Source organism: Bufo bufo, chromosome 1 (genome assembly GCF_905171765.1).
Source record: "Bufo bufo chromosome 1, aBufBuf1.1, whole genome shotgun sequence".
Taxonomy (NCBI): Eukaryota; Metazoa; Chordata; class Amphibia; order Anura; family Bufonidae; genus Bufo; species Bufo bufo.
The window spans coordinates 564960540-565537255 of record NC_053389.1 but is presented as its reverse complement, the minus strand read 5'-3'; positions in this window follow the sequence as shown (position 1 = coordinate 565537255).

Sequence of the window (576716 nt, the reverse complement as noted above, 5' to 3'; positions counted from 1 at the left end):
AGCTCTGCACTGGTGGCACTCCGATCCCACAGCTGAATCCTCTTTAGGAGATGATCCTGGCACTTGCTGGACTTTCTTGGACGCCCTGAAGCCTTCTTAACAAGAATTGAACCTCTTTCCTTGAAGTTCTTGATGATCCTATAAATTGTTGATTGAGGTGCAATCTTAGTAGCCACAATATCCTTGCCTGTGAAGCCATTTTTATGCAATGCAATGATGGCTGCACGTGTTTCTTTGCAGGTCACCATGGTTAACAATGGAAGAACAATGATTTCAAGCATCACCCTCCTTTTAACAGGTCAAGTCTGCCATTTTAACCCAATCAGCCTGACATAATGATCTCCAGCCTTGTGCTTGTCCACATTCTCACCTGAGTTAACATGACGATTACTGAAATGATCTCAGCAGGTCCTTTAATGACAGCAATGAAATGCAGTGGAAAGTTTTTTGGGGGATTAAGTTAATTTTCATGGCAAAGAAGGACTATGCAATTCATCTGATCACTCTTCATAACATTCTGGAGTATATGCAAATTGCTATTATAAAAACTTAAGCAGCAACTTTTCCAATTTCCAATATTTATCTAATTCTCAAAACTTTTGGCCACGACTGTACAAATACATGCTTTTGAATTGCTTCTGTTAGCTGTAGAATGTGTCACTATTAGGCTCAGTTCACACTTCACTTATTTGGTCAGTTACAGATCAAAAACACAGAACAGGTGCAGATCTTTTCATGGTACCTCATCTGAAAGTAGGATTCACTCCTAATTTTGGCTCACCAAACAGTAACAGCTGGAATTAACTGGCCAGATCACTGAAGTGTGAACTCAGCCTTACAGGTCAATGTTAGCATTAACTAATTAACTTAAAGTAGAACTCCTGCAAAAAAAATATTATTCTCTGACCTGTTAGAAAGGTGCATGATGTAATCTGTAGTAAATGTAATCTTCTCATCAGTGACTGTGAGCTATCCCCTCTCTTCTAATTGTAGCTGTGTCATGTGACCAACTCTCATCTCCAACTGACACAGGACAGGAAGACAGTTATTTCTCTATTCATTCCTATGAGACTGAGAGTGAGGCTCCCATAGGAATACATAGAGAAACAGACTTCCTGTCCACATATAAGATGCTGTGTCAGTTGGTGAGTCTGATTGCCAGTCACATGACACAGGTGAAAAGCATAAGGGAGGTATAACTAACAAATTCAGCCACTGGTAAAAAAAAATAAAATTACATTAATTACAGATTACATCATGTACCTTTCTAGCAGGTCAGAATTTTTATTTTTTTTGTGGGAGTTCCGAACATTCTAATATAGTGGGAAAGAGCTGCCTCAATTTACACCATCTGCTGTGTCCACATTGATTGATAGATAACCTAATTCTAATATAGCGTGAAGGAGCTGTCTAATTTCATTGTGGGGTGTCCACATTGATTCATAACAAGAGATCAGTGAATTTTAAAAAGATTTGATTTGGCAGGTTTGATCTGAATTTATTTGCGGCAAATCGCGTTACAAAACAGCTATTTCCTGGCTGCAGAGAGCCTTTATATTGGTGTAGAACACTGTGCCTTGCAGTAACATGCATAGGGAGTCGGCTTTGGTAGTGAAATAATACTGTGAGTCAGTATGACAGGAAGATGACAGGCATCACTCTTAAAATGACTGCACACTTCACTTATTTAGTCAGTCACGGGGCCAAAACTGACCAAATAACTCAAATATTAAGCCTTACAAGTCGATGTTAGCAAGAAGAAGCACGCTCCTTTTACACCGTCGTCAGCTGATTCCACATAGATGTCTACAGAACCTGTTCTATTAAATGCTTATACAAGTAGACCCCCCGACAGAGTGGAGAGGGTGTCAGCAGTAGGTTTGTGTTGACGTCACTGATTATTTTGCCTTTCCTCTGATCCGTCAGAACAATAACCCCCAAAAAACGGATCCTGTCTGTTGAGCATCCGCCTTCACTCGGTCAGCATTTGGTCAGTAATTCATCAGTATTGCTAATGCCAAAAAAACAGGAGTGGATCCAAAACATAGATGACACGTGAATGGAATATTTGCATGTCTTCTGTGTTTTGTACACACTCCTGCTTTTGGCTACCAAATCACAAGTCAATTCTGATGGGACCATACAGGCCTTACAGCTGCTATACAGACAGGTTCCGTTGTGCATCTCATTTTTCCTTCCTTCTGACAGATCAGAAGAAGGGTCAAATAAGTGATGATGTGAGCCAGGCCGAAAGGCAAAATAGTGACCCAGTCATGATGTGGGGAGGGTGGAAACAGCATGAGAAGTCCACAGAGTGGCCCTATGACATAGTGGTGAGGTGTAAGCAGCATGAGAGCATGAGGAGCCCACAGAGTGGAACAATGACAGTGTGGAGGTGGCGGCAGCATCAGGAGGCCACAGAGAGGCACAATGACAGAGTGTAGAGGTGGCGGCAGCATCAAGAGGCCACAGAGTGGAACTATGACAGAGTGTGGAGGTAGCGGCAGCATCAATAGGCCACAGAGTGGCACAATGACAGAGTGTGGAGGTGGCGGCAGCATCATGAGGCCAAAGAGTGGCATAATGACAGAGTGTGGAGGTGAAGGCAGCAGCATCAGGAGTAGGCCACAAAATGGAACAATGACAGTGTGGTGGTGGTAGCAGCAGCATCAGGAGACCACATAGTGGCAAGGTGACATAGTGTGGAGGTGACAGCATCATTAGGAGACCACAGAGTGGCAAGGTGACATAGTGGGGAGGTGGCAGCAGCATCAGGAGACCACAGAGTGGTCCAACCGCTGAACGGAAAATAGGCCCATATTTTTTGCCACTTACCATATTTTTCTCCACATAAGATGCACTTTTTCTCCCCATGCCCCTGCGTCTTATGGGGCGAATGCTGGCAGTTTTACATCGCAAGCTGCGATGTACGAGCGAGCGGGGACTCGGGGAGGGACTTGGAGGAGGAGCTGGGGGCCAGCAATAGCGGCGGGGCGGTGCAGTCAGTGTACTATAGCCCCGCCCCGCCGCTCTGGTATACTAATATAAGATGTCTTATTCAATTAATAGTTATTAAACATGCCCCCTCGCTCCTAATAGTACCTTACATCCTAACCGCTTCAGTAGAATGCAGGCAGGCAAGTGACGTGCCTGCCCGTTTTTCTACTATACCCGTCTAGTCTCAGTTTATCCTTTGTTCCTGTATATCACTATCTAACCTACATTGACTATCTCCCACTAACTATCTATATTATATATTGTGGGGATCCGCTCTGGTAGGCAGTGGTAGCGAGTGCAGTATAGAGGCATCACAGACCGGTCTTGGTGTAAAACACAATGCTTTGTTTATTCACACGGTGCATATTTGTGAAAGACGGTGCAGTTCATAGGGAGGGTGGTCACACACAGCAAAATAAAAGTTCAAACACAGCAAGTCCCTGCTGCAGGCTACTTGAGGCCTGTTTCCTTCACATAAAGCAAAGTCTATTTAAAGCCAGGAGTAATGTCACCTTTTCTCCTTGGTGAAGTAAGTCCACGGGTCCGGCTCCTAGCCACAGGACATGGATCCCTCCTGGATTCAGCTGCGGGTCCCTGCACACTCCTTTACAGGCCTCAGCACGCAGCCCAGCTCACCTCCACTCCTCACTCTCACAGCCAGAGAGCACAGAAGCTCCACACTGTGCACCACACCCTTGTTGCTGGTCAGGTTTTAACCCTTCCCTGCAAAACCTGGCCTGGACCGTGGGGAGACAGGCACCCGCCCGCATATCTGCCTGCTCCCAATAAGAGCCGGCCCGGATCCGTTGTTAACAGCGTAACCGCTGCAAAATGCACTTTTCCGGCTCTTACTCCAGCGGGGCCAGGACCCCCGCTGGCACGTACCTCCCGTTTACCACCACCCCAGGTACTCTCCTACATATCCCCCCCCTTTGTTCAATCCTGAAGGGTTGCGCACCCTGTTCAATCCTGAGAGGTTGGACACACGTACAACAGTGTACCCGGGACAGGGCATCGGCATTCCCCTGTAAGCGGCCTGCACTGTGTTCGACACTGAACTTAAAATTCTGGAGGGATAAGAACCATCTGGTGACCCGGGCACTCCCCTCCTTGGCCCGGCTCATCCACTGAAGAGGGGAATGGTCGGTCACCAGACGGAACCTTCTCCCTAACAGATAGTACCTAAGGGACTCGAGGGCCCACTTAATGGCCAGGCATTCTCTCTCTACCACGCTGTACCTGGTTTCCGCTGGGGTGAGTTTGCGACTCAGGAAGACAACAGGGTGTTCCTCCCCACTGATTTCCTGAGGGAGTACTGCCCCTAGGCCCACTCCAGAGGCGTCCGTCTGAACGACAAATTCCCGTGTAAAGTCTGGTGTCACCAAAACCGGAGACCCACACAGAGCCGACTTCAAACGGGAGAACGCCTCTTCCGCCTGCTCATCCCAGCGGACCATCACAGTCTTCCTCCCCTTTAAAAGTCTTGTTAATGGGGCCGCCACTGTGGCAAAGTTGGGGATAAAGCGCCTGTAATATCCTATCATCCCTAGGAACGAACGTACTTGCTTGGTGGTAAGAGGTCTGGGCCAGCTCTTGATCGCCTCAACCTTGTCTACCTGGGGTTTGACAACTCCCGGCCCAATCACGTATCCCAGGTATCGGACCTCCTCGAACCCGATCGAACATTTTTTGGGGTTGGCCGTCAGTCCGGCTTTTCTAAGTGAATCGACTACGGCCTGTACCTTGGGCAGGTGACTCTCCCAGTCCTGGCTAAACACGATGATGTCGTCCAGATATGCCGAAGCATATGGACGATGGGGCCGTAGGATGACGTCCATCAATCGCTGGAAGGTGGCTGGAGCGACATGTAGGCCAAAGGGCAAAACTTGGTACTGAAATAACCCCTCGGGGGTGACAAAGGCAGTCTTCTCCTTTGCCGCCTCCGTGAGAGGCACCTGCCAATATCCTTTTGTGAGGTCGAGGACCGAGAAATAGCGAGCTTTCCCTAGCCGTTCTATGAGCTCGTCTACCCGGGGCATGGGGTAGGCATCGAATTTCGACACTTCGTTGAGCTTTCTAAAGTCATTACAGAAGCGCAGAGTACCGTCAGGTTTTGGGATGAGGACTATGGGGCTGGCCCACTCGGTCCTTGACTCCTCAATCACCCCTAACCTCAACATCGACCTTACTTCTTCTGAAATGGCCTGTCGCCGGGCCTCCGGTACACGATACGGCTTTAACCGTACCCTGACGTGGGGCTCGGTGACGATGTCATGTCGGACTACCGAAGTTCGACCAGGAAGCTCAGAGAACACGTCCCTATTTCGACTCACCAACTCTTTGGCTTCCTGAGCTTGTTTGGTCGACAGACCACCCGCTATCTTTACCGCGGAGGTGCCCTCCGGGACCTCGGGTGTAACTGGGATCTTCCCCGCAGACAAGACAGTGCTTGGGCCGTCCCCAATGAGACACTCCCTATCTCTCCACGATTTCAGTAAATTTACATGATATACCTGTTCTGGCTTCCGCCGGCCTGGCTGGGATATCTTGTAATTCACTGGCCCTACCTTCTCTTTCACCTCGTAGGGACCTTGCCACCGTGCCAAAAACTTACTGTCAATGGTGGGGACTAGCACCAGTACCCGGTCACCCGGGTTAAATGTCCGGACCTGGGCACTCCGGTTGTATACCCGGCTCTGTGCCAGTTGGGCGGCCTCCATGTGTTCCCGGACGATTGGTAGGACTGTCTCGATACGGTCCTGCATCTTTTCTATATGCTCTATAATACTCTTGTGTGGGGTGGGCTGTTGCTCCCACGCCTCTTTAGCGATGTCCAGCAACCCTCTTGGCCGTCGACCGTACAATAGCTCGAAGGGCGAGAATCCCGTAGAGGCCTGGGGCACTTCTCGCACTGCGAACAATACGTACGGCAGCAACAAGTCCCAATCCTTTCCGTCTTTGGCTACGGTTCTTTTAGGCATAGTTTTTAGGGTTTTGTTAAAGCGCTCCACTAGTCCGTCGGTTTGAGGATGGTATACGGACGTGTGTAACCGTTTAACCCCTAAAAGCTTGCAGAGCTCCCTCGTCACCTTAGACATGAAGGGTGTCCCCTGGTCGGTCAGGATCTCTTTTGGAATCCCCACTCTTGCGAACATGCCCATGAGTTCTTTAGCTATGAGCTTAGCTGAAGTATGACGTAGTGGGATCGCTTCAGGATATCTGGTGGCATAGTCTAAGACCACCAAGATATGCTGGTGCCCTCTGGCCGACTTGTTTATGGGGCCTACCAGATCCATACCTATTCTTTCGAAGGGGACCTCAATGATGGGCATGGGTACTAGGGGACTGCGATAGTGGGGTTGGGGGCTCGTCATCTGACACACTGGACAGGATTGGCAAAACCTTTTGACCTCCTCATAAACCCCGGGCCAATAGAACCTTTGCAGAATCCGCTCTTGGTTTTTTTTTACGCCCAAATGTCCTCCCAGCACGTGGGAGTGGGCCAAGTCCAGTACCACACGGCGGTATGGCTGGGGTACCACCAGCTGCTCCACTACCTCGTGCTGCACTTTGTCCACCCTATACAGCAGGTCCTGGTTAAAAGCCAAATGGGGAAACACCGAGTCGGCCCCTGGTTGCTGAGCCACCCCATTTACCACTGTCACCCCTTCCCTCACCCGCAATAATGTCGGATCCTGGAGCTGGGCGGTCCCGAGGATGGACGGGGTTTCCACGGATTCGCCTGCCAACACCTCTAGGGGAAACCTATCGGGATGACACTCTACAGTTGATGTAGTGACCCCTACGGCTGGTATCCCCGCATCGGGATCCTCGGGCACTGGGCCAGATTGTCGTCTGTCCCTAAGGGAAGGCATATCGCTCTTCCATAGAGTCCAGAATAAAGGAAAATCCCTTCCCACTATGGCGGCATAAGGGATTTGGCGTCCCACTCCGACGACATGCTGCACCTCTTTGCCCAACACGGACATGGTAACCCTGGCAGTGGGGTACTCCCGGCGATCCCCATGGATACAGACAATGGACAGGGTTTGCTTCTCTGGGAGTGTCTCAGACACTAAGGACTCATGCACTAGGGTTACCAGGCTCCCAGAGTCCAGCAAAGTATTAATCGGATGCCCATCGATCAAGACTTGGCACAGAGGTGGCATATCGGCGTCCGGCCAGGCATCTGCGGTACATACAGGCCGGGCAAAGAAAGAGGACCGGCGAGCGAACCCGCAGTCCATGGGTTCAGGTGTTTGAGGACAGTTCGCTGCCCTATGTCCCAGGCCGTGGCAATGCCAACATTGAATCCCCGTGGTCCCTCCCCGGTCTCTCTTCCCTGGAGTAGGACTAGCCTTCCCCCCCCTTTGTGGTTGGGTCCCTTTTTCCGGATCCCTAGCCTGAGAGGGAGCCTGACGGGATTCCCGTACCTGCGTTGAGTCCCGCACCAAGTCCTGGGTCGCCACATACCTCTCGACTAGGCTTACTAACTGATCCAGGTTGCCGGGGTCTCCCTGACCAACCCAGCGCTGTATGGCCCTTGGCAGGGTCCGCACCAAACGATCGACCACCACCCGTTCCACCATCTGCGAGGGGCTCAATGTCTCAGGCTGCAGCCATTTTTTTACTAGGTGTAACAGGTCATAGGCCTGGGACCGAGCAGGCCGGGACTCAGAGAAGGCCCACTGGTAGACTCGATGTGCACGCACATAGGTATTAACCCCAAGACGAGCTAACACCTCCCCCTTCAGCCTCTTATAGCTCTTGGCTTCCTCCTGACTGAGGTCGAAGTAGGCCTTTTGTGTGTCTCCCACTAAAAATGGTGCTACTACTTCGGCCCACTGTTCTGCAGGTAACCTTTCCTGTTCCGCAGTGCGTTCGAAGACCATCAGGAACGCCTCGATATCATCCTCGGGGCCCATCTTTCTTAACGCTGAGCGCACCTTATCCCGGGCAGCAGGTAGGACTGCGGTTCCCCCTGGGACGGCTTGTTGTTGTAACACACGCATGGACTCCTGCATAGTCGCCAGTTGCTGGGCCAGTAGACTATTCAACTGCCGCTGGTCTCTCAGGGCTTCCTCATGTCTCCGAGTAGCCTCCTCATTACTTTGCACCAAGTGTCTAATGGCTTCCTCCATCTTATCTGGAGCCACAAAACTTGCCGGCTTAATATATGACATACAGTTCAAACAACACAATTTTTCGGCCTCACTGCTGTTTGCCCGCTGAAGCCACCAATTGTGGGGATCCGCTCTGGTAGGCAGTGGTAGCGAGTGCAGTATAGAGGCATCACAGACCGGTCTTGGTGTAAAACACAATGCTTTGTTTATTCATACGGTGCAGTTCATAGGGAGGGTGGTCACACACAGCAAAATAAAAGTTCAAACACAGCAAGTCCCTGCTGCAGGCTACTTGAGGCCTGTTTCCGTCACATAAAGCAAAGTCTATTTAAAGCCAGGAGTAATGTCACCTTTTCTCCTTGGTGAAGTAAGTCCAAGGGTCCGGCTCCTAGCCACAGGACATGGATCCCTCCTGGATTCAGCTGCGGGTCCCTGCACACTCCTTTACAGGCCTCAGCACGCAGCCCAGCTCACCTCCACTCCTCACTCTCACAGCCAGAGAACACAGAAGCTCCACACTGTGCACCACACCCTTGTTGCTGGTCAGGTTTTAACCCTTCCCTGCAAAACCTGGCCTGGACCGTGGGGAGACAGGCACCCGCCCGCATATCTGCCTGCTCCCAATAAGAGCCGGCCCGGATCCGTTGTTAACAGCGTAACCGCTGCAAAATGCACTTTTCCGGCTCTTACTCCAGCGGGGCCAGGACCCCCGCTGGCACGTACCTCCCGTTTACCACCACCCCAGGTACTCTCCTACAATATATAAGCTAACTAACTACGTAACTAACTAACTATCTAATGTATATCACACAGGAAAGCAGAGAGCACAGCAATAACACTGCTGTCTCTCTCAGATCTGCAAAATACTGCATACAAGGGCTGCTGGGGAGGTTCTTATATAGTAAGGGGTAGGCAACTTTCCTATTGGTTGCTAGGGATATTGCTAAGTTCAGATAAAGAGATTGCAGCCTTCTCATTGGCCCACAAGCCAGAAGGGAGGTTACTTGTCACAGCCACTATCTCTGGCTGTGACCTTCCGTCATTGCTTGTTCGGCGCTCCTCGCTGAAGTTCCGTTCCTGTGTCATTTGTGGTTCTTTATGGGTTAACTCCCCTGTGTGCCTATTAGGAGTTAATCCTCTGTCTGCTCCATGGGTGTGGTCTCTCTGCTGCACCCATGGAACCTGTATATAAGGCTGAGGTTTCCTCAGTTCTGTGTCAGCTCTCCTGGTGTGTGTTGTCTTGTCCTGCTCCTGGTTTGTACTCTCTCTCCCATGCTGCTGACCCATGGGATCCGTGTCTGTCTGCCTGTGCTCTGTGGGTTTCCCTACTTGTTCATTTACGTTCTCTCCCGTCCTCATTCCTGTGTTTGTTATCTGTTATGCCAGTTATGTTTGTTATGTTATATGTCTCTGTTCAGCAAGCTTTTGCAGCAGAGTGGCATGCGCAAGGCCATGCAGTTTACTACTGGTGGAGCAAGTCCTTCTCTGCTCATTGCCACTCCTGCTCCCTTGTGAGAACTCCTGCTTGTATTATTAGTTGCCCTGTTTTGTATTTGCCTGTCTGTTATGTTTGCCTATGTGCCGTCGGTACCTTCTGGTACCTGTTGTCCATTTGTTCCTGTTGTCACTGTCTAGTTCACGCTCCAGAGTGGACCCTGGCAATTTCCTGCGGCAAAGTCTAACCCTACCATCTAGGGCTCTAGTGAATACCAGGAGTTGCTTAGTCACGCCTCTCTGGAGTATTACTAGACAGTGGCGCAGTGGGGGTTTTCTCCCACTGTGCTGACGGTACATAGAGCTCTTGTTTTGTCTGTGCTGCCTTCCCTGTTTTGTTTGTGCAATAAACTCTTATGTGTCTGTACCTGATTTCCATTTGTTTATTGCATGATGACGCGGTGGTCTCTCCTGGGACCTCCAACTCGTGACAGAATGAACAAGTGAACTTTCACAGAGTTTTTTTTTTGTTCTGTTTTCTGCTTATCTGTGGTGTGTGTGTGTGAGTGTGTGTGTGCGCATTCTGTATTTCCCTCTTTATGGTGCCTTTAGGTATCGGATTTGGTTGCCTTGGTGTACTGGCTGTGGTGTTTTCCGTGTATGCTGGTTGCCAAGGGCGACGTCCGGTGTAGCCTTTTAGCTTGCAGTTCTGCCTACGGCCGTGTTTTCCTTTATCGGCGCAGGTATCTGCTTCTGGTCCTGGCCTCCGGAAGGGGGTGTCAGCATGTCTGACCAATCAGTTCTTGGCAGACATGCCATTCACTGGAGGGAGAGTGGAGGGGGAGGTGTTAGCACACTGCAGTTCACCATGACTTTTGTGGCCGTGTAGGCTGTCTGCATTCCTCTTGGCGTACTGGCTGCGTTTACCGTGTAGGCTGGTTGCTAGGGTCTGCGTGCTGGCTGCGGTCATCTTATGTGTTCTGCTTGTGTACCTCTGTACCCCTTTGATTCTGATTTTCTTTGTATTCCTGTCTGGTTCCTGTTCCTGGTCCCAATCCTCCGGAAGGGGGTGTCTGCATGTCTGGCCAATCAGTTCTTGGCAGACATCTCATTCTCCGGAGGGAGAGTGGAGGGGGAGGTAACTGCATGGTGCGGTTCACTTGACGTGTATGCCGTGTTGGCTGGCTATCTTCCCCTGGCGTACTGGCTGCGGACCATCCGTGTAGGCTGGTTTTCAGGGGTTGGGCTGGTTGCGGTCGTCGTATGTGTTCCTGCCCTTGTACCTCGTCACCCCTTTGATTTCTGTTCCCTTGCCTTCTTCTGTTTGGTTTGTTGCCCCACTTCTTCCCCTTTCTGTTTGGGAGGAGAGGGGGGGGGGGCTTTGAGGGGTGGCAGTGTCACAGCCACTATCTCTGGCTGTGACCTTCCGTCATTGCTTGTTCAGCGCTCCTCGCTGAAGTTCCGTTCCTGTGTCATTTGTGGTTCTTTATGGGTTAACTCCCCTGTGTGCCTATTAGGAGTTAATCCTCTGTATGCTCCATGGGTGTGGTCTCTCTGCTGCACCCATGGAGCCTGTATATAAGGCTGAGGTTTCCTCAGTTCTGTGTCAGCTCTCCTGGTGTGTGTTGTCTTGTCCTGCTCCTGGTTTGTACTCTCTCTCCCATGCTGCTGACCCATGGGATCCGTGTCTGTCTGCCTGTGCTCTGTGGGTTTCCCTACTTGTTCATTTGCGTTCTCTCCCGTCCTCATTCATGTGTTTGTTATCTTTTATGCCAGTTATGTTTGTTATGTTATATGTCTCTGTTCAGCAAGCTTTTGCAGCAGAGTGGCATGCGCAAGGCCATGCAGTTTACTACTGGTGGAGCAAGTCCTTCTCTGCTCATTGCCACTCCTGCTCCCTTGTGAGAACTCCTGCTTGTATTATTAGTTGCCCTGTTTTGTATTTGCCTGTCTGTTATGTTTGCCTATGTGCCGTCGGTACCTTCTGGTACCTGTTATCCATATGTTCCTGCTGTCACTGTCTAGTTCACGCTCCAGAGTGGACCCTGGCAACTTCCTGCGGCAAAGTCTAACCCTACCATCTAGGGCTCTAGTGAATACCAGGAGTTGCTTAGTCACGCCCCTCTGGAGTATTACTAGACAGTGGCGCAGTGGGGGTTTTCTCCCATTGTGCTGACGGTACATAGAGCTCATGTTTTGTCTGTGCTGCCTTCCATGTTTTTGTTTGTGCAATAAACTCTTATGTGTCTGTACCTGATTTCTGTTTATTGCATGATGACGCGGTGGTCTCTCCTGGGACCTCCAACTCGTGACAGTTACTGATGAAAAAAAAATCTAGAATATTCTAAATTACGAATCTATATCACTATATTCTAAATATTCACAAATTCTCAGAGTGCCAATATTCGTGATTAATATTCGTGATTCGAATATTCACGCCCAACACTAGTTAGGACATGGAGTGTTCTGCCCAGCAGGGTTAGAAAATGATTCTAGTTTATTCTGCCAGAGTCATGGTATTTCTGAAGTGGTTAGTGTGGTTATAGCACCATCTAGCGGTGTTAAGTTGTATTTCCCTTTGTTTGTCCTGTTACAAAGACTACTGCATTGTGGGTGGTGTACTGCACTGTGGGAGTACAAAGCATCCTGGGAAAGAGAAGCCTCCAGTCTCCAGGACACATAAGGAAAGCTGTCCTTCTCAAACTCCACCATCCTTGCAAAAGCACATCTGATGAGAGAGCTACCTTTGTTTCAGGGACATATGTAATGCAGAGCTGTTCAGCTAGTTATAATTGTTACTCAGGGAGTTGTTACTACTGTTAGCTAGACATGTAATCTTATGTAAAGACAGTCATTTTACCATGTGCTTCAGTGTTAATGCAAATGTTACAGTACATGCTATCTACACTTTATATTTATATATGCTATTTGTATTCTTGTAGTTTTACCACACACTTGTACAATCTCACACTTATGCAAATCGTTCAGAGAGTATAACCTGTTGACCAATAAACAAGTTAGACTACAAAGAACAGTCCTCTTATTTGGAAGGTTTATGCTGAATGTCAGACTGCACACTGTGTGAATGTGTATGAAGACAGAACATGGAGCAAAAAACTCTGGGAACGAGGGATCACCCACACTGCCATGAATGCAGCCAATCAGCAGCCAGCCAGTCCCTGTGATGTCATAGCCCTATAAATAGCCTCAGCCATCTTGGATTCAGACATTTTCCAGTGTACTTAGTGCAGGGAGAGATTTGAAAGGGGCTAGGGACAGTGCTAGGAAAGACTTTATTGTGCTGAAAAAATGATTTAGAAGTTCAGGGAAAGATTATTCATAGTGTAGGAAAAGGATAGGGAGGCATTATCCACACTATAAAAGGAAAACAGGGTCCAATAGGGGAGAGTACCGCCGGGGTAATAGGAGTGATTCTTTTACACCTTGCTGCACTAACTGAGGATCCAAATTGCACTAAATGATAGCTCAGTAATGCCAGCAAACCTTGCTTGTTCTTGGGGGTGTAAGTTTGTGTGCTACAGCCATTTTTGGGGTGTATTAATAGGAAATATACGTACGTCCTATTAGCCGGTCTGCAGTAAATTTAGATTGCTATACATTTTTTTGGAGGGTGTATTAATAGACAAAATTACGTCTTAATTGCATTTTATTGATGGCATTTTGAATGCACAGAGATACCGTGACGAGATCCTGAGGCCCATTGTTGTGCCATTCATCCATGAACATAACCTCATGTTGCAGCATGATAATGCACAGCACCATATTGCAAGGATCTGTACACAATTCTTGGAAGTTGAAAACATCCCAGTTCTTGCATGGCCAGCATACTCACCGGACATGTCACCCATTGAACATGTTTGAGATGCTCTGGATCGGCATATACGACAGCGTGTTCCAGTTCCTGCCAATATTCTACAACTTCACACAGCTATTGAAGAGGAGTGGACCAACATTCCACAGGCCACAATCAACAACCTGATTAACTGTATGCGACAGAGATGTGTTGCACTGCGTGAGGCAAATGGTGCCCACACCAGATACTGACTGGTGCACATTTCAGAGTGTCCTTTTATTGTGGGCAGTCTAAGGCACACCTGTGCAATATTAATGCTGTCTAATCAGCACCTTAATATGCCACACCTGTGAGGTGGGATGGATTATCTTGGCAAAGTAAAAGTGCTCACTAACACAGATTTAGACAGATTTGTGAACAATATTTGAGAGTAATGGGTCTTTTGTGTATGTAGAAAATGTTTCATATCTTCATATCAGCTCATGCAAAATGGGAGCAAAACCGAAAGTGTTGCGTTTATATTTTTGTTCAGTGTACGTATGTTCTATTAGCCATTCTGCGGTGAACTTACATAGTTATACATTTTTTTGGGGGTGTATAAATAGGAAAAAAAAACTTCTTAATTGCCGTTCTGCGGTGAAGTTACATTGTACTACTGCCATTTACGAGGTGTATTAATAGGAAATATAAGTACATCCTATTAGCCGGTCTGCGGTGCATTTACATAGTTATACTTTTTTTGCAGACTATATTAATAGGAAAAAAAAATACTTAATCTTAATTGCCATTCTGCAGTGAAGTTACATTGTACTACAGCCTTTTTGGAGTGTATTATTTTAACCTGTGCCATGTGTTATCGCAGACGATTACTATGCAGGGCATAAGTTGTATGGCTATTCTACTGCAGTAATCCAGTCCATGTTTTTTATATGCACGTGGACTGCAGGAAACACCTCTTTCCAAAAAATCACCCTATAAAAAGAAGCATGAACATGTCCACTGCCAACCACTGAGGAAGGAGTTTGAGGCTCTGAAACGCGTTCGGTGTGAACCATAGAGGTAGAGGACATGTGAACAGCTTAAAACTGACTGCAGTCTTCTTATTATTGGGAACAGACTTTTGCTTTTATATAACAGATTACTTTAGCGCAATAGGAGTAAGCGATACAAGCGATACCAGCCACTTACTAGCTGGCCTCCAGCGGCTAAGTAATCCACACTAAGCTGTATATACGCTGGTTCCCTGTGACTGACCAAAGCAACAAGATCCCAAACACGTGGGACGCCATGTGGGACACTGAAGAAGCAAAGCCGACTACACACAGCGGCCATTCCAATACAGCTTCTCCTCGCATGCAAAGACGGTTCGCTATAACAAGGATTGGTAATGTAAACCACAAGTTTGTTGCAACAACTGCATAGGCGACTGGTGTTTCCTGTATTAACAGCTGTATACTTTACATCAATTGAAGTGTCTTTATGCACTTAATATCCATGGACATTATTGCAAGAGACTTTATTATTACTATTATAGTCACTTCTATAGTGCCATTTTCCTAGTACTGATCCAATTATGGACATGTGATTTTTATGGGATGTATTGTAGATTTGCACCCTCATAAAATACAGTCTATTATTATTATTATTATTATTATTTATTATTAAAGCGCCATTCATTCCATAGCGCTGTACATATGATGAGCGGTGCACATACATAATACAGACAATTGCACTAATCATAAACAAGACAAGTTACAAACTGGTACAGAAGGAGAGAGGGCCCTGCCCGTGAGGGCTTACAATCTATATGGTATGGGTGAAGGACACAGTAGGTGCGAGTTAAGTTGGTCATGGCGGTATAGAGGCAGCGGGGTCACTGGTTGTAGGCTTGTCTGAAGAGGTGGGTTTTCAGGTTTCTTTTGAAGGACTCCAATGTAGGTGAGAGTCTGATATGTTGGGGTAGCGAGTTCCAGAGTATGGGGGATGCACGGGAGAAATCTTGGAGTCGATTGTGGGAAGAGGCAATAAGAGGAGAGGAGAGAAGGAGGTCTTGTGAGGATCGAAGAGTGCGTGTGGGGATGTATCTGGAAAGTAGCTCAGAGATGTAGGGAGGGGACAGGTTATGGACGGCCTTGTATGTATTTATTAGTACTTTGAAGTGAATTCGCTGGGCAATGGGGAGCCAGTGAAGGGATTGGCAGAGGGGAGAGGCAGAGGAGTAATAGGGGGAGAGGTGGATTAGTCGGGCAGCAGAGTTGAGGATAGATTGGAGGGGTGTGAGAGTGCTAGATGGAAGGCCACAGAGGAGAATGTTGCAGTAGTCTAGGCGAGAGATAATGAGGGCATGTACAAGAATTTTCACAGATTCAAAGTTAAGGAAAGCACGGATGCGGGAGATGTTTTTGAGTTGGAGGCGGCAGGTGGTGGAAAGAGCTTGGATTTGCGGTCGGAAGGAAAGTGCAGAATCCAAGGTCACTCCAAGGCAGCGGACTTTGTTGACCGGGGAGAGTGTGCAGCCATTGATCATGATAGATAGGTCTGTTGAGGGGGTTGAACAAGATGGGGGAAAGATTATGAATTCTGTCTTATCCATGTTAAGTTTTAGAAAGCGAGAGGCGAAGAAGGATGATATAGAAGATAGACATTGTGGGATTCTTGATAGTAAGGTGGTGATTTCTGGACCAGAGAGGTAGATTTGTGTGTTGTCAGCGTAGGAGTGATACTGAAAGCCATGGGACTCTATGAGCTGTCCCAGGCCAAAGGTGTAGATAGAGAAGAGCAGGGGTCCTAGGACAGAGCCTTGCGGGACACCAACAGAGAGGGAATGAGACGAGGAGGTGGTGCGAGAGTGGGAGACGCTAAACGTCCGGTCTGTGAGGTATGATGTGATCCAGAAGAGGGCCAGGTCGGTGATGCCGAGAGATGAGAGAGTGGTCAACAGTGTCGAAGGCAGAGGGGAGTGGTCAACAGTGTCGAAGGCAGAGGACAGGTCAAGGAGAAGGAGGACAGAGTATTGTTTCTTGGTTTTGGCTGTCAGTAGGTCATTGGTGACTTTGGTAAGGGCAGTCTCGGTTGAGTGGTGGGGTCGGAAGCCAGATTGTAGGCGGTCAAAGAGAGAGCAGGAGGAGAGGTGGGAGGACAGTTCTGAATGGACATGTTGTTCAAGTAGCTTTGAGGCATACGGAAGAAGTGATATGGGGCGATAACTGGACAAGGAAGATGGGTCAAGTGAAGGCTTTTTGAGGATGGGTGTAATGGTAGCATGTTTAAAAGCAGAGGGGAAGACACCAGAGTTTAGTGATAGGTTGAAGAGATGAGTTAGGGCTGGGATAAACACTGTGGTGAATTGATTGTCTATCTGCTACATCTTAAGTATGAGGCTGCAAATCGTACACTGCATGGATATTATCAATTGACTTAGCTAACACTCACATTGGCACATTGATTTTTATTATATGTATTTTATTTATTTAATCTATCTATTTTATAGAGTGTTATTTTGGAATAAATTATTTATATACAACCATACATTTGATGATCTTGTGCAGCATCAGATAGTTGCCCTCCAAACTGTACTTATTCATTAATTCTGCTGATTGACCGACAGTGGGTGTGTCATGGAGAGAGCACCTAATCTAGAGATTTAGGTTGGTAAAGCCACTGTAACGATTATAGAATTATTTTAATTTTAATTGTGACCTGGCAGAACCGTAGCTCTGATGTGGTGGCCCAGCCTGCCGCAGCAACCACTGCATCACCCAGTGGCACGCACCCAATTTAATGCAGTCAATGCTCCACCACCTCAGACGAAGGGAGCTGTCTGTCCTTCCCATCATCTACTGGTCGTGATGCTCCTGCTCCTCGTCTTCCTACTCTTCATCAGTCATTTCATCAGCAATCTATCACTGAAGCGATTGCCAAGAGACAACAGTATGCGGGGGCCACTTTATTTGTCAGTCGCCAGGATTACGGAATGAACAACATCATTTCACTGATTCATGTCCTGGAACAGATGCTGCTAAATCTGGCTTGCCAGGGGACAAGAGACGTGGCAACTACATCTCATGAACTAGAGGAGGAGGAGGAGGACATTCGAGCACAAGCAATGCGTAGATAAATGGGTGGTTTTTCTACACAGGTGACAGGAGAGGAGGAGCAGGAGCAACCGGAGGAGCTACAGGGCGATGAGGAAGAACTTTTTTACACCCGCTGAGAGGGAGGACAAACTGAACTACTATTGAGACATCCTATGTAGTCAGTTTGCCGCTGCCTATGTGCGCCATCACACATCCGCACACAGGTCTGACCGGGGGGCCCTCTGCACTCACGTTCCACTGCCATGAGAGCAGTTTTCGTCACCCGCCTACTGAAGAAACTAGTCACCAGCAGCAGCAGCTAGACATAGAGCAAAACCTCAAACAGCAGGTTGTGGCTTACTTGGAATGCACCCTGCCACCACACATCGAAGAACTCACCTGCCCACCCAAAATGTGAAGAAACTGACCTTTTGTGAACTGATTTTTGTGAAGATGAATCAGGCGTGGATCAGCCAGAATTTCCAAACACCAGTGCCTAATGAATCAGACTAGATCATCCATGGTCCCACACCTAAACTTTGTCAAAAGAAACCTGTTTCTTCTGGCTACTTGCTTCAGCTATTAGTCTAATGCTGCCCCCCGCCTGCCTGATGCCACACACATGCTGCCAGGTGCTCCTACTGCCACCCATCATCTTCAGCTGGTACTGGTATTGCCACCCACCCCACCACTATGTCACTGTGCAACTCTGTGGTCTCTTCATGCTGCTGCCACCTCACCACTATGTCACTGGGCCCCTATGTAGTCTCCTCATGCTGCTGCCACCTCACCACTATGTCATTGGGCCTCTCTGTGGTCTCCTTATGCTGCTGCCAGATCACCACTATGACACTGGGCGACTCTGTGATCTCCTCACACTGCCGCCAGCTAACCACTATGTCACCAGGGCACTCTGTGGTCTCCTCATGCTGCTGATACCTAACCACTCTGTCACTGGACCACTCAGTGGTCTCCTCATGCTGCTGCCACCTCACCACACTTTAGTCTCCTCATGCTGCTGCCACCTCACCACTCTGTGGTCTCCTTATGCTGCTGACACCTTACCACTACATCACTGGGCCCTTCTGTGGACTCCTCATGCTGCCACCACCTCACCACTATGTCACTGGACTACTCTGTGGTCTACTCGTGCTGCTTCCAGCTCACCACTATGTCACTGGGCCACTGTGGTCTCCTCATGCTGCTGCCACCTCAACATTCTGTGGTCTTATCATGCTGCTGCTACCTCAACACTCTGTCACTGGGCCACTCTGTGGACTTCTCATGCTATTCCACCCTCCCGACTCCATGACAGGGCCACTATTTAGCCTTTTTGGCCTAAATGACATCACCATTTATTTGACCCTTTTACTGATCTGTCAGAAGGAAGACAAAATGAGACACACAATGGATCCTGTCTATGTAGGAGCTGTAAGGCCTGTATGACATGGTCCCTATTTTGCATCAGAATTGGCTTATGATTTGGTAGCCAAAAGCAGGAGTGGGTACAAAACACAGAAGACATGCAAATATTCCATTCATGTGTCATCTCTGTTTTGGATCCACTCCTGGCTTTAGCAATACTGATGCATTACTGACCATAGCTGAGCAAGTGAAGGCGGATGCTCAACAGACAGGATCCATTTTCTGGGGGTTATTATTTTGATGGATCAGAGGAAGGGCAAAATAATCAGAGACATCCACACAAACTTACTGCTGACACCCTCTCCACTCTCTCAGGGGGGCTCTATTTGTATAAGCGTTTAATAGAACAGGTTCTGTAGAAATCTATGTGGAATCAGCTGATGACGGTGTAAAAGGAGTGCACTCTTTCACGCTATAGTAGGACCTTGGGCCTCTGCACCTTTCTTTATACCTGGTGCTAACATTGACCTGTAAGGCTGAGTTCACACTTGAGTTATTTGGTCAGTTTTGGCCCCATGAAGTGTGCAGTGATTCAAAGAGGGACGCCTGTCATGTGCGTGTCATACTGACTCACAGTATTGTTTTACTACCACAGCAGACTCCCTATGCGTTTTTGTGCAAGGCACAGTGTTCTACACCACTATACCGGCTCTATGCAGCCAGGAAATAGCATTTTTTTTACAGGATTCGCCACAAATAAACTAGGATCGAATCAAATCTTTTTGGAAAATTCGGTGAACCGACTGAAACAGGACACCATCTGCTGGTTAAGGTTCTGCTTTATGTCCTGCTGCTGCTGGGTGATTTCTTCAGTTGTCAGGTGAAGAAAAGTGTTCATCAGAGACTCAAGACTTAAGTTACTGCTGATGGAGCTGGTGCTGTTCTGGACCCCCCCTCCATTCCCCTCCAGCAGTCATAGCACTGGACGGTGATCTCAGAGGGTCCCCCTGGTTAGACCTTCGTGAGGATGGGTAATGACATGCCTAGGCAAAAACCAACCGACTACAAAGGATGTCTCAATAGTAGTTGAGTTTTTCATCCCTCAAAGAAGGTGTAAAAAAGGCCCCCATTTTGGACCGGTAGCAAGGGTCTAACATTGTTGAGAGACAGTAGTCATCCCTCTGCAAAATTCTGATAATGTGGCTGTCAGTACTCAAGCAACTCATCATGCATCTGGCCATTTGTGCAAGGGATTAAGAGGGACTGCCTCCATCACTGTGTACTACCATGGTCGGTCGAGGACATCTCTGTCGTCTTCGTCATCGCCCTCTAGCTCCTCCTGCTCCTCCAGCTCCTCTCCTGTAGCTTGGGCAGATAAACCACCTTGTTCTTTATACAATTCCTGGGCACAAGGCCCTGAGGGTAAGACTGAGTGTACACAAGACAAGACTATACATCATTTATGTCCTCCTCCAGTAGCACTGACTGCTAGAGAAGGGGTGCGGGCGCTGAGAGATGCATCGGTTGCTGTGTCAGGATGTACCACAGTTTTTCCAGGCCACTTTATGGTGACACTCCATGTGTCGATGCAGGGCTGTGGTGCCAACATAAGCACAACCCTGTCCACGCTTCACCTTCTGCCCACATATACTGCATACCGCCACACTAACATCCTACAGCAACTTTAAAAAAAAAATCCCACACTGGTGAGTATGGCATTTTTTCCCCACCACTCTGTGATGACTGCCTGCCATTGCCTCTATGAAGCCGTGTACCTCTAATTGTTTCCTCATAGGTAGTCTCCTGAGTATCAGATGGTCTACCCGGGCACTTTTGGCTAAAGATATCACACTGCTGCCACCCTACTGTCTCGTGGCCACGCTTGCACCCTGCTGGCTCAGCTGCATGCTGCCACCCTGCTGCTGTATCACGGGCAAGCTGCCACCCTTACCCCCTGATGATGATGAAGCCCCCTTTTCACCTTGCTCCCAGGTGCGATCAGCTACATCATCATACACTACCGCATGGTCGCTACTTATATCACCCTTTCCAGTCTCATGGCCAAGTCCCTGACCGCTCGCAACACCTGCTCCCACACGACTGTCATTGTAACTACTTGCATGCCTACAGGAGGATGCAGCTGACCTCTCCCCCAAATCCAGGCTGGCCTGTAGCTGCTGACTGTCTTCAATAAGCTCGTCCTTGCTTAAAAGCAGAGCAGAGTTGGTGGCAAACATTACTTGCCTGCCAGAAGGAACAGCAAAGGGAAGAGGCAGGTTCAGTACAGATAAGGGCTAAGATTTTGTTCCTGGGCCATGCCAACTAAGTGTGGTGTCAGAGGAACCCACCGACTCTTGGCAGCGGGTGTCTGATGTCAGTTGAGATAATGTTGAAGACAGAGTCAACCATTCCCTAACAGTGGAATTGGTAGTCAAAACACAACCGCTGGATGACAGTGGCAGCTTTGGCCTGTTGCTGCAGCTGCTGCAACCACCTCCCATTCTTCTGCTGCTACTTGTGTCGGCTATAGCAATATTTTTGCCAGTGCGCGTTCCTTTGGAGGGCCCTGGCAACTGTCTCTTGGACAGTAAAACTAACTGTATATGTAAATACTGTAATTTATATAATGTCAATGTGGACACCCCAATAACAGTAGAACAAAACAGGTCATTCATCCCAATTTTGAGAATCAAGGCCTAATGGAATTGTTTATCTATTAAACAACCTGGACACCCAATAACATTAGAACAAGACATGTTATTCACCCCAATTTGACAATGAAGGCCTAATAGAATTGTAGAATTGTATATCTATTAAACAAGGTGGGCACCCCAATAACAGTTGAAGGAGACAGATTATTCACCCAAATTTGAGAATCAAGGCGCAATCAGATTGTTTATCTACAAGGTGTGCACCACAATAACAGTTGAAGGAGACAGATTATTCACCCCAATTTAAGAATCAAGGCCTAATAGAATTGTTTATCTATTAAACAAGGTGGACACCCCAATAACAGTAGTATTTGCTTATTCACACCAATTTGAGAATAAAGGCCTACTGGAATTGCTTATCTTTTAAACAAGGTGGACACCCCAATAACAATTGAAGGAGACAGGTTATTCACCCAAATTTGAGAATCAAGGCGTAATAGAATTGTTTATCTATTAAACAAGGTGGACACAAGGAAGGCTTATACAGCCGAAACGCGTCACATGAGATTATAATGTGACAATAAACTACTACTTTCATTCAAGTTAGTGAGTGCAAGTCTCTTTTCTACAAAGCTTTCATGGAGTGCCTCTCTTTAGATGCGTGCACCACGAATACCTTACCGGAGTGCCGACCTATTATCTAGAAACCCTGTACAGTCATTTGCATTTTTCCCAGTCTGCTCAGTACAATACTGTCACAACCAGACAGCTGAGAAGCTCTGACAGGAGCCTTCCAGATCCTCCTCCTTGAGTTTTTTTGTGTTGGTTTCAGTTCCTCATCTCGTTAGTCTATCTCAGCTGTCATGCAGTTGGACTGATTGCTTCCCTTTAAGTTCCTCCCCATAATGCAGTAGTGTGCGGCTTATACAACTTCCTGGAGTGTGTGTGCATGCTGTTCCATTTCCCAGTCCTCTGCAAGATAAGTGCTGTTCCTTTATTTTGTGATTTTCTGTCTGCTGGATTTCAGGAGACCCTGACTCCCTCCGTGTCTAGTGTAGGGAGCCGGTGGTCGTGTCCCCTCACTATTGTAGGGTCTTCAGGTATTAGATAGCCGAGGTACGTGGATATGCGCCCATCCACCTTTGGGGTGGTCGCATAGGCTGAGCAGTCAGGGAGAGTGGCAGGTCTCATGCATGGGTCTCCCTTTTGTTCCTTAGTTGTGGATCCAGTGAGTCATTGATTATATTGCATTGTCTTGTTTCCTGTACACCATCCGTGACATTATAAGCCGCCCAAAACTGTCTCAAGCATGGATCCGGTTTCACTTTTGGCTGAACGCTTCCAGGGTCTTTCATTGGAGGTAGCTGATCTCCGTAAGACTTTTTCTCAGTTTCAAGTGACCGGTTCAGCTTGCGTTCATGGAGTTTGTTCTGAGCATAAGATCTCGCTCCCGGATACGTTCTCCGGGGGTAGTGAGTATTTTGTGCGTTTTAGAGAGGCTTGCAAACTCCATTTTCGCCTTCTTCCCCATTCCTCTGGTGATGAGAAACGGAGGGTGGGGATCATTTTATCGCTGCTCAGGGGTAACGCTCAGTCCTGGGCCTTTTCGCTGCCGGAGCGGGCACGGCCCCTCCGTTCAGTGGATGAATTCTTTTTAGCCCTGGGTCAGATATATGATGATCCGGATCGTATTGCTCTGGCTGAGTCTAGACTACGTCTGTTATGCCAGGGTAAACAATCCGCAGAGATATACTGCTCAGAATTTCGGAGATGGGCAGCTGATACTGGTTGGAATGATGCTGCACTCCGTAGTCAATTTTGCCATGGTCTTTCAGAGGGATTGAAAGATGCATTTGCCTTTCATGAGAGACCTTCCTCCTTTGATTCTGCTATGTCTCAGGCCGTTCGTATTGACAGGCGTCTTAGAGAGAGAGGAGAGATCTCTCCTTCCTGTCATACTCAGTCCCGGGACAGTGCAGCGGTCTCATTCTGTACGCAGGGGTCTCAGTCGCTGTCAGCCGCTTCTGAGCAGGAGCCCATGCAGCTGGGGTTGATTACCTCTGACAATAGAAGATTCAGCCCGCATGGGAGGGTTTGTTTTTGTTGTGGAGGTATAAATCATTTGGCAAATGTTTGTCCCTCTAGGAGATTCAGGCAGTCTTCTGGGAGTAATAAAGAAACAAAAAGGAAAAAATCTTTTAAAAATGTTCCGTCTGTTACTATTGGCAGGGTTGAGGCGGAAATTGAAGGTTTTCCGTTTGCTTGTAGTTCCCGTTTTGTCCTGCCTGCTAGGGTGGCGCTAGAGAGCAAGAGCATTTTTTGTGAGATTTTTGTGGATAGTGGAGCAGCTGTCAATCTCATTAATAATCAATTTGCAATAACTCATGGTTTCCAGGTATGCACTTTGGGAAAGGATATTCCTGTTTTTGCTATTGATTCCGCTCCACTTTCTCAGAAATCATTAAAGGGAATAGTTCACAATATCCGTTTAATTGTGAGTGATGCTCATGTTGAGGATGTGTCAGGTTTCGTCCTTAGCGGTTTGCCTACTCCTCTAGTGTTGGGGCTACCCTGGCTCACTAAACATAACCCCACCATTGATTGGCAAGCGAGGCAAATAAATGGTTGGAGTGACTTTTGCAAAGAGAATTGCCTCATGACATCTGTTTCTGAGATTTCTACTAAGACTGTACCACCTTTCCTCTCTGAATTTTCGGATGTCTTCTCTGAGAGTGGAGTTCTGGATTTGCATCCGCACAGGGAGTACAATTGCCCCATTAATCTCATCCCAGGCACCAAGCTGCCTAAATCTCGTTTATACAATCTTTCCCAACCTGAGAGGGTCGCTATGCGTGCTTATATCTCTGAGAGTCTGAGAAAAGGACACATACAACCCTCGAAGTCACCTGTTGCCGCTGGTTTTTTCTTTGTTAAGAAAAAAGATGGTTCTTTAAGACCTTGTCTGGATTTCAGGGAGCTGAACAGTATCACTATTCGTGACCCTTATCCGCTTCCTCTGATCCCGGACCTGTTTAACCAGGTTATTGGGGCTAAAGTCTTTTCCAAATTAGACCTAAGAGGGGCATGCAACCTGGTCAGGGTCAGAGAAGGAGACGAATGGAAGACGGCTTTCAATACCCCTGAGGGCCATTTTGAGAATTTGGTTATGCCTTTTGGTTTGATGAATGCCCCAGCCGTTTTTCAGCATTTCGTGAACAGAATTTTTTATCATTTAATGGGAAAATTTGTATTAGTGTATTTGGATGACATTTAGATTTTTTCTCCTGATTTCAAGACTCATAAGGAACACTTACGTCAGGTCTTGCTCATCCTGCGGGAGAATAAATTATACGCGAAACTGGAAAAATGTGTGTTTGCGGTTCCAGAAATTCAATTTCTGGGGTTTCTTCTCTCCGCTTCTGGTTTTCGCATGGACCCCGAGAAGGTCCGCGCTGTGCTTGAGTGGGAGCTTCCTGAGAATCAGAAGGCGCTGATGCGTTTTTTGGGCTTTGCCAATTATTACAGGAAATTTATTTTGAAATATTCCTCTGTTGTTAAACCACTCACTGATATGACCAGAAAGGGGGTAGATTTTTCTTCCTGGTCGGTAGAGGCGCGTAAGGCCTTTTCTAATATCAAGGAGAGTTTTGCTTCCGCTCCCATCCTGGTACAACCTGATATTTCGTTACCCTTCATAGTTGAGGTTGATGCTTCTGAGGTAGGGGTGGGTGCGGTCTTGTCTCAGGGTTCCTCTCCTGCCAAATGGCAACCGTGTGCCTTTTTCTCGAAGAAACTCTCCTCCGCAGAAAGAAATTATGATGTGGGAGATAGGGAATTGTTGGCCATCAAGTTGGCTTTTGAGGAATGGCGCCATTGGCTAGAGGGAGCCAGACACCCTATTACCGTGTTTACTGATCATAAAAATCTGGCCTACTTGGAGTCAGCCAAGCGTCTGAACCCGAGACAGGCCAGATGGTCTTTGTTCTTTTCAAGGTTTAATTTTGTTGTCACGTTCCGCCCTGGGGTTAAGAATGTGAAGGCAGATGCCCTGTCACGTTGTTTTCCGGGAGGTGGGAATTTTGAAGACCCGGGTCCCATTTTGGCTGAAGGTCTGGTGGTCTCTGCTCTTTTTCCTGAATTGGAGGCAGAGGTGCAGGCAGCCCAGTCAGAGGCTCCTGATCTTTGTCCTCCTGGGAGGTTGTTTGTGCCTCTCGCTTTGAGACACAAGATTTTTAAGGAACACCACGATACGGTCCTTGCTGGGCACCCGGGGGCAAGAGCCACACTGGATCTCATCGCTCGGAGATTCTGGTGGCCTGCGCTTCGTAAGTCGGTTGAGGGTTTTGTGGCAGCTTGCGAGACTTGCGCTCGTGCCAAAGTCCCTCATTCACGGCCATCAGGTCCTCTCCTTCCCTTACTCATTCCTTCCCGTCCTTGGACACATCTGTCCATGGACTTCATAACGGACTTGCCTCGTTCCTCGGGGAAGACTGTGATTCTGGTGGTGGTGGACCGTTTTAGCAAAATGGTGCATTTCATCCCTTTTTCTGGTTTGCCCAATGCTAAGACGCTGGCGCAGGCATTTATTGACCACATTGTCAAATTGCATGGTATTCCTTCAGACATAGTCTCTGATAGGGGCACGCAGTTTGTTTCCAGATTCTGGAAGGCTTTCTGTTCTCGCTTGGGGGTTCGGTTGTCATTCTCTTCTGCTTTCCACCCGCAGTCGAATGGCCAGACAGAGCGCGTCAATCAGAATCTGGAGACATATCTGCGCTGTTTTGTGGCGGAGAATCAGGAGGATTGGTGTTCTTTTTTGTCCCTTGCTGAGTTTGCTTTAAATAACCGTCGTCAGGAGTCCTCTGATAAGTCACCATTTTTTGGTGCATATGGTTTTCATCCGCAGTTTGGGACTTTCTCGGGAGAGGGGTCTTCTGGTTTACCTGATGAGGACAGATTCTCCTCGTCTTTGTCATCTATTTGGCAAAAGATTCAGGATAATCTAAAGAGCATGAGTGAGAGATATAAGCGTGTGGCAGATAAGAGACGTGTGCCTGGTCCGGACCTGAATGTTGGTGATATGGTGTGGTTGTCTACCAAAAATATCAAATTGAAGGTTCCCTCCTGGAAGTTGGGTCCTAGGTTTATTGGGCGTTACAAGATCCTGTCTGTCATCAATCCTGTTGCCTACCGTCTTGATCTTCCTCAGACTTGGAATATCCATAATGTTTTTCATAAGTCCTTATTGAAACCTTATGTTCAACCTATTGTACCCTCGCCTTTGCCTCCTCTTCCGATTATGGTTGATGGAAATCTTGAATTTCAGGTCTCTAGGATTGTGGATTCTCGTCTTGTCCGCGGTTCCCTCCAGTACCTCATTCATTGGGAGGGTTATGGTCTTGAGGAGAGGATGTGGGTCCCAGTGACGGACATTAAGGCCACTCGTCTCATCAGGGCTTTCCATAGGTCCCATCCTGAGAAGGTGGGCTCTGAGTGTCCGGAGTCCACTCGTAGAGGGAGGGGTACTGTCACAACCAGACAGCTGAGAAGCTCTGACAGGAGCCTTCCAGATCCTCCTCCTTGAGTTTCTTTGTGTTGGTTTCAGATCCTCATCTTGTTAGTCTATCTCAGCTGTCATGCAGTTGAACTGATTGCTTCCCTTTAAGTTCCTCCCCATAATGCAGTAGTGTGCGGCTTATACAACTTCCTGGAGTGTGTGTGCATGCTGTTCCATTTCCCAGTCCTCTGCAAGATAAGTGCTGTTCCTTTATTTTGTGATTTTCTGTCTGCTGGATTTCAGGAGACCCTGACTCCCTCCGTGTCTAGTGTAGGGAGCCGGTGGTCGTGTCCCCTCACTATTGTAGGGTCTTCAGGTATTAGATAGCCAAGGTATGTGGATATGCGCCCATCCACCTTTGGGGTGGTCGCATAAGCTGAGCAGTCAGGGAGAGATCAATTATCTGCAGGAAAGTGAGGAAAGCAATGGCTGATGAATGCCAGGACTACATCATTCGGGGTCCTGCTGGAGCTGCTCAGTAGGCATTTTAAGAAAAAGAGTGGTAAAATATAAGTGACCTGAATTTGAATCAGAGCCTCTGTCAAGCTTGTGTTGCCCTCAGATATTGTATTAGAAATACTAAAGTGTCCTTTAAGACATTATTTAACCTTTCTATGAAATGAGAGAAAAGCATTCATTCTTTATCTGGGGATATTCTCCTTGTGCTGTGGCCTCCTTAGGAGCTTCCAGAATTATATTTCTTATTGTGAAAAAGCCCATAAAGTTAAAACCTTGTCATCAAGCTAGTCACCCTACTAGCTTGATCAGGAACCTTTCTGTGCGGTGAAAGATGTGATGAAGAGTGATTCATTGTACTGGAAAAATCTGCAATGTTACATGAAAATGTACAAAATATCAATACAATGTATCAAGTTATACTGCTTTCTTTAATAGAATTGACACACACATATTTTATAGTGTCACTGACCTGTTCCAGTTTTACTTGATTTCTCTTTAGCTTCTCTCTCTATATATATACCCAGTTTGCTTTTTATACTGTATATTATTTGGTATTATGTCTCCCTCTAGTGGTATTTGTCTTCACAATAGCCTCAAACAAATCCATTATTTTTAAGACTATCTCAGCACAGCATGGAAGAGTTTGTAATTTGTCACAGCTACTCATGATATCAGAATCTGTGATCTATACTATACAATTATTAGCTGAGTGACATCCAGTTGTACTACAGTCCCTGTGCATATTACCAGTATTAGAGGGAAATATAGGATATTTTCAGTGGCAATTTATTGCCATAATTTTTCAACATGTATTTTTTTTTTTTACTATAGTTAATTTATAACTGTAAAACTGTAAAAATGTAAAAGTAAAAACATTCTTAATATCTGAATTTTATGACAATTAATATTATGTCTTAAAGGACAGCTACAAGTTTTTTTAATTTTTTAAGAGGGATCTTCAGGAATGTTGTTTTGCCAATTGTTTCTGGTAAATCAGATATCATTATGTTGTCATACACATTTATTTAGACTAGTTTCACACTGTGATTGGTCATGTCGACTCTAAATATTTTGCGAGCCTAAAGACTTCTATTAACCAGATGCAGGGGTGTAACTACCATAGTGGCAGACCACGCGACTGCTATGGGGCCCAGGGCAAGAGGGGGCCCAGTCTTAGTTGGGATCATCTCCTCTTCTACTGGAGGTGAAAACTCGGTCAGGACTCTACCCTCTAAAGCAGGGGTGCACAACGTTTCCTGGTTGGGGGCCACATTGCCAGACTGAACCAATGACTAGGGCCGAAATTAAAATTTAAACGTGTATTAACAACTGAAATATTGTACTTATGGCATATTGAACACACATTATATACCAATAATGTCTGGTTACACTTCCTGGACTTCCGTCTAATGGGAGAAATACATGAAAAATACATGTGAGCAGCCACCAGACATAGGCATACATGTCTGTTACCAGATGGTTGGGGGCCACACAGAATGGTATCAAGGGCCGCATGTGGCCCCCGGGCCGCAGGTTGTGCACCTCTGCTCTAAAGGAACTACTTTAGCAAGTGAGGTAGTGGGAAAATGTACGTGTAAAAGTTTTATGTACTCCACTGTCCAGATGCATATGTCAATATACCTCACACTCATGTAGTATACATGGAAGGGGCTATCTGGTTTTTGAAACAAAAAAAGGGAGCTGCAAATGAAATAAAATACAGTCCATCATTTCAGTACAGGTACACCAGTGGTCCATCACAGTCTTTTTTCAATGATCAAAGACGTGCCATTCTCAGGGGGCGGGCGCTCATTGCCTTACTACTGCCAGAAGTGAAAGCGGGAATGGTGCGCCTTCAAACTCATTCCATACAAGTGAATGTGATTCACCTATATCCTATTCCCATGCTATGGTGGAAAATGCCCTATATGTTGCACTTATTCGCTGCAGATTTGCCTGTAGATTTAACTCTTTGAAATGCAAAGTGTAAAATCTGTAGTCTAATTCAGGTGAAATGCCATGACAAAACCTGAACAGGCTTGGACTGGCCCACAGGGGAACTTTGAATCCCCCGGTGGGTCCCTGATAAAGGTGGGCCCTCAGTCCCCCAGCACAGCATCTCAACCAGCCTTTACCCATATAAAAAACTGGGTAAATTATTTCAAAAACTACCCTGTTTATTATTATATATGCATTAGATGGCTGAGATAAGTTGTAGGTATAGAGGCAGGCCAGCCAGTATCCCTTTTCCCCAGGGACCTGCCTTCTTGAAGATTTTGCAGGAGCCCTTCTTATTGCTGCCTACAATTGTGTGAGCAGGTAGCATGTACAGTAGCTGTACAGTAAGTCACCAGAATTAATTTTACTGGTGGGTCCTAGGCACCCCAGTACGACACTGAAACCAAAGGTAGCAATTTCAGATTTTGCTGTGGATTTTGGGGGCTTGTCCTCAGCAGAAAACCTTTGCTACACTACAGTCCTGATCAAAAGTTTATCATATTTCGCATGGCTGGATCTTAACAAGGTTCCAAGTAGAGCTTCAACATGCAACAAGAAGAAATCGGAGTGAGACAAAACATTTTTTGAGCATTCAATTTAATGAAAACAACAAATAAACCAAAACAGGCTGTTTCTCAGCAGATCAAAAGTTTAGGACCACACCTCCATAAAAAAAAAAAAACCCCCACAAAACAGAAATCCAACTTCCAAACATGAACTCAGTAATAAGTAGCTCCGCCGTTATTGTTTATCACTTCAAAAATTAGTTTCGACATGCTTGATGCAAGTGTTTCCATGAGGTGAGTGGGAACATTTCTCCAAGTGGTGAAGACGGCCGCACGAAGGCCATCTACTGTCTGGAACTGTTGTCCATTTTTGTAAACTTCCCTTGCCATCCATCCCCAAAGGTTCTCAATTGGATTTAGATCAGGGGAACACGCAGGGTGGGCCAAAAGAGTGATGTTATTCTCCTGGAAGAAGTCCCTTGTCCTGCGGGCATTGTGTACTGTAGCGTTGTCCTGTTGAAAAACCCAGTCGTTACCACACAGACGAGGGCCCTCAGTCATGAGGAATGCTCTCTGCAACATCTGGACATAGCCAGCGGCCGTTTGATGCCCCTGCACTCCATTGTTCCACAGCTCCATTGTTCCACTGAAGTAAAAAGCACCTCAGACCATTATGGCGCCCCCTCCACTGTGGCGCGTAGAAAACATCTCAGGTGGGATCTGCTTATCATGCCAGTAACGTTGGAAATCATCAGGACCATCAAGGTAAAAAAAATTCTCATATGAGAATAAAACTTTCTTCCACCTTTGAATGTCCCATGTTTGGTGCTCTCTTGCAAAGTCCAAACGAGCAGTTCAGTGGCGTTCAAGGAGACGAGGTTTTTGAAGACATTTTTTGTTTTTGAAGCCCTTCAGTCTCAGATGCCGTCTGATGGTTATGGGGCTGCAGTCAGCACCAGTAAGGGCCTTAATTTGGGTCGAGGATCGTCCAGTGTCTTGACGGACAGCCAATTGGATCCTCCGGCTCAGTGCTGATTAAATTCTTTTAGGTCTTCCACTTGTCTTTTTTGTTCCATAACCCTCAGGATCATTTAAGAAATTCCAAATAACTGTCTTACTGCGTCCCACCTCAGCAGCGATGGCGCACTGTGAGAGACCCTGCTTATGCAGTTCAACAACCCAACCACATTCAAAAAGGGAGAGTTTTTTTGCCTTTACCATCACAACGTGTGACTACCTGACAGAAAATGACAATGAATCCACATCTTTGCACAGATTTGGCCTTTTAAAGGCATGTGGTCCTAAAATTTTGATCAGCTGAAAAACAGCCTGTTTCAGTTTAATCATTATTTTCAATTAATTGAATGCTCAAAAAATGTTTTGTCTCACTCTCATTTCTTCTTGTTGCATGTTGAAGCTCTACTTGGAACCTTGTTAAGATCCAACAATGTAAAATATGATTTTTTGCCATTTTTCAAGTGGTCTTAAACTTTTGATCAGGACTGTAATAGTATCTTTTGTGGTTATTTTTAGTGAAAGGAACTAATGGGTTATGGTAGTGCATGGGGCAAGTACCTGTGTGTACCTCAAAGGGCTACTGCAAATTGCTTAATTTGCTACTTAAAGGGGTTGTCTCACCTCAGACACTGGGGGCATATTGCTATATATACACACATATCCTATATAAACATACTAATTGAAAACAACTCTGAGGAGTTGTTGGAATCAAATGAATCTTTATGTTTGTGAATGTAATGATGATATATGCAAGTGATTACAATAAATTAAATGAGTGATAGGATACGTTTACTGGGAAAACTATACAATTTGAATAGAGGCTGTAGTACCTGTTGGGCCTTGTCTAGCCTGGATACAAAATGAGATATGATTGGGCATGGAGGTATGCCGGTTTCATATGGTATCCTGAGGCACACTCGTAGGTTGCTGAAGCTGGCATCCCAGTTGGTTCCATAAATGTTCAATAGCTGATAAATCTGGCAGCCAGGCAGGTAAAGGAAAGGTTTCAATCTGGCAGAGACATTCCTGGGAAACCCTTGCTTTCAGTGGGCTTGCATTATCCTGCTGAACCATTAGAAGCAAAACATGTGGCTACAGGATGTCCTGCACATATTGCTGAGATGTTAGTGTTCCTCACTTCACTACTAGGAGTGTTGACTGTCGTATGGGATGACTCCCCAGATCATCACATGACTAATGGACTGAAGCATCACCACGAGGCCTCCATACTCGAACCTGACCATCGTTGGATGCCAAACAGAACCTGGATTCATTGCTAAATATCATACAGTTCCAGTTTGTAGCAGTCCATTTTTTTCATTCATGACATCAGTGCAAATGAAAATGATGGTGGCTGGCTTTCAATGGCAGGACACATAATGGGTGCAATGAGAAATTTCCTTTTGCCTTCCTCTGGTGGTGGCACTTTTGTGTGTGGGGACCCTTTTATGTGGGATGTCAGTCTCCAATAATTGTATGAAGGTGCATACTATAAGTACTCACCACTCGAATTGTGTGGCTGTCAATGTCAGGACACGTAATCGTGCCATGACAACAGATTTCCTTCTGCTAACCATAGGAAATGCTCCAGGAAAAGAAAGGGGTGTGTAATGAAGGTGCCAACTACAGTATGTCTGAATGGTGGGCAACAAAACTGTGTGAGCTGCTCCTACTTGTTGGTGGATCAATTGATTCGCTCTACTGGGGGTCTATCTGGGCTGACTGGAGCCTGTTTGCCATGTGCTAGTGCCCATATGTAACCATTGCTTCCAGCACCTCCTAACAGCTAGTTCAGAATGGTTTAGATGGCAGACAGTTTGTCAAAATGACTATCCTGCTTCTCTCAGTCCAATAAAGTGCCCCATCTGAAAGTCTTTTAGCTGGGAAAAATGTTTTCAAGTGTGATGTAGAGACATGTCTACTAGTCAATTATCTCTCTCCGAGTGGTACCCTGCCTAGACGAAGTCTCTGAGAGACTTTTTATAGAGCAGTAGGGAAGGCTCTGTTACGCCATCTTGTGGTAAGACCCAGTGTCTAATCAGATCACACCTGTAATAACTTACATATCTGCCTGAAACATACAGATGCAGCTAAACTCAACTTGATGGTTAACATGTTAAGTAAACAATGACAAGAAAATGTTAATTTACTTTTTCAACGGATTTAAATGGCTTTTGTCACAAAATAATACTGTGCCATGTGTTATCAGAGTCAACTTTAACTTGGCTACATCTGTAACTGTTTGACGAGTTTTGTAGCAATCCAATATTTAGAATCATAGAAATGTAAAATGTGTCGGCATATAAGAACCATTTTTCCCATCTAGTCTGCCCAATATACTGAATACTATGAATAGCCCCTGGCCCTATCTTATATGAAGGATGGCCTTATGCCTATTCCATGCATGCTTAAACTCCTTCACTGTATTTGCAGCTGCCACTTCTGCAGGAAGGCTATTCCATGCATCCACTACTCTCTCAGTAAAGTAATACTTCCTGATATTACTTTTAAACCTTTGCCCCTCTAATTTAAAACTATGTCCTCTTGTAGCAGTTTTTCTTCTTTTAAATATTCTCTCCTCTTTTACCTTGTTGATTCCCTTTATGTATTTAAAAGTTTCTATCATATCCCCTCTGTCTCGTCTTTCTTCCAAGCAATACATGTTAAGGTCCTTTAATCTTTCCTGGTATCATTTCTGTGTTGTGGTACTGTACAGTGTCCATATGAAAAAAGATTGTGGCTGCAGTCACCTGTGATTCATCCCAATTGGAAGCACGCATGGTGCTGGGAACTTGGCACATACAAAATTTGTGGTTGTATTAGAGTGGTATTAGAGTGTTATTAGTGTGCAGTGTCCATATATACAGTATAAGAGCAGATACTGAGCATTACACCAGTGTACAAGACAAGAAATTGATATTGTGTGGTGCCCATATATACAGAATAAGAGCAGATACTGACAATCACACCCAGTATACAGGACAGGAGAAGTGATACTGTGAAGTGTCCATATATACAGAATAAGAACAGATTTGGAGAATTTTAACCAGTATATAGGACAAGAAAAATGGTACTGTGCAGTGTCCATACAGTACATACAGTATAAAAAAACATTAGTGTAATGAGAGTTGAACCCAATAAACAAAACATCAGATAATGAACCGTGCAGTATCTGAATGTAGTATGCAGAATAAGAGCAGATATTAAGATTTACAATCAACATACAGGACACGAGAAGTGGTACTGTGAAATGTCAATTCATTCAGAATAAGAGCAAATTACACCCAGTATACAGGATACAGAATTACACCTAGTATATTGACATGAGAAGTGGTACTGTGCAGTGCCCATATACACTGAACAAAAATATAAACGCAGCATTTTGCATGAGCTGAACTCAAAGATCTGAAACATTTTCTACATACACAAAAGACCCATTACTCTCAAATATTGTTCACAAATCTGTCTAAATCTGTGTTAGTGAGCACTTCTCCTTTGCCATGATAATCCATCCCACCTCACAGGTGTGGCATATCAAGGTGCTGATTAGACAACATGAATATTGCACAGGTGTGCCTTAGACTTCCCACAATAAAAGACCACTCTGAAATGTGCATTTTGATCACACAGCACAATGCCACAGATGTCACAACATTTGAGGGAGTGTACAATTGGCATGCTGACTGCAGGAATGTCTACCAGAGCTGTTGCCCATGCAATTAATGTTCATTTCTCTACCATAAGCTGTCTCCAAAGGCGTTTCAGAGAATTTGGCAGTACATACAACCGGCCTCACAACCACAGACCACGTGTAACCACACCAGCCCAGGACCTCCACATCCACCATGTTCACCTCCATGATTGTTTGAGACCAGCCGCCAGGACAGCTGCAGCAACAATTGGTTTGCATAACCAAAGAATTTCTGCACAAACTGTCAGAAACCGTCTCAGGGAAGCTCATCGGTATGCTCGTCGTCCTGATCGGGGTCTGGACCTGACTGCAGTTCGTCGCCGTAACCAACTTGAGTGGACAAATGCTCGCATTTGATGGCATCTGGCACGTTGGAGAGGAATTCTGTTCACCGGTGAGTCCTGGTTTTCATTGTTCAGGGAAGATGGCAGACAGCGTATGTGGCGTCGTGTGGGAGAGCAGTATGCTGATGTCAACGTTGTGGATCGAGTGGCTCATGGTGGCAGTGGGGTTATGGTATGGTCATGCGTATGTTATGGACAACGAACACAGGTGCATTTTATTGATGGCATTTTAAATGCACAGAGATACCGTGACGAGATCCTGAGGCCTATTGTTGTGCCATTCATCCACGACCATCACCTCATGTTGCAGCATGATAATGCACGGCCCCATATTGCAAGGATCTGTACACAATTCCTGGAAGCTGAAAACATCCCAGTTCTTGCATGGCCAGCATACTCACCAGACATGTCACCCCTTGAGCATGTTTGGGAAGCTCTGGATCGGCGTATATGACAGCGTGTTCCAGTTCCTGCCAATATTCTGCAACTTCGCACAGCTATTGAAGAGGAGTGGACCAACATTCCACAGGCCACAATCAACAACCTGATCAACTCTATGCGACGGAGAAGTGGTACTGTGCAGACTACACATAAATTTAATAAGAGTAGATGCAGATTATTACATCCAGTATACAGGACAAGAGAAGTGTTACTGTTCAGTATCCATATAGACAGAATAAGAGCAGATACTGAGCATTACACTCAGTATACAGTACAGTAGAAGTGGTACCTTGCAGTATCTATATATACAGAATAAAAGCAGATACTGAGAATTACACCCAGTATACAAGACAAGAAATTGATACTGTGCAGAGTCCGCATATACATAGTAACAGCAGATACTGAGAATGACACCAAGTATACAGGACAAGAGAAGCGGTACTGTGCAGTGGAATTATTACTACTGGGGGAGCATTATAGTGGGTTTATTACTCCTAGGAGACTATTTGGAGCATGGTAACTAGTATGGGCACTAGGGGGCATTATTACTTCTGGGGGGTTGGGTGGGTGTCATGATTAACACTAAGTGCACTCGGCCAGAGAATTACTACTATTGGTCGGACTTTTGGGAGCACTATTACTTGGGGGCAAAGCTTAGCACAATTATTTTTGGGGGACATTATATTTACAACACTATTAGTATCAGGGACAGTATTTGCTGGGTGCAGTTACTTTTGAGGGCACTGTGTGCCAATATTTATTGAAGAGGGCACTATTTTGTGTGGTACTAGTATTTTCAAGGGGATTATCTGTTTCTGCAATATATTATTGGAGAGCACAGTGGGCATAGTATTGGGTTATGGCAGGATGGAGTGTTCAGAAGGTGGGAAGGATGAAGGAAAAGTAAGAAACTAAGATGTCATCCTGATGGACTGGTCTGAATGGGGGAGATGAGGTATGCAGTGCTGTATTATCCTGTATGTTTTATAGCACTGCATATAATATTTTCCAACTATGTCTTTAACAGTAGGGTTGGAGAGAAGGGGTTAAGTTGAGAATTTGGCATAGAAGGGGGGGCATTTCAATTTTCACCTCAGGCAGCAGAAAGGCTAGGCACTGCCAAATTATTCCTACAATAAAGAATCATGGTGGCAGCATAATACTTTGGGGTTGTTTTTTAGTGGCTGTGACAGGAAGACTGTTCAGAGTTGAGGCATAGCTGAATGAAGCACAGTAGATATAAAGTATATCCTTACCCACTTCATGACCACCCATAGACTATAAACATCCTATGGGTGGTTGTTTATCTCTGAATGGATGTTTTAGACCGTGCATTCAGAGATGGCAGCTGCACGCTAATCGTGCAGCTGCAGAGCGGGGGGCCCGCTGTCAGTGACAGCAGGGCACCCCAGAGAGAAGGCAGGGACAGTTCCCAGGTGTCCCTGCCCTCTTGATCGCTGTATACACAGTGCTCAACGAGTGCTGTGTTTACAAATCAGGAAGCGCTATGTCCCGGCCCATTGGTCATGTGGCCGCCGGGCCGGGAGAGTGCAGTAGCTGTCCGGTCTTCCATAGACCTCGATCAGCCCTGCACTGAGGCTGTACAGTGCTGTATTGCTCTGTACAGCCTCTCTAAGGGGTGTATTTCCCCTGTAACTGGGGCTACTATGTCAGCACCAGTTACAGGAGAAATCAATTGTGAAAAAATATAAATACATTGAAGTTAAATGTCCCCCATAAGTCTTGTATGACCTTATAGGGGACGCAAAGTGTAAAATAAAAAAAAAAAAAATAAGGGACACCCTGTGTGAAAAATTATTAATTTTCGTCTGAGTATACAAATCTAATTCTGACTCTATTTCTAAATGGTCTCTGTGGGGATTTGAACTCACAACCTTCTACATAAAAAGCGAGCACTGTAACCACTTGGCTATAAAGCTCAATGCTTAGTTATTACTGAAAAACCTCATAGAAGTTTCTGTTGTAAAGTACAAGAGAAACTTCTATGCTGTTTTTAACAGAAGATAAACTTCTATGAGGTTTTTCAGCAAGGCCCTAGCAATGAGCTCTAGAGCCCAGTGGTTAAGGTTCTGGTCCTTAATGTAGAAGTTTAAATCCCTACAGAAACTTAAAATAGAGGCTAAATAAAACTTAAATAGACAGGGTGTTCCCAACAGTGAAAATTTTTATTTTATTGATAACAAAATGAAGCAAAACGTAAAATATGATCAAATAACACACTTATTAACCTATACCAACCTTTTTAACTTGTGTAACCAGTAGTTGTAAAATGTTTCTGTCGGGATTTGAACTCACAACCTGATACATTACAGGTAAAAGACTTAACCACTGGGCTATAGAGCTCAATGCTAACTTACTGTTGAAAAACCTCATAGAAGTTTCTCTTATATAATATTAAAAAAACTAACTTCTATGAGGTTTTTCAACAAAAGCATGGTATTGATCTCTACAGCCCAGTGATTAAGGTTTTTGCCCTTAAGGTAGAAGTTTGTGAGTTTGAATCCCCACAGAAACATTTTAAAAATAGAGGCTATATGAAACTTAATTACACAAGGTGTCCCCATCAATGAAAAGTTTGATTTTATTGAGAAAAAAAGTGGAACAAAACGTAAAATATGATAATATAACACCCATATTAACCCACACTAACCTTTTTAACTTGTGTAACCAATATTTGGGTTGGGAAAGGTGGCAACCCTAACAGCCCCCCCACTCATGACCTCTATAGGCCTGCTCAACTGCAGCAAGCTAAGCCTCATCAGGACTCACTTCATAAAAAAAAAAAGATTTTATTTTCATTGCGATATTCTGACTGTCATAACTTTTCACCATATGGGCTAACTTTTTTTTCTATATTTTAATAGTATGGGCGCTTTCGCAAGCGGCGATGCCCATAATTCTATTTTTATTTTATTTTTGTTTCTTTTTATTTTGGAGAATGGGGTTGAGTTTCATTTTTATGTTTTTTTATATTTTCAAAACTTTTTTTTTGTTTTTTTGTTTTTTTGTTAAGTCCCCCAAGTGGACCACAATTTACAATCATCAAATGTAAATTGCTCCATTATTCTGTATAGAAATAACTTTATCACAGTTCAGTGCTGCCATCTAGTGGCCTGAACTGGGATATACTAACAATGAGCCTGGAAGCCTAGTACAGGCTGCGATTCATTTTTTGAACAGGGTGCTTTCCCTGATCTCCTCTGGGGAAAGCACGCCTGAAGAGGAATCCAGTGTTTCCGGTTTTTAACACATTTTCAGATGCTGTGAGTAAGGGGAACTCATTGCTGTGAGGGGAGGGGGCATGTGGCATATTTTGGGGCCATGAGGGTGAAGAACTGTGTGAGGAGCTTCACGGGGTGTAAATCTGTGAGGGAGCGCCGGAATCGACAGAATGTAGGTGTGTTGTTAGTACATTATTACAAGATTTGGGGCCCCACTTTTGATTTTGCCCAAGGCCACATTTTGTCTAAAACTGGCCCTGGTCATCTGCCTCGTGTTCCTCATCTCCCTCTTGCTCCTCTGGCTGCTCCTGCTCCTCCTCTCCTGTCACTTGTGTAGAAAAACCACCCATTTCACTATACATTGCTTGTTCTCCAATGTCCTCCTCCTCCTCCAGTTCAGCCCCTACAGGGCTCATGTGGCCATGAGATGTAGGAGCCACGACCCTTGACCAGCCAGATTTACCTGCATCCTTTCCAGGATATAAATCAGTGGAATGATGTTGTTCATCCCATAGTCCTGGCAACTGACAAAGTTGACTCCTCAAAGGGCACAAGCAAACGGCAGGTATCACGCATGAGATGCCACTGACTGACATCGAAGTTACACAGGGGAGTGCTCCTGTCCACTTGAAACATCAGGAAATCATTTATGGCCTTTCTCTGTTCATAAAATTGGTCCAACATATGGAGGGTAGAATTCCAACGGGTAGAAACGTTGCATATCAGCCTATGTTGGGGGACACCATTTTGCCGCTATAACTCAAGGAGGGTGTGCTTAGCAGTGTACAAGTGGCTGAAGTGCATGCAAAGTTTCCTGGCCATTTTTAGAATATTTTGCAGATGGGTGGAAGACTTCAGGAAACACTTGACAACCAGATTGAACACGTGCGCCATGCAGGGCGCATAGCACAGCCTTCCTTGATGCAGCGCAGACACTATGTTCTTCCCCTTGTCGTTCACCATGGTTCAGATTTTGAGTTGTCACAGAGAAATCCAGGCTTCGATTTATTGATGAAGGACGCAGAGCAGTTTCTCCAATGTGTGACTCCGTTCGCCCAGGCAAACTAGGTGCAGAACAGCGTGACACCGCCATACCCTGCACATGTGGTATGCTGGAGGGGCACTGTGAATTGTCCCTGCAGTGGAGGCTGAGGAAAAGGTGGGGGATGAGGAGGCAGAGGCGGACATTGTCATAGGACCAACAGCGTGAGAACGTGGAGGCAGAAGTGCCGTCACCTGGCCAAGTTGCTTGTTTGGCTGGGCAGGAACCACATTTACCCAGTGGGTCGTAATGGACATATATTGTCCTTGACCGTAGTTACAGCTCCACACATCGGCGCTGCCGTGCACTTTGGCAGACACCGACAGGCTCAGGGACTGACCCACCTTATGTTCTACATATGCGTACAGGGCTGGTACTGCCTTTTGGCAAATAAATAATGGCTTGGGACTCTCAACTTCAGCTCAGCACAAGCCCTTAGTTCTTTGAAAGGTGCAGAGTCCACCACTTGGAAAGGGAGGGGCTGCAGTTCCAGCAACTTGGCCAGGAGCACGTTCAGCTTCTGTGCCGTTGGATGAGTGCATGCATACTGTTGTCTCTTGGCAATCACTTCAGTGATTGATTGCTGATGGAATGACTGACTAGGAGGGGGAGGAGCAGGAGCATCAGGACCAGCAGATGATGGGAAGGACAGACAGCTTCCTTCGGCTAAGGTGGAGGAGCCTTGAGTGCCTGAAATCAGGTGCGTTCCACTGGGTGATGCTGGACCACCACTTTGGAGCCATGGTTCTCCCAGGCCACTTTATGGTGACGCTGAATATGTTGACATAGGGCTGTGGTGCCAACATTGGCACCTTGGCCACCCTTCACCTTCTTCTCACATATTCGATAAATGGCCTCCCACGGTGGCTTAAGAAAAAACTGTCACACAGCCGAGTAGGTGATTTTATCCCATACATGCTGCACTGGCTGGCTACTACCGCCACTGGCTCCATAAACCCGCGCACCATTACTTTCCAGGCCGGTAGGCTCCTGCGAAGTGGGTGGTCTGCCCCGGGCACATTTGGCTCCCGACCTCCCACTGCTGCCACCCTGCTGACTTCTGAACGACTTGCTGGAACTGCCGCTGCCTCACGCGCAAGCTGCAACCCTTTTGTCTCGATGATGATGAAGCCCCTATTTCATCATCATCGAGTACTGTCTGCACAATGGTCTCTGAGCCAGGAGCCTGACCGCTCGGAACAGCATCTCCCACACCATCTCCCAGACCACTCTCCTCATCAATACTTGCCCGCCTACCAGAGGAAGTGGCGGATGTCTCCTTTAGATCTTGGCGGGGCAGTAGCTGCTGACTGTCCTCTATTGGCTCGTCCTCGCTTTATAGTGGAACTGAGCCCACAGCATATAGTACTTCTCTGACTAAGGGAACAGAAAAGGACAGAGGTAGGTTGAGGACAGGTGAGAGCACAGGGCCTGCTCCCAGGCCATGCCAACTAAGGGTTGTGTCTGACGAACCACCAACTCTTGGCTGGGGGTGGCTGATGTAACTTGCGATAAAGTCGGAAATCAAGTCAACCATTCAAGAACCGCTGAGTTGCTGGTCAAGACACAACCGCTTGCTGACTCTGGGAGCTCAGGGCTCTCAAAGTGACCCCTGCTGTGACCTGTGCCTGCCCCTAGTGGCGTTGCCAAGGAGGGGCCAGAGGGGGCCATGCCCCCCCTACATCACGCTGTGCCCCCCCCTGAAATTCCCCCCAACTGAGCAGCTCAGGGGGGCGTCGGCCGCAGGGCACAGGTAGATGAGCACTTCCATTGCGCTCATCTCCATAGTCACCTGTATCGCCGTCCTCAGGACAGCGATACAGATGCCTGTGCTAGTGCGGCGGGGCAGGGGAGGGAGAGTCGTGTCCCTTCCTCTGATAGGCTGCAGGCATTAGGCCGGCAGCCTATCAGAGGCCGGCGCAGGCGGCACGATCACGTCATCGCGCCGCCTGAGCCATACAGCGCAGGACAAAGGCCGGAAGAGGCCTGCATCGCATCGCTGACATGGAGGTAAGTATTTATGTTTTTTTGTTTTTTTGTTGTTGATATGTACAATAGTTTTACAGGCACATTAGGGGAGCTCTAAGCTCTTGTTACTGGGCTGGCACATAATAGGGGGCTCTTACTGGCACATGGGGGGCTCTTGTTACTGGCACATGGGGGGGCTCTTGTTACTGGTACATGATGGGGGCTCTTGTTACTGGCACATGATGGGGGGCTCTTGTTACTGGCACATGATGGGGGGCTCTTGTTACCTGCACATGATGGGGGGCTCTTATTACTGGCACATGATGGGGGGGTTATTACTGGCACATGATGGGGGGCTTATTACTGGCACATGATGGGGGGGTATTACTGGCACATGATAGGGGGCTAATTACTGGCACATGAAGGGGGGGCTCTTGTTACTGGCACATTGGGGGGTCTCTTATTACTGGCACGTGATAGGGGCCCTTATTACTTGCACGTGATGGGGGGCTCTTGTTACTGGCACATTGGGGGGGCTCTTGTTACTGGAACATGATGGGAGGATCTTGTTACTGGCACATGATGGGGGGTTCTTGTTACTGTCACATGATGGAGGGTTCTTGTTACTGTCACGTGATGGGGGGCTCTTGTTACTAGCACATTGGGGGGGCTCTTATTACTGGCACATGATGGGGGGGCTCTTGTTACTGGCACATGATGGGGGCTCTTGATACTCTGCACATGATGGGGGCTTATTACTGGCACATGATGGGGGGGCTTATTACTGGCACATGATGGGGCGCTTATTACTGGCACATGATGGGGGGCTTATTACTGGCACATGATGGGGGGGCTTATTACTGGCACATGATGGGGGGCTTATTAATGGCACATGATGGGGGCTCTTATTACTGGCACGTGATGGGGGCTCTTATTACTGGCACATGATGGGAGGGCTCTTGTTACTGGCACGTGATGGAGGGGCTCTTGTTACTAGCACGTGATGGGGGACTGGGCTCTTACTACTGGCACATTGGGGGGAACTTATTACTGGCACGTGATTGGGGCTCTTATTACTGGCACGTGATGGGGGCTCTTGTTACTGGCACATTGGGGGGCTCTTGTTACTGGCACATAATGGGGGGCTCTTTTTACTGGCACATGATAGGGGGTTCTTGTTACTGGCATGTGATGGGGGGCTCTTGTTACTGGCACATTGGGGGGGCTCCTATTACTGGCACAAGATGGGGGCTCTTGTTACTGGTGCAAGATGGGAGGGCTCTTATTACTGTCACATGATGGGGGGCTTTTGTTACTGGCACATTGGGGGGGCTCTTATTACAGGCACATGATGGGGGGCTCTTATTACTGGCACATGATGGGGGGGCTCTTATTACTGGCACATGATGGGGGGCTCTTGTTACTGGCACATGATGGGGGGCTCTTGTTACTGGCACGTGATGGGGGCTCTTATTACTGGCACGTGATGGGGCTCTTATTACTGGCAGATGATGGGGGTTCTTATTACTGGCACGTGATGGTGGGCTCTTGTTACTGGCACGTGATGGGGGTCTCTTATTACTGGCACGTGATTGGGGGCACTTATTACTGGCACATTATTGGGGACACTTATTACTGGCACATTATTGGGGGCACTTATTACTGGCACATTATTGGGGGCACCTATTACTGGCACATTATTGGTATAGGGGTATTTACTGAGGCCACAAAGAAGGGGTATTTTATATGGGGGGCTCTGTACAGTAGCATTTTATACTAGGACACATTATGGTGGGTACTATGGGGAAGGGGGGAGAGGAGTACTATGGGGTCATCTACGGGGGCCACTAAGAAGGGGTATTTTATACTTGCAAATTATGGGGGACACTGAGGGCATCTACTGGGGCACTATATATGGGGCATTTTATACTGGTACATTATGGGGGGCACTAGGAGGAAGGGGGGAGAGGAGCACTATGGGGACATTTACTTGGGGCACTATATAGGGATATTTTATACTGGCACATTATGGAGGTACTATGGGGACATTAGCTCAACTAGGGGCATTACAAGGGAGTATATTTTGCACTGTCACATTATAAGGAGAATTATTTCTACTGGGGGGGGAAGCATTATAGAGGGCTTTATTACTCCCCCATGGTATGACCCCCTAGTAGCAGCACCAGCCTCCCCCTGCTCTGCTATCCCACTGCCCTTTCTCCAAATCCTTATTATGAAATCTTTCTCATTAGTATAAAACACAACATCAGCTCCGCCGAGCCCCCCACCCAAAGTGTTGAAGTGATGTCCAAAATCCCCAAGGGCCAAGCCAAGTAATTGTAAGTTTTCATATGAAATATGTTTATGTTATACATGTTATGTTATTTATGCATATACTGTGCCACACTATATACAGTATACCGCTACACTGTGTTTTCTGTTCTATAAGCACCATTGTTTTGTGGCGGCAGACAGAAAATAATCTGGAAGTGCCCCTCCTAAAACCAGGCTCTGGATCCGCCACTGGTCTGGACATCTCACAGGAGTGTACATTTCTTCTAAACTGTAATCCGTATCCTCTGACCTGCAGAAATCAGCGCTCGCTCGGTAACAACTAACAGGCAGTACCTGTAGGCTGTAGCCTGGCCCTGTTACTGAAGCTAGCTGAGTGGTGTAAGGTTAAGGTACTAGTAGAGATGAGCGGCTGCTGATTCCTGATTTAAAGTTAAAGTTGCTGCAGGATATGGATTACAGTTTAGAAATGTCAAATGTACACTCCTGTGAGCGGCGGGGAGGGAGATCTGTGGATGACACTGTCATAGGGAGAGGGATCTGTGGATGACACTGTTATAGGGAGGGGGATCTGTGGATGACACTGTTATAGGGAGGGGATCTGTGGATGACACTGTTATCGAGTGGGATCTGTGGATGACACTGTCAAGGGGTGGATCTGTGGATGACACATATAGCATAAGATGCTATATACGGTAAGTGTCATCCACAGATCCCCCTCCATAACAATGTCCTCCACAGATCCCCCCATAGCAGTGTCACTTACAGATCCCCCTCCCTATAACAGTGTCATCCACAGGCAACTAGGACATGTTGAAATCTGAGTGATTGTTTTTTTTTTTTTTAAACCACAGACAGCAGGACTTTTCTTCCCTGTTGCGGTTTTAGTTATTGGGTAAAGTATCACAGCATTTCTAAGCATACTTGTGTAAATGTATCGTCGTTATAGCTGGCACCCCTACTTTTGTCCTGGCCCCCAGTGTGCCCCCCCAAAATTTGAAAGCTAGAGACGCCACTGCCTGCACCAGAAACATTTATGCCTGTACCGCTCCCCTGTGCAGGGCCTGTCACTTCTCTGTCTGACATACTGTTAGATCAAATAAGTAAATAAAAAGGAAATTAATACACGCCAAAAAGGGCTTTAATTTTCTCACTTCACCACACAACGGCTAATAAGTAGAGTTAAGCGGACACCTGGATGTTCAGGTTCGACGGGTTCGGTCGAACTTCACAAAAAAGTTTGAGCTCGGGAACCGAACTTGACCCGAACTTGACCCCGAACCCGAACCTCATTGAAGTCAATAGGGACCCGAACTTTGGAGCACTAAAATGGCTGTAAAAAAGTCATGGAAAGGGCTAGAGGGCTGCAAATGGCATCAGAATGTGGTTAAGAGCATGGCAAGTGCTCTGCAAACAAATGTGGATAGAGAAATGACTTAAAAAAACATAAAATACATAAAAATAAAAAATAATAATCTTGATCTTGGAGGACGAGGTCCAAATAGAGTAGGAGGTTGAGGAGGCGGTGGATGTGGCGATGTAGGTGGAGGATGAGGAGGTAGTCTACACTGCTTTTTGGTTTTACTTTTTATTTTTTTATTTAAATTAGGGTACACCCCAAAACATTGGAAAATATAACCTGTGATAACCCCCTTCAGCCATGCTAAACAAACGTTCAGACAATACACCGGCTGCACGGCAGGCCAGCAACTCCAAGGCGTAAGGGAGAAAGCTCAGGCCATATGCCCAATTTGTAGACCCAGAAGTTGAAGGGGGCAGACCCATCAGTCAGTACGTGTAGGCATGTGCACACATCCTGCTCCACCATGTCGCACGTCCCCGTGATGTCCACGATCCAATTGGATAGCTGCTTTATCAATTTTCGATGTTCTTTTCTGCGCATACCATGTTGATCACGGTTAGCGGCTTATCAGGGTTCCACGCCGGAGAGGGAGAGTGAGAAAGGGATAACACATCCAAGGGAGGTCAATGTAAGAAATTAAATGTGATTGAGCTGAAATGTGGGAGAAGTTATCAAAGCGGAAGGATCGAATGAAAGGGCCAATTAAAGACAAATTTTAGAAATTTCCACCTATAACTTTAGGTTAAATGGATATTTTTCCATAGGTAAATTCTAAAAAAAACTTTATCCCTTCTATGTTTTTAATATCCAACCAAATGTTATGCTATAATTTAAACACATTGAGGGACATTTAGCAATGATTTTACGCCACAATTGTGGCATAAAAAAGATGCACATTATGGCCCACGGCATATGTGCATCATAATTTGCGACTTTTTGAGCTTCTCTGCACTTTTCTGAAGTGCCAAGAAAAAGGGGGCATGGCTTAGCAGAAGGGGTGTAAGTTAAAGGGGCGGAAGTTATAGCTGAAGTCTATGTCAGCCTGTAGCTGGCATAGACTTCAATTACTGCTTCTGCCTCTTAACAAATTAGGCGCATCTCACGCCAGAGCAGAGAGATCAAGACTGGGGGATGGATCCACCACTCTTGATATACTGTATCTCCCCCCTATAGTTCCTTAGTGATATCAAACACAGATTCCAACAAAGTAAAGATATCTTCTATTGCCATTCCATTAACCTGTAGAAATTATCTGTTTATTTCAAAAGCAAGTCAGTCAGCAAAGTGCTATAGTTGTCATACATAAAAATAAGCCCTAAAATTAGTAAGTTTAAATCCACATTTATTAACTGGAGGTGTTAAAATCTTCTGTTTAACACCATCTTTTTACCCAAGACAACATAGGCTTAGGGACAACTCTGTGAATTCCCTTGAGTCATCCAGCCAGAGCCCTTACTTTAAGCAAATGAAACATCTCTGGAGAAACCTAAAAATATACAGTACAGACCAAAAGTTTGGACACACCTTCTCATTCAAAGAGTTTTCTTTATTTTCATGACTATGAAAATTGTAGATTCACACTGAAGGCATCAAAACTATGAATTAACACATGTGGAATTATATACATAACAAACAAGTGTGAAACAACAGAAAATATGTCATATTCTAGGTTCTTCAAAGTAGCCACCTTTTGCTTTGATTACTGCTTTGCACACTCTTGGCATTCTCTTGATGAGCTTCAAGAGGTAGTCCCCGAAAAGGTTTTCACTTCACAGGTGTGCCCTGTCAGGTTTAAAAAGTGGGATTTCTTGCCTTATAAATGGGGTTGGGACCATCAGTGGCATTGAGGAGAAGTCAGGTGGATTCACAGCTGATAGTCCTACTGAATAGACTGTTAGAATTTGTATTATGGCAAGAAAAAAGCAGCTAAGTAAAGAAAAACGAGTGGCCATCATTACTTTAAGAAATTAAGGTCAGTCAGTCAGCAGAAAAATTGGGAAAACTTTGAAAGTAAGGGCTATTTGACCATGAAGTAGAGTGATGGAGTGCTGCGCCAGATGACCTGGCCTTCACAGTGACCGGACCTGAACCCAATCGAGATGGTTTGGGGTGAGCTGGCCCGCAGAGTGAAGGCAAAAGGGCCAACAAGTGCTAAGCATCTCTGGGAACTCCTTCAAGACTGTTGGAAGACCATTTCAGGGGACTACCTCTTGAAGCTCATCAAGAGAATGCCAAGAGTGTGCAAAGCAGTAATCAAAGCAAAAGGTGGCTACTTTGAAGAACCTAGAATATGACATATTTTCAGTTGTTTCACACTTGTTTGTTATGTATATAATTCTACATGTGTTAATTCATAGTTTTGATGCCTTCATAGTCATGAAAATAAAAAAAAACTCTTTGAATGAGAAGGTGTGTTCAAAATTTTGGTCTGTACTGTATATCAACTGAAGGTCCAAGCTCACAGAGCTTTAGAGAATCCACAGAGAGAGAATGGCAGAAAATCCTCAAATCCAGATGTACAAACCTTGCATCATACCCAAGAAGACCGGAGGCTGTAATTACTGCGAAAGGTGCTTCAACTAAGTCCTTAATAAAAGGTCTGAATACTTATGTTAATGCAATATTTTAGTTTTTCATTTTAAATAAATTAGCAAAGATTTTTAACATTTTGTATTCACTTTGTCATTATGGAGTACTGAGTGAACGATGGGGAGGAATTTTAACTTTTTGTATTTTAGCACAAGGTATAACAACTAGAATTGAGCGAATTGAAATCAACAATGTGGAATTCAATCTGAATTTCCGGAAAAATGTAATTATTTACGAATCCGAATTTCTTGACACTTCGTGGTAACAAATACATTTTTCCCGAAATGGCAGTAAAAAACAAAAACAAAAACATACTCACCTCATCCATTTGATCGCAGAGAGGTCATGACATGTGAAGTGAAGTCATCACGTCAGCGTGCATGAGAATTGGTATGTTTTATTCAATCAAGATGCGATCAAATGGATGAGGTGAGTATGTATTTTTTTTGTTTCAACCCCTGATTTACCCCCTGATAGGCTTAATAAGGCTCTCAGATGTCGTGCTCAGCATTGAACGTGGCATCCGAGGGGTTAAATTTATAGGGGGGAACATGATCACAGTTCCCTGTCATTGTTCCGGCTCCATACAATGGAATGTGATTCATTACAAAGTAATTCATAACAAATCAAATTTCTTGTCGAAGTTCTGCGAAGTAGCTGAATCACATTTTTGATAACTTTGCTCATCACTAATATCAACATAACAAAATGTGAAAAAATGTTAAAAGATCTGAAGACTTTCTAAATTCACTGTACATCTTTATCTGAAGGGATAAGTGCACATAATTATAGTTTTGTCACTGTCTTGGTCACAATTTTTGTCAAAACCAAAACCAAAGTACAATATTAACTACAGACATAGATGTATGCAGAGCTGTGCAGGAGTGTAGGGCTAGAGGCTGAATTGCCACCCACCTGCAGTCAGAGCACTGCCTAATATAAGAGAAACATGACTGCTGCAGTCTATCATTGGCCTCAGTGGCAACATGCCATACCTACTGGTATCACGGCTCAGTGTTGAATGATGCCAATAGAAAGTACATGACAGTTGAGCAAAGTGGCTGCAGTGGTCATGTGCTGGCTGCTTATAAACAAAGGCCATCAGGAACTGATGAAGCATCTGTGTTAGATTGGCAAGGGTTTAACCCCTTAGGGACTTAGGGCATACCGGTATGCCCTGTTTCCCGAGTCCTTAAGGACTCAGGGCGTACCGGTACGTCCTACCTTTAAATCGCAATTGCGGTGCCGCAGGGGTTAATTGCAACAGGATGTCCGCTGAAATCATTCAGCGGACATCCTGTCACAACGCCGGGGGGGGGGGGGGGGGGTTGGCGATCGCCGCAAACCGCAGGTCAATTCAGACCTCCGGTTTGCGGCTTTTACCTTATCCGGCGGCCGGCTGGCGGCGGTGCCATCAGGTCCCCATGCAGCTGTAGGGGGGACCCGATGGCATGGAAGGCAGCGCGATGCCTTACTGAGGCATCTGCGCTGCTTCCGGTGACAAGCCTATGAGATCCAGCCCCCTGAATCTCAGAGGCTGGAAGCTGTATGAGTAATACACACAGTATTACTCATACAGCCAATGCATTTCAATACAGAAGTATTGGAATGCATTGTAAAAGGGATTAGACCTCCAAAAGTTGAAGTCCCAAAGTGGGACAAAAAATAAAGTAAAAAAAGTTGAAAAAATAAAGTTTTCCCCCCAAAATTTTTTAAGTTTCAAGTAAAAATAAACAAAAACGTAATTTTCCCCAAATAAAGTTTAAAAAAATTGGTAAAAAATAGGGGGGAAAAAAGTATACATATTAGGTATCGCCGCGTGCATATCGACCAGCTCTATAAACATATCACATGACCTAACCCCTCAGATGAACACCGTAAAAAATAAAAACTGTGCTAAATAAACCATTTTTTTGTCACCTTACATCACAAAAAGTGTAATAGTAAGCGATCAAAAAAAAACATAGTGCCGGCGGGCGGAGCCTAGCCGCTGATGGAGACGGAGCTGTAGGAGAGTTCTCCTTCCTCTGAAGTCCGTGCTCTGCAGCTAATGCACCGATATACCTGAGACAATATGGTAAAAATAGGGAGAGACAAGCCCAGAGAAGTCCCTAGGCACTCCAGTGTGCAGAAAAACCCGGCGGAGATGGATAAATACCTCTACAAGAAAAGTGCCGGGTCCCCAGCGCGCGCTCCCAAGATGGCGCGGGACGAAGGTGACAGGATTCCGACAGAGGATGAAAATGTAGAGAGCGATGTAGCGTCATGCGCGGGAGACGACCGGGAAGATAATAGTGGAGCCCTCACGAAAGACTTTTTTAAAGCCACGCTTCAACAAGCGATTGCTCCGCTCGTAAAGGAGATGCGTGACCTCAGCCATGAGATGAGATCCTTAGGCCAGAGGGTAGAAAAGCTGGAGTCGAGACACGATCGCATAATCGTCCACAGCACAGCACTAGAACGGTCGCTGGAACAACATGCCTCCTCGTTAAACACGGCCCACCTCATGATAGAGGACCAGGAGAATAGAGGCAGGAGGAGGAATCTCCGGCTCAAGGGCCTCTCTGAGTTAGTGACGAATGAAGACCTGGAGCCTGCCGTCATGAAGATTTTTGCGGATCTACTGGGGGATCAAAGGGCAGCCTCCATTGTCATTGAGCGGGTCCACCGCTCCCTCAGGGCCAAACCCAAGACGGATGAACCGCCGAGAGACGTGGTCTGTGGGCTCTTAAGTAATAGAGACACAGCTGCCATTCTACAAGCCGCAAGGAACAAGAAAGATATCAGGTACACTGACTCTGTTGTACTCTTATTTCAAGACCTGGCGCCATCCACATTGGCAAAGAGGCGAATCCTCAGACCCCTCACAGAACAACTTAGAAATCAGAAAGTGCTTTACAAATGGTTGTTCCCTTTCGGGTTAACCTTTGCTAAAAATGGCCGCAGATGCGTTGTTCGCGCCTTTTCTGACCTTGATGAGGCCTGGTCCATATTGGATGTCCCTCCAGTTCAAATAGAATCCTGGCTACCAGTGGATTCACTAGTGGACACACTACCTAGCCTTCCGCCAAGGGAACCGTGGGAGATGGTCACCAGGCCGAAGTCCAGCAGCAAGAGACGGGCGGACGCTCAATAGACCCCTTTTCAGCAGAAGATTTGCTGCAATGTATTTACGCAGTTAACTGCAATCTCCTATAATCCTAGACACACTAGAGACAGGGAGCTCTCTTGGTGATGTATCACGGCTTCCTTGCTCTGTGTGCAAGTTACTGCTGTCTTCCTTAGAATACGTTCTTTATTGTTACCCTGTTTATTTGCTATGGGACCTAATACTGATAATAAGTAATGTTGGTTTGATTATTATCCCAATAAGCTAGTACGCGGGTCACAGGTGCCATATTCATTTCAGATGGTCTCACATTATGAGTTGGTCACTCTGCGATCTTAATTCTCCCAGTTACCCTAAAGGGTTATTCAGTCCGCAGGCTCAACATTTTTCCTATGCTTCAGATTACGGCATATTTGAAATGTCCTAATTTTAACCTATTAGATTATTACTGTCATGCAATATTTCATCCTCTACTCTCCTTAATATATATATGTTTTATTATCATCAGGTATTATACAATATGTAATAGCTCCTTGGAGCATGGATGTGAGGATCCGGGCTAGGATGTTCACTAACCATCTTCCTCTGCCCTTGCATCTAATGGTGTTGGCTTTAGACGACACATTGCTTATCTTCCTTACTTCAAGGATAGTGCTTGTTAGTTTATTGTTATTGTGGCACTTGTTCGTGCCTAAGTTGTCCCCCATTTTTCCTTTTCCTTTTTCTTTTTCTTTCTATTTCCGCTACGGCTTTGTAGGGCGACCATTATATTAACATTGACGCTGGACCATGCTGACTCCCCATGGCGGTACCTAATATAACTACTTTCAATGTGAGAGGCCTCAACACACCTCAGAAGCGCTCTCAAATCTTCACTATGTTGAGAAAAAACAAAAGTGACATCTGTTTCCTACAGGAAACTCATTTTAAGAATGAGAAAGTTCCTAAACTTCCAAAAAACAATTTCTCACAGTGGTATCACAGTACTTACCACAAAGCCGCAAGAGGAGTCAGCATAGGTATTGGAAAACGTGTACCTTTTGTGACCACGGGGACCCAAATAGATCCGGATAGTAGATTCATGTTTGTGAAAGGCAAGGTAGGTCAGGTTATGGTTTCCCTAGCTTGTCTCTATGCGCCTAATACGCATCAGCATAAATGGATCAAAAGTACCCTCAGAAGTTTCAGAGATTTTGCGGAGGGAATTTTAATAGTAGGAGGAGATATCAATATCTCGCTTAATCCCTCGTTAGACACTTCCGTAGGCGGCTCAGCTCAATCCCAGAAGACGTTAGGAGGTATCCAAATGCTGTTGAGGGATCTTAAGCTAATAGATACTTGGAGGTTGGTACATAGTTCTGAAAGGGACTATTCATTTTACTCAGCAGTCCACCATACATACCAACGTTTAGATCACATATTCATTTCTCAATCCCATGTTGAAATGGTACGTGATTCAAAGATAGGCCCCATCACTGTTTCCGACCATGCCCCGGTAACCACTGCTCTTTCCTTTTTGAACTTACCTATTAGGGAATGGGCCTGGCGTCTCAATGAGACTTTATTGGATTCTGAACGCCACTTGTCTGACATCTCGAAAAAACTTTCTAGATATTTTCAGGAGAATAATCCAAATGACACGTCACAGACTATAACGTGGGAGGCTCATATGGCATTTATTAGGGGGGAATTAATAGCCCTAGGCTCTCGCATTAAGAAAGAAAGACAGAGCAAAATAAACTCCCTGGTTAGCCAAATCTCCTCCATAGAAACGAAGCAAAAAAGATCCATTGTTCTGTCTTCACAAGCTGAACTTGTTACCCTTAGGAGACAACTAAAAGAACTCCTCAATGTTAGATGTGCCAAGGCCTATCAATACTCTAAAGCCCAATTTTATCTCCATGGGGATAAGGGGAACCGCTTAATGTCGCATATGATAAAGAAGAGAACCGAGGTACAACATATTGCAGCAATTAGAACAGATAAAGGTACACTGGTAGACACCACTAAGGATATTGCAAGAGAGTTTTGTTCGTTTTATTCTAAGTTATACAATATTGATCCCCCTACAGAATCGCCACACAAGGAACATATCCAAGAGGAGAAATGTCAGTTAATCGACAGCTTTCTTTCAAAATTACATCTCCCCAGCTTGCAGGAGACAGATAGCTCCTCTCTTCTTGCACCGGTCACGGAAGACGAAGTCATAAAAATACTTAACTCAATGCCTATGGGAAAAGCTCCGGGGCCAGATGGTCTACCGGTAGGCTATTATAAGAAACTATTACTGGTCTTATCCCTAGAGCTAACTAAATGGTGTCAGGCACTGTTAGAAGGAAACCCCTTACCAAAACAGACCTTGGAAGCCACTATTACCATCATACACAAAGAGGGGAAAGATAACAAAGAATGTGGAAATTATCGCCCCATTTCTTTGTTAAACATAGACGTCAAGATCTGGGCCAAACTCCTTGCCTCTAGACTAGCCCCCCTTATACCAAAAATAGTCCACCCAGAGCAGGCGGGTTTTGTGTTGGGACGAGAGGGTAGTTCTCAGTCATGCAGACTGATAAATGCACCTTTTTGGGTTCAGAAGAAGTCTTCCCCATTAGTCCTTCTCAGCACAGATGCTGAGAAGGCTTTCGATAGGGTAAATTGGCTATTCATGCAGAGAACTTTACATAGATTTGGTGTGCCAGATACCTTTGTACGAGCTGTAATGTCTCTGTATGGATCCCCAGGAGCGAGAGTGAGAGTTAATGGCACATTATCTGAGCCTTTTCCCATCACGAATGGGACACGACAGGGTTGCCCCCTGTCTCCCTCTCTCTTTATTCTTGTAATGGAGACTTTACTACAGGCATTCAGAGATGATTCTCGCATAAGGGGTTTAAAAATTGGTAGTTGTGAACATAAATGTGCTGCATTTGCAGACGATCTCATGCTTTTAATTACCAATCCCACGACGGCCTTTCCTCATGTCTTGGATATCTTCTCTGAATTCGGCAATCTGTCCAATTTTAAAATTAACTACACCAAGTCGGAGTCATTGGGATTTAACCTTTCGACCAGCACGGTTAACTCATTGAAAGATAAATTCCCATTCAGGTGGAATTCTACTTCTCTTCCATATTTAGGTATAACTGTAAAAAAGATCCAGGAGCAATTGAATACTCTTGCTCTGCCATGGTTGTCCTGGATAGGCAGAAAAAACCTCTTGCAAACTTTTATTATACCTAAGATAACGTACCTATTACAAATGGTGCCTATATTTCTCCCAAAGTCTTTTTTCAAAATGATCAGACGTATCCTCACGACTTTCCTATGGAGAGGGAAGAAGCCTAGGATCTCCTTCTTCAAACTTGCAAGGAGTAGAGCTCATGGGGGTTTTGGCCTCCCGGACGTGGAGCAATATTACAATGCGATCCAACTTAAAAGGTGGTTACAGTTGTGCATATCTAAATATAAGATATTGGGATCGGACATTGAATTAGACCTACTGATAGACTCTCAAGTTGCGAGTTTATGGGGGTTGTACACTACCTCTCCTACCCCACAAAATCTTACAAGAGGTGTATTTCAGACCATAAGGTCCTTACACACTACATTGGGGATATTCTCCTCCCCCCCTAAGACCCTACCTGCAAAGTTTATACCTTATTTTTTAAATAAACACTCCCAGGAATTACCCCATTTTTGGAAAGGATTGAAAGATGTCCCAGTCTCTTCCTTGTTGCAGGAGATTGGTTCAGCTGATAACATTCCAAACTTTTGTTCCCAAATCATCCCTGTTAGCAACTTTATTGCTAATCAGGAGCTTCAGAACTCCCTCAAGGCCTTACAGGTTAAAGTTAAGACCCAGACAGACCCCACATGGTTCGAAAGATTAACCACTCTAGACTCCTGCCCGAAACGTTGTATATCTACCCTATACAAGGCATTGATCACCCCTATTGATTCAACTGTCCCCTCCTATATCAGATCCTGGGAAAAAGACCTCAACATATCTATTTCTGATCAAGATATTATACACATACACAGAAACTCTCATGGTTTTTCAAGATGTGTAAAAATCCAGGAACATTCGTATAAGACAGTAACAAGGTGGTACAATGATCCGAAGAAGCTATTCTTAATGGGTCTCTCTCAAATAGATAAGTGCTGGAGATGTTCGGTTCACACAGGTTCCCTGGGTCACATATTTTGGCATTGTCCCCAGATTCGTCAGTTCTGGGACCTAATTGGTAGGGAAATTAATAAAATTTGTCACTCTGACCTGAACTTCTCTCCCCAATCTGTATTGCTATGGTTACCGGATGATAAATGGTACCCCTCTTCAAAAGATTTGGCCACTTTACTGATCCAGGCGGCGAGACTTTTAATCCCACTTCAATGGCTCAGTCCCTTGTCCCCTACATTGGAACAATGGCACACAAAAGTGGATCAAATATACCTAATGGAGGAATTAGTAAGCTGGTCAAACAGATCCCATGATAAATTTGCTAGCATATGGAAACCTTGGAAGTTATATCGAAATCCTCCCTAGTCAACTATAGTCCAGCACATTGTTTTCTAGAATACTCCATGACCATGTGATAGGTCTTCTCACTTTTGATACAACTTAGTAGTTGGTTCAACGCGTACCTCATTGCTGTAGCAGATTGTTTGCTTGGCTCTAATGTTTAACTCAAAAAAGTTTTTGGGGTCCCAAGCATACTTCCTTTGTTTATGTACCCTGGTGAGGGGAATATTTGATCTTTGTTTCTATTTGATCTTTGTTTCTATTTGATTTTGATGAACGCTAATTTACCTAATTAGGTGGTTACAGAAGTGCCTAAAGTGCCTCTCTTTCATTATTCCGTGGTCTTTGTATATGTAAGGCTCTATTGTTTACATTTTGGTCCAGTAATTCTATAAGTCTGTTCCATAGTCTTATTTTTATTTGTAAAACGTCATCAAATGTTTCCTTCATTCCGCCCTTTAATTCCCTTTCCTCCTCCTTCATTCCCTTTCCTCCTCCTTCATTCCCTTTCCTCCCCTCCTACCCCCCCCCCCTTTTGTGACCTTCCCTATTCTCCCACCATTTTTCTCTTTCTTTTTAATAACTGTGGTTCTGTCACTATTGCTAATTTGAAATCTACTGTATTTTACCACGATATTTTCCATGGTGTAATGTAAGAAATGGTTTTCTTCTTTGCTTGAAAATAAAAAGAGATTTGATTAAAAAAAACATAGTGCCAATCAAACTGTCATCTCATCCCGCAAAAAATTAGACCCTAACTAAGATAATCGCCCAAAAACTGAAAAAACTATGGCTCTCAGAATATGGAGACACTAAAACATGATTTTTTTTGGTTCAAAAATGAAATCATTGTGTAAAACTTACATAAATAAATAAAAAGTATACATATTAGGTATCGCAGCATCCGTAATAACGTGCTCTATAAAAATATCACATGACCTAACCACTCAGGTGAATACCGTAAAAAAATAAAAATAAAAACGGTGTAAAAAAAGCCATCACAAAAAGTGTAATAGCAAGCGATAAAAAAGTCACACGCACCCCAAAATAGTGCCAATAAAACCGTCATCTCATCCCGCAAAAATCATACCCTACCCAAGGTAATCGCCCAAAAACTGAAAAAATTATGGCTCTCAGAATATGGAGACACTAAAACATGATTTTTTTTGGTTCAAAAATGAAATCATTGTGTAAAACTTACATAAATAAATAAAAAGTATACATATTAGGTATCGCAGCATCCGTAATAACGTGCTCTATAAAAATATCACATGACCTAACCACTCAGGTGAATACCGTAAAAAAATAAAAATAAAAACGGTGTAAAAAAAGCCATCACAAAAAGTGTAATAGCAAGCGATCAAAAAGTCACACGCACCCCAAAATAGTACCAATAAAACCGTCATCTCATCCCGCAACAATCATACCCTACCCAAGGTAATCGCCCAAAAACTGAAAAAATTATGGCTCTCAGAATATGGAAACACTAAAACATTGTTTGTTTAAAAAAATAAATCATTGTGTAAAACTTACATAAATAAAAAAAAGTATACATATTAGGAATTGCCGCATCCGTGACAACCTGATCTATAAAAATATCACATGATCTAACCTGTCAGATGAATGTTGTAAATAACAAAAAATAAAAACGGTACCAAAACAGCTATTTCTTGTTACCTTGCCTCACAAAAAGTGTAATATAGAGCAACCAAAAATCATATGTACCCTAAACTAGTACCAACAAAACTGCCAACCTATCCCGTAGTTTCTAAAATGGGGTCACTTTTTTTGGAGTTTCTACTCTAGGGGTGCATCAGGGGGGCTTCAAATCAGACATGGTGTAAAAAAAAACAGTCCAGCAAAACCTGCCTTCCAAAAAGCGTATGGCCTTCCTTTCCGTCTGCGCCCTGCCGTGTGCCCGTACAGTACAGTTAACGACCACATATGGGTGTTTCTGTAAACTACAGAATCAGTGCCATAAAAATATAGTTTGGTTTGGCTGTTAACCCTTGCTTTGCAACTGGAAAAAAATTATTAAAATGGAAAATCTGCCAAAAAAGTGAAATTTTGAAATTGTATCTCTATTTTCCATTAATTCTTGTGCAATACCTAAAGGGTAACAACGTTTGTAAAATCAGTTTTGAATACCTTGAGGGGTGTAGTTTCTTAGATGCAGTGGCGTCGCCAGGGGGGGCCAGAGGGGGCCACGGCTCCCCTACATCACACTGTGCCCCCCCATGTGCCCCCCCAACTAAAATGTGCCCCCATTAATTTTGGTGTGCTGCAGGCAGGGCCGGACTGAACCGCTCGTCACAGGTGTGTACTATGTACTGTACATTCTTCTAAACTTTGATTCCGTACAGGGGCGGACTTACCGGTCGGGCACTTCGGACATGGTCCGAGGGCCCTGCCGGGATGGGGGCCCGCCCCAGAATAACATAACACCGGACCCCGCTCACTGTAATAGTAATATTCCTATGTGATCCTCTCCCTCTCTGTACTCACAACCTCAGTAGCATAAAGGCAGCAGCAGGCAGTGTAATAGGAGCCGACAGTGGAAGCTAGCTCCGCCCCTCCCCGCCCTCCAACCAATCAGTGGCAGCCAGCAGTCCAGCACTGACTCACAGCACAGGGGGAGTCGCAGGGACTCAGAGAATCGTCTGAGTTTATTAGTTAAAAGAATCGAATGAGTCAGAGACTGTGTCACCGAGTCCCTGCCAGGCTTCCTGCTCTGCGGCTCCCTGTCTCCCGACAAGTCCGTCCGGGGGGGTGGTATAGTATTGCATGTAGCAGAGCTGTGTGTGTACAGTGTGCTTGCAGCAATGTAGCAGAGCTGTGTGTGTACAGTGTGCTTGCAGCAATGTAGCAGAGCTGTGTGTGTACAGGGTGCTTGCAGCAATGTAGCAGAGCAGGAAGCCTGGCAGGGACTCGGTGACACGTCTCTGACTCATTTGATTCTTTTAACTAATAAACTCTTAGACCATTATCTAAATCCCTGCAATAACTATACAGTGTAATTACATCAGTCTGCTCCACTGCGAGTCCCTCCAGACCTTCGGTTCACTTGAGAGCCGACTCAGCAAGTGAACCAAAGATTCGATTCATGAAAAAGATCCGAACTTCCCATCTCTAAAACTCAGTAGCAGGCCGGGCGGCAGCGCAACTCACTGACGTCACGCGCCTGCTCCGCCTGCTTCATTCATAAAGTGGGAGGAGCAGGCGCGTGACGTCAGTGAGTTGCGCTGCCACCCGGCCTGCTACTGAGGTTGTGAGTACAGAGAGGGAGAGGATTTCAAGTTGTTCACATCGGAATATTAGTATTACAGTGAGCGGGGCCCGGTGTAATAGAATACAGTGACTGCACCGGGCCCCGCTGCCATTACAACACCAGATGCCGGTGTTCCGTTTACTTGACAGTATTATGTCTATATCGTGGGAGATAGTTTTGCATTACGTCTAGCTTGAACTGCTGACTAATATAAAATTTTAAATCTTTATTTCATTTCCTTAAAACTATCTTCCACGATATAGACATAATACTGTCAATTAAACGTCACAGAGGTGCTGAAGAGGTCTAGATATTTGCATTTTGTTAACCTTTATTTTTGTTTGCATTTTGTTAACCTCTACTGTGCCTGCGCCAAGTCGTCTTTTTCGCGCATGCGCAGTGTATTGGGGATCATTCACTCACAGGGACACTGTTATGGGGGATCTGTGGATGACACTGTATATGCTGCACTGTATATGCTGACAGTGTGTCATCCACAGATCCCCCCACACAACAGTGTGTCATCCACAGAGCCCCCCCCACAACAGTGTGTCATCCACAGATCCCCCCATAACAGTGTCATCCACAGATCCCCCCATAACAGTGTCATCCACAGATCCCCCCCATAACAGTGTCATCTACAGATCCCCCCATAAGTGTCATCCACAGAGCCCCCCCCCCACAACAGTGTGTCATCCACAGATCCCCCCATAACAGTGTCATCCACAGATCCCCCCCATAACAGTGTCATCCACAGATCCCCCCCATAACAGTGTCATATACAGATCCCCCCATAAGTGTCATCCACAGATCCCCCCTATAACAGTGCCATCCACAAATCCCCCCATAACAGTGCCATCAGCAGATCATAATGATCTGATGCTCTCAGCATTACCTACTGCTAGGAGCTTTAGGTACTTATGCACTTGGCCAGCAGCTGTGGGCGCTTTCCTGTATTCAGCTGTATCACTGCCCTCAGTGAACTACAACTCCCGTTGGCTGTCCAGGCATGCTGGGAGTTGTAGTTTTAAAATATCTGGAGCGCCACAGTTTGGAGACCACTGCTCTATAAGCTAAAGCAGTAGATGGGGGTCTGACCACTGGGGCCCCCACCAATCCTGAGAATGGGACATAATTGTGCCTGGAGTGAATGGTGCGGACTGCACCTGCGTGTCCACCACTCCATCCATTCCCTATGCATGTCTACATTCTCAGGATCGGCAGGGGTTCCAGCAGTCAGACTCCCACCTATCTGCTTGTTATCCCCTATACTGTGGATATATATAACTTAATGAGATGGGGAAAAACCCTTTAACCCCTTCTTACTTCAGGATGTATGCCTATGTCCTTGCAGCTGCAATGTTCACACAACTGGACGTATGCATACGTCCTGCATTCTCACTGCACCTCAAGATCGGTGCAGAACCTGTCTGGTTGCCATGGCAAGAAGAAGCCAGTGGATCTCACAGGCAAACTGTCATAATATACTGACAGTTATACTATGCTGCAGTGCAGATGGTCACAGGCCCATCTAGAGTTGGCATACCTTTTTCACTTAGAATAACATTAAAGTGCAGAAACTCCTATCATTTTGACAGGAACCCCTGCTCTTCTACTGTAAACAGGGATACGCTATTCAAATGGATATATATATTTTTTTATTTACTTTATTTTTTTTAATCTTTGCTGAAGGTCCAAAGCACACAAGATAAAACCCTGGGACACGAACTCTTGTATCGTGAAAGGGCAGTGGGTGAGGCTCAGCTTCAATGTGGTGGGCTCATAAGAGCTTGATGCCCCCCTGCAGAAAAGAAGGGAAGACTGCAAAGGTATGTATAAAACTGAAGGCATTCCTTACACAGTAGTTATTTTGGAGTAATATTTGTACACAATTTTCCACCATTTCCTTTGTGCCTCTGTTACAGATATTGTCTTTGTACAAGTACTAGCGATACTATCGGGTCATGCCATGTGACAAAGAGAAGGGGACTTACCTCTGACTCAGGAGTAATTCCAGCATGCCCAGGCAGCTAGGACATGTTGAAATCTTTGTGATTGTTATTTTTTTTTTAAACAGACAGCAGGACTTTTCTTCCCTGTTGCGGTTTTAGGTATTGGGTAAAGTATCGCAGCATTTCTAACCATACTTGTGTAAATGTATCGTTGTTATAGCTGCCCCCCCTACTTTTGTCCTGGCCCCCAGTGTGCCCCCCCAAAATTTAAAAGCTAGAGACGCCACTGCTTAGATGGGGTCACTTTTATGGAGTTTCTATTCTAGGGGTGCATCAGGGGGGCTTTAAATGGGACATGGTGTCAAAAAAACCAGTCCAGCAAAACCTGCCTTCCAAAAATCGTATGGCATTCCTTTCCGTCTGCGCCTTGCCGTGTGCCCGTACAGCGGTTTACGACCACATATGGGGTGTTTCTATAAACGACAGAATCAGGGCCATAAATATTGAGTTTGGTTTGGCTGTTAACCCTTGCTTTGTAACTGGAAAAAAATTATAAAAATGGAAAATCTGCCAAAAAAGTGAAATTTTGAAATTGTATCTCTATTTTCCATTAATTCTTGTGGAATACCTAAGGGGTTATCAACGTTTGTAAAATCAGTTTTGAATACCTTGAGGGGTGTAGTTTCTTAGATGGGGTCACTTTTATGGAGTTTCTACTCTAGGGGTGCATCAGGGGGCTTCAAATGGGACATGGTGTCAAAAAAACCAGTCCAGCAAAACCTGCCTTCCAAAAACTGTATGGCATTCCTTTCCGTCTGCGCCCTGCCGTGTGCCCGTAGAGCGGTTTACGACCACATATGGGGTGTTTCTGTAAACTACAGAATCAGGGCCATAAATATTGAGTTTCGTTTGGCTGTTAACCCTTGCTTTGTAACTGGAAAAAAATTATTAAAATGGAAAATCTGCCAAAAAAGTGAAATTTGGAAATTGTATCTCTATTTTCCATTAATTCTTGTGGAATACCTAAGGGGTTATCAACGTTTGTAAAATCAGTTTTGAATACCTTGAGGGGTGTAGTTTCTTAGATGGGGTCACTTTTATGGAGTTTCTACTCTAGGGGTGCATCAGGGGGCTTCAAATGGGACATGGTGTCAAAAAAACCAGTCCAGCAAAACCTGCCTTCCAAAAACCGTATGGCATTCCTTTCCGTCTGCGCCCTGCCGTGTGCCCGTAAAATGGAAAATCTGCCAAAAAAGTGAAATTATGAAATTGTATCTCTATTTTCCATTAATTCTTGTGGAACACCTAAAGGGTTAACAAAGTTTGTAAAATCAGTTTTGAATACCTTGAGGGGTGTAGTTTCTAGAATGGGGTCATTTTTGGATGGTTTCTATTACATAAGCCTCACAAAGTGACTTCAGACCTGAACTGGTCCCTAAAAATTGGGTTTTTGAAAATCTCTGAAAAATTTCAAGATTTGCTTCTAAACTTCTAAGCCTTGTAACATCCCCAAAAAATAAAATATAATTCCCAAAATGATCCAAACATGAAGTAGACATATGTGGAATGTAAAGTAATAACTATTTTTGGAGGTATTACTATGTATTATACACTGCTCCAAAAAATAAAGGGAACACAAAAATAACACATCCTAGATCTGAATTAATTAAATATTCGTCTGAAATACTTTGTTCTTTACATAGTTGAATGTGCTGACAACAAAATAACACAAAAATAAAAAAATGGAAATCTAATTTTTCAACCCATGGAGGTCTGGATTTGGAGTCACACTCAAAATTAAAGTGGAAAAACACACTACAGGCTGATCCAACTTTGATGTAATGTCCTTAAAACAAGTCAAAATGAGTCTCAGTAGTGTGTGTGGCCTCCACGTGCCTGTATGACCTCCCTACAACGCCTGTGCATGCTCCTGATGAGGTGGCGGACAGTCTCCTGAGGGATCTCCTCCCAGACCTGGACTAAAGCATCTGCCAACTCCTGGACAGTCTGTGGTGCAACGTGACGTTGGTGGATAGAGCGAGACATGATGTCCCAGATGTGCTCAATTGGATTCAGGTCTGGGGAATGGGCGGGCCAGTCCATAGCATCAATGCCTTCATCTTGCAGGAACTGCTGACAGACTCCAGCCACATGAGGTCTAGCATTGTCTTGCATTAGGAGGAACCCAGGGCCAACTGCACCAGCATATGGTCTCACAAGGGGTCTGAGGATCTCATCTCAGTACCTAATGGCAGTCAGGCTACCTCTGGCGAGCACATGGAGGGCTGTGCGGCCCTCCAAAGAAATGCCACCCCACACCATTACTGACCCAATGCCAAACCGGTCATGCTGGAGGATGTTGCAGGCAGCAGAACGTTCTCCACGGCGTCTCAAGACTCTGTCACGTCTATCACATGTGCTCAGTGTGAACCTGCTTTCATTTGTGAAGAGTGGCGAATTTGCCAATCTTGGTGTTCTCTGGCAAATGCCAAACGTCCTGCACGGTGTTGGGCTGTAAGCACAACCCCCACCTGTGGACGTCGGGCCCTCATATCACCCTCATGGAGTCTGTTTCTGACCGTTTGAGCAGACACATGCACATTTGTGGCCTGCTGGAGGTCATTTTGCAGGGCTCTGGCAGTGCTCCTCCTGTTCCTCCTTGCACAAAGGCGGAGGTAGCGGTCCTGCTGCTGGGTTGTTGCCCTCCTACGGCCTCCTCCACGTCTCCTGATGTACTGGCCTGTCTCTTGGTAGCGCCTCCATGCTCTGGACACTACGCTGAAAGACACAGCAAACCTTCTTGCCACAGCTCGCATTGATGTGCCATCCTGGATAAGCTGCACTACCTGAGCCACTTGTGTGGGTTGTAGACTCCGTCTCATGCTACCACTAGAGTGAAAGCACCGCCAGCATTCAAAAGTGACCAAAACATCAGCCAGGAAGCATAGGAACTGAGAATTGGTCTGTGGTCACCACCTGCAGAACCACTCCATTATTGGGGGTGTCTTGCTAATTGCCTATAATTTCCACCTGTTGTCTATCCCATTTGCACAACAGCATGTGAAATTGATTGTCACTCAGTGTTGCTTCCTAAGTGGACAGTTTGATTTCACAGAAGTGTGATTGACTTGGAGTTACATTGTGTTGTTTAAGTGTTCCCTTTATTTTTTTGAGCAGTGTAGAAGTTAGATACAAAATAGGTTACATAAAGGGATGCGTCAAGCAACAATGTGGCAAAAAGGCCCCTCAGCAAAAGAGCTAACTCAGGGATAACTAGAAAAACCTATAAACGAGCACTGAGAGTTGATAAGCTATACAAATATTGTTTATTGAAATACATTATTAAAACGTATAATGAGAGATGACAAACAAATCAGTAATTGAAAAAAGTGCGGTACAATCCTGGGAGAGTTTAATAAAACAAGTGACCTGTCAATGGAGCCTAATGACAACAATCTACAGTACTATATAAAATATGTGTGTACGTATAGATGTCTTAATCAATGAGAGCAGAAGGTGCCATATATTGTAAAGTGCAAGTGCAAACTGCAAATGAGCAGTAAGAAATAGCAGTTCTGCAAGTACATAGATCATCAATTAAGTAGACATCTATTTAATAAGGTGCAACAAATACCATGATAAAGTGCATGTGCAAGCCACAAACAAGTGGCAAAAAAGCATGGTAAAAGCTTATTCAAAGGCTCAACAGGAGCAGTATATACGATGTAAACAAGAAAGGTCACATACCGTAATTTAAAGTAATAACTCCACAGGAAGACCGCACACCCCAACGCACGTTTCGGTGGAAACCTTCCTCTGGGGGTACTTTTTTTTATTTTTTTATATATAAACAATAATGCTATGTAAATGGATTAAACCATAATTAATAAAAAGAAGTGATATGGTGTAGCCGTCTTCGATTTAGGTCTTAATAGCGCAGATGGTACGGTCAGATATATCCAAGGTCCATATGGAGAAGTGAAAGCAAATATGTTAGCCTGTATACGGAAAGACGGCATTAGTAATAAATCTCTAGTAAGAAGACGTAACAAAAATACATGAACATGAAACCTGTTAAAAAGACAAAATCACAATTTTTTTTTAAAAATCAGTTAGAAATAAAACATATATACATGTTCACTGCAGAAAAGGGGCGTAGGACAGGGCATCATTGAGGCCTTTAGGTTGCGTGGTATCTAGGGTCCAGGTCCACTTAGTCTCTAGTTGGGCCAGGCGTTTCATCAGGTTACCTCCTCGCATCCCCAAGTCAATGTGGTCTATCCCACAGACTTTCAAGAGCGAGGGGTCACTGTCATGACAACTCCTAAAGTGTCTAGCAATAGGTTTGAGGTCAATCACATTGGTGGAATCTTTTGATTTAACAATGTCTCGGACATGTTCACGGACTCGTATTTTTAATTCCCTACTCGTCAAACCAACGTAAATTTTCGGGCATGGGCAAGTGGCATGGTAAATTACCCCCTTAGGCCTCATGCACACGACCGTTTTTTTTTGCGGTCCGCAAAACGGGGTTCCGTTTTCCCGTGATCCGTGACCGTTTTTTCGTCCGTGGGTCTTCCTTGATTTTTGGAGGATCCACGGACATGAAAAAAAAGTCGTTTTGGTGTCCGCCTGGCCGTGCGGAGCCAAACGGATCCGTCCTGAATTACAATGCAAGTCAATGGGGACGGATCCGTTTGACGTTGACACAATATGGTGCCATTTCAAACGGATCCGTCCCCATTGACTTTCAATGTAAAGTCTGGAGTCCCTTTTATACCATCGGATCGGAGTTTTCTCCAATCCGATGGTATATTTTAACTTGAAGCGTCCCCATCACCATGGGAACGCCTCTATGTTAGAATATACTGTCGGATATGAGTTAGATCGTGAAACCTCATTTCCGACAGTATATTCTAACACAGAGGCGTTCCCATGGTGATGGGGACGCTTCTAGTTAGAATATACTACAAACTGTGTACATGACTTCCCCCTGCTGCCTAGCAGCATCCGATCTCTTACAGGGGGCCGTGATCAGCACAATTAACCCCTCAGGTGCCGCACCTGAAGGGGTTAATTGTACTATCATATCCCCCTGTAAGAGATCAGGGCTGCCAGGCAGCAGGGGGCAGACCCCCCCCCCCCCCTCCCCAGTTTGAATATCATTGGTGGCCAGTGCGGCCCCCCCCCCCTTCCACCCTCTATTGTAATAATTTGTTGGTGGCACAGTGTGCGCCCCCCCCCCTTCCTCCCTCTATTGTAATAAATCGTTGGTGGCACAGTGTGCGCCCCCCCTTCCTCCCTCTATTGTAATAAATCGTTGGTGGCACAGTGTGCGCCCCCCATCGGCCCCCCTCCCTCTATAGCATTAACAACATTGGTGGCCAGTGTGCGGCCTCCCATCCCCTTCCCCCCCCGATCATTGGTGGCAGCGGGTTACTAGCAATAGTACAATAGTAAAAGATTCATACTTACCTGGGAGCTGCGATGTCTGTGTCCGGCCGGGAGCTCCTCCTACTGGTAAGTGACAGTTCATTTAGCAATGCGCAGCCGGACACGAACATCGCAGCAGCAGCCAGCAGCAGGTAAGTATGAATCTTCTACTATTGTACTATTGCTAAGTAACCATGGCAACCAGGACTGTAGTAGTGTTCTGGTTGCCATGGTTACCGATCGGAGCCCCAGCGATTAAACTGGGACTCCGATCGGAACTCCGCTGCCACCAATGATGGGGGGGGGAGATGGGAGGCCGCACACTGGCCACCAATGTTGTTAATGCTATAGAGGGAGGGGGGGCCGATGGGGGGCGCACACTGTGCCACCAACGAATAATTACAATAGAGGGAGGGAGGGGGGGGGGCGCACACTGTGCCACCAACGAATTATTACAATAGAGGGAGGGGGGGGGCCGCACTGGCCACCAACCTATTATTACAATAGAGGGGGGGGCCGCACTGGCCACCAATGATATTCAAACTGGGGAGGGGGGGGGTCTGCCCCCTGCTGCCTGGCAGCCCTGATCTCTTACAGGGGGATATGATAGTACAATTAACTCTTTCAGGTGCCGCACCTGAAGGGGTTAATTGTGCTGATCACGGCCCCCTGTAAGAGATCGGGTGCTGCCAGGCAGCAGGGGGCAGTCTTGTACACAGTTTGTAGTGTATTCTAACTAGAAGCGTCCCCATCACCATGGGAACGCTTCTGTGTTAGAATATACTGTCGGATCTGAGTTTTCACGAAGTGAAAACTTAGATCTGAAAAAGCTTTTATGCAGACGGATCTTTGGATCCGTCTGTATGAAAGTAACCTACGGCCATGGATCACGGACACGGATGCCAATCTTGTGTGCATCCGTGTTCTTTCACGGACCCATTGACTTGAATGGGTCCGTGAACCGTTGTCCGTCAAAAAAATAGGACAGGTCTTATTTTTTTGATGGACAGGATACACGGATCACGGTCTCGGCTGCAAAATGGTGCATTTTCCGATTTTTCCACGGACCCATTGAAAGTCAATGGGTCCGCGAAAAAAAACGGAAAACGGCACAACGGCCACGGATGCACACAACGGTCGTGTGCATGAGGCCTAAGTGGTACATGAGATACAATGAGTGATTTTGTATGTTTTGGTATGCGTATAATTCATGAACTCGGTGGTCCTCAAGATGTTGTCACAGGCCACACATTTACCACAAGGGTAACAGCCCCATTTTGGCCCTTTAGAGCCAAAAATTGTGCCTGCACTTGAGGGGCATAGTAAGATCTTAAAAGATGGTCTCCCAAATTCTTCGCTCTCCTAGCCACTACAGATGGATATGAAGGCAATATCTTATCCAAAATTGGATCCGCCCTCAATATCGGCCAAAATCTCTCCAATATTTCTTTCATGTGTGGCCACTGCGAGTGGTAATGAGTGATATATCTCACCGTATCAGTTGTTTCCTTCTTTTGTTTAGAATGAATGAGATCTTGTCGTATTGAACGCTTAGCACGATTATATGCTTTCTTCACTGATCTCTTGCTGTATCCTCTTTCTAGGAACCGTTGTCGTAAGATGTTTGACTGGGCCTCAAAATCCTCATCGGTGGAACACACTCTTCTGATCCTGATAAATTGGCCAGTAAGTATTGCTTTAATTGTCTGGGGAGGATGAGAGGATGATGCATGTAAGAGTGCATTGACAGCAGTCTCTTTTCTATATATGTCAGTTTGCAGCAGGCCCGAAGAGTCACGTTTAATCGAAACATCCAGGAATTCTATTTGTTCCCTATCATGTTTGAAGGTCAAGTGGATATTGTATTTATTGCTATTGAGGCTATCCATGAAGCAACCGAGAGTGTCAGAGGTACCCTGCCATATTAAAAAGATATCGTCGATTTACCGGGCCCAAAAAATGACCCGGTCCATCGACGTGTGCCCATCAGACATGAAAAGCTCCCTCTCCCACAGCCCCAGGAAAAGATTGGCATATGAGGGTGCACAAGCCGCCCCCATTGCCATCCCGCGGAGCTGCAAGTAGAAGGAGCCGTTGAAAGGAAAGAAAATTGTGCGTAAGGGCAAACTGTAATAAATCAATAAGGCAGGTGGAGAAGCTCTTATCGCCATTGGTTATAGACAAAAAATAGGAAGCAGCTCGTATCCCATCCCTGTGGTTAATGCTGGTATACAGCGATTTGACATCGCATGTCACCAGCAACATGTCAGAGTCGAGGTGGATGCCGTCAATTTTCTGGAGCAAGTCTGCGGTATCCCGTGTATATGATGGTAAGTCTTCCACCAGAGGTTTTAAGTTATAATCTAAGAACTTACATACATTCTCTAGAAAGCCCCCACACCCTGATATGATCGGCCTACCTGTTGGTTTATTGGTCTATTTAATAAGGTGCAACAAATATCATGATAAAGTGCATGTGCAAGCCACAAACAAGTGGCAAAAAAGCATGGTAAAAGCTTATTCAAAGGCTCAACAGGAGCGGTATATATGATGTAAACAAGAAAGGTCACATACCGTAATTTAAAGTAATAACTCCACAGGAAGACCGCACACCCCAATGGTATGTGACCTTTCTTGTTTACATCGTATATACCGCTCCTGTTGAGCCTTTGAATAAGCTTTTACTATGCTTTTTTGCCACTTGTTTGTGGCTTGCACATGCACTTTATCATGGTATTTGTTGCACCTTATTAAATAGATGTCTACTTAATTGATGATCTATGTACTTGCAGAGCTGCTATTTCTTACTGCTCATTTGCAGTTTGAACTTGCACTTTACAATATATGGCACCTTCTGCTCTCATTGATTAAGACATCTATACGTACACACATATTTTATGTAGTAGATTGTTGTCATTAGGCTCCATTGACAGGTCACTTGTTTTATTAAACTCTCCCAGGATTGTACCGCACTTTTTTCAATTACTGATTTGTTTGTCATCTCTCATTGTACGTTTTAATCATGTATTTCAATAAACAATATTTGTATAGCTTATCAACTCAGATTCGGACTCTAGTGCCCATGATGATACAGACAACTCTTCTATGGACATGAGCCTTTTAGACAGGGCACTAGAAGGGGAAGAGGGAATAGTAAGAAACAAAAACAAAAATATAGGGAAGCAAGGTTACAAACGCAAACAGGTATCCTGGAAACGATAGAGGAGGAACCTGTCAGTGAGGAGACTCTGGTGGTTATTTTGTCTGGGATCGAACTGCCCCGGGACTGTGAACGTGTGCTCAATAAGGGCCTCAATTACAGTCTCACGGAACAGTTCGATCCAGTACAATTTGAGATAGACCTATTTAAAGCCACCAGAAAACTTAACCTTAAAAGAATATATGAGAACCCTATAGCCCCCAAAATACCTCCTATTCACCTTGAAGGGGAATGACCCATGAGTATCGGCCCTTTAGGTTTCAGCATCAATGCTAACTTTAGCGATGAGGAAATCTCTTGCCTTGAGGCCTTGACAGATTCCGTGTTGAGGGATCAGGCACAGGATATTGAATGCTCTGCGTTTACAGGGGGCATTCGCTCCACCTATTGTCCCCCCTTGCCCGCCAGCTCTAGCATTGACCTCTTCCAGCAAAGAGTGTTGGAGGAGGTTATGTAACGCACCTAGTTGATCAGTTAGGATCTCAACTGTGGAAGCAATGGACATCCACTATTATCCCACCGCCCTTGTTTTTGGCTGTGGGATTCGCGGTTACTCAGTATGTACCCCAGGCGTCTCTCTCAGTCTTGGGCGGAGAGTTTGGGGTAACAAAATCATTTACCGCTATCCATCAATTAGTTACTGCTGGAAAGGAAGGTTCCCCAGTATTACAGGAGTCACAAGTTAGTATAAGCTTGTGCACAGTTCAGAGTTAGTATGTAGTATGCCCTCAGTTTAGTATATAGTATGCCATAGGTTCAGGGTTAGTATATAGCATGTCCTCAGTTTAGTATATAATATGCAGCAGGTTCAGAGTTAGTATAGCATGTCCTCAGTTTAGTATATAATATGCAGCAGGTTCAGAGTTAGTATAGCATGACCTCAGTTTAGTATATAATATGCAGCAGGTTCAGAGTTAGTATAGCATGACCACAGTTTAGTATATAATATGCAGCAGGTTCAGAGTTAGCATAGCATGTCCACAGTTTAGTATATAATATGCAGCAGGTTCAGAGTTAGTATAGCATGTCCTCAGTTTAGTATATAATATGCAGTAGGTTCAGAGTTTGTAAAGCATGTCCTCAGTTTAGTATATAATATGCAGTAGGTTCAGAGTTTGTAAAGCATGTCCTGAGTTCAGAGTTGGTTTGGGAATATCGCCTCACACCAGCAGGAACCACCCCACTCTGAGTTCCAGGAGCTTAATCAGAGCAGGTAACAGGCATATACTTGCGGTTAGTTGGTCCTGGCTAGGAAGCCAGCAGTGGGGAAGCCAGTGGCAAGAAGGTAGGCAGTCCTTCACAATGTTGTTAGGGATCCAGGTCTGGATATGTGGACAGAGTCCTCAGATGCAATGGAGCTAGCAGGGTGCGCACTCCAATAGTGGAACACCCTGCTTAGCACCTGTCTTCTATTTAAAGCCCGGAGGTAAGTGGGCGGAGTCACAGGACGGCCCAGCGGCCACTGCGTTCCACGCTGGAGCGCAAGCCAGCGTATCGTCACAGAGAGCCACTGCAATCCAGGCTGTACTGTTACAGGTTAAGGCTTTGGTATATCCCCGTGCTGAAAATAATCTCACAGATGTAGAGAAAAAAGCCTTAAAGTGGCTGAAAAATAGAGAGGATCTAGTGGTGAAGCCGGCGGACAAGGGGGGTAATATAGTGATACTGAGCAAGTCTTACTATGTTTCCGAAGCACTTAGGCAATTGGATGACAGACAGGTGTATGAGAAATTGTGTACTGATCCCACTTGGAAAATCCAAAATATTCTGCGCAGGTTTTTACATACATACGTAGAGAAAAATGTAGTATCACGCCAGCAGGCAGAAAAACTGCTTCCGACTTTTCCGAGACGCCCCACCTGGTATTTTTTGCCTAAAATACACAAGTCACTGACCCAGCCCCCTGGGCGACCTATTGTCTCCGGGACTGGGTCAGTGACCGAACTGGTGTCCAGGTAAATAGACTGGCTTTTGAGACCTATTGTTAAGATGATACCCTCACATCTGAGGGACACGTCGGACCTCCTCCGGTCACTGACCGATATTCAGTGGCAGGAGGATTTTCGACTTGTGTCCCTCGATGTGGAGAGTCTCTATACCCGGATCCCTCAGGATAAGGGCATTGAGGCAGTGATGGAAGTCCTACAGAACACAGATAGAAGTGAGGACTTCAAGATGTTCATCACGGAAGGCCTGAAACTAATTCTCACTAACAATTCCTTTATGTTCGGAGATTCCTGGTATAAACAAAGGGTCGGTACCGCGATGGGGACCCCAGTGGCGTGTACTTTTGCCAATCTGTAACTGGCCCGTTTTGTGTACTCGAGTTCTAATCCATTTCTGAAATATATGCATGCCTATTACAGATTCGTGGATGATGTTTTCATCATATGGTCCAGCGACGAGGCACATTTCCGGCCTTTCGTGGATTACTTGAATACACAGAATGATATGAACATGCGATTTACTTACCAGTTTGGGGGCAATAAAATCGAGTTTCTGGATGTAGTGGTATCAGTGGTGGAGGGGGAGTTGGTGACGGAAGGTTTTCGCAAGCCGACCGCCGCCAACTCCCTCCTCCATTTCTCCAGCTATTACCCAAGCACAGTAAAACAATCAGTGCAATATGGCCAATTCAGAAGACTTGCGTGTATAAATACCACCTCAATGAGTTATGATAAACAGGCGCAGGATCTGCGCGCTAGGCTGAGACGTAGAGGGTATCCCCCAGACTTGCTGAATCAAGCTATGACAAAAGCGTCACAAGTACATCAGACAGAAGTAAGGGAGGGTAAACCCTCAATAAAAGGGCCCCCACCCTTCGCCTTTTCCTTTAAATTCAGTCCTATGGCCGATCAGATAAAACAGGTCATAAAGAAAAATTGGAGTATCCTAGTGAGGGACGATTCCCTAAAACAATTGAAAGATATGAAACCAGTGTTAGCGTTTAGAAGATGCCATACTATACGCGATCAAGTGGTAATTAGCCATTTCAGAAAAAAACGTCTCACATGGCTGTCTGAACAGAGACCAAAAGGGAATAGGAGTTGCAGAAGCTGTTCCTTCTGCAGCTTCAATTCCCAATTACAAGTGATCTCTGTTGCAGGGATAGAACATAGGGTTTTTCCACTTATTACCTGCCGCAGCAAATTTGTGGTTTATATAATTCTATGTAGATGCGGACGCTTCTACATCGGAAAAACTATCCGCTGCTTATTTGAAAGATTCCGCGAACACCTAAACTCCTTAAAAACAGGAAAGGGTGTTCCGCGGTTAATAGATCATGTGAACAGGGCACATAGTGGAAATCCCAATGTGCTGACTTTTTCTGGCCTTGAAGTAGTTAACCGCACTGAAAGAGGTGGTGACAGAGAAAGGGAGCTTCTGAGAAGAGAAACTATATGGATCCTACGCACGGATGCATTGGGTCCGCTGGGACTAAATGAAAAAATAGATATGAGCGTATTTTTGTAATGAACCACTCTTGCTTATTGTATTTTCGTATTTTGATTTGTTCTTATTGGTTTATGTATGTTCACATATGCACCTTACATCATTGAAGAGGTCCCGCCTGACTAAAATCCCTGCCCTCCCTCTTGAGAGGCCAGGTGTTGATTACTTAGTAATTAAGCAAATTACTGCGATGATGCGGCTTCCTGTGCACTATAAGAAAGTGCCGTGACCTCTTCAGTGTTGGAAAGCCAGAAGAAGCGCATACACGCGCGAAACGGCTGTCGCTTACTTGCTGCTGTATCTGCAACCCTTGCACCCCCCTCCTGCCATGGAATAAAGTTACCTGCCTATCAACGGTGAGTGCCGCTCATTTTTGTTCTCTTTTTACTTTTATCATAAGTGCTCGTTTATAGGTTTTTCTATGAATTATAGAAGTAGAGAAATTGAAACTTGGAAATTCACAATTTTTTACAAATTTTTGGTAAATTTCGTATTTTTTTATAAATAAAAAAGAATTTTTTTGACTTCATTTTACCAGTGTCATGAAGTACAATATGTGACGGGAAAAAAACAATCTCAGAATGGCCTGGATAAGTCAAAGCGTTTTAAAGTTATCAGCACTTAAAGTGACACTGGTCAGATTTGCAAAAAATGGCCAAGTCCTTAAGGTGAAATAGGGCTGAGTCCTTAAGGGGTTAAAGAGGCCTGCCTTTTTTTATTTTCACATCTATATTTTCATATATTTTCACGAATCGGATCATCCATTTAGTAGAGGCAATATAGTAGACAAACAGTTACATACTTTTTGTCATACGTTTGATGGCAATTTAACTTTCCCCTTTCATCTGATTTAGGTCTTATGAGATTTCAGCTTACTGTATCTTGTAGATATTCACTGAAAGTAATTTGCTAGATCTTATATTCTGGATTTCTATTACATGGTTAAATGAATTTGACAAAATTAGTATTGGCATTGTTTTAGTGCAGTATTCTGTATATTTCAGCTGGACCAAGATAAAACACATTGACAGTATATATAACAAAATAGGGAGAATTTTACTAGGTGCTTAAAGTCCACAATAAATCTTTGTTGATAGGTCAAGATGTGCTCGACTGATATTAAAACATCACCAGAGGTCTGTGACAGCCAAACACCATTGTAACATTTTTATTGGCTACATTTTAGACTGAAGACCAAAAAAAATATTACATAACTCGACCCGAACTTCGCCCCGAATAACTCGACCCGTCAATGGGGACCCGAACTTTTCGGCACTAAAAAGGCTGTAAAATAGCCCAGGAAAGGGCTAGAGGGCTGCAAAAGGCAGCAAAATGTAGGTAATTCCCCTGCAAACAAATGTGGATAGGGAAATGAATTAAAATAAAAATAAAATAAATTAAAATTAACCAATATCAATTGGAGAGAGGTCTCATGGCAGAGAATCAGGCTTCATGTCATAGCAGAGAATCATCAGGCTTCAAGTCATAGCAGAGAATCAGGCTTCATGTCATAGCAGAGAATCAGGCTTCACGTCACCCACCACTGGAACAGGCCACTGTCAGATATTTTTAGGCCACGGCACCCAGACAGAGGAGAGAGGTCCCATAGCAGAGAATCAGGCTTCATGTCATAGCAGAGAATCAGGCTTCAAGTCATAGCAGAGAATCAGGCTTCACGTCATAGCAGAGAATCAGGCTTCACGTCATAGCAGAGAATCAGGCTTCATGTCATAGCAGAGAATCAGGCTTCAAGTCATAGCAGAGAATCAGGCTTCAAGTCATAGCAGAGAATCAGGCTTCATGTCATAGCAGAGAATCAGGCTTTACGTCACCCACCACTGGAACAGGCCATTGTCAGATATTTAGGCCCCGGCACCCAGACAGAGGAGAGAGGTCCCATAACAGACAATCAGGCTTCATGTCATAGCAGAGAATCAAGCTTCAAGTCATAGAAGAGAATCAGGCTTCAAGTCATAGCAGAGAATCAGGCTTCAAGTCATAGCAGAGAATCAGGCTTCATGTCATAGCAGAGAATCAGGCTTCACGTCACCCACCACTGGAACAGGCCATTGTCAGATATTTAGGCCCCGGCACCCAGACAGAGGAGAGACGTCCCATAGCAGAGAATCAGGCTTCATGTCATAGCAGAGAATCAGGCTTCATGTTACCCACCACTGGAACAGGCCATTGTCAGATATTTTTAGGCCCCGGCACCCAGACAGAGGAGAGAGGTCCCATAGCAGAGAATCAGGCTTCATGTCATAGCAGAGAATTTCATGATTTTCCTATTCCATGACGTAAAGTCATGATTTTATAAAGGACACGGAGGCGAGTATTGCATTCTCTTTCTTTACTGTTTCCATAGCAGCAAAGATAAAAATCTTAAAATATGCAGTAACCATGGTAACAAGCCAACCCATCTCCCTCCCAGTGTCCATATAAGACACGTTCACTCTGGGGCAGTCCTCTTTCTTTGCAATCAGTAAACTTCAAACTGGAACTCCTCCCTAACAACGCAGGAAGATCAACGACTGAGAAAGTCTTCAGAATCCAAGAACCAAAAACAGGAACACAGGATTGGATCCAACTGGACAACAAACTTTGCCTACTCCGGACATCTCGTCAGGAAAATCAGCCTGAGGAAAAACAGACAAATAAAGACGGTAGCATTCAAGTAAGGACCGAAGGCACATCATATCGATACATCAAGGAAAAAACAAGGCAATTTAAATAACGAGTCATAAATAACATAAACATACCCTGGGAGGGAAACGAAACCAAAAACTGGGTGGGTAATACTCGCCTCCGTGTCCTTTATAAAATCATGACTTTACATCATGGAATAGGAAAATCATGAAATTTGAGACCAAAAGGGAATAGGAGTTGCAGAAGCTGTTCCTTCTGCAGCTTCAATTCCCAATTACAAGTGATCTCTGTTGCAGGGATAGAACATAGGGTTTTTCCACTTATTACCTGCCGCAGCAAATTTGTGGTTTATATAATTCTATGTAGATGCGGACGCTTCTACATCGGAAAAACTATCCGCTGCTTATTTGAAAGATTCCGCGAACACCTAAACTCCTTAAAAACAGGAAAGGGTGTTCCGCGGTTAATAGATCATGTGAACAGGGCACATAGTGGAAATCCCAATGTGCTGACTTTTTCTGGCCTTGAAGTAGTTAACCGCACTGAAAGAGGTGGTGACAGAGAAAGGGAGCTTCTGAGAAGAGAAACTATATGGATCCTACGCACGGATGCATTAGGTCTGCTGGGACTAAATGAAAAAATAGATATGAGCGTATTTTTGTAATGAACCACTCTTGCTTATTGTATTTTCGTATTTTGATTTGTTCTTATTGGTTTATGTATGTTCACATATGCACCTTACATCATTGAAGAGGTCCCGCCTGAGTGAAATCCCTGCCCTCCCTCTTGAGAGGCCAGGTGTTGATTACTTAGTAATTAAGCAAATTACTGTGATGATGCGGCTTCCTGTGCACTATAAGAAGGTGCCGTGACCTCTTCAGTGTTGGAAAGCCAGAAGAAGCGCATACACGCGCGAAACGGCTGTCGCTTACTTGCTGCTGTATCTGCAACCCTTGCACCCCCCTCCTGCCATGGAATAAAGTTACCTGCCTATCAACGGTGAGTGCCGCTCATTTTTGTTCTCTTTTTACTTTTATCATAAGTGCTCGTTTATAGGTTTTTCTATGTATTATAGAAGTAGAGAAATTGAAACTTGGAAATTTGCAATTTTTTACAAATTTTTGGTAAATTTTAGTATTTTTTTTATAAATAAAAAAGAATTTTTTGGACTTCATTTTACCAGTGTCATGAAGTACAATATGTGACGAAAAAAAACAATCTCAGAATGGCCTGGATAAGTCAAAGCGTTTTAAAGTTATCAGCACTTAAAGTGACACTGGTCAGATTTGCAAAAAATGGCCAAGTCCTTAAGGTGAAATAGGGCTGAGTCCTTAAGGGGTTAAAGAGGCCTGCCTTTTTTTTATTTTAACATCTATATCTTAATATATTTTCACGAATCGGATCATCCATTTAGTAGAGGCAATATAGTAGACAAACAGTTACATACTTTTTGTCATACGTTTGATGGCAATTTAACTTTCCCCTTTCATCTGATTTAGGTCTTATGAGATTTCAGCTTACCGTATCTTGTAGATATTCACTGAAAGTAATTTGCTAGATCTTATATTCTGGATTTCTATTACATGGTTAAATGAATTTGACAAAATTAGTATTGGCATTGTTTTAGTGCAGTATTCTGTATATTTCAGCTGGACCAAGATAAAACACATTGACAGTATATATAACAAAATAGGGAGAATTTTACTAGGTGCTTAAAGTCCACAATAAATCTTTGTTGATAGGTCAAGATGTGCTCGACTGATATTAAAACATCACCAGAGGTCTGTGACAGCCATACACCATTGTAAATTTTTTATTGGCTACATTTTAGACTGAAGACCAAAAAAAATATTTGAGAGAAATTTAATATCAGATCACACCACACATTCAAAGTGAATGCTAGTTAAAACACACAATTATTAAGAGGGTACATGTAAGAACTTGCAGGGGCTTTGTACATTAAATGTAATCCATATTAAAACGTCTGTCCAGACATTTTGGCAAATTCTTCGAATAAACTTAGCATATTGTTTGTTATAGAAAGTCTCTCAGAACTTTAACACTTGCTGAATTCTTTGGTTTGCCGCTTAATAGAGATTAATGATGGGGGAATGTTATAAAAAGAACACCTGCATATATCAGAAGCACATGCTCTTACACAACGAGAACTGGGTGTGCTATAATATCCACGCTCTTAGCAGAACATTATACACAGAGATACGGCACTAATATTTTCTTCACGTCTGAACATTTCTGGGTTTTCCATCATTATAAGACACATGCATTTACAGTCACATGTTATATCTTTATTTGTTTTCCTAAAATCTAAAGTCATTAGCCTAATGGAAGGCATTATATACACAGTACTGTTGCAAGCAAAAGTAAGTAAGCACTTTGAAATTATTTGGATTTCTGCATTGATTACTAATAAAATGTGGTCTGATTGCTATCACAATTGTAGACAACCGCAATCTGAACTAACAACACACAAACAGTTGTATCATTCATGTTTTATTGAGTACATTGAGTAAACAGCCACAGTACTGGGAAAAAAAGTAAGTTAATCTCTGTGTTAAAGACTTTTCCAAGAACAAATTGACAAAATGTGCTACAATTAAGGAGACAAGATTGGAAGTATGGGTTTTACTGGTGCTTTGCCCATTAAATAAAGACACATAAAGCACGGTAACTGACAAATCCGTTCTCTTCAAGACAGATTAATGAGTGTGACCATGCTTCAATGCTAACAATATTTAGAAAACCACAGAAGATATATTATAAGGATACATAAAGCTGGAAAAGGCTACAATAGCTTTGCTAAAGACTTGGTTGTACATCAATCCATGGTTAGACAAGTTATCTATGAATGGAGAACATGCAGGACTGTTGCTACTTTTTCTAGTAGTGAGTGTTCTGTTAAATTTACTCCAAGATACCAGGCCACATAACAGGCCATCAATAACAGGCCATCCTGAAAGTGGTGACAATGAAGCCAAGGGTTACATCAAGTCCTACAAAAGTCTTTGCAAACCGTGAAAACGTCTATTTAAAGGGAACCTGTCAAGGGGATATTTGATTATATCTAACTAATTATATACAATCATTAACTACTAAATAGTACCTTAGATGTATTCACTTACTGGTGTGACAGATGGTCACCTCATAATATACACACAAAGATGCCGCATGCTAATGAGCTGATTGGAGTCCAGCGTGTATTTAATTCAGAGCTATAGCCACTCCCCTGCATGGAAACAAACTGTCATTCAGCAGCAGGTAGGCGGGGAGAGTCAGGAGCTCATGAATATTCATGATTCATCATTATCAGCTGGAGCTTTTCAATACGAGATGTTGGCAGATTGACTGGGTCAATTAAAGAAAGTGACCCAGCATTGTGCTAAGAGAATCAATCACTTATTTATGTTGCCCTTAGTTAGGACACCATAAAACTGGTGACAGGTTCCCTTTAAATATAAGTTATTTAAAAACACTGAATACAAAATGATGTTCTTGGAAGGACACCATAAAGAAAGTCACTGCTATTAAAAAAAGAAAAAAAAAGGAAAAAACCATTGTGGCCTGTCTTGCTTGAGACCACCTGGATGTTCCACAATGCTTTTGGGGAAATTTTCTATAGATAGGGGGCACAAAGCAGAATTTAGTTGGCAAAAATGTGCAACAACATGTTTAAAGGAAAAATAACAATGTTCTCCAGCACCAAAACTTCACCCCAGATGAGAAGCATGGTGGAGGGTACAGCATGGTTCGGGCTACATGCTGCCTCAGTATCAGGGCACCTTTTGATGATTAAGGAAATAAAGAATTCTAAGGTGCATCAAAACATTTTACAGGAGAATCTAAGGGCAGCAGTCCATGATCACAAGCTGAAGAGACATTGAGTGATACAACAGGACAATGACCCAAAACACAATTCAACTAAAGCATGTTTAAAAAATAAGATTTGTGTTTTGGATTGGCCAAGTCAGAGTCTTGACCTTCACCTTATTGACATGCTGTGGTATTAACTCAAGAGCATAGTGCATTTAAGGATTCGAGATGAACAGAAACAAATTTGCAGGAAAGAATGGTTCAAAATCTCTCCTTAATGTTGTGCACTTTTTTTTTTTTAAGAAAATGTTTGGTAGAGGTGGTTGCTTCTAAATTAGGATAAAAAAAAATATTACATGCAAAAGTTTGTTCATTTTTCTCTTTGCATGAATTCTAACTCAATAAAAAAACATGAATAGTGAAATAATTAGTTTAGTTAGATTGTGTTTGTACATAATTACGACTTAGATAACAATCAAACCACATTTTATTATCAATCAGTGCAGAAACACAGTTAATTCCAAAGGGTCCACTTACTTTGTTTTGCAAGTGTACATAGTATCATCTAAGTAAGGATGAACAAACCTGTTTTGACAGACCTGAGTTCAGTCTGAACCTTGCTATTTTTCAAACGACAGACAAACCAGAATCTTTCTGGGCTAGTTTTGGACAAATCCACTAAAATAGCATGTACATCTATTTTAGTGAACATGTTGGAAAAAAGTACTAGGGAGAAAGAAGAAGGGTTCTCACATGACTCTGAGAGGAAGTGGGGGGGAGGGCCGAGCCTGATTGGCTCCCAGGCTGACAAACATCCTGGATGTGCCAATCAGTGCTGCAGCAGGAAGGGAGGTGTCCTAGCAGAACAAGCAAAATGCCATTCTGTGCTGGGATGTGAAATAAGGTGGTTGTGTGTAATGGTGTCTGCCAGGAAAACAATTTTAGGGAGTCAGGGACAGTGAAGCATTAGTTAGGGATAGTCAGAAATCAATCAAGCATCTTGACAGGGGCAGTGAAGGGAAAGGTCAGAGAGGGACAGATGAAGCAGGAACTGTGGCTGGCTGTGCAAGTGCTCCTCAGATTTCACAGAAATCCTTTTTTGTGGGGTTCAATATACAGGTGAAACTCGAAAAATTTGAATATTATGCAAATGTTCATTTATTTCAGTAATGCAAATTAAAAGGAATTGCATTAACGCAGCTTAAAATTAGAATTTTGTGAAAAGGTTCAATATTCTAGGCTCAAAGTGTCACACTCTAGTCAGCTAATTAATCCATATCCCCTGAGCAAAGGGAACCTCAAAATTGTGACTTTGGGGTTTCATAAACTGTAAGCCATAATCATCCAAATTATAACAAATAAAGGCTTGAAATATCTCGCTTTGCATGTAATGAGTCTATTTCATATGTTAATTCAAGGGCCAAGAAATTGGATCAATAATACGTCTCAATGATGACAAAACATTCAAGGACTGAAATGGAGACGCTAAAACTATAACTTTATTAAATATTTACTAAAATAAGGGGGAGGGAGGGTCAAACACTGTAAAAGGAAGCCCCCTTGTCAGAGGAGGAAATAACTGCTCAGAGGACTTTTTAAAAAATTCGTCTTGAGCACAGAGGGAAGACGAATATGATTCTTTTAAGTCACTACCCGCCTGTTACTGCCACTGGGGGGGGGGGGTATATATGTCCATTACACTGAGCCCAGGGTACATGATAAAGATGCACCACCCATATGGGATCCCAGACGCCAACCCCAATATGAGAGGGGAAAATACAGGTGTGTAGATAATTATAAATGTGACATACTGAAACAGAACATGATCCCCTCCCTTTGGAAACTGGACCACAGGGTAGTATTTCAACATGATCATGACCCCAAACACACCTCCAAGATGACCAATACCTTGCTAAAGAAACTGAGGGTAAAAGTGCTGGACTAGCCAAGCATGTATTCAGATCTAAACCCTATTGAGCATCTGTGGGGCATCTTCAAACGAAAGGTAGAGGAGCTAAATATCTTTAACATCGACCATCACCATGATGTTGTTATGGAGGAGTGGAAGAGGTTTCCAGTGGCAAACTGTGAAGCTTTAGTGAACTCCATACCCAAGAGAGTTAAGTCAGTGCTGCAAAATTATGGTGGCCACCAGTTGTATAGCGTGGGTTGCCAGCACCCAGGGCAAGCCAAGTATTGCGCCCCCCAATGAGTGGACACGCCCCTTTTTACCAACCTGCAATCCTATGTAACACCACAGATAACACAGTGATAACGCTCTGAGTACATATAATGAAGCAGATGTCACCTGAATTATCCTTCTCCTCTTCAAGCGGGACACAGCAGCAGCGCTGTAAGAGGAAGGAGGCAGAACCAACAATGTGAACACCATGGCCCTCAGTGACTTAAATGGAAGGGCCAATTCTAGCCTTTCTGCTGCCCCTGCTGTGGAAAAGTCTCAGTCCAACAACTCTCCCAGCCCTACTGTTAAAGAGATATTTGGATTGACATTACATACATATCCACAAAACATGCAGGAGAACACAGCACCTCATACCTTTTACATCCAGTGATGTCTCCTCTGATGTAGATGTTCTCTTTCCATATATTCTCCTCTTAGACATCAGACCGCCACCATGATTTTTTCCAGCCGTGTTTTATTTCTGCAGAGTTTAACCCACAGACATCTTAGTTTACTCACTTTTATATAATCCTCCCCCTTCTTGTGCCCCAACATTGCCATCCTGCTGCTACCCCTAATACTGTGCTCATTGTTCTCCCCAATACTATACTGCAGACAACAGTGCCATGCAGATAATCCCCCCAATAGTAATAGTGCTTCCATACTGTCCTCAATAGTAATAGTGTCCCTACAGTACCCCCAATAGCAACCCCATTAGCAATGCCCTCCATATTGTGCTCAATAATAATGCACCCACAGCACCCTTAATATTAGTATTGCCCCATTGACCCTAGAAGAAATTAGGCACCCTATAGTGTTACCAGCAATAACAAGACCCCTCGATAAGGCCCCTATAGAGCCCACAGAAGTAATAAGGCTGATCTATAAGACACCCCTATAGTGCCCCCAATAGTTATAATGCCCCCTGAAGTATCCCCAGTATTTATAAAGCCCCACTGCAGTGCCCCCTGTATTATAACGCCCCCTGTAGTACCACTACGTATAATCCACCCCCACCCCATAGTGCCTATATGTAAAATGCAGTGGCGTAGAAATAGGGGTCGCAGCGGTCGCAATTTCGACCGGGGCCCTAAGTCAAGGGGGCCCACGGTGCCCCCCAGGAGAGACGGAGTAAAGCCTGAGTGATTTATAATACCGGCTGCGAGTAGCTAAGTAAGTTCACATAGGGTGGGGGCGGAGGCAGAGCGTGTGTGTGTGCAGGTGCAGCAAGGAGAGGGAGCAGTCCTGCCCCCGTCTGGCAGAGTTGTACGGGCCGCTGGACATGGAGGAGGTGAAGCTGCGTGTCATGCGCTGCAGTGAGTGAGGTGAGGCGGTGCCGGCGTGATCTCTTTACAGTGTTCAAGGTGCCCAGCTGCTCCCTTACCCTCTCTGCTGGTGGATACCAGGCTAGCCTCTGTACTGCTGTGCATACTGCAGGGTTAGCTGTGGGTGGGCACAGACCAGGTGATCAGGGCCAACCTCAGAGGGAAGGAGCTGGTGCCTGGCAGTTGATACGTATCTGGCAACAGGCTGGCGCCTTTATTGATGGATGGCTGGCATGCCAGTCCTCAGTGCCTAGGCTTCAGAGCTGAGGACTCCCCCCTCCGTATGGCAGGTAAGGGGTGACCTGGATCTGGCAGCAGGCTGGTGGCTGTGTTTATTGGCATGGTAGGGCACTGGTTCGGCAGGCATTGCCCAGCTGTTGAGTTGATTGTTTGGCACACTCTGCTGTGAAGGGGCAGCACCATCTCCTGGGGGCAGAGGGTCTTATGCTCATGCTCTTATGATGGGCAGAGAAGGGTTAATAACATACTAGTTCTGTCATCTTGTCTGCAGAGCTGACAGTCCTTTTCCTGCTGGTGCCAGTGCTGATTGGCATGAGCTGGGATTATCTTGGCTGCAGAGCTGACATGTTTACAGCTGTACTGATGGGATATAGTGCATAGGTTTATGCCCTCCCTTGGCTGCAAAAAATATTCTCTCTCTCCATGCCTGTGCTTATATTGATGGGAATGATAGTATATAGCCCTCCCTTGGCTGTGGAGCTGACACTCTCCCTCTCTGTGCTTGTGTCTATATTGATGGGTATGATAGTATATAGCCCTCCCTTGGCTGCAGAGCTGACACTCTCCTTCTCTGTGCTTGTGTCTATATTGATGGGTATGATAGTATATAGCCCTCCCTTGGCTGCAGAGCTGACTCTGCCTCTCCATGCCTGTGTCTATATTGATAGGTATGATAGTATATAGATGGCATCCTTATTATTATTATTATTATTATTATTATTATGCACTTATTGGATTAAAATGTATTTTCTCTGTGAGATTTTAGTTCTGCCATTGGGCATGGTGGGCATGCAGGGGTCTAGTGGTGTTAGGAAATGGTATTGAGGGTAGGGGGGGGGGGGGCAAATGTACCAGGGCCCATGAGCCTATAGCTACACCCCTGGTATAATGCCCTCTGTATTGATAATATATATAATGGCCCCTCTGTATTATTAGTATATATAGTTCCCCCTCTGTCTTATTAGTACATAATGGTCCCCTGTTTATTAATATACAGTGGATATAAAAAAAGTCTACAAACGCCTGTTAAACTGTACAACTCATCTGAAAAACAAACTGAAATCTTTTAGGTAGAGGGAAGAAAAAATATAAAAATAAAATAATATGGTTGCATAAGTGTGCACACCCTTAAACTGATACTTTGTTGAAGCACCTTTTGATTTTATTACAGCACTCAGTCTTTTTGGGTATGAGCTATCAGCATTGCACATTTTGACTTGGCAAGATTTGCCCACTCTTCTTGGCAAAAACACTCCAAATCTGTCAGATTGCGAGGGAATCTCCTGTGCACAGCCCTCTTCAGATCACCCTACAGATTTTCAATCTGATTCAGGTCTGGGCTCTGGCTGGGCCATTCCAAAACTTTAATCTTCTTCTGGTGAAGCCGTTCCTTTGTTGATTTGGATGTATGCTTTGGGTCGTTGTCATGCTGAAAGATGAAGTTCCTCTTCATGTTCAGCTTTCTAGCAGAAGCCTGAAGGTTTTGTGCCAATATTGATTGGTATTTGGAACTGTTCATAATTCCCTCTAGCTTAACTAAGGCCCCAGTTCTAGCTGAAGAAAAACAGCCCCAAAGCATGATGCTGCCACCACCATGCTTCACTGCGGGTATGGTGTTCTTTTGGTGATGTGCAGTGTTGTTTTTGCGCCAAACATATCTATTGGAATTATGGCCAAAAAGTTCAACCTTGTTTTCATCAGACCATAACACCTTTTCCCACTTGCTTTTGGGAGACTTCAGATGTGTTTTTGCAAAATGTAGCCTGACTTGGATGTTTTTGTTCGTAAGAAAAGGCTTTTGTCTTGCACTCTACCCCATAGCCCAGACATATGAAGAATACAGGAGATTGTTGTCACATGTACCACACAGCCAGTACTTGTCAGATATTCCTGCAGCTACTTCAATGTTGTTGTAGGCCTCTTGGTAGCCTCCCAGACCAGTTTTCTTCTTGTCTTTTCTTCAATTTTGGAGGGACATCCAGTTCTTGGTAATGTCACTGTTGTGCCGTATTTTCTCCACTTGATGATGACTGTCTTCACTGTGCTCCATGGTATATCTAATGCCTTGGAAATTCTTTTGTACCCTTCTCCTGACTGATACCTTTTAACAAAGAGATCCCTCTAATGCTTTGGAAGCTCTCTGTGGACCATGGCTTTTGCTGTGGGATGTAACTAAGAAAATTTTTGGAAAGACCAACTAGAGCAGCTGAACTTTATTTGGGGTTAATCAGAGGCACTTAAAATGATGGCAGGTGTATGCTGACTCCTATTTATAAGAGGGTGTGCCTGTGCTGCGCGCCAGCTTCCGACAATTGACCTAGGAATGTCACGTGATATTGTGAGTCGCAGGTCCCTACTGTACTTGTAGCTTAATCTTTACCCTGCCTTCTACTGCCTCATAGGTTTATGGCCTAGTGGCCTGAAGCCTATGAGGCTGAACTGCAGGGGAGGCGGGAATCTACTCTGCTGCCTTGTTCCCCTTGCAGTTTGGCGCTCGGGGCAACCGTCCCCCCACCTACACCACTGGTGGCCACGCAAAATGTTGACACTTTGGGCACAATTTGGCCATTTTCACTTAGGGGTTGTGACACAGTAAAGGGAATTGTATGTGGAGGCAGGTATTTTTTCTCCCAGTCTGTGCTGCTGGACTTATTAGAGGTCAGGTAAGGTCAAATACCGGACTGGATTGCAGGTGCTGGTCCGGGTTTTTGTTAACACCTAGCTGTCTTTAAAAGACAGCTGGGTTCATGCAGAAGGGATCTCTGTATTGGGATCTGAGGCTTGTGCCGAGGTGGAGGGCTGAGACCCATGTGAGGGGAAACAGGCCGACTAAAGCCTGCTCATGGACTCCTGTTGGCAGAACAGGCTGCATGGTGTGAACTGACACTAATACTGCAAGGTGACTTTTTTGCTTGAAAATGTTTTTTTGTTCTGTGAACTTTCTAACGTGTGAATAAACACTGAACTTTTGGTTTACAAACTGGTTCCTCTATACTGCGTCCGCTTATCCTGTTTACCAGAGCGAATCCCCACAGGGTGTACTCACTTTTGTTGACAGCCGTTCAGACACTAATGACTGTATGTTGAGTTATTTTGAGGGCACACCAAATTTCCACTGTTATACAAGCTGTACACTGACTACTTTACATTGCATCAAAGTGTCATACAGGGTATAGTTTTCTTCCAACTCTTGAGATGTTTCATTCAATATAATGGTAATGCATTAAGTTTATACAAATATGAATATGATATGAGAACTGTTTGTTAAACATACTGTAGGGTTCATCTTCTCTGTGTGAACCTCTGATTTTAAATGATCTCACTAACTTTTCACACAACTTTGCATAAATCAATAGTTCAGGTTATTATAAGAAACTTGTCATACATGCTATTAGGAGAAAACCGTTAATTTTCCAATTATCAGCTCTTTTACTGTCCCTCCCTTGAGAGACAACCATTAGCTCAATCAGGGGCAGATTGAGAACTCAAAGTGGCTCTGAAAAAAAAAAAAAATAGAACTGGCCCCATGTTGTAGACAGAGCTTGACTGGTAGAAGTTATGGCCACGCCAAGTAGATGGGGTCACTTTATATGTTATAAATTTTGCAACTTTCACTTTGCAGCAAAAGTGACATGATAATTTTTCTCTTTGGATCAGTACAAGTATTACGACACCAAATACATATTTTGGTTTATTTTTTAATTAATTTGATGTTATTTTAAGTTGTTCTACTTTTACACAATGCTTTTGCGTTGCTGCTTCCCAAGAACTATGACTTTTTTAATTTTTTTTTATTCTATGGAGCGGTGTGAGTGTTTAATTTTTGTGAGAGACATAGTTTTCATAGGTATCATTCACACCTTAAACATTTATATCATATCCCTGGAATAAAAACAACGGATATCTGAAGGTCCCAGAGATGGATTGCATTTTGGGACAATGAGGTCCTGTGACTCCCATTCATGCAGACCTCTTCTGCATTGATCTCTCCACTGAAGTCTCTGGCTTTAAGAGACATTTATCTTTTATAAATGCCACTTGTATATAATGCAGATAAACCTTGCAGGGCATGAAGTTTTTATGCATAATAACATACACAACATGACCCGAGAAGTTTCAATGACAAATTACAACTGTCTTCATACCTCTCTATACTGTATATTGGGCCTCCATGCAAGACCTGTGTGCCTTGTTGCGCTGTTTCGAGTACTCCACCAACATGGCCAGTGCCTATAACGCCTTTCTCAGCGGAGGAGGAGGAGGAAGAGGGATCATTTACAAGGGTTTTAGGCCATTCATTCACAAGTGGCTCAGAGGGTGGGTTCCTGCACCCACAAACGCCAGGTACACAATTGTCCAGCAAGGGCACAGTTCTGGAGGATGACAAGGTGAAGGATGAGGAGGAGGAGGAGGAGGAACTGTGTCCACAGCAGGGTGGCACCTAAACCAGCTCATGGCCATCACTGGTGCGTGGCTGGGGGGATACAGAGGACACGGACGATACACCTACCACAGAGGACAGCTTGTCGTTTCCAGGCACACATGATTGATTACATGCTGCAGTGTCTCCGCAACGACCGCAGAGTTGGCCACATTCTAACTTGTGCTGTTTACTGGGTGGCCACGCTGCTGGATCCCTGTTACAAGGACAACGTACCGTCCTAATTCCTTTACTGGAGCGTGATCAAATGATGCGCAAGTACCAGCGCACACTGGCAGACGCGCTGCTGGTGGCATTCCCACCTTACAGCGGGGGCACAGTGGAAGCACAAGGCGAAGGCAGAGGAGTAGTAAGAGGTCCCCAACGCAGCTGGGGCACAACCAGCACCTCAGAAGGTAGGGTTAGCATGGCTGAAATGTGGAAAAAGTTTGCCAGCACGCCACAACAACCAGCACCACCAACTGATATGGAACGTCTTAGCAGGAGGCAGCATTTCAGCAACATGGTGGAGCAGTATGTGTGCACATGCCTACACGTACTGAATGATGGGTCTGCCCCCTTCAACCTCTGGGTCTCCAAATTGGCCCTTTACGCCTTGGAGGTCCTGGCCTGCCCTACAGCCAGTGTATTGTCCGAACGTGTATTTAGCATAGCAGGGGGCGTTATCACAGACAAGCGCAGCCGCCTGTCCACAGCCAATGTGGACAAGCTCACGTTCATTAAAAGGAACTAGGCATAGATCCCACAGGACTTGTCTGTACCTTGTGCAGAATAGACATGTATACCAGCCTTACCCAGCCATTGTTATACTCCAGAGGAATTGTTCATTGTTGATGATTGTTTCTGATATTTCCACCTCTTTTGGGGTGTACCCAAATAAAATAAAAAATAAAAAAAATGTAACCAAAAACCAGTGTTGGATACCTCTTCCTCCTCCACTGCTGCTTCCACCTACACCGCTACGTCCCCTGCCTCCTCAACCTCCTACTCCATATGGACCTCCACCTCATAGATCAAGATTATTATTATTATTTTTTTACATATTTTTATTTTATTTTAAGTCATTTCACTAATTTGTCTAATACATTGTTGGGTGACATATCCCAAATTTTTGCCTGTGATATACCCCTGCTCTACTTTCTGGACAGGGAAATACCTTTCACAAATTCGTCTGTTACATAGTTGGGGGGCATTCTCAAATTTTTGGCTGTGATATACCTCTGCTCTACCTAGTAGACAGGGAAATAAATTTCACAAATTTGTCTGTTACATTGTCGGGTGAAATTCACAAATTTTTGCATTTCACTAATTTGTCTGTTACATTGTTGTGTGACATTCACCAATTTTTGGTTGGGATATACCCCTGCTCTACATTGTGGACAGGGAAATTCCTTTCACTAATTCGTCTGTTACATTGTCGGGTGAAATTCACCAATGTTTGGCTGTGATATACCCCTGCTCTACCTAGTGGACAGGGAAATACATTTCACTAATTTGTCTGTTACATTGTTGGGTGAAATTCCCAAATCTTTGCCTGTGATATACCTCTGCTCTACATAGTGGAAAGGGAAATACATTTCACAAATTTGTCTGTTACATTGTTGGGTGAAATTCACAAATTTTTGGCTGTGATATACCCCTGCTCTACCTAGTGGACAGGGAAATGCATTTCACTAAGTTGTCTGTTGCATTGTCAGGTGAAATTCTCCAATTTTTGGCTGTGATATACCCCTGTTGTACCTAGTGGACAAGGAAATACATTTCACTAATTCGTCTGTTACATTGTTGGGTGACAAATGCTCATCTTTTGCGCTAGAAAGTACAGTTGCGGCCTACACTGCATTTTGGACAGTATGAATGGTAGGGCCAGAACAAGTACAGACTATAGTAGATTGGGGGGTTGACAGTGCCTCCAGTTCCTTGGCATTGTCTCCCACCCAGTCCCCTGATGCCAGATCAGAGTTGGCACCTACAGCCCATGAACATCTGTCTTTCAAATCACCCCCTTGCAAATTAGCCAAGCAGTCTGAGCCCCAAGTCATGCAGCGGTCTGTTATGCTTTTTGATGACTCGGCTGGCAGCGTTTCCGTGGGCCATCCACATAGCCCTGCACCAGAAGTGGAAGAGATTGAGTGCACTGATGCCCAACCACTTATGTTTCAGGATGAGGACATGGGAAGACCACCACAGCACGTCTCTGATGATGACAAAACACAGGTTCCAACTGCTGTGGCTTTCTGCAGTCTGCAGACCGACAAGGAGGGCAGGGGTAAAGAGTGGGTGGAAGATGATGTGGAGGATGATGAGGTACTAGACCCCACATGGAATCAAGGTCATGCGAGTGACGTGTGCAGTTTGGAGGAAAAGGCGGTGGTCGCACAGAGACACCAGCACAGCAAAAGAGGGAGCAGGGTGCAAAAGCGTCTGTTACATTCTTGGGTGACATTTTACCATTTTTGCCGTGAATAAACCCCTGCTCTGCATAGGTGACAAGGTCATAAATTTCAAAAAATCTTTTGTTACATTGTCAGGTGACATTTTACTAATTTTGCAGTATACAAACCCCTGCTCTGCATAGTTGATAGGGACCGCATTTTTTTTTAATTGTCTGTTCCATTGGTGGGTGACATTAACCATTTTTTGCCGATGAAAAAACCCTGCTCTCCATAGATGACAGGGACTTAAATTTCAAAAATTCGTCTTTAATTGACGCGCGCCCCCCTCCTTTCATTCGATCCTTCTGCTTTAATAACTTGTCCCACATTTCCGCTAGATCACATTTCAGCCATTGACCTCCCTGTGATGTGGTATCCCTTTCTCACGCTACCTCTCCGGCATGAAACCCTGATTCCCCGCTACCCGTGATCACCATGGTAGGCGCAGAAAAGAACATCGAAAGTTGATAAAGAAGATATCGAATTGGATCGTGGACGTCACCGGGACGTGCGACATGGTTGAGCAGTTTGTGTGCACACTCCTACACATACTGACTGATGGGTCTGCCCCCTTCATCTTCTGGGTCTCCATATTGGGCACATGGCCTGAGCTTGCCCTTTACGCCTTGGAGGTGCTGGTCTGCCCTGCAGCCAGTGTATTGTCTGAACGTTTGTTTAGCATGGCTGGAGGAGGTTATCACAGGTTATATTTCCCAATGTTTTGGGGTGTACCCTAATTTAAAATAAAAATAAAAAATGAAAACCAAAAACCAGTGTTGTAGAAAAAAAGAGTTTATAGCAGCACAACGAAAAAATTAAACATTTCTTGTGGTGGTGCCAGCCGTGTTGGGAGCCAGTCTGAAGATCCCCCTTCAATGCGTCGTATATGTCAAAAAACCACAGCACTCACTTATCTTCAATTATGCAGGATTTATTCACCAACAAGAATGCGAAGTTTCGACCGACATGGTCTTTCTCAAGCAACCTTGAGAAAAGAAAGACCATGTCGGTAAAAACCAGTGTTGGCTACCTCCTCCTCCACCGCCTCTTCCACCTACACCGCCACATCCACCTCCTCCTCAACCTGCTACTCCATATGGACCGCCTCCTACTAGATCAAGATTATTATTTTTTATTTTTACATATATTATGTTATTTTAAGTCATTTCCCTATCCACATTTGTTTGCAGAGCACTTGCCATGCTCTTAACCACAAAAGTTCGGGTCCCCATTGACTTTAATGGGGTTCGGGGTCAAGTTCGGGTCAAGTTCGGGTCCCGTTCTCGAACTTTTTAGTGAAGTTCGGCCGAACCCGTTGAACCCGAACATCCAGGTGTCCGCTCAACTCTATTAACCAACAAAAACCCATAGCCATGTCTGCGAGCAACATTTATACTTAGAGACTATATTTTCTCTAAGAGGAAATTCACTATCAGGTGTAATCTGGGGTTATTTAATGTCATCAAACATTTATTTTGATTTTCTTGGTAAATTAGTCACCACTCTGTTCAAAGTATGCCTGTGGTTGGTTATTGCAGTCCTGTTTCTATTAACTTCACTTTGTAATATACCTTATGGGAGAAAATTGTGTATTTCTCCCTCCAGCAGCTCACCACCTCATTTTTTTCCCCTCTTCATAAAATTCTTATGGCTGCAAGTGATCTGATTCTTTAGTGAGATGACAGTTCATCTCGTTTTTCTAGATGGATTTAGCAGAGAAAGGAGGGAGGGGGGAGAAAGAGGAATTTTATGAACAAAGGTATTTGGACAACTACACATTAAGCCTACAGGAGCTTTAATATGCAGTACCGTCCCCCCCCCCCCCCCCCCATCTTTTCCAAATAAAACAGCTTCCTCTCTTCTGAGAAGGCTTTCTACAAGGTTTTGGAATGTGTCTGTGGAAACTTAACCCCATTCATGCAGAATAGTGTTAAGCACGAATATTCGAAAAGCTAATTTTTATCGCGAATATCGCCACTTCGAGAGTTTGCGAATATTTTGAATATAGTGCTATATATTTGTTATATTGAATATTTGTCATTTTTTTCCATTTGAACACATGATTCCTCCCTGCTTCTGGGCCAATGAGTCATTGGCCCACAAGCAAATTAAACAAGGAGGAATCATGACTTCAGATGGAAAAAAAATGACGAATATTCTAAAAAAAAACAAATATATAGCACTATATTCAATATAGTGCTATATATTTATTTTTTAGAATAATCGTCATTTTTTTCCATCTGAAGTGAACACTTCAGCTCCCCGATTCCGCCTCCATGGGAGGCCCCCGTCCTTCACCTTCTTTGTAAGTCTATTCATTTATATAGAAGTATATTCAGTATACATAAGGAAGAAAAATAAGAGTGAAAAATGGCAAAAAATTTCTGTACTTGCATAATACTTGATAAGAGTATCAGATATTTGTGGAATAATAATGCATATGTCCTTCTAGAAGAGAATAGAGTGGAACAATGCATTTTATACAGAAAACACACTGAAATTGCATTAAAAATGCATGTGCGTTTTTCTTGGATTAGATGCGTTTTTTGTTTATATGCATATGATTTCAAGTGGGAATTGCCTAATGGGACCATAATGATTGATATGTTTGTGAAACACTGGTTTGACAGAATATAACATATCAAGTGACTAAGGTTGGTTTGATGAAAATGACCGTGATTAGGTAATGTCAAATTCATTTGTATTGTCCTTTTCCTATGTGTTACACTGTTCCTTTTCCAATGTGTTACACTGTTCAGTTCAGATAAAAAAAATTGACGAATATTCCAAATACGAATATATAGCACTATATTGAATATAGTGCTATATATTTGTTTTTTAGAATATTCGTCATTTTTTTCCATCTGAAGTCATAATTCCTCCCTGCTTAAGTTGCTTGTGGGCCAATGACTCATTGGCCCACAAGCAAGAAGCAGAGACAAATCATGTGTTCAGATGTAAAAATTGACAAATATTCTAAAAACAAATATATAGCACTATATTCTATAGTGCTATATATTTGTTTTTGACTCACGCCTGTATTGATCGCGTAATATGCAAATATTACGCAATCAATACAGGTGTGGGTCAAAAACGATCAATACCTTGCCGGAAAAAAAAAAGAATGTAGAATATAACGAATATACGAATTCGCGAATATATGACAAATATTCTACAAAATATTCGTGAAATATCACGAATTCGAATATGATCCCTGCCGCTCATCACTAATGCAGAAGATCATTTGTGAGGTCAGACGCTGGTGTTGGATGAGAGGGCCTGACTCTCAATCTCTATTTTAGTTCATCCCAAAAGTGTTGGATGGGATTGAAGGGTTCTGTGTGGGCCAGTCAAGTTCTTTGACATCAAACTCACCCAACAATTTCTTTATGGACGTTCCTTTTTGCACTGAGACACATACATGCTGGAACAGAAAAGGGCCTTGTCCAAACTGTTCCCACAAAGTTAGAAGCATATAAATGTCCAAAATATCTTAGTATGGTGAAGCATTAAGAACTAAGGGACCTAGAGTAACCCCTGAAAACAACACCATAGCATTATCCCTCCTCCACCAAATGTTGCAGCTGGTAAAGAGCAGTCAGGTAGGTAACATTCTCCTGGCATATGCCAAACCCAGACTAGTTCATCCAGATAGAGAAACATGATTCTTCACTCCACAGAACATGTTTCCACTGTTCTAGAGTCAAGTGGGGGCGTGCTTTACACCACCCCATCTGATGCTTGGCATTGTGCTTAGTGGTGTAAGGCTGAGTTCACATCAGCGTTCAGCCTTTCCGTTCATCTGTTCCGTTATATGAGAACAGAAAGGACGGATTCGGCACATAACTGAGCCCAAAGGAGCCTACAGACCCCATATACTCTATAATGGAGTCCGTTAGGTTTCTGCTCAGAGGAAGATTTTTGAAGCAAAGACAAAAGTCCTGCATGCACCACTTTTGTCTCCGCTACAAAAATCTTTCTCTGAGAGGAAACCTAACGGATCCCATTATAGTCTATGTGGTCCGTACGCTTCGTTGGGCTCAGTTATGTGCCGAATCCGTCCTTTCCGTTCTCCTGCACCTATGACGGAACAGGAGAATGGAAAGGCTGAACGCTGATGTGAACTCAGCCTAAGGCTACATTCTAACGACTGCAATTTTGAGAAACGGGTGCGGACCCATTCATTTCTATGGGACCACAAAAGATGCGGACAGCACACTGTGTGCTGTCCGCATCCATTGCTCCGTGCCGCAGCCCTGCAAAAAAAATAGAACATTTTCTATCATAGTCACGACATGTGCTGTCCGCAAATTGCGGAATGCACATGAGCCGGTGTCCATGTATCCGCAAACTACAGTACAATGTTCGTGTGAATGTAGCCTAAGGCTTACATGCAGCTGCTGGGACATGAAACTCACTGGCACACAGTTTTAGTGCTGATATTAAAGCCAGAGAAAGTTTGGAAGTCTGAATTTATTGAGTCAGCAGAATATTTCTAATTTTATGCAATACGCATCTCAACACACATAGGGGGTCATTTACTAACAGATATACACGACTTTTTGTGTATATCTGTCGCCGATTGCGGCACAAAGCTTATTTGCACCACAATCTATGACATTTCCCCGCTCACACCAGGTCTAAAAAAAGGGAGTTTTGTGGCGGGGAAGGGGGCAGGCCGGCAGATCCATCTCATTTTATATTTTTTACGCCTGTTTTAACCACTTCTAGACCGGGCCATTTGTCCCCTTCCTGGCCAGGCCTAAATTTTCAAATTTGACATGTGTCACTTTATGTGGTAATAGCTTTGGAAAACTTTTATTTATCCAAGCTATTCTGAGACTGTTTTCTCGTAACACATTGTACTTCATCTCTAAAACCCACTTTTTAAGAACCAGTTCAGGTCTGAAGTGACCTTGTGGGGCTTACACAATGGAAACCCCCCATAAATGACCCCATTGTAGAAACTACACCCCTCAAGTTACTCAAAACTGATTTTACAAACTTTGTTAACGCTTTAGGTGTTCCACAAGAATTAAAGGAAAATGGAGATCAAATTTCAAAATTTCACTTTTTTGCCAGATTTTTCATTTTAATCCATTTTTTTTCTTTATCACATCGAGGGTTAACAGCCAAACAAAACTTAATATTTATTACCCTGATTCTGCGGTTTACATAAACACCCCACATGTGGTTGTAAACTGATATAAGGGCACACGGCATAGTGCAGAAGAAAAGGATGGTTTTTGGAAGGCAGATTTTGCTAAACAGTTTTTTTGATGCCATGTCCCATTTGAAGCCCCCCGATGCACCCTTACAGTAGAAACTCCCAAAAGTTTACCCCATTTTGAAAACTAGGGGATAATGTGCCAGGTTTATTGGTAATATTTTGGGGTACATATGATTTTTTTATTGCTCTATATAAAAAAGTTTTGTGAGGCAAGGTAAACAAAAATGGCTATTTTGGCACTGTTTTTATTTTTTATATAACATTCATCTGACAGGATAGATCATGTGCTATTTTTATAGAGCAGGTTGGTATGGATGCAATGATATCAAATATCGTACAGATGTAGCAGGGATAGCACTCCAGCTCTTAACTTAAATTTCTTATCTCATCGCGTTATCTTGAGACAAAAGCCATTGAAAAGCAATTGAAGGTGTATGCTTAGATTAGATAACACAACTCAGAAATCTCAGAAAACAAGAGTGTTAACTCTACTCCATCCGTATGTCTACTTTCTTTGTTTGTTTGTCTCAGTTTTACATAATAAAGCATTTTTGAAAAAAAAAAAAAATTTTTTTGTGTTGTCATTTTCTGAACGCCATATTTTTTATTTTTCTGCCAATGGTCTTGTGCAGGGGCTCATTTTTAGCAGGAAGAGTTGATATTTTTATTGGTAGCATTTTTGGGTACATATGATTTTTTGATCATTCATTATTATACTTTATTGGGCATGGTAAACAACAAATTGGTTGTTTTAGCACAGTTTTTATTTATTTATTTTTACAGAGTTCACCGGAGGGGTTAAGTCATGTGATATTTTTATAGAGCAGGTTGTTACGGACACGGCAATACCTAATATGTATACTTTTTCTTATATATTTAAGTTTTACACAATAATAGCATTTTTGAATTAAAAAAAATATGTTTTAGTGTCTCCATTGTCTGAGAGCCATAGCCTTTTTATTTTTTGATAGATTGTCTTAGAGTCTCATTTTTTGAGTTATGAGGTGTCGGTTGGATTGGTGCTATTTTTTTGGGGGGGGAATATACCTTTTTGTTCACTTCATGTTGACTTTATGTGATGTTAGTTGACAAAAAATTGCTTTTTTGGCACTGTTTTTATTTTATTTTTATTACGGTGTTCACGTGAGTGGTTAGGTCATGTGATATTTTTATAGAGCTGGTTGTTACGGATGCCTTGATACCTAATACTTTTTTAAATTTATTTCACTTTAACACAATATCATTTTTGAATCAAAAAATGATGTTTTAATGTCTCCATGTTCTGAGAGCTATAGTTTTTTTTATTTTTTGAGCGATTTTCTTATGTAGGGCTCATTTTTTGCGGTATGAGGTGACGGTTTATTAATACCATTTTGTTTGACATATGCCTTTTTGATCACTTGGTGTTGCACTTTTGTGATGTAATGTGACAAAAATGTTTTTTTTTTGACACAGTTTTTCTTTTTTTATGGTGTTTATCGGATGGGGTGGATAATGTGATATATTTATATAGCCGGCCGTCACGGACGCGGCAATACCAAATATGTCTATTTTATTTTTTCTAGTTTAAATATTTTTTTTTATTACTTAATTGGGGAATGTTTTTTTTTTACATGTGAAACCTTTTTATTGTTTTTTTTTTAAAACACTTTATATATTTTGGCAGCTGCCATCTCTGAATGGACGTTTTAGAATGTCCATTTAGAGATAAACAACCGCCCCTAGGATGTTTATATCCTATTGGCGGTCAGGAAGTGGTTAAGCATAGAAAATAGTCTAAATCTATGCAAGCAAGGGAGCTGGCATAGATTTAGACAGGCGGTGGATACATGGAAAGTATTAGAGGCTGGCACTTTCACCGTCAGCTACAGGGGTATTAAGACTGGTCTTAATAAATGACCCCCATAGTCTCCACTATGCAATGTTACATGGTCTGCCACTTTGTAGCAGAGTTGCTGTGATTCATTAACACTTCCACATTCCAATAATATAATTCACAGTTGATCATGAAATATGTAGGAGGGAAGGCATTTCACAAACTGACTTGTATTGGTGGCCACAGGATCATGCTGGAATTTTATAAGCTCTTTAAAACGACCTATTCTTGGGTTACAAAGTTTGTGGAGTTGTATTTTTAATGCTACTATTTTTTGGTACTGCTAATATATTATATAATGTTTAAAAATTTATTTTTGAATAAAACAATACAGTTCCCCATTGTTTTCAGGGTTTCATTTCTACGAAGTTCACTGCATTAACTTTATTGGGTCAGTATGACTATGTAGACCCAAACAGGAAGCAATAATACACAATAAGATTATTTGTGAGTGCTGTGGATTTCTCCTTCCTGTTTGGAAACTCTGTTCACTGTTCTTTATGCACTGAACACCACAGTTAGCAGGCCGTGTAAGAGTTAAAATGCACTTTCATGGTTTGGTTTTGGAGTGGTGCCAACCATATATTCTTCTATATTGACTGCTACAATTTGAGTAACAAAATTCATATGTAGAGTTGAGCGGACACCTGGATGTTCGGGTTCAACGGGTTCGGCCGAACTTCACAAAAAAGTTTGAGTTCGGGACCCGAACTTGACCTCAAACCCCATTGAAGTCACTGGAGACCCGAACTTTTGAGCACTAAAATGGCTGTAAAAATGTCATGGAAAGGGCTAGAGGGCTGCAAATGGCATCAAAATGTGGTTAAGAGCATGACAAGTGCTCTGCAAACAAATGTGGATAGGGAAATGACTTTAAATAAAATAAAATACGTAAAAATAAAAAATAATAATCTTGATCTAGGAGGACCAGGTCCATATGGAGTAGGAGGTTTAGGTGGCGGTGTAGGTGGAAGTGGCGGTGGAGGAGGAGGAGGTAGCCTACACTGCTTTTTGGTTTAAAATTGATTTTTATTTTTTTAAATTAGGGTACACCCCAAAACTTTGGGAAAACTAACCTTTGATAACCCCCTCCAGTCATGCTAAACACACGTTCATACAATACACTGGCTGCAGGGCAGGCCAGCACCTCCAAGGCGTAAAGGGCAAGCTCAGGCCATGTGCCCAATTTGGAGAGCCAGAAGTTGCAGAGGCTGACCCCTGTCAGTTAGTTCGTGTAGGAGTGTGCATACTTACTGCCCCACCATGTCGCACGTCCCTGTGATGTTCATGATCCAATTTGATATCTGCTCTATCAACTTTTGATGTTCTTTTATGCGCCTACCAGGGTGATCACGGGTGGCGGGGAATCAGGGTTCCAGGCCGGAGAGGGAGCGTGAAAAAAAGAGACGAAATTTAAGGGAAATAAATTTATTTTAAAAAATTGTGATCGAGCAGAAATGTGGGAAAAGCTATTGAGGCGCAAATGTGGGACAGATTACAGAAGCCCAAATATGGGCCAAAAGAGTCAAGTGGAAATGTGGGAAAAGCTATTAAGGCGCAAATGTTGTACAAATTACAGAAGCCCAAATGTGGGCCAAAAGAGTCAAGCGGAAATGTGGGAAAAGCTATTGAGGCGCAAATGTTGGCCAAAAGAGTATAGCGGAAATGTGGGACAAATTATTGAAGTGCAAATGTGGTACAACTTGTTTAAGTTTAGGCATTGAATCAAAGGAGGTAGCGTGCATCAATTAAAGAAGCATTTCAGAAATTTTATTCCCTGTCACCTATGCAGTGCAGGAGTTTATTCACATCTAAAATTGTATAATGTCAACCCAAGAATGTAACAGAAAATTACAGAAATTTATTAACCTGTCTACTTGGTAGAGAAGGGGTCCATGACAGAAAGCAATTGTATTGTCACCCGAAAATGTTAAATAAAATTTTTTGAAATGTATTAAGCTGTCAACTAGGTAGAGGAGGGGTATATTACACCCAAAAATTTGTGAATTTGACCCTAAAGTGTAACTGACAAATTATTATTTTTTTAACCGGTCTACTAGGTATAGCAGTGGTACTTCACACCCAAAAATTGTTGAATTTCAACTGAAAATGTAACTGCCAATTTATTTTATTTTTTTAACCGGCCTACTAGGTATAGCAGTGGTACATCACACCCAAAAATTTGTGAATTTTACCCGAAAATGTAACTGACAAAGTAGTGAAATTATATAAAATAAAATACGTACAAATAAAAAAAAAATTGATTTAGAAGGTGGAGTTCTATATGGAGTAGGAGTTTGAAGAGGCGGTGGACGTAGCGGTGTAGGTGGAAGCGGCGATGGAGGAGGACGAGGTAGCCAACACAGGTTTTTGGTTTTAATTATTATTATTTTTTTTAAATCAGAGTACACTCTAAAAGAGTGTGAAATATCCAAAATACAAGAATGAGCAATTGTGCTGCAGTATAACAATGGCTGGTTAGTGGCGGTATACATGTCTATTCTGCACAAGGTACGGACAAGTCCTGAGGGATCCATGCCTGGTTCATTTTAATGAACGTGAGCTTGTCCACATTGGCTGTGGACAGGCGGCTGTGCTTGTCTGTGATGACGCCCCCTGCCGTGCTAAACACATGTTCAGATAATACACTGGCTGCAGGGCAGGCCAGCACCTCCAAGGCATAAAGGGCAAGCTCAGGCCATGTGCCCAATTTGGAGACCCAGAAGTTGAAGGGGGCAGACCCGTCATTCAGTACGTGTAGGCGTGTGCACACATACTTCTCCACCATGTTGGTGAAATGCTGCCTCCTGCTAAGACGTTCCATATCAGCTGGTGGTGCTGGTTGTTGTGGCGTGCTGACAAAGCTTTTGCACATTTCGGCCATGTAACCCTGCCTTCTGAGGTGCTGGCGGTGCCCCAGCTGCGTTGGCAACCTCCTCCTCGTCCTCTGCCTTCGCCTTGTGCTTCCACTGTGCCCCCGCTGTCAGGTGGGAATGCCACCAGCAGCGCATCTACCAGCGTGCGCTTGTACTGGCGCATATTACGATCACGCTCCAGTGAGGGAATTAAAGATGGTACTTTGTCCTTGTAATGGGGATCCAGCAGCGTGGCCACCCAGTAATCAGAACAAGTTAGAATGTGGGCAACTCGGCGGTCGTTGCGGAGACACTGCAGCATGTAATCGCTCATGTGTGCCTGGCTGCCCAGAGGCAACTAAAAGCTGTCCTCTGTGGGAGGTGTTTCGTCTGTTTCCTCTGTATCTCCCCAGCCACGCACCAGTGATGGCCATGAGCTGGTCTGGGTGCCACCCTGCTGTGAACATGGTTCCTCTTCCTCCATCTCCTCCTCCTCATCCTCCAGAACTGTGCCCTGGCTGGACAATTGTGTACCTTGGGTTTGTGGGTGCAGGAACCCACCCTCGGAGCCTCTTGGGAATGACTGGCCGGAAACCCTACAAAATGATCCCTCTTCCTCCTCCTCCTCCTGTGCCACATCCTCTTCCATCATCGTCAGGAGCGTTTTTTCAAGGAGGCATAGAAGTGCAATAGTAACGCTGAGAACGGCGTGATCGGCACTAGGCATGTTGGTGAAGTACTCAAAACAGCGCAACAAGGAACACAGATCTCGCATGGAGGCCCAGTCATTGGTGGTGAAGTGGTCCTGTTCCGCCGAGCGTTTCACCCGTGCGTGCTGCAGCTGAAACTCCCCTATCGCCTGCTGCTGCTCGCACAGTCTGGCCAGCATGTGCAAGGTGGAGTTTCACCTTGTGGGCACGTCGCATATGAGGCGGTGAGCGGGAAGGCCTTAGTTACGCTGCAGCGCTGACAGGCGAGCAGCAGCAGGGTGAGAACGCAGACGGCCCGCACTTTATGCAGCAGCTCTGACATCTCAGGGTAATTTTTAAGGAATATCTGCACCACCAAATTCAGCACATGCGCCAGGCAAGGGATGTGTGTCCAACCGGCTAGTCCCAGAGCTGCTACGAGATTTCGCCCATTATCGCACACCACCAGGCTGGACTTGAGGCTGACTGGCACAAACCACTGATCGGTCTGTTGTTCAAGGCCCGTCCACAGCTCCTGCTAGGAGGAGGAAGCAACAGGAGGCAGACTGAAGCGCCATGCAATCCTCGGTGGTGGAAGGACATGCGCCAAACTGCTATCCGCCTCAGGCCCAGCCGCCGCAGCATTTACCCAGTGTGCTGTTATGGAGATATAACGTCCCTGACCGTGCTTACTGGTCCATGTATCCGTAGTGAGGTGCTTCTTGCCACAGATGGCGTTGCGCAGTGCACACCTGATTTTGTCCCCTACTTGGTTGTGCACGGAAGGAATGGCTCTCCTGGAAAAGTAGTGGCAGCTGGGCACGAAGTACTGTGGGACAGCCACCGCCATAAGGCCTTTAAAACTATCCGTCTCCACCAGACGGAATGACAGCATTTCAAAGGCCAGTAATTTAGAAATGCTGGCATTCAGGGCTAGGGATCGAGGGTGGGTAGGGGGGTACTTCCTCTTCCTCTCCAGCGTTTGGGAGATGGAGAGCTGAACGCTTCCGTGGGACATTGTGGAGATGCTTGGTGACCCAGGTGTTGGTCTTGCTGGCAGATCCTCTGTTTGCGGAGTGGCAGGTGGCACTGTCACTCCAGAGGTGGATGAAGAGGCCGAGACTGCAGCAGAAGAGGAAGCAGGAGGAGCCAGAGACCTTTCTTGGTTTTTGAGGTGTCTATTCCACTGCAGCTTGTGCTTTGGACTAAAATGCCTGTCATGCAGGTTGTGTTAGGTTGAGAACGTGCAAACCACTCGTGTCTTGTCGTCAGCACATTGTCTGAAGAACTGCCACGCCAGGGAACTCCTTGAATCTGGCTTTGGTGTGCTCGGTCCCTTGCTGCGGTGGGCAGTAGCAGGTGTACTGTCCAGAGGACGGCCGCTCTGCTTTTGCACCCTGCTCCCTCTTCTGCTGTGCTGGTGGCTCTATGCGACCACCGCCTCTTCCTCTGAACTACATAGGTCACTCGCATGACCTTGATTCCATGTGGGGTCGAGGACCTCATCGTCCTCCACATCCTCTTCCACCCAGTCTTCACCCCTGCCTTCCTTGTCAGTCTGCACACTTTTGAAAGCCCCAGCAGTTGGCACCTGTGTTTCGTCATCATCCGAGACATGCTACGATGGTCCTCCCATGTACTCATCTTGAAAGATAAGTGGTTGGGCATCAGTGCACTCAATCTCTTTCTCTTCTGGGGCAGGGCTAGGTGGATGGCCCTGGGAAACCCTGCTAGCAGAGTCATCAAAAAGCAGAAGAGACTGCTGCATGACTTGGGGCTCAGACTGCTTGGCTGATTTGCAAGGGGGTGAGGTGAAAGACTGATGGACATCGGCTGCAGGTGCCAACTGTGGTCTTTCAGCAGGAGACTGGGTGGGAGACAATGTGAAGGAACTGGATCCACTGTCAGCAACCCAATCTACTATCATCTGTACTTGTTCAGGCCTCACCATTCGTAGAGCCGCATTAGGCCCGACCAAATACCGCTGCAGGTTCTGTCGCCTACTCAAAACCTGAGGAAGGGCTATCACTTGTGCGTGTAGCTTGCACAGATCGACTACGTCCTCTCCCTGCAACAGGAGCTCCACCAGCAGCACCAAATGGCGGTATTTCAAATATCTGAATATAACCCAAATGTATAAAGGGTGTATCTCACAATGACATATGCAGCAAAGGCTGCCAACAATTATTTTTTTGCCCAAACGGGTGTTTGTTTAATAACTGAATTTAACAGCAGTCTATAAGCCTGTCATTTCACACGTGCTGATGCGGCAAGGCCTGAAAAATAGTGGAATCTGGCAAAAAGATGTGTTTTTAAAAATCAAGAAAAAGATGGCTCTATTTCTAGCTTAAATTGCACACTGACTAATCCAGATGTTGTAGATTGCCAAAAAAGTGTTTTTTTGGTAACAGAATATGAAAGCTGTATATATTAAACTTGAATTTAACACTTGCAGATCAGGAAAATAGTGTTTTTTGGCAAAAATAATGGGCCAGATTTATCATTATCTCAAGTCAGAATAATGGAGTGAAAAAGTTGCAAAAAAATGCGCAAACGCTAAAACTGCGCACAAATTTGCGACTTTTTTCTGCTCTGCACTATGCTCGCCAGTTTTCTGAAAGTGGGCGTGTTTTCTTATGTAAATGAATCTCTAGACAGATTTACTATTGGGACTATTTAAAAAGTCGCAAAAAAATGCGCAATTTCACTCCAGTGAGGACCATGCTTATCTTTTGAGACTTTTTAATAGAACATGCGACTTTTTGGTAAAGACGTGCGATTTTTTCGTAAAGATGTGCGACTTTTGTAAAGCTGCTTACTGACGGATAAACTGCTACCATCAAACCACATTTATTACAGTCTTAAAGGGCCGATCATAAATCTGACTTGGCTAAAACTGACTTTAGCCATATGTGAAAGTGGAGTGAACTGACATAGTAATGATAAATCTGGCCCAATGTGTTTTTAAAACCCCAGAAAATGATGGCTGTATTTCTAGCTTAAATTGCACACTGACTAATCCAGATGTTTTATATTGCCAAAAAAGTGTTTTTTGGTAACAGAATATGAAAGCTGTATATATTAAACTTGAATTTAACACATGCAGATCAGGAAAATAGTGTTTTTTGGCAAAAAAAAGTGTGTTTTTAAAAGCCCAGAAAATGATGGCTGTATTTCTAGCTTAAATTGCACACTGACTAAGCCTGCAAATGCACCAGATGTTGTAAATTGCCCAAAAAATGTGGATTTTCAATGTCCCAAAAGCTCAGATGCAGTGCTAGTGCACTTAGCTTGCATAAAATGGCCAACGCCGCCGCCCACCTAACTGACTTCTTAAAGTTATTTTTTTTCGGTCACTGGGCTCAGGGCAGGATAAAAAAATTGTGCCCTGCACCCACAAAACACAGTGTATGTAGATCGCTGAGTTAGATTCTGATTTTGAGCAAAGACTCTCTCCTATTCTCTCCCTGAAATCACCAGCAGCATCCTCTCCCTACACTAAGCACAGCAGAGTGACGCGCAGCGCTACGTGACTCCAGCTTATATAGAGGCTGGGTCACATGCTACACTAGTGCCACATTAGTAGGCATGGCTGTGATGGCTTCTAAGGTCAGACAGTTAACCGCTTGTTGATTGGCCTTTCAAAAAGCGCCAAGAAAGCGCCGAACACCGAACCCAAACTTTTACTGAAATGTTCGGGTCCGGGGTCCAAAGATCCGAAAGTTTGGGTTCGCTCAACCCTGTTCATATGGTTTATCCTATGTTGTAGTACCTTAAAAATTAAAAAGCTTTTAAAAAAAAAAAGTTGTGAAGGGGATAATATGACAATCCTGGTCCAGTTGCTGACAATAATGCTGGCTACATGTGTGCATAGCTTATAATCAAACAGAAGGTCGCCTATTCTATAATGAATGGTGACTAAACCTTTACACCATTACATACGGGGAATGGTGTTATAAGGGATATGTTAGGGATTTGTTAGGGTCAGGTTCCTGACGGGGTCGCCCCTATCTGGGCAGATGCTCTGTATTTGGTAGGCAAGGTGTATCTAGATTATTCCCCCCTGTCCCTTAGGCCTCATGCACACGACCGTTGTTGTGTTCCGTGTCCGTTGTTCCGTTTTCCGTGATTTTCTGCGGACCCATTGACTTTCAATGGGTCCGTTGAAAACTCGGAAAATGCACAGTTTGTCATCCGCGTCCATGATCCGTGTTTCCAGTCCGTCAAAAAAATAAGACCTGTCCTATTTTTTTCACGGACAACGGTTCGTGGACTCATTCAAGTCAATGGGTCCATGAAAAAACACGGAGGCACACAAGATTGTCATCCGCGTCCGTGATCCGTGTCCATTTCTTTCCTATCATTTTCAAGGCAAACTTGACTTAGATTTTTTTTTCACTTTTCATGTCTGGTGATCCTCCAAAAATCAAGGAAGACACACGGAAACAAAAACGGAAACGGATCACGGAACAACGGAACCCCATTTTGCGGACCGTGTGCATGAGGCCTTAAGGTTACAATAGGGACATTTACACTATTTGCCCTAGACTCTCAGTTACATGTGTAGTGTTGCACCAGTTATTTTAATTTTCATTTCTTTATTAAAAGTTACGTTTTAATTATCTAATACCCCACCTTGAAATATTGTTTGCTCCTACATGTGTACATGCAACCTTTTGCTAATTTTTTTAATTACATTTATATTGATCAGTGAGGTGACCAACGACACAATTTTGGTATTGGGATTTTTATTGCATTCATACAGTGAATCAAATCATGGAATATTTTAATAGATCAGGTTGTTAGGGACTAATTATGTTTATATGTTTTCATATGTGAAAGAGGAAAGGGAGTATTTTAAGTTTTAATATATTTTTGGACTATTTAAGACAATATCCAACTGTTTAGTCCTCTTATAGTACTTGAACATCCAGTTGCTTAATCATGTATACAATACACTGATACAGACGTAGTACAGTTAACACACATGCTTGTACTTCCATAATAATACACTATATACTGTAGGGAGATTAACCGATAGTCTATTACATTTGGCAGATATAATAGAAGGCCCCCAAATGTCATGGAAACTTCTCTGCACCCGGTGATTACATTCACAGGGCGCCAGTTGGAGGATACAGGTTGCTAAACTACCATAATCAGAGTTATTTTCCTATCCGCACTTTGTGAGAAGGGCACCAGCTGTATAATTCAGCTGGTACCTTCAAACAAACAGTGATGTAGGCCCAGCTCCTGAACCCATGACAACAATATACTATAATGACACTGAGCGTTAACTCACTATACTCAGTGACGCAAGAGTATGCCACTGAGCATGAATGGGTTAAGGCTGAGTTCACTGAGCGGATATTGAAAGTGCCATGGATTCTCTGATTTCTGCTATGTTTTTTTTTTCAGTCTAAATGTGATAGGTCCACCTATTGCTTTAGCCCTATTCAATGAGATTTTCCTGTGAACAGACTCCCATCTTAGTTACCAGTGGTGTCCACTTGCAGTGACTTCCATGTGCATTCTTGGTGCAGTCTGGAAAACTACACATATACTGTATAATCTGCTCCACATGAATTGCAACGCAGACTCCCATTAAAATCAATGGGAGGTGACTTTGGCACAGATGCCATGCAGGTGGAATCCCTGTTGAAAACTGGGGACAAAATATTCTATCTGAACTTACCTTAACATAAGAAAATCATATTCAAAAGCTTTATTTTAGATTGAGGTACATGACTTTGCATTTAAACCAAAAGGAAAATACTGTAAATGCAGTTTTACAGGCACAATGTCCTTGAATGGAATATAACATTCTAAATAAACTCTACAAACTCAATTACTGAGAACATTTTCAAGTGCATTTTATCAAATTTCTTAACAGACATTTTAATTAAATATGTTATTGACATTTAACAGTTCAGTGAATCACAAATACACAAATTGCAAAAACTTGAGCAAAGCATTGAATATTTCTTTTTTGGAAACTATAACTGACATTTTCAAAATTAAATTAAGCATTAAAATAAGTGCAGTTTCTAAAACGTTATCATATTTTACATTTTAGAATGTCACATCTTTTAAAGTAAATTGTTGCAAATTGAAGGCCTTGTTGTAAGCATCAGTCAGTGGAAATACTACATTTCCACATAAGCTCAGCACACGGTTGGCTTGTTTTCAGTTGGAAATCATAAGAAGCAGGGCCCAAAGAGATCCCAGTGTTAGTAGTTAAAATGCTACATCTGTGGCTATCACTTTTCTGCTTAATTTATTAAGAGATTATCCAATTCAAAAAAATACCCCCACAATGCCCTTACTATAGATCATACTTACCATGCTCCCCGACACCTGTGTCACTCAGGGTCTCTGCACGGCTGTTGCATCTCACGGGTGAGGTCACCGCAAGGGGGGTGGTCACCATTGTGGCCTGCTATTGGCTGCACCCCCTGTTGCCGGATGTTTTGATCCGCTGACAGGGAGATGCAGTAGTGACTGTGAGGGGATTCCAAGTGACTCGAGTGCCGGGGAGTAGGATAAGTATGATCTATTGGAGGGGCTCAGGCATTGTGGAATGCTGTGTATACAGATCAGGAGCCTATAATGTGGTAATCATTTGATCATTGGGGGCTGTGTAACTACATAATCTGCTGGGTCTTAGCAAACCCAGATCAGCTCCTCACTGAAGCTCAAAACCTTGTTGCAACCTCAGGGTTCTGCATTTCCTCTTAAAGATCATCGAGGTTGAACCTACTCTGTCAACTAACTAGTTTGACATAAATTTAACCCTAAGGATGTTATTTTGATGGTTCCCTGGTATTCATCCTTTAACCCCTATATAGGGCTCTTGACTTTACTGTGGGTTAGCAACGAGAACGCTACCTCTTTGTATAGTCCCAGTGAAGTCAGCAGTTGACCCACTGGGTCAGGTACTCCCATGCAGGCACTGGGAGCTAAGGATTTAGAGAATGCACCAAAAATGCAAGAAAAGAGAATTTTGGTTTTAGAGATCCAGGCAGTGCACAGTGAATGTAGACCCAAGTAAGACTTGTGGGCGAGGTAGAGGTAAGTCATAGGCAGGCTAGGAACTTGACACAGAGAGAAAGGACAGACTGGGTTAACTTAAACACTAACTGAAATGAACTTGGACTTGAAAATGTAAAAGCTGTGGGGATTCCCTCTGGTAGTTAGGACTAGCAGATGCAGTAGAGAGGCAAAGTACACAGTTATTGAATCAAACAGCGGTGTTTAGTTCTTCTGAATATTATAGCAGCGCTATATAAGTGCATAAAATAAAATAAAAAAATCACTTACAGTTTTATAAACGTAACATGACAGATTTCCAGATTTTCTTATTTTAGCTTAAATTATTTTTTATCTATATGTATTGTAAGGAACCGTACTCACTTGACCAGTGTACAGAGGCAGGGACGCCCCAAAGTTCATCAACGTTTTATTTATTTAGGCTTTTCCAAATAAATACAGCCGATAAATACGGATCACAGCTGGGTCAAACGATCACAGCACCCACTGACAGTGTTATCTCACACTGACTACTTTCTTCCCCAGACTGAGACAAAGCTAAGTTTAAATAGAATCCCTGGACATGAGTCCCGGACTGGAGCATAGGGAACAGGCACCCACCCAGCACATTGCCGGTTCCCAGTAAAAGCCCGACCCGGACTAGCTGGAACAAGCTATGCTATGTATCATGGTGTCCACCAACTACCTTAGTGGACAACTAATCTAAGGGCCTTTACTCCACCAAGGCCAGGCACCTTGGTGACACATTCCCGGTGCTAACACAACCCCTTTTAGAATGCTTCCTGCAGCATTCTGGGTGACACATATCTCCCATCATAAATGACTCCTGTCACTGCCTCACAGTATCTATAAATAACCATAAGGAAATGCTCTACCTTATACAGTGCATTAGAATTTACCTTCCATGTACAGTATCCATTTTATTTCCTATATTCAGAAACAAACCAGAGGAGAAAATTATTTTGTCATATGTTCAGCTGATCTTGGAAAAATCATTTGGTCCTCTTGCAACAACCTCTTTATTAAAGAATAATTTATTGTACCTATTGATGACCTTGAAATGTTGTTATGGTAGGATGTGTTGCAGATGTAATTTACAGTATGTATATTCTATGGCATACTACGGCAGTCTATTAGTATGATTTACTGCATCCCATATTCTGCTGCCTTTTTTATATGCTGCTTTTGTGTAGTGCAGTTCTTTTGTAATTTATTTGAATGTCTTGCAGAACCTAATTGACAAAGAGAGAAAATAGTTGGGTAGGATATGGAATATTTTAATAGACAAATATACCAGTATTAAAATGCAGCTTTCAAGACCACAAATATCTTTACAGCAAATAATGCAACATATAAATAATCTATAGGATTACAACTGATAGCATGTATCTACACTGCCTACTTTTATCTATACTACTTGTTAGAATACTATCTAAAATAGTAATAATAATAATAATAATAATAATAATAATATAGTATCGAAAATAAAAAAATGATATATCTCATGAACCAGATGTTGTAATTAAATGGCAAATAAGAATTATGCCAGCTACATAGATGGCTAGGGCCCTGTGATCTGACAAATCATACTAATAACATTTGCAGGTTTATGTTAATATCATAGGCAGTTCTCCTAAACAATTACATAGAACCAAGCATGATATACAGTATTCAAGTGCTTTATGCTTACCAGATATATATATATATATATATATATATATATAATACATAGTATAAAAATTCTAACAATTAATGCTTATATAAAGACAATTATAATAATAAGTTCAAAAATTATCCTCCAAGATATTGAACGGTATGGATAAAAACATGTCTTATGTAGAGGATTTATAGTCATAATAATGTATTATGTAAAAGACATTGATATATCTGGTAAATAAGAAAATTACAATCTCATAGAAGAGGAGGTGTAAAGGATTACTGTACAGGTGGTACAGGGGAACACTCCATATGTATTAAACCCTTCAGGATAAGGAGATTTTCCGATTTAGTGTTTCCGTTATTTATTTCTGGCTAGTGTTGAGCAAAGCATTCGAAGCGGAATTCAGTCCGAAGTTTAGGAAAATTTTGATTCTAAATATGATTTTTTTTGCTCTTCATGGTAACAAATCAGGTTTTCCTAAAATGGCGGCTGGACGTGTTACAAAGTGAAACCAACATGGTCTCAGCCATTGTCTTGAGAGAAGTGTCAAGCAGTCATGCGCTAGGGACAGTGTTGCTGAAAATGATTAATAGAAGAATATTAGAGAGGAAGAGTGCAGCATGCTCTATTTTGTGCGTTTTTCACGCAACGCAGGCCCCATAGAAGTGAATGGAGCTGCATGAAAATCGCAAGCAACCCCAAGCAAGTGCAGATGCAGTGCGATTTTCACGCATGGTTGGGCACCCGAGGTAGAGGTCATTATTATTTTCCCTTTTAACATGGTTATAAGGGAAAATAATAGCATTCTTAATACAGAAAATAGTGATGGAGGGGTTAAAAAAAATAAAATAAAAATTTAACTCATCTTAATCCACTTGTTCGCCCAGCTTCTCTTCTGTCTTCTTCTTTGAGGAAAAGGACCTGTGGTGACATCACTGCGCTCATCACATGGTCCGTCACATGATCCATCACAATGGAAAGAAGAGAAGCCAGGCTGCGTGAACAAGTGGATTAAGGTGGAGTTAAATTATTTTTTATTTATTTTTATTTATTTTTAACCCCTCCATCACTCGTACAAAATGCATTAAAATGTTTTGCACTCGCGCAGAAAAATTGTGCATTTTCCCCCGACGCGCCCGCATCTTATCCAGCCCAAATCTGTAGAGCACATGTGAAAGAGGCCTTAGGGAAGCCAACTCTTAATGATTACCAGCCTCATCTTTTTCTGGCTTTTCCTCTTCCAAATCATCTATCTTGGTATCTGTGTCCTAGAAAAGTCAGCAAGATGCAGAGAGAGGAGGAGCTGGATGTTCCTGATGACAAATTCTCATCAATATTAGATGATGTGGAAAAGGAGGAAAAGCAGATGGCAGAAGAAGGGCTCCCACATCTAGGGCAGAAGAGAACTGGGGATGGAGAAGTGGGTATGCCAGTGCTGACTAATATTGTGTGTTTACTAGAGATGAGCGAATCGAATCGATCCGAATTTCAGGAAAACTTTGATTCACAATGAAGCCGAATTTCCTCGCGTTTCGTGGTAACGAATCGCATTTTTTCCTAAAATGGCTGCTGCACGTGTGAGGACATGGAGCAAGAAACTCTGGGAAGGCGGGATCACCCATAATGCCATGCATGCAGCCAATCAGCAGCCAGCCAGCCCTGTGATGTCACAGCCTTATAAATACTGCAGCTATTTTACAGACATTTTCCAGCGTTCTGAGTGCACGGACAGTAGTGAGAAGGCGCTAGGGACAGCAATAGGAAAAACCTCATTGTTAAAAAAAACTTGCAAAAAACGATTTATAAGTGCAGGGAAAGGATAGGGAGGAATCATTTCACAGCATCTTAGTGCAGGGAGATATAATAGTCGCAGGTCGGCACTGCTGTTTGAAGTCGCGGTGCACGAGTCTGTGGGATGGCGTCCCCAATGTAATATTGCAGAAAAGACCAGCACTCGCTGTAGATCAATCTTGTATTTATTCAGTCACATGTACAGGGAATAAGTGACGCGTTTCGGTGCTACCGCACCTTCATCAGACTTATCATCATACAAGAAAAATTTCATGTTTAAATAGACCGCCCAAACACAGGGAAATGACATCACACAGAAAACCACTCCCACCAATCAGTGTTAAAGCAAAACATATGAACAAAATGAAAACACGCTTTGTAGTAGCATTTCTTTGGATTCAATCTATATTAGTGTTTCCTTCCTTATTGTGTTCTCCTTTTCTTAGGTCCGCTATAAAAAATATAAGAAAAAAAGAATTTTAATTTTTTTGTTTTCCCCCAAAAAAATTTACGTTTTTTATTTATTAATTATCAAAGGAAGCTTTGTACGTTGTATTCACGATTGAGTCCACGGGGCTCAATCGTTTGTAGTCGGTGTATCCAATAAGCCTCCCTTTGAAGCAATAATTTATTTCTATCTCCACCTCGGCATGGGAGGGATACACTTTCAATAATCTGATAACGTAACTGTGCCACTGTGTGTCTATGTTCGTGAAAGTGAAATGGTACAGGAAATAATAAATTTTGCTTTCAAATGGTAGATTTATGATTGCTTAATCTATCTTTCATCCTTGTGGACGTTTCTCCCACGTACAATAGACCACAAGGGCACTTCAAAATGTACACAACGAAGCGGCTATTGCATGTGAAAAAGCATTTGATAGGTATACGTTCACCCGATTGTGGGTGTGTGAAATGTGTACCCTTAATTACGCTGGAACAGTGTACACAATTTAAACAGGGAAAAGTTCCCATTTTGGGGGTAGCCAATACTCTCTGTATAGGTCCAGTTCTATTGCTGCCAATATCTGCCCGTACTATCCTGTCACGTATGTTGCTAGCTCTTTTAAAACACATCATGGGTGGTTGTCTAAATTCCACCACTTGTTATCAGGTTATTGAAAGTGTACCCCTCCCACGCCGAGGTGGAGATAGAAATAAATTATTGCTTCAAAGGGAGGCTTATTGGATACACCAACTACAAACGATTGAGCCCCGTGGACTCAATCGTGAATACAACGTACAAAACTTCCTTTGATAGATTACCTTACTAAAAACACCCAAAAATACAACTCTCCTCTTTTTTTCTTGATAAAAATTCCCCCCAAATTTTTTGGGGGAAAATAATAAAAAAAATTTTTTTAAAAAAAAAAAATTTCTTAGATTTTTTATAGCGGACCTAAGAAAAGGAGAACACAATAAGGAAGGAAACACTAATATAGATTGAATATAGATTGAATCCAAAGAAATGCTATTACAAAGCGTGTTTTCATTTTGTTCATATGTTTTGCTGTTGTGATGTCATTTCCCTGTGTTTGGGCGGTCTATTTAAACATGATGATGAAGTCTGATGAAGGTGCGGTAGCACAGAAACGCGTCACTTATTCGATGTACATGTGACTGAATAAATACAAGATTGATCTACAGCGAGTGCTGGTCTTTTCTGCAATATTAGTGCAGGGAGCCGATCACATTTGGGAGCCGGGTGCAGTAGGGGCTTCATCATCATCAGGAGAAGGGGGTGGCAGCTTGCCTATAAGGCAGCGGCTGAGCCAGCAAGGTGGTAGCATGGCTGAAAGTCATCAGGTCAGGAGCCAAACGTGCCCGGAGTTAGAGGTCGGGAGCCAAAAGTGCCCGGAGTAGACCACCTGCTTCGTAGTAGCCTACCTGCCAGGGAAGTAGTGGTGCAGGGGTTCACAGAGGCAGCAGCGGTAGCAGTCAGTCAGTGCAGACTGTTGGGGGGAAAAATCACCTACTCGGCGGTGTGGCAGTTTTTTGTTAAGCCGCCGGAGGAGGTAACATGGCCATATATAGAATATGTGAACAGAAGGTGAAGCGTGGCCAGGGTGCCAATTTTGGCACCACTCCCCTTCGTCAACATATGCAGCATCACCATAAAGTGGCCTGGGAGAACCGTGGCTCCAATGTGATGGTCCAGCCTGCCGCAGCAACCGCTGCATCACCCAGTGGCATGCACCCGGTTTCAGCCAGTCAAGGCTCCACCACCTCAGCTGAAGGGAGCTGTCTGTTATTCCCATCTTCTGCTGGTCCAGATGCTCCTGCTCCTCCAACTCCTTGTCAGTCATTCCATCAGCAATCAATCACCGAAGCAATTGCCAAGAGACAGCATTATGCATGCACGCATCCAACGGTGCAGAAGCTGAACGTGCTCCTGTCCAAGTTGCTGGTGCTGCAGTCCCTCACTTTCCAAGTGGTGGAATCTGCACCTTTCAGAGAACTGATGGCTTGTGCAAAGCCGAGGTGTAGAGTCCCAAGCTGTCATTTCTTTGCCAAAAAGGCAGTACCAGCCCTGCACAAATATGTAGAACAGAGGGTGGGCCAGTCCTTGAGCCTGTCGGTGTCTGCCAAAGCACACGGCAGTGCTGACGTGTGGAGCTATAACTACGGTTAGAAACAGTACATGTCCTTTACGGCCCACTGTGTGAATGTGGTTCCTGCACAGCCACACCAACTTGGCCAGGTGACGCCGCTACCGCCTCCATGTTGTCTCGCCATTGGTCCTGCAACAATGTCCACCTCTGCCTCCTCATCCTCCACCATGTCCTCAGCCTCCACTGCGGGGACAAGTCACAGTGCTCCTCCAGCATACCACATGTGCAGGGCACGGAGGTGTCACGCTGTTCTGCACCTAGTTTCCCTGGGTGAACTGAGTCACACAGCGGAGAAACTGCTCCGTGTCCTTCGTCTAGAAACTGAATCCTGGCTTTCTCACCAACAACTTAAAAATAAGAACCATGGTGACCGACAACAGGAATAATATTGTGTTGGCGCTGCGTCAAGAAAGGCTGACCCATGTGCCCTGCATGGCACATGTGTTCAATCTGGTTGTCAAGCGGTTCCTGAAGTCTTCCACCCATCTGCAAGACATCCTAAAAATGTCCAGGAAACTTTGCATGCACTTCAGCAACTTGTACACCATAAAGCACACCCTCCCTCAGCTGCAGCGGCAAAACGGCATCCCTTAACATAGGCTGACATGCGACGTTTCCACCCGTTGGAATTCCACGCTCCATATGTTGGACTGACTATATGAACAGAGAAAGGCCATCAATGATTTGTTGATGATGCTAGCGCGTAGGAGTACTCCCCTGTGTAACTACGATTTCAGCCAGTGGTAGCTCATGCGTGACACCTGCCATTTGCTAAGGCCTTTTGCGGATGCCACGTTTTTTGTCAGTCGCCAGGACTACGGGATGAACAACGTCATTCAACTGCTTCATGTCCTGGAATTTATAGTGGTAACAATGGCTGGTCAGGGGACTGAAGACATGGTACCTAGATCTCATGGGCACATGAGCCCTGTGGGGGCTGAACTGGAAGAGGAGTAGGAGGGGGAGGAGGACATTGGAGCACAGGCAATGTGTAGCGAAATAGGCGGCTATTTTATTTAGCTGACAGGAGAGGAGTAGCAGGAGCAGCCAGATGAGCTACAGGGGGATGAGGAAGATGAGACAGAGGACCCAGACACACCGTGGCAGTATGCAGTGGAGATGGAGGCAGGGAGTGCCTCCGAGTCACTTGCACAAATGGCCCAATGCATGCTCACTTGCTTACGTAGTGACAGCCGAATTGTCACCATTCGGCAGAGGGATGACTTCTGGCTCGCCACCTCTTTGGACCCTTGCTACCGGTCCAGAATGGGGGCCTTTTTTACACCAACTGAAAGGGAGGACAAACTGAACTATTACAGAGACATCCTATGTAGTCAGTTGGCCGCTGCCTATGTGCGCCATCGTCCATCCTCTCATAGGTCTGACAGGGGTGTCCCTCTGTGCTCACATTCCACTGCCGTGGCTGCTAGGGAGGGGTGGGGTGGCAGGAGCAGTACTAGCTCCATCAGCAGCCTGGCTCTATAGTCACTGATGAGTAGCTTTCTTCACCCGCATAATGAAGAAACTACTCACCAGCAGCAACAGTTAGACCTGGAGCAGGACCTGAACCAGTAGTTGGTGGCATACTTGGACTGCACCCTGCCAACCCAAATTGAAGATCCGCTGGACTACTAGGCAGACAAACTGACATTGTGGCCGCAACTAGCAGAGTTTGGCCTGGAAAAGCTGTCCTGCCCAACCAATAGTTTGGCATCACAGCGGGTGTTCAGTGCGGCGGGGGCCATAGTTACCCCAAAAAGAACTAGCCTGTCCACCCAAAATGTGGAGAGACTGACCTTTGTCAAGATGAATCAGGCGTGGATCAGCCAGGATTCCCAACCACCAATTCCTGATGCATCAGACTAGATCATCCATGGTGCCACACCAACACTTTGATAAAAGAGACCGGTTTCTTCTGACTACTTGCCTCAACTGCTGCAACCCGCTGTCACGGGTGAAGTTTGCAGATAGCTGGAACTTATGAATAAACGAGCGACTGGCTTGATCCCAAACTAAGGAGCTATAAAACCCTAAGAGCTCTCCCTGACTGCTATGCACATGCAAGGGTCTCGATGGTAGACGATTGCATGCCCACGTACCTAAGTCTGTGTGACACCTCAAAACCCTATAATAGTGAGGGGACATGACCACCGGCTCCCTGCACTTAATACGGACGGAGTCAGGGTCACCTAGAATCAAGCCAGCAAGGAAACACAATAAAGTAAAGGAATTATCTGAGCAAACAGCAGAAGCAGCCTCCAGCAGTGAACACTTCATCCAGGAAGTAGTATAAACCGCAAAGTGAGGCAGTATGGGAGGGAATATAAAGGAAGACAATGATTCTAAATAAGTGACACCTGGCAGAAGGAAAGGAGATGAGAAAGTGAAACCAAAACAAAGAACATCATACAAGAGGTAGAGAAGAACGTCTGCCAGACCTTCTCACATAACTGGCATTGACACCCGCCTGATGCCACACATCTGATGCCAAGTGCTCCTTCTTTCACCCACCTTCATCAGCGGGTACTGGTATTGCCACCCACCGCCCCACTCTGCCACCGGGTCACTTTGTGGTCTATTGATGCAGCTGCTGCTGCCATCTTCACACTATGTCACCTTGCCAATCTGTGGCATCCTGATGCTGCTGCTACCGCCATCTCCACACTATGTTACCTTGACACTCTATGGTATCATGATGCTGCTGCTGCTACTGCCATCTCAACACTATAAAGGAAGAGAGAGAGTTTGAGGGTTAGACAGATCTGGAGGAAAGGACTCCACCGGATCTGAAAAACTTAAGGCGCCAAGGGTTTATAGGAGTGGAGTGGAGAAGACAGAGTGGTATAAAGGCTGCTCAGGGTTTGCCGGGCAGACTAGAGTGTCTGCCTGTGTGGAATATAGGGTTATACCGAACTAGGGGGACTGGTGGGTGTTGATAACACCTCAATCCCGCCTGTTTCTGAAAACCCGTGTTGAGCGCTAATATTGGTAGGTCAGTGGGGAGATGTTTTCGTGTGGTGTAGGTTTCATAAATATACACAGAAAAAAAAATAATTATATATATATAGAGAGAGAGAGAATGATAGAAACACACTATGTCACCTTGCCACTCTGTGGTATCCTGCTGATGCTGCTGCTACTGCTACTGCCATCTCCACACTATGTCACCTTTCCACTCTGTGATACCCTGATGCTGCTGCTACTGCTATCTCCACACTATGTCACCGTGCCACTCTGTGGTATCCTGATGCTGCTGCTGCTACTGCCATCTTTACACTATGTCACCTTGCCACTTTGTGGTATCCTACTGCTGCTGCTGCCATCTCCACACTATTTCACCATTTCACATTGCCACTCTGTGGTATCCTGATGCTGCTAATGCTACTGCCATCTCCACACTATGTCACCTTACCACTCTGTGGTCTCATGATGCTGCTGCAGCCACTGCCATCTCCACACTATGTCACCTTGCCACTCTGTGGCATCCTGATGCTGCTGCTTCCATCTCAAAACTATGTCACCTTGCCACTCTGTGGTACCCTGATGCTGCTGCTACTGTCATCTCGACACTATGTCACCTTAACACTCTGTGGTATCCTGATGCTGCTGCCATCTCCACACTATGTCACCTTGCCACTCTGTGATATCATCCTGATGCTGCTGCTACTGCCATCTCCAGACTATTTCACCTTGCCACTCTGTGGTCTCCTAATGCTGCTGCCATCTCCACACTATGTCACCTTACCACTCTATGGCATCATCCTGCTGCTGCTGCCATCTCCACACTATGTCACCTGGCCACTATGTGGTATCTTCCTGCTGCTGCTGTTGCCATCTTCACATAATGTCACCTTGCCACGCTGTGGTATCCTCCTGCTGCTGCTGTTGCGGCCATCTCCACACTATGTCACCTTGCCTCTCTTTGGTATCCTCCTACTGCTGCTGCTTCTGCCATCTCCACACTATGTCACCTTGCCACTCTGTGGTATCCTGATGCTGCTGCTGCCATCTCCACACTATGTTACCTTGCCACTCTGTGGTATCCTGATGCTGCTGCTGCTTCCATCTCGACACTATGTCACCTTGCCACTCTTGTATGCTGCTGCAGCTACTGCCATCTCCACACTGTCACCTTGCCACTCTGTGGTATCCTCCTGATGCTGCTGCTACTGCCATCTCCACACTATGTCACCTTGCCAGTCTGTGGTTTCCTGATGCTGCTGCCATCTCTGCACTATGTCACCTTGCCACTCTGTGGTATCCTGATGCTGCTGCTTCCATCTCGACACTATGTCACCTTGCCACTCTGTTGTAGCCTGATGCTGCTGCTGCTACTGCCATCTCCACACTATGTCACCTTGCCACTCTGTGGTATCCTGATGCTGCTGCCATCTCCACACTATGTCACCTTGCCACTCTGTGGTATCCTGATGCTGCTGCTGCTCCTGCCATCTCCACACTATGTCACCTTGCCACTCTGTGGTATTCTGATGCTGCTGCTTCCATCTTTACACTATGTCACCTTGCCACTCTGTGGTATCCTCCTGATGCTGCCACTGCCACCTACACATTATGTCAACTTGCCAATGTGTGGTATGCTCATGCTGCTGCTTCTGACATCTTCACACTGTCACCGTGCCACTCCATGGTATCCTGATGCTGCTGCTGCTACTGTCATCTCGACACTATGTCACCTTAACACTCTGTGGTATCCTAATGCTGCTGCCATCTCCACACTATGTCACCATGCCACTCTGTGATATCATCCTGATGCTGCTGCTACTGCCATCTCCAGACTATTTCACCTTGCCACTCTGTGGTCTCCTAATGCTGCTGCCATCTCCACACTATGTCACCTTACCACTCTATGGCATCCTCCTGCTGCTGCTGCTGCCATCTCCACACTATGTCACCTTGCCACTATGTGGTATCTTCCTGCTTCTGCTGTTGCCATCTTCACATAATGTCACCTTGCCACTCTGTGGTATCCTCCTGCTGCTGCTGTTCTGCCATCTCCACACTATGTCACCTTGCCTCTCTTTAGTATCCTCCTACTGCTGCTGCTTCTGCCATCTCCACACTATGTCACCTTGCCACTCTGTGGTATCCTGATGCTGCTGCTGCCATCTCCACACTATGTTACCTTGCCACTCTGTGGTATCCTGATGCTGCTGCTGCTTCCATCTCGACACTATGTCACCTTGCCACTCTTGCATGCTGCTGCTGCTACTGCCATCTCCACACTGTCACCTTGCCACTCTGTGGTATCCTCCTGATGCTGCTGCTACTGCCATCTCCACACTATGTCACCTTGCCAGTCTGTGGTTTCCTGATGCTGCTGCCATCTCTGCACTATGTCACCTTGCCACTCTGTGGTATCCTGATGCTGCTGCTTCCATCTCGACACTATGTCACCTTGCCATTCTGTTGTAGCCTGATGCTGCTGCTGCTACTGCCATCTCCACACTATGTCACCTTGCCAGTCTGTGGTCTCCAAGATGCTGCTGCCATTTCCACACTATGTCACCTTGCCACTCTGTGGTATCCTGATGCTGCTGCTTCCATCTCGACACTATGTCACCTTGCCACTCTGTTGTAGCCTGATGCTGCTGCTGCTACTGCCATCTCCACACTATGTCACCTTGCCACTCTGTGGTATCCTGATGCTGCTGCCATCTCCACACTATGTCACCTTGCCACTCTGTGGTATCCTGATGCTGCTGCTGCTCCTGCCATCTCCACACTATGTCACCTTGCCACTCTGTGGTATTCTGATGCTGCTGCTTCCATCTTTACACTATGTCACCTTGCCACTCTGTGGTATCCTCCTGATGCTGCCACTGCCACCTACACATTATGTCAACTTGCCAATGTGTGGTATGCTCATGCTGCTGCTTCTGACATCTTCACACTGTCACCGTGCCACTCCATAGTATCCTGATGCTGCTGCTGCTACTGTCATCTCCACACTATGTCACCTTGCCACTCTGTGGTAGCCTGATGTTGCTGCTGCTACTGCCATCTCCACACTATGTCACCTTGCCACTCTGTGGTATTCTCCTCCTGCTGCTTCTGCCATCTCCACACTATGTCACCTTGCCACTCTGTGGTATTCTCCTCCTGCTGCTTCTGCCATCTCCACACTATGTCACCTTGCCACTCTGTGGTATCCTGATGCTGCTACTGCCTTCTCCACACTATGTCACCATGCCACTCTGTGGTATCCTGATACTGCTGCCGCTACTGCCATCTCCACATTTTATCACCTTGCCTCTCTTTGCTTTCCTCCTTCTGCTGCTACTGCCATCTCCACACTAAGTCACCTTGCTACTCTGTGGTATCCTGATTCTGCTGCTGCTACTGCCATCTCCACACTGTGTCACCTTTCCACTCTGTGGTATACTGTTGCTGATGCTGCCATCTCCACACTATGTCATCTTGCCACTCTGTGGTATCCTCCTGATGCTGCTGTCACCACCTCCAGACTCATTGTGCCAGTCTTTGGCCTCCTCTTGTTGCTGCTCTGTGGACTTCTCATGCTGTTCCCACTCTCCCCACTTCATGACTGGGCCACTATTTTGCCTTTCAGCTTGGCTGACATCATCATTTATTTGACCTTTCTTCTGATCAGTGAGAAGGAAGGAAAAATGAGACGCACAACGGATTATCTCTTTGTAGCAGCTGCAAGGCCTGTATGGTCCCATCAGAATTGGCTTATGATTTGGTAGCCAAAAGCAGGAGTGGGTTCTAAACACAGAAGACATGCAAATATTCCATTCACGTGTCATCTCTGTTTTAGATCCACTCCTGTTTTTTTTTTTGCATTAGCAACACTGATGGATTATTAAGTAAATGCTGACTGAGTGAAGGCGTATGCTCCACAGACAGGATCCGTTTTTTGTTGGTTATTGTTCTGACAGATCAGAGGTGGGTCAAATTAATCTGTGACATTAACACAAGCTTACTGCTGACACCCTCTACACTCTGTCCGGGGGGCTCTACTTGTATACGCGTTTAATAGAACAGGTTCTGATAACATCCATGTGGAATCAGTCCACGGACCCTGCCACAATCGCTAAAGGACCTAATCTAGGATCGGGGATGGCGAAATATGTAAAGAAGCAAGCGGCAGCGTCTGCGACTAGAGAATCCAAGATGTCGCCGACAGAGGAACGCACTCTAGCAGACACAGAAAAAGGCTGGTCCGAAGGTGACAGCGACGGGGATAAGTCAGAAAACTCCCGCACCATGCCAGTGTCCATAAAATTTATAAAGCAAGCATTAGCAGAGGCCCTATCACCCCTCAAACATGAGATATCGGTGCTCACACATGAGATACAGCACATAGGCCACAGAGTCGAATCCCTGGAGGCCACTCAGCAGGCCGCCCTGGAACACAGCTCAGCGGTCTCCCAATCCCTCATCTCTTGTCAACACCATATAAACCTTCTCCTTGCAGCAGTGGAGGACCAGGAAAATCGAGGCCGGAGGAATAATCTCTTCGGTTCAGAGGCATACCTGAATCGGTGTCTAATAGAGATCTTAAGGACACTATTATACAGATTGCTGAGTCTCTCCTGAGCAACAGTGAATCCTCCCAGATGATCATAGAAAGGGCTCATAGAGCTCTCAGACTGAAGCCAAAGACGCTGAACCACCCAGAGATATAATCTGTCGATTCCTGAATTATGCAGATAAAGAAAATATTCTCAACGCAGCTAGAGCTTCAAATAACATCATCTTTGCCAAAACTCCTATTTCTATATAGCAAGATCTCTCTCCTATTACTCGGAGAAAGAGGAGAAATCTAAAACCTCTTACAGACCATCTCTGCAACAAACAAATCGCCTACAGATGGACCTTTCCTTTTGGTCTAACCTTCAAATACTCTGGTACACAGATTAAGATTGCCTCCTATACCGATCTACAAGAAGCATTCTCCATCATGGACATTTCTCCATTGGACATTGTGGATTGGGACTCTGTGCCTGAAATCACCACCTTGCCGGATCTCCCTAAGATGACCCCATGGGATAAATCAACCACTCTGAAAAGACAACGTACAAAGCATTGCAGCGGCAACCTGACTCCTAGAAGGATACCAGGGACCATCTATTAATTTCCTTTCTCTAGTAGTCAAGAATAGTTCAAAGATGCCTGTGTCTCTCCTTTAATATGTCCCTGCCCTGCTACTTCCTTTCTCCTCCCTCTCTCTACTATTCCCCTCCTGAAGTCTATCTCTCCTATCCTCTCCTGTCCCAAAAATAGCAAGACCTCTTACCTAGGGTCAAACCCATAATTACCCCCCTATGAAGAAGCCTACAAGCTTCATAATGTTAATAATGTTGCTACCAGCTTCATTACGGTTATACTACTGTATTGTAACTTGTTTTATGTATTTTTTATGGTTCTTTAGATACGGAACACATGTGTACCACTTTTCCATGAATTGGCTAGATGCAGACCAGTCATTCTCTCTCCTGGAGGTTGCTACGATGCTCCACTATTCCAGACAAAGACTCCTTTCCCACAGATACGGTCAAATCCCCGTAAGAATTTCTTTCCCTTATTTACCTGTCATGGTCTTACCTTCTTGCTGTTCTCCTTCGTTTGACATGTGCTGGCGGCCATCTGGTTTCTGGGTTTCTTGTAGCCTTCCACCCTGCGGCTCCTTCTTCCCACTGGGAGGAGCTGGAAGCCTAGCTCATATATATAGGAGGTCTGTGGCTTCAGTTCCTTGCTTGGTCCTCTTGTGTTCACATGCTTCTAAGACTGCTGCTGCTTCTGGTTCCTGATCCTGGCTTCGTCTGACTACCCTGCTGGTTCCTGATCCTGGCTTCGTCTGACTACCCTGCTGGTTCCTGATCCTGGCTTCGTCTGACTACCCTTCTGGTTCCTGACCTCTGGCTTCGCAAAGACTCTGCTCGGTTTCACCATCCGTTTGGACTTTTGCTTTACAGCTTTATTTTAAATAAAGCCTTCTTATTTTCACTTATCTCTTGTTGTACGTCTGGTTCATGGTTCCGTGACATTAGGACCAAGCCATGAATTCTGACGGTACAGGGCCATCCTCGCTACCCACGCTGGTTGCCAGACTTGATCAGCAGGATCACCTGTTGGGTCGGTTCGCTGTGGCGTTGCAAACCCTGCTTGAACGCACGGCTCATTTCGCTCCCGTTGCCGATGGGTCGGTTGTCGCTCCTGGGCTCGCTCCTACTGCCGCTCCGGTTGTTGCGCCAGAGTCTACCCCGACACCTGTTGTTGCGCCTGCGGTGTTTCGGGGTATGACCGGTTCTGCCCCTCTTCCACAGCGCTTTGGGGGAGAGCCAACTCAGTGCCGAGGTTTCCTTAACCAGGTGGGCATTTATTTCGAGTTGCTGCCACATGCCTTTCCCACTGAGAGATCAAAGGTGGGCTTCTTGATCTCGCTGCTCTCGGACAAGGCCTTGGCCTGGGCCAGCCCTTTATGGGAGAACAACAATCCGGTGGTTGCCGAGTTTTCCGGTTTTGTTGCTTCTCTTCGGAAGGTATTCGATGTGCCGGCTCGTGCTGCCTCTGCTGCGAAGCTCCTTATGTCCATCAGACAGGGTTCACGATCCGTAGCTGAATACGCCATTGAGTTTCGTACCCTGGCAGCAGAGGTGGGCTGGAATAATGAGGCTCTGGTCGCTGCTTTCTCTCATGGTCTCTCGGATGCCTTGAAGGATGAGGTTGCAGCTAAGGACCTACCAGTTGAGCTCGAGTCTCTTATTTCTTTCCTGATTTTGATTGACACCAGACTCAGGGAGAGACCTTCCTTTAAGGAGAACCTGCGGAGGTCTTCTAACAGATTGGTGCCTACGTTTGCTGTCCCACCCGTGCCTCCCTCTCCTCCCACGCCTCCTGGGGATGACTTGTCTGGGGGTGAACCCATGCAGCTGGGGTTTGCTCGCCTGTCCGAGGGGGAGAGGGCACTCCGGAGACGCGAGGGCCGATGCATGTACTGTGGTCTCGGTGGGCATTTTCGGTTGGCATGTCCGAACCGTCCGGGAAAACGCTCGTACCTGAGATCCTGTCGGGGGCAGATCTTGGGTGGAGTCTCCTCGTCCCCGGTTTCCCGTGTTGACAAACCACTGATCACTGTTGTCCTCTCCTGGGTCGGGGGCTCGGTGACGACCCAGGCGTTGGTGGACTCTGGTGCTGGTGGTTTGTTCATTGATAGTGTGTTCGCTGCCGCCAATTCCATTCCTCTGCAGGCTCGAGGTTCCCCACTGGCTCTTGAGGCGATAGACGGCAGACCCCTTCTGCCGCCACACGTGACTCATGAGACCCTTCCAGTGGGGATAGCCATTGGTGCCGTTCACAGAGAGTCGGTCTGCCTCCAGGTTATTTCGTCTCCACACTACTCGGTGGTCTTGGGGTACCCCTGGCTCCAGAAGCATAATCCGACTTTCGATTGGAGATCGGTCGAGATCCTCTCGTGGTCACCGCAGTGTGGGGCTAGTTGCATCCATGGGTCTGTCAAGTTGCTGTGTACTTCCTCGGACTCTCTGTTGCCTCCTGAATACGAGGAGTACCGGGATGTATTCGATAAGGTGCGCGCGGTTGCCCTACCTCCGCACCGCCCATACGATTGTGCCATAGAGTTACAATCTGGTGCCGTTCCTCCTCGTGGCAAAGTCTATCCACTGTCGGTAGCGGATAATGAGGCCATGGAGGAGTACGTGAGGGAGGCGCTTTCACGCGGACACATTCGCAAATCTTCGTCCCCGGCAGGGGCTGGATTTTTCTTTGTGAAAAAGAAGGGCGGTGAGTTGAGGCCTTGCATCGATTACAGGGGTCTCAATCGCATCACGATCAAGAACGCTTACCCGATACCCTTGATTTCCGAGCTGTTCGATCGCCTTAAAGGGGCCACGGTCTTTACCAAACTCGACCTGAGGGCGGCATATAACCTGGTAAGGATCAAGGCGGGCGATGAGTGGAAGACCGCGTTTAACACCAGGACCGGTCATTACGAATCCTTGGTTATGCCCTTTGGGTTGTGCAATGCGCCCGCAGTCTTTCAGGAATTCATCAACAATGTTTTCCGTGACCTGTTGCAGCAGTGTGTGGTGGTCTATTTGGATGACATCTTGGTATATTCTGAATCCATGGAGGCCCACATTCTGGATGTCAGACGAGTGTTGCAACGGTTACGAGAGAACAAGCTGTTCGGTAAGCTTGAGAAATGCGAATTTCACCGATCCCAGGTAACCTTCTTAGGTTACATCATTTCCGCTGAGGGGTTCTCCATGGATCCTGAGAAGGTTTCGGCTGTCTTACAGTGGCCCCAGCCCAGTGGTCTTCGTTCCCTGCAGCGCTTTTTGGGCTTCGCCAATTATTATCGGAAGTTCATCAGGGACTTTTCCATGCTGGCCAAGCCTCTCACGGATCTGACCAGGAAGGGCAGTAATTCCCAGGTCTGGCCGCTCGAGGCCATCCGAGCTTTTGAGGCCCTAAAGTCCGCCTTTGTGTCGGCTCCGATTCTGTCGCATCCCAACCCTGGGTTGCCCTTTGTCCTCGAGGTGGACGCGTCTGAGACGGGAGTAGGCGCCCTTCTGTCTCAGCGTTGAACACCAGAGGGTCCTCTGCTTCCTTGTGGGTTTTACTCCCGGAAACTGTCTTCCGCGGAGTGCAACTATCAGATTGGTGACAGGGAGTTATTGGCCATCGTGCAGGCCCTTAAAGAATGGAGGCACTTGCTCGAGGGTTCGGTGGTTCCGGTTCTCATCCTGACGGACCACAAGAATCTGACCTACCTTTCTGAGGCCAAGAGATTGACACCACGTCAGGCCAGATGGGCTCTGTTCTTGTCACGTTTTAATTACGTGGTCTCCTACCTACCCGGTTCCAAGAACATCAGGGCGGATGCCTTATCACGGCAGTACTCCGAGCTGTCCAGGGAGGAGTCGATTCCGACTTCGGTCATACCTCCGAATCAGATCCTGGCCGCCATTCGCACCAGCCTGACCTCTCCCCTGGGTGAGCAGATTTTGGCGGCTCAATCTGGTGCTCCCTCTGGGAGACCCAACGGCAGATGTTTTGTGCCTGAGGAGTTGCGCACTCGGTTGTTGCGAACCTACCATAACTCCAAGACCGCGGGGCATCCTGGAAAGAATCAGCTGTCCTGGGCTGTTTCACGTCTGTTCTGGTGGCCTTCCCTACGTTCCGACATCGCCGCATATGTAGCGGCATGCTCCGTTTGTGCCCAGAGTAAGTCCCCTCGGCACCTTCCGTTGGGCCTTCTGCAACCCATAGCCACCGGGGAACGCCCATGGTCACACCTGGGGATGGATTTCATTGTGGACCTCCCTGCATCCCGAGGCCATACGGTCATTCTCATGATTGTGGATCGGTTTTCCAAAATGTGCCACTGTGTTCCTCTCAAGAAGTTACCCTCTGCACAAGAGTTGGCCACGATTTTTGCCAGGGAGGTCTTCCGGTTGCACGGTTTGCCCAAGGAGATTGTGTCGGATCGGGGGAGTCAGTTTGTGTCCAGGTTCTGGCACGCCTTTTGCTCCCAGTTGGGGATTCATCTCTCCTTCTCCTCGGCCTACCACCCTCAGTCCAATGGGGCCGCAGAACGATCCAATCAGGCCTTGGAGCAATTCCTTCGTTGCTATGTCTCCGATCACCAAGACAATTGGGTTGACCTCCTGCCTTGGGCTGAGTTTGCCAGGAACACGGCGGTAAACTCTTCCTCTGGGACGTCTCCCTTCATGGCCAATTATGGGTTCCAACCTGCCGTGTTACCGGAGGTATTCTCTCCCCAGGATATTCCACTGTGGAGGATCACCTTTCCGTCCTACGTGCTTCTTGGGTACAGATCCAGAAGTCCCTTGAGGTCTCTGCGCAGCACCAGAGACTCCAGGCTGATCGCAGACGAGCGCCTGCTCCTTCCTACCAGGTCGGAGACCGTGTATGGTTGTCCACCCGCAACCTCAACCTTCGAGTGCCCACTCCCAAGCTGGCGTCTCGCTTTGTTGGTCCCTTCCGAGTGCTTCGCAGGGTAAACCCGGTAGCCTATGCCATTGCGCTTCCTCCTGGCATGCGGATCTCCAACGTGTTTCATGTCTCCCTGTTGAAGCCACTGGTGTGTAATCGTTTCACTTCCTCGGTTCCTCGGCCTCGTCCGGTCCAAGTGGGCAATCGTGAGGAATATGAGGTGAGCAATATCCTGGACTCACGCCTGGTCCGCGGTCGGTTGCAGTTTTTGGTCCATTGGCGTGGTTATGGTCCAGAGGAGCGTTCCTGGGTTCCCTCCGCAGATGTCCATGCTCCTGCCTTGCTCCGAGCCTTCCACGCACGCTTCCCTCAGAAACCGTTTTGTGCTCCGCGGAGGAGGGGCCCTTGAGGGGGAGGTACTGTCATGGTCTTACCTTCTTGCTGTTCTCCTTCGTTTGACATGTGCTGGCGGCCATCTGGTTTCTGGGTTTCTTGTAGCCTTCCACCCTGCGGCTCCTCCTTCCCACTGGGAGGAGCTGGATGCCTAGCTCATATATATAGGAGGTCTGTGGCTTCAGTTCCTTGCTTGGTCCTCTTGTGTTCACATGCTTCTAAGACTGCTGCTGCTTCTGGTTCCTGATCCTGGCTTCGTCTGACTACCCTGCTGGTTCCTGATCCTGGCTTCGTCTGACTACCCTGCTGGTTCCTGATCCTGGCTTCGTCTGACTACCCTTCTGGTTCCTGACCTCTGGCTTCGCAAAGACTCTGCTCGGTTTCACCATCCGTTTGGACTTTTGCTTTACAGCTTTATTTTAAATAAAGCCTTCTTATTTTCACTTATCTCTTGTTGTACGTCTGGTTCATGGTTCCGTGACATTACCATGACAGATCTCAAATTAACATCATACAATGTAAAGGGACTTAGATCCCCATCTAAAAGATCACAAATTCTTTCCCTCTTGTGGACAGAAAAATGCTCAATAATGTTTCTCCAAGAAACCCATTATGAACACGGGAAATAGCCAGACTTAATCTGGCTTGCAATGAGGTTTCAAATGTGAAAGAAGCTTTTCATACACTTGGAAAGGATATACGGGAGGTTGCATCAACTGTTTCATTCTCTGCAGTTTTGCCTGTGCATAACCTTCAGCATGACAGGAAGATGCGCATTAAGGAATTCAATGTATGGCTTGGTGAATGGTGTCTGAACCAAGGGTTTGGCTTTGTGTCTCATGATAGCTCTTGTTGGAATGGAAAAGAACTGTACAAGAAAGATGGTTTGCATCTTTCTCTCAAGGGAACGAATGTCCTCGGTGAACAGTTCCAAGTATTTGCTAAGAAGCATTTAAACTAGGAAAGGGGGGCAAAAGAGTGATGATCCAGCAGTCCGACTGCCCCCCAGAACAATGCCAGAAGAGGCCAGTAGCACAAAGGTTAAGAAATGACAAGCTCAGAGTCTTGTCTACAAATGCTCGCAGTCTAGGGAATAAGATCAATGAGCTTGAGGCTAAAATGGCATCTGAGAATATAGATGTAGTGGCTGTTACTGAGACGTGGTTCAAGGGGAGTAATGACTGGGATATATCAATACCAAGGTTCTCTCTATACAGGAAAGACAGAGAAGGCAAGAAGGGGGGAGGGGTGGCCCTGTATGTGAAAGATAGCATAAAATCGAATTTGATACAAGTTAGCGAGAACAATTTAGAGTCAGTTTGGGTTACCTTGCAGCTTGATAATCATAAGGTAACTCGTGTAGGTGTTATATATAGACCACCTACCCAAGTCAAAGAATTAGATGATCTACTAGTTGAGGAAATAGCTAAAATGACATTGAAGGGGGAAGTTATCATTATGCGAGACTTCAATCTTCCAGATGTAAACTGGAAAACCAAAATAGCTAGTTCTGCCAAGAGTACAGATATTCTAAATTCCCTACTGGGATTATCTCTACAGCAAGTAGTGGAGGAGCCAACCCGGAAGGAGGCCATTTTAGATTTAGTATTCACAAATGGGAATTTGGTATCTGATATTACTGTAGGGGAAAACTTGGGATCTAGTGATCACCAGTCAGTGTGGTTTACTATAAGTACAGTAACTGAGTCACACCACACAAAAACAAAAGTTTTAGATTTTAGAAAAACTGACTTTTCTAAAATTAGATTAGTGGTAAACGAGTCCCTATCAGACTGGAACAGTTTCAATGGAGTCCAGGAGAAATGGGACTACTTAAAAGTGGCACTATTGAAGGCAACAGAAGATTGCATTAGGCTTGTCAGTAAAAGCAAAAAAAGGAAGAGACCACTGTGGTACTCAGCAGAAGTGGCCAAAATCATTAAAAACAAAAAGATAGCATTTAGGAATTATAAAAAAAAAAAAAAACGAGGATGACAGACAAATTTATAAGATTAGGCAGAGAGAGGCCAAACAAGTTATAAGAGCTTCTAAAGCACAGGCAGAAGAGAAATTAGCTCAGTCAGGGAAAAAAGGCGATAAGGCATTCTTCAGATACATAAATGAAAAAAGGAAACTAAAACAAGGAATTACCAAATTAAAAACTAAAGAAGGAAGGTATATGGAAGAAGATAAAGAACTAGCTGACTGCCTCAATGAATACTTCTGTTCAGTTTTTACAAAGGAAAATGAAGGAGAAGGACCTCAGTTGGGAAAGAAGACTAATGAATCTTTTGACGCATGTGTCTTTACAGAGGAAGAGGTTCTAAGTCAACTGTCTAAAATTAATACAAATAAGTCACAGGGGCCTGATGGGATACACCCAAAGCTATTAAAAGAGCTCAGCGGTGAACTAGCAAAACCATTAGCAGATTTATTTAACCAATCCATGGCAACAGGAGTCATCCCAGAAGATTGGAAATTAGCAAATGTTGTGCCCATTCACAAGAAAGGTAGTAGGGAGGAATCGGGCAACTATAGGCCAGTAAGCCTGACATCAATAGTGGGGAAATTAATGGAAACCATACTTAAGGAGAGGATTGCGGACCATCTAAAATCCCATGGATTGAAAGATGAAAAACAGCATGGGTTTACTTCAGGGAGATCATGTCAAACTAATCTTATTGATTTTTTTGATTGGGTGAATAAAATAATAGATGGAGGAGGTGCAGTAGACATCGCTTATCTAGACTTTAGTAAGGCTTTTGATACTGTCCCACATAGAAGGCTTATCAATAAAGTGCAGTCATTGGGCTTGGACTCCCATATTGTTGAATGGATTAGGCAGTGGCTGAGGGACAGGCAACAGATGGTTGTAGTCAATGGAGTATATTCAGACCAAGGTCTTGTTACCAGTGGGGTACCTCAGGGATCTGTTCTGGGACCCATATTGTTTAATATCTTTATCAGTGAAATTGCAGAAGGCCTCAATGGTAAGGTGTGTCTTTTTGCTGATGACACAAAGATTTGTAACAGGGTTGATGTTCCTGGAGGAATACACCAAATGGAAAAGGACTTAGAAAAACTAGAGGAATGGTCAAAAATCTGGCAACTAAAATTTAATGTTGATAAGTGCAAGATAATGCACCTGGGACGTAAAAACCCAAGAGCAGAATATAAAATCAGTGATACAGTCCTAACCTCAGTATCTGAGGAAAGGGATTTAGGGATCATTATTTCAGAAGACTTAAAGGTAGGCAGACAATGTCACAGAGCAGCAGGAAATGCTAGCAGAATGCTTGGGTGTATAGCAAGAGGAATTACCAGTAGAAAGAGGGAGGTGCTCATGCCGCTCTACAGAGCACTAGTGAGACCTCATTTGGAGTATTGTGCTCAGTACTGGAGACCATATCTCCAGAAGGATATTGATACTTTGGAGAGAGTTCAGAGAAGAGCTACTAAACTGGTACATGGATTGCAGGATAAAACTTACCAGGAAAGATTAAAGGACCTTAACATGTATAGCTTGGAAGAAAGACGAGACAGAGGGGATATGATAGAAACTTTTAAATACATAAAGGGAATCAACAAGGTAAAAGAGGAAAGAATATTTAAAAGAAGAAAAACTGCTACAAGAGGACATAGTTTTAAATTAGAGGGGCAAAGGTTTAAAAGTAATATCAGGAAGTATTACTTAACTGAGAGAGTAGTGGATGCATGGAATAGCCTTCCTGCAGAAGTATCAGCTGCAAATACAGTGGAGGAGTTTAAGCATGCATGGGATAGGCATAAGGCTATCCTTCATATAAGATAAAGCCAGGGGCTATCCATAGTATTTAGTATATTGGGCAGACTAGATGGGCCAAATGGTTCTTATCTGCCGACACATTCTATGTTTCTATGTTTCTATGTAGACTTATCTTTCTCTAAGTTTCCTAACTGGTATCATTGTGAAGGACGGCGCAGCCTCTAGGGGAGTGAGTATGGGATTTAGGAAAGAGGTTTCATTTTTGTATTCCACACATACACAAGACCCGGAGGGCAGATATATTATTTTAAAAGGCCGCATTAGATGTATACCTTTGTCAACAGTTATGCTCCAAATAAAGATCAGATTACCTGGCTACTATCCGTCTTAACTTTGGTAGAATCCATGCAAGAGGGAACACTTGTCTTAGCAGGTGACTTTAATGTTGCTCTACAACCTCTAGTTGACACTTCCTCCAAAAAAATCATCTTTTCAGCCAGAAATCTGAAAAAAATTAATTCTAGACTTTATGATTTAGGTCTTGTTGACATATGGAGAGGTCTTAATCGCACTTGCATTGACTACTCCTTTTATTCTGCTCCTGGGAACTCCTATAGTGGGATTGACTACATTTTTACTCCCAAAGACCAAATACACCTATGTGCTGAGGCGAAGATCGGAAATATTACTATTTCGGACCACTCTCCGATTTTTTGCACCCTACCCTCACCATCTGAACCAGGTAAGCCTCTAATTTGGAGACTAAACGAGTCCATACTGAGCAACGAGGACCACAAGAAACACTTCTCATCTCTTCTAGATGAATATTTCATCACCAACAACAAACCAGACATCTCCCCTCAAATTTTATGGGATGCCCATAAAGTGTTCATTAGGGGTCATTTCATTAGCAAATGCTCCTTCTTAAAGAAACAATCAGACAAAACACCTGTCCTCCTTATTAGACCAGATCCACATTTTAGAAACCCTTCATAATAGATCCCTAGCAGCCCAACATTTGTCTAATCTTACAGCCTTTAGGACAGAACTCAAGAACCTCTTAAATGCAAAAGCAGACAAATTGAATTTTTCCTCCCAACATAAATTCTTTGCTCACGTCAATAAAGCATCAAAATTTATGATGCAACGCATAAGATGTAGAAAACTAGCGAGACATGTAACTTCCATTAAATCCCCTCAGGGTCATCAACTCTTTTCCTCGGAAGCTATTGCTGAACAGTTTAGACTCTTCTATGAAGCCTTGTATAACTGATCACAAACAAAAAGAGATGAAGATAACCTAGATAGAGATTGTGCCGTTAACGCATTTAAATCTCCCAACCCTATCCAACACCCAACAAGATGTTTTGGCAAAACCGTTTTCACTTACAGAACTTAAAAACGCTCTCAAGTCTACCCCCAAAGACAAGTGCCCTGGCCCTGACGGCTTCCTAACTATATATTATGCCTCTTTCCAAGACTCCCTGCTCCCTCACTTACTTTCCGTCTGTAACCTTGCATTACATAACCAGCCCTTATCATCTGATTTGACCAACGCACTAATTACAATAATCCCCAAATATGGTAAAGATCCTACATCATGCGCAAACTACCGCCCCATATCCTTATTAAATATAGATTTAAAAATTCTTGCTAAAATGTTGGCCATTAGACTTCAATCTTTCCTTCCTAACTTGATCCACTCTGACCAGGTAGGATTCGTAAAGGTCGTGAAGGAAAATATAAGACTACCAAGATCCTAGATGCCCTCTTCTTCACCTCTTACAAAAAACTACCTTTGGTATTACTCTGCACCGATGCCGAAAAAGCATTTTGACCATATAGACTGGTCCTTTATTAAGCATACTCTGCATAGGTTTCACTTCTCTGCTCCATATATTCAAGCAGTGTTTGCGATGTATACGAACTCTTCCGCTTCTGTTTTAGTAAACAATCTCATTTCAGATCACTTTTCTATAAAAAATGGAACATATCAGGGTTACCCCTCTCCCCCTTAATATTTGTCCTTGTAATGGAAACTTTATTACAAGCCTTGAGGCAAGAGGAGGGCATTGTCGGACTTAAGATAGGGTCACAGGAATACAAGTTAGCAGCCTTTGCTGATGATCTTTTGATCCTTACCACAAACCCCAAAAAATCTATGCCAATAATAGTCTCCCTCTTGCAAAGATTTGGTTCCCTTTCCAACTTTAAAGTAAACCCACAAAAATCCCAGATCCTTCACTTAGGCCTCACCACTAACCTTATATCAGATCTTCAACTAAATTCCCCATTCAATTGGTCATCTAACCTATTTGGGCATCAAATTAACCTCTCACCTCCCAGATTTATTCCACCTCAACTACACTCCCCTCTTGGCGGCCATCGTTGCTCAGTTGGACTCCCTGGATCTTCCTTATCTTTCTTGGTTTGGTAGAAAGAATTTGGTGATGTCCCTAGTGATCCCTAGACTCGCTTATCTTCTCCAAGTTCTCCAAATTCCCATACTGAGATCTTTCTTTAGATCTTTAAATTCCCACTTCATTTTGCAGAAAAAGAAACCCAGATTATCTTTCTCAACTTTAACTAAACCCAGACATCTAGGTGGAATAGGCCTCCCGGATATTGAATTATATATGAAAGCTATTCACTTATGTAAAGTAGTTGATTGGCTCAGACCCTCTATCCACAAACAAACAGCGGCTTTCAATGGAAAATGTATTTCTCCCTTCTACCTTCAGGGCCCTTTTGTTGGCAGACAAGCCACCCCCCACTATATCATCTATCCCAAACCCTATTATACGCACTACTTTAAAAGTGTGGGGGTGTGTACCGGGGTGCCGAAGGCGCACTCTGTCTCCCATCAGCCGCAGACCTGCTGCTTAGCTTCAGGAGCGAGGATCTGTGTTCGGCCTCGTTCCCAGGGCGGCTTTGCTAGCTGGGAGGCTCCCTGCTCCTAGGTCTGCCTTGAGCGCCGAGCTGATCACTCGGTGCTCCACTTGTCTGTCTGGCAATCATGTGACGCTGGCCTCGTCACATGACCCTCACTCCCCACTATAAATACAGGCAACCTGCTGGCTTCAGGTTTCCTGTGATTTTGGTCCCTTAGGCTGTGTATTATTATTGTTATTTAGCTTACCTTTGGATTTGACCCTTGATCTGCTTCCTGACACCTCTTCTGCCTGCTCCCTGAACCTTGACGCTACCTCTCGGATTTTGACCTCGGCTTGCTTTTGGATTTTGTCTTTGCCTCTTCTCTTGTACTGACGTGACCTCCCGGATTTTGACCTCGGCCCGCTCTCGGATCTGTCTCTGTCTCCTCCCTCGTACTGTCGTGACCTCCTGAACTGACCCTGGCTAGTTGATCCACCTCGCCCTTCCGTTTTTAGTGGTACCTTGCTTGTTCCACCTCTCTGTCCGCTCGAGTGCTACCTCTCATTGGCTTTATGCTTCCCTGCTGTCTCTATCTCTCTGCTTGCACTTACTCAGGTCAGGGACTGTCACCCAGTTGCGCCCCGTCACCTAGGGCGGGTGGTGCAAGTAGGCAGGGACAGGGGACCGGGTGGCAGCTCAGGGGGTGCACCTCCGTTCTATCTTTATACCCGTGACGCTACCCTGTAACAGGGTGGTTCTCCTCCTACCATCGAGCCCTGGCCCTACACTCGCCCCTCCTTAAGTCAGGGACATCATATCCCTCGCCCCTAAGGAAGTGATAAACTCCTGTCCCCCTGGAGTCAAATCATCCCCTCTATTAATAACTGAGTTATTGGATACCAATGGTTGCATTATCCCAGAACTCTTATTAAGAGATTGTCTTAATATCCACAGCCCACATGCCTTATTCCTTAATTTCCTTAAAAAAAGAGATTGCTCTTTGGGCTAAAACATTGAATATCGTATCCCCCAACAGTGGTTTGAGAATTTGCTATCTAGCACTAAATACCCTTCCAAATTGATCTCCACCTTGTATAAAAAACTAATCCTCCCCTCTGTGGATGTCAAACCAGCAGTAATAGGACTATGGGAGAAAGACCTGGAAAGACAATTCTCTCAGCAAGAAATTACTAAGCTCTTTACCATTCCTCATAAACATTCACGTTGTGTCCGGGTGCAGGAAAACGGATTAAGCTCTTTACCATTCCTCATAAACTTTCACGTTGTGTCCGGGTGCAGGAAAACGGATATAAGGTGCTATCTAGATGGTATAGAACTCCAGATAAGATATCACTTTTTTATCCTAATATCTCGGACCAATGCTGGAGATGTGGAAAAGGCAGAGGCTCATTCTTTCATATATGGTGAAGTTGCCCCCTGATACTCTCCTGGTGGAAAACCATTTTCCGCCTAAGCAACGATGTTTGCAGATTCAGATTTCCCTGTACTCCTGAGATTGCTCTTTTATCCTTTGGCATTCACGGAGAGGACTCTCACAAAATGACCCTCTTCTCCTTTCTGATATCTGCCGCTCGCAATTTGATTCCCACGTTGTGGAGATCATCTGAGACCCCTATCATAGACCAATGGATCAATAAAGTTGATCAATTCTACCGCTTGGAGGAACTCTCCCACTGGGAACTTAAAACTAGAAGTACCTTCATCTACATCTGGTCTCTTTGGAAAACCTATAGACAATTTAACTAACAAAGTGTACACATGATTTACATTCCTGTGTTCTTATGTTTGATTTACCAAATTTTTACTTGTTTTACTGTACAAGTTATCCATGCAATGTGTCTATGACATGCCTGTTTCACACTTAACCTATTACTACTTTAATTGTAAAATGTCTCACTTGATAAGATGCATTATCAACAAAACTGGCATTGCATTGATATAATAAAACAATAAAAAATGTTTATAACAAAAAAAAAACACCCATTTTTGCAATACCCATATCTGGGGCCTTAGCTGCATTTGTCACAGTGAAATACAAGCTTGAAATACTGCAGTTATATTCTGGTTAAAAAAAAAACACCAATTTTTTGCAATACCCTACATGTGGGGCCTTTGCTGCATTTCTGACAGTGAAATACAAGCGTTAGATAGTGCTGTTATATTCTAGTATAAAAAAAAAAAACACCCATTTTGGGCAAGATAATAAATTTGCGGCCTTTGCTGCATTTGTCACAGTGAAATACAAGCTTGAAATGCTGAAATTATATTCAGGTTTTAAAAAAACACAAATTTTTTGCAATACCCTATATCTGCGGCCTTTGCTGCATTTCTGACAGTCCAATACAAGCGTGATATACCGCTGTTATATTCTGGTATTAAAAAACACCCATTTTGGGCAAGATAATACATTTGTGGCCTTTGTTACATTTGTGACAGTCAAATACAAAATTTAAATACTGCTGCTATATTCTTGGTTTAAAAAAAAACACCAACTTTTTGTAAGACCCTACATCTGAGGCCTTTGCTGCATTTGTCACAGTCAAATACAACCAGTTAATACTGCAGTTACATTGTTGGTTGACAAATTAACATTTTTTGGGACCATGTAGTAATTGTGTAAAATTTGCTTGTCACACTGTTGTGTGACCTCAAGACATTTTTCCTCTTTATAACACCAGCACTGTCTTACTCTCAGTGAACTTAATTGTTGACTATTGGCGGTTACATTGTCGCCTGACAAAAACCATCTGTTAGTTTGGTGGGTAAATGCAAAGAATGAGGAAAGCGTCAAATAAAGGACGTGGCCCCGGTCGTGGTGCTGCTGGTGGAGCTCCTGTTGCAGGGAGGGGACGTGGTCGATCTGTGCCAGCTGCACGCACAAGTGAAACACCTTCTTCAGGTGCAAGTAGGCGACAGAACCTTCAGCTTTATTATGTAGCGCCGAATGCGGCTCTACGAATGGTGAGGCCAGAACAAGTACAGGCGATAGTAGATTGGGTGGCTGACAGTGCCTCCAGTTCCTTCACATTGTCTCCCACCCAGTCTCCTGCTGAAAGATCAGAGTTGGCACATGCAACTTATGTCCATCAGTGATTGACCTCACCCCCTTGCAAATCAGCCAAGCAGTCTGAGCCCCAAGTCATGTAGAAGTCTCTTCTGCTTTTTGATGACTCTGCTAGCAGGGTTTTCCAGGTCCATCCCTATATCCCTGCCCCAGAAGTGGAAGAGATTGAGTGCACTGATGCCCAACCACTTATGTTTTAGGATGAGGACATTGGAAGACCACCGCAGCACTTCTCTGATGATGACAAAACACAGGTGCCAACTGCTGCGGCTTTCTGCAGTATGCAGACCGACAAGGAGGACAGGGGTAAAGAGTGGGTGGAAGATGATGTGGAGGCTGATGAGATACTAGACCCCACATGGAATCAAGGTCATGCGAGTGACCTGTCTAGTTCAGAGGAAGAGGCGGTGGTCGCACAGAGGCACCTGCACAGCAAAAGAGGGAGCAGCGTGCAAAAGAGTCTGTTTAGTTCTTCTGACATTTTACCATTTTTGCCATGAATAAACCCCTGCTCTGCATAGCTAACAGGGACCTAAATTTCAAAAAGTCGTCTTTTACAATGTCAGGTGACATTTTACCAATTTTGCCGTATACAAACCCCTGCTCTGTATAGGTGACAGGGACCTCATTTTTCTAAAATTGCTCTGTTCAATTGGTGGGTGACATGAACACAGTTTTGCCGTGAATAAACCACTGCTCTGCATAGTTGACAGGGTATGACATTTTTAAAAATCCTCTGTTCCATTGGTGGGTGACATTAACCCATTTTTGCCGATGAATAATCCCTGCTCTGCATTGGTGATAGGAACTTAAATTTGTAAAATTTGTCTCTAATTGGCCCTTTCATTCGATCCTTCCACTTTAATAACTTGTCCCACATTTCAGCTCGATCACATGGCAGCCATTGACCTCCCTTGGATGTGGTATCCCTTTCTCGCGCTCCCTCTCCGCGTGGAACCCAGATTCACCGCTAACCGTGATCAACATGGTAGGCGCAGAAAAGAACAATGAAAGTTGATAGAGAAGATATCCAATTGAATCGTGGACATCACAGGGACGTGCGACATGGTGGAGCAGTGTAGTACACGCCTACACGTACTGACTGATGGGTCTGCCCCCTTCAACTTCTGGGTCTACAAATTGGGCATATGGCCTGAGCTTGCCCTTTACGCCTTGGAGGTGCAGGCTTGCCCTGCAGCCATTGTATTGTCTAAACGTTTGTTTATCACGGCTGGAGGGGGTTATCACAGGTTATATTTCACAATGTTTTGGGGTGTACCCTAATTTAAACAAAATAAATAAAAAAATTAAAACCAGTGTTGGCTACCTCCTCATCCTCCAACGCCACTTCCACCTACACCGTCACATCCATAGCCTCCTCAACCTCCTACTCCATATGGACCTCGTCCTCCTAGATCAATATTATTATTTTTTATTTTTGCGTATTTTATGTTATTTTAAGTCATATCCCTATCACATTTGTTTGCAGAGCCTTGCCATGCTCTTAACCGAATTTTGATGCCATTTGCAGCCCTCTAGCCTTTTCCATGCATGACTTTTTTAGAGCCATTTTAGTGCTCCAAAGTTTGTGTCCCCATTGACTTCAATGAGGTTCGGGGTCAAGTTCGGGTCAAGTTCGGGACCCGAACTCAAACTTTTTTGTGAACTTCGGCCGAACCCGTTGAATCCGAACATCCAGGTGTCCACTCAACTCTAGACATGTTCTATCTTTTTGCGGAACGGAAGTGCGGGACGAAATCCCACGGGATTCCGTAGGGTTCCGTTCATTGTTTTCATTCCGAACCATTCCGCATCTCCGGTTTTGCGGACCCATTCAAGTGAAAGTGTCCGCATCCGTGATGCGGAATGCCCACGAAACAGCGCCCGTGTATTGCGGATCCGCAATACGGCCACGGAGCACACACCTTCATGTGAAAGAGGCCTAAGGCAGAGTGGCCTGGGTATACCTTATTTATAGTGATTTGTGACAAACTCATTTGGAACAAATCAAATTTCTTGGCTAACTTTGGAAAAGTTGCCAAATGGAAATTTTAAAAACTTTGCTCATCCCTATTCCTGGCCTTCTCAAAACCACAACTTTTTTTTCTCATTCACATAGCCTTATTAGTGCTTGCTTTTTACAGGTGTAGGGATTTGCTCTGTTAGGCAGGGTAAGCGGACGCAACACAGAGGCAAGACCACGGTTGAAAAACAAAATTTCAGTGTTTATTCACACCAAAACAAGCAGAAAAGGAAAAACAACACTTTACAGGGTCTTGGTGTTAATTCACACAGCAAGATTCCACAAATCACCTGGCAGTCCACAGCAGGCTGCTCTCATGCGGCTCTCAGCCTGGCAGCGTGGTGGGCCTTCTCAGCTCCCAAAACACAGATTCCACAGCTCCAGTATCACTTGGAGAATCACACCACACCCAGCTGAGCTGCTGGCTGGGTTTTTAAACCCCAGCCCAAAACCTGGCCTGGACGTGGGAAACAGCCACCCACCCTGCTCTTTGGCTGCTCCCAAAAATCACCCGGATTGGCTTTACAGCTATACTAAATACAACAGTGTCAGCGAGCACTTGCTGCCGCTGACACACAAAATTACCGGTTCTTATCTCACCGAGGCCAGGAACCTCGGTGACACGTACCTTCCGTCAATGACGGACCCCTGCACCTTCCTACATACCTCCCCCCTTTGTTCAACCCTGAGGGGATGAACACACGCCAGACAGTGTACTCGGAACAGGGCCTCCGCGTTTCCCTGTAACCGCCCTGCCCTGTGTTCTACTGTGAACTTAAAGTTTTGCAGAGACAAGAACCACCTGGTGACCCGAGCATTCCTCTCCTTGGCCTGGCTCATCCACTCGAGAGGGGAGTCGTCAGTCACTAGACGGAACTTCCTCCCCAACAGATAATAGCGGAGAGACTCCAGTGCCCACTTGATGGCCAAGCACTCTCTCTCAACTATACTGTACCGGGTCTCCGCTGGAGTGAGCTTACGGCTGAGGAAGACAACGGGATGCTCCTCCCCATTGACTTCCTGAGACAGTACCGTACCGAGACCTACTTCGGAGGCATCGGTCTGTACCACAAATTCCCTCTTGAAGTCAGGTGTCACCAAAACTGGGGACCCACACACGGCCGACTTCAAATCAGAGAAAGTCTCTTCCGCCTGGTCATTCCAGCGGACTATCACGGACTTCTGTCCCTTTAAGAGCCCTGTCAACAGAGCTGCTAAAGTGGCAAAATGGGAGACAAACCTCATATAATAGCCCACCATTCACAGGAACGACTTTACATGAGCTGCACTTCCTCCAAGATGGCTTTTCACCGAGTATGGCTTTAAGCGGATTTTTGCCTGAGGCTCAGTGACAATGTCATGTTGGATTACGGAAGTGCGTCCAGGGAGGTCCAAGAACACATCCGTGTTCCGACTAACGAACTCCCTGGTCTCCTGAACCTGTTTAGAGGAGAGTCTGTCAGCAATTTTTATTGTGGCAACCGCTGTCCTTGCATCAGACAGAGGAGCCGGAACCTCTTCCCCTAGAAAACCTGGTCGCGAGCTGTCTTCTGTACAGGTTTCCCTATCCTTCCAAGGTTTTAGTAAATTAACATGTTAAACCTGCTCCGGCTTTCGCCTCCCCGGCTGGTGTACCTTGTAATTTACGTCTCCAATTTTTTCACGTACCTCGTAGGGCCCCTTCCACCTGGCTAGGAACTTACTGTCCACGGTCAGCACCAGAACCAAAACCTGATCACCCAGGTTAAAGATCCAGACCCGGGCCTGCCGACTCTGGGCTCGCTGAGCGGCCTCCATATGCTCCCTGACAAGTGGCAAAATGGTCTCTATCCGCTGTTGCATCTTGGTAACATATTCAAGGACGCTTTTATGCGGAGTGGGTTGTTGTTCCCACACCTCTTTGGCTACGTCCAACAAACCATGATGATGTCTGCCATATAGCAATTCGAAGGACGAGAACCCAGTAGAGGCCTGGGGAACCTCTCGCACTGAGAACATGAGATAGGGCAGAAGAAGGACCCAATCCTTTCCATCTTTGGACACCACCCTTTTTAACATGGTTTTTAGAGTTTTGTTAAACCTTTCAACCAGTCCGTCAGTTTGTGGATGGTACACGGACGTCCGTAACGGTTTAATACGCAGTAACTTACAGAGTTTCCTCATGACCTTGGACATAAAAGGGGTCCCCTGGTCAGTCAGGACCTCTTTAGGTAGCCCCACTCGGGAGAACATTTCCATTAGCTCTTTAGCTATAAGTCTCGCCGATGTATGTCTCAGTGGCACTGCCTTCGGGTACCGAGTGGCGTAATCAAGGACAACCAAGATGTGTTGGTGTTCCCTAGCGGACTTCGGTACTGGGCCTACTAGGTCTATAGCGATTCGCTCAAATGGTACCTTGATGATGGGAAAAGTAGCAAGGGACTGCGAAAAAGGTGCTGGGGACTAGTTGCCTGTCAGGTCGGGCAAGACTTACAGAACTAATCCACCTCTTTAAACACACTGGGCCAGTAAAACCGTTGTAGTATCTGGTCCTGTGTTTTCTGCATTCCCAGATGACCCCCGAGAACATGCTGGTGGGCTAACTCTGACACGAGTTTGCGATAAGCCTGGGGCACCACCAACTGTTCAATGGATTCACCTCGCAGCGGATTTACCCGATACAACATATGCTGATGAACCACAAAACGGGGGAACACCGACTCTGCCCCTGGTTGTTGTGGTTCACCATCTATTATTAGTACATTTTCCCAGGCTCGAGATAAGGTTGGATCCCGGTGTTGTGCAGTACCAAAATTATCCCCGGAGACATTGAGGTCTGCCAGTTCAGGCCCCGGCAGCAAGTCCTCCATGTCTCCCACCATTACACTTAGAGGGGTTGTTTCCCCCTCTTACACCGAAGTGGCGGTCACTCCTATCGCTGGCCCTTCGGACTCAGGTTCCCAGGGTTCGGGTCTCCCCCCTTAGCCGGGCCACTCTTCTAGGATTACTCCTGTCATATGGGTATCAATGACTCTCGTAGCCGGCCACAATGCTGGGAAGCCCGGGCAGTCTCTCGCTATTATGAGTTCATAGTGAAGGTTGGTTGCGACAGCCACCTCGTAGGTCCACCTGCCGGAAACCGTGGACAGAGACACCATAGCAGTGGGGTAGTCTTTTAAGTCTCCATGTATATACATGACTACGACCTTACGGACGGTGTACTCAGCGGAGCTTTCCAGGGAAGCCCTTACATGGGTCACCAGACTCCCTGAGTCCAACAGAGCCTCCGCTGGAGTGTCCCCCACCTCCACCTGGCACAGGTGGTTCAGAGACTCCGGAGCACCCATGGCACACAGTTTCCTGGCATACAATGATTGACAAAAGCCGTAGTTTGTGTCCATGGGTTCCCCACAACAGCCTCCATTTTGTCGTGAGCCACAGATTTGAATTTAGCTGGTTTAATAAATGACATACAACCATGTCCAAAAATGCTAACCAAAAATACTGCGGCGTTCACGCCAGCCTCACTGCGCTTGCCCCTATCCTCCACCAATTGTAGGGATTTGCTCTGGTAGGCAGGGTAAGCGGACGCAACACAGAGGCAAGACCACGGTTGAAAAACAAAATTTCACTATTTATTCACACCAAAACAGAAAAGGAAAAACAACACTTTACAGGGTCTTGGTGTTAATTCACACAGCAAGATTCCACAAATAACCTGGCAGTCCACAGCAGGCTGCTCCCATGCGGCTCTCAGCCTGGCAGCGTGGTGGGTCTTCTCAGCTCCCAAAACACAGAGATTCCACAGCTCCAGTATCACTTGGAGAATCACACCACACCCAGCTGAGCTGTTGGCTGGGTTTTTAAACCTTAGCCCAAAACCTGGCCTGGACGTGGGGAACAGCCACCCACCCTGCTCTTTGGCTGCTCCCAATAAGAACCGGCCCGGATTGGCTTTATTTTCTTTCTTTATTCTGACCCCACTAACCTTTTTATATTTATGTCTATGTATGATATTTACATATGACACTCTCAGGTCCCCTTGCACTTTGTTGTAATCTCTCTCTCCTCCTCTCTTTCTCTCTCCTCCAAAATTTCACTGAATTGAATAACCAAATATCAGGATTTTCTCAAAATACAATTTGTTTTAAATCAATTTGCTCATCTCCACTGGGCACTGCTAAAAATTTGTCTGATGTCAGTTTTTATCCAAGAGGCTAAGGGCTTATGCACCTGAACGTGTGCACCCTGTGTCCATGCTGCAGACTGTAGTGCTTCCATGGGGTCCATGCTTCTGCTCTGCACCGCTCTGTATCTTGCGGATTACAGACCCATTCAATTGTGCCGCAATATGGACATAGGCCACATTTGTGTGCATGAGCCCTAAGGCCTCACGCACACGACCGTTATTGTGGTCCGCATCCGAGCCGCATTTTTTGCGACTCGGGTGCGGACCCATTCACTTCTGCATCCGTGGCCTCGCTCCGTTCCGTGGCCCCGCAAAAAAAATATAGCATGTCCTATTCTTGTCCGTTTTGTGGACAACAATAGGCATTTCTACAACGGGCCACCCGTTCCGTTCCGCAAATTGCGGAAGGCACACGGGCGGCTTCCGTTTTTTGCGGATCTGCGGTTTGCGGACCGCAAAAAACGGAACAGTGGTGTGCATGAGGCCTAAGGCTGAGTTCTCACTTCAGTTATTTGGTCAGTTATTGTGAGCCAAAACCAGGTGCAGGTCAAAAACACAGAACAGGTGCAGATCTTTCTATTGTACCTTATCTCTGGGTAGGCAATATTGGTTTTGGCTCACAATAACTGATTAAAAAAAGTGACCAAATAACTGACCTAATGGCTACTTCATCAAAGCCATGGGCATTTCAGCCCTATTTTTTGAATTTTTGTCTGTAACTTGAGTAGGGTTGGATCATTCAAATTCTTCATGCATCCACAGCCATTGTTACTATTTTTTCTGTTTATTTGTGTTTATTGTAAACTTTTTATATATCCAGAATACTATGTATCCCCAGTGTTAACAGTTTATTTGCTATTGCAAACCTGTGCTCATGTGTTTTATAGTGAACACTGGAAAGAAACTGTAAGTTGTGTTTGAGACTTTTAAGGAGATTTTAAAGGTTTTGTTCTAAGACACTTTCTTTTCAGGCTAATTTGTAGCTTAACCATCCTCTTCCTGTAGTTCTATAGGGCTTTCAATTTATTAAGAAAAAACTATTCAAGTAGCAGTTTAATTTCTTTTATGTTAATGTTGAAAAATGTCACAATTGATGGGTTTCGGAAAAAAAGAGAAATTCAGAATATGCAAATGAAGCGCAATGAGTTTCATTGCTTGGTGGAAAATTGATTTGAAACAACTCCAACTCACATCAAAATGTCTTCTATAAAATTGATTCTCTCTGCTTTTGAAACTCAAAGGATATTTTTACATTGGACGTTTTTAAAGACTGTTAATGGTCATCAAATTTGATGGCTTGAAAACCCTGTGGGAATTGAAGTCCGTGAAATCTCATTTAAATCGCCTTTATTTTTGCTGTTGAAGCTGCACCTTATTCTTAAAAGAATGAGCCTTTAATTTGGCATTGAGTAATTTACTAAGTTTTCTCCCTTGAAGTAACAAGGTAAAATTGCATATATGATTATTCATGCAAGCAGTGCTGTTCTTATTGCTATGCATGTGAATAATAAAATAAATTAATATGGTGATGGTTTATGAAAAAAATAAAAAATCTCATGGGCTGCTACTGCAGGGGTACAGTAATAGCATGCTATATAGTGGTGAAAGCAAATAAAAATGTATTATTATGAATTTCATTATTTATATGCCAATACCAGAACAAAAAATATTAAGAGTTTTTAAATTAAAAATTATGTTTCAACTTTACACAATTATAAAGAAAACAGAAAGAGATGTGTCAAAGCAGTACAGAAGAACCAGCACAAACAATAGAAAATAGGGTTGTGTGAGGGTATCCCTCAACATCAATGGAGTGGAGGGGATAATCTGTTGGGGTCATATACTGTATCTGTAAAAGGAACTGATGTCCAAGGATCATGTTCTTTGCAAGTGAAAATCTAGTAAAAGAGGACTTCCATGAATAAGTGACCATGATTGTCATTGAAAGGCATCAATGTGCATATTTTGAACTACTAACATGGTAATCACCAAATGTTGACAGCCTAATATTGGGAGTGAACTACAGTATAATGAAAAAATAATAATACAAACATTAATTTCAAATAATCGATGACAGCTTTATTGGTGTTGTTATATAAAAATTTGGGCAACCACTGTAAACTGCCTAAAATAAGAAATAAAAATGTGTACCCCCCCCCCCCCCCCCATCCCATTTTCTTCTCTGCTACTTCCTGCAATGCTCTCTGGTCCTCACCACTGCTCTGATGTTCTGTGCACACAGGTCACTGCTGCAGCCAATCACTGGCCTCATCAGAGACACCCTGTGCACACATGAGGCCAGTGATTGTCTGCAGTGGTGACCTGTGCGTGGAACATCACTGCTGCAACCAAGCTGATGGCATCAGCAGGAGGACCAGGGTGCAGCTGTCAAAGAAACAGGAAAGAAAACAGGTGAGTACTTAGTATCCATTAATTTGTTACTTTACACCATTTAAAGGGGTTGCCTGAGTTTTTATATAATCGCTAGCTAATAGGTCCACAAAAGTCCTTTTAAGGACTGGTATAGGTGTACTATTGATAGGTGTGCAGTACAGAGGGGTGTAATACATTTATAATATACTTTCTAACATAGAAAGCATATTATAGTGGATTTGTATTGTGCAGCAGTGGTGGTGACTGGTGAGCGGTTCTGCAGCGATACTTCAGCTACACAGAGTGACAAACGCAATTACAAAAAATAATTATAACTGGTGTGATATACCAGTTGGCCCACCCAAAAAATTATAGAAGCGGGGTGTTATATACCAATAATATACTTTATTTATAGTGTATTTGGGTACTGCAGCATTTGTTTGCTGTTTTGCTACGTTCCCTCTGCTACACACAGTGACAAGCGGTACTGGAAAAAATTATTATAACTGGTGTGATATACTAGTCTCCCCCCAAAACAGCTGATTGAAGCGGGGTGTTATATACCAATATACTTTATAGTGTATTTGGGTACTGCAGCATTTGTTTGCTGTTTTGCTGCGTTCCCTCTGCTACACACAGTGACAAACAGTGCTGGAAAAAAATATTATAACTGGTGCGATAAACCAGTCGCCCCCCAAAGCAGCTGATTGAAGCGGGGTGTTATATACCTTCTTCCACAAATACTGCGCTTCTATAGAGACTTTTGTCACAGGGTCATTTAAAAAATGACAGGCAGAGGAAGAGGCAGGCCCTTCAGCAGGAGCACCAGGCCAGAGCCTAAGTGGGAAGTTGCAGAAGGTGCGTGCGGTTACTTCAAAGGATGCACCAGACTTGGTTGAATGGCTCACTCAGCCTTCCGCTTTTGCACCCTCCTCATCCTCTCTATCTGCACCCTTTTCACTCTCTGCTGTGTGCACCCCCAAAGACACCACCACCACCATATCCCCTCTGCGTCGAGTCACAGAAATTATTTTCCGATCCATTCCAAGACATTTCCGATGCTCAGCCATTCTTGGCATCGGATCAGGAAGAGGAGGTATCAACGGCCGCCACTCAGCAGTCTGACGACAGTATCTAGATCAGCCCAAGGAGGTTGGTCCCCATTGTTGCTGCCTACTCCGAGATCTCTAATGTTAGTGATGGGGAAGGTGACGTCGATGATGACGTGTCGATGGACGTCACGTGGGTGACGACAAGAGAGGAAGAGGAGGTGAGTTCAGAGGGAGAGAGGGAGCAGCAGATAGGGAGGAGAAGCAGGCAGAACTTACATTGCACAGGAGGCAAAAAGCAGACTGCAAATGTATCAGGAGCGAGCCATCTACCATGTACGGTCACATCTGGTGCTCCCAGGGCACCGGCACATGGCTCCGCAGTGTTGGCTTTTTTTAACGTTGCCAAACGCTGCCAAACACTCACCTAGGGACGACTGCCTTAAGAAGGCACCTGGCCTCCCATCACCCAGCCCAGTGGGAGCAACGCCGTCAGAACCCACAAAGCCACACTCCAGGCGCTCACTGTCCAGCCTCTTCTCCTTCTCCTCTCTCCTCCCAATTGTCCTCCACTCCACCTTCCACTGTGCCGTCCTCGCATTTATCTGGCAAAAGGCAGGCTTCCGGGCCCAAATGTTCAAGCGTAAAAAGATGATGTTGCCGGATAACCCTCTTTCCCAACGGCTGAACGCTGGCTTGTCGGAACTGCTAGCCCGCCAACTACTGCCATATAAATTGGTGGACTCGGAGGCCTTTACAAAATTTGTGGCAATTGGAACACCGCAATGGAAGGTCCCAGAAAGGAAATATTTCTCCCAGAAGGGCATCCCAGAGATATATGGCCACGTTCAGCGGCAAGTGAATGTATCTCTGGCACACAATGTCGGTGCCAAGATACATCTGACTACAGACACGTGGTCTACAAACACGGGCAGGGAATGTTCATAACTTTTACTGCCCACTGGGTGAACCTTCTGATGGCCGTCAAGCATGCAACCCATGCGACCCATGTAGATTTGGTGTTACCGCCATGGATTGCATGCAGGCCTGCCTCTTCTCCTCCTCCTCCTACTCCATCCTCCCTCTCCTACTCGGCTGACTCCTCCTTTTCCGCTGCTACCGTATCTTTTGCTGCTCCCCCCAAGATCCGATTCCCCAGAACCTATTTGACATGCCAGGTGAGACGTTGCCATGCTGTGCTGCGTCTGTTGTGTTCTGGAAGCCAGGAGCCACACAGGTCCTGCACTCCTTTCATCTTTGCGTTCACAGGCAGATCAATGGCTAACCCCGCTCAATTTGACAGTTGGTAAAGTGGTGTGCGACAACGATGCCAATCTGTTGAGCGTGCTGAAACAGGGCAAAATGACACACGTGCCGTGCATGGCACACGTCCTGAAATTAGTCATGCAGCGATTTGTTGCCAAATACCCCGGGGTCCAGGACGGCTTGCGGCAGGCCAGGAAAATCTCTGGCCATTTCAGAATATCTTACACATCCATGGCTCGCCTTGCTGACATTCAGCGGCGGCACAACCTGCCCGTCAAATGTCTGATTTGTGACTGACCGACGCGATGGAACTCCACCTTGTATATGCTTGATAGGCTGCTCCAGCAGTTAATGACTACCTGTACGAACTCTGCAGCAGGACAGGTTCTGGGAGCTTGTTTTTTTTTCACCACGCCAGTGGCTGCTCATGCGCGACACATGCAGACTTCTGTGGCCATTTGATGAGATCACCTAACTGGTCAGTCGCAGCCAGGGCGCCATCAGTGACATCGTACCTTACTCCTTCTTTCTGGAGCGTGCATTGCGTCGTGTCATTGATCAAGCCGTTGAGGAGCAGGAGCTGGAAGATGAGGATGATGTCGGGGTGGAGGAGGAGCAAGAAGAGCATGCTTTAAACCTTTCTGGGATCCCTTGTGTTGTCCATGGATGAGGGGAGGAGAACAAGAACGACATTATCCTGGATGATGAGCAGGAGCCAGGCCACTCCACCGCATCCAGTTTAGTGCAAATGGGGGCCTTCATGCTCCAGTTTTTTAAGAGGGACCCCCGTATAAAAAGTATAAAGGGCAAGGACCAGTACTGGGTGGCAACGTACTTAGACCCCCGGTACAAACAAAAAATTGCGGAAATGTTACCACTATCACAGAGGGCTGTCAGAATGCAGCACTTCCAGGCCTGTCTTTGAGAAATGCTGCATTCTGCTTTTGCGGGCGCTGGCAAAGGAATTTCCACTCACAGAGAAAAAGTTGCGGGTACCAATCCAACAGCGCACGGAAGAAGAGGGCGGTTTGAAGATGTGTTGGTCACTTCGGATATGAGATCATTCTTGCAGCTAACCCATCGACAGCTGTCCTCCAGATCCAGCCTCAGGGAACGCCTAGACCAACAGGTGTCCGACTACATCGGGTTAACGGCTGATGTGGACGTTCTGAGAAGCGATGAACCCCTGGACTACTGGGTGGGCAGGCTTGATCTGTGGCCAGAGCTGGCACAATTTGCCATCGAACTGTTGGCTTGCCCCTTGTCCAGTGTCCTGTCCGAAAGGACGTTCAGTGCAGCAGGGGGGATCGTGACCGATAAGCGCACTCGCCTAGCTCACGACAGTGTGGACTACCTTACATTTCAAAAAATGAAGGAGGCATGGATCTCGGAGGAATTCAACACATGTGACGAATTGACCATGTTTGATTGAAATTCCTCATGACAGCCAACAAATATACGCCACCACCCAGAACAAATCATGGTCCCTGTCTTAGGTAAATAAAGCGGCATAAAAGGCCTTTTATGTCCGTTGAATGCCTAATTTTTGGGGCCTGTACTGGCGGACACTTACATATTTATCCTTTGAACGGCTAATGTACCTCCAGCCACAGAATACAAAGTTCTTTGCTGTCAGGTGAACGCCTATTGGCTAATTTTTGGGGCCTGCACTGGCGGACACTTACATATTTATCCTATGAACGGCTAATGTACCACCAGCCACAGAATACAAAGTTCTTTGCTGTCAGGTGAATGTTTATTAGATAATTTTTGGTGCCTGCACTGGCGGACACTTACATATTTATCCTGTGAACGGCTAATGTACCTCCAGCCACAGAATAGAAAGTTCTTTGCTGTCATGTGAACACCTATTGACTAATTTTTGGGGCCTGTACTAGCCGACATTTACATATTTATCCTGTGAACGGATAATGTACCTCCAGCCACAGAATACAAAGTTCTTTGCTGTCAGGTGAACATCTGCTGGCAAATTTTTTGGGCCTGTACTGGCCGACACTTACATATTTATCCTGTGAATGGCTAATATACCTCCAGACACAGAATACAAAGTTCTTTGCTGTCAGGTGAACGCCTATTGGCTAATTTTTGGGGCCTGTACTGGCCAACACCTACATATTTATCCTGTGAACGTCTAATGTACCTCCAGCCACAGAATACAAAGTTATTTTCTGTCAGGTGAACGCCTATTGGATAATTTTTGGGGCCTGCACTGACGGACTCTTACATATTTATCCTGTGAACGGCTAATGTACCTCCAGCCACAGAATACAAAGTTCTTTGCTGTAAGGTGAACACCTATTGGCTAATTTTTGGGGCCTGTACTGGCCGACACTTACATATTTATCCTGTGAAGGCCTAATTTTGCTGACTGTAATTGAAAATCAATGGGTCTGCAACCGTTCCGCTAAATTGCGGAACGGACGCGGACCCATTTTACAGATGTGTGAATGGACCCTTAGGGTTCACTCACACGTCCGTAAAATGGGTCCGCCTCCATTCATCAATTTTGCTGAAATTTGAAAATGAATGGGTCCGCACCGTGGCTCCGGCAAAAAATAGAACATTTACTAACAATAGGCATTTATATTATGGTTGTGGCCATGTACGGTCAGCAAAATGCGGAACGCACATGGCCGTTGTCCGTGTTTTTCGGATCCACAATTTGCAGATCCGAAAAACCATAACGGATGTGTGAATGGATCATTAAACATATGTATTTGATATGTATTTACCGGCTGCTCTCAGTTCTGGCAGATTTAGGCCGAGCTATGTGTAAGACTTATACTACCCCGTTACAATAAAACAGAGCAATATTACAAAAAACAAAATACACAGTATAACTGTATAAACTTTTTATATAATATATTAGAAAAAAAACTAAAAACTTTTAAGGCAACTTTTCCAATAACAGGAGCATCTCCTGCACCACCTCCATGACCTGCCGGTGCCTCTCCTCCGTGGTCTTCATCCTCTCCTGAATGGCCTGCATATCCTGGAGGTGCTCGTTCAGCATTTTTGCCACAGTGTTCTTCAATGTCTTCATTACTGTTGGTAAAAAAAAAATATGACCATTATTTGCAATTCTTATTAAACCTTTAAAGACCGGGCAATTATCGAAGGACTACTTGATTCATTTGTTGTGGAACCCTTCCCACCCACGTGGAGACTTACTGATGATAAGACTTGTTAGTAGCTTGTGGTCTTCTATCCACAAGAAGCAGAAGGACACAGTAGCCACCCTTCTTACACATGCCACTATAGGAACTTTGGAGCTAACCATCCCTGACATTAATTTGACAGGCTGGAAAGAGAAAGGGATCACTTCAATTTCCCAAATAATGTCAAATGACTGTCTCCTCCCCTTTGATTCTCTACACCGCTTGTTTGCATTGCCGCATACAGAATTCTACAATTTTCTTAGAATCAGACACTTCATTGCTAAGATTAAGCAAAGTCCACCCTCTATTAACTCAGACATATGGAGACTGTTCCAATACCCGTCCCTTTTTAAAAAGCATACTACGCGATATGTGTATGATGTTTTAGGGGATAAAGCCACTTTTGCTAAAACACTGCCCATCAAGAAATGGGAAACAGAATTGGGGAAAACTTTTCTAGACGAGCAGTGGGTTCAAGCAATCAGATTCCTAGTCTCCAATTTCAAATGTGTCTCCCACTATGAAGCAGGGCTGAAGACCCTCTTACATTGGTATTTCACTCCACAGAGACTGAGCAGAATCTACCCTTCGTCCTCCCCCAACTGTTGGAGGGAATGCGGCCAGAGGTTCCTTACTTCATATCTTATGGACATGTCCTGTAATCCACCAATTCTGGCGCAGTGTTTTTGACCTGATCTCTGGTATTACCTCCCGGGTTATAGATCCTCACCCTGAACTGGCTCTCTTGTTTCTGGGCATTCACAATATCCCCCTAGTACACAGGAACTTGGTGGGTCACATTTTGCTTAGTGCTAAATTGATTATTACACGTTATTGGAAACAAACTGTTTCGCCAACCATAGCAGAGGTTATATTAGAGGTTAACAAATCATGCAGATATGAAAACCTGGTGCCTTCCATGATCATCCCCCTGAAGTTCAGGCTTCTCACTTGGAGTCCATGGCTCAATAACCCAAACTACACCCCCTGAAGTGAAAGGAGGTTCCCGATCCTGGGTTGAGATTAGGGCGAAGCAATATATGCAGGGCGAAATAGATCATTCAAATCACGACGACTTGTGACAGGGTCTACCTTATTACCCCCTTTTTCCTCCCCTTTTTCCCCTTCCCCTTTATTCCTCCTTAATGTTACGGTCTAACTGTTACAGACCTTACTCACTATGCAAGCTTTTATTGTACACCATTGTCCTACTGTCTAGCCTACTGCGTAGGCGTTCATTGTTATGCTTTCTATTATTACGATCTTTGGCTTAACCAGCCAATCATTGAAAATGCCAATAAAAATGATTTACTCTAAAGACCGGGCAATTTTTCTCTTTTGTGCCAAGGCCATTTTTTGATAATCAGACATGTGTCACTTTATGTGGTAATACCTTTAAAACACTTATACTTACCCAGGCCACTATGACATTGTTTTCTTGTTACATATTGTACTTCATGACAATGGTAAAATTGAGTAAAAATATTTCATATTTGTGGTCGGGGCTACCCCTGTACCGGGACCCTAACTAGTAGTTAACTAAACGGTTTGATTTGTGCCGTAACCGCAACATCGTAGGGATGACTGAAGGAGGCCATCCCCTGGTGAGATGTTGAAAAGGAGGGTGGGAAGGGTGAGTGTGTTGAGCTACGTAGGATGTAGGGGAGGGGGAAAAGAGCCTAAATAGCGTGACATAGCCCCTCCCACAAATACAGGCCAAATTAAAACTTGTGGTCGGGGCTACCCCTGTACTGGGACCCTAACTAGTAGTTAACTAAACGGTTTGATTTGTGCCGTAACCGCAACGTCGTAGGGATGACTGAAGGTGGCCAAAAAGCAAGCTACCAGAAAACTTTATTAACGAACCGCATTTATAGTACAAGATTCTGACAGGCGTGAGACATTTCAACGTTCGGGTGAGGTATGTATCGGGAATAACAGGAAGAGTGCCAGCGCCCTAATTTCCTGATGATGTGAGCAGGAACTCTGTTCTTGGATGCTGCAGAAGCGGCGCCAATCCGAAAGGAGTGGCCGGAGACGGATGTTGGGTCTAAGCCTAGGTTGGCCATCAGGGAGCGAACATGTGAAACAAACTGGGAGCTCGTGAGGTGTGCAGCATTGAAAGGCAATAGTGGCCTCTGAGGTGACGAACTGTCAATACTACTTAACAACTTGTGTAATACTTGAACGGGGCACCAGCGGTGAGTGGTTGGGTAGTACGTGATCTGGGTAGGAGGGCCTGTCTGTGAAGTTTTGGTGCACACGACCAAGAGAGTGAAATTGTCTGTGTCAGTCTTCAGTTGTCCGACAGTCAGATACCTGCGGCTGCTACGGGCTGAGGTAAACTCTCCTGGTCTCAGGAAGCCATAGAAAGCCAGGTATATGGCTGCTTTTATCACTAGACTTTGCTGGGTTCCGAAAGGGCTACGGTCTAACATGTCAGACAACTGACGAAATATTTGCCCGGTGACGGCCTGGCGTTCTGGCCGCGTGTTAGGAGTGCATTTCTCAAGTCCCCTAAGTGTAGCCTTGACTACGTGAATGGAGAACAGTGAGGGAGCTTCTGGTTGACTGGAGGCTCGGAAATGCTGTACAATGGCTAAGTAAGACTTGACTGTGGAGTGCGACAAATTCAACTCAGAGTGACAATAACCAATGAAGGCCAGGACGTAGTCGGTAAAATCGAGGACGCCTTGGGGAAATTTGCCTTGAAATTTAAGGAATGCTCTCCAACCTGTTTGATAAGCCCTGGCCGTGTTGGGTGATAGGGACTTGGCCAGTAGAGAACGAGCTGTAGCTAAGTGAGAATTTATGTCCAAACCAGAGAAGGGAACGAAGGGACTGTGGCTCCGCTGGCGTCTGCGTCGGGAAATACCTGCGAGAAAAGGCCAAAATTAGCTCTAGACAGCGCATCAGCTGCGACATTCTTCTGTCCTGATATATGTGAGCATATGTAGCGAAACTGGTATTGTAATGAGAGAAGCACTAGCCGTCTGAGGAAGGGCAACACCTGCGGGGATTTAGACGACCCATTATTTAGGATATCCATAACTGCTGCATTGTCGACAATGAACAACACCGTGTGACCGGTCCACTCATGACCCCACACATGAGCGGCTGCGACTAAGGGGTAAATCTCACAGGAAGCTGAAGACTAAAGAAACCCTGGCAGTGTCTTGACTTCGTCAGGCCATACATCCGCTAGCCAAAGTGTGCCAAAAATGGCTGCGAATCCAGAACTGGGAGCTGCATCAGAGAAGACTATAGGGGAACTATTGGACACCACCGGGATGAGGAGAGAAATACCATTCCAGCTACCAAGAAAATTGTCCCACATGGCTAAGTCGGCTACTATTTGGTCGTCAAGGCATACGAGGCTATCTTGGGAGGGAGCTGAAGGAAGGAGAGCTAGTAGTCGTGACACGAATGGCCTACCTTGGGGCATGACTCGCATAGCAAAATTTAACATGCCTAAAAGGGCCTGTAATTCAACTTTTTTTATGGTTCTGGTTTGCGTGAAATTGTGGAGGGTGAACCTAATCCTGTCCAGTTTGTCTTCCGGTAATTTAGCGACCATGTTTACCGTGTCCAGAATGATACCTAAGAAAGTAATAACTGGGGACGGACCTTCAAACTTTTTGGGGGAAACGGGAATGTCAAGTTGGTGAAAACAGTTCAGCAGCGACTGCAGTGCTATTGGATTGGACTCGGGACGTTCCAACAACAGAAAGTCGTCTAAGTAATGAATAACAAAACTACAATGGAACTCGTTGACTAGTATCCAGTGGAGAGCCTGGGCCAGTTTGTCAAACAACCATGGACTGCTTTTTGAACCGAAAGTGAGCTTAGAGGCAAAATAATAATGATCTCTCCACTTAATACCATGCCACTGCCACAAAGTTGGACTGATGGGGAGTAGCTTAAAGGCATCAGATATATCAGCTTTTGACAGAATAGTTATGTTCTAACTGCAGTATGATGGCGATGGCCTGATCTATGGAGGAGTACTTCATGCTGACTTCTTCGGAGGGTATGAGAGAGTTAATACTGGGGGTGGAGTGACCGTGTGGGGCTGACAAGTCAATGATCAACCTTTGTTTGTTACTAAATTTGCCTGTGACTACGCCTATGGGGCTGACTCTCCACCGTGCAAAAGGAGGAGAAGAAAAGGGGCCTATTAGGAACCCCTTAGCCAACTCGATGGAAATCAGTTCATCCGCTGCCTGAGGGTGAAGCTCCGCTGACAATAAATTCCGGCACTCATAAGATGATTCCGGCAAGGCGATTAGGCCAGTGTGGAAACCTGATCTAAACCCTGACATGAGGAACTGTACAAAGCTAGGGTAGTGGTGGTTGCGTAGGAAGTGCAGCAGACAATCAACGTTAAGGACACTCAGATACGACTTATCTGCTTTTAATGTACAGACTGACTTGGGATGGGCTCTGAAACAATTCACACAAACATGTAACAGCCTACACTGACTATAATTACAGGAGGAAAAATTGAAATTATTACAGATCTGTGATCTGCCGAGATATTGAATGGGCCTTCCCAATTTGTCGACTAAACCTGAGGTATTCTGGGGATCAGGGTGCCTAGACGGCTGTGCGGGAGGGCTAGTATCGGCACTTGAGGCAGCTTTGTGACACCATTCTGCTGTGTGGTAGATGGATTGACACAGAGAACAAGCAGGAGCCCTAAGACCAGCAAAGTGTCTGCAAAATATCTCAGTGTCGATATTAGCCCAATTTGTGAGAAATTGAAATTGACTGAGGGCCGCAGCAGCCTTAGCAGAAAAAGAGCAGTGGTAATCGTAGAACGAACTACCACCATATTTGTACCCCAATTCGGTCACCCTAAACAAATAAAGATCTAACTCTTCCCTGCGGTCGGGCCGTACGGAACAAATCACGTCTCTGTACAGGCTGAAGGCTAAAAGGAACTCCGGGATAGTGAGCTTCCTGTTTAGCCTGAGATCACGCCCCCTGAGTACTACTGAGACATTACCGGACGCGATGACTTTGCTGTCAGAGAATTCCCGAGTAGCAATCGACAGGGAAGCCAAGTTGACGTCCCTGCCTTCCAGAATATCTTTCCTGATGTTGGCTGGTATGAAATGAGCGGGGGTGATATTAGGAACCGAGACTGTCGTACCGGTACACCCCGCTGCGGATGTGGACGGGATGGCCAACTCTGGACCCGGAGGAGTGAGAACGGCACCCCGGGACTCGACTGTGTCCAGTCTGGATTGGGTGTCCGTGACTGATGATGTAAGATTATTTAGCATGAGATGAATCTGAGCGAGCGAGGTCTGGACTGCGGCCATCGAGACTTCCTCCTGACGTTGAGGACTCGCAGAAGACATGAGTAGGCGGTATAATTCCGATTTTCTGGCTGATGCTGTAAACGGGATACCCCTCTTGGACAGCTCTGCCATCAACCTTGGTATGGTCCAACTCCGTAGTGACGGGATGCTACCCGCTTTGGACAACCTGGCGGTATTTTCGTTGACCGAGGCCTCCATGATGTCAGAGGCATGAGACATGATCCCACAGCGCGGAAGAAGCAAATAGCAGGAATGAAGAGAATATCTGTTGGAAATGACGACGGTGGACCTGAAAAGAAGCAACGTCACTGGAGAGAAAATGGAGAAAACATACATAAACAGACAAGGAACGGCTGAACACGACTGGAGATGTGAACAAGATTGACGAACAAAACGTGTGTATGATGCGTAAAACTACGGAGGTTTGGAAATGAACTGACGTAGTGAATGCGTACTTGAGGTGACTGAACATACCTAATAAAGTGTGCAGGGCAGTTTGTTTCATCCGTAATACATATATATATATATATATATATATATATATACACACATCTACATATATATATATATATACATATATACACGCACACCATCGTGCCAATTCAACCTCCTTTTTTTTTTTGTGCCTAAGTAAAACAATGGCATAAATAAGTAAATGTTTGATTCCTTTTTTTTTTTTTTACTGCAGTATGAGGGTGCTCACTCTCAAGACCTGCTACCCCCTGTGTATTGAGCTCCCCGTCCTGAATTCTCAGCTGTGGCCACCGGGGGCGTATGGAGCCAGACAGGAAGGAGCCTGGGACGCCGAGTGAACTGAAGCAAGCGGGCCGGTGGCAGCAGGAGAGGACACCAGACGGAGAGGACATCGAGGTAAGTACAACGAACACAACAAAATAACCTGCCTCACTAATGGCACAGCGGCCTGTGCCAGACATTTGCGAAAAAGTTTGGGACCACGCTGACCCCTGCACCCTGCCTATACTGCCGCGTGGGAGCCGATGCATCCAGGCAGTTCGCTCCCTTACCTGTGGAGCCGGCGCCGACCGGACTTAGAGCAACGGGCCGCTGACTGAGGCGGCAACTTACCTGGGAAGGCGGGCGAACGAGTTAGACGCAAAAACGGTGGACACAGCGCACGGTGTGGATAGGGAGCAGTAAGGCAACCGACCAGACGCACACGGATATGGCCACGATCTGTGTTGAGCAGACGTAGGATGTAGGGGAGGGGGAAAAGAGCCTAAATAGCGTGGCATAGCCCCTCCCACAAATACAGGCCAATAAATCGGCCTTAAAACATATTTATAAACAAATACCAAATTTACCAAAAAATTTAAAAACTTTCCAAATTTCCAAATTTCAATGTCTCTACTTTTATAATTGATATTAATACCTCTTACATGTACAGCGCTGGGAGTTAAGTCACGTCCAGTTGCGCTGGGAATGTATGGCGCTGGGCGTTAAGGGATTTAAGGATGATAACGTACACTATTGTACTGCTTGATAAAGACATTCTTAAGTCGAAACGTCGCTAAGGTTAGATGATGGACTATTTTTATAGAGCAGGTTGTTACGGAGGTGACAATAAAAAATATGTCTGCTTTTTAGGTTGTTTGGTTCAGTTTTACATAAACAAGCATTTAAAAAAAAAGGTTTTTGTGTCGCCATTTTTTTTTTTTTGGGCCACTGTCTTATGTAGGGGCTCATTTTTGGTCTGGATGAGATGACATTTTGATTTGTGGTATTTTGTGGTGCATATGACTTTTTGATCGCTTGCTATTACACCTTTTTGTGATAAAAGTTGTAAAAAAATTCCATTTTTGAGAGTTTTTATTTTTTGTTTTGAAAGGTGTCCACCTGAGGGGTTACTTCGTGTGATATTTTTATACAGCTGGTTGTTACAGATGCGGCAAGACCTAATATGTTTCCTTATTTTTTAGTTATTTACAAAAACAATTCATGTTTTAGTGTCTCCATAGTTTGAGAGCCATATAATTTTTTTTTATTCCGTGATTCCGTGATTGTCTAATGGTAGGGGCTCATTTTTGGCAGAACTAAATGACAGATTGGTACTATTTTAAGGGGCATATGCCTTTTTTGATAGCTTGGTGTTGCACTTTTAGTGATGTAAGGTGACAAAATATATATTTTTTAAAATGTTTCTATTTTTTTTTTTTACAGTGTTCACCTGAGGGGTTAGGTCATATGATATTTTTATAGAGAGGGTCGTTATGGACACGGCAGTACAAAATATGTCTGTTTTTCTATTTTTTACCTTTTTTTTACGTGTTTATACACATTGATTTAAATCTCAATATGTTAGTTAATGATATTTATGATGATTATATAGTTTATTAATTTGTGATATTTCACTAGAGTATAATTTTATTTTGTTCGTTAGTTAGTGATAGTTCAATAGAATTTAATATTATTTATTTGTTAAGTTAATGGTTTTTATGTAGATTAAAGAGTTATTGTCCAGTGTTCTTTTTTTTGTATTACTGTAGTGTATGTTGTCCCCTAATTTTTTGCCCTTTAAATGTTTATGTACATGTTATGGATACATAATCATATTGCTATGTGCACATATTTACCCTCCTGGCGGGGGCTGGTGATCTCCTCCTCCTCCTGAGATGCGGCGGTGCTGAAGGGTCGAGCACTTTCCACCTCCACCTCTTTAACTTCTCCCACATCTGGTGGGGGTGGCTCAATAGGCTGGGAGGGTCCAGCTTCCTCCTCCTCTTCCTCCTCTTCCTCCTCAACCTCCACCACCTCCATGCCCTCCGCCGACGGCCTTCTCCGAATGGAGGGAATAGGAACTTCTGTAAGCACAGAATGTTCAGATTTTAGAGAAACAACTCTGAAATCTTAACAACTTTAAATATCAAGAAATTCCAATATGGAGGGATCTATATATAATTGCAGTGGCTGCCAGCGTTATGCCGCATAACTCAATAAAAAATGAACAGCATGCAAACAGACATCCCCTCCACAGTGTCTTAATGAAACAATAGGGAGAGAGGAGACCCATGTGATGGGATTATCTCCTGAGTGTATCATAGGATGATCTACTTCTCTACACCAGAGTCGGCTACTTCTTAATCCCATCACTAACACAATAGAACAAAGGGACAAATAAACTAACACATTGATTGGGAGTCTCAGTGCAGAGTTAACCCTTATTGCGTTTATGGATTCACACCATGCAACTTTAATGGGGAATAGGAAAGATGTAGCCTATAAACTCAACCAAAAAATCATGGTTTATAGTTCCCTCTAACGCAAATAGGTCAGAGTGGGGGTCTCGATAGTCCTGGGTCCATATTCTGTAGGAAGGAGGCTAGCCCTCAGACTTCTACTGCAGACCCAGTGATGGTTCAGTCCGTCACTTGTACAAAATCAGCTGGTTACATTCAAAATCTCTATTGCGCTGTGTGTTTAAATATATATATATACACTCACCTAAAGAATTATTAGGAACACCTGTTCTATTTCTCATTAATGCAATTATCTATCAACTAATCACATGGCAGTTGCTTCAATGCATTTAGGGGTGTGGTCCTGGTCAAGACAATCTCCTGAACTCCAAAATGAATGTCAGAATGGGAAAGAAAGGTGATTTAAGCAAGTTTGAGCGTGGCATGGTTGTTGGTGCCAGACGGGCCGGTCTGAGTATTTCACAATCTGCTCAGTTACTGGGATTTTCACGCACAACCATTTCTAGGGTTTACAAAGAATAGAAACATAGAAACATAGAATGTGTCGGCAAATAAGAACCATTTGGCCCATCTAGTCTGCCCAATATATCTGAATCCTATGAATAGTCCCTGGCCCTATCTTATATGAAGGATAGCCTTATGCCTATTCCATGCATGCTTAAACCCCTTCACTGTACTTGCAGCTACCACTTCTGCAGGAAGGCTATTCCATGCATCCACTACTCTCTCAGTAAAGTAATACTTCCTTATATTACTTTTAAACCTTTGCCCCTCTAATTTAAAACTGTGTCCTCTTGTGGTAGTTTTTCTTCTTTTAAATATGCTCTCCTCCTTTACCGAGTTGATTCACTTTATGTATTTAAAAGTTTCTATCATATCCCCTATGTCTCTTCTTTCTTCCAAGCTATACATATTAAGGTCCTTTAACCTTTCCTGGTAAGTTTTATCCTGCAATCCATGTACTAGTTTAGTAGCTCTTCTCTGAACTCTCTCTAGAGTATCTATATCCTTCTGGAGATATGGCCTCCAGTACTGCGCTCAATACTCCAAGTGAGGTCTCACCAGTGTTCTGTACAGCGGCATAAGCACTTCACTCTTTCTACTGCTTATACCTCTCCCTATACATCCAAGCATTCTGCTGGCATTTCGTGCTGCTCTATTACATTGTCTTCCCACCTTTAAGTCTTCTGAAATAATTACTCCTAAATCCCTTTCCTCAGATACTGAGGTCAGGACTGTTTCAAATATTCTATATTCTGCCCTTGGGTTTTTACGCCCCAGGTGCATTATCTTGCACTTATCCACATTAAATTTCAGTTGCCAGAGTTCTGACCATTCTTCTAGTTTTCCTAAATCCTTTTCCATTTGTCGTTTCCCTCTAGGAACATCAACCCTGTTACATGTGTCATCAGCAAAAAGACAAACCTTACCATCGAGGCCTTTTGCAATATCACTTATGAAGATATTAACCAAAATTGGTCCCAGTACAGATCCCTGTGGAACCCCACTGGTAACATGACCTTGTTTTGAATGTTCTCCATTGACTACAACCCTCTGTTGTCTGTCACTCAGCCACTGCCTAATCCACTCAACAATATGGGAGTCTATGCTCAATGACTGCAGTTTATTGATAAGTCTTCTATGTGGGACAGTGTCAAAAGCCTTGCTAAAATCTAGATATGCGATGTCTACTGCACCTCCACCGTCTATTATTTTAGTCACCCAGTCAAAAAAATCTATAAGATTTGTTTGACATGATCTCCCTGAAGTAAACCCATGTTGTTTTTCATCTTGCAATCCATGGGATTTTAGATGTTCCACAATCCTATTGTCACGGCCACGGTTATGGTCGTGACTCCTTGGGAGTCGCATACAGTTGCCCGCGGTTTTGGTTGTTGTGTCAACCGCAGCTGAGGCATTATGTAGTTGGCCTCGGTGCGGTTGCCGCGGACAACAGCCTTGTGTGCGGTTCCCGGGGAGTTGTTGTGGATGCACGTTTGTATGTCTGGTGTGCACTGTGTTTTATGTTTGTGTGCGCACGGACATCTTTCCCCGCACTGTGGTTACCCGTGGCAACCTTAGGTGGTATTATGTACATGTGGTGGCAGTGTCCCGGCCTTCGGGCTGATTCCCTGGACACGTGTGCCACCCATGTCGTTGCTTGCGGCAACGGCCACAGTGTGATCTGTTGGACACTTTTCCTTTTTGTGAGTTTCCCTTCTGTGGTGTGTGTAGGGTTAACTCCCTTCCCAGTGTGTGTGTGATGTCACTGGGTGTGTCCTTCCTTTGGGTGTGGCCACTTTGGACCTATATAACCTCTCTCTGTGGCAGGGCTCAGGAGGTTGCTTCAGCATGCTTGCTGATAGCAGCCTCCTGTGTTTTTCCATCTGCCTGTGAGAGCCACCACTGTGGTCATAGATTTAAGTTTAAGTTTATGTTTATGCCTTCTTGTATGTCATGTTGTATGTGATGTTCTGTTGGGACCTTCCTTGTCACTTTTGTGCAGTTTACGGTTCTGGATTCCTGTTGCTCAGGGATCCAGTCAGCAAGGCTGTGGCAGGTTGGAGGAACTTCTAGTTCGCCTGCCATACCCGTAAAACTGTTTGTGTTCCCCTTTTTCCCAACAGCTTGGCCAGTGAGACTCCTGCTCCTCCGCGTCTAGGAGGAGTAGGTCGTCTTACCCTGACTCCTAGCGCAGGGACCGGACGGAGGGTGAGTTAGGGATCCGAGGTTCCTGCGCATGGGTCCTCCTACCTTTAAGTTCGGCCCATGCAGTTAGGAGTTAGGGTCAGGGTAGGGACGCTGTTAGGAGGTGACCTGCTCCCTATCCTGTTCTCCTGGCCGAGTAGGCCTACAGCATCTGGCATTGCACGGCTGAGGATTTCCCCCATCCTCAGCCGTGACACCTATCCTTTAATAGGGTTTCCATTAATTTGCCTACTATTGATGTCAGACTCACTGGTCTATATTTGCTCGATTTCTCCCTACTACCTTTCTTGTGAATGGGCACGACATTTGCCAATTTCCAATCTTCCGGGAAGACTCCTGTTACTAATGATTGGTTAAATAAATCTGTTAACGGTTTTGCTAGCTCACCACTAAAGGGAAAAACATCCAGTATGCGGCAGTCCAGTGGGCAAAAATGCCTTGTGGATGCTAGAGGTCAGAGGAGAATGGGCCGACTGATTCAAGCTGATAGAAGAGCAACGTTGACTGAAATAACCACTCGTTACAACCGAGGTATGCAGCAAAGCATTTGTGAAGCCACAACACGCACAACCTTGAGGCGGATGGGCTACAACAGCAGAAGACCCCACCGGGTACCACTCATCTCCACTACAAATAGGAAAAAGAGGCTACAATTTGCATGAGCTCACCAAAATTGGACTGTTGAAGACTGGAAAAATGTTGCCTGGTCTGATGAGTCTCGATTTCTGTTGAGACATTCAAATGGTAGAGTCCGAATTTGGCGTAAACAGAATGAGAACATGTATCCATCCTCTGATGGCTACTTCCAGCAGGATAATGCACCATGTCACAAAGCTCGAATCATTTCAAATTGGTTTCTTGAACATGACAATGAGTTCACTGTACTAAAATGGCCCCCACAGTCACCAGATCTCAACCCAATAGAGCATCTTTGGGATGTGGTGAAATGGGAGCTTTGTGCCCTGGATGTGCATCCCTCAAATCTCCATCAACTGCAAGATGCTATCCTATCAATATGGGCCAACATTTCTAAAGAATGCTATCAGCACCTTGTTGAATCAATGCCACGTAGAATTAAGGCAGTTCTGAAGGCAAAAGGGGGTCCAACACCGTATTAGTATGGTGTTCCTAATAATTCTTTAGGTGAGTGTATATATACAATACAACCACAGCTAGGTTGAGATGTTTGTTATAATTTAGAAAATATCCGATGTAGGATAGACTGCCTTTTCTTGACAGACTATCTGTTAGCTTAGTAGTCTCAAATAAACGTTATATTGTGAACTGAGTGTACCAAGTGAGATAAAATAATACGTAGCTTTTATTAATCTCTTTTAAAATGAGTGAGACAGTGTTACTAAAATTCTTGCACACTCACTTTTGTGCGTATGGCTCTTTGCTGAAAGAAGGGGTGTCAGGTGTATTGCCCTAGTGGGGGCTAGGCGGTTTTATGATGGGAGTAGCTTCTTGGCGAGATTAACAGATATTACTCCTGTAAAGCTTAGCCTACTTGTCTCTGACCCTAACTCTAGTCTTGATTGCGGAGATTGGCTAACTAGCTATAGTCGGAGCACTCGCCCTGAAAAGAGCGACCCCCAGCCGCTGGAACCTTGAGCCTGATCTGTATATCCCTTCCTCTAATAGCTGACTTCAAGTTCTGTCCGACGTGTTTCCCCATAATACAATGGTTCATCAGGGAGCGATCAGAGCAGTGGCAGAGCTTCTTCATATAAAATGGCAATGGCAGCTTGCTAAAGGATTCTGTCTCCTTTTGTAGTTCTAGCCCCGCCCCTCAGGCAGCGCTCAGCCAATCCCTGCGAGGCAGAGGAGGGCCAATGGGCAGTTCTAAACCGTGCTGACCCGCCCGCTCCGCCTACTGGAAGTGATGCTTAACCAGGGGCGGACTTGTTTCCATGGGGATCTTACTACGCTTCCCCGGCAGAATCACTTGTAGCTCACTTCCTGTTTTTATCAGCGCTGTCAAAGCAGTGACAGCGCTAGTGACGATCGGACTCATCCAGTGGCTCTAAACAGTTGATCTTAGTATACTTAACAAGCTGTGTTTTAGTGTGATTATCCTGTGTATATAGGTCAACTGATCATTCTCCTTACCGCCCACTTCCTATTTACATCAGCGCTGTCAGAGGACAGCGCCGGTCATATTCAAGCTCATCTAGTGATTCAAGGTAGTCAACCTATATGTTGTAGTCTCACAATCCATGTTTAAGTGGGATTAGTATATGCAACCGCCCCACAAATATTATCCATCCATGCAATCATACTGAAAGGTTATTTCTGGCTTAGTCTAATCAAATTTTCCCTTTTGTATAGCAATTCTACAAATCAGTATGAGGGATCCAGTCTGAGGGATCCGGTCATATTGAAAGGTTATTTCTGGCTTAGTCTAATCAAATGAACCCTTTTGTATAGCAATTCTACAAATCAGTATGAGGGATCCAGTCTGAGGGATCTGATAATTACCAACATATATAATTCTAGAAATCAGTATGAGGGATCCAGTCTGAGGGATCTCATAATTACCAACATATATAATGACAGCTTATTGATGCTGTTGATGTCACATATGTGTATATGCCAGCCTATGAACGGTATTATTATGTGGCTGACATTATCCTTGCACAGTGGAGGCAGGAATTGCTATATTCTGGGATAATATAGCCCATGAACCAGTTTGTGGGGATTTGTCTATAGATGACACTCCAGACAGGACTGAGTCCCTCCCATACATAGTGGTCAGGCTAAAAAGGTCATCATTGAAGGAATGGCTTGAAGGAGAGATATTCATTCAAGCCATTCGGCGTGACCGTTTTTAGCTTGAAAATCCATTTGGATTCTGCCTTCAAGATTTTATTATCCCAAACCCCCCACTTCTAGGTTGGGGGATATGTTGGATGCCCACAAATTTAAGGCATGATGCATCTCCTCTGTGTACTTGATTTATGTGCCTCGCCACCAACGTATCTTTTTCTTTGGCAATGTCATTATAATGATCCCTCATACGGCATCTAAACTCCCTTTTGGTCTTGCCCACGTAATCTAGAGGGCATGTGCACTGTGCCAAGTAAACTACTCCTACTGTCACACAATTTATGAAATCCCGGATGTCATACTCGATTTCCGTGTGTGAGCTCCTAAATTTTTTGATGGAATGAACTTGGCTACAGGCCGCACATTTACCACATTTAAACATGACCAGTGGTCTTCTTGACAGCCAATTCCCAGTTGGTTGTGGGGGTTGGAAGTGGCTGTTAACCAGCCTGTCTCCTGGACTCCGTCCTTTTCTAAAGGTGATCTGTGGATATGTTCCAATCACCTCTTTCAGGTCTGGATCCACGCATGTCCCAATATTTGGTTAGTGTCTGTCTGATTTCTGCGTGTGCGTGATCATACCTCCCGATGACTCTGATCTGTCTATTTGATGACTGTTCTATCTCTGCTGTTTTCTTGAGGACCAGAAGCGACTCTCTTTTTGCTCTGCATGCTGATTCAAACGCAGACCTGAGGATGCCATCATGGTATCCCCTGTCCCTAAACCTTGTTCTTAAATCATTGGCTTGCAGTTTGAATTTCTTCGACATAGCCTAAGGTATTGACCTTTTGGTATACCTTTGCGTAGGCACTCTCCCAACGGGGTAGGCTATTCGTCGCGGTTGTTTTTCGGAAAACTGATGTCAAAATGTTATTATCTGGGCCCCTCTCGATCAAAACATCGAGAAACCGAAGTGACGTTCGGTCGGACATGGAGGTGAATCTCAGTCCTAAATCATTTATGTTAATGATTTTCACAAACTCTGTGAATGACCGCTCTGTGCCTCTCCAGAGTACGAACACATCGTCTATGAATCTATACCATAGAGCTATACTTTCATGCCACTGAATTAATGACTCAGACCATATGATATTAGCCTCCCACCAGCCCGGGAGTAAATTTGCGTAAGATGGCGCACAGGGACTTCCCATCGCGGTACCGCTGAGCTGGTGGTAGTAGTGGTCATTGAAAGTAAAATAGTTCCTGGTTAAACAGAATTGTAGGAGATCCAGTAAAAAGGTGTTGTGTGGTGACAGCCTTTTGTCCCTAGTGGACAGGTAGCTCTCTACAGCTCTCAGGCCTAGATGATGTTGAATTGAGCTGTAAAGAGCTTCCACATCTATGGAGGCAAAAAATCATTGTCTCGTCGATACATATACCATTGATTTGGAGGAGCAGATCTGATGTATCTCGGATGTACGACGGGAGGGTCTCCACAAATGGTCTGATCAATTTATCCACATAGATACCCACATTTTGTCCAAGTCCCCCTACCCCTGACACAATGGGACAACCCTTCAATGGTGTCGTCCCCTTGTGTATCTTTGGCAGGGAGTAAAATGTAGGGAGAATGGGGTTTCTTGGCAGGAGGAAATCATATTCTGATTGATCAATCAGTTTGCGTTTTAGTCCATCATCCAGGATATTTTTTATCTCAATCTTGAAAGATGGACCTGGGTCATTTTGTAAGATCGTGTATGACTGTGTGTCTTTAAGAATATCTAGACATATTATTTATACACCACGTGGTCCATTAGGTCCACATTGCCTCCTTTGTCCGAGGGCTTTATGACTACATTTCTGTCCTTTTATAATTTTTGGAGAGATAGATATTCCTCCCTGCTTAAATTATTAACACCTTTTATCCTTGGACTGATCTGTTCTAAAATCTGGTAACTAACTTGTGGAAAATAGATATGTGTGAATCTGGGAGAGGGGGAGGTATTTGTGTATTTCTGAGTTTTAGTGAGGTAAAGGGGCCCTCTGCTCTGTCGCTTTCCCCCTCCTCCATCAATCCCACCAGTGTTCTTGTTGCTGTCAGATCACTAGCATCTATTTTCAATGCCTCACATTTTTCCCTATCTTGTATTTTGAAATATTTGTGCCACTGTAATTTGCGTATAAAGAGGGCGACATCTTTGCTCCATTCGAAGCAATCGTATTTTACTGTAGGAACATATGAAAGACCTTTATTCAGGAAAGACATTTCATTCTCACTGATTTGATAGGAAGACAAATTGATGACTTTGAATCTATCGTCCACAGACACTAGGTTTCTACGCCTCCCTGAGGAACAAGACACAGGGAGGCATAGAAACCTAGTGTCTGTGGAAACCAAAAATTGTCATGTGCGTATGTATTCAACCCCTTTGTTCGGAAGCCCATAAACAGCTCTGGTGCTACCTATACCTATTACTTTCAGAAGTCACATAATTAGTGAAATGATGTCCACCTGTGTGCAATCTAAGTGTCACATGATCTGTCATTATATATACACACCTATTTTGAAAGGCCCCAGAGGCTGCAACACCTAAGCAAGAGGCATCACTAACCAAACACTGCCATGAAGAACAAGGAGCTCTCCAGCCAAGTAAGGGACAATGTTGTTGAGAAGTACAACTCAGAGACTTGAGTATCTGTACATAGGACGACAGTAAGCTGTACGCTCCATAGAGTTGGGTTTTATGGCAGAGTGGCCAGAAGAAAGCCATTACTTTCAGCTAAAAACAAAAAGGCACATTGCGAGTTTGCGAAAAGACGTGTGGGAGACTACCAAAATATATGGAGGAAGGTGCTCTGGTCTGATGAGACTAAAATTGAACTTTTCGACAATCAAAGATAACGCTATATCTGGCGCAAAGCCAACACATCACATCACCCAAAGAACACCATCCCCACAATGAAACTTGGTGGTGGCAGCATAATGCTGTGGGGATGTTTTTCAGCAGGAGGGACTGGGAAACTAGTCAGCGTTGAGGGATAGATAATGCTAAATACAGGGATATTCTTGAGCAAAACCTGTACCACTCTGTGCGTGATCTGAGACTAGGACGGAGGTTCACCTTCCAGCCGGACAATGACCCCAAACACACTGCTAAAGCAACACCTTGGCTGACAAGGAGGAATGGGCAAAAATCCCAGTGGTAAGATGTGGCAAGCTCATAGAGACTTATCAAAAGCAACTTGGAGCTGTAATTGCTGCAAAAGGTGGCTCTACAAAGTATTGACTTTAGGGGGGTTAATAGTTATGCACATTGACCTTTTCTGTTATTTTGTCCTATTTGTTGTATGCTTTACAATTAACAAATTTTAAAAAAAGTTCTAAGTTGTGGGCATGTTCTACAAATTAAATGATGCAAATCCTCAAACAATCCATGTTAATTACAGATGGTGAGGCAACAAAAAAAGAACGAAGACAAGAGGGGTGAATACTTTTGCTTAGCACTGTATACATTACAAAGGGTTGGCAAAACATACAAAAGTTATTTACGCATCTACCTGGGCATTTTTCATCCCGGATTCTTTTTATAAAACGGGGGTGTCTGCTCTTCATGTCTGACCATTTTTTTATGATGGCCAGACGTCAGTGTTTGACACCCGTTTTGCGCCAGAGCTCAAATGACAGCTCAGGCACTATCCACTGCTTCTCGGCGTGGGACCTGATGCGGTCGTATCCCCGCTCCAACATCCGCTGCAAGATAAAAATGCAAGCATATAATCCCAATTTAAAAAAATAATAGTATTGAAAATGCACTGCTCAAAAAAATAAAGGGAACACTTAAACAACACAATGTAACTCCAAGTCAATCACACTTCTGTGAAATCAAACTGTCCACTTAGGAAGCAACACTGAGTGACAATCAATTTCACATGCTGTTGTGCAAATGGGATAGACAACAGGTGGAAATTATAGGCAATTAGCAAGACACCCCCAATAAAGGAGTGGTTCTGCAGGTGGTGACCACAGACCACTTCTTAGTTCCTATGCTTCCTGGCTGATGTTTTGGTCACTTTTGAATGCTGGCGGTGCTTTCACTCTAGTGGTAGCATGAGACGGAGTCTACAACCCACACAAGTGGCTCAGGTAGTGCAGCTTATCCAGGATGGCACATCAATGCCAGCTGTGGCAAGAAGGTTTGCTGTGTCTGTCAGCGTAGTGTCCAGAGCATGGAGGCGCTACCAGGAGACAGGCCAGTACATCAGGAGACGTGGAGGAGGCCGTAGGAGGGCAACAACCCAGCAGCAGGACCGCTACCTCCGCCTTTGTGCAAGGAGGAACAGGAGGAGCACTGCCACAGCCCTGCAAAATGACCTCCAGCAGGCCACAAATGTGCATGTGTCTGCTCAAACGGTCAGAAACAGACTCCATGAGGGTGATATGAGGGCCCGACGTCCACAGGTGGGGGTTGTGCTTACAGCCCAATACCGTGCAGGACGTTTGGCATTTGCCAGAGAACACCAAGATTGGCAAATTCGTCACTGGCGCCCTGTGCTCTTCACAGATGAAAGCAGGTTCACACTGAGCACATGTGACAGACGTGACAGAGTCTGGAGACGCCGTGGAGAACGTTCTGCTGCCTGCAACATCCTCCAGCATGACCGGTTTGGTATTGGGTCAGTAATGGTGTGGGGTGGCATTTCTTTGGAGGGCCGCACAGCCCTCCATGTGCTCGCCAGAGGTAGCCTGACTGCCATTAGGTACCGAGATGAGATCCTCAGACCCCTTGTGAGACCATATGCTGGTGCGGTTGGCCCTGGGTTCCTCCTAATGCAAGACAATGCTAGACCTCATGTGGCTGGAGTGTGTCAGCAGTTGATGCTGGCATTGATGCTATGGACTGGCCCGCCCGTTCCCCAGACCTGAATCCAATTGAGCACATCTGGGACATCATGTCTCGCTCTATCCACCAATGTCACGTTGCACCACAGACTGTCCAGGAGTTGGCAGATGCTTTAGTCCAGGTCTGGGAGGAGATCCCTCAGGAGACCGTCCGCCACCTCATCAGGAGCATGCACAGGCATTGTAGGGAGGTCATACAGGCACGTGGAGGCCGCACACACTACTGAGCCTCATTTTGACTTGTTTTAAGGACATTACATCAAAGTTGGATCAGCCTGTAGTGTGTTTTTCCACTTTAATTTTGAGTGTGACTCCAAATCCAGACCTCCATGGGTTGAAAAATTTGATTTCCGATGTTTTATTTTTGTGTGATTTTGTTGTCAGCACATTCAACTATGTAAAGAACAAAGTATTTCAGAAGAATATTTAATTAACTCAGATCTAGGATGTGTTATTTTTGTGTTCCCATTTTTTTGAGCAGTGTAATTTACTCAAGTTAACTGCAAAAAGTATTTAGGTCTTTGAAGTTGAAATATTAGATTTAGGCCGCCTGCACACGGGCGTGTTTTTTCACAACTATGGACCGTAAAAACTCTGCATTCCTGCAGAGTGGACGAGCGCTTCCGGCCAACGCCGCTGTACTGTGATACACTTGTATGATCTATACAAGTGTATTACTGTACCGAGGTGGTGGCAAGCACACAGTGTCATAGCAACCAATGACGCCGTGCGCTTGTCCACTCTGCAGGACAGAAGCCCGGGTTTTTACGGTCCGTAGTTGTGAAAAAACACGCGCGTGAGCTTGCGGCCTTACTGTTACGGTTAGAAGATGGGATTGTATTACAACTGTATGTGGGTAGGGTCTGAGCTATCAGATACTGTCCAGCTAAGCAGAGATGTACCTGTCTAGTGAAGTGACGGTACGGTATGGGGTGTACAGCTGGTTCGCCTTCCCGTGGTGCACCCTGGGTAACTCTAGATGAACCTGCAAATACTGGCGGTCTGACAAAGAAAGCTTCTCCTGAGTCCTGACCAATAGGATACAAATTATTATCTATAGACTTTGTGTGCGGTATATAGTGTGTGTGTGTGGTATATAGTGTGCGTCATGACAATGGATGTGCAATGTGCATGTGAAAGATGTTTCTCTGCTTTCCATACACATATGCTACTAACATAGTGGGTGTGATGTCACAGGAATACTTAGTGCAACAATCACTAATATCTAGTGAGACCTTATAAAATGTGAAGTTGTGTGCACTTGCAAAAAATAAAATCGCAGAAGGTCGCACTGGCGATGTTTTTATAACACTCTTTATGCATATAAAACGATTGTTCAGACATGCAGGTGAAATGTAATCAAATACACTACTTTAATGTAAGATTACTTACAGTCACCAGGAGTTCTTCCTCTTCGTCGCTGAACTTGTTTTTAACCATCGCATCCATGTAAGTTCTTGTCAGTGCAAACCAGTTGCTGTAGTAGGCCACGCCTTCCTAGCTCATGTGCTCTTGCGATTAATACTTTGCCGAAATTTCGCATATAAAAAATCACTTCTGGTATGTCAGTGTCCATGTTGTGGGACTATGTGTGCACATCTAGTAAGTATTTTGTGGCTGCAAAGATGACCTGGAGGTTTTTCAAGTTGCCATTCAAGTCTATGGGGCCCGCGGCGAACTTCCAGTTTACGAACATTTGCTTGCAAACGTGCATTCGCGCGCGAATCGTCCCGCCTGATGTTTATCTATCACTACCAGTGTATGCCGCCAAGCTATGATACATTTCCCCAATGAATTTCTTTGCACTGCAACTGCACTTTGATTGGAGTTGTAATGCTATGCTTTAATATTGTTTAGCCCAAACCTTAGGGTATGTTGATATAATATTTCAATTATTTAACCCCTTAAGGACTTATGACGTACCGGTACGCCATGTTTGCCGAGTCCTTAAGGACTCAGGGCGTACCGGTACGTCCTAAGTTTAAAACTAGATTGCGGCGCTGCGGGCAGTGATCGGAACAGGATGTCTGCTGAAATCATTCAGCGGGCATCCTGTCACAACGCCGGGGGGGGGTCCTGTGACCCCCCCATGTCGGCGATCGCCGCAAACCGCAGGTCAATTCAGACCTGCGGTTTGCGGCTTTTACCTTATGCGGTGGCGGTGATCGGAGGTGCCATTGGGTCCCCATGCGGCTGTAGGGGGGACCCGATGGCATGGTAGGCAGTGCAATGCCTTCCTGAGGCATCGCGCTGCCTTCTGGTGAAGAGCCTGTGAGATCCAGCCCCCTGGATCTCACAGGCCGGAAGCTGTATGAGTAATACACACAGTATTGCTCATACAGCCAATGCATTCCAATACAGAAGTATTGGAATGCATTGTAAAAGGGATTAGACCCCCAAAAGTTGTAGTCCCAAAGTGAGACAAAAAATAAAGTAAAAAAAAATATAGAAAAAATAAAATTTTCCCCCCAAAAAAATTAAAGTTTCAAGTAAAAACAAACAAAATCATCATTTTCCCCAAATAAAGTAAAAAAAATTGGTAAAAAATAGGAAAAAAAAGTAGACATATTAGGTATCGCCGCGTTCATATCGACCGTTTCTATAAACATATCTCATGACATAACCCCTCAGGTGAACATCGTAAAAAATAAAAAATAAAAACTGTGCTAAATAAACCTTTTGTCACCTTACATCACAAAAAGTACAACAGCAAGCGATCAAAAGGCATTTGCCCACCAAAATAGTACCAATCTAACCGTCCCCTGATCCCGCAAAAAATGAGCCCCTACCTGAGACAATCGCCACAAAAAATAAAAAAACTATGGCTCAGAATATGGAGACACTAAAACATAATTTTTTTTATTTCAAAAATGATATTATTGTGTAAAACTTACATAAATAATAAAAAGTATACATATTGGGTATCGCCGCGTCCGTATCGACCGGATCTATAAAAATATCACATGAACTAACCCCTCAGATAAACAACGTAAAAAAAATATAAAAAAAGGTGCTAAATAAATCATTTTTTGTCACCTTACATCACAAAAAGTGTAATAGCAAGCGATCAAAAAGTCATATGCACCCCAAAATAGTGCCAATCAAACCATCATCTCAACCCGCAAAAAATGAGACCCTACCTAAGATAATCGCCCAAAAACTGAAAAAACTATGGCTCTCAGAGTTTTATGGAGACACTAAAACATTTTTTTTTTTTTGTTTCAAAAATGATATTATTGTGTAAAACTTACCTAATATGTATATTTTTTTTTTTTTTATGTATCACCGCATCCGTGACAACCTGGTCTATAAAAATATCACATGATCTAACCTGTCAGATGAATGTTGTAAATAACAAAAAAAAAAACGGTGCCAAAACAGCTATTTCTTGTTACCTTGCCTCACAAAAAGTGTAATATAGAGCAACCAAAAATCATATGTACCCTAAACTAGTACCAACAATACTGCCACCCTATCCCGTAGTTTCAAAAATGGGATCACTTTTTGGGAGTTTCTACACTAGGGGTGCATCAGGGGGGCTTCAAATGGGACATGGTGTAAAAAAAAACAGTCCAGCAAAACCTGCCTTCCAAAAACCGTATGGCATTCGTTTCCTTCTGCGCCCTGCCGTGTGCCCGTACAGCGGTTTACGACCACATATGGGGTGTTTCTGTAAACTACAGAATCAGGGCAATAAATATTGAGTTTGGTTTGGCTGTTAACCCTTGCTTTGTAACTGGAAAAAAGTATTAAAATGGAAAATCTGCCCAAAAAGTGACATTTTGAAATTGTATCTCTATTTTCCATTAATTCTTGTGGAACACCTAAAGGGTTAACGAAGTTTGTAAAATCAGTTTTGAATACCTTGAGGGGTGTTGTTTCTTAGATGAGGTCACTTTTATGGAGTTTCTACTCTAGGGGTGCATCAGGGGGGCTTCAAATGGGACATGGTGTAAAAAAAACCAGTCCAGCAAAACCTGCCTTCCAAAAAACGTATGGCATTCCTTTCATTCTGCGCCCTGCCGTGTGCCCGTACAGCGGTTTACGACCACATATGGGGTGTTTCTGTAAACTAAAGAATCAGGGCCATAAAAATTGAGTTTGGTTTGGCTGTTAACCCTTACTTTGTAACTGGAAAAAAATTATTAAAATGGAAAATCTACCAAAAAAGTTCAATTTTGAAATTGTATCTCTATTTTCCATAAATTTTTGTGGAACACCTAAAGGGTTAACGACGTTTGTAAAATCAGTTTTGAATACCTTGAAGGGAGAAGTTTATAGAATGGGGTCATTTTTGGGTGGTTTCTGTCATGGTTTGAATCTCTCTGTGACAATGGCCACACCCATCTGCCTCCCAGCCAAGCTCTTGAACTAATTCCTGCTTACCTCATTTGCATAGCCAATCAGAGGGAGTTTTACAATTTACCAATTGAAAGAGGTGTTCCAACTGTCAATATAAATATATGTGATGCATTCAATAAAGAATTTTGTCAGTTTGAACTCACATACAGCCTGACTGGTGTTAGTTCTGTGAGAATTAAAACGACACGAGTGGTCGTTTGAGGCCGGATCATCAATAGTGGAACCAGCAGATATTCTGGTCACATCAGTGAGTGCAGTGAGAGCAGAATAGAGCGAGCAGGGGCTCGTTACAGTTTCTATTATGTAAGCCTCGCAAAGTGGCTTCAGACCTGAACTGGTCCCTAAAAATTGGTTTTTTGAAAATTTCTGAAATATTTCAAGATTTGCTTCTAAACTTCTAAGCCTTGTAACATCCCCAGAAAATAAAATATCATTCCCAAAATGATCCAAACATGAAGTAGACATATGGGGAATGTAACGTAATAACTATTTTTTGAAGTATTACTATGTATTATACAAGTAGAAAAATTGAAACTTTGAAATTTGCTATTTATTTACAAATTTTTGGTAAATTTGGTATTTTTTTATAAATAAAAATGAATTTTTTTTAACTTCATTTTACCAGTGTCATGAAGTACAATATGTGACGAAAAAACAATCTCAGAATGGCCTGGATAAGGCAAAGCGTTTTAAAGCTATCACCACTTAAAGTGACACTGGTCAGATTTGCAAAAAATGGCCAAGTCCTTAAGGTGAAATAGGGCTGAGTCCTTAAGGGGTTAAGCTACATATCTCTCAGTTTCGACTTATCTAGCTATCTTTAAGTCAGAGGAAGTTCATGCCCTTTATTGAAATTGATGGAGGGTGCAGTCGGCAAATAAGGCTACATTCACATCTGCGATTTCCTTTCCGATTTTGAGATCCGGCAGAGGATCTCAAAACCATTGGAAAATGCTACAGTATTGTCCCCATTCATTGTCAATGGGGACAGAACTGAACAAACTGGAACGGTGTACACCAGAATGAATTCTGTTCTGTTTTGTTGCATTTCCCTGCTGGACACAAATCTGCTGCAAGCAGCATTTTTGTGTGTGGTAAGGGAAACTGAACATGTCGGATCTGGCATAAAAAAAAACATGAAAGTCAATCTTGACAGATCCATAATTTTTTTTTACACTGGTATTTGATGCCGGATCTGACATGTTGGATATAATACAATTGTATCCATTCTGAACGGATGCAGCCAGTTGTATTATTCAAACAGATGCGTTTTCCTCCAGTTTTTAGATCCGCTGACGGATCTCAAAATCAGAAGGAAAAGCGCAGATGTTAAAGTAGCCTTAATGAAGTAATAAAGCATAGAATGCTTTTTTGTAATTATATATTAGAACTTGAATTTTCACACTCAAACACACTGGGATCATGTACAGTATTCACTTGGAGACACACTTATTAATTACTGCAATGTAAATGACAGAAGTTCCTTTGAAGAATATTATTTGACTTTTTCATCTTCTGCTTGCATACTTTCTTTGCCACATTGCACAATTAATCATAGATGCAGAATGACATTGTTCAATTACTTCCACTTTTTATAGAGAAAACCCTTAAGTTTACTTTAGATTTTATCCACACACATTATCCACCAAATTACCTATAAAAGGCAGAAACAATACCTGATACATTTTTCAAAACTTTAAGTGGTTGTCTCACTTCAGCAAGTGACATTTATCATGTAGAGAAAGTTAATAGAAGACACTTACTAAGCTATTGTGATTGCCCATATTATTTCCTTTGCTGGCTTGATTAATTTTTCCATAATTATACACTGCTCATTTCCATGGTTATGACCACCCTGCAATCCATCAGTGGTGGTCCTGCTTCCACACTATAGCAAAAACCGTTTGCCTCTCTGGTGGCCGGGATGCGCACATACAATAGTGTTTTTTCCTATAGTGTGCAAGCACGGCCACCACTGAGGGATTGTAGGGTGGACGTAACCATGGAAACAAGAAATATATAATATGATGGAAAACAGAATCCAACCCGCAAAGGAGGCAATATGAATAATAACAATACATTAGTAAGTGGCTTGTATTAACTTTCTCTACATGATAAATGCTATTTGCTGAAGTGAGATAACTCCTTTAATATATATACAGTACAGACCAAAAGTTTGGACACACCTTCTTATTCAAAGAGTTTTCTTTATTTTCATGACTATGAAAATTGTAGATTCACACTGAAGGCATCAAAACTATGAATTAACACATGTGGAATTATATACATAACAAACAAGTGTGAAACAACTGAAAATATGTCATATTCTAGGTTCTTCAAAGTAGCCACCTTTTGCTTTGATTACTGCTTTGCACACTCTTGGCATTCTCTTGATGAGCTTCAAGAGGTAGTCCCCTGAAATAGTTTTCACTTCACAGGTGTGCCCTGTCAGGTTTAATAAGTGGGATTTCTTGCCTTATAAATGGGGTTGGGACCATCAGTTGCGTTGAGGAGAAGTCAGGTGGATACACAGCTGATAGTCCTACTGAATAGACTGTTAGAATTGGTATTATGGCAAGAAAAAAGCAGCTAAGTAAAGAAAAACGAGTGGCCATCATTACTTTAAGAAATGAAGGTCAGTCAGTCAGCCGAAAAATTGGGAAAACTTTGAAAGTAAGGGCTATTTGACCATGAAGGAGAGTGATGGGGTGCTGCGCCAGATGCCCTGACCTTCACAGTCACCGGACCTGAACCCAATCGAGATGGTTTGGGGTGAGCTGGACCGCAGAGTGAAGGCAAAAGGGCCAACAAGTGCTAAGCATCTCTGGGAACTCCTTCAAGACTGTTGGAAGACCATTTCAGGGGACTACCTCTTGAAGCTCATCAAGAGAATGCCAAGAGTGTGCAAAGCAGTAATCAAAGCAAAAGGTGGCTACTTTGAAGAACCTAGAATATGACATATTTTCAGTTGTTTCACACTTGTTTGTTATGTATATAATTCCACATGTGTTAATTCATAGTTTTGATGCCTTCATAGTCATGAAAATAAAGAAAACTCTTTGAATAAGAAGGTGTGTCCAAACTTTTGGTCTGTACTGTATATATATATATATATATATATATGTATATATATATATATATATATATATATATATATGTATATATATATATATATATATATATATACTCTGCAAATTTGTTATATATTAACCCCTTCCACCCAGCGCCGTGCATGTATGACAGGAGGGGTTTCAAATAAGCTGCCGGGTCTCTGCCTAATATAAACTGCAGATGTCCAGGGCTAATGTCTGCGATCAGAGATAACGTCAATCACAGACATTTAACCCTTTAGGCTTCTAAATGCATCTAAAATGAGGAAAAACCAGAAGCACACACTTCAAGATCAGGAACAGCTCCCCGTGCAGCAATGAGGGAGCATTTTTTTTCTCTCGGATGCGCTTTTCTCTGATCAGAGCTGTACTCTGATTTGGAGTTTGGATTGTAGTTCTATTGAACTACAGTGTAAGCTAAAAGCAATCAGAAAATTGCATATTATAGCCTACTAGGGGAGCTAAAAAAAAGTTTAAAAAAGTAAAAAAATATTTGAAAATACTTTCCCTAGAGTTTAATTTTTTTTAAAATAGACAATAAAAACATCAACATCATGGACATCACTGCATCCCAAAATGCCTGAACTATTAAAAAATAAAAATATTTATTGCATATGTGAATCACAGTTTTTCCCAGTTCCACCCAATTTCATCCCCACTTCCCACTACATTGTATGCAATATTAAGTGGTGCCATTTGAAAGTACAATTTGGTCAATAAAAATAGCCCCTTATATGACTATTAGTGATGATGAGCAAAATATTAACAAATTAGATTCAGTGCGTCGCAGGATTTTACAAAAAAACCCGCTTTGTGACAAACGTCATGAAGCTCATTTCTTTGTAAGTAGTGGGTGCAATGACCCAATGATGTTATTAATAATGTCATTGTACCCCTCAGATGCTGCATTTGTAAATGATTGCGGCATCTGATATAAATAAGTGTGTAAAATGAAAAAATGAAACAAAAAAAATACTTACCTGATCCATTTGCTCATGATGGGCCGACCACCGCCATCTTGCTTGAAAGTCTGGCACAAAATCTTGTGAGACCCGAGATGACGTCATTAGTGTTGATCGAGCACTAGTGATGATCGAGCACCAAAGTATTCGGGTGTTCGGCCCAAACACATTGCTATATTCGTGGGCTCGGCCGAGCACCCGAGTATAATGGAAGTCAATGGGTGACAACCAGGCACCCCCTGCTCTGAAGAGGGGAGGGTGCCTGGTCCATTGGAAAAGGTCAGAAAGTGACGAAGCACCACCAAAATGGATCGGGAACACCATGGGGACGATGTCTGGATGCATCTTGGACTCCCAGGTCACTGCTGGGAACCATGTAGTTCGAGTTGTACGCCACTTTACAGACTGACAAAAATAGGCACAAAACCCCCCAAAAAATTACAGGAAAAATTGTTAGGAAACATTTTTTACTGTATATTTAATTGTATAGAAAGTGCAAGTGCTGTAATAAAATTACAAGCAAGAGGCACTCTGAAACAGCCTGTATATCACATAAAGGAAGGCCTCATTCACATTGTGGTACAATTGTTCAGGTAGTGGGACTCCTACACTCATAAAGCCTATGCACTAAGTGAAAGGGCTGCCAAAAATTACAAGGAACTGGCGCTCCAAAACACCCAGGAGGCGCATGGCAATTACCCACTCCCGACTCAGTGAGGTAATGACGATAAATAACAATACAGGACTCTTAAGATGCCCTTTTATTGGAATGAGTAGTAAAAAATTACAGGGAATGTCACTGCAGTATTTTGGATGAGGAAATGTATACAGAAGAGGCCCTGATGCCGCTTTGTTGACTCTAGATAACTTCTGCCTGATCGCACGTCCCTGTGACGTCCACGATCCATTTGGATATCTTCCCTATCAACTTTTGATGTTCTTTTATGCGCCTAACATGGTGACCACTGGTAACGGGGAAACATTGTTCGATTTCGGAGAGGGAGCCTGATAAATGGCTACGGCTACTACTTCAAAGCAAGGCAGCATGAGTTGCGGGCCTGCAGGTGAGCTGACCCTGTAAAAGATTTTAGGTTCAAGCCTGCTGGTGAGCTGACCCTGTAAAACATTTTATGCGATGGCCTGCAGCTGAGCTGAACCTTTAAACAGTTCTATGCGAGGGCCTGCATGTGAGCTGACCCATTAAAATATTCGAGTTGCGGGCCTGCAGGTGAGCTGAACCAGTAAAAGAATTCAGGTGCGGGCCTGCTGGTGAGCTGAGGTGGAACCGACAAACCCAACTAGAATTTGATGGCTTCATTAATCTGCAGGTGACCGTGCAGCTCCACAGATTGTTTCCATCTGCATCTATCTAAGCAATCTGTAGCCTTAGTCTTTTATCCAGACTCAGTCATTGTGCCACTATGTGGCCTCCTCATGCTGCCATCTCCACACCATGTCACCTTGCCACTCATTTTTATCACCATGCTGCTGCTGATGCTGCTTAAAACGCCTTAAACTGATCACCAGGCCCACAATTTAATTAAGGTTTTGTAATCGATAAACCCAACTTGCTTTTGTGGGCTGCATCAGTGGCGTAGCTAGAATTGACTGGGCCCCACAGCAAACTTTTGAATGGGACTCCATCCCACAATAATTTTTTAGCTACCCCTTCCTTTCATGCCGCCCCCATTCCTTTGGCTAGTAAAGATCGCTCTCTCAGACCAGGGTCGGCAGCTGTTCCATCAGTTTTATACACTGTCTATACTGTCACTGTATATAATTTCATTGTGTAATACTGTTGAGGGGGCCCTGACCAAATCCTTTAGTCCTCCTCCTCCTGGATGGGCCCCTTCTGGGTCAGGGCCCCAAAGCAGCCGCTTCCCCTGCTTCCCCTATAGCTACGGCCCTGGTCTGCATTAATCTGCAGGTGACCACAAATTGTTTCCATCTGTATCTTTCTAAACAATCTGTTGCCTTAGTCTTTTATCCAGACTCAGTGCCACTATGTGGCCTCCTCATGCTGCCATCTCCACACCATGCCACCTTGCCACTCATTTTTATCACCATGCTGCTGCTGATGCAGCTTAAAAGGCCTTAACCCCTTAGTGACCACCCATACGTGTTTTTACGGCGGTCACTAAGGGGCCTTAGGCTGGGCCGCCGCGTTTTTACGGCGGCCCAGTCTAAGCGCTGCACGGCTCCCCCGAGCAGCGGGGAGCGCGGACCTGGCTCTCACATGAGAGCAGGGTCCCTGCTCTAACAGCCCGGACCGGCAGGAGTGCCGATCCGGGCTGTTTAACCCTTTACATGCGGTCTCCCTCTGTCTCCCATCAGCACCCCAAAAATGCGATTGCGGGGTGCTGATGTGTTGGGAAGCTTACCTTGCTTCCGATCAGGGCCCCGAGCCTGTCTTCCGTTACCTCCAGCAGGCTGTGCCTCTCTGGCGCAGCCTGCTGGTCAATGTTTGAATAGCATTGCTATTGAAATGCTATGCATTATAGAGATAATGCATTACATTTTAAAAGCAATCAAAATACTGTATATTATAGTCCCCTTGTGGGACTATTAAGTAGTAAAAAAAATAGAAAAAAAATACACATTTATTAAATAAAAAAACTTCCATAAAATAAAAAGAATATGCTTTTTTTTTCCATTGAAAATACGCTTTTCAATGAAAAAAATTGCAAAAAGAAAATATCCCCCATATGTTTGGTATTGCTGCGTCCGTACCGACCGGGACTACATAAATATTATATAAATTATCCCCTATGGTGAACGCCGTAAAAAAAAAAGACAGAATTTTGAATTTATTCTTAGTTTCCACCGAAAAAAACGTAATAACAAGCGATCAAAAAGCGGCATTTACTCCAAAATCATACCAATGAAAAATACAAGTCGTCTTTCAAAAATCAAGCCCTCACACAATTCCATATAAAAAAATAAAAAAAAAGTTATGGGTCTTGTGAAGTGGCAATGCAAAATAATTTTTTTGGTGATAAAAGGGGTTTTATTGCAAAAAAAGTAGTAAAACGTAAAAAAAATTATAAGTATTTAGTATCACTGTAATCGTACTGACCCAGAGAATAAAGATATTATGTTATTTGTACCAAAAAATGAACGCCATAAAATTTATAATGTAAAAACGCAGTGGCAGTATTGCTATTTTCCCCCATCTCCCTCCCAGAAAGAGTTAATAAAAGTTAATCAGAAAGTTATGTGTACCCCAAAATGGCGCCATTAAAAACTACAACTTGTCCCGTAAAAAACAAGCCCTCATAAAGCTATATAGACGAAAAAATACAAAAGCTATAGCTCTTGGAACGAGACCATGAAAAAAGGAAGAAAAACGCTTAGTCATAAAGGCCCAAACAGGCTTGGTCACTAAGTGGTTAAAGTGATCAACAGACCCACAATCTAATTAAGGTTTTACGCGCAAAACCAAAGTAAAAAATTTCTTTTATAGGAAAATTTGATTGAAAACATTCTTTCCTGTATATTTACTTGTATATAAAGTGCACGTGCTGCCAAAAATTACAAGGAAGAGGCACTCCGATACAATCTGTATTTCACATAATGGAGGGCCTCATTCACATTGAGTTGCGGGCCTGCAGGTGAGCTGACCCTGTAAAAGATTTTAGGTTTTGGGCCTGCAGGTGAGCTGACCCTGTAAAATATTTGAGTTGTGGGCCTGCAGGTGAGCTGACCAAGTAAAAGATTTTAGGTGCGGGCCTGCTGATGAGCTGACCCTGTAAAACATTATATGCGAGGGACTGCTGCTGAGCTGACCCCATAAAACATTAGGGGTGAGGGTCTGCTGGTGAGCTGACCCTGTAAAACATTATTTGCGAGGGCCTGCTGCTGAGATGACCCTCTAAAACATTTGGGGCGAGGGCCTGCTGCTAAACTGATTTTCTAAAACATTAGGGGCGAGGGCCTGCTGCTGAGCTGACCCTCTAAAACATTAGGGGCGAGGGCCTGCTGCTGAACTGTCTTTCTAAAACATTAGGGGCGAGGGCCTGCTGCTGAAAAGACCCTCTAAAACATTAGGGGCGAGGGCATGCTGCTGAACTGACCCTCTAAAACATTAGGGGCGAGGGCCTGCTGGTAAGTTTACCTTCTTAAAAAAAATTGTGGAGGGAATATATACAATCTGGATGAGGAGGAGGAGAAAACAAGATTCAACCATATACTCTTTTTTTGTGGTGGAAAAGGTGCATGGGAATACACTACAGTAGATTGAGTACATTATAAATGATAGATTGAAATTGCCTTTATGTTCATCATCAGCTCAGCTGTCCTCTAGTGGACTTGAGAAGTCATGGGCAATCCAGGTCTTGTTCATTTTTATCTGAGTCAACCTGTCAGCATTGCCAGTGGACAAGCGGATACGCTTATCTGTTATAATACCACCAGCAGCCCTAAATACACATTCAGACAAAACGCTGGCGGCAGGGCAGGCCAGCACCTCCAAGGAGTAGAGTGCAAATTTGTGCCCCATGCCCAAACGTGTCCCATGCCTTGGAGAGTGTTGCCCTGCCTTTGCTGTGTGTTCCCCTTGTCTTCCTTGTTTGGTTGCCTAAGAAAGTACGTACTCTGCCGCCATGCCGCCAGCGTTGTCAGATGGAAAATTTTGGAGCAATCTCTCAACAAGTACCTTCTGGAATTGCACCATTTTACTCATCCTCTCCACCACAGGAATGAGAGATGAGAAGTTCTCTATGTAGCGGGGGTCGAGAAGGGTGAACACCCAGTAATCCGTGTTATCTAAAATGCGTATAACGCGAGGTTCGCTGGAAAGGCAGCCTAACATAAAGTCAGCCATGTGTGCCAGAGTACCAACAGGCAAGATGTCGATGTCGACATCAGGATGACTCTCCATCTCCTCATCCTCCTCTTCTGCCCATCCACGCTGAACAGATAGAACTAAATTTCCATTGCTACTACCCTCTGTAGCAGAAGCAACGGTCCAGCTCTTCCTCCTCGTCTTCATGGTCCAATTTGCGCTGAGAAGACAAACTGAGGGTGGGCTGGCTATCACCCTGTGTAATATCCTCCCCCATTTCATCGTCTGCCACATTCAGAGCGTCGTCCTTCATTGTTGTGAGCAGCGATCGTTTGAGTAGACACAGCAGTGGGATGGTTACGCTGATAATAGCATTATCGCCACTAACCATCTGTGTGGATTCATCAAAGTTTTTTAAAATCTCACAGAGGTCTGACATCAATGCCCACTCCTCGCTTGTGAATAGTGGCAGTTGACTCGAAAGGTGACAACCTTGTTGCAGCTGGTATTCCACAACTGCACTCTGCTGCTCACAAAGCCTGGCCAACATGTAGAACGTAGAGTTCCAGCGCGTGCTCACATCGCACAACAGTCGGTGAGCTGGAAGCCGCAAGCGCTTCTGCAGCATTGACAGACCGGCTGAAGCTGTGGACGACTTGCGGAAATGGCCACACACGCAGCGCACCTTCACTAGTAGCTTTGGCAAATTGGGGTAGGTTTTTATAAACCACTAAAACTACTAAGTTTAAGATGTGGGCTAGGCATGGGATGTGTGTCAGGTTGCCGAGCTCCAAAGCTGCCACCAAATTACTGCCATTGTCAGACACAACCATGCCTGGTTTTAGGTTAAGTGTTGAGAGCCACAGCTCAGTTTGGTCCCTTATACCCTGCCACAGCTCTGCGGCAGTGTGCTGTTTGTCCCCTAAACAGATCATTTTCAGCACGGCCTGTTGACGCTTACCCACAGCAGTGCTACACTGCTTCCAGCTAGTGACTGATGGCTGACTGCTGCTGGAGGTAGAAGTGGAGGAGGAGGCGGTGGAGGATGAGAATTGGGGGTTAGAGCCAGTAACATAGCTGCTGGCGGAGACCCTGATGGACGTAGGGCCCACAATCCTGGGCGTGAGTAGTGCCTGTGCCATCCCAGGGTACGACTCACTCCCGGCCTCTACAACATTCACCCAATGTGCGGTCAGGGAAATGTAGCGTCTCTGGACACCAGCAATTGTCCATGTGTCCGTGGTTAAGTGGACCTTTCCATTAACTGCGTTGGTCAGGGCACGGGTGATGTTCTGGGACACATGCTGGTGTACGGCGGGCACGGCACACCATGAAAAATAGTGGCGGCTGGGAACTGTGTACCGAGGGACGGCTGCCGACCGCAGGCTGCGGAAGACCTCAGTGTCCACAAGCCTAAATGGCAACATTTCAAGGGCCAGTAATTTTGAAAGTTGCGCATTTAGTGCAATGGCCTGTGGATGGCTGGGTATTTGCGCTTGCGTTCAAATGACTGGTTATGGACATTTGGATGCTGCGCTGGGACAGGGAAGTGGATGCTGTTGCTGATGGTTAGAGTTGAGCGAACACCTGGATGTTCAGGTTCGAGAAGTTCGGCCGTACTTCCCGGAAATGTTCGGGTTCGGGATCCGAACCCGATCCGAACTTCGTCCCGAACCCCATTGAAGTCAATGGGGACCCGAACTTTTGGGCACTTAAAAGGCTGTAAAACAGCCCAGGAAAGAGCTAGAGGGCTGCAAAAGGCAGCAACATGTAGGTAAATCCCCTGCAAACAAATGTGGATAGGGAAATGAATTAAAATTTAAAAAAAAAAAAAAAAAATGAACCAATCTGCTAATTGGACAGAGGTCCCATAGCAGAGAATCTGGCTTCACGTCAGCAGAGAATCAGTCTCTTCATGCCATAGCAAAGAATCTGGCTTCATGTCAGCAGAGAATCAGTCTCTTCATGCCATAGAAGAGAATCTGGCTTCATGTCAGCGCAGAATCAGTCTTCATGTCATAGCAGAGAATCAGGCTTCACGTCACCCACCACTGGAACAGGCCACTGTCACACATTTAGGCCCAGGCACCCAGGCAGAGGAGAGAGGTCCCGTAACAGAGAATCTGGCCTTATGTCAGCGCAGAATCTGTCTTCATGTCATAGCAGAGAATCAGGATTCACGTCACCCACCACTGGAACAGGCCACTGTCACACATTTAGGCCCGGCACCCAGGCAGAGGAGAGAGGTCCCGTAACAGAGAATCTGGCCTTATGTCAGCGCAGAATCTGTATTCATGTCATAGCAGAGAATCAGGCTTCACGTCACCCACCACTGGAACAGGCCACTGTCACACATTTAGGCCCAGGCACCCAGGCAGAGGAGAGAGGTCCCGTAACAGAGAATCTGGCCTTTTGTCAGCGCAGAATCTGTATTCATGTCATAGCAGAGAATCAGGCTTCACGTCACCCACCACTGGAACAGGCCACTGTCACACATTTAGGCCCCGGCACCCAGACAGAGGAGAGGTTCATTCAACTTTGGGTTGCCCCGCAATATAATGGTAAAATGAAATTAAAAATAGTATTGAATGAGGAAGTGCCCTGGAGTAGAATAATATATTGTTAAGGGGAGGTAGTTAATATCTAATCTGCACAAGGGATGGACAGGTCCTGTGGGATCCATGCCTGGTTCATTTTTATGAACGTCAGCTTGTCCACATTGGCTGTAGACAGGCGGCTGCGTTTGTCTGTAATGACGCCCCCTGCCGTGCTGAATACACGTTCAGACAAAACGCTGGCCGCAGGGCAGGCCAGCACCTCCAAGGCATAAAAGGCTAGCTCTGGCCACGTGAACAATTTGGAGACCCAGAAGTTGAATGGGGCCGAACCATCAGTCAGTACGTGGAGGGGTGTGCACAGGTACTGTTCCACCATGTTAGTGAAATGTTGCCTCCTGGTAACACGTTCCGTATCAGGTGGTGGTGCACTTAGCTGTGGCGTGTTGACAAAACTTTTCCACATATCTGCCATGCTAACCTTGCCCTCAGAGGAGCTGGGCGTGACACAGCTGCATTGGCGACCTCTTGCTCCTCCTCTGCCTTCGCCTTGGGCTTCCACTGGTTCCCCTGTGACATTTGGGAATGCTCTCAGTAGCGCGTCTACCAACGTGCGCTTGTACTCGCGCATCTTCCTATCACGCTCCAGTGTAGAAAGTAAGGTGGGCACATTGTCTTTGTACCGGGGATCCAGCAGGGTGGCAACCCAGTAGTCCGCACACGTTAAAATGTGGGCAACTCTGCTGTTGTTGCGCAGGCACTGCAGCATGTAGTCGCTCATGTGTGCCCGGCTGCCCAGAGGTAAGGACAAGCTGTCCTCTGTGGGAGACGTATCGTCATCGTCCTGTGTTTCCCCCCAGCCACACACCAGTGATGGGCCCGAGCTGCTTTGGGTGCCACCCCGCTGTGAACATGCTTCATCCTCATCCTCCTCCACCTCCTCCTCATCCTCGTCCTCCTCGTCCTCCAGTAGTGGGCCCTGTCTGGCCACATTTGTACCTGGCCTCTGGTGTTGCAAAAAACCTCCCTCTGAGTCACTTCGAAGAGACTGGCCTGAAAGTGCTAAAAATGACCCCTCTTCCTCCTCTTCCTCCTGGGCCACCTCCTCTTCCATCATCGCCCTAAGTGTTTTCTCAAGGAGACATAGAAGTGGTATTGTAACGCTGATAACGGCGTCATCGCCACTGGCCATGTTGGTGGAGTACTCGAAACAGCGCAACAGGGCACACAGGTCTCGCATGGAGGCCCAGTCATTGGTGGTGAAGTGGGTCTGATCCACAGTGCGACTGACCCGTGCGTGCTGCAGCTGAAACTCCACTATGGCCTGCTGCTGCTCGCACAGTCTGTCCAGCATATGCAAGGTGGAGTTCCACCTGGTGGGCACGTCGCATATGAGGCGGTGAGCGGGAAGGCCGAAGTTACGCTGTAGCGCAGACAGGCGAGCAGCGGCAGGGTGTAAACGCCGGAAGCGCGAACAGACGGCCCGCACTTTATGCAGCAGCTCTGACATGTCGGGGTAGTTGCGAATGAACTTCTGCACCACCAAATTCAGCACATGCGCCAGGCAAGGGATGTGCGTCAAACCGGCTAGTCCCAGAGCTGCAACGAGATTTCGCCCTTTATCGCACACCACCAGGCCGGGCTTGAGGCTCACCGGCAGCAACCACTCGTCGGTCTGTTGTTCTATACCCCGCCACAACTCCTGTGCGGTGTGGGGCCTGTCCCCCAAACATATGAGTTTCAGAATGGCCTGCTGACGTTTACCCCATGCTGTGCTGAAGTTGGTGGTGAAGGTGTGTGGCTGACTGGATGAGCAGGTGGAAGAAGAGGAGGAGGAAGCTGAGTAGGAGGAGGAGGAGACAGGAGGCAAAGAATGTTGCCCTGCGATCCTTGGCGGCGGAAGGACGTGCGCCAAACAGCTCTCCGCCTGGGGCCCAGCCGCCACTACATTTACCCAGTGTGCAGTTAGGGAGATATAGCGTCCCTGGCCGTGCTTACTGGTCCACGTATCTGTGGTTAGGTGGACCTTGCCACAGATGGCGTTGCGCAGTGCACACTTGATTTTATCGGACACTTGTTTGTGCAGGGAAGGCACGGCTCTCTTGGAGAAGTAGTGGCGGCTGGGAACAACATACTGTGGGACAGCAAGTGACATGAGCTGTTTGAAGCTGTGTGTGTCCACCAGCCTAAATGACAGCATTTCATAGGCCAGTAGTTTAGAAATGCTGGCATTCAGGGCCAGGGATCTAGGGTGGCTAGGTGGGAATTTACGCTTTCTCTCAAATGTTTGTGAGATGGAGAGCTGAACGCTGCCGTGTGACATGGTTGAGATGCTTGGTGACGCAGGTGGTGGTGTTGGTGGTACATCCCATGTTTGCTGGGCGGCAGGTGCCAACGTTCCTCCAGAGGCGGAGGAAGAGGCCGAGGCGGCGGCAGCAGCAGAAGAGGCCGAGGCAGCAGCAGCAGAAGAGGTAGCAGGGGGAGCCGGAGTGACTTCTTTGTTTTTAAGGTGTTTACTCCACTGCAGTTCATGCTTTGCATGCAGGTGCCTGGTCATGCAGGTTGTGCTAAGGTTCAGAACGTTAATGCCTCGCTTCAGGCTCTGATGGCACAGCGTGCAAACCACTCGGGTCTTGTCGTCAGCACATTGTTTGAAGAAGTGCCATGCCAGGGAACTCCTTGAAGCTGCCTTTGGGGTGCTCGGTCCCAGATGGCGGCGGTCAGTAGCAGGCGGAGTCTCTTGGCGGCGGGTGTTCTGATTTTGCCCACTGCTCCCTCTTTTGCTACGCTGTTGGCTCGGTCTCACCACTGACTCTTCCTCCGAACTGTGAAAGTCAGTGGCACGACCTTCATTCCATGTGGGGTCTAGGACCTCATCGTCCCCTGCATCGTCTTCCACCCAGTCTTGATCCCTGACCTCCTGTTCAGTCTGCACACTGCAGAAAGACGCAGCAGTTGGCACCTGTGTTTCGTCATCATCAGAGACGTGCTGAGGTGGTATTCCCATGTCCTCATCATCAGGAAAAATAAGTGATTGTGCGTTAGTGCATTCTATCTCTTCCACCCCTGGGGAAGGGCTAGGTGGATGCCCTTGGGAAACCCTGGCAGCAGAGTCTTCAAACAGCATAAGAGACTGCTGCATAACTTGAGGCTCAGACAGTTTCCCTGATATGCATGGGGGTGATGTGACAGACCGATGGGCTTGGTTTTCATGCGCCATCTGTGCGCTTTCTGCAGAAGACTGGGTGGGAGATAATGTGAACGTGCTGGATCCACTGTCGGCCACCCAATTGACTAATGCCTGCACCTGCTCAGGCCTTACCATCCTTAGAACGGCATTGGGCCCCACCAAATATCACTGTAAATTCTGCTGGCTACTGGGACCTGAGGTAGTTGGTTCACTAGGACGTGTGGCTGTGGCAGAACGGCCACGTCCTCTCCCAGCACCAGAGGGTCCACTAACACCACCACGACCATGTCCACGTCCGCGTCCCTTATTAGATGTTTTCCTCATTGTTCCCGTTCACCACAATTTTGAGAATGGCAAATTTGGGAATGGTTTTTCAACCCAGAAAAAAAAGTGTGCTTTTATGGTCACTACAAATAACTTGACCAGCTAAAACAGTACAGATTTTGTTAAATAGAGATGTGAGGCCTGTTTTTTTTTGCGCTGTGTGACAGGTATAGGTTTAATCACAGAATCAGACTTCTATCAGCACGCTAGCGTGTGTCTTAGGTTTTTCTGAATGACACTATCAATACCTTCAATGTAAGATTTTCTTTTTGGGATAGATTTCAAGTAGGCCTCAAATACCAGAAACTAGTTATTTTGAGAATGGCAATTTTGGGAATGCTTTTTCAACCCAGAACAAAAAGTCTGCTTTTACGGTCACTACAAATAACTTGACCAGCTAAAACAGTGCAGATTTGGTTGAATAGAGATGTGAGACCTGTTTTTTTTTGCGCTGTGTGACAGGTATAGGTTTAATCACAGAATCACACTTCTATCAGCACGCTAGCGTGTGTCTTAGGTTTTTCTGAATGACACTATCAATACCTTCAATGTAAGATTTTCTTTTTGGGATAGATTTCAAGTAGGCCTCAAATACCAGAAACTAGTTATTTTGAGAATGGCAAATTTGGGAATGCTTTTTCAACCCAGAACAAAAAGTGTGCTTTTACGGTCACTACAAATAACTTGACCAGCTAAAACAGTGCAGATTTGGTTGAATAGAGATGTGAGACCTGTTTTTTTTTGCGCTGTGTGACTGGTATAGGTTTAATCACAGAATCACACTTTTATCAGCACGCTAGTGTGTGTCTTAGGTTTTTCTGAATGACACTATCAATACCTTCAATGTAAGATTTTCTTTTTGGGATAGATTTCAAGTAGGCCTCAAATACCAGAAACTAGTTATTTTGAGAATGGCAAATTTGGGAATGCTTTTTCAACCCAGAACAAAAAGTGTGCTTTTACGGTCACTACAAATAACTTGACCAGCTAAAACAGCGCAGATTTGGTTGAATAGAGATGTGAGACCTGTTTTTTTTTGCGCTGTGTGACAGGTATAGGTTTAATCACAGAATCACACTTCTATCAGCATGCTAGCGTGTGTCTTAGGTTTTTCTGAATAACACTATCAATACCTTCAATGTAAGATTTTCTTTTTGGGATAGATTTCAAGTAGGCCTCAAATACCAGAAACTAGTTATTTTGAGAATGGCAAATGTGGGAATGCTTTTTCAACCCAGAACAAAAAGTGTGCTTTTACGGTCACTACAAATAACTTGACCAGCTAAAACAGTGCAGATTTGGTTGAATAGAGATGTGAGACCTGTTTTTTTTTGCGCTGTGTGACAGGTATAGGTTTAATCACAGAATCACACTTCTATCAGCACGCTAGCGTGTGTCTTAGGTTTTTCTGAATGACACTATCAATACCTTCAATGTAAGATTTTATTTTTGGGATAGATTTCAAGTAGGCCTCAAATACCAGAAACTAGTTATTTTGAGAATGGCAAATTTGGGAATGCTTTTTCAACCCAGAACAAAAAGTGTGCTTTTACGGTCACTACAAATAACTTGACCAGCTAAAACAGTGCAGATTTGGTTGAATAGAGATGTGAGACCTGTTTTTTTTTGCGCTGTGTGACAGGTATAGGTTTAATCACAGAATCACACTTCTATCAGCACGCTAGCGTGTGTCTTAGGTTTTTCTGAATGACACTATCAATACCTTCAATGTAAGATTTTCTTTTTGGAATAGATTTCAAGTAGGCCTCAAATACCAGAAACTAGTTATTTTGAGAATGGCAAATTTGGGAATGCTTTTTCAACCCAGAAAAAAAAGTGTGCTTTTACGGTCAATACAAATAACTTGACCAGCTAAAACAGTACAGATTTGGTTGAATAGAAATGTCAGGTCTATTTTTTAGGCGCTGGGTGACAGGCTCAACTTGCCCCTGATGTAATATATGGCCAAAAAATAACCACACTGTTGATGGTTAAATGCACTTGGGTGACACAGGCTCAGCCTGCACCAGATGTAGTATATGGCCAAAAAATAATCAGACTGTTGATGGTTAAATGCACTTGGGTGACACAGGCTCAGCCTGCACCAGATGTAGTATATGGCCAAAAAATAATCAGACTGTTGATGGTTAAATGCACTTGGGTGACACAGGCTCAGCCTGCACCAGATGTAGGATATAGCACAAAATAACCACACTATCGATGGTTAAATACACTTGGTGATAGCTCGTGCTGGCGCACCACAAGTCACAAAATGGCCGCCGATCACCCCAGAAAAAAAGTGATCTAAAAACGCTCTGGGCAGCCTCAAAAAAGTGAGCAAGTCAATAATAGCACTTCAATGATCCACAGCTGCAGATCGATCACAGAATGAAGTCTTTTGGAGGAGTTAATCTGCCTAATCTCGCCCTAACGTCGCAGCTGCAACCTCTCCCTATACTGATCATAGCAGAGTGACGTGCGGCGCTACGTGACTCCAGCTTAAATAGAGGCTGGGTCACATGGTGCACTGGCCAATCACAGCCATGCCAATATTAGGCATGGCTGTGATGGCCTCTTGGGCCAAGTAGTATGACGCTTGTTGATTGGCTGCTTTGCAGCCTTTCAAAAAGCGCCAAGAAAGCGCCGAACACCGAACCCGGACTTTTACGAAAATGTTCGGGTTCGGGTCCGTGTCACGGACACCCCAAAATTCGGTACGAACCCGAACTATACAGTTCGGGTTCGCTCGTCCCTACTGATGGTTCATGCGAAGGTCCAAGTGCAGGGTGAGGGGTATCCAGGCCTGCGCCTTCGACAGGGGATTGCCCAGCAGTGCGTAACACAGGGGAAGAGGAGGCAGTGGTGAGACTCGCAGACCCAGATTGTGGACCCAGGCGTTCAGCCCACTTGTTAGGGTGCTTGGATGTCATGTGGCGGATCATGCTGGTGGTGGTGAGGTTGCTAGTGTTCACGCCCCGACTCATTTTGGTACGACACAGGTTGCAAATTACCACTCTTTTGTTGTCTGCACTTTCATCAAAAAAGCACCATACTGCGGAATAACTACCCCTTGGCAAGGTAGATATACACATGGGAGTGCTCATTGTAACGATTGCGGGCCTGTTTGGTGTGGGCCGACTTCTCCATTTTGCAACCCCACTGCCTCTTTCAGCCTGTTGCGGTGCTGTGGATCCCTCCCCCTCTGTACTGCTGTCCTCGCTCTGCGTTTCACCTTCCCATGTTGGGTCAGTGACCTCATAGACAACCACCTCCTCTTCCACTTCCTCACTCTGCTCATCCTCCTGACTTGACCTAACCACAACCTCAGTGATTGGTAACTGTGTCTCATCATCATCCACCTCGTGAACGAATGATTGCCGTTCACCACCGTCATCTTCTTGAGACTGTCAAGGCTCAAGAGGTTGGGAATCAGGGCACAATATCTCAGATCCCTTTTCAAGTGTGCTGGGCGCGAAAGCCAAATGTAATAGTGGCACTGGAAAAGGCTCCTTGGAATATCCGAGTGTGGGATTACTCGTTTGGCAAGCCTCTCCATGGTGGGTGGAAGGATGATCAGAGAGAGGATTCGGTTGACCAGACTCTTGGCTACAGAGACTGGACTTGGTGTAAGAGAGGGTAGTGCTTAAAGGGCTTCTGTCACTCCACTAAACTCCTTTTTTTTTTTTTTTTGTCTCCTTAAAATCCTTATGCTGCGATTTCTCAATATATAATGCTATTACTCAGTTTGATTCAGTAGTTATATAAAAAAACTGACTTTTATAATATGCAAATTACCTCTCTAGCAGCAAGTAGGGCGGCTACCTGCTGCTAGCAGCCGCATCCTCCATTCATAATGACGCCCCCTCCTCATGTTGATTGACAGGACCAGCCAATGCGCTCGTCCTCTGACTGGCCCTGTCTGCGTTTTAAATCTCGCGCCGGTCTTCAGTTGGCGCAGGCTCGCTCGGCCGCTCCATCCTCAGTACACCTGCGCCGATGACGTCACATGTACACCTAGTGCAGGCGCACTGAGGATGGAGCGGCCGAGCAAGCGTCCTCCACTCAGTGCGCCTGCGCCAACTGAAGACTGGCGCGAGATTTAAAACGCAGACAGGGCCAGTCAGAGGACGAGCGCATTGGCTGGTCCTGTCAATCAACATGAGGAGGGGGCGTCATTATGAATGGAGGATGCGGCTGCTAGCAGCAGGTAGCCGCCCTACCTGCTTCTAGAGAGGTAATTTGCATATTATAAAAGTCAGTTTTTTGATATAACTACTGAACCAAACTGAGTAATAGCATTATATATTGAGAAATCGCAGCATAAGGATTTTAAGGAGACAAAAAAAAATATGAGTTTAGTGGAGTGACAGAAGCCCTTTAAGCGACTGGAAGCACTATCTTCAGCAATCCAACCGACCAACTGTTTGCACTGGTCAGACTTGGACAGTGTTGTCCTGCGCCGCCAAGCTAAATTGGACATGAAGCTGGGTACAGTAGATTTTTTTTTCTTTTCTGGTGCACTGGCAGCAGGCACAGTTTCATTGCGCCCAGGGCCATGGCCTCTGTGTGTACCATCAGCATGACGCCCACTTCCCCGTCCCTTAGTGCTCGCCTTCTTCATATTTAGAGATTGCCTTGCGGTTCGACCGGCGGTCGGTTCGCGGCAAACTTTGTGCGTTCGCGATTCGCCGAACATGCAAACATATAACTATATTTGCGCCCACCATATTCTTTTACATTGTGAAGAACTTTGACCCATGACACATCCATCAGGTGGTACAGGACAGCCAATTGAGACATTTCAGCACATGGACATATTTTGCTGCGTTACCGCATCCACACAGAGTGAAAAACACTATTGGAACCAATAATTTCTACTGGTGTGATTTACCAGTTGCCCCCAAAAAAACAGATTGAAGCAGGGATTTTATATACCAATAATATACGTTCTATATAGTGCATTTAGGTAGTGCAGCATCTGTTAGCGTTTTTTGCTGCGGTTTACCACATCTACACAGAGTGAAAAACACTATTTGAAGAAATAATTTCTACTGGTGTGATTTACCAGTTGCCCCCCCAAAAAAACTGATTGAGGCAGGGGTGTGATATACCTTATTCCACAAATACTGCTCTTCTATAGGGACTTTTGTCACAGGGTGATTTTGAAATTGACAGGCAGAGGAAGAGGCAGGCCATTCCGCAGGGGTGGAAGGGGTCGAGCAGTTGCACCAGGCCGGAGCCTAAGTGGGAAGTTGCAGAAGGTGCGTGCGATTACGTCAAAGGACGCACCAGACTTGGTTGAGTGGCTCACTCAGCCTTCCGCTTCTGCAGCCTCCTCATCCTCTCTATATTCACCCTCTTCACTCTCTGTTGTGTCCACCCCGAAAGACACCACCACCACCACCATGTCCCCTCCACTCGAGTCAGAGGAATTATTTTCCCATACATTCCAAGACCTTACCGATGCACAGCCATTCTTGGCATCGGATCAGGAAGAGGAGGTATCAACGGTCACCACCCAGCAGTCTGACGACAGTACGCAGATCAGCCCAAGGAGGGTGGTCCCCGCTGTTGCTGCCTACTCCGAGATCTCTAATGTCAGTGGTGGTAAAGGTGACGAATCCGATGATGACGTGTCGATGGACGTCACGTGGGTGCCCACAAGAGAGGAAGAGGAGGGGAGCTCAGAGGGAGAGATGGAGCAGTAGATAGGGAGGAGAAGCAGGCAGAACTTACAGTGCACAGGAGGCAAAAAGCAGACTGCTAATGTATCTGGAAAAAAACATCCACCATGCGTGGTCACATCTGGCGCTTCCAGGACGCCGACACATGGCTCCGCAATGTGGGCTTTTTTTAATGTGTCCGCTGCTAACAATAGTGTTGGCATCTGCAGCCTGTGCTGTCAACGCATAAGTTGCAGTAAGCCCAACACTCACCTAGGGACGACCGCCTTAAGAAGACACCTGGCCTTCCATCGCCGAGCCCAGTGGGAGCAACACTCCCGGCGCTCACCGTCCTGCCTCTTCTCCTTCTCCTCTCTCCTCCCAGTTATCCTCCACTCCACCTTCCACCATGCCGTCGTCGCGTTCATCTGGCAAAAGGCAGGCTTCCTTGCTCCAAAAGTTTGAGCGAAAAAAGATGATGACGCTGGATAACCCTTTTGCCCAACGGCTGACAGCTGGCTTGTCAGAACTGCTAGCCTGCCAACTACTGCCATATAAACTGGTGGACTCGGAGGCCTTTAGAAAATTTGTGGCCATTGGAACACCGCAATCGAAGGTCGCTAGAAGGAAATATTTCTCCCAGAAGGGCATCCAAGAGCTATATGGCCACATTCAGCGGCAAGTGAATGTATCTCTGGCACACTGGGTGAACCTTCTGATGGCCGTCAAGCATGCAACCCATGGCACCTGTGTAGATTTCGTTTTACCGCCACGGATTGCATGCAGGCCTGCCTCTTCTTCTCCTCCTCCTACTCCATCATCCCTCGCCTCCTCGGCTGACTCCTCCCAAGATCCCCAGAACCTATTCGACGTGCCAAATGAGACGTTACAATGCTGTGCTCCGTCTGTTGTGCCTGGAAGCCAAGAGCCATACTGGTCCTGCACTCCTTTCAGCTTTGCGTTCACAGGCAGATCAGCGGCTAACCCCGCTCAATTTGACAGTTGGTAAAGTGGTGTGCGACAACGGTACCAATCTGCTGAGCATGCTGAAACAGGGAAAAATGACACACGTGCTGTCCATGGCACACGTCCTGATCTTAGTTGTGCAGCGATTTGTTGCCAAATACCTCGGGGTCCAGGAAGTCTTGTGGTAGGCCAGGAAAATCTCTGGGCTTTTTAGAAGATCTTACATGGCCATGGCTCGCCTTGCTGACATTCAGCGGTGACACCACCTGCCTGTCATACGTCTGATTTGTGACTGCCCAGGGCGATGGAACTCCACCTTGTATATGTTTGATAGGCTGCTCCAGCAGAAACGTGCAGTTAATGACTACCTGTACGAACTCTGCAGCAGGACAGGTTCTGGGAGCTTGTTTTTTTTTCACTGCACCAGTGGCTGCTCATGAGCGACACATACCGACTTCTGCGGCCATTTGATGAGATCACCAAACTGGTCAGTCGCAGCCAGGGCGCCATCAGTGACACCGTACCTTACGCCTTCTTTCTGGAGCGTGCATTGCGTCGTGTCATTGATCAAGCCGTCGAGGAGCAGGAAGATGAGGAAGTCGCAATGCAGGATGAATACCCAGGGGGGGGGGGCTACTCCATCTGAGACGAGTCAACAACAGGAGTCTGAAGAGGAGTTAGAGGAGGATGGTGCCGCGGCGGAGAAGGAGCAAGAAGAGCATGCTTTAAATGTTTCTGGGATCCTGGGTGTTGTCCGTGGATGGGGGGAGGAGAAAGAGGACGACATTATCGTGGATGATGAGCAGGAGCCAGGCTACTCCACCGCTTCCAGATTAGTGCAAATGGGGGCCTTCATGCTCCAGTGTTTGAAAAGGGACCCCCATATAAAAAGCATAAAAGGCAAGGACCAGTACTGGGTGGCAATGTACTTAGACCCCAGGTACAAACACAAAATGGCAGAAATGTTACCAGAGGGCTGTCAGAATGCAGCACTTCCAGGCCTTGCTTCTAAAAATGCTGCATTCTGCTTTTGCGGGCGCTGGCAGAGGAATTTCCACTCACAGAGAAACAGTTGCGGTTACCAATCCAACAGCGCACTGAAGAAGAGGGCAGTTTGTAGATGTGTTCGTCACTTCAGATATGAGATCATTCTTGCAGCCAACCCATCGACAGCCGTCCTCCGGATCCAGCCTCAGGGAACGCCTAGACCGACAGGTGTCAGACTACATCGGGTTAACGGCCGATGTGGATGCTCTGAGAAGCAATGAACCCCTGGACTACAGGATGTGCAGTCTTGACCTGTGGCCAGAGCTGGCACAATTTTCCATGGAACTGTTGGCTTGCCCCTCGTCCAGTGTCCTGTCCGAAAGAACGTTCAGCTCAGCAGGGGGGATCATGACCGATAAGTGCACTCACCTAGCTCACGACTACCTCACATTTCTAAAAATGAAGGAGGCATGGATCTCGGAGGAATTCAACACATGTGACAAATCTACCATGTTTGATTAAAATTCCTCATGACAGCCCACAAATATCCGCCACCACCCAGAACAAATCATGGTCCCTGTCTTAGGTAAATACAGCGGCATAAAAGGCCTTTTATGTCCGTTGAATGCCTAATTTTTGGGGCCTGTACTGGCTGACAGTTACATATTTATCCTTTGACCACCTAATGTACCTCCAGCCACAGAATCCAAAGTTCTTTGCTGTCAGGTGAATGCCTATTGGCTTATTATTGGGGCCTGTGCTGGCCTACAGTTACATTTTTATCCTGTGACCGCTTAATGTACCTCCAGCCACAGAATCCCAAATTCTTTGCTGTCAGGTGAATGCCTATTGGCTAATTTTTGGGGCCTGTACTGGCCTACAGTTACATATTTATCCTGTGAATGGCTAATGTACCTCCAGCCACAGAATCCAAAGTTCTTCGCTGTCAGGTGAACGCCCATTGGCTAATTTTTGGGGCTTGTACTGGCCTACAGTTACATATTTATCCTGTGAACGCCTAATGTACCTCCAGCCACATAATCCAAAGTTCTTTGCTGTCAGGTGAATGCCTATTGTATAATTTTTGGGGCCTGTACTGGCTGACATTTACATATTTATCCTGTGACCGCCTAATGTACCTCCAGCCACAGAATCCCAAATTTTTTGCTGTCAGGTAAATGCCTATTGGCTAATTTTTGGGGCCTGTACTGGCCTACAGTTACATATTTATCCTGTGAATGCCTAATATACCTCCAGCCACAGAATCCAAAGTTCTTTGCTGTCAGGTGAATGCCTATTCGCTTATTTTTGGGGCCTGTACTGGCCTACAGTTACATATTTATCCTGTGACCGCCTAATGTACCTCCAGCCACAGAATCCAAAGTTCTTTCCTGTCAGGTGAACGCCTATTGGCTAATTTTTGGGGCCTGTACTGGCCGACAGTTACATTTTGATCCTGTGACAGCCTAATGTATCTCCAGCCACAGAATCCAAAGTTTTTTGCTGTCAGGTGAATGCCTATTGGCAAATTTTTGGGGCCTGCACTGGGCGACAGTTAAATTTGTATCCTGTGACCGTCTAATGTACCTCCAGCCACAGATTCCTACAAAGTTGTGTGCTGTCAGGTGAATGCCTATTGGCAAATTTTTGGGGCCTGTACTGGAGTGGCAATTTCTCACAACAATACTTAGTGCAACAATCACTAATATATCATGAGACCTTATAAAATGTGAAGTTGTGTGTACCGCGAAAAAATAATTTGCATCATTAGGGATTTTCGCATTGGCGTTTTTTTTAAACACTCGATCTGTATAAACAGTGATTCTTATAACATGCATGTAAAATGTAATCAAATACACTGCTTTAATGTCAAATTACTTACAGTGATCAGAATTTCTTCCTCAACGTCGCAAAAATTGTTGCCAACCATATTTTCTGATTGCATCAAACTTCGGTCTGGTGGAAACCCAGTTGCTGTAGTAGGCCGCGCATATTTTGCGCATACGCATAGGCAAAAATTACATTGTCGATATTTCGCATTGAACTAAATAATGAATGGAGATCGCAAATTCGAATAATACATCTGGTAGGTCACTGTCCATGTTGTGGGACTATTTGTGCACTTCTAGTAAGTATTTGGTGGCTGCAAATATGACCTGAAGGTATTCCAGGTTTGCCTGCCTTTAAAGTGAATGGGGCCCGCCGCAAACTTGCGGTTCGTGAACATGTCCCGGCCTATATTCGTCCATCACTATTCATATTAATGGTTTTGTCACTAGATGTGGTGCATATTTTTTTACAGTCCGCTAAAGACACCGTTTTCTGATGCAAGACAGTATATGTCACAGAATGACAGAATATGGACACTATATTAGGCCCAGATTTTTGCAATTTGCTCTAAATAAACAGTTTTCGGATGGCGTACTGTATATGTAACAGAACACCACAGAATATGGACACTATTTTAGGCCCAGATTATTGGAATCTGACCTACAGACACTGTTTTCTGATGTAGTTTATATTTATATTTTTCCCTATATCTATGCCTGACAGATCACACAATTCACGGATTACACCGTTGACAGCAAAAACGTGGATAGATTATGGGAGAAAAATAGTTTTCTGTATTTAATTTTTTTTTCCCTAAATCTAGGCCTGACAACCACACAATGTATTGAAGCGCAGATCACACAATTCATGGATTACACCGTTGACAGCAAAAATGTGGAAAGATATGGAATAAAAATTGTTTTCTGTATTTTACATTTTTCCCTATATCTAGGCCTGACAACCACACAATGTATTGAAGCGCAGATCACACAATTCACAGATTACACCGTTGACAGCAAAAATGTGGATTATGGGAAAAAAAATATTATTTTCACTAATATTCCTCCTATCTTTGCCCCTGACACACAGAATGTATTACTGCACAGATGTCACAAGTCACTGCAGACACTGTCTATATAGAAAAATAATTGCTATTTCGAAAAGTTTTCTAGTACAACTTTGCACAATTAAATTGCTGCCACCACACACAATAGTCTTTAAAAGGACTTTTGGGTCTTTGAAAGGTTTTAAAATTGAATAAATTGCGACCACAAACTCACTACACAAGGCATCTTCAAACTGCGGCCCTCCAGCTGTTGCAAAACTACAACTCCCAGCATGTCCGAACAGCCTACAAGTATCAGCCTACAGCAAGGGCATTGTGGGAGTTGTAGTTTTACAACAGCTGGAGGGCCGCAGTTTGAGGATGCCTGCCCTACACTATCTATCCCTTCCTAAGCGCAGCTCTCCGTGACTCGCAATGAGCTGAACCCGCAATGAGCCGAACTATATAGCACCCGATGAAGCGTTCCGACCAGCCAATCACTGTAATGCCAGCAGCCAACATGGCTACTGGCATTACAGTGATGGCAGCACTTACCTGCACGTTTATTGGCTGCTTAGGGAGGAGACTCGAGCCGAGCATGCTCCCTCATCACTATCAAGCACCAAAGTGCTTGTGTCTACCGAGCACCCGAGCATAATGGAAGTCAATGGGAGAACCCCAGGCACCCCCTGCTCGGAAGAGAAGAGGATGTCTGGTTCACAAAAAAAAGTTAAATATTGATGGAAAACCCATCAAAATGGTTTGGAAACAACATTAAGAGGATGTCTGGATGCGTCTTGGGCTCCTATTATCTATGACATACAATAGACAAACACACAAAGGCTATATGCCAAAAGCCAGGTATGTGGAAGCCAACAATCTATCCATGAGACAGATAAAAGCCAGCATACCTTACAATGGCAGCCTTGTGCACTATGAGACATTCCAAACCAGCTCTCATCTGACTGAGAGCCAGTAAGCCTCAAAGTTGCTTCACATCTGTTGGATGGCTTGGGTGGACCTGCGCACCTAGATCAATATCATTAGGGTGACAAAAAGTTTTCTGATTGTCCTAACATAATATTCAATAACCTTTCTATACAGTCATGTAAAACTCATTTGCATAAACATGTCCATATGGGAAAGACATGCAAATGACAAGACTATGAATCTAATAGATGGCGCTGTTCATGAGCAGTGTAGATCGCAAATATTGTAATCGCAAATTTTTATTGCAAATTTTCCATGCAAAAGGCTGAGTGCTACATGGTGTGTAGATGCTGTTGAGCAGGGTGCCCCACTTACTAGCGCCCCAACAAGATGAACAGCGCCATCTATTGGTTTCCTAGTCTTATGACAAGACTATGAATCCAATAGATGGCGCAGTTCATGATTAGTGTAGATTGCAAATTTTCCATGCAAATGTTTTTTTAGCTGAAAAACAAGGCAGATTATCCTCATTTGCATGTCTTTCCCATATGCCCATGTTTATGCAAATGAGTTTTTACATGACAAAACTGTATAGAAAGGTTATTGAATATTATGTTAGGACAATCAGAAAACATTTTGTCACCCTAATGATATTGATCTAGGTGCTACCCAAGCCACCCAACAGATTTGAAGCAACTTTGAGGCTTACTGGCTCGCGGTCACATGAGTCTCGGGTTCCTTCATCTTGATCTTCTGATTACGTTCAAGGCATGCCCAGACATGGTCGGAGGGTGCGAGGTTTGAGCTGATCTGGTTTCCTTTCTTAAGGTAGACAATTTTTTTTCTGTGGCTTTGGCTGATAGTTCCTAAAGATGGCTTGAATCCCGCATATCACTAGTTTAGAAGTGGACCCGAAGGATACAAGAAAGAATACTTTGGAATTTTTTGTGATCGAGCTCGTGGAAAAGAAGGCTGGAACTGGGAGACATCTAATTTATAGTGTCCAAAACTTCCCTAAAACAGATGTGTACGATGTAACTTTTCTTAATGAGAACCTTTGTTTGGAGGCATATGAATGGTTCAGAAACAATTCAAAAGATCCTGAGTTAATGGGAGTGAAGATAACTCCGTTGTTTGGTCTTCATGAAATTTCAATTGTAGTACATGTTTATAATCCTTTTACTGAAGTTAATTTGATTATGGACTTTTTGCTAAAATATTGTTGATATGTGGGGAAACCTGTGCCTCAGAAGAATCATCTTGGTATCTTTAATTGTAAATTAATTGTAAATAAAAAGTTGGGACACTATACAAATCGTGGATAAAAACTGAATGCAATGATGTGGAGGTGCCAACTTCTAATATTTTATTCAGAATAGAACATAAATCACGGAACAAAAGTTTAAACTGAGAAAATGTACAATTTTAAGGGAAAAATATGTTGAATCAGAATTTCATGGTGTCAACAAATCCCCAAAAAGTTGGGACAAGGCCAATTCAATCGTCTTGGGCCTTCTTTGTTGCACCTTCCTCTTTATGATGCGCCAAATGTTCTCTATAGGTGAAAGATCTGGACTGCAGACTGGCCATTTCAGTACCCGGATCCTTCTCCTACGCAGCCATGATGTTGTGATTGATGCAGAATGTGGTCTGGCATTATCTTGTTGAAAAATGCAGGGTCTTCCCTGAAAGAGATGACGTCTGGATGGGAGCATATGTTGTTCTAGAACCTGAATATATTTTTCTGCATTGATGGTGCCTTTCCAGACATGCAAGCTGCCCATGCCACACGCACTCATGCAACCCCATACCATCAGAAATGCAGGCTTCTGAACTGAGCGTTGATAACAACTTGGGTTGTCCTTGTCCCAGATTTCCAAAAAGAACTTTGAATCGTGACTCGTCTGACCACAGAACAGTCTTCCATTTTGCCACACTCCATTTTAAATGATCCCTGGCCCAGTGAAAATGCCTGAGCTTGTGCATCTTGCTTAGAAATGGCTTCTTCTTTGCACTGTAGAGTTTCAGCTGGCAACGGCGGATGGCACGGTGGATTGTGTTCACTGACAATGGTTTCTGGAAGTATTCCTGAGCCCATTCTGTGATTTCCTTTACAGTAGCATTCCTGTTTGTGGTGCAGTGTCGTTTAAGGGCCCGGAGATCACGGGCATCCAGTATGGTTTTACGGCCTTGACCCTTACGCACAGAGATTGTTCCATATTCGGATGATGTTATGCACAGTTGATGATGATAGATGCAAAGTCTTTGCAATTTTTCGCTGGGTAACACCTTTCTGATATTGCTCCACTATCTTTGTGCGCAACATTGTGGGAATTGGTGATCCTCTACCCATCTTGGCTTCTGAGAGACACTGCCACTCTGAGAAGCTCTTTTTATACCCAATCATGTTGCAAATTGACCTAATTAGTGTTAATTGGTCTTCCAGCTCTTCGTTATGCTCAAATTTACTTTTTCCAGCCTCTTATTGCTACTTGTCCCAACTTTTTTGGGATTTGTTGACACCGTGAAAATTAGAATCAACGTATTTTTCCTTTAAAATTATACATTTACTCGGATTAAACATTTGATCTGTCATCTACATTCTATTACAAATAAAATATTGACATTTGCCATCTCCACATCATTGCATTCAGTTTTTATTCACAATTTGTTTAGTGTCCCAACTTTTTTGGAATCCGGTTTGTACATGTATAGCATTCATATATGGTTTGTGAAAAACTAGTGATGCTTTCCTAAGGAAAAATTTGTAAATTCATGTAAAACAATAAAGAAATAATTGAAATGTGATGTTTATCACTAAAAATTATGCAGTTCTCATGTACAAAGTTATCCATCTATATTTCCAAATTAAATGCAATTACTTTCATTGTATGTTGCATCTCATTTAACTCTAAATATCTCCATTGAAGGCAGACTATTGAAAAAAGAGCAAATGCTAGTGTAATTAGCATTTTGGTCCATGTGGCGTACATTTAGCAGCTGGAAGTTTCTTTTTTAACAGTTATTAGCTGGTGCAAATGTGTATATCAAGCTCACACATTTCTTGATTCTGCCCTGATATGAAAAGCTTTTATGCATATAGATGAATTTATGAGTGATAATAAAACAAGGGGAGCTAAATAAAAAGAAACATTACACCGAGTGAGATTAGATGTCACATGTGTCTCTATAAAAAAAAGAAAATAAATTCAATTACTCAGCTGTCTGCGCATAGTAATAAGTTATAAGCTGATAGCTTATTGCTACAGTCTGGGATGAGTCATTTGCATCTGAATTCAATTAGAAGAAGGATATTGCTACCATGTAAATAAAATAAAAGGCATGGCAGGTTTTTATTTGTCACAATATGCGTCCTAATTTGTAGAAATCACTCGTTAACATTGGAGGCATAGAGCCATTCTGATCAGTATGATGCTTCTCCTGGGTACTGTTTGTAGCTCCATGCCACACCTTGCAAGCTTAACAGATACGTACACATCTGCCGCAATGCTCTGACGTATGATTTCCTTTCATTTGTAATTTCGTATGTATAAATAATTAATTTATGATGAAATAATTGGCAATTTTGTAGCATAAGAATAAATCAGATTTACTGTCTGAGTGACTGTATTTCTTTTATAGTAGCTAAGCAGCTTTTCGTGTTCTTTTATATTGCACAAACATGCACAGTTAACAGTATCGTCCAGAAATGAGTGAGCCCTAGCACTGTAAGCCTGTTTTGCTGCTTTGTCCTCTCCTTTTGATTGGGTTCAAAGAAAGAAGCATATTGGATAAGCAATATGCTCATCAGACCATGTCAAAAAGTAATGATCTGTCTAGCTAGAGTAATGAAAGTTTAAACCATCACTATACGCAGGCTTGCTATTTGCAATGCCTCATTAAGCTTAAGAAATTGCTGATTTGTACTACTTAATGTACAATATCCAGACTAATGGAAGGCAAAATTGCTGAACAGCAAGATCAGATTTTTGCCTTCCATTGTGTTTGTATGCCCTCTCCATCTGTTATATGACTTGCATGCACTTTTGTGGGTGCCTGTAGACTTTGTAAACTTAATTAAAGACATATACAGAATTTCATTCATTTCTTCATTTTCAGTGCTTTGCTTTTACTTAGTGTATTTCCATCAGTTTCTATGCAAAGGTGACTGCGCTGCCCAATTCTAGACAAAAGCATCCGGAAATAATTGGACCATCACAGTCTTTTTAGACACAACCAAACATTGATGTATCCAACAGGGATGGCTTTTCCAAAACGATCCTTCTTGCTAATGAAGCTGTTAATCTCTTTGACAGAGGATGGCAAGTATCTTTTCTAAATGGCAATGAACACACTTTCCTGAAGACTCTGCGGTACAGTACAGAAAAAGCGCCAAAGAACAACGTAACAGAGAAAAAAATTATATCATTTTATTTAGTGTATTTTCATGTCTATTCTCAATTTTGTGGAGCAAAGTGTATTTTCTCAGCATTTGTTACACCCCTATAACCAAAATGTGTTAAATTGATATGATAAAATGCTTGACATTTTATTAAAGCAAACCTGTCATCAACTTTATGCTGACCTCACTGAAGGCAGCATAAAATAGTGACAGAAATGCTGATTTCAGCAGTGTGTCACTTATGAGCTAAAAGTAAGTGGTTGCTGAGAACCAGCATCATAATCATTGCAGCACAGGCCTTGAAAGGAGTCAATTCTACTTAAGTAGAGTCATGGTTATTCATAATCTCCTGCTCTCCCTGCCCATCTGCTGATGATTAGCAGTTCTTTCCTAGAGAAAAAAAGGAGAAAACTAGGTAGAAGTCTGTCAATCATCAGCGGATGGGCAGGAAGAGCAAGAATTCATGAATAACCAGGACTCTTCTCAGGTGGCCGGGACTCTTTTCCAGGCCCAGTCTGCAATGATTGTGATGTTGGTTCTTGGCAACCACTTACTTTTAACTTATAAATGACAGACTGCTGAAATCAACTCATCTGTCACTACTTTATTCTGCCGTTAATATGGGCAACATAAAGATGATGACAGGTTCCCTTTAAGCAATAGTATATTATATGTTAGATGCTCAACATTTTTTCTGTTATATTGTCTATAGAATTCAATATTTGGGGGCATTACTCTTGAATTGGTATGGTATAAACAATTCAAATTATAATGAACTACAGTAGTACGCAATGGTAACTGAACAAGTTCAATATGAATGGTACAAATTAATTTTCTGCAACCAACATCGCTTTGTTAGCAGATAGTATTAGAAAAAATATGACCTGGGTTAAAAATTTGGCCTCTAAGTGAGCTTTATACATAGGCTTTGGAGAGGTTTTTAACAAATGCAGATTCATTTTGTCCTAATCAGCAGCTAATAGTAAGAAACATAGTACTGTGATGCTGTGACATGTGACATGGCTGTATTGAGCATTATCTATGGATTAGCTTATTATTATGCTCAGCATGATCACAGTACTTTTTCATCACCATTCATAGAGTGCATGAATGGCATCTTTCAGCAGATTTTTACCTATGAAACTGGCTGACCTGTTACATGTGCTCTTGGCAGCTAAAGGCATCTGTGTTTGTCCCATGTTCATATGTGCCCACATTGCTGAGAAAAATGATGCTTTAATATATGGAAGAAAAATGGGTGTTGAAATTACTTCTAGAGGCTCTGCTTTCTATGCAACTGCTGTGCTCTCTCCAGTCTAATTGAGGGTCCATTCACAGAACGTAAGGGCTGGTCGTGTGAATCCCGTATTGTGGTGCGGACCCACTGACTTGAATGCTTCAGCGATTCGCAAGATACAGCAAATGATAGTACATGTTTTATCTTACCCGAGAGCTTACGGAAGTACTTCCGAGGGTTTCCAATCTGTGACTCTGCAAAAAGGAGGAAACGGAGCCCTAACAGTCATGTGAATGGACCCTGACAGGGCCAGGCGTGATCACATTGTCATTGCCGGGCCCTGTCAATCAAAGTGCAAAGGGCACAGAATTTGCAGAGAGAGCAGAACCTCTAGAAGCAACAGTAACACCCCCGTTGCTCCTAAAGGCTTATTTGCATATATTAAAACATCATTTTTCCTCAGTAATGCAGGCTCATATGAACATGGGACCAACACAGATGCCTAATACCCTAATAGTGGTTGTTGGCTAAATACTCTGACTTCACTGTATATGGAAACATTTAGATATACTGTATAGGAGGACATGGAGCTATACATAGGAAAGCTGATCGCAGACATTAAACCCTTTCAAATGGCGCAGATAAATGAGACTAGGGCATCTAAATGGTAAAGATGTGAGAGCCGGGTGCTCCCTCGCAAGTAACGAACGGCCTTCCATGGCTGAGATGGAAGGGTTATACCCAAGAGGTATAACTAATATCCATCACGGAATACAATTGCAATATAATGATTGCTGGTTATAGTCATCTAGGGTGATTTTAAAAAAGTTTTAAAAAATATATAAAATATAAAAAAAAAATTAGAACAGTTCCAATCACCACCCCTTTCCCCAAAATTAAAATACAAAAAAAAAAAAAAAATATAGGCATCACTGCATTCACACACCCATTCTATTAAAATATAAATATTTATTGCAAATGGCAAAAGGTTGTAACAGAAGAAAATGTCAAAATGGTCAATTCAACTTTTTTGTCACTTTATCTCCTCAAACAATTAAACAAAAAGTGCTCAAAAAGTCACACACACACAGTGATATCACTGAAAAGTACAGATCGCCCTGCAAAAAATGAGCCTCCACAAAGCTCCATAGACATAAATATGAAAAAGTTAGAGGTTAGAATATGGTGATCAAAAGAAAAGATACATTTTTATTTTTATTCAGTATTAAAACACAAGAAAAACTATATGTTTGCTATCACTGTAATATACTGACCAGGAGAATGAAGTTAGCAGGACAATTTCACAGGTATAGGGAATACCATTAAAACAAAACCCATATAACTGTGGCAGAATTGCGTTTTTTTTTTCAATTCCACTCCATTTGAATTTTTTTCCTGTTCCCTGCTATACAATACTTTTCCCGAAAAAAAAAAAAAACAACAAACCTCCATACAACTATGTGAATGAAAAAAAAAAAAAAGATGGTTCTGGGAAGGCAGGGAGTTAAAAACGAAATTACAAAAACAGAAACAGGGTCCTCTAATGGTCCATTTTTTACTAATTGTCATCATAAATTATGGTTAATCACAGTTAATTACAGATAAAGGATTTTTTTTTCATATAGGGCCAGGATGTTTGGGATAGCTTTTTTCCCTTAATAAATGAAATCATCATTTGAAAACTGCTTGTTGTATTTACTCAGGTTATCTTTGATATTCAAATTTGTTTGACAATCTGAAACATTTACAATAAGTGTGACAAATGTGCTAAAACAAAGGACATTTTCAAGGGGGCATATACTTTTTCACAGCACTGTATATGACCTAACAGGCTTGTTCAAAAAGTCTGTTCCATGTTGTCCCCATAGTGATGTCAACCCCAACTATTATGTGATCAGGGCTGCAAGTGAGGCCCCCCATTTAAGTACCAGATCAGGTTTGATTACAGCACTAAATTATGCATGGAGTTAACTGTTATTATCAAAGCATTCCTAAATCTGGACAGTTGCAGCAGGACCACATCTGTGGGCGTTACAGCCATCTTCCCACTGTTGATAAAGTGGGCATAATGACAATCCCCGTGGTATCACCGTCGCATAATTGTATGTGTATTAGGAGATTATATATGTAACACTTATGAATTTTGAAAGCTTAGTGTTTGATAATCATTTTAATTAGCTTTCAATAGGGAACCCCAAGAATTTGCTATATGTGATTTACCATTAGTGCTGGGCGTGAATATTCAAATTGCAAATATTAATCGCGAATATCGGCATTTCGAGAATTCGTGAATATTTAGAATATAGTGATATATATTTGTAATTTCGAATATTCTAGATTTTATTTTCATCAGTAACCTCCCTTCTTGCTTGTGGGCCAATGAGAAGGCTGCAATGTCTTTGTCTGAGCTTAGCAACATCCCTAGCAACCAATACGAAAGTTGCCTACCCCTTACTATATAAAAACCTCCCCAGCAGTGTCATTGCTATGCTCTGTGCTTTCCACACCACATTAGATAGATAACTAGATAGCTTATATATATAATACAGATAGTTAATGTAGGTTATATCCTGATATAGTGTAGCTGTTGCAGGGCAGTGTTAGGTAGTGTGATAGGTTCTGCTGCATGCAGACCTGCTAAAATGTGAAGTTTCACGAATTGAGACAAAATATTAGCATCATTATTGCCGATTAGCACAATCACGAATATATTGGAGCACTCTAACTGCATATAAAGCCATTTTTAATGTTCTGCTGTGCCAACCATTTTCTCCAGTCTCAGGAAACTTCTAGCAGCTTGGAAAATGTAGCAAAAGTGACCCACGCCTTTATTTCGCGCGCATTACGCGAATATTACATTGCCGATTTTTCGCAATCAAGAAAATAATCTCGAATTCGCCAATATATGATGAATATTCGCCCAAATATTTGTGAAATATCGCATATTCGAATATAGCCTCTACCACTCATCACAATTTACCATTACCTTATTTCTCATATTTCCTTAGATATACCAGATTCTAGTTCTGCAAATATATTTTTGTATATGTATATACACTGCACTTCTAAACAAGATATATTGTTCCTAACAAGAACTATAGCTGCATAGGCTAGCTCAGTACCAATTTCACTGTAGATTTATTATAATTTTTTGCCTATGATACAGTATGTAAGTTCTATAGTGTCATATCACATAGAATGGACGTGATTTATTATATTTCCACTGTGAATGATATGTCAAGATTTCTAGATTTAAGTCGGTATGGAAGAGATTTATACTACACTATTCTAATCCAGCTGCAATCCTCCAAAGTAAATTTATTTTTATTTTCTAGTACAGAAAGCCTGTCTACCAATATGTGCACAAATCAAGTCTATCTATCTATCTATAGAAAAGTCCAAGACATGTGAACAGCATAGCAGATTATGTTGAGACAGGGTGCCAGCGGCTGTTGGAGTGATCCTTTCTCTCAAATTGTATAAACCAGAAAAATCCAAAGCACTTCCTTTAGTAAAAAAAAAGTGTAGGCTTATTCACCAATAACAAAGTTCAGTCCACACACTGGAACCTTTCTCAAGCAGTGATACAAACAATGGGTGCATATTGCCTATAAACAGGGTGATCCATATTAAACAATTATAAACATAATTATGTAAAAAAAGAGAAATAAAGTGATGATACAATAAAAAATCATTGATTCAAATAATGTACCAAAGTATTAAATGTGCATACATGATTTGTTAATTTAAATAAATGTTAGGATATTGTGATAATATATCTAAAAAAAACTATTTCATAATCAAGTGGTGATCAACACATATAAAAAGTGCCAAGGCGTAGGTTAAAAAAAATAAAAAATCATTGCTTGAACAATAATACCCGGAATCCCTGGTTCACATGAGGTATCAGCGTGGTGATTAATCCAATTCACATCTATGATCTATGATGTAATCTCCGCTCCCCGTGAAGCGCCACGTGAAGTTCTGGCCATGTGTCTGAGATCATGTGATCAATGACATCATGATCACCTGACCCACCTCACCAGAGTTTGCTGCCGCAGCGCTCATGTGACTACACATGTCCAAGTCACATGATCTGCCGCCCTCATATCCACTTAGCCGGAGCCTTCAGAGAAAGCCACTTAATTATTATATCAACTAGACATTAAGCCCGTTATAATAACGGGCGCTAGAACAGTAGTGTATAAACATTAGTAGAAACAGTCTATATTAAATAGTAAGATAATTTAACCACATTGTATTTCTTGTTTTATTTTCTTTTGTCAAAAATAGTTTGGAAAGAAGTCAAAGGTAAATTAATAATAAAAATAAAATGTAAACGTATATATATATCACGATACAGTTAGTATAGTTTGTAACAATCTGCAATATACAGAGTGGGCCATTTATATGGATACACCTTAATAAAATGAGAATGGTTGGTGATATTAACTTCCTGTTTGTGGCACATTAGTATATGTGAGGGGGGAAACTTTTCAAGATGGGTGGTAACCATGGCGGCTATTTTGAAGTCGGCCATTTTGAATCCAACTTTTGTTTTTTCAATAGGAAGAGGGTCATGTGACACATCAAAATTATTGGGAATTTCACACGAAAAACAATGGTGTGCTTGGTTTTAACATAACTTTATTCTTTCATGAGTTATTTACAAGTTTCTCTTTGTTTACAGCCATTGACATGTCGCCGAGGTTAACACGTGAGGAGCGGATAGAAATTGTGTTGATGTCTGGTGAATGCAGTAACCGGGTCATTGCAGCAGATTTCAATGCAAGACACCCTACGAGACCACCCATCTCCCATGCTACAGTTAGCAAACTGCTTGCTAAGTTTCGTGAAACTGGTTCAGTGTTGGATTTGCCAAAATGTGGACGCATGAAATCTGTCTCTAATGAAGAAACATCAGTGGCTGTCCTAGCTTCATTCAGCAAGAGCCCACAGCGTAGCACTCGCCGGATGTCACCAACCATTCCCATTTTATTAAGGTGTATCCATATAAATGGCCCACCCTGTACAATACCTGAATCAGATATTCAGGAAAAAGGTATTTTTTAACCTCTTTTCTAGAAAATTTCTTTATACACAACATTTCTTGGAAATATTCTATCTGAATTTGGCAACAGTTTGCCTTGTTCAGGACCATCTACAACCTTTACAACCACATCTGAAAAAGTTCTAACTCTAGATAATGCAACATTTAACTGACCGTGTCAGAATGCTGGTTCTGGCAAGTAAATGCCAACCTTTTCTAAGGTTTAGAAAAAAGTGGAAGGAATAGCTCACTCTTATGTGACAGGGAACAGGTGCTTTAGTCCAAATAGCTGTATCACCCGTACAGAGAAAAATATTGGAATTACTTGTAAATTACGGACTGGCACTCTGTATCTGTGGTTACAAATGAAAACACAATAAATGATAAGTATGGTGATCACAATCAATTTAATAAATGAACCAATCTTAATAACACTATAAAACTGTGATAAAATTCATAAAAACATCAATCAAACACGTGCATGCTCACACACATTAAATGTTAAATGGGAAAAATACACAGGGCCAGATTTATCATTCCTCTGACAGCTCACTCCACTTTAACATATGGCTAAAGTCAGTTTTAGCCAAGTCAGATTTATGATCGGCCCTTTAAGACTATAATAAATGTGGTTTGACGGTAGCAGTTTATCCGTCAGTAAGCAGCTTTTCAAAAGTCGCACATCTTAATGAAAAAGTCGCACGTTTTGTATGAAAAAGTCGCATGTTCTATTAAAAAGTCTCATAAGATAAGCATGGTCCTCGCTGGAGTGAAATTGGGACTTTTTTGTGACTTTTTTGCGACTTTATTAAAAAGTCGCAATAGTAAATTTGTCTTGCCAATCATTTGTATAAGCCAAAACGCCCATTTTCTCAAAACTGGAGTGCTTAGCGCTTGCCTTCAAAAAGTCGCAAAAAAGTCGCAAAATTTTGATTTGCGCATTTTTTTGCGACTTTTTGACTCCACAAAAGTGACTTAGCCTAATGATATATCTGGCCCACAATATGTCGTATATGCAAGTGGCTCCTGAAATAGATGAGGGTTGCTTCCCAATGAGACTAACTGAATCTTTGTATTGATTCAAAAGTCCGCGTAAGGTGCACTATTCAATCATATAATTGTAACTTGCGGCTTGTAGGCAAAAATGTCCTTAAAGGGATGGAAAACAGTCCTGGATACAATTGCGGTTTTACTTGCAGTTTAAATGTCCAGTAAATCAAGTACTTAGTTTCTGTCCATGATAGTAAATCAAGTACTGGTTTGTACTGTAATGACCCCCTAGTCTTACCTGCTTCTAGGTGGATTTAAGTTTTCCTATTCCGATATAAAAGTTGCTGCTGTGTTTGTTTCTCCACGCTGTTCAGGCAGACGCCGGCATCTCACGTGGTCTGTATTAGGAAACAGGTTTGTATTTCGCAGCAGGGTATCGCGGGAACTGGATGCCGAAGTTGGTATCCAAATTTTTTTTCTTATTTGGAGCGCTCCAATTAATTTTGGTAGATCATCCGTATGAAGGCCTCTTGTTAGTCCAGTGGGAGTTCTCAGCTGGTTACGCCAGACGCGTTTCGGGGACCTCTTACCCCTTCCTCAGTGGCAGCCATGCCTCTGGTAAGCCGCGCTCCCTTGTTGAACAAGGTGCAGGGGGTTTCTCAAGAACAAGATGCGTCAGATTGTGCCAAAAATGCGCCAAATTGTACCAATTTGTAACATAATTTGGAGCCAATTATGACATTGTCTAGGTGCACTGTGACATTATAGTTAATGGGGCCAGCGGCCATATGGGGTGCGTCTGGCAGTGCCACTTGGGGCAACATCACTGCTGTGGCCAGTGATTGGCTGCAGTGACACATGTAACCCTGTCCCTGCTGGAAGTTTACCTGCAGGGCTAGAAGACACCAGAGATGAGATGCATGAGATCCTGCCTGTGCATGCGCACTGCAATGACGATTGTGGGCAGCAGCATCGCTCCATGCAGTGCGCATGCGCCGGCGGGATCTTGTCCAGTACACTGGATGACTCAAGAGGCTTACAGGGCGGGCCAAGCAACAGGCTGGGGAGGGGTTATGTGAGAAGAAGGCAGAGCGGCCTGGGCACTTACTGGTTTGTACTGTAATGATTGATAATAGTGCTGTATAGCCATGTTTTATCAAAAGAAATGCTGAAAATTGAAAACAGTTGTCATATCAGAAGCATAGGAATGAGGATGTGCGATTTAGATTTTCTCTACATATCAATACATATTAATACAATGTATCTTACTAGCAGGCACACTCTAGTGAATAAGCCCCTTTTTTGAATTTCTGCTAAACACACTGCTTTCTGATGGTGTACTGTAGATCTCACTGATATGTAATATGTCTTTCTTATCAAAGCTTTTTGGTACTGAACACAGCGATTTAGCCCTGTACTATCTGTCCCTTCCTACATACACCAGTCCCTAATACTGCTGAATTTAACCCTTGCTTAAAAAAATAAAATAAATGCTGCACTGCTGTCAAACACACACTTTAGTCTGTTTTGTCTTTCAAGAGCTTTTTGGGAGTTCAATCGTTGTAATTTCAGCAAACAGCTATATGTCCCTGCCTACTGTAGGCTCTCCCTGACGCTGAATGATCCGAGCGGCTTCTATATAAACTAGTACCACATGTTCCTGGACAGACAACCAGTGTAAGGCTTATAGCTAACATGGCTATGGCATTACACTGGAGTGAATTACTTACCTCAACACTGATTGGATGCTTCAGGAGGCGCCAAACGTGCGGGGCGGAGACTCAAGCAATGCGACAAGCACATGTGGTATTCGGCCGAGTACCGCCACGTGCCGAGCATAGCGATGCTCGAGCCTAACCAGTACTCGGCCGAGCATGCTCGCTCATCACTAATGGTCAGCTCAGCAGCAGACCCTCACCCTAATGTTTTAGAAGGTCAGATCAGCAGCAGACCCTCACCCCTTATGTTTTAGAAGGTCACATCAGCAGCAGACCCTCACCCTAATGTTTTAGAAGGTCAGATCAGCAGCAGACCCTCATCCCTTATGTTTTAGAAGGTCACATCAGCAGAAGACCCTCACCCCTAATGTTTTAGAAGGTCAGATCAGCAGCAGGTCCTTTCCCCTAATGTTTTAGATGGTCAGGTCAGCAGCAGACCCTCACCCATAATTTTTTAGATGGTCAGATCAGCAGCAGACCCTCACCCCAAATTTTTTAGATGGTCAGCTCAGCAGCAGACCCTCACCCCTAATTTTTGAAATGGTTAGATCAGCAGCAGAACCTCACCCATAGTGTCTTAGAAGGTCACAACAGCAGCAAACCCTCAACCCTAATTTTTTATATGGTCAGCTCAGCAGCTGACCCTCACCCCTAATTTTTTAGATGGTCAGATCAAGAGCAGGCCCTCACCTCTAATGTTTTAGAAGGTCAGATCAGCAGCAGACCCTCACCCCCAATTTTGTAGATGATCAGCTCAGCAGCTGACCCTCATCCCTAATTTTTTAGAAGGTCAGATCAGCAGCAGACCCTCACCCCCAATTTTGTAGATGGTCAGCTCAGCAGCTGACCCTCATCCCTAATTTTTTAGATGGTCAGATCCGCAGCAGGCCCTCACCTCTAATGTTTTAGAATGTCAGATCATTAACAGGCCCTCGTCCCTAATGTTTTAGATGGTCAGCTCAGCAGCAGACCCTCACCCCTAATGTTTTAGAAGAACATCAGATTGACATATAAGATGGGCAAGACGGGAATGGACTTTACAGGGAGTGCAGAATTATTAGGCAAGTTGTATTTTTGAGGATTAATTTTCAACAACCATGTTCTCAATGAACCCAAAAAACTCATTAATATCAAAGCTGAATATTTTTGGAAGTAGTTTTTAGTTTGTTTTTAGTTTTAGCTATTTTAGGGGGATATCTGTGTGTGCAGGTGCCTATTACTGTGCATAATTATTAGGCAACTTAACAAAAAACAAATATATACCCATTTCAATTATTTATTTTTACCAGTGAAACCAATATAACATCTCAACATTCACAAATATACATTTCTGACATTCAAAAACAAACAAAAACAAATCAGTGACCAATATAGCCACCTTTCTTTGCAAGGACACTCAAAAGCCTGCCATCCATGGATTCTGTCAGTGTTTTGATCTGTTCACCATCAACATTGCGTGCAGCAGCAACCACAGCCTCCCAGACACTGTTCAGAGAGGTGTACTGTTTTCCCTCCTTGTAAATCTCACATTTGATGATGGACCACAGGTTCTCAATGGGGTTCAGATCAGGTGAACAAGGAGGCCATGTCATTAGATTTTCTTCTTTTATACCCTTTCTTGCCAGCCACGCTGTGGAGTACTTGGACGCGTGTGATGGAGCATTGTCCTGCATGAAAATCATGTTTTTATTGAAGGATGCAGACTTCTTCCTGTACCACTGCTTGAAGAAGGTGTCTTCCAGAAACTGGCAGTAGGACTGGGAGTTGAGCTTGACTCCATCCTCAACCCGAAAAGGCCCCACAAGCTCATCTTTGATGATACCAGCCCAAACCAGTACTCCACCTCCACCTTGCTGGCGTCTGAGTCGGACTGGAGCTCTCTGCCCTTTACCAATCCAGCCACGGGCCCATCCATCTGGCCCATCAAGACTCACTCTCATTTCATCATTCCATAAAACCTTAGAAAAATCAGTCTTGAGATATTTCTTGGCCCAGTCTTGACGTTTCAGCTTGTGTGTCTTGTTCAGTGGTGGTCGTCTTTCAGCCTTTCTTACCTTGGCCATGTCTCTGAGTATTGCACACCTTGTGCTTTTGGGCACTCCAGTGATGTTGCAGCTCTGAAATATGGCCAAACTGGTGGCAAGTGGCATCTTGGCAGCTGCACGCTTGACTTTTCTCAGTTCATGGGCAGTTATTTTGCGCCTTGGTTTTTCCACACGCTTCTTGCGACCCTGTTGACTATTTTGAATGAAACGCTTGATTGTTCGATTGCAATTTTAAGAGTGCTGCATCCCTCTGCAAGATATCTCACTATTTTTGACTTTTCTGAGCCTGTCAAGTCCTTCTTTTGACCCATTTTGCCAAAGGAAAGGAAGTTGCCTAATAATTATGCACACCTAATATAGGGTGTTGATGTCATTAGACCACACCCCTTCTCATTACAGAGATGCACATCAACTAATATGCTTAATTGGTAGTAGGCTTTCGAGCCTATACAGCTTGGAGTAAGACAACATGCATAAAGAGGATGATGTGGTCAAAATACTCATTTGCCTAATAATTCTGCATGCAGTGTATTGATCTTCTCTTGGATAATGATGACAAAGGTTTTATACAGGCCAACCTATATCGGAAGAAAACCTCCATTAACAGTTTTTTACAAGCTCAGTCGGCACACTCCAAAAAGTTAATTTCAATTATTCCCACGGGGCAGTTCCTGCATATCCACAGGATATGCTTAAGGGAGGAAAATTTCCAAGCACAGGCAAGAGACCTAGGCAACCGCTTTTGAAGTAGGGGATACCAAGAACATTTCATTAGACAGGGTTACTTAATGGCTAACAACACTAGACGGGAAAATCTAATTTACACCCCAGACAAGCAGCAAACAGGGGAGGAGAGGAATCTAGTGAGATTCATTACAACCTACAACCATGGACATCAGGATGTCAGGAGGGCCCTGCTGAAATATTGGAACATTCTTAATTTAGACACTACTCTCCAGACTTATCTATCAAAGACACCTGGAATTACGTTCAGGAGAAACAAAAGTTTGAAGGATTTATTGACCAAGAGTCATTATGTGAGAATCAAACCTGAGAGAGCCTTTGACTCCAAGGGACCTAAGTGGGGTTGCTGACCATGCGGTGACTGTGTGGGGTGTTCCAATGTGGTCAGACTCACAGTCTTCACAAATTGAAGAGGAAATAAACAATACACAATTACATAGTCTATCACACGCAGCACTATCGGAGTTATCTACATGGATAGTTGTCCATGTGGTCTTCTTTACGTGGGCTTAATGACAAGAGAAATGAAAAGAAGAGTACGGGAACACGTACTGGGTATACAGGCAGCAAAAGATGAACAAAACACTTCAGACAACACCACAACAGTGACAGTCGTTTATTGCAGGTGAGAGGGATTGACAGAGTACATTTTAATGATAGTGGGTGCAATTGGAAGCGCCTCATGGCACAACGAGAGGCACACTGGATATTAATTCTGGACACAGTGACCCCACATGGACTTAATGAGGGGTTGAGTTTTGCCCCATTCTTGTAGAAAGGGCATTCAGTTTCTGCTCTGGGTTGTGATGTTAGCATATGGGACAGATGTCCCTGGTATTTCCTTGGTTTTAATTAATTTAGGTATGATCTGAGAATACTCACCTTATTTATCACTTTGAATTTTCTCTCCTCTTAGACATAGAAGCAGTGTTGACCCTATGGGCTACCGGATTATTCTGGGTCATCGTCAGATACACTGTAAGGTGTACTAATGTGCTCCATAATACAGACTTAACACGAAGATGGACCCTTGCGTTGTGCATGACATGTTGGTACAATGGGCCCTTTTATTAAATATATATGGTTGGACATTTCATTTTGCTATGCATATTGAGAATTATTGTATGATTTCTGGTTTCCGGAAGTCTACTAACCTCGAGGGTACCTAGTTATAATATATACTCAGCACATTATTTATTTATTTATTGTTGTTGCATTTGCATCTCTCTCCTTTTCCCCTTCCCCTTATTCCCTTTCCTTCCCCTTCCTTTCTTCCCCCATTTCCCCCTTTTCTCCCTCCCTTCCTCCCCCTTCCCCTCCCTTCCTCCCCCTTCCCTTTTCCCGTCCCCTGTCCCCTCCCCCCCATCCACCCCTTCCCTTTTCAGTCATCATCATCATCATCATATATTTTATCAACAAACTCATGTATGGTACATTGGGATAATGAATTTATGTGAAAATATACTGTGGGGTTGTTTATTATTAAATATGCACTTTTGATAGCATATATATGCATCTATATAAATATATATATGGTGGCATTAGCAGATGTCAGCAGATGTTGATGACCCCACAGATGCAGTAATTTAATCTGCCACTTACTCTGTTAATCAACATCAATGTGTGTCTCTTGTGGGATGTTATCCTGGAGCTGCAGGTGTAGAGAGGTATTATTATATTAGGGTGATAGAAGTTAGCTTTATTTCCCCTTTAATAAATGTAAACATAGATCCTGCGGATTGATTGTTAGAGAGTGCACAACCTAAGTCATGTGATGGTTGCTGTGGCAACGTGTACAAACATGCCCATGTGACTCCAGCTTCTCGGTCATCTGATCTTCCGGTCAGCTGACTTGCTGATCAGGTGACACACCCGCTCATAGAATACTGCATACACCGGAAGGATTGTGGAAGCAGCGTCGAAGAGGCGTAGTTGTCTCCACACCACGCCAGATCCCCATGTGCCGCTCGGATCCGAATCAGGTTACAAATGCTCGAGTATTGTTTTTAATCATATTTAATCACATTGTATCACCTGGGTTTTAACCCATTAGGGACCGGGCTCATTTTCACTTTAAGGACCAGGGCATTTTTTGCAAATCTGACCAGTTTCACTTTAAGTGGTGATAACTTTAAAACGAATTGTCTTATAATTAGATTTTTGTTAGATTTTTTTATCACGTGGGTTTTATATAGATTGCTATTTAGAATTAGTGACTTTTAAAAATACCTTTATTAGTGATAAAGTGGGTATAGGTATGTATATACCAACAGAGTGTGCTACAATTTCAAAAGGATTAAATATAAATTTATTTTGACAGGGGAGTAGTGACCCCTAAACAGAACATATATTAGTGATACAAAATGTCGGTAGACTTAGACAGTTCGAGGATCATATCAAAAAAGATGAGACAGGGTCTGAGGAAAGGGCAGGGCAGACACAATGCTTACCCTAAAACAGCCCTAAAAGACTGCTCAGCCCAGGGTAACCTCCTGATGGTGGGGGTTCCCTGTCCCCGAACCTAAGACTAACAAATCCCTAGATTGACCCTAGCCAGGGAAAAATAGATGGTATGCAAAAACAGTAATGGGGATAAATCGGGAATGGAGGGTGGTTCAAAATAAATGTGGTCACCACCTGCCCATTTCCGAAAATCAAAAATACAGGTTATACAGACAGTATCAGAGTGGAAGGGGGTCCAGATACTGAGGAGATCACCATTCCACTCCAAAATACAATACGCACGTTTTAAAATATGCACATCTTATTACATCCACCTCGACGCGTTTCACCTGTAAACAATCAGGCTCATCAGGAGGTAGGTAGAAATTTGGACTAGGTCCAGCTAAGATATAGATGTGATCGATGATACAAAGGCGATAGTATAAATAGAATGATACTTAGCTACAGATGTTCAGTAGGGAAGGCTTAGATACAGCATTACCAGAAGGCATGATGATTATAGCCACAATGGGGATACCTAAAACAATGTATATATAAAAAGAGGACACTTAGATATAGAGAAAAACTCATCACAGCTCAGGGGATAACAGTCACAATAAACACTTACACGAGACCTATAAAGACTTACATGATATTAATGCTGGCCATTAGCTCCCCCAGTAGCCTGTGTTGGGCCCAGGTGCAGAGCCAGTGGAAATTCAACCCATTTATAGGGTCAGATTCATGCGTCCGGGCGCCGGAAGAACACTTCCGGTTTCCTGGAACGCATGGTGGAACGCAATGGGGCTTCCGGCCTACGTCACTTCCGGCGCCGTGGAACGCATCGTGAACCGCATATGGCTTGATGCCGGTGCCGGAGGACAGCAGGGGCCATGCTGTTCAGGTGAATAGGAGCACAGGGGGTTTGTATATTGTTATTAAGAGCTATGAAAAACCATGTCCAGAATTCAAAAAAGTGCCAACCGATAAATGATGTAACCTGGGGGCACGCTTTGACTTATTCCAGACCATTCTAAGATAGTTTTTTCGTCACATATTGTACTTCATGACACTGAAAAAATTCATTTTTATTTATAAAAAAATACCAAATTTACCAAAATTTTGGAAAAACTTGGAAATTTCCAAGTTTAAATTTCTCTACTTCTATAATACAGAGTAATACCTCCAAAAATAGTTATTACTTTACATTACCCATAAGTCTACTTCATGTTTGGATCATTTTGAGAATGACATTTTAGTTTTTGGGGACGTTACAAGGCTTAGAAGTTTAGAAGCAAATCTTGAAATTTTTAAAAAATTTGCAAAAGCCACATTTTTAGGGACCAGTTCAGGTCTGAAGTCACTTTGTGAGGCTTACATAATAGAAACCACCCAAAAATGACCCCATTCTAGATACTAAACCCCTCAAGGTATTCAAAACTTATTTTACAAACGTCGTTAACCCTTTAGGTGTTCCACAAGAGTTAATGGCAAATGAAGATAAAATTTCAGAATTTAGATTTTTGGGCTATTTTTTCATTTTAATCCATTTTTTCCAGTAACAAAGCAAGGGTTAACAGCCAAACAAAATGCTATATTTATTGCCCCGATTCTGTAGTTTGCAGAAACACCCCATATGTGGCTGTAAACTACTGTACGGGCACACGGTAGGGCGTAGAGGGAAAGGTTCGCCGTGTGGTTTTTGGAAGGCAGATTTTGCTGGACTGGTTTATTTACACCATGTCCCATTTGAAGCCCCCCTGATGCACCCCTAGAGTAGAAACTCCATAAAAGTAACCCCATTTTGGAAACTACGGGATAAGGTGGCAGTTTTGTTGGGACTATTTTTAGGGTACATATGATTTTTGGTTTATCTATATTATATTTTTGTAAGGCAAGGTTACCAAAAATATAAATTCTGAAATGTCATCTCCATTTGCCATAAACTGTTGAGGAACACCTAAAGGGTTAATAAAAATTGTAAAATCTGTTTTGAATACCTTGAGGGGTGTAGTTTCTTAGATGGGGTCACTTTTATGGAGTTTCTACTCTAGGGGTGTATCAGGGGGGCTTCAAATGGGACATGGTGCCAAAAAAAAAGGCCATCAAAATCTGCCTTCCAGGGGGCGGAGCTAGCGCCGGAAGTGGATGGCTGTGTGCGTCTGAGCTCCGTCTAGCAGACATTTCTTTACCGCTGCTAACGTTAGCTTTACCGGCTGGAAAATGGTGAAAATAGGCCACCCAAGATCAGGAGAACCTCCACATCACCAGAAGCCATCTGTAGCAAGTGGAGAGATGGATAAATTTGTTAAAAAAGCGGCGGCCATACATGCCGCTAAAGAAACCAAAATGGCGCCGGCTGCTGATCCTGAAGAAGAAAGCCAGGACAACGCCGAAAGAGACAGTGATTCCGAAGATACTGGAAGCCGCCTAAACCTCACAATATCGAGGAAATATCTGAAGGTAGCCCTAACCAAATCCTTAAAACCGCTGGTAAGCGAAGTTTCCTCCATGCGTCAGGACATTAGGCATATTGGGGGCAGGGTGGAAGATCTCGAAAATGCACACACCGCTATGCTTGACTTTCAATCGGCTGCCTCAAACATCCTTCAGGCAGTGCAGAACCACCGGAACTCCATGCATGCCGCACTGGAAGATCAGGAGAATCGGGGCAGGAGGAATAACTTGAGATTCCGAGGCCTGCCCGAATCTATACTTACCTCCGAAATACCTGAGGCAATAATGGCCTTGTGTGAACAGCTTCTGCGTCCGGACCACCCCGTTCCGATTATTGAAAGAGCTCATAGGGCCCTCCGCCCTAAACCTAAACCAGCTGAGCCACCCAGAGACATAATTTGTCGCTTCTTAAACTTCCAGGACAAGGAAGCCATATTAGAGAGTGCCAGGAAGCAACCAGAAGTGTTGTTCAGAGATCACCGGATTCATATCTACCAGGATTTGGCTCCGATCACCCTGAAAAAACGCAAAGCGCTTAAGCCCCTGACAGAGTGGCTCATCCATCGCAAAATCCTCTATCGCTGGACTTTCCCTTTCGGCCTCTCATTCCTATACAAAGGGATCCGGATTACGATAAGAAGCCATGCTGACCTAGAGCAAGCGTTCCAGCACTTGGAGATACCCAGCATGGAAATCGAAAATTGGGACTTTATCCAAGATGTCGCCTCTCTACCAGAAGTTCCTAAACCGAACCCCTTTGAGCCCAGGAGGACCCCAAAAGCCCATCGTCAGAGGAAGAAGACTAACTCTCTAACTCCTAGACGTTTCTCCACGGACACTTTCTGATCCCCCCTCCTCAAAACACAGTCGCCGAGTTGATGGGTATGCCCCGGTGAGGTGGAAGAAGACGAGGTTCCATGCCTCCCATCCATGAGTATTTTTCGCACTGGACTCCAGTTTCTTTCCCCTCTTTCTCCCTCCAATCCCACTCTCCCTTAACCCTCCCCTTCCCCATCTCTTGTTTCTCCTCAGGGGTATATATTTGGTGGTGCTCGGTAGAGGGAGGACTTTAGTTTATGACTTTATACAAAGCATGCTCAGGCATTTCGCCTCCGGTCCTCTCCTTCCGGTCACACACCTTCCTGCTAGATTTGCCGGTAGACCCAGAGCTGGAATTGGGATTTTTGGCTCACTCCCATGCTCTGGTGTTATTTCAACAACTTTTCTTGGTAAAGATATGTTCGTATTAGGGTTTCAACCCAATTTTCCCCCTCATTGATGATATTGCAGATATACTGCTTATGTTTTTTGTTTCCTTATTCTAGTTTTATTGTTCTTTATGTATTCACGTCACCAGAAGGTCTTAGGAGATTGGTATTGGATTGTGATGCTAAACTAAGGTCAGATTTATCTTTGATATTATGTGTGTTATTTTTCACTCTGGAGCTAAAGGTTCACTACCCACACACACCTTTTCTAGCGGGCTTGACCTCTCCTGACATCCCAGATGGCTGACCTAAGGATAGCCTCTTACATTGTGAGGGGCTTTAACTCCCCATCTAAAAGGAGACAGATATTTGGGATGTTGAGGAGAGACAGAGCTACAGTGGTGTTTCTTCAGGAAACGCACCTGAAGCTGGGTCACTTCCCTAACCTCACACACTCTTATTTTTCCCAATGGTTCCACAGTGGCTCCAACTCATCCAACTCTAGAGGCGTGAGTATAGGGCTGCAAAAAAGAGTTCAATTTCAGCTTCTGGATCAATGCGTTGATCCTGAAGGAAGGTACTTAATGCTAAAAGGGAAAATCCTTCAGCATTTATATACCTTTGTAAATGTTTATGTCCCGAATACGAAACAAGTCCCCTGGTTAAAAAATATTCTGGACAAAATTAGCGATTTTAGTGAAGGCACCTTGGTGCTAGGTGGGGACTTCAACCTGGCATTAAACCCCCTTTTAGACTCCTCCTCAGGAAAATCCGCTCATTTCCAGTCCGCCATTCGCTCCCTGACCTCTAAACTATGGAAGGCTCATCTTATCGATGTTTGGCGTACTTTCCATCCAGACACTAAGGACTACTCCTTTTACTCAACAGTTCACGGCTCTTACCAACGCCTGGATTACATCTTTATTTCTAAAGACCACCCCCAATACTGTAAAGAAACGAGCATAGGAAACATCCTCCTATCTGACCACTCCCCTATATACTTATCCCTCTCCACCCCGAGGAAAAACAAATCCTTTGCCTCCTGGAGATTTAACGAGTAACTACTCGGGAATCCTGAGGCCAAATCTAAAATACAAACAGCTTTAAAAGATTACTTCCATTTAAACGCTTCTTCAGAAATCTCTCCTCAGACCCTATGGGACGCTCATAAGGCTTTTGTGAGAGGCCAATGCATCAATATTGGGGCCCATCTCAAGAAAACCAGGAATCAACAGATCGATGATCTCCATGAGAAAATCAATCGTTTAGAGAAATCCCATAAAATTTCCCTACTCAAGACCCATTTAAATGAGTTAAACAATTTTAGGCGCTCTCGTAAAGAACTACTAAACACCCAATCAGCGAAATATTATCTCAACTCACAACAAAAGATTTTCGCTCACAGTAACAAAGCCTCTAAATTTGTTATGCAAAGGGTCAAAATGAGGAAATCAAACAATTTTGTGCATAAACTTACTAACGCCTCAGGGTTGCCCATTTTTGACTCAGACCTGATTGCAGCGCAATTTAGAGACTTCTATGAATCCCTACATAATCTCAAGCGCACCCCCCCCCTTCAGGGCCCTTGCCATCTCTCTCCGCCTATTTGGAGAAGTTGCAACTTCCCTCTCTATCAAGTTCCCTCTCTATCAGATGAACTTATGGAAGCTATTCGTAACTCCCCTAAAGGTAAAAGCCCAGGCCCAGATGGCCTCCCTATCTCTTACTACTCCACATTCCAAGATACACTTATACCTTACCTTACTCCGCTCTATAATTTATCCCTGAACAACAACCCCTTGTCTAATGATATGACTAAAGCCCATATTATCTTGATTCCAAAAGAGGGTAAGGACCCTACACTTTGCCCTAGTTATAGGCCCATCTCTCTCCTTAACATTGACCTCAAATTACTGGCCAAAATGTTGGCTAGCCGATTAGCCTCCATACTTCCTTCCCTGATCCATAGAGATCAGACTGGCTTTGTTAGGGGGAGAGAGGGTAAAGTTAACACCGCCAGAGTCCTCAATATCCTTTATTATGCAAAAAAAAAAGCCTTGCCCCTTGTCCTTCTCAGTACAGATGCTGAGAAGGCATTTGATAGAGTTAAATGGTCTTTCATGAAATCCGTTCTTTCTTCTCAAAAATTCCCAGACCCCTTCCCGTCAGCTATAGATGCCATGTATTCCAAAGCCTCCGCCTCAATCTCCATCAATAACACCATTTCTTCCCCCTTTAAGATAAGTAATGGCACTCGGCAAGGTTGCCCCCTTTCCCCTCTCCTCTTTGTATTAATTATGGAGCCCTCTTGCAAACTATCAGACATGATAAAGATATCAAGGGTGTAAATCTCGCGGATCAGGAACACAAGACTGCGGCTTTTGCTGCCGACTTGCTGATTATGGTTAGTAATCCAAGCGTCGCACTCCCTAAGATTTACCAGCACTTAAAAACATTTAGTAAATTCTCCAACTTTAAGATCAACCATAGCAAGTCTTTAATTATTCACACTGGCCTTTCTAACTCCCTGAAAGCCCGATTGGAACACAACTCCCCTTTTAATTGGTCCCTTCCCCACCTAACATACTTAGGCATTAAGATAAGTAATGATCCCTCCCAATTTTTTTCTTTAAATTAGACACCTCTTTTGAACCACGTTTCTGACACCCTAAAAAATCTTGACCTCCCGATACTATCCTGGTTTGGTAGGAAAAACATTCTCACTTCCTTAGTACTACCCAAATTGACTTACCTACTTCAGGTGCTTCCTATCCCAATCCCTTCCTCATACTACGCTTCGCTTAGATCATTATTTAGTACCTTCATCTGGAACAAGAAAAAAGCCTGTCTCTCCTACAAGGCCCTGAATAGACCCAAGTCATTAGGGGGGTATAGCCCTTCCAGACCCTGAATTGTATGGGAAAGCTGTTCTCCTCTCCAGACTTGTGGACTGGTTGAGGGCCCCTCCTCACAAATCCTGGGTCTAGATAGAACAATCTTTAGTTAAGTCCTCCTTTAGAGCTCTTCTTCTAGGCCACAAATGCCTCCCTCCTTTGCCTCCGGATATAACTCCTCTGATTAAAGCTACGTGTAATGCCTGGAAATGGTTCCAATCCACACACCTACAGATCCTCTTCCCTTCACCACTTCTCCAGGTACGTGATATAATACAAATAGCCCCTAAAGCTCTCTTTGACAGCCTACCCACAAACCTTAGAGATTCCGTTACATTTCTGAGAGAGCTATTCCATGACAATACGCCTTTGTCATTAAGCGGGTTAAGGGAAAGCCTTTCAATCTCCCCTTCACTTACACTTAAGAACCCATTATATTTCATTAAGGCTTACTTAACTCAACATATCTTTTTTGGAGACCTTATGAGACCGCTGAGCTGGTTTGAGGGATTGATCGGCAGCTCGCAAGGTCCTCCAAAAGTGATATCGCAACTCTATAGCAGAATTAGATCCCCTACCTCATCTGTCTCACCTTCCTTCATTGGTCTCTGGGAAAGAGATTTAAAGCATACTTTCTCAGCCAAAGAAATTGGTACTATCTTAAATTCCCCACACAAATCGTTGAGGTATGTACGCCTTCAGGAGAACGGGTATAAGGTTATTACTAGATGGTATAAGACACCGGACATTGTCTCCAGATACTCGGCTTCTGGCTGCGACAGGTGTTGGAGATGCTTAGTTGACAGAGGCTCCTACTTACACATCTGGTGGGAGTGTCCAAATCTTCTATCATGGTGGGAGAAAGTTTTCCAAATCAGCAACCATGTCTGTGGAGCTGATTTTATCCCCTCTCCGCAGATAGCACTTTTAAACATATATCCATCTAAACATAAAACCTCTAACCTGAGCCTCTTCAAGCACCTGATAGGCGCTGCCAGATTCCTCATTCCGAGACTATGGCTCTCCACAGAGGTCCCCCCTATAGAGCAATGGATTTCAAAAGTCAACCAAATCCATAGATTTGAGGAAATCTCCTCCTGGGAAATGAGAAACTTCCAATCTTTCGCAAGAATCTGGCAGGATTGGAAAATATTCAGGAGTTTAACCGTTTAATCATTTGGTGAAAAATTACTGATATAGGCTCTTATTTTTTCCCCCTCTCAGTTATCATCCTATACTTTGCTCTCCATTGTCTCATTAATTTTTATGTTTATCGCATCCATACCATACCATCTCCATCTGGCCGATCTGTCCTATGTCTAGGTCTGGTCTAATATACAAAGATATCCCATGCCTATGTACCCAGATCTGCTTTCTGTGACGTCAATGTTACTTGTTGCTTTCGCCTGGAGGTTGTATCCTCAATCATGTTCTTGTATACTGACTCTCTCAATAAAGAAAATCTATAAACAAAAAGAAAAAAAAAAAATCTGCCTTCCAGAAACCATACTGCGTTCCTTTCCTTCTGCGACCTGCCGTTTGGTCATACAAAAGTTTACGACCACATATGTGGTGTTTCTGTAAACTGCAGAATCAGGGTAATAAATTTAAATTTTTGTTTGGCTGTTAACCCTTGCTTTGTTACTGGAAAAAAACTGATTAAAATGAAAAATTTGCCAAATTGCTGTTTTGGAACCATTTTTATTTAATTTTTTGACCATGTTCATCTGAGTGGTTAGGTCATTGGATATTTTTATAGAGAAGATTCTTACGGATGCGGAGATACCTAATATGTCTACTTTTTATAATTTATTTATGTTTTACACTATATTATCCTTTTATAAACAAAAAAAAAACATTTTAGTATCGCCATAGTCTAAAAATCATTTTTTTTTGTTTTTAGCCGATTATCTAAGGTAGGGGCTCATTTTTTGCGGGATGAGAGGACAGTTTTATTGGCACTATTTTGGGGGGATATCACTTTTTGATCGCTTGCTATTACAATTTTTGTAATGTAAGGTGACAAAAAAATACATTTTTTGCACCATTTTTATTTTATTTTCTTGACCGTGTTCATCTGAGGGGTTAGGTCATGGGGTATTTTTATAGAGCAGATTCTTACGGACGCGGAGATACCTAATATGTCTACTTTTTTTTTTTTTATGTTTTACACTATATTATCCTTTTATAAACAAAAAAATATATAATTTTAGTATCTCCATAGTCTTAGAGTCAGTTATTTTTTTGTTTTTAGCTGATTATCTTAGGTAGGGGCTCATTTTTTGCGGGATGAGAGGACAGTTTTATTGGCACTATTTTGGGGGGATATGACTATTTGATCGCTTGCTATTACAATTTTTGTGATATAAGGTGACAAAAAAATAAAAAAATTTGCACCATTTTTATTTTATTTTCTTGACCGTGTTCATCTGAGGGGTTAGGTCATGAGGTATTTTTATAGAGCAGATTCTTACGGACGTGGCGATACCTAATATGTCTACTTTTTTTATTTATTTTAGTTTTACTAAATAATATTTTTGAAAAAATAAAAAATGTTTTAGTGTCTCAAGTTTCAGAACCATAGTATTTTTATCCAATTGTCAGTGACTAAATTGGGATATAAATTTTGTACTCCATGGAAGTGTGGTACTCCCTGAAGCAACCGTCAATGCAGAGGCCTGGATGATCGGGGCACGTGTCACACTGAGTAGTGATGTCCTTCCGTATCCCCCTCATGTGACACACTCTGCACTTTTTTTTGGGTCCGTCCCATCTTTACAGTATGGGGACCACACCTGGAAAGTTTTTGCCAAGGACTATGCGGGCGCTTCCAGGTTCTGGGGTACTCAGACATGCTCTTTCCCGGTCAGAAAAGATCAGGGCCTTGAGGACTGCCTCATAGAACTGAAGGAATATCCCTGTGTTGCCAGCGCTCTGGGACAGCACAAAAGAGTTGTACAAGGCAACCTGTACCAAGTAGACCTCAACTTTTTTGTATCATGCCCGGGTTTTGCGCATGGCATTATATGGCTTGAGGACTTGATCAGAGAGATCAACTCCTCCCATATACCGATTGAAGTCGACGATACAATTGGGCTTGAGGACCTTTGCCGCGGTACCTCGCACAGGGACAAGGGTGAAGCTGTTACCATGAATTGTGGACAGTACAAGGACATCCCTCTTGTCCCTACCACTCATAGCCCACTGGTAAGGGCACGGGTCGCACCCCTAGGGATAGGTAACTAGAGGGGGTGGGTAGGGATGCCGCGTTGATTTTTCCACACGGTCCCACAAGCGGATGTGGATCTGGCGGCGAGGGACTGGAGCAAGGGGATACTAGTATAAAGTTGTCCATGTACAGGTGGTAACCCTTATCTAGAAGTGGGTGCATAAGGTCACACACAAGTTTCCCGCTAACACCCAGAGTGATGGGACATTCTGGGGATGGAATACGGGAATCTCGCCCCTCGTACATACGAAACTTGTAAGTGTATCCTGAGGTACTCTCACAAAGTTTGTACAGCTTCAAGCCATACCTCGCCCGCTTTGAGGGAACATACTGGTGGAAAATGAGTCTCCCCTTGAAAGCAATGAGAGACTCCTCAACCGCAACCTCCCTTCCAGGTACATAGGCCTGTACAAATGTGGGGGGGACATACTGCATTATCTGCATAATGCAGGCATTTCGGGATGGCCTCAAACCGTGAGTGTGTCATGGCCGTACAGTAAATTGGGGTCTGGTAAAGGACGTCCCCACTCCAGTAATGCCTGACACTAGGTTTCTTGACTAGGCCCATGTGCAGCGCGAGGCCCCAAAATGTCTTCATCTCGGCTGCACTGACCGGAGTCCAGCCACCTGGCCTAGCCAAAAAGGAGCCCGGGTGTTGAGCAACAAACTGTTGGGCGTACAGGTTTGTTTGCTCCACCATTAGATTTACAAAGTGGTCACTGAAAAAAAGACTAAAGTAGTTGTATTCAGTGAAACCCACTGTGGAAATCTGGATTCCTGGTTGGCCTACAAAATCAGGAATCACGGGCTCAAAACGCTCTGGGGGCTCCGGTGGACTTAACTGGTGGGCCGGAAAACTAGTACAAGTCCCAGAGCTGCTCGTACTAGTGTGGGCCACAGGGTCCCTAGCATGGCGGTCCCCTTGTTCCGCCTGGCGGCGTCTCCCCCGCCTTGGGGGCTCATCATCATCACTAGATGATGAGGAGGACGCAGATGACAAAAGGAAAGTGGGGTCATCCTCGTCCTCACTGGGGCTCTCGGAGTCGGAGGCAAGCTGGGCGTATGCCTCCTCGGCCGAGAACATCCGGCGGACCATAGTGGAGTGTGTGTGTGCGTGCGTGATAAACTTTATTTGGTGTGTGTGTGTGTGGGAACACGGGTGTTCGAACTTACCCTAAACCTAACAGACAAAAAAAATTATTACAAATATTCAAAATCGCTGATCAGGGGGGCAAGCTGCAGCACCCCTGGGGGGTCTAGGGTCACACAGATGTGCTGTGGACCCCAGAAACCCGATTTAGGGTAAAGCAATCAAAAAGTTTTTTATTTTTTTTCTTCCACTAACTTTCCCTGAAAATCCCTGCCTAACCTAACCTTTCCCTAACCTTTCCCTAAATACCTGGGTGCACAGATGGGGGTGCTGGGGCACAGATGGGGTGCTGGCTGACGATCCCTGCACAGATGGGGGTGCTGGCTCTGAGATCAATGTGCATTCCGGGAGCCGAGGAGAGAGGACCGCTGCAGTAATTTGAACTGCCCCCCCCTGCAGCCGACCAATGAGAGGCGATCTTGAGAGGTGATGTCACATCACCTCTCAGGATCACAGGATGGTGATTGGTGGTGTATTATCACACCACCGATCACCATCCTGTTTCGGGTTATTGGGTTCCCAGAGACCCGAATAACCCGGAAACGCAGCAAACTGCAGGTCTGAATTGACCTGCGGTTTGCAGCGATCGCCTACACGGGGGGGCGGGGGGTCACACCTGGCGCATTGTCCCCAGGTGCCTGCTCAATGATTTGAGCAGGAACAGGGTTCTGATCAGCGCCCGCCGAGTGGCGGTGATCGGAAATACATAGGACGTACAGGTACGCCCTGTGTCCTTAAGTACCGGGACATCAGGGCGTACTTGTATGCCCTATGTCCGGAACAGGTAAATGAGTAGTCCAATTAGTATGAAATATGACTTACAGTCTTTTATGTATAGGTATCTTTGAGGATATATTTTTTTATGTCACTTATCTATTATATATGGGTTTCACTTGGATTTTAAATCATGTACAATTGGATTTAGATATACATTTTTATGAATTTTAACATATTTTCACTTAATTATGTCTATTGATTGATTGATATTGAATATGCTATATATATGCTGTGTGCACTCCCATTTGTGTTTCACTGCTTGAGAAAGGTTCCAGTGTGCAAACCGAAATGTTGCTATTGGTGAATAAACTACAGGTTTTACTAAAGGAGGTGCTGTGGATTTTCTGGGATTTATATATATATATAAATTTTTTATATATTTTTTTTTTTACACATACATTTTACATCATGTTGCCATTGGGCAGTTATCATGATTGGGGATTTGTATTGTTGATTGTGCTAATCATGTTTGGGGATATATGGCGTTATGGGGAATAGAGATGGCCTTGCGGTTCCCCCGGTGGTCGTTTCACGGTGAACTTTTCGTGTTCGCGATTCGCCGAACATGCGAACATATGGAGATATTCGCACCCGCCATATTATTTTACATTGTGAAGAACTTTGAACCATGACACATCCATCAGGTGGTACAGGACAGCCAATTGAGACGTTTCAGCACATGAACATACCCCCTACCTTATAAATAAACCTCATCTGGCTGCCATTTTACATTCAGTGTTTTGCCAGTGTAGGGAGAGGTTGCTGTGTGGAGCAGGGACAGGCTGTTAGGGACACCAAACGCTAGCTAATAGGGCCACAAAAGTCATTTTAAGGACTAGTATAGGTGTGCTATCTATATGTGTGATACACAAAGGGGTGCAATATACTTATAATATACTTTTATAATGAGTCAAAAACACATAGATCTACAGTATATAGTGATCACCTGGAACTCAGGGGCCTAGGGGCTTACTAGGGCCATTTTTATATAGGGTAAGGTTCCGGACGGGGTCGCTCTTATCAGGGCGGGTGGTCTGTGGTTAGGCTATCAGGGCCAGAATAGCACCCCCCTGTAGGGCAATATCAGGGACAGTTCTTTGCCCACCCCCTGTCTTTCAATACCACATCATCTAGCCCAGGGATAGATGTTTTTTGCTTTCCCTCCAGGATTCATGGATGTGCACTGGAACCCCCCGGATTGTGGTAGGACATATGGTTTCTGATTTGGTGCCGCCGAGCACCTGATTTAGTGCCGCTGAGCACTTGTTATTGACTACCACATCTATGCTTTTTGCTTAAATTAAATAATTTAATTTACTTTCATTTTGAGGAATATCTTTTCCATTCACACGTCCGCAAAATGGGTCTGCATCCGTTCCGCAATTTTGCGGAACGGGTGCAGCCCCATTCATTTTCAATGGGGCTGGAATGTGCTGTCTGCAACCGCATTTGCGGACCCACACTTCTGCATTCGTGCTTTCGTTTCCGCAAAAAAATAGAACATGTCCTATTCTTGTCCGCAATTGCAGACAAGATTAGGCATTTTCTATTGTAGTGCCGGCGATGTGCGGTCACCAAATTGCGGAATGCACATTGCCTGTGTCCGTGTTTTGCGCAAAACACTTACGGACGTGTGAATGGACCCTCATAGTAACATTATTAAAGGTTACGTTTTATCTTTATGTATATTCTAATGGATTGCCTTCCTTGTATAATGTTATAATATACTTTCTATGTTAGAAAGTATATTATAGTGCATTTGTATTGTGCAGCAGTTGTGTGAGGTTCTGCTGCGATACTGCAGCTATATAGAGGGACAAGCGTTATTGGAACAAATAATTTCTACTCGTGTGATATACCAGTCGCCCCCCCAAAAAACTGATTGAAGCGGGGTGTTATATACCAATATACTTTCTTTATGGTGCATTTGCGCATGCGCGTACGCGAAAATGATATTTTGCATTGAAAAAAATAATGAATGGAGATCGCAAATTTGAATAATACATCTGGTATATCACTGTCCATGTTGTGGGACTATTTGTGCACTTCTAGTAATTATTTCTTGGCTGCAAATATGAGATGAAGGTTTTTCAGGTTCGCCTGCAATTAAAATGAATCGGACCCGCCGCAAAGTTGCGGTTCGCGAACATTTGATCGCGTCCCGGTAGATGTTCGTCCATCACTAATGGGGATATATAGATGATAGTATCATAATATTATGTGGGAATTAGATATGTATTGTGTATTTTATATTTTTATTTTTGAGTTTAGTATAATCATGCAATTATTTATTATCACTTATGAATTGTATCCTATCACATTATGGTCAAACTTTTTTTACACTTTTTTTTTTGCACTTTCCCCACTGTCACTGTCACTCCACACCCCCTTGCATGTGTTTTTGATTTTCACTTTTTGGTTTACATTTATTTATATAATTTTTATAATGATCCGTGGCGAGGGTACAAATTAATGTAGATTACGGGCTCTCGGCGTTCTGCCAGATTACTATACTTTAGCCGAATGCGTTTGCGCAGCGCGCACACCCCCTCCTCCAGCTGATTCCAACACGTCTACGTGACTTCCGGTGCAGCTACATCCCTTCCGGGTATAGAATTTTGTCCGGGTATAGAAAAGTGGCAGAACACCGGCTGCACATTTCAGCCACATGTGATGATGTGTGCGCTCCAGACTGGAGCGCACAACGTCACTTCCGGTCTTCCGGTCCAGAAGGATACTGCTCGGCCCGCATATTCTCAGGGGAGGTATATGCATGTGATAACGGAGGAGGATATATATGGACGTGGAGGTACAATATGTCATATGTAGAGGTTAGAGGCTTGGAATATTATTTATTTACAGCACAGCATTAGGCACTTTATGTAATGATCTTATGATAACTAAGCCTAATAGTTATAAAACAAGAATAGAACCTGCGCTGACTAGTTAACAAGTTATGACACCACAGTGTATAGAAGATATTTACGTACCCAATGTAGGCTGGATATATATAATAACTAATAAGATCATACACTGCAATGTCACCAGTATTTCGATGTGTCAGTAATCTTTACCAAGTAGAATCCAGTGGAATTAATTACAGTGCATGTGTACAAAAAGCCAGCAGGCACTTACTGATAAGCGCACTCAGAGGCGCGTATGTTCATACAGCTGGATTCATTCGCCGCTTGTTACGATTTTTCTCTTGCGATTCTTCAATGTCTCTCCTAGCGCTGTCTTCTGCTCACCTCGTGGCACGCGCGTAGCTCCGGCCAGTAGCTCGCTCGCGCGCGCTCAGGGAAGCAATGTTTACTTGTTGTCCTGGAAACCTACCCCACTGATTCCAACAGTCCAGGTACCTAGGAAAAAACACACAGAGGATGACCAAAATATAGAGGATAGAATCATCACACTTACTCTAACGGTGTACATCCGTAATAAGAAAAAAGCAGAAGTTACCCCAAATAGCCCATTGGAATTATCAAATAGATTTAGCCCACTCGAAAATACACCCATTGTTAGATCAAATCAATATGAAAACACTTCTATGGTGGGTACATCAAGACCTTTGAGCTATAGTGCAATAGTCCGAAAGAGTGATAGTAATAAAACCCGCACATCTGATCATGTCATTAACACTAGAAACCCACCAAAACAGAACACTGGGAACACCAATAAAGTGAAAAAAACTGTGAGGAAGGATTTTTTTCAACCAAGATCCACAAGAGAAAAACACAAACAAACAGAGGAAAGAGGGGAAAGAAATCCTCTAAAAAAGAAATCAAAAGAATCGGACAAAAGATCTTCAACCTTAGTAAATACACATTGACTAATAGTGACAGAAAACGATTACAAAAAGGATTGACGTTCGCACCCTCAGCTCACTTTCGCCCCTTTGATGCTTTTATTGGTTTAAAAAAAAACAACGCAATTTAGCTCTAAAAAAAATACTTTTTTAAAAAGAATTATAAGATAAATGACGCACAATTAGAGTGTAGAAAATTTAAAGAAACCAATAAAACGACAAAGAATTCCACCGAGATGCAACTGTCGATACTAAGTATCTACACACTAATTTAAAAAACAAGTCCTACTTTAACCCTCTGAATGAATACTCAGAGTCTTTCAAGACTTTTGAGACCTTAGTTACAAGGGATTTAAGGAAAAATCAACCCTAAGAATAGTAATAAAATACATAAACACAATTTGAGTAAGCAAGGGCAGATGAGCATTAAAAAACTACAGATGAATAATGATATTATTATTCGACCGGCAGATAATGGGGGGGGGGGGGGGGCATAGTGGTATTGGATTATATGGACTACTAAAAAGAATCAAATAGACTACTTAATGATAAAAGAACATATAAAATACTTAAAAATGACCCCACTCCAAAATAAAGAGAATATTCGCAAGAGAAAAATCGTAACAAGCGGCGAATGAGTCCAGCTGTATGAACATACGCGCCTCTGAGTGCGCTTATCAGTAAGTGCCTGCTGGCTTTTTGTACACACGCACTGTAATTAATTCCACTGGATTCTACTTGGTAAAGATTACTGACACATCGAAATACTGGTGACATTGCAGTGTATGATCTTATTAGTTATTATATATATCCAGCCTACATTGGGTACGTAAATATCTTCTATACACTGCGGTGTCATAACTTGTTAACTAGTCAGCGCGGGTTCTATTCTTGTTTTATCACTATTAGGCTTCCCTATATATTGGGTTTTTTGGCAATTAACCCCTTATAAGAACCCTGCAGCGACACGCCCCACTTATATTGTTTTACAGTGTGGGCGACCCCCCCCCCCCTTACCTAGACGGCAGCGCTAGTATCTCTGCTACTACTATCTTATGATAACTGATATGGTGATCCCATATCTCTACTTATGTTGTGTCATATTTTGTTATTGATATTTTTTGCCCCATATGCAGTTGCACCACTAACGTGTTTTAATTGTTTTTTATGCTATATGTATGAATAAAGATATTTATTATTTCTTAACAGGATTGTCCGTTTCTGGTGTAATGTTTTTGAAGGTCAGATCAGCAGCAGACCCTCACTCTAATGTTTTAGAAGGTCAGATCAGCAGCAGACCCTCACACCTAATGTTTTAGATGTCACCAACAGGCCCTTGCTCCTAATGTTTTTGAGGGTCACCAGCAGGCCATCAATCATAATTTTTCAAGGGTGTGTATGATGCCCTCCTTTATGTGTAATAAAGGGTGTATTGGAGTGCCGGTTCCTTGAAATTTTTGGCAGCCATTTTACTTAGTGCATAGGCTTTCCACTACCTGAACAATTGTACCACAATTTGAATGAGGCCCTCATTTATGTGATATACAGGTTGTCTCAGAGTGCCTCTTCCCTGTAATTTTTGGAAGCACGTACGCCTTATATACAAGTAAATATATAGGAAAGAATGTTTCCTAACAATTTTTCCTCTAAAATCTATTTTATCTTCGGTTTGGTGCGCATTATTGTCATTCTGTAAATGTGGCGTACTACTCAGACAACATCATTCTCAGCAGCTACCTGGGAGTCCAAGATTCATCCAGACATCCTCCCCATGCTGTTCCCAAACCATTTCAGTGGTGTTTCCATAAATTTCTGAACTTTTCCTATGAACCAGACACCCTCCCCTCTTCAGAGCAGGGGGTGCCTGGTTTAATGCTCGGGTTCTCACATTCTGTCGGGCACCTGAGCATCCCAAAGTGTTCTACTCGAGCACCCAGGCACTTTGGTGCTCGATCAACACTAGTGGCAAAATCAAACTATATTTGCCGTTCAGCGGTGCAGTTATATGTTCTAAAGCCTTTAGTGTTGTTTATAAGTGGAAAAATAAGAGCCAATTTGCCGCATAGCGGTGCAGTTATATGTTCTAAAGCCCTTTTTGGCGTGTATTAGTGGCACAAAAAAGTATTAGCCGTTGTGTGCTGAAGTGAGAAAATTACAGGTTTTTTTGGGGTGTTTTAATTTCCTTTTTATTTATTTATTTGATATAACAGTATGTCAGACAGAGAAGTGCCAGGCCCTGCACAGGGGAGTGACAGAGGCCTAAATTTTTCTGGTGCAGGCAGAGGTAACAGCAGAGTAAGGGACGTGGCAGCAGGGGTCGCAGCAAGAGGTCTGAGCTCCCGGTGTCATCTAAGTGGTCGTTTCTTGACCAGCAATCCAGTGGTTCTTGAATGGTTGAATTGGACATCCACTTCGTCCCAAGTTACATCAGACACCCTTAGCCAAGTGTCGGTGGGTTCCTCTAAAATGATGCTTAGTTGGCAAGGCCCTGTGCCCCCACCTGTCCTGAACCATCCTCTGTCATTTTCAGTCCCTCACTGCGAGAAGTATTATATGCCGTAGGCTCGGCTCTACTTTTAAGCGAGGACGAGCTACTAGAGGACATTCAGCAGCTACTGCCCAGCCAAGATCTGGTGGAGACATCCGCCGCTTCCTCCAATATGCGGGAAAGTAGTGATGAGGAGAGTGGCGTGAGAGCTGGTGTTGCGAGTGGTCAGGCTCCTGACCCAGAGACGGTTGAGTAGGACATCAGTGACGTGCAGACAGTACTCGATGATGATGATGTAGCTGATCCCACTTGGGAGCCGGGTGACAAAGGGGCTTCATCATCATTGGGAGAAGATGGTGGCAGCTTGCCCGTGAGGCAGCAGCGGAGCCAGCAAGTTGGGAGTCAGAAGGGTGGCAACAGTGGGAGGTCAGGAGGAAAACATGCCCAGGGTAGACCACCCACTTCACAAGAGCCTACCTGCCCAAGAAGTAGTGGTGCATGGGTTCACGGAGGCAGCGGCGGTAGCAGTCAGTCACTGCGTATTGTTGGGGGTAAAATCACCTACTCGGTGGTGTGGCAGGTTTTTGTTAAGCTGCCGAAGGAGGTGAACATGGCCATATGTAGAATCTGTGGGCAGAAGGTGAAGCATGGCCAGGGTGCCAATGTTAGCACCACAGCCTTGCGTCAACATCTGGAGCGTCACCATAAAGTGGCCTGGCAATACCGTGGCTCCGATGTGGTGGTCCAACCCAGTGACATGCAGCCAATTTCAGGCAGTCAAAGCTCCACCACCTCAGCTGAAGGGAGCTGTCTGTCCTTCCCATCATCTGCTGGTCCTGATGCTCCTGCTCCACGCCCTCCTACTCCTTGTCAGTCATTCCATCAGCAATCGATCACTGAAGCGGTTGCCAAGAGACAACAGTATGCGTGCACACATCCAACGGCACAGAAGCTGAACGTGCTCCTGTTCAAGTTGCTGGTGCTGCAGTCCCTCCCTTTCCAAGTGGTGAACTTTGCACCTTTCAGAGAACTGATGGCTTGTGCCGAGCCGAGGTGAAGAGTCCCAAGCCGTAATTTCTTTGCCAAAAAGTCAGTACCAGCCCTGGACACATATGTAGAACAGAAGGTGGGCCAGTCCTTGAGCCTGTCGGTGTCTGCCAAAGTGCACGGCAGCGCCGGCGTGTGGTGCTGTAACTACAGTCAGGGACAATACATGTCCTTTTTCTACCCACTGGGTGAATGTGGTTTCTGCACAGCCACACCAGCAACTTGGCCAGGTGACGCTGCTTCCGTCTCCATGTTCTCACACCGCTGGTCCTGCGACAATGTCCGCCTCTGCCTCCTCATCCTCCACCGTCTCCACAGCCTCCACTGCAGAAGCAAATCACATACCACGTGTGCAGGGCACAGCGGTGTCACACTGCTCTGCACCTCGTTTGCCTCGGCGAACTGAGTCACACAGGGAAGGAACTAATGTTTTAGAAGGTCAGATCAGCAGCAGACCCTCACACCTAATGTTTTAGATGTCACCAACAGGCCCTTGCTCCTAATGTTTTTGAGGGTCACCAGCAGGTCATCAATCATAATTTTTCAAGGGTGTGTATGATGCCCTCCTTTATGTGTAATAAAGGGTGTATTGGAGTGCCGGTTCCTTGAAATTTTTGGCAGCCATTTTACTTAGTGCATAGGCTTTCCACTACCTGAACAATTGTACCACAATTTGAATGAGGCCCTCATTTATGTGATATACAGGTTGTCTCAGAGTGCCTCTTCCCTGTAATTTTTGGAAGCACGTACGCCTTATATACAAGTAAATATATAGGAAAGAATGTTTCCTAACAATTTTTCCTCTAAAATCTATTTTATCTTCGGTTTGGTGCGCATTATTGTCATTCTGTAAATGTGGCGTACTACTCAGACAACATCATTCTCAGCAGCTACCTGGGAGTCCAAGATTCATCAAGACATCCTCCCCATGCTGTTCCCAAACCATTTCAGTGGTGTTTCCATAAATTTCTGAACTTTTCCTATGAACCAGACACCCTCCCCTCTTCAGAGCAGGGGGTGCCTGGTTTAATGCTCGGGTTCTCACATTCTGTCGGGCACCTGAGCATCCCAAAGTGTTCTACTCGAGCACCCAGGCACTTTGGTGCTCGATCAACACTAGTGGCAAAATCAAACTATATTTGCCGTTCAGCGGTGCAGTTATATGTTCTAAAGCCTTTAGTGTTGTTTATAAGTGGAAAAATAAGAGCCAATTTGCCGCATAGCGGTGCAGTTATATGTTCTAAAGCCCTTTTTGGCGTGTATTAGTGGCACAAAAAAGTATTAGCCGTTGTGTGCTGAAGTGAGAAAATTACAGGTTTTTTTGGGGTGTTTTAATTTCCTTTTTATTTATTTATTTGATATAACAGTATGTCAGACAGAGAAGTGCCAGGCCCTGCACAGGGGAGTGACAGAGGCCTAAATTTTTCTGGTGCAGGCAGAGGTAACAGCAGAGTAAGGGACGTGGCAGCAGGGGTCGCAGCAAGAGGTCTGAGCTCCCGGTGTCATCTAAGTGGTCGTTTCTTGACCAGCAATCCAGTGGTTCTTGAATGGTTGAATTGGACATCCACTTCGTCCCAAGTTACATCAGACACCCTTAGCCAAGTGTCGGTGGGTTCCTCTAAAATGATGCTTAGTTGGCAAGGCCCTGTGCCCCCACCTGTCCTGAACCATCCTCTGTCATTTTCAGTCCCTCACTGCGAGAAGTATTATATGCCGTAGGCTCGGCTCTACTTTTAAGCGAGGACGAGCTACTAGAGGACATTCAGCAGCTACTGCCCAGCCAAGATCTGGTGGAGACATCCGCCGCTTCCTCCAATATGCGGGAAAGTAGTGATGAGGAGAGTGGCGTGAGAGCTGGTGTTGCGAGTGGTCAGGCTCCTGACCCAGAGACGGTTGAGTAGGACATCAGTGACGTGCAGACAGTACTCGATGATGATGATGTAGCTGATCCCACTTGGGAGCCGGGTGACAAAGGGGCTTCATCATCATTGGGAGAAGATGGTGGCAGCTTGCCCGTGAGGCAGCAGCGGAGCCAGCAAGTTGGGAGTCAGAAGGGTGGCAACAGTGGGAGGTCAGGAGGAAAACATGCCCAGGGTAGACCACCCACTTCACAAGAGCCTACCTGCCCAAGAAGTAGTGGTGCATGGGTTCACGGAGGCAGCGGCGGTAGCAGTCAGTCACTGCGTATTGTTGGGGGTAAAATCACCTACTCGGTGGTGTGGCAGGTTTTTGTTAAGCTGCCGAAGGAGGTGAACATGGCCATATGTAGAATCTGTGGGCAGAAGGTGAAGCATGGCCAGGGTGCCAATGTTAGCACCACAGCCTTGCGTCAACATCTGGAGCGTCACCATAAAGTGGCCTGGCAATACCGTGGCTCCGATGTGGTGGTCCAACCCAGTGACATGCAGCCAATTTCAGGCAGTCAAAGCTCCACCACCTCAGCTGAAGGGAGCTGTCTGTCCTTCCCATCATCTGCTGGTCCTGATGCTTCTGCTCCACGCCCTCCTACTCCTTGTCAGTCATTCCATCAGCAATCGATCACTGAAGCGGTTGCCAAGAGACAACAGTATGCGTGCACACATCCAACGGCACAGAAGCTGAACGTGCTCCTGTTCAAGTTGCTGGTGCTGCAGTCCCTCCCTTTCCAAGTGGTGAACTTTGCACCTTTCAGAGAACTGATGGCTTGTGCCGAGCCGAGGTGAAGAGTCCCAAGCCGTAATTTCTTTGCCAAAAAGTCAGTACCAGCCCTGGACACATATGTAGAACAGAAGGTGGGCCAGTCCTTGAGCCTGTCGGTGTCTGCCAAAGTGCACGGCAGCGCCGGCGTGTGGTGCTGTAACTACAGTCAGGGACAATACATGTCCTTTTTCTACCCACTGGGTGAATGTGGTTTCTGCACAGCCACACCAGCAACTTGGCCAGGTGACGCTGCTTCCGTCTCCATGTTCTCACACCGCTGGTCCTGCGACAATGTCCGCCTCTGCCTCCTCATCCTCCACCGTCTCCACAGCCTCCACTGCAGAAGCAAATCACATACCACGTGTGCAGGGCACAGCGGTGTCACACTGCTCTGCACCTCGTTTGCCTCGGCGAACTGAGTCACACAGGGAAGGAACTAATGTTTTAGAAGGTCAGATCAGCAGCAGACCCTCACACCTAATGTTTTAGATGTCACCAACAGGCCCTTGCTCCTAATGTTTTTGAGGGTCACCAGCAGGTCATCAATCATAATTTTTCAAGGGTGTGTATGATGCCCTCCTTTATGTGTAATAAAGGGTGTATTGGAGTGCCGGTTCCTTGAAATTTTTGGCAGCCATTTTACTTAGTGCATAGGCTTTCCACTACCTGAACAATTGTACCACAATTTGAATGAGGCCCTCATTTATGTGATATACAGGTTGTCTCAGAGTGCCTCTTCCCTGTAATTTTTGGAAGCACGTACGCCTTATATACAAGTAAATATATAGGAAAGAATGTTTCCTAACAATTTTTCCTCTAAAATCTATTTTATCTTCGGTTTGGTGCGCATTATTGTCATTCTGTAAATGTGGCGTACTACTCAGACAACATCATTCTCAGCAGCTACCTGGGAGTCCAAGATTCATCAAGACATCCTCCCCATGCTGTTCCCAAACCATTTCAGTGGTGTTTCCATAAATTTCTGAACTTTTCCTATGAACCAGACACCCTCCCCTCTTCAGAGCAGGGGGTGCCTGGTTTAATGCTCGGGTTCTCACATTCTGTCGGACACCTGAGCATCCCAAAGTGTTCTACTCGAGCACCCAGGCACTTTGGTGCTCGATCAACACTAGTGGCAAAATCAAACTATATTTGCCGTTCAGCGGTGCAGTTATATGTTCTAAAGCCTTTAGTGTTGTTTATAAGTGGAAAAATAAGAGCCAATTTGCCGCATAGTGGTGCAGTTATATGTTCTAAAGCCCTTTTTGGCGTGTATTAGTGGCACAAAAAAGTATTAGCCGTTGTGTGCTGAAGTGAGAAAATTACAGGTTTTTTTGGGGTGTTTTAATTTCCTTTTTATTTATTTATTTGATATAACAGTATGTCAGACAGAGAAGTGCCAGGCCCTGCACAGGGGAGTGACAGAGGCCTAAATTTTTCTGGTGCAGGCAGAGGTAACAGCAGAGTAAGGGACGTGGCAGCAGGGGTCACAGCAAGAGGTCTGAGCTCCCGGTGTCATCTAAGTGGTCGTTTCTTGACCAGCAATCCAGTGGTTCTTGAATGGTTGAATTGGACATCCACTTCGTCCCAAGTTACATCAGACACCCTTAGCCAAGTGTCGGTGGGTTCCTCTAAAATGATGCTTAGTTGGCAAGGCCCTGTGCCCCCACCTGTCCTGAACCATCCTCTGTCATTTTCAGTCCCTCACTGCGAGAAGTATTATATGCCGTAGGCTCGGCTCTACTTTTAAGCGAGGACGAGCTACTAGAGGACATTCAGCAGCTACTGCCCAGCCAAGATCTGGTGGAGACATCCGCCGCTTCCTCCAATATGCGGGAAAGTAGTGATGAGGAGAGTGGCGTGAGAGCTGGTGTTGCGAGTGGTCAGGCTCCTGACCCAGAGACGGTTGAGTAGGACATCAGTGACGTGCAGACAGTACTCGATGATGATGATGTAGCTGATCCCACTTGGGAGCCGGGTGACAAAGGGGCTTCATCATCATTGGGAGAAGATGGTGGCAGCTTGCCCGTGAGGCAGCAGCGGAGCCAGCAAGTTGGGAGTCAGCAGGGTGGCAACAGTGGGAGGTCAGGAGGAAAACATGCCCAGGGTAGACCACCCACTTCACAAGAGCCTACCTGCCCAAAAAGTAGTGGTGCATGGGTTCACGGAGGCAGCGGCGGTAGCAGTCAGTCACTGCGTATTGTTGGGGGTAAAATCACCTACTCGGTGGTGTGGCAGGTTTTTGTTAAGCTGCCGAAGGAGGTGAACATGGCCATATGTAGAATCTGTGGGCAGAAGGTGAAGCATGGCCAGGGTGCCAATGTTAGCACCACAGCCTTGCGTCAACATCTGGAGCGTCACCATAAAGTGGCCTGGCAATACCGTGGCTCCGATGTGGTGGTCCAACCCAGTGACATGCAGCCAATTTCAGGCAGTCAAAGCTCCACCACCTCAGCTGAAGGGAGCTGTCTGTCCTTCCCATCATCTGCTGGTCCTGATGCTCCTGCTCCACGCCCTCCTACTCCTTGTCAGTCATTCCATGAGCAATCGATCACTGAAGCGGTTGCCAAGAGACAACAGTATGCGTGCACACATCCAACGGCACAGAAGCTGAACGTGCTCCTGTTCAAGTTGCTGGTGCTGCAGTCCCTCCCTTTCCAAGTGGTGAACTTTGCACCTTTCAGAGAACTGATGGCTTGTGCCGAGCCGAGGTGAAGAGTCCCAAGCCGTAATTTCTTTGCCAAAAAGTCAGTACCAGCCCTGCACACATATGTAGAACAGAAGGTGGGCCAGTCCTTGAGCCTGTCGGTGTCTGCCAAAGTGCACGGCAGCGCCGGCGTGTGGTGCTGTAACTACAGTCAGGGACAATACATGTCCTTTTTCTACCCACTGGGTGAATGTGGTTTCTGCACAGCCACACCAGCAACTTGGCCAGGTGACGCTGCTTCCGTCTCCATGTTCTCACACCGCTGGTCCTGCGACAATGTCCGCCTCTGCCTCCTCATCCTCCACCGTCTCCACAGCCTCCACTGCAGAAGCAAATCACATACCACGTGTGCAGGGCACAGCGGTGTCACACTGCTCTGCACCTCGTTTGCCTCGGCGAACTGAGTCACACAGTGAAGGAACTGCTCCGTGTCCTTCACCAAGAAATCGAATCCTGGCTTTCTCTGCGACAGCTCAATATTGGAACCATGGTAACTGACAACGGGAAGAACATGGTGTCGGCACTGCATCAAGGAGGGCTAAGCCATGTGCCCTGCATGGCACACGTGTTCAATCTGGTTGTCAAGCGGTTCCTGAAGTCTTTGACTCATCTGCAAGACATCATAAAAATGGCCAGGAAACTTTGCATGCACTTTAGCCACTTGTACACAGCAAAGCACACCCTCCTTGAGCTGCAGCGGCAGAATGGCATCCCCCAACATAGGCTGAAATGCGACGTTTCCACCCATTGGAATGCCACCCTCCACCCTATATGAACAGAGAATGGCCATAAACGATTTCCTGGAGTACTCCCCTGTGTAACTTTGATGTCAGCTAGTGGCAGCTCATGCGTGACACCTGCCAATTGCTCAGGCCCTTTGAGGAGGCCACGTTATTTGTCAGTCACCAGGACTACGGGATGAACAACGTCATTCCACTGCTTCATTTCCTGAAACAGATGCTGGTAAATCTGGCTGGTCAGTGGACTGGAGACGTGTCTACATCTCACGGCCACATGAGCCCTGTGGGGGCTGAACTGGAGGAGGACATTGGAGCACAAGCAATGTGTAGCAAAATGGGTGGTTTTTCTATACAGGTGACAGGAGAGGAGGAGCAGGAGCAGCCGGAGGAGCTACAGGGTAATGAGGAAGATGAGCCAGAGGACTCAGACACACTGTGGCAGTATGAAGTGGAGATGGAAGTAGGGAGTCCCTCCAAGTCTCTTGCGCAAATGGCCCGCTGCATGTTCACTTGCTTGCGTAGTGACAGCCGAATTGTCACCATTCGGCCTAGGGATGACTTCTGGCTCTCCACCTTGTTGGACCCTCGCTACCGGTCCAAAATAGGGGCCTTTATTACACCCGCTGAGAGAAAGGACAAAGTGAACTACTATAGAGACATCCTATGTAATCAGTTGTCCACTGCCTATCTGCGCCATCGTCCATCTTCTCGCAGGTCTGACTGGGGGGCCCTCTGCGCTCATGTTCCACTGCCATGGCTGCTGGGGAGGGGTGGCAAGAGCAGTACCAGCATCATCAGCAGCAGCCTGAGTCTAGATGCGCTGATCAGCAGCTTTCTTCACCCACCTAGTAAAGAAACTACTCACCAGCAGCTAGACATAGAGAAGAATCAGCAGGTGGTGGCATACTTGGAGTGCACCCTGCCAGGCTCTGTAGTAGATCCGCTGGACTACTGCAGAGCCAAACTGGATTTGTGGCTGCACCTAGCCGAGTTTGCCCTGGAAAAGCTGTCCTGCCCATCCAGTAGTGTGACATAAGAGAGGGTTTTTAGTGCGGCGGAGGCCATAGTTACCCCAAAGAGAACTCGCCTGTCCTAAATGTGGAGAGACTGAAATTTTTCAAGATGAATCAGGCGTGGATGAGCCAGGATTTCCACCTACCAATGCCTGATGCATCAGACTAGATCATGCATGGTGCCACACCAACACTTTGACAAAAGAGACCAGTTTCTTCTGGCTACCTGCCTCAGCTACTATTCTGATGCTGCCACCCATATGAAGCCACACATCTGATGCCAATTGCTCCTTCTTACACCCACCATCATCAGCCGGTACTGTTATTGCCACCCACCTCCACACTATGTCACTGGGTCACTTTGTGGTCTCCTAAAGCTGCTGCTGTCTCCACAATATGTCACTTTGCCACTCTGTGGACTCCTGATGCTGCTGCTACATCATCACTATGTCACCTTGCCAGTCTGTGGCCTCCTCATGCTGCTGCTGCTGCCACCTCCACACTGTCACCTTGCCACTCTGTGGTCTCCTGATGCTGCTGCTACTTCCACACTATGTCACCTTGCCACTCTGTGGTCTCCTGATGCTGCCGCCACCTCCACACTATGTCACCTTACCACACCGTGCCCTCCTCATGCTGTTACAACCTCCACACTCTGTCATTGTGCCACTCTGTGGCCTCCTGATGCTGCCGCCACCTCCAAACTCTGTTATTGTGCCACTCTGTGGCTTCCTGATGCTGCCGCCAACTCCACACTCTGTCATTGTGACACTCTGTGGCCTCCTAATGTTGCCATCACCTCGACCCTATGTCACCTTGCCACACCGTGGCATCCTCATGCTGTTACCACCGCCACACTCTGTCATTGTGCCACTCTGTGGTCTCCTCATGCTGTTCCCACCCTCCCCACTTCATGACTGGGCCACTATTTAGCCTTTTTGGCCTTGCTGACATCATCCTTTATTTGACCCTTCGTCTGATCTGTCAGAAGGAAGGAAAAATGAGACACACAATGGATCCTGTCTGTGTAGCAGTTGTAAGGCCTGTATGGTTCCATAAGAATTGGCTTATGATTTGGTAGCCAAAATCAGGAGTGGGTACAAAACACAGAAGACATGCAAATATTCCGTTCACGTGTCATCTCCGTTTTGGGTCCACTCCTTTTTTTTGGGGGGCATTAGCAATACTGATGGATTACTGACAAAATGCAGGCGGATGCTCCACATTCAGAATCCGTTTTTTGTGGGTTATTGTTCTGACGGCTCAGAGGAAGGGCAAAATAATCTGTGACATCAACACAAACTTACTGCTGACACTCTCTCCACTCTGTCGGGGGGCTCTACTTGTATAAGCGTTTAATAGAACAGGTTCTGTAGACATCTATGTGGAGTCAGCTGACGACTGTGTAAAAGGAGTGCACTTCTTCTTTGCGCTAACATCGACTTGTAAGGCTGAGTTCATAGTTGACTTATTTGGTCAGTTTTGGCCCCGTGACTTCCCAAATAAGTGAAGTGTGCAGTGATTCTAAAAGCGACGCCTGTCATCTGTCACTACCAAAGCAGACTCGCTATGCGTGTTACTGCAAGTCAGAGTTTTCTACACCACTGTAAAGGCTCTATGCAGTCAGGAAATAGCTGTTTTTAACAAAATTTGCCACAAATACACTGCTCAAAAAAATAAAGGGAACACTTAAACAACACAATGTAACTCCAAGTCAATCACACTTCTGTGAAATCAAACTGTCCACTTAGGAAGCAACATTGAGTGACAATCAATTTTACATGCTGTTGTGCAAATGGGATAGACAAGAGGTGGAAATTATAGGCAATTAGCAAGACACCCCCAATAAAGGAGTGGTTCTGCAGGTGGTAACCATAGACCACTTCTCAGTTCCTATGCTTCCTGGCTGATGTTTTGGTCACTTTTGAATGCTGGCGGTGCTTTCACTCTAGTGGTAGCATGAGACGGAGTCTACAACCCACACAAGTGGCTCAGGTAGTGCAGCTTATCCAGGATGGCACATCAATGCGAGCTGTGGCAAGAAGGTTTGCTCTGTCTGTCCGCTTAGTGTCCAGAGCATAGAGGCGCTACCAGGAGACAGGCCAGTACATCAGGAGACGTGGAGGAGGCCGTAGGAGGGCAACAACCCAGCAGCAGGACCGCTACCTCCGCCTTTGTGCAAGGAGGAACAGGAGGTGCACTGCCAGAGCCCTGCAAAATGACCTCCAGCAGGCCACAAATGTGCATGTGTCTGCTCAAACGGTAAGAAACAGACTCCATGAGGGTGATATGAGAGCCCGACGTCCACAGGTGGGGGTTGTGCTTACAGCCCAACAACGTGCAGGACGTTTGGCATTTGCCAGAAAACACCAAGATTGGCAAATTCGCCACTAGCGCCCTGTGCTCTTCACAGATGAAAGCAGGTTCACACTGAGCACATGTGACAGACGTGACAGAGTCTTGAGATGCCGTGGAGAACGTTCTGCTGCCTGCAACATCCTCCAGCATGACCGGTTTGGCATTGGGTCAGTAATGGTGTGGGGTGGCATTTCTTTGGAGGGCCGCACAGCCCTCCATGTGCTCGCCAGAGGTAGCCTGACTGCCATTAGATACCGAGATGAGATCCTCAGACCCCTTGTGAGACCATATGCTGGTGCGGTTGGCCCTGGGTACCTCCTAATGCAAGATAATGCTAGACCTCATGTGGCTGGAGTGTGTCAGCAGTAGGCTACTTTCACACTTGCGTTCAGAGCGGGTCCGTCTGGTATCTGCACAGACGGATCCGCTCCTATAATGCAAACGCTTAGATCCGTTCAGAACGGATCCGTTTGCATTACCATGAACAAAAAAATATATATTTTTTTTTTAATTTATTTTTTTGTTCATGATAATGCAAGCGGATCCGTTTTGATTTTACATTGAAAGTCAATGGGGGACGGATCCGTTTGAAGATTGAGCTTTATAGTGTCATCTTCAAACGGATCCGTCCCCATTGACTTACATTGTAAGTCTGGACGGATCCGTTTGCCTCCGCACAGCCAGGCGGACACCCGAACGCTGCAAGCAGCGTTCAGGTGTCCATCTGCTGAGCGGAGCGGAGGACAAACGGTGCCAGACTGATGCATTCTGAGCGGATCCGCCTCCACTCAGAATGCATTAGGACTGGACGGATCCGTTCGGGGCCGCTTGTGAGAGCCTTCAAACGGAGCTCACAAGCGGAGCCCCGAACGCTAGTGTGAAAGTAGCCGTACCTGCAAGATGAAGGCATTGATGCTATGGACTGGCCTGCCCGTTCCCCCGACCTGAATCCATTTGAGCACATCTGGGACATCATGTCTCGCTCTATCCACCAACGTCACGTTGCACCACAGACTGTCCAGGAGTTGGCAGATGCTTTAGTCCAGGTCTGGGAGGAGATCCCTCAGGAGACCGTCCGCCACCTCATCAGGAGCATGCACAGGTGTTGTAGGGAGGTCATACAGGCATGTGGAGGCCACACACACTACTGAGCCTCATTTTGACTTGTTTTAAGGACATTACATCAAAGTTGGATCAGCCTGTAGTGTGTTTTTCTACTTTAATTTTGAGTGTGACTCCAAATCCAGACCTCCATGGGTTGAAAAATTTGATTTCCATTTTTTTAATTTTTGTGTGATTTTGTTGTCAGCACATTCAACTATGTAAAGAACAAAAGTATTTCAGAAGAATATTTAATTAATTCAGATCTAGGATGTGTTATTTTTGTGTTCCCTTTATTTTTTTGAGCAGTGTATATTTGGATCAAACCAAATTTTTTCCAAAAAATTTGACTAAGAGCGAATCGAATTTTTTAAAAATCTCTAAACATTTCCATAATGGCAAAAATTAAATTTGGACACCTGGCAAAAAGTACAGCCTATGGTATAGAGAAGAATTAAATTTTTTGAAGGTGTGGAGCTGCAACACATTTTCATGATGGCGAGACTATTTTTACAAACACCTGACAAAAAGTGTGGCTCATGGCATAGAGAAGACCTCCTTCTGTGCTTATGTCCCCCTCTTTGTTTTTGGAAATTTTTTGTGGACTTGACCAGAAACAGCACAGTGTGAATTGCAAGTTTTTAGTTGATTAGGTGTTTCCACAGATTCTGCAGCTCAATCCGATGATTCCGGTTCAGTTGAACTGAAGGATACTCTGCTAGATTTATTTCTGTTTTTACGAGACAAATGCTTCAGGATGGAGTGGGGAGTGGAGGAGTGTGTTTCTGGCCATGTATAAACTGTGTTTGTTTTATAATCTTGTAAGTCTCTGCCAAATTTAATCTGTTTAATTTGAGCCAAGCTTTCCTGTAGTCTATTTAGCCCTTAAGTTTGTCATCCATTTCTCTGAATGTATGTATGTACTGACCAATCGGTTCTTGCGTAACTTTGATTTCTTCCCTAAGATAATTTAACACCTCCCCCTCTTGTTTAACAATTAGTTTCATTAATTGAATAGAACAAGCCATTAATATTGCATGCCATTGCGAGACAAATGGTAATACAATGCATGGAATTAAACTGCTATATTAATGTAGTTAGGTCTTCAATATCTTATCAGTGGGATCAAACACCCAGAACTCCCGCCAATCAGCTTTTCAGAAGTAGCTTTGGCACCAGAATTACACAGCTCCACCTGTTGTGTAGTGGATGGAGCTGGTTACTGCAGTACTGCTCCAACTGAATTGAATAGGAACATTGCCTTAATAACCAGTGTGATAATCCAGGAGGAAAATCTTGGATAATCTGTATATGTCAATGCGGTTGCTTACTTTAGTGATGTAGATTCTGTAAAAGATATGCACCAGTGAGAATAGGTTACTTTGTGAGTGTTTTCTTTAACTGGAATTTGGGTCCAGGATTTAGGAGTGACTGAGGACCTTGGGTGGGAAGGTCGCTCCCATACTACGTCAAAGGTTTTCACCTGCATTAGTTACGAAGACAACCAGAGCATGGTGTGCTGATGGTGTCTGTGTGCGAGAAACAGAGACTAAAGATGCAACGTTCTCTGTTCCTCCTGGCTGGCCAAACTATGTAGATGAGTTCTTCTGCTGTACTCCAACCACACAGACTAGTGAGAACAACCTGGTTTATTTGAAATGCTCTGCCTGAAGTAACAACTTTTACTGCTCATGTCATACTGCTGAAGAAAGCTGCTTTAAGTTGGACTTATTGACTTGTTCATTTAATAAACTAAACCTTTGACCTAAAGAGTTACTCTTTGCCTATTTTCCTGGCTGCTAACTGCCATAAGGCAACTGAGCTAAACCCCCACACATTGAATCATTGAGTCCACTAGCCCAAACATTCAATCATTGGGTCCACTAGACTATTACTGTAAATGTTGGTCTATGTTGTCATTTACAATAGAAAATAGTTTTATTACATATCCAACTAACAATCTCTGTTCATTTGTGTTACAGGAAAATATACTTTAGCAATGCAGGATTCAAAATTTACTTGGTTGAGTTTAATGGTTTCAAACTGCACTGTATAAAAAAAAAATAGCATACATAAATACAATTATAGTTCTTTCTTTCTTTTTCATCAGATAACTTTTGCAAAAATAATTGGATGAGTCAGTGTGGCTGGAAAATAAATACAGGTTTGACATTTTTAAAGCTTGTTTCCTTAAATTACGTATTTTGAAATGGAATATCTGTATTCAATAAACTTTACAACAAAATGTGATAGCAAAAGGCCAAAATATCTACAAAAATAATTGGTAAGTCAACAAAGGGTCCTAAACATATATTTGACTAATCTACAAATGCACTTCCACTATTGTCTTGAGAGATTTATTTTTCATGAACCAAAAGATAACAGAGCAGCATTTGCTCTGTATTATTTTGACAGTATATTTTTTCTTTTACTTTCTTCCTTTAGTAGCACGTCATTAATTAAAACCAAGTCTTCAGATGTTATCATATACAGTCAGGATCATAAATATTGGGACATCGACACAATTCTACCAATTTTGGCTCTATACACCACCACAATTGATTTGAAATGAAAAAAAAAAACAAGATGTTCTTTAACTGCAGACTGTCAGCTTTAATTTGAGGGTATTTACATCCACATCAGGTGAACGGTGTAGAAATTACAACAGTTCACATATGTGACTCCCATTTGTTAAGGGACCAAAAGTAATGGGACAGAATAATAATTATAAATCAAACTTTCACTTTTTAATACTTAGTTGCAAATCCTTTGCAGTCAATTACAGCCTGAAGTCTAGAACGCATAGACATCACCAGACGCTGGGTTTCATCCCTGGTGGTGGTCTGCCGGGCCTCTACTGCAACTGTCTTCAGTTCCTGCTTGTTCTTGGGGCATTTTCCCTTCAGTTTTGTCTTCAGCAAGTGAAATGCATGCTCAATCGGATTCAGGTCAGGTGATTGACTTGGCCATTGCATAACATTCCACTTCTTTACCTTAAAAAACTCTTTGGTTGCTTTTGCAGTATGCTTTGGGTCATTGTCCATCTGCACTGTGAAGCACCATCCAATGAGTTCTGAAGCATTTGGCTTAATATGAGCAGATAATATTGCCGGAAACACTTCAGAATGGATCCTGCTGCTTTTGTCAGCAGTCACATCATCAATAAATACAAGAGAACCAGTTCCATTGGCAGCCATACATGCCCACGCCAAGACACTACCACCACCATGCTTCACTGATGAGGTGGTATGCTTAGGATCATGAGCAGTTCCTTTCTTTCTCCATACTCTTCTCTTCCCATCACTCTGGCACAAGTTGATCTTGGTCTCATCTGTCCATAGGATGTTGTTCTAGAACTGTGAAGGCTTTTTTTAGATGTGATTTGGAAAACTCTAATCTGGCCTTCCTGTTTTTGAGGCTCACCAATGGTTTACATCTTGTTGTGAAACCCTCTGTATTCACTCCTGGAGAGTGGTCTTGATCTGTCCAACTGTTGTGAAGGGTGTTTTCTTCACCAGGGAAAGAATTCTTTGGTCATCCACCACAGTTGTTTTCCGTGGTCTTCCGGGTCTTTTGGTATTCCTGAGCTCACCGGTGCGTTTCTTCTTTTTAAGAATGTTCCAAACAGTTGTTTTGGCCATGCCTAATGTTTTTTGCTATCTCTCTGATGAGTTTGTTGTGTTTTTTCAGCCGAATGATAGCTTGCTTCACTGATAGTGACAGCTCTTTGGATCTCATCTTGAGAGTTGACAGCAACAGATTCCAAATGCAAATAGCACACTTGAAATGAACTCTGGACCTTTTATCTGCTCATTGTAATTGGGATAATGAGAGAATAACACACACCTGGCTATGGAACAGCTGAGAATCCAATTGTCCCATTACTTTTGGTCCCTTAACAAGTGGGAGGCACATATGCAAACTGTTGTAATTCTTACACCGTTAACTTGATTTGGATGGAAATACCCTCAAATTAAAGCTGACAGTCTGCAGTTAAAGCACATCTAGTTTGTTTAATTTCAAATCCATTGTTGTGCTGTATAGAGGCAAAAATATTAGAATTATGTTGATGTCCCAATATTTATGGACCTGACTGTACATGTTAATATATATATATATATATATATATATATATATATATATATATATACTGCTCAAAAAAATAAAGGGAACACAAAAATAACACATCCTAGATCTGAATTAATTAAATATTCTTCTGAAATACTTTGTTCTTTACATAGTTGAATGTGCTGACAACAAAATCACACAAAAAAAAATATGGAAATCAAATTTTTTAACCCATGGAGGTCTGGATTTGGAGTCACCCTCAAAATTAAAGTGGAAAAACACACTACAGGCTGATCCAACTTTGATGTAATGTCCTTAAAACAAGTCAAAATGAGTCTCAGTAGTGTGTGTGGCGTCCACGTGCCTGTAGGACCTCCCTACAACGCCTGTGCATGCTCCTGATGAGGTGGCGGACTGTCGCCTGAGGGATCTCCTCCCAGACCTGGACTAAAGCATCTGCCAACTCCTGGACAGTCTGTGGTGCAACGTGACGTTGGTGGATAGAGCGAGAAATGATGTCCCAGATGTGCTCAATTGGATTCAGGTCTGGGGAATGGGCGGGCCAGTCCATAGCATCAATGCCTTTGTCTTGCACTAACTGCTGACACACTCCAGCCACATGAGGTCTAGCATTGTCTTGCATTAGGAGGAACCCAGGGCCAACCGCACCAGCATATGGTCTCACAAGGGGTCTGAGGATCTCATCTTGGTACCTAATGGCAGTCAGGCTACCTCTGGCGAGCACATGGAGGGCTGTGCGGCCCTCCAAAGAAATGCCACCCCACACCATTACTGACCTAATGCCAAACCGGTCATGCTGGAGGATGTTGCAGGCAGCAGAACGTTCTCCAGGGCGTCTCAAGACTCTGTCATGTCTGTCACATGTGCTCAGTGTGAACCTGCTTTCATCTGTGAAGAGCACAGGGCGCCAGTGGCGAATTTGCCAATCTTGGTGTTTTCTGGCAAATGCCAAACGTCCTGCACGGTGTTGGGCTGTAAGCACAACCCCCACCTGTGGACGTCGGGCCCTCATATCACCCTCATGGAGTCTGTTTCTGACCATTTGAGCAGACACATGCACATTTGTGGCCTGCTGGAGGTCATTTTGCAGGGCTCTGGCAGTGCTCCTCCTGTTCCTCCTTGCACAAAGGCGGAGGTAGCAGTCCTGCTGCTGGGTTGTTGCCCTCATACGGCCTCCTCCACGTCTCCTGATGTACTGGCCTGTCTCCTGGTAGCGCCTCCATGCTCTGGACACTACGCTGACAGACACAGCAAACCTTGCCACAGCTCGCATTGATGTGCCATCCTGGATAAGCTGCACTACCTGAGCCACTTGTGTGGGTTGTAGACTCCGTATCATGCTACCACTAGAGTGAAAGCACCGCCAGCATTCAAAAGTGACCAAAACATCAGCCAGGAAGCATAGGAACTGAGAAGTGGTCAGGTCACCACCTGCAGAACCACTCCTTTATTGGGGGTGTCTTGCTAATTGCCTATAATTTCCACCTGTTGTCTATCCCATTTGCACAACAGCATGTGAAATTGATTGTCACTCAGTGTTGCTTCCTAAGTGGACAGTTTGATTTCACAGAAGTGTGATTGACTTGGAGTTACATTGTGTTGTTTAAGTGTTCCCTTTATTTTTTGAGCAGTGTATATATATATATATATATATATATATATATATATATATATTTATGAATGTGCTTTAGCCTTGCTGTTATAAACTACGGTCACTTCAGATTTCCAAAAAATGTTATATCATGATTTTCTTAATCATGATATTTAAGCCTTTAAAGAGAAGCCCCACAGTTTGGACAAATTGTATCTTGTATCTTATAATTGTATCTTTATTATTTGCTCCTTTTGGTCCGTGAGTGGATATCAGCACAGTAACAACTCTAAATATTTTCATGAAAAAGAAAGACTTATTTAAGTATTTTTTAAGATATTTTGTTAATGCTTTTAGGTGCATGAACTCAAGTACTGGCCATACACATCAGACAGCTGCTGACAGCTTTTTCTCCCCAAATAACCCGAATACACATTCTCAATCGGCCCTATCAAGCATTTATGTGTTCTCTATAGGAAGATGAAAATAAGCTTCTGTCCAACACTTCTAGTAGCAGCATATCTTCCTTGAAAGCAAAATGATTAGGAATGTTGCAATTTAGCTGTTTGATTCTTTTTGCCTATGATTGCCTCAACTGCCAAGGGCAGAAAATATTTTCTACAGGACCACTTTATGGGCCAGTTTGTAGAAGTTCCCACTAGGGACAATGCTGTGTTAGATCTGGCAATTTCTAAGTTGTTGAAAATGTTACTGTAGTGAAATACTAGGTAATAGTGACCACAATATAATTATATTCCCTCTGAACTTTAAAAAGGAAACTCTGGCTAGGAGAGCAAAACCACTGAATTTTAAAAAGGCTAATCACCCCAGTTTGAGGGCAGCAGTTCAGAGCCTAGACTGGGAATATCTATTGTCACATAATAGTACAGAAGATAAATGGGAGAGCTTTACATCCACAAGTATAAATGGCTAAAATCAACCCCCACATGGCTTATAACTACTGTAAAAAGGGCAATGAATTACAAAAAAAGGGCATTTAAGTAATATAAATGCAAAATAAGAGAAAGGAATTGATATAGGTGATGCCAGGGCTGTTAGCCAATTTAGTATATTACTGGATGTACTAACTGTAGATATGGTCCAAGCTAAGTTAAATAAGGTAAATGTGAACAAGGCTCCAGGTCCAGATGGATTACATTAAGAGTTCTTAAAGAGCTCAGTTCAGTCATTGCTGTGCCCCTGTTCTTAATTTTTAGAGATTCCTTAGGGACTGGTACAGTGCCAAGTGACTGGTGCAAGGCAAATGTGGTGCCAATATTCAAAAAGGGCTCTAGGTCCTCCACAGGGAAATTATAGACCAGTAAACTTAAAGGTGTTATTCTGCAAAAGATAATTATGATTTATTCTCAGGATAGGTCATCATTATTTCATAAGCTGGGGTCCAAGTCCCAGCATCCCTGCCAATGAGCTGTGTCAGGGAGCCGCTGCACTCACTGAAGCTATGGTGAGCAATTCAAGGACAGCACTATACATTGTATAGTGGCAGTGCTTGGTATTGCAGCTCAGTCCATTGACTTGAATGGGGCTAAGCTGCTACTAGGCCTGATGCACAGTGATGTCACTGGCCTAGGAGGAGGCTGCAGCGCTCAAAGCCTCTTCTAACAGCTGATTAGTGGGGGTTCCCAGTGTTGCACCCCCACAGATCTGATACAGATGATCATCCTGAGAATAAGTAATAAATATATTTACCTGGATAACCCCTTTAACGTCTGTTGTGGGAAAATGTTTGAAGGACTCCTAAGGGACTATATACTGTTGATAAAATGATAAGTGATAACCAGCATGGGTTTACCAAGGACAGAAGTTGTCATACTAACCTGATTTGTTTTTATGAGGAGGTGAGTAGAAACCTAGACAGAGGAGCGGCTGTGGATATAGTGTTCTTGGACATTTAAAAGGCATTTAATTATGTCCCTCATAGATGTTTAATAGGTAAAATATCTATAGGCTTAGTAAGTATAGTTTGTAATTTAATTGAAATCTAGGTGAAGGACTATGTCAATGATTCCTATTATGAATGGTCCTGGTTATCAGTGGTGAACCCCAAGGTTCAGTGCTGGGTAAATTAAATATTTAATTTATGTTTTAATGTTATTGAGGATGGGATTAATAACACTGGACAGGAATGTATTTATTACCGCTATACAACATGCGGCCTTATCTGGAAAATGCAGTTAAGTTCTGGTCACCATTCCATAGAAAGGATTCCCTGGAGCTGGAAAAAAGTAAAAAGGAGAGCGACTAAACTGATAAGGGGCATGAAGGATCTTAGTTATGAGGAAAGATCAAAATAATGAAATGTATTTAGTCTTGAGAAGAGAGGTCTAAAGGGGCATATAATTCACCTATACAAAAATACAACTGGGCAGTGCAAAAAATATTGTGAAAAGCTGTTCCATGTAAAATCCCCTCAAAAGACAAGGGGGTACTGCCTCTACCTGGACAAGACAAAGTTCAGTCTCCAGAGGTGTTAAGGCTTCATTACTGTAAGAATTGTGAATCTGTGAAATAGTCTACCAAAGGACTTGGTCACTTGATGAACATGTCTTTTTTCAACCGTATTAACTATGTAACTACCATATACATTAGATAGTCAACCTGTCCTGCCAAAATTGGCAGGTCCTCAAAAAGCCCCATTGTTACAACATCCCAATTCATAGAATTCCTTTATTCAAGTCAAAATAGTATGCAGTACATAACAGCAATGTTTTGACCTTTTACATTGTGGTTGTGTCTTTGTCAAGCGGAGAACAAAGTAGGATCAGCATCATTTTAAAAAAAAAAGATAGAAAGTAAACATTCACTTTACTTTTTTTCTGCAATCTACCCTACAAAATATGATTCCAGCATATGAAAGGGAAACTAACTACTAGAATTTATTTAACTTACAGTCTAGATTCATCCCTACTGGTACTCTGGGGGTGAATTCCCTTCTCACTTTTCTTCTGTTTCAACAGGCGCTCTGTCCTTAGTTAGATTGTAGCAGCAGCTAGGGATCACTAACACAATAAGTGCTATAGTCTTAAACATTCACTTTATATAACAATCTAATTGTTCTCACATATAATATTTAAATATGATGCAATTATGTATGAAATAGAAGATTTGCATTGATTGAAATAAAAGTTGATAGCTCTGAGTCAACCTTGTCATATATATATATATATATATACATTTTTTTTCCAGAAACCCAGAGGAATGTTCCCTAGCCTAAAGTACTCCTCATGCATATTAGGTGCTCTCCACCTGAAAAATGAAAAAAAGAGTACACCCAGACACAGGCAAATGCCTAGCTATCTAAGCTAGTTTTTTCTCCTTTGCTCAAGGGTAATCACCTACTGTAGAAAGAGCTGTGTGCAGATTAAATGCTGGCTTGGTTACTATATAAGTTATACATTATACATTAATATTTGTTTTAAAGGCTAAGAATTGACTTTCATTAGCTACATTGTACCTTGTGGTGTGAGAAACTCAGTTTTCCTTTCTATATGGAAGAAAAATGGATTCTTATGTATTCTCTGGTTCCAAACAAAGTTCAAGAAATTCAGGTTTGTCAGAATGCAATTTTTTTTTTATATTTGGGACAAATATCGAATCGATAGAATCTGTATGCACATCTCTAAAGTGGAGCTATGAAACATCCACGCATCCAAAACAAAAGTAAAGAGCAAGTAAGCACTTGAAAACACTGTGGTCATTGGTTCAAGGATAAATAGTGACACTGTTCTTGCTCATTTTTACCTTTTTACTAAACACAGGACAAAATGATTGAGAAGTGAAAACTGCTGAGGGCAGCTGGTTCATAGGATATGACAGTTAATAACACAAAGGGTATGTGAAAGAACAATGTTTTATTTGAAATAAGTTGTGGTATGCCATGTCAAGTAAATGTTAGGACATATTGAGTGGAATTTTATTTTTTACAAATTTAGGGGACATTTATAAAGACCAGCGTTTTAGACGCCAGTCTTAATAAAGGTCCTGTGCTGGTGGTGGTCAGAAGTTATGAAGAGGTGCAGGCCAGTTCTAAATGTAAGACAGCTTGAATGAGATGGGCCTGCTGGCCCGTCCCCTTCCCCACCTATTCCATGCCCACAATTCTAGACTTGGCCTGAGCGGGACGAAGTCGCAGATAGTTAATTTAGGCGTATTTCAGTATAGTAAATGACCTCCGTAATCCCATAAATATAAAGAATATAGACACATTCTAACATAGGGCTAAGCTAGCTCATACAGGTTTTTTAAATGTGGTGTTTATCTAATTCCTATCCACTGACTGTGAGGGACTATAGCTCAGTAGTGTATAAACCTTACGGTGTTCATTTTCATCTGGGAGGTGACAGACATCTAGTTAGGCATTCTGTTAAAACACTTACATTACATGCTGTAGGACTTCATATCACAGCTTGTTAATAACAGGAGATGGGTGCAACTATATTTAAACCACAACACAGAGAACTTTGGTGCTTAAAGGATTAGTAGAGAGCGTAGCCTGGCGCTATGAAAGAATGTTCCACAGATGCACTGTTTCATTTTCACCTTCTAGTTAAAATCTACAGGTTCTATCAAACTGAAGAGGAAAATCAAATAAAAGCAAGACTGATACAAGATATTATATTTTTAGTAACACTTAATGTTTGCAGCTGAAGATTAAAAATAGAGCCCACAAATGGCATTGAACAAAGCAGCCAATTGTCCAAAAGGCATATATTAACCCCTTTATGAAGTAGCCAAATTTGGTGGCAACTATTTGTTTTTCATCCCTTCCTTCCAAGAGCAATGCATTGTTTATTGTGCCATTAACATAGCTGAAGGCAAGTTGTATTTTAGTTTTTTTAGTTACTACGAATACAGTGATACTTAATTTATATACTGCATTTATGGATATTAGACATATGTATTTTACAATTTTTTTTTATTTAACATTTGCCTCACCACTTTTTAATGCTCTTTTTTTTTTTTTCCAGCAGAACTCTACAAGAGCATTATGGGATGCATACAATTTTTTTACATTTTTTTTTTCCAATTCTTAGTCCCCCTAGGGGACTTGAACTTGATCATTTGATTGATTGTACAAACCACTGCAATAGTTCAGTGGGAATTTTATGATGATACCATTTACCCATGCCTCTGAAAGAGCTTAATAGAAGTACCATGATGGCAGGCCTGGGGGGCATCACTAGGTCCCACTGCTATTACAACCATTTAGAACCTGATAACAACATTGTGGTGGGGGCCAAACAGAAAACAGAGAGCGCATCCCCATCTATCTAGCTGATTGATGATTGATGCCATGCTCTCTATTGACAGAGGAACTTGAGTAGGTTAAATGGCTGGAATTTAAGTTATTTTTAAGGCTGGCCTTTGTAATAGGGTGTCAGCTTTATAAAACAGCTGGCAACTGGCTTATATGGAGCATGCCCCTGAGCCCTCTTCACTCTTATAATGTACAGTAAATGGTGGCCAAAGAAGTTAAAGGGGTTGTGCAGTGGTATAATATTTTATTGACCTATCCTCAGGATAGGTGACCAATATCAGATTGATAGGGGTCGAATGGGTTGCTGCACTTGTGAGAGCGCTATATCCTCTTCAATATTTTCCTACATGTCATCTCCTTTGTAGTGACTGTATAGTGTAATTATAACTGCTTGCCCCATTCAAGTCAAAAGGAAGAGCTCTTGTAATTACACTGCACTGCCGTCATAAGGGAGACAGTGTGGAGTTTATATCCCATGATTAATGTAAAAAATGACATCATATAGTCCATGACAATCTCTTTCTTACAAAGCTAGAACCAGCCCTGTACCTCACATGCACCAAGAGATCTCCACATTCATTGCTTCAATTGCTCTACTAGCTTTACTTCAAGCTGGCAGCCCAGGGGATGTGTCTTTTCTCAGAGGGCAGGTTCTGGCCACTGCAGCTGGTGGCAGTGAGGTGGGTAGAAAAATTAGAGAAAGAGCAAGCAGGTGGTGATATACAGATAGATTTAATTGAATAATAGTGATGAGCGGCATAGGCAATATTCGAATTTGCGATATTTCTCAAATTTTTGGCCGAGTATTCACCATAAATTAGCAAATTTATCTTCAGTCATTATTTACTTGATTGCGAAAAACGGCAATGTAATATATTCCTGATAAATTCGCAATTAGAATATTCAACACTATTCACGAATATATAGCACTATATTCAAAATATTTGTGAATTCTCGAAGTGGCGATATTCGCGATTAAAATTAATGATTTGAATATCCGCGCTCAACACTATTGAATAACACAGTGGCTATACAAAATGACATGCAATTACAAAAATATTCTGATTCAGGTGTTGGTTTGAAAATTATAGAATATTTTTCATGGCACAAGCACTTTAAATCTTGAAGAATATGTAGTGCTAGCATGAGCGTCGTGACCACATCAAACAGCTGACTGCTGGGGGTGCCAGGAGTTGGACCCCTGCTGATCTGATATTGATGACCTATATTGAAGATAGATCATCAATATTATACCACTGCACAACACTTTAACTTTTAGATTGTTTGAGAAACCTTCTAAAATTTTACAAGCTGGATGATAGAACTGTGCATTAAAGCACCAAGTTACACCAACCATATCAAGTACATTCCACTCAGCTACCTGGATAATTGACGCCATAGGGAGCTGGACTGAAAAAACATAGGAGCAAAGTGAGCAAATAATTAAGTTCTAGGAGACAGGTCAGAGGGAACAATAGTAGGTAGAGATTAGTGTCTGGTTTGTGCCACTTAGTACTGTATCTAATAGTGAGTTCCACTTAGAATATAGTTTAGTCTCGATCCAGTGGTTATTTTACTTATCCTGGGGAATTCAGGTTTATTCCACATAGGGGTGCAACTTATTATTGCTAAGTAGATATTAGAGAACCTTTTGAGATTCAGTTCGATTCTGATTTGCCTAATTTTTTTAAAAGTTCAGTTCGGACCCAAATCGATTAATCCTGGACCAAAGTGGTTCCAGTTGCTTTGTAAATTGGTATATAACACCCTCTAATTTCCTAGGAATTAAAAAAAAAAACATGTTATCTCTTTTTATTTTTTTATGAATTTTTTTGCATTTTTTCTCCCCCTTCCTTAAGCTCTTGAACACAATGTCAGCAATATCAAATCATGTCAGAGTGATAATGATATATATTGCTATGGGTAAATGCATTAATGAACAGCATTTTTAATAATACACCACTTTGTTGCATGTGTTATGCTTTTTCATATTCAAAAATTGTTCCTTATTAGGGGCAGATGGTATTTAAACACAAAAGGAATGAAAAAAAAAAAAGTGGATTGTTGGGGGACCAAGAGTCCAAAAATTATGCCTTGACGGGGTCAAAATGCATAGCATTAATAGTGGTGAAAGTAAGGAATGAGCAGCGAGGAGTAAAAGCTGAAGCGGTGGCATCATATGGTACATGCTGGAAGGCAGGCAGCACCAGTGGCATGATGGCTGCAGTGGCATGATGGAGGCAGCAGAAGCTGTACGAAACATGAAGACAGGCAAACAGCAACAGTGGCATGATGGTGGCAGCAGCAGCCATACAGAACATGATCGTAGGCAGGAAGGGAGGAAGGCAGACAGCTATAGTGGCAAGATGGGGCACTGTCAGAAAGGCCTCTGGAGGAGTGTAAAAATATTCTCTAATTAAGTCTTGGTTCATGTTGACAAAACTGATGTTTTGGATAGAGATGGCCTTGCGGTTCGCCCGGCGGTCATTTCGTGGTGAACTTTGCTTGTTTGCTGTTCAAAGAACAGGCGAACATATGGCGATGTTCGCCGGCGCCATATTCTTTGCATTGTGCAGGACTTTGACCCATGACACATCCATCAGGTGAGACAGGACAGCAAATTGAGACGTTTCAGCACATGGACACACCCAGCACATGTACACAATCCCTACCCTATAAATAAAACCGATCTGGCCGCCATTTTACATTCAGTCCTTTGCCAGTGCAGGGAGAGGTTGCTGTGTGGAGCAGGCAAAGACTGTTAGAGACTCCAAACGCTAACTAATAGGGCCACAAAAGTCCTTTTAAGGACTAGTATAGGTGTGCTATTGATAGGTGTGACATACTTAGGGGAGTAATATACTTATAATATACTTTCTAACATAGAAAGTATATTATAGTGCATTTGTATTGTGCAGCAGTTGTGTGCGGTTCTGCTGCAATACTGGACAAACGCTATTGGAACAACTAATTTTAACTGGTGTGCTATAACAGTTGCCTCCAAAAAAATCTGATTGAGGCAGGGGTGTGATATACATATAATATAATTTCTATATAGTGCATTTGTATTGTGCTGCATTTGTGTGCAGTTCTGCTGAGATAGCACAGCTATACAGAGGGACAAATGCTATTGGAACAAACTAATTGCAACTAGTGTGATATAACAGTTTCCCCCAAAAAAATCTGATTCAGGCAGGGGTGCGATATACCTAGAATATAATTTCTATTTAGTGCATTTGTATAGTGCAGCATTTGTGTGCGGTTCTGCTGAGATACCGCAGCTATACAAAGGAACAAACGACATTGGAACAACTAATTGCAACTAGTGTGATATACCAGTTGCCCCAATAAATCTGATTGAGGCAGGGGTGTGATATACCTAGAATATATTTTCTATATAGTGTATATGTATAGAGCAGCATTTGTGTGCGGTTCTGCTGAGATACCACAGCTATACAGAGGGACAAATGCCACTGGAACAACAAATTGCAACTGGTGTGATACACCAGTTGCCCCCCAAAAAAAATCTGTTTGAGGCAGGGGTGCGATATACCTATAATATCATTTCTATATAGTGCATTTGCATTGTGCAGCATTTGTGTGCGGTTCTAATGAGATACCGCAGCTATACAGAGGGAAAAATGACATTGGAACAACTAATTGCAACTGGTGTGATATACCAGTTGCCCCTCAAAAATCTCATTGAGGGAGGGGTGTGATATACCTAGAATATAATTTCTATATAGTGCATTTGTAGTGTGCAGCAATTGTGTACGGTTCTGCTGAGATACTGTAGCTATACAGAGGGGCAAATGCCACTGGAACAACTAATTTCAACCTGCGTGATATACCAGTTGCCCCCCAAAAAAATCTGATTGAGGCAGGGGTGTGATATACCTATAATACACTTTCTATATAGTGCATTTGTATTGTGCAGCATTCGTGTGCGGTTCTGCTGAGAAACCTCAGCTATGCAAAGAGACAAACGACATTGAAACAACTAATTGCAACTAGTGTGATATAACAGTTGCCCCCCAAAACATCTGATTAAGGCAGGGGTGTGATATACCTATAATATACTTTCTATATAGTGCATTTGTATTGTGCAGCATTTGTGTGCGGTTCTGCTGAGAAACCTCAGCTATGCAAAGAGACAAACGACATTGAAACAACTAATTGCAACTAGTGTGATATAACAGTTGAACCCCCAAAATCTGATTGAGGCAGGGGTGCGATATACGTAGAATATAATTTCTATATAGTGCATTTATATTGCGCTGCATTTGTATGTGGTTCTGCTGAGATACCGCAGCTATACAGAGGGACAAACAACATTGGAACAACTAATTGCAACTGGTGTGATATACCAGGTGCCCCCCCAAAAAAAACTGATTGAGGCAGGGGTGTGATATACCTATAATATAATTTCTACAGGGAGTGCAGAATTATTAGGCAAATGAGTATTTTGACCACATCATCCTCTTTATGCATGTTGTCTTACTCCAAGCTGTATAGGCTCGAAAGCCTACTACCAATTAAGCATATTAGGTGATGTGCATCTCTGTAATGAGAAGGGGTGTGGACTAATGACATCAACACCCTATATTAGGTGTGCATAATTATTAGGCAACTTCCTTTCCTTTGGCAAAATGGGTCAAAAGAAGGACTTGACAGGCTCAGAAAAGTCAAAAATAGTGAGATATCTTGCAGAGGGATGCAGCACTCTTAAAATTGCAAAGCTTCTGAAGCGTGATCATCGAACAATTAAGCGTTTCATTCAAAATAGTCAACAGGGTCGCAAGAAGCGTGTGGAAAAACCAAGGCGCAAAATAACTGCCCATGAACTGAGAAAAGTCAAGCGTGCAGCTGCCAAGATGCCACTTGCCACCAGTTTGGCCATATTTCAGAGCTGCAACATCACTGGAGTGCCCAAAAGCACAAGGTGTGCAATACTCAGAGACATGGCCAAGGTAAGAAAGGCTGAAAGACGACCACCACTGAACAAAACACACAAGCTGAAACGTCAAGACTGGGCCAAGAAATATCTCAAGACTGATTTTTCTAAGGTTTTATGGACTGATGAAATGAGAATGAGTCTAGATGGGTCAGATGGATGGGCCCGTGGCTGGATTGGTAAAGGGCAGAGAGCTCCAGTCCGACTCAGACGCCAGCAAGGTAGAGGTGGAGTACTGGTTTGGGCTGGTATCATCAAAGATGAGCTTGTGGGGCCTTTTCGGGTTGAGGATGGAGTCAAGCTCAACTCCCAGTCCTACTGCCAGTTTCTGGAAGACACCTTCTTCAAGCAGTGGTACAGGAAGAAGTCTGCATCCTTCAAGAAAAACATGATTTTCATGCAGGACAATGCTCCATCACACGCGTCCAAGTACTCCACAGTGTGGCTGGCAAGAAAGGGTATAAAAGAAGAAAATCTAATGACATGGCCTCCTTGTTCACCTGATCTGAACCCCATTGAGAACCTGTGGTCCATCATCAAATGTGAGATTTACAAGGAGGGAAAACAGTACACCTCTCTGAACAGTGTCTGGGAGGCTGTGGTTGCTACTGCACGCAATGTTGATGGTGAACAGATCAAAACACTGACAGAATCCATGGATGGCAGGCTTTTGAGTGTCCTTGCAAAGAAAGGTGGCTATATTGGTCACTGATTTGTTTTTGAATGTCAGAAATGTATATTTGTGAATGTTGAGATGTTATATTGGTTTCACTGGTAAAAATAAATAATTGAAATGGGTATATATTTGTTTTTTGTTAAGTTGCCTAATAATTATGCACAGTAATAGTCACCTGCACACACAGATATCCCCCTAAAATAGCTAAAACTAAAAACAAACTAAAAACTACTTCCAAAAATATTCAGCTTTGATATTAATGAGTTTTTTGGGTTCATTGAGAACATGATTGTTGTTCAATAATAAAATTAATCCTCAAAAATACAATTTGCCTAATAATTCTGCACTCCCTGTATATAGTGCATTTGTCTAGTGCAGCAATTGGGTGTGGTTCTGCTGAGATACTGTAGCTATACAGATGGACAAATGCCATTGGAACAACTAATTGCAACTGGTGTGATATACCAGTTGCCCCCCAAAAATCTCATTGAGGGAGGGGTGTGATATACCTATAAAATAATTTCTATATAGTGCATTTTTTATTGTGCAGCATTTGTGTGCAGTTCTGCTGAGATACCGCAGCTATACAGAAGGACAAACGCCATTGGAACAACTAATTGCAACTAGTGTGATATAACAGTTGCCCCCCAAAAAATCTGATTGAGGCAGTGGTGTGATATACCTATAATATAATTTCTATATAGTGTATTTGTATTGCGCTGCATTTGTGTGCGGTTCTGCTGAGATACTGTAGCTATACAGAAGGACAAACGCCATTGGAACAACTAATTGCAACTGGTGTGATATAACAGTTGCCCCCAAAAAATTTCATTGAGGCAGGGGTGTGATATGCCTATTAAATAATTTCTATATAGTACATTTGTATTGCGCTGCATTTGTGTGCGGTTCTGCTGAGATACTGCAGCTATACAGAGGGACAAACGCCATTGGAACAGCTAATTGCAACTGGTGTGATATACCAGTTGCCCCCCAAAAAATCTAATTGAGGCAGGGGTGTGATATACCTAGAATAAAATTTCTATATAGTGCATATGTATAGTGCAGCATTTGTGTGAGGTTCTGCTGAGATACCACAGTTATACAGAGGGACAAATGCCATTGGAACAACAAATTACAATTGCTGTGATATACCAGTTGCCCCCCAAAAAATCTGATTGAGACAGGGGTGTGATATACCTAGAATATAATTTCTATTTAGTGCATTTGTATTGTGCAGCAATTGTGTGAGGTTCTGCTGAGATACTGTAGCCATACAGAGGGACAAATGTCATTGGAACAACTAATTGTAACTGCTGTGATATTCCAGTTGCCCCCGCAAAAATCTGATTGAGGCAGGGGTGTGATATACCTAGAATATAATTTCTATATAGTGCATTTGAATTGTGCAGAATTTGTGTGCGGTTCTGCTGAGATACCGTAGCTATACAGAGGGACAAACGACATTGGAACAATTAATTGCAACTGGTGTGATATAACAGTTGCCCTGCATCCCAAAAAAAATGATTAAGGGGTTCTATATACCTGCTTCCACAAATACTGCTCTTCTATAGAGACTTTTTCAGAGGGTCATTTTGAAAATGACAGGCAGAGGAAGAGGCCGGCTATTCCGCAGGGGTGGTAGGGGTCGGGCAGGTGCACCAGGCCGGAGCCTAAGTTGGAAGTTGGAGAAGATGCGTGCGATTAGGTCAAAGGATACACCAGCGTTGGTTGAGTGGCTCAATCAGCCTTCCACTTCTGCACCCTCCTCATCCTCTGTATCTGCACCCTCCTCACTCTCTGCTGTGTGCACCCCAAAAGACACTACCACCACCACCATAACCCTCCACTCGAGTCATAGGAATTATTTTCCCATCAATTCCCAGATAAAGATGGCCTTGCGGTTCGCCCGGCAGTCGTTTTGCAGTGAACTTTGCTCATTCGCGGTTCGCAGAACAGGCGAACATATGGTGATGTCCGCCGGCGCCATATTCTTTTACATCGTGAAGAACTTTGACCCATGAAACATCCATCAGGTGGTACAGGACAGCCAATTGAGACGTTTCAGCACATGGACATACCCCCACCTTATAAATAAACCCGATCTGGCCGCCATTTTATATTCAGTCTTTTGCCAGTGTAGGGAGAGGTTGCTGTGTCAAGCAGGGACAGACTGTTAGGGACACCAATTGCTAGCTAATAGGGTCACAAATGTCCTTTTAATGACTGGTATAGGTGTGCTATCGATAGGTGTGACTTACTGAGGGGTGTAATATACTTATAATAATATAAAAATAACATAGAAAGTATATTATAGTGCATTTGTATTGTGCAGCAGTTGTGTGTGTTTCTGCTGTGATACTGCAGCTACACAGAGTGACAAACACTATTGCAACAAATAATTTCTACTCTTGTGATTTACCAGTTGCCCCCCAAAAAAACTGATTGAGGCAAGTGTGTTATATACCAATAATATACTTTCTATATAGTGCATTTGGGTAGTGCAGCATTTGTTTGCGGTTTTGCTGCGTTACTGTAACTACACAGAATGACAAACACTATTGGAACAAATAATTTCTACTGGTGTGATATACCAGTTGCGCCCCCCCCCCCAAATAAGTGATTGAGGCAGGGGTGTTATATACCAATATTATACTTTCTATATAGCGCATTTGGATAGTGAAACATTTGTTTGCGGTTTTGTTGCGTTACCTCAGCTACACAGAATGACAAACGCTATTGGAACAAATAATTTCAACTGGTATGATATACCAGTTGCCCCCAAAAAACTGATTGAAGCAGGGGTGTTATATACCAATAATATACTTTCTATATAGTGCATTTGGGTAGTGCAGCATTTGTTTGCGGTTTTGCTTGTAGTAGTGGGCCAGGTCCCTTGGTACCGTACAATCCTGATCCTTGTGAAGTACTATTAGCTCTTTTAGATATATGGAGACTTGCAAGTGTTAGCAACCAGCACGGATGAAAGAAGACTCGCGTAAAGTCTGCTTAGTTTCCAAGAAATTCTGTGCCTCTGTTAACCTGTCGCAGACCTTTTACTGGGCTAACCCCACCATCCACATGGCCGCCCAATAATATTACAGATAGGCAGGTAAAATCCACTTCATGCCTTAACCAATAGAAATACATTTCAGAACTGTAAGGGACATATTTGGACACCCCCTGAGAGTGCCGGTAGGTGGAGCCCAAACATGCTCATGTGGCCAAATCCACCACCACTCCCAGGACATGTGAAAATGCTTCCAAATGAATCAGCCTGTCTTTAAACAGATATTGCTCTCTAATCGGACAACATACATTTAATCCAGTACAAGTGTCCTACTGACCCAAAGTGAACCTCTGTTAGACATGGTTCCGAAAGGGGGGATCAGTCCCTGAGTAAGGTCTTTTAAAACAAGGTCGACCAAGAAAGGTGATTCACATGGACACCAGTCCCACCAACCAATGTTTAGCAGCATGTTGGGGCCCCCATGGTTCAGTGAGACCGGCATCAGTGTGCTATACCCCACTGTTGCTGATGAGGACCTGCTGGTAGCTTTCACTAAGAACATTGCTCTCAGAGCCAGCAGCCATTAGATCCCCCTCTAACAAATGGTGGTGGCTTTCATATGTGGGAGTAAGAACCCGAGTGCTGATCTACAGAATTTCCCTGGTACCGTCATGACCTGATCACGCTCTCTTATAACTGTAATCCGGTCAGACTTTACACAGGGAGGCATATACAAAATAAACCTACATAACATTCCTAAGCTAAAGAGAAAGTCCACTCTAGTCATCCTATGCTAATAAAAATTTCCACGACAGTTCCCTCCTCTTTGTAATATGACCCCTGTGTTCTTTGAATCTCTTGCTGAATCTTCAGTTTCCTCAGCTTGCCCTCGTCGGTTGTGGTGCTCCTTGGGTGTAATTGACTCCATGATGATGCTCCATACGTCAGTTTGATTCTTCCGGGAGTTGACTCTGAGGGAGGTCCTGTTGTGGGGAGGTGTGGCATGGCAAAGGACGTTTAATAGGACATCCTTTCCATCAAAGACATAGGTTGATCCGTAGTATATCCGGGAGCTGCGATAATGATGTGATCATCTGCACGTGCCTGGGCAATCCGATCGATCAAACAGCAGGAACATATCACCAGGATATATAGGATAAAGAGAAAAAGGAACAACATGAGGATATATACTCCTACTTCCTTCAACCAGTTCCCTATGGAAAACAGGAACTCCCCAAAACCACCCAAAGCTGTGAAAGGATTCCATCCCTCATTAGCAATAGCCCTAGCTCTGCCCTGAAGTACAGTGACCTTATCCATATGGGCCTGGATCTTATCACTGGTATCTGTGATCCAAGTACAGAAGTCATCTCTGATAAACTCACAGAAACCCCCCTTGGAAGGTAAAAGATAATCCAGCGCCATCTTTTCCTGTAAGACGAGGGTTTTCATCTGCTTTTGTTCTTCAGTTCAGTCTCGTTGAACATCTCATCCACAATCGACGAGAAGTTGTTTAGTCATTTCATTAACTCGATACCCCACCCAGTCCAATCTGGGAACCATGCCTACACCTGATCATGGGAGGAAAACAGCTCTCTGCGATTCCTGGCCTGCATCCTTGCCCTCCTCCGCAATAGCAGATCCTCTCAATCAGCTGCAATATATGAATCGGGTACGAGTTTCACTAACACACATGAACCTCTAGCATTACGGGGAATCACCTTGTAATCTGCAGAGCCATACAATAAGTAGTAGGGACCTGTCAGCACTGCGCATGATGAACTTTTCTGATGGCCACGGGTGCTGAGTAGTAGCATGATGGATTGGGGGATTGCTCCCTTGGTCTGGAAATCATAGCCTTCCTTCCAGCAAATATAGTCTGGCCTATTAGTGTCATTGAAGAGCTTGGAAGTTTCGTTGGTCAGGTTGACTGTTATACCTGTCTCACAGGTAGTGGTTCCTATGAATTTACTCTCTGTGCCAAACTTAAGATTGAAGCACATCTGGGGACTGCCTAACTGTCCTGATAACCATATAGGTTTGTTTAACAACAAGCAGGAATCAGAGCTAACATTAAAACTATAGCTGATGTTCCCTTCTAGGAATGTGTCGTTAAATTCTATAGATAAATGTCTTATAGTGGTTTTGGCAAGCTTCTCGTACTTTTTCATGCCAATACGGACATCACATATGGTATGACCTGCTGCCATTGCCAGGGTGTAGTGACTAGGAGGGGGTTTCGAGGATACCCAGCAATTGGTCCTATTCGCTGCCTTAGCAAATTGGAGGTGCATTTTAAACAATAGATTAGGATGCTTATAATCACTACCATTGATAAAATACACAAAGCTAAGAAAGATAGTAAAAACGATACACCTTATTCAGGCCTGTGGTTCAGCAGCTTCTTTCAAGGACGTGGACCCAGTTGTCTCATCCTTCGAGCTTCAGTGAGGTTGGCGTCGTCAGCTGTACCTGGAACTGGCCAAGATATCTCAGTTCTAGTCCCGTCCTCTGATGTTTCTGGTAGATGAAGCAATCACCTGGTTGGATAGAATGAACACCGGTTATTGCGTCAGGTTCCAGGAGAGACTCCCGGACCCGGTGGTGGACATTTTAAAGCTCCATTTGCAGAGACTGCACATACCCTGTCAGCTGAGAATGTAGAGATGATAGCTTTTGGGGGTAGTACAATGCTGTCTCAGGAGGGCTTCCAAACAAGACCTCATAGGGTGATAAACCATGAGGTTTCCTGGGGGCACTCCTGATGGAATAAAGAGCAATAGGGAGACATTCGGGCCACGGTTTCCGAGTGTCAGCCATAATTTTAATGATCCCATTGAGACGCTCAACCTTACCACTGCTTTGAGGATGATACAGAGTATGTAAACTCTAGTTGATGTGGAGAGCTCTACATGCCTCTGCAAAGATCTGCCCATTGAAGTGAGAGCCACAATCTGACTCGATAGTCTCAGGCAGGCCCCAACGGCACACAATCTCGGACAGGATCTTCTTTGCTGTGGTCGTGGCATTGGCGCATTTGACGGGCCATGCTTCAGGCCAACCAGAGAACATGTCTACACAGACCAGGATGTGCTTGCATGGCCTACTCCTTGTTAATGTAATGTAGTCTATCTGGATTAGCTGGAAAGGGTAATCTGGTTTGGGTGAGTGCCGCTGTGGTGGCTTTACAGTCCTACTGGGGTTGTGCAGAGCACACACCAGGCAAGATGCTGCAAACCTGGTGGCCACAATACAGAACTCAGGGGCAATCCAATGCTCTTCCACCTGCGTACACATATCCGCTTTTGACAGGTACCCAGGGTAATGGGATGAGTGGGCCATCATGGGAAAAAGTGACTTTGGCAGGCACCATTTGCCATCAAGGCCCCAAATATCATCATGTCCCAGGGCGGCCCCCAATGCCGTCCATCTCCTCTTTTCCTGCATCTCTGCCTGAGACTGCAGTTTTTTAAAATCCTCTAACGGTACATCAGAAGGAATGGCAAGCATTAGGGTCCCACCCCCTGAATCCAAAGCACCCTCCTTAGCAGCCCGATCTGCCAAGGCGTTCCCAGTGGCCTCCATGGTCGTCTCCATATTATGGGCCTTAACCTTCAAAATGGCCATTTCGTGCGGAAGGTTAAAGGCAATGAACAACCTATCAATCAGTTCTGCGTGCTTTACTGGCTTGCCTTAACTGGTCAGAAACCCTCTTGCCTTCCAGATAGGCCCAAAGTCCTGTAAGCATATCTCGAATCCGTATAGACATTAATCCTCCGGCCTCGGTGGAGCTCGCATGCCGTTGCCAAAGCCCACAGCTCTGATTCCTGTGCCGACATGTGTGAGCTCAAAGAGCCTTTTTTCACCACTTCGCTAACCGTTGTCACCGGATACCCGGTGTGTGGCTTACTGTCTGGGGTTTAATACCTGGAACCATCGACAAAAAGATTTTTGGCGTCTGGGATCGGTATCTCCTTCACTGGACTGATAGCTGCTGACTCGAGTTCCATCAGAGAAAGGCAGTCGTGATGTTCTTTCGACGTGGTTACCTGCTGCAAAATTTGAAAAAAGATTTGTCCTGTCGGTCATGAGTCGGTCGTTTGCACCACTATTTCCCCTTCTCTTCGTCCTCGGCAACAGGAAGAAGAGTAGCCGGATTCAAAATGTTGCACCGTCTAATCGTCAAGTTGGTAGGAGTCAAGAGGGCTTCCTCATACTTGGTCAGTCTGGCTGCAGAGAGATGCTTGCTTTGGACTTGGCTCAGGATCTCTTGCAGTATAGAGAGTGAGAGGGGAGTCCAGAACTATGTTGCCAACTTTCTGTACTAATACAGCGCAGGTGGCCACAGCCCTTACATAACCCGGTGACCATCGGATAACTGGATCTAAGGCCTGTTTCACACTTGCGTTGTCCGGATCCGTCGCGCACTCCATTTGCCGGAGGTGCCCGCCGGATCCGTAACAACGCAAGTGAACTGAAAGCATTTGAAGACGGATCCGTCTTCAAAATGCGTTCAGTGATACTATGGTTGACCAGTCCGAGGACAGCCCTCAGTTGCCAGTGATTTTTCGGTCTCTGCAGATCTTTCAGAGTCTGGACTCTCTGGGTGGTCAGGTGTCAGGTTCCCTGAGAGATACAGTGCCCCAAACAGATAACTTTCTCCCTGCAAAACGGTAGTTTTTCCTTACTGGCCTTGTTTCCTGTTGCCACTGAGGTGGGACAGCAAATTAGCAAGTCGTCCACATACTGTAGGAACGTCCCCCTTGGATTCATCGGGGTCCACTGATCCAAAATGATTTTTAATTTGCAGCTGTATTTCGAGGGACTGGTCACTGACCCCTGAGGGAGATGTGTCCAACTGAGTTGCTGACCCTGGTATGAAAAACGCAAAAAGGTATTGGCACTGGGGATCCAGTGGTACCGAAAAAAATGCGTTTGTTAGATGAATGACAGAGAAAAATTTTGCATTTGGTGGTATTGAGGACAGTAGAGTGTGTGGGTTGGGCACCATGGGAGCGTCGCTGATGATGATCTTGTTTACAGCTCTCAGCTCATGTGCTAGTCGGTATGTCGTTTCCTGGCCTTTGACTGTTTTTTTGGCTATTGGGAACAGTGGGGTGTTACAAGGCGATTTTGTTGGTGTGATGACCCCTATTTGTATATAACGGTCTATCTGGATTTTCAGACTGTCCATTTGGGCCACGCTCAAAGGGTATTGTGGACGTCTGGGCAAAACGCTCCCTGGCCTAATGTTGACTGTAGCCGGTGGCACCGGCAGGAGACCAACATCATATTTGTCAACCACCCAGATTTTGGGATCAATCTCTGCCAATACATCCAGCTCCAGAAAACATGTTGGCTCAGTGAGGTAGGATAAAGCTACCATGGTACACAAATCTTTCTTCAGATTGCACTACTCACCACAATGCCCATTGGAGTGTACTCAATGAATGCCTGAATTTACGATAGTATGTCTGCCCCCAGCAAGTTGATGGGAACGTCATCCGAGACCAATACTGACTGGAAAGATTCTGTGTGCTGACCCAATGGAGTGGTTTTGTGGTCTGTAATAACACTGTCTGACCTGTGATGCCTACTGTTGGCGTGCTCTCCTCAGAGAGGGGAACCTTGCCTCGAAGATCCTAAGATCTCAAAACAGTTCTGGCTGCACCAGTGTCAATGAGGCAAGGGAAGGGGTGTTTTAGTTCCTCAAGAAAAAGGTTGATGTGTGCTGACACCGATTTGCCGATGTCCTATGATGACTCATAGGCATCACTTACCATTCCGATGACAGGCGTGGAAGGGTTGTCTGGGATGAACTGCCATCTGTCTCCTGATTTATCGACAAGCTTCGGGCAGTGCTTTTGGATGTGGCCCTCTCGACCATAGTTATGGCACTTGTAGTTACTAAACCTTTGCCTCCGAGCATCCCTTCTCTTCCATTCTCTCTCACGGTCTTGTGATACAAGGACCTTAGCTGCCTTGTCCTGCTTCCTTCTATCCAGCTCTCTCTCTCTATAGCGGAGTGGACAAAATTGCAGACATGGACATATCACTGTATTTGGGTCTGGTTAGGAGTAGCCGATCCCAAATCTTGGTGTTGATGCCCTCCAAGAATTTGGCCCTGAGCAAGAGATGGGTGGGAGTGACCTTCGTACCATCGAGTGGTACATCAGGACCTCCGCGTTTAGTGCCGCCTGTTTCAGGCGCTGCCAGAAACAAGCACACTCTTCACCTGGGTTTTGATTTAACTTCATCATATCCAAGGTGGAATTAGCACCATATAGTTCTGGAAGTGTGGATTTAAGAGCTATACAAAACTCCTTATCTCCTGAGGTGGCCTGCTCGTGGGTGGTGATGTTACAACCTGCTATAATGACACTGGTTACTTCCAGGCCCCCCTTGGCCTGCAGAATCTGGGCACAATCCATTCCACTCATGCCATAACTAAACTGGTTCTGGCTGAACATCCTCGCAAACCCCCGTGGGTTGGTCCTATAGTCCGGTAACTCGGCCAGGATTTTCCGGATTTCTGCAGGGGTAAAAGGGACATGCGACACTACCCTCTCCATTAATACATGCTCACCTTGTGTGTTGGGTGGTCCTTCGTACTGTTGTACCCGTATTGGATAGGCCTCATACTAGGGGTTATGGGGGTGCACATCTGGGAGATTGAGGCTTCATGGGAGGACTGAGACATATCACCTCACTCACAGCCCCATCCAATCTGAGGTCTTTCAGGTTGGAATACAGTTTGAGAGTTGTGGTCGTTTCAGAGGTTTTGAGCTCATTGATGCAGTCCACCCGATTTTTTTTATCTGGTGTCGATCCCTCTAGACTCACAGATTGTTTGTACGTCACAGGTGGAGAAAGCCTCATAGTTAGAAGCAGAGGGAGGAGATGTAGAAGAAGTGGGTGCCAAAGAAGATTGAGGGACAGGAAAGGGGGGTTGAGAAACGTTTGGGAAAGAGCTGACAGTGTCAGAAGCGACCCTGTCAGCAGTGGAGGTGGAAGTGACAGTTAGGGACTTACTTACCTCGTGTACTGGCTGTGTTTTAGTAGGCCTGGGTTTAGTGGATACAGCCTGTTTCAGCAAAGTCAGCCCAGATAGAGCCTCCTCTGCTTCCTGCATCGGATCCCTATCATCAGTTACTCCCTCAGACCAGGTTTACATCACTCAGTTCTTCCGGATTGAAACCGCTTTCTTGTACGCCCTGCTTACTTACCATGATTGACTTTTGCAGCCACCATTGCGCTACCTCCAAAGTTTTTGTCGACTGGAGCCTTGGTCTGAACTCTGTAATACAATGAGGCATGGATCTCGGAAGAATTCAACACATGTGATGAGTTGACAACCACGTTTAATTGAATTTCCTCATGACAGCCCACAAATATCAGCCACCACCCAGAACAAATAATGGTCCCTGTCTTAGTTAAATACAGCGGCATAAAAAGCCTTTTCTGTTCTGTGAATGCCTAATCTTTGGGACCTCAGAGGAATTCAAGACCTGTGACGACCACGTGTTTAACTATTATCATTTGGGGGGCTTACAAGGGGGGATTACGTTAGCCATGTTTTTAATCCAATTTTATATTTTTTGTTCTTTTAAACATATGTATTTGACATCTATTTGTACTGGCCTGCCATAAAATTGATATCTAAGGACCGTCTAATATACCTCCAGCCACATAATTACTTGATCATTTATGTACTGTGATTGCATAATTTTTGAGGCCTGTAATCTAACTAGCAAACAGTAAAATTGTTATACGGTGACCGCCTAATTAACCTCCAGCCACATTATCAATTGTGCTTTTCTATCCGGTGAATGCCTAATGTTTGGGGCCTGTACTACACTGGCCTGCAGTAAAATTTATATTGAATGGCCGTCTAATATACCTCCAGCCACATAATCACTTGATCATTTATGTACAGTGAATTCATAATTTTTGGGTCCTGTAATCTAACTGGCAAACAGTAAAATTGTTATACAGTGACCACCTAATTTACCTCCAGCCACATTATCAATTGTGCTTTTCTGTTCGTTAAATGAATAATTTTTGGGGCCTGTAGTCTACAGGCCTGCTGTAAAATTGATATCCATTGACCATCTAATATACAGTACATTCAGCCACATAATCACTTGATCACTTATGAACGTTGAAAGCATAATATTTTGGGGCCTGTAATCTAACTGACCAACAGTAAAATTGTTATACAGTGACCGCCTAATTTACCTCCATCCACATTATCAGTTGTTCTTTTCTGTACGGTGATTGAATCATTTTTGGGGCCTGTAGTCCATTGGCCTGCAGTAAAATTGATTTCCATTGACCATCCAATATACCTCCGGCCACATAATCACTCGATCATTCATGTACGTTGAATGCATAATTTTTGGGGCCTGTAATTCTAACTGGCCAACAGCAAAATTGTTATATGGTGACCGCCTAATGTACCCCCAGCCACATTATCAATTGTTGTTTTCTGTCCGGTGAATGCCTAATGTTTGGCCTGCAGTAAAATTTATATTGAATGACCTTCTAATATACCTCCAGCCAGATAATTACTTGTTCTTTTCTGTCCGGTGAATGCCTAATGTTTGGGACCTTGGAGGAATTCAACACGTGTTATCGAATTTCAACTATTATCATTTAGGGTTTTTTCAAGAGGGGAGATTTTGTTAGCCATGTTTTTAATCCAATTTTATATTTTTTGGTCTTTTAAACATATGTATTTGACATCTATTTGTACTGGCCTGCAGTAAAATGAATATCCAATGACCGTCTAATATACCTCCAGCCACATAATCACTTGATGTTTTCTGTCAGGTGAATGCCTAATTTTTGGGGCCTGTTCTCCCGCAGCCTAAAATAAAAAAATTCTAGGCTCCAGCAGGCCACATTTTTGACAGTTTCACTTTAAGACACATAAAAATGGCCCCTGATTAAAATACATATTTTTTGTGTGAATTTTGGCCATTGACCCCCCTCTGGTATGTCACTGTTCATGTTGTGGACGATTTGTGGCAGCAATAATGACCTGAAGGTTTTTCAGGTTCGCCTGCCATTAAAGTGAATGGGGCCCGCCGCTAACTTGCGGTTCGCAAACATTTGATCGCGTTCGCGCGATTGCGTTTGCGAATTGTCCCAGCCGATGTTCGTCCATCACTAATTTTGGATACTGGAAGATGACAACTTGGTCCATTTGGGTGTGACCATGTCCCCTGCAGCACTGAAAACCCTCTCAGAGAGGAAACTGGCGGCTAGGCAAGAAAAATGGCAGAGGTCACAAAGAGTATACTGTGCCAGTTTGGGCCACTGTTCCAGTCTTCCTGCCCAGAAGTCCATGGGGTCAGGACATGATATGTGTCAGAGAAAGACAAGAGTAGAGGTAGGACTGAACCTGGGCATTGAGGAGGGAGGTCTTGGCTTGCTAAGTGACCTCAGTCTGGCACTGAAGGTGAAAAAATTACTCCATTACATTGAGGAGACAATAGCTGATGCAGTTTCTGCTGTTTGTGGAGGCGGGCAATGGGTTAATCTGCTGGGGATAAGGAGGGGCCTCCCTTTCAGACACGCTGGTGCCAGGTGCCAGGTTTCTGCTTGCTGAAAGCTGTGGCAAATTGTGTACACAGTGTTTCCTGGTAATAATGTAATTTGGCCTCCCTTTTGAAAGGAGGAAAACATTCCCCCATTTTGCCTTGATAGCGAAGGTCTAAAAGCATGCCTATCCAGTAATCATCAGACTACTTGATGCCAATGTATGTCTGTAACTGTGTAAGCAAACAAGCATACAACTCGCTTTCCTAGATAGTGTGCCCAAAGAGCCAGGTTTGTATGGCTTTGCAGCCCACTGAGATGATTGGGTGTCATGGCTGTTGCCATCGTCATTATCATCATCCTCTTGCTTCTTCACCTCCGACATCCTCCAGTGGCAGCTTTTTATCCTCCTACTCCATGGGAGTTTCTCCTTGTGGGTCCCCAACAGCTATAGGGCGGACAGCAAGACGTGTTAGATGTTCTTCTTCCGCCATCTTCCCCTGCTGCATCAGCATCTGTTCTAAGATAAATATGAAGGGGATAAGATCGTTCATGCCACACTTGTCCCTGTTGAAAAACTTTGTGGCCTCTTTGATAGGTTTTAGGACCCGACAAGCGTATTGGAGGAGCTGCTACTTTGTCCTCAAAACAACACATGCTCCCTGCTGCTAAAACGGTCTGGTGCATGACAAAAATCATTCACGGGTTTACACTGCTCATACAGATGCTCAAGCATGTGCAATGTTGAATTCCAGTGAGTTGGAATGTTGCAGATTAAGCAATGTAGCGGCAGACCGTTCTATTTCTGCAAGTCCAGGAGAGAATTCTTTGCCTCATAAGAATGACTGAAATGTGAGGGCAGTCTTCTAGACATTGCTAGCACCTTGTGCAAGGCAATGTACTTTTTTAATAAGAGTTGAATGACTAGGTTAATGTGCACCATGCAGGGAGAATGTGTTATTTCCCCCAGGTTCAGGGTGGTAATGATGTTGCACCCATTATCGCTGACCACCTGGCCTAGTTGGAGTTGGCTGAGTCACAGCCATAGGATTGTTTGCTGCTTGATGTACTTTAGCAATCTGTGTGGCTGCTATCAGCCTATCAGCTCCAACACAGCATGGCAACACTGGACACATGTGATAGGACTGAGGGGGAGTGGGAGTGATGCTGTTCCCTGCTACTGTTTGGGATGGGAGCTTGTCCATGAAGAAGGAGGTGGAGGAGGCGGATAAGTGCCTGGTATTGGAGCCAGGCTTACAGAATGGTTGGGGTGGGGGGGTCAAAAGGACCTGATCTTGCAGCTGCTGCTAAAAAACATTGACCCAGTGGGTTGTGAAAGACATGTACTGTCAATGTCAATAACAGCTGCTCCAGGTGTCTACTGTAGCTTGCATCTTGCCACACAGCGACAAACACAAGGTGCAGCTTATGCTCTCCTCCATGTAAGAGTAAAAGGCAGGGATGGCTTTTTGGGAGAAATAATGCCTCCTAGGTATCCAGCCACTAAAGCCAGCAGACTCTACTAAATGGTATGGCAGTGACTGCACCGTCAGCAACTTAGTCAGTTGGGAATTAAACTTGTGCACCAGCAGATTTATGGACATGTTCAGTTGTTTCTTGGTCACGCATTCCATTATCGATGACTGATGACAGAACAAAGGAAGAAGAGGAGCCTGAGTGGGAGAAGCAGAAAGTGATTATGACGATGTGAAAGATACCCTACTGCCCATAGATGTGGCCAGGCTGCCACAACGGTTAAAGAGAGAAAGAGGAAACTTCTTGCAGTAGCTGGCATCCACATTTGTTTGCCTAGGGCCAGCCCCTAGGCAAACAAATGTGGATGCCAGCTACTGCAAGGTGATGCCACTTCATGTGACTCAATAAAGCGGTGGTCTTCGTGGACTTTGATTCCCTCAACACTTATTGCAATATTTTGCAAAAATAACTTGAATTGTGTGGCGATGCTCTGACATGGATTTTGAACTAGTATTACATGCTACCCTTGACTGCTACTCTCTGTATTGTAAGGCACATATTGCACACTTGTATTCTGTATTGCAAATTATAAAAACAAACTTGATCTGTCTGAAGATGCCCTGACACAGACATTGGTATAGTATTTCACGTTTTCATTCGTAGATTTAAACCACTAACCTCTGTATTGTAAGACACATGTTGCACACTAGTAATAAAATACTTAAAAAATATATATAATAATAATTACTTGAACTGTCTGGAGATGCCCTGACACTGATTTTGGACTAGTATTTCATGTTATCACTCAGAGATTTCAAACACTAACCTATGTATTGTAAGACACATGTTGCACACTAGCATTGCAATATTTCACAAAAATAAAAGCGTGAACTGTCTGAAGATGCCCTGACATGGATTTAGGACTAGTATCTAAAATTTTCACTTAGAGATTTTACTTAAAGATTTCCGTTCAAGTGGGAAAATATAAATGTTCTTGCAGGTAGCTGCTTTTAAGATTCTGCAGCAGCTGTAGATGTGCTAGGAGGCACATCTAGCCTGAGCTCTTCACTTCTTACTCTCTGGCTGAAAGATTTCCCTGCCTTTCCCTATTCTACACAATTTTTCTTTTCCACTGCATAGACCCATTCGCCCTCATTCATAGCCCAACACAAAATGATTTTCTAGTCATTCTGCAAGGGCAGTTCCCTGAATGCTGCAGCACTGATTGGCCCATGTAGGCTGTCTGTTGGCCTGTGAACCAATCAGGGAAAACCCTCCTCCATCACTTCCTGTAAAGGTCATGTGAGTATCCTTCTTCTTCCTCCCTCATGCTTTTTTTTGCCAACTTTTGAGAAGTTGGTAAGGCTCCCTGTTTGCTATAAACTGAAACGCTGACCTCTGTATTGTAAAATTATAAAAAAAAACATGTTGCACACTTGTATTGAAAAGCAACAGTGGTAAAGGAATCATTACTTATACATGATATCCTGTCTTCTTGGGTATGATGGCACAATGTTAGCACAACTGAATCCAGAGATTTTTTTTGCCATTCTTCTTTGCAGATCCTCTCAAGCTTTGTCAGGTTGGGTGGCGACTGTTGGTGGACAGCCATTTTCAGGTCCCCCCACAGATATTCCATTGGGTTCAACTCAGGGCTCACAGAGCTGTCCCTAAGCCACTCATTTGTTCTCTTGTTAGAAGGTAAATCTTTGGCCCAGTCTGAGGTCCATAGCTCTCTGGATAAGGTTTTCATTAAGAAATCTCTGTGCTTTGCTCCATCCAGCTTCCCCTCAACTCTGACCAGTCTCTCTGTCCCAGCCAATTAAAAACACTTCCACAGCATGATGCTGCCATCACCATGTGCCACTGTGGGGATGGTATTAGGCAGTACCTGGTTTTCTTCAAACATGACACTGAGAATTGAGTCCATAATTTTCAATTTTGGTTTAATCTGACTAGATAATCTAGTTCCTCACAATCTGAGAGTCTTTTTTGTGCTGGTTTGAAAATTTTCATGTGTGAAAACCTACTCAAAAATACCACACATATAGTGCAAAAGCCATCTTTATTAGGTGTCTACAACCAGACATACAATGATAATATGAAAGACAATCATAAAGGCATTGCAGGTAGGTGCTATGATAGATAATACACCCCAACACTCTGAATATACATATGTGGTATTAATATAGAATCCTGCGCTGAATTCAATGTACAGAATATCAAAGGGCTAGATCTCCAAACATACCGTCTATAATACGTGTCTAAGATAAATTATGTCAGAGGCCAACCAAAATAATATAACAATAATCACAATCCAATATAAGCAGTTGTTCAGACTCTGACATCAGCACAAGTTATTTGGTATGAGAGGAAATCAGCCTTAATACATCAGGCTAGTTTCACATTAGCGGCAGGGGACTCCGGCAGGCTGTACTTTTAGTCTGGCTGCCTCTCGGCATGCGCTGCCATGCTGCCGCCGGAGCTCCGCCCCCATTATAATCAATGGGGACGGAGCGGCAGTCCGGGGGCACACGTGAACTAGCAGAAGAACGGATCCGACAGGCTGTTCACCCACCGGAACAGCCTGCTGGAGTCCCCTGCCGCTAGTGTGAAAGTACCCTTAGATCAACAAGATCATTATTAACCCTTTCATGACCAAGGGTCATTGATGCCCCAGTGTCCAGGTCAAAATTAACAAATCTGACATGTGTCACTTTATGTGGTAATAGCTTTGGAACACTTTTACTTATCCACGCCATTCTGAGATTGTTTTCTCGTGACACATTGTACTTCATGATAGTCATATATTTGAGTCAATATATTTCACCTTTATTTATGAAAAAATCCCAAATTTACCCAAGATTTTGAAAAATTCACAATTTTCCAAATTTCAATTTCTCTGCTTCTAAAACAGAAAGTGATACCTAATAAAAAATTTATTAGTTAACATTCCCCACATGTCTACTTTATGTTGGCATCATTTTGGAAATGTCATTTTATTTTTTTAGGACGTTAGAAGGCTTAGAAGTTTAGAAGCAATTCTTACAATTTTTAAGAAAATTTCCAAAACCCGCTTTTTAAGGACCAGTTCAGATCTGAAGTCCCTTTGTGGGGCTTACATAGTGGAAACCCCCATAAATGACCCCATTATAGAAACTACACCCCTCAAGTTACTCAAAACTGATTTTACAAGCTTTGTTAACCCTTTAGGCGTTCCACAAGAATTAAAGGAAAATGGAGATGAAATTAAAAAATGTCACTTTTTTGGCAGATTTTCCATTTTATATATTTTTTTTCTTTAACACATTGAGGGTTAACAGCCAAACAAAACTCAATATTTATTACCCTGATTCCGCGGTTTACAGAAACACCCCACATGTGGTCGTAAACTGCTGTACGGGCACACGGCAGGGCGCAGAAGGAAAGGAATGCCGTACGGTTTTTGGAAGGTAGATTGTGCTGGATTTATTTTTCTGCCGATCGTCTTGTGCAGGGGCTCGTTTTTTGCAGAAAGTGTTGAGGTTTTTATTGGTACCATTTTTGGGTACATAGGATTTTTTGATCATTCATTATTACACTTTATGGGGCAAGGTGACCCAAAAATTGGCTGTTTTGGAACAGTTTTCATTTATTTGTTTTTACAGCGTTCATATGAGGAGTTAGGTCATATGATAGTTTTATAGAGAAGATCGTTACGGACGTGGCAATACCTAATATGTATACTTTTTCTTATTTATTTAAGTTTTACACAATAATGGCATTTCTGAAACCCAAAAAATGATGTTTTAGTGTCTCTATAGTCTGAGAGCCATAGCTTTTTTATTTTTTGGGCGATTGTCTTAAATAGGGTATCATTTTTTGCGGGACGAGGTGACGGTTTGATTGGTACTATTTTGGGGGTCATAAGCCTTTTTGATCGCTTGCTGTTGCATTTTTTGTGATGTAAGGTGACAAAAATAGCTTTTTTGGCACTGTTTTTTTTATTTTATTTTTATGGTGTTTATCGGACGGGGTCCATCATGTGATATATTTATAGAGACGGTCGTTACGGACGCGGTGACACCTAATATGTGTATTTTATTTATTTTTTTTATTTTTTTTATAGGAAAAGGCAATGTCTTTTTTTATTTACATTTTTATTTATTTATTGATTTATTTTTACTTTTATTATTTTCACTTATTTATTAGTTCCCTCTTGGATCTTGAAGATCCAGTGGGGCTGATAGTTGTACTATACTTTGCAATGCTCTTGCATTGCAAAGTATAATACTTCCAGATTGCCTGTAGGTGGCAGCACTGGACGCCTTTGCCATGGCAACCGGACGCTTTTGCAAAGCATCCGGTTGCCATGGCAACCATCGGGTGCTGCAATCACAGCGCTGCAGCCCCGATGGTGGAGAGAGGGAGCTCCCTCCCTCTGTTAACCCCATGGATGCCGCAACCGCAGCATCTATAGGGTTACAGGAGAGTGTCAGCATAGAGCTGACACTCTCTGCTGATGGCGGCGGCTCAGGAATGGAGCCGCCGCCATCACACACAGAATGGGGAATCGGGGGCAGCGCTGGAAGGGATGGGGGGGTCGGGGGGTACAGACTACAATGGGGCAGCCGCAGAAGGGGCGGCTAGAAAATTCATGCAGGGGGCGGATCGCATGCCAGGAAGGAGATAGAGGAGCAGGAAGGAGATCGGCACAGATCGGCGGGGCACAGATCCGGGGGGGGGGGCGCACACAGAGGGGCACCATGTACTTAGAGCGGCACAGATTGGGGGGGGGGGCATGAGGAACACTATCGACTTTCAGGCTCTGATCTGCAGAGCGCAGATCAGAGCCTGAAACGGGCATTTTAACACTGCCGCGATCCGATTGGTTAGTCTGCACAGACTAACTAATCGGATCGATTGCCGGCAAGGGGCCACTCTGATTGGCCCCTTGCTGGCATTACTAGACTGTATGCTGTCCGTGACAGCAGCAGGACAGGGGCAGAAGCTTTAATCCAAGCGTTTTGCAGCGCTTGGATTAAAGAGCTGGCTTGACGTCTATACACGTGATAGCTGCACGGGGTATGTGCAGCTATCACGTATATATACAGATTGCAGTCGTGAAAGGGTTAATAGTAATATAGGCTGGCTCACAGTATTTTTGCATAGAATTTTATTAATGCACTAAATAAAACAAAAACTAACTTGGTGTCAGCATATCAGCATACATACATTAATGTGTAAGATAGGTATATAAAGTGCGGAGCTCACGCACAAACCTAAACAACTGGAGTACTCCTAAAAATAAGACCTGATGGCTAGAGTGAGGCTGCAAGAGTTGTTCAATTAGACCGCTCAAATGTCCATAGCATTAAATGCCGATTTACCGGATAGTTGGAACCGGAGAGGTTCAAAAGGGTCCTTGCTATAATCTCCCACAAGGGAAACTCAGTATTCAAGTGTCGTCTGGCAAATAATGACCGCACCTCCTCCGATCAGCAGTGCTCCACTTACTTGTTCCTGCGGAGCAAAACTTCAGACCCGTTCCCTCAGCGTCCCACGTGTCCAGCTGGGCAGTCAATCGCTGGTTAGTGACGTAGGCGCTTGGAGCCGTCGGGCTGACGGAAGCTGAGGGAGCCTTTCTAAATATTTAATAATAGTAAAGATCACTATTAAACCAAAAAAGTACAAGAAAAAAATCACATAATAGTTGAACACATACCAATGCAGTGTTGGAGGGGGCTAAGAAACCCCAACATATGTTTCACCCCTAGAAGAAGCGTAACGAAACATACGTTGGGGTTTCTTAGCCCCCCTCCAACTCCGCATTGGAATGTGTTCAACTATTATGTACTTGTACTTTTTTGGTTTAATAATGATCTTGTTGATCTAATGAATTGAGTCTGATTCCCTCTCATACCAAATTATTTGTGCTGATGTCCGAGTCTGAACAACTGCTTATATTGGATTGTGATCATTGTTAAATTATTATGGTTGGCCTCTGACATCATTTATTTTAGGCACGTATTATAGACGTTATGTTTGGAGATCTAGCCCTTTGATATTCTGTATATTGAATTCATCACAGGATTCTATATTAATATCACATATGTATGTTCAGAGTGGTGGGGTGTATCATCTATCATAGCACCTACCTGCAATGCCTTTATGATTGTCTTTCATATTATCATTGTATGTCTGGTTGTAGACACCTAAGGGCTGTTTCACACGAGCGAGTCCATTGCGGGACTTTATGTCACTATGATTCTGTAGAAATAAAGTCAAGCAGAGACACATAGCATTATAAATCATGATAATGCTGTGCGCTCCTGCAAGTCCAGAGCAGAGGATCACACTCACACACGGGGCGTGATTCCCGCAATGGACTCGTTCATGTAAAACAGCCCTAATAAAGATGGCTTTTGTACTATATGTGTGGTATTTTTGAATAGGTTTTCAGTTATGTTCCCACACAGAGTTTTCTGTTATTTACTTTGTTTTTGGATATCAAAACTTTCATGTGTCTTTTACTGAAGATCAGCTACTATGCCATAAAGTCCAGAGTGGTACAATGCAGCAGTGATAAAAGTTTCTGGAGGCTTCTGGAAGTTGCTGCCATCTGCACACAGGATCTTTGCAGCTCAACCAGAGTACCAAGGTCTTTTTTACCCGATTACTAGTTTGGTTGGGCGACCATCTCTATGAAGAATACTAGTTGTTCCCAACATCTTCCATTTAAGAATTATGGACGCCACTGTGCCATTTGGAACTTTTAGTGCAGCACACAAGGTTTTTGAACCCTTCTCCAGATACACTCACCGAAAGAATTATTAGGAACACCTGTTCTATTTCTCATTTGCCTTCAGAACTGCCTTAATTCTACGTGGCATTGTATTCAACAAGGTGCTGATAGAATTCTTTAGTAATGTTGGCCCATATTGATAGATAGCATCTTGCAGTTGATGGAGATTTGAGGGATGCACATCCAGGGCATGAAGCTCCCGTTCCACCACATCCCAAAGATGCTCTATTGGGTTGAGATCTGGTGACTGTGGGGGCCATTTTAGTACAGTGAACTCATTGTCATGTTCAAGAAACCAATTTGAAATTATTCGAGTTTTGTGACATGGTGCATTATCCTGCTGGAAGTAGCCATCAGAGGATGGGTACATGGTGGTCATGAAGGGATGGATATGGTCAGAAACAATGCTCAGGTAGCCCGTGGCATTTAAACGATGCCCAATTGGCACTAAGGGGCCTAAAGTGTGCCCAGAAAACATCCCCCACACCATTACACCACCACCACCAGCCTGCACAGTGGTAACAAGGCATGATGGATACATGTTCTCATTCTGTTTACGCCAAATTCGGACTCTACCATTTGAATGTCTGAACAGAAATCGAGACTCATCAGACCAGGCAACATTTTTCCAGTCTTCAACAGTCCAATTTTGGTGAGCTCGTGCAAATTGTAGCCTCTTCTTCCTATTTGTAGTGGAGATGAGTGGTACCCGGTGGGGTCTTCTGCTGTTGTAGCCCATCCGCCTCAAGGTTGTGCGTGTTGTGGCTTCACAAATGCTTTGCTGCATACCTCGGTTGTAACGAGTGGTTATTTCAGTCAACGTTGCTCTTCTATCAGCTTGAATCAGTCGGCCCATTCTCCTCTGACCTCTAGCATCCACAAGGCATTTTCGCCCACAGGACTGCCACATACTGGATGTTTTTCCCTTTTCTCACCATTCTTTGTAAACCCTAGAAATGGTTGTGCGTGAAAATCCCAGTAACTGAGCAGATTGTGAAATACTCAGACCGGCCCGTCTGGCACCAACAACCATGCCACGCTCAAAATTGCTTAAATCACCTTTCTTTCCCATTCTGACATTCAGTTCAGGAGATTGTCTTGACCAGGACCACACCCCTAAATGCATTGAAGCAACTGCCATGTGATTGGTTGACTAGATAATTGCATTAATGAGAAATAGAACAGGTGTTCCTAATAATTCTTTAGGTGAGTGTATGTGCCTTCAGTGCATTGTCAGCTGTGAGACCTTATATAGACAGTGATCTGTCTTTACAAATAATGTCTGAGCAGCTGAATTTACCATAGTTGGACTCCTATCAAGTTGGTAGAAATATCTCAAAGATGATCAAGAAAAAATGGAGGCCCTCAGAGCTAAATGTCATGTCATAGCAAAGGGTCTGACTACTTATGTCCATGCAAAATTTTAGTTCTTCCATTAAAGAAAAATTGCAGCCATTTCAAAAATCCTGTTTTCACTTTCTCACTATGGTGGATTGACTGTTAGTAATGGGGTAAACTTTATTATTTTTTTTTTTTTTAAGTGAAAGGGTCTGAAGACTTTACGAATGCACTGTATACCATAAGAGAAAGTATAAGAATATCTTCAAAAATTATGCAAAGTTCAAGATACTGTGTATGTGTATGTGCTTTGTTTCTTTTGTTGTATATATATATATTTATAATAATATTTGAAGGTAGCTTAATAATAATAATAATAATACAAGTATACTAATAATAAATAATATTGTAAAAATAAACAAAATGAATCCCTAATTTAATAACATTTTATACAAATTGCTAATTGGCTCTAATGTTAACCTTTTTGCACAGGTTAAAAAGTTTAAGTATAGTCTTACTACTTGCTAATTGCCTATTTTCTGCAGACCAAAAAGGCTGATACATTCATATTGCATATCATTTTCAATGCTGAAATCAACTCCTTAAGATATTTTGCTCTGAGAGAGTTGATTATCAGTGATAATTTAGCCTCCTATTTTTCATTATGGTCCCATGTGACTTAATTTAACCTACAAAGTGCAGACTAAAAGTTTCAGATCATATTCATGCTACTCATAATAAGGACCATAGAAAGGGAAGGGGTCACTACACTTTAATCTTCTAGTATTTTTTTTCTTTCAAGTGTCATTTTTCCATAGGAACATTAAATACATAGTTAGGCAGGACCACTTCCCAAACTTTATTACATAAGTAAGATCATTCCCATTCTATAACACAGTCCATATGGCCAACTGTTTGATGTGTGCTTAGGTCTCCATTTGGGATTCATGACTTGTACTTCTCAGTCTGATTTCTATAAGACACAGGTTTTCTTCAGTGGCCTGACCTGGAACAAACAGGTTACGGATTAATACTGCAATAAATTACAATGACAGAAAGGCTCTCCATATAATAGATTTGGTACAAGAATGTTAGCAAGTTGTTGGAAAACATACCATATCCATTGTTTTCACTCTCCTCCAAAGTATGACAGAAAGCTTTAGATATGACAACACATATTGTATACTAGAATTTCATTGTAGATCTCTCTCAAACAGTTAGTAAAAATTGTGTGTTTTCAGAGTTTGTTAGCTAAAAAAAAGCATTAGACAGACAGATAAATAGATGGACAGACAGAAAAGTAAAAATCCATCAGGACTTAAACTTACTGTATATCCAGTTTATTCATCTATACAGTATATCAACATGCAGCATTTCAGCCCTCCTTCTTGAACCTTTCTTAAAGGGACACTGACAGGCCCAATTAGCATATTTAGGCATATATATGTCAGTACAGGTCTTATAAAGTCTATTAAAATCATCTAAGTATCCCCCCTGTCCACCTTATAAATACCGAAATATTAAGTTTTATAACCTGCTTGTCCGGTCACCAATCTGCCCAAGGGGCGGCGTTTCATCTGAAAATGCGCCCAGCCAGCCGCTCCCAACTGCCGTCTGCAGCCCCGCCCAGCTCATCAATATTCACTTCGCTGGGCGGCGGCTACAACTCTCCCCGACTCAAGATTCTGCGCACAGCCCATTCGATCCTCTAGGCACGTCCTCCGTCCAATCTTCAGCGCATGCGCCCGGCCGGGGTCACATCGCGCCTGCGTACAGAGCGCTGCAGCCCCTGCTTTATGCGCATGCGCCGGGCACTTGAGTCGGGAGAGTTGTAGCCGCCGCCCAGCAAAGTGAATATTGATGAGCTGGGCGGGGCTTCAGACGGCAGTTGGGAGCGGCTGGCTGGGCGCATTTTCAGATGAAACGCCGCCCCTTGGGCAGATTTGTGACCGGACAAGCAGGTTATAAAACTTAATATTTCGGTATTTATAAGGTGGACAGGGGGGATACTTAGATGATTTTAATAGACTTTATAAGACCTGTACTGACATATATATGCCTAAATATGCTAATTGGGCCTGTCAGTGTCCCTTTAAGCCTGCCAGACTTTAATGTTGTAGGTGGACATACAGGTGAATAAGCTTAATTTCTTTCATCGGATTTGGACAGTGATTTTTTTTCTCAAATTATGGTTCAAGCTTTACCACTTTGATTTGCAGTTGTGATTCGATTAACCTGTACTGTATAGTAAAATAGATTAGACATTTGTTTTCTCTCTATCTGCTTTTTACCTGTTGAAAAAACTTTTTTGCTAAAATATACTCATTGCCAAAAGAAAGGACCAAGAAGGAGTTGTTGGAATTGAATGAAATGTTATATGTGTGACTGTAGTGATGATATAAGTAAGTGTTTATGATGATAAAGCAAAAAGAAATGTTTATTGGGGAAAAATGTACAATTGAAAGGTTGCTCCAGGACCTTTTTGGGCTGCCTCTAGCGTGGACACAATATGACATATGAGTGGACATGGGGGCATACAGGTTCCTTATGGTATCCTGAGACACATTTACCCACAGATGTTGCAGCTGTGCCTGTAGATCCTGCACACTCATAGGTTGCCAAAGCTGGCATCCCAGCTGGTCCATAAATGCTTGATTAGTGATAAATCTGGCAACCAGGCTGGCCAATGAAGTGGTACAATCTGTCTTTCCTGGGAAGCCCTTGCTGTGTTAGAGCGCATTATCCTTCTAATATAAATTGCACTTGGAATCCGTGCAATGGGAGGCAACACATGTGGCCATTGGATGTACTGCACTTATCGCTGAGCTGTTTCTGTCCCTCATATCACTACTAGGGGTGACTGACTGTCATATGTGATAGCTCCTCAGATCATCACACAGTTGGGGCAGTGTGTCACTTCACAGCAAAAGTACGGTTGAAGCACTCACCATGTGGCCTCCACTCAAACCTGTCATGGGATCCCAAACAGAACCTCGATTTGTTACTAAAGATGATTCAGTTCCAGTCCATAGCATTACAGGTTTCTCATACAACACCACTGCAAATGAAGGTAAAGGTGGCTTACTATCAATAGCAGGAAACATAATGGCTGCCATGACACCAAAGTTCCTTCTGCTAAGCACCTGGATATAGTCCGGGCAGAGACAGTGGTCTGTAATGAAGGTGCCACCTATGTTTGGATGGTGGACAACAAAATTGTGGATGTTGCTTGTGCTTGTCGGGGGTTCAAATGATCCCCCACTGGGTCGATCAGATCCTGTTCTCCATGTGTGCATGTCCTTTTGCAAACACTGCTCCCAACTGGGCAAAATGTTTCTGAGTCCACTGTAGAGGCATGTCTAGAAGTCAACAATCTCTCATCAAGAGATACACTACCCAAAAGTAGCCTCTGAAAGCCATTTTATAAGGCAACAGGACAAGCACTTTTGCACCCTCTTGTTTCAAGACCCGAATCAGACCACACCTGTAATAATTTACATATGTACCTGTCTGAGTTTTATTTTTATTCCAGTTATACAGGGTGACCCATGAAAAAGTATCTCGCCTTCAATATCTCCAAATCAAACTGCCTAATAGTAAATCTGTCTTAGTTGTCCATAGCGACCAATCAAGCTCAGATTTCCATCGATCTATTGCCCGCAGCTGTTACTACGCCCCCTAAGCGAGGAAGCTGTATCTAGGACTCCCTTCCCTGCATCTCTAATGGACGGTCATTAGGGTGTGTTATAACTGGTATCACCCAACCGCCCATATAGGGAACAGTAATCCTTATCAGGGACTTATCGATTCCCTGAGCTTAGTTTTTTTGCCTGAAAATCCTGCTGATCTCCCCTCATGATTGTTTTTGTATCCAAACATGAAACATGCATGTAGGGATTAGGATAGGGCTATACCAGGGCCAGTATACAGGTAAGGTTCCGGACAAGGTTGCCCTTCTAAGGACAAATGCCCTGTGGTGAGGTTGCTCTGATTTCTAGAAGTTAGGGTCAGCTTTGCTCCTTTACCACTGGTGGTGAGCTGACCCTATAAAAAAAATTATATGCAAAAGCCTGCTGGTGAGCTGACCCTGTAAAACATTATATGTGGGAGCCTGCTGGTGAGCTGACCCTTTAAAAAATTATATACTAGGGCCTGCAGCTGAGCTGACCCTGTAAAACATTATATGTGAAGGGCATATATGCGAGGGAATCATATGTGACGAATAAGCATGTGTTGATATGATGGAAGAGGAGAAGGAGGATGAGAAAAGGAAGATTCAACCTTATACCCTTGTTTGTATTGGAAGGGGTGCATGGGAATACAGTGTATTCAGTATAAACAACACATTTAAAGTGCCTTTATGTTCATCAGCTTTCCTCTAGTGGAGTCGAGAAGTCAATGTCAATCCAGGACTTGTTCATTTTTATAAGAGTCAACCTGTCAGCATTTTCAGTTGACAGGCGGATACGCTTAAGTATTTGTTATAATGCCACCAGCAGCACTAAATACTCGCTCAGACAAAACGCTGGCGGCATGGCAGGCCAGCACCTCCAATTCGTAGATGTCACGGTGGGTAGGATACAATATACAATAAACACACAGAAAACCACAAAACAAGCGCCTAGGCCAGAAGCTGGGGATAAAGGTCACCTCCTGACAATTCCCTACCAGCTCTCCCTGGACTTCTGTGCCCACGTTCAGACCCTAAAGGTGGGAATCAACATGCCCCCGTGCCTAAGGCTGAAGATCCCTAAAGGCCCTAAGATGGTGGAAAGGGGGAAAGAGGCAGCCTGCTTCCTCAGGTCCTGGAGGAGGCAGGTGTCTCTCTAACAGCCTAGACAGAACACAAAAAGGAAACCAAAACCAACTTATCTTGTAGCAGAGCAGAAACAGCAAATCCTCCTTTCCTCAGAGCAAGATAGAAGCTATAACCCGCACAGGACACTCACACAAATAACCCCATCCAGTGCACCTGAAGGGAGGCAGATACAGCTCAACTCAAAACCCAAAACAAACAAAAAACTACACACGTGCTGCTAACCTGGCAGACCTCCGCACATGACCTGAGCAGGGCATGACAGTACCCCCCCCTTCTATAGGTGACCTCCGGACACCCCGGCCCAACTTTATCTGGTTGGGCCCTGTGAAAGGCCCTCACCAGTCGGCTGGCACTAACAGCTGGAACCCACATCCTCTCCTCGGGGGCCGTATCCCCTCCAGTGTACCAGGTACAGAAGGGAACCCAGAAGAACACATGAGTCGAGAACCCTAGAGATCTCGAACTCTAAATTGCCATCAACCAAAACAGGGGAAGGGGGCAATGGCGATGGTTCCACCGGTTTCACATATTTCTTTAGTAAAGGCCTGTGGAACACATCATGGATCCTCCAGATCTGCGGAAGATCCAGACGAAACGCCACTGGATTGACAACCGCAGATATTTTGTAAGGTCCAATAAATCTTGGACCCAGTTTCCAAGATGGTACTCTCAGTTTAATATTTTTAGTAGATAACCACACCAGATCACCCACACACAGGTCCGGACCAGTCATACGTCTCCTGTCAGCCATTCGCTTATACCATCCATCTTCTCCAAATTCACTTGGATCCTCCACCAGATAGAAGACAAGGCAGAAGAAAATCTCTCCTCCTCTGGCATCCCAGAGGAACCAGTCCCAGAAAAGGTACCAAACTAAGGGTGAAAACCGTATGCGCCAAAAAATGGCGACTTACCCGTGGGCTCCTGCCTACGGTTATTCAAAGCAAACTCTGCTAGAGATAGGAATAAGGACCAGTCCTCCTGGTTCTCAGCCACAAAACACCTCAAGTAGGTCTCCAGGTTTTGGTTAGTATGCTCTGTCTGCCCATTCGACTGCGGATGAAAAGCCGAAGAGAACGAAAGTTGAACACCAAGACGAGAGCAGAACGCCTTCCAAAACCTAGAAACAAACTGCGTGCCCCTATCGGAAACCACATCCGAGGGAATGCCATGTAATTTCACGATGTTATCAACAAAAACCTGAGCAAGAGTCTTAGCATTGGGCAGACTAGCTAACGATACAAAGTAAGCCATTTTACTAAAACGGTCCACAACCACCAAAATCACAGTTTTCCCGGAGGAACTCGGCAGATCAGTAATAAAGTCCATAGACAAGTGCGTCCAAGGACGAGATGGAATAGACAAAGGAAAAAGTGAACCAGAAGGTCGAGTGTGAGCAACCTTTGACCATGCACAGGTCTCACAAGCTGCTATGTAATCCTCAACACTCTTATGTAACCCGGGCCACCAGAACCTCAGAGAAATAAGATCAAAGGTGGACTTGCCACCAGGATGTCCAGTATCGTGATGTTCCTTGAATACCTTGTATCGCAGTCCAGCAGGAACAAACAACCTCCCTGGGGGACAAGAATCAGGAGCAGGATCCTCTGAATCACTTCCCCCAGGAAAACTACGAGACAATGCATCTGCCTTGATGTTTTTAACCCTTGGGCGAAAAGTAACCACAAAATTGAACCTAGTAAAGAACAGAGACCATCTAGCCTGTCTAGGATTCAGACACTTGGCAGATTGCAGGTAAGCCAAATTCTTATGATCAGTATATACCGTAACGGGATGAGACGCCCCCTCCAACCAGTGACGCCATTCCTCAAAGGCCAATTTGATAGCCAGCAATTCCCTATCTCCTACATCATAATTCCTCTCGGCGACCGAGAGCTTCTTGGAAAAAAAAGCACACGGACGCCATTTGCCAGGAGATGAACCCTGCAACAACACTGCTCCAACCCTCACCTCTGATGCATCCACCTCCACCACGAATGACTGAGACACATCGGGCTGCATCAGAATGGGAGCAGACACAAAACATTCCTTGATAGCCGAAAAGGCCTGCAGTGCCTCATCCGACCAGAGATGTCGACGCCTTTCCTAGTCATATTGTTTAAAGGATTTACAATGGTAGAGTAGTTCAAGATAAATTTTCTATAATAATTGGTAAACCCCAAAAACCGCATCAAAGCTTTCTGATTCTCCGATCGGTCCCATTCCAGAACCGCCCGGACCTTTTCGGGGTCCATACAAAAACCAGAGTCAGAAAGCAGATATCCCAGAAACTGAAGCTCCTGAACAGAAAACACACATTTCTCCAATTTAGCATATCATTTATTCTCCCGAAGGATCGACAAAACCTCTCTCACGTGATCCTGATGGGTCTTCAGATCAGGAGAGTAAATTAGTATGTCATCCAAGTAAATTGTAATGAACCTTCCCACAAATGATGGAAAATGTCATTGATAAATCGCTGAAACACCGCTGGCGCATTAGTTTAACCAAAAGGCATAACCAGATTCTCGAAATGATTCTCGTGCGTGTTGAAGGCCGTTTTCCACTCATCCTCCTCCTTGATTCTGATCAGATTGTAGGCCCCTCTTAAATCTAACTTGGAGAACACCTTGGCTCCCACAATTTGATCAAAAAGGTCAAAAATCAAAGGAAGGGGATACGGATCACGGACCATAATGAGGTTCAATTCCCGGAAATCCAAACAAGGTCTAAGCAATCCAACTTTTTTTCTTTTAAAATAATAAACCAACTGCGACGGGAGACTTAGATGGCCTAATATGACCCTTTGCCAAACTCTCAGCAATATAATTCCGCATGACCTCTCTTTCGGGTTGAGAAAGATTGTATAGCAGAGACTTTGGCAAATTAGCCCCTGGGATAAGATTAACCGGAGAATCATATTCACTATGAGGAGGCAACTCCTGAGCCCCACCCTCCGAAAAGACATCCGCAAAATCTGAGAGATACTGAGGTAGAACCGTAGTAGACACCCCTGAGATAGATGCACTAAGACAATTGTCCGAACAAAATTCACTCCAACCAATGATCTGCCTTGCCTGCCAATCTTTAGTAGGGTTATGTTTTATCAACCACAGTAAACCTAAGATCATAGGAGCCGGCAAGTCCTTCATGACAAAACAAGAAATGATCTCAACATGTGAATCACCCACCCTTAACTGAATACCATGAGCAATATGAGTGAGACTCCTTTGAGAAAGAGGGGAAGAATCAATTGCGAACACCGGAATCTCTCTTTCTAAAGTGCAAGTAGATTTTGAAGAAAAAGAAAATCAATAAGGTTTACCCCCAGCACCACAGTCAATGAATACTTCAAAATTAAATTTTCCTGAGTCTAGCGTCACCATAGCTGGAAGGAGAAAATGAGTATTGCAGGGAGATTGCATACTGCTTGCTCCGACACCCCATTCACACTACCAAGAGTCAGGGATGTTTTTTTTCTTTTCTTTATGTAAACCTCTTTGTGGTTCTTTATCATCAACTTGCGGTTTAACAAAAGGACAAGCATAAACAAAATGACCACTTTCTCCACAGAAAAAACATAGCTTATGCAACCTCCTAAAGTTCCTATTACCAGAACGAAAAGACACCTGACCCAGCTGCATGGGTTCCTCCCCTACCCCAGAATTACATGTCATATTACTCTGGGGAACCGGTGAGACAAAACCACTCACAGAAGGGATCCCTTGCGCGGAAGGAACCTTACACCTCTCTCTAATGCGTCTATCTAACCATACTGCTAAAGACATAGCCTTCTCCAACGTATCCGCATACTCATGAAAAGCGAGGGCATCTTTCAATCTCTCAGACAACCCTGACAAAACTGACTACGTAGCGCGGGGTCATTCCACTCAGACTCCATAGCCCATCTCCTAAACTCAACACAGTACGCCTCTGCAGTATGTTCTCCTTGTAATAAATTACGCAACTTAGATTCGGCCATCGAGACCCTTTCTTGGTCTTAATTAATTATTCCCAAGGCTTTAAAAAAATCATCTACCGACCGGAGGGCCAGAGAACTGGTCAGCAGAGAAAAGGCCCAGCACTGCACGTCCCCATTAAGCAGGGATATGATTATCCCTACTCTCTGACTCTCATCACCAGATGAAGACGGCCGCAGCTGAAAATACAGCTTGCATGACTCTCTAAAGCGGATAAAGTCATCCACACCCCCTGAAAATCTATCAGGGACTGCGACTCTAGGCTCCCCATAAATTTGACTTCCTCTTATAGCACCTGATGCCAGAGCATTCTGACACCGTGCGACAGAATTACGCAGATCAGCAACCTCTAGGGATAATCCCTGCATGCGATCAACTAACGCATCAATTGACTCCATCTCAAAGCACCTGAGAAATGGCAATCTAGGTACTGGCGGGTTATAATGTCACGGTGGGTAGGATACAAGATACAATAAACACACAGAAAACCACAAAACAAGCGTCTAGGCCAGAAGCTGGGGATAAAGGTCACCTCTTGACAATTCCCTACCAGCTCTCCCTGGACTTCTGTGCCCACGTTCAGACCCTAAAGGTGGGAATCAACGTGCCCCAGTGCCTAAGGCTGAAGATTCCCTAAAGTCCCTAAGATGGTGGAAAGGGGGAAAGAGGCAGCCTGCTTCCTCAGGTCCTGGAGGAGGCAGGTGTCTCTCTAACAGCCTAGACAGAACACAAAAAAGAAAACCAAAACCAACTTATCTTGTAGCAGAGCAGAAATAGCAAATCCTCCTTTCCTCAGAGCAAGATAGAAGCTATAACCTGCACAGGACACTAGGAAGGGGCGTAATTTAACTCACACAAACGACCCCACCCAGTGCACCTAAAGGGAGGCGGATACAGCTCAACTCCAAACCCAAAACAAACAAAAATCTATACACGTGCTTCTAACCTGGCAGACCTCCGCACATAACCTGAGCAGGGAATGACAGTAGAATGCTAGTTCGTGCCATGTGTCCAGCTTGGACACCCAGTAGTTGTAAGGAACTGAAGGATCATTGAGGACGCTGACACGGTCTGCTATGTATTCCTTCACCATCTTCCAAAAAAGTTCCCTCCTTGTGACAGTAGGCTGCGCATCAGGGTGAGGGTGCAGACGGGGTGTCATGAAACTGTCCCAGGCTTTGGAGAGTGTTGCCCTGCCTCTGTTGGAACTGCTGTGTGTTCCCCTTGTCTCCCCTCTTCGGTTGGCCAAGGAACTATGGACTCTGCCAACCAGCTTTGTCAGATGGAAGTTTTTAGAGCAATTTTTCAACACGGACCTTCTGGTATTGCACCGTTTTGCTCATCCTCTCCAACAGAGGAATGAGAGATGAGAAGTTCTCTTTGTAGCAGGTGTCGAGAAGGTTGAACAACCAGTAATCCGTGTTGTCTAAAATGCATATAACGCGCGGGTCGCGGGAAAGGCAGCCTAACTTAAAGTCAGCAATGTGTGCCAGAGTACCAACAGGCAAGACTTCGCTCTCAATCTCCTCATCCTCTTCTGCCCACCCACGCTGAACAGATGGAATAAAACTTCCTTGGGTACTACCTTCTGTAGCGGAGGCAACCGTCTCCTGCTGCTCCTCCTCCTCTTCTTCATCGTCCAATTCGCGCTGAGAAGACAAACTGAGGGTGGTCTGGCTATCACCCAGTGTAATGTCTTCCCCCATTTCCACCTCTTCCACATGCAAAGCGTCCTCCTTAATTGTGAGCAGAAAATGTTTAAGTAGACACAGAAGTGAAATGGTTGCGCTAATAATAGTGTTATTGCTGCTCACCATCTTTGTTGATTCCTCAAAGTTTTTTAAAAAACCTCACAGAGGTAAGACATCCATGCCCACTCCTCGCTTGTGAATAGCGGAAGCTGACTGAAAAGGCGACGACCATGTTGCAGCTAGTATTCTAATACTGCCCTTTGCTGCTCACAAAGCCTGGCCAACATGTGGAATGTGGAGTTCCAGCGCGTGCTCACGTCAAAAAGCACCCGGTGAGCTGGCAAGTTCAAGCGCTGCTGCACGGTTGACAGACCGGCTAAAGCTGTCGATGACTTGCGGAAATGTGCACACACGCAGTGCACCTTCACCAGTAGCTCAGGTAAATTGGGGTAGGTTTTGAGAAACCACTGAACCACAAGGTTGAACACGTGGGCTAGGCATGGGATGTGTCTGAGCTTGCCGAGCTCCAAAGCCGCCACCTAGTTACGGCCATTATCAGACACAATCATGCCTGGTTGTAGGTTGAGTGGCAAGAGCCACAGCTTAGTTTGGTCTCTTATGCCCTGCCACAGCTCTGCACCGGTGTGCTGTTTTTCCTCAAGCATATCAGCTTCAGCACGGCCTGTTGCCACTTCCCCACTTCAGTGCTACACTGCTTCCAGCTGCAGACTGATGATTGACTGTTGCTGCACCCGGATAATTCGAAGGTGGAAGTGTATGAAGAGGTGAAGGAGAAGAAGAAGTGCGGTTTGGAGCCACTAACGTAGGTGCTGGCGGAAACCCTGATCGACGTAGGGCCCGCAATCCTTGGCGTCGGTAGCACCTGTGCCATCCCAGGGTACGACTCGCTCCCGGCCTCCACAACATTCACCCAGTGTGCCATCAGGGAAATGTAGCATCCCTGGCCTTCCATGTGTCCGTGGTTAAGTGGACCTTCCCAGTAACTGTATTGGTCAGGGCACGTGTGATGTGACGGAACACATGTTGGTGTAAGGCAGGCTCGGCACACCTTGAAAAATAGTGGCGGCTGGGTACTGCGTAACGAGGGATGGCCGCCAACATCAGGCTGCGGAAGTTCTCAGTGTTCACAAGCCTAAATGGCCTGGGGTAAGGACTAATGTTGATCACAAATATTCGAATTGCAAATTTTTAGCGCAAATATAGGTACTTCAAAAATTCGCGAATATTTAGTATATAGTGATATACATTCGTAATTTCGAATAGTCAAGATTTTTTCATTGCGAATTTTCATAAAGCAAATTTTTATCACAAATTTTTCAATTGCCGAGTAAAAACATGATTCCTCCCTGCTTTATGCTTGTGGGCCAATGACTCATTGGCCCACAAGCAAGAAGCAGGAAGGAATCATGACTTTAAATGGGAAAAATGATGAATATTCTAAAAAACGAATATATAGCACTATATCGAATATATTAGTTTTTCGAATATTCGTAATATTCTAAAACAAGAATATATAGCAATATAGCGAATATTCGAAAAAACTAATATAGAGCAATTTAGCTAATATAGTGCTATAATCTTCTTTGTCTAATAGTTGTAATTTTTTTCTCATCTGAAGATCAGATTGGAAAAAAATTTCTACTATTAAAAAAAAAGATTAGAGCACTATATTAGCTAAATTGCTCTATATTCAATTTTTTTTCCGAATATTCGCTATATTGCTATATATGCTTGTTTTTGAATATTACGAATATTCGAGAAAACGAATATATTCGTTTTCTCAAATATTCGTAAAATTCAAAAACAAGCATATATAGCAATATAGCAAATATTCACAAAAAAACTAATATAGAGCAATTTAGCTAATATAGTGCTATAATCTTCTTTGTCTAATAGTTGTAATTTTTTTCTCATCTGAAGTTCAGATTGGAAAAAATTACAACTATTAGACAAAGAAGATTATAGCACTATATTAGCTAAATTGCTCTATATTCGTTTTTTTCCCCCCGAATATTCGCTATATTGCTATATATTCTTGTTTTAGAATATTACCAATATTCGAAAAAACAAATATATTAGTTTTCTCGAATATTCGTAATATTCTAAAACAAGCATATATAGCAATATAGCGAATATTCAAAAAAAACCTAATATAGAGCAATTTAGCTAATATAGTGCTATAATCTTCTTTGTCTAATAGTTGTAATTTTTTTCTCATCTGAAGTTCAGATTGGAAAAAATTACAACTATTAGACAAAGAAGATTAAAGCACTATATTAGCTAAATTGCTCTATATTCGTTTTTTTTCCCCCCGAATATTCGCTATATTGCTATATATTCTTGTTTTAGAATATTACCAATATTCGAAAAAACAAATATATTAGTTTTCTCGAATATTCGTAATATTCTAAAACAAGCATATATAGCAATATAGCGAATATTCAAAAAAAACCTAATATAGAGCAATTTAGCTAATATAGTGCTATAATCTTCTTTGTCTAATAGTTGTAATTTTTTTCTCATCTGAAGATCAGATTGGAAAAAAATTTCAACTATTAAAAAAAAAAGATTATAGCACTATATTAGCTAAATTGCTCTATATTAGTTTTTTTTCGAATATTCAATATATTGCTATATATTCTTGTTTTAGAATATTAAGAATATTCGGAAAAAACTAATATATTCGATATAGTGCTATGATTAATTGGCCCACAAGCATGTTTTTGCTCGGCAATTGCAAAATTTGCGATAAATATTCGCATTACGAAAATTTGCATATTACGCGATCATTATCTTGTTGATTTTTCCAAGTAAAAAAAATCGTAGAATATAATGAATATTCGAATTCGCGAATATTCGCCGATTATTCTACAAAATATTCACGAAATATCGCAAATTCGAATATGATCCCTGCCGCTCATCACTAGTTAGGACATTTGGACACTGCGCCGGGACACGGAAGTGGATGTGGTCGCTGATGGTGCTTGCGGTATTTAGCACAGAATGCACTAAAAATATATATTGCTGCTGTCACACACAATAGTCCTTAACCTCTTGGGGACACATGGCGTACCGGTACGTCATGATGTCCCGGTACTTAAAGACACATGACGTACCAGTACATCATGTGTAGTTCCGATAACCGCCGCGCGGCGGGCAGTGATCGGAACTGGGTGCCTGCTGAAACCAATCAGCAGGCACCCTGGGACAATGCGCGGAGGGGTCCCCCGGTATCGGCGATCGTGGCAAACCGCAGGTTAATTTAGACCTGCGGTTTGCTGTGTTTATGGGTTATTCGGGTCTCTGGGGACCCGATAACCCGGAACAGGATGGTGATCGTGGTGTGATAATACACCACCAATCACCTATTTTCTGTTAGTTTTAGGGCAAAGTTCGCGAACACCGGTGCCCCCACAAACATTCACACTAAATAAAGATTTCCACACACACACACACGTCAATTTAGACCTGCGGTTTGCTGCGTTTATGGGTTATTCGGGTCTCTGGGGACCCGATAACCCGGAACAGGATGGTGATCGGTGGTGTGATAATACACCACCAATCACTATCCTGCGATCCTGAGAGGTGAAGGTGACATCACCTCTCAGGATCGCTTCTGATTGGCTGCAGGGCGGGCGGAAGGTTCAAATTATTGCAGCGCTCCTCTCCTCTTTTCTGTGACCAGGAGCGAGGAAAGAGGAGGCTGCATCGGATCTCCAGAACCAGCACCCCCATATCTGCCCAGCACCCCCTTCTGACCCTCCACAGTGCCATCTGGCACTAAAAGGTATTTAGGGAAAGGTTAAAGACAGGTTAGGTTAGGCAGGGATAGTCAGAGAAAGTTTAGTGGAAGAAAAAAAAAGAGTTTTGACTGTTGCATCACCCAAATCGGGTGTCTGGGGTCCCCCAGCTTACCCCCTGCCCCCCCCCACATTTTTTGGGGCGCAAGCATACAGTACAGACCAAAAGTTTGGACACACCTTCTCATTCAAAGAGTTTTCTTTATTTTCATGACTATGAAAATTGTAGATTCACACTTAAGGCATCAAAACTATGAATTAACACATGTGGAATTATATACATAACAAACAAGTGTGAAACAACTGAAAATATGTCATATTCTAGGTTCTTCAAAGTAGCCACCTTTTGCTTTGATTACTGCTTTGCACACTCTTGGCATTCTCTTGATGAGCTTCAAGAGGTAGTCCCCTGAAATGGTTTTCACTTCACAGGTGTGCCCTGTCAGGTTTAATAAGTGGAATTTCTTGCCTTATAAATGGGGTTGGGACCATCAGTGGCGTTGAGGAGAAGTCAGGTGGATACACAGCTGATAGTCATACTGAATAGACTGTTAGAATTTGTATTATGGCAAGAAAAAAGCAGCTAAGTAAAGAAAAACGAGTGGCCATCATTACTTTAAGAAATGAAGGTCAGTCAGTCAGCCGAAAAATTGGGAAAACTTTGAAAGTAAGGGCTATTTGACCATGAAGGAGAGTGATGGGGTGCTGCGCCAGATGACCTGGCCTCCACAGTCACTGGACCTGAACCCAATCGAGATGGTTTGGGGTGAGCTGGACCGCAGAGTGAAGGCAAAAGGACCAACAAGTGCTAACCATCTCTGGGAACTCCTTCAAGACTGTTGGAAGACCATTTCAGGGGACTACCTCTTGAAGCTCATCAAGAGAATGCCAAGAGTGTGCAAAGCAGTAATCAAAGCAAAAGGTGGCTACTTTGAAGAACCTAGAATATGACATATTTTCAGTTGTTTCACACTTGTTTGTTATGTATATAATTCAACATGTGTTAATTCATACTTTTGATGCATTCATAGTCATAAAAATAAAGAAAACTCTTTGAATGAGAAGGTGTGTCCAAATTTTTGGTCTGTACTGTATATATATTTTTTCTGCGTACGCTGACTGTGGCCTGCACTCTTAGCGTCCGGCCACTGTTAGCGCCTCGCACACCCCACCGCTGATCAGCTTCGGACGGTTTATCAGCGAGTTTGAATTATTATTATTTTTTTCTAATTTTTGGGCCTTTTTTCTTATTTATTTAAATAAGTCCACCTGAGCCCCCTACCGGTGAACTTGCATGGTGCACCCCAGAGCATTTCGAACCTGCGATTCCTGATTTTATTGGCCAATCAGGAATCCAGATTCCCACAGTGGGCTTCAGTGAATATTACTATTTTAGTCTTTTTTTCAGTGACCACTTTGTGAATCTGATGGTGGAGCAAACTAACGTGTTCGCCCAACAGTTCATTGCTCAACACCCGGGCTCCTTTTTGGCTAGGGTCGGTGGCTGGACTCCGGTCAGTGCAGCCGAGATGAGGAAGTTTTGGGGCCTCGTGCTGCACATGGGCCTAGTAAAAAAAAAACTGTGTCAGGCATTACTGGAGTGGGGACGTCCTCTACCAGACCCCACTTTACAGTACGGCCATGACACATACCCGGTTTAAGGCCATCCGGAAATGCATGCATTATGCAGATGATGCAGCATGTCCCCCCCAAGATGATCCTGCCTATGACCGCCTGTGCAAAATCAGGCCGGTCATCGATCACTTTGGGGCCAAATTTTTGGAGGCCTATGTACCTAGAAGGGAGGTCGCGGTTGATGAATCTCTCATTGCTTTCAAGGGGAGACTCATTTTCCGTCAGTATGTTCCCTCTAAGTGGGCGAGGTATGGCGTGAAGCTGTACAAACTTTGTGAGAGTACCTCAGGGTACACTTACAAGTTTCATGTGTACGAGAGGTGAGATTCCCGTATTGAACCCCCAGAATGTCCCAACACTCTGGGTGTTAGTGGGAAACTTGTGTGGGACCTTATGCACCCACTACTAGATAAGGGTTACCACCTGCACGTGGAGGCATATGCCCAGCTTGCCTCCGACTCTGAGAGCCCCAGTGAGGGATGTCCTTGTACTGTCCACAATTCACGTTAACGGAATCACACCTGTCCCTGTGCGAGGTACCGCGGCAATAGTCCTCAAGCCCGATTGTATCGTCAACTACAATCGGTATATGGGAGGAGTTGATCTCTCTGATCAAGTCCTCAAGCCATATAATGCCATGCGCAAAACCCGGGCATGGTACAAAAATTTTGTGGTCTACTTGGTACAGGTTGCCTTGTACAACTCTTTTGTGCTGTTCCGGAGCGCTGGCAACACAGGGAAATTCCTGCAGTTCTATGAGGCAGTCCTCAAGGCCCTGATCTTTTCTGACCAGGAACTGGAGGCACCCGGATCGTCTCTGGCCAACACTTTCCAGGTGTGGTCCCCCATACTGGAAAAAAAAGACGGACCCAAAAAAGGTTCAGAGCGTGTCACAGGAGGGGGATACGGAAGGACGCTACCACTCAGTGTGACACGTGCCCCGATCATCCGGGCCTCTGTATTATTGGTTGCTTCAGGGAGTACCACACTTTTATGGAGTACTAAACTAATAATCCCTTCCCCAATTTTAATTCAATTTAGCCACTGACAATCTGAAGAAAAAAAAAAAAAACTATGGTTCTCAGACTTGAGACACTAAAACAATAATTTTTTTTTTTTTATATTATTTTGTAAATTTAAAATAAATTAAAAAAAAGTTGACATATTAGGTATTGTCACGTCCGTAAGAAACTGCTCTTTAAAAATACCCCATTACCTAACCCCTCAAATGAACACGTTCAAAAAAATTAAATTAAAACTGTGCAAAAAAAGGTATTTTTTTGTCACCTTATATCACAAATAGTGTAATAGCAAGCGGTCAAAAAGTCATTTGCCCCCCAAAATAGTGCCAATAAAACCGTCCTCTCATCCCGCAAAAAATGAACCCCTACCTAAGATAATCAGCTAAACACAAAAAAAAATACTCTTAAACTATGGAGATACTAAAATGTTTTTTATTTTTGTTTATAAAAGGATAATATAGTGTAAAACCTAAAAAAAAAAAAAAGTAGACATATTAGGTATTGCCGTGTCTGTAAAAATCTGCTCTATAAAAATACCCCATGACCAAACCCCTCAGATGAACACGGTCAAAAAAAAAAAAGGTGCAAAAAAAAGGTATTTTTTTGTCACCTTACTTCACAAATAGTGTAATAGCAAGCAATCAAAAAGTCATATGCCCCCCTTGAAAAATCAGTTTTGAATACCTTAAAGGGGTGTAGTTTCTTAGATGGGGTTCTACTCTAGAGGTGCATCAGGGGGCTTCAAATGGGACATGGGGTAAATAAACCAGTCTAGCAAAATCTGCCTTCCAAAAACCACACGGTGCACCTTTCCCTCTACGCCCTACCGTGTGCACGTACAGTAGTTTATGGCCACATATGGGGTGTTTCTGCAAACTACAGAATCGGGGCAATAAAAATTGACTTTTGTTTGGCTGTTAACCCTTGCTTTTTTACTGGAAAAAATTGATTAAAATGGAAAATTGCCAAAAAATAAAAATTCTTAAAATTTATCTCTATTTGCCATTAACTCCTGTGGAACACCTAAAGGGTTAATAATGTTTGTAAAATCAGTTTTGAATACCTTGGGGGTGAAGTTTCTAGAATGGGGTCATTTTTGGGTTGTTTCTATTATGTAAGCCTCACAAAGTGACTTCACACCTGAACTGGTCCTTAAAAAGTGAGTTTTTGAAAATTTCGGAAAAATTTCAAGATTTGCTTCTAAACTTCTAAGCCTTGTAATGTCCCCAAAAAATAAAATGTCATTCCCAAAATGATCCAAACATGAAGTAGACATATGGGGAATGTAAAATAATAACTATTTTTGGAGGTATTATTATCTATTATAAAAGTAGAGAAATTGAAATTTGGAAATTTGCTAATTTTTTTGAAAATTTAGTATTTTTTTTATAAATACAAAGTGATTTTTTATTACTCCATTTTACCAGTGTCGTGAAGTACAATATGTGACAAAAAAACAATCTCAGAATGGCCTGGATAAGTAAAAGCATTTTAAAGTTATTCACACAACAAAGTTTGTAAAATCAGTTTTGAATAACTTGAGGAGTATAGTTTCTAAAATGTAATTTCAGGCCATTTATGAGTCATTTCTTGGTGGGTTCTATTATGTAAAGCCTTCAAAGCGACTTCCGAACTAAAGTTGTCCTTAAAAAAGTCAGTTTTGAAAATCTTATAGAAAATTTGAAAAATTACTTCTAATATTCTAAGCCTTCTAAAATTATACAAAAGAAAATTCATTTAGGCTGAGTTCATATCACCATTTAGCATTCCGTTCTTCTGATCCGTCAGAAGAAGAGAAAAAAAGAAAAACAAGGATTCTGTAAAAAAAAAATGATCTTGTTGCATCAGTTATGCATAGGATTTCATAGAACCATTTTTTTTTACAGGATTTTACTGCAAAAAAAAACATGATGAAGAACAGAACAACTGATGCAACAGGATCTGTTTTCTTTACAGGATACTGTTTCTGATGGATAAGAAGAACGGAAAGCTAAACAGTGAGGTGAATTCAGCCTTACAAAATGATGCTGAACTAAAGTAGAAACATGGTGAATGTTATTTAATAACTATTTTATGAGGCATCACTATCTGTCTGTCATGGTAGGGAGGGATAAGTGCAGCCCTGATATCCTCCCGCACCTCTGTCCCTACTTACTTGCACGGCCCGTCCTAACTGATGGCGTAAAACTTAGCGACGGTCCCTTTCTTGGATAAGTGCAGGGGCCTAAAGATAAATATAAATACCGTGGACAAAAGCAATGGTCAAACCAGAAGGACGCGTAAATACAAAAGGAGCTAGCAAGGTCAAGGTCACAAACAAAGCCGAGGTCAGATGCAAAATGGTCGCGTCAAGTACAAAAGGAGGTAGCAAAGTCGAGGTCACAAACAAAGCCAAGGTCAAAGCACACACGATAGACACATTCCTAGAGAACACTGGTGAGGGTAACAAAAGTCCAATCACAGGCAACCTGTGGCCAGCAGGTTGCCTGTTTAAATAGCCCTGAGTGGTGAGTCACATGACATGGCCAGCATCACGTGACTCACATTACACAGCCCAACATAGCCGAGCGCCGATTTATCATTATCGTCGCTCAGTTCCCCTGCTGATCATTGTCTAGGGGCACGCCTGCAAGGAAGATGCGCGTCGCTGGCTCCCCGTTACACTGTCTTTAACACATAGAAATTCCAATTTAGAAAATTCCTTTTTTTTCCACATTTTCTGTAAAAAAAAAAAATATTTTCTTATAGAAAAGAAATGTAAAACATATTGACACAAATTTACTATTAACATAAAGTAAAATGTGTCAAGAAAAAAACACATAAAGTGACACATGTCAGACTTGCAAAATTATGCTTGGTCCTGATGGGGTTAATAGAGAAGCAATTCTATTAGGCCTTGATTCCTAAATTGGGGTGAATAAGCTGTCTAACTTTACTGTTATTGGTCTGTCCACCATGTTAAATAGATAAGTTATTACCACATTCTCCCAGGCTCGGGATAGGGTTGGGTCGCGGTGTTGTGCTGTACCGAAATTTTCCTCAAAGACGTTGAGGTCTGCCACCTCGTGGGTCCACCTGCCGGCTACCGTGGTTAAAGACACCAGCGCTGTGGGGAATTCTTTTAAGTCTCCATTAGTGTTGATCGAGCATGCTCGGCCGAACACCTGTTAGGCTCAAGCATCTCGATGCTCAGCACATGGCGGTACTCGGCCAAGTACCGCATGTTCTCGGGCGCCATGTTCAAGTCTCCTCCCCGCACATTTCGTGGCTGCTATGCAGCCAATAAACATGCAGGTAAGTGCTGCCCTCACTGGAATGCCAGTAGCCATGTTTGCTACTGGCATTACAGTGATTGGCTGGCCGGAACACCATATATTGCACCCGATGACACATGTTCAGCTCATTCGTAGTCAGGGAGAGCAGAGCATAGGAAGGGATAGAGACTGTATGGAGTTTAATTGAATATTTTTTTGTACAAAAACGTTTTAGAAATATATGTTTGTAGCGCAACCTGCGCTAAATTGCTCAGTGTTAGAGAGAGCTGTGCATAGGAAGGGACAGACAGTGTAGGGAGTGCAATAGGAAGATTTTTATACAAAAAACTTTTCAGTGACCCAAAAGTCAACTTTATGCTGTACATACAAATGGCAGCATAACGTAGAGACAGGTGAGTTGATTTCAGCAGTCTGTCATTTAAAAGTTAAAAGTAAATGGTTGCCGATAACTAACATCACAATCATTGCATAATGAGCCTGGAAAAGAGTCACGGCCACCTGAGAAGAGTCATGGTTATTAATAAATTCCTGCTCTCCCGCCCACCTTCTGATGACTGACAGTCTTCTACCTAGTTTTCTCCCTTTCTCTCTAGGAGAGAACTGCCAACCATCAGCAGATGGGTGAGAGTGCAGGAGATTATGAATAACCATGACTCTTCTCAGGTAGATTTGACTCTTTTTAAGGCCTGGGCTGCAATGATTATGATGCTGGTTCTCGGCAACCACTTACTTTTAGCTCTTGAGTGACACACCACTGAAATCAGCATTTCTGTCACTATTTTATGCTGCCCTCAGTGAGGTCAGCATAAAGTTCATGACAGGTTCCTTTTACCCCCTTAGGGACTGGGCTCATTTTCACCTTAAGGAACATGTCATTTTTTGCAAATCTGACCAGTGTAACTTTATGTGTGAATAACTTTAAAATGCTTTTACTTATCCAGGCCATTCTGAGATTGTTTTTTTGTCACATATTGTACTTCACGACACTGGTAAAACGTTTTTGTACAAAAAAAATTCAATTAAACTCCATACAGTCTCTATCCCTTCCTATGCTCAGCTCTCCCTGACTACGAATGAGCTGAACATGTGTCATCGGGTGCAATATATGGTGTTCCGGCCAGCCAATCACTGTAATGCCAGTAGCAAACATGGCTACTGGCATTCCAGTGAGGGCAGCACTTACCTGCATGTTTATTGGCTGAATAGCAGCCACGAAATGTGCAGGGAGGAGACTTGAACATGGCGCCCGAGCACATGCGGTACTTGGCCGAGTACCGCCATGTGCTGAGCATCGAGATGCTTGAGCCTAACAGGTGATGATCAGCAGGGGAACTGAGCGACGATAATGATAAATCGGCGCTCGGCTATGTTGGGCTGTGTAATGTGAGTCACGTGATGCTGGCCATGTCATGTGACTCACCACTCAGGGCTATTTAAACAGGCAACCTGCTGGCCACAAGTTGCTTGTGATTGGTCTTTTGTTACCCTCACCAGTGTTCTCTAGGAATGTGTCTATCGTGTGTGCTTTGACCTTGGCTTTGTTTGTGACCTCGACTTTGCTACCTCCTTTTGTACTTGACGCGACCATTTGGCATCTGACCTCGGCTTTGTTTGTGACCTTGACGTTGCTAGCTCCTTTTGTATTTACGCGTCCTCCTGGTTTGACCATTGCTTTTGTCCACGGTATTTATATTTATCTTTAGGCCCCTGCACTTATCCAAGAAAGGGACCGTCGCTAAGTTGTACGCCATCAGTTAGGACGGGCCGTGCAAGTAAGTAGGGACAGAGGTGCGGAAGGATATCAGGGCTGCACTTATCCCTCCCTACCATGACAGACAGATAGTGATGCCTCATAAAATAGTTATTAAATAACATTCACCATGTTTCTACTTTAGTTCAGCATCATTTTGTAAGGCTGAATTCACCTCACTGTTTAGCTTTCCGTTCTTCTTATCCATCAGAAACAGTATCCTGTAAAGAAAACAGATCCTGTTGCATCAGTTGTTCTGTTCTTCATCATGTTTTTTTTTGCAGTAAAATCCTGTAAAAAAAAATGGTTCTATGAAATCCTATGCATAACTGATGCAACAAGATCAGTTTTTTTTTACAGAATCCTTGTTTTTCTTTTTTTCTCTTCTTCTGACGGATCAGAAGAACGGAATGCTAAATGGTGATATGAACTCAGCCTAAATGAATTTTTTTTGTATAATTTTAGAAGGCTTAGAATATTAGAAGTAATTTTTCAAATTTTCTATAAGATTTTCAAAACTGACTTTTTTAAGGACAACTTTAGTTCGGAAGTCGCTTTGAAGGCTTTACATAATAGAACCCACCCAGAAATGACTCATAAATGGCCTGAAATTACATTTTAGAAACTATACTCCTCAAGTTATTCAAAACTGATTTTACAAACTTTGTTAACTCTAGGTGTTCCATAGAAATTAAAAGCAAAATGGTGAAATTTAAGATTTTCTTTTTTTTTTCACAGATTTTTAATTTTAATCAATTTTCCTGTAACACAGCTAGGGTTAACAGCAAAATGAACCTCAATATCTATTACCCTGATTCTGCAGTTTACATAAACACCCCACATATGATCGTAAACCTCTAGATGGGCACACGGCAGTGCTCAGAAGGCAGGGAGCCCCATATGGTTTTTGGAGACCAGATTTGGAGAGCAGATTTTGTTGGAATAGTTTACAGAAGCCATGTCCCATCTGAAAGGACCCTGAGATACCCTTAAAAGGAAAACCACCAAATAAAAACATTTTGGAAAATACACCCCTCCAAGATTTCAGAAATTATGTGGCTGTGAAAATGAAAAATTACATTTTTACAAGAAAATGTTGCTTTAGTGTCACATTTTTCATTTTCACAAGGGGTAACAGAAGAAAATGCACCCCATAATTTGTTACCCATTTTCTCCTGAATATGACAAACCTCATACATGGTCATAAACTGCTGTATGGGTGCATGGCAGGGTTCAAAAGGAAAGGATCAGCATCTGCATTTCCTAACATGGAATTTGCAGAAATTGTTTTTAAGGGCCATAACTTTTTTTTTTGACGGAGCCGTGTGAGGGCTTATTTTTTGCAGGATGGGCGAAAGTTTTTATTGGTACCTTTGGGGGTATACATGACTTTTTGATCATTTTTTATTTAATTTTTTGGGAGGTCCTACATGTGGTATATTAATGTCAACTTTAGTTGACGTTAGTCGATACAGTTATGATGATACCAAATTTGTATTGTTTTTTTTTTCATGTTTTACCATTTTTATATCATTAAATCCTTTATTACATAGTAACATAGTAACATAGTACATAAGGCCGAAAAAAGATATTTGTCCATCCAGTTCAGCCTGTTATCCTGCAAGTTGATCCAGAGGAAGGCAAAAAAAAAAACCTGTGAGGTAGAAGCCAATTTTCCCCACTTTAGGGGAATAAAAAATTCCTTCCCGACTCCAATCAGGCAATCAGAATAACTCCCTGGATCAACGACCCCTCTCTAGTAGCCATAGCCTGTAATATTATTACGCTCCAGAAATACATCCAGGCCCTGCTTGAATTCCTTTATTGTACTCACCATCACCACCTCCTCAGGCAGAGAGTTCCATAGTCTCACTGCTCTTACCGTAAAGAATCCTTTTATATGTTTGTGTACAAACCTTCTTTCCTCGAGACGCAGAGGATGTCCCCTCGTCACAGTCACAGTTCTAAGGATAAATAGATGATGGGATAGATCTCTGTACTGACCCGAGATATATTTATACATATTAATTAGATCTCCCCTCAGTGGTCTTTTTTCTAAAGTGAATAACCCTAATTTTGATAATCTTTCAGGGTACTGTAGTTGCCCCATTCCAGTTATTACTTTAGTTGCCCTCCTCTGGACCCTCTCCAGCTCTGCTATGTCTGCCTTGTTTACAGGAGCCCAGAACTGTACACAGTACTCCATGTGTGGTCTGACTAGCGATTTGTAAAGTGGTAGGACTATGTTTTTATCACGGGCATCTATGCCCCTTCTGATGCAACCCATTATCTTATTGGCCTTGGCAGCTGCCTGACACTGGTTTTTGCAGCTTAGTTTGCTGTTTATTAAAATTCCTAGATCCTTTTCCATGTCAGTGTTACTGAGTGTTTTATCATTTAGTATGTACGGGTGACTTGCATTATTCCTTCCCATGTGCATAACTTTACATTTGTCAGTGTTAAGCCTGATCTGCCACTTATCTGCCCAAGCATCCAATCTATCCAGATCCCTCTGTAGTAGTATACTGTCCTCTTCAGTGTAAATTACTTTACACAGTTTAGTGTCATCTGCGAAAATTGATACTTTACTATGCAAACCTTTTACAAGATCATTAATAAATATATTGAAGAGAATAGGGCCCAATACTGACCCCTGAGGTACCCCACTAGTGACAGTGACCCAATCTGAGTGTGTACCGTTAATAACCACCCTCTGTTTTCTATCATTGAGCCAAATACTTACCCACATACAGACGTTTTCTCCCAGTCCGAGCATTCTCATTTTATATACTAACCTTTTATGTGGTACAGTGTTAAATGCTTTGGAGAAGTCCAGATATATGACATCCATTGATTTGCCGCTGTCAAGTCTAGAACTTACCTCCTCATAGAAACTGATTAAATTAGTTTGGCATGACCGATCCCTCACAAAGCCATGCTGATATGGCGTTATTTGCTTATTTCCGTTGAGATGCTCTAAGATAGCATCTCTCAAAAAACCTTCAAACAGTTTACCCACAACAGATGTTAAACTTACCAGCCTATAGTTTCCAGGCTCTGTTTTTGGACCCTTTTTGAATATTGGCACCACATTTGCCATGCGCCAATCCTGTGGAACATTCCCTGTCAGTATAGAGTTTGCAACTATCAGAAATAAGGGTCTGGCTATGACATTACTTAATTCCCTTAGGATACGGGAGTGTATGCCATCCGGTCCTGGCGATTTGTCTATTTTAATCTTTTTAAGTCGCTGATGTACTTCTTCCTGGGTCAGACAGGACACTTTTAATGGGGAATTTATTTTTACATTCTGCATGTCATCTGACATCTTTTTTTTTTTTTTGCATCGCCATATCTACAACAAATATTTTTTTTATTTTCCTATCAACATAGTAACATAGTACACAAGGCCGAAAAAAGACATTTGTTCATCCAGTTCGGCCTGTCATCCTTCAAGTTGATCCAGAGAAAGGAAAAAAAAAAACTGTGAGGTAGAAGTCAATTTTCCCCACTTTAGGGGAATAAAAAATTCCTTCCCGACTACAATTAGGCAATCAGAATAACTCCCTGGATCAACAACCCCTCTCTAGTAGCTATAACCTGTAATATTATTACACTACAGAAATACATCCAGGCCCCTTTTGAATCCCTTTATTGTACTCACCATCACCACCTCCTCAGGCAGAGAGTTCCATAGTCTCACTGCTCTTACCGTAAGGAATCCCTTTCTATGTTTGTGTACAAACCTTCTTTCCTCGAGACGCAGAGGATGTCCCCTCGTCACAGTCACAGTCCTGGGGATAAATAGATGATGGGATAGATCTCTGTACTGACCCCTGATATTTTTATACATAGTAATTAGATCTCCCCTCAGTCGTCTTTTTTCTAAAGTGAATAACCCTAATTTTGATAATCTTTCAGGGTACTGTAGTTGCCCCATTCCAGTTATTACTTTAGTTGTCTTCCTTTGGACCCTCTCCAGTTCCTCTATGTCTGCCTTGTTCACAGGAGCCCAGAACTGTACACAGTACTCCATGTGTGGTTTGACTAGCGATTTGCAAAGTGGTAGGACTATGTTCTTATCACGGGCATCTATGCCCCTTTTGATGCAACCCATTATCTTATTGGCCTTGGCAGCAGCTGCCTGACACTAGTTTTTGCAGCTTAATTTGCTGGTTTTTAAAATTCCTAGATCCTTTTCCATGTCAGTGTTACCGAGTGTTGTACCATTTAGTATGTATGGGTGACTTGCATTATTACTTCCCATGTGCTTAACTTTACATTTGTCAGTGTTAAACCTCATCTGCCACTTATCTGCCCAAGCCTCCGATCTATCCAGATCCTGCTGTAGTAGTATACTGTCCTCTTCAGTGTAAATTAATTTACACAGTTAAGTGTCATCTGCAAAAATTTTATTTTTTACTGAGCAAGCCTTCTACAAGATCATTAATAAATATATTGAAGAGAATAGGGCCTAATACTGACCCCTGAGGTACTCCACTAGTGACAGTGACCCAATCTGAGTGTGTAACGTTAATAACCACCCTCTGTTTTCTATCACTCAGCCTGTTATTTACCCACATACAGACATTATCTCCCAGTCCGAGCATTCTTATTTTATATACTAACCTTTTATGTGGTACAGTGTTAAATGCTTTGGAGAAGTCCAGATATACGACATCCATTGATTTGCCGCTGTCAAGTCTAGAACTTACCTCCTCATAGAAACTGATTAACCCCTTAAGGACAGGACGTATCGGTACTGGTACGCCATGTTTGCCGAGTCCTTAAGGACCCAGGACGTACCAGTACGTCCTAACTTTAAAACTACATTGCGGCGCGGCGGGGGTTAATCGGAACAGGATGTCCACTGAAATCATTCAGCGGGCATCCTGTCACAACGCCGGGGGGGTCATGTGACCCCCCTGCATCGGCAATCGCACAAACCGCAGGTCAATTCAGACCTGCGGTTTGCTGCGTTTCCGGTCCATTCGGGTCTCCGGTGACCCGATGAACCGGAAAAGGACGGTGATCGGTGGTGTGATTTGGGGGTGGCGGTGCTGTCCTTGGTGCTGGCGGTGCTGTCCTTGGTGCTGATTGGTGCGGGGAGAGAGGCGGAAGATTCAAACTCCTGGCGCTCCTCTCTCCCCTCCTCTTCCTGATGCTGCACCTGCACCATCCTGCACCATTCTGCACCAGCTCCTGCGAACCCCCCGTCGACACCCATCACCCTCCTGCACCCATCACCCTCCAGGTAGGTTAGGGTCAGTGAGGGAGAGGCACGATTAGGCAGGGATAGAAGGGAGAGTTAGTTAGGGGGAAAAAAAACAAAAAAACTTTATCTGATTTATTGTCTCTGGTGGTTGGGGTCCACAGCACTTAGCTGTGAGAGCCTAGACCCACCCAGGAGTGGCAGCACGCCCTGGGGCTCATACTGGTTTCCCGGCCCACCAAATAAGCCCACTGGAGCCCCCTACCGGTGAAATTAGATGGTGTCCCCCAGTGGATTTTGAGTCCGAGATTCCGGATTTTGTTGGCAATCCAGGAATCCAGATTCCCACAGTAGGCTTCACTGAAATTGACTTTTTTAGTTTTTTTTTCAGTGACCCATTTGTGAATCTGATGGTGGAGCTGACGAACCTGTACGCCCAACAGTTTGTTGCTCAGCACCCGGGCTCCTTTTTGGCTAGACCCGGTGGCTGGACGCCGGTCAGTGCAGCCGAGATGAGGACGTTTTGGGGCCTTGTGCTGCACATGGGTCTAGTGCAAAAACCCAGTGTCAGGCAATACTGGAGTGGGGATGTCCTCGACCAGACCCCACTCTACAGTATGGCCATGACACGCCCCCGGTTTGAGGCCATCCGGAAATGCCTGCATTATGCAGATAATGCAGCAGGTCCCCCCCGAGGTGATCCTGCCTATTACCGTCTGTATAAGATACGGCCAAATTTGCGCAGGCCTACGTACCTGGAAGGGAGGTCGCGGTTGATGATCTCTCGTTGCGTTATAGGGGAGACTCAGTTTCTGCCAATACGTTCCCACTAAGCGGGCGAGGTATGGCGTGAGAATGTACAAAATTTGTGAGAGTACCTCAGGGTACACTTACAAATTTCGTGTGTACGAGGGGCGAGATTCCCGTATTGAACCCCCAGAATATCCCCCCACTCTGGGTGTTAGCGGGAAACTCGTGTGGGACCTTATGCACCCACTGCTATATAAGGATTACGTGGATAACTTTTATACTAGCATTCCCGTGTTCAGGTCCCTTGCTGCCAGATCCACATCCGCTTGTGGGACCGTGCGGAAAAAACAAAGCGGCCTCCCTACCTACCCCCTCCAGGTACCTATCCCCAGGGGTGAGACCCATGCCCTTACCAGTGGAAACCTGTTGCTGGTCAGGTATAAGAACAAGAGGAATGTCCTTATACTGTCCACAATCCATGGTAACAGCATCACCCCTGTCCCTGTGCGAGGTACCACGGCAATGGTCCTCAAGCTCGATTGTATCGTCAACTACAATCGGTATATGGGAGGAGTTGATCTCTCTGATCAAGTCCTCAAGCCATATAATGCCATGCGCAAAATCCATTGTACAAAAAAGTTGCGGTCTACTTGGTACAGGTTGCCTTGTACAACGCTTTTGTACTATCCTTAAGCGCTGGCAACACAGGGACATTCCTCCAATTCTATGAGGCAGTCCTCAAGGACCTGATTTTTTCAGACCGTGAAAGAGCATGCCGGAGTACCTCGGGAATTGGAGGCGCCCGTATCGTCCCTGGCCAACATTTTCCAGGTGTGGTCCCCCAATACTGGAAAGAAGGGACGAACCCAATAAAAGTGCAGAGTGTGTCACAGGAGGGGGAAACGGAAGGACACTACCACTCAGTGTAACACTTCATCCGGGCCTCTGCGTTATAGATTGCTTCAGGGAGTATAACACTTCCATGGAGTACTAAATTTTTATAATCCCCAACAGTCCCCTAGAGAACATAAAAAACTATGGCTCTCAGACTTTGGAGATACGGAAACAATTTGTTTTTCCAAAAATATTATTTTTAGTGCAGGCATCCTCAAACTGCGGCCCTCCAGATGTTGTAAAACTATAACTCTTAGCATGCCCAGACAACCTACAGCTATCAGCAGGGCGTGGTGGGAATTATAGTTTTACAACATCTTGAGGGCCGCAGTTTGAGGATGCCTGCTTAGTGTCTCCAAAGTCTGATAGCCATACATATTGGGCATCGCCGCGTCCGTAAAAATCTTCTCTATAAAAATAACATTTAATCCAACCCCTCCCGGATGAACAGCGTTAAAAAAACAAAAAAAAACGGTTAAAATAAAGCCATTTGTCACCTAACATCACAAAAAGTGTAATAGCGAGCGATCAAAATGTCATATGCACCCCCAATTAGTGCCAATAAAACCGCCATCTCATCCTGCAAAAAATTAGCCCCTATATTAGATTGTCGCCGAAACAAAAAAAAAAAAAACTGTAGCTCCCAGGCTATGGAGATAGTAAAATAATTTTTTTTTGTTCCTAAAATGATAATATAGTGTAAAATCTAAATACATTTTTAAATGTAGACATATTAGGTATCGCCGCGTCCGTAAGAATCTTCCCTATAAAATAACATTTTACCACACCCCTCGGATGAACAGCGTTAAAAATTTAAAATAAAAACGGTGCCAAAACACCCTTTTTTTGGCAAAATTTCCATTTGAATCCTTTTTTTCCAGTAATAAAGCAAGGGTTGACAGCCAAACCAAACTAAATATTTATTGCCCTGATTCTGTAGTTTTCAGAAACACCCCATATGTGGTCGTAAATGGCTATATAGCCACACGGAAGGGCATAGAACGAAGTGAACGCCATATGGTTTCTGGAAGGCAGATTTTGATGGACTGGTTTATTTACACCATGTCCTATTAGAAGCCCCCCTGATGTAGCCTAGACTAGAAATTCCAAAAAAGTTACCCCATCTAAGAAACTACACCCCTCAAGGTATTCAAAAGTTACTTTACAAACTTTGTTAACCCTTTAGGTGTTCCACAAAACTAAATAGCGAATGTAGAAACAATTTTAGAATTTAAATTTTTTGTTACCTTGCCTCAAAAAAGTGTAATTTTGAGCAACCAAAAATCATATTTAGCCTAAAATAGTCCCAAAACAACAACCACCTTATTCCATAGTTTCCTAGATGGGGTCACTTTTATGGAGTTTCTACTCTAGGGGTGCATCAGGGGGGCTTGAAAGGGTACATGGTGTAAATAAACCAGTACAGCAAAATCTGCCTTCCAAAAACCATATGGCGATCCCCTTCTTCTATGTCCTGCCGTTTAGCCAAATTGTTGTTAATGACCACATATGGGGTGTTTCTGCAAACTACAGAACCAGGGAAACCCATATTGAGTTTTGTTTGACTGTTAACCCATTTTTCCAGTAATAAAGTAAGGGTTAAAATGGAAAATTAAAAAAAATATAGAAATTACAAAATTGTTTCTCCATCTGCCATTAACTCTTGTGGAACACCTAAAGGGTTAACAAAGTTTGTAAACCCAGTTTTGAATACCTTGAGGGGTGTACTTTCTTAGATGGAGTCACTTTTTTGGAATTTCTATTCTAGGGGTGCAACGGGGGGCTTGAAATGGGACATGGTATAAACAAAACCAGTCCTGCAAAATCTGCCTTCCAAAACCCATATGACGTTCCCCTCCTGCTATGTCCTCCCGTTTGGCCAAACAGTAGTTTAGGACCCCATATGGGGTGTTTCTGCAAACTACAGAATCAGGGCAACCCATATTGAGTTTTGCTTGGCAGTTAACTCTTACTTTATTACTGGAAAAAAATGGGTTAAAATGGAAAATTTTCCAAAAAATAGAAATTCCTAAATTATTTCTCCATCTGCCATTAACTCTTGTGGGACACCTAAAGGGTTAACAAAGTTTGTAAACCCACTTTTGAATACCTTGAGGGGTGTACTTTTATAGATGGAGCCACTTTTTTGGAATTTCTCTTCTAGGGGTGCAATGGGGGGCTTGAAATGGGACATGGTATAAACAAAACCAGTCCTGCAAAATCTGCCTTGCAAATACCATATGGCGTTCCCCTCCTTCTATATCCTCCCGTTTGGCCAAACAGTAGTTTAGGACCACATATAGAGTGTTTCTGCAAACTACAGAATCAGGGCAACCCATATTGAGTTTTGTTCGGCAGTTAACCCTTGCTTTGTTCCTGGAAAAAATTGATTACATTGGAAAATTTTCCAAAAAAATCAAAATTCTTTAATTTTATGTCTATTTGCCATGAAGTCTTGTGGAAGACCTAAAAAGTTAACAAAGTTTTTGTGAGGGTATTCAAGGTATTTTTCAATATTTTTGGTAAATTTGGTATTTTCTTATGCAAAAAAATTTACTTTTGTGACCCAGTTTTAGCAGTGTCATGAAGTACAATATGTGATGAAAAAACAATCTCAGAACGGTCTGGGTAAGTCAAAGCATTTTAAAGTTACCAGCTTAAAGTGACACTGGTCAGATTTGCAAAAAATGACCAAGTCCTTAAGGTGAAATAGGGCTGAATCCTTAAGGGGTTAAATTAGTTTGGCATGACCGATCCCTCATGAAGCCATGCTGATATGGCGTTATTTGCTTATTTCCGTTGAGATGCTCTAAGATAGCATCTCTTAGAAAACCTTCAAACAGTTTACCCACAACAGATGTTATACTAACCGGCCTATAGTTTCCAGGCTCTGTTTTTTAACCCTTTTTGAATTTTGGCACCACATTTGCTATGCGACAATCCTGTGGGGCATTCCCTGTCAGTATAGAGCTGCAAATATCAGAGATAAGGGTCTGGTTATGACATTACTTAATTCCCTTAGGATACGGGGGTGTAAGCCATCCGGTCCTGGCAATTTGTCTATTTAAATTTTTTTCGCTGTTGTACTTCTTCCTGGGTCAGACAGGACACTTTTAATGGGGAATTTATTTTTACATTCAGCATTTGATCTGACAGTTTATTTTCCTCAGTGAATACATTGGAGAAAAAAATATTTAACAGCTTTGCTTTCTCCTTGTCACTCTCTGCGACTCCCCCCTCATTAGTCTTTAAAGGGCCGACACCTTCAGATTTATACTTTTTAACATTTATATAATTGAAGATCATTTTAGGGTTAGTTTTACTCTCTTTGGCAATTAATCTCTCGGTCTCTAGTTTGGCCGCTTTTATTAGTTTTTTACATGTTCTATTTATTTCCTTATAGTTTTTTTTGTGCTTCTGTGCTACCCTCCTGTTTTAGTGATTTATATGCTTTCTTTTTGTCATTTATTGATTTCTTTACAGTTCTATTTATCCACATTGGTTTCTTTTTGTTCCTTAACCTTTTTTTCCCATACGGTATGTACCTCTCACAATGAGATTTTAGGATGCTTTTAAAGATATCATTTTGTGGCTGTATTTTTATTTTTGAGGACTTTGTCACAGTTAGTTAGGCCTATGGCCTCTCTTAGTTGGCTAAATTTAGCTTTTTTGAAGTTTGGTATTTTTGTTCCTCCCTGTAGAAACGATCTTTTGAATGATAATTGGAAGGTTATTACTTTATGGTCACTATTTCCCAGGTGTCCCCCAACCTGCACGTCTGTTGTTCTGTCAGGCCTATTGGTTAATACTAAGTCTAGTATCGCCGTCCCTCTAGTCGGGTCCTGAATCAGTTGGGAGAGGTAATTGTCTTTGGTTATTGCCAAGAACCTGTTTCCTTTATGAGATATACAAGTTTCAGTTTCCCAGTCTATATCTGGGTAGTTGAAGCCAACTGTGTGTCATGGTCTTACCTTCTTGCTGTTCTCCTTCGTTTGACATGTGCTGGCGGCCATCTTGGTTTCTGGGTTTCTTGTAGCCTCCCACCCTGCGGCTCCTCCTTCCCACTGGGAGGAGCTGGATGCCTAGCTCATATATATAGGAGGTCTGTGGCTTCAGTTCCTCGCTTGGTCCTCCTGTGTTCACATGCTTCTAGACTGCTGCTGCTTCTGGTTCCTGATCCTGGTTTCGTCCGACTACCCTGCTGGTTCCTGATCCTGGTTTCGTCCGACTACCCTGCTGGTTCCTGATCCTGGTTTCGTCCGACTACCCTGCTGGTTCCTGATCCTGGCTTCGTCTGACTACCCTGCTGGTTCCTGATCCTGGCTTCGTCTGACTACCCTTCTGGTTCCTGACCTCTGGCTTCGCAAAGACTCTGCTTCGGTTTCGCCATCCGTTTGGACTTTTGCTTTACAGCTTTATTTTCAATAAAGCCTTCTTATTTTCACTTATCCCTTGTTGTACGTCTGGTTCATGGTTCCGTGACATTAGGACCAAGCCATGAATTCTGACGGTACAGGGCCATCCTCGCTGCCCACGCTGGTTGCCAGACTTGATCAGCAGGATCACCTGTTGGGTCGGTTCGCTGTGGCGTTGCAAACCCTGCTTGAACGCACGGCTCATTTCGCTCCCGTTGCCGATGGGTCGGTTGTCGCTCTTGGGCCCGCTCCTACTGCCGCTCCGGCTGTTGCGCCAGTGTCTACCCCGACACCTGTTGTTGCACCTGCGGTGTTTCGGGGTATGACCGGTTCTGCCCCTCTTCCACAGCGCTTTGGGGGAGAGCCAACTCAGTGCCGAGGTTTCCTTAACCAGGTGGGCATTTATTTCGAGTTGCTGCCACATGCCTTTCCTACTGAGAGATCAAAGGTGGGCTTCTTGATCTCGCTGCTCTCGGACAAGGCCTTGGCCTGGGCCAGCCCTTTATGGGAGAACAACAATCCGGTGGTTGCCGAGTTTTCCGGTTTTGTTGCTTCTCTTCGGAAGGTATTCGATGTGCCGGCTCGTGCTGCCTCTGCTGCGAAGCTCCTTATGTCCATCAGACAGGGTTCACGATCCGTAGCTGAATACGCCATTGAGTTTCGTACCCTGGCAGCAGAGGTGGGCTGGAATAATGAGGCTCTGGTCGCTGCTTTCTCTCATGGTCTCTCGGATGCCTTGAAGGATGAGGTTGCAGCTAAGGACCTACCAGTGGAGCTCGAGTCTCTTATTTCTTTCCTGATTTTGATTGACACCAGACTCAGGGAGAGACCTTCCTTTAAGGAGAGCCTGCGGAGGTTTTCTAACAGATTGGCGCCTACGTTTGCTGTCCCACCCGTGCCTCCCTCTCCTCCCACGCCTCCTGGGGATGACTTGTCTGGGGGTGAACCCATGCAGCTGGGGTTTGCTCGCCTGTCCGAGGGGGAGAGGGTACTCCGGAGACGCGAGGGCCGATGCATTTACTGTGGTCTCGGTGGGCATTTTCGGTTGGCATGTCCGAACCGTCCGGGAAACGCTCGCACCTGAGATCCTGTCGGGGGCAGATCTTGGGTGGAGTCTCCTCGTCCCCGGTTTCCCGTGTTGACAAACCACTGATCACTGTTGTCCTCTCCTGGGTCGGGGGCTCGGTGACGACCCAGGCGTTGGTGGACTCTGGTGCTGGTGGTTTGTTCATTGATAATGTGTTCGCTGACGCCAATTCCATTCCTCTGCAGGCTCGAGGTTCCCCACTGGCTCTTGAGGCGATAGACGGCAGACCCCTTCTGCCGCCACACGTGACTCATGAGACCCTTCCAGTGGGGATAGCCATTGGTGCCGTTCACAGAGAGTCGGTCTGCCTCCAGGTTATTTCGTCTCCACACTACTCGGTGGTCTTGGGGTACCCCTGGCTCCGGAAGCATAATCCGACTTTCGATTGGACATCGGCCGAGATCCTCTCGTGGTCACCGCAGTGTGGGGCTAGTTGCATTCATGGGTCTGTCAAGTTGCTGTGTACTTCCTCGGACTCTCTGTTGCCTCCTGAATACGAGGAGTACCGGGATGTATTCTATAAGGTGCGCGCGGTTGCCCTACCTCCGCACCGCCCATACGATTGTGCCATAGAGTTACAATCTGGTGCCGTTCCTCCTCGTGGCAAAGTCTATCCACTGTCGGTAGCGGAGAATGAGGCCATGGAGGAGAACGTGAGGGAGGCGCTTTCACGCGGACACATTCGCAAATCCTCGTCCCCGGCAGGGGCTGGATTTTTCTTTGTGAAAAAGAAGGGCGGTGAGTTGAGGCCTTGCATCGATTACAGGGGTCTCAATCGCATCACGATCAAGAACGCTTACCCGATACCCTTGATTTCCGAGCTGTTCGATCGCCTTAAAGGGGCCACGGTCTTTACCAAACTCGACCTGAGGGCGGCATATAACCTGGTAAGGATCAAGGCGGGCGATGAGTGGAAGACCGCGTTTAACACCAGGACCGGTCATTATGAATCCTTGGTTATGCCCTTTGGGTTGTGCAATGCGCCCGCAGTCTTTCAGGAATTCATCAACGATGTTTTCCGTGACCTGTTGCAGCAGTGTGTGGTGGTCTATTTGGATGACATCTTGGTATATTCTGAATCCATGGAGGCCCACATTCTGGATGTCAGACGAGTGTTGCAACGGTTACGAGAGAACAAGCTGTTCGGTAAGCTTGAGAAATGCGAATTTCACCGATCCCAGGTAACCTTCTTAGGTTACATCATTTCCGCTGAGGGGTTCTCCATGGATCCTGAGAAGGTTTCGGCTGTCTTACAGTGGCCCCAGCCCAGTGGTCTTCGTTCCCTGCAGCGCTTTTTGGGCTTCGCCAATTATTATCGGAAGTTCATCAGGGACTTTTCCATGCTAGCCAAGCCTCTCACGGATCTGACCAGGAAGGGCAGTAATTCCCAGGTCTGGCCGCTCGAGGCCATCCGAGCTTTTGAGGCTCTAAAGTCCGCCTTTGTGTCGGCTCCGATTCTGTCGCATCCCAACCCTGGGTTGCCCTTTGTCCTCGAGGTGGACGCGTCTGAGACGGGAGTAGGCGCCCTTCTGTCTCAGCGTAGAACACCAGAGGGTCCTCTGCTTCCTTGTGGGTTTTACTCCCGGAAACTGTCTTCCGCGGAGTGCAACTATCAGATTGGTGACAGGGAGTTATTGGCCATCGTGCAGGCCCTTAAAGAATGGAGGCACTTGCTCGAGGGTTCGGTGGTTCCGGTCCTCATCCTGACGGACCACAAGAATCTGACCTACCTTTCTGAGGCCAAGAGATTGACACCACGTCAGGCCAGATGGGCTCTGTTCTTGTCACGTTTTAATTACGTGGTCTCCTACCTACTCGGTTCCAAGAACATCAGGGCGGATGCCTTATCACGGCAGTACTCCGAGTTGTCCAGGGAGGAGTCGATTCCGACTTCGGTCATACCTCCGAATCAGATCTTGGCCGCCATTCGCACCAGCCTGACCTCTCCCCTGGGTGAGCAGATTTTGGCGGCTCAATCTGGTGCTCCCTCTGGGAGACCCAACGGCAGATGTTTTGTGCCTGAGGAGTTGCGCACTCGGTTGTTGCGAACCTACCATAACTCCAAGACCGCGGGGCATCCTGGAAAGAATCAGCTGTCCTGGGCTGTTTCACGTCTGTTCTGGTGGCCTTCCCTACGTTCCGACATCGCCGCATATGTAGCGGCATGCTCCGTTTGTGCCCAGAGTAAGTCCCCTCGGCACCTTCCGTTGGGCCTTCTGCAACCCATAGCCACCGGGGAGCGCCCATGGTCACACCTGGGGATGGATTTCATTGTGGACCTCCCTGCATCCCGAGGCCATACGGTCATTCTCATGATTGTGGATCGGTTTTCCAAAATGTGCCACTGTGTTCCTCTCAAGAAGTTACCCTCTGCACAAGAGTTGGCCACGATTTTTGCCATGGAGGTCTTCCGGTTGCACGGTTTGCCCAAGGAGATTGTGTCGGATCGGGGGAGTCAGTTTGTGTCCAGGTTCTGGCGCGCCTTTTGCTCCCAGTTGGGGATTCATCTCTCCTTCTCCTCGGCCTACCACCCTCAGTCCAATGGGGCCGCAGAACGATCCAATCAGGCCTTGGAGCAATTCCTTTTTTGCTATGTCTCCGATCACCAAGACAATTGGGTTGACCTCCTGCCTTGGGCTGAGTTTGCCAGGAACACGGCGGTGAACTCTTCCTCTGGGACGTCTCCCTTCATGGCCAATTATGGGTTCCAACCTGCCGTGTTACCGGAGGTATTCTCTCCCCAGGATATTCCGGCTGTGGAGGATCACCTTTCCGTCCTACGTGCTTCTTGGGTACTGATCCAGAAGTCCCTTGAGGTCTCTGCGCAGCGCCAGAGACTCCAGGCTGATCGCAGACGAGCGCCTGCTCCTTCCTACCAGGTCGGAGACCGTGTATGGTTGTCCACCCGCAACCTCAACCTTCGAGTGCCCACTCCCAAGCTGGCGCCTCGCTTTGTTGGTCCCTTCCGAGTGCTTCGCAGGGTAAACCCGGTAGCCTATGCCCTTGCGCTTCCTCCTGGCATGCGGATCTCCAACGTGTTTCATGTCTCCCTGTTGAAGCCACTGGTGTGTAATCGTTTCACTTCCTCGGTTCCTCGGCCTCGTCCGGTCCAAGTGGGTAATCGTGAGGAGTATGAGGTGAGCAATATCCTGGACTCACGCCTGGTCCGCGGTCGGGTGCAGTTTTTGGTCCATTGGCGTGGTTATGGTCCAGAGGAGCGTTCCTGGGTTCCCTCCGCAGATGTCCATGCTCCTGCCTTGCTCCGAGCCTTCCACGCACGCTTCCCTCAGAAACCGTTCTTTACTCCGTGGAGGAGGGGCCCTTGAGGGGGAGGTACTGTCATGGTCTTACCTTCTTGCTGTTCTCCTTCGTTTGACATGTGCTGGCGGCCATCTTGGTTTCTGGGTTTCTTGTAGCCTCCCACCCTGCGGCTCCTCCTTCCCACTGGGAGGAGCTGGATGCCTAGCTCATATATATAGGAGGTCTGTGGTTTCAATTCCTCGCTTGGTCCTCCTGTGTTCACATGCTTCTAGACTGCTGCTGCTTCTGGTTCCTGATCCTGGTTTCGTCCGACTACCCTGCTGGTTCCTGATCCTGGTTTCGTCCGACTACCCTGCTGGTTCCTGATCCTGGTTTCGTCCGACTACCCTGCTGGTTCCTGATCCTGGCTTCGTCTGACTACCCTGCTGGTTCCTGATCCTGGCTTCGTCTGACTACCCTTCTGGTTCCTGACCTCTGGCTTCGCAAAGACTCTGCTTCGGTTTCGCCATCCGTTTGGACTTTTGCTTTACAGCTTTATTTTCAATAAAGCCTTCTTATTTTCACTTATCCCTTGTTGTACGTCTGGTTCATGGTTCCGTGACACTGTGCAAGGGCTTGTCTTTTTGGGACTAGCTGTTGCTTTTATTGGTACAATTTTTGGGTACAAATGACTATTTGATTGTTTTTTTATTAAATTTTTGGAGGGAGTATGGTGACAAAAACAGCAATTCCATAATTATTTTTTTATTTTATTTTTAACGGCGTTCCACACTTGGAATACGTAATGTGATCCCTTAAGAGATTATCTTGTTACGGACACGGCAATACCAATTATGTGGTATTCAATTTTTTTTTATAATAAGTCACCTTTATTCATGAAACACCATGTTTATCATATGTATGATTTACTGAAATAATTTCTCTTGAAGACATAATTGCTGTTGCGGGATAATACTATATCTGTCATGCTCTGTTTTATTTCTTACTTCACTTATTGGAGAATATCCTGAATTTCAGACAAGTTTATTCTATTTTATTTAAGTCCGTATCAGTATTGTTCAAATGCCTGAAAACTAGGGGAAAAAAGTCAATCATTCATGTACGTAATCAGCATTTCAAGTTATGCTGATATGACTCCTGTTTCTGATGAAATTATCATTCAAATAAAGCTGGCTCTTTTCCACTCAGGATGCAGGTGTTCAGGTCATGGAAGAAGAGGAAGCTGATACGGGTTCCTCCCAAAATCACTGATAACGTAGCACCAACCATATGTCTATGGAGGTCTTCATAACTCAGACAGGAAACATTTGTAATAATGAAGATGTTACTTGTTAGATGCATTTTGAAAAGTCACTGTTCCTGTTTAATATAGTGACGTTTATTGGTGGAGACAAATGTTTTTCTAGGACCTTGTGTAAGGGCCCAAGCAGAGACGTTCTCAACTCACCCACTGATTTAATAAAACTTGACTGTCAAAGACAAACAATGAGACATGCAAGCTAGCAAGTAAAGGGTCTTATAGAGACAGTGTTAGGGATTTAGCAGACATATTTAGTTGATTGAATTACAGATGTAGCAGGGGTAACACACGCACACTCTTAACTCAAATTTCTTAACTCATTGCGTTATCTTGAAACAAAAGCCATTGAAAAGCAATTGCTTAACGCATTTAGTTGCATTTAGTTTAGATAACATGTCTCATAAAGCGAACCCTGCTATATCCATACTTAAGAGAAAGACAGGTAGTGACAGGATAGGGTCAGTTGGTGTATTGTGTGTCTACTGTCTATTACAGGGTTTGAACTGCTCACTAGAAATGAGCAAATTTCCAAATTTGCTAAGACATTTGATTTAGGTAACAATTGCTTCTACCAGAATTGAAAGTGCATTAAATGCCTTAAAAATATATATGTCTCAAAAAACATAAATAAATACATGCTCCCAAATAGAAATTCATGAAATTCAGATTCTGACAAATCAGATTAAAAAAAATAAAAAATAAAATTGGCAGTTTGCGCATCTAGTAATATACATAGTAACATAGTTTATAAGGCTTAAAAATGACATCTGTTCATCCAGTTCGGCCTGTTATCCTGCAACTTCATCTAGAGGAAGGTAAAAAAAAAAACTGTGAGGTAGAAGCCAATTTTCTCTTTTAAGTGGAAAATAATTATTTCCCAACTCCAATCAGGCAATCAGAATAACTACCTGGATCAACGACCCATCTCTAGTAGCTATAGCCTGTAATATTATCACGCTCCAGAAATACATCCAGGCCCCTCTTGAACTCTTTTAGAAAAACTCACTATCACCACCTCCTCAGGCAGAGAGTTCCATAGTCTCACTGCTCTTACCGTAAAGAATCCTCTTCTATGTTTGTGTACAAACCTTCTTTCCTCCAGACACAGAGGATGCCCCCTCTTCACAGTCACAGTACTGGGGATAAATAGATGATGGGAGAGATCTCTGTAGTGACCCCTGATATATTTATACATAGTTATTAGATCTCCCCTCCGTCGTCTTTTTTCTAAAGTGAATAAAGCTAATTTTGATAATCTTTTAGGGTACTGTAGTCCATTTATTCCAGTTATTACTTTAGTTGCCCTCCTATGAACCCTCTCCAGCTCTGCTATGTCTGCCTTGTTCACAGGAGCCCAGAACTGTACACAGTACTCCATGTGTGGTCTAACTAGTGATTTGTAAAGTGGTAGGACTATGTTCTCATCATGGGCATCCATGCCCCTTTTGATGCAATTCATTATCTTATTGGCCTTGGCAGCAGCTGCCTGACACTGGTTTCTACAGCTTAGTTTGCTGTTCACCAAAATTCCTAGGTCCTTTTCCATGTCAGTGTTACCCAGTGTTTTACCATTTAGTATGTACGGGTGACTTGCATTATTCCTTCCCGTGTGCATAACCTTACATTTGTCAGTGTTAAACCTCATCTGCCACTTCTCTGCCCAAGCCTCCAATCTATCCAGATCCATCTGTAGCAGTATACTGTCCTCTTCCGTGCCAATTACTTTACACAGTTTAGTGTCATCTGCAAAAATTGATATTTTACTGTGCAAGCCTTCTACAAGATCATTAATAAATATATTGAAGAGAATAGGGCCCAATACTGACCACTGAGGTACTCCACTAGTGACAGTGACCCAATCTAAGTGTGTACCATTAATAACCACCCTTTGTTTTCTATCATCTCTACATACATTATTTAAAGAGGCAGTACTCTTTTTTTTAAAAAAAGTTTAGTGACTTTTTTACTACAAAAAGAAAAATATATTCGCAGTTCACTTCTGCAGTTATATAAGGTGAAAGCGTTTAGTGACGTATTTCAGTATAAAAAGAAAAATATATACTCAATTCACTGTTGCAGTTATTTGCGGTAAAAGCGTTTAGTGATGTATTTCAGTACTAAAATAAACATATACGCAGTTTACTGTTGCAGTTATTTGCGGTTAAAGCGTTTAGCAGCCTATTTCAGTACAAAAAGAAAAATATTTTCTCAGTTCACTTCTGCAGTTATATGTGGTGAAAAATGTTTAGTGGCTTATTTCAGTACAAATAGAAAAATATATGCACACTTAAATGTTGCAGTTATTTGTGGTGAAAGCGTTTAGTGGCCTATTTCAATACAAAAAGAAAAATATATTTGTCTCTTTTAGGGGTGTTTTAATTTGCTTTTAATTTATTTAGTTCAGCTAAAAGTATGTCAGACAGACAAGTGCCAGGCCAAGCACAGAGGAGTGGCAGAGGTCTAAATGTTTCTGGTGCAGGTAGAGGTCGCAGCAGAGTAAGAAAGCATGGCAGCGGGAGTCGCAGCGAGAGGCTTGAGCTTCCGGTGTCATCTAGCGGTCGTGTGTTGACCAGCAACCCAGTGGTTCTTGATTGGTTAACTTGGTCATCCACTTCATCCCCAGTGACATCAGACACCCCAGCCAAGTTTTGTTGGGTACGTCAGACACAACCCTTAGTTGGCATGGCCCGGGAGAAGGCCCTGTGCCCTCACCTGTCGTCAACCTGCCTTTGTCCTTTTCTGTAACCTCAGCCACAGAAGTATTGCATGCTGTGGGTTCAGCTCCACTATACAGCGAGAACGAGATACTAGAGGACAGTTAGCAGCTACTGCCCAGCAAAGATCTGGAGGAGACATCCGCCGCTTCTGCTAGACGGGCAAGTAGTGATGAGAAGAGTGACACGGGAGCTGGTATTGCGAGCGGTCAGGCTCGTGACCCAGAGACCTTTGAGGAGGACATCAGTGACGTGCGGACACTACTCGATGAAGCTGATGGCACTTGGGAGCCAGGTTCATCATTATCAAAAGAAGAGGGTCGCAGCTTGCCCGTGAGGCATCGGCTGAGCCAGCAATATGGTAGCATGGCTGGGAGTCAGCAGGGTGGCAGCAGTGGGGGGACAGGAGCCAAACGTGCCCGGGGTAGACAAAATGCTTCACAGCAACCTACCTGCCTGGGAAGTAGTGGTGCAGGGATTCAAGGAGGCAGCAGCAGAAGCAGTCAGTCAGTGTGGACTGTTGGGGGGAAAATCACCTACTCGGCGGTGTGGAAGTTTTTTGTTAAGCTGCCGGAGGAGGTTAACATGGCCATATGTAGAATATGTGGGCAGAAGGTGAAGCGTGGCCAGGGTGCCAATGTTGGCACCATAGCCTTGCGTCAACATATGTAGCGTTAACATAAAGTAGCCTGGGAGAACCGTGGCTCCGATGTGGTGATCCAGTCTGCTGCAGCAACCACTGCATCACCTAGGGGCACGCACCCGGTTTCAGCCAGCCAAGGCTCCACCATCTCAGCTGAAAGAAGCTGTCTGTCCTCCCTATTTTCCGCTGGTCCAGATACTCCTGCCCCCCCTCATCAGATATTCCACCAGCATTCGATCACCAAAGCGATTGCCAAGAGACAGCAGTATGCGTGCGCTCATCCAACGGTGCAGAGGCTGAATGTGCTCCTGGCAAAGTTGCTGGTGCTGCAGTCCCTCCCTTTCCAAGTGGTGGACTCTGCACCTTTCAGAGTACTGATGGTTTGTGCCAAGCTGAGGTGGAGAGTCCCAAGCCGTCATTTCTTTGCAAAAAAGGCGGTACCAGCCCTGCACAAATATGTAGAACAGAAGGTGGGCCAGTCTTTGAGCATGTCAGTGTCTGCAAAAGTGCACGGCAGCGCCGTGTCGAGCTGTAACTACGGTCAGGGACAAAAAATGTCCTTTACGGCCCACTGGGTAATTGTGGTTCCTGCACAGCCACACCAGCAACTTGGCCAGGTCACGCAGCTTCCGCCTCCACGTTGTCACACTGTTGGTCCTGCGACAATGTCCGCCTCTGCCTCCTCATCCTACACTATGTCCTCAGCCTGCACTGCAGGGACATGACACAGTGCCCCACCAGCATACCACATATGCAGGGCACGGTGGTGTCACGCTGTTCTGCACCTCGTTTGCCATGGCGAACCGAGTGACACAGGGGAGGAACTGCTCCGTGTCCTTCAGCAGGAAATCGAATCCTGGCTTTCTCCCCGACAACTCAAAATCGGAACCATGGTGACCGTCAACGGGAAGAACATTGTGTCGGTGCTGCATATAGGAGGGCAGAACCATGCGCCCTGCATGGCACACGTGTTTATTCTGGTTGTCAAGCGGTTCCTGAAATTTCACCCCATCTGCAAGACATCCTTAAAATGGCCAGGAAACTTTGCATGCACTTCAGCCTCTCATGCACCGCAAAGCACACCCTCCTCGAGCTGCATCGGCAGAATGGCATCCCCCAACATAGGCTGATATGCGACGTTTCCACCCATTGGAATTCCACCCTCCATATGTTGGACCGACTATACGAACAGAGATAGGCCATCAATGATTTCTTGATGATCCAAGCGGATAGGAGAACTCCCCTGTGTAACTTTGATGTCAGCCATTGGCCGCTCATGCGTGACACCTTCCATTTGCTCAGGCCCTTTGAGGACACCACATTATTTGGCAGTCACCAGGACTACAGGATGAACAATGATATTCCACTGCTTCATGTCCTGGAACAGATGGTGGTAACAATGGCTAGTCAGGGGACAGGAGACGTGGCGCCTAGATCTCATGGCAACATGAGCCCTGTAAGGGCTTCACTTGAAGAGAAGGGGAGGAGGACATTGGAGCACAGGCAATGTGTAGCGAAATGGGTGGTTTTTTACTTAGCTGACAGGAGGGGATGGGCAGGAGCAGCCAGTGGAGCTACAGGGCAATGAGAAAGACAAGACAGAGGACCCAGACACACTGTGGCAGTATGCAGTGGAGATGGAGGCAGGGAGTCCATCCGAGTCACTTACAAAAATGGCCCGATGCATGATCACTTGCTTGCGTAGTGACAGCCGAATTGTCACCATTTGGCAGAGGGATTACTTCTGGCTCTCCATCTTGTTGGACCCTCGCTACCCTCGCTGGGGGCCTTCTTTACACCCACCGAGAGGGAGGACAAACTGAACTACTACAGAGACACCGTACTGTATGTAGTCAGTTGGCTGCTGCCTATCTGCGCCATCGTCTATCCTCTCGCAGATCTGACCGGGGGGGCTCTCTGTGCTCACGTTCCACTTCCATGGCTGCTGGGGAGGGGTGGGATGGCAAGAGCAGTACCAGCTCCATCAGCAGCAGCCTGAGTCTACAGTCGCTGATGAGTAGCTTTCTTCACGCGCATAGTGAAGTATCTACTCACCAGCAGCAGCAGGTAGACCTAGAACAGGACCTGAACCAGCAGGTGGTGGCATACTTGGATAGCACCCTGCCGACCCACATGGAAGATCCGCTGGACTACTGGGCAGCCAAACTGGATTTGTGGCTGCAACTAGCAGAGTTTGCCCTGGAAAAGCTGTCCTGCCCGGCCAGTAGTGTTGCATCAGAGTGGGTGATTAGTGCAGCAGGACCATAGTTACCCCAAGGAGAACGCGCCTGTCCACCAAAAATGGGGAGAGGCTGACCTTTGTCAAGATGAATCAGGCGTGGATCAGCCAGGATTTCCAACCACAAATTCCTGATGCATCAGACGAGATCATCCATGGTGCCACACCAACACTTTGACAAAAGAGACTGGTTTCTTCTGGCTACCTGCCTCAGCTACTACTCTGATGCTGCCACCTGCCTGATGCCACACATCTGATGCCAAGTGCTCCTTTTTTCACCCACCTTTGTTAGCGGATACTGGCATTGCCACCCACCGCCCCACTCTGTCACCGGGTCACTTTGTTGTCTCCTGATGCTGCTTCCATCTCTGGACCCTGTCATTGGGCCACTCTGCGGTCTGCTCATGCTGCTTCCGCCTCACCACTATGTCATAGGTCCACGCTGTGGACTTCTCATGCTGTTCCCACCCTCCCCACTTCATGACTGGTCCACTATTTTGGCTTTCGGCCTGGCTGACATCATCATTTATTTGACCTTTCTTCTGATCTGGGTAGCAGCTGTAAGGCCTGTATGGTCCCATCAGAATTGGCTTATGATTTGTTAGCCAAAATCAGGAGTGGGTACAAAACACAGAAGACATGCAAATATTCCATTCACGTGTCATCTCTGTTTTGGATCCACTGTTTTTTTGGGCATTAGCAATACTGAGGGATTAATTGCCAAATGCTGACGGATCAGAGGAAGGGCAAATTAATCAGTGACGTCAACACAAACTTACTGCTGACACCCTCTCCACTCTGTCAGGGGGGCTCTACTTGTATAATCGTTTTATAGAATAGGTTCTGTAGACATCTATGTGGAGTCAACTGATGACGGCGTAAAAGGAGTGCGCTTCTTCTTGGCGCTAACATTGACCTGTAAGGCTCAGTTTATACTTAGTTATGTGGTCAGTTTTGGCCCTGTGACTGCCCAAATAAGTGAAGTGTGCAGTGATTCTAAGTGTGACACCTGTCATCTTCATGTCATACGGACTCACAGTATTATTTCACTACCAAAGCAGACTCCCTATGCATGTTACTGCAAGGACAGAGTTCTACACCACTAAGGGATCTCTGCAGCCAGGAAACAGCATTGTTTTAATACAATTCGCCAGGAATAAATCTGGATCAAACCAAATTTTTCCCCAAAAATTAGGCGAACCGGCGAATCAAATTTTTGAAAAATTTGCTCATCTCTAGCTGGGGCATTCACTCTGATTAGTGACTCATCCCCCAGACTGACCACCATTCAACTGCAATACGTACAGGTGAAACTCGAAAATTAGATTATCATCATGCAAAAGTCCATTTATTTCAGTAAAGGAAATTAAAAGGAATTGCATTAATGCAGATTAAAATTAGAAATTGTGAAAAGGTTTAATATTCTAGGCTCAAATTGTCACACTCTACACTTTGTTCCAAATTATTATGCAAATTCTATTTAAGTGTCGCAAAAATTAAATATTTTGTTTTTCAGTTTAACTCATGGATGGCATTGTATCTCAGGGCTCTTTTGATCACTGAAAACAATCTCGGACACCTGTGAAAATTTGATTGGCAGGTGAGCCCAATTTAAGGAAAAACTACTAAAGGAGGGTATTCCACATTACAGGTTCTTCTCAAAAAATTAGCATATTGTGATAAAGTTCATTATTTTCTGTAATGTACTGATAAACATTAGACTTTCATATATTTTAGATTCATTAGCAAAGAGAAAAGTTGATTCCAGCTTCAGCATATAAAAAGTTTTCTTTATTCGGCTTGTAATAAAATCCAACAAAAATGTCACATGGAGAGACACAGAAAGATTGTGACGCGTTTCGGGCTGTGGTATTTTCTCTTTGCTCTTGGACTTATCAAGTGTGGCTAGGTTCAAGCCACTCCCTTTTCCGTGCTTCATGCAGGTGACCAGAGGTGAGAGCTGCTAAAATCCTTTCTCTTATTTTAGATTCATTACACACAACTGAAGTAGTTCAAGCCTTTTCTTGTTTTAATATTCATGATTTTGGCATACAGCTCATGAAAACCCCAAATTCCTATTAAAAAAAATTAGCATATCATGAAAAGGTTCTCTAAACGAGCTATTAACCTAATCATCTGAATAAACTAATTAACTCTAAACACCTGCAAAAGATTCCTGAGGCTTTTAAAAACTCCCAGCCTGGTTCATTACTCAAAACCGCAATCGTGGGTAAGACTTCTGACCTGACTGCTGTCCAGAAGGCCATCATTGACACCCTCAAGCAAGAGGGTGAGACACAGAAAGAAATTTCTGAACGAATAGGCTGTTCCCAGAGTGCTGTATCAAGGCACCTCAGTGGGAAGTCTGTGGGAAGGAAAAAGTGTGGCAGAAAACGCTGCACAACGAGAAGAGGTGACCGGACCCTGAGGAAGATTGTGGAGAAGGACCGATTCCAGACCTTGGGGGACCTGCGGAAGCAGTGGACTGAGTCTGGAGTAGAAACATCCAGAGCCACCGTGTACAGGCGTGTGCAAGAAATGGGCTACAGGTGCTGCATTCCCCAGGTCAAGCCACTTTTGAACCAGAAACAGCGGCAGAAGCGCCTGACCTGGGCTACAGAGAAGCAGCACTGGACTGTTGCTCAGTGGTCCAAAGTACTTTTTTCGGATGAAAGAAAATTTTGCATGTCATTCGGAAATCAAGGTGCCAGAGTCTGGAGGAAGACTGGGGAGAGGGAAATGCCAAAATGCCTGAAGTCCAGTGTCAAGTACCCACAGTCACTGATGGTCTGGGGTGCCATGTCAGCTGCTGGTGTTGGTCCACTGTGTTTTATCAAGGGCAGGGTCAATTCAGCTAGCTATCAGGAGATTTTGGAGCACTTCATGCTTCCATCTGCTGAAAAGCTTTATGGAGATGAAGATTTCATTTTTCAGCACGACCTGGCACCTGCTCACAGTGCCAAAACCACTGGTAAATGGTTTACTGACCATGGTATTACTGTGCTCAATTGGCCTGCCAACTCTCCTGACCTGAACCCCATAGAGATTCTGTGGGATATTGGGAAGAGAAAGTTGAGAGACGCAAGACCCAACACTCTGGATGAGCTTAAGGCCGCTATCGAAGCATCCTGGTCCTCCTAACACCTCAGCAGTGCCACAGGCTGATTGCCTCCATGCCTTGCCGCATTGAAGCAGTCATTTCTGCAAAAGGATTCCCGACCAAGTATTGAGTGCATAACTGAACTTAATTATTTGAAGGTTGACTTTTTTTGTATTAAAAACACTTTTCTTTTATTGGTCGGATGAAATATGCTAATTTTTTGAGATAGGAATTTTGGGTTTTCATGAGCTGTATGCCAAAATCATCAATATTAAAACAAGAAAAGGCTTGAACTACTTCAGTTGTGTGTAATGAATCTAAAATATATGAAAGTCTAATGTTTATCAGTACATTACAGAAAATAATGGACTTTATCACAATATGCTAATTTTTTGAGAAGAACCTGTATTAAGCAGAACACCATTTTCAAGCAATATGGGGAAGAAAAAGGATCTCTCTGCTGCTGAAAAGAGTGAAATAGTTTAATGCCTTGGACAAAGTATAAAAATATTAGATATTTCACGGAAACTTAAGCGTGATCATCGCACTATTAAGAGATTTGTGGCTGATTAAGAGCACAGACAGGTTCATGCAGATAAAGGCACATTGAGGGAGATTTCGGCCAGATCCATGCATCGGATCAAGAGAGCAGCTGCTAAAATGCCATTACATAGAGTCCTCCAGAGTCTTGCAACTGTGCATAAACCTTCTATTCGGCCACCACTAACGAATGCTCACAAGCAGAAACGACTGCATTGGGCAGAAAAATACATAAAGACTGATGAGTGCCATGCATCCCTGAATGGAGTAGTGGATGGTTGGTGAACGGCCACCCTGTTCCAAAAAGCCTGCAACGTCAGCAATGCGGTGGTGGAGTCATCTTTTCGGCTGGAATCATGGGAAAAGAGCTGGTCGGCCCCTTTAGGGTCCCCGAAGGTGTAAAGATGACCTCTGCAAAGTAAGTGGAGTTTCTGCCTGACCACTTTCTTCCCTGGTACAGAAGGAAGAACTATGCTTTCCGTAATAAAATCATCTTCATGCATGACAATGCACCATCTCATGCTGCAAAGAATACCTCTGTATCAATGGAGATACAAGGAAAGAAAGTCATGGTGTGGCCTCCATCCTTTTCTGACCTCAATCCTATTGAGAACCTTTGGAGCATCCTCAAGCAAAAGATCTATGAGGGTGGGAGGCAGTTTACATCCAAACAGCAGCTCTGGGAGACTATTCTGACATCTTGCAAACAAATTCAAGCGGAAACTGTCCAAAAACTCACAAGTTCAATGGATGCAAGACTTGTGAAGCTGCTATTAAATAAGGGGTCCTATATTAAAATGTAACGTGACCTGTTAAAATGTTTAAAAAGTTAGAATGTTGATAAAAGTTTGATTGAAATAGCTTTTGATTTCAGAAAATATGCTGCAAACACAACAAATGACAATTTTCAGTTCTTTACAATCTATAAAGTGTTTTGAAACTTACTGTGCATAATAATTTGGAATAGTGCATTATTAAGTTTTTTATGTTTAAAAAAAATTCTGCTATCATTAGGAGATTTGTTCAATAAAATTTTAATTGTACTCCTACTAGTTCATAACTTATGCTGACTATTTACTAGTAATGAGGGAGAATGCTCGACCGAATACCTGTTCGGCTCGAGCATCGCTATGCTCGGCACATGGCGGTACTCGGCCGAGTAACACATGTGCTCCAGCAGCATGCTCGAGCCTCCTCCCCGCATGTTTCACAGCTGCTAAGCAGCCAATAAACATGCAGGTAAGTACTGCCATCACTGTAATGCCATGTTGGCTGCTGGCATTACAGCGATTGGCTGGTCGGAACGGGTCATCGGGTTTGGCTCATTGCGAGTTAGGGAGAGCTGCACTTAGGAAGGGACAGATAGTGTAGGGAGATTGTGATCGCAATATATTCCAGTGAAAAACGTTCCAAAGACCCAAAAGTCCTTTTACGGAATATTTTGTGTGGTGGTGGCAGCAATTTAATTGTGCAAAGTAGAACTCGATTTTTTTTTTTCATTTGCGAAATAGCGATTATTTTGCTATATAGAAGGTGTCTGCAGTGACTTGTGACATCTGTGCAGCAATACCTTCTGTATGTCAGGGACAAGATAGGAAGAATATTTAGTGAAAACAATAATTTTTATCCCATAATCACATTTTTGCTGTCAACAGTGTAATCCGTGAATTGTGTGATCTGCGCTTCAATTCCTTGTGTGGTTGTCAGGCCCAGATATAGGGAAAAAATTAAAATACAGAAAACTATTTTTCTCCCATAATCTGTCCCCATTTTTGCTGTCAACGGTGTAATCCGTGAATTGTGTGATCTGCGCTTCAACACCTTGTGTGGTTGTCAGGCCCAAATATAGTGAAAAATATAAATATAAACTACATCAGAAAACAGTGTCTGTACCGCAGATTCCAATAATCTGGCCCTAAAATAGTGTACATATTCTGTGGTGTTATGTGACATATACAATACGCCATCCGAAAACTGTTTCTTTAGCGTAAATTTAAATAAACAGGGGCCAGTCCGCATCTACTGTCTCTGTAGTGTGTGTGTGTAATATACATCCGTGACATATACAGTACTCCATCCGAAAACTGATTCTTTAGGGCAATTCCAATAATCTAGGCCTAATATAGTGTCCATATTCTGTGGGTTGCTGTGACATATACTGTCCTGCATCCGAAAACTCAGTTTGTATTGCAAATTCCAAAATCTGGGCCTAATCTAGTGTCCATAGTGTGGGCTTTCTGTGACATATACAGTACTCCATCTGAAAACTGTTTCTTTAGGGCAAATTCCAATAATCTGGGCCTAATATAGTGTCCATATTCTGTGGGTTTCTGTGACATATGCTGTCCTGCATCCGAAAACTGAGTTTGTATTGCAAATTCCAAAAATCTGGGCCTAATCTAGTGTTCATAGTGTGTGGCTTTCTGTGACATATACAGTATTCCATCCAAAAACTGTTTCTTTAGGGCAAATTCCAATAATCTGGGCCTGATTTAGTGTCCATATTTTGTGTTTTTCTGTGACATATACTGTCCTGCATCCGAAAACTGAGTTTGTATTGCAAATTCCAAAAATCTGGGCCTAATATATGGTCCATAGTGTGTGGCTTTCTGTGACATATACAGTATTCCATCCAAAAACTGTTTCTTTAGGGCAAATTCCAATAATCTGGGCCTAATTTAGTGTCCATATTTTGTGTGTTTCTGTGACATATGCTGTCCTGCATCCGAAAACTGAGTTTGTATTGCAAATTCCAAAAATCTGGGCCTAATCTAGTGTCCATAGTGTGTGGCTTTCTGTGACATATACAGTACTCCATCCGAAAACTGTTTCTTTAGGGCAAATTTAACTAATCTGGGCCTAATCTAGTGTCCATATTCTGTGTGTTTATGTGACATAAAAAGTACTCCATACGAAAACTGTATCTTTATGGCAAATTCCAATAATCTGGGCCTAATCTAGTGTCCATATTCTGTGTGTTTCTGTGACATATACTGTCCTGCATCAGAAAACGGTGTCTTTAGCTGACTGTAAAATAATCTGCACCACATCCACCATACCAAACTTCATGTCCAACTTAGCGTGGGTGGTGCAGGACAACCAGTGCAACCAGTTGGACCAGTGCGAACAGTTGGTCGGTTGGATTGCTGAAGATAATGCTTCCAGTTGGTTAAGCACCACCCTGTCTTCTATCAAGTCCAGTCTCTGTAGCCAAGAGTCTGGTCAACCAAATCCTCTCACCATGTTAGGCGCATAAAAGAACATCGAAAATTGATAGTGAAGATATCAAAATGGATCGTGGATGTCACGGAGACATGCGATTAGGTAGAAGTTATCTAGAGTCAACAAAGTAGCAGCAGGGCCTCTCCTGTATAACGTTTCCTCATCCAAAATACTGCAGTGACATTCCCTGTAATTTTTTATTACTCATTCCAATAACAGGGCATCTTAAGAGTCCTGAATTGTTATTTATTGTCATTACCTCCAGCGTCGGGAGTGGGTAATTGCCACGCGCCTGCTGCCTTCCTTGGATTCTTGAACTTTAATAACTTGACCCACCCTATCTGGGTGGTTCACAATTAGGAAAAAAAAGTGGCAAGGCAACAACAGCCAATCAGATTTCAGCCATTGACCTCCCTTGGATGTGGTATCCTTTTCTCAAGCTCCCTCTCCGGCATCGAACCCTAAATTCCCTGTTACCCGTGATCACCATGGTAGGCGCAGAAAAGAACATCGAAAGCTGATAGGGCAGACATCCAAATAGATCATCGCTGTCACGGGGGCGTACAATCGCCCAGAGGTTATCTAGAGTCACCAATGCGGCAGCAGGCCCTCGCCACTAAGGTTTTAGATGGTCAGAGCAGCAGACCCTTGCTCCAAATGATTTTGAGGGTCACCAGCAGGCCATTAATCATAATTTTTTAAGGTTGTGTATAATGTCCTCCTTTATGTGTAACAAAGGGTGTTTTGGAGTGCCGATTCCTTGTCATTTTTGGCAGCCCTTTCACTTAGTGCATAGGCTTTATGAGTGTAGGAGTCCCACTACCTGAACAATTGTACCACAATGTGAATGAGGCCCTCCTTTATGTGATATACAGGTTGTATCAGAGTGCCTCTTCCTTGTAATTTTTTGCAGCACTTGCACTTTATATACAATTGAATAAACAGGAAAGAATGTTTCCTAACAATTTTTCAAGTAAAATTTTTTTTTTGGGGGGTTTTGTACGGATTTTTGTCAGTCTGTAAAAGTGGCATACAACTCAGACAACATGGTTCCCAGCAGCGACCTGGGAGTCCAAGATGCATCCAGACATCGTCCCCATGGTGTTCCCGATCCATTTTGGTGGTGTTTCTGTCTCTTTCTGACCTTTTCCAATGGACGAGGCACCCTCCCCTCTTCAGAGCAGGGGGTACCTGGTTGTCTCCCATTGACTTCCATTATGCTCGGGAATATGTTCGGCCCGAACACCCGAATACTTTGGTGCTCGATTATCATTATTATTTACATCAATTATTTTGGTAAATGAGAAAAATATCATTTGCATACTAATTTGGAATAGGGTGTAGTCAGCTAATTAATCCATACCCCATGAACAAAGGGTACCTTAAAATTGAGACTTTGGGGTTTCATAAACTGTAAGCCATAATCATCCAAATTATAACAAATAAAGGCTTGAAATATCTTGCTTTGCATGTAATGAGTCTATCTCATATGTTATTTATGATTTGGACCTAACCTGGGTAAGGTTATTTAACAAATTTATTAACAAATGCCTGATAGGCAATGAAACCTATCTTGACCCAGGTTGAAATTAATACTTCACTTTTATTATTGCATAGGCTAAAATCTAAATGTGAGCAAGTGCAATTTTTAATTTTTATTAACAAACCAAAAAGTGTTAAAAATACAGTCGCCACTCCACTGGTGGATGCGAATATTGATCAGTGAGGGGGGCGCGGAGATGTGCACTATCTCCCACCCTTTCACTTTAAATACAAAGTGCTACCGTATCACTGTTTGCAGAGCTATTGCTGACTGAATTAGGTTGTCAATGCAACAGTGTAAAGCAGTGGGAACCAAGGTGCGTCAACCCACTATCGAAAAAGCACACTTAGCAAACACATGTGCTTTCAGACTAGCATGGAGCCTGATGGCAATTAGCCCTGCAAGCAGAGATAGACACCGTTTTGATGCTGTGTCTATCCAAGGCTCATTAATGAACCAAGCATTAGAGTATAGTCCAGCCGGACTATCATTAACTAATTCGCAGTGGAGTGGAAGGCTGCGTTTAAAAGCTAAAACTGCCCCCCGACATGTTTCACCAGAATTCTGATTCTTCAGGGGTAAATGGGCAGCAATGAGTGTCCCCATCCGACTGGAGGATTAAATACATAGTGTTTGGATTGACAGAACTAGCGTCCTATCACATTCGGGGCAAAATAAATGACCAACCAATTGTATTAGAAAACACACACCCACAGAAGGGGTGAAACGCCAATCCCAGTCGTCTACTTTGTTCGTCATCAGTGACGCGCTGCGCACTAGGTACCTGCGTGAGCAATTAGAACGAAAGAGCTCATGTTCTTAGACTGCGCTAGACAAGGATGCGCACAGACTCTACCCAAGAGGGGGGAATCCTGCGCGGACGACAGCTGCGCTTACACTTAGAGTGGAAAGCTTATATTGTTAGAACTGCGCTTTTGCTGTGCAGCACAGTGATGCGCATGGACTCTACCCCAAAAAAGGGTTTACTGCGCAGGAAGGGTCTGCGCCTGGACTTTGAAATAATCAAACATTAGGTAGGCACATAATTGCTCGTCTGTTGCGCTGGAGACTGCTGCGCACAGACTATGAGACACCAAGGCCCTACAGGTATACATAGGGTGCATGTCTGTGGTGCAAATCCAATGATGTGCCCCCTAATGAATTGGGTATAGTGTGCAGAAGCTGGATTGTATTACAATAGTGCATCATCTACAATACCACAGTTGCGTAGTCAAAGAGATGGCATTAACAATTAGATGTGTCTATATTGGTACTAGATATACCAACAGGTAACGTTATTAATAATCAACACAGTACTTTAGGTACACTGTTATTTTTGGCTCAATAGATGTACAATCATATAGGTGTCAGTTCACACTTTGAAGTTAGAAAAAACGAAAACCAACAACCAAACACATCCCCTTCTTCATACTCAAAGGAAAGCAGTGAAAGCAAAACCTTCATTAAGCCCTTTTTGATTAAGACTATCAAGCCGGTAGATCCACCTAGTCTCTTCTTGCAATAGGATGGCATCCAGGTCACCCTTTCTTACACCTAGTTTTTTTTTTTACAAATTCCCCAGAATTTAAGCACCTTATGGTCTCCACCATGATAGGCCCTTACATGCCTGGAAATTGACTTATCCGCCTTGGTGTTGATGCTACTTATGCGTTGGGAGATCCTTCTCCTGAACTCTTGAGACATCTTACCAACATAGATCTTGGGGCACGAACATTGAATGGCATATACGATGCCTTTAGTCTTGCAATTGATGTATTGCCTTATATGATATTCTTTCTTATCCGCAGGATTGACGAAGGATCGACATCTTTTCACAAGGGGGCAGAAGACACAATCCCCACAGGGGTAAGTACCCACTATGTTAGATGTGAGCCAGGTGGTTTTAGGCGGTACGGGATGATACAAACTGTGGACCAGTGCATCCTTTAGATTTCTACCTCGGCGGTAGGTTACACTAGGATTCTACATGATAACTGCCCTCAAGTCATTGTCTGCCCACAGAACATGCCAATGCTTCTTCAAAATTTGAAAAACATGATTGTTTTGGGCATCAAAGGTGCCAATACATCTGACCATGTGTGCCTTGGGACCTTTAGATGTAGCATTTAGCAGTTCCATCCGATTGGTGTTACTTGCCCTGGCATAAGCATGATGTAAAACCTTTTTGGGATAACCCCTTGCACGAAAGCGATCATACAGTATCTTACTCTCTTTAACAAAACTGGCATCATCTTAACAGTTCCTGCGGGCTCTGATATATTGTCCCACAGGTATTCCCTTTTTGAGTGGTCTCGGGTGGTAGCTGCTCCACTGTAGTAGATTATTTGTCGCTGTGGGTTTACGATGAATCTCAGACTGGATGCAGCCATCAGGGTCCAGGGTAAGTTTAAGATCCAGAAACGTGATAGTTTTATCGTGAATCTCAGAAGTGAATGTCATACCAATAGAGTTGGATTGTCAATGCAACCCTCTTCTCCCACTCTTCACACACTGATAGCAACACCGTGCTTCATGTGCTGCACATCTCGTATCATCTGAAGGCAATCGTCTATGCTGTGAAGATACGAGATGTGCAGCACCTGAAACTACGGATACTGGAAGCCTGTGCTAGCATTTCTCCTGCAGTGTTGCTATCAGTGTGTGAAGATTGGGAGAAGAGGGTTGCATTGACAATCCAACACAATGGGCAGGACATTGAACACATTTTATAAGTGGTCAGAAACTTGTAAATAACTCATGAAAGAATAAAGTTACGTTAAAACCAAGCACACCATTGTTTTTTGTGTGAAATTCCCAATAAGTTTGATGTGTCACATGACCCTCTTCCTATTGAAAAAACAAAAGTTGGATTCAAAATGGCCAACTTCAAAATGGCCGCCATGGTCACCACCCATCTTAAAAAGTTTCCCCCCTCACATATACTAATGTGCCACAAACAGGAAGTTAATATCACCAACCATTCCCATTTTATTAAGGTGTATCCATATAAATGGCCCACCCTGTATATTGAGGGCAGAGGGACAAAGTCTGCAGAATTACCATGTTTATTACCACTCTCGGTGGCTTCCCTGGGGGTCTTAAGGTTTGTTCTTTTACAGACTTAAAGATGACCTTTCATCGCTTCTGACATTCCTGTTTTAACAGCTTCATGCATTCCCCATGTGATAACAATTTTGGGTCATCTATTCTTATGGCTCCATGTTGTGCCATTCCTTTATTATTTCAATTGGAAGTTATGAATGAATTGCTAGCAGTCGGGGTGTGTATCTGGCAGTTTTTTTGCCAGTTAAAACCAAATAGTGACACATATTTTTTTTTACTAATCTCTTTTTATTTTCAGATTTTTTTTATTCTACAAAGCATTCTTTATTTACAAGCGTTAAGAAAATTGCTTTATGGCAGCCCCATGGTCCATAAACACAATGGTCTGGATGGGACCTCATTGACTTTTATGGGATCATTTTGTAAGCATGCTCTGCAGAGGTCATTGTACAAGGAAATAATAGATAAGCTTTGACAATCACCTATTGTGAATGGTGGTTAGAATTTTTACGTTTTTGCTTTTACTTTCTCCACAGTAACTTAGGGGACTGGAACCTGCAATCTTCTGATTGTTTGTTCATCCCATACACTGCAATAGAATACTATTGCGGTCTGTGGGATTATGAGACGCTGCTTGCTGAGCCATGTCTTGTGCGTGGTCTTGCAGGCAGTTAACCATGACAGGCCTGGCAAACTTTAGAAGGCTTTAGGCTATCATTGTAACAGATTAGAGTCCTCCTCCCTCTCCCTACAGATGCTGCGATCACTATTGACTGCAGGGTTAAATCATATGGTTCAGCATAATTGCAAATCCCATGTGGGTGCATGCTGTATTTTACAGATGGCACCTGCCGCGTATGGTGTGGGATCATCGTACCCTGCCTCATACAACCCATTAAGCATAATGATGTACATGTACATTATTATGCATTAAGGGGTTAAAGGAAACCTGTCAGGTGATTTCTGCTGCCCCATGTGAGAACAGGATATGAGAGATGGAGAAAAGCTAAGCTATATGATATATTGGTTTATAAGATTTTGAGCAGGATGTAAAGCAGAATAAATCTTGACAGGACTCCTAGGAGAAACATTTAGAGTCCTCATTACACCTCCCACACACTGGAATTGACAGCATTCTGTGTACATATGTTGATACATTGAGTAATCAGGACTCGTCTCTCACCATCAGGATTTACAATTGCTTTTTACTGATGAATCCAGCTCTAAATCATACCCACCTTTTGTTTAACAGAGCTCAGATTTTCTTCTTCTATCATATCCTGCTCACATAGGGCAGCATGATTCACCAGATAAGTTAAATTTAAGTATCATGTTAATGTTTGCTACATCCGTAATAAAAGAAAGCAAACAACTAAATTTAATGTAATAGTATATTACATATAAAATAAACACATATTTGTTTATACATCAGAGCCAGAACATGAGAAGTCAGATTGAATGACTCTGCAAAATGAAATGCTAAGAAAATAATATACTACAGACAATTTTATGAGATTTATCTAATGCTCCCTGGTGTTAATTTTCATTTACAGCCAACATACTTAAGATAGGAACGCATTTATACTTAATGTTGGAAATGAGTTCATGTTTTAAAACATTTAGCAATGCAAGCCACCTGTTAACAGCTAAGGACCCTGACAGTGATCCAGTAATGTCAGGATGTTTCATCAAGAAAGCCAGAAAATACATGAGATACTTAAGTGTCATGTAGCATGTTGCAGTAGTTTTATACTTAGATTGAACGAATTGGCTTCTGGATAATTATATTATTTATCATAATTACATTAGTAGCTATGAATTATTACTAATTGTAAACATAAATTAATCATTAAAACATTAGGTGTTACAAAGTGTATGGGGATCCCCTTTGTCACAGATTTGGTTTGGGGTTACACCTAAGGTCTTCATCCTTTACAGGGATATGGAGTCTGTTGCAGGGGAGACTCTGGATTGTGACTTCTTGGAGTAGGCTCTGTTCAAGTGACTGCTGACACACGTGGGTCAAAACACTGGTGTAGAGCACCCAGGGATCAGGCAAAACTACAGTCAGAGAACAAGCCAAGGTCAGGGCAGACAGAGTTTGTGCAATACGATAAACAGTCTAAGGTCACAACAGGCAGTTCACGGTCGGGTCAGGCAGGAGGGAGTCAAAATCCAGGAAACAAGTAGAAGTCAGTACATGGGTAGATGAACATTATCTTTGCAGGAACCTAGAGCACTAGAACCTATTTTTCAGACATCTTGCCACAGGGAAAGGTGCCTAAAGTACCCAGGAAAGCCAGCCACTAGCTGTGGGAGATTAGGATGTACATACTGGATTAGGATGTATGATTTTAAAAACGAGAGAACTAAAGTCAACACCCTAAGGGCTTTCAGAGGTATTGTGTCACGGATGGTGTACAGGAAACAAGACAATACCATATAAACAATGTCTCTCTGGATCCACAACTAAGGAACAAAGGGAGACCCCTGCAATAGACCTGCCGCTCTCCCTCACTGCTCAGCCTATGCGAACACCCCAAAGGTGGATGGCCGCATATCCACGTTCCTCGGCTATCTATTACCTGAAGACCCTACAATAGTGAAGGGACACGACCACCGGCTCTCTACACTGACACGGAGGGAGTCAGGGTCACCTGGATCCAGAAAAGACAAAATCATAAATACATAAACAGCACTTATCTTGCAGACGACTGATGACTGAGGACTGAGGACTGAGGACTGGGAACTGGGAACTGGGAACAGCATGCACACACACTCCAGGAAGTTGTATCAGCCGCACACTACTGCATTATGGGGAGGAACTTAAAGGGTAGCAATCAGTCCAACTGCATGACAGCTGAGATAGACTAACGAGATGAGAAACTAAACCAAAACAAAGAAATTCAAGGAGGAGGATCTGAGAAGCTCCTGTGAGCGCTTCTCAGCTGTCTGGCTGTGACAGTACCCCTCCCTCTAGGAGTGGACTCCGGACACTCAGAGCCCACCTTCTCAGGATGGGACCTATGGAAAGCCCTGATGAGACGAGAGGCCTTAATGTCCGTCACTGGGACCCACATCCTCTCCTCAGGACCATAACCCTCCCAATGAACGAGGTACTGGAGGGAACCGCGGACAAGACGAGAATCCACAATCCTAGAGACCTGAAATTCAAGATTTCCATCAACCATAATCGGAGGAGGAGGCAAAGGCGAGGGTACAATAGGTTGAACATAAGGTTTCAATAAGGACTTATGAAAAACATTATGGATCTTCCAAGTCTGAGGAAGATCAAGACGGTAGGCAACAGGATTGATGACAGACAGGATCTTGTAAGGCCCAATAAACCTAGGACCCAACTTCCAGGAGGGAACCTTCAATTTGATATTCTTGGTAGACAACCACACCAGATCACCAACATTCAGGTCCGGACCAGGCACACGTCTCTTATCCGCCACACGCTTATATCTCTCACTCATGCTCTTTAGATTATCCTGAATCTTTTGCCAAATAGATGACAAAGACGAGGAGAATCTGTCCTCATTAGGCAAACCAGAAGAGCCCTCTCCCGAGAAAGTCCCAAACTGCGGATGGAACCCATATGCACCAAAAAATGGTGACTTATCAGAGGACTCCTGACGACGGTTATTTAAAGCAAACTCAGCAAGGGACAAAAAAGAACACCAATCCTCCTGATTCTCCACCACAAAACAGCGCAGATATGTCTCCAGATTCTGATTGACGCGCTCTGTCTGGCCATTCGACTGCGGATGGAAAGCAGAAGAGAATGACAACCGAACCCCCAAGCGAGAACAGAAAGCCTTCCAGAATCTGGAAACAAACTGCGTGCCCCTATCAGAGACTATGTCTGAAGGAATCCCATGCAATTTGACAATGTGGTCAATAAATGCCTGCGCCAGCGTCTTAGCATTGGGCAAACCAGGAAAAGGGATAAAATGCACCATTTTGCTAAAATGGTCCACCACCACCAGAATCACAGACTTCCCCGAGGAACGAGGCAAGTCCGTTATGAAGTCCATGGACAGATGTGTCCAAGGACGGGAAGGAATGGGCAAAGGAAGGAGAGGACCTGATGGCCGTGAATGAGGGACCTTGGCACGAGCGCAAGTCTCGCAAGCTGCCACAAAACCCTCAACCGACTTACGAAGCGCAGGCCACCAGAATCTCCGAGCGATGAGATCCAGTGTGGCTCTTGCCCCCGGGTGCCCAGCAAGGACCGTGTCGTGGTGTTCTTTAAAAATCTTGTGTCTCAAAGCGAGAGGCACAAACAACCTCCCAGGAGGACAAAGATCAGGAGCTTCTGACTGGGCTGCCTGCACCTCTGCCTCCAATTCAGGAAAAAGAGCAGAGACCACCACACCTTCAGCCAAAATGGGACCCGGGTCTTCAAAATTCCCACCTCCCGGAAAACAACGTGACAGGGCATCTGCCTTCACATTCTTAACCCCAGGGCGGAACGTAACAACAAAATTAAACCTTGAAAAGAACAAAGACCATCTGGCCTGTCTCGGGTTCAGACGCTTGGCTGACTCCAAGTAGGCCAGATTTTTATGGTCATTAAACACGGTAATAGGGTGTCTGGCTCCCTCTAGCCAATGGCGCCATTCCTCAAAAGCCAACTTGATGGCCAACAATTCCCTATCTCCCACATCATAATTTCTCTCTGCGGAGGAGAGTTTCTTTGAGAAAAAGGCACACGGTTGCCATTTGGCCGGAGAGGAACCCTGAGACAAGACCGCACCCACCCCTACCTCAGAAGCATCAACCTCAACTATGAAGGGTAACGAAATATCAGGTTGTACCAGGATGGGAGCGGAAGCAAAACTCTCCTTGATATTAGAAAAGGCCTTACGCGCCTCTACCGACCAGGAAGAAAAATCTACCCCCTTTCTGGTCATATCAGTGAGTGGTTTAACAACAGAGGAATAATTCAAAATAAATTTCCTGTAATAATTGGCAAAGCCCAAAAAACGCATCAGCGCCTTCTGATTCTCAGGAAGCTCCCACTCAAGCACAACGCGGACCTTCTCGGGGTCCATGCGAAAACCAGAAGCGGAGACAAGAAACCCCAGAAATTGGATTTCTGGAACCGCAAACACACATTTTTCCAGTTTCGCGTATAATTTATTCTCCCGCAGGATGAGCAAGACCTGACGTAAGTGTTCCTTATGAGTCTTGAAATCAGGAGAAAAGATCAAAATGTCATCCAAATACACTAATACAAATTTTCCCATTAAATGATAAAAAATGCTGTTGACGAAATGCTGAAAAACGGCTGGGGCATTCATCAAACCAAAAGGCATAACCAAATTCTCAAAATGGCCCTCAGGGGTATTGAAAGCCGTCTTCCATTCGTCTCCTTCTCTGACCCTAACCAGGTTGTATGCCCCTCTTAGGTCTAATTTGGAAAAGACTTTAGCCCCAACAACCTGGTTAAACAGGTCCGGGATCAGAGGAAGCGGATAAGGATCACGAATAGTGATACTGTTCAGCTCCCTGAAATCCAGACAAGGTCTTAAAGAACCATCTTTTTTCTTAACAAAGAAAAAACCAGCGGCAACAGGTGACTTCGAGGGTCGTATGTGTCCTTTTCTCAGACTCTCAGAGATATAAGCCCGCATAGCGACCCTCTCAGGTTGGGAGAGATTGTATAAACGAGATTTAGGCAGCTTGGCGCCTGGGATAAGATTAATAGGGCAATCATACTCCCTGTGCGGAGGTAAACCCTGAACTCCACTCTCAGAGAAGACACCCAAAAATTCAGAGAGGAAAGGTGGTACAGTCTTAGTAGAAACCTCAGAAACAGATGTTATGAGGCAATTCTCTCTGCAAAAGTTACTCCAACCATTTATTTGCCTCGCTTGCCAATCAATGGTGGGGTTATGTTTAGTGAGCCAGGGTAGCCCCAACACTAGAGAAGTAGGCAAACCGCTAAGGACGAAACATGATACATCCTCAACATGAGCATCACTCACAATTAAACGGATATTGTGAACTATGCCCTTTAATGATTTCTGAGAAAGTGGAGCTGAATCAATAGCAAAAACAGGAATATCCTTTCCCAAAGTGCATACCTGGAAACCATGAGTTATTGCAAATTGATTATCAATGAGGTTGACAGCTGCTCCACTATCCACAAAAATCTCACAAAAAAATGCTCTTGCTCTCTAGCGCCACCCTAGCAGGCAGGACAAAACGGGAACTACAAGCAAACGGAAAACCTTCAATTTCCGCCTCAACCCTGCCAATAGTAACAGACGGAACATTTTTAAAAGATTTTTTCCTTTTTGTCTCTTTATTACTCCCAGAAAACTGCCTGAATCTCCTAGAGGGACAAACATTTGCCAGATGATTTATACCTCCACAACAAAAACAAACCCTCCCCTGCGGGCTGAATCTTCTATTGTCAGAGGCAATCAACCCCAGCTGCATGGACTCCTGCTCAGAAGGGGCTGACAGCGACTGAGACCCCTGTGCACAGAATGAGACCGCTGCACTGTCCCGGGACTGAGTATGACAGGAAGGAGAGATCTCTCCTCTCTCTCTAAGACGCCTGTCAATACGAACAGCCTGAGACATAGCAGAATCCAAGGAGGTAGGTCTTTCATGAAAGGCAAATGCATCTTTCAATCCCTCTGAAAGACCATAGCAAAATTGACTTCGGAGTGCAGCATCATTCCAACCCGTATCTGCTGCCCATCTCCGCAATTCTGAACAGTATATCTCTGCGGATTGTTTACCCTGGCATAACAGACGTAGTCTAGACTCAGCCAGAGCAATACGATCCGGATCATCATATATCTGACCCAGGGCTAAAAAGAATTCATCCACTGAACGAAGGGGCCGTGCCCCCTCCGGCAGCGAAAAGGCCCAGGACTGAGCGTTACCCCTGAGCAGCGATATAATGATCCCCACCCTCCGTTCTTCATCACCAGAAGAATGGGGAAGAAGGCGAAAATGGAGTTTGCAAGCCTCTCTAAAACACACAAAATTCTCACTACCCCCGGAGAACGTATCCGGGAGCGAGATCTTAGGCTCAGCACAAACTCCATGAACGCAAGCTGAACCGGTCACTTGAAACTGAGAAAAAGTCTTACGGAGATCAGCTACCTCCAAAGAAAGACCCTGAAAGCGTTCAGCCAAAAGTGAAACCGGATCCATGCTTGAGACGGTTTTGGCGGCTGATAATGTCACGGATGGTGTACAGGAAACAAGACAATACCATATAAACAATGTCTCTCTGGATCCACAACTACGGAACAAAGGGAGACCCCTGCAATAGACCTGCCGCTCTCCCTCACTGATCAGCCTATGCGAACACCCCAAAGGTGGATGGCCACATATCCACGTTCCTCGGCTATCTATTACCTGAAGACCCTACAATAGTGAAGGGACACGACCACCGGCTCCCTACACTGACACGGAGGGAGTCAGGGTCACCTGGATCCAGAAAAGACAAAATCATAAATACATAAACAGCACTTATCTTGCAGACGACTGACGACTGACGACTGAGGACTGGGAACTGGGAACTGGGAACTGGGAACAGCATGCACACACACTCCAGGAAGTTGTATCAGCCGCACACTACTGCATTATGGGGAGGAACTTAAAGGGTAGCAATCAGTCCAACTGCATGACAGCTGAGATAGACTAACGAGATGAGAAACTAAACCAAAACAAAGAAATTCAAGGAGGAGGATCTGAGAAGCTCCTGTGAGCGCTTCTCAGCTGTCTGGCTGTGACATATTGCCAGCAAGAAGCAGGCCACAGCTTGCATGAGAGGAGCAGCAAAAGCTACTCTGGCTGCCAGGCCTGCTGGGAAGGAAGAGAGGGGGCCGGTGGGAGCAGGTGAGAAGAGTGGTGGTTGTGCCTACCAGGGAGAGATGAGCAGCGGTGAGCAAAGACTGCCAAATAACATTGGGGAAGATTTAGTGAGCTAAATGCTCCAGAATTTCTCTTCAATTTACACTAAACAACTGATACATTCCTCACAAAACATTAATTATGTATTTTATACTCTCTGCACCATTCTAGATAAGGGGGTATAATTTAGAAAGAGAGACTAATAGTAGTTATTATTGCTATTATTCATAACTGAGCATTCTAGACATCAATGCTGCTTAATGAATATTGCCAATGTAAATGGGAAATGAGATATTGTTGTGACTGCAGTGGTGATGACCAGTTTATTATTGCAGCCAATCACTAGCCCCCGCATCCATTCACCACTGGGCCCTGTGATTGGCTGTAACAGTATATGGGATGTATGCAATGAAGCCACACCAATACATCACTAAATAGTAACATAGTAACATAGTATATAAGGCCAAAAAAGAGACATTTGTCCATCCAGTTTGGCCTGTCATCCTGCAAGTTGATCCAGAGGAAGGCAAAAAAAAAAAAAAACTGTGAGGTATAAGCCAATTTTCCCCACTTAAGGAGGAAAAAATTCCTTCCCGACGCCAATCAGGCAATCAGAATAACTCCCTGAATCAATGACCCCTCTCTAGTAGCTATAGCCTGTAATATTATTTCCCTCCAGAAATTCATCAAAGCCGCTTTTGAATTCTTCTATTGTACTCACCATCACCACCTCCTCAGGCAGAGAGTTCCATAGTCTCACTGCTCTTACCGTAAAGAATCCTCCTCCATGTTTGTGTACAAACCTTCTTTCCTCCAGACACAGAGGATGTCCCCTCGCCACAGTCACAGTCCTAGGGATAAATATATGAAGGGATAGATCTCTGTACTGACCCCTGATATACACTCACCTAAAGAATTATTAGGAACACCATACTAATACGGTGTTGGACCCCCTTTTGCCTTCAGAACTGCCTTAATTCTACGTGGCATTGAGTCAACAAGGTGCTGATAGAATTCTTTAGAAATGTTGGCCCATATTGATAGGATAGCATTTTGCAGTTGATGGAGATTTGAGGGATGTACATCCAGGGCATGAAGCTCTCGTTCCACCACATCCCAAAGATGCTCTATTGGGTTGAGATCTGGTGACTGTGGGGGCCATTTTAGTACAGTGAACTCATTGTCATGTTCAAGAAACCAATTTGAAATGATTCGAGCTTTGTGACATGGTGCATTATCCTGCTGGAAGTAGCCATCAGAGGATGGATACATGTTCTCATTCTGATTACGCCAAATTCGGACTCTACCATTTGAATGTCTCAACAGAAATCGAGACTCATCAGACCAGGCAACATTTTTCCAGTCTTCAACAGTCCAATTTTGGTGAGCTCGTGCAAATTGTAGCCTCTTTTTCCTATTTGTAGTGGAGATGAGTGGTACCCGGTGGGGTCTTCTGCTGTTGTAGCCCATCCGCCTCAAGGTTGTGCGTGTGCGTGTTGTGGCTTCACAAATGCTTTGCTGCATACCTCGGTTGTAACGAGTGGTTATTTCAGTCAACGTTGCTCTTCTATCATTTTTTCTCTTTTCACACCATTCTTTGTAAACCCTAGAAATGGTTGTGCGTGAAAATCCCAGTAACTGAGCAAATTGTGAAATACTCAGACCGGCCCGTCTGGCACCAACAACCATGCCACGCTCAAAATTGCTTAAATCACCTTTCTTTCCCATTCTGACATTCAGTTTGGAGTTCAGGAGATTGTCTTGACCAGGACCACGCCCCTAAATGCATTGAAGCAACTGCCATGTGATTGGTTGACTAGATAATGGCATTAATGAGAAATAGAACAGGTGTTCCTAATAATTCTTTAGGTGAGTGTATTTATACATGGAAATTAGATCTCCCCTCAGTCGTCTTTTTTCTAAAGTGAATAACCCTAATTTTGATAATCTTTCAGGGTACTGTAGTTGCCCCCATTCCAGTTATTACTTTAGTTGCCCTCCTATGAACCCTATCCAGCTCTGCTATGTCTGCCTTGTTCACAGGAGCCCAGAACTGTACACAGTACTCCATGTGTGGTCTAACTAGTGATTTGTAAAGTGGTAGGACTATGTTCTCATCATGGGCATCCATGCCCCTTTTGATGCAATTCATTATCTTATTGGCCTTGGCAGCAGCTGCCTGACACTGGTTTTTACTGCTTAGTTTGCTGTTTATTAAAATTCCTAGGTCTTTTTCCATGTCAGTGTTACCCAGTGTTTTACCATTTAGTATGTACGGGTGACTTGCATTATTCCTTCCCATGTGTATAACCTTACATTTGTCAGTGTTAAACCTCATCTGCCACTTATCTGCCCAAGCCTCCAATCTATCCAGATCCATCTGTAGCAGTATACTGTCCTCTTCCGTGTCAATTACTTTACACAGTTTAGTGTTATCTGCAAAAATTTATATTTTACTGTGCAAGCCTTCTACAAGATCATTATTAAATATATTGAAGAGAATAGGGCCCAATACTGTCCCCTGAGGTACTCCACTAGTGACAGTGACCCAATCTGAGTGTGTACCATTAATAACCACCCTCTGTTTTTTATCACTGAGCCAGTTACTTACCCACATACAGATGTTTTCTCCCAGTCCGAGCATTCTCATTTTATATACACTGCTCAAAAAAATAAAGGGAACACTTAAACAACACAATGTAACTGTCACGAGTTGGAGGTCCCAGGAGAGACCACCGCGTCGTCAAGCAATAAAGAGAAATCAGGTACAGACATATAAGAGTTTATTGCACAAACAAAAAACATGAAAGGCAGCACAGAGAAAACATGAGCTCTATGTACCGTCAGCACAGTGGGAGAAAACCCCCACTGCGCCACTGTCTAGTAATACTCCAGAGGGGCGTGACTAAGCAACTCCTGGTTTTCACTACGGCCTCAGAAGGTAAGGTTAGGCTTTGCCGCAGGAAGTTGCCAGGGTCCACTCTGGAGCGTGAACTAGACAGTGACAGCAGGAGCGAATGGACAACAGGTACCAGAAGGTACCGACGGCACATAGGCATACATAACATACAGGCAAATACAAAACAGGGCAACTAATAATACAAGCAGGAGTTCATGCAAGGGAGCAGGAGTGACAATGAGCAGAGAAGGACTTGCTCCACCAGTAGTAAACTGCATGGCCTTGTCATGCCTCTCTGCTGCAAAGGCTTGCTGAACACAGACATCAGAATAAACACAAAGTAACTTAAACATAACTGACAGAACAGATAACAGAAAGACAGGAAAGAGGACATCAAAGAAGACGGGAGAGAACGTAAATGAACAAGTAGGGAAACCCACAGAGCACAGGCAGACAGACACAGATCCCATGGGTCAGCAGCATGGGAGAGAGAGTACAAACCAGGAGCAGGACAAGACAACACACACCAGGAGAGCTGACACAGAACTGAGGAAACCTGAGCCTTATATACAGGTTCCATGTGTGCAGCAGAGAGACCACACCCATGGAGCAGACAGAGGATTAACTCCTAATAGGCACACAGGAGAGTTAACCCATAAAGGACCACAAACACAGAAACAAAACTTCAGCGAGGAGCGCCGAACGAGCAAGGACGGAAGGTCACAGCCAGAGATAGTGGCTGTGACAGTAACTCCAAGTCAATCACACTTCTGTGAAATCAAACTGTCCACTTCGGAAGCAACACTGAGTGACAATCAATTTCACATGCTGTTGTGAAAATGGGATAGACAACAGGTGGAAATTATAGGCAATTATCAAGACACCCCCAATAAAGGAGTGGTTCTGCAGGTGGTGACCACAGACCGCTTCTCAGTTCCTATGCTTCCTGGCTGATGTTTTGGTCACTTTTGAATGCTGGCAGTGCTTTCACTCTAGTGGTAGCATGAGACGGAGTCTACAACCCACACAAGTGGCTCAGGTAGTGCAGCTTATCCAGGATGGCACATCAATGCTAGCTGTGGCAAGAAGGTTTGCTGTGTCTGTCAGCGTAGTGTCCAGAGCATGGAGGCGCTACCAGGAGACAGGCCAGTACATCAGGAGACGTGGAGGAGGCCGTAGGAGGGCAACAACCCAGCAGCAGGACCGCTACCTACGCCTTTGTGCAAGGAGGAACAGGAGGAGCACTGCCAGAGCCCTGCAAAATGACCTCCAGCAGGCCACAAATGTGCATGTGTCTGCTCAAACGGTCAGAAACAGACTCCATGAGGGTGATATGAGGGCCCGACGTCCACAGGTGGGGGTTGTGCTTACAGCCCAACACCGTGCAGGACGTTTGGCATTTGCCAGAGAACACCAAGATTGGCAAATTCGCCACTGGCGCCCTGTGCTCTTCACAGATGAAAGCAGGTTCACACTGAGCACATGTGACAGACATGACAGAGTCTGGAGACGCCGTGGAGAACGTTCTGATGCCTGCAACATCCTCCAGCATGACCGGTTTGGCATTGGGTCAGTAATGATGTGGGGTGGCATTTCTTTGGAGGGCCGCACAGCCCTCCATGTGCTCGCCAGAGGTAGCCTGACTGCCATTAGGTACCGAGATGAGATCCTCAGACCCCTTGTGAGACCATATGCTGGTGCGGTTGGCCCTGGGTTCCTCCTAATGCAAGACAATGCTAGACTTCATGTTGCTGGAGTGTGTCAGCAGTTCCTGCAAGACGAAGGCATTGATGCTATGGACTGGCCCGCCCGTTCCCCAGACCTGAATCCAATTGAGCACATCTGGGACATCATGTCTCGCTCTATCCACCAACACACCACAACAGTCTTGCACCACACACTGTCCAGGAGTTGGCAGATGCTTTAGTCCAGGTCTGGGAGGAGATCCCTCAGGAGACCGTCTGCCACCTCATCAGGAGCATGCACAGGCGTTGTAGGGAGGTCATACAGGCACGTGGAGGCCACACACACACTACTGAGCCTCATTTTGACTTGTTTTAAGGACATTACATCAAAGTTGGATCAGCCTGTAGTGTGTTTTTCCACTTTAATTTTGAGTGTGACTCCAAATCCAGACCTCCATGGTTTAAAAAATTTGATTTCCATTTTTTTTTTTGTGTGATTTTGTTGTCAGCACATTCAACTATGTAAAGAACAAAGTATTTCAGAAGAATACTTAATTAATTCAGATCTAGGATGTGTTATTTTTGTGTTCCCTTTATTTTTTTGAGCAGTGCACTAACCTTTTTGCGGCACAGTGTCGAATGCTTTGGAGAAGTCCAGATATACGACATCACCACTGTCAAGTCTAGAACTTACCTCCTCATAGAAACTGATTAAATTAGTTTGACATGACCGATCCCTCATGAAGCAATGCTGTTATGATGTTATTTGCTTGCTTTCATTGAGATCCTCCAAGATAGCATCTCTTAGAAAACCTTCAAACAGATTTCCCGCAACAGATGTTAAACTTACCCGCCTATAATTTCCGGGATAACGTACCAGCCTAAATCACTAGTTAAATTATTTTTTTTATTATCATACTAGCCCCACAGTAGATTACTGTAATAAAATTTTACCTTGGACAACCCATTCAAAGAAAATGTGTCACATATGTTTTTTCTGCCAGTTGAAACCAGAAAGTGACATCTTTTTTCTAATCAGTTTTATTTTCTTATTGTAAACTTTATTCTATTTCCTAAACATGAATATTTGGGCTGCCATCTTAGTTGAGCTTGTTAACAGCATCTGAGAGATATACTTCAAAGCAGTCACCATGGGCTATAGACACATGGAGCTGACTTATAGACTTTCATGGAAGAGTTTTTTTAGGCATGCTCTGTGCAGAGGTCTGAATAGACTAGATAAGCTATGATATCACCTATTGTCAATGGTGGATCCAGTGTAATCTACTGAATACAGTATTTAGCAATGCTACATGTCATTTTGATCCTGCATGCAAATGTAAATTGGGATTTGATCAGGATTAATGGTATCCTCAATGCTGGAAAATACTAGAAGATACGTATCCACCATGCCATACCATCAGGTTGGTGTCTAATTGACTCCAAATTTATTCTGCAGAACAAATTTCAGCATAAATAAGTACATAAAGACCTGCAAGTGATGATATGGCCCCCACAGAGCCTTTATCTAAGCATCACCAAGTCAGTTTGGGATTACATAAAAAGCGAGATGGGTCAACTCGCTTCAAAAACTGTGTACCTAGAAGAATTGATGCTATTTTTAAGGTAAAGAGTGGTCGCACCAAATATTGATTTTGATTTAGATTTCTTTTTTATTCATACAACTAGCTGAAGGACCCATTTAATTTAATGTTTGTGTGTGTCGTTAAAAGATATCAACACGATCCACTATAACAATGACATCTACAGCACCCGCCCCCAAAACAGTGACCTTCACAGCCCCTCACCACAGTGCCCCATCCCTTAAAACTGGACCTCCACAGCAGCCCACCCCCTTAACTTTGACCTTTATAGCAGCCTTCCCCTTTAACACTGAGTTTCATAGCACACCACCCCCTTGACAGTGACCTCCACAGGGGCCCGCCCTCTTAACAATGGCCTTTATAGCAATCTGCCCTTTAACACTGACCTCCATAGCGGACCATCCCCTTAACTGTGACCCCCACAGTAGCCTGCCCCTAGGGTGGCCAGAGTTCCAGTTTTAGGCCGGACAGTCTGGCTTTCAGACTCCCTGTCCTTCATCTGGCACAGGTTCTGGACAGACACAAGGATGTCCTTTTTTGAACAGCTCACTCTGAGACAGCAGCACAGTGAGTGTGAGCTGCAGGAAAAAAAGTCACCGTCCCTCCCAACCCTGTAGCTGACAGAAGTTGAATTTTAGCTTCATTTTTTCAATCCCTGTTGGCTGATAAGTGGGAGGGGGTGTGACCTAACCAGATCCGGGCGTGGCTTAGAGGGACCTATAAGTTGATTTTTTACTTCATTTTTTCAATCCCGGTTTTGCTGAGGAGTGGGAGGTGGCGTGCCCTAACCGGATCAGGAGTGTGGCTTAATGAGACATTGGGGCGTGGTTTTAAGATCATCTTTTGAGGGCGGACACATTGTGGCAGGGGGCGTGTCTGGATCTCACAGGCCTCGGAAGCTGTATGAGTAATACACAAAGTATTACTCATACAGCCAATGCATTCCAATACAGAAGTATATATATTATAAGTATACATTATAAAGGAATATACCCCCCAAAGTTCAAGTTCCAAAGTGGGACAAAAAATGAAGTGAAAAAAAAGTTGAAAAAATAAGGTTTTCTCCCCCCAAAAATTAAAAGTTTCAAGTAAAAATAAGCAAAAACTTCATTTTCCCCAAATAAAGTAAAAAAAATTGGTAAAAAATAGGGAAAAAAAAAAAGTACACATATTAGGTATCGCCGCGTCCGTATCGACAGGCTCTATAAATATATCACATGACCTAACCCCTCAGATGAACACTGTAAAAAGTAAAAAATAAAAACTGTGCTAAATAAACCATTTTTTTGTCACCTTACATCACAAAAAGTGCAACAGCAAGCGATCAAAAAGGCGTTTGGCCACCAAAATAGTACCAATCTAACCGTCACCTCATCCCGCAAAAAATTAGCCCCTACCTGAGACAATCGCTTAAAAAAAAAAAAACTATGGCTCAGAATATGGAGACACTAAAACATCATTTTTTTGTGTTTGAAAAAAGCTGTTAAAGTATACATATTTGGTATCACCGTGTTTGTATCGACCGGCTTTATAAAAATATCACATGACCTAACCTCTCAGATAAACACCGTAAAAAATAAAAAAATATAAACTGTGCTAAATAAACAATTTTTTGTCACCTTACATCACAAAAAGTGTAATAGCAAGCGATCAAAAAGTCATATGCACCCCAAAATCGTGCCAATAAAACCGTCATCTCATCCCGGAAAAATCATACCCTACCCAAGGTAATCGCCCAAAAACTGAAAAAATTATGGCTCTCAGACTATGGAAACACTAAAACCAGATTTTTTTTGCTTCAAAAATGAAATCATTGTGTAAAACTTACATAAATAAAAAACGTATACATATTAGATATCGCCGCATCCGTGACAACCCGGTCTATGAAAATATCACATGATCTAACCTGTCAGATGAATGTTGTAAATAACAAAAAATAAAAATGGTGCTATTTCTTGTTATCTTGCCTCACAAAAAGTGTAATATAAAGCAACCAAAAATCATATGTACCCTAAACTAGTACCAACAATACTGCCACCCTATCCTGTAGTTTCTAAAATGGGGCCACTTTTTTGGAGTTTCTACTCAAATGGGACATGGTGTCAAAAAAACCAGTCCAGCAAAATCTGCCTTCCAGAAACTGTACGGCATTCCTTTCCTTCTGCGCCCTGCCATGTGCCCGTACAGCTGTTTACGACCACATATGGGGTGTTTCTGTAAACTACAGAATCAGGGCCATAAATATTGAGTTTGGTTTGGCTGTTAATCCTTGCTTTGTTACTGGGAAAAATGGATTAAAATGGAAAATTTGCCCAAAAATTTTAATTCTGAAATTTCATCTTCATTTGCCAATAACTCTTGTGGAACACCTAAAGGGTTAACAACGATTCTAAAATCTGTTTTGAATACCTTGAGGGGTGTAGTTTCTTCGAAGGGGTCACTTTTATGGAGTTTCTACTCTAATGCCTTGTTTCCACTGAGAGGATTGGTTCGGGTCAGCACAGTTTGGAAGATTTTTAATGGTTCGGTCTATTTAGGTGAGCGTTTCCACTGCAACTCGGGCCGCCGGGTCCATACGTGGTTTAAAAAAAATATGCGTAGCGTGACATCACACTAGTGCGACGACAAATGCGACGCTACAAACAACAAAGATGGAGGTCATCCAGCAGCTCGTGTTTTATGTTGCGCTTACGTTTGACGTTATTCAGGTCGCCAATCAGGAGAATGTCTTGTGTGATGCAAGTAGCTCCGCCCTAACCGAACCGTTCCATTTTTCTATGGCCCTACATCTGAAGCAGGACCCTGAATGGTGCGGTACGGCTCACTTGTATGGATCGCTTTCATAGTGGAAACACCCAAAATAGCGAACCATACCGTACCGACCCGAACCGATCCGCTCAGTGGAAACGAGGCATAGGTTTGCATCAGGGGGGCTTCAAATGGGACATAGTGTCAAAAAACACAGTCCAGCAAAACCTGCCTTCCAAACACCGTATGGCATTCCTTTCCTTCTGCGCCCTGCCGTGTGCCCGTACAGCGGTTTACGACCACATCTGGGGTGTTTCTGTAAACTACAGAATCAGGGCCATAAATATTGAGTTTGGTTTGGCTGTTAACCCTTGCTTTGTAACTGGAAAAAAAAATATTAAAATGGAAAATCTGCCAAAAAAGTGAAATTTTGAAATTGTATCTCTATTTTCCATTAATTCTTGTGGAACACCTAAAGGGTTAACGATGTTTGTAAAATCAGTTTTGAATACCTTGAGAGGTTTAGTTTCTTAGATGGGGTCACTTTTATGGAGTTTCTACTCTAGGGGCGCGTCAGGGGGCTTCAAATGGGACATGGGTGTCAAAAAAAACAGTCCAGCAAAACCTGCCTTCCAAAAACCGTATGGCATTCCTTTCCTTCTGCGCCCTGCCGTGTGCCCGTACAGCGTTTTACGATCACATATGGGGTGTTTCTGTAAACTACAGAATCAGGGCCATAAATATTGAGTTTGGTTTGGCTGTTAATCCTTGCTTTGTAACTGGAAAAAAAATTATTAAAATGGAAAATCTGCCAAAAAAGTGAAATTTTTAAATTGTATCTCTTTTCCATTAATTCTTGTGGAACTCCTAAAGGGTTAACAACATTTATAAAATCAGTTTTGAATACCTTGAGGGGTGTAGTTTCTTAGATGGGGTCACTTTTATGGAGTTTCTACTCTAGGGGTGCATCAGGGGGCTTCAAATAGGACATGATGTCAAAAAATTCAGTCCAGCAAATCCTGCCTTCCAAAAACTGTATGACATTCCTTTCCTTCTGCGCCCTGCCGTGTGCCCGTACAGCGGTTGACGACCACATATGGGGTGTTTCTGTAAACTACAGAATAAGGGCCACAAATATTGAGTTTGGTTTGGCTGTTAACCCTTGCTTTGTAACTGGAAAAAAATTATTAAAATGGAAAATCTGCCAAAAAAGTGACATTTTTAATTGTATCTCTATTTTCCATTAATTCTTGTGGAACACCTAAAGGGTTGACAAAGTTTGTAAAATCAGTTTTGAATACCTTGAGGGGTGTAGTTTATAGAATGGGGTCATTTTTTGGTGGTTTCTATTATGTAAGCCTCGCAAAGTGACTTCAGACCTGAACTGGTCCCTAAAAATTGGGTTTTTGAAAATTTCTGAACAATTTCAAGATTTGCTTCTAAACTTCTAAGCCTTGTAACATCCCCAAAAAATAAAATATCATTCCCAAAATGATCCAAACATGAAGTATACATATGGGGAATGTAAAGTAATAACTATTTTTGGAGGTATTACTATGTATTATAGAAGTAGAGAAATTGAAACTTGGAAATTTTCAATTTTTTACAAATTTTTTGTAAATTTGGTATTTTTTTATAAATAAAAATGAATTTTTTTGACTTAATTTTACCAGTGTCATGAAGTACAATATGTGACGAAAAAACATTCTCAGAATGGCCTGGATAAGTCAAAGCGTTTTAAAGTTATCAGCAATTAAGGTGACACTGGTCAGATTTGCAAAAAATGGCCTGGTCCTTAAGGTGAAATAGGGCTGAGTCCTTAAGAGGTTAAACCAACATATGCTGTCCAATAAACAACAAAAAAGAAAAAATTATAAAAAAATTATAAAAAATGGCACATGCTGTTTTCCACAGATAAGAGTTACAGAACAAAAAATATGCATAAATGATGGAGATTGCTAAGTGACCTTAAATTCCACATTTAAACCTTGAGGTTTCAATGTTTCCAATATGTAAATCCAATAGAGTTCCCTCCTCTTTAACAATTTGGTCCTATCACCCCCCGTCTCAAACTGGGTATTTGTTCTAGAATTCTGAACCGTAAATCCTGTTCTGAATGTTTGACCTCAGTTAAATGTTTGAATACTGGTAAGATCTAATTTTTGCTTCCTAATAGAGTATCTATGTTGATTTAACCGGGTTTTTAAATCCCAGGTAGTTTCACCCACATATAAAAGGTGGCAAGGGCAAATGAATAAATAAATAACATAAGACGAGTCACATGTTAAAAATTGTTTAATTTTTATCGTCTTACCCGAAACGGGGTGAACAAATGAGTCACCTCGTAGCATAAGGGCACAATTGACACAATTATAACACGGAAAGCAACCTTTACGGGTAGATCCAAAATATGTCTCACAGGTTATTTTAGACCATCCTATATCAGACTTGACAAGTCTGTCACCCAAATTGCGGTTTCTGGGATACGAACATAAAGGCGGAGCTTTGTACTCTTCAACATTCTCAAAATTACTGGTAAGTATTCTCCAGTGCTTTTTCAAAATGGCAGATATACTGCCACTATTGGTACTGAACTCTGACACAAAAGGAATTCTCACTTTCGATTGTATAGCATTACCTAACCCCTTTCTGATCTCTACTTTGCTTAAAGATTGAATTTTCTCTAAATATTCTAGGATAAGTTTTTGGGGTATCCTCTGGTCCGAAATTTGGACCCCATTTCATGTAGCCTAGTTTCTGCCAGAGCTGTATCCTGTACAATCTTTATGACCCTCAGCATCTGGCTATACATATATATATATATATACATATACACTAATATTCTATAAGTGCCGGCGATGTGCGGTCGGCAAAATGCAGAACGCACATTGCCGTGTCTGTGTTTTGCGGATCCAAGGATCCACAAAACATGTTACGGACGTGTGAATGGACCCTTATGTATAAAGTAAGTAGAGAGCTCAGCTTGTCCATAGAGCTGGAGTATATATGTAAAAAGTAAATAGAGAGCTCAGCCTGTCCATAGATCTGTAGTATATATGTATAAAGTAAGTAGAAACCTTAGCCTGTCCATAGAGCTGCAGTATATACAGTATGTATACAGTACAGAGCTCAGCCTGTCCATAGAGCTGCAGTATACAGTATATGTATATAGTAAGAAGACAGCTCAGCATGTCCATAGACGTGCAGTATATATGTATACAGTAAGTACAGAGCTCAGCCTGTCCATAGAGCTGAATAATATATGTATACAGTAAGTAGAGAGCTCAGCCTGTCCACAGACCTGCAGTATATATGTATACAGTAAGTAGAGAGCTCAGCCTGTCCATAGAGATGCAGTATATAGGTATAAAGTATGTACAGAGCTCAGCCTGTTCATAGAGAAACAGTATATATGTATACAGTAAGTAGACAGCTCAGCCTGTCCATAGAGATGCAGTATATATGTATAAAGTAAGTAGAGAGCTCAGCCTGTCCATAGAGCTGCAGTATATATGTATACAGTAAGTAGAGAGCTCAGCCTGTCCATAGAGCTGCAGTATATATGTATAATGTAAGTAGAGAGCTCAGCCTGTCCATAGAGCTGCAGTATATATGTATACAGTAAGTAGATAGCTCAGCCTGTCCATAGAGCTGCAGTATATATGTATACAATAAGTAGATAGCTCAGCCTGTCCATAGAGCTGCAGTATATATGTATACAGTAAGTAGAGAGCTCAGCCTGTCCATAGAGGTGCAGTATATATGTATACAGTACAGAGCTCAGCCTGTCCATAGAGCTGCAGTATATATGTATACAGTAAGTAGAGAGCTCAGCCTGTCCATAGAGCTTCAGTTTATATGTTGTGATAGCAATGCTGGATTGGTAGTGGAAGGGAGGTATATTTCCCCAAGATTCCTCTCCTATGTAAGTAGCAGGTGAAAGACTCTCACCTGTGAGGTAATTAATGAAGCAGCACTGAGGGTGGGGATATAACAGAGCCAGGAGCAGTGGCGGATCCAGGGGGGCAACGGGGCAATTGCCCCCCCCCCCCCCCCCCGAGCTGGCGGCGGAGCACAGGGAGACGAGCGCTTCCATTGTGGAAGCGTTTATCTCCAGTCATCTGTATCGCCGTCCTCAGGACAGCGATACAGATGCCTGTGCTGCGACAGGGGAGGGAGAAGCGTGTCCCTTTCCCTTCCTCTGATAGGCTGCAGGCACTAGGCCAGCAGCCTATTAGATGCCGGCGCAGGCGGCGCGATGACGTAATCGCGCCGCCTGAGCCATACAGCGCAGAAGAGGCCTGCATCACATCACTGACATGGAGGTAAGTATGTGTTTTTTTTTAAATATATACAATGCTGTTATTACTGGCACAGAGGGGCTGTTATTACTGGCGGGGGGGGGGGCTGTTATTAATGGCGGGGGGGCTGTTATTACTGGCGGGGGGCTGTTATTACTGGCGGGGGGGGCTGTTATTACTGGCGGGGGGGCTGTTATTACTGGCGAGGGGGCTGTTATTACTGGCGGGGGGGCTGTTATTACTGGCGGGGGGGCTGTTATTACTGGCGGGGGCTGTTATTACTGGCAGGGGGGCTGTTATTACTGGCACAGAGGGGCCGTTATTACTGGCGGGGGGGCCGTTATTACTGGCAGGGGGGCTGTTATTACTGGCACAGGGGGGCTGTTATTACTGGCACAGGGGGGCTGTTAATACTGGCACAGGGGGCTGTTAATACTGGCACAGGGGGGCTGTTATTACTGGCACAGGGGGGCTGTTATTACTGGCACAGAGGGGCTGTTATTACTGGCGGGGGGGCTGTTATTACTGGCAGGGGGGCTGTTATTACTGGCGGGGGCTTTTATTACTGGCACAGAGGGGCTGTTATTACTGGCGGGGGGGGGGATGTTATTACTGGCACAGGGGGGCTGTTATTACTGGCACAGGGGGACTGTTATTACTGGCACAGGGGGGCTGTTATTGCTGGCACATGGGGGGCTGTTATTAATACTGGCACATGGGGGGCTGTTATTAATACTGGCACATGATTGGGGGCACTATAAGGGCATCTACTGAGGCCACAAAGAAGGGGTATTTTATATGGGCGCTCTGTACAGTACAATTTTATACTGGGACACATTATGGTGGGTACTATGGGGAAGGGGGGAGAGGAGTACTATGGGATCATCTACGGGGGGCACTAAGAAGGGGTATTTTATACTTGCAAATTATGGGGAACACTAGGAGGAAGGAGGGTGTGGAGCACTATGGGGGCATTTATTGGGGGCACTATATAGGGGTATTTTATACTGGGACATTATGGGGGCACTATGGGGACATTAGCTCAACTGGAGGAATTACAAGGGGGTATTTTTTGCACTGTCACATTATAAGGAGAATTATTTCTACTGTGCGGGGCTTTATTACTCCCCCATGGAATGACCCCCTAGTAGAAGCACCAGCCTCTCCCTGCTCTGCTATCCCTCTGCCCCTTCTCCAAATCCTTATTATAAAATCTTTCTCATTAGGATAAAACACAACATCGGCTCCGCCGAGCCCCCGGCCAAAGTGTTGAAGTGGCGTTCGAGATCCCCAAGGGCCAAGCCAAGTAACTGTAAGTTTTCATATGAAATATGTTTATGTTATACAGATATAGCCTACACTGTGTAGCCTGTTCTATAAGCACCATTGTTTTGTGGCGGCGGACAGAAAAAAATCTGAAAGTGCTCCTCCCGAGACCAGGCTCTGGATCCGCCACTGGCCAGGAGGTCAGTCTCTCTCTCTCTCTGCCTGGGGACACAGAAAGCATGTCTGTGTGAGTGAGCAAACTGTGAGTACTAGGTTGCTGAAGCCTTGTTTTGTGAGCTGGCTGGGAGAAGCCCTCCAGCGGATAGATAGGAACCTTTAATGTTTAGTAAGTGCCGGACAGGCAAGACTTTTCTTTTGTTGTTTTATTTTATTTATGCAACCTGCTCAATAAACCTGGCTCCAGGCCAGCTGAAAACGTATACCTTGGTGGCTTGTCAGAATTGTGTGAAACAGACAAGTGTCCTTTGACCCCAGCAAAGGCGATCCCGAGCTTATCACCCCACAAGTGGTGGAGGATGCGGGCAACACGTTTAAAGTCTGAAAATGGATGACGTGGTAAAGGCCCTGATACAGTCTGCAGCAGCCCAGCAGGAGGCAACCAGAGAACAACAGCGTACAAATGCAGCCCAGCAAGAAGCAAACCGCTTACTGTCTGCACAGCTAACCACCCTGATAGAGGCCACGAATAAAGACCGCCAAATCTTGCAGGAAGTGGTGCAGCGTGTGGCAAGTCTTCCAGTGGTACAGCCAAGAAAAGAGCAGACAACTTTCCACGTGGGTCATTTTTTGCAAAAGATGACAGCAGAGGATGATGTGGAAGCTTACCTGGCTACATTTGAGAGGACAGCAGGGAAGCGTGGCCAAAGCCACGGTGGGCAGGACTGCTAGCCCCGTTTCTTGCAGGTGAAGCGCAAAAAGCTTATTTTGACCTGGAACCTGAGGCTGCCCAGGACTATGATAAACTTAAATCGGAGATCCTGGCTCAGCTAGGTGTTACCCTAGCAGTTAGAGCACAACGAGTACATCAGTGGACATATAAAATAGATAAACCACCACGCTCGCAGATGTTCGATCTCATCCATTTGGCCCGAAAATGGCTACAACCCGAGACGTCGTGCAGCGGGTGGTCCTCGACAAGTTCCTGAGGTCGCTACCCCCAGCCCTAAGGAAGTGGGTGAGCCACGGGGACCCTAATACAGCAGACCAGCTTATTGACCTGGTGGAGCGATACTCTGCGGCTGAGGATCTTCTAAATAACTCTCAGCTCTCAACCCCACAGAGTCCAAGGGTTCCGGGTAAGACTGTTCCAGGGTTTAAGGGAACTGGGAGAAATGTAAAGACTTTAAGTGAAGAAGATAATGAGACTGTGGGGTCAGGAATGCCCAAAGGGTATAATGTTGGACTAATCAAAGGTCCCATAAGATGTTTTTGGTGTAATGGGTTGGGACAAATTGCAGTGAACTGTCCTATGACTACTGAACCTATGCAATGTGATGTTGCCTTTATGAAAAAAAGCATGTCTAAGTTTGCGCAAGTGGTGTGTGCTGCGGCAGGTTCAGACAGTGCGGAAAAACATTTGTGTGAATTAAAAGTGGATAATAAGAGTGCGACTGCGCTGCTAGACTCAGGGAGTAGGTGAAAGCAGGCCTTATAGCCCCCTCTGACAGTCAATCAGACACGTTTACTATGACTTGTGAGCATGGGGATACATGTGAATACCAGACTACTCTTACTTATATTACCACCCCCTATGGGTCTGTGTGTCATAAAGTTGGAGTAGTCCCAGCACTACTGCATGAGGTTATTCTTGGGAGAGATTTTCCACATTTTTGGAAATTATGGGAATCCAAGTTGGAAACAAAAAAAAGTACACCGCAGATATTGACAGCATCTGATATAGGCCCAGAAATATTAGAAGATTCCCCACTAGGGGATGTAGTTGAGCTATCAGCAGATAGCTCCACCCCTTTTCCATTCTCTGTTATGGCAGGGGACCTAGATGAGTCCACATCAGAGACTGAGACTGAAGGGGTAACACTTCAGGGTATGCCTGACCTAGACGTTAGGAAAGACGACTTTCAAAGTGAGCAAATGAAGGACCCCACCCTTACACGGGCCAGAGAGAATATAAAAGTGATAAATGGGAATCCTGTGGAGTCCAGTGCTAGGCTGGCTTTTCCCTACATGGCTCTAGAGAATGAATTGTTGTATCAGATAGAAGGGAGAGGAGGTGGTACAGCAGTTAGTGGTCCCAAAGCCCTACCGGAGAACTGTTCTGGATCTGGCACATGGACACATTATGGGTGGCCATTTGGGGATCCATAAAACTACTGAAAGGATTTTAGAGAGGTTTTTCTGGCCTGGAATGCATGGGGACATTAAAGCATATTGTGAATCCTGCCCTCAGTGTTAAATTACAGCCCCTAGGCCCCATTTCCGTACCCCTTTGGTGCCCCTGCCGATTATTGAAATACCCTTTGAGCGCATTGGGATGGATTTGGTGGGTCCCCTAATAAAGTCAGCTCGGGGGCACCAGCATATCTTAGTCATAATGGACTATGCTACCCATTAGCCCGAGGCCATACCTTTGCGCAATACCTCGTCAAAGGCCATCGCAAAAGAACTGGTCCAGGTGTTTAGTCGGGTTGGTATTCCAAAAGAAATACTTACAGACCAAGGGACGCCCTTTATGTCTAATGTCATGAAGGAACTTTGCAGGCTTTTTAAAGTTACCCAGCTACGTATGTCAGTTTATCACCCCCAAACTGACAGATTGGTGGAAAGATTTAATAAAACCCTAAAACAAATGCTGAAAAAGGTGGTAGATAAAGATGGCAAAAATCTGGACTTTTTGCTCCCATATCTGCTGTTTGCTATAAGGGAGGTACCGCAGTCATCCACAGGGTTTTCACCTTTCGAGCTTGTATATGGTAGACATCCACGTGGTTTATTAGATGTGGCTAAAGAAACGTGGGAAGGACAAGTCACACCGTACAAAAGTGTAATAGAGCACGTGTCCCAGATGCAGGACAGAATTTCATCAGTCATGCCAATTGTTGATTGGCATGACTGATGAGTACTAGTTCTCGTTCCCACCGTGGAGAGTAAATTCATGGCTAAATGGCAAGGTCCGTTTGAAATAATTGAAAGAGTAGGAGAGGTGAACTATAAAGTATACCAACCAAGTAAAAGGAAGCCAGAACAGATTTACCATATAAATCTGTTAAAACCTTGGAAGGACCGGCCAGTCCTGGCAGCAGCACTTGCTCCACCCATCAATAATGGGGCAGCAATACCTGCTGTCAGAATAGCCGAAACTCTGTCCGATGTCCAAAAGAAGGAAGCTAGACAGTTGGTCGCTCAGAACAGAGAATTTTTTTTTAGAAAAGCCGGGTCAGACATCACTCATAAAACATGACATCATAACTGGACCTGGGGTTAAGGTCCATGTAAAACCTTATAGGATTCCTGAGGCCAGACGAGAAGCAGTCTCAAAAGAAGTAAAAGATATGCTGGAGTTGGGAGTAATTGAGGAGTCTCATAGTGAATGGTCAAGCCCGATTGTGTTAATTCCAAAGCCTGATGGTACCATAAGGTTCTGTAATGATTTTAGGAGGTTAAATACTGTGTCCAAATTCGATGCATACCCTATGCCACGAGTGGACGAACTTATAGACCGACTTGGTACAGCCCGTTACATTACGACCTTAGACCTGACAAAGGGTTATTGGCAAATACCCCTGACGGACGCTGCCAAAGAGAAGACAGCATTTTCCACACCTGAAGGCCTATTCCAATATGTAACTAGGCCTTTTGGATTACATGGGGCTCCTGCAACATTTCAGAGGCTAATGGACAGAGTGTTGAGACCACATAGACAGTACGCGTCTGCTTATCTTGATGATATAGTGATACACAGTGCAGACTGGGAAACACACCTACTCAAAGTACAGGCAATGATTGATGATTTGAGGAGAGCAGGGTTGACTGCAAACTCCAAGAAATGTAGCATTGGCCTAGAAGAAGCCAAGTACTTGGGTTACATTATTGGTAGAGGGGTAGTCAAGCCCCAAGTTGACAAGATTGAAGCTATACAGAACTGGCCCCGGCCTGTAAATAAAAAACAAGTGAAGGCATTTATGGGGATTACTGGCTATTATTCATACCCAATTTTGCAGCTATAGCAGTTCCCTTAACCGATCTCACCAAGGGAAACGGGTCGGTGATGGTAAAATGGAATTATGATGCAGAAGAAGCGTTTCAGACTCTCAATACTGGTTTGTTCCCAACCAGTATTGATGACCCCTGACTTTAGAAATGAATTTGTGGTACAGACAGATGCTTCCAGCTCAGGAATAGGGGCAGTGTTGTCACAGACTGTTAATGGAGAGGAGCATCCCGTGCTTTACTTGAGTCGCAAACTAAATGAGAAGAACTATGCATGAGAAGAACTATGCAGTTGTAGAGAAAGAGTGTTTGGCCATCAAGTGGGCCTTAGAATCCCTCAAATACTACTTGCTGGGTCGGAAGTTTCGCCTGGTCACTGATCATGCCCCTCTGAAGTGGATGAACCTGAACAGAGAGAAAAATAGCAGAGTGACAAGATGGTTTTTGGCCCTGCAGGCTTACAGTATTACAGTAGAGCACAGGCCAGGAAAGTGGCAAGGAAATGCGGATGCGTTGTCACGTGTGCATTGTCTGCTGGTTTCAGTTGCTCAGACCCACTTGCCTGAGCAGAGGGAGGGGAAAGGGGGGGGGGGGGGTATGTGATACCAATGCTGGATTGGTAGTGGAAGGGAGGTATATTTCCCCAAGATTCCTCTCCTATGTAAGTAGCAGGTGAAAGACTCTCACCTGCGAGGTAATTAATGAAGCAGCACTGAGGGTGGGGATATAACAGAGTCAGGAGGTCAGCCAGTCTCTCTCTGCCTGGGGACACAGAAAGCATGTCTGTGTGAGTGAGCAAACTGTGAGTACTAGGTTGCTGAAGCCTTGTTTTGTGAGCTGGCTGGGAGAAGCCCTCCAGCGGATAGATAGGAACCGTTAATGTTTAGTAAGTGCCGGACAGGCAAGACTTTTCTTTTGTTGTTTTATTTTATTTATGCAACCTGCTCAATAAACCTGGCTCCAGGCCAGCTGAAAATGTATACCTTGGTGGCTGGTCGGAATTGTGTGAAACAGACAAGTGTCCTTTGACTATATATATGTATACAGTACAGAGCTCAGCCTGTCCATGGAGCTGCAGTATATATGTATACAGTAAGTAGAGAGCTCAGCCTGTCCATAGAGCTGCAGTATATATGTATATAGTAAGTAGACCGCTCATGTCCATAGAGATGCAGTATATATGTATATAGTAAGTAGACCGCTCATGTCCATAGAGATGCACTATATATGTATACAGTAAGTACAGAGCTCAGATTGTCCATAGACCTGCAGTATATATGTATACAGTAAGTACAGAGCTCAGCCTGTCCATAGACCTGCAGTATATATGTATACAGTAAGTACAGAGCTCAGCCTGTCCATAGAGCTGCAGTATATATGTATATAGTAAGTAAAGAGCGCAGCCTGTCTATAGAGATGCAGTATATGAGTATAAAGTAAGTACATAGCTCAGCCTGTCCACAGACCTGCAGTATATATGTATACAGTAAGTACAAAGCTCAGCCTGTCCATAGAGGTGCAGTATATATGTATACAGTACAGAGCTCAGCCTGTCCATAGAGATGCAGTATATATGTATACAGTAAGTACAGAGCTCAGATTGTCCATAGACCTGCAGTATATCTGTATACAGTAAGTACAGAGCTCAGCCTGTCCATAGAGCTGCAGTATATATGTATACAGTAAGTACAGAGCTCAGCCTGTCCATAGAGCTGCAGTATATATGTATACAGTAAGTACAGAGCTCAGCCTGTCCATAGAGCTGCAGTATATATGTATACAGTAAGTACAGAGCTCAGCCTGTCCATAGAGCTGCAGTATATATGTATACAGTAAGTACAGAGCTCAGCCTGTCCATAGAGCTGCAGTATATATGTATACAGTAAGTACAGAGCTCAGCCTGTATATAGAGATGCAGTATATCTGTATACAGTAAGTACAGAGCTCAGCCTCTCCATAGAGCTGCAGTATATATGTATACAGTTTGCAGAAAGCTCAGCCTTTCCATAGAGCTGCAGTATATATGTATACAGTACAGAGCTCAGCCTGTCCATAGAGGTGCAGTATATATGTATACAGTTTGCAGAAAGCTCAGCCTCTCCATAGAGCTTCAGTATATATGTATACAGTAAGTACAGAGCTCAGTCTGTCCATAGAGCTGCAGTATATATGTATACAGTACAGAGCTCAGCCTGTCCATTGAGATGCAGTATATATGTATATAGTAAGTACAGAGCTCAGCCTGTCCATAGAGCTGCAGTATATATGTATACAGTACAGAGCTCAGCCTGTCCATAGAGATGCAGTATATATGTATACAATAAGTAGAGAGCTCAGCCTGTCCATAGAGATGCAGTATATAGGTATAAAGTAAATAGAGAGCTCAGCCTGTCCATAGAGCTGCAGTATATATGTATATAGTAAGTAGATAGCTCAGCCTGTCCATAGAGCTGCAGTATATATGTATACAGTAAGTAGAGATCTCAGCCTGTCCATAGAGATGCAGTATATATGTATAAAGTAAATAGAGAGCTCAGCCTGTCCATAGAGCTGCAGTATATATGTATACAATAAGTAGAGAGCTCAGCCTGTCCATAGAGCTGCAGTATATATGTATGTAAGGAAAATTTACTCTCTTCCCTAACGGTGTGTCCCTGACACATGATTTCAGTGGCCAGCTTGAATTAAGTCTTACCGGTACCGGGAGAATGAAGAAGATAGTCCACATGAACACATGTCTATTTCCAATCCATTCTGGTTTATTCACAGCTGGCAAACAGTTTTAATAGAGGGGGTTGAGCTTCCTTTACATCCAATCATATGTTAGCATTAGTATTTGACCAATAGTATGGTCACACATAAGCTCTGCATTAACATCATAGCTGACTCATAGTAACAGCATTTGACCAATCAGGTATATACACATAGGCTAGCATACAGTTGAGCCAGATGTCCTTTTATGGCTAGAAGGCTGTTCATACTTTCAACATGTATGGATTTCCTGAAACAGTTTAAGGAAGTGTCTCACATTCCATAGGGGGAAGGGAGGTTTTGTAGTGCACTAACCAAATGTAATACACGTGGCTAAATGAGACAAAATGGAGTCACATATATCCCATCAAATCCCCTCTTAGAACCTTATATATATACCTTATACTATATGGTTCTTTCTCTGCTCTTCCTTGGTTTGCTTATAAGCCTTTAGGTATTCCATATACCCTTCAGCAGTATAATCCTCAGGCTTTGTTGAGGTTGGGTTTACCTCTTCTACCTCTACCGGAGTATAGAGGAATGTTGAGTGTACCCCTCTTTCGGCCACCTTTTTGACATATGGCTAGAAGGGAGGGCACACACTACAGACAACAGCAGAGACACACTATTGCAGCGACCACGGCGAGTACCACTCCTAAAACATATCTTATTTGACCAAAGTCAGGTACTCAGCCAAAAAGCCAGTCCCACCAACCTTGGTCAACATCCTGTTTTATATGTTTCCTCATCTCCTCTAATTGGCCTATTTTATCTTTTATTCCACGGGAGTGATCTAATAAATTGAAACAACACATCCCTGCGAACGCTGAGCATCCTGTACCATGCTGGAGCAATAAATAGTCAATAGTTGCCCTATTCTGCAAGATAGCCTTTTCATACGATTGTATATCCAGCAGCATATCTTGCAGAACTGCACTAGTGACATTTATCTGTTTTATCATAACACAGGCAAGTTTTGATATTGTCCTGTGGTTATATATGGCCAACCCTGGTACTCCTATCAAAGATACCCCTAAACTCATATATTCTAATCTAGAGAGGAGATTCACATTATAATCACAATTTTCTGGTAGCTGTAGGAAAGTGTCTCTCGTGTGTCGTGTCTGCATTGCTGGGAATAGTGGTATCATTGCTAATGTCAGCCTGGCTATTGTACAGGGTCCCCCTGTTATATTGGCCGGTATGTATGTGTAACTAGTATTCCCACAGGCCAATACCCATCCTGTTGGTAGAGGTACATGTTTGTCTAGGGATGGTACTATTTTTGTAATATTACATTGCATAGTCTAGCCTGATATTATCTTTTTACAATTACCTATATCTCTATCACAAATATTTGGCTTAATCTTATTCTGCATTTTTGCTTGTATGCAGGGAGGCAATAGTGTCTCATCACAGGTGAAGTAATAACATATTTCTGCTGCTGTGACAAGACCTGTAATTACTTCTATCATATTACTCTGCAGATTCTCATATGTAGGACAGTCATAACAAGCATGATAAGGATTTACATATCCATATTTAACACCATGATCCTCCATATCTGCGTCATTCCATTGGGAACGTAGGAGCTCCGTCCATACGTCTAGTGGGGTGGGGACTGCTACCAGACATGTCTCCAAAATGTTAGATGCCGATAAAGTGGTTTGGAGACAAAAGTCAGTTAAGTTCAGAGTTTTGGCCAGGTACAGCCATAAGTTCTCCTTTGTCTTGCATAGACTGTCTTCCCCTCTGTATTCTGTTTCCAGGTATATCTGTCTGTTCCACAGCCATGGGACAGTAAGTAGGAGACACAAAATTACAATTATTAAGGCACTACATCTCAGCCATCTCGAGGAATTTCCCGACTGCGTCATCTTGTTGGGGGTCAAGGCTGTCTGCCTCCGTTAGTACCCCTTCTGTATCTTCTTCGAGGTCAAGGCTGTCTGCCTCCGTTAGTACCTCTGGGCCTCGTTGGAGGTCAGGGCTGTCTGCCCCCGTTAGTACCTCTCTTTTCTTCACCAACTTAATCCTTGTGGCGTGGATCCACGTGAGCGATTGTTCAGTGAGGACCGCTGTTCTGGTGATCGCGACTACCTCGGTGGGTTGTCCGTAGGTGAAACTTCCTGGTTCCTTTCCCTTCTTTAAGATCTTGATCATCACCTGGTTGCCTATCCGGAATGGACGGGTTGATTCCTGTGAAAGAGAAGGAGACTTACAAGCCACTTTTTCTTCAGTTTTACTGAGGACTTTGATCAGATTAGTACTTCTCTCTGATCAGGTCCAAGTCCCCTTCCTGCACCACCAGGGGGCGTCTTGCCCATGGTGTGGGGAAAGGCCTACCCATGAGTATCTCAATGTTGTTTATGTCCTACTCTGTGGAATGTCCTACTCTGTGGAAATGTGCTACTTAAGATGGAAGCACTGTGTTGGGGAATGCATAACTTCCCCTCTTCGCAGACTAATCCTATCTCAGGATTTTTCTGCAATACTGGATAACACCAGTCCTGCTGTTCCTGTTCAGTGACATACCACTGAAGATCAGTAAGTATTTGCAGCATCTCAGGGGTTGGAGATGCCAAACATGGCATCTCCCAATGGTTATACAAACCTGTGAGGTTGCTTTTGGCAACTCATTTCGCCATCTTAACTGCCAGCGCATTGCCCTGTGAGACATGATCCTTACCATCTGCTGCCGTGAATCCTCTCCTCTGCCAGATCATAGCATGGTCCCACACTACCCCATGTGTGTACCTACTCTCAGTATGAATGGTGACAGGTCTATCAGCATGTAGAATACATGTCCTAGTGAGTGCAATAAGCTCAGCTGCCTGCTGTGTTGAGTGCGGATGTCCTTGAGTAGGCCTACAACATCATGAGTGGTGTGCAAAATGGTGTAATGTCACATTGTGAAAGAATTTGCCGACTCTACCATCATAGCACAGGCTGCAAGAGAACGCAGACATGCCGGCATCCCCTGGACAGAGGTGGGCATTACCTTTGAGAAAAACACGCAAGGACGCAACTTGCCTCCGTTTTCTTGTGTCAGTACACCCGCCATGGTTTTACAATTTTGCCGTGCAAACATGTGGAAGGGCATATTATAGTCAGGGAGGCCCAGCCCTGGACTCGACATGAGCGAACATTTCAGATAATCAAATGCATTGTACATTTCAGAAGACCATTTAATCAAATCTGGATTTCCATCCAGAGTGGCTTGCCTCAAAACATTGTCAATAGTGGGAGCAACCAGTAATCCATTGTCTACCGTTTATCATACCAAGGAAAGATAACATTTCTTTCTTGGTGTGCGGGGCGACCAAACCCGCAATAGACTGGACTCTTTCTGTGCTGATTCTCCGTTCACCTTTTGTGAGGACAAAGCCCAAGTATTCAACCTGCATTTTACACCATTGCATTTGCTTAAGTGTCACTTTGTGACCACATCCTGACAACCATTATAACAGTGATAAACCATCCTGAATGCTGGCCTCCGCTGACATGCTACACAGTAATAAATCATCGACATATTGCAGCAGCACAGAACCTTGGGGGGATGTACCATGACTCTAACATGTACCATGACATCACTCGGAGGACTATGCTGTACACTACAGGTGAATCAGCATATCCCTGGGGCATCTCTGCACCAGGTCAGTTGGCGTCTGTCAAAGGAAAAAGCAAAAAGTAGTCTGGTTATCTTATCAACTGGGATAGAAAAGAAAGCATTTTTCAGATCTATCACACTGAACCAAACAGCGTCTGCTGGAATGGCAGATAATAATTAAGTGACATCAGGTACAACAGGGGCTATAGGCACAATGATGTTGTTGATGGCCCTTAAATCCTGTACAAAGCGGGCAGCACCATCTGCCTTTGTCACTGGATTCACGGGCGTGCTGTAGGGTGAAATCACCTCTGCCAGGATTCCCTTTTGTAGGAATTCCTTTATCATTGGCCTAAGTCCATCAAGTTTCTCTTTTAACAGCAGGTATTGTTTCTGGAACACTGAGATGACACCTGGTTTCACAGTAGCTTTGTAAGGTGTGCAATCTATGAATCCTGTGTCATATTCATTTGAGGACCATAATGCAGGGTTAATGTTATTCTGGGTGGTCCTGTATGTTTGCAAGAATCAGTGGCACTGGTGTAGAGACTGGAATGAGACCTGAGTGTACTCTTATGTCCTGATTCTTTGCTGATACCTGCAAGTTAAGCCTAATGAACAAATCTCTCCCTAATAGGCTGACTGGGCAATCTAGTATAATGCTAAATACATGACATGATGTATTCCCTGTCCATGGTTTCTACTGGTAAGGAATCTGTTCTGTATGTCCTTGTCAGTACCCCATTTATTCCCATAGAGGGCTCACATTTCCTTCCTGACACTCTGAGTCACCTAAGTCCGCCCCTTTTGGTGGACGCTTTGGTCTGTCTTCTGTTCTGCCATTAGTATCTTAGCTGTCCATACGAGCAGAGCTCTGATGTTAAGCACAACACTGAACATGTAACATGTAACTGCAAACATTGAAACAAACAGATCTGACAATACAGACATGAACACACAAAGGGCCCATAAAAACTTTTCATTGAAATAAAAATGTACAGATTGATCAATGCTGTTGGTACCAATAAAAAACCCAAAAACTTCCAATAAAATAAAATTCTTAATGCGCATATTTAAAAACAAATACCGTATTCCATACGCATTTATATACATTTTCATGTACTCATCTTCACAAACCAGCTCATAACCACGCCCTTATACATAAAATATGAATTACACACACACAGCTCTGCTACGTACATATAACTCAGAGCCACACCCATTCACATTCCACTGAATCATGTATCTTTCACCCAATCACACAATCTCTTTGTTACATCCCAAAACTTGCAGCACAGACAAACACAGCAATTGCTGATGGTCTGTCGCTGTAAAACAATATACATGTTAATCATAGTCATTTTGTTAAAATTAACAAATCATCTTATATGCCATGTCGTTTTTTTTTTTTTTAGTGTTACACACATCGCCACTTATTGTATATAACTAACCCTTCCCCCATTTCCTCTGCCTTGCGTCTCCTATTTCAGGAGTGTTCAAACAGGGGAAGTAAAGCAATACATCAAGACGTTCAGCTGTACCACATGTTCCTCAAACTTTTACTCACATCTGAATAAGGACTTATTGGGTGCAACCTTAGATTGATACGAGTGGACACTTCTAATTAGCATCATCACTGCAGGCACATTTTAAACCATCGGAACATACAATTTGGAAAGATACAATTAATACTGGAGCCCTGTCTGGAATATCTTATAGATAACACAGGTTAGTATCTTCACATTGCTGCTTATGCATTACCAATTAGCAGCCCCCCTCCCCCCTCAACCCCCATATGAAATTCCTGAGCAGAGGAGAGGGGTGAGATGGGAGGGGGCTCTCTCTGAAAACACATCTCAGACAGAACAGGAAGACATTTTTTTTTTTTTTTGTGGGACTACAAGTGACATTTTGGAATGTGGTGGGGGGGAGGGATGCCTCATGGCGACCTTTGTTCTCTATAGGATTCAAAATCCTCCATCTTGAAATAAGAAATGCTGCTCATTTCATTTCTCTAACTTCAAGTTCTCTCAGTCACTTCCATATACACTTTTTCACCATTACTCAGCTTGCACCAGGCTATTATTATCCTTTAACAACTTCTCTCTTCAACTATCAATACACTTATGCATTAACTGTCCATCTTTTAGTGCTGTAATCTCTAATTCCAGGGACTATAAATCGTCACTATTTAAACACACACAGATCATTAGGGCAACAAAACTTAACCAGTTCATTTCTGAACGTTTAACACAAGCCCTTTCTAATTGCAAACACTGAGACACTTTTTCCCTTGCCATGAATTAACTTCCTGACTCTGCTGTGTCTTGTCACTCACTATAGCCCCCCTTCACAATCACAGGAGCTCTGATGTACACTGTCTGTAAGCTTCTAACAGATTTTTTGCAGCCTTTCATCCCTGCCAGCCTGGCATAACATTCTGTTTCACATTTTAACTGTCAATTCTCACATCTTGCCCAATTGTCTACTCATGTGTTAACTAGAAAATAATTTGTGGGACTAGACCGTGCAACAAAGTTTACATGTTGGCAGTGATAGAAACAGAATGATTTCAAAGCGGGATGCGACCGTAAACTTACCACCCGGCCAACATCTCACACAGACAGATAATCTTAATACTTCTAAAATACTTATACTATATATACATAAGAGTTAATTCAAGCTTGTATCCTTCTGTTCCCGGAACAGATATCCTTATATAGTGCACTATCTCTTAACGATACGGACTCAAATGAGCCTCTTACAATCAACATTTTATAACGATATGGACTCAATGATATGAGCCGCTTACAATCAACATTTTATAACGATATGGACTCAATGATATGAGCCGCTTAAAATCAACAAGCTCCCTGAGCTTTTGCGCGTGTCCCAGACATCGCAATTCACCGAAATCATAAATAGATGGTTCGACTTACTTGGATGAGATTTTGGTCATTGCTCCCAGGTCCAAGGCGGACAAAAATTGATGTCTTTCACGGTAGACCTGAAGAGTTGACCCTCCCAATCCCGGAAACTGAGCCCTTAAATCTGTAAGGAAAATTTACTCTCTTCCCTAACGGTGTGTCCCTGACACATGATTTCAGTGGCCAGCTTGAATTAAGTCTTACCGGTACCGGGAGAATGAAGAAGATAGACCACATGAACACATGTCTATTTCCAATCCATTCTGGTTTATTCACAGCTGGCAAACAGTTTTAATAGAGGGGGTTGAGCTTCCTTTACATCCAATCATATGTTAGCATTAGTATTTGACCAATAGTATGGTCACACATAAGCTCTGCATTAACATCATAGCTGACTCATAGTAACAGCATTTGACCAATCAGGTATATACACATAGGCTAGCATACAGTTGAGCCAGATGTCCTTTTATGGCTAGAAGGCTGTTCATACTTTCAACATGTATGGATTTCCTGAAACAGTTTAAGGAAGTGTCTCACATTCCATAGGGGGAAGGGAGGTTTTGTAGTGCACTAACCAAATGTAATACACGTGGCTAAATGAGACAAAATGGAGTCACATATATCCCATCAATGTATATAGTAAGTAGATAGCTCAGCCTGTCCATAGAGCTGCAGTATATATGTATACAGTACAGAGCTCAGCCTGTCCATAGAGCTGCAGTATATATGTATACAGTAAGTACAGAGCTCAGTCTGTCCATAGAGCTGCAGTATAGATGTATACAGTAAGTACAGAGCTCAGCCTGTCCATAGAGCTGCAGTATATATGTATACAGTAAGTACAGAGCTCAGTCTGTCCATAGAGCTGCAGTATATATGTATACAGTAAGTACAGAGCTCAGCCTGTCCATAGAGCTGCAGTATATATGTATACAATAAGTACATAGCTCAGCCTCTCCATAGAGCTGCAGTATAGATGTATACAGTAAGTACAGAGCTCAGCCTGTCCATAGAGCTGCAGTATATATGTATACAATAAGTACAGAGCTCAGCCTCTCCATAGAGCTGCAGTATATATGTATACAGTTTGCAGAAAGCTCAGCCTTTCCATAGAGCTGCAGTATATATGTATACAGTAAGTAGAGAACTCAGCCTGTCCATAGAGCTGCAGTATATATGTATACAATAAGTACAGAGCTCAGCCTCTCCATAGAGCTGCAGTATATATGTATACAGTTTGCAGAAAGCTCAGCCTTTCCATAGAGCTGCAGTATATATGTATACAGTAAGTAGAGAACTCAGCCTGTCCATAGAGCTGCAGTATATATGTATACAGTAAGTAGATAGCTCAGCCTGTCCATAGAGCTGCAGTATATAGGTATAAAGTAAATAGAGAGCTCAGCCTGTCCATAGAGCTGCAGTATATATGTATATAGTAAGTAGATAGCTCAGCCTGTCCATAGAGCTGCAGTATATATGTATACAGTAAGTAGAGAGTTCAGCCTGTCCATAGAGATGCAGTATATATGTATACAGTAAGTACAGAGCTCAGCCTGTCCATAGAGGTGCAGTATATATGTATAAAGTAAATAGAGAGCTCAGCCTGTCCATAGAGCTGCAGTATATATGTATACAGTAAGTAGATAGCTCAGCCTGTCCATAGAGCTGCAGTATATATGTATACAATAAGTAGAGAGCTCAGCCTGTCCATAGAGCTGCAGTATATATGTATACAGTAAGTAGAGAGCTCAGCCTGTCCATAGAGCTGCAGTATATATGTATACAGTAAGTAGAGAACTCAGCCTGTCCATAGAGCTGCAGTATATATGTATACAATAAGTACAGAGCTCAGCCTCTCCATAGAGCTGCAGTATATATGTATACAGTTTGCAGAAAGCTCAGCCTTTCCATAGAGCTGCAGTATATATGTATACAGTAAGTAGAGAACTCAGCCTGTCCATAGAGCTGCAGTATATATGTATACAGTAAGTAGATAGCTCAGCCTGTCCATAGAGCTGCAGTATATAGGTATAAAGTAAATAGAGAGCTCAGCCTGTCCATAGAGCTGCAGTATATATGTATATAGTAAGTAGATAGCTCAGCCTGTCCATAGAGCTGCAGTATATATGTATATAGTAAGTAGATAGCTCAGCCTGTCCATAGAGCTGCAGTATATATGTATACAGTAAGTAGAGAGCTCAGCCTGTCCATAGAGCTGCAGTATATATGTATACAGTAAGTACAGAGCTCAGCCTGTCCATAGAGCTGCAGTATATATGTATACAATAAGTACATAGCTCAGCCTCTCCATAGAGCTGCAGTATATATGTATACAATAAGTACATAGCTCAGCCTCTCCATAGAGCTGCAGTATATATGTATACAGTTTGCAGAAAGCTCAGCCTTTCCATAGAGCTGCAGTATATATGTATACAGTAAGTAGAGAGCTCAGCCTGTCCAGAGAGCTGCAGTATATATGTATACAGTAAGTAGATAGCTCAGCCTGTCCATGGAGCTGCAGTATATATGTATACAGTAAGTAGAGAGCTCAGCCTTTCCATAGAGCTGCAGTATATATGTATAAAGTAAGTAGAGAGCTCAGCCTGTCCATAGAGATGCACTATATATGTATACAGTAAGTAGACCTGCAGTATATATGTATACAGTAAGTAGAGAGCTCAGCCTGTCCAGAGAGCTGCAGTATATATGTATACAGTTTGCAGAAAGCTCAGCCTTTCCATAGAGCTGCAGTATATATGTATAAAGTAAGTAGAGAACTCAGCCTGTCCAGAGAGCTGCAGTATATATAGCGGCTACTCTTACTTACTGCCCCAAGCGGTGTGTTTATTGACCGTATCAGCAGGTGGCGCTGTCACCCTGTCATTAAATAACTTGCTATGTCATAAAGGTGGGTTTGGGGGAATCAGAAAAATTGACCATAAAAAAAACAAAAACAATAATGTGGGGCAAATCGCTCAGCCCCCACTGATAAGTCTTACATTGATTTATCACTCAGCTTGATGTTCATCATATGTGTAATGAGCTGGATTTTTACATTTCTCTTATCTGATGGAAGAACCACAGTTGCTGTTAGTTTATCACAGGACAACAATTAAACACTTAGCACTTACATCACAGAGCACACTGCCCGTTGGATGGATGAAACAAAAGCAGGGGAATTATATGTCATTGATCTGGGCAAACTTAAGCCCTGTAGCATGATTTGGCAGCAGAGAATATGATTCTTGGCCCTCGGTGCTAAACTTTCAACAGATGAGTAGAGTTCACAGAGGAAAGTCAGATTGTGTGGTGCCAACTTGCTGTTGATAGCTTTATTCTGGCCAGAACTGAACAGATGCCTCTAAGTTGAATATATTTACTGCTTTCAATTGCCTACATACTACCTTGTGTATGTGCTTAATTGGCTTCATACACATTCAAGCCTATTTCATATATTTAAGTTACAAATAGAGAGAATTTTTTAAAAAGTTTGATTCGGCCGATTCACTGAATTTTAACAAAAAAACGTTGTCACAAAGCGCATTTTTTTTGCAAGTTGTGGGTGCAATGACGGGGAGCTGCGATAGCGTCGCCGCCCATCATTGTACCCCTCAGACGCCGCGTTTATACATGATCGCAGTATCTGAGTGTAAAAAAAGTGCGAAATTAACAAAAATAAATTTAAATCAAACTGTGTCCATTTGCTTGGGACGGGCCGGCCGCCGCCATCTTGCTTGAAGATCTGGCACGAAATCTCGCGCTGTGAGAGATAATGTCATCACGCCGACCGACATGGTGACGTAATAGCATCAGCATGCACAGGATTTCGGAAGATCTCTTCAATCAAGATGGCGGCTGGCGGCCCATCACGAGCAAATGGAGGAGGTAAGAATGATTTTTTTTTTTTTTATACTATTTCAGGTTAAATTGATTCGCTTACATGAAGCATGAGGAAATTCGGCTTCGAGGCGACTCGAATTTATCCTGAAATTTGGATCGAATTCCACTTCGTGGGATTTGATTTGCTCATCTCTAGTTACAACTCTCATATAAAAATGAACATAGAAAAAAATACAAAGGATTTTCCACTTATGTTACTTTTCAGAGACAGCAGCGCGCACAATAAATTATACCTTTTTTTCACATTTCTTTGTACATGTACACCCAGATGATCTTGCTAGCATAATAGCGAACAATTGAATTTCCACACCAATGGCTGGAATCAGAGGTATCTTTGAACCTCAGGATAGGTCATCAATATCTGATTGTTGCTGGACCAACTCTTGGTTAATCAGGTTTTTGAAGAGGCTGTGGCACGCTTGGGCCTCTTCTTAGGCCTGCAACATCACGTCCAGCAGTCACATGGCCTTTGAGCAGCTCAGTCTCATTCAAGTGAATGGGACTGAGCTGCAAAACTGAGCACAGCTGCTATGCAATGTATGGTACTGTACGTTGTGTAGTTTGAAAAGGTGGCAGCACTCAACCAAGTACTGCGATCCTTCAAACTGCTGATTGGCTGATCGTGGGGATGCAAGCAGTAGGTCCCCAACCAATCGAATCTCCATGACCTATCCTGAGGATAGTTTTACACTATATGGTGCCTGGAAAGCCCCTTTAATATTTTGATCAGTGGAGATCAGAGTAAACCTAAAGGGGTATTACCATTTTGGACATTGTGGGCATATTGCTAGGATATGCCCCCAATGTCTGACAGGTGTAGGTCCCAACTCTGGAACCCGCACCTATACTTAGAACAGAGCTGTCAAAGTGCTGGTGGGCACACTGTCCATGTGCGGCCGCCCTCTATTCATTCCTATGGGAGAGCCAAAAATAGCTGAACCGGCTGTCTCGGCTATTTTCATAAGCCCTATAGTAGGGAATGGAGTGGTGGCTCTGCTTGCACAGTGTGCTTCCCATTCATTTCAACGGGAGAATGAGAATGAACGCCGCTTGGCTATTTTTTCTCTCCCATAGGAATAAATGGAGGGCGACCAGGCATATCGCGGGCTCTGTTCTAAGTAGGGGTGCAGGTCCCAGAGGTGGGACCTGCATCTATCAAACATTGGGGGCATAGTCTAGTGATATGCCCCCAATGTCCAAGATGGGAATATCTTTTTAATGGGATTTGCTGCATAGTGGGCAACTGGGAGCAACTGAACCCCCACGATTACTAACTTATGGCATATACTACCAACATGCTATTACCTGCTATGATGACAAAACCAGATTACTAGCATCACTGAAGTAATTTAACCCTCCTAAGCACCTCTGGATAAAATGTAAGAGATAATCATGAATCCATTTTTTGCAAAAAATAGATACATTTTTATCTGTAATTGTATTCAATTTGTCAAGATGTCAGCAACTAGCCAAGTAAGCCAACTCATGGATGCGCTCTAAAACATTCTATGGAAATAAAGAAGAAAAAAAAATTGTCTATGGAATTTAATCTGTCTGTAAATATAGTAATATTGCTATTAATCTACTTCATAACCGAATGGACAATGTACTAAACACATAATTGAACTGACATTTTCAGCAAGTTCGGGGTTATATAGTTGATATATGGATTCTATAGCTCAGTGAGAAATAACTGTAGAGACTTAGAATAGTTGTGAGTCTCTGTTATTGCCAATTAGCTTGGAAGATGCAATTAGGTATACGTCGATAGCTTGTTAGATTTATTGTAGCACAAGGCGGAATGTGGTTATTCAAGCAAAAAGGAAGGACAACTAAAGTTCAATTCTAATTTTGTCTAAGATTCATTTTACTGTCTCAGGACGGTGGTTTCCTTCACAGATTATGTTTTCCTTTTAGTTGCTTCACCCTTTTGAACTAGTAAGAATCAGCATTATTTCAATCTTACAATAAGATGAAGTACTGTATAATTTATCACATCCTAAAAAAAATCTTAAACGGGATTGTAGTGATTTGCAATTTTGCAAAGATACAATCACTAACACACATGCCGCATACACAATCAGTCAAAAGGGCCGAATAACAGTCTCTTGAGCAGCGATTGATACTTATTTACATTCTGTGATGTATGCAAACTGTAATGTTATGTTAAGTTGTCTGAAATGTATGGATTTCACATCAATACTCCAAGCAAATTATGAAATAACAATTCAGGAATGTATTTTAGAGCGGGTTCACATCACTGTTTCATTTTCTGTTCTTCTGTTTAGCATGTCATAAATTAAAGAAAGTTGTGGAGCTTGCACTTCATAAACCAGTACTTTTTGCTTTTTAAGACTCACCTGATGATAAGACACACCTATGTTTTAGAGGAGGAAAATAAGAAAAATATTTTTTTCATTAGACCTCCAAACATCATCAGACCTCATATCAGACCTCACATTAGTACAGTCCTGATCAAAAGTTTAAGGCCACTTGAAAAATGGCAAAAAATATTTTGCATGACTGGATCTTAACAAGGTTCCAAGTAGAGCTTCAACATGCAACAAGAAGAAATGGGAGTGAGACAAAACATTTTTTGAGCATTCAATTTAATGAAAACAACAAATAAACTGAAACAGGCTGTTTTTCAACTGATCAAAAGTTTAGGACCACACCTCCCAAAAAAAAACTAAACCCCCACCAAGACAGAAATCCAACTTCCAAACATGAACTCAGTAATGAGTAGCTCCGCTGTTATTGTTGATCAATTCAAAAATTTGTTTCGGCATGCTTGATGCAAGCGTTTCCATAAGGTGAGTGGAACATTTCTCCAAGTAGTGAAGACGGTCGCACGAAGGTCATCTACTGTCTGGAACTGTTGTCCATTTTTGTAAACTTCCCTTGCCATCCATCCCCAAAGGTTCTCAATTGGATTTAGATCAGGGGAACACGCAGGATGGGCCAAAAGAGTGATGTTATTCTCCTGGAAGAAGTCCCTTGTCCTGCGGGCATTGTGTACTGTAGCGTTGTCCTGTTGAAAAACCCAGTCGTTACCACACAGACGATGGCTCTCAGTCATGAGGAATACTCTCTGCAACATCTGGACATAGCCAGCGGCCGTTTGACGCCCCTGCACTTCATGAAGCATTGTTCCACTGAAGGAAAAAGCACCCCAGACCATTATGGTGCCCCCTCCACTGTGGCGCGTAGAAAACATCTCAGGTGGGATCTGCTTGTCATGCCAGTAACGTTGGAAACCATCAGGACCATCAAGGTTACATTTTTTCTCATCAGAGAATAACACTTTCTTCCACCTTTGAATGTCCCATGTTTGGTGCTCTCTTGCAAAGTCCAAACGAGCAGTTCTGTGGCGTTCAAGGAGACGAGGTCTTTGAAGAAGTTTTTTGTTTTTGAAGCCCTTCAGTCTCAGATGCCATCTGATGGTTATGGGGCTGCAGTCAGCACCAGTAAGGGCCTTAATTTGGGTCGAGGATCGTCCGGTGTCTTGACGGACAGCCAATTGGATCCTCCGGCTCAGTGCTGATGACATTTTTTTGGGTCTTCCACTTGACTTTTTTGTTCCATAACCCTCAGGATCATTTAAGAAATTCCAAATGGCTGTCTTACTGCATCCCACCTCAGCAGCGATGGCGCGCTGTGAGAGACCCTGCTTATGCAGTTCAACAACCCGACAACGTTCAAAAAGGGAGAGTTTTTTTGCCTTTGCCATCACAACAAATACCTGACAGAAACGGACAATGAATCCACATCTTTGCACAGATTTGGCCTTTTAAAGGGATGTGGTCCTAAAATTTGGATCAGCTGAAAAACAGCCTGTTTCAGTTTAATCGTTATTTTCAATTAATTTAATTCTCAAAAAATGTTTTCTCACTCTCATTTCTTCTTGTTGCATGTTAAAGCTCTACTTGGAAAATTGTTAAGATCCAACAATGTAAAATATGATTTTTTGCCATTTTTCAAGTGGTCTTAAACTTTTGATCAGGACTGTATGTCAGACCTGAAATCAAACCCCCACAGATTAGAACCCCACATCAGACCAACATATCAGACCCCCATGTCAGACCTCAGATCAGACCCCCATATCAGATCAAACCATGTCAGATCTCAGATCAGACCCCCATATCAGATCAGACCCCATGTAAGACCTCAGATTAGACCCCCATCAGAGTTCAGATCAGACCCCCATCAGTGATAAAATAAATAGACCGTAATTAGACTTACCGGTAATTCTGTTTCCTTGAATCCACCATGAAAGCTACTGATGAGATTGACCCCTTGACCTCTTTAGGGGCAGGAAATACACAGAGAGAAAGTTAAAGAGGCCCCCACCCACTCTCACCCTCAGTGTGTACCAGATACCAAAAGTGTGTGTGTGTATATGTGTGTATATATATATATATATATATATATATAAAATTATACTTTTTTTGAATATATATATATAATTATTATTATTATTTTTTTAATATTATTATCATAATGTATACAAAATTTTATAGTATATAGGAAATATATGAGCCGTCATGGTGGATTTAAGGAAGCAGAATTACCGGTAAGTCTAATTACGATCTTTCCATTTCATCCACCATGATGGCTACGGATGAGAACTAACAGATTACAAAGTGGGGGGGGGGGGGGGGGGGGTGGGGTGTAACTGCTTGCAACACTTTTTGTCCAAAGGCCAAATCCGCTGAAGCAGAATGTCACGGCCTATGGTGTGTTTTGTGACACTTTCCTTCACTTTCCTTCACTGTGTGTTGCTCCAGGGGCTGGCAGCAGTCCTGGGTAGACTCGCATGCGCTGACACTGATTCTGCTACCTTTTTCCCGTATCCCTTCCCTGTTTTGGGACCCTCACTGGTTTTCCCCTTTTTTTTGGTGGGGGGGCTTTGAAGGGTGGGAGTGTCATGGCCTATGGTGTGTTTTGTGACACTTTCCTTCACTTGTGGTTGCAAGTGGCAACGTGTGGTGTTGTGTGCATGTGGTGGCAGTGTCTCGGCCTTCTGGCTGTTTCCCAGGACATGGTTGCCTCGCATGCCGTTGCCGGCGGTAACAGGTGGAGTGTGAGGTTTGTGTGTACACTTCCCCTTTAAGTGGCTTTCTTCCCTTGCCTGGTGTTGGAAGGGTTAATTCCCTTCCTGGTGAGTGAACACTGGGTGTGTCTGTGTGTGGGTGTGGCTACTTGGGCTATTTAGCTCCTGCTGGATGCCAGTAGCTGAGGGGTACTCCAGCCATGGTGTTTGCTGTAGTCATCCTCCTGGTCTCATATACCATCTGCCCAGTGTGGGCCACCCTTGTTGTCATAAGTAATGTTTAGACATAGATGTTCTTATCTTATTATATGTCTAGTGGTGTCTCTATGTTTATTGCTGCTTTATGGTTTCTGGGTTCCTGTGTGCTTTGTGTGTGTGCTGCTCCTAGTTCCAGGGCTATCCTGAGGGCTAGTAGGGACCCTAGGTTCCGGAGTATTAGCCCTCCTACCCTCAGAGTTGGCTCATACAGCTAGGAGTCAGGGTCAGATTTAGGGATACATTAGGAGGTGACCTGCTCCCTGTTTCCTGTCCTGGCCCAGTAGCTACCCTATATTATTTGACACCGCACGGCTGAGGGTTTCCCCCACCCTCAGCCGTGACACAGAAATGTTCAGGCGATAGTGTCTTGTGAAACTATTAATGCTAGACCAAGTCGCAGCCCTGCCTATCTGATCGAGAGATACCCCAGCTTTTTCTGCCCATGAGGAGGCCATAGGCCTAGTAGAATGGGACTTTTATTCCTGTAGGACATGTCTGACCCAATAGGGAATAACAGCAAGAAATAGTTGTTTTTATCCAACGCCCTATGGATGCCTTGGAAAGCTTCTTCCCTTTATTTTTTCCCGCAAATTGTATTAACAGATTATTATCCTTCCTGAAAGATTCTGTAGCCTTTAGGTACTGAATAATTGTCTCCCTCACATCCAGAAGATGCCATTTTTCTTCCATGGGATTTTTTGGTTCAGTGCAGAAGGAAGGTAAAATAATTTCCTGGTCTTTGTGGAAATTTGAAACTACATTCGGGAGAAAACCCGGATCTAGTTTTAATACAATTCAGTCTTAAAAGAGAGCTGTTTTGTTACTGGGGCAAATGGAGAATTTGTCAATCCATTAAGGACTAGATTTAAGTCCCATTGCAGAATCTTATGTTTTAGTGAAGGTCTAAGTCTGGATGCGGCTTTAATAAACCTTCTAATCCATCTATGGTTTGCTAGGTTAGTATTGTAGAAAGCCCCCAGGGCTGATATCTGCACTTTCAAAGTACTTGGCCTAAGGCCTAAGTCTAGGCCCCTTTGTAAGAATTCTAAGATCTTTTGTATGGAAGGAGATTATATATTGGGAGAGACTTCTCCCAGCCATGAGAAGTCCTTTTTCCAGATTTTTTGATAAATTGCTTTTTTTCTGCAGACTTTTAAGGTATTGATAACTTTATCGGAAAGACCCTTACTCCTTAGGATTTCGTTTTCAGGATTTCAGGATAGTTTGAAGAGACCTGGGTTCTGATGTAGAATTGGCCCCTGTGAGAAAATATCATCCTTTTGAAAAGGTATCTGCCATGGGTCTTCCAAAGATAAGTTTTTCAAAATGGAGAACCAAGTTCTCTTAGGACAATAGGGAGTAATCAATATTACTTTAACCAGGTCTGTGAGGACTTTTTGCAGAACCCTGGTGATTAATGCCCATGGAGGGAACGCATATGCAAGGTTCCAATTCCACTTTACTGAGAAGGCGTCTACCGCCCACTGATTTTCCCTGGGGTTCAGGGAGCAAAACCGGTTGACCTTTGTATTTCTCTTTGAGGAAAATAGGTCTATTTGTGGTTGGCCCCATCTGGTTATTAGTTTTTGAAGTATCTACAGTCGTGGCCAAAAGTTTTGAGAATGACACAAATATTAGTTTTCACAAAGTTTGCTGCTAAACTGCTTTTAGATCTTTGTTTCAGTTGTTTCTGTGATGTAGTGAAATATAATTACACGCACTCCATACGTTTCAAAGGCTTTTATCGTCAATTACATGACATTTATGCAAAGAGTCAGTATTTGCAGTGTGGCCCTTCTTTTTCAGGACCTCTGCAATTCGACTGGGCATGCTCTCAATCAACTTCTGGGCCAATTCCTGACTGATAGCAACCCATTCTTTCATAATCACTTCTTGGAGTTTGTCAGAATAAGTGGGTTTTTGTTTGTCCACCCGTCTGTTGAGGATTGACCACAAGTTCTCAATGGGATTAAGATCTGGGGAGTTTCCAGGCCATTGACCCAAAATGTCAACGTTTTGGTTCCCCGAGCCACTTAATTATCACTTTTGCCTTATGGCACGTTGCTCCATCGTGCTGGAAAATGCATTGTTCTTCACCAAACTGTTGTTGGATTGTTGGAAGAAGTTTCTGTTGGAGGGTGTTTTGGTACCATTCTTTATTCATGGCTGTGTTTTTGGGGAAAATTGTGAGTGAGCCCACTCCCTTGGATGAGAAGCAACCCCACACATGAATGGTCTCAGGATGCTTTACTGTTGGCATGAACCAGGACTGGAAGGTAGCGCTCACCTTTTCTTCTCTGGACAAGCCTTTTTCCAGATGCCCCAAACAATCGGAAAGAGGCTTCATCGGAGAATATGACTTTGCCCCACTCCTCAGCAGTCCATTAACCAAACTTTCTGCAGAAGATCAATTTGTCCCTGATGTTTTTTTTGGAGAGAAGTGGCTTCTTTGCTGCCCTTCTTGACACCAGGCCATCTTCCAAACGTCTTCGCCTCACTGTGCGTGCAGATGCGCTCACACCTGCTTGCTGCCATTCCTGAGCAAACTCTGCACTGGTGGCACTCCGATCCCGCAGCTGAATCCTCTTTAGAAGACGATCCTGGCGCTTGCTGGACTTTCTTGGATGCCCGGAAGCCTTCTTAACAAGAATTTAACCTCTTTCCTTGAAGTTCTTGATGATCCTATAAATTGTTGATTGAGGTGCAATCTTAGTAGCCACAATATCCTTGCCTGTGAAGCCATTTTTATGCAACGCAATGATGGCTGCACGCGTTTCTTTGCATGTCACCATGGTTAACAATGGAAGAACAATGATTTCAAGTATCACCCTCCTTTTAACATGTCAAAACTGTCATTTTAACCCAATCAGCCTGACCTAATGATCTCCAGCCTTGTGCTCGTCAACATTCTCAACTGAGTTAACAAGACGATACCTGAAATGATCTCAGCAGGTCCTTTAATGACAATGAAATGCAGTGGAAAGTTTTTTTGGGGATTAAGTTAATTTTCATGGCAAAGAAGGACTATGCAATTCATCTGATTCATCTGATCTCATCACTCATAATATTCTGGAGTATATGCAAATTGCTATTATAAAAACTTATGCAGCAACTTTTCCAATTTCCAATATTTATGTAATTCTCAAAACTTTTGGCCACGACTGTAGAGTCTGTCTGCTTAGGAAATCTGCCTCTGCATTTTCTGATCCCTTCAGATGAATGGCTGTAATAGGAAAAAAAATTGTGCCCAAGAAAATATTTATTTAGTTAGGGATCTAAAATTTTGAGACCTTGTGCCTCCTTGATGCTTCAGGTCAGCGACTGCTCTTGTATTGTCCGAGAATATTTTTAGATGCTTTTTGTTTAATAAACTCTGATTTAATTTTAGAGTTTTCCAGACCGCTCTTAATTCTTTGTATTTTGATGACTCATATTTTGATGACACTTTAATTGCCTCCAGTTTTATTTGTAGTGGGATTTTTATTATCATGTCTAAGGATGACTGATCTTTGTTCCAATTGCTTAATATCCAGATTTGCATGGCCCTGGTGTGAGCTTGGCTCCATGCAACTGCTGTTATGCAGGAGGTCATGAGACCCAAGATGCTCATGGCATTCCTGATCGAGGTGCTGTCCTGAGTTTGGAATTTCTCTATTTTCCCTACGATGTCTTTTATTTTTTCCTGAGGTAGTGATGACTTCTGGGCTACCGAGTCTAGCATCACACCGAGGAATCTTCTGTTGGATGATGGAATTAGGGAAGATTTTTTTTTTTGTATTTATCAGCCAACCAAAGTTCGTAACTTTCTGTAGGAAGGTTTGCGTTTGTGTGGCTGTTTCTGCTTCCGAACTTTTCAGTAGGAGGAAATCGTCTAGGTATGGAAAAAATTACTAGACCTTCTCTTCTGAATGAGGAGAACATTTCCACTACCAGTTTCGTTAAGACCCTTGGTGCAGATGAAATGCCAAAGGGAAGGGTGCAGAACTGAAAATGATATATTGTGTGATCTGGGCCTTCTAACGCAAACCTAAGAAATTTTGGGGAAATTTGATGTATAAGAACGTGGTAGTATGCTTCCTTGAGATCCACGGACGTCATGTATGCCCCCTTTTTTTATTAGGGGAACAATGGAGAAGATGGATTCCATTTTGAATTTTTTGTACGTTATAGATTTGTTTAGGTCTTTTAGTTTTATGATGGTTCTGGAGGAGCCATCCGGTTTTTGTACTAGGAAGAGTCTTGAGTAGAAACCCTGTTTTGCCTCTGACATAGGGACCTGTTTTTATTACACCTGAGCTTCTTAATTCTAGTATACCTTGCCAGATTTTTGAAAGGGTATTGGGATCGTTTGAGGATATCTGAAACTTTTTATTGGGGGTAGAGGTAAACTCTATTTATAATTTCTAGGATGGAACAGATAACCTTGGCTTTTTAGCAGGAGGTGCGTTTTGAGGGGGAGTAAGAGAGGCAATGAGGATCTATTACATCCTGAATCATGGATCTAGCTTCTATCAGGATAGACGGTTGCTCTTTTTTAAGAAAGTCATCAATGCAAGTGACACACTTGTTATAATTTGGTTTAATTTTAATTTCCTTAACACCCTGGTAAAAGAAGAGCAACCCAGAGTCAGCCATGTACTAACTGACGCAAGTAAAAAAATAGATGAATAATGCAGGTTCCCCACAGGGAGACTCACAAATCGAGTAGCCCAAGGTGGGTCTGCGCAGTCCATACGGGTCCCGGGAGCCTCAGGAGCTGACATTATTGCTGAAGTCAGGGGAGACGCTGTCTGAAAGCTACCGCACTGTTTAGCTTGAACTCCGACATCTGATGTCATTTCCGCTTTCTCTGCGTAATGACGCGCCCCCCTTGTCAAGGTCCGCCCCCTCCGGACCTCGCCGGGGTCACAGCGGTATGCGGGCAACGACCCTGTGCAGCGTGCGGCGTCCCGCTCTGGCTGGTCTGCTTCGACGACAGCAGGGAAGGAAGACCGTACAGCAGTGGGTGAACATCAGGCCCCCCGATGTCAGGGACGAGATTCACGCTGACCTCCCCAGCCCAGCTTTAGAATAAGCTGCGGGAGAGCTAAGGAGGAGATTGGTAAGCCAATCTTTGCACCATGTAGAAACATGTGGTTTAAAAATAAAAATAAAAACCGCTATAAACTCTTCAACTCCCTAAGGAGTCCTTCTCTGTGGAGTGCCCCATAGGGACAGGAAAACACTGAGGGTGAGAGTGGGTGGGGGCCTCTTAAACTCTCTTTCTGTGTATTTCCTGCCCCTACAGAGGTAATGGGGTCAATCTCATCCATAGGTGTCATAGTGGATGTGACTTAACGCCCAGTGCCTTACATGTACTGCACTCTGATAGGGCGGGTGCCGGAGCTGACCGCAGCATGTGCGATGTCCGTGCAGGGAGGAAGCATCCATCGGGTCCCCGCACTGCTGTGACAGGGACCAGATGGCAGGGAAGGCAGCCTTATGCCTTCCTTAGGCATCGTCGCTGCCTTCCGGGAGAGCCTGTGAGATCCAGCCTCCTGAATTTCACAAGCAAGCTTGCTATAAGTGTATTACAGTCTGTAATATACTTACAGTCAATGCATCAAAATACAGAAGTATTGTGATGCAGTGTAAAGGGGATCTGACCCCCAAAAGTTAAAGAAAAGTAGACATATTAGGTATTGCCGCGTCCGTATCGACCAGCTGTATAAAAATATCACATGACCTAACCCCTCAGCTGAACACCGTAAAAATAAAACCAATTTTTTTGTCACCTTACATCACTAAAAGTGAAACACCAAGCGATCAAAAAGGCATATGCCCCCCAAAATAGTACCTATCTAACCATCACCTCATCCTGCAAAACATGAGCCCCTAACTAAGACAATCGCCCAAAAAAAAATAAAACTATGGCTCTCAGACTATGGCGACACTAAAACATGATTTCTTTTGTTTCAAAAAAGATTTTATTGTGTTAAATGTAAAAAAAAAAAAAAAAATTTACATATTAGGTATTGCCACATTCGTAACCACCTGCTCTATAAAAATACCACATGACCTTTGGTAAACACTGGAAAAAAATATATAAAAACCGTGTCAAAAAAGCCATTTTTTGTCACCTTACATCACAAAAAGTGTAATAGCAAGCGATCAAAAAGTCATATGCACCCCAAAATAGTGCAAATCAAACCGTCATCTCATCCTGCAAAAATTGAGATCCTACCTAAGATAATCGCCCAAAAACTGAAAAAAAAACTATGGCTCTCAGACTATGGAGACACTAAAACATGATTTAAAAAAAAAAAAATGCTGTTATTGTGTAAAACATAAATAAATAAATAAAGTATACATATTAGGTATCGCTGCGTCCGTAACAACCTGCTCTATAAAAAAACACATGATCTAACTTGCCAGATGAACATTGTAAATAACAAAAAATTAAAACGGTGCCAAAACAGCAGTTTTTTGTTATCTTGCCTCACAAAAAGTATAATACAGAGAAACAAAAAATCATATGTACCCTAAAATAGTACCAACAAAACTGCCAACTTATCCCGTAGTTTACAAAATTGGGTTATTTTTTGGAGTTTCTACTCTAGGTGTGCATCAGGGGGTCTTCAAATGTGACATGGCAGCTTAAAATTATCCCAGTGAAATCTGCCTTCCAAAAAACTGTATGGCATTCCTTTCCTTCTGCTCCCTGCCGTGTGCCCGTACAGCAGTTTACAACTACATATGGGGTGTTTATGTAAACTACAGAATCAGGGCAATAAATATTGAGTTTTGTTTGGCTGTTAACCCTTGCTTTGTAACTGGAAAAAAATTATTAAAATTGAAAATCTGCCCAAAAAGTGAAATTCTGAAATTTTATCTTCATTTCCATTAATTCTTGTGCAACACCTAAAAGGTTAACAAAGTTTGTAAAATCAGTTTTGAATACCTTGAGTGGTGTAGTTTCTAAAATGTGGTCACTTTTTTTGGAGTTTCTACTTTAGGGGTGCATCAGGGGGTCTTCAAATGTGACATGGCAGCTTAAAATTATTCCAGTGAAATTTGCCTTCCAAAAACCATATGGCATTTCTTTCCTTCTGCGCAATGCTGTGTGCTCGTACAGCAGTTTACGACCACATATGGGGTGTTTCTTTAAACTACAGAATCAGGGCAATAAATGTCAACCCTTGCTTTGTTAGTGTAAAAAAAAATTAATAAAATAGAAAATCTGCCAAAAAAGTGAAATTCTGAAATTTCATCTCCATTTTCCATTAATTCTTGTGGAACACCTAAAGGGTTAACAAAGTTTGTAAAATCTGTTTTAAATATCTTGAGGGCTTTAGGGGTGTAGTTTCTAAAATAGGGTCATTTGTGGGTGATTTCTATTATGTAAGCCTCACAAAGTGACCTCAGACCTGAACTGGTCTTCAAAAAATGGGTTTTGGAAACTTCTAAGCCTTCTAATGTCCCCCAAAAATAAAATGGCATTCACAAAATGATCAAAACATGAAGTAAACATATTGGGAATGTAAAGTAGTAACTATGTTTTGTAGTTATTACTATCTATTATAAAAGTAGAGAAATTAAAATTTGCTAATTTGCAAATTTTTCTAAATTTTGGGTAAATTTTGTATTTTTTTATAAATCAAAATGAAATTTTTTGACTCAATTTTACCACTGTCATGAAATACAATATGTGACAAGAAAAAACTCTCAGAATGGCCTGGATAAGTAAAAGCGTTCTAAAGTTATTACCACATAAAGTGACACTGGTCAGATTTGCAAAAAATGGCCTGGTCCTTAAGGTGAAATATGGCCGTGTCCTTAAGGGGTTAAATCCAGTTGGCCACTTTTTATTTTGGACAGGCAGTGTATGTAGTAGTGACATCCACAGTGCAGTCAGAATGGCCTGGATAAGTAAAGCGTTTTAAAGTTATTACCACATAAAGTGACACATGTCAGATTTGCTAAAAATGGCCTGGGCAGAAAGGTGAAAACTGGCTTGGTCCTGAAAGGGTTAAAGTACATTGCGACAACATATTGTTGCAAGTGGAGATTGTATGTATATCATATTCAGCACTTCTGAAAAAGGTTCCTTGGTGAAGTTGTGGAGAAGGGGCAGTGGGCCTAACACATTTATCTTTATTTGCCATTTTTCTAGCATAAATGAAGACAAATATGCGACAGCTATAAGCTACCATAGACTCAGTTTAGGTGCAAGGACTGTAAGAGGTAGAGGATGTACCAAATTTATGATGGGGTATGCAACTAGCCATAACGTAGACCTCACAACATCCTCCAGCAGTGCAGAGGATATCAAGATCGGCATACAAAAAGACAGTCTTGATAAATCTCCATCACTTTAAAATGATTTATACTACATTTACATAATTTTTACATCATTTTATGAAATTCCTGGGCAATGAAAGCATAGATTTCTGATACACAATGAAGTTGTGTATTTGTGCCATTCTCCATTGCACTTTACTACTATAAAACACATTTAACAAATATTAACACACAGTAACTGTTATTGACAGCCAATACACTTTTTATGCTAGCCTAGTCTAAGCACCAACCTCTATGCAACTTTGGTGCATCCACCGCCAATCTAATCAGCTTTCCTTGCTGGCGTAGATTAAGAACATTTTCAACGCATAAAACAGGTGTTAAAAATCTTCCACGCCACGCCCCCTTTTTTTAGACCTGGCGTGAGCAAGGAAATGTTCATATTCCTTGGTCCAAAAATGATCCTTTTTTGGTGGCAGATGTCTTCTTTTCTGTCTTCTGACCTGTAAAAGGCAGCCCCCATTTTCAGAGCTTCATTCAAATCGAATTGCAAGATACTTTGATTCAGCTGAAATACGTTTGTTTTTTTAAAAATTTGAAATGAATTAAATTCAATCTTTAGAATCAATTTGCTCATCTCCAGTAGTCTCAAACCTGACATGTGGCAGTGCTATACAGGAGAAGACCAGGAACAGTCCACAATTCCCAATATTAAAATGATAAAAAAAACATCCTGTAGCTCTTACCCACACAAAGTTTTTCCTTATCACAGTTATCTGACAGAGTATACAAATCATACAATGAACTCCTCTATTTATCTAAGTTGTACGCCATAAGTTGAGCAGCCTCACTTTTAGCGGGGCTAGTAGCTGTAGTAACAGAGCGAACCCTGCACCGCCACTATATTGCGGCTGGACTCGTTGCGGGAGCCTAGACAGGTAAATGCTAGTGATGAGCAAAAGCACCAAAGTGTTCGAGTACTCGGTCCGAACACATAGCGATATTCGTGTGCTCGGCCGAGCACCCGAGTATAATGGAAGTCATTGGGAGACAACCAGGCACCCTCTGCTCGGATGAGGGGAGGGTGTCTGGTTCATTGGAAAAGGTCTGAAAGGGATGGAAACACCTCTGAAATCGATCAGGAACATCAGGGGGACCATATCTGGATGCATCTTGGACTCCAATGTCGCTGCTGGGAACCATGGTGTCCGAGTTGTACGCCACTTTTACAGACCGACAAAAATACACACAAAACCCCCCAAAAAAATCTATTTTGCTAGAACAATTGTTAGGAAACATTCTTTCCAGTATTTTCAATTGTATATACAGTGCAAGTGCTGCCAAAAATTACAAGGAAGAGGCACTCTGAAACAGCCTGTATTTCACATAAAGGAGGGCCTCATTCACATTGTGGTACAATAATGCAGGTAGTGGGACTCCTACGCCTATGCACTAAGTGAAAGGGCTGCCAAATATTAGAAGGAACCTGCACTCCAATACACCCTTTCTTACACATAAAGGAGGGCATCATACACACACCCTTGAAAAATTACCCTTGATGGCCTGCTGGTGACCCTCAAAAACATTTGGAGCAAGGGCCTGCTGGAATACTGTATATAATGTTTGCGGCCTAAACGCACACACAGATGTGCCCAAAACTAGTTAAATTTGCCCAAAATATAAATAATTCTCTGCTGGAGTACTGAATATAACGGTTGCGGATTGAACGCACACACAAATTAGGTTAATTTCCCCAGAAAAAAATGTATCTGGCGCGGTGTATATCTCACTTGCAGACAAACTCTAGTTAATAAGCCCCTTTTTATAATGTCTGCTAAACACACTGCTTTCTGATGGCGTAATGTAGATCTCACTAATATCAAATCTTTCTGTCTTTTAAAAGCTTTTGGGTACTTAAAAAAGTGATTTTCCAGCCCTGCACTATCTGTCTCTTCCTGAAGACGCCAGTCCCTAATACTGCTAAATTTAAATAAAAAAAAATGGTGCTGCACTGCTGTCAAACACACACTGTAGTCCTTATGAGGACTGTTTGGTCTTTCAATAGTTTTTTTGGAGTTAAATCTGTGAATTTCCAGCAAAATGCTATCTGTCCCTGCCCACTGTCTGCTCTCCCTGACGCTGAATGATCCGAGCGCGGGACATTAGCTCCTATATAAACTGGTATCACGTGTTCCGGCCAGCCAATCAGTGTAAAGCTAATAGCTAACATGACTATGGCATTACACTGAAGGGAATTACTTACCTGAACGTTGATTGGCTGCTTAGGAGGCGCCAAACGTGCGGGGAGTAGACTCGAGCAATGCGACGAGCACATGTGGTATTCGGCCGAATACCGCCACGTGCCGAGCATAGCGATGCTCGAGCCGAACCGCTACTCGGCCGAGCATGCTCGTTCATCTCTAGTAAATGCATGACATGGTGCTTGTAGTCTACACTGTTTAATATGCTCATTGCATTTTTACCTTGGTGAGTATGAATAAAACTGAGTGCCTCCCAATATGTGCAACAATTCTACATTGTAGCTGGCTAGTGCAAGGACCCTAGATGATATATTTCTGTTGATGATGGAACCACAATGTCAAGCTGCACCTTGTTAAAGCAGCACCTATAAAGATCATGGTGTGCATGATGTGAATAAAGAAAAGTAGCTGAAAAATGTGCCATCACTTTCCTTAGATTAAATTTAGTTAAGGACTCCAGTTCAAGACAATATTGCAAAATTCTAGCAATCAACAACATAACTGCTATATGGTCATACACAGACACATAGAATAGAGATCTTGTGACATAATATCACAAAAACCTGTTTTTGCAAAGCTGGTCATGTCAGGTCACACATACAGCATCAGGATTTGTTCTGTCCCCCCGTATTCTGCCATGCAGAAAGGTAAGGAAGGAAGCATGTGCACCAGCTCCATCCCGTGACCACAGAGGAATGTGGTACATTAATTCACCCATGTTTAGCAGATGGCTAATTATTTTGTACTTCAAGCCAGTCAAAAATACATGTTTGTCTGATGTGTTCCACCTGTAATGATACATAAATTAGCATAAATTATTTTTTATCTACTAGCTACAATATATATGGTCAGTTCTATGTGTTAACACTCTGTTCACCACATATCTATGAGGGTTGACTACATTGTTTGAATGCTGGCCCAGCTTTACTGTCCATAATGAAGGATTCCACTGGATGTGTCAATGTGTAGTTCATCGTTCTCAGATTGTATTAATTCTTCTAGATATGTGATCTAGATGAATAGAGTATAAGAAGAAATAATTTGTGAGATGTCTAAACTGTGGATTTCAAGGCAAGTAAAGCTTTGGAAGTACAGACATTTTTTTTAAAGGGGTTATCTGATTTACAAAAGCAAATTGAAATACGTCTACTCAGGGCCCATACAATAAGCTATTGTGGAAAGCACCGAGTATTTCATGCTTGGGAGGACCCATGTCCATGAATTGCACAGATGGGCCATCAGTTTTAATGGGAACTGTGTAATCTTATGTTTCTTCTGGGATGTACTCTAGATTATTTGAATAGGTAATCATTGGTTCCCATGCAGAGTAGAGATGGCCATTTAGGGTTCAAGCATGAGAACACTTGCTATTGGGGACCTTTCTAACAAAAAAGGATTGTCAGAAGCATGCAACTCCTTAAAGTATATTTCAGCGTACAAAAACTGTATCAATCAGTAAAGAAAAACATTTTGCCTATATCCTTATAACTTTATAAGGCCTCATGCACACATGGCCTTAGTTTTGGTCCGCATCCTATCCACATTTTTTGCAGATCAGATGCGGAACCATTAATTTCAAAACCACAGAACCACACCAAAAAATTTCCTATTCCTGTCGATTTTGCGGACAAGAATACGCATTTGTAACATGCTGTAGGACCTATGGAAGAGAAAATGCGGGATGTACTCGGCCAGTAACCATGTTTTGAGTATCTGCGATTTGACAATCGCAAAAATGGATACCGTTGTGTGCAGGAGGCCTAGCATTGAGATTTTACCCTTTCAATTTTTGCATATGAATCATTTATATCCACATGATTGTATGGCTGCATATTTATATAAGGAGTTTCAACCAAGTTGTCTGGATTTTGAAAATGCCCTATTCACTATCAGCACTTCATGAAACAGGGAACATAGACCTCCAGAATGTGAAAGGGTCAGCATCTGCTTTGTACACAGATGTTTGTTTTCTTCTCTGCCTATTTATTTTTTTCTAGACATTATTTAACTAATAAAATGTCTACAATGACTACTTTTATTTATCTTGTTGGAGTAGTAGAATAGCAGTGTTAAACTATTTGAGCTCTATAACTGCAACTGCGGAGGAGCGGACCCTTGGATGTTCGGATTTAACGGGTGTGGCCAAAATTTGGTACGGGTGCTGTAAAATGGCTGTAAAATAGATGTAGTAAGAGCTAGATGAGCTAGACAATTTCTCTGCAAACAAATGTGGATAGGGAAATGACTTAAAATAACATAGAATAGAAAAAATTAAAAATAATAATCTTGAACCAGGAGGTGGAGGTTCAAGTGGAGTAGGAGGTTCAGGAGACGGTGGATGTGGCGGTGGAAGGGGAGGTAGCCAACACTGTATTTTTTTTCTTTTTATTTGGGGAGGCCCCAAAACATTGGGAAATGGCAAAAAGAATGAACAAACTGCACTGGAGTATAACAATGGCTGGGTGCAGCCAGTATACTTCTCTACTCTGACAATATAAAAAAAAAATAATCTTGAACCAGGAGGTGGAGATCAGAATTGAGGAGGTGAACATGGCAGTGTAGATGGAAGAGACAGAGGAGGTAGCCAACACTGTTTTTGTGGTGTTTTTTTGTTTTGTTCTGTTTTTCTCTTTGGGGAGGCCCCAAAATATTGGGAAATGGCAAACAGAACAAACAAAATGCGCTGGAGTATTACCATGGCTGGGTGCAGCTGGTATCGTGTGTCTACTCAGCCCAAGTTATTGGAAACGCTGGCATTCAGGGCCAGGGCCCGGTGGGTATGGCAGGTACTTCCTATTTCTCTCCAGTGGTTAGGGGATGGACAGCTGTACACTTTCATGGGATAGTGTAGAGATGCTTGGTGACACTGCTGGTGGTGCTGTCACATCTTCTCTTTGCGTGGAGCCAGGTGATCCTGTCACTCAAGAGGGGGAGGAAGAGGCTGAGACCTCAGCAGAAAAAGGAGCAGGAGGATCCTCAGTTCATTCATGGTTTTTTAGCTGTCTAATCCACTGCAGCTCGTGCTTTGCATTTAGATTTCGGTTATGCAGGTGGTGCTCAGGTTTAGAACATTTATGCCTCACTTCAGGCTCTGACTGCACAGCATGTAAACCACTGTGTCATGTCTTAAGCACATTGCCTGCAGAACTGCCATGCCCGGAATTCCTTTGAGCTGGCTTCGGTGTGTTCAGTCATTCAGCGTGGTTGGCAGTAGCAGGCTTAGTGACTAGAGGCCAGCTGCTGTGCTTTTGAACCCTGCTCCCTCTCTTCCACTTCTGGAGCAGGGCTAGGTGGATGGTCCATGGAAACCCCTGCCACCAGAGTCGTCAAAAAGCATAAGAGACTGCTGCATTACCTGGGGCTCAGACTGCTTGGATGTTTTGCCAGGGGTTGAGGTGGAAAAAAGCTACCCATGGGCCGCCGATGCCAACTCTGTGCTTTCAGCAGGGGACCACGTGGAAGACAATGTGAAGGAACTGGATGCACTGTCAGCCACCCAGAGAATTAACAGACAGATTAACTATTGTATTTCCATGTCACGGGTGCAAAGGAGGTATATCACAGCAAAAAAATGGCTATAGGTCACACACAAAATTGACAGATTAACTATAGTATTTCCATGTTACTGATGCAAAGGAGGTGTATCTCAACCCAAAAATGGGTTTAAGTCACCCACAGAATTAACAGACAGATTAATTATTGTATTTCGGTGTCACGGGTGCAAATGAGGTGTTTCAAGCCCACCAAAAATGGCTATAGGTCACCCACAGATTTAACGGACAGATTTACTATTGTATTTCTGTGTCACTGGTACAAAGGAGGTGTATTGCACCCAAAAAAATGTCTGTAGATAACACAGAAATAGCAGCTAGATGAACTATTGTATTTCTGTGTCATGGATGCAAAAGAATTGCATTTCACCCCAAAAAATGGCTATAGATCTGACACAGAATTAATAGCCAGATGAACTATAGTATTTCTGTGTCACGCCTTATTCTAGACTGCACCCAGAGCGTTATTTCAGACTGCACACTGTCCCAACAAAGCGTTTTTGCAGACTGCACCCAGAGCCTTATTGCAGACTGCACCCAGAGCCTTATTGCAGACTGCACCCAGAGCCTTATTGCAGACTGCACCCAGAGCCTTATTGCAGACTGCACCCAGAGCCTTATTGCAGACTGCACCCAGAGCCTTATTGCAGACTGCACCCAGAGCCTTATTGCAGACTGCACCCAGAGCCTTATTGCAGACTGCACCCAGAGCCTTATTGCAGACTGCACCCAGAGCCTTATTGCAGACTGCACCCAGAGCCCTATTGCAGACTGCACCCAGAGCCCTATTGCAGACTGCACCCAGAGCCCTATTGCAGACTGCACCCAGAGCCCTATTGCAGACTGCACCCAGAGCCCTATTGCAGACTGCACCCAGAGCCCTATTGCAGACTGCCTTCGAAAGTGCTCACAGCTAAAAAGCTTGTTGATTGGCTGCACTACAGCATTTCACAAAACTTTATTCAGAATCTGAACCCGAACACGGACTTCCGTGACAAAGTCTGTGTTCGGGTCTCAGTGCCCGAACCCTTAATATTCGGTACAAACCAGAACTTTATAGTTCGGGTTCGCTATCCCTAACTGTAACATTTTGGAGCCCCGTCATTATTATTCAGTAGGCTTGAGCGAACCCGAACTGTAAAGTTCGGGTTCGTACCGAATTTTATAAAAAAAAATTTTTATCCTGGACCCGAACCCGAACATTTCAGTAAAAGTTCGGGTTTGAGTTTGGTGTTCGGCGATTTAATCGCACGTGTTGAAAAGCTGCAGGGCAGCCAATCATCAAGTGTTTAACTCGTGCGCCCTTAGAAGCCATCACAGCCATGCCTACTAATGGCATGTGGCATGTGACCCAGCCTCTATATAAGCTGGAGTCACGTAGCGCCGCACATCACATCAGCTCTTACTAATGTAGGGAGAGGATGCTGCAGCTGTGAGGGAGAGTTTAGGAAACAATTCTGGTGTTCTTGGTGTTAAATCTGCAAACTACAGCGATTATTTTTGTGGGTGCTATGCTACATTTTTGTACCCCTGAGCCCAATGCCACAGAGAAATAAGCTTTAATCAGTCTGTTTGTTAGGTGGGCGTCGGTGACCATTTATGCAAGTACAGTGCACTTGCAACTGCATGTGTACCAGGGACATTACTTTAAAGGGTTTCTGTCACCCTGCAAAGCTCATTTTTTTTTTTTTTGGATAGTTAGATTGCTCATAGTGCGATATAGCAGAATATAATGCTCTTACTTACTTTCATGCGGCCGTTTCTTTATAAAACGAACTTTTATAATATGTAAATGAGGGCTCTACCAGCAAGTAGGGCGTCTACTTGCTGGTAGCTGCTGCAGAAATCCGCCCCCTCGCCGTGTTGATTGACAGGGCCAGCCGTGATCTCCTCCTCCGGCTGGCCCTGTCAGTAATTCAAAAATCGCGCGCCTCGCGTCATTCGGAGCAGGCGCTCTGAGATGAGGAGGCTCGTATCCTCAGCACTCCCTCAGTGCGCCTGCGCCGATGACATCACCGAAAGAGAAGACGTAATCAGCGCAGGCGCACTGAGGGAGTGCTGAGGAGACGAGCCTCCTCATCTCAGAGCGCCTGCGCCGAATGACGCGAGGCGCGCGATTTTTGAATTACTGACAGGGCCAGCCGGAGGAGGAGATCACGGCTGGCCCTGTCAATCAACACGGCGAGGGGGCGGATTTCTGCAGCAGCTACCAGCAAGTAGACGCCCTACTTGCTGGTAGAGCCCTCATTTACATATTATAAAAGTTCGTTTTATAAAGAATCGGCGTATGAAAGTAAGTAAGAGCATTATATTCTCCTATATCGCACTATGAGCAATCTAACTATCCAAAAAAAAAAAAAAAGAGTTTTGCAGGGTGACAGAAACCCTTTAATCCTGTTCTGGTAGCTCAGTGGGCGACATCTAGGCATTTTTTAAGGACACCTGCACTGCATATCTGCCAGGGGAAGGGAAACAATATAGGTAATCCGTCTGTGACTTCAGGGCCCCAGGGGGGTACATATTCACATTTTTCTCTGTGAAGTACCCATGTGCTGAATATCTGACAGGGAAAATCTATTCATTAAATCCATCTGTTAGATTCCAGGGGGACAAATTCCCCTTTTTTGACGGTCAAGTACCCCTACGGCCTGCATTGTATACCTGCCAGTGAAAAAAAATTAATTACATTAGTCTGTCACATATTTGTGTGACCTAAAGCATTTTTTTTCTCTTTCTGACACCGGCACTGCATATCTGACAGTCAAATAAAACCAGTAAATACTGTTGTTACATTGTCGGTTGACAAATGCCCCTTTTTTTGTGCTAGAAAGAAAATTTTTTGGACTGCACTGCATTTCTGACAATCCACTAAAACCGTTAAATACTGCTGTTACATTGTCGTTTGAAAAAAAACACACTTTTTGTGCTAGATTCTACATTTGCGGCCTGCGCTGCATTTCTGACAATCCAATAAAACCAGTAAATACTGCTGTTACATTGTTGGTTGAAAAAAAGCACACTTTTTGTGCTAGATTGTACATTTGCAGCCTGCACTGCATTTCTGACAGTCCACCTAAACCGTTAAATACTGCTGGTATATTGTTGTTTGAAAAAAACACCCTTTTTGTGCTACATAGTACATTTGTGGCCTTTGCTGCATTTCTGACAGTCCAATAAAACCAGTCAATACTGCTGTTACATTGTTGGTTGACAAATTCAAATTTTTTTGTGACCGTGAAGTAATTGTATTAAATTCGCCTGTCACACTGTTTTGTGACCTCAAGAAATTTTTTATCTTTATGACAACGGCACAGCCTTACTGTCAGTGAACTTAATTGTTGACTATTGGCGGTTACATTGTCGCCTAACATAAACCATCTGTTAGTTTGGTGGGTGAATGCAAAGAATGAGGGAAGCGTCAAATAAGGGACGTGGCCCTAGTTGTGGTGCTGCTGGTGTTGGTGGAGCTCCTGTTGCAGGTAGAGGACGTAGTCGATCTGTGCAAGCTACACGCCCAAGTAAAACATCTTCCTCAGGTGTGAGTAAGCGCCATAACCTTCAGCATTATTTGGTAGGCCCGAATGCGGCTCTACGAATGGTGAGGCCAGAACAAGTGCAGGCGATAGTAGATTGAGTGGCTAACAGTGCCTCCAGTTCCTTCACATTTTCTCCCACCCAGTCCCCTGCTGAAAGCTCAGAGTTGGCACCTACAGCCCATGGCAATCTGTCTTTCACCTCACCCCCTTGCAAATCGGGCAAGCAGTCTGAGCCTCTTATGCTTTTTGATGACTCTGCTGGCAGGGTTTCCGTGAGCCATCCACATAGCCCTGCCCCAGAAGTGGAAGAGACCGATGCCCAACCACTTATGTTTCAGGATGAGGACATGGGAAGACCACCGCAGCATGTCTCTGATGATGACGAAACACACGTGCCAACTGCTGCAGCTTTCTGCAGTGTGCAGACCGACAAGCAGGGTAGGGGTAAAGAGTGGGTGGAAGATGATGTGGAGGATGATGAGGTACTAGACCCCACATGGAATCAAGGTCATGCGAGTGACATGTGCAGTTTGGAGGAAGAGGCGGTGGTCGCACAGAGGCACCAGCACAGCACAAGAGGGAGCAGGGTACAAAAGTGTCTGTTACATTCTTAGGTGACATTTTACAATTTTTGCCGTATACAAACTCCTGCTCTGCATATGTGACAGGGACCTAAATTTTGTAAAATCGTCTGTTCCATTGGTGGGTGACATGAACCCAGTTTTGCCGTGAATAAACCCCTGCTCTGCATAGGTGACAGGGACCTAAATTTAGTAAAAACGTCTGTTACTGATCGGAAGATGCGCGAGTACCAGCTCTGGTACTGATGGCATTCTTACCTGCTCAGTGGAAGCCCAAGGCGAAGGCAGAGGTGGAGAAAGAGGTCGCCAATGCAGCTGGGGCACCGCCAGCACCTCAGAAGGCAGGGTAACATGGCCAAAATGTGAAAAAGTTATGTCGGCACGCCACAACAACCAGCACCACCAGCTGATATGGAACGTCTTAGCAGGAGGCAGCATTTCAGCAACATGGTGGAGCAGTTTGTGTGCACACACCTACACGTACTGACTGATGGGTCTGCCCCCTTCAACTTCTGTGTCTCAAAATTGGGAGTGGCCTGAGCTTGCCCTTTACGCCTTGGAGGTGCTGGCCTGCCCTGTAGCCAGTCTATTGTCTGAACGTTTGTTTAGCACGGCAGAGGGCATTATCACAGACAAGTGCAGCCGCATGTCCACAGCCAATGTGGACATGCTCACATTCATTAAAATGAACCAGGCAGGGATCCCACAGGACTTGTCCATACCTTGTGCAGAATAGACATGTATACCGACCTCACCCAGCCATTGTTAAACTCCAGCGCACTTTCTCTTTGTTTTATTTTTTATATTTCCCAATGTTTTGGAGTCTAACTAAAAATATATAATAAAATTAAATTAAAAACAAAACCTAAAACCAGTGTTGGCTACCTCCTCCACCGCTGCTTTCACCTACACCGTCACATCCATCGCCTCCTCAACCTACTACTCCATATGAACCTCCAACTCCTATATCAAGATTATTATTTTTAATTTTTACGTATTTTATGTTATTTAAAGTAATTTCCCTATCCACATTTGTTTGCAGAGCACTTGCCATGCTCTTAATTACATTTTGCTGCCTATAGCAGCCCTCTAGCCCTTTCCATGACTTTTTAGTGCTCCAAGTTCAGGTCCCCATTGACTTCAATGGGGTTTGGGTTTGGGGTCAAGTTCGGGTCCTGAACTCGAACTTTTTTGCGAAGTTCAGCTGAACCCGTCGAACCTTAACTTCCAGGTGTCTGTTCAACTCTACTATACTGTCATGCCGCCCCAGAGGGAGAGAGTGTACCCACTAGTCTGCCACCCACGCCCCTGTCCCTGCCTACTTGCACTTACCCATCCTAGGCGACGGAGAGCAACTGGGCGGCGATCCCTAACTTGAGTAAGTGCGGGAAGGACAGAGAAAAGCAGAGACAGGCAACGGGCGGCGTGCGGCGACAGGAGTGTTCAGCAGTCGAGAAGGGTAAACAAACTAGCAAAGGTCACAACGAGAGGTCACGTCAAACTACGAGGGAGATGCAAAGACAATACCAATAACAAACCGAAGGTCAAACCTGGAGGTCACGTCAGAGTACAAGGGAGAAGCAGGAGCGTGGTCAAATAATTAGCCGTCGGTCAAATTCAAGAGCAATGGAGCAGAGTATCAAGAGCCTATATAAACAATATCATAGGCAACCTGTGGCCAGCAGGTTGCCTGCTTATATACTGAAGGGCTGAGGTCATCCTGTCCCAGGATTGATAGCTGAGTGCCGAGTGTCCGGCTCGGCCCTCAGCCCACACAGGTATCCTGGCAACAGAGGACGCGGCCGCAAAAAGAAGGAACGAGCGGCAGGGTGCGCTCCACCCTCCGTTGCCATGGCAGCGGAGACGCCGAGCGGCTCCCCGTTCATGCGCAGAGGGCGCCTTCTGCAGCTGCCGGAGAGGTACAGGACGTTGGTGGCACAAGGGGAAGGACGCGCATCGCCGGCGTCCTGTGACAGTACCCCCCCCTTCCACGGGGGGCCGCAGGACCCCAGGACTGCGGGAGCCGTTTCTCTGGATGTTCCCGGTGGAACTTTTTAACCAAAGAGGAGGCATGCATCCTATGCGCCGACACCCAGGACGTCATGGCCTTCTACTTCCATGGGAGAGGGAGGACCTTGTGAAGGAACCACAGGTGAAATGTACGTCTTTAACAGTGACTTATGAAACACATTGTGGATGCGGAGGGAGTCGGGCAATTTCAGTCTAAAAGACACTGGATTGAGAATCTCGGTAACCTCGTAAGGTCTTACAAAATGCGGCGCAAACTTATCACCGACCACCAAGTCAACCCCCTTGGAGCGCTTCCTATTGGCTTGAACTTTTTGACCTTCCTGGGTCTTCTCCAGGTTCGATTGAACCTGGGCCCAGACTGCACAGGTCTGATGTAAAGCTATCGGCCTCCGGGTTGAGAGAGGCACAGAAACATATGAGCTAAAATGAGGATGATAACCCAGGTTACAGAAAAAAGGGGACACTCCCGTGGAGGAATTTACCCGATTATTGATAGCGCCAACGGAAGATATCCCACCCAGCAATGCTGATTATCGGACACATAACATCTGAGAAACTGTTTGACTGCTTGGTTTAACCTTTCCGTCTGCCTGTTGGTCTCGGGATGGAAGGCTGACGAAAAGGATAAAGAAATCTTACACCTTTGACAGAAAGCTCTCCAAAACGTGGATACAAATTGAACACCCCTGTCAGAAACAATATTCTCAGGAACGCCATGCAGCCGTACAATGTGGTCAACAAATAAGGACACTAGCGTCTTGGCATTGGGTAGTCTAGCCAGCGGGACGAAATGCACAATTTTACTAAAACGGTCGAGCACTACCCACACCACTGGAGATATGAGACCATGGCCTGCAGGGAATGGATAGAGGTCGAAGTTCCCCAGCAGGGCGAGTTTTAGGAGACTTGGATCTCGCACATACCTCACAAGCGGACACATAGGAACGGACATCTCTGGACAAGGTGGGCCACCAGAAAGATCTAGACACCAGCTCCCTGGTAGCATTGATACCGGGATGGCCGCAAAAAACTGAGTCGTGACACTCATCTAACAGTCGAAGACGGAAGTGCCCAGGGACAAACAACTTATCTGAGTGGTATGTGCAGGTGTGAGATGCTGTGCAGAAATAATTTCAGAAGAAAGGTCAACAGAAACTGAAGCCACAATGATATCAGCCAGCAGGATGGGTTCAGGAGGGGTGTCAGGAGGCTGGAAAGCGCAAAAACTTTGGGACAAGGTGTCCGACTTGATGTTCTTACTTCCTGGCCTGAAAGTAATGGAGAAGTTAAAACGAGTGAAGAACAGGGCCCATCTAGCTTGCCTAGGATTAAGGCGGTTTCAAGAAACACTAGGTTTTTATGGTCAGTAAGAACCGTAACAGTGTTTGGCCCCCTGTAAAAGATGTCTCCATTCCTCGAAAGTCCATTTGATAGCCAGTAGTTCCCGGTTTCCTATGTCATAATTCCTCTTGGTGGGAGAGAATTTACGAGAAAAGAACGCACAGGGTCTTAAATTGGTGAAATTAGAAGCCCCCTGGGAAAGGATGGCCCCCATCCTCCGATACGTCAACCTCAACAACGAATGGTACCTCTGGATCCGGCTGAATCAAGACTGGAGCATTCTGAAAACACATCTTAAGGGATTCAAAGGCCTTGAGAGCCTCAGGTGGCCAGTTAACAAGGTCCGCTCCCTTCTTCGTTAAATCGGTCAAAGGCTTTGTGATAACAGAATATTTTTTTTATACATTTTCGATAGTAATTGGAGAACCCCAAAAAGCGTTGTAATGCTTTAAGGGAGGATGGTCTCGACCAGTCTTGAATAGCCTGAACCTTCTTAGGATCCATTTTAAATGAGTGTGGAGTAAGGATATACCCTAAATACAAAATTTCCTGTACTCCAAACACACATTTTTCAAGTTTGACCGACAATTGATTCTTGTTTAAGATGGGAGACATGGGATCTCCAATCCGGAGAGAAAATCAAGATATCGTCAAGGTAAACAATAATGAATCTACCAATAAACTCCCTGAAAATATCATTCATGAAGTTTTGGAAAACTGCCGGGGCGTTGCTAAGGCCGAAAGGCATGACTAAATACTCAAAGTGCCCCTCTAGGGTGTTGAAGGCAGTTTTCCATTCATCTCCCTCTTTAATGCGTATAAGATTATAAGCCCCTTTCAAGTCAACCTTGGAAAACCAGGAAGCCCCCAAAACCTGGTTGAACAAGTCAGATATCAACGGGATAGAATATTTATTCCTAATGTGATCTTGTTCAATTTTCTGTAATCGATACAGGGCCTGAGACCACCATCTTTCTTTTTGACAAAAAATAACTCTTTTTCTAAACTCTTCTTTAAATATTCCTTCATGGCGTTGCGTTTCGGGCCAGAAAGGTTGTAAATACACCCCTTGGGGAACTTAGACCCAGCCTCTAATTCAATGGTGCAGTCATAGGGTCTATGAGGAGGGAGAGTCTCCAATTCGGATGAGAAGAAGACATCTCGGAACTCTTCTAAATAAGGAGGGATTGACATAACATCAGAAGATACCCCTGCCTGGACAATGGTTAGACAGGAGCTACAATTGGGACCCCACCTTTCTAACTCTCCCGTGGTCCAGTTAATGACCGGGTTGTGGAGCTGTAACCAGGGCATCCCTAACACCATCTCCACAGGCAAATTCTCGAGAAAGAAGTACGAACACCTTTCTGAATATCATATCCCGTCAATCAAGGTTAATTCGGAAGTGCATAATTTGACGGTTCCTCCCAACAAGGGAGTGAAGTCAATGGCCACAATACGGATGGGAGTGGGCAGATTCAAGACCGGAATTCCTACCAGACCTGCGAACCTGAGATCAATAAAACTAAAGGCAGAACCGGAATCACTAAAAGCTCTACCACATCCCCTGACAGTACCAAAAGTAACAGAAATAGGTAATAACAACTTCTTTCTTACCACCTCCGGGAGTACCTTTCTTTTGGATCCCTCAAACTTGGGTGGTCTTCCTGAGGGAGGCATCTTTGGACATTGACGAACCGAATGTTCAGAGTCGCCACAGTAGAAACAAGCACCCTGTAGTCGGCGTCGTTCTCTTCGAGTCATACCCAGCTGCATAGGCTCGTCCAAGTGAGACTCCTGGCTAGGTTCCACGGATGCGGGTTCAGGTCTGGAGGGTCCCTTGGGAAAGAAAATATGTTCTCGCTGTCTCTCCTTTACATGTCTGTCCAATCTAATGGCTAAGGTCATGGTCTCTTCTAAGGTTTCTGGACAGGGGTAACCCACAAGCATATCCTTGAGATTCTCTGCGAGGCCTGACCTGAACTGACTTTTGAGCGCCGGTTCGTTCCAGCCAGAGGGTACGCACCACTTACGGAACTGGGTACAGTAGTCCTCAACTGGTCTGCCACCCTGAGTAAGGGACTTGAGATGGGACTCTGCTACAGAAGCTCTATCGGGTTTATCGTACAGAACCCCCAGCGCCTGGAAAAATGCCTCAATGGATCGAAGACAAGGAGAATCCGGGGGCAATGCGAATGCCCACTCCTGAGGGTCACCTTGGAGGAGGGAAATAACTATCTCCACCCTCTGCGGGTCGGACCTGATGAGTGGGGACGCAAGCGAAAGTACAACTTGCAGCTCTCCTTAAAGGCCAAAAAACACTTGCGATAACCAGAAAAACGGTCAGGCAATTTCACATTAGGCTCAACCTGCGGCGCAGTCGGGGCAGCAAGTGGGAAGGTCCAAGCGGATTCCTGGGCCTGTTCTCTTTCCCCAAGCTCCTGAACTATTTGCGCCAGACTCTGCACGTGGTCAGTAAGGCTTTGCAGAGGGTTCATAGTGAATGTAAGGGCCTGTGATTTTGTCACGCCGCCCCGGAAGGAGAGAGGGAGAGCGTGCACAAACTAGTCTGCCACCCACGCCCCTGTGCCCCGCCTACTTGCACTTACCCGTCCTAGGCGACGGAGCTCAACTGGGCGGCAAACGATAACTTGAGTAAGTGCGGGAGGGACAGAGAAAAGAAGAGACAGGCAACGGGTGGCGGGCGGCGACAGGAGCATACAGCAGTCGAGAAGGGTAAACAAACTAGCAAAGGTCACAACGAGAGGTCACGTCAAACTACGAGGGAAATGCAAAGACAATACCAATAACAAACCGGAGGTCAAACCTGGAGGTCACGTAAGAGTACAAGGGAGAAGCAGGAGCGTGGTCAAATAACTAGCCGTCGGTCAAATTCAAGAGCAATGGAGCAGAGTATCTAGAGCCTATATAAACAATATCACAGGCAACCTGTGGCCAGCAGGTTGCCTGCTTATATACTGAAGGGCTGAGGTCATGTGACGTGGCCAGCACCACATGACTTGTCCCAGGACTGATAGCCGAGTGTCGAGTGTCCTGCTCGGCACTCAGCCCTCACAGGTATCCTGGCAACAGAGGAGCACATAGAAGGAACGTGCTTCCGGGCGCACTTCACCCTCCGTTGCCATGGCAGCGGAGACGCCGAGCGGCTCCCCGTTCTGCACGGAGGGCGCCTTCTGCAGCTGCCGGAAAGGAACAGGACGTCGGCGGCGCAAGGGAAAGGACGCGCGTCGCCGGCGTCCTGTGACATATACAGTATAATTGTATTATGAACCTGCATACAGGAGTGAATTTCAATAAAAATCATTTAGGGGTATATGAAGATTAAATAAATCTGAAGACTAACATCTGCCAAATACTGACGCTATAGAAGATAATGAATATTCAATGAATGGACTGCTCACAGAGGACACCATGGGGTGTGGTCAAGTGATGCCTGTGTTGAGCACACCTGTAGAGACACTGCCTTTAGCTCCTGAAAGAGCTAGATGGTGTATTACTAAAATCATAATAAACATAATTTATGTTTATAAATCCTAAATTAATTGTATTGTTAATTAAAAATATCAGAGTTAGGAGAAGAAAATGAGAAGTGTTTGTTGATGTCAATAAAGTATGTTCATCGAACTTTGATTTGCAAGGCTGTATAAGCTTTATATTCAGATGCCTGTTTGCAGTGACACTTTATTATGACATTTTCAATGGTTTTAGACTATTTTATTGACACTGAGATTGACTCACATGGATTTTTACCAGTCATAACAAAGTAATGTTCTCAAGACTGAAACAACTGGATGTAGAAGATGAAACTTTATAACCCTCTAAGAGACTACAAACTACAGATAGCAAACCATGATAATATGGCAAATAGGGCCAAATAATATTTGTGACATGAGCTACATGTTTCTGGTACCTATAACTTTTTTCTTTTCCCTTCTTTTTTATTTTTGGAGGGAGTAGCAACATTTTGCACTATTTTTTTTTTTTTTAGTCTGCCCAATATACTGAATACTATGAATAGCCCCTGGCCCTATCTTATATGAAGGATGGCCTTATGCCTATCCCATGCATGCTTAAACTCCTTCACTGTATTTGCAGCATTATGGCGGTGGCTGTCCCACAGTACGTCGTGCCCAGTCGCACAACCAAGTGAGGGACAAAATCAGGTGTGCACTGCGCAACACCATCTGTGGCAAGGTGCACCTCACTATGGATACGTGGACCAGTAAACACGGTCAAGGACGTTATATCTTCATAACAGCACACTGGGTAAAAGCAGTTTGGCGCATGTCCTTCCACCACCGAGGATTGCAGGGCGCTTCAGTTTGCCTCCTGTTGCTTCCTCCTCCTACTCCGCTTCCTCATCCTCTACTGGCTCCTCATCCGATCAGCGTAACACCTTCACCACCAACTTCAGCACAGCCAGGGGTAAACGACAGCAGGCAATTTTAAAACATCTGTTTGGAGGACAAACCCCACACTGCGCAGGAGCTGTGGACAGGCCTTGAACAACAGACCGATGAGTGGTTGGTGCCAGTAAGCCTCAAGCCCGGCCTGGTAGTGTGCGATAATGGGCGAAATCTCATACCAGCTCTGGGACTTGCCGGTTTGATGCACATTCCCTGCCTGGCACATGTGCTGAATTTGGTGGTGCAGAGATTCCTTAAAAATTACCCCGATATGTCAGAGCTGCTGTATAAAGGGCGTGCCGTCTGTGCGTGCTTTCAGCTTTCTCACCCTGCTGCTTGCCTGTCAGCGCTGCAGCCTAACTTTGGCGTTCCCGCTCACAGCCTCATATGCGACATGCCCACAAGGTGGAACTCCACCTTGCACATGCTGGCCAGACTGTGTGAGCAGCAGCAGGCGATAGTGGAGTTTCAGCTGCAGCACGCACGAGTGAGTCGCTCTGCGGAACAGCACCACTTCACTACCAATGACTTGGCCTCAATGCGAGACCTGTGTTGCTTGTTGCGCTGTTTTACTCCACCAACATGGCCAGTGCCGAAAACGCCGTTCTCAGTGTTACTATGCCACTTCTATGCCTCCTTGAAAAAACGCTGCTGGTGATGATGGAAGAGGATGTGGCACAGGAGGAGGAGGAGGAAGAGGGATCATTTTGTAGGGTTTCCGACCAGTCATTCATAAGTGGCTCCGAGGGAGGGTTCATGCACCCACAAACGCCAGGTACACTAGAGGACACCTCCCACAGAGGACAGCTTTTCGTTGCCTCTGAGCAGCCTGGCACACATAAGCGATTATATGCTGCAGTGTATCCGCAATGACCGCCGAGTTACCCACATTCTAACTTGTGCTGATTACTGGGTGGCCATGCTGCTTGATCCCCGTTACAAGGACAACGTACCGTCCTTAATTCCCTCACTGGAGCATGATCGTAAGAGTACAAGCGCACGCTGGTAGCCGCGCTGCTGGTGGCATTCCCACCTGACAGTGGGGGCACAGTGGAAGCACAAGGTGAAGGTAGAGCAAGAGGAAGAGGTCACCAGCGCAGCTGGGGCACGACCAGCACCTCAGAAGGCAGGGTTAGCATGGCCGAAATGTGGAAAAGCTTTGTCAGCATGCCACAACAACCAACACCACCAGCTGATATGGAATGTCTTAGCAGGAGGCAGCATTTCACCAACATGGTGGAGCAGTATGTGTGCACACACCTACAGGTACTGAATGATGGGTCTGCCCCCTTCAACTTCTGGGTCTCCAAATTGGGCACATGGCCTGAGCTTGCCCTTTATGCCTTGGAGGTGCTGCCCTGCCCTGCAGCCAGTGTATTGTCTGAACGTGTGTTTAGCATAACTGGAGGGGGTTATTACAGGTTATATTTCCCAATGTTTTGTAAAGGCTGAATTTATAAAAATTAAAATACATTTAAAACCAAAAACCACCTACAACGCCACATCCACCGCCTCCTCAACCTCCTACTCCATATGGCCCTCGTCCTACTAGATAAAGATTATTAGTTTTAATTTTTACGTATTTTATGTTATTTGAAGTCATTTCTCTATCCACATTTGTTTGCAGAGCACTTGCCATGCTCTTAACCACATTTTGCTGGCATTTGCAGCCCTCTAGCCCATTCCGTGATATTTTTAGAGCCATTTTAGTGATCAAAAGTTAGGGTCCCCATTACCTTTAATGGGGTTCGGGGTCAAGTTCAGGTCCCAAACTCGAACTTTTTTGTGACGTTCGGCCAAACCCATCAAACCCGAACATCCAGGTGTCCGCTCAACTCTAGCTATTTCTTCAACTAGTATATCATCTAATTCTTTGACTTGGCTAGGTGGTCTATATATCACACCTACACGAGTTACCTTATGATTATCAAGCTGCAAGGTAACCCAAACTGACTCTAAATTGGTCTTGCTAAGTTGTCTTAAAATAGATTTTATGCTATCTTTCACATACAGGGCCACCCTCCCCCTTTCTTGCCTTCTCTGTCTTTCCTATATAGAGAGAACCCTGGTATAGTTATATCCCAGTCTTTACTCCCATTGAACCATGTCTCAGTAACAGCCACTAAATCTATATTCTCAGATGCCATTATAGACTCAAGTTCATTGATCTTATTCCCTAAACTGCGTGCATTTCTAGACAAGACTCTGAGCTTGTCATTTCTTAACCTATGTGCTACTGGCATCTTCTAGCATTGTTCAGTTCACTCTTTTGCCGCCCTTTCCTAGTTTAAATGCTCCGTTGCAAATACTTTGAACTGTTTACTGAGGACATTCGTTCCCTTGAGAGAAAGATGCAAACCATCTTTCTTGTACAGTTCTTTTCCATTCCAACGAAAGCTAACATGAGACACCATTCACCAAGCCATACATTGAATTCCTTAATGCGCATCTTCCTGTCATGCTGAAAGTTGTGCACAGGCAAAACTGCAGAGAATTAAACAGTTGATGCAACCTCCCGTATATCATTACCAAGTGTGTAAAAAGCTTCCTTCACCTTTGAAACCTCATTTCAAGCCAGATCATTTCTCCCAAGATGGACGATAATATCCACCTCCCTTTCCTGCTTTGCTTGCTTAACAATATTAAGGCTATGTCGTCTAACCCTGCTACCTGTAGCACCAGGGAGACATCTCACAAAACCATTTTCCTCTAACTTCACACCTCTTATGATAGAATCGCCCACCAACAGCTGCTTACTATCAGTCCTCACCTTATCCTTTTTGTCTTTGGCTGCAGTCTTGCATAGTTTAGGGAGGGGAGATGATTGTTCCTTACCCACTGTGCCTAAGCCATCCTCCCTGTTGCTCTCGTGCTCTGAAAGTGCCGCAAATGAATTATAAAGAGCCACAGACTGTGGGACATGTGTTCTATCTACAACTCTCAGTCTACAAGAACCTGCAGTAACCCATCTTCCATTTCTAGGGGGCCTTAGTGGCATTCCAACATTTCCAGCCTGAGTTTGTTTAATAGTTAATTTACAAATCTCAGATTTCAAAAATGCTATTTCCTGTTGCATTATGGAGAGCTGTCTACAGATCAGACAGCATCCAAACCTCTGAAGAGTTGAACCTGAAATAAGTGCACAACAATTCCTGCACAGAACCAGGTCTGCCATTTTAACCTGTTCCGGACACATGACATACTGGTATGGCATGTTGTCCCGGTACTTAAGAACACGCGACGTACCGGTATAGTTCCCCACCCCCCACAACTTTTTGGGGTGCAAGCAGTTTTTTTTTTTTTTAGTGCGTACGCTGACTGTGGCCGGCACTCTTAGCGTCCGGCCACTGTTAGCGCATCGCACACCCCACCGCTGTTCAACTTCGGACAGTATTTTTTTTCACTTTTTTTGGCCTTTTTTTTTTGGTCAGTTAGGTTTAGGGTGAGTTCGCGAACACCCATGCCCCCACACACAAGCACACCAAATAAAGTTTTCCACGCACACACACACGCACACACACACGCACACACACACGCACACACTCCACTATGGCCCGCCGGATGTTCTCGGCTGAGAAGGCATACGCCCAGCTTGCCTCTGAGTCCGAGAGTCCCAGTGAGGACGAGGATGACCCCACTTTTCTTTTGTCATCCACGTCCTCCTCATCATCTAGCGATGATGATAAGCCCCCAAGGTGGCGGAAACGCCGCCAGGCAGAGCAAGGGGACCGCCATGCTAGGGACCCTGTGGCCCACCCTAGTGCGAGCAGCTCTGGGGCTCGTATTAGTTTTCCGACCCACCAGTTAAATCCACCGGAGCCCCCTGCCGGTGAACTTGTCTTGTATACCCCAGAGCGTTATGAGCCCGTGATTCCTGATTTTGTAGGCCAAACAGGAATCCAGATTTCCACAGTGGTCTTCACTGAATACGACTATTTTTGTCTTTTTTTCAGTGACCACTTTATAAATCTGAAGGTGGAGCAGACGAATATGTACGCCCAACAGTTCGTTGCTAAACACCCGGGCTCCATTTTGGCTAGGACCGGTGGCTGGACCCCGGTGAGTGCAGCCGAGATGAGGACATTTTGGGGCCTCGTGGTGCACATGGACCTAGTCAAGAAACCTAGTGTCAGGCATTACTGGAGTGGGCACGTAATCTACCAGACCCCACTTTACAGTATGGCCATGATACGCTCCCGATTTGAGGCCATCCGGAAATGCCTGCATTATTCAGATAATGCAGTATGTTCCCCCCTAGGTGATCCTGCCTATGACCGCCTGTACAAAATCAGGCAGGTCATCGATCACTTTGGGGCCAAATTTGTACAGGCCTATGTACCTGGAAGGGAGGTCGTGGTTGATGAGTCTCTCATTGCTTTCAAGGGGAGACTCCTTTTCCGCCAGTATGTTCCCTCTAAGCGGGCGAGGTTTGGCGTGAAGCTGTACAAACTTTGTGAGAGTACCTCAGGGTACACTTACAAGTTTCATGTGTACGTTGGGCGAGATTCCCGTATTAAAACCCCAGAATGTCCCAACACTCTGGGTGTTAGCTGGAAACTTATGTGGGACCTTATGCACCCACTGCTAGATAAGGGTTACCACCTGTACGTGGATAACTTTTATACTAGTATCCCCTTGTTCCAGTCCCTCACCGCCAGATCCACGTCCGCTTGTGGGACCATGCGGAAAAATCAAGGCGGCCTCCCTACCCACCCCCTCCAGGTATCTATCCCCAGGGGTGAGACCCGTGCCCTTACCAGTGGAAACCTGTTGCTGGTCAGATATAAGGACAAGAGGAATGTCCTTGTACTGTCCACAATACATTGTAACGGCATCACCCCTGTCCCTGTGCGAGGTACCGCAGCGAGGTACCGCAGCAACGACTACAATCGGTATATGGGAGGAGTTGATCTATCTGATCAAGTATTCAAGCCATATAACGCCATGCGCAAAACCCGGGCATGCTACAAAAAAGTTGCGATCTACTTGGTGCAGGTTGCCTTGTACAACTCTTTTGTGCTGTCCTGGAGCGCTGGCAACACAGGGACATTCCTTCAGTTCTATGAAGCAGTCCTCAAGGACCTAATCTTTTCTGACCGGGTAAGAGCAGGCCGGAGTACCTCGGGAACTGGAGACATCTGGAACGTCCCTGGCCAACACTTTCCAGGTGTGGTCCCCCATACAGCAAAGAAGGGATGGACCCAAAAAAGTGCAGAATGTGTCACAGGAGGGGGATACAGAAGGACACCACTACTCAGTGTGACACGTGTCCTGATCATCCGGGCCTCTGCATTATTGGTTGCTTCAGGGAGTACCACACTTCCATGGAGTACTAAATTTATATCCCAATTTAGCCACTGACAATCGGATAAAAAAATGTTTTTTTCAGACTTGAGACACTAAAACAAAACAAATTTTTTTTCAAAAATATTTTTTACTAAAACTAAAATAAATTAAAAAAAGTTGACATTTTAGGTATCGCCACGTCCATAAGAATCTGCTCTATAAATATATCCCCCTAACCCCTCAGATGAACATGGTCAAAAAAATAAAATAAAAACTATTTTTAATTTTTTTTTGTCACCTTACATCACAAAAATTATAATAGCAAGCGATCAAAAAGTCATATGCCCCCCAAAATAGTGCCAATAAAACTGTCCTCTCATCCTGCAAAAAATGAGCCCCTACCTAAGATAATCGGCTAAAAACTAAAAAAAAATAAGACTCTTAGACTATGGAGATACTAAAATGTTTTTTTTGTTTATAAAAAGATAATATAGTGTAAAACATAAATAAATAAATAAAAGGTAGACATATTAGGTATCGCCGCATCCATAAGAATCTGTTCTATAAAAATCCCCCCCCTAACCCCTCAGATGAACACGCTCAAAAAATAAAATAAAAACGGTGCCAAAAAAGCAATTTTTTGGCAAATTTTCCATTTTAATCAGTTTTTCTTCACAGTAACAAAGCAAGGATTAACATCCAAACAAAACTTAATATTTATTACCCTCATACTGCATTTTACAGAAACACCCTATATGTGGTCGTAAACTGCTATATGACTAAACGGCAGGGCGCAAAAGGAAAGGAACGCCGTATGGTTTCTGGAAGGCAGATTTTGATGACCTTTTTTTTTTTAGCACCATGTCCCATTTGAAGCCCCCCTGATGCACCCCTAGAGTAAAAACTTTATAAAAGCGACCCCATCTAAGAAACTACACCCCTCAACGTATTCAAAACTGATTTTACAAACGTCGTTAACCCTTTAAGTGTTACACAAGGTATTAACAAATGGAGATGAAATTTCTGAATTTCTATTTCTAAGTAACCTTGCCTCACATAAATGTAATATAGATAAACCAAAAATCATATGTACTCTAACAATAGTCCCAACAAAACTGCCAACTTATCCCGTCAAATTTGGGTCACTTTTATGGAGTTTCTACTCTAGGGGTGCATCAGGGGGGCTTCAAACGGGACATGGTGTAAATAAACCAGTCCAGCAAAATCTGCCTTCCAAAAACCACACGGCGCACCTTTCCCTCTACGCCCTATTGTGTGCCCGTGCAGTAGTTTACGGCCACATATGGGGTGTTTATGCAAACTACAGAATCGGGGCAATAAATATAGCATTTTGTTTAGCTGTTAACCCTTGCTTTGTTACTGGAAAAAATGGATTAAAATGGACAATTTGCCCAAAAATTTAAATTCTGAAATTTTATCTCATTTTCTATTAACTCTTGTGGAACACCTAAAGGGTTAACAATGTTTGTAATATCAGTTTTGAATACATTGAGGGGTCTAGTTTCTAGAATGGGGTCATTTTTGGGTAGTTTCTATTATGTAACTCTCACAAAGTGACTTCAGACCTGAACTGGTCCCTAAAAATTGGGTTTTTGAAAATTTCTGAAAAATTTCAAGATTTGATTCTAAACTTCTAAGCCTTGTAACGTCCCCAAAAACTAAAATGTCATTGCCAAAATGATCCAAACATGAAGTAGACATATGGGGAATGTAAAGTAATAACTCTTTGTGGAGGTATTACTATGTATTATAGAAGTAGAGAAATTGAAACTTGCTGCACTTGAGAATGCTGCAAGCTATAATTAGGCAAGCTAATACTATGTTGCTATATATACACACACTCCCACAAAAGCTCCTCCCACAACAACAAATTTAACACCTTAATCACCTATGCTTATTTGCAATCAGACAATAACAAGAACCTGTCTAACAAATTCCTTACCTGTTTTGAAGCACAATGTCTGTGTATCCACCAAAAACACAGCTGAAGTTCTGCTACAGTGGAAAAGCTCTAAGTTAGTCTAAGTTAGTCTCCTGAATATCTCAGACTACTGGGACATGTCCTGTTTTGAAGCACAATGTCTGTGTATCCACTAAAAACACAGCTGAAGTTCTGCTACAGTGGAAAAGCTCTAAGTTAGTCTAAGTTAGTCTAAGTTAGTCTCCTGAATATCTCAAATATATATAATATTTATATATAGTGGATATAAAAAGTCTACACAAACCTGTTAAAATGTCAGGTTTCTGTGCTGTAAAAAAATGAAACAAAGATAAATCATTTCAGAACTTTTTCCACCTTTAATGTGACCTATAAACTGTACAACTCAAATGAAAAACAAACTGAAATCTTTTAGGTAGAGGGAAAAAAAATATATAAAAATAAAATAATATGGTTGTAGTTTAAGTGTGCACACCCTTAAACTAATACTTTGTTGAAGCACCTTTTGATTTTATTACAGCACTCAGTCTTTTTGGGTATGAGTCTATCAGCATGGCATATTTTGACTTGGCAAGATTTGTTCACTCTTCTTTGCAAAAACACTTCAAATCTGTCAGATTGCGAGGGCATCTCCTGTACACAGCCCTCTTCAGATCACCCCACAGATTTTCAATCGGATTCAGGCCTTGGCTCTGGCTGGGCCATTCCAAAACTTTAATCTTCTTCTGGTGAAGCCATTCCTTTATTGATTTGGATGTATGCTTTGGGTCATTGTCATGCTGAAAGATGAAGTTCCTCTTCATGTTCAGCTTTCTAGCTCCAGCTGAAGAAAAACAGCCCCAAAGCATAATTCTGCCACCACCATGCTTCCCTGTGGGTATGGTGTTCTTTTGGTGATGTGCAGTGTTGTTTTTGCACCAAACATATCTTTTGGAATTATGGCCAAAAAGTTTAACCTTGGTTTTATCAGACCATAACACCTTTTCCCACATGCTTTTGAGAGAATTCATATTTGTTTTTGCAAAATATAGCCTGGCTTGGATGTTTTTCTTCGTAATTAAAGGCTTTCATCTAGCCATTCTACCCCATAGCCCAGACATATGAAGAATCCAGGAGCTTGTTGTCACATGTACCACACAGCCAGTACTTGCCAGATATTCCTGCAGCTCCTTTAATGTTGCTGTAGGCCTCTTGGTAGCTTCCCAGAACAGTTTTCTTCTCGTCTTTTCATCAATTTTGGAGGGACGACCAGTTCTTGGTAATGTCACTGTTGTGCCATATTTTCTCCACTTGATGATGACTGTCTTAACTGTGTTCCATGGTATATCTAATGCCTTGGAAAATCTTTTATACCCTTCTCCTGACTGATTTCTTTTAACAATGAGATCCCTCTGATGGTTTGGAAGCTCTCTGTGGACCATGGCTTTTGCTGTGGGATGCGACTAAGAAAATTTCAGGAAAGACCAACTAGAGCAGCTGAACTTTATTTGGGGTTAATCAGAGGCACTTTAAATGATGGCAGGTCTATGCTGACTCCTATTTAACATGATTTTGAATGTGATTGCTTAATTCTGAACATAGCTACATCCCCAGTTATAAGAAGGTGTGCAACCACATTATTTTATTTTTTTTAGTTTTTTTTTTCCCTCCACCTAAAAGATTTCAGTTTGTGGTACAGTTTATAGGTCACATTAAAGGTATGTATGTATGTATGTGTATATATATATATATATATATATATATATATATATATATTGATTACAATTAGAGATGAGTGAATTTCTCAAATTCAGTTTGGTTGGTTCACCTAATTTTCCGAAAAGATTCATTCTGAATTTATTTGAAATTAATTGTTTTAAAAAAACAGCTATTTCCTGGCTGCTGAGAGCGTGCATAGTAGTGTAAAACACTGTGCATTGCAGAAACATGCATAGGGAGCCACAGTGGCCCAATAACAGAGTGGCGAGGGTGGGAATCGCATGAGGAATCACATAATTCATCAACACAGTAGCCCAGTCACAGAGCGGTGAGGGTGGGAATCGCATGAGGAATCGCATGTGTCATCAACAAAGTGGCCCAGTCAGAGTGGTGAGGGTGGGAATCGCATGAGGAATCACATGAGCAATCGCATGAGTCGTCAACACAGTGGCCCAGTCACAGAGTGGGCCATGCTGATTGTCCTCCTGCGGCTTGATCAAAAATTACCACACCGCCCAGTCACAGAGAGGTGAGGTTGGGAATTGCATGAGGAATCGCAAGAAGAATCACATGACCCAGTGACAGAGTGGTGAGGTCACAGCAGCGTGAGGAGACCAGAGTGGTGAGGTGGTAGCAGCATGAGTAGACCATAGAGTGGCTCAGTGGCATAGTGGTGAGGTGGCAGCAGCATGAGGAGAACACAAAGTGGCCCAGTGACAAAGTGGGGAGGTGCGGGGCAATACCAGTACCAGATGAAGACGATGGGTGGCAGTAGCAGCACCTGGCAACCAGCGGGTGGCATCATCAGAATACTAGCTGAATCAGGTATCTAGAAGAAACAGGTCTCTTTTGACACAGTTTTTGTATGGCACCATGGATGATCTTGTCTGATGCATCAGGCACTGGTGTGTGGAAATCCTGGCTGATCCACGCCTTATTCATCTTCACAAAGGTCAGTTTCTCCACATCCTGGACAGGCGAGTACTCCTTGGTATAACAATGGCCCCTTACGCACTAAACACCCGCTCTGATACCACACTACTGGCCAAGCTGGAAAGCTTGTCCAGGGAAAACTGGGCCAGTTGCGGCCACAAATTTAGTTTGGCTGCTCAGTAGTCCAGGGGATCTTTAATGTGGGGTGGCAGGGTGAAGTCCAACTATGCCACAACCTGCTGGTTCAGGTTCTGCTCCATGTCTAGCTGCTGCTTCTGGTGAGTAGTTTCTTCACTAGGTGGGTGAAGAAAACTGCTCATCAGCGACTCTAGACTTAAGTTGCTGCTGATAGAGCTGATATTGCTATTGCCCCCCCCCTCCGTGAATGTGAGCACAGAGGGCCCCCCCTGTCAGAACTGCATGAGGATGGGCTATGGCGCACATAGGCAGCAGCCAACTGACTACATAGGATGTCTCAATAGGATGTCTCAGTTTGTCCTCCCTCTCAGCGGGTGGAAAAAAGGTCCCCATTTTGGACTGGTAGCGAGGGTCTAACATGGTGGAGAGCCATTAGTAATCCCTCTGCCGAATAGTGACAATTCGGCTGTCACTACGCAAGCAACTGAGCATGCATCGGGCCATTTGCGCAAGTGACTCAGAGGGATACCCTGCTTTCATCTCCACTGCATACTGCCACGGTGTGTCTGGGTCATCTGTCTCATCTTCCTCATCGTCCTGTAGTTCCTCTGGCTGCTCCTACTCCTCTTCTTCTGTCACCTGTATAGAAAAACCACCTACTTCTCTACACATTGCTTGTGCTCGAATGTCCTCCTCCTCCTCTAGTTAAGCCACCACAGGGCTCATGTGGCCGTGAGATAAAGTTGCCACTTCTCCTGTCCCCTGGCCAGACAGATTTAGCTGGATCTGTTCAAGGACATGAAGCAGTGAAATGACATTGTTCATCACGTAGTCCTGACAACTGACACATAAAATGGCCCCCTCAAATGGCCCGAGCAAACAGCAGGTGTCACACATGAGCTGCCACTGGCTGACATCCAAGTTACACAGGGGAATACCTCTGTCAGCCTGTATCATCAAGAAATTGTTAATGTCCTTTCTCTGTCTTGCAGATGGGTGGAAGACTTCAGGAGACTTTTTACAATCAGATTGAACATGTGCACCATGCAGGTCACATGGCTCAGACCTCCTTGACGCAGTGCCGACACCATGTTCTTCCCGTTGTCAGTGACCACGGTTCCGATTTTGAGTTGTCGAGGAAAAAGCCAGGATTCGATTTATTGAAGGACACGGAGCAGTTCCTCCCCTGTTTGACTCCGTTTGCCGAGGCAAACTAGGTGCAGAACAGCGTGGCACCACCGTCACCTGCACATGTGGTATGCTGGAGGAGCACTGTGAATTGTCTCTGCAGTGGAGACTGAGGACACGGTTTAGGATGAGGAGGCAGAGGCAGACATTGTCGCAGGACCAACGGCATGAGAACGTGGAGGCGGCAGCAGCGTCACCTGACCAAAATGCTGGTGTGGCTGGAAAGGAACCACATTTACCCAGTGGGCCATAAAATACATATATTTTCCTTGACTGTAGTTATAGCTCCACACGTTGGTGCTGCCGTGCACTTTGGCTGACACCGACAGGCTCAAGGACTGGCCCACTTTCTGTTCAACAAAGGTGTGCAGGGCTGGTACTGCCTTTTTCGCAAAGAAATGATGGCTTGGGACTCCACATTGGTTTAGCACAAGTCATTATTTCTCTGAAAGGTGCATAGTCCACCACTTGGAAAAGGAGGGACTGCAGCACCAGCAACTTGGCCAGGAGCACGTTCAGCTTCTGCGCCAAGTACATGCATAATGTTGTCTCTTGGCAATAGCTTCAGTGATCGATTGCTGACAAAATGACTGTTGAGAAGTAGGAAGGATAGGAGCAGGAACATCAAGGCCAGTAGATGATGGGAAGGAAAGACAGCTACCTTCAGCTGAGGTGGTGGATCCTTGACTTGCGGAAAAGTGGTGTGGGCCACTGGGTGATGTAAAGATTGCTGCGGCAGGCTGGACCACTACAATAGCACCACGGTTCTCCCAGGCGACTTTATGGTGACGCTGCTTGTGTTGATGCAAGACCATGGTGCCAACATTGGCACCTTGGCCACGCTTCACCTTCTGCCCACAGATTCGGCAAATAGCCACGCTACCACCTTGCTGGCTCAGCTGCTGCCTCACACGCAAGTTGCCACCCTTTTCTCCTGATTATGATGAAGCCCCTACTTCACCCGGCTCCCAAGTGTGATCGGCTATATCATCATCATCATCATCATCTGCTACTGTCTGCACGTCATTGATGTCCCCCTCAATGGTCTCAGGGCCAGGAGCATGACCACTTGCAACACTAGCTCCTGCGCCACTCGCATCATCACTACTTGCCCGCCTACAAAAATGTCTATAAAGCAATGTACGTTCACCGTTGAATGGCTAATTAGACATACTATTTTTTCTTATTAATACACCAGAAAAATGTCTACAAAACAATGTACGTTCACCGCAGAATGGCTAATAAGATGTAAATTTTTTTCTTATTAATACACCAGAAAAATGTCTACAAAACAATGTACGTTCACCGCTGAATGGCTAATGAGACGTACTATTTTTTCTTATTAATACACCAGAAAAATGTCTACATAACAATGTAGGTTCACCGCAGAATGTCTAATAAGATGTACAGTTTTTTCTTATTAATACACCACAAAAATGTCTATAGAACAATGTGCGTTCACCCCTGAACGTCTAATTAGACGTCCATTATTTTCTTAATACACCTCAAAAATGTCTATAAAGAAGTGCACATTCAATACAAAATGGCTAATAAGACGTAGGTATAGTTCCTATTAATACACCTTGTAAATGGCTGTATCACACAGCAATTGCACCCCAATAACAAGCAAGGTTTGCTGGAATTACTAAGCTATCATATAGTGCAAACCTAAAAGCAGCAGTATAACAGCAATTTGGATCCCGAAGTAGTGCAGCAAGGTGTAATACAAGATACCAGGCATGCTCAACCTGTGACCCTGCAGCTGTTGCAAAACTTCAACTCCCAGCATGCCTGAACAGCCTACAGCTATCCACCTCCAGCAGGGCATTGTGGGAGTTGTGGGGGCCGCAGGTTGAGCATGCCTACAATATACAATATAGGCACAGCGCTCACCTGCTCATCGTTTGGAAGGTACGGAGGTGCTTGGAACTCAGCACCAAAGGTAAATCCAAAAAAGAAGAACAAATTCTATGTTTTTTCTATGGGAGTTTTTATTGCTTGTTTAATAATGACCATAATTTTTATTGGGAAGCTGTAATTTGTTCCTCCTAGCAAGGTGTAATAGAATCACACCTATTTCCCAGGCTGTACACTCCCCTATTGGACCCTGTTCTCGTTTTATAGAGTAGATAATGCTTCCCTATCCTTTCCCTACACCTTGCATGATTTTTCCCTGAACTTGTAAAAAAAAAATTCAGCACAATAAAGTATTTCCCTAGCCTTTCTCTAGCCTGGAAACAAGATAAGATATGGTTGGGCATAGAAGCATACAGGTTTTGCATGGTATCCTAAGGCATGTTTGTTCACAAATATTGCAGCTAGGCCTGTAGTTCTTGCACTCTCAAAGGTTGCCAAAGCTGTTCCCATAAATGCATGATTGGCTAAAAATCTGGTGACTGGGCCGGACAAGGAAGAGTTGCAATCTGGGAAACCCTTTCTCTGTATGGGTGAGCATTATCCTCCTGAAAAATGCCATTTGGAGGCCCTACCATGAGATGCAACACATATGGCCACAAGATGTTTTGCACAGATCACTGAGAGGGTACAGCCACACTTTATAGTTTACTGTTGTAGTTTTGGAAGCCAGGAGTGAATTAAAAGAAGAGGAGAGGTCATTTCTGTCCTTTATACTTTCTCTCTTTTTATGATCCACTCCTGATTTTAGTGTCCAAAACGGCATCAAGAAACTTGACCGTGTGCCTGTACCCTTAGTGTTACTTGTATCACTACTAGGGGTGATCCACTGTCGTATGACATGACTCCCCAGATCATCACAGCAGTAGTTGGGGCAATGTATCGCTCCACAGCAAAGTCAGGATTTAAGTGCTCACCATGAGGCCTCCATACTCAAACCCAACTGTTGTTGGATCCCAAACAGAACATATGGTTTCAGCCAGTAGCAGTTCTAGTTCATGACACCACTGCAAACGAAGGCAACGGTGGCTGGCTATCAATAGCAGTACAAGTAATGGGCACTGTGGCATAAAATTTCTTTATGCTCAACATCTGGAAATGGTCTGGCCAGAGACAGTAGTGTGTAATAAGTGTACCTTCTGTGTCTAGATGGTGGACAACAAGAGTGTGGGAGCTGTTTGTGCTTGTTCGTGGATTAAATAATCCTCTCTACGTGGTCTGTCTGGGCAATTCAGAGCCTGTTCATCATGTATGCATGCCCTCACTCAACCACTGCCCCCAACACCTCCTAACTTCTAGGTCAGAACAGCCTAGATGGCAGACAATTCATTGAAATAGCCATCCTGCTTCTCTCAGTCCAACTCCATTTCCTTAAGATTATGCATTTTTTGCAGATATTGATAGTTACCAATTTCAATATGGTTGTATCATATCCTTTGTTCTTCTGCTGTTTTTATTTTATATTTGGAAATAAAATATCTTGGCTGTTTATTTCTGCAGTAGTTCGCTGCACACGGTACAATAAAATATTTAGGAATCCTGAAACTCTTTATGTTTATAGTCATTGGCAGATTCTTTTTCGGCATAAGGGAAAGTCTTTCGGATTTTTGGACTTTACAGACACTCAGAGGAACAATGGTACTTTGTGTATAAAGTCCTAAAGAAACCACATATGATTCCATATGTTAAAATCACTTCTTACTTAATAAGTCATTTTGTTGCAGATTTAACATCTGTCTAACTTATTGTGAATTCCTACTTTGCAATTCAGTAAATGTCAACTTCAAGTCATATAAAAGGCTAAAAGTGAAGCTGACTTTAAGCATAACATCTCTAGCATTGCCAGAGGCCATTTGTAATATCTAATGGACTGAGTCACCCACTACAGTAGAGAAAACTATAACAAATCAACATTTATGTAAATATATGCTATATGTGAGAGGAAAAGATTCATGACTCAAACATGTGATCTATATCATACAAATGGAAATGTCATAGCAGCACTTAAAATGGAGGTAAAAACATAATGCAGAATTAGCCTTGTTCCCTATAAATATAGTGTAAGTTCAACTATTTCTAAGTCCTTGTTCTGATCCTTTGAAAAAAAAAAAAAAAAAAGCTTACAAAGCCTGATTGTGAGCTGGATTTGTGATGTTGCGCATCACTCATCAAGAACCAAATTAAAAGCACTAAATTCTTATGCACTGTTAAATTAAAATATATCCGTCCTCTGGCCTATTGGAAAACGTATACTGTATAACAGTTTACATCATTTATATTACTATGCATTTTTTTTTGTCCCACGAGAAGTCCACATACAAATGTCAGCTTTCAAAGCTATCTAGCAACTATATATTTTTTACAGTTTAGGTAAAATTAATATGTTGGCTTAATAGTATGATTTAGCATAGAAAGGAAAAAGCCTTTATTCCTTATGTAGAAAATGTAATTTTTAACCCCTTAAAGGGGTATTCCCATCTGGAAGATCATATTTCAAAAGTTTCCACTAGTGGCATAGATTATTTTTGCTTTTGATTTAGCTTATATTATTTAAAATGCAGCTATTTTGATAAATTACCTTCCCTCTTACCCCATTGTTTACATGTGGCAACCCATAGATACGGCCACCGCTCCACGGCCGCATCTATGGGCCGCGTTTGCACAGACCGCACTTACTTTTTACCCAGGCGGGAACGCGCACGCTAGCCAAGCATGCGCTCAACTTGTTTCTTCTCTGTTGCGTCTGAAACAGAGCCGTGCATGCTCTGTACGCAGCGCGGCGTTCCAAGTCAGTGGCGGAGAGAGGACGTGCCCATACGAGCGAGCGGCAGTACAGAGGACGTGCCCTGCTAGAAGAGAGCATATGTAAGCGGCAGGATAACATCATCCACTTATCCACCAACGATTTTATTTATAATAACCATCAAAGGGGGTTATCTATTGAGTGCAGGGACGTTGGGGACAATTTTGTTTAGTTCAGGGACAATTCTATGGAATGGAGTGACGCTGGGGGAGGACACTATGAAATGGAGGGATGCTGGGGACAATTCTATGGAATGGAGGGATGCTATGGACAATTCTATGGAATGGAGGGATGCTGTGGACAATTCTATGGAATGGAGGCATGCTGGGGACAATTCTACGGACTGGAGGGATGCTGGGAACAATTCTATGGAATGAAGGAATGCTGGGGACAATTCTATGGAATGGAGGGAAACTGGGGACAATTTTATGGAATGGAGGGATGCTGGGGACAATTCTATGGAATGGAGGGATGCTGGGGACAATTCTATGGAATGGAGGGACGCTGGGGACAATTCTATGGAATGGAGGGATGCTGGGGACAATTCTATGGAATGAATGGACTCTGGAAGCAATTCTATGGAATGAATGGACGCTGGTGACAATTCTATGGAATGGAGGGATGCTGGGGACAATTCTATGGAATGGAGGGATGCTGGGGACAATTCTATGGAATGGAGGGACGCTGGGGACAATTCTATGGAATGGAGGGACGCTGGGAACAATTCTATGGAATGAAGGAATGCTGGGGACAATTCTATGGAATGGAGGGAAACTGGGGACAATTTTATGGAATGGAGGGATGCTGGGGACAATTCTATGGAATGGAGGGATGCTGGGGACAATTCTATGGAATGGAGGGACGCTGGGGACAATTCTATGGAATGAATGGACTCTGGAAGCAATTCTATGGAATGAATGGATGCTGGTGACAATTCTATGGAATGGAGGGATGCTGGGGACAATTCTATAGAATGGAGGGATGCTGGGGACAATTCTATGGAATGGAGGGACGCTGGGGACAATTCTATGGAATGGAGGGATGCTGGGGACAATTCTATGGAATGAATGGACGCTGGGGACAATTCTATGGAATAAATGGACGCTGGGGGCAATTCTATGGAATGAATGGACGCTGGTGACAATTATATGGAATGGAGGGACGCTGGGGACAATTCTATGGAATGGAGGGACACTCGGGACAATTCTATGAAATGAAGGGCGCTAGGGGAGGACACTATGGACTGTAATGTAAATTGTTTGAATGCAATGTAATTAATGTAATGTTTGAATGTAATGTAAATAGTTTGAAAGCATACAAAGTAAATAGTGACACTTTAAAAAAAAAAAATTCCCTAATCCAGTACCACATAGCTGCGATTGCTGCTCACTTTACAGTGTGTCATCGTGTTGAGTCCTGAAACCGACCCACTAACTGCCTGAAGCAAGCTGCCTGAAAAAATAAAATATTTAGAATAATTCAAATGACTAACTTTGATTTTCAATTTCAAAACTTTACATATCAAAAACCTGTCGTTGTCTATTAGAAAAAATACAAAATAAAATTATATATTTATATACAGTACAGACCAAAAGTTTGGACACACCTTCTCATTCAAAGAGTTTTCTTTATTTTCATGACTATGAAGGCATCAAAACTATGAATTAACACATGTGGAATTACAGTCAGGTCCATAAATATTGGGACATCGACACAATTCTAAAATTTTTGGCTCTATATACCACCACAATGGATTTGAAATGAAACAAACAAAATGTACTTTAACTGCAGACTGTCAGCTTTAATTTGAGGCTATTTACATCCAAATCAGGATAACGGTGTAGGAATTACAACAGTTTGCATATGTGCCTCCCACTTGTTAAGGAACCAAAAGTAATGGGACAGAATAATAATCATAAATCAAACTTTCACTTTTTGATACTTGGCTGCAAATCCTTTGCAGTCAATTACAGCCTGAAGTCTGGAACGCATAGACATCACCAGACGCTGGGTTTCATCCCTGGTGATGCTCTGCCAGGCCTCTACTGCAACTGTCTTCAGTTCCTGCTTATTTTTGGGGCATTTTCCCTTCAATTTTGTCTTCAGCAAGTGAAATGCATGCTCAATCGGATTCAGGTCAGGTGATTGACTTGGCCATTGCATAACATTCCACTTCTTTCCCTTTGGTTGCTTTTGCAGTATGCTTTGGGTCATTGTCCATCTGCACTGTGAAGCGCCGTCCAATGAGTTATGAAGCATTTGGCTGAATATGAGCAGATAATATTGCCCGAAACACTTCAGAATTCATCCTGCTGCTTTTGTCAGCAGTCACATAATCAATAAATACAAGAGAACCAGTTCCATTGGCAGCCATACATGCCCACGCCATGACACTACCACCACCATGCTTCACTGATGAGGTGGTATGCTTAGGATTATGAGCAGTTCCTTTCCTTCTCCATACCCTTCTCTTCCCATCACTCTGGTACAAGTTGATCTTGGTCTCATCTGTCCATAGGATGTTGTTCCAGAACTGTGAAGGCTTTTTTAGATGTCGTTTGGCAAACTCTAATCTGGCCTTCCTGTTTTTGAGGCTCACCAATGGTTTACATCTTGTGGTGAATCCACTGTATTCACTCTGGTAAAGTATTTTCTTGATTGTTGACTTTGACACACATACACCTACCTCCTAGAGAGTGTTCTTGTTCTGACCAACTGTTGTGAAGGGTGTTTTCTTCACCAGGAAAAGAATTCTTCGGTCATCCACCACAATTGTTTTCCGCGGTCTTCCAGGTCTTTTGGTGTTGCTGAGCTCACCGGTGCGTTCCTTCTTTTTAAGAATGTTCCAAACAGTTGTTTTGGCTACACCTAATGTTTTTGCTATCTCTCTGATGGGTTTGTTTTGTTTTTTCAGCCTAATGATGGCTTGCTTCACTGATAGTGACAGCTCTTTGGATCTCATCTTGAGAGTTGACAGCAACAGATTTCAAATGCAAATAGCACACTTGAAATGAACTCTGGACCTTTTATCTTCTCATTGTAATTGGGATCATGAGGGAATAACACAAACCTGGCCATGGAACAGCTGAGAAGCCAATTGTTCCATTACTTTTGGTTCCTTAACAAGTGGGAGGCACAGATGCAAACTGTTGTAATTCCTACACTGTTCACCTGATTTGGATGTAAATACCCTCAAATTAAAGCTGACAGTCTGCAGTTAAAGCACATCTAGTTAGTTTTAATTAAAATCCATTGTGGTGGTGTATAGAGGCAAAAATGTTAGAATTGTGTCGAAGTCCCAATATTTATGGACCAGACTGTATATCTTCAAAGTTGTTGTTCTGTAAATTAAATGATGCAAATCCTCAAACAATCTATGTTAATTCCAGGTTGTGAGGCATCAAAATACGAAAAAAGTCAAGGTGAATACTTTTGCAAAGCACTGAAATTACACCCTACTGAACTCTAAATATTACAGACACAGAATAAGAATATCTGTCCATATATAATTTGCTTGTTGACAGTTTCCAAATAAAAGTAAAAAATAAAATAAAAAGACTAAAATGAGAAGGAAATAAAAAGTAAATGACATGGCAAAACAAATAATGTAAATGTAAATATAAACATTTTATATTTTCTGACTCTAGAGCCAGTGTTAATCAGAAGTTGAGCATAGTATAAAAGTAGAGGTCAAGCTATAGCCATAAAGTGATTGCATGAAAATATTAATCCTAGAAAACACATAATTAAAACCAGATTAGTAATGTAATCTTCTGTAACAATAGATGGCTAATTTTGTATTGTCCTTATTAAAAAGGGATTAAAAATACTCTAATCATTTAATATAATTGTTGTTTGTTTTCCAAAATGTTACATGAACAGCGATATTTAAAGTGGTTTAACATACAACAAAAAACACAGTAATATGTAAAATCTAAAAAAAATTATCACACAATCCAAACTATTGAATATTAAGAATAAAATAGAAGACAAGACAGTGACATAAAGGTGTGACAGTGAATTTTGGCAACCCAACAGCCAAAGATGTCGTACCATAAAGTACTGGCTTAAGTATAAATTATGTGATCCTTTTAAAAACTAGTGATGGACGAACATCTGCAGGGACGGTTCGCGAATGCGATCGCGCGAACACGATCAAATGTTCGCGAACCGCAAGTTTGCGGCGGGTCCCATTCATTTTAATGGCAGGCGAATCTGAAAAACCTTCAGCTCATATTTTCAGCCAAGAAATAATTGCTAGAAGTGCACAAATAGTCCCACAACATGGACAGTGACATACCAGATGTATTATTCAAATTTGCGATCTCTATTAATAATTTTTTTTCAATGCGAAATATCGTCAATATAATGCACTATACAGTACCCAAGTGCACTATAAAGAAAGTATATTGATATATAACACCCCGCTTCAATCAGTTTTTTTTGGGGGGCGACTGGTATATCACACCAGTAGAAATTATTTGTTCCAATAACGCTTGTCCCTCTATATACCTGCAGTATCGCAGCAGAACCGCACACAACTGCCGCACAATACAAATGCACTATAATATACTTTCCGGCCCCATTGAAAATGAATGGGTCTGCACCCGTTCCGCAAAATTGTGGAACGGATGCGGACCCATTTTGCGGACGTGTGAATGGAAAATATATCCCTCAAAATGAAAATAAATTAAATAATGAAAGTTAAGCAAAAAGAATAGATGTGGTAGGCAATAACAAGTGTTCAGCGGCACTAAATCAGGTGCTCGGCGGCACCAAATCATAAACCATATGTCCTACCACAATCCGGGTGGTACCAGTGCACATCCATAAATCCTGGAGGGAAAGCAAAAAACATCTATCCCTGGGCTAGATGATGATGTGGTATTGAAGGACAGAGTGGGCAAAGAACTATCCCTGATATTGCCCTACAGGGGGGTGCTATTCTGGCCCTGATAGCCTAACCACAGACCACCCGCCCTGATGAGAGCGACCCCGTCCGGAACCTTACCTTATATAAAAATGGCCCTAGTAAGCCCCTAGCCCCTAGGCCCCTGACTTCCAGGAGATCACTACATAGATCTATGTGTTTTTGACTCTTTATAAAGTATATTATAAGTATATCGCACCCCTCTGTGTATCACACCTATCGATAGCACACCTATACCAGTCCTTAAAAGGACTTTTGTGGCCCTATTAGCTAGCGTTTGGTGTCCCTAACAGCCTGTCTCTGCTCCACACAGCAACCTCTCCCTACACTGGCAAAACATTGAATGTAAAATGGCGGCCAGATTAGCTTTATTTATAAGGTAGGGGGTATGTCCACGTGCTGAAACGTCTTAATTGGCTGTCCTGTACCACCTGATGGATGTGTCATGGGTCAAAGTTCTTCACAATGTAAAATAATATGGCGGGCGCGAATATCTCCATATGTTCGGCGAATCGCGAACGAGCAAAGTTTGCCGCGAGACCGCCGGGCGAACCGCAAGTCCATCTCTATTAACAAGGCCATCTCTATTAAACACCAACCCCATGTGGGAAATGAACAGAATACATTTCTTTCTGTAGTTTTGGGAGTAAATCATTGTTTGCTCAATAAAGAACTATTGTATAATTGTTAAAGAAATATATATCTCTTGGCATCACTGACCTGGCCCTCTCCTGGATCACATCATACCTCACAGAGCGGACATTTAGCGTCTACCACTCTCACACCACCCCCTCAACTCATTCTCTCTCTGTTGGTGTCCCGCAAGGCTCTGTCCTAGGACCCTTGCTCTTCTCTATCTACACTTTCAGCCTGGGACAGCTCATAGAGTCCCATGGCTTTCAGTATCACTTTTATGCTGACGACCCACAAATCTACCTCTCTGGTCCAGACATCATCACCTTACTATCCAGAATCCCACAATGCCTATCTTCCATATCCTCCTTCTCCTTTCGCTTTCTAAAACTTAACATGGATAAAACAGAATTCATCATCTTTCCCCCATCTTGCTCAAAGCCCCCAACAGACCTATCTATCACGATCAATGGCTGCACACTCTCCCCAGTCAACCAAGCCAGCTGCCTTGGAGTGACCTTGGATTCTGCCCTCTCTCTCCGACCACACATCCAAGCCCTTTCCAACACCTGCCCCCTCCAACTCAAAAACATCTCCCGCATCTGTGCTTTTCTCAACTTTGAGTCTGCGAAAATGCTTGTACATGCCTTCATCCTCTCCCGCCTAGACTACTGCAACATTCTCCTCTGTGGCCTTCCATCTAGTACTCTCGCACCCCTCCAATCTATCCTCAACTCTGCTGCCCGACTAATCCACCTCTCACCCTATTACTCCTCTGCCTATTCACTCTGCCTATCCGTTCATTGGCTCCCGATTGCCCAGCGAATTGAGTTCAAAATACTAACAAATACATACAAGGCTGTCCACAAAGTGTCCCCTCCCTACATTTCTGAGCTACTTTCCCGATACATCCCCACACACAATCTCCGATCCTCACAAGACCTCCTTTTCTCCTCTCCTCTTATCACCTCTTCCCACAATCACCTCCAAGATTTCTCCGGTGCATCCCCCACACTCTGGAACTTGCTACCCCAACATATCAGACTCTCACCTACAGTGGAATCCTTCAAAAGAAACCTAAAAACCCACCTCTTCAGACAAGCCTACAGCCACTGACCCTGCTGACTCTATACCGCTATAACCAACTTTACTAGAAGAGCTTGTGGGCAGAAGTGATGAATGCAGGAGCAAAGTATTCAGGAAACAAGAATGTAGCATAGAGAGACAGACTCTGAGAACCTAAACACAAACTTGAACTGAAAGTTGAACTGTGTAGTAAGGTGTACACAAGCAGCATGGGTACAAGGCATGAACACAGACGAGAACACAGACTGGATAACACAAGAGAATTGCAGAAGCACAAGTCTTCAAAACACCTTTGCTGGTCATAGGGAACCTTACCCTCAGGCGCCTTCTTCATGGAGAGAGTGCCTTTTATATCTAGGGGCCTTCAGCCATTGGCTGGGAAAGGATTTGAATATGCATGCAATAGCCTTTTAAAAGGCCACATGTGAGCGTGCATGTGTCCTAAGAGAACAGCATCTGGAACACTGGAGACAGCAACTTTCAGAGGATGCTGGGCAGCATGTTGATAGCAGAGCAGTGGCGGGCATGGACTGCTAACCTAACATTTTCACTTCCGTCATACAATTGAATCAAGTACAGTAAAGAGAAATTCAATTCACCTCCTAACTCAGGTGCTGGAGTGCTTTAGATTAAAATATATGGGGAGATGCATCAAACCAATCAGATTACACCTTTCATTTTTCATAGCTCCCCCTATAATCCTTTATTGATAAATTATGTTAAGAACATCCAGACAATAGGGACAAGTGCAAAACAGGGAAAGAAAAACCTCCACACATGTTTTAAGCTGCACAGCTCTTGATCGTAATTGGAGTACTACTTAAACAAAATTGCATTTTAAGCACATAGTCAATATATATTTCTCCAAACTGGTGCAATAATTAACATACATAAAAAAGGGATCAGTAATTTCAAAAGGTCAAAATGGACCTTTTATTTAGTCATTTAGGATAATGGGTTGTCCCACAAAAACTATTCTACATTATTCAAAACAGCACCTGGATCTAAATAGTTAGATGTAATTATATGTAATTGCATTGTAAATTTATTAAAGTTACATATTCAATGAATCCATCTGTCTAGCCCCACCTGCTGTTTGTCACATTTCTAATTTTTCTGTCCACCTTAATGAGGTGAATGCACATGATCAGTTCCATCCTTTAACTGCCACCAGCAAAGATACTGCATGTGTATAAAGCTTATAAAATATAGAGACAAGGGGACATTTGTTAAAACTGTCATCTTCCATGTCAGTCTAAAGTCCCTCTATGCTGCTGGAGGAAGCACTAAAGTTATCTAGAGGCATCATGGGCAGATCATGATGGAGCAATGCTTCTGCTGCATTGTACATATGTTTTTATTAAGACTTGTCTCTTAAATCATAGGACTTAGTGTCTTGGTTCACTACATTTTTTTTTCTGTAACGTGCTTAGTTATCTGCATACACAGTATAAAATGATTATGAAACATATGTGTAGCCCATATAAGCGTAGAGTACCTCTGTATGCCTCCAATTTGATACAGAGACATATTGTTTTTTTTATTGTTTCTTTAGATTTCATACTTATTCTACAGAAACATTGATTCTAGGGAAGAATATTTCATACAACATTTGAAATAGCTATGTACAGCACCCAACAATGCAGCCATACAGACTCTGGGCACATCGCTATGCCCTAAGGCTTCATGCACAAAATATGCTATATTATGGGAAAGGCTTTCCTTATATCAGTATTGGATATGATATTGTATTGGTACTGAATATGCTAGTCGAGAAGTATACACAACCCCCAAGCATGCTTTAAGTGACTTTTTTCCTTCTCTCCAGATGTTCCCATACTGCCCATGTAGGAGGAAGGGCAATAATTTAACTGAAACATTGCTTTTGTACAAATATCAAGCTGTCAATGTGTCTAATTAAAGGATAACTGTTTTGCATCAAAATATCCTTAAGTGCTGTCTCTATTTCTTGATTTTAGTGTTTGGACCTACGGTTTAGGACGTTAACAAAACATGCATCAAAGACATGCCAAGTTCCAGCATAATGGGAAATGTTAAAATTGATCATCTTCTAAAATAAAACACTGCACTAAAGCAAATTTAACTACTGAAAATATTAACAAATTAAAGACTATTTACCTCATTTTTATGCTCTCATGTGTGATATACAGCAGATTAAAAAAGAAGCCAGATGAAAAAATAGCAACCGTTTCATATTAAATCTCCTTTTTAAGATGTTCCTCAGTCTATCATTTGCTTGTGCAGTATTTAATCTATCCACCAGATGTCACTTCTTTTAAGTGCTTTGACTTTTTTCTACTTCTCAGAAGGAAATTATATCAGGGCGGAGCTTGTACAGAAGTTAACCTGGGCAATACATAAAGTACATCACAGTACTGTATGTGTACTTCTCTAGAATAACAACCATTTACCAATAAAAAATGCCATATATTAGTAATATCATTTGAAGCGTCTGTCCTACATCTACCATACTATATATATATATATATATATATATATATATATATATTAGATAACAAGCCATTTTGTATATTTGTCCATTTACTGTAATTCTTCATTTACCTATAATTTCTTCTCTTTTCGAGAGGTGACGCAGATATGTTATTTAAATTGAAGCTGGATTAAGTAAAATGTTAAAGGGAACCTGTCATCAATTTTATGCTGACCTTACTGAGGGCAGCATAACACAGTGACATAAATGCTGGTCTCAGCGTGTGTGTCACTCATGAGCTAAAAGTAAGTGGTTGCCGAGAATCAGCATCATAATCATTGCAGCCTAGGCCTTAAAAAGAGTGAAATCTACTTGAGAGGAGTCATGGTTATTCATAATCTCCTGCACTCTCACCCATCTGCTGATGATTGTCAGTTCTCTCCTAGAGAGAAAGGGAGAAAACTAGGTAGAAGACTGTCAGTCATCAGCAGTTGGGCAGGGAGAGCAGGAATTCATGAATAACCAGGACTCTTCTCAGGTGGCCGTGACTATTTTCTAGGACCAGTCTGCAATGTATGTAATGTTGGTTCTCGGCAACCACTTACTTTTAACATTTAAATAAAAGACTGCTTAAATCAACTCGCCTGTCTCTACTTTATTTTGCCTTTAGTATGGGCAGCATAAAGTTGATGACAGGTTCCCTTTAAATAAAATCTATTTATCCTATGCAAAACTGCCCTCTATTGCATTTTTTGTACAAAATGAAAACATTTGTATATCATCAAGGTCTTACAATGAGTTTGACCTTAAGAAAGAAAGTTATTTACACTACACTTTGTGATGATACGATGTCATAAGCAATATTCTGATTTTTGGCAAGAACATTGTTTGAACTTCTCTATCTTGGCTATTTGCACATGCAGGAGCTGAGAGAGAAATACCACAAAAGTCGAAAGAAGCATGGATGTTTAATTAAAGGATATATAATATTCTAACATTACAGTATGGCTGCAGGCTTAATTTTTCACATATGTGTTTTACATTTCCAGTAATATTAATTTATATAATTGTTCAACTAAAGTAAAAAAAAAAAAGACTTTGTCTGAGTTTACAACCCATATAGAGACAATTAGAGATGAGCAAATTTTTAAAAAATTCGATTTGGCCAGTTCGCCGAGTTTTCAGAGAAAAGTTGGTTCGATCCAAATTTATTCATGGCGAATCGCGTTAAAAAACAGCTATTTCCTGGCTGCAGAGAGCCTTTATAGTGGTGTAGAACACTGTGTCTTGCAGTAACACGCATAGGGAGTCTGCTCTGGTTATGAAATAATACTGTGAGTCAGTATGACATGCAGATAATAGGCGTCGCTCTTAGAATCACTGCACACTTCACTTATTTGGGCAGTCACGGGGCCAAAACTGACCAAATAACTCAAGTATGAACTCAGCCTTATGGGTTGATGTTAGCGGCAAGAAGAAGCGAACTCCTTTTACACGGTCGTCAGCTGATTCCACATAGATATCTACAGAACCTGCTCTATTAAACGCCTGAAGCCACCCGACAGAGTGGAGAGGGTGTCAGCAGTAAGTTTGTGTTGACGTCACTGATTATTTTGTCCGTTCTCTGATCCGTCAGAACAATAACCCACAAAAAACGGATCCTGTCTGTGGAGCATTCACCTTCACTTGGTCAGCATTTTGCAATTAATCCATCAGTATTGCTAATGCCAAAAAAAACTGGAGTGGATCCAAAATAAAAATGAACACGTGAATGGAATATTTGCATGTCTTCTGTGTTTTGTACCCACTCCTGCTTTTGGCTAACAAATCACAATTCTGATGGGTCCATGCATGCCTTACAGCTGCTACACAGACAGAATCCGTTGTGCGTTTCATTTTTCCTTCCTTCTGACAGATCAGAAGAAGGATCAAATAAATGATGATGTAAGCCAGGCCGAAAGGCAAAATAGTGACCCAATCATGAAGTGGGGAGGGTGGGAACAGCATGAGAAGTATACAGAGTGGCCCTTTGACATAGTGGTGAGGTGAAAGCAGCATCAGGAGGCCACAGAGTGGCACAATGACAGAGTGAGGAGGTGGTGGCAGTATCAGGAGGCCCCAAAGTGGCATAATGAAAGTTTGGAGGTGGCGGCAGCATCAGGAGGCCACAGAGTGGCAAGGTGACATAGTGTGGAGGTGGCAGCAGCATGAGGAGACCACATAGTGGCAAGGTGACATAGTATGGAGGTGAAAGCAGCATGAGGAGGCCACAGAGTGGCAAGGTGACATGGTGTGGAGGTGGCAGCAGCATGAGGAGAACACAGAGAGGCTACGCAAGCAAGTGAGCATGCATCGGGCCATTTGTGCAAGTGACTCAGAGGGACTCCCTGCCTCCATCTTCACTGCATACTGCCACGGTGTGTCTGGGTCCTCTGCCTCCTCTTCCTCATCGTCCTGTAGCTCCTCTGGCTGCTCCTGCTCCTCCTCTCCTGTCACCTGTGTAGAAAAACCACCCATTTCGCTACACATTGTTTGTGCACCAATGTACTTCTCCTCCACCTCCTCCAGTTAAGCCCCATAGGGCTTATGTGGCCGTGAGATCTAGGCGCCATGTCCCCAGTCCCCTGACCAACCAGATTTAGCATCATCTGTTCCAGGACATGAAGCAGTGGAATTACATTATTCATCCCGTAGTCCTGGCGACTGACAAATAACATGGCCTCCTCAAGGCCTGAGCAATTGGCAGGTGTCAGTCACGCATGAGCTGCCAATGGCTGACATCGAAGTTACACAGGGGAGTACTCCTGTCCGCTTGGATCATCAAGAAATCGTTTATGGCTTTTCTCTGTTCGTATAGTCGGTCCAACATATGGAGGGTGGAATTACAATGGGGGGAAACGTCGCATATCAGCCTATGTTGGGGGATGCCGTTCTGCCGCTGCAGCTCAAGGAGGGTGTGCTTTGCGGTGTAGGAGTGACTGAAGTGAATGCAAAGTTTCCTGGCCATTTTTAGGATCTTATAGATGGGGTGAAGACTTCAGGAACCGCTTGACAACCAGATTGAAGACGTGTGCCATGCAGTTCACATGGCTTAGCCCTCCTTGAAGCAGCGCTGAGTCCACCATGTTCTTTCCCTTTGCCGATCACCATGGTTCCGATTTTGAGTTGTCGCAAAGAGAGCCAGGATTTGATTTCTTGATGAAGGATATGGAGCAGTTCCTCCCCTGTGTGACTCTGTTCGCCCAGGCAAATGAGGTGCAGAACAGCGTGGCACTGCCATCACCTGCACATGTGGTATGCTGGAGGAGCACTGTGAATTGTCCCTGCAGTGGAGGCTGAGGACACGGTGGAGGATGAGGAGGCAGAGGCAGACATTGTTGAAGGACCAACGGCATGAGAACGTGGATGCGGCAGCAGCGTCACCTGACCAAGATGCTGGTGTGGCTGGGAAGGAACCACATTTACCCAGTGGGCCATAAAAGACATATATTTTCCTTTACCGTAGTTACAGCTCCACACGTCGGCACTGCCGTGCACTTTGGCGATCACTGACAGGCTCAAGGACTGGCCCACTTTCTGTTCAACAAAGGTGTGCAGGGCTGGTACTGCCTTTTTCACAAAGAAATGAGGTCTTGGGACTCTCCACCTCGGCTCCGCACAAGCCATCAGTTCTCTGAAAGGTGCAGAGTCCACCACTTGGAAAGGGAAGGACTGCAGCCACAGTAACTTAGACAGTAGCATGTTCAGCTTCTGCGCCGTTGGATGAGTGCAAGCATACTGTTGTCTCTTGGCAATCCCTTCGGTGACAAATTGCTGACAGAATGACTGACGAGGAGTAAACATAGAAACATAGAAACATAGAATGTGTCGGCAGATAAGAACCATTTGGCCCATCTAGTCTGCCCAATATATCTGAATCCTATTAATAGTCCCTGGCCCTATCTTATATGAAGGATAGCATTATGCCTATCCCATGCATGCTTAAACTCCTTCACTGTATTTGCAGCTACCACTTCTGCAGGAAGGCTATTCCATGCATCCACTACTCTCTCAGTAAAGTAATACTTCCTTATATTACTTTTAAACCTATGCCCCTCTAATTTAAAACTGTGTCCTCTTGTGGTAGTTTTTATTCTTTTAAATATGCTCTCCTCCTTTACCGAGTTGATTCCCTTTATGTATTTAAAAGTTTCTATCATATCCCCTCTGTCTCTTCTTTCTTCCAAGCTATACATATTAAGGTCCTTTAACCTTTCCTGGTAAGTTTTATCCTGCAATCCATGTACTAGTTTAGTAGCTCTTCTCTGAACTCTCTCTAGAGTATCTATATCCTTCTGGAGATATGGCCTCCAGTACTGCGCACAATACTCCAAGTGAGGTCTCACCAGTGTTCTGTACAGCGGCATAAGCACTTCACTCTTTCTACTGCTTATACCTCTCCCTATACATCCAAGCATTCTGCTGGCATTTTGTGCTGCCCTATTACATTGTCTTCCCACCTTTAAGTCTTCTGAAATAATTACTCCTAAATCCCTTTCCTCAGATACTGAGGTCAGGACTGTGTCAAATATTCTATGCTACTTCCTGGGCAGTAGGAGGACGAGGAGCAGGAGCATCAGGACCAGTTGATGATGGGAAGGACAGACAGCTCTCTTCGGCTAAGGTGGAGGAGCCTTGACTGCCTGAAATCGGCTGTGTGCCACTGGGTGATGCAGCGGTTGCTGCGGCAGGCTGGACCACCACATCGAAGCCACGGCTCTCCCAGGCCACTTTATGGTGATGTATATGTTGATGCAGGGCCGTGGTGCAAACATTGACACCCTGGCCACGCTTTACCTTCTGCCCACAGATTCTACATATTGCCATGTTTACCTCCTCCGGTGGCTTAACAAACACTGCCACACCGCCGAGTAGGCGATTTTACCCCCTACACTACACACTGACGGCCTGCTACCGCCGCTGCCTCCGTGAACCCGTGCTATGCTACTTCCTGGGCAGGTAGGCTCCTGTGAAGTGGGTGGTCTACCCTGGGCACGTTTGACTCCCTACCTCCCACTGCTGCCACCCTGCTGACTCCTTGCCACGTTAGCGACTTGCTGGCTCTGCTGCTGCCTCACAGGCAAGCTGCCACCCTCTTCTTCCGATGATGATGAAGCCCCTTCGTCACCCGACTCCCAAGTGAGATCAGTTACATCATCATCATCGATTACTGTCTGCACGTTACTAATGTCCTCCTCAACCGTCTCTGGGTTAGGAGCCTGACCGCTCGCAGCACCAGCTCCCATGCCACTCTCCTCATCACTACTTGCCCATCTAGTGGAGGAATTGGAGGATGTCTCCTCCACATCTTGGCTTGCCAGTAGCTGCTGACTGTCTTCTAGTAGCTCATCCTCACTGTATAGTGAAGCTGAGCCCAGAGCATACAATAATTCTCTGGCTGAGGGAACAGAAAAGGACAGAGGAAGGTTGAGGACAGGTGAGGGCACCCGGGCCATGCCAACTAAGGGTTATGTCTGACGAACCCAATGACTCTTGGCTGGGGGTGTCTGATGTCACTTGAGACGAAGTCAAAGATTGAGTCAATTATTCAAGAACCGCTGGGTTGCTGGTCACGACACGACTGCTCACTGACACTGGGAGCTCAGGCCTCTCAAATTGACCCCTGCTGCCACGGCCCCTTACTCTGCTGTGACCTCTGCCTATGCCAGAAAGATTTAGGCCTCTGCCATTCCCCTGTGCAGGCCCACTTCTCTGTCTGACATACTGCTAGATCAAATAATTTAATAAAAAGGATATTAAAACACCCCCAAAAAGTCTGTAATTGTCTCATTTCACCACACAAAGCCCTTTGTTTCACACTAATACACTCAAAAAAGGGCTTTAGAACATATAACTGCACTGCTAAACGGCAAGTATATTTTTATTTTGCCACTATTTTACAACAAAAAGGGCTTTATAACATATAACTGCACTGTTAAACAACAAATATATTTTACTTTTGCCAGTAAAACACGCCACAAAAGGCTTTAGAACATGTAACTGTACCGTGAAAAGACTGCACTGGCTGGCGTGGAGGCCCGGTCGCTTTCTCTCGTGCGGCAAACCCAGCTTAGACCGCCGTTTGGACCACCGCTTGGATTACCTGAGGAGGCGCCATCTTACCTTCTTCAGAGGTGCCATACACGGCCCTTCTCCTGGCCACATACAACCCTTCATTGGCGGGTACACAGATCTGGTCACAGTGAGTAACTGAGACGTTCCCCCAGTGTGCTCTTGAAGATCTTGGGCACTTCCTCACCTCTTGGCAGGAGGTTTGTGACCGGAATCCGACCTGATCTCCTCTTCACACCCTGCATTACAATTTGAGGTCATTGGCCTAATTTTTTCATGTTGGAGGTGGAAGCTATTCCTGACTAGAGAGACGCAACAGCTTAACATCGTGATATTCAGCTGCTCCTGAGGTAGTGGAGCATATTTATGGCTGAGTGAGATACCTGCTGCGAGGCTCCCCACTGTCCCACTGAGATACGGGGCTCATGATGGTCAGAAAAGAGAGAACCTCATCTACACCAGCACCTATGGAATGGGGCACAGGATCCTTCTCCCGATTCTTTGCTCCTGCTAACAAACAAGTGGACTCTGCTACAAACAACACTGACTATGTGAAATCAAAAGAGACTGCCCTGGCGCATAGTCCGACACATCTACAGCTTGCTGGTAATTAACCAAGAGTTCAGGGTAATGCGACCCCTCCAAGCTCATATGCGGAAGCGGCGGCCAGCCCTTTGTCAGCGGCAAATTCATCACCTGATTTATCTAGATTTGCCTCTAAGTCACCTGGCTCTTCCCCCAACCACGGAGACCAGCGGACGCCGACCCCTAACTCATCTATGGGGATCACTTCTAGACATAGTGACGATAATTGGGACTGGAAAACCCACTTGAAAGCGCTACCAACGAAAGTGGAAGTAGATGCGCTCTTCACCAGAATGGAGACCTCTCACAAACAAGATATAGCAGCTCTCCAACAAGATCTCAAACATGTAGGCCATAGAGTGGTGGAAATAGAAGAATCCCAAGAACAAGTTGTTTCAGCTCTGGAAGCTCATCGCCAGATCGTACAAGCACACTCCGACCAGATTCAAGACATCATGAATCACCTCGATGATATTGAAAATAATGATTGTCTGAACAACCTGCGCATTAGAGGGCTTTCCAAGTCTGTCCTCCCACAAGTCCTACACCAATGGGCACAAGATTTCTTCAGTAAATTACTAAACAGAGGTCCAGCTCTATACATGCGTCGGGTCAGACAGCCCCACCCATACAATGGGAGGCCCTCAAGTGTGTGCTATGGGGTATCTTCATATCTTATGGAGCTAGATTAAAGAAAAAACTTACCCACAAACTTACCGCACTTTTCAATGACCTTAATCAGAAAGATGTTTTAAATAAGACCTCCCCCTGATACGTCAACAAGTTCTCCAGATATTAGACCAGAAATCCCTCTGCATTAGGGACAAAATTAGACATGGCTTTTACGAATATGGGGATAAATGTGGAAAGTGGTTAGCTAGGGCCCTTCACCCACAAAACACGCTAACTCATGTTGCGACGTTGAACACTTTGTCTAGAGGTTTAGTTCAATCCCCCTCTGAGATTGCTCAAGAGTTTCAATCCTATTACTTGGGTTTATATAACTTAAACCAGACTCCCCTTCTAATTCTTCCGATTTGGTTACTGATATACAGGATTATGTGTCGCAACACGGGCCCAAACAATTATCCACTAATATCTCCAACGACATGGAGTCCGATTTCGCATCACCTGAGCTCTTGGCCATAATTGGAGATCTTAAAAATGGGAAAAGCCCTGGTCCAGACGGCCTAACCCCTCGTTTTTATAAATTTATTGGAGAAGGGCTTGCCCCAGTTGTCTTGAAGACATTCAATGCAATTGGGGAGGAGTGTCCTTTCCCATACCAAGCCTTACAAGCTCGCATCACAGTAATTCCTAAACCCGGAAAGGACGCCTCTTTATGTGCTAACTATAGGCCAATCTCCTTACTGAATGTAGACCTAAAGATCGTCGCAAAACTTTAAACCCTTAGGCTTCACCCCATATCTCGGGCTGTGTCCATAGAGATCAAGTGGGTTTTGTCCCTGGTAGAAAAGCCCGCGACAATACTCTAAAATCCATTGGTCTGATGGCCAGGGCGCGCCTGTCGAAGACCCCTCTGTGTCTTCTTTCAGTGGACGCAGAGAAGGCCTTTGATAGGGTTAATTGGCAATACCTTAAGGCTACAGTGCTACATCTAGGGTTAGGAACCAAGATGATCCAGAGAATTATGGCCCTATATTCCACTCCATCGTCAAAAGTATGTGTCAATGGTATTATGTCAGATCCCTTCCCTATTCGTAATGGCACATGCTAGGGATGTCCCCTATCGCCGTTTTTATATATTCTAGTCATGGAATCCTTGGCGAATGCTTTGCGAGCTAATCAATCCATTCAAGGCATGGTTATAGGTGATTCTGAATACAATTTTTCCCTGTTCGCTGATGATCTCCTTATATATCTAACCTCTCCCAAAGTCAGTCTTCCTTTAGTTTTGAAAGAATTTAAGATATTTGGCCGTCTCAATAACCTCAAGGTAAACACTCATAAATCGGAAATTCTAAACGTCACTCTTCCCATTAGATTAACTACTCTGAAGGATTCCTTTCAGTTCAGTTGGGCACCACAATACGTCAAATACTTGGGAATTAACCTACCTGCCAATACTGATCATGTCTTTAAACTTAATTTTCCCCCGTTGATCAAAAATATTGAATCCAGCCTCCATAAATGGGATTCTCTACAGTTATCTTGGTTTGGAAGAATCAATACCTTAAAAATGGATATTCTTCCTAGACTCTTGTATCTATTTCCCATGTCAGATTCCTGTTTCCTTTTTTGCCCGCCTTAGAAAAATCACTACACGATTTGTTTGGAAGGGCATGAGACCAAGACTTAGTTATGATCTACTGACACGCTCTAAGTCCGCAGGGGGAGCAGGCCTACCAAATTTCCTCACTTATTATAGGGCGTCTATCACGAACTGCATTCTTGATCTAGTTCATAACTCGGCCTCGAAACTCTGGGTGGAAATTGAAAGAGATATGTCTCCTCATTTGATGTATAGTCTTGTGTACACGCAGTCTTACCCTTAGGTCCTCGATGCGCTTAGCTGGCTGAGAAGAAGGCATGACACTTTACCATGGGCCGCAAAGGCCTAGAGGATAAGGCACCTATTCCAGAGACCAATTTCCTAGCACTTATCAAATGGAGAATAAAGAAATAGGGAGGGAAGGTAGGGGGATCTCAAGGTTCAAAGGGTTCGAACGAGATATAGAGAATGTGAAGAGAACAAAATTAATAAACGTGAGGAAAAGGTATCTTTAAAATAGAAGGGACATTACCAACCGTGAATTTATAGACTAAGATTTAGGAAAACCCCCAAAATTATATGAACCAAAAATAAGTGTTACATAGGAAGATCAAACGCCTGTTTGAAAAGTAGGGTTTTCAGTGCACATCTGAATGAGAGAAGACTGGGAATCATTTTCAGGGCCAGAGGTAGGTGGTTCCAAAATCTGGCCCCTTGAGCCGAAAAGGATCTACCTCCACGTCTGATCTTATTAACTTGCGGGATGTTAAAATTCGCAGAGTTACTAGACCTCAATGGTGAATTTAGTGCCTGGACTCTTTTGGCTCCCGACAGATATACGTAACCAGATCCCACATTAACACTCATCTCCTTTACTGTCATCTTTAGCTTCACTATGAGATAGATTTGCTCCCAAGCTAAAATTGGTCTCCAGACCGGGACCTCTCACAGTTTTAAATGGGCATCCAGCACTTCCAGCCCTTAAAAATCTGCCGAGGCTCGCAATATCAGCTGTGCACTCGATTACTGTCAAAAATCTTCTAGGTGATAAGGGCTTGCTTCCCCTGAATCATTTGTCTCACATCCCTCCAAATACACCAGGTAGATGGTTTCTTTATTTTCAGCTAAGAAATTTCATATGGTCCTTGACACCTGGGTCCCAGTCTAATGTACGACTGACCCCATTTGAGAACCTATGTGCCTCTGAGTCAGCTACGGGTCATGCAGTTTCCTTGATTTACAGTATGATTAATGATGGAGAGATTGAGGATAAAAACCATGGGATACATTCCCAGGGATTAAAATTGGTTAGGGCTTGGGAGGAAGAGTTGAGAGTTACTATTTCCCCAGATCAATGGAAAAGATCTTTATTATTCACACATAAGTCCTCCATTTCAATCGGCCTTCAAGAGCTTAATTACAAAATTTAGACCAGGTGGTATAGGACTCCGGTAAAACTACCTAAATTCTATCCATCAGTTCCAGATACCTGCTGGCATTGCCAAACGGATACTGGTACAATGGTTCATATTTGGTGGGATTGCCCTGGAGTAGCCCCGTTGTGGAAAGATGTTTTCTCTCTATATAACCATCTTTACCGGACTACTATATCGCCGTCTCCTCTGATAGCATTGCTCTATTTTTCCAGGACGAATAAAGCATGTTAAGAATGGTATCTTAAGATTTTTTGTACTTGCCATGAGGCAGATTAGAGAGTCTGCAGAGGATTACATGGGCAACTGCTATGGATGCCCTGGCACGCCTAGAGGAATTAAGCGCTGATTCCAGTTTATCCGGCTCGGTCGATACAGTAATTTAGGAGTCTTGGCTCCAGTTCCGTTTCTCCCCACGCTTCTCGATTTGGTTGAGTAATGGCTCTCTTTCCTGACCTTTAAGTTCTTTTGACACTACCAGTCTAGTTATAGTATGTCTTGTCTCCATGTATTCTCACAATATTCGTGTTTCCTACCTAATGTTTCTGTCTTGTCTTCCCTTCTATCCTTCTTCATGTTTCCTTACCTCTACATTTTCGTTATTTGTTTATTTTTTTTATTTATTTCTTTAGTTCTCCTTATTATATTCATATTCCCAAATGTTTCATAAGTGGATACTAATCAACATTAATAGTGTCTTATATCTTTGGATATATCACATTTCTCATGTGTTTTTCGCAATTACCTCTTACAATGTTAGAAATGGCAATAGGTTGCGGTGGCTCACTCGTTATTAGTTATGGTATGGTGCTGCGAGCTCAAGTAGAGGGAATCACCCAACCCTCTATAAAGGTAGAAATGGAAAAGGAAAAAGATGGGCGAGCACTCATACACTTGGTCCCAGATTGAAGTATGCAGAAAATGTATTAATCCCCATAAAATATCTAAAACAATAAAAGTAACATAACATTCGAGGGATACATTAGCATATAATAGAATAAAACAATCAGGATAACTTGTAAAAAATATACTGGTTATACACCTGGTACACTTATACTGGTACACTTGATATCCAATCATTATATACTGTGATTGACCATCAAGGAATTGATGCTGTTAAATCACAATTAACAAGAGAAGGTTCCTATGGAATAATTAAAAGGGACTTTATAATAGAAGGAATAGAATACATCTTGAGCCACAACTATTTTTTCTTTGAAGGGGAGTTCTTCTTGCAGAAACGGGGTACCGCCATGGGGACCAGATTCGCCCCCAGCTACTCAAATTTATTTTTGGCCGAGTGGGAATATAACCAAGTCGGACCGAGGCTGGGGGTGGATCTGGCCCTATGGCGGCAATACATTGATGATGTAATCTTCATCTGGAAGCAAAGTAAAGATGAACTAGAGGCATTCCTAGAGGCAATTAATAATAACAATTTAAATCTGGTCTTCACTTCAAATATACAGGAAAGGACTGAATTCCTAGATTTATTGATTATGAAATCTGGAAATAAATATGTATGTGAGACATTCCGCAAACCTACAGCTAGAAATAGCTATATTGACTTTTCGAGTTGCCATTTGCCAAGATGGCTAACAAATATTCCCTCTGGTCAGTTTCGTAGGATAAAACGGAACTGCACAGAGGGATGTACCTTTGAGATAGAGGCCATTGAAATGAAAAAACTATTTATTGAAAAAGAATACCCTGAAGAGTTAGTGGAGGAATCACTTAATCAAATTAGGAAACTAGAGAGGAGGGAGTTTTTTGGAAAGGAGGATAAGAATGGAAATGAAAATGAAAAGGAACAGAGTAAAGAAGATGATATAAGGGTTATTCTTCCATTTAATAAAAACTATAGGAAGATTCAGAAAATTATTAAAACCCATTGGCACCACATGTTAAGTGATAAAATCATAGGACATTTGCTCCCAACTGTTCCATCAATTACCTTCAGTAAGGCACCCAATCTAGGTATCAAAGTGGCCCCTACTGTAAAACCATGGAAACCGAATAAGATGAGCTTTTCGGGAACCTGGCTAAACTTGACGGGTTTTTATAAATGCGGAAGGTGCATGGGCTGTAGACTGAATAAGAAACCTCGTCTGATGACCACTGTCTCCTCAACTCAAAATAATTTTGAGTGGGAGATAGAAGACTGTCTCATATGCGACTCCACCGGCCTTATCTACTTTCTCCAGTGCCCTTGCAATAGACAATATATAGGACGCACAAAAAGACCACTAAAAAAGGAGTGGCTGAGCACATTGCAAACATAAAGAAGGGGTACGAAAAACATTCCCTATCAAAACACTATAAAGATGTGCACAAACAGGACCCATCTAGTTTGATGGTTGTGGCACTGGAGAAGGTGGAAAAACACTAGAGGGGTGGAGACTATATTAGACAAATGTCTAGGATGGAATTCCGACGCATCTATGAATTTGGATCCTTGCAACCAAAAGGACTCAGTTCTGATTTAGAGATCTTTGGATTTATGTAGGTTGGGTGTCTCGTCACCGACGACACGTCCCATGCCAGGCCGTTTAGCGGCGCTGCGACTTGTCCTTGGTCTCGAGATACCCAACCTCTCTCATCTATCAAATTCCTCATTAATGTAAATTCCTCATTAATGTAAATTTTCTCTCTCTTAATCATTTATAATCTGTTTTAATGTTACACTATTATGTAATTTTAATATTTTAATATTGATATATGAATGGTATTTATATGGCAGTATTTTGGCTGTATCTGGTCATCATTAGTGAAAAATTTATTTTTTAGATTTAAAGCAACCATATATAAAGTTTTTACCACATACAATGATATATCGCACTGATTGGAATGTCTGAGCAAAAAAACGCATATGCTCCCAAAAAAAAAGCATGAAAACCGCAAGGGGAAATGTGAAGAAAACGCACTATAGGACTATTCCTCTGCTAATGGAAAACAGCTTGAATAACATGTGCTGGTGATCTTGACTTAATTAATCAAAGAGAGTATAAAAATGGAGGCTAGGCGGGAAAACACTTGACCACTGAGGAAGGGAGAGTGAATCTACCCGAAACGCGTTTGGTGAAACAAGTGGATGTACCTGCATTGAAAGTCCTCCTATCTACTGTATGGCCATACAGAAAATTCTTAAAGAAAAGGAACAAATATTACTTTCCTGAAACGCTGTACTGAAGGAATTTGCGGTAAAGAGTTTGAACTCCCGCGATCTTTGGAACTCCCGCGAGATCTAAACTTGCTTGGTTTAAGGAGACAAGGAGTACGCCGGCTAATACCTAAAGCTCCGTACAAAGCGATCGGGAGACAACGGGCACCATACGGTAAGCCGAATATTAACAAAGATTTCACCTTTAGTCTTAAAGGACATGTAAGGAGAGACTTTAAGCACAGCACCACCTGAGTTTATCGGATGATATATGAGCATATTGCGCTCTCATTATAAGTGCACTATCAGCACCTGAAGTGACATTCACGTTCTCATTCTGGGACAGAGCTACAAAGGAAATTATTTTTCTTTTTCCTTTTTACATTTTGAAACGGCAGTATATAGCAGCAGCGATATATAAAATCCAGGTGTATAGCCAGTATATTTTTTACAAGTTATCCTGATTGTTTTATTCTATTATATGCTAATGTATACCTCGAATGTTATGTTACTTTTATTGTTTTAGATATTTTATGGGATTAATAAATTTTCTGCATACTTCAATCTGGGACCAAGTGTATGAGTGCTCGCCCATCTTTTTCCTTTTCCATTTCTACCTCTTACAATGCTTGGTAATTATTATTGCTAATCTGCTTGGATAACTGAATAAAAACTGATTGAACAATAAAAATCAATACTCTCTTCCATTATTGATCCCCGATCTGTTCAATCAGGTTCTGGGGGCATCGTGGTTTTTCAAACTTGATTTGAGAGGGGCATATAATTTGATCCGTATCAAAGAAGGGGACGAATGGAAGACTGCTTTTAATACTCCTGAGGGACACTTTCAATACACTGTCATGCCTTTTGGGCTCAGTAATGTTCCTGCAGTCTTTAAATTTTTTATGAATGACATATTCAGAGAATTTATTGGTAAATTTATGATTGTATATCTTGATGATATATATATTTTTTTTCCTCTGACTTGGCATTCCCATGTTATTCATATCAAACAAGTGCTTGAAATTCTAAGAAAAAAATCAATTATCTGCCAAGTTAGAAAACTTTATTTTTGGGGTACAAGAAATTTTGTATCTAGGCTACATCCTTACTCCACACTTATTTAACCCTCCTCTTATGTTAGGGTCAGAACCGACCCGTTTTCAGGTTTTGAATGTCTATAAGTATCACATAAATTTGTTTATTGCATCAAGATTTTTTTACTTTGTCAGGAACCTCTATTTTAACAATGTAATAGAAAAAGAATCCTTTTCACTAAATTATAAAATACTGTGGTGAAAATTAAGACGTTCATGGTGTTAGGGTCAATTCTGACCCAGTTATAATATAGGATTATAGGACACTAATAAGTGCCAAAACTGAAATCATAAACACTCTCTCTGCTTAGTAACACTGACAGCCAATCACCTCTCAACCCTGTGAGCTGTAGTTAGGGAGGGGCCTATCTCTTTGCCTGCTTGTCTGCTTCTCTAAATAAAGTAAATATTCTATTGAGGTTTATTTTACCATTTTTTTAATTTGAAAATGAGAGGTATGCTTTCAAAAGAAAGGTCTAAGGGGTCACACCAAAAATATTAAAACCAATCTTTTCAAGGATAAAGAAGCCTAACAAGGTAACCAAGAGGTAAGAAACAAATTGGATGATAAATTATTGTTCAGAGGGTATTTTATGGCTGATTTAAGACACGGGTCAAAACTGACCCGTTATCATCATGGATAGTAACAGAAAGCTAACATAAGAAGAGGGTTAAAAATGGCTATTTCCGGGCTGCAGAGAGCCTTTATAGGGGTGTAGAACACTGTGCCTTGCAGTATCACACATAGCGAGTCTGCTGTGGTAGTGAAACAATACTGTGAGCCAGTATGACAAGCACATGACAGGCGTCGCTCTTAAAATCACTACAAAGAGGAGAAAGCCAGGATTCGATTTCTTGATGCATCACATGGAGCAGTTCCTCCCCTGTGTGACTCCGTTCACCAAGGCAAACCAGGTGCAGAACAGCGTAACATCGCTGAGCCCTGCACATGTAGTATGCTGAAGGGGCACTGTGACTTGTCCCTGCAGTGGAGGCTGATGACATGGTGAAGGATGAGGAGGAAAAGGTGGACATTGTCACAGGACCAATGGCATGACAACGTGAAGGCGGAAGCGGCGTGGCCTGTCCGAGTTGCTGGTGTGGCTATGCAGGAACCACATTCACCCAGTGGGCCGTATAGGACATGTATTTTCCCTGACCATAGTTACATCTACACACGTTGACGCTGCCGTGCACTTTGGCAGACACCGACAGGCTCAAGGACTGGCCCACCTTCTGTTCGACATATTTGTGCAGGGCTGGTACTGCCTTTTTGGCAACGAAATGACGGCTTGAGACTCTCCACCTCGGCTCAGCACAAGCCATCAGTTTTCTGAAAGGTCTGCAGCACCAGCAACTTGGACAGGAGCACGTTCAGCTTCTGCGCCATTGGATGCGTGTACGCATACTGCTGTCTCTTGGCAATCGCTTCGGTGATCGATTGCTGACAGAATGACTGATGAAGAGTAGGAGCAGGAGCATCAGGACCAGCAGAAGATGGGAATGACAGACAGCACCCTTTGGCTGAGTTGTTGGAGCCTTGACTGGCTCAAACCGGGTGCGTGCCACTGGGTGATGCAGCGGTAGCTGCGGCAGGCTGGACCACCACATCAGAGCCACGGTTCTCCCAGGCCACTGCATGGTGACACTGCATATGTTGATGCAGGGCCGTAGTGCCAACATTGGCACCTCTGGCCACGCTTCACCTTCTGTCCACATATTCTACATGTGGCCACGTTAACCTCCTCTGGTAACTTAATAAAAAACTGCCACACAGCCGAGTAGGTGATTTCCCCCCCAACAGTCTGCACTAACTGATTACTAAAGCCGCTGCCTCTGCGAACCCCTGCACCACTACTTCGCGGGCAGGTAGGCTGCTGTGAAGCAGGTGGTCTACACCGGGCATGTTTGGCTCCCGATCTACAACTGCTGCCACTCTGCTGACTCCCAGCCATGCTACCACACAGCTGGCTCAGCCGCTGCCTCACAGGCAACCTGCCACCCTCTTCTCCTGATGATGATAAAGCCCCTTCTGCACCCAGCTCCCAAGTGTGATCGGCTTCATCACCATCAAGTAGTGTCTGCACGTCACTGATATCCTCCTCAACGCTCTCTGGGTCAGGAGACTGTCCGCTAGTGACGCAAGCTTCTGCACCACTCTACTCATCACTACTTGCCCGCCTAGCAGAGGAAGGGGAGGATGTCTCCTCCATATCTTGGCTGGGCAGTAGCTGCTAACTGTCCTCTAGTAGCTCTTCCTCGCTGAAAAGTGGATCTGAGCCCACAGCATATAGTACTTTTCGCGGTGAGGGAACAGAAAAGGACAGAGGCAGGTTGAGGACAGGTGAGGGCACAGGGCCTGCTCTCGGGCCATGCCAACTAAGGGTTGTGTCTGACAAACCCACTGACTGTTGGCTGGGGGTGTCTGATGTCACTTGGGATGACGTGGATTAACGAGATAACCAATGAAGAACTGCTGGGTTGCTGGTCAAGACACGATCGCTAGATGACACGGGGAGCTCAGGCCTCTCACTGCGACTCCTGCTGGCACGCCCCTTAACCTGCTGCGACCTCTGCTTCTGCCAGAAACATTCAGGCCTCTGCCACTCCTCTGTGCATGGCCTGACACTTCTCTGCCTGACATACTTGTAGCTTAACTACACAAATTAAATGGAAATTAAAACACCCCTAAAAGCGATAAATATATATTTTGTTTTGTTCTAAAATTGTCCACTAAATGCTTTCACCACAATTAACTACAGAAATGCACAGAGAATATATTTTTCTTGTTGTACCGAAATACGACTGTATACGCTTTGACCAGAAATAACTGCAGAAGTGAAATGCGTATATATTTTTTCTTGTTGTACTGAACTACACCCCTATACACTTTTACCAGAAATAACTGCAACAGTACAGTGCGTATACATTTTTTATTTTTTACTGTAATACGCCCCTATACACTTTAAACAGAAATAACTGCAACAGTGCAGTGCATATATATTTTTCTTTTTGGACTGAAATAGGCCACTATACGCTTTGACCAGAAAACAATTAAAGAGTAAAGTGCATATATAATTTTCTTGTAGTTTTGAAATATGCCCCTATACACTTTCACCATAAATAAATGCAATACTACAGTGCATATATATTTTTCTTGTTGTACTGAATTACACCGCTATACGCTTTCAACAGAAGTAACTGCAGAAGTGGACTGAGAATCTATTTTTTTTGCTGTACTGAACTACGCCGCTATACGCTTTCACCAGAAATAACTGCAACAGTGCATTGCGTATATATTTTTCTTTTTTAACTGAAATATGTCCCAATATGCTTTCAACAGAAATAACTGTAACAGTGCAGTGCGTATATATTTTTCTTTTTTTACCGTAATACGCCCCTATATGCTTTCAACAGAAATAACTGCAGAAGTGACCTGAGAATTTATTTTTCTTGATGGACTGAAATAGGCCACTATATGCTTTGACCAGAAAACAATTAAAGAGTATAGTGCATATATATTTTTCTTTTAGTACTGAAATAAGCCCCTATACGCTTTCACCAGAAATAACTGCAACAGTGCAGTGTGTATATATTTTTATGTTGTACTGAAATACGCCCCTATACGCTTTCACCAGAAATAACTGAAACTGTGCAGTGCGTATATATCTTTCTTTGTTTACTGAAATACGCCCCTATACGCTTTCAACAAAAATAACTGCAGAAGTGACCTAAGAATATAATTTTCTAGTAGTCCTGAAATATGCCCCTATAAACTTTCAACAGAAATAACTGCAACAGTGCAGTGCATATATATTTTTCTTTTTTTACTGTAATATGCCCCTATACGCTTTAAACAGAAATAACTGCAGAAGTGACCTGAGAATATATTTTTCTTGTACTACTGAAATACGCCCCTATACGCTTTCACCAGAAATAACTGCAACAGTGCATGGCGTATATATTTTTCTTGTTGTACTGAAATACGCCCCTATACGCTTTAAACAGAAATAACTGCAGAAGTGAACTAAGAATATATTTTTGTTGCTGTACTGAACAACTTCCCTATACGCTTTCACTAGAAATAACTGCAACAATGCAGTGCGTATATATTTCTCTTTTTTTACTGTAATACGCCCCTATACGCTTTCACCAGAAATAACTGCAGAAGTGACCTGAGAATATATTTTTCTTGTTGTACTGAACTACGGCCCTATGCGCTTTCAATAGAAATAACTGCAACAGTGTAGTACGTATATATTTTTTATTTTTTACTGAAATACATCCCTATAGGCTTTCAACAGAAATAACTGCAGAAGTGACCTGAGAATATATTTTTGTTGTTGTACTGAAATACGCCCCTATACTCTTTCAACAGAAATAACTACAGAAGTGACCTAAGAATATATTTTTCTTGTAGTTCTGAAATATGCCCCTATACACTTTCAACAGAAATAACTGCAACAGTGCAGTGTGTAAATATTTATATTTTTTAACTGAAATACGCCCCTAAATGCTTTCAACAGAAATAACTGCAGAAGTGAAATGTGTATATATTTTTCTTGTAGTACTGAATAAGATACTAAGATATAAGCCACTAAAGGCTTTTCAACATAACACTTGCAGCCCAATAACAAAAAGCTAGAATGACAGAGCTGTCTAATGACTATTTCTATCCCAAAATAATTGATCCCTGCACTTGTAAATCACTTTCCTATCAATGTCCCTAGCGCCTTCTGACATCTCTACCTGCACTAAGATGCTGTGAAATATTTCCTTCCTATTCTTTCCCTGCACTTATAAATAATTTTTTTTTAACTGTCTTTTTTTTCCACAATCGTTTTTCACTTGCTGTCCAATCACCTTCACACGTCTGTCCCTGCACTCTGAACGCTGGAAAATGTCTGACTGTAAGATGGCCGATGTATTTATAGGGCTGTGACATCACAGGGCTGGCTGGCTGCTGATTGGCTGCATGCAGGCATGTCATTCTGGGTGATCCCGCCTTCCCAGAGTTCCTTGCCCCATGTCCTTAGTCCTCACATGTGTAGCAGCCATTTTAGGAAAATTGGGATTCGTTACCACGAAGCGAGAGGAAATTCGCATTCATTGTGAATAAAAATTTTCCTGAAATTCGGATCGAATTCCACTTCATCAGCTTTGATTCACTCATCTCTATTCACTACCTCTGAATCAGATCTGACAGCACACTACTGCTAGCTATGTTGGCTGTCTGCTGTACCCCTTCCTTTTCTCCTCATTAGAGCTAGCAGCAGGGTGAAAGAGGATGCACAGGGTGGAAGAGGATGTATATGGCAAATGAGAGTGTGGATAGGGAAAAGCATCCAAATCTTCATGAATGGGAGATAGGGAATAAAGCACACACAAGACAGTCTGCAGAGGGTGATTTGCTCAGGCTGTGTATCCATGTAAAGAGAATTGAGAGCATCTGCTGCAGACTATGCATGGGCAGAGAAATCTTTCTTTCCAACTAAAGATTTATGAATAAATTGACAATTTGGTGTTACCAGTTAGGGGTGTGTGCCTGCTCACTTTCACATTGTCCAATCAGTGCTGCCAACATTAAACTATGAAGAAACACACCCCTTTGATAAGGGGAATGGTACCACCCAGTTGTCAATTTCTTTATAAATGTCTACTAGAAATATTAGAGGAACAATACAACATGGAGCTATAACAAAAGTTGCTTAAGAATAATCATAAGGAATGCATGCATTTATTAAACAGATATTTCAAAAGTTGTGATGAGTGTTCCTTAAGCATAGGATTACCGTGACCTTTATATTTTTATAGCATGAACAATTTTGCTTGTTGTCAGACATTCACACCTGACATGATTAACCAATATAAATACTGTATATAAATGGCCCATATTAAAAATATGGTGAAAAGCTGTTTCATGCAAAATTCCCTCAAAAGACAAGGGGCACTGCCTCCTTCTGGAGAACAAAAAGTTCAGTCTCTAGAGGCGACAATGCTTCTTTACTGTAAGAACAGTAAATCTGTGGAATAGTCTACCTCAGGACGTGGTCACAACAGGAACAGTGGACGGTTTCAAAAAAGGCTTAGATGAATTCTTGGAACTAAATAGCAATAACTGTTATGCAAGCATATACAAGTCTGATTTCTCACTCTTCTTCCCTTCATCAAAATGACCTCCCATCATTTGATTGGGCTTGATGGATATACAGGGAGTGCAGAATTATTAGGCAAGTTGTATTTTTGAGGATTAATTTTATTATTGAACAACAACCATGTTCTCAATGAACCCAAAAAACTCATTAATATCAAAGCTGAATATTTTTGGAAGTAGTTTTTAGTTTGTTTTTAGTTTTAGCTATTTTAGGGGGATATCTGTGTGTGCAGGTGACTATTACTGTGCATAATTATTAGGCAACTTAACAAAAAACAAATATATACCCATTTCAATTATTTATTTTTACCAGTGAAACCAATATAACATCTCAACATTCACAAATATACATTTCTGACATTCAAAAACAAAACAAAAACAAATCAGTGACCAATATAGCCACCTTTCTTTGCAAGACACTCAAAAGCCTGCCATCCATGGATTCTGTCAGTGTTTTGATCTGTTCACCATCAACATTGCGTGCAGCAGCAACCACAGCCTCCCAGACACTGTTCAGAGAGGTGTACTGTTTTTCCTCCTTGTAAATCTCACATTTGATGATGGACCACAGGTTCTCAATGGGGTTCAGATCAGGTGAACAAGGAGGCCATGTCATTAGATTTTCTTCTTTTATACCCTTTCTTGCCAGCCCCGCTTTGGAGTACTTGGACGCGTGTGATGGAGCATTGTCCTGCATGAAAATCATGTTTTTCTTGAAGGATGTAGACTTCTTCCTGTAGCACTGCTTGAAGAAGGTGTCTTCCAGAAACTGGCAGTAGGACTGGGAGTTGAGCTTGACTCCATCCTCATCCCGAAAAGGCCCCACAAGCTCATCTTTGATGATACCAGCCAAAACCAGTACTCCACCTCCACCTTGCTGGCGTCTGAGTCGGACTGGAGCTCTCTGCCCTTTACCAATCCAGCCACGGGCCCATCCATCTGGCCCATCAAGACTCACTCTCATTTCATCAGTCCATAAAACCTTAGAAAAATCAGTCTTGAGATGTTTCTTGGCCCAGTCTTGACGTTTCAGCTTGTGTGTCTTGTTCAGTGGTGGTCGTCTTTCAGCCTTTCTTACCTTGGCCATGTCTCTGAGTATTGCACACCTTGTGCTTTTGGGCACTCCAGTGATGTTGCAGCTCTGAAATATGGCCAAACTGGTGGCAAGTGGCATCTTGGCAGCTGCACGCTTGACTTTTCTCAGTTCATGGGCAGTTATTTTGCGCCTTGGTTTTTCCACACGCTTCTTGCGACCCTGTTGACTATTTTGAATGAAACGCTTGATTGTTCGATGATCACGCTTCAGAAGCTTTGCAATTTTAAGAGTGCTGCATCCCTCTGCAAGATATCTCACTATTTTTGACTTTTCTGAGCCTGTCAAGTCCTTCTTTTGACCCATTTTGCCAAAGGAAAGGAAGTTGCCTAATAATTATGCACACCTGATATAGGGTGTTGATGTCATTAGACCACACCCCTTCTCATTACAGAGATGCACATCACCTAATATGCTTAATTGGTAGTAGGCTTTCGAGCCTATACAGCTTGGAGTAAGACAACATGCATAAAGAGGATGATGTGGTCAAAATACTCATTTGCCTAATAATTCTGCACGCAGTGTATGTCTTATTTTCAACCGTATTATGTAACTGTAGGCTTAGATTGGAGTATTTGTATTGTAGGCAATGGGGCTTTTTAGTTACCTTGTATTTGAACCTGGGCTTCATTGCTATAACTTTCAGTAATGGAGAAAAAGTGCACTTAGGTTTAATTATTTCTTGGTTAAAAAATGAATATAATTGGTAACTATTTTGAGAAGTGAGACTTTCCCGGGATGAAAATCTAGCTTGGAATTGATCACAAATTATTTTAGTAAGTGCTATCATAGTAGAAAACGTGGGGAATCTTTATATATATATATATATATATATATATATATATATATATATATATATATACGGGATTACTCCAGTAATACCCACAGTGTGGCAGCAATCTTTTGGTGTGTGTTAAGTTGAAATTGAGCATTACACCTCAATCATCCATTTACGTATTTTCAATTTCCACACGGTGACAATTACATTTTATTCCCTCATTCCCTCCATAGTTCCCTCCTTCTCCCGATCCAGCTTGAAGCAGAAAGGCTGCATCCATGAGCAGTACGGTGTCACATTGTCATCATACCTTTCTGCTTCTTCATCTCAGACTCCTCGTCTTCCTCCTCCATCGTCAGCCATCGATAACGGAATGTGTGGCCCGGAAACAACTCTATGAGCCCAAAAATCCGATGGTGTGCAAGCTTAATTCCCACCTGGCCAATTTGTTGGTGGTGCAGTTGTTGCCATACCATTTAGTCTGCTGCCTTAAGGGAGCTAATGGCATGCGCTCAGCCTTGTTGGAAGATTCCTAACAAGGACTATTTATCTCAAAAATATATCCCTGCCTTTTACTCTAACATGGGGGACAACATGGCTGCTCCCTGTGATTCTCACTGTATGGCAAAGTTCACTCCACTGTGGACACCTGGAGAAGATCTTACAAGCAGAGACAGTACATGTCTTTCACAGCCCACTTGGTGAATGTTTTTTTCCAGCAGTGGCGAGGGAGCACCCTGGCAATGAGGCCAGGTCCTTTCAACCCCCCCCCCCCCCATGACTGTGTCAGCCTGGCTTCCACACTTATGCACCTCCTCCATGGATATGTTTCGGTCCCCAACAGCAGCTGGGCACAGGGTTGCTCTCACTCTCACTCACTCCTTCCTGTCACATGTGTTATCCTGGGAAAGAGTAGCAACAATAGTGAGCAGTTGCTCAAGTACATCAAGCAGCAAACATCCTACTGGCTGTCATGCCGCCGAATCCAACTGGGCAAGGTGGTCATCAACAATGGGCACAACATCGTGGCTGCCATGAGCCTGGGCGAAATAACACATGCTCCTTGCATGACACACGTTATCAACCTAGTGGTGCATCACTTTCTAATTAAGTGCTCTGGCTTGAACAAGGTGCTGGCAAAGTCCAAAGACTATCCAAGCCTTTCTTACATAGTGTGGAATGCTCTCCTGGAACTGCAGCGACAGAATGGCCCGCCGCTACACCACTTAATTCTCGATGTGCCAACTTGCTGGAATTCGACATTGGGCATGCTCCAGCGTCTGTATGAGCAGCAGAAAGCTATGAACAATTTTTTCATGCACCAGACATCCTTAGCTGCAGGGAGCATATGTTGCTTCAATGTCAACGACTCATCCCTCATATTTATCTTAGAACAGCAACAGCCATTTTAGTGTCCTCAGCATGATGATGGATAGTGTTGAGCGCGAATATTCGAATATCGATTTTTTTTCGCGAATATCGTCACTTCGCTAATTCGCGAATATTTCGAATATAGTGATATAAATTCGATATTTCGAATATTCGTTTTTTTTTGTTTTTTTTTTATTGTTATATTTTTTTCTTTCCCACTTCCCTAAAGTAGTTCTTACCTGTCCTTTGGATTCCTGGCTTCCTTGCTGCTCCAGTCAGTGCCCGTTGCCGCTTCTGCCAACTTCCGTGCTCATGGAGCGTCCCCATCACCATGGGAACGTCTCCATATACTAGAATGTACTGTTGGATTTGAGAATTACGTGAAAAATCGCAATTCGATTATTTCAAGTTATAATAATCGAATTTCGATTTTAATAGCCTAATATGGAATATAGCAGTGCTAAGTTAAAATCGAAATTCGATTATTATAACTTGAATTTTTATTTTTATTTTTTTATTGTTATATTTTTTTCTTTCCCACTTCCCTAAAGTAGTTCTTACCTGTCCTTAGGATTCCTGGCTTCCTGGCTGCTCCAGCCAGTGCCCGTTGCCGCTTCTGCCGACTTCCGTGCTCATGGAGCGTCCCCATCACCATGGGAACGTCTCCATATACTAGAATGTACTGTCGGATTTGAGAATTACGTGAAAAATCGCAATTCGATTATTTCAAGTTATAATAATCGAATTTCGATTTTAATAGCCTAATATGGAATATAGCAGTGCTAAGTTAAAATCGAAATTCGATTATTATAACTTGAATTTTTATTTTTATTTTTGTATTGTTATATTTTTTTCTTTCCCACTTCCCTAAAGTTGTTCTTACCTGTCCTTAGGATTCCTGGCTTCCTGGCTGCTCCAGTCAGTGCCCGTTGCCGCTTCTGCCGACTTCCGTGCTCATGGAGCGTCCCCATCACCATGGGAACGTCTCCATATACTAGAATGTACTGTCGGATTTGAGAATTACGTGAAAAATCGCAATTCGATTATTTCAAGTTATAATAATCGAATTTCGATTTTAACTTAGCACTGCTATATTTAATTCTAGCCTAATATGGAATATAGCAGTGCTAAGTTAAAATCGAAATTCGATTATTATAACTTGAATTAATTGAATTGCGATTTCAACTTGGACCTGGTTTACTATGGTTGGCTTGGTAGAATTAGCGAATATGACGAATGTATTCGTCATATTCCACAAAACGAATATAACGAATGTATTCGTCATATTCCACAAAACGAAGATAACGAAGTATTCTGCATCTTCGTTTTAGCTACCTATTCATCAACTTCGCTAATTCTAGCAATCATATAGGAAAGTTTACTATAGAGACAGCTAAGTTTAATTCGCTATGCGATTATATGACTGCATTTTTAAAAAAAAAAAATAGAATAATTATAATACCTGATAATTATTATAATTATTCTATTTATAAAAAAAAGCAAAGTAATATAATCGCATAGCGAATTAAACTTAGCTGTCTCTATAGTAAACTTTCCTATATGATTGCTAGAATTAGCGAAGTTGATGAATAGGTAGCTAAAACGAAGATGCAGAATACTTCGTTATCTTCGTTTTGTGGAATATGACGAATATAATAATCGAATTTCGATTTTAACTTAGCACTGCTATATTCCATATTAGGCTAGAATATAGCAGTGCTAAGTTAAAATCGAAATTCGATTATTATAACTTGAAATAATTGAATTGCGATTTTTCACGTAATTCTCAAATCCGACAGTACATTCTAGTATATGGAGACGTTCCCATGGTGATGGGGACGCTCCATGAGCACGGAAGTCGGCAGAAGCGGCAACGGGCACTGACTGGAGCAGCCAGGAAGCCAGGAATCCAAAGGACAGATAAGAACTACTTTAGGAAAGTGGGAAAGAAAAAAATATAACAATAAAAAAAAAAAAAAAAAAAATTCAAGTTCTAATAATCGAATTTCGATTTTAACTTAGCACTGCTATATTCCATATTAGGCTAGAATTAACGAATATGAAATATAGCAGTGCTAAGTTAAAATCGAAATTTGATTATTATAACTTGAATTAATCGCATTGCTATTTCAATAGGAGAGTAGCCTTTAAGTTAAAATCGCAATACGCGATTATTTAAATCGCATATTAATCGCGATAACAAGAATAATGACGAATATTTGATTTCGACGAATGTAAAACGAATATTCTATCGAATATTCGCGAATTTCGTCGAAATCGAATATGGCACCTGCCGCTCATCACTAATGATGGAGCAGTTTTTCCACATGCCATGTCAGTTTTACCACATAGGGAACACTGTAAAAATAAGACTTTTTTTTCCAATTTCACTCCACTTGGAATTTTTTGCCCACTTCCCAATTCATTGCATGCAATAGTAAATGGTGCCATTAGAAAGAACAACTTATCAAAAAAATACAAATAAACATAGCCCTCATGAAAATTAATTCTTACATTTATAGTTATGTAGATGTTAAACTGGATTTTATGAACAATTAGAGAGAACTAGAGATTGGTTGGTCTATAAATAGGTGGAACAGAATTTGTGAGAATTGTAGCATAGGAACTAGACATATGTCTGTAGTGGAAATGTCTATAAAATTATCAGATAGAGTTCACTTAACACCAACAAGATTAAATAAGATTTATCATAGTTTGAATGATAGTTGTTTAAGAGGGTCATTGAAGCATATGTGTTAGGATTTGTTTTAGTTAGAACATTTTAGGAGGATATTAATGATTTCTTGTATAAAGTTTTGTGTTTCCAGATTGAATTTTCTGCAAATGCCTTTTTATTGGTGAAAAAGAGAAAATGCATTGTTGGGAGAAAATAAACTGATCCTGCATATCATTTCAGCTAACAGAATATGTTTAGCAAGGAAGTGGAAGAGTTCACTTTTAAAACTGGAAGCTGTGATTGAAATAATAAATCTTTATATAGTGTGGAGAAAGGTGGAACGCAATAAGATTTGAGATTAAATAATTGATCAATAATAAATTAATTAATTAATTAAACAATTTAGAAAGTGTCCATCATTATCATGTACACACTGCCCTAGCACGTGATGTGGTTGAAACTGCAAGGAGTTCATCTATTTCCACTCAATCTTTCAATCACCTTCCACTCAGGCTGCAAACTGAATATAAATCACACCCAAAAACATTCCCCACACCCCAAAAAATGCTGTCACAACTAATTGTAATAGCTGACTAGATGCAACTGCCATGTTCAAATACACACAGCAGACATTGCTCTTAGGGATCAAACATGTATAAAACGTTTTTTATAGACATGTGATTCTTCAAGCGCATAGAAAAAATTACAGTGTTTACAAAAATTAAAATGAAAAACAAAATAAAATAACACACAAAACAAGAAGAATTGTTATAAAAATAAAATAACAGGAGACCAAACACAACACTTCATGCTTCCTGAAGGTAGAAGAAGCTAGGATTCACACTTCAGTCTTAGCTGGCCCTCAAAATATAATAAATAATTTGTCTTAAACATTTATAATTTCAGCCCTTGGGTATTATTTTTAGCTCACTTTAGCAACTTATTAGGCAAATATCTTGCCTGTAACTTGACAGTAAATTAATAAATGGGCAAATACAATGTGCATTACATTGCACATTGTATCTTAATTAACTTCACTGCATGGGATAAAGAGGGTTCAGTGGGCATCTAAATATGTCTATCTGCATAACCTTTGAAACCTGGACAAAGTAGGCCCTAGTTGTCAAACGTCTCACAATCTCTTTTCAGGAAATGAGCTCAGGATCTTGCATTAAAATACTCTGGACAGTTAAAAGAAGAAAATATTCACCAGAAATTAATCAATTTGTGGCCAGTGACATACAGAAATGTTGCTTTTTCATTACAATAATTTCTTTCCTTCCTGTTTTTTGTCTGTTTGATGGCTCACTCTCTATTCCTTCTCTTCTCACTCTGGAGAACTCATAAACACTCTTTTAAGCTGAGTTCATATCAAATTGATAAAAAAAAGCTATGCACCACTTGTGATGTGAATGCATTAGGTTAGAAGTATTTGGTCCACAAATATTGCCTTAAGAGCAAAATCTATGGCCAGATGTGCAGCAATATTCTACAACATAGTACTATATGTGGTGGACTTCTAATACATGTGGATTTAAGTAACCTCTGGCAGTATGTTATGATGACAACTATCATCAGAACACAATAGTATTTGGAATAGCCGTCATTTAAGCTATTTTACTAAAACGATTGAAGTTTAGCATTCATATTGCTTCCATATTGCGGATGCAACAGCTGGACACTCAGCGTTCCTCTAAACTGAACTTAGATCACCATAGATGGGTGTTAGGTCTGTGTGTTGTGACTGTAGTCAAATGAGTTTGTACTTCGACTATGTGTAGCTAAGAGCTATATTGACGTTGATTGCCTCCAGATTTTGTGTTAATTTTTGTACACAGAAATTGGAAATGTCAACAGATATATCAACTACAGATGACAATCAATAAAGTTTTTTGTAAAAAGACAATGTTTCATTCATTTACCCTGTTTATTCTTCTAGACTTTGTTTTGGTTGAACAAACTCCTCTGAACTGGTGATAATGCTATAACAGATGTGTTTTGCGATAGAAACACAGCAGCAGATACACAGGTTACAATTTAGGAATGGTTATATTTTAGTTCACTACCCTTTTGCAAAAAAAAATAAAAAATCCTCCTTGAATATGAAGTAAGATCAGGTAAATGAAATTTAGTTTTGAAATGGATTTGCACTTTAGAAAGAATTTTGCCAGGTATATAGACAGAACACATATAATGTCTTTCATTTCCTGTCCAGTAATATATTTCTAAGAAGATTATAAACACGGAAATAATTTATGAGGTTAGGTAAAACCTAATCTATTTCATCAAAGTAACATAAGAAAGCATTGTAATTATTTAAAATGAAATCTGTTTTCGCTTGTTTCAACTTAAATCACCCTTAAGCCCAGATAACACTGGCCAACCAACTGCTCTTTATGAAGAACATTATAATGCAGTTGTTAAACATATTGCATTCTTTCTAGTAAGCATTTTTGTGACTTTTGTAATACAAGGTATCATAGTTGGACTTCTAATAATTATTTGGATCAGTCAGTGCTGTTTTAAGAATTTCTGAATTCTAAATTTTGTGTAAATACATTTTTCTTTTTTGTAAACCTTTTTAGAATTAGTGTCACACTGTATCAATAAAGGCAAGTTTTAGCTTCTTTATTGTGGTGACTACACCCGACTCTTCACAGTTCAAATTAACAAAACTTAAATCAACTTAAACCCATATGTTTGAATATGTTGGATTCACTGAATTAATTGAAGGCACGTATGAAGAATCATATAAGAATCTATGGTAATCTAAGTTAAGGTTGGTAGATCAACCATGGTTCTGGGTGTTGCAGCCACATTATGGGTGGTAAAATGAGGTCACATTATAGTTATATGAAATCAGCCTAATATTTTAGCAGATCATGGAAAAATGTTGTAACCGGTTTCTGGTGTAATCACAGATTTAGGTGGTGGTGGTCACTATGCAGTGCTTTGTTAACTTAGAGTAGCCCAGTTGAGGCCACTATGATGTGGTGAGTGGGCCTATCCAGATGCATCAAGATCTATATAAAGAGCCTTGTGCTCATGTTTATAAATTATGCTTAGCAGTAGTGTTGATCACAAATATTCAAATCGGGAATATTAATCGCGAATATCGGCACTTTGAGAATTCGCAAATATTTATGGTTCAATCTGTTTTTATTGAAGTAATGAGATATGGTAGTAATAACCCAATTCAAATGATTGTGAATCTTGAGGTATTTCAGAACAAAAAACTTCCAGGACATATATGGATATACAGTGACACAATCTGAAGAATCTGAGTACAAGTGTCATAAAACATTGCATATAATTTTAGAAACAAGATGTCTCCATTACAGCGGACATCCGTCGAAAAAGACGTTTGTTTTACACTGTTAGAGAACAAACTAGAAACAAATAACGTGAAGACAGACAAGAAGGGAACAATAGGTAGGGGGAGGGGCAAAGGATAGGGAGATAGCTGCAAGTTTCGAACACTAATCGTTTAGTCAGTAAGTTGGGGTGCAATGCCATTGGTCAGCCAAACTGAGAATTGGGAAGAGTTACAGAACCAAATCCATGGTTCCCACATTTTTATGAAGGCAGATATCGTGCCTCCTTCTTTTGCCCCTAGTTCCTCCATGTGGGTTAAGACATCCAGTGCAGTTGCCCAAGTCCCTTTCCAAAGACTCTCAGTCGATATCCAGCTGCGGGGGATTATTTGCCTCATTGCCATAATAAAAAATCTTAAAGTACCTTTTTTAATTTGCTGGGTCCTTCCTGGAAAGACCGTTATCAGCGCCATTGAGGGTGTGAGGTGTATAGTAGACTGATAAAGAGAATTGTATAAGGTGATAACTTCTCTCCACAAGAGAGCGACTCCTGGGCATTCCCACCAAATATAAAGAATTGTGCCAATTCCTGTCTAGCATCGCCAACAGGCATCTGACACAAGGGGATAAAACCGATGGAGCTTTACCGGAGTTCTATACCACCTCGTTAGTATTTTGTAATTGAGTTCTTGTAGTCTACAAGAGGTTGATAATTTGTGCGTAAGCAGAGGGGAATTCTTCCACTGCGCTGAACAGAGAGTGATCCCTAACTCTTGTTCCCAAGCAGGAATAAAATTACAACCTGCTGATGGGGTCTCAGAATCCCTGTCCTCAGATCTCCCAGCACCCATCATGTTATATAAAAGAGAGATGACATGCTCAGGGGCCGAACTCGCCACACACAACTTTTCAAAGTCTGTTAAGGAGGAACGTAGCTGCAATCCAGGTATCAGAGACTTGATGAAGTTACACAATTGAAAATAAAGAAACCAACGCCCAGAAGTGTGTGGTATAAGATGGGACAGTTCATTGAGTGTATAGAAGCCATTGGTGTTAAATAAATCTCTAAGCCTAACCGGGCAGATGGTCTGTGTTCCAAAACCTGGGAGGGCTTTGAGACCTGGGGGTAGATTAGGATGTCCTGTTAAAATAGTAAGGGATCCTGGTTATGTTACTAGGCCCTGTTTAGACGCGAATCTTCCCGATATATATGCCAAAGAGAGGAGGAATGGAGACGTTGAGGAATCAGGTAGGTGTGTCTGAGTCTTCAGTGGGAGCCAAAAAATACCCATAGCCAAATGTGGCGCTAATTCATGTTCTATCTCAACCCTACATTTTCATGTGTCGATTATGCTGAAGATTGAGGACACAATTCGCGATTGCCGCTTTGTAATATAAGGGAAAGTTGGGTAGAGCAGCCCCTCGGCCCGCTTTTGATAGTTTTAGCAGGCTATAGCTAAGTCTAGCTCGCGAGCCCCCTCATATGAATCATGTGGCAAGCCTCCTGAGATGGACGAAGAATACCTGCGGAATCCGACATGGTATCGTCTGGAATAGATATAATAATCTTGGTAGAATGTCCATTCTGAGTGCATTGATTTTGCCAAACCAAGATATCCGAAGAGAGGACATATCAAGAGGCTCGCCCCCAACAGATTTGAGCATGGTTGTGTAGTTAAGTTTAAACAGCTGAGAGGGGTCTGCTGACAAGTGTTCTCCCAGGTATCTAATGGAGTGTGAGGCCCACCTGAAGGAGAAGGCTTCTCTAAGTAGGGTGACTTTATGTTGTGGGAGAGTGATGTTTAATAATTCAGAATTTTGGATATTTATTTTGAAATTGCTAAGACGCCCAAATGTCTTGAACTCTCTAAGAACCGAGGGTAGACCCAAACAGGGAGAAGTCAGATATATAAGAAGATCATCAACAAATAGAGACAATTTATGCTCAGAGTTGCCTATCTGAATGCCTTTAACGGAGTTATTCGCTCTTAGGGCGTTCGCCAGGGATTCCATAACTAGGATATACAAAAAGGGGTAGAGAGGACATCCCTGTTGTGTCCCATTACGTATAGTAAAGGCATCCGAAAGTAAGCCGTTAACTCGAACATGAGCTGAGGGGGAGGGATAGAGGGCCATACTCCTATCTATCATTTTGATTCCTAGATCAATATGAGCTAATGTTTCTTCTAAAAAAATCCCAGCTGACTCTGTCGAAAGCTTTCTCGGCATCGACTGAGAGTAAGCATAAAGGAGTCTTTAGCATCTTAGCTCTGGAGAATAAACCTATGGATTTTTGTGTCTTGTCACGGGCCAATCTACCTGGGACAAAGCCCACTTGTTCTCTGTGAATACAGTTAGGGACGTGAAGAGTTAATCTCAAGTCAATGAGTTTGGCATATATCTTTAAGTCTACATTAAGTAGGGAGATGGGCCGATAACTAGCGCAAGAGGAAGTATCTTTGCCTGGTTTAGGGATTACCATGATGTGCGCTTGTAGGGTTTGGCGTGGTAAAGTGCAATTTTTCGAGATTGAATTAAACGCCGTCAATAGTATCGGGGAGAGCTCGTCCCAAAACGTCAACAATCACCTGACAAATAAGCAAAAAACTGGTTTGTTGAGTGATCCAATTGGTAGCAAGCAATTAATGATTGTTCATCCCCATGCAGAGGGGATAATTGTTGCATGTAAATGCAGCTAAACAAGCTGGTAATGATCAAGAATGAACAATGTGTTCCCAATTATTAAATGTAGCCATGTAAATTGGCCCTAACACAATCACTAAACAAGCCATAGTGATAAAGGAAATGAAATTCTCTTGTACTCCTGTTTACACACCCGTAGTTCTGAATATCACTTATTGCTACCTTTGTATCAGTGATGATTTGCAGGCTTTTGTGATAGTTGTGAATGAAACCTTTTCCAATGGCTTTTTTTCCCGCAATTTATTTTATCTCCTCATTGTGCTGTATATTCTTAGGCAAGTTGTTGAATCTCCTTAAAGAGATCAGTACTGTCTGGAGACTTACACAAAGTACTCCAGGTTATGGAGACTTATTGGCAATGCACTATGGGAAACAGAGATACAAAGAGGTATCTCCTAAGAAAGTGACCCATCAGTATACAGATGGATATCTGGCTTGGCTATTTTCCCTTGTGAACTCCCAAGGCTTGTCAGACAGTTGGATCTTGACTCATAGAGGGCCAAGAGGTGGCACTAGTGAGATGGTTCTCTTTCTTGGGAGATACCCCCTTGCATACTGTATATGCTGACACATATGTTGCAGAAAATTGTATTAAAGTTAGTTGTGGGGTTTTCATTGTGTTCTGAGAAAGTTCTTGTCCGAAAGCTATGGTGGTCTACCTGGCTTAGTATTAACAGAACCGATTATTTTTTTTACTTCTTGATGACAGTTTGAACACAACTAGAGGCTTTGGGTATCATTTTTTTAAATCTTTTTCCAAAGTACAAAGTGACAAAAGTGAACTACTTTTACTCACAGATTATTTGATGGTACTTTGGTTTTTCCAATTATTTAGCAACCAGCAAAATCAGTATAGCCTGGATCAGATGTACAAGATTTACTCAAAAAAGAAAAATACTTTATTGCCATTTGAATCCATGTATGCCAACTCAAGTGTATAGTATATAACCACCAGCCAAAACATTTAAGGGTATGTAAACATTTGATCAGATAATCTGTGTGATTTCAGATATCCTTATGATTACTAAAGGATGCACATAGTTCTGAGATGATCGAATGTTATTGTGACTCTGTACTTTTAGTTCAAAAATCCCCAAATCCCTTTCATTTCATGCAGTTTTGTTACAAACTACTACCAGGATAGCTATTATAAGCTTTTATTTATTTTATGCACTTATATACCACATATACAGTATATACTATATTCCACAGAGCTTTACAGACATTAGCATCACACTGTCCCCAATGAGGTTCACAATCTAAGTGTGGGAGGAAACCGGAGTACCTAGAGGAAACCCACACAAACACGGGGAGAACACACAAACTCCATATATGCATTAAATTAAGGCCTGTTACACCCCTTACTGACCTTCTGGCTGCCTCACGCTGCACTTGTATTATGCTGCTGAAACTCTGCCCACCCACGGCAGTATAGGGAATACAGTTTAGCAGGTAGAACTAAATTATTACCTTAACCCCTTAAGGACTTAGGACGTACCGGTACGCCATGTTTGCCGAGTCCTTAGGGACCCAGGGCATACCGGTACGTCCTAAGTTTAAAATTGCATTGCGGCACGGCGGGGGTAAATCGGAACAGGATGTCCGCTGAAATCATTCAGCGGGCATCCTGTTACAACGCATCGGCGATCGCCGCAAACCGCAGGTCAATTCAGACCTGCGGTTTGCGGTTTTACCTTATCCGGCTGGCGGCGGTGCCATAGGGTCCCCATGCGGCTGTAGGGGGGACCCAAAGGCATGGAAGGCAGCGCAATGTCTTCCTTAGGCATCTGCTCTGCCTTCCGGTGACGAGCCTGTGAGATCCAGCCCCCTGGATCTCACACGCCGGAAGCTGTATGAGTAATACACAAGGTATTACTCATACAGCCAATGCATTCCAATACAGAAGTATTTGAATGCATTGTAAAAGGGATTAGACCCCCAAAAGTTGAAGTCCCAAAGTGGCACAAAAAATAAAGTAAAAAAAAAGTTGAAACAATAAAGTTTTCCCCACCAAAAATTAAAAGTTTCAAGTAAAAATAAACAAAAATGTCATTTTCCCCAAATAAACATATCACATGACCTAACCCCTCAGATGAACACCATAGAAAATAAAAAATAAAAACTGTGCTAAATAAACCATTTTTTTGTCACCTTACATCACAAAAAGTACAACAGCAAGCGATCAAAAAGGCGTTTGCCCACCAAAATAGTACCAATCTAACCATCACCTCAATCCGCAAATAATGAGCCCCTACCTGAGACAATCGCCCAAAAAATAAAAAAACTATGGCTCAGAATATGGAGACACTAAAACATCATTTTTTTTGTTTTAAAAAAGCTGTTGTTGTGTAAAAATTACATAAATAAAAGAAAGTATACATATTAGATATTGCCGCGTCTGTATCGACCGGCTCTATACAAATATCACATGACCTAACCCCTCAGATGAACACCGTAAAAAATGTAAAATAAAAACAGCTAAATAAACCATTTTTTGTCACCTTACATCACAAAAAGTGTAATAGCAAGCGATCAAAAAGTCACACGCACACCCCAAAATAGTGCCAATTAAACCGTTATCTCATCCCGCAAAAATCATACCCTACCCAAGGTAATCGCCCAAAAACTGAAAAAATTATGGCTCTCAGTCTATGGTAACACTAAAACATGATTTTTCTTGATTAAAAAAAGAAATCATTGTGCAAAACTTACATAAATAAAAAAAAAGGGAACATATTAGGTATTGCAGCGTCGGTAAAAACTTGCTCTATAAAAATATCACATGACCTAACCCCTCAGGTGAATATCGTAAAAAAATTAAAATAAAAACGGTGTAAAAAAGGCATTTTTTGTCACCTTACATCACAAAATGTGTAATAGCAAGCGATCAAAAAGTCACACGCACCCCAAAATAGTGCCAATAAAACTGTCATCTCATCCAGCAAAAATCATACCCTACCCAAGGTAATTGCCCAAAAACTGAAAAAATGATGGCTCTCAGACTATGGTAACACTAAATCATGATTTTTTTTGTTTAAAAAAAGAAATCATTGTGTAAAACTTACATAAATAAAAAAAAAGGAAACATATTAGGTATCGCCGCATCAGTGACAACCTGGTCTATAAAAATATCCCATGATCTAACCTGTCAGATGAATGCTGTAAATAACAAAAAATAAAAACGGTGCCAAAACTATTGGCTATTTCTTGTTACCTTGCCTCACAAAAAGTGTAATATAGAGCAACCAAAAATCATATGTACCCTAAACTAGTACCAACAATACTGACACCCTATCCTGTAGTTTCTTAGATGGGATCACTTTTATTGAGTTTCTACTCTAGGGGTGCATCAGGGGGGCTTCAAAAGGGACATGGTGTCAAAAAAAACAGTCCAGCAAAACCTGCCTTCCAAAAACCATATGGCATTCCTTTCCTTCTACACCCTGCCGTGTGCCCGTACAGCGGTTTACGACCACATATAGGGTGTTTATGTAAACTACAGAATCAGGGCCATAAATATAGAATTTTGTTTGGCTGTTAACCCTTGCTTTGTAACTGGGAAAAAAATTATTAAAATGGAAAATCGGCCAAAAAAGTGAAATTTAGAAGTTGTATCTCTATTTTCCATTAATTCTTGTGGAACACCTAAAGGGTTAATGACGTTTTTAAAATCAGTTTTGAATACCTTGAGGGGTGTAGTTTCTTAGATGGGGTCACTTTTATGGAGTTTCTACTCTAGGGGTGCATCAGGGGGGCTTCAAATGGGACATGGTGTAAAAAAAAACAGTCCAGCAAAACCTGCCTTCCAAAAACCGTATGGCATTCCTTTCCTTCTGCGCCCTGCAGTGTGCCCGTACAGCGGTTTACGACCACATATGGGGTGTTTCTGTAAACTACAGAATGAGGGCCATAAATATTGAGTTTGGTTTGGCTGTTAACCCTTTCTTTGTAACTGGAAAAAAATTATTAAAATGGAAAATCTGCCAAATAAGTGAAATTTGGAAATTGTATCTCTATTGTCCATTAATTCTTGTGGAACACCTAAAGGGTTAACAAAGTTGTAAAATCTGTTTTGAATACCTTGAGGATGTAGTTTATAGAATGGGGTCATTTTTGGGTGGTTTCTATTATGTAAGCCTCGCAAAGTGACTTCAGACCTGAACTGGTCCCTAAAAATTTGGTTTTGGAAAATTTCTGAAAAATTTCAAGATTTGCTTCTAAAATTCTAAGCCTTGTAACACCCCCAAAAAATAAAATATCATTCCCAAAATGATCCAAACATGAAGAAGACATATGGGGAATGTAAAGTAATAACTATTTTAGGAGGTATTACTATGTATTATAGAAGTAGAGAAATTGAATCTTGGAAATTTGCAATTGTTTACAAATTTTGGGTACAATATGTGACGAAAAAACATTCTCAGAATGGCCTGGATAAGTCAAAGCGTTTTAAAGTTATCAGCACTTAAAGTGACACTGGTCAGATTTGCAAAAAATGGCCAAGTCCTTAAGGTGAAATAGGGCTGAGTCCTTAAGGGGTTAAAAATTGTGCATCCCTTGACTACTACAATTGAGAGGTGGTTTAGCTTCATGTGGAAACATTTTGGCACAGCCTAATGAATTCAGCTTCTTTACTCTTTCAGTAGTGTCTAGTTTGAAATAACAATTTGTAAATAGTCACCCCTATGATGCATGTGTAGATTACATTTTCTCTTTGCTTTTGACCCTGATATTTTTATGTTGATTATTTAGTTTATTAAATAATTGCCCTTCCTGTCACCAGATTTCCCCCTCTTTAATCTATCCTTAATGCAGCAGCCAGGGTCACCTATTTGTCTAACCGCTACTCAGAAGACACCAATCTGTGCCAGTCATTGCATTAGTTGCCCATACAGTATAGAATCCAATTTAAACTTCTTTTTCTCACCCACAAAGCTCTCCACAGTGCTGCATCCCCCTAAATCTCTTCCCTCCTGTCTGTCTACCACCCAACCTATGCTCTACACTTTGAAAATGATTTAAAAATGACATCCACCACAATCTGAACCTCTCACTCGTGTCTTCAAGATTTCTCTCGAGCCACACCATTTCTCTGAAATGCCCTACCCCAATAAATTAGGCTAAATCACAATATGCACCGTTTTAGGCTCTCCCTAATAACACATATTTGTAGGGTGGCCTTTCACATCCCCTGATCTAACTCCTCTCCATAAATAGCCGATTTATCATAATTTTTCTGAAACTGATTCTCCACCAAACTCTCCACCGCACCCAGAAACACTATAGATATCGGCTGGTGACTGGATCATGCAGCACCCCAATTTCCCAAAATGGCTGGACCATCGTACAAAACAAGCACTTTTACCTATTTTATCACCCCTATGGTCTCATACTGTAGATTGTAAACCCTTGCGAGCAGAGCCCTCATTCCTCTTGTTCTAATTATCTTGTCTACAGCTATGCTATTTATGACTGTTTGTACATGACCCCTTGAATTGTAAAGCTATATAAAGATTTTTATTATTTTATGGCAGTTTTATTAGGTTTATCAGGCATTTACTGAAGTTAACTATTGTATGTTTACACGTATCTCTATATTCATGAAGCCTAAAAAATTTTTTTCGGCAAAACGCTATAACAAATATAGTAAAAGCAAAGTAATTGTCCAGCAACTCCACTCAGAGGAGGTGTTTCATATCTGCCATGGTATTCTGGCCACAAACTAATTTGGTCTGAAGCACTAGTAGTTATTTGCTCATATATTTTTCATGTTGTATTCCTGTACAAGGTCAGTCATATATTACTGTGAAAAGTGATATTCTGTACATAATAAGAAAGCTATACATACATAATATGTAATGATTTTCAGGCAATTAAATTCCAAGTTCACTTACTCTGAAATATTGGTTATTTCTCTCTATGGAGATTTCCTTTCTGATGTTCACTGGTAAAATAATATAGGTGCATCTCAATAAATTTGAATATCATCGAAAAGTTTATTTATTTCTGTAATTCACTTCAAAAAGTTAATCTCATATATTCTATAGATTTATTACACACATAGTGATCAATTTAAAAAAAATAAATTATGTTGATTATGGCTTATAGTTAATAAAAACCTAAACGTTAGTATCATATAATTATATAAATATTATATAATGATTTTTAATACGGAAATGTTGGCCTACTGAAAAGTATGTGCAGTATATGCAATCAATATTTGATTGGGGCTCCTTTTGCATGAATTACTGCATTACTACATCAATGTGGCTTGGCATGGATAGTCAATCAAGCACAATAATACTGTGGTTATTAAACAAGGTATTGTGAGCAGGTGCCAAGTCCTGATAGAAAATGAAATCAGCATATCAATGAAGTTTGTCAGCAGAGGGAAACATGAAGTGCTCTCAAATTTCCTGGTAGATGGCTGTGCTGACTTCAGACTTGATATAACACAGTGGACCAACAGAAGATGACATGGCTCCCCAATCCATCATTGACTGTGGAATCTTCACACTGGACCTCAATCAACTTGGATTGTGTACCTCTACACACTTCTTCCAGACTCTGAGACCTTGGTTTCCAAATTAAATATTTACTTTCATCTAAAAAAAAGTACTTTGGACCACTGAGCAACAGTCCAGTCCTTTTTCTCGTTTGCATAGGTAAGACACTTCTGACATTGTCTGTGGGTCATGAGTGGCTTGACACAAGGAATGTGACAGTTGTAGCTCATTTCCTAGATATGTCTGTGTGTGGTGGCTCTTGAAGCACCGACTCCAGCTGCAGTCCACTCCTTATTATTCTCCCCCAAACTTTTGAATAGCCTTTTCATGATAATACTTTAAAGGCTGCACTTATCCCTGTTGCTTGTACACCTTTTTCTACTAAACTGTTTCCCATCAACTCTAATATGCTTGGATATAAAATTCTATGAGCCAACTTCTGTGGCTTACTCTACTTATGGAACGTGTCAATGACTGTCTTCTGGACAACTGTGAAGTCAGCAGTCTTCCCCATGATTGTGTAGTCTACTGAACCAGACTGATGACCCATTTAAGGGCTTAAGAAACCTTTGCAGGTGTGTTATGTTGATTATCTGATTAGAGTGTGACACCATTAGTCTACAATATTTCGTTTTTCACAATATTCTAATTTTCTGAGATGACTTTTCAGTTTTCATTACCTATAAGCCATTATTAGGGATCAGTGAATAGAGTTCGGATGAAACAGCCGAAGTCGATTCGGATAAAACCTAGTTATAATACTGTACAGAGTGAGAGGTGTGGAGCCCTTCATATATTGAGACCACAATCTTTAACACAAAAACTGCATTTTCTACAAGAAGATGTTGGATCTGGCAGCACTTCAGTACCAATTAAAAGAATATGCCTCAATATGACTACACCAAATTACCTGGGGTAAAAGTGTGGTAAATGTCGTTTGGACATCTTAATTTGAAGATCATTGACTAGACGGATAATCTATGTAATAGGCTGGAGTATTGTATAGCAGAGGATATAGCGTTCAGGTTTCATTATGAGGAAATAAGATGTGGAAAGAATGAAAGTTCTGCCTATAAAGTTTCTGCTTTGATTAAAACTTTGCAATGCTCTCCTTCATATAAACTCCCCAGATAGGATAATTTCTTTATTTTATGTGCAGTTACCTAAACTTTGTCTTTATTCTTGAAATAGACACTTACTACTGTGCAACAGACTAATTTAATTGGAAAATCAAACAGAGCTGTTTTATTGGCAATAAATTTGCTAACTGCTCTTTCTCTTCCCTTCACCTACCCATATTATGTATGTACGGAATAAATATGTGCACTTATTTCCCCAAGGTAAATATATTTTCTTTTGGTTTTTAAGTGTTGTGAATACAGAAAGCCTCTATTCTAAGCACAGCCTACCACGACTGACTTGACAAAAAAAATGCAAGTGTTATATGTTGGCTCCTTTAATTTATTAGGTGACAAAAAATAAACTGGCGAACCATAAGATATAAAGAAAACAGGATTGAATGGGTCACTCCGGGCTTCCTGCTAGGTGCAAAGACTGCTAAATTCATTAAAGAAAATCACCAGTTTGATTATTGAATGTCTGGAAAGGTTGACAGAATAGTGAGTGTATTATTTGCCTGGTAATACTATATGCATGTTGCTGTGGACTTTTAATGACCTTTTTTCAACTAATATGTTATAAAGCCATGTCCAAACTCGGTGCTTAATTCTAATTGGTTTTAGTATAATCCGTGCATCATCTAGCCTACAGTTGGATCTGTGCATAATGAATTCTCTGTTTAATCAATGAGAGTTTTGCCATGTCATAAACAAGATTAAAAATGTCCAAGATTAAAAACAATGATCAATTTAGAGAATTGGAAAGGTGAGATGTTCCGTCAGTTCTAGAACATGTGCAGGGATAACATGAGTTTGTTTTCAAAGGAGCCCCAGCAAATTAATTGATATTTTTTGTGTAATGAAAAAACATAGATTTTTCTAATACTTTCAATATCAAGTTATCTTATCTTTGCTTGCTGCCATTCACTAGGAAACTTCATTGATTACTTTCAGGAGATACAGAATGATCTATCCATGGTCATATGATGGACAGGTATATGGCTTCATAGGATACGGTCACACATTTAGGTTTCTTGATGCAGTTTTGGAAGCAAAAACCTGGAATTAATCCAAAAAGAGGAGAAGTCATATGTTTCCTTTATACCTTCTTTTATTATCATCCACTCCTGAATTTGGCTTTAAAAACAGCATCAAGAAACCTGAATGTGTGACAGTACCCTTACAATACAGATATCAAATCTGTGTCTTTTTACATTGTGAGCATCTCTGTCTCCATCAAATGTCCAGGACATTTTCACATGGTCAGTATTTGGTCAGTATATTGCACCAGTATTTGTAATCTGAAATCTAGAGAGGACCTTACAAAGAAAAAATATGATGGAAAGATTTGCGCCTCTTCTGTGTTTTGGCCCACTTCTGGTTTTGGCTTAAAAAACTGATGTGAGGGTGGCCAGATTTGTATCCTAGAAGTAAGCAATAAAAGTTTTTAGAATGACTGCAAGCAAATTAATATAGAAGGTATATAACATCTATACACAAAAGATGACATTTATTTGCTGAAACTGATATTCTCTTTTAATATTGTAGCATAATCGTTTGTTACTTGTGACAGGTGAAGCTTGACAAACCTAGTTATATGTGAGTTATATACAAGTGTATGGATGTGCATTAGAGCTAAGCTAATTTCTTTCTTTGATCTATTTGTCAGGTGCTGTAATTTTTAACCATAATTTCCTTTTTTCCCATACCCAGTACCGTATATGCCAGTCCTGTCGTTCTTTTCTTGACATTGCCAGATCTACAGTTTAACTCAAGGGGAAAACATGAAATAACTTCTTTTTATAGATGCTGCAGTTTGTTTTAATTGGAACTTTTTACTAAATTGTATTGCCAATTGTCCTAAAAGGCCTGGGCCAAGGATGACACATGATATAGGGGGAAAAAAAAGTGAAATTATAGATTGATGGTATCTGTACATGAGTATTACTCTGAGGAATTACCGTGCATTAGCTGTCTGACTTTTTGAGAAGCTGGAATCTCGTTCAGCCCTTCTGCAATGGTAGAATAAACATATTTTAATGTGGTATTTGTGGCTAGAATTTGAATAATGTTTAAAAGGGCTGTCTTAAAAAAATGTAACTAAGGGAGGGGTAAGAAAACAAGAAAAGGTTCCATATGCTCGAATGTGTATATCAAATACTGTACAGGCCTCTAATAGTCAACACATAACATGTAATGTATTGAGCTTCTACCTTTCCCAGTTCTCAGACACGAGCATTTATAATAGTGTATGTGCTAACTAGGGTTAAATATAGGATTAAATAAACATATAAGGAGTGTGTATAAAAAAAAAAGGCAACATAACACATGGCATGCAATAATCTTTAAGCTACTCTAAATGGTTTTAATTGCAACATATCATGTTCTATATGATAAGGTATTATTGGAGCCTTACAAGCACTGTAGCAAAGCTGAGTTTGTCACTTGAGTTATGATATACAGTTTAGCTGTAAATTTAGCTTTGCAATATCTGTTAATCTTAATTCAATTTCAGTCAATTAACATAGATGCATAATATTCTCTCTATGTACTTTGATCAACTCAAATTATTGACAAAATTTACTAAGGATGCTGTTACACAGGTGTTGATGGCCATGGCTAATAGTGGTGGTTTACCAACAATTGCCAGGCTGCACCTTGACTTTTGGATGGTCTAATGCACTTGTATTATAGAGCCCTAAGAATGATTATATATATATATATATATATATATATATATATATATATATATATACATTTACTTCTTACTATAAACACATAATAACATTTCAGACGATAATGATAATGCTGCCCAGTATAAGGCATTTACTTCCTTTTCGTTTTCTATGGGAAGCTATCAATAATTTATATGCTCTGAGATTTTTTATTTGCAGTACTAACTGGACTAATTGCCAAACAATACACCAGTAATTAAAACCTGGGAGGTCCAAGGACTGTAACATTTACTAGAAGTCAATGTTGTGCTTGTAAACCTACATTCACAATGTGTGTCTAACACCTCATCAGCTCCAGACCTGACCCATGTATCACCAGATTTCCCCTAGGTTTGTAGCTGAAATATCCAATCATTTATTCCCTAATGCTACATAAGAAATTAGCTGCATACTTGCTGTGGATATATTTATTTATCTGGTTTTAGAGTAAACTTAAAGAATATAGTGAAATATCTATCTGAAAATGCCTTACAATTTCAATTTTTCCCTTTGTTTCTTTGCATTTTTGATAGATATTTTTTCATGGCCAATTATTGATGTCCAATCCATTGTATTGTGCTTTTACTGAATAGGGTTTCACTACATAAAAAAACATAAGGAAGAGTTCACACAGCTTTTTTTCTGTGCTGAAAAAAAGATGCAGAATCCCCTTCAAAGTTAGAATTTTTTGTATATATATTTTATTGTGTTTTTAGAACAAAACATTCTTGCATAATCACAATCTAAAAAGTGGAAGGGTCATATAAAGGTGTTGACGAACATTGAGTAAGTTTGCAGTCCAATGTAGATACAAACATAAACTATACATAGAAATATTAAGGCTCATGAATAAGTTCACCTTAACAGGGGAAAGGAAGGGGGGTAGGTAGGAAAGGTAGGGGAAAATTAGGGGAAGGGGGAGATTTCATATTATTTGAGCATATTTTAATTATGACAAATGAAGCACAAGAGGTTTAAGTAGGGTATGATAATATGGATTTACTAGAAGTTAGAGATCATACTGTGGATCCTGGTGGCTACACGCTTTGCCTCAAACCAAAGAGAACACATCTTAAGATAGGCACTCCAATTTTCTTTGCTCAAAAGGATTTATTGGTCACTCATGTGACGCGCGTTTCGACACTCACAGGTGTCTTTTTCAAACAGAAAGTGAGCAGCAGTATATGTGAAAGCACAAACAAACAAACTTAAATAGCCCGCCCATGGTCATGTGATGATGACATCACACTGCCAATGGTCATGTGATGATGACATCATGTTGCCGGGGAGACATGTCAACAACAGTATAAATAGACATCTCTTGTTTAATCTTCACAGAGATGACATCCTGAAGGATAAGTTTCAATTGCACTGCAAAGAGAACAATGTTGCAAAAAAGAAACATATATTATATGCACATCCATGATCCATGATGTATTGTAACAAATTTACCCAATGAATTTAAATAGCCCGCCCATGGTCATGTGCCCATGGTCATGTGATGAGGACATCACATTGCCGGGGAGACCTATCAACAACAGTGTAAATAGACGCCTCTTGTTTAGTCTTCTCAGAAATGACGTCCTAAAGGGTAAGTTACAATTGCACTGCAGAGAAAATAGTGTTGCAAAAAGGGACATATATTATATACACATCCATGATTCATGGTGTATTATGACAAATGTGCTAATTACTGACAATCACAACATAGTGCGGCCAGGAGGGAGAGAGGTAAGACATGTAAAAAAAGGAAGGATCTTACAGGAAGCTATTAATGGCGTAATCCCGATTTAACGCCTTAGGAGCCAATGTCTGTAAACGATGGATCCACAAAGCTTTGCGTCTGAGCAATATTTCTGTCCAATTTCCACCCCGTCTAGGTAGACTTACTTCTTCAAGGATCTGAAAGCGAAGTTGTGAGACATTGTGTCGTTGTTGATCAAAATGTTGGGGAATTGGGAGTAGTAAATTATTATTGCGTATGGTGGATTTGTGCTTCCCAAAGCGATCCTTCATGCGCATGGTGGTTTCACCCACGTAACAGAGACCACAGGGGCACTTCAACAGGTAGACAACAAACGTGCTGTCACATGTAAAGTGTCCCTTAATGGGAATTTGTTCACCTGTGTGGGGGTGTGAGATATATGCCCCTCTAATGGCACTTGAGCAATGGATACAGTTGAGACATGGGAAAGTGCCCTTTTTGACAGTGGCAAGTGTCCTTTGTCTGATATTTGTTTTATTGCTGCCTATATCGGCCCTAATTATCATGTCTCTTATGTTGCTTGCCCTTTTATAACAGATCATTGGGGAATTCTGGAGTTCTGTAACGGTGGGGTAAGATGACTTAACTACATTCCAATGTTTGTACATGATGGATCTGATGCGGTTAATCCATGGGTGATACTTTACCACAAACAGGAGTCTTTTGGGAGTGGGATCTTTTGTTATGGTTTCAGTACTGGGAATCTTAGCCCTGTTGTAGTAGCACTGAGCTGGGGTATCCCCTTTGTTTGAATTTGTCAGCCATCTCTTCCAATCGTGTTTCACGGGTTGTGGGGTAACTGACAATCCTGTTAACTCTTCTGAATTGGGAATAGGGTAAGGATTTTTTCACTGCTGGTTGCTATCTGTCACGGCCATGGTTCTGGCCGTGACTCCTTGGGAGCCGCATACAGTTGCCCGCGGTTTGGGTTGTTGTTTCAACCGCAGCTTGGGGCTTGATGTAGTTTGCCTCAAGTGCGGTTGCCGCGGACAACAGGTATGTGTGCGGTCCCTTTGGAGTTTGTGTGTCTGTATGTATGCACTTATGTATGTCTGTGTGCACTCTGTCTTATGTTTGGTGTGCACTGACATCTTCCCCTCACTGTGGTTGTCCGTGGCAACGTTTAGTCGTTGTGTACATGTGGTGGCAGTGTCCCGGCCTTCGGGCTGACTCCCAGGACATCAGTGCCACCCATGTCGTTGCCTGCGGCAACAGCCACAGTGTGTCTCGTGTTTTGGACACTTCTCCTTTAAGTGTGTGTTTCCCTTCCCTGGCTTGGAAGGGTTAACTTCCTTCCTAGTGTGTGTGTGTGTGCACTGGGTGTGTCCGTTTGTGGGTGTGGCTGCATGGGCTATAAAGCCTCAGTTTTGACCTGATGTCTGAGGGGTACTCCAGCCTTGTTGTAAGCTGGAGGAACTCTCCTGGTCACATTTCCATCTGCCAGTGAGGGCCACCCTTGTGGTCATAAATTGTGATACACCATGTTATGTGATGTTCAGTTGATATTTTCCTGTTGTATATTGGTGCAGCTATGGATCTGGGTTCCTGTGTGTGGTTGTGTGTTTGCTGGGTTCATTGAATGTTGTGTGGACTTCAGCTTGCCTGCACAGGGATCCAGTCAGCAAGGCTGTGGCAGGTAAGTGGAACTAGTTCACATTACCTGCCATATCCATAGGACTGTTTGTGTTCCCCTTTTTCCCAGCAGCTTGGCCAGTGAGACTCCTCTTCCTTCGTGTCCAGAAGGAACAGGTCTTCTTACCCTGCTCCTAGGTGAGGGCCATCTTGAGGGCTAGCAGGGACTTCTAGGTTCCGGAGCATGAGCCCTCCTACCATCAAGGTTGGCTCATGTAGCTAGGAGTCAGGGTCAGGTTAGGGATGCATTTAGGAGGTGACCTGCTCCCTAATCCTGTCTTCCTGGCCAAGCAGCCATAACATCATCTGGCTTCACACGGCTGAGGATTTCCCCCATCCTCAGCCGTGACACTATCATAGCTAAGTAGGCTATTGCGGTTAGTTTCCTTGGTGCAGAGGTCTGTTATGCACCTGCCATCAGTACCTTTTATCACCCAGGTATCCAAAAAGGATATTTTGAGGGGATCCCAGTGCAGTGTGAAGTTTAGCTCGGGCCAGATGTTGTTAATGTGATGGGTAAATTCTTAAGGGACACTTCACATGTGACAGCACGTTTGTTGTCTACCTGTTGAAGTGCTCCTGCGGTCTCTGTTCCGTGGGTGAAACCACCATGCGCATGAAGGATCGCTTTTGGAAGCACAAATCCACCATACGCAATAAGAATTTACTACTCCCAATTCCCCAACATTTTGATCAACAACGACACAATGTCTCACAACTTCGCTTTCAGATCCTTGAAGAAGTTATTCTACCTAGACGTGGTGGGAATCGGACAGAAATATTGCTCAGACGCGAAGCTTTTTGGATCCATTGTTTACAGACATTGGCTCCTAAGGGGTTAAATCGAGATTAAGCCATTAATAGCTTCCTGTAAGATTCCTTTTTTTACATGTCTTACCTCTCTCCCTCCTGGCCGCACTATGTTGTGATTGTCAGTAATTAGCACATTTGTCATAATACACCATGAATCATGGATGTGTATATAATATATGTCCCTTTTTGCAACACTGTTTTCTCTGCAGTGCAATTGTAACTTACCCTTTAGGACGTCATCTCTGCGAAGACTAAACCAGAAGCGTCTATTTACATTTTCTTTGTTGATATGTCTCCCCGGCAACGTGATGTCATCATCACATGACCATGGGCACATGACCATGGGCGGGCTATTTAAATTCATTGGGCAAATGTGTTACAATACATCATGGATGTGCATATAATATATGTTTCTTTTTTGCAACAGTGTTCTCTTTGCAGTGCAATTGAAACTTATCCTTTAGGATGTCATCTCTGTGAAGATTAAACAAGAGATATCTACTTATACTGTTGTTGACATGTCTCCCCATCAACGTGATGTCATCATCACATGACCATTGGCAGTGTGATGTCATCCTAACATGACCATGGGCGGGCTATTTAAGTTTATTTATTTGTGCTTTCACATATACTGCTGCTCACTTTCTGTTTGAAAAAGACACCTGTGAGTGTCGAAACGCGCGTCACATGAGTGACCAATAAATCCTTTTGAGCGAACTAAATGGGAATGCTGGTTTTTCTTCGTTGTGCAGACTTAGGGATTACATCCGCAAGACCGAGCACCCACCGACTAACGCGCAGTGGTGCCTGACCTTACCTTACATCTTAAGATAGGTCCCAAGTTTCTTGTTCGCCTAGCAGGAAAGCTCTTCAAATCTAAACACTTGATGTAGTTTTTCCTTCCAAAATTGAAAATAAGAGGGCTGATCTTGTAGCCAATATAAATGGATTAACCCCTTCAGGACCTTGCGATTTTCCATTTTTGCATTTTGCCTTTTACCCCCTGCGATGCCAGAGACATAACTTTTTTATTTTTCTGTTCACATAGATGTAGAAAGGCTTGTTGCTCGCATAACAAGTTTTTCCTACAAATGGCACCAATTAATATGGGTTTTGTTTTATGACGTTCCCTATGTAAACTGACCCATGTTCTTTTTTCTCTGGGTCAGTATGATTACAATGATACCACATTCATATAACTTTTCTTCTGTTTTAATACTAAGAAAAAATAAATAAATCTTTTCATCGCCATATTCTGACCCTCATAACTTTTTGTGATAACATGTCTATGGAGCTGTGTGGGCACTCATATTTTGCAGGATGATCTGTATTTCTATTGATACCATTTTCAAATGTAATTGACTTTTTGAGCACATTTTATTCCATTTTTTGGGGAAGTGAAATAATTAAACAATGGCAAATTGACAATGATCAGAGGACAAGACCACTATTTATGAAGATAAGTTACTACTTCTCAGTTACGCCTCCAGGACATATTAGAAGCCAATAAGCTAAGGGCAAAGAGGAACTTAGGCAATTTGTACCATCCATTTAATAGTTTATAATAGTTTTTTTTTTAATGGGGTGTAAGAGGAAAAGCCATGTTTTATTATATTTTTAGTATCCATCTCTGTGAGTGTCATACCTAGTTTTTTTCCCCAAGAAGAAAGAGAAGCCAATTTGACCGATGTTACAGATGCATTAAGAAGATTTCTATTATAGAAAGTGAGTGCTGGAATTTCAGAATGTTACCCTTTTTATTAGAATAATAGGTCATCAATATCAGATTGAGGGGGGTCCGACACCTAGCACCAAGGCTGATCAGCTGTGTGAAGGGATAGCAGCGCTCATGCGAGTTTTGCTTCTGCTTCAAAATTATGAGTATTGTCACCTTTGTAGAGGTGGAGCAGTGTAATTACAACTGTTCATCGGATTCAAGTAAATGGGAGGAGCTGCTATAATTAGGGATGAGGGAACTTTGTGTTTCAAGTTTGGCATACAAGGTTTGGGTTATCTAAGAATTCTGTTATGGATTCCACTATCACGAACCATATAAGTTATGGTCTGTGGTAGCGAAATCCAAACGGAATTCTTAGATAACCCGAACTCGAAACTTAACACTAGCTATAATTACACTGTGTGGCCAGTGCAAATGAGATTGTGCACAGGTAGTTTTACAGTGAATGCATCATTTGCATGAGCCCAGATATCCCTTCAACTAGCCAAGTCAGACTCCTGGGAGTTGGACCCCTGCCAATCTGTTAGGATAGATCATCAATATCTTTGCACTGCACAACCTTTTTATGGGTGGATAATTCTAGTTAGATAATATATATCTATGTAAGCCAGTGAAATTAAGGCATTGAATTCAGTGAAATTAAGGCACAGTATCCATTGATCACATGGATTTGGCACTATGTACATACTGTTGATAGCATGCCCCATACATTACAATGACATTTGCCATAGTATGTCTAAAGAAAATATTCAGCAAATATTTATATTTTAAAAGTTGAGATATTTTTTTAAATAAAGAAATGGATGGTTGTAAGGAAGCTTGTCAGACTGTTCCACAAGATTTATTTCTGTACTTGAGCCAATAAACATTTTTTCTTTATTGAAGGGAATGTTTAAAAAAATCATTATTTTTTTTTGCATTCCAAGTGCAGAGGTTGATAGCTCTCACATGTTCAACAATCCTTATAAAATGTGTTTTCTGAGTGAAGTGCTAATATGACACCTCAAAGACAGACCCATTTAAAAATGACTTAGAGAAAGCTAAAACCTTTATAAACCACATGCTGGAAATCCTCTGTGTGGTACTGTATCACTGTTCCAGATGGATAGATAGATAGATAGATAGATAGATAGATAGATAGATAGATAGATAGATAGATAGATAGATAGATAGATAGATAGATAGATAGATAGAAAATGTGGATAAGTTGATTACACTAAGCATGACAGGAAAATACTCACAATAGTACCACCCATTAGGATCTAAAAGACTGTCAGTGAATATACAGTAAACATTCTTTTTCATCTTATTATTATTATTATTATTATTCTCATATTTAAAGGCTGAAAACAAATAGCGACCTAAGACTTGTCAGAGCTAATTGTTTACTGAAATTTTATCCAATCTAGATGAAATTTGGTCTCTGTTAAGTTTTTGACTCTCCTTAGGCTATATTCAAATCTGTAGCAGAGCCTCAAGTAGACTGTTTCAATAGAGAACAGCCTGGTGGAGTTCTCCATATCTGGCCTTGCTGGATACTGGCTCTTGCCCCTTGGACCCCATTGACTATATTGACTGGGAATCGGTCGGGCAAAAATCACTACACGCAATGGTTTTTGTCTGGCCAATTCAAGCATTCTCTCAAAGAATAGCCAGCCCAAAATAGCTGGCTATAGATATGAAGGTGGCCTTAGGAAGGTATGGAGATGACAATCAGTAGTTCATTTTTAGTGTCTTATGAGCTTCAACATGCAAGTGCAATATCTTGGCTTTATTCTTTTGGAAAATGTGCACTTCAGCTTGTAAATCCTTCAGTTTCAATGTTGAGTTTTTAAAGAAAGCATTTCAGTCCATTTTTAGGCTATTGTTTATTTTAATAAAATTTTAAAGCTTTTATTTAGAGATGAGCGAAGTTATGGAAAATTCGATTTGGCTGCTTCACCGAATTTCACAAAAAAAATGAGCTTCATCGCAAATTACTTTGTCACAAAGCTCATTTGTTTGTATGTAGTGAGCATAATGACGGTGATGGTGCCACCACCCCATCATTGAACCCCTCAGATGCGGCATTCATTGCTAATGATGGCATCTCAGATTAAAGCCTCATTCACATGTCAGTGTTTTCCCATCAGTGATTTTGAGCAAAAACCAGGATTCCAGCCTCCACAGACATAAGGTATAAGGGAAAGATCTGCACCTGGTCTGTGTTTATAGCCGCACCTGGTTTTGTCTGAAAATAACTGATTGAAATCACTCACCAAACACTGACATGTGAATGAGGCTTAACATTAAGGGCTTTCAGGGCTTAACCCCTTAAAGGGGTTATCCGAGTTAACTTAATTTCTCTCTATGGCTTTATTTCTCCTATACATTAGTTTTCCTAAATCACTTGCAGTACCTATCTTGTGCCGTTTCTCTGCTATACTAAACAGTCATGTGACCGCCCACGTCATCAGCTGTGACGTTCCGTTTACATGGAGCTCTCTGCTTGTCGGAGTGACTAAGCCATGTAAACGGAACGTCATCAGCCTTGGCCACGCCCCCACCTCTCTGGATTACAGTCCGTGCGGCTGTGAGTTGATCGCGCATGCGCGATCCTCACTTGTGCCGCGGCTACCTCCAAGTTCCTCCCTGCGGCTAATAGCTGATCCAATGGTATAAAATATTCTAACCCCCAGGCGTTCCCATGGTGACGGGGACGCTTGCCTGGTTAGAATATACCATCGGATCTGAGTTTTTCGAGCTCAGTGAGATCGTAAAAAACTCAAATCCGATGGTATATTCTAACCCCCAAGCGTTCCCATGGTGACAGGGACGCTTGCCTGGGGGTTAGAATATACAGGGCGCTGTAGTGAGCTCTTTACTTGGATTATTACAGGATATCTCTTACTTTGTCTTAGCTCTGTACTCCGGTAATAGCAGAGCAGGCAGTTCGGGGGGCGGCGCTCACTCACTGTCACTGACGTCACGCGCCTGCTCCTCCCACTAGGCGGAGCAGGCGCGTGACGTCAGTGAGTGAACGCCGCCTGCACTGCCTGCTGTTGTTACCGGAGCTAAGCCAAAGTAAGAGTCAGAGACTCAGAGATTTCAAAATAATAAGAAAATAGCTCTGCATTGAGAAATGAAGTGACTGATTAGTTTATTAATATACTGCTGCTGTGAGCGTCGGGGAGGGGGATCTGTGGATGGCACTGTAGGGGGATCTGTGGTTGTGGATGGCAGGCAGTGCCATCCACAGATCCCCCTACAGTGCCATCCACAGACCACAGATCCCCCTCCCCTAAACAGTGCCATCCACACAGATCTGCCCCCTAAACAGTGCCATCATGATGATCAACCCCTCCCACAAATATTCATGAGGGAGAGATGAGTCATTGTTGTTACTGCTGTATGTAAACACAGCAATAACAGAACCTAGAAAAGGTGTAAAGATCTTTTTTTTTTCAAAAAATCAAGCTTGACTAATGTATATGTATATCCTGATTAATTTTGTTAGGTTTTATTTTTTTCCCCATAACTCGGATAACCCCTTTAAGGACTCAGCCCTATTTCACCTTAAGGACTTGGCCATTTTTTGCAAATCTGACCAGTGTCACTTTAAGTGCTGATAACGTTAAAACACTTTGACTTATCCAGGTCATTCTGAGATTGTTTTTTCGTCACATATTGTACTTCATGACACTGGTAAAATGAAGTAAAAAATAATTTTTTTTTTCCATAAAAAAATACCTAATTTAACAACATTTTTGAAAAATTGGCAAATTTCAAAGTTTCAGTTTCTCTACTTCTGTAATACATAGTAATACCACCAAAAATTGTGATGACTTTACATTCACCATATGTCTACTTCATGTTTTAATTATTTTGGGAATGATATTTTATTTTTTGGGGATGTTACAAGACTTAGAAGTTTAGAAGCAAATCTTGAAATTTTTCTTAAATTTACAAAAACCCAATTTTTAGGGATCACTACAGGTCTGAAGTCACTTTGCGAGGCTTACATAATAGAAACCGCCCAAAAATGACCCCATTCTATAAACTACACCCCTCAAGGTATTCAAAACTGATTTTTACAAACTTTGTTAACCCTTTAGGTGTTGCACAAGAGTTATTGGCAAATGGGGATGAAATTTGAGAATTACATTTTTTTGCCTAATTTTCCATTTTAACCACCTCCGGACCGCCTAACGCAGGATCGCGTTCCGGAGATGGCACCGCTGCGCACAGTCACGCACATACGCGTCATCTCGCGAGACGCGAGATTTCCTGTGAACGCGCGCACACAGGCGCGCGCGCTCACAGGAACGGAAGGTAAGAGAGTTGATCTCCAGCCTGCCAGCGGCGATCGTTCGCTGGCAGGCTGGAGATGTGTTTTTTTTAACCCCTAACAGGTATATTAGACGCTGTTTTGATAACAGCGTCTAATATACCTGCTACCTGGTCCTCTGGTGGTCCCCTTTGTTTGGATCGACCACCAGAGGACACAGGTAGCTCAGTAAAGTAGCACCAAGCACCACTACACTACACCACCCCCGTCACTTATTAACCCCTTATTAGCCCCTGATCACCCCTGATCCCCCCATATAGACTCCCTGATCACCCCCCTGTCATTGATTACCCCCCTGTCATTGATCAACCCCCTGTAAAGCTCCATTCAGATGTCCGCATGATTTTTACGGATCCACTGATAGATGGATCGGATCCGCAAAATGCATACGGACGTCTGAATGAAGCCTTACAGGGGCGTGATCAATGACTGTGGTTATCACCCCATATAGACTCCCTGATCACCCCCCTGTCATTGATTACACCCCTGTCATTGATCAACCCCCTGTAAAGCTCCATTCAGATGTCCGCATGATTTTTACAGATCCACTGATAGATGGATCGGATCCGCAAAACGCATACGGACGTCTGAATGAAGCCTTACAGGGGCGTGATCAATGACTGTGGTTATCACCCCATATAGACTCCCTGATCACCCCCCTGTCATTGATTACACCCCTGTCATTGATCAACCCCCTGTAAAGCTCCATTCAGATGTCCGCATGATTGTTACGGATCCACTAATAGATGGATCGGATCCGCAAAACGCATACGGATGTCTGAATGAAGCCTTACAGGGGCGTGATCAATGACTGTGGTTATCACCCCATATAGACTCCCTGATCACCCCCCTGTCATTGATTACATCCCTGTCATTGATCAACCCCCTGTAAAGCTCCATTCAGATGTCCGCATGATTTTTACGGATCCACTGATAGATGGATCGGATCCGCAAAACACATACAGGCGTCTCCCTGGAGCCTTCCAGGGGGGGTGATCACCCCATATAGACTCCCTGATCACCCCCCTGTCATTGATCACCCCCCCCTGTCATTGATCACCCCCCCTGTCATGCTGCATTCAGATGTCCGTATGATTTTTACGGATCCACGGATACATGGATCGGATCCGCAAAACACATACGGACATCTGAATGGAGCCTTACAGGGGGGTGATCAATGACAGGGGGGTGATCACCCCATATAGACTCTCTGATCACCCCCCTGTCATTGATCACCACCCCTGTCATTGATCACCCCCCCTGTCATTGATCACCCCCCTGTCATTGATCACCCTCTGTAAGGCTCCATTCAGACATTTTTTTGGCCCAAGTTAGCGGAATTTTTTTTTTTTTCTTACAAAGTCTCATATTCCACTAACTTGTGTCAAAAAATAAAATCTCACATGAACTCACCATACCCCTCACGGAATCCAAATGCGTAAAATTTTTTAGACATTTATATTCCAGACTTCTTCTCACGCTTTAGGGCCCCTAGAATGCCAGGGCAGTATAAATACCCCACATGTGACCCCATTTCGGAAAGAAGACACCCCCAGGTATTCCGTGAGGGGCATATTGAGTCCATGAAAGATTGAAATTTTTGTCCCAAGTTAGCGGAAAGGGAGACTTTGTGAGAAAAAAATAAAAAATATCAATTTCCGCTAACTTGTGCCAAAAAAAAATAAATTCTATGAACTCGCCATGCCCCTCATTGAATACCTTGGGGTGTCTTATTTCCAAAATGGGGTCACATGTGGGGTATTTATACTGCCCTGGCATTCTAGGGGCCCCAAAGCGTGAAAAGAAGTCTGGTATTCAAATGTCTAAAAATACCCTCCTAAAAGGAATTTGGGCACCTTTGCGCATCTAGGCTGCAAAAAAGTGTCACACATCTGGTATCGCCGTACTCAGGAGAAGTTGGGGAATGTGCTTTGGGGTGTCATTTTACATATACCCATGCTGGGTGAGAGAAATATCTTGGTCAAATGCCAACTTTGTATAAAAAAATGGGAAAAGTTGTCTTTTGCCAAGATATTTATCTCACCCAGCATGGGTATATGTAAAAAGACACCCCAAAACACATTCCTCAACTTCTCCTGAATACAGAGATACCAGATGTGTGACACTTTTTTGCAGCCTAGGTGGGCAAAGGGGCCCATATTCCAAAGAGCACCTTTCGGATTTAACTGGTCATTTTTTACAGAATTTGATTTCAAACTCCTTACCACACATTTGGGCCCCTGGAATGCCAGGGCAGTATAACTACCCCACAAGTGACCCCATTTTGGAAAGAAGACACCTCTAGGTATTCCGTGAGGGGCATGGCGAGTTCCTAGAATTTTTTATTTTTTGTCACAAGTTAGTGGAAAATGATGATTTTTTTTTTTTTTTCATACAAAGTCTCATATTTCACTAACTTGTGACAAAAAATAAAAAGTTCTATGAACTCACTATGCCCATCAGCAAATACCTTGGGGTCTCTTCTTTCCAAAATGGGGTCACTTGTGGGGTAGTTATACTGCCCTGGCATTCTAGGGGCCCAAATGTGTGGTAAGGAGTTTGAAATCAAATTCTGTAAAAAATGACCAGTGAAATCCGAAAGGTGCTCTTTGGAATATGGGCCCCTTTGCCCACCTAGGCTGCAAAAAAGTGTCACACATCTGGTATCTCCGTACTCAGGAGAAGTTGGGGAATGTGTTTTGGGGTGTCATTTTACATATACCCATGCTGGGTGAGAGAAATATCTTGGCAAAAGACAACTTTTCCCATTTTTTTATACAAAGTTGGCATTTGACCAAGATATTTATCTCATCCAGCATGGGTATATGTAAAAAGACACCCCAAAACACATTCCTCAACTTCTCCTGAATACAGAGATACCAGATGTGTGACACTTTTCCGCTAACTTGTGACAAAAAATAAAAAGTTCTATGAACTCACTATGCCCATCACCGAATTCCTTAGGGTGTGTACTTTCCGAAATGGGGTCATTTGTGGGGTGTTTGTACTGTCTGGCCATTGTAGAACCTCAGGAAACATGACAGGTGCTCAGAAAGTCAGAGCTGCTTCAAAAAGCGGAAATTCACATTTTTGTACCATAGTTTGTAAACGCTATAACTTTTACCCAAACCATTTTTTTTTTTACCCAAACATTTTTTTTTAATCAAAGACATGTAGGACAATAAATTTAGAGCAAAATTTATATATGGATCTCGTTTTTTTTGAAAAATTTTACAACTGAAAGTGAAAAATGTCATTTTTTTGCAAAACAATCGTTAAATTTCGATTAATAACAAAAAAAGTAAAAATGTCAGCAGCAATGAAATACCACCAAATGAAAGCTCTATTAGTGAGAAGAAAAGGAGGTAAAATTCATTTGGATGGTAAGTTGCATGACCGAGCAATAAACGGTGAAAATAGTTTAGGTCAGAAGTGTAAAAAGTGGCCTGGTCTTTCAGGGTGTTTAAGCACTGGGGGCTGAGGTGGTTAACCCATTTTTTCCACTAACAAAGCAAGGGTTAACAGCCAAACAAGACTGTATCTTTATTGCCCTGACTCTGCCGTTTACAGAAACATCCCATATGTGGCCGTAAACTACTGTACGGCCACACAGTAGGGCGTAGAGGGAAATGTGCGTATGGTTTTTGGAAACCAGATTTTGCTGGACTGGTTTTTTGACACCATGTCCCTTTTGAAGCCCCCCTGATGCACCCCTAGAGTAGAAACTCCATGAAAGTGACCCATCTAAGAAACTACACCCCTCAAGGTATTACAAACTGATTCTACAAAATTTGTTAACCCTTTAGGTGCTGCACAAGATTTAATGGAAAATAGAGATACAATTTCAAAATTTAACTTTTTTGGCAGATTTTCCATTTTAATATTTTTTTTCCAGTTACAAAGCAAGGGTTAACAGCCAAACAAAACTCATTATTTATGGCCCTGATTCTGTAGTTTACAGAAACACCCCATATGTGGTCGTAAACTGCTGTACGGGCACACGGCAGGGTGCAGAAGGAAAGGAATGCCATACGGTTTTTGGAAGGCAGATTTTGCTGGACTGTTTTTTTTAACACCATGTCCCATTTGACGCCTTCCTGATGCACCCCTAGAGTAGAAACTCCAAAAAAGTGACCCCGTTTTAGAAACTACGGGATAGGGTGGCAGTTTTATTGGTACTAGTCTAGGTTACATATGATTTTTGGTTGCTCTATATTACACAAATTATTTTTTGTGCGGCAAGGTACAAGAAATAGCTTTTTTGGCACGTTTTTTTGTTTGTTATTTACAAAATTCATCTGACAGGTTAGATCATGTGGTAATTTTATAGAGCAGATTGTCACGGACGCGGCGATACCTAATATGTATACAATTTTTTTTATTTATGTAAGTTTTACACAATGATTTCATTTTTAAAACAAAAAAAATGTTTTAGTGTCTCCATAGTCTAAGAACCATAGTTTTTTCAGTTTTTGGGTGATTATCTTAAGTAGGGTCTCATTTTTTGCAGGATGAGATTACGGTTTGATTGGCACTATTTTGGGGTGCATTTGACTTTTTGATCTCTTGCTATTACACTTTTTGTGACGTAAGATGACAAAAAATGGCTTTTTTTTACACCGTTTTTATTTTTATTTTTTTACGGTAGTCATCTGAGGGGTTAGGTCATGTGATATTTTTATAGAGCCGGTCGATATGTATACTTTTTTTTATTTATTTAAGTTTTACACAATGATTTCATTTTTGAAACAAAAAAAATAATGTTTTAGTGTTTCCGTAGTCTAAGAGCCATAGTTTTGGCCACAACTTTTCAGACGGGGAAGGGTAAGAAGGGGGGCTGTCTGTGGGCTCTCTCCCTCTCCATCCGGGGGCTGCAAAGGCACAGCAGCCCCCCGATGGGAGAGGGAGGGAGCTCCCTCTTACTGTTAATTTTTTCCATACAGCGGTCCGTACGGACCGCGGTATGGAAAGGGTTAAACGGCTGACATCTGCACAGATGTCAGCCGTTTATACCAGGGTGTCAGCAATGTGCTGACACCCTGGTATACCCACTGGCCATCAACGAATTTTCAAGAGGAGGTGGGCGGGGGATCGCGATCCTGCCTGCCGCACTGCCCGCCTCCCGCACCGCCCCCACCGCCCACAACCCCCCTCTGCACCACCCGCCGGCAAAAAATCATGCAGGGGTTCAGGGGGGGATGTAAAATCTATATTTTAGGCACACTAAAGTTTCTGATCCCTGCGGCGTTGTGACAGGATGCCCGCTGAATGATTTCAGCCGGCATCCTGTTCGGATTAATTCCCACAGCTCCGCAATCTCGATTTAAACTTAGGACTTACCGGTACGCCCTGAGTCCTTAAGGATTCGGTAAATAGGGCGTATTGGTACGCCCTAAGTCCTTAAGGGGTTAAGCCGGTAAAAAATACTCACCTTATCCATTTGATCTTATAGAGGCCACCGCGGCCATCTTGATTGAAGACACCACGTGAGAGATTTTGCACGGTATCTTCAAATAAGCCTCTGCAAACAAATGGGTGAGTATGTAATTTTTTTGTGTTTTAACGCCATTTCTGGGAAAATTTATTTGTAGTTTCCACTTTGGATACTTCAGTTCTCTCAACACTACTTTTATTATATTTCCTACAATAATAATATACATTATTTATATATATATATTAGTAATATACATTATGTTATTAATATTTTTTACATTAAGAGTAAAACTTATTAAGCACATAAAAAATTATCACAACTAGCAATGCTATGTTGATTTTTGTATGTTACTTAGAAAACTTTTCAGCAATTTGTTAACACTGCATTGAAACAGTGGTAAAATATAACATTTTATACATTTACTGTGTTTTACTGTGTGGGGCTTTTATATAGTTGCTTTATTCCGGGTAAAATATAAGAATTTAAAATAACAGCTCTAGCAAGTAACAAATATTTCCAAGCTCTTTGTCTAAGAAAATTGTGTTCTGACACATAGTGTAACACACATACATTGTGAAACATCACGACAATATATTGCAGATGGATAACCATACACTATCTAAATATTTTTTTTTATTTTTTATAAAAAGCTATTATATTTAGTACTAATTAGAACTATGTTATTAATGTTAGGCTTAAATGTAAATGTATTACTTGTATATTCAAGAAAATTTAAAATAATTGGTATCCCGTAGCTTCCAAAATGTGGTCACTTTTTTGGAGTTTCTACTCTAGGGGTACATCATCTTCAATTGTAATGTGGCAACTTAAAATTATCCCAGTGAAATCTGCCCTCCAAAAACCATATGGCGCTCCTTTCCTTCTGCGCCCTGTCGTGTGTCCATACAGCAGTTTACAATCACAAATGGGGTGTTTTTATAAACTACAGAATCAGGGTAATAAATATTGAGTTTTGTTTGGCTGTTAACCCTTGTTTTGTTACTGGGAAAAAATGGATAAAAATGGAAAATCTGCCAAAAAAAGTGAAATTCTGACATTTCATCTACATTTTCTTTTAATTCTTGTGGAACAACTAAAGGGTTAACAACATTTGTAAAATCAGTTTTAAACACCTTGAGAGGTATAGTTTCCAAAATGTGGTAACTTTTTGGGAGTTTCTACACTAGTGGTGCATCAGGGGTTCTTCAAATGTGACAAGGCAACTAAAAATTATGCTAGTGAAATCTGTCCTCCAAAAACCATATGGCATTCCTTTCCTTCTGCGCCCTGCTGTTCACCTGTACAGCAGTTTGCGATCATAAATGGGGTGTTTCTGTAAACTACTGTCAAGTATGCGATGTGAGTGGAAAACTCCACATCGAGCACAGGAGGAAAGGGGATAGGAACTAGGCCTGGAATCTAGGGTAAAGGAGAAGGTCAACTCCTAGAACAACCCTAATCCAAGTCCTAAATAACTATCAGTGTGAACTGACCTCGATGGTAGGAAAGTTCATACACAGGAACCTAGAGCCCTAACACACCCTGTAAGGCCCTGGTATAGTGACAGGACTTGAGACAACTTATTTGTCAACCAGAAGGATGAACAGGAGTATCCCTCAAGCCTAGATACAAAAGACAGGGAAATACAACAATCAAAATACAAATAAGAAGGACGACACTTAACTTCACGTAGAGCAAAGGCAACGCCAGAAGCTCAACGAAGATCAAACAACCAGCTAGCCCAGAGTCCAGAAACTGAAGCTATAAACGACACCCCCAAAAGGGGTAAGCAGTAATAAATAGGGGAAGTTAAATGACCAAACCAACAGCAAGTCTTTGGCCAAACTCTTGGTAATATACTCTCTCATGGCCTGTCTTTAACCTCTTAAGGACACAGGGCATACAGGTACGCCCTGATGTCCTGGTACTTAAGGACACCGGGCGTACTTGTACGTCCTGTGTATTTGATGATCACAGCCGCGCGGCGGGCGGTGATCGGAACAAGGTGCCTGCTCAAATCATTGAGCAGGCACCTTGGGTCAATGTGCGGGGGGGGGGACCTGCGGTTTGCGGCTTTTACTGGAGGTTGCGGCAGTGATCGGAGAAGCCATCGGGTCCCCGTGCGGCTGCAAGGCGGTACCGATGGCATGGAAGGCAGCGCAATGCCTTCCTTAGGCATCGGTGCTGCCTTCCGGTGACGAGCCTGTGAGATCCAGCCCCCTGGATCTCACAGGCTGGAAGCTGTATGAGTAATACACACTGTATTACTCATACAGCCAATGCATTCCAATACAGAAGTATTAGAATGCATTGTAAAGGGGATTAGGCAATTTTTTGTCACCTTACATCACAAACAGTGTAATAGCAAGCGATCAAAAAGTCATATGCACCCCAAAATAGTGTCAATCAAACTGTCATCTCATCCCTCAAAAAATGAGACCCTACCTAAGATAATCGCCCAAAAACTGAAAAAACTATGGCTCTTAGACTATGGAGACACTAAAACATGATTTTTTTTGTTTTGTTTCAAAAATTATATTATTGTGTAAAACTTACATAAATAAAAAAAAAAGTATACATATTAGTTATCGCCGCGTCCGTAAAAACCTGCTCTATAAAAATATCACATGACCTAACCCCTCAGGAGAACATCGTTAAAAAAAAAAACTGTAAAAAAAGCAGTTTTTGTCACCTTACATCACAAAAAGTATAATAGCAAGCGATCAAAAAGTCATACGCACCACAAAATAGTGCCGATCAAACCGTTATCTGATCCCGCAAAAATCAAACCCTACTCAAGATAATCGCCCAAAAACTGAAAAAACTATGGCTCAGAATATGGAAACACTAAAACATGTTTTGTTTTTTTTCAAAAATGAAATCATTGTGTAAAACTTACATAAATAAAAAAGCATACATATTAGGTATCGCCGTATCCATAATAACATGCTCTATAAAAATATCACATGACCTAACCCCTTCATTGAATACCGTAAAAAAAAAAACGGTGTAAAAAAAGCCATTTTTTGTCACCTTACATCACAAAAAGTGTAATAGCAAGCGATAAAAAAGTCGTACGCACCCCCAAATAGTGCCAATAAAACCGTCATCTCATCCTGCAAAAATCATACCCTACCCAAGATAATCGCCCAAAAACTGAAAAAACTATGGCTCTCAGACTATGGAGACACTAAAACATGTTTTTTTTGTTTCAAAAATGAAATCATTGTATAAAACTTACATAAATAAAAAAAAAAGTATACATATTAGGTATCGCCGCATCCATGACAACCTGCTCTATAAAAATCCCTTATGATCTAACCTGTCAGATGAATTTTGTAAATAACAAAAAAAAAACGGTGCCAAAACAGCTATTTCTTATTACCTTGCCTCACAAAAAGTGTAATATAGAGCAACCAAAAATCATATGTACCCTAAACTAGTACCAACAAAACTGCCACCCTATCCCATAGTTTCTAAAATGGGGTCACTTTTTGGGAGTTTCTACTCTAGGGCTGCATCAGGGGGGCTTCAAAAGGGACATCAAAGCCCAGTCAGGCAAAATCTGCCTTCCAAAAACCGTATGGCATTCCTTTCCTTCTGCGCTTTGCCGTGTGCCCATACAGCAGTTTACGACCACATATGGGGTGTTTCTGTAAAATACAGAATCAGGGCCATAAATTTTGATTTTTGTTTGGCTGTTAACCCTTGCTTTGTAACTAGTAAAAAAAAAAAAATGGAAAATCTGCCAAAAATGTGAAATTTTGTAATTGTATCTCTATTTTCCAATAATTCTTGTGAAACACCTAAAGGGTTAACAAAGTTTGTAAAATCAGTTTTGAATACTTTGAGGGGTGTAGTTTTTAGAATGTGTTCATTTGTGGGTGGTTTCTATTATGGAAGCCTCACAAAGTGACTTCAGACCTGAACTGGTCCTTAAAAAGTGGGTTTTTGAAAATTTCTGAAAAATTTCAAGATTTGCTTCTAAACTTCTAAGCCTAGTAACATCCCCAAAAAATAAAATATCATTCCCAAAATGATCCAAACATGAAGTAGACATATGGGGAATGTAACGTAATAACTATTTTTGGAGGTATTACTATGTATTATAGAAGTAGAGAAATTTAAACTTAAAAATTTGGTATTTTTTAATATATAAAAATGTTTTCTTTTTTTACTCTATTTTACCAGTTTCCTGAAGTACAATATGTGATGAAAAAACGATCTCAGAATGGCCTGGATAAGTCAAAGCGTTTTAAAGTTATCACAACATAAAGTGACACTGGTCAGATTTGCAAAAAATGGGCTGGTCCTTAAGGTGAAAATAAGCCCAGTCCCAAAGGGGTTAAGGTTCAGAAAGGTTATACAACCTAGACTTAGGCAACATTCCCGATGTGGAGGCAAATCCTGGCAATAGAAGCACAGAACCCCACAGAAGCACTACGGAGTGCTTCCGTGGTTTTTCTGTCCGTGGCTCGGCACAGCAAAAATATAGAACTTGTTCTATTTTTTTACAGTGCAGACGGATCACGGACCCATTCAAGTTACATGGGTCTGGATCCGTTGCGGCTGCCGCACGGATGGGGCCCGTGCATTGGTGACCGCAAATTGTAGTCCTCAATTCACGGAATGGCTGCACAACGGTCCTGTGCAGGAGGCCTTAGGCTGAGTTCACATGTATTTGGTCATTATTTCCATTCCTCCTCTATTGTGAGCCAAAACAGATGTGGGTCAAAAATACAGAACATTTGAAGATCTTTCCATTATACCTTATATCTGAATAGGCTTCAATATGGGTTTTGGCTCACAATAACTGATTGAAATAACAGCCTTATGAAACCATCAAAAACTGCATGAATTTTATAAAATGATATTGTGAAAATAATGTACAAATGGCTTATATGCAGTAAGATTAAATACTATTAACGTCTTCCAGCTCAGGCTGTAAAGTTATGTTGCGGCAAAAAGGTAGCTATTACTCAGTTGTATACTATTTTGGCATTGTAATGGCATGGAGCTATGGCATCATTTGGTGTCAGTTGTATTATATGACAACTTTGAATCCCAATTCTGTCAGTTTAACCCGTTAGATGTCACTATAAATGAGGAGGGTCTCCCTCTCAAACTCTATCACCTCCCATTGCTGCGATAAAAGGCTGCTGAGGGGGCTACTAAAGCAGCATGAGGCCGGACAATAGCCATATAGGCATTATGTTAGTTTTAACACTAACTGACATAAAACACTTCCATACAGAAGTATTGAATGTAGTGTATCATATGAGCAGTTAGAAGAACACATTTTGAAGATCCCTACTGAAACACCAAAAATAAATAAATTAATACATTTAAAAAAAAGAAATAAACACATTTTGCAAGCTAGATAAATTATGCAAAAATAAATAAAATTACCGTAAATCTATATGAATAGTTTTGCCATATCCATACAGACTCATACAATAAAGTGACCACAGCAATTATGCTGTATAGAGAGTGTCATAACAAATAAAAATAAATGGCAAAATTTCAGTTTTCTGAAAACCACAAAAAAAATTATTTAAAGTTGTATGTACTTTAAAATGGCACCAATAACCAAAGTTCTCACAGCTCCATTAGTGGAAATAAACTATGGGTCCTTAAATGCTGTACACAGAAACAAATTCTTAAAAAAAAAATAATTTTGTGCAAACGTAGGAAAACATTAAAAAATATAAAGGTATCGTATTGGCATAATCAAAGTTATTATGTCACTTATAGGCAGGGCTTTTTTTCTGGCTGAACGCACCGGAACGGCGTTCCGCCACCCTTTGACATCGCAGCCTGCCATGCTCCAGCATCGCAGGCTGCGATGTATCAGCGGGGAGGGACTGGGAGGAGGAGCTGGGGGCCGGTGCGTTCACTGTGCTCCGGCCCCCAGCTCCAGTACAGTTATAGAATGTGTAAAATTAATAATGATTCTATTCATGAAGCCCCCTCTGTAGTAGAACATTCAATATATCCATCCTACTCACAGGGCTGTTATCGTAATCCAGGCCGGCCGGGCAGACGAGCGGCAGTGTCACTGACTGACGTCACGTGCCTGCGCCGCCTGCTTCATTCATAAAGTGCCCGGCCGGCCTGGATTACGATAACAGCCCTGTGAGTAGGATAGATATATTGAATGTTCTACTACAGAGGGGGCCTCATGAATAGAATCATTATTAATTTTACACATTTTATAACTGTACTGGAGCGGCAATGGGAGGGGGGTCTGTGGATGGCAGTGTTATGGGGGGGGTCTGTGGATGGCAGTGTTATGGGGGGGTCTGTGGATGGCACTGTTAAGGGGGGGTCTGTGCATGGAACTGTTATGGGGTGGGGGGCTGTGGATGGCACTGTTAAGGGGGGGGTCTGTGGATGGCACTGTTATGGGGTGGGGGGGTGTCTGTGGATGGCACTGTTATGGGGTGGGGGGGTCTGTGGATGGCACTGTTATGGGGTGGGGGGGTCTGTGGATGGCACTGTTAAGGGGTGGGGGGGTGTCTGTGGATGGCACTGTTATGGGGTGGGGGGGTCTGTGGATGGCACTGTTAAGGGGGGGGGGGTCTGTGGATGGCACTGTTATGGGGTGGGGGGGTGTCTGTGGATGGCACTGTTATGGGGTGGGGGGGTCTGTGGATGGCACTGTTATGGGGTGGGGGGTCTGTGGATGGCACTGTTATGGGGTGGGGGGGTCTGTGGATGGCACTGTTATGGGGTGGGGGGGTCTGTGGATAGCACTGTTAAGGGGGGTCTGTGGATGGCACTGTTGTGGGGGGGTCTGTGGATGGCACTGTTATGGGGTGGGGGGTCTGTGGATGGCACTGTTAAGGGGGGGTCTGTGGATGGCACTGTTATGGGGTGGGGGGGTGTCTGTGAATGGCACTGTTATGGGGTGGGGGGGTCTGTGGATGGCACTGTTAAGGGGGGTCTGTGGATGGCACTGTTAAGGGGGGTCTGTGGATGGCACTGTTATGGGGTGGGGGGGTCTGTGGATGGCACTGTTATGGGGTGGGGGGGTCTGTGGATGGCACTGTTATGGGGTGTCGGGGTCTGTGGATGGCACTGTTAAGGGGGGGTCTGTGGATGGCACTGTTATGGGGTAGGGGGGTCTGTGGATGGCACTGTTATGGGGTGGGTGGGTGTCTGTGGATGGCACTGTTATGGGGTGGGGGGGTCTGTGGATGGCACTGTTATGGGGTGGGGGTGTCTGTGAATAGCACTGTTAAGGGGGGGTCTGTGGATGGCACTGTTAAGGGGGGGTCTGTGGATGGCTCTGTTATGGGGTGGGGGGGTCTGTGGATGGCACTGTTATGGGGTGGGGGGTCTGTGGATGGCACTGTTATAGGATGGGGGGTCTGTGGATGGCACTGTTATGGGGTGGGGGGGTCTGTGGATTGCACTGTTATAGGATGGGGGGTCTGTGGATGGATCTGTTATAGGATGGGGGATCTGCGGATGCCATCCCCAGATCCCCCATTAACAGTGCCATCCCCAGATCCCCATTAACAGTGCCATCCCCATCTGGGGGGTTTCTTTGCTGGGCTGGACTTTTATTGCCCCCCCAAATTTTACTTGCATCCCTGTTCTCTAAAGGGGCGGTTTTAGGGGGCGGTCCTAGGGGTGGGTAGGGGCGTGGCCAGGAGAGGGGGGCTGAGTTCCACCACCTTTTCTCTGAGAAAAAAAGCCCTGCTTATAGGATACAAAGAACACTATTAAAAAAAATAAAAACAAATGGCAAAATTGAAATGTTTTTTTTTTTTTTTTTGCTACTTCCAAAAAGTTAGAAAATACACTAAATGTGCCCCAAATGATGCTGTCTAAAAAATGCAACTTATCCCACGCCAGGACCATAGGAGCACACATAGGCACTAGTGCACAGCAACTCCCATCCCAGATACCTCATATCTGTGCTGCAGCAGTGGCCCGTGACCCCTGGAAATGAGCATTGTATAATGTGATGGAAAAATGAATCAAGCCAGCAAAGGAGGCAATATGGACAATCAGAAAACATTAGTAAGTGCCTTGTATTAACTTTCTCTATATGATAAATGCTATTTGCTGAAGTGAGACAACATATTAAGGCCTCTTTCACACGGGCGAGATTTTTGCGCGGGTGCAATGCGTGAGGTGAACACATTGCACCCGCACTGAATCCGGACCCATTCATTTCTATGGGGCTGTGTACATGAGCATCACTTGTGCGTTGCTTGAAAATCTTAGCATGCTCTATATTGTGCCTTTTTCACGCAACGCAGGTGACTGGGGCTGCGTGAAAATCGGTGCGATTTTCACGCATGGTTGCTAAGATGGGGACCTGATCATTATATTATTTTCCCTTATAACATGGTTATAAGGGAAAATAATAGCATTCTTAAAACAGAATGCTTAGTAAAATAGGGATGGAGAGGTTAAAATTTTTTTAAACTCACCAGTTTTGTCTGCATTCTTTGTCAATGGAGACAAAACGTAACTGAACAGAATGCTCCAAAATGCATTCCGTTCCGTTCTCATATCGGAAAGCAAACCGCAGCATGCTGTGGTTTGCTTTCTGTCCTGGGATGCGGAACAAGGTGGATCCATTATGACTCACAAAGCAAGTCAATGGGGACGGATCCATTTTCTCTGACACAATCTGACACAATAGAAAATTTATCCATCCCCCATTGAATTTCATTGGAGTTCATGACGGATCCTTCTTGGGTATTTTAAAGATAATACAACCGGATTCGTTCAAAACGGATGAAGATGGTTGTATTATCAGTAACGGAAGCGTTTTTGCTGAACCCTGCTGGATCCAGCTAAAACGCTAGTGTGAAAGTAGCCTAAGACATCTCCATATATGGGTCTTCATACTGCATACTTGATATCAGGGAGAACCACTGGTTGCTATTCAAGATACGCACAATGGACATATTCATCTACCCCCTGTTTTTAGGGGGACTGGCCTCTCTTGCCTTTTTCGCCACAATACCTCAAGAAGTGGGCCCTTGCGTCTCATATTTGGTCTGGTGGGTATTATGAGCAGTGTACAGTGGGTATACTTTATTTGACTTTGGGGGTATTTTTCTTCTCTGCCTGATCTCTCAGATCCCGATATTGAGTGGTACCAGTGTTCTGCTATCTTAAATTCATCCACTATGACATTTTGCATGTATAAGGTCACTCTCACTTTACTCAGGTCCTCATTAATCATGCATATTTTCAATTGGCAGTTATTCACCAAACTGTGAAGGTGCCCAGTGGGTAGTTCTATGCACCACTTTTGGGCACCCTAGGTTGTGTAGTGCTGGACAATTTTCTCTGCTATGTAAAGAGCCAACATAGGGGCATTGATTTGGGTACTGGGAGCACATACCTTGTGCCTTTTCCTCTGATCTCCTTGTCCTCTTGTTGGCTCAGTATGCCTTGTCTTGCAGACATACCTTCATCACTTTATAAGGCAGGTATATCTCTCACTAGTCTACGACTTTTGCACCCTCCCTGCTCCTCTCTCTGGTCTACTATTGGGTGGCTTCTGATATCCTGACAGTGGGTTTGGCAGCTTCGGGTTACCTCTGCATTATGACATGCACCATGTCCTGGCTGGGGTTTCTTGAGAGCTCGCCATGACTGTCAGGAGAGGTGAGTGCTGATGGTGGGTTTGTCCCACTTCCGCTCCGTGACTGGTCTTGGTGCAGCATTCACCACAGTCCCTGGGTGGAGCTTACTCCTCATAGAGGCAGGATACAGACGAGCGTGCCATAGTCCATACTAGTGCCAGATGGCATGCCGCATGTTATCAATGGTGACTACTCACCTGCTACACTGAATTGTATGTTGCACAACCTGTGCCTGATGGTACTCTATGATGAAATGCGTAGAGTTGAAATGGTGGCAACTTATATGAAGCAGCAATCTATGTTAACCAGGGGGCTATATTATTAGCAGCATATCAAGGGAGGTAGCTTCTGTGCCAACATTGGGCTCTTACCCATATGGAGCTCTGCCTGTGCTTCTGAATGCTGTGCCAAAGACAGTGCTGCACATATTTTTAGACATTGTTTTCACCCTCTAGCATGCGTTTGTGTAGGTCCCCTAAGCACTGTAAATACATTTCGCTAGTCCCTCCACATCCTATCTGGGGTGTTGACACAGAACTTCATATTTTCTTTCTTGGATCCTGGTCCATTAGGGTTGCACCAGTCTAGTGCAATATTCAGGATACCATTATGGACACTATTTTGTCCCAGTAACCTCCTCCCGACCGCCTAACGCAGGGATGCGCCCTGCGGGCGGTCGGTTTGTTCCTCCTAGACGCATCAGCGCGTCATCTCGCGAGACGCGAGATTTCCTGTGAATGCGCGCACACAGGAGCGCGCGTTCACAGGATCAGAAAGGTAAACGAGCTGATCTACAGCCTGCCAGCAGCGATCATTCATGGCAGGCTGTAGATGCAATTTTTTTAACCCCTGAAAGGTATATCAGACGCTGTTTTGTTAACAGCGTCTGATATACCTGCTACCTGGTTCTCTGGTAGTCCCTTTTGCTTGGATCAACCACCATAGGACACAGGCAGCTCTGTAAAGTAGCACCAATCACCACACTACACTACACCCCCCCTGTCACTTATTAACCACTGATCATCCCATATAGACTCCCTGATCACCCCCCTGTCATTGATCACCCCCCTGTAAGGCTCCATTCAGACTTCCGTATGTGTTTTGCGGATCCACGGATCCGCAAAACACGGACACCACGGATCTGCAAAACACGGACACCGGCAATCTGTTTTCCGCATTTTGCGGGTCCGCACATTGCCAGAACTATATAGAAAATACCTTTTCTTGTCCGCAATTGCGAACAAGAATAGGACATGTTCTATAGGCTCTACAAAAAACGCTTTGTTCGCCCGATCAGGCCGGAACTTGTGTGCACACTTGCGTTCAGTCCGCCCCACCGCAGTGACAGAATTTTATTTTTCTGATCACTGCAAAAACACCGTAAAATCGCTGCGGCGCTATAAAGATCACTTTTGAGGGGCATGGCGAGTTCATAGAAGATTTTCTTTTTTGGCACAAGTTAGCGGAAAGCAAATAGATTTTATTTTTATTTTTTTCTTACAAAGTCTCATATTCCACTAACTTGTGACAAAAAAATAAAATCTCACATGAACTCACCATACCCCTCACGGAATCCAAATGCGTAAAAATTTTTTGACATTTATATTCCAGACTTCTTCTCACGCTTTACGCTAAAATGCCAGGCAGTATAAATACCCCACATGTGACCCCATTTTGGAAAGAAGACACCCCAAGGTATTTCGTGAGGGGCATAGCGAGTTCATGTAAAATTTTATTTTTTGTCACAAGTGAGTGGAATATGAGACTTTGTAAGAGAAAAAAAAAATAATTTTCCGCTAACTTGTGCCAAAAAAAATATATTCTAGGAACTCGCCATACCCCTCACGGAATACCTTGGGGTGTCTTCTTTCCAAAATGGGGTCACTTGTGGGGTATTTATACTGCCCTAGTATTTTAGGGGCCCTAAAACGTGAGTAGTAGTTTGGAATCCAAAATGCGTAAAAAATGCCCTGTGAAATCCTAAAAGTACTCATTGGAATTTGGGCCCCTTTGCGCACCTAGGCTGCAAAAAAAGTGTCACACATGTGGTATCGTCGTACTTTTACATATACCCATACTGTGTGTGAGAAATATCTCTGTAAATGACAATTTTTTTTATACAAAGTTGTCAATTTACAGAGATATTTCTCTCGCCCAGCATGGGTATATGTAAAAATACACCCCAAAACACATTCCCTACTTCTCCTGAATACGGCGATACCACATGTGTGACACTTTTTTGCAGCCTAGGTGCGTAAAGGGGCCGAAAGTCCAACGAGTACCTTTAGGCTTTACAGGGTTGCTCACAATTTAGCCCTGGCCAAAATGCCAGAACAGTAAACACACCCCACAAATGACCCCATTTCGGAAAGTAGACACCCCAAGGTATTCGCTGAGGGGCATATTGAGTCCATGAAAGATTGAACTTTTTGTCACAAGTTAGAGGAAAGGGAGACTTTGTGAGAAAAAAACGAAAAAAATTAATTTCCGCTAACTTGTGCCAAAAAAAAAAAAACTTCTATGAACTCGCCATGCCCCTCATGGAATACCTTGGGGCGTCTTCTTTCCAAAATGGGGTCATATGTGGGGTATTTATACTGCCCTGGCATTTTAGGGGCCCTAAAGCGTGAGAAGAAGTCTGGAATCTAAATGCCTAAAAATTTGGGCCCCTTTGCACACCTAGGCTGCAAAAAAATGTCACACGTGTGGTAGTTGTCACTGTGTGACCCTGTGAAATCGTAAAGATTCTTATTGGAATTTGGCCCCTTTGCGCACCTAGGCTGCAAAAAAGTGTCACACATGTGGTATCGCCGTACTCAGAAGAAGTAGGGCAATGTGTTTTGGGGTGTATTTTTACATATACCCATGCTGGGTGAGAGAAATATCTCTGTAAAATGACAACTTTGTATAAAAAAATGGGAAAAGTTGTCTTTTACAGTGATATTTATCTCACATAGTATGGGTATATGTAAAAAATACACCCCAAAACACATTGCCCTAATTCTCCTGAGTACGGCGATACCACATGTGTGACACTTTTTTGCAGCCTAGGTGCGCAAAGGGGCCCGAATTCCAATGAGAATCTTTACGATTTCACAGGGCATTTTTTACGAATTTGGATTCCAAACTACTTCTCAGGCTTTAGGTCCCCTAAAATGCCAGGGCAGTATAAATACCCCACAAGTGACCCCATTTTGGAAAGAAGACACCCAAAGGTATTTTGTGAGGGGTATGGTGAGTCCATGTAAAATTTTATTTTTTGTCACAAGTTAGTGGAATATGAGACTTTGTAAGAAAAAAAAAAACATTTTCCGCTAACTTGTGACAAAAAATAAAAACTTCCATGAACTCACTATGTCCATCAGCGAATACCTTAGGGTGTCTACTTTCCAAAATAGGGTCATTTGTGGGGTGTTTCTACTGTTTGGGCATTGTAGAACCTCAGGAAACATGACAGGTGCTCAGAAAGTCAAAGTGTAAATTCACATTTTTGCACCATAGTTTGTAAACGCTATAACTTTTACCCAAACCAATAAATATACACTTATTGCATTTTTATTTTTATCAAAGACATGTAGAACAATAAATTTAGAGAAAAATTTATATAGAAATGTAGTTATATTTGAAACATTTTACAACAGAAAGTGAAAAATTTCGGTCAATTTCGATTAATATCAAAAAAAGTTAAAATGTCAGCAGCAATGAAATACCACCAAATGAAAGCTCTATTAGTGAGAAGAAAAGGAGGTAAAATTTATTTGGGTGGTAAGTTGTATGACCGAGCAATAAACCGTGAAAGTAGTGTAGTGCAGAATTGTAAAAAGTGGTCTGGTCATTAAGGGGGTTTAAGCTAGGGGAGCTGAGGTGGTTTTAAAGCAAATGTAATGTTCTGGACCCCATGCACAATTGGTGTCCCCATCCCACACTGTGTGTGGGGTATCTGCCTTAAATTTTGGGCAATGTTCCACTTTTTTTATTAATAGTTTTCAATAAAGTTATTTATTATTTTGTATTTCAATGTTTTGTCCGGGCAGTGCATTTTTTTTATTCTCAGCTGTATTAATTTTACAAATAAAAAAAAGCAAATAGAAAAGCAAATAGAAAAAAAAATAAAATAAATTATACTTGGTTACTATAAGTAAATTTTTGGAGTCATGTCTTGCTGTTCATAGTGATTACATGAATTGTGATTTTAGAAGTGTAAAATTTACAACACACATATACAGTTAATGTATTCAAACTATTTTCAGAAGAATAATGAATAAAAAAAATAAAAAAAGCAGTAGTTATTTAATAGTTGCTGTTTCAGATACTTCTGCTCAATGATGATCATTTGGAATGGATTAATCACTAAAATATTAATTTAAAATGTTTCTGGCCTGCAGGGTTTAAATCAAAGACAGTTTCCTAAAGTAGCTATATATGTTTTGTGTTCACCTCCATAGCTGTTTGACCTCAGTGTGTCAGATCATGTCTTGATCAAAGAAGTACTTACCCACTTTTTCTTTCCTACATAATATTGCTATTGTTTCACTTGGTTCTTATTATAGATTGTAATAGAGGATTTAGTGATAGTTTGCAAAGGTACACTAGTCTGGTTTGCAGATGTGTATGAGTAGTGAACATATGAACTATGTAGAAGTGCAAACAGGCTGTCTATAATGAGGCAGCTTTAAAAAAAAAAAAAACACCAGTGACCTTAATAAATCTGGCACCACCATAAAGTAAGGAATATATAGAGACACAAAATATGTGGCTAAATTTGGGTTACAGATGGGTTGCAGTAAAAAAAACCTAGTCCATATACAGTAGCTACGAACGCCCTGGCAATAGGACAACTATAGATAAGCAATACAAAGATATAATAACCTATGTTGCTTAAAGAGGTAGTTTCAGTAGCACATATGACATATTAGCAGCTTGGAAGCTGTCTTATATTTAGAACTGGAGGAGGATCCGCCAAAGTTATGAAGAGGCCGGCACCTCTTCATAACTTCGGAGGAACCACCGCCAGCTTAGGGGTTTATTCCTGACCTGTACTTGTTCACTGAGGCCATGGTGGTTCTTCCCTGCAGCGGAGTCCAGATCTTGGATGGCCAGGATAAAACACATACAGTAGGTCTAGCACAATGTCAGACCAGTTGGTTGGCACAGTAGTTTCTAAATTATTATTTCTAGCAGGATCCTGAATACAATGCTAATGTATAATTTTGCACAACCACCAAAGAAGAGAATAAGTGGCACTCCAGTACATTCAAAGATGTGATAGGACTTAATTCACTCACGTTACACAGTAACGTTTCAATACGTACCATGGTTGAACAAAGCCTTATCCCATTTTTGGATGCAATGGAGTTCCACTTATTATTTTCTTTGGTTGTTGATTCATCTTTAGATTTTGGAATCAACTCTAAAAGAAGTTGAGCACCCTTTGGGAGAATATACAGTGGGATGCGAAAGTTTGGGCAACCTTGTTAATCGTCATGATTTTCCTGTATAAATCGTTGGTTGTTACGATAAAAAATGTTAGTTAAATATATCATATAGGAGACACACACAGTGATATTTGAGAAGTGAAATGAAGTTTATTGGATTTACAGAAAGTGTGCTATAATTGGCAGGTGCATAAATTTGGGCACTGTTGTCATTTTATTGATTCCAAAACCTTTAGAGCTAATTATTGGAACTCAAATTGGCTTGGTAAGCTTAGTGACCCCTGACCTACATACACAGGTAAATCCAATTATGAGAAAGAGTATTTAAGGGTGTCATTTGTAAGTTTCCCTCCTCTTTTAATTTTCTCTGAAGAGTAGCAACATGGGGGTCTCATAACAACTCTCAAATGACCTGAAGACAAAGATTGTTCACCATCATGGTTTAGGGGAAGGATACAGAAAGCTGTCTCAGAGATTTCAGCTGTCTGTTTTCACAGTTAGGAACATATTGAGGAAATGGAAGACCACAGGCTCAGTTCAAGTTAAGGCTCGAAGTGGCAGACCAAGAAAAATCTCGGATAGACAGAAGCGACGAATGGTGAGAACAGTCAGAGTCAACCCACCGACCAGCACCAAAGACCTACAATGTCATCTTGCTGCAGATGGAGTCACTGTGCATTGTTCAACCATTCAGTGCACTTTACACAAGGAGATGCTGCATGCGAGAGTGATGCAGAGGAAGCCTTTTCTCCGTCCACAGCACAAAAAGTGCCGCTTGAGGTGGGCTAAAGCACATTTGGACAAGCCAGCTTCATTTTGGAATAAGGTGCTGTGGACTGATGAAACTAAAATTTAGTTATTTGGCCATAACAAGGGGTGTTATGCATGAACACAGCATTCCAAGAAAAACACCTGCTACCTACAGTAAAACATGGTGGTGGTTCCATCATGCTGTGGGGCTGTGTGGCCAGTGCAGGGACTGGGAATCTTGTCAAAGTTGAGGGACGCATGGATTCCACTCAGTATCAGCAGATTCTGGAGACCAATGTCCAGGAATCAGTGACAAAGCTGAAGCTGCGCCGGGGCTGGATTTTTCAACAAGACAACGACCCTAAACACTGCTCAAAATCCACTAAGGCATTTATGCAGAGGAACAAGTACAACGTTCATGGAATGGCCATCTCAGTCCCCAGACCTGAATATAATTGAAAATCTGTGGTGTGACTTAAAGAGAGCTGTCCATGCTCGGAAGCCATCAAACCTGAATGAACTAAAGATGTTTTGTAAAGAGGACTGGTCCAAAATACTTTCAACCAGAATCCAGACTCTCATTGGAACCTACAGGAAGCGTTTAAAGGCTGTAATTTCTGCAAAAGGAGGATCTACTAAATATTAATTTCATTTCTTTTTTGTGGTGCCCAAATTTATGCAGCTGCCTAATTTTGTTTAAACAGTTATAGCACACTTTCTGTAAATCCAATAAACTTCATTTCACTTCTCAAATATCACTGTGTGTGTCTCCTATATGATATATTTAACTGACATTTTTTATCGTAACAACCAACGATTTATACAGGAAAATCATGACGATTAACAAGGTTGTCCAAACTTTAGCATCCCACTGTACTCCTGGCTTTCACAGTGCTGTCCTATGCGTGTGTTATTCATATGCATATTATACTTTTATACAATAAAATATGTGGTTGGCTATGCTGTGCTTATTGTCTGAGATACTGCTCTCATCAGGTGCAGTAGCTCAGATAATATTTTACTTTGTAACAATTGTTTTCAGTGCTTCTATGAAGAATATGGTAGATGTGGCATCCAATATGAACGTTTTACAGTTCTCTATTATATAGCACATTGCAGTCTGAAATGTTCATGACCATTACTTTTATAAAATCCATATATTCCCAAAACAAAGATAAAAGAAGAGCTGACCTTGCATTTTTACAATAAACCACACTAAATACACATATAACAGCAGATTCCTCTGTTTTCTTTGTCATATAGTTTAGAGCAGTTTCTACACTGTATTGTTTACTGCACCGATCTTTAATGTGGTATTTCAGTTTCAGAAAAACAGCCTGCATATGGGAGCCAGCAGTTCAACGTATGCACAGAAAATACCTTGGTGGTCTTTACAATGTAATTATGTTTAGAGCATAAAGCCAGCGGGATGATTTGTGAACACTTTTATAGACATTTATCATGTCTATTGAATTGTTAAATCTTCATCTTGATAATCTCTTTTGTGCAATTATGCTACAAAGGCTGACATCAAATGACTAGAAAACTCTGCATTGTATATATCTACTAAAGTGAGTGTAGCTGAGTTTCCATTATACTGCAGAAACATTTGTCCCTTTTGTTTAATTTTATTCTACTTCCCATAACTAACTTCTTTATACATATGCTTCTCTTATTATTTTTCTCCTTGGTTTACCCTCTTATGGATTGGTTTATGATGTATTATGGATAATTTCAATTTTTCTGTCAACAAAGACATATATGAGGAATTGTTTATGTGAAGTAAATCATAGATTGTATGAGCACCAAACACTGTGACATATAAGTATGTTCTTTTTATGCTATGAATCATTACAATTTCATAGATATAGTACAATATATTTATTTTTTATGATTTACTATGTTTAAACAATAAAATACTTTTTACTGAAAAATTGGTTTATTTTTTTACTTTGGAAGGGGAACTTTTTTTAAAACTTTATTAATCTTGTAATTTTAGTTTAGTCACACTGGGGTATGAAGCTATTTGATTGCTTATATAATGCTTTGCAGTGCCTAGTATTCCAAAGCATTATTGACTGTTAGTTCATCTGTGACAGGCAAACTCTTAATGCCCCTTTACATGGCCTGATGTAGCAAGCGATTGTTCCTTACCAACAATCGTTTGCTCGTCGGTCGAGGAGGCTGCTGCATTTACAGCCATGATCCCCTCAACAGTATGGGGAGGAGCAATCGCTAATCCCATCACTCATCCCCATATAGAATCATTGTTTGTTTAGACAGCACAATCTGCTGCCTGCAAATGGGATGGGAAAACTGCGGCTCTCCAGCTGTTGTAAAACTACAAATCCTATTATGCTCTGCTGTAGGCTAATAGCTGTAGGAAGACTGGGCATACTGGGAGTTGTAGTTTTACAACAATCTATTAACCAATGATTAGCATTTTGCTTGTTCATAGGGTACTCGTCGACACCTTTACACTGGCAAATTATCACTAACAAGCATACGTACAAAAGCTTGTTAATGATAATCTGCCCAATCATAGGTCGTGTAAAGGGTCCTGAAGGCATACCTTTTGCATGGCTTCATAGACAAATATCTCTGACAAACCTGAATGCCCTTTGTCATTACAATGGGAACATGGCTGTCAACCAAGTTAGGCTTTTATTGTTGATCATATAGACATAACTGCTGTATCCCTGTGGTCTGGCTCACTGATCATATAATATATGCATGTCATGGAGCCTATAAGTACGGAATCACTGAAATACATATAAATGAGTGAATAGAAATACAATCCGCACTGGACCTGAATTTCTTGGAACAATTTGGATTCTATTGAATCAAAATTTCAGGCCATTCAATCCTGGAGAATTTTGGCGTAAGGGTCCATTCACATATCCGCAAGTGTTTTGTGGTCCGCAAATTGCGGATCCGCAAAACACAGACACCGGCCATGTGCGTTCTGCAATTTGAGGACCACACATGGCCGGCACTATAATAGAAATGCCTTTTCTTGTCCATGGCTGCGGACAAGAATGGGACATGTTCTTTTTTTCGCGGGGCCGTGGAAGGGAAGTGTCTGCATCTTTTGCGGCCCCATTTAAAATGAATGGATCCACACCCGTTCTGCAAAAATTGCGGAACGAATGCTGACCCATTATGCGGACATGTGAATGGACCCTAAGAGTGAGCACAGTAAAAAAGAGAGAGCTACTTTCACATCTGCATTTTTAATTCAGGTTTTGAGGTCCGGCAAAGGAAGTCAAAACCTTAAATAGGCTAGTTTCACACTAGCGGCAGCCTTCTCTGTCAGGTAAACAGCCTGCCAAGATCCGATCTACCTCTAGTGCACTTTGCCGCCGGAAGTCCGCTCCGGCCCCATTGACTATATAAACATGGCGAGAGGCCCCCGGAATAAAAAATACGACATGTAACTGAACTGAAATGAGGCATACTGATGCTTCTTGATCAGTTTTGTCCCCATTGACTCTGAATGGGGACAAAACTGATCAGTTTAAATCATTTTTTTTTTTTAGAGTCTCTGCCACATCTCAAAACCTGAATTAAAATTGCAGATGTGAAAGTAGCCAGCTGTTTAAGTAAATAGAAACATTTTTGATTCAGACTCAAATCAGACTCAAATGGAATTTACACTTAGTTCTTAACATACACGTACATTTATCACGCGCTATTCATCGAGCGTTATTAAGATCAAATAATATTTCCTTAACACCTCCCAATAAAGATACCACTGCAGTTATTGCCCATCTCATACAGTGCCTTGCAAAAGTATTCACCCAGTATTCACTGGCATTTAAATGGATTTTAATTTAGATTTTATATAATAGAAATGACAAAATAGTCCAAACTGTTACAATGAAATGAAAAATCTTGCTTAAAATATAAAAAAAATATGAAAGTTATGATGAAATATGTATTCACCCCCTTTGCTATAAAACGTAAAAAGTAAGATCTGCTCCAACCAGGTAAGGGCTCTATTAGGCTGCCCTATATTTAGACAGGATAAGCTCCTACTGACTGGCTGATGCAAAATGAATGTGGAAGGAACAATTGCTAGCACAGCCATTCTTCCTTCATTCAGTTCTAATGATTTTTGGTAGTACATACCGGATTAAACAGGCAAATCAGCTGACAACCGAGTGTATGCTCAGTCATTGGCTGATAGGCGGCACAGGAATGAGCCTTCCTTTGAACGCTAGCTCATGATAATTGGTTTTAAAATTGTTCAGTTTAATAGGGCCTTAAAGGGAACCTGTCACCAGTTTTATGGTGTCCTAACTAAGGGCAACATAAATAAGTGACTTATTCTCTTAGCAAAATGCTGGGTCACTTTCTTTAATTGACCCAGTCAATCTGCCAACATCTTGTATTGAAAAGCTCCAGCTCAGGGGGGCGGAGCCTGGCCTTGATTGCACATGGCTGTGTGAAACCTCGGCTCCTCCACACTCAAGCAAACTGAACCAATTTTACAGCAGTGACCCACTCCAAAATGGTCAAGTATGGGAGAGACAGGGGTTCTGACCCCCCCCCGATACACCGAGAACCCAAAAGAGCCAACAAGCTATGCAGCGTTTCCTCAAGAAGAAAGCTCTTCTCTCACCAGGCGCGGGCCCTAAGATGGCGGCGGCAGCAGCATGCGCTGAGGAAGGAGGGGATTCCAATGTGGACAGCTCGCAGGGGGATGCAGTGGAATCTCCGGACCCCTCACTGGTATCGAAGTCCTTTCTCACGAAGGTACTGGGGCAGGCGCTTGAAAAGGCCATAAAGCCAGTGCTAGTTGAACTGTCAGATATAAAATCGGAGATTGCACAAATGCGGCATAGAGTGGAGACGCTCAAAACTGTGATGCAGGAGCTAGTAACACACTCCACAGGAATGGCAAACTACCTCGATATGCACACTGCAGAGCTCAACAGAGCAATGTTAATGCTAGAGGATCAGGAAAATCGCAGCAGAAGGCGAAATACCAGCATCAAAGGGCTACCTGAGTCCTGGGCTTCTGCATCGCTGCGTAAAGTAGCCATGGAAATATTCGCCGATCTTTTAGGTCAGGAATCGGCTGCTTCAATTACAATCGAGCGAATCCACAGGGCCTTAAGACCAGCGCCGAAGCCGAACGAAAGACCCAGGGATGTAGTCTGTGGCCTGCTTTCGTTTGTGGACACTGCTCGCATAATGGCCTCAGCTAGAGAGAGAAGACAGATCACATACGATGGAGAGGACATTGCACTTTATAAGGACATTGCGCCTTCCACGCTTGCAAAAAGGCGCATTATTAAGCCACTACATGATGCGCTGTGAGCGCAAAAAATACCATATGTATGGCTACACCCCTTTGGCATTTCGATCATGAAAAACGGAAGACGCATAGCGATGCACACTCCAGACGACCTAGAAAGAGCCTGGGAAGCTATAGGAGTGCACCCGGTAGAAATTCCCTCATGGATGCCGATAGCCCAGCCCGCAGACCTACCGCGACTCACGCAAGTAGAGCCCTGGAAGAAGGTGCTAAAGGCGAAGACCAAGATGAATAAGGCGGCGTTCAGGGTGCATTCTCCTCCACCCTGAAGACGGAACCAGGGATTGCAGACCTCAGCTTAAATGGACAGCCAGAACAATAACGGCTGTACATCAACCTGTGGGGAGTTTTCCTACATTCAGGGTTTGAGCACTGAATTCTGGACCTATATTATATTTCTCAACTTGCCAGTTCTTAGCAATAGTTTAAAAAAAAAAAAAGTTATTATAGTTCCGGTACATTACCAAGATACCGCGTATACATTTGGTATATGCTCTCAGCTATCCCTTCTAAGTATACGTTCTGATAGATATTACTAAATTCTGATAGATATTACCCTCTCCTCCCTCATTGTTACCCCTAATCTCAGATATGGGAATATTACTACCTTTCCCCCCCTTCCTCCCCCCCCTCCTTCCTTATACTCTCTTCTATATCTCTTCTCTCCCTTTCCTCTTCAACACCAGCTTTCTTTTTATTTATTAATATTTTTTTTTCTCCCCCTCCTTCCCTCCTTCCCTCCTTCTCTTCTCCTTATTGAAAGGTACATAAACCTCTCGTACTAGTAACGGAATTGAGAGATTCTTCATTTAGGATAAAATGGCAGGGGTCAAAATAACCACTTTCAACGATAAGGGCCTCAACTCGCCTCAAAAGCGAGGTCAGGTGATGCTAGCACTAAGAAAAATGGGTTCCCACATAGCCTTTTTGCAGGAAACCCATTTACGTCAGAAGAAAATGCCAAAATTGCCATCTCGCCCATTCAGCCAATGGTTTCATAGCACCCACCCCACCTCAGCCTCCAAGGGAGTTTCCATTGCTATACACCACTCCATACCTTTTATACTAAACCAGCAGCTTACAGATGCTGAAGGTAGACTCTTGATTTTGAAAGGAGAAATAGCGTCATGAAAATACACTTTAGCCAACTTATACGCCCCAAATACAGCTACTGTACAATGGCTCCTTAAAGCCTTAGACACTATTAAACATTTTGCAGAAGGCCCAGTGATCTTGGGGACGGATCTCAACCTAGTATTGAACCCAGAACTTGATTCCTCCACATCCAAGTCACATATCGCACAGAAACATATCAGTAGGTTACACAGAAAGTTGCATGATCTTCAACTGATAGACGTGTGGAGGAATCGCAACCCTACGGTTAAGGACTACTCCTTCTTCTCTAACTCACATGGTTCATATCAGAGACTAGATCATATTTTAACATCTACCTCTCTTTTGCCTGCCTCTAGCGTGCCGAGATCGGGAGCATCACCATCTCTGACCACGCACCATGCCACGTGACCCTCACCCTGGCTTCCTTACCAAGAAGAGAATGGAACTGGAAACTCAACGAGTCCCTGTTGAATAACAGGCTACACTCCGAACAGGTTAGGTCTCAATTAGAGATGTATTTTGGGATCAACTCCACCACACACAGCACTTCCCCCATTGAATGGGAAGCCCACAAGGCTTACGTTAGGGGGTGTTTTATTTCTCTAGGTACCAGGGTTAAAAAGGAACATCAGAAGACTCTAGACTTAATACTAGCTCAGATAATGAGAGTAGAAAAGCTAAACAAACTATCTGCAAGCAGAGAGAAACAAAAGGAACTCACAGAACTTAGACTGCAACTTAACAAACTTTCAGCCCAGAAAAGTAAGGAAACAGATGTTAAACTTCCAACACAAAGTGTACGCCCATGGGAACAAAGGGGGCAAACGGATGTCCTCATTACTAAAAAAAACAAAAAACGTAACATACATCCCTAAAATAAAAAAGACAGATGGCAACGTTACCCAAGAAACGCCTGAGATAGCAAGTGCCTTCCAAAAATTTTATGAGGGGCTATACAATCTTAACAAATCAAAATCCCCAGACCAAAAAAATATTAGACAGACATACATCAAAGAATTCCTAAACTCCCTTAAGTTACCGTCAGTCCACCCGGACGACTCAGACTCACTAACTAACCCAGTCACAATCGGAGGAAGTGAGTTCTATTATACGGAGCTTCCCCGCAGGCAAGAGTCCAGGACCAGATGGTCTGCCTCTTCTGCATTATAGGAGTTTTCAGGACATCCTCGTATCCCAACTTACCGACGTTTGTAATGCGTTAATGCAGGGAGGTTACCTGCCTAGACAGACACAAGAATCGTATGTCACACTTATCCACAAAGAAGGCAAAGATCCTCAGAACTGTGGAAGTTATAGGCCAATATCCCTCTTGAATCTGGATCTAAAGATTTGGGCCAAAATCCTAGCAACTAGACTAAGCAAAATACTACCCTACTTGATAGGTCCAGAACAGTCGGGATTTGTCCAAGGCAGAGAAGGGAAAGATAACTCACACCAGATCTTTCACGCAATTCACGCTAAAACAAAGAGGTTCCCGCTGGTCTTGCTGAGCATAGATGCTGAGAAGGCATTCGACAGGGTCAACTGGAACTTCATGAAATTGACCCTGGAAAAATTTGCCATCCCCGATCCATTCATACATTCGATATTTACACTATACCAGCAACCACATGCCAGATTGAAAGTCAATGGCACACTCTCCCCAACCTTTGAAATAACAAACGGGACAAGACAAGGGTGCCCATTATCCCCTTCCCTATTCATTCTGGTAGTAGAGACCCTCATTCAGCTAGTCAGAAAAACCTCTGAAATCAAGGGTGCTAACTATGGCCAGAAAGACCTAAAATGTACTGCTTTTGCAGACGACCTTCTGTTCCTGGTGACTAATCCCGATAAAGGATAAGATCACTTAGTTAAAAAAATTGAAATATTTAGCCAGATTTCAGACTTTAAATCTGAAATACTAAACATTTCTTTTTTTCAGACTTAAGAGCAGCCTCCTTACAGACCTACCTTCCATTCCACTGGACTAAGGGACCAATAAAGTACCTAGGGATGCTGATACCAAGGGACCTAGATGATCTATTCAAATGCAATTACATACCCCTTAAAAGAGACATTACACAACTACTACAGAAATATAGCTTGCCCTACCTATCCTGGATGGGCAGAAAAAATGTGCTCAAAGCCTATGTCTTTCCCAAGATCCTATACGTAATGCAAATGGTACTGATACATCTACCAAAAACATTTCTCCTAGAGGTTAGGCAAATCTTTTCAAAATTCCTGTGGAACGGGAGAAAACCTTGACTCTCACACACCATTCTAGTTAGACATAGGGACAAAGGAGGTTTGGAAGTCCCAGATGTTTCAAAATACTACCAAGCTATACAACTGAACAGGTGGTTAGAGTCAGTAGACCCCAAGAGACAACCAGATGTACAAGAGTTACTTCAATATAGTGTGGGCCGTTCACTGCAGAGGCTTCTTTGGCTACCTGACATAAGCCAAAACAAGAACAAAGATCTCGACCCCTTATTAAAAGGGATTAAAGAGACATGGAGAGAACGTGGTAAAAATTTAGCACCTAACCCGTCCCCTCTATTGCCAGCAAGCCTTATCCCCGACTTATTAGAAAATAACAGGGATATCCTCCCGGAGATATGGTCATCGATAGCGCAAGTTAGACTGGGGGAGTTAATCCCTGACACAGAAACATCTATATTGAGCAGGCTGCCAGAGCGAATAAAAAACTCCCCAAGCTTTTTCCTCACAAAGTCATATATAAGTGCTGTGTGTGGTGGATTGAGAAAGAAGTGCAGCTCAGGGAGACCATTGACAGATTTTGAAAAGATTTTATTATCTCCACTTCCTAAACAGAGGAAAATTGCAGCAATTTATGTTATGGTGGGAGCCGAGGGTGAGGTGAAAAAGCCTCTGTATGTCAGAGAATGGGAGAGAGAGCTTGACACTTTTTTTTTCAGATCAGGAACTTAAAAAGCTTCTAGCTTTCTCACATGGATCTTCACCATGCATACGTCGACAAGAAAATCATTTCAAGATGGTACAGAACCCCGGAGTTCCTACACAGGAGGGGTCTGTCCCCTGATCGGCTGTGCTGGAGATGTGGCAAAGGAGTAGGATCGTTATCCCACATATGGTGGACAAGACCATTGATTATCCCATTTTGGGAGAGTGTTATCAAAATAATAAATAAAGTCTCAACTCCTGAACTTAAGATCACGTTAGAAATAGTGTTCTTTTCACTACCAACTGATCTTTATAGGCCATCTAAACGCAACTTAGTAACCCATCTCATAGCTGCCCGGGTATTTTCCTGGCTCGAACGGGCGAGTATCAGGATGGTTTGTAGATAATAGAGAAAAGTAGACGAAACCCACAAGCCTGCGCTGCCAGCAGTATAGATGCAGAAACAGTGTTCTTAGGAAGTTCTTCTTTATTGATATAATAAAATGTTAACGCGTTTCTGGTACGGAGCGTCTCCTTCATCAGGACAGTAATGGTAATACATGCACAGGAAAGCTTTAAAAAGGCACATTTTTTGGCTGGCTGATTGAGGAGTGGTGGAGGGGGAGTACACAGGTGTGTTTTACATAATTAACTGAGTCTGCAATTAGTGGTAGTTTGCTGATTGTGGAAAATCACATTGTCATACGAATAAGAATATCCCTCATGCAGCATTAGCGTGATCGCTTGCTGCAAGAGGTTAAAACGATCGCATCCAGTGTCTGTTTCACTAGGGGCTCCGCAATCTATTACATACTATGTGCCGTGCGCCAGCCATGGAGAAGAAGATGTTTATTTCAGGGGAAAAGGGTACATTGGGAAAAATATATTGTACATGTTGTATAGTAGGGGGGTTGGGTGCTGCGCTATGCAGCTGGATGGAGTGGCTGCAGGTTAATAAATATGTAGACTAGCATCAGATAAAAAGTTTTGAGTTTCAACGTTATCCTAGGGGATTCGGGTATTGTATAGCTGTAGTTTAAATTTTTCAATGAAAATTATAGAGGGACGATCAAAGGAAATTAGGGACATCGGGTATGGCAGCCCTGTACAAGGGAAAAACAATTACTTAATAAAAGTAAAAGAAACGGGGTGGGATAAGAAAGTAAAAAATTTAATAAAACAAAATAACAGTAGTCATAAAGCTAAATATAGAAATATAAAAATTATAACAAAATTACAGTGATCTCATAGACTTTTGGGGGCAGTCTGTTAGTTACAAAATGGTTTCACTAATTTCGTTAAGACCGTATGGGTTGAGGGTATCAAGTTGTATAAATCCGATAAACCTCTCTTTTCTGAAATTTTTCAAATCGATTAAATGGATTATCAAGTATAAAATCGATTGGCGTAATTCTCAGGGGATGGTTCGCTTGTGCAGGTGTGGACACGCAATGTCTTGCTAGGCTGTGTGTCAAACATTGTTTTCGGATATTGTGCCTATGCTGGTTGACACGACAGTGTAATTTCTACGTAGTGCGCCCAATGTATTGCAATCCGCATCCACATTCTATCAAATATATAACATACGAGGAGTGGCATGTGAGATGGTGTTAGATTGAGAATACACTGCCAATGTGAGTGGATTTGAACGACGTCAGATTTGGGTACAAATATACGTGTTTTGTAAGGCCTCTGAGACTACAACACTATGATGCAAGCAACATGAAAACTAAGAAGCTCTCCACACAGGTCACAAAATTATGGTGAAGTATAGATCGTATTTCAGATGTCAAAATACAGTCATGAGGAAAAAAAGCACACCCTCTTGGAATTCTATGATTTTACTTATCATAACATAATTTAAAAAAATATGGCCCTTAGAAAGTCTTAAAGTGTCACTAACCTTTCAAAAAACTTTTGATATGCCATGGCAACATAACAGAGTTTTTAGTCAGTGGGAGTCTGAGTGCTGAGACCCTCAGCAATCTCTAGAACGAGAACAGAAAAGTGCCCACATAGCACGCTCTCTATCTAGGCTGCAAGAGACAAAATTGAGATGGGCTCAAGGACTTTCTATTGGGCCCTTCTACTGCAGCAAGAAGTGAAATAAAAAATATATATAGCCAACCGATGCAATCATATCATGTTGCTCTTTTGCATTCAAGGAAAAGTGTCTCTTAATAGTGAAGTTCTGGCAATGCGAAATCAGGGCAGACATAGAAGAATCAGAACCAGAGTCTAGAACAGGCAGGGTTCATACACAGGCTAACAGAAAAAGCACACCTTCACTAGGGCTAGCAAACAGAAGAATAACCAAAGCTTAAGCAGTGAGGTGGAGCAACCATCCCAGATAAATCGGAAGGCTGATTAGTACCATACCCAGCAGCTGAACAGAAAGCAAGGGAGAATGACAGACTGAGACCACCGTGGCGCTGGGTAGGTGAGCACAGATGTGTTTTGATCAAAATATATTGGCTAAGAGTCTCAGATGTTATAATTAGAGTGAGGGCTTAGTCCATATATTATGTTTGCATCTATTGTTTTAGTGCATTATTTTCCGTGACTTTATAAATATAGTCATGCACATCTGCATATTTTTTATTTATTTTTTTTCAAAAGTTTAAAGATGTACAATCTTCCATTTCAATATTACAAAACATTAGTGCATCATCTCATCTAATATTGAATTTCCCTCTTATTTTTTATTTTTTATTTTTATTTTATTTTTTTAACCCCGCTCCAGCCCCCTTTTTTTTCCTCGGAGCTACTGTCGTTACCTTGTCATTACACCTAATGTTGTCATTCCCAATTGCCCCATATCCGCAACCAGGCTGCCTTTTTCCCCGCTGTTTGGGCAAGGATATGTTCATATTGCTTAACCCTATTCATCCGCTCCCTCCACTCCTGGTAACTGGGATATTCCGTGGTACCCCAGTATTTAACTATTATTGTTTTGGCCAGGGCAATGCCCCGAAACCAAAGTGTCTGCTCAGTTTTGTTTTTATCTGTCTCTGGGAGAGTGCCCAGGATAGCGTATTCAATACATGCTTCATATTTCATAGAGGAACTGTCCCGTAGTTTCCGGAATATTTTAATCCAGTAATCCTTTATCCCTGGGCATTCCCACAGCAAGTGTTTATAATCTCCTCTGTCTTTACTACATTTGTAACAATTCTGTTTTCTGTCGTTGTAAATGGTATGCAGTAATGCCGGGGTATAATAGAGACGGTGTATGATTTTCAAAAGAATCCATGCATGGGCGGGAGAGACCGTCGATCTTTTAATATTTCTGTAAACGATATTCCACGGAATGGGTTCCCCATTTTGCAAGTCCTTTTCCCATTTAACCTCACCTCTAAATGTGATTGTTTTAGTGTATTCATGTTTTAACTTTGCATAGATGTGCGATATAGAAGTGTTGAAGGTCGTATCTTGACAAAAATCTAAAAAAGTGTTCCGTACAATATTCAAATAATTCTTATTCTCCGTGTAGTGTATGGCGTGTCGTAATTGTTCATATCGGAATTTATCCATAAATCCTAATGTAATGTCTGGTAGGATTTCGTTAAGGGGCTTAATCTGATCTTTATGAAAAACCTGTGCAATTAAATTTATCCCATATTTTTCCCAATATTCCATGTCGCCCAATTGCATAACTTGTGGAAGGTGTACATTCCCCCATAATGGGGTATACTGGACTGCTTGGGAGACTCCAACCATCAATCTAACTTGTTGCCAAATGTACCCAAGCATTCTACCGAATGTTCAATATTATTCTCTTCTCCATAATGCCAGCTTCAAGAATATGAAAAAGATCCTCCCAGGGTCTACAATACTTCCCAAAAATAGGCCGAATGCATTTATTCTTTCGATTCCTCACACACCATCTCAGTTGGGCAGCTATATAGTATCCTTTAAGAAAAGGGATAGAGATTCCACCCTCTTCTTTATACAAATATTGTATCTTAATTCTGACTCGTTTGCGCCCCCATATTAGTTAATGGAAGAGGGTCTCTAACTTATTAAAGAACTTATCTTCTATCGTTATTGGACTAGCATTAATTATATATAATAACATTGGTAGTAGCGACATTTTTATAAGTGCTATACGATTGATTTGTGAAAAGGGGAGTTTTAGCCATGTTCTAATTTTTTCCTTAACTCTATCTATTATTGGAAGTATATTTAATTTCATATAGTGTTCCAGTTTGGTCCCTATCTGGATACCTAGATATGATAAGGAGTCTACTGGGGTCAATATGCTAACCTGAAATTTATAATCGGGCGGGACTGGCCGTCTTAGTGGGAGAAATTTTGATTTTTCCCAGTTTATCTCATATCCAGATAGGGATCCAAATTTGTCCAGGCTATCCATAACCCTGGGCAAATTCATATATCCTCTCCCCAGGAACAATAGCGTGTCGTCCGCATAGAGACTTATTTTGTTCCGCCTCTCCCTCGCACCCAAAACCCGGTATTTCCCTATCTGCTCTGATTTTACATGCCATTGGCTCCAAGAACAACGGGAAGAGCAAGGGGGAGAGGGGGCAACCCTGGCATGTTCCTCGGGTCAGAGGGAAGGGGACGGAGTATTCACCATTGATTCGGACCCTGGATACCGGACTTTGATACAAAATACGGACCCATCTGGAAAAAATATTCACCTATTTTAACCCGAGGCATTACTTTCCAGAGGAAGGGCCACTCCACCCTGTCGAAGGCTTTGGCAGCGTCCAAAGACAGGATGGAGCAGTCCTCCCCTTCCCCCATCTGGACGTTCAAGAAGGCCCTCCTTACGTTGTCCTGTATATTCCTTTTGGGAATAAACCCGGTTTGGTCTGCATGGACGACTTTATGGATAACTGTTTTTAATCTGTTGGCTAATTTGCAGAGAATTTTGTAATCTGTGTTCAACAGAGAGATGGGGCGATAAGATGTAACTGACAGCGGGTCTTGCCCTTTTTTGGGGATTAATGTGATGGTTGCTTCCATCCATGAGGGGGGTAGGAAACCTATTATCCACGATTGGTTTAGTACCTCCAGCATCAGGGGGAGCACAGTTCCCTCGTGTTTCCGATATAGTTGAAATGGGAAACCGTCCACCCCGGGGGATGTATTGCCCTTAATAGATTCAACGTATTTTGTAGCTCAATCAATTGGATAGGTCTATTCAACTAATCAATATCTTGTTGGTCAAATTCAGGGATCTTAATATTATCCAGATATTGATCTTTTTTTCCTCCCTGATTTTTAGACCCAGCTTGGTATAGCGTCGAGAAATATCGGGTAAATTCCCTTAAAATATCATCAGGGTCCCGTAGAATGTTTCCTGTTTCTATCCTAATTCTGGCAATGTTATTGCTCCCCCTTTGATTTTTTACTATCATGGATAACAGTCTACTTGGTTTGCCGAACTCGCTAAAGGTTCTCAACCCTGAAAAGAACATTTTATTCTGTGCTTTTTTATATAGATATTGTTTATAATCATCTTGCACTTTTTTAAGTTGAAGTTGTTTTTCTGGGGTGTTTACATAGATGATCTCGTTCATTATCTGGCCGAGCAAACCTTCTATTTCTTTTTGGGTTTGAGCAAAGGCGTTTTTCTGTTTTCTAATTCGTTGTGAATATATACCCCGAAGGTATGGCTTAAGCGCGTCCCAGACCATGTGGATGTGTGCTGAGTTAACGTTATCGCTCCAAAAGAGCTTTATTTCATCATTAATCTTATCCAAATCCCTTATTAATGTCATCCAATGGGAATTAAGTTTAACCTCTTAAGGACATAGGGCGTACAGGTACGCCCTTGTGCCCTGGTACTTAAGGACACAGGGCGTACATGTACGCCCTGTGTATTTTCGATCACCGCCGCGCGGCGGGCGGTGATCGGAACCCCGTGCCTGCTCAAATCATTGAGCAGGCACTTGGGGCAAATGCGCCGGGGGGTCCGGTGACCCCCCCATGTATGCGATCGCAGAAAACCGCAGGTCAATTCAGACCTGCGGTTTTCTGCGTTTCCGGGTTGTTCGGGTCTCTGAAGACCCGATAACCCGGAACAGGATGGTGATGGTGGTGTGATTTCACCCCACCAATCACCATCCAGCGATCCTGAGTGGTGATGGTGACATCACCACTCAGGATCGCTTTCTGATTGGTCTGTGGGCGGTCTGGCGCCAAATTCAAAAGAGGCAGGCGCTCCTCTCCTCCTCCTTTTGTGTTCCGGAGCCGGAGGAAAGAGGAGCTGGCTGCACGTGTGCCCACCATCGCTGCCAGCACCCCCAGGACCCGATCTGTGCCCCCAGGACCCGATCTGTGCCCCAGCACCCCCCATCAGGTACATAGGGACAGCATAGGGAAAGTTTGGTTTAGGCAGGGAAAAAAAAGGGAAAGTTAGTTTCTGAACTTTTCTTACTTTGATTGCATCACCCTAAGTTAGGGTGTCTGGGGTCCACAGCACAGCTGTGTGACCCTAGACCCCCCAGGAGTGCTGCCACTGAAATCCACCGGAGCCCCCTGCCGGTGAACTTGTCTGGTGTAGCCCAGAGCGATACGAGCCCGTGATTCCTGATTTTGTAGGCCAATCAGGAATCCAGATTTCCACAGTGGGCTACACTGAATATGACTTTTTTTGTCATTTTTTCAGTGACCCACTGGTAAATCTGATGGTGGAGCAGACGAATCTGTACGCCCAACAGTTCGTCGCTCAACACCCGGGCTCCTTTTTGGCCAGGCCCGGTGGCTGGACGGCGGTCAGTGCAGCCGAAATGAGGATATTTTGGGGCCTCGTGCTGCATATGGGCCTGGTCAAAAAACCCAGTGTCAGGCTGTACTGGAGTGGGGACGTCCTATACCAGGCCCCACTTTACAGTACAGCCATGACACGCTCCCGGTTTGAGGCCATCCGGAAATGTCTGCATTATTCCGATAATGCAGCATGTCCCCCCCGAGGTGATCCTGCCCATGACCGTCTGTATAAGATACGGCCGGTCATCGATCACTTTGGGGCCAAATTCATGGAGGCCTATGTACCTGGAAGGGAGGTCGCGGTTGATGAGTCTCTCATTGTGTTCAATGGGAGACTCATTTTCCGCCAGTATGTGCCCTCCAAGCGGGCGAGGTATGGCGTGAAGCTATACAAAATTTGTGAGAGTACCTCAGGGTACACTTACAAATTTCATGTGTACGAGGGGCGAGATTCCCGGATTCAACCCGCAGAATGTCCCCCCACTCTGGGTGTTACCGGGAAACTTGTGTGGGACCTTATGCACCCACTGCTGGATAAGGGTTACCACCTTTACGTGGATAACTTTTATACCAGTATCCCCTTGTTCCAGTCCCTTGCCGCCAGATCCACGTCCGCTTGTGGGACCGTGCGGAAAAATCAACGCGGCCTCCCTGCCCACCCCCTCCAGGTACCTATCCCCAGGGGTGAGACCCGTGCCCTTACCACTAAAAACCTGTTGCTGGTCAGGTATAAGAATAAAACAGATTGTGTATACCACTCTTAGTGTTAGTTATACGTGGTATAAAGTTACACCCAAATCATGCAGAAAAAATATTTGTAAACTGGGATTATTTAAAACGTAACCTTTACTAGGTCATTTAAAATATAAAGTCACACTAGGTGAGAGACGACAAAGACAACAATAAATTCCTCCGCTGCATCAATTCATATTCATATTCCGTTAAGAACTAATAAAAAGAAAAGATGGGTGGATCTCACCTCGTCTGGGCGGGGTCCAACTGTGAAGGATGGTCCTGGCGATGGTATAGCCGTGGACCAATGTGACCAGGTGCTGTTTGTGGTGTTGGCACAATATATATCCTAGAAGGCCCTATTGTGGCTTTCCTGCCTACCTAGGGGGATAGGGACTCAAGCCTGCCTACCACAATGGAGCACCCGCCCCGACAGGGGCGACCCCACACCGAGCCTTTCCCTCAGTATGGGTCTGTATACCTAATAAGCCCTAATTATAACGCCCTATATGCCATGTTTCTGTCACTTCTGGACATCATCAGGGGACTCCGTATGTATATTCAAGGGCAATCAGAATCAAGGTGAGTTTGGCCTCGTATTCTTTGGACAAGGAAAGCCACAATAGGGCCTTCTAGGATATATATTGTGCCAACACCACAAACAGCACCTGGTCACATTGGTCCACGGCTATACCATCGCCAGGACCATCCTTCACAGTTGGACCCTGCCCAGACGAGGTGAGATCCACCCATCTTTTCTTTTTATTAGTTCTTAACGGAATATGAATATGAATTGATGCAGCGGAGGAATTTATTGTTGTCTTTGTCGTTTCTCACCTAGTGTGACTTTATATTTTAAATGACCTAGTAAAGGTTACGTTTTAAATAATCCCAGTTTACAAATATTTTTTCTGAAACTACACAACACAAGTGGAGTGCAACCACACTATTTATCAATAAAAAATAAATTTTATTCATATAACAGTTAAAATCATGACATGTTATACACAATGTGAGTATTACTAAGCAGGGACAAACACAGTCATACATCACCCTGTCAGCACACCCCTCTGAATACTTCTCAAAGGTATACCCCCCTTATTTATGATCAATGAACAGGGAAAGAAATTTCCTGATGAATGTTCAGAAATGGGGATATGCAGTGTGGAAACCTATCTAGATTACAGGCATGCCTCCCTTACAACTGATTACCGCAAAACCACGGCACAGACCACCTGGGTCAAATACAAAAACCGAGGGTGCATCAAGTAGGGATGGAACATACCGATATGACGGGGGCTGCTGGCAGGGTCGAAGCGCTCCTCAACGCGCGTTTCGCGTAATTTGCTTCCTCAGGAGGAGTTGATGATCGGAGAAATGAGGGAGATTTAAAAAGGGGCCGCTCACCTATCGAAAGCTCTGATTAAAATCATGTGACCTGTTCAATGACATTATTGCACTTGCACTTTCACATTATATTATGTCAATTATTTATTGTGATTGATATTATATATTATCTGCACCTTTTTGTAATACACAGGACTTGGTTCCAAATCTTTTTTGATGCACTGAATGGATACATGTGAATATTTGCAGTAACCGCCACTATTGTGATTCCCCTGCGTTATGTGTGCGCATATCCTGCCGGTCCGCGCGCCGGCTTCGGCTATTCCTCTCTTGTGAAGGCGTAGGTGGTGGCGACGGCGATCAACGTCATTGACGTGTGACCGCCCTCTCCTCCATCGGCCTCAGGGGAAGGGCGGAAGTTCCAGGACGTTGCGGACGCCGACAGGTCATGCGCCGTTGTACTGACGTGAAGTCATTGAACAGGTCACATGATTTTAATCAGAGCTTTCGATAGGTGAGCGGCCCCTTTTTAAATCTCCCTCATTTCTCCGATCATCAACTCCTCCTGAGGAAGCAAATTACGCGAAACGCGCGTTGAGGAGCGCTTCGACCCTGCCAGCAGCCCCCGTCATATCGGTATGTTCCATCCCTACTTGATGCACCCTCGGTTTTTGTATTTGACCCAGGTGGTCTGTGCCGTGGTTTTGCGGTAATCAGTTGTAAGGGAGGCATGCCTGTAATCTAGATAGGTTTCCACACTGCATATCCCCATTTCTGAACATTCATCAGGAAATTTCTTTCCCTGTTCATTGATCATAAATAAGGGGGGTATACCTTTGAGAAGTATTCAGAGGGGTGTGCTGACAGGGTGATGTATGACTGTGTTTGTCCCTGCTTAGTAATACTCACATTGTGTATAACATGTCATGATTTTAACTGTTATATGAATAAAATTTATTTTTTATTGATAAATAGTGTGGTTGCACTCCACTTGTGTTGTGTAGTTTCATATATTGCGGGAGTGTACCTCCTTTGTTAGAGACCGCGCGTGATTTAATTATTCTATTCTGTTTTTTCGACAGAGCATTTTTTGGTCTAAAATTCGTCATGGACGTAGGAGCCAGAGAGCAGACTTGGTTGGCACAAGCCGACAATTTATTTAGCGGGGATGCACAGCCTGTTTTTAATGATGCCACCGTTCAGATTAAGGAATTACAGAGGAAGTTTAAAAATCTATGTCACAAAAAAATTAAAACCTGGTGGAATAAAAAAACAATAGAAAGTTATATTGGTAAAAAAATCATTCCGAGAGGCCTTAGAATACAGAAATTTCCAAATTTCGGTATGGATGATGAGGATTTGAAAAAAAGATGGGAAGAGGCAGTCAATAAATGCTCCTTTGAGTTTATGGAAATCATTGTAGAAGCTAACAGTAGGAGATTGAAGTCTTTGGAAACAGAAATTTCTGTTTTGCAGAGTCAGATTCAGGGTGCCAATACAGAGGAAGATCTCCAGAAGTTTGAGGAAGATCTCACATCTAACTACACCACCTGGGAAAAAGAAATTACGACACAAAAGATGCAAAAATTTCAGCGAGATATATCTGATTATAACAATTGCAAGGTCTACAAGTGGTTGCAGGATACAGGAAATGGGGCAACACGAGTCCGTAGTTCTTCCATCTCCTCGATGAGTTCAGTCTCTGATTCCAACTCCCAGAAGGGGGAATCCTCCAATACGTATACAGGACGTACTAGAGGTAATTGGCTAACCGGCAATCAACAGGGCAAACGGAAATATGATAAAGCTGATAATAAAATTCGGAAAAAAGGAAAAGAGGATACGCCACAGGTAATCAATCTTTCAAAGATAGTATTAACCAATGATCAAATTGCGGTTCTAGAAAGAGGACTAACTTTTTGTCCAACTACAGATATAGATGTCTTTACTGCTGTAAAAGACACTCACCTGTTCGCTAGAAAATTGCTGTTGAGAAAATTACATTATAAGACACGGTGTGAAGATTGGTTAGTAACAGAGGAAGAGAGGGAGGCACTAAAAATATTGGAGGAATTGGCGGAACAAAATGAAATGGGTGAGAATAAGGAGGTGAGTTTGTTACCCAAGGGGATTGGAAAAAAATCACAGACATTCCCTCCATTCTATTTATGTCCAGCCATAGACATTTTTGTCAAAATGGTGTGTGAAGATCTAAGCAAAATTAAGAAGGGTAAAACTTGTAAAAACTTGAGCAAGAATGAATATAAGGCCCTCAAGGAACTAAAAGAAATGGAGGGGGTGGTAATCAAAGCAGCAGATAAGGGAGGGAATATTGTGGTGTGGCCACTGGAAATGTATGAACATCAAGCATTTAAACTACTGAAAGATAGGAATTGTTATAGATCCCTGCCTGATAACCCCCTTATCTGCTTTCAGAATAAACTTGAAACAATCCTCAATGTAGCAGTGGATAAGAACGTCATTCCGAAAAAAATTAAAGACAATCTTATGGTTCAACATGTAAAAGTGGCAACATTCTATATTATTCCAAAAGTCCATAAGAGTAAAATCGACCCACCTGGACGACCTATTGTTGCAGGTAATGACAGCCTCAGTGAAAATATCTGTAGGTTTGTTGATTTTTACCTGCAACAATTGGTGATCAGTCTTCCTTCCTTTGTACAGGACACTACAGCTGTTTTAAACAGATTGGAAGGAATACAGCTAACAGAAGAAATGATCCTAGTGACGGCTGATGTAGAGTCCCTTTATACAAGTATACGTCATGAGGATGGATTGCGTGCTACTTCGGACTTCCTAAAAAGTAATAACTTAGAACCCTCTTTCAACCAACTGCTACTTCAATTATTGGATTTCATATTACATCACAATTTCTTTGTCTTTAAGGACAGATTTTATTTACAGACACAGGGCGTTGCGATGGGGGCCACGTGCGCCCCATCGTATGCCAATCTGTTCTTGGGAGCGTGGGAGAGAGAGATCTTCCATGGTGGCCTCCTTAAATGTATCGATGGGGTCCATAATTGGACTCGATACATCGATGACATACTGTTCATATGGGAGGGCACCATGGAAGATCTCAATACATTCATGAGTGATTTAAATAACAATGTGTCTAACATCAAGCTCTCCTTTAAAGCAGGACGTGAGGTTGACTTTTTGGACATAAAAATCAAGGCTGATGATGAGGGAAAATTGCATACTGAGATTTACAGGAAAACAACTGCTGTCAATTCCCTATTACATGCGAATTCCGCGCATCCTAGATCAACCATTGACGGGATTCCCAAAGGTCAGTTTATACGTCTTAAAAGGATATGTTCAAATGAAGCCACTTATTTGGAGGAAGCTGAGAAATTAAAAAATCGGTTCAGGGAAAGAGGGTACAGTAATAGACAGATCAAAAAGGGAGTTCAAATAGCGAAGACACGCAAAAGGGACAAACTACTGTGCCCGAATGAGGAGAAAAAGAGTGGAAAAATAACAACCACTTCCAATCAAGATATAAGGTTCATTACGAACTATAATAATCAGTGGAAACACCTACACGAGATCTTGAATAGGCATTGGAGCATCCTTAGGACTGATAATAAATTAACTAAATGCATCCCAGAGAGACCATTGCTGACTGCAAGACGCTCAAAAAATTTAAAAGATACATTAGTCCGCAGTCATTATGTACCTGGGCGAATGACAGATTCCCGAATAATGACCAAGGGGTCATACCCATGTGGCGCATGCAAGGCATGCGCCAACATGGATAGATTTACCCAATTCTCAGACTCTGATAAAAGTAAAACTTATGAAATCAGAGAATACATTTCCTGTTCATCCACTGGAATCATTTATTATGCCACTTGCCCATGTGAAAAAATTTATATTGGTCTCACCACAAGAGAATTTCGCAAAAGGATACGCGAACATGTGCGAGACATAGAAAAGGCCAAAGAGGTCATGGATCTTAATGAATTAAAAACCGTGCCCAAACATTTTAAAATTTACCATCAATGCAATCCAAATGGATTGCGGTTTAGGGGCATAGATAAAGTACACCTGGGGATCAGAGGGGGCAATTACAGTAAAATCCTGGCCCAGATTGAGACGAGATGGATATTTCGTCTCAAAACTCTGACCCCCAGGGGACTAAATGAAAGCTTTGGCTTTGGTTCGTTTCTCTGAACAGTGGCATTATTTTAGGGGGGGAATGGGGTTTATACCCATTGTTTATTATACACATATCCGTCATGTTTGGATGAATTTATCTGTATACTAATATTTGTTTTACGTTGTTCTAGTTTGCCGACTCACTGTGAATGCTGATGTTTTTCCATGACTCATCTTCTTTTTGAACTACACACAACGGATGATCCATGTCTTGGAATTTTTTAAGCTGTGGCCTTTTTCAATGTGTATTTATTCTATCAGCAATGGACCACTATGGCGATTATGTATGCACTGGTTTTTAGAATTATGATCCGGTAGAATTTTGATATTATAATCTGTACTATTATGCACTTATGATTGTTTTATATATCTAGCACTAAATTATTGTTACGACTGTGATAGTTGAATTAATATATAAAAATTGGCAATAGTGATATTTATAAATTGTCAATAATGATATATGCACTGTATGGCGGCATGGCTGTCATTTATTGTTACCTCATATTGCACTTGCACTTTCACATTATATTATGTCAATTATTTATTGTGATTGATATTATATATTATCTGCACCTTTTTGTAATACACAGGACTTGGTTCCAAATCTTTTTTGATGCACTGAATGGATACATGTGAATATTTGCAGTAACCGCCACTATTGTGATTCCCCTGCGTTATGTGTGCGCATGTCCTGCCGGTCCGCGCGCCGGCTTCGGCTATTCCTCTCTTGTGAAGGCGTAGGTGGTGGCGACGGCGATCAACGTCATTGACGTGTGACCGCCCTCTCCTCCATCGGCCTCAGGGGAAGGGCGGAAGTTCCAGGACGTTGCGGACGCCGACAGGTCATGCGCCGTTGTACTGACGTGGAGTCATTGAACAGGTCACATGATTTTAATCAGAGCTTTCGATAGGTGAGCGGCCCCTTTTTAAATCTCCCTCATTTCTCCGATCATCAACTCCTCCTGAGGAAGCAAATTACGCGAAACGCGCGTTGAGGAGCGCTTCGACCCTGCCAGCAGCCCCCGTCATATCGGTATGTTCCATCCCTACTTGATGCACCCTCGGTTTTTGTATTTGACCCAGGTGGTCTGTGCCGTGGTTTTGCGGTAATCAGTTGTAAGGGAGGCATGCCTGTAATCTAGATAGGTTTCCACACTGCATATCCCCATTTCTGAACATTCATCAGGAAATTTCTTTCCCTGTTCATTGATCATAAATAAGGGGGGTATACCTTTGAGAAGTATTCAGAGGGGTGTGCTGACAGGGTGATGTATGACTGTGTTTGTCCCTGCTTAGTAATACTCACATTGTGTATAACATGTCATGATTTTAACTGTTATATGAATAAAATTTATTTTTTATTGATAAATAGTGTGGTTGCACTCCACTTGTGTTGTGTAGTTTCATATATTGCGGGAGTGTACCTCCTTTGTTAGAGACCGCGCGTGATTTAAATATTTTTTCTGGTCAGGTATAAGGACAAGAGGGATGTCCTTATGCTGTCCACAATTCATGGTAACGGCATCACCCCTATCCCTGTGCGAGGTACCGCGGCAACGGTCCTCAAGCCCGATTGTATCGTCGCCTACAATCGGTATATGGGAGGAGTTGATCTCTCTGATCAAGTCCTCAAGCCATATAATGCCATGCGCAAAACCCGGGCATGGTACAAAAAAGTTGCGGTCTACTTGGTGCAGGTTGCCATGTACAACTCTTTTGTACTATCCCGAAGCGCTGGCAGCACAGGGACATTCCTCCAGTTCTATGAGGCAGTCCTCAAGGCCCTGATCTTTTCGGACCGGGAAAGAGCAGGCCGGAGTACCTCGGGAACTGTAGGTGCCCGGATCGTCCCTGGCCAACACTTTCCAGGTGTGGTCCCCCATACTGGAAAGAAGGGACGAACCCCAAAAAAGTGCAGAGTGTGTCGCAGGAGGGGGATACGGAAGGACACGACTACTCAGTGCGACACGTGCCCCGATCATCCGGGCCTCTGCATTGACGGTTGCTTCAGGGAGTATCACACTTCCATGGAGTACTAAATTTATATCCCAATTTAGCACTGACATCGGATAAAAAAAAATGGTTCTCAGACCTGAGACACCCAAAAAAAACTAAAATAATTTATTAAAAGTAGACATATTAGGTATCGCCGCGTCGGTAATAATCTCCTCTATAAAACTACCCCATGACCAACCCCCCCAGATTAACACGGTCAAGAAAAAAAAAAAAAAAAAGGTGCAAAAAAAGTTTTTTTTTGTCACCTTACATAATAAAAAGTTTAATAGCAAGCGATCAAAAAGTCATATAGCCCCCAAAATAGTGCCAATAAAACCGTCCGCTCATCCCGCAAAAAATGAGCCCCCACATGAGATAATTGGATAAAAATTTTTAAAAAAAATGACCCTTAGACTTTAGAGATACCCAAAAAATAATTTGTATCAAAAAAGATAATATAGTCTAAAACCTAAATAATTGTAAAAAAAGTAGACTTATTAGGTATTGCCGCGTCCGTAAGAATCTCCTCTATAAAAATACCCCATTACCCAACCCCCCAGATTAACATGGTCAAAAAATAAAAAATAAATAGGTGCAAAAAAAGAATTTTTTTGTCACCTTACATAACAAAAACTTTAATAGCAAGCAAAAAAAAAGTCATATAGCCCCCAAAATAGTGCCAATAAAACCGTCCGCTCATCCCGCAAAAAATGAGCCCCCACATGAGATAATTGGATAAAAAAAAATTAAAAAAATGACCCTTAGACTTTAGAGATACCCAAAAAAAAGATTTGTATCAAAAAAGATAATATAGTCAAAAACCTAAATAATTGTAAAAAATAGACTTATTAGGTATTGCCGCGTCCATAAGAATCTCCTCTATAAAAATATCCCATTACCTAACCCCCCAGATTAACACGGTTAAAAAAAAAAAGAAAAAACGGTGCCAAAACCGCTATTTTTGGCACTTTTCCATTTCAATCCGTTTTTTCCGGTAACAAAACAAGGGTTAACAACCAAACAAAACTTAATATTTATTACCCTGATACTGCAGTTTACAGAAAAACCACATTTGTGGTCGTAAGCTGCTGTATCAGTAAAAGGGAGGCCGCAAAAGGAAAGGACTGACATGGTTTCTGGAAGGCCGATTTTGATAGCCTTTTTTATTGACACCATGTCCCTTTTGAAGCCCCCCTGATGCACTCTAGAGTAAAAACTCCCCAAAACTGACCCCATCTAAGAAACTACACCCCTCAAGGTATTCAAAACTGAATATACAAACTTTATTAACCCTTTAGGTGTTCCTCAACAGTTAATGGCAAATGGAGATGAAATTTCAGAATTTAAATTTTTGGTAACCTTGCCTCACAAAAATGTAATATAGAGCAACCAAAAATCATATTTACCCTAAAAATAGTCCCCAAAAAAATGCCACCTTATCCCGTAGTTTCCAAAATGGGGTCACTTTTAGGGAGTTTCTACTCCAGGGGTGCATCAGAGGGGTTGAAAGAGGACACGGTGTAAATAAACCAGTCCATAAAAATCAGCCCTTCAAAAACCAAACGGCGCACCTTTCCCTCTACGCCCCGCTGTGTACTGTACGGCCACATATTGGGTGTTTCTGTAAACGGCAGAGTCAGGGCAATAAAGATACAGTCTTCTTTCGCTGTTAACCCTTGCTTTGTTAGTGGAAAAAATGGGTTAAAAAGGAAAATAAGGCAAAAAAATTAAATTTTCAAATTTCATCCCCATTTGCCAATAACTCTTGTGCAACACCTAAAGGGTTAACGACGTATGTAAAATCAGTTTTGAATACCTTGAGGGGTGTAGTTTCTTAGATGGGGTCACTTTTAGGGAGTTTCTACTCTAGGGGTGCATCAGGGGGCTTCAAATGGGACATGGTGTAAATAAACCAGTCCATAAAAATCAGCCCTCCAAAAACCAAACGGCGCACCTTTCCCTCTACGCCCCGCTGTGTGGCCGTACAGTAGTTTACGGCCACATATTGGGTGTTTCTGTAAACGGCAGAGTCAGGGCAATAAAGATACAGTCTTGTTTGGCTGTTAACCCTTGCTTTGTTAGTGGAAAAAATGGGTTAAAATGGAAAATTAGACAAAAAAAATGAAATTCTCAAATTTCATCCCCATTTGCCAATAACTCTTGTGCAACACCTAAAGGGTTAACGACGTATGTAAAATCAGTTTTGAATACCTTGAGGGGTGTAGTTTCTTAGATGGGGTCATTTTTGGGTGGTTTCTATTATGTAAGCCTCGCAAAGTGACTTCAGACCTGAACTGGTCCCTAAAAATTTAGTTTTTGTAAATTTCTGAAAAATTTCAAGATTTGCTTCTAAACTTCTAAGCCTTATAACATCCCCAAAAAATAAAATATCATTCCCAAAACAATTCAAACATGAAGTAGACATATGGGGAATGTAAAGTCATCACAATTTTTGTGGGTATTACTATGTATTACAGAAGTAGAGAAACTGAAACTTTGAAATTTGCTAAATTTTTCAAAATTTTTGTTAAATTAGGTATTTTTTGGTGCAAAAAAAAATAATTTTTTGACTTCATTTTACAAGTGTCATGAATTACAATATGTGACGAAAAAACAATCTCAGAACGGCCTGGATAAGTCAAAGCGTTTTAAAGTTATCAGCACTTAAAGGGACTCTGGTCAGATTTTCAAAAAATGGCCTGGTCCTAAGGCGTAAAAAGGCTGTGTCCTTAAGGGGTTAAAAATCCTATTTTGGTTTGGTTTAGTGTGGCTATCCAATATTACCATAACCGGGCTGTGGTCGGAAACACCATGACGTTCATAATTAATTTTTTTAACCCTATTCATAAGCCCGGGGCTGGCGAGGGCCAGATCAACTCGCGACATGGACCTGTATGTATTACTAAAGCATGAGTATACTTGCTTATTTCCATAAAGCGATCGCCATATGTCAACCAAAGCCATTTCTTTACACATTCTGGATAGCAAAGTACTAGAACCAGGATTTAATTCATAATTAGTTATTGTAGAGATCCTATCTTTTTTAATGTTCATGACCGAGTTGAAGTCGCCAATCACCAGCACCAGGCACTCCTCTCGTGCTGAAATATAATCCATCAATCTACATAGTACCGTTGTCGTGAAAGGGGGTGGAATATATATAAAAGCGATGATTCTCCTTTGCCCCTGCCAATAACAGTGAAGAAAAATATACCGTCCCTCTTGATCAATTAGCTGTTCTATTGGTTCATAATCTACCTGTCTATGAACATAAACACTAATTCCCCTAGAATATGTGGAATAGCACGAGTGGTATTCGTGGGAGGCCCATCTCCTTCCGCCGAGCGCCGCCACTTTTTCGCCTGTAAGGTGTGTTTCTAGCAGGGCCACTATTGCTGGTAAATGTCTAGAGACCAAATCAAACACTACACACCTCTTAATTTTATCCACATAACCGCGGATGTTCCATGTCAATATTCTTGACTTTTTTAAAAAAAAAAATTTTATTGGTCCCACCTAACCTTAAGGCAGCGCTGGGCGGAGGGGCAAGGGCACCCCAAACGAGCACCCTCAATACCTCGACAGTTCCCCACGGAAAAAAAGTCCCCCCTCCCACCTCCCCAAGCCCCACACCCATTCTGACCTATGAGTCGCAGACTGCTGCTCATAGGACTCTAACAATAGACTATCCAGGCCCCTCCCCCCCGCCGTCGACCCCCCCAACTCCCCTTCAATGCACCGCAGGCATATTATTTAATGCCCTTAGAGTCCATCCAATCAGCTGCGTCACTTGGGTTGAGGAAGAATTGCACGGTTTCTTTGTAAATGACCCGTAGTTTTGCGGGGTACATCATGGAATATTTTAGTTGGGCTTGTATCAATCTCTTTTTTACATCCTTATATTCCCTTCTTTTATCTTGCGTAACTTTAGAAATGTCTGGGTATATCTCTATACTGGCATCATTGTATTTCACCATTTGTATCTCTCTTTTCCACCTAAGGATATAGTCCGGATCTCTTGAGGAAGTCATTTTAATTAATAATGGCCTTGGTGCTGACCCTGGTGGAAGTTTTCTTATGGGAATGCGATGTGCTCTCTCCACTATGAGTGTTACAGCTGCCTCTGCATTTGTTAGATTATTTAACAGCCATTTTTGGATGAAGCCCCTGGGGTCGTCTTTTTCTACTCCTTTCGGAAAGCCCACTAATTTGAGATTGTCTCTCCGGGATCTGTCCTCCAGATCCGCCATTTTTTCCTTTAGTGCCTTATTGTCACTTTCTACTGTTTCTATCCTTTTTTTAATCTGGCTGGATTCTTTTTGAAGCTCTGTAGTCAGAATTACGTACTCTTTGACACGTTGCCTCATTTTGTTTAGGTCATCTCTAATTACTGAGATATCAGTCTGCACTGCTGCCACCGTCGTTGTCAAGGTGCTTAATGATTGATTAGTTGTTCTGACAGCCTCCAATATACCCGCTAATTTGCGATCAATATTGTTCATCTGGTTGTCTGCTTCAGATGCCTGGCTTTCTCCTGCCCTATTTACAGGGTTTCCATTCTCTTCATAATCCTCCATTTGTGGTATTTGTTTCTGATTACTCCTCGTCTTAGTTAATGGGGGTGGGGATTTGAGATATTTATCTAACTGTGTCCTTACAGTGCCCCCTTTAGGAGAGGATGTTCCAATAGACTTTCTGTTGGGTAGTTTGGGGGCCATTTTTTATTTATTTTTTCCTTTTTCCCTTTCCCCTTCCCCCTCCGCCCCCTTTCCCCACTCCTACTTTCCCCCTCTTACGCGGTTGCTTTCAGAGTTGGTTTTGTACAGATCCTTGTTTTTCTAAGAAGACAGTAATAAATGTCCTATAACACAGAGAGAAAATCAGAGAGTCTTACATATGCTCGATCTCCTTGATTCTTGAGTCCCTAGTTTCCTGGGTGATGGAAAGCTTCAGAGTTGCGATCTCCCGATGTCTTCGGCACAGTCCGCCTAAGTTCTTCAACGGCCCTCGCTCACGTATACGTTTTTCGACAGCTACATGTGGCACGTATATTCGATGATCCGGGGCAGAGAGATGACAGAACAGTATTCAATATTTAAACAAGACAATACAATGTCCAGCAACGACGCAGAGGTGGCACTGATATATGTGGGCACACAGCAGGGCGCAGAAGGAAAGGAATGCCATACGGTTTTTGGAAGGCAGATTTTGCTGGACTGTTTTTTTTGACACCATGTCCCATTTGAAGCCCCCTGATGCACCCCTAGAGTAGAAACTCCAAAAAGTGACCCCATTTTAGAAACTACAAGTTTTGTTGGTACTAGTTTAGGGTACATATGATTTTTGGTTGCTCTATATTACACTTTTTGCGAGGCAAGGTAACATGAAATAGCTGTTTTGTCACCGTTTTTTTTTTTTTTTTGTTATGTTATGTACAACATTCATCTGACAGGTTAGATCATGTGGTATTTTTATAGAGCAGGTTGTCACGGATGCGGTGATATGTATAATTTATTTTTGATTTATGTAAGTTTTACACAATGATTTCATTTTTTTTTTTTTTAAAAATCATGTTTTAGTGTCTCCATAGTCTGAGAGCGATAGTTTTTTTCAGTTTTTGGGCGATTATCTTAACCACCTCCGGACCGCTGTACGCACAGACGCGTCCTGGAGGTGGTTGATTTATTCCGAGTGGACGCGCCGGCACGTCCTCTCGCGATAGCCGAGATTTCCTGTGAACGCGCGCACACAGGCGAGCGCGCTCACAGGAACGGACGGTAAGAGAGTTGATCTCCAGCCTGCCAGCGGCGATCGTTCGCTGGCAGGCTGGAGATGTGTTTTTTTTAACCCCTAACAGGTATATTAGACGCTGTTTTGATAACAGCATCTAATATACCTGCTACCTGGTCCTTTGGTGGTCCCCTTTGTTTGGATCGACCACCAGAGAACACAGGTAGCTCAGTAAAGTAGCACCAAGCACCACTACACTACACTACACCCCCCCCCGTCACTTATTAACCCCTTATTAGCCCCTGATCACCCCATATAGACTCCCTGATCACCCCCCTGTCATTGATCACCCCCCTGTCATTGATCACCCCCCTGTAAAGCTCCATTCAGACATCCGCATGATTTTTACGGATCCACCGATAGATGGATCGGATCCGCAAAACGCATCCGGACGTCTGAATGAAGCCTTACAGGGGCGTGATCAATGACTGTGGTGATCACCCCATATAGATTCCCTGATCACCCCCCTGTCATTGATTACCCCCCTGTCATTGATTACCCCCCTGTAAAGCTCCATTCAGACGTCCGCATGATTTTTACGGATCCACTGATAGATGGATCGGATCCGCAAAACGCATCCGGACGTCTGAATGAAGCCTTACAGGGGCATGATCAATGACTGTGGTGATCACCCCATATAGACTCCCTGATCACCCCCCTGTAAAGCTCCATTCAGATGTCCGCATGATTTTTACGGATGCACTGATAGATGGATCGGATCCGCAAAACGCATCCGGACGTCTGAATGAAGCCTTACAGGGGCGTGATCAATGACTGTGGTGATCACCCCATATAGACTCCCTGATCACCCCCCTGTCATTGATTACCCCCCTGTCATTGATCACCCCCCTGTAAAGCTCCATTCAGACGTCCGCATGATTTTTACGGATCCACTGATAGATGGATCGGATCCGCAAAACGCATCCGGACGTCTGAATGAAGCCTTACAGGGGCATGATCAATGACTGTGGTGATCACCCCATATAGACTACCTGATCACCCCCCTGTCATTGATTACACCCCTGTCATTGATTACCCCCCTGTAAAGCTCCATTCAGATGTCCGCATGATTTTTACGGATGCACTGATAGATGGATCGGATCCGCAAAACGCATCCGGACGTCTGAATGAAGCCTTACAGGGGCGTGATCAATGACTGTGGTTATCACCCCATATAGACTCCCTGATCACCCCCCTGTCATTGATTACCCCCCTGTAAAGCTCCATTCAGATGTCCGCATGATTTTTACGGATGCACTGATAGATGGATCGGATCCGCAAAACGCATCCGGACGTCTGAATGAAGCCTTACAGGGGCGTGATCAATGACTGTGGTGATCACCCCATATAGACTCCCTGATCACCCCCCTGTCATTGATTACCCCCCTGTCATTGATTACCCCCCTGTAAAGCTCCATTCAGACGTCCGCATGATTTTTACGGATCCACTGATAGATGGATCGGATCCGCAAAACGCATCCGGACGTCTGAATGAAGCCTTACAGGGGCGTGATCAATGACTGTGGTGATCACCCCATATAGACTCCCTGATCACCCCCCTGTCATTGATTACACCCCTGTCATTGATTACCCCCCTGTAAAGCTCCATTCAGATGTCCGCATGATTTTTACGGATGCACTGATAGATGGATCGGATCCGCAAAACGCATCTGGACGTCTGAATGAAGCCTTACAGGGGCATGATCAATGACTGTGGTTATCACCCCATATAGACTCCCTGATCACCCCCCTGTCATTGATCACCCCCCTGTCATTGATCACCCCCCTGTCATTGATCACCCCTCTGTAAGGCTCCATTCAGACATTTTTTTGGCCCAAGTTAGCGGAATTACTTTTTTTTTTTCTTACAAAGTCTCATATTCCACTAACTTTTGTCAAAAAATAAAATCTCACATGAACTCACCATACCCCTCACGGAATCCAAATGCGTAAAAATTTTTAGACATTTATATTCCAGACTTCTTCTCACGCTTTAGGGCCCCTAGAATGCCAGGGCAGTATAAATACCCCACATGTGACCCCATTTCGGAAAGAAGACACCCCCAGGTATTCCGTGAGGGGCATATTGAGTCCATGAAAGATTGAAATTTTTGTCCCAAGTTAGCGGAACGGGAGACTTTGTGAGAAAAAAATTAAAAATATCAATTTCCGCTAACTTGTGCCAAAAAAAAAAATTTTCTATGAACTCGCCATGCCCCTCATTGAATACCTTGGGGTGTCTTCTTTCCAAAATGGGGTCACATGTGGGGTATTTATACTGCCCTGGCATTCTAGGGGCCCCAAAGCGTGAGAAGAAGTCTGGTATCCAAATGTCTAAAAATGCCCTCCTAAAAGGAATTTGGGCACCTTTGCGCATCTAGGCTGCAAAAAAGTGTCACACATCTGGTATCGCCGTACTCAGGAGAAGTTGGGGAATGTGTTTTGGGGTGTCATTTTACATATACCCATGCTGGGTGAGAGAAATATCTTGGTCAAATGCCAACTTTGTATAAAAAAATGGGAAAAGTTGTCTTTTGTCAAGATATTTCTCTCACCCAGCAAGGGTATATGTAAAATGACACCCCAAAACACATTCCCCAACTTCTCCTGAATACGGCGATACCACATGTGTGACACTTTTTTGCAGCCTAGGTGGGCAAAGGGGCCCATATTCCAAAGAGCACCTTTAGGATTTCACAGGTCATTTACCTACTTACCACACATTAGGGCCCCTGGAAAATGCCAGGGCAGTATAACTACCCCACAAGTGACCCCATTTTGGAAAGAAGACACCCCAAGGTATTCCGTGAGGGGCATGGCGAGTTCCTAGAATTTTTTATTTTTTGTCACAAGTTAGTGGAAAATGCAGATTTTTTTTTTTTTTTTTTTTTTCCTACAAAGTCTCATATTCCACTAACTTGTGACAAAAAAATAAAAACTTCCATGAACTCACTATGCCCATCAGCGAATACCTTGGGGTCTCTTCTTTCCAAAATGGGGTCACTTGTGGGGTAGTTATACTGCCCTGGCATTCTAGGGGCCCAAATGTGTGGTAAGGAGTTTGAAATCAAATTCTGTAAAAAATGACCTGTGAAATCCGAAAGGTGCTCTTTGGAATATGGGCCCCTTTGCCCACCTAGGCTGCAAAAAAGTGTCACACATCTGGTATCTCCGTACTCAGGAGAAGTTGGGGAATGTGTTTTGGGGTGTCATTTTACATATACCGATGCTGGGTGAGTCAGTGGAATATGAGACTTTGTAAGAAAAAAAAATAAAAAATAAATCATCATTTTCCGCTAACTTGTGACAAAAAATAAAAAGTTCTATGAACTCACTATGCCCATCAGCGAATACCTTAGGGTGTGTACTTTCCGAAATGGGGTCATTTGTGGGGTGTTTGTACTGTCTGGCCATTGTAGAACCTCAGGAAACATGACAGGTGCTCAGAAAGTCAGAGCTGCTTCAAAAAGCGGAAATTCACATTTTTGTACCATAGTTTGTAAACGCTATAACTTTTACCCAAACCATTTTTTTTTTACCCAAACATTTTTTTTTTATCAAAGACATGTAGAACAATAAATTTAGAGCAAAATTTATATATGGATGTCGTTTTTTTTTGCAAAATTTTACAACTGAAAGTGAAAAATGTCATTTTTTTGCAAAAAAATCTTAAAATTTCGATTAATAACAAAAAAAGTAAAAATGTCAGCAGCAATGAAATACCACCAAATGAAAGCTCTATTAGTGAGAAGAAAAGGAGATAAAATTCATTTGGGTGGTAAGTTGCATGACCGAGCAATAAACGGTGAAAGTAGTGTAGGTCAGAAGTGTAAAAAGTGGCCTGGTCATTAAGGGTGTTTAAGCACTGGGGGCTGAGGTGGTTAAGTAGGGTCTCATTTTTTTGCGGGATTAGATGACGGTTTGATTGGCACTATTTTGGGGTGTATATGACTTTTTTATCGCTTGCTATTACACTTTTTGTAATGAAAGATGACAAAAAATGGCTTTTTTTACACAGTTTTTTTTTTTTTTCTTTACGGTGTTCATCTGAGGGGTTAGGTCATGTGATATTTTTATAGAGCCGTTCGATACGGACGCGGCGATACCTAATATTCATACTTTTTTTTATTCCAGTAAGTTTTACACAATGATTTTAATTTTGTCTCCATAGTCTGAAAACCATATTTTTTTCAGTTTTTGGGCGATTATCTTGGGTAGGGTATGATTTTTGCGGGATGACATGACGGTTTGATTGACACTATTTTGGGGTGCGTATGACTTTTTGATCGCTTGCTATTACACTTTTTTATGTAAGGTGACAAAAAATTGCTTTTTTTACACCGTTTTTATTTTATTTTTTAACGGTGTTCACCTTAGAGTTTAGGTCATGTGATATTTTTATATAGCCAGTCGATACGGACGCGGCGATACCTAATATGTAAACTTTTTTTAATTTACTTAAGTTTTAAACAACAGCTTTTTGAAAACAAACAAAATTATGTTTTAGTGTTCATATTCTGAGCCATAGTTTTTTTTTTTTTTGTGCGATTGTCTTAGGAAGGATCTCATTTTTTGCAGGATGAGGTGACGGTTAGATTGCAACTATTTTGGTGGGCATACGCCTTTTTGATCGCTTACTGTTGTACTTTTTGTGATGTAAGGTGACCAAAAAATGGTTTATTTAGCACCGTTTTTTTTTGTTTTTTTTTACGGTGTTCATCTGAGGGGTTAAGTCATGTTATATGTTTATAGAGCCGGACGATACGAACGCGGCGATACCTAATATGTCAACTTTTTTTTTCCCTACTTTTTTTAACTTTATTTAGGGGAAAATTACGTTTTTATTTATTTTGACTTGAAACTTAAAAATTTTGGAGGGAAAACTTTATTTTTTCAACTTTTGTTTACTTTATTTTTTGTCCCACTTTGGGACTTCAACTTTTAGGAGTCTAATCCCTTTTACAATGCATTCCAATACTTCTGTATTGGAATGCATTGGCTGTATGAGTAATACTTGGAGTAATACTTGGCTGTATGAGTAATACTGTGTTTATTACTCATACAGCTTCCGGCCTGTGAGATCCAGGGGGCTGGATCTCACAGGCTCGTCACCAGAAGGCAGCGCCGATGCCTAAGGAAGGCATCGCACTGCCTTCCATGCCATCGGGTCCCCCCTACAGCCGCATGGGCCCCGATGGCACCGCCGCCAGCCGCCACCGCAACAGTGAAAAGCCGCAAACCGCAGGTCTGATTTGACCTGCGGTTTGCGGTGATCGTCGACACGGGGGGGTCACGGGACCCCCCCTCGACTTTAGCCAAGGTGCCTGCTCAATTATTTGAGCACGCACCGGGTTCCGATCACCGCCCCCGCCGAGCGGCGGTGATCGGAAATACACAGGGCGTACAGGTACGCCCTGTGTCCTTAAGCACCAGGACATCAGGGCGTACCTGTTCGCCCTGTGTTCGTAACAGGTTAATAGTTTAAATACAGGGAAATACTTATCCATTATGTACTACCATCAGGATGGTGTCTGACTGGTTCCAAATGTATTCTGCAGCAGGACAATGACCCCAAACATACAGTCAATGTCACTAAGAACTATCTTCTGTATAAAGAAGAACAATGAGTCCTGGAAGTGATGATATGTCCCCCAAAGAGTCCTGATTTCAACATCATCAAGTTGTCTGGGATTATATGAAGAGAAAGAAGGATTTGAGCAAGCCTCCATCCACATAAGATCTGTGGTTAGTTCTCCTTCAAAAAGTACACTCACCTAAAGAATTATTAGGAACACCATACTGGACCCCCTTTTGCCTTCAGAACTGCCTTAATTCTACGTGGCATTTATTCAACAAGGTGCTGATAGCATTTTTTAGAAATGTTGCCCCATATTGATAGGATAGCATCTTGCAGTTGATGGAGATTTGAGGGATGCACATCCAGGGCACTTAGCTCCCGTTCCACCACACCCCAAAGATGCTCTATTGGGTTGAGATCTGGTGACTGTGGGGGCCATTTTAGTACAGTGAACTCATTGTCATGTTCAAGAAACCAATTTGAAATGATTCGAGCTTTGTGACATGGTGCATTATCCTGCTGGAAGTAGCCATCAGAGGATGGATACATGTTCTCATTCTGTTTACGCCAAATTCGGACTCTACCATTTGAATGTCTCAACAGAAATCGAGACTCATCAGACCAGGCAACAATTTTGGTGAGCTCGTGCAAATTGTAGCCTCTTTTTCCTATTTGTAGTGGAGATGAGTGGTACCCGGTGGGGTCTTCTGCTGTTGTAGCCCATCCGCCTCAAGGTTGTGCGTGTTGTGGCTTCACAAATGCTTTGCTGCATACCTCGGTTGTAACGAGTGGTTATTTCAGTCAACGTTGCTCTTCTATCAGCTTGAATCAGTCGGCCCATTCTCCTCTGACCTCTAGCATCCACAAGGCATTTTCGCCCACAGGACTGCCGCATACTGGATGTTTTTCCCTTTTCACACCATTCTTTGTAAACCCTAGAAATGGTTGTGCGTGAAAATCCCAGTAACTGAGCAGATTGTGAAATACTCAGACTGGCCCATCTGGCACCAACAACCATGCCACGCTCAAAATTGCTTAAATCACCTTTCTTTCCCATTCTGACATTCAGTTTGGAGTTCAGGAGATTGTCTTGACCACGACCACACCCTGCCACGCAACTGCCATGTGATTGGTTGACTAGATAATTGCATTAATGAGAACAGGTTTTCCTAATAATTCTTTAGGTGAGTGTATGTGCAAGTGTACCTAAAATAATTGATAGTGATTGTTGATGTGATTTTAATTTCTATTTTAAATTCATTCACTTTGCATTTTGTTAATTGATTAAATAGATATAAGCTATAAGCTATTAACACCATTATTTTTTAAAGCTTTATCACATTTAGGCAATTTTTTCCACACCTGCCTAAAACTATTGCACAATACTTTTTGTACCTAACCTATCTATTTGGCCTTGAGAAGTTATCTAGAAATTGTGTTTTTCCGTTATTACGCTTCATTGCTATTTTTACCTGATATTTGAAACATAAAAAGTTAAATTCCCTCTTAATAAATTTTAAAACATTAAATTAAACTTTATAAAACTGACAGTAGAAATATTAATTTATTCAGAGGGCTATCTTTAAGTGCTTTCAAGTTCACGCTGCAAGTAGATACCCACGGTATAAGAATGTTTTTGCACATATGTACTTCAATAGTATAATGACGCCATGCATTGTCCTAGATCCATTCATATATGACCTTTTAAAGACTTTTCCTGTTTTACAGATGGCTTCTATTTAGTATAAGCATGCACTACAAGGTGGATACGTATCAGCTAGGTAGGTCATCTACGGGTTAGAAATATAATATATCAAAAAACATGATTTCCCTTGATATTTCACAGCTGCTTTTAAGCTAGACACCTGGACATTTCCCACATTTGTGAAATATGATTATTCACTCATTTTATTGGAGACTTTTCTACTGATAGTAAATAGTATTAGCCTTTAGCCTATTCGTTTTAGGCTATATGCAGTCGTTGTTGTGTGTTTTGCGGTCCGCAAATTGCGGATCCGCAAAACACGGATGGCGTCCGTGTGCGTTCTGCAATTTGCGGAACGGCACGGATAGCCATAAATACGGACATAAATACGCAAAACGGACAAGAATAGGACAGGTTATATTTTTTGGGCGGACCACGGAACGGAACAACGGATGCGGACATCCCCATCTTTTGCGGGCCCCATTGAAGTGAATGGGTCCGCGTCCAAGTCGCAAAAACTGCTGCTCGGATGCGGACCAAAACAACGGTCGTGTGCATGTAGCCTTACTCTAAATATTTTGCCATGTTACTTCTTAAGGACTTGGCCTATTTTGTACCATCAAGATACAACAATTGTTCTGCATCATAGTGCATATGGTAGACACAGAGTTGACTTTTTGAATCTTTAGCAGTTACTTTCCCCTTACTGCTCCTTCGCTATTACTTCTCCATTAGTGTTAAGCGAATCAAACTTTGGATTCAAGATATGAAATTAATTCGCTCAAAACATTGTTTGATTGCTGTACGGAGATTCATCTCCGTACTGCAATCAAATATATGGGCTCCGGCGAGAGAAATTTGTCATCACCGAAGTCTTGTGATTTTAGAACTTGAAAACCAACTCAACTAACTTTTCACTCCACTTTTGAAAGTGGTGAAGCTCATCAAATGTCGGACAATTTCACAAAAAGTCGCCAAATCACGAAATATTGCATGCTTGCAACATTCTTATGCCACAAGACAAGCGTAGCAGATTTGATAAATGCCTCCCCATATTCTGTTCCCACACTGTTATCAGAACTTGTCATTATATCCTATTGAAAGGTGAAAGACAGAAACCTGGACAGAATATTACTTGCGAACGAGAGGAAGGGGTGACATGCTAACAAAGCTTTCTTCAGTAATTCAATAGATTTGGTAATTGTAAATACTGCTTTGTGTTCACATCACATTTTGTATATGCTTAACAAGAAATATGATGTGTAGTATAGACATATGCAGCTATATGCCATTGACTTCCATTATGTAAAAAATATTCTAGACTTGGTAACCTGACAGTATGCAGCTACATACTTTTTTGCCACCACTCCTTCCAGGCCTGTTTTAGGCTACTTTCACACTTGCGATTTTGCCTAATCCGGCAGGGATCAGCAAAAATGCTTCTGTTACTGATAATAGAACCATCTGCATTCATTATGAATGGATCCAGTTGTATTATCTTTAGGGTTGAGCGAACCCGAACTGTAAAGTTCGGGTTCATAACGAACTTTAGGATTTTTGGACCCCGGACCCGAACCCGAACATTTTCGTAAAAGTTTGGGTTCGGTGTTCGGCGCTTTCTTGGCGCTTTCTGAAAGGCTGCACAGCAGCCAATCAACAAGCGTCATATTACTTGCCCCAAGAGGCCATCACAGCCATGCCTACTATATAAGGTTCTATATAAGCTTGGGTCACGTAGCGCTGCAAGTCACTCTGCTGTTACAAGTGTAGGCAGAGGATGCTGCTGGACTTGTGATTTAAGGGAGAGCATAGGAGAGAATCTAACTCAGCGATCTACAGACAAATAGTTGTGTGGGTGCAGGGCACTATCGTTTTACCCTGCCCTGAGCTCATTGACCAAAAATACTAACTTTTAGAATTCTGTTAGTTAGGTGGGTGGCGGCGGCGGCCATTTTATGCATGCTCAGTGCACCAGCACTGCATCTGAGCTTTTGGGACATTGCAAATCACAATTTTTTTGGGCCAAACTACAACATCTGGATTAGTCAGTGTGCAATTTAAGGTAGAAATACACCCATCATTTTCTGGGATTTGAAAAACACATTTTTTTCTTCAAAAAACAGTATTTGCCAGATCTGCAAGTGTTAAATTCAAGTTTAATATATACAGCATTCATATTCTGTTAGCAAAAAAAGACTTTTTGGGCAATCTACAACATCTGTATTAGTCAGTGTGCAATTTAAGCTAGAAATACACCCATCATTTACTGGGGTTTGAAAAACACACTTTTCCCCCCCAAAAAAACTGTATTTGCCAGATCTGCAAGTGTTAAATTCAAGTTTAATATATACAGCATTCATATTCTGTTAACAAAAAAAGACTTTTTGGCCAATCTACAACATCTGTATTAGTCAGTGTGCAATTTAATGTAGAAATACACCCATCATTTTCTGGGGTTTGAAAAACACACTTATTTGACAAAAATACTATTTTCAGGCCTTGCAGCATCAGCAAGTGTGAAATTACAGGCATATATACTGCTGTCAAATTCAGTTGCTAAACAAACAGTCGTTTGGGCTCCAAAAATTTAGTTGGCAGCCTTTGCTGCAGATGTCATTGTGAGATACACCCTTAATACATTTGGGTACATTCAGAGATTTTAAATACCGCCATTTGGTGCACCAATATTGAATTCAGGCCTACAGAGGTTTAGGCCCTGTGAGATGCCACCTCTACATACAGGGGTTTGAATTAGGCATTTGAAATACAGCTATTTTAAATACCGCCTTTTTGTGCAAAGATATATTTACTTCAGGCCTACACTGATTCAGGGCATTTGTGATCCCCACTATACATACAGGGCTTTGAATCAGGCATTTGAAATACATTCATTTGAAATACAGCCTTTTTGTGCAAAGATATATTTACTTCAGGCCTACACAGGTTCAAACCGTGTGAGATATATTTAAAAGAAGAAAAACTACCACAAGAGGACACAGTTTTAAATTAGAGGGGCAAAGGTTTAAAAGTAATATAAGGAAGTATTACTTTACTGAGAGAGTAGTGGATGCATGGAATAGCCTTCCTGCAGAAGTGGTAGCTGCAAATACAGTGAAGGGGTTTAAGCGTGCATGGGATAGGCATATGGCTATCCTTCATATAAGATAGGGCCAGGGGCTATCCATAGTATTCAGATATATTGGGCAGACTAGATGGGCCAAATGGTTCTTATCTGCCGACACATTCTATGTTTCTATGTTTCTATGATACCCCCCCTACATACAGGGGTTTGAATCAGGCATTTGAAATACAGCCATTTGAAATACAGCCTTTTTGTGCAAAGATATATTTACTTCAGGCCTACACTGATTCAGGGCGTTTGTGATCCCCACTATACATACAGGGGTTTGAATTAGGCATTTGAAATACAGCCATCTTAAATACCGCCATTTTGTGCAAAGATATATTTACTTCAGGCCTACAGAGGTTCAGGCTCTCTGAGATACTACCTCTACATATAGGGGTTTGAATTAGCCATTTGAAATACATCCATTTGAAATACATCCTTTTTGTGGAAAGATATATTTACTTCAGGCCTACACTTGTTCAGACCGTGTGAGAATCCCCTTCCCCTACATACAGGGGTTTGAATCAGGCATTTGTAATACAGCCATTTGAAATACAGCCATTTTGTACAAAGAAATATTTAATTGAGGCCTAGTCTGGTTCAGGCCGTGTGAGATACACCCTTTACATACTGTCGTTCTTTTTTTACTATTAATTAAACACCCATTTAGGGCAAGATCCTAAATTAAAAAAATATGAGGAGAGCATCAAATAAGGGACGTGGCCCAAGTCGTGGTGCTGCTGGTGGAGCTCCTGTTGCAGGGAGAGGACGTGGTCGATCTGTGCCAGCTACACGCACAAGTGAAACCCCTTCCTCAGGTGGGAGTAGGCTACAAAACTTGCAGCGGTATTTGGTCGGGCCTAATGCTGCTCTACGAATGGTGAGGCCTGAACAAGTACAGGCGATAGTAGATTGGGTTGCTGACAGTGGATCCAGTTCCTTCACATTGTCTCCCACCCAGTAGTCTCCTGCTGAAATACCACAGTTGGCACCTGCAGCCGATGTCCATCAGTCTTTCACCTCACCCCCTTGCAAATCAGCCAAGCAGTCTGAGCCCCAAGTCATGCAGCAATTTCTTCTGCTTTTTGATGACTCTGTTAGCAGGGTTTCCCAGGGCCATCCACCTAGCCCTGCCCCAGAAGTGGAAGAGATTAAGTGCACCGATGCCCAACCACTTATTTTTCTAGATGAGAACATGGGAGGACCATCGCAGCACGTCTCGGATGATGACGAAACACAGGTGCCAACTGCTGGGGCTTTCGAAAGCGTGCAGACCGACAAGGAAGTCAGGGGTGAAGACTGGGTGGAAGATGATGTGGAGGACGATGAGGTCCTCGACCCCACATGGAATCAAGGTCATGCGAGTGACCAATTTAGTTCAGAGGAAGAGGCGGTGGTCGCACAGAGCCACCAGCACAGCAGAAGAGGGAGCAGGGTGCAAAAGCGGAGCGGCCGCCCTCTAGACAGTACGCCTCCTACTGCCCGCCGCAGCAAGGGACCGAGCACACCAAAGCCATCTCCAAGGAGTTCCCTGGAGTGGCAGTTCTTCAGACAATGTGCTGACGACAAGACACAAGTGGTTTGCACGCTGTGCAATCAGAGCCTGGAGCAAGGCATAAACGTTCTCAACCTGAGCACAACCTGCATGACCAGGCATTTAAGTGCAAAGCACGAGCTGCAGTGGAGTAGACACTTCAAAAACCAAGAAAGGTCTCTGGCTTCTCCTGCTTCCTCTTCTGCTGCAGTCGCGGCCTCTTCATCCACCTCTGGAGTGACAGTGCCACCTGGCACCCCACAAACAGAGGATCTGCCAGCAACACCAACACCTGGGTCACCAAGCATCTCCACAATGTCACACGGAAGCGTTCAGATCTCCATATCGCAAACGCTGGAGAGGAAGAGAAAGTTCCCCCCTACCCACCCGCGATCCCTAGCCCTGAATGCCAGCATTTCTAAATTAATTGCCTTTGAAATGGTGTCATTCCGTCTGGTGGAGACGGATAGTTTTAAAGGCCTTATGGCGGTGGCTGTCCCACAGTACGTCGTGCCCAGCCGCCACTACTTTTCAAGGCGAGCCATCACTTCCCTTCACAACCAAGTAGGGGACAAAATCAGGTGTGCACTGCGCAACACCATCTGTGGCAAGGTGCACCTGACTACGGATACGTGGACCAGTAAGCACGGTCAGGGCTGTTATATCTCCATAACAGAACACTGGGTAAATGCAGTGGCGGCTGGGCCTGAGGCGGATAGCAGTTTGGCGCATGTCCTTCCACCACCGAGGATTGCAGGGCGCTTCAGTTTGCCTCCTGTTGCTTTCTCCTCCTACTCTGCTTCCTCCTCCTCTACCAGCTCCTCATCCGGTCAGCATAACAACTTCACCACCAACTTCAGCACAGCCAGGGGTAAACTACAGCAGGCAGTTTTAAAACTTATCTGTTTGGGGGACAAACCCCACACCGCGCAGGAGCTGTGGACGGGCCTTGAACAACCGACCCGAAGAGTGGTTTGTGCCAGTCAGCCTCAAGCCCGGCCTGGTGGTGTGTGATAATGGGCGAAATCTCGTAGCAGCTCTGGGACTAGCCAGTTTGACGCACATCCCTTGCCTGGCGCATGTGCTGAATTTGGTGGTGCAGAGATTCCTTAAAAATGTCAGAGCTGCTGCATAAAGTGCGGGCCATCTGTGTGCGCTTTCGGCCTTCTCACCCTGCTGCTGCTCGCCTGTCAGCACTGCAGCGTAACTTCGGCCTTCCCGCTCACCGCCTCATATGCGACATGCCCACAAGGTGGAACTCGACCTTGCACATGCTGGCCAGACTGTGCGAGCAGCAGCAGGCGATTGTGGAGTTTCAGCTGCAGCACGCACAGGTGAGTCGCTCGGCGGAACAGCACCACTTCACCACCAATGACTGGGCCTCCATGCGAGACCTGTGTTCCTTGTTGCGCTGTTTCGAGTACTCCACCAACATGGCCAGTGCCGATAACGCCGTTCTCAGCGTTACTATCCCACTTCTATGCCTCCTTGAAAAAACGCTCATGGCGATGATGGAAGAGGATGTGGCACAGGAGGAGGAGGAGGAAGAGGGATCATTTCATAGTGGCTCCGAGGGTGGGTTCCTGCACCCACAAACCTAAGGTACACAATTGTCCAGCCAGGGCACAGTTCTGTAGGATGAGGAGATGGAGGATGAGGAGATGGAGGAGGAACCATGTTCACAGCAGGGTGGCACCCAGACCAGCTCATGGCCATCACTGGTGCGTGGATGGGGGGATACAGAGGACACAGACGATACACCTCCCACAGAGGACAGCTTTTCGTTGCCTCTGGGCAGCCTTGCACACATGAGCGATTACATGCTGCAGTGTCTCCGCAATGACCGCAGAGTTTCCCACATTCTAACTTGTGCTGATTACTGGGTGGCCACGCTGCTGGATCCCTGTTACAAGGACAACGTACCGTCCTTAATTCTGTCACTGGAGCGTGATCGTAAGATGCGCGAGTACAAGCGCACACTGGTAGACGCGCTGCTGGTGGCATTCCCACCTGACAGCGGGGGTACAGTGGAAGCACAAGGCGAAGGCAGAGGATGAGGAAGAGGTCGCCAACGTAGCTGGGGCACCACCAGCACCTCAGAAGGCAGGGTTAGCATGGCCGACATGTGGAAAAGCTTTGTCAGCACGCCACAACAACCAGCACTACCAGCTGATATGGAACATCTTAGCAGGAGGCAGCATTTCACCAACATGGTGGAGTAGTATGTGTGCACACGCCTACACGTACTGAATGACGGGTCTGCCCCCTTCAACTTCTGGGTCTCCAAATTGGACTCATGGCCATAGCTTGCCCTTTATGCCTTGGAGGTGCTGGCCTGCCCTGCAGCCAGTGTATTATCTGAACGTGTGTTTAGCACGACAGGGGGCGTCATCACAGACAGACGCAGCCGCCTGTCCACAGCCAACGTGGACAAGCTCACGTTCATTAAAATGAACCAGGCTTGGATCCCACAATACTTGTCTGTACCTTGTGCAGAATAGACATGTATACCACCATCAAACATACATTCTTGTACTCAAGTCAAGTGCAATGATTATTTGTTTTCTTTTTTTTTATTTGTCAAAATATTTTGGGGGCTACCTACCCCAATAAAAAATAAAGAAAAAACATTGTTGGCTACCTCCTCCATTGCTGCCTCCACCTACAACACCACAGTCACCACCTCCTCAACCTCCAACTCCATATCCACCTCCTTCTCTGAGTTGCAGGTTAATAATTTGTAATTTTTAGTTATTTTATTTTATTTTAAGTTATTTCCCTATCCACATTTGTTTGCAGAGCAGTTGCCATGCTCTTAAACACATTTTACTGCCTTTTACATCCCTCTAGCCTTTTCAAGGAGTATTTTATAGCCATTTTAATGCAAAAAAGTGCCAATTTTAGTGCCCTAAATTGAAAAAAATTCTTATTTTCAATTGTCGGGTGACATTTTAAAATTTTTGGCGTATACAAACCCCTGCTGAGCCTGGTTGACAGGGGCTTACATTTCTCAAAATGCTCTGTTCTATTGATGGGTGACAAGATTCCCCTTTTGCCGTGAATGAACCCCTGCTGTGCCTGGGTGACAGGGGTCCAAATCTCTCAAAATCCTCTGTTCTATTGCTGGGTGACATGAACCCCCTTTTGCCGTGAATGAACCCCTGCTGTGCCTGGGTGACAGGGGCCTAAATCTCTCAAAATCCTCTGTTCTATTGCTGGGTGACAATATCCCACTTTTGCCGTGAATGAACCCCTGCTGTGCCTGGGTGACATGGGCCTAAATCTCTCAAAATCCTCTGTTCTATTGCTGGGTGACATGAACCCTCTTTTGCCGTGAATGAACCCCTGCTGTGCCTGGGTGACAGGGGCCTAAATCTCTCAAAATCCTCTGTTCTAGTGCTGGGTGACAAGAACCCACTTTTGCCGTGAATGAACCCCTGCTGTGCCTGGGTGACAGGGGCCTAAATCTCTCAAAATCCTCTGTTCTATTGCTGGGTGACAATATCCCACTTTTGCCGTGAATAAACCCCTGCTGTGCCTGGGTGACATGGGCCTAAATCTCTCAAAATCCTCTGTTCTATTGCTGGGTGACATGAACCCTCTTTTGCCGTGAATGAACCCCTGCTGTGCCTGGGTGACAGGGGCCTAAATCTCTCAAAATCCTCTGTTCTATTGCTGGGTGACAAGAACCCACTTTTGCCGTGAATAAACCCCTGCTGTGCCTGGGTGACAAGGGCCTAAATCTCTCAAAATACTCTGTTCTATTGCTGGGTGACATGAACCCCCTTTTGCCGGGAATGAACCCCTGCTTTCCATTGCTGACAGGGAGCTAAATTTAGTGAAAACATCTGTTACTGATGGGAAGATGCGCAACTACAAGCGCACGCTGATGATAGTATTCCCACCTCACAGCGGGGGCACAGTGGAAGCACAAGGCGAAGGCGGAGGAAGAGGTCGCCAACACAGCTTGGGCACACCAGCACCTGAGAAGGCAGGGTTAGCATGGCCAAAATGTGGAAAAGCTTTGTCAATCTTGGAGATGCCGACCTGCCCTGCAACCAGTGTATAGTGTGAACGTGTGTTTAGCACGGCAGAGAGCATTATCACAGGTCGCAGACAATGTGGACAAGCTTACGTTTATTAAAATGAACCAGGCATGGATCCCACAGGACTTGTCCGTACCTTGTGCAGAATAGACATTTATACCAGCCTCAACCATCCATTATTGTACTCAAGTGCACTTATTCTTTGTTTTATTCCACCTACACCGCCATGTCAACCTACACAGCCACATCCACCCATCCACCGCCTACTCAACCTCCTACTCCTCCAGATTGTTATTTTAAATTTTTCTGTATTTTATGTTATTTTAAGTCATTTCCCTATCCACATTTGTTTGCAGAACAGTTGCCATACTCTTAAACACATTTTGATGCCTTTTGCAGCCCTCTAGCCCTTTCCAGGACTATTTTAAAGCCATTTTAGTGCCCAAAAGTTCGGGTCCCCATTGACTTCAATGGGGTTCGGGTTTGGGGTCAAGTTCGGGTCCCGAACCCGAACTTTTTTTTCAAGTTCGGCTGAACTCGTCGATCCCGAACATCCAGGTGTCCGCTCAACTCTAATTATCTTTAATATAGCAAGGACGGATCCATCATGAACACCATTGATCCGTTTTCTATTGTGTCAGAGAAAACGGATCCGTTCCCATTGACTTGCATTGTGGGTCATACCGGATTCATTTTGCTCCACATTCCATGACGGAAAGACAACCGCAGCTTTCTGCGGCTTGCTCTCCTGTATGGGAATGCTTTTAAATGGAACGGAATGCATTTTGGACCATTCTGTTCTGTTCAGTTCCGTTTTGTCCCATTTTCATTATATGGGGACAAAATTGAAGTGTTTTTCTCCGGTATTAAGATCCTATGACGGAAAATGAAAATGAGTAATTAATTATATTCCACATGAAGTGACAATTCTCAAGCATTTAAAGTGATGCATACATACTGTATGTGTTTAAACCTCCAGCAACACCTTCTAAAAAATATTATTGCTTCATTCCTTTTCTATAGGCTTCATGATTAATTAAGCTGTCTCAAATGATTAAGTTGGTCCACTGACCAAATATATTAGTCCCTCCAAATTGTTACATAATTTACTTTTTGTTACTATTAACAGTGTACACAGTTAACCTGTCCTGACTTGTCTGTTTTACTGAATAACTGTATTCCACAGGAAATTGCAATTCTAGAGCACTTATTAGTATTACTCTATGTTTTGCCAAAGGTAATTGCATATGTGTATATCTGGGTGTTACCAGTTATAGGTGTCACGGCTTGGAGGTAGTTTGCTGTGACACTTTCGCCGCGCATGCTGGTTGCTGGTTTCCCTTTATGGCTGTTGCCCTTCCTTTTTGGTGTCCACGGGGTTAAGGTGTGAGCAAGGTGGAGCTGGGTGTGGTCTCAGGACTCTTCATATACTGTTGCTGTGAGAATGAGATCATTGTTATGTCTGCCTTAGTTTGAGAAGGAGCTTGCTCCTTTCTTGGATGCTATATGAGGGCTATCCTAGTTTGACATCGATGTCATCTGTGATGTCATCCCCTTGTCTTCCCTTTGTTTCTATATCTTTACCTATCCTCAATTGTTGTTTTGAGTATGGTGTGTGATGTACAGGGTGTTTGTTGTTTGTCATTTAATGTTCCATGTCTGTTCTATTTGGTGTTTGTAGTCCAGCATGGTTGTTTACAATTTCCCCTGTTTGTTTGTACCTCCGGAAGGTGATCCCTGGGGTTCCCCGGAGGGGGAACTACAACTCACCATGGATCTTGCCGCATGGTGGTCCAGGCAGTTACTACTGCTCCTGTGTTTGGTGTTGGTACTGAGTCCAGATTTGTGTGTTTGATCTTCAGTGCTTTTCACAGGATCCAGTGGTTGTGGTGCGTACGACTTGTTCCTTTTAGTTGTTGTGGGCAGGTAAATGACATTGTGGTCTGTTGTCATTCTTCCACAGGACACTCACCTGTCGAGTTTGTCCTCTGCTTACTGTCTGCTCCTCTCCTTGGCCTGCAGTGACTCCTGCTCTTCCGTGTCTTGGAAGAACAGGTCGTCTCTGGCCCTGACCTTACTACCAGGGATTATCAGGGTTATTAGGGCTCTAGGTTTCCTGAGCATGAGCCGCCCTACCTTCTAGGTCCGCTCATGCAGTTAGGAGTTAGGGCAAGGATTAGGGATGTGCTAGGAGGTGTCCCGCTCCCTTATCCTTGGTTTCAGGCCTGGTCGCATTCCTTTCTTCCCTGACATTGTACGGTGGGGGTTTCCCCCACTCTCCACCGTGACAATAGGTGAGTCCTTTCATGTTCTGACACTAACCAATCAGTGCTGCCAGTGTCAGTATCAAACTGGTAAGACCAAGTTGTACATGTGTTCATATATTTCTTATAATAATAAAAGAGGAATGGCACAACATACAGTCATAAAAATAAATGTTTGAGAATAGTTATTTTGTGTGGAATACAATTATTCACTAAAACAGCCATGTCAGGATTGGTGACAGGTCTTCCTTAAAGGGAACCTGCCACCTCTACTATGCAACCCTCACTGAGCATTTCTAAATGTTCATTGTGTTACCCTAAACATATAAATTACACTTTTAATTTCATTTGCAGACAAATTCAATAAGTATTATGCATTTTTGCACTTCCCGCCTTTTATGCAAATTAACGAATTGTATCAAATCGGTTTTTTTACACAATAAAAGCACACAGAGCTATGGGGACTGGGTATTGCGGATGTGCTAGCGGCCATCTAGCAACCCATGTCCTTAGCTCTATACCCAAAATCCAGGTGACAGGTTCCCTATATGTATGGCGGATGTCCAGTCCCCAAACATGGCGCCCACTCGCACGTGCAGCGGGCACCAATGCCTCCGAGTTTCTGCTTTTTTAAATAGCAAAGACCCGTGGCACATGTATGAGATCAGCCATAAGTCGCGCACTTCCGCTCTGGTAACAGCGTTCCCCAATTGAGATCGGGGAACCTGTTATATCTCTGAAATAGCCTGAAGCCTCAAGCAGGCTTCGGAGCTTATTTCAGGTCTATACCAATACAGGCCACTAGGTGGCAGCATTGTATTGGTATAGTGCAAATGAAGTCTTCAATGATAGCTATTTAGCCATCAATGAACACAATCTAATGATTGCCAGTTATTGTCACCCAAGGTGACTTAAAAAAAGTAAAAAAAAAAAAAAGTAAAAAAGTTTTTACAAATATAAAAAAAAATTAAAACCTAAAAGTTAAAATCACCCCCCTTTCCTTAAAATAAAAATAAAAATACTTAACCAATAAAAAAAAAAAATATCATGGGCATCGCCGAGTGTGAAAATGCCCATACAATTAAATTCTAGAAATATTAATGGCATACGGCAAATGTCGTGATGGGAAAATAAAAATAAAAACTACCAATTTGCCATTTTTTGTCACTTCCACTACCTAATATTTTTTTCAGAAAAAGTGATCAAAAAGTCGCACACACTTTAAATTGGTATCACTTAAAAGAAAGCATTGTCCCGCAAAAAATTAGCCCTCACACAGCCCCATACACATAACTAAAAAAAAGTTATAAGGGTCAGAATATGGTTAGAAAAAGATTTTTTTTTTCCTCAAAGGTTTATTTTTTTTTCTGTATTGAAACGCAAGAAAAATTATACAAGTGTGGTATTGTTGCAACCATAATGACCTGGAGAATGAAGATAACAGGTCAATTGTACCGCATATTGTAGTTTAAATTTTTTTAAATAAAAACCTTTATCAGAATTGCGTTTTTTCCCAATTCTACCCCATTTGAAAAAAAAAATTACGTCTCCTACTGCATGGTATGCAACCGTAAATAGTGCCATTAGAAAGTACAACTTGTCCTGCAAAAAACAAACCCTCATAAGGCTATGTGAAGAGAAAAATAAAAAAGTTAGGACTATAAGAAGGTGTGGAGTGAAAAACGAAAATGCAAAAATGGAAAATCTCAGGGATTAAATGTATATACTTTTAAAGGGGTTATCCAGGTAAAAATGTTTCCCTTTCCTTGTGCTTTCCCTGTCAGACTTTGCAACTTACTAATGTTCTTACTAGTGTACTTTCTGTCTCGCTCTGGAGATGGGGAGGGTGAAAGGGGCATGGCTAAAGGCTCATGGGCCCTGGTGCAAGAGTTCAGCTTGGGCCCCCTACTTTGTGGCAAGGGACAGGGAAACACATAGCCTTTGTGCCACCTGAGACAAAATTTGAAACAGCGCCCCCCCCCAATCCAAATTCTTGACCTAATCCCTTCCCTTCAGCCAGAGGTGTAACTTTACCAGCATGTACTTTCTATAATACCAGTGTCCTCTTATATGGCACAAGGGTCTTTGGGCCCCCTCAGGCTCCTGGGCCTGGTAGCGACTGCTACCTCTGCACCCCCTATAGCTACGCCCCTGGAGGGTGACCATGTGACTGTGCCCTCTGTGGAGACTGGATTTCCTATGATGTCACAACCCGGCCTCCCATAATGCCTTCTGTCAGAATCTTTGGTGGAATGGTCATGATGTCAGACCAATGTGGTCTTGATCCACAAGCCAGGTAGGCAGAGTCTACTGCTTGTCATTTTAAAGTTGTGTGGGAGGAAACATTAGGAGGCAAAAGGATGATGGAGGGTGTAGTCGGCTTTGGAGTTTTTGGCTCAGATTTTTCAGCACACAGCACTATGGGAAGTGTTATGGCTGTATCTCATCTATGCCCACAATCTGGAAGTTCGGATTGTACTCAATGGAGCGCAGCGGGAGTATGCAGATTGACAGGTAACCTAGGAGACTGGACAAGGTTTACTTTATACAATTAAATTACATTTTTGGGATCTTATGAACCCTTTTAATAGTAACCAAAAGCAAATTATGTAACACAAATTAGAGGTACCACCTTTTTATTTTGAGACATTAAATCATGGAGCTTAGATGAAAAGAATAGAGCAATTATATTTTTACAAAGGTGTTGCTGGGGGTTTGAAAACACGTGTGTACATGCTTCACATTAAGTATATAACATTTTATGTTTCCTTTACCTCATGCCCTTCAGTCAATAAAAAAACAAAAAGCACAAAAAAACTTTTAATCTGACTAAATTTGTACAGAACTATGTGCTTTATTATGCCTTCCTTTTGTTCTTTTCCAGTTAACTTGTTAGCTTTTATGCTTTTCTCGTCATATTTCATTTTAAATCCACAGAGATTTATTGTTTGCTCAATGCTTGCTTAAAGTGTTTCATGAACCGTAAAAGTAACTTAGAAGTTCTACTTTAGTTTTAAACAACCAAATATGATTAGGTTTCGAAGCAGTGCTGAAGAAATAAGGTTGTAAAATCAGAACAATTTGGCTTATGATCCTGCTCAAAGCAGTAATGCAGCAAGTTCCAGACATCTTTTTATTTTAAACAATAAGTGATCTAATAGATTCGAAACAGTCTTTCAATATTACAGAAAAAGAAAAAAATATTGCTATTTAATTCCACTTGTATAAGTGTTAAACCGAAGGAGAATAATGTAGCTTTAATATTATATTAAGGATTATTTAAGGCACTAAGTGAAGAATCTGCATGAATGTGTTCAGCTACTTGTATTTTTGGAAATTTATAAAATCTGGAAAAGTGATATTTGGTCCATGACATTATTAGAAACACTTGTATACATAGCACATCAAATCTCATTTTAATGGCAGTGTTTGAAAGCATCATAAATACAAGTTTTCTGTTGTATGGGTTGGTAGAAGTGGGGTAAATAAAATTGGTTATATCTGAGTATGTCCTTGGGGTTGAACATCTACATATATTTGGTAGGCTAAATTGGTTTTACAGGAATATCACTAGAGATTATATAATCTGTGAGTAGAGACAGAAAAGTCTTGGAAAACATTAATTTCTACAAGCAGATTTTATATCTATCTGGATATGTGCTTCAGCGGGTTTACTCAGGAAAATAAAATTAAAAAAAGTGATCCAAAGTTCCTATTCAAAAAGTTACTGGCAATGGGTATTTTAAAAAATTCACTCATTGCTAGATTCCATCAAAATAGAATTAAGGTTTTTAATCCCCTCCTGACATCTATGACACATGTATGGGAGAAGCCGGGCCTTTAAAGGACTTGAGTGGGCACCCTTTCCAGCGGGTGACTGCTATGTTACACAACAGTCACCCACCAGGAGTGTCCATGATCAAAGGCAACTAAAATCATGGGCATTTAACTCTTCAGATGTCGCGCTCAATTGTAACCAACATAACTAAAGTGTAATTAACTAAGAGGAGGCTGCTACTCATAACAAATACTTATCTCATGATAAAAGCTGTAAAAGTGACTTAGAAGTTCTACTTTGGCTTTGAAAAACCAAATATGATTAGGTTTCGAAGCAGTGCTGAAGAAATAAGGTTGTAAAATCAGGACAAATTGGCTTATGCTCCTGCTCAAAGTAGTAATGCAGCAAGTTTATTTTAAAAAATGAGTTGCTATGTTTTGTGAAAGTTTACAAACCTGCTATAGTAAAGTTCCCATTGACAGTGCTCAGTAGGAACACAGCAATGTTTCCATAAACTTTGTGTTAAAAGCAATCTGTGGATTGCATATTCAAGCCCACTAGGGGGACCAAACACAGAACAATAAAATACAATTTTGAGAAAACAAGAAGAATTAAAATTTCAAATTACCTCATTTTCCTATTTTACATATAGAAATAAACAAAAAATAAATAAACATCATTGGTATAGACATATCCAAGAAGGCTCAAAATATCAAAATATCAGAGAATTTATACCATATGGTGAATGCTATAATATAAAATAAATAAAAATTGTCAAATTGCTGTTTTTTGGTCTCTTTGAGACCAATAAATAAATAAAAATAAATAAATGAATAAAAAGTGATCTAAAAGTATTAGATACCAACAAATGGTATCAATAAAAACTGCATATCACTCCGCAAAAAAGAGCCCTTACAACACTTCAAAGGAAGGAAAATAGAGAAAGCATTGCATTGCAAAGAAATATTTATTTTCCAAAGATTCATAGTTTTTAAGTATTAGAACATAAACACTGTGTTTGTACTTACCCAAAGAATAAAGATAATGTTTCTCTTTTACTGCACAGTGAATGCTATAAAAACACAAACTATGTTTTTTGTTTTTTTCCAATTCCATCCCATTTAGAGTTTTTTTTCCAGCTTAAAATATGTAAAAAGTTGGGCGCGGAGCCTAACCCCTGAACAAGACAGAGGCCTGAGAGAGAGCTTCTCTCTCACAGACCAATGCTTCTCAGCTACTAAACGTTGGAGACATTTATAAAATGGTCAAGATAGGAAGAGAAAGATCTAGGGAAGCTCCCGATACCCGCAGACAAGAAAAATCAAGCTGAGATGGACAGGTTTCTCAGGAAAAAGTTGGCGGCTTCTCTGGCTCAAGCAGGCAAGATGGCGCACCAGGCATATGTGCGGGACTCTGAGGGAGTGGACCCTGGAGAAGCTGCATAGGCTGAAGACAACAGAGCGCTTACGAAATCCTTCTTCAAAGCCACCCTGTCCCAGGCCCTGGCTCCGCTAATTCAGGAAATTAGAGAACTGAGGCAAGACATGAGGTCTTTGGAGCGTAGGGTAAACAGCACGGCATTAGTACAATCATTCGAGGCCCAAATAAAATCGCTCAACAATGCCTACCTCATAATTGAAGACCAAGAAAATAGAAGCTGACAAAAGAACATTAAGCTAAAAGGACTGGCCGAGTCGGTGTTGCCAGAGGAGCTGGAACCCGCCACCATGCAGCTTTTCACGGACCTCTTGGGTGAAGATAGGGTTGGATTCACAGGTCTCTCCATTTCCCGCCGAAACAAGGTGAACCACACAGGGACGTTATCTGTCGGCTGCTGAGCTTCAGGTATGCCGCGGCCATTCTGCAGGCTTCCCGAGAAAGGAAGGAGCTGATGTATGGAAACTCACCCGTGCTCCTTTTAAAAGACATGGCCACTCTATGTTGGCCTATCGTCATGCCCTGAAGCCACTTACTGACCACCTATGTAGCCACAAGTTGCTTTATCGGTGGCTATTCCCTTTCAGGCTTTGTGTCATCCATATGCCTCAGGATCTGGAAGCTGCTTGGGCACTCTTGGATATTCCTCCACTACCAATAAATCCTTGGCTCCCGGTCTACATCACTTTGTCCAAGCTACCACAGCTACCCGCCTTGGAACCCTGGGAAGTGGTCTCCAAACATAAAGCCTCCAACAGCAAGAGACGCTTAAAGTGAGTTATTTCTATTTTTCCGTCTCTACTTTGCTCCAGTGCCGGTGGGAGATGGAACTACCACCTCTTTGCCACTATTCACACAGGTGAAGCTTCCTATGGCGTTTGGAGGGATTCCTACCCCCTTCCTTCCCACTACGGCAATAGATGTTGTGATCAATGGAGCCAAGCCGTGGACACCTGATGCCCTTTGATGGTGCTCCACCTGAAGAGCCAATCGAGCACCTCCAAGTATTTCCAGGACTTTGTGCTTTATCTCCTTTATTCGCAGCAAAGCACTTACAAAGTCTGCTAAAAATATCGCTATCAGTCTGACCCTACCCAGTTATGACCTATTTTATGCGCCTTACCCCTCCCTATTAGTGTCTGGAGCCTGGACAGTTGCCTTTAGTGACTTTATACAAACTCTCCCAAAAGTTACATACAAAGTCACATACAAATCACCTACCACTGATAGCAGTATTCCTACCACAGGTATCTGTGAACTAAACCATCAGTAATTTACTGCATATTTCTCTGACATTATCTTATATTTCCTCTATCAACACCTGTTTTATACATTTTGGATCTGACAGCGTTGAGTAGGGCTGTGTCTGAGAGCTAGCTCTGGTCCCACCCCCTTTTCCTATATCCCTTGTCTAACAGGTATATTTATTTTGGAAGCACGGGTGTGAGATGTCAGGTTAGGATGACTTTTTACCATCACCTGCCCCCCTACACCCCTGCAGAGTGGTCTAACTCAGGGATCACCCTGGTGCTATTGCTTATTGCGCTGAGGCTTATGTCGTCTGAGCCTAGTGCAATTGGCAAAACACTGTTGTATATTCTACAGATTGTTCTGATTTATTCTTTTGTTCCTGTTTTAATTTGTGTTTTATCCTTTGTAATACCTTGGATGATCTCTCTGAAGCGAAGTCTGAGCACAACAACTTCCTTTCTATGGCGTCCATGAATATAAATTCCATTAATGTCAGGGACTTCAGCACTCAACAAAAAAGGTCACAGATCCTTACTCTCTTAAAGACGAACAAGACTGACATCTGTTTCCTTCTAGAGACTCATACCAAAGCTAATAGAATCCCCCAAATACCTCACAGAATCTTCTCACAATGGTTCCACTCTATGTATCAGTCAGCTGCTATGGTTGTCAGCATTGCAATTACAAAACATGTACCTTTTACCCCCATAGTGGTGCAACAAGATCCTGAAGGCCGGTACCTCTTTATTAAGGGCAAAATTGGCCAAGCTTTGGTATCCTTAGTGGGTATCTATACTCCCAACACTCACCAGCATAGATGGATTAATCTATCCTCTCTAGGTTCCACGCATTTGCTATGGGGATCAAGATAATAGGGGGATACCTCAACATCTCACTGAACCCTCTGGTAGACTCCTCTTCAGCAAAGTCCCAGAAAACTCTAGGGGGCATTCAAAGGGTACTTCGGGATAACCACCTTATTGATTCCTGGAGGACACTTAATGTCAACGACAGAGATTATACTTTCTTTTCAGCAGTCCACAAATCATACTAGAGGATAGACTACATTTTGCTATCAGAGGCACATAAAGATATACTCTGCCACTTCTCTATTGGCCCCATAACTGTTTCTGACCACGCCCCAGTAACCACCTCGCTATCCTTCGCCAATCTTCCTACTCAGGGATGGATGTGGTGCCTAAATCCGACTGTAAATGACACAGATAAACATTTATCAGATATTTCCCGTGAGCTATCCCACTACTTCCATGACAAAAAACCATCTGTCACCTCCCAGACCATAGTTTGGGACGCATACAAAGCATTCATACAAGGCAAGGGTCCATTTACCACCTTAAAAAATAAAAGTGTTAAAACCCCACCGCCGGGGGACCCTACCTGTATCGACGTATTTGTCAATCAGGTATGCCGGGATTTGTCAAAATTGGTACCTTCTTCACATGACTTCAATTGTAGCAAAGCTGAATACAAATCTATAAAAGATCTTGAACAGAAGAAAAATCTGACCATTAAACCCTCTGACAAAGGGGGGAACATTGTCTTGATGGACACCATTGACTATAAGACAATGTGTCAGACCTTACTCAGTGATGGTGACACTTATGAAAAATTAAGTAGTGATCCCACTGGTATGTTTCAGCAAGAACTGATTTGTATTCTACGGGATGCCAAGGCAAAGGATCTGATCTCAGGGGAGGAACTTGATTTCCTTTATAAAAAACATCCAACTATAGCCACCTTTTATAGTTTACCCAAAATTCATAAGGGTGGCACCCCTGTTAAAGGACGCCCCATTGTGTCAGGTGTAAATAGCTTGACACAGAATGTGGGGATCTATATAGATCGCATTTTGGCACCCTTTGTCAAGACCCTGCCCTCATACCTGAGGGATACGAGCGACCTTTTGGGTCGGCTTGAGGGGATATCCATGGAGGAGGGTACATCTCTGGCCTCAATTGATGTGGAGGCCTTATACTCCTCAATACCCCATGCCCTAGGTATGAGGGCAGTAGAAACATTCCTAAATACAAGGGGACGTCAATTCCATCTGCATAATTCCTTTGTTTTATGCTTATTGAATTTTGTCTTGACAAGAAATTTATTTTTGTTCGACGGGGTCCTTTACCACCAGCTCAGGGGCACCGCGATGGGGAGTTCTTGTGCCCCATGGTATGCTAATTTGTTCCTGGGCTGGTGGGAACGGACCCTGGTGTTCAGCGATGCACCCAGTAACCATATCCCATGTGTCTTGACTTGGGCCAGATTCATAGACGACATTTTTGTCGTCTGGAAGGGCAAGGAGAGTGAATTTATTGCGTTCATTAAAGAACTTAATGTTAACTCCATCAATATGAAATTCACCTTTGAGTATAAAAGTAACACCTTGCCCTTTCTTGATATAGAGATATCAAGGGATAAGGACAACATGCTACAAACTAAAACATTCAGGAAACCCACCTCCACGAATGCACTGCTACATTGGACAAGTCATCATCCACAACCCCTAAAGAGAGGGATACCGGTGGGACAGTACCTACGTATTAGGAGGAACTGTTCCACCTGGCATGACTTCAAAAAACAGGCCGGGGATTTGCAGTGCAGGTTTCGTGAGAGGGGGTACCCTGATGTTGTCCTGAGATCAGCCTATAGGAGGGCCTGTAATAGTAATAGGGATGAACTATTATACCCTAAACTGAAAACAACAACCAGTGGTCTGATACGCCTGATAGGCACGTTTGATGGCGCTTCAAATGAAGTGAAACAGATCCTTAGGAACCACTGGGAGGTCCTCCTACATGACCCTGATAAAAAATATGTGGTCTCTGAGACAGCACAGGTCACATATCGCAGGGGTTTGAGCCTAAAGGACCGGTTGGTCCACAGCCACTTCAGCGAGAACCAGGAGGTGAGGGAGACCTGGCTTCGGCCTCCTATTGGCAGTTTTCGCTGCAGTGGCTGCGTGGCATGCCCTCATATTATACAGGGACGCTCTTTTTGTAGTAATGTCACTGGTACGATGTACCAGGTTAGACATTTTGTGAACTGCCGCACAAGGGGCGTGATATATAAAGCCAATTGCATATGTGGCCTTGAATATGTGGGCAAAACCACCCGTGAACTCCGTCGACGAGTTGGGGAACATCTGGGTGATGTCAGGAATGACAGGGATACACCCATAGCCACACATATTAATACTATACATGGGGGCGACACATCTGGCCTCAAGTTTATGGGAATAGAGATGGTTCAGAGGCCAAGACGAGGGGGAGACTGGGACAGGAGGATTTTACAGAGGGAGACTTGGTGGATTTTTCAATTGCAGACTGTGGCTCCTTTGGGATTGAATGAACAATTGTCATTCAATAGCTACATTGATCCCTAGACCTCAGTCTTATAGATACCACCATGTACTACTCATCTGTACTTTAAACTATGCCTGCCTGTCTTATCTCTCCCTCTCGTTCTTGGCTTGCTGTCATTGCTGTTTTGATTTTTGGAAGCATTCTACAGTTAATATCGACGCAGTTATTATTATCAATATCCAGCTATATAAACTCTATGTTACTATCTGGTGATCAATGACCTTATTGATCCCTTAGATAAGTTCTTACTGTTTTAAGTACCAGGTGAAGCTGCTTAGCCTGCTTGCTTCACTGACACATTGAAACAAATCTGCCCTTTGAGACGCCAATAATCCTGCGTGAGTGGGGCGGCGCTATAGCCATGGCGACCGCTGGATTGACAGCTGAGCGATTGAGGCCTGTAGTGTGTGGAGATGGTTGTCGCTTTTGCGGTTGCCATGACAGTATGATTTGCTTGGCGCCTCCCACCACGGCCGGGTCATCTGGTCGGTAAACATTCACGTGCTATCGTCACGTGACCCGACCAGGTGACGTGATGACGTCACTGGGCGGAGAATGGGCGGTACAAGGCGGCCTTTTTAAATGAGCCGCGAACTCACCCTCGGTGCAGCTGCCATACGCGGAATGCCAAGGAGTGACACCCGCACCTCTCTGTGGACAGTCGGAGCACTATGACTGTACAGATAAGTACTCTGCTGACTGTGTGATCAAACATCAATGTTGCACAGTGCCTCTAGGCAAAGTACATTGCTGTCTGTGCGATTAAATATCAGTTGCTGCACAGCGCTTCTTGGCACACTGTGTTGAACGGCTTATGATTACCTGCTGGGGTATCATACTACACCAGTAAAGCCGTTTCAACGCTGGTGAGCCAGCTATTTTTTAGCATCCTTTTGAGTGTAAACCAGGCTACATATATTGTCTTACACTTGGACTTTAGTTTTTGGTGGTCTAATTGATACACTGTACATTTCAAGTGACTTTTGAACAGTTAGTCACTTGATATATTGTTTATGATTGATGAACTGAACTAGTGATCCTGGAACAGGTGGTCACTAACTTGCTTTAGTCATTTGAACCGGAGTGACTCGAGACCCCTCCACTTATATGTCTTTTAAGTCTGTGACCCTGTAATAGGTGGATACACAGGGGGTCCCTTGAGTCTTCTTTGGTAAAAAACCAGATCTCTGTACACTACCTGTGTAGCTATATCTTTGATACTTGAGAGCTACCTCTTTGCAGAACTTGATATGGTTGACTGAATGTGATATTTATATTTTAGCCAACTCAGTGACCGATACAATTTAAGGTTTTAGTCCCCTGAAGATTTGCTAACCTTCAAGGAAACGCGTCGGGACATTTTCTCATTGACTTGGGACTTATCATCTATTCCTGAGCATTTTTACCTATAATTACAGTAAAGTTGTTCAATTATAGGTCGCTATATGTTTTGTTTGTCAGTCCTTACTGCCCTCCTTTCTCTCATAACTGACTGTTTTCCCCTAGTTAGGGACCACACTCTATCTTTCGGACAAAGCTGGGCAGTCCATGTTTAGGCAGGGCCATCTAGGGTCTGTGGTAGACTATATGGAGTGTTGAGAAGTTAGGTTAAGGGACCCCTAGGGTAATTGACCCAGCAGTGTGTCCCTCTTACTACGCATCCTTTCTTCTCAAACTATCTTTATATCTATCCTTTCTCATTTTTTGGTCCATACCCCTCTCTCCGGATTGGCATCCGCCAGCGGAGATTTGCATGTAGCATCTTATGCACTCAGTCTAGAGATTTTTTCTATATACTAAGGGCCCATTATTTTAATTTTTGATACTAATAAATGTTAAGTATTAATTCAGCAACCCACTATTGTGAAATTTCCATTCATACATGGGGAATTCATAACACTGGGTTCCAGGCTTAAAAAAGAAAGACAGAAAACTCAACTCTCTGCTTTGTCAAATTGCAACCATAGAAACTATTCAGAAAACATTCAAGGTAACATTAGCTCAGGGGGAACTTCTTTCCTTAAGGCAACAAGTGAAGGAGCTCCTCAACATTAAATGCATGAAAGCATATTAATACGCCAAATTTAAACAATACATGCATGGCGACAAGGGTAATAACTGGATGACTTCTCTCATAAAAAAACGTAATGAAGCACAATATATTCCCGCCATTAAAACTTGTACTGGGTTGTAAGTCTTGTCCACTAAAGACATAGCAGAGGAATTCTGCTCTTAATACACCAGATTATATAACTTAGACCCCTTACACTATATCCCTCCAGTGGGGCAACAAGTAACTGAGAGGAAGAACCATATAGATCAATTTCTAAACAGCCTTAATCTCCCTAAATTAAATGCTGATGAATACTCACCTTTACTGCCCCCATTACAGAGGAGGAAGTCAAAAGGATTATCAAATCCATGCCCATGGGCAAGGCCCAAGGACCAGATGGTCTCCCAGTGGGATATTATAAAAAGCTCCTTCCCACCTTGGCTCCCCATATAACCAACTGGTGCCAAACTCTTGCTAACGATAAACCCCTCCCGAGGCAATCTCTTGAAGCTACCATCACTATCCTCCCCAAAGAGGGCAAAGATAACACAGAATGTAGAAATTATAGACCCATTTCTCTGCTTAACTTGGACATAAAAATATGGGCAAAACTCCTGGCCTCTAGGCTTAACATTCTCACTCCCAAAATTATTCTTCGGGCACAAACCTCTTTATCTCGGGCCGCAAGGGAAATTTCCAATCGTGTAGGCTTATCAATGCCATCAAATGGGCCAAGCGACAAGCTCTCCCCCTTGTTATTGTGGGCACTGATGCCGAGAAGGCTTTAGACAGATTAGATTGGCTATATATGCAATGCACACTGCACAGATTTGGAAAACCCAACTCTTTTATCCGGGCAATTATGTCCCTGTACAGCCTACCAAGTGCTAGAGTGAGGGAAAATGGGACCCTGTCAAGGTCCTTCCATATCACCAATCGGACACGCCAGGTTTGCCCACTTTCTCCCTCCCTGTTTATCCTGGTGATGGAAACCCTATCACAGGTTTTCAGGGATAACCCACTTATAAAAGGTTCAAAAGTAGGTAAAGTGGAACACAAATGTGTTTCATTTGCAGATGATCTCCTCTTACTAATCACAAATCCTACACAAGCATTCCCACAGATATTTGCCCTTTTTTTTTGTTTATGAATTTTTTATTGAGAAAATTCAGCTTTCCATACAATATGGAGGATGCAACCTCCTGTCTATAGCGTCAAGTAACAATCAACTTTTTCGTCACATAACTTAGACAAATATAAATGCAAGGATTTCATCGTATAATAAAGCCTCCCTTTCCAGGGAACTGGCATACAAGAGAGAGAGAGAGAGAGATGGTAAGGTATGGGCGCGAAGTACATTGATAATGAAATGTGATAATGGAGGGTATAGACCCTCAGGTAAGACCTGTTTAGAACGTGCCAAGGACACCCCTGAACTCAGCTGAAACTGTCCGGCCTATCGTTGGAGTTTCTAAATATTTTCCATGCTTCCCACAATTTTGAAAACTTTTGGAAGTTTCTCAGTTCCCAAGAGGAAAGTTCCTCAAATCTGTAGATCTGGTCAATCTTCGAAAGCCATTGCTTGATAGGAGGGGTTTCTGTGGAGAGCCAAAGTCTAGGGATAAGCAGTTTGGCTGCTGCGATCAGATGTTTAAAAAGGCCAAGATTTGGGATTTTATGGTTCAAAGGGAAAATGTTCAGAAGAGCCATCTCGGGGGAGGGGGAAAGATCCCCACCACATATGTGGTTGCTAATTTGGAATATTTTGTTCCACCAAGATAGTAACTTCGGACACTCCCACCAAATATGTAAGTAAGACCCTATATCAGCAAGACATCTCCAACATTTGTCACAACCAGATGAAGAGTATCGAGAGACCACATCCGGGGTTTTATACCACCTAGTAATTATCTTGAACCCATTTTCTTGAATATGTACACATCTAGACGCTTTGTGAGGAGAGTTTAAAATAATATGAATTTCTTTAGCTGAAAAAGAGCGTTTTAAATCTTTCTCCCAAAGACCGATGACGGAGGGCAGAATAGATGTTGTATTGGTTCTTATTCTGCTGTAGAAATTCGATATCATTTTTGTAGGGTCGTGCGGGCTCTCAACCAAGCTCTCGAACCAATTCAATGGTTTTATCAGGTCACTATAAGAGATATGTTGAGATAGGTAAGCCTTAATAAAATAGATGGGATTCCTGAGTGG